This window comes from Lissotriton helveticus, chromosome 9 (assembly GCF_964261635.1).
Source record: "Lissotriton helveticus chromosome 9, aLisHel1.1, whole genome shotgun sequence".
In the NCBI taxonomy this organism is placed as follows: domain Eukaryota; kingdom Metazoa; phylum Chordata; class Amphibia; order Caudata; family Salamandridae; genus Lissotriton; species Lissotriton helveticus.
This window is the reverse complement of record NC_136070.1, coordinates 551,734,601-552,311,316: the sequence shown is the minus strand read 5'-3', so window position 1 is coordinate 552,311,316 and position 576,716 is coordinate 551,734,601. Positions and strand designations below refer to the sequence as shown.

Genomic DNA, 576,716 nt, shown 5'->3' with positions numbered 1-576,716 from the left:
TGAAAAGTGACGCATCGCTGTTTTCATAAATAAGGCCCTCAGTGTGCTTCCTAATCTGAGGTAACACAGGTGACATGATTGTGAAAGCTTCATTTTTTTTATGTAATCATGCACACACTATTTATTCTTTCTCAAAAATGTAAAAGCTATTAATTTGCCCCAAAATCGATTTTTCAATAACATTTTAGAAACACAATGCAGGTCCTATATACAAGCATTCCATTTCAGTACTGAAAAGTCACTATTTTACAAAATACATTTCCTATCTCTTGCAAACATTCCTACCAAGCATTATCCAAAAAATTAAACAAACCAACTGCAAAGAAACTCAGTCTGCTTCCTAATCTGAGGTAACACAGGTGACATGATTGAGAATGGTTCAAATATTTTTTGTAATCAGGCACACACTATTTATTCCTTCTCGAAAATCTAAAACTAATTGCTTTGCCCCAAAATTGTTTTTTGAATAACATTTTACAAACAGAGTGCAGATCCTTTGTACAAGCATTCCATTTCAGTACTGAAAACTCACTATTGTACAAAATACATTTACTCTCTCTTGCAAACATTCCTACCAAGCATTACCCAAAAAATGACACAAACCAACAGCAAAGAAACTCAGTCTACTTCCCAATCTGAGGTAACACAGGTAACATGTTTGTAAAAGATTCAAATATTTTTATGTAATTATGCACACACTATTTATTCCTTCTTAAAAATGTAAAAGCCATTGATTTGCACAAAAATCGTTTTTCAATTACCATTTTAGGAACAGAACACAGCTCCTATGTTCAAGCATTCATTTTTACTACTGAAAGCTATTAATTTGCCCTAAAATCGTTTTTTAATTAATATTTTATGAACAGAGCAAATGTGAAGGTCATTGATTTGAGCCAAAAATGTTTTAGTAGTGTAATGAAAAGCTTATACATATGACCTTTTCTCTGTTTTTCAAATGTTATTCTAAAAAAAGATTCTGAGGCCTAAGCAGGAGTGCAGATGAGATGAAGCCTGTCCAGGGGAGCACAAAAGGTGAGGCTTGTGTCCAAGAGTGCAGTAGACAGGACTAAACTGGAGTAGTGTGCAAAAAAAGATGAGCCTCATTTATGAGGCCCTGCGTCAGTTTTGCACTGCTGATGCGTCACTTTTTGTGACGCATCGGCCGCATAAAACATGTGCTTTGTTGCGCCATATTTAAAAAGTGACGCATGTAGGTAGATGCGTCACTTTTTAAACCTCTGCGCCACATTATACCTCTGTCAGGTGTAATGTACACAGAGGGGGCATTCCCCCGCAAAAAGCCTCGTAATAGTGACGCAGTGAAATCTATGAGATTTCACTGCGTCACTTTTAGGACACTGTTACGTCAAAATCTTGCGCCTGCCTCACAGCAGGCGTAAAACTGAGGCAAACGCTTTCACATGGGGCTTTCCCCATGTGAAAGGATGCATTGCTGGAGTTGTGTCAGTTTTGTGACACACTCCAGCAATTCGTCACTTTTGCGCTTACAGATACATCAGAAATACTGACTTATCTGTAAGTCCTAGAAACATGATGCGTCATACATTAAATATAACGCATCATTGGTGTCACAAGGAGTGCACAGTGAAAAGTGACGCATCGCTGTTTTCATAAATAAGGCCCTCAGTGTGCTTCCTAATCTGAGGTAACACAGGTGACATGATTGTGAAAGGTTCAAATTTTTTTATGTAATCATGCACACACTATTTATTCTTTCTCAAAAATGTAAAAGCTATTAATTTGCCCCAAAATCGATTTTTCAATAACATTTTAGAAACACAGTGCAGGTCCTATGTACAAGCATTCCATTTCAGTACTGAAAAGTCACTATTTTACAAAATACATTTCCTATCTCTTGCAAACATTCCTACCAAGCATTACCCAAAAAATGAAACAAACCAACAGCAAAGAAACTCAGTCTGCTTCCTAATCTGAAGTAACACAGGTGACATGATTGAGAAAGGTTCAAATATTTTTTTGTAATCAGGCACACACTATTTATTCCTTCTCAAAAGTCTAAAACCAATTGCTTTGCCCCAAAATTGTTTTTTGAATAACATTTTACAAACAGAGTGCAGAACCTATGTACAAGCATTCCATTTCAGTACTGAAAACTCACTATTTTACAAAATACATTTCCTCTCTCTTGCAAACATTCCTACCAAGCATTACCCAAAAAATGACACAAACCAACAGCAAAGAAACTCAGTCTACTTCCCAATCTGAGGTAACACAGGTAACATGTTTGTAAAAGATTCAAATATTTTTATGTAATCATGCACACACTATTTATTCCTTCTTAAAAATGTAAAAGCCATTCATTTGCCCCAAAATCGTTTTTCAATTACCATTTTAGGAACAGAGCACAGATCCTATGTACAAGCATTCTTTTTCACTACTGAAACCCATTGATTTGCACTAAAATCATTTTTCAATTAACATTTTCGGAACAGAGCATAGGTCCTATGTGTAAGCATTCATTATCACTACTGAAACCCATTGATTGGCATTAAATCGTTTTTCAATTACCATTTTAGGAACAGAACACAGGTCCTATGTACAAGCATTCATTTTCACTACTGAAACCCATTGATTTGCCCTAAAATCGTTTTTCAATTACCATTTTAGGAACACAGCACAGGTCCTATGTACAAGCATTCATTTTCACTACTGAAACCCATTGATTTGCCCTAAAATAGTTTTTTAATTATCATTTTAGATACACAGCGCAGGTCCTATGTACAACCATTCAACTGCACTACTGAAACCTCACTATTTTACAAAATACAAATCCTCTATCTTGCAAATATTGAAACCACGCATTTTCAAAAACCATCACACAAACCAACAGCAAAGAAAATCAATGTGCTTCTTAATCTGAACTCTCTATCTATATCAAATGAATCATAACTCACCTTTACAAATGCTTTGGGAGATTGAGAACAGTGTCAGATACACACACCAATATTTCTTTAGCAGAGCAAAAGGTATGTTCTCCAGGCACTGCAACCATTAATGGCACAGAAAACCTCTAATTCTACACACATATTGCTCATGGTAACCAATCAAAACTCTTCCCTCTGTATTTTCAAACCAACACCCTTCCCCCCCTCAGCCCTTTCTACCTGTTACCATAGCAACTCCCTCCTCACTGAGCTCCCAGGTTTAAAAGTTTATTCTACAATGTTGCAAATCACCTCAGCAAGGATGTTTGTCCTGTGAATACACCAGCTTATCTGGTGCAATGTTTCTTTAAATGACTTTTTTTAACCATTCAAATTACTTCTTACACAGAACACAACCATGCACCCTAACTTACAGTTTTCAACTATCTCAATCTACCAATCATTGCTTGTGATTCAAGAGCACTGAAAGTCCACAGTTTTTTTTTGTTGCAAACTCCTATTGTTCCAACTGCCATTTCATTCCCACACTTCATCTGACTGCACCAGAACCTCCTCTCACCATGTATTCTGTCTGGATTATTGGACATAGCTACATCCACTGGGCTCAAAGGTATGCAGCTACCAGAAATTTTCACAACCTTGACTTACCAAATGTAGACATAAAATGGATTGGCCAAAGAGGATTGAGATGTCATCAATTGATACCATTGGTGAAAACCTTTTTGCATTTGCCACACCATGACCTCTTAATTGTGCACTGTGGAGGAAATGACTTGGGCACTTTGACTGGGGTAGGTCTGGAAATGCTTTTAAAGGACACCTTTGATCAATTGATGGCACTTTTTCCACAAACTGCCTTGGTATATTCCAATATATGCCAAAGACAGAAATGGAAGTGGTCCAACCAATTTTGTCCACAATTTGAGAAAGCACGGAAACATGTGAATAAATCTGTTTCTGCTTACATGAGAGACTATGGAATGGGTTCAATATACAATAATAACTTGCGTTACAACATGCAAGATATCTACAGAGGAGATGGTGTGCACTTTTCAGATGAGGGGAATAGAATATACCTCCTGAATTTAAGACTATGCATTGGAACTTACTTGTAGGTACCTAAATCAGCCACAGAACCCAAAAGCTCTTTTCAGGGCTACCCTACCTCTGATCACTCCAAATGATTATCTTTTTCTAACTTTTTTCACTAATTTTCACCAAAGTACGCTCCCCGGTACGCTCCCCGGTGCGCGTACCGGGCGCTCACCCCGCGAAAAATTTAAAAATTTCTTTTTTTTTTGGCATATATGTACCTCCTAAACTCCCCTCAGAAAACCTAGGGGGTCAGGGGGTGCCTACCGTGCCCCCTTATACCCATTCCCAACGTTGTTTGTCCTCCATCTTGTGTCTCAAATCTATCGAAACACAAGATGGAGGACTCCCGTAGCGCTGCCGGTACGCGTACCGGGGCGCGCACCGGTAAACGCTCCCAAAATTTTTTTAAAGTTCATTTACATAAAAACCACTGAGACACTTTCACCAAATATAGAATAGGCCATACTACATACCAGTCCCTACCATTTTCCCAAATTTGGTGGAATTCCATTGAGCCATTGAACCATTTCGCCTGTAGCCCTGTCTAAATATCCTGAGGTAAATTACATGACAAAAACACATCTGAAGTGTTAGAATTTACAACCAATTAAAATGTTACTTTCATGTTCTACTATTATTTCATGACATTTGATTGGTTATGTACATGAATATATATAAAGAAAGAGAGGGAAACACAGCCATTTTGACTACTACTTCCTGAAGTACATTTCAAAAGGATTTTCACTGAGAACTTAAACTGCTTTTTCTAAGGTAAGATGTTATTTTGGAAACTGAAGTATGTTGTGCACTTTAAATTAATTTGGAAAACATTTTCTGATAGTTATATACTATCCCTCTGTAATAGTTATAGATTGAGATAGGCTTCTCTGTTATAGTTATGGATGGAGTTAGGCTTGTCTTGTATGATTATGAATTTACTTAGGCTTTATCACATACACTTTTTTATATTTCTACTTCCAGCCTGATACCATACACTGCCCAAAGATAACTTCACTGTTAAAAAATCAAAACTACCTGTCTGAACTTAAACCCAACAGCGCCCTATCTCTACTGATATATTTATTTTTTATGCAATTTACAGCAAGAAAATGGAAGGAGAACAGAATATTTCTTTCGAAATTGTTCTCGAGAACAACCCTGAAGAAATTATTGATGAGAATGATGACTTTGATTTTATGGATGAGTCACTGGACCATGAATTAGTTCAGTGTGTGCAAGCAGTAGATTCACTGATTGAAAATGAGGACATTCTAGACAATGATTTGTTATAAGTTCTATTAAATTTGGAAAAAGAATCAGAAAAATAAATTTATATTTAATAATCAAAAATTGTTCGAGACATTATTCATTTTTATGTGTAATTCATAAACTAGTACCAAATTGAATATAATATAAAGTCAGACTTATAGTATACTGTGCAACTATTTTGTGTTACATAGTAATTTTGCTCATAGTTACTTCCTTTCTCCCACTTTATTATCTCCAATGTGTATTTGACATCTCTTTTTCATCTCCTGCCTCCATGTTGTTTCTGCTTTCCTGACAGACTATGATATGGATTCCATATACCACAATAACTTCTGTAACAACATGCAAGATATGTACAGAGGAAACGGTGTACATTAAATTTAAGACTCAGCATTGGTACCTACATATTGGTACTTAAAACACCCAAACAACAGAACAACTCTATGCAGAGCTACCCTACCTCTAATCACTTTAAATTATTATTTTCCTATTTCACTGGGTTTTCCCCGTGGTACGCTCCCCGGTACGCTCCCCGGTGCGCGTACCGGGCGCTCCCCCCGCGAAAATCGGAAAAAAAATAAAAAAATGTTTTGTCCCGCGGGACCTTTTTATGGCCCCCACATCAAACCTAGGGGGTCAGGGGGGGTGTACCCTGCCCCCTTTTGGTCATTTCCCCCTTTGTTTTTTGCCACCTCTTGTGTTTCGATCCTACCGAGATACAAGATGGCGGCTGCTCCCGACTGTTTGGAATGTTTACAGACACCCGAGAGCCAATCAGCTTTCCGTGCGCAAGTCGCGTGACGGCCCGGAGCGCTCCCCGGTGCGCGTACCGGGGCGCGGCTATAGATTTATATATTTTTTTAAACCCAAATTACTCAAAATCCTCTGGAGCACATATCTTGAGACATAGCAAAGGCACATCGGGCTACCAGTCCCTGCAATTTTGCCAAGTTTGGTGAAAATCCATTCAGCCGTTCGAGCTAAAAGTGAGTCCGACCGCCCTATGGAAATTAACATGGGGAAAACACGTTTTGGGACCCCCCTTTTATCTCAGCCCCCGATTGATGAATCCCCCCCAAACTTTCAGGGAAGGAGCGGAGAGCCGCGAGGCAAATTTGAGGAAAATTTCAGGCACATTCCTCAACCGGCTCCAAAGTTATTCCCATTAGAATGTTGCAATTTCCCTATGGAAAACAATCCTAACTATAACTACCTACTGGCGACCGCCAGTAGGTAATATATATATATTCACTGAAAAAACCATAGGTTTCACACCAGTTATAGTTAGGAATTAGCATTTAAAAAACCTATTAAATTCACTGAAAAGACCATAGGTTTGACACCAGTTATAGTTAGCTGGAAATTTTACTGACATAAAACCATTGAAATTCCCACGTTATAGTTAGTTGGACTCACTATAACTTGCGCGCGTGCAATGCACTGCTGATGACGTCACATATTACATCACTCATGACATGGTCAGTGCCATGCTGCCAGATTTACTTCACATGCCCGTGGAGTACTTATCTTGGTTAACCCTAGAGCTCGCCTCTCACTGATGGAACTACACATAGATCCAGAAGGCAGATACGCTATATCTAAATGCACAGGGAAAGGTATAGAATGCCTTTTAATGAATGTCTATGGCCCCAACTACGACTTGTCACAATTTTATCTAGACTTACTGGTTCTAGCCCGCCACTTACCAAATCTCTCACAGATATGGGAAGGTGATTTTAATTGTGTGCTAAATCCTGATATGGACCGCTTACGAGGACGGCAAAGACGCCCATCGATGGCAGCCAAAGCAATCATGGCCACACTGACTGAGTTAGGGCTGTTGGACGAGTGGCGATCTAGTTCAAGTGTAGCAGGAGGATTTACGCATTACTCTACCCCACATAACCTCCACACCAGAATAGACTACTGGTTCCTGGCTGGTACACTAGGACACACTATTCATGGCTGTGAGGTGCTCCAACGCTCATACTCTGACCATTCACCAATACTGCTCACTTTAGCATCCCCTACCAACCCCCTCCTGTTTACTTGGACTCCTTCTTCACTACAAATATTGGTTCAGTCCCACAGTTTGCCACCATTTGGGAGACTTTTAAGGTCTGTATCTGGGGCATAGAAATCTCTAAACTCTCCGGGGAGTTGAGGACTTTTATGGAGTGTCTGACTCACCTAGAGCGGCAACCAGCCGATTTGGAGCATGATGCACTGGGCACAGGTGATGCCCAAGTCCAAGATGCACTCAAGTCCACCCTCGAAGAATATCACTCAGAAGCCGACAGAGAGGTAAAGTTAATGAGCAAATATGCAATAGCCAGAACATACGTGGAGAGGGAGCGCCCTGGCACTTCACTTGCAGGCCTCATGAAAGGGCGTTGGGCGACTTCCGACTCTGTTGAACTTACTTTAGATTCTGTTGAAAAGTCTAGTGAACCTGATACTATTGCTGAACAATTTTGAACCTATTACACCAACCTATACCATTCCAAAGCACATGGCTCAGACATCAACATGCTCTCCCACCTAGAACACATCGAGTTTCCCTGGTTATCTATCGAGCACAGAGAGTATTTGATGAGGCCGTTGGAGACATGGGAGATCCATGAGGCCTTGAAATCAATAGGCTCCGGTGGCGCCCCGGTCCAAGACGGACTCACAGTAGCATTCTATAAGGAGTTCAAGGAGGAGCTTACTCCTCACCTAATGACACTGTTTGAATAACTGGCTCAGAGTGAATCTATGTCCCCGCGATGCTTGAGGCTCTCCTGGTAGATATTCTGAAACCTGGAAAGTCTCCCCTCAATTGTGCCTCTTATCAGCCTTTGTCCCTTTTAAACGTCGACACTAAAATCTTCGCTAAAAAACTTGCAAATCAACCTGCCCCACTCATACCTACGCTAGTGGGCCCAGAACAGACGGGTTTTGTCCCAGGATACCCGATAACACACAATTTACGCAGGCCTTTGGAGTTATCCAACACACCAACCAAGGACACCAAAGTAGCTGCGGTCTTCCTTGATGCTGAAAAAGCTTTCGATTCTGTAAAGTGGAATTTCATGCTGTTGGTACTTGAACGTATGGGGCTCGGTAGTCCATTTTTACACCTGGTGAAAGTCCTTTATACCTCTCTGACGACCAGGGTGTGGGTGGGCAATATAGTCACTGCCCGCTGGACATCTCTAGAGCTACTCGCCAAGGGTGCCCATTATCTTCTCTACTCTACGCCCTAGTGGCGGAACAGCTGGCCTGTGCTCTGTGAGAATACCACGGACATAGGGGTATCCATTTTCCTGCATACAATCTTATTATTTCGGCCTACGCCGACAATACGGTTTTATACATTCGAGACCTGACCACCAATCTTTCCCCAGTACTGCGAGAAGTGGTACGATTTGGAGAATTCTCAGGGCTCAAAATAAATTGGGCAAAGTCGATAATTTTTCCTCTTATCCCGGTGATACTCCCAGTGGAGCTGGATTTCCCATTGATTTAGTCTGCGGATTCGGTGCGCTACCTTGGAATCCAAGTACACACAAACTTGGAGGTGGTAATACAGGAGAACTATGGCAAGGCCATAACCAAACTGGAAGAGGACATGAATAGGTGGATCCGCCTCCCCCTCTCACTCCAAGGTAGAATCTCAATTATGAAAATGGTGGCGCTCCCCAGGTTCCTTATCCTATACCTTAACATTCCAATTACCCTACCGGCACACTTCATCAAACAACTCAAGTCGCTGCAGATTAAACTAGCTTGGGCAGGTAAACAGCCGAGAGCTAAATGGGATGTGCTCAGTCTCCCGTATTCGATGGGTAGACTGGGGGCCCCAGATTTTGATCTCTACTACTGCGTGTCTCAATGCTCTCATGCTTATTATTGGCTACACCAACTGGTTCCCCCCTCATCTCCACATAGAAAAGGTGGCAATGGTCCCGCACACCTTTAGCAGGCACTGTTCTGCCCGACAAAGCGTGGTGCGGGGACTTTGGACTCACTTAATGCCACTACGCATACCTGGCAGAACCTAATAAACCAGCAGGCAGTTTCTGTCCTCTTCGCCCCCCTTACGCCCATAGCATGGAGCACCTGGCTCCCTGCCCTCATTATACCTGAAATATTCGGGGCTATGCACGATTTGGGGATAGACACCATTGGAGACTTCTTTAAAGGCGGGACAGGACGTGAGTGGGAAGAGCTGACAGAAAGCATTCCTACTGTCCTCCCTAACTCTTTTCCACTATTTTAGAGCCAGAAGCACGCTGAGAGAACTGCTTGGGGAGGATTTACTGGAACTTACAGAAGTGATACCTCTTATCACTATGATGCGCACTGACTCCCCAAGTAACATGGTTTCGCACATATACAACAAAACACATGAGCTGCGTCGTAACCAATATGTTAAGGTTAGACTGGAATGGTAATTGGACCTGGAGCTCACACTAGACGACGACACATGGAAATACTGTTGTGAGGCTACGAAACAGATTTCGCTTAATGGCAGACACCGTCTCATACAATTAAAATTCCTTAATAGAAATTACCGCACTCCCATCCGGCTACACAAATTTGGACTAAGAGAAACTGACTAGTGTCAAAGATGCAGGGGGAGGGTGCGGGCTTTCTACATTTGGCATGGTTGTGTCCTTTGGTTGCTAATTTCTGGATACAGATATTTACTAAACTAAGAGAGATTGTGGGAGAAACAGTGGTCCCAGACCCACTATTAGCCCTACTGGGTTACTCATAGAAGCTCAAAAAAGGTCTCAGACGACTGATTGACATGGGCCTCCTGGTGGCTAAGAGAGTAGTGGCAATGCACTGGGTGCCGGGTGCCCCCCTTCCCTCGCCCAAAGGTCCAGGGATATGATGTTTTGTAACACGCAAACTGAAGTGTACAGTAACTTACTTCCCCCTTGAAGTCGGCCTAAAAACTTCTGGAGTTTATATAACACCTACATAGAAGGCCTGGAGAGAGACCTGTATATAGTGCTTCACCTAAATGTCTGAAAGCCTGCATATAACATATGCCACACTCTTTGCTTTTGCCTATTGTCCTCCGAATAGTCTCATTTGTGGATTTATGATCTGTACCTCCATACAAATAGTTATCATTTATTTGGATTTCAGTTAGTTTTCATTTACAGGAGATCATTTGTTTTGTAATGTATTATTTTTTGATGATTTATCATTGATTGTTTGAATGTCATTTGTTCCTTCATTGTTCTTGGTTTGATTCCCTATTGATTATGAAACTTAATAAAGACAATAAAAAACAAAAAGTAGTTATAGTTAGGACCATGTTTCCATCGGACAGAGATTTTTGACTTACATATAACTTTAATAGAGATTGACAAATCTTCCCGAAATTTTCCAAAATAAATGGCCCAGTGATTCTTGTTGCACACAGAAGGTTTTCGGGTGATACATGAAGCGGGGGCTAAGAAAAATGAGGTTGAAAAAAGGGTGTGTTTGCAATTCCCATAGGACCTGTCAACAGGTCTACAGCCCGAACTGCTGGACAGAATTACACCAAATTTGGTAGTAAGGTACATTTGATTATGCAGATTGTGCTTTTTGTTATTTGGTGTAATTCTGTGTTCAAGGATATTTCACAAAAAATACAAGCTCGTGCAGGGAAATGCGGAGCTCTGATTGGCTGCCAACACTTCAACCAGGAAGTGTTAGTAGCCATCTTAGGACTCGGCTAGAGGTGAGACCCACAAATAAAATACTTTAAAAAAAGAAAAGGGGTCATAAAGTTGATCCAGGGGTCCCAGAGGTCTAAAAGGCATTTTTTAAAAAAAACAAAATTGCTGCAAAACCACAAAAGTCATGAATGTATGGCAATTTGTTTTTAAAAAAGTAAGCATGGGCTTCCATACTTGCTTTTAAATCGCCCCTGATGATCTAGTTCCCAGGGCATATCATAAAAATAGGAGGTGGGCTCATGGGGCCGCCCTCCTAGGGCTTATAAAAGCCCCAGGGGTACCAATCTCCCTGGGCTCTTCTTATTATGTATGTGGGAGGGCCCAATGGGCCCGCCCTCAGCCCCACGGACCGTCACCTCCCTGGGTCATATGTAAAAAATCCAGAGAGCCCTACGCGCCCCCCGCATCCACAGGGACTGCCTTCTTCCTGAGGCAATCGGTAAAGTGCATGCAGAGCACACTACCCGTGCCCCTGGGACTGCCACCTCAACTGGGCTACAATCAAATAATAAAGTGGGTCCATTGTGGATCCCCGGCATGAGAACCGCCACCTCCTGGGGCGAAAACAAAAGCTTCAGGAGGGCCTCACGGCCCCCCTGGAAGAGCAATAGATGACCCAGGGGATCGCCACCCCCAGGCAGGCTCCTGCTACCTCCTGATGTACCCACCCTTGGGAGGTACATGTTTGGTTTTGCTTGGAGAGAACTGGAGGCTCCCACCAAGCAAAAACAAACATTACTCCACCTCCTGCAAGCCGGAGCTGTCTAATAGCTCCAGCTTGCATAAAGCTGAGTTTTCATCTGTTTCTATGCACCCAAATATGAGTGGAGAGAAACAGATGAAAGCATTGCTTTAACAGACAGGGTACTGCCTTTTCAGCAGCCCCCTGTCTCCCAAAGCAAGGCTGGCACCTGCAGGTGGTGGAGAGCCGGCAGGCAATGTGAGGGCCTTCAGCCTCCTCCTGTGGTCCTCAACGAAAGTGACTGGGTGCCCAAGGTGGGACAAGGATGGAGGCCAGGCCCGGGGTTGATGGAGTCCCTAGGACCAAATCCGGTCTATGGAGGGGGGTGGGTCATGCAAACTCTCTCCCCATCACTTAATGGCCGGACTCCATGAGATGGGGTCCGTAGGGCCAAAATCAGCCTGGGGTGGGGGCCAGCCTGGGATGGGGACCACTAGTGAGGTTCCCTAGGGCACCCAGTGTGCAATGGGATCCTGGGGGAGCCTGAAGACCCCCAGCAGTTCCTACTGGCTCCCCTCCTCCTGCAGGATCTTGCATTGCTTTCAAACACAGCGAGCTGCTGAAAAAGCTGATGCCTGTGTGTGAAAGCAATGTGTCTGTTTCCTTGCTCGCTTGACAGCAGGCAGGAAAACAGACATATGCCCCAGGGAGGTGGCAGCCCCTTGGGCTGCTGGCAGGCCCTAGTGGGCCCCACTTCCAGCAAGTGAGATCATTTTTACAGCTCTTGCTTGCTGAAAGCAGAGTGTGTGATGTGACTTGGTGGGAGCGGTTAAAGGTCCTGCCACAGCAAACAGCTATGTCCAGAGTAGGCACCCCGGGACATAGTAGGAGCTGGCCTGGTGGCCCCCAGGGCTATCCACGGCACCAGAAGGGTGGCCATGTACCCCCCTCCATTACAGTACTTAGATACAGGGAGGTGGTGGTCTCTGGGGCTTTCCCCCTTCATTTGAATTAATTGCCCCTGGGAGGAGGCAGTCTATGAGCTTTCATAAGCCCCTCCTGTGCCCCCTCCTATTTTTATGGTATGCCGCGAGGACTATTTAATAGAAAGCATGGAAGCCTACACATGTTTTTTTAATTTCTACTGCACATTCACAAATATCACAAATTCACAGATTTTGTTAAAAAAATGCTTTTAAGCTTTGGCGGGATCACAGGGGGAGCCCAAGACCAAGGCTTGGAGGTCATGATATTCCTGCATTGCTCCCCTTTATTTTTTAAACTTTTTTGGGGGACTCAGTTGAGGCTTAAAATGGCTGCCAACACTTCCTGGTCGAAGTGTTGGCAGTCAATCTGAGCTCTGCATATCCTGGCACAAGCTTGTTATTATACACAAAGTCGGCACAACCACTGATATCACTAACTTTATTCTCGTAAATTTCACAAAAAATACTAAACGTATTTACACCAAAGAACAAAATCAAGCTTTTTGTCAAATTTGGTGTATTTTCATCCAGCGGTTCAGACTGTAGTAGTGTTCTAATCTCCTATGGAAATTAACATGGTAAAGACACTTTTTTTTACCCCTCCCAATTTTTTAGGTCGAGCCTAGTCAGCACGCATACGCTGCACTGCAAAACTCTGCTGTATCTACTGTAAGGACAATGAGCACACCTAGGGCGTATGATTGGTTCCTTCATGTCCTAATCCAAATTCCTTTATTTTAATTGGTGAAAAGCTTACATTTGTCCCTTCTTTTGCTGTTTTGGCCCTGTTACATGAAATACTTCACAGAGTTCCATATACTTTAGTGTCCTGAAATACTTAATTTCCTGCTCATATTCCCTGCTCTTAGCTCCATGCACAAGTTCCCTCTTTCAGTTCATGTGATGTCCATGTTGCACTTCGCCCCTCCCTCCCCTCCTTATGCTGGTGAAGTTGAAAATTGCCCTCTCCCTTCCACACCGTGATGCGCATCCGTACCTCAAGGAAGCATAACAACAGAGGAGGCAACATTTAAGCGTAAGCTCCCTGCCGCTCCCCTCTATCGTCCGTGTTGTTAAAGGAAAGCGGTCATGCCTCAAGCAAGCTGGATGGCGGCAACATCTCTGCCCGTACTTCCTGCCTCTTTTGCAAATGCTAAGCTTTTGTTACAGCAGCTGCCGGAGTGCAAGGCTAGCAGATATCATTTGCTGCTGATTCTAGGTAAAGTCTTGCCATTGCAGGTGCAGTCGTACAGGCTTGGAATACTAGTTCAGAAAATCCAGTGTACGCTACTGGGATTTCCTAGAAGTCATCGTACTACTTTCATTCGAATGCGCTGTATGTTTACGAAGGGGGATTGTTGATATTTCCCCCCAACTGGGGCCGGAGGTCACCATAGTTTTTTTGGGGTTGCACAGAAAAAGCATGTGAAGACTAACTATCAGCATTTTAATTTATCCACCAACAAACTGTATTAAAAAAATGGCAATCGCAGACATTTTTTTTTTTTTGTTACCACTGGAAGTGTACGCTGTCTTATCCTAATTCTAGCACGTTCATGCCACATCACAAGTGATCCCGTGGCTGAACATATTTCTCAGAGCTGACTGTGAGTGGGAGGGTCTGATGGTTTCTCCACCAATGCTAGTGCACCAAAAAGAGTTTCAGTTTAATTAGTTTTCCTACTATTAACAACTGGTCACCTGACCTGGGGAATTTCCCATGTGATGATACCTCACCACAGAACACCATGCATACAGTGCTTTTCAGTAAACATTTTTCAGGGCTGAGAAAGAAATTCATCAAACCTTTGTTATTACTGAGAGGCAAGATGGCGGCCGTGACCACAGTTGTGCGAGCTTGAGCTCCCAGAGCTTTCCCCTCTGCCTCACTCACCACACTTTGGCGCATCGATGACCGGGCTTCTGTGTACAGAGCTGGCCTGAAAGAGAATCGCAGGTGGAGCGGTTATGCTGTGGAGCATCTGCTATGCTCCCCGTTTTGCTGTTTGCCGGCTTCTGCTAGTGGCTCGGTGGACTCTCGGGTGTGCGCTCACCGCCCGGGGAGAGAGCGGATGGTGCCAGCGAAGGCTCAATGCTCAACTGCACGCTGAAGCTGAAGCGAATGGCGCTGTAATGCCCCCGAAGGCTGGTCGCGGCAGAGCGTGAAACAGTATGGACACGCCGGAAATCACGGGGGGCAAAAAGCTGATTCCAACTGTGGGGAAAAAGGACGCTGTTCATGTAGAGGGCGGTAAGAAGTCTGTCCCGCTCTGTTTTTGACTGGGAAAATAAAGAAAAATGTGCCTGCCATACATGCTGATATTGAACCTGCATTAAATTTAGGTAAAGACTTACAGGGGGAGATTACTCTTTGAACTCTGTGGTTAGTGAAGATGGGGCTACTGGTGGCACACCCAAGGCTCAGTAAAAGACGGGCAGAATGGTGGGAAAAAATCAGAGAAGGATGCAGCAGGGGGCATTTTTCGAGGGTCAGCCAAGAAGGCGCAGAAGGGAGAAAGTAGCATAGAGTCTGCCTCGGGAAAAGGGGACATGGCAACTAGAAAGAAAACGGTTGAGCAGGATTTAAGGAAAGAGAACGATTCTGGTGATCCTCCCTTTTACTCAATGTCTGACCCCTCGGATACTTCTGAGGATGATTCTGACCCAGACAAGCATAAGGGATCGACAGCCCAAAAACTGTGCGTAAGCTGGGGGATGCAGGGCGTGGCGCAGGCTATCATTTGGCTGAGAGCATAGACTCCTTCCAATGGGACTATTCGTTTATGGCAGAGACTGAAATGGCCAGCAGAATCCAACCTAATGTTGAAGCTGTTGAGAAAGCTGAAGAAATCTCCCTTGCGGTTATCTATCAGACCATAATGGCCCATAGGGAGGAGACCCGCACAGAGAGCCTGCGCACGCAAGGGGCTTGTCACAAACTCCATAACTCAGTACTGAGGATTGCGAAATCTTGCTCTGAGTTGGCTGACCGGTTCAATGAGGCCGAGACTCGCATATCAAATCTGGAGGATGAGCTTGTGGAGCTGAAGGTAACAACAGAGGCCCTACGCTCTGTTAAGGATGATACCTTTTGGAAAATCACCGATTTGGAACACCGTCTCCGGCACAATAATCTTCGAGTGCTGGACATTCCCGAGGGGGCCGAGGGGCAAGATGCATGAAAGTTCATCACCGAACTTTTCTCTGAAGCCTTTCCTGGGCTAACCCAATGGGATTGGATTTGGGAGATTCAGAGGGCACGTAGATTCTCATTCGTTCAACGCAATAGGCCGTCCCAGAACTCCCTCAGACTGAGGGCGATTTTGATATCAGTCCATAACTTTCTGGCAAGAGAAGCAGTATACGATTTGGCACATCCAGATAGAAAGAAAACCGGGAAGGGGACATAGTTTTTTGTGGCCCTGATTACTGCCCTCTAACTGTAGAAAAAAGATGGCAATTACGCCAACTCATCACATCATTTCGGGACAAGGGGGCACAAGTCTTTTTGCTGAACCCAGCTAAGCTCAAAATTATCCACAATGAACATGTCTGTTTTTTTTACATCAGAATCAGCAGCTGAAGAGTACTTACAATCCGTGTAAAGGCTGTGGGGGAAAAAAGGGGGTGGAAGGGTATTATTTGATATTATGTGAATTCCCTGGTCTATATATGCATATATTGTATTGCAATATTTGCTTCTTCTTTCTCGTGGGTTTGTAACATTGTGGTGGGCAGGGAATATATATATATTTTTTGGTTTAAACCTTGGGTGGGGCAGGGGTGTCCAGGGCATGGAAAGCTCAATCCATCTCGGAGACTCTGTGTCTCCAAGCCTCTAGTTTGGGGTTGGGTGGAGGTGGGACACGGCTTCGGCTGGAGCCGTGTATGGGAGAGTAGGGGGGTTAGGGGAAGTTGGTGGGAGAGGGGCTGGGTGGTGGTGGGTGCTAATAAAAGTAGTCCATGATGGAATTGTGAAGAGAAACAGGAAATGTAAGCCATTAGGCACACAGTTTATAGGTACAAAGATACAAGGATCACGGATTGGTGGACGCGTGGGCTACATTGAGAGGGGCAGATCCAGGGTATACTTTTTATTCCTGTCCGCATCAGAAGTTAGTAAGACTTGAATATTTGTTTTTTAATCGGGGCTCTTGCTGTCTGGAGCTAAAATACAGGTATACCCATGGGTTTCCTCAGACCATGGACCCTTAGTTTTAAACCTTAGTATGCTTAGGACAGGATTTAAACCACGATCATTTTCATTTGTTAGGAAGTTATTACTAGATGAAAGTTATGTGGCTCATATGAAGATATGGGCTGAGCAGTTTCTACTCATAAATCGGAATACCGCAGGGACTGGGTGTGTATGGGATGCTTTTAGAGTGGATTTTAGGGAGGAGACCCTTAGCTTTGGTTTACATAAACAAAAACAAATACGAGCAGCACTACCGGGATTATACACTAGTCAATCAATCAATATTTAGCTTTATTCGGTTGCAGCAGACAGCCATAAAAGCATAGCAAACAATTCAAAATACATAGAAATACATTTAAAAATTATAACCATCTTAATAAAATATCATCAAAGTAGCAAGTTCATTACAACATCATACGGATCACCAACCACTCTGGTAACAATGTATAGCAATCTTTAAGTTGAGACTCCAAGGGGGAAAACTTCAAGAAGGCATGCATAAAATACTTGGTATGTAGGAAAAAAGTAATACTAAAATTTTAAAATAAGTTGATGGTAGTTAAAAGACAGCAAGTTATTCGCTGCAACGAATTAAAATACTGGAGAAATCAAATTACGTTTTTGGAAGTTTAAAAACAAATCATTATAAGAATAAGCACCCCATGTTACTCAATATTTCGCCTGTGCCTGACAGCAAGACTCAAAAATGTCGCAGTCGATTTAGCAAAGCATTCAGCGTCCAAGAATTGCAGGGCGAGGAAAGCTGGGCGACACTTTTAGCGCTCCGAGGCCTTCGGGTAGTAATGCGCTTTACAAAACCCACTTTCATTTCATTTCACTTTCGTAGGCCCATAATTTGTAATATTGGTATGATCCAGCGTCTCCTTGGTTCATAGTAAAATTTGCAAAACAATAATGTGTGTATCGTGGATTGGGGGGAAATGTCATCGCAAGGACAGGGCTGTAGGGATTTTCCCCAGTCATTAGTTATTGGGAATGGAACCAGGCGATGAAAAATATCTAGTCTGAATCTTGTTAATAGGAATTTTTCACAGCCTGAAAGATTGATAGTTAAGTACGGCTGGACTGTCATGGTTGTTTGAATTAAAAGCGAGTGTTGCACTGTGGCTTTGCTGACCTCGCTAGACAGCCTCAAAGATTCTAAATGGGCCAGACAAACTTTTTAAAATAATTTTCTCGGGAGAACAGCAATTGAAGGGGGGGAATAATAATATTGTAACATGCCCAAATCATTGAAGAATTTCCTAACATAAGCAATCCATCCAATCTTATGAGCATTGTCTAAGGAAATACAGTCCTGTATAAAGCTTTGGCAAAGTGTAGTGTCACTGGAGGAACAGATGCGGTGCCATAAAAGAAGGGGTTGGATTTTGATTGAGTCTGTTAAGTAAGACAGGCCCAATTCCAAATGGCATGCATAGGTCGATGTTTCCCGTGGGACTTCGAGTAAGAATCTTAAAAAGCTATTTTCTACCCTTTGCACCGCTTCGACCTTCCCATATCCCCACACACCGGCCCCATATGTTGCAGTGGCTAAACATTTTGCTTTATAGATCTCTAAGAGTTCGGCCATAGGCCGTCTACCCAGTTTGTTTGCAAAGTTAACCAAGGCAACTGTTGCCCTCATAAAAAGCAATTTCCTAGACTTATTGGCGTACTTCCAGGAACATTTATGATCAAAAACAATGCCCAAATACGGGTAAGTAATTGTGTTCTCAAGTTTTTGCTTGGCAATATAGATGGGCTTCATGTTCTTAGGGCCAGTTGTAGGAGCCCTAATATCAGTCGGAAACGGCCGATTTCGGACGTTTCTGACCGGTATTAGGGTTTTCGGATGTAGGGGGCTGAAAATTACAGAATCGGTATATTTACCGATTCGGTAAAATTACCGAATCGGTAAATTACCGAATCGGTAAATATACCTTTTCTGTAATTCCAAATGTAGGTGGCACAGTTTACAGTGCCACAGGCCCTTAAGAGTCGGTATTTTACCACACAATCCTATTGTGTGGTAAAATACCGAATTCAGGTGTGCATGCACATCTGTGCATGCACACCTGTGCAATGTGACACACAGACATGCCCTTAGGGCATGTATGTGTGCCACATGTCACACAAGCCTGTACTTGGGGTGCTTGAGGGTGTCAAAGTGACACCCCCTGCACCCTTGCAGGATTCGATATTTACCGATTCGGTAAATACCGAATCGGTATTGCCCATTAATTCCTATGGGCTTCAAGGCCCATCGGAATCAATGGGCAATACCGATTCGGTTTTTACCGAATCGGTAAATACCGAATCTTACAGATTCGGTATTCCTGAATTCGGAATTACCTACATCTGCCCCCTTCCCATTTACAGACTCTTAAATACCGAATCGGTAAAATTCGGTATTTAAGAGTCTGTAAATGGCAATTACCTACATCTGGCCCAAAGTCCTGGAGCCAGCGGACATAACAAATGATTTTTTAATATTGATCTTCAGGTCCAGGTTGGCCATAAAAGTGCAATATCTCTCGAGAGCACGCTGTAACTCCATGGGGGTACGTGCTAGGATCACAGCGTCATCCGCATATAGTAACACTGGTATTAGGCGGTTGTTAATGATGGGGAGATCCTGGCACCCTGTTACCATGGCTTGTTCCAGGCCATTTGTGTAAAGATTAAATAGAAACAGGGCCAGGACACAGCCCTGCCTTACTCCCCTCTCTACTCTGAACGACATTGTTAGCTCCCCCCCACGCCATACCTCACTCTAGCTGTGGCGTCTGAGTATAACTCACGTAGTAAGGTTACGAGGGGCTCCTCCACTCCCATTTCCGCTAGAATAGACCACAGCTTGGTGTGACTAACGCAGTCGAAGACTGCCGAAAGGTCGACATGCGCCATGTATAAAGCCCCCCCCCTTCGCATTTACATACTTGCCTATTAGGAGAGACAAATTAAGTGCTTGTTTTGTTGTACCCAGGCCCGCGCGAAACCCAAATTGCAGGTCAGAAAGAACTTTATTATCGATCGCCCATTGCTGCAGACGCTCTAAAATAACATGTCCAGCCACTTTCCCCAGCGAATCCAGCAAAGAAATAGGCCGGTAGCACGAAGGCGATTGGCGGTCCCCTTTTTTAAAGATGGGGACAAGAATTGATTGGGACCACGAGTCTATAAACCCCAGGGCGCATGATGCTCGAATGACCCTGGTTAAAATTGGGGACCATAGATCCATGTTGTATTTAAAAAGATCAATTGGGACCCCATCAGGGCCTGGCGCCTTTCCATTCCTACTAGCCAATAATGCAAGCTCTACCTCCTCGTGTGATATGTGGATTGCTATCGGGAAAGAAGTTGACTTTAGGCCATAACTGGTCAGGGCTGGACTCATTTGCGTTGCGGTTAAGGGAAGGCCGAATATCCGCTCAAAATATTTGACCCCAAGTTGTTCATCAATCGCAACGTCAATATTGGGGTTATTTCTTGAGTCAGATAAAAGAGGCGACTTAACGACCTTCCAGACCGAAGTGCTATCTTTCAGGGTGCATGATTTATGCAATTGATCCCAGAGATCTTTTTTCAGGTTTTCCTTCCTGCATTTTAAGGCCCGGTTATAAGTCTGCCTAAGAAAAACAATTTCCCTTGGGTCTCTGTCCTTTTTATTTAGGGCTACTTTCAGGTTCTGATGAGCAAGGGTACAGGTGCTATCGAACCATCCCTTATTTCTATATTTGCTAGTATTCAAGTTAACAGATAGGGTTTCCTTTATTGATTTTAATAATATTGCAAAGTTAGTCATAACTCCCTCATTAGTAGTGGCAGGATCGAGACATTTATTAATTTCTGATCTAGAATTTCTAACCAGTCTCGCAGTGATATCCAGCGGGTCCACTTTTTCCCACTTAAGTGTGTACCCGTTTAACTTATCTAATGTTAGGTTATTCTGAGCAAGAGTCCTCATAATGTCACACCTGTTGGATACCTGTGGATTTTTTAGTGTGAAGCTATTTGGGTAATGATCACTGATAATAATGTCGTGGGTCTTACAATTCAATATTTGGGATGCTGAATTAGAGGAAATAAAGATAAAATCAATTATACTTGGCCTTCCTCTACCGTTAAAAGTAGGGACAAGAGGTATGGGAGGATTCACCATATAATTTACAAGGGCAAGATCTAAACCACAAAGAGTTTCATTCAGGCAATCCCCAATTAAAGTATGACGGAAGTGTGTTACCGGATTATCGTTTTCATCCACAATGCCACAGACTATGTTTTCACTATGATTACAGAGGATTTGATTAAAATCCCCACCCCAGATTATGGCCACTTCCTTGGTGGCTTTATTAGTTAAGTCCTGGAGGGAGAAAGATATTTCTTTTTGACTTTTATTAAGTCATCTGTAGGAAGATTGTTGTAAAAATTCACCATTAGGAGAACGTTGGTTTTACTCAGGTCTAAGGTGAGTATTTTGAAATTTGATTCCAATTTGATGGGAACAATTTTCGTGATCTGCAAGACATTAGACACGAAGATCGTTAGACCACCCTTTGCTCTACCTGAAGATGATGGTATGGCTGGAGAGAAATATGTTTTGTAACCCTCTAGGTGTATCTCTGATGTCGCCCATGTTTCCTGCAGACACAGAATACTAAAATTGTGAACAAAATCTAGCCAAATGTCATTTGTCACCGTAGTGCAAAGACCAGCGGTATTCCAGTATAATATTTTCAGGCACGGGTGTTCCTTTTTGGTTTCAATTTCAATATCTAAGCCCATGGTTTCTTCATGGTGACTAATCTGCGTCGTAATAGGCACAGTTTCTTCATTGAGAGTGGTATTTTAGTCTGGGTTAACTGAATAATCAATGGAAGCATAGGTATTAGGCATTATATTTGAAATCGGGCCCTCTGACTCGAGCCAGTCCACCCTTTCCAGATCCGAAAGCTTGTCAAAATAGTTAAGAGTCTGGATGTTATATCTACTTCTGGGACCCTCCATCAGTTCCATATTCGATAATCCCCTATGACACATGCTTATTGATGGATGAGGGGATTGGGGGTAAAAAAAAACTCAGATCTCTATACACTAGTCTTACTGTAGCAAAAGAAAAACTTATGCAAGGTATACATGAGGGTCAGGAAATTACTGCTCTGCAAACGGAAGTAGCCCGGGTTAAGGCCAAAATAAATCTCCACTGGAGTAAAGAGATTGACAAGAAACACTCTATCAATAGGAAATTAAACTATGAATATGGGGAGGCAACTGGGCGATGTTTGGCACAAAGGCTGAGATCCAAAGAGGCGGCTCAGAGGATCGGCGCAATGGAAGACTCCAGGGGCAATCTTATATAATATGACACTGGGTTTTTGCATGTGTTTCACATTTGTTATGAGGCATTATATACGGGGGAAGGCTATGACTCACAGGCTGGTGAATCCCTGCTACAGAATCTCAATGGTAAAAACTTAGATACGCTAGATGCAGAAGTGTTTGAGGCCCCTATCACTAGCGAGGAGTTGGAAAGAGCTATCAATAGCTTAGATCTTGGTATAAGCAGCAGGGCCCGATAAACTTCCACTAGAAGTATACAAACTGTTGTTTGAGTATTAAAAATCGATATGCTTGCCACCTTTCAACAGGCCCAGGCAGGAGCTGTCACCCTAACGTGGGATGAGGCCAGTATTATTGTTTTTAAAAAAAAGATAAACCCGCTGAGCAATCTGGCTCATACCATCCCATATCGCTTTTAAATGCAGATGGTAAAATCTATGCCAAAATTCTAGCAACCTGGTTGGCTGAAGTAATAACCCCGCTGGTATCAATCCAGCAGCACGGGTTCATTCCCAAGAGGGGGACAACTAATCATATTAATAGGGTTGTAACTCTGTTGGACATAGCTTGTACCACGGGGTGTGAACTCAGTGTGATTTTCTTAGATGCCGAAAAGGCATTCGACCGGTCGCTTGGGAATTGTTATGGGCTCTACTATGCTACATAGGGTTCAAACAAAGCTTTATTACTGCCATACAAGTTTTATATCATCACCCAATAGCTAAAATCAGTATTATGGGCCTTGAATCTACCCCAGTACATATCACACGGGGAACAAGGCAGGGATCTCCCTGCTCTCCCTTGCTGTTCGCAATGTATATAGATCCGTTTTTAAAAATGTTAGAACAAAGTGCAGGGATAGAGTTAGTAATTTGGAGGGAAGAGCACTATCGTGCGTTTGCATATGCAGATGATGTGGCATTAGTAATGCCGAATCCCACTACAGCTATGCCAGAAATAGAGCAATTGGCATTAGAGTTTGGTGCCCCTTCACGATATACACTAAATGTGGCAAAGACACAATATTATGTGCGAACATAGTTACATTTGACGACCAGCGGGTTCTGAGTGAGGTAACCTATTTGGGGGTCACATTGAGGACATGTTTAAAATCACTGGTGGAGGTTAATTGGCGTAATATTTTAAATGATGTACGGAAACAACTGGGCGGGTGTGAATGTCTACATTTTTCACTTGTGGGACAAGGCAATGTTCTCAAAATGCTGATACTGCCTAAAATTTTATATTTTTTTAGATCTGTACCATTGGAAATACCTTGTGCCCAACTGGTAGCACTACAGTCAACATGTGCTAGATTTATGTGGCCTCATGTCAAGCCCCGCAGAGCCACACACTATATGACCCTCCCTAGGGAGAAAGGATGGTGGGCTGTGCCAGATTTTACCCTAAATCACTTTGTATGTATTTTACAGCACATGAATATATTGTTAACAGGGGCAGAACCAATCAGCGCTGCCGAAACCCCATAAATATATCAAATGCTGTTGGGCAGTGATGCTAAGAATTGTCTGTTTGTTAATTTGGAGCTAAGCTACTACAAGAAAACAAGGTTTAAGGTGTTAAATACCGCCTATAAAGTGTGGAAAGTTGTGCAAAATTTTTATAGATTCCTGAGGGTATCTCAGTACACTCCGCTCACAGCCACAACACCAATATTTTGGGAGAGGATCATAGATAGATGGCGGACTAAAGAGATTCAACATATTGGTGATTTATATGCTAATGGGGGGTTGATGTCCTTTGAAATGTTGACTGAGAAATATCACCTCTCCAGGTTAGGATTTTTTAAATATTTGAAAGTTCGCGATTACCTATGTAAACATCAATGGAATATCGAATTGAATCCTGTTATTGAAGCTGTGAGGAAAAATGCACTGATAGGCACACTATACAGTCTATTGTTAGACACCAAGGGCGGTGATCTAGAGATGCACAATACACAATGGGACAATAGGCTAGGCTGCCTCGGCACTCGGGTAGAAGCCTCCATTGAATTGGCAGGGAGACTGTTAATATATCTGCTAACCTCCGGGCACAACACTACAAGACCGTGTTTAATTTGTATTATATCCCAGCCAAACTGTCTAAATGGGGTGGGTCACATGATAGAAAATGTTTTTGTTGTGGAACAGAGGACGACGATATCGTTCACATCTTTTTTACATGTAGTCACTTAATTAATTTTTTCAGCCATATAGAGAAATTTTTTGCGGAAATCTTGGTGGGTCCGGTCAGACTGTCAGCTGCTCATGTATTGTTGGGGGTAGCGAAGAGAGAGGGAGTTGATCAATTGGTTTATAAATATCGGTATTTGTTTTTTCTAGCTACCACCATGGCCAGGTTATGTATAGCCTCAATGTGGCTCCAGAAGAATGTACCAACTGTTGAATTATGGAGGGCTAGATTTTTACCCATGTTTAACATTGAATATAGTTTATATACATTGAAAGGTAGTTGGAAAAAGAAATTAGGCATGGAGATTTGGGGGCCGGTGTTGTTCTATATGAATGAATGAGATGTTAGGTTGGGGATACATCTTTATGGTTCTATGCACTTGCACTTTAGGGAGCTCACATGTATTAGTTCTCGCAATGTAAATATATGTATAGCAAACTGCTTTTTAAATTTATTTACTGTTTTTTTCTATTTCTTAGACCATTGAACGATTTTTGGCTTAATGAATTGTAATGTATTGGATCTATCATGGATTAAATAAAAAAATTTAATAAAAAAAAAACCTTTGTTATTACAGCTGGAATTTACACAATGTCACCCAGCTTTTATTTATCTGCAAATGCTACCGAACTTATATACATGTGTAGTAATGTCAGGATTTCTGCTGGCCGTTATTAATTACAGGAAGCAGCTGTAAATAGAAATGGAGTTATCATGCAGTCGACAACTGTTTTTATATACATGTTTTATATAGAATAACTTTTTGTACTTTATTAAGTTGTATTCTGGTTTTTAAACGTTGTCATGAATGTATTTTTGTAGCTTTTATGATTCACTTTGCAATTTCGAATTAAGCTTATTTTGACTTGACTGGAGTACCCAAGTGCTCATTGGCTGTAGACTCCACACGTATCTCTCTCAGAGCCTTCCTACAACAGACTGTGGTTCCTTTCACTATGGAGAGGGCTCTGCCTTTAGTTGAAGGTGCACCTGAGGTGAGTCAGTCACAGACAGGTGTTTTGTAATATTTATTATCCCTACTATAAAAGACGGTCCCTATTCCATAGCTATCTCTCGGACTCTGCCTTTTTCAATAGCTTGGGCACTTGCACCCTATCTCTGCCTACTCGAGAAAAGATGAAGCTCAGCTCTCATTGGGCAGCTGTACTGTGGGTTGAGAAGGACGAGACAACGCACAAGTTGGCGGTGCGGGCGGAATCAAGTATATATGGATCAGCCCTGGAAGGGAGGAATTCACAGTAGGATCCCCTATATCTTTGAGAGCTGGTACGACTGACCCTGGCTCCGTGATATTATTTTAAAAGAATACAAGTGTCTAACAATAGCGACGATTTGAACCTGCCCTGACAAAATTGCCACTAAGATTTAATGGCGATGAAACATGTCGGCTGAAAAGAAGTGGTTTGCATGTAAACACCACTTGGCGTCTCGAAATATGCTTTGAACTGATTAATAAGAACAACCTTGGATGTATCAAGATTCAAGAGTTTATATGCACAATAGAATGGATTTAAACACGCACTTTGAGTTGTGATATTGGAAGAGGATAGGTTCGAGTGCTGTTGGGGCCACAATTACCATATGGATGAGCGAAAAAACAATATATACAACCTCACAGCAAGCGCCTTTTGTCGCTATTATCTGTTGGGAGATCATAGCTTTACTTTTGAGGAGAGTGAATAAATAGCCTTGAAAAAGCCCTGCGGGCGAAACGCGCGTCGGCTGCTGTTTTTCCTCTTATGAACTTTGGATATTAAAATACCAGATTTCAACCTAAGAAGATTCGTTTGGATACTCTTTTGAGAAGTGTTGGGATTTGAGAATTTATTGGATGTTGAGACTTCATGGACTTTTCTATATAAAAACAAAAACATTTTTCTCATATCACTTGATTGTTACAACAGTATGGTGTGCTCGGATGCTGTGTGTATAAATGGTTTGCATGTATGCAACCAGTTTTAAATATCTGAGTAAGGACATGAGAGAAGAATAAAGTTGGTAATCGGTGTCACTTACTTCAGTTTTTATTTGGGGTCTTGTTTGGGAGTCGCAAATACACATAAGGGTGTGTGGTATTTTGGACCTGTTTTTTTTTTTGGGACACTTATAAGTTACAGCAAAATGGTTGCCGATGATGATAAAAGTGAGCATAGATGGTGAGTACCAATCAGCAAGCTCCACTGGTGGTGCGCACCTGGAGGTGCCATTTTGCTTTTTTCATAATTGTTTGGTACGAACACATATATGGGTGTGTTGTTGGGTATATGTACCGTTATGCCCCTCTTCAAATATTGATGAGGTATAGCTGTCATTTGACAAAGAGACACTTCTATAAAGAAGGCAATCCAAGTGGAATGACACTACCTTATAAAGATTGAGGAGTGTTTTAAAAGTGATGGAAAGAATTCCATAGTCCAAAATTGAAATTGGATAAGCCTGAGGGAACAGGTCCGTTGTATGTATTGACAGCTGAACTGTGGTCCTGCCCACTTAGGGAGAGGTGTACCTCAGCCCTTTCTCGCCCTACACAGACAGAATCAGTGAAGATCTGAGCTCACTTACTCCGGCGATAAGCCAATTTTTAGTTGTTACTAACTCTTGTACTTTTGGTTTAAAGCATGGCTAATGATTAGCACTCAAGAAGCTGGCGGTGGCCATGGTTCTGTAAGTTTGGCACAGTGTTAATTTAGCTTAAAGAAAATTTCCCTCACCTCGTTTCGTACCAGCCACTTCTAAGATGTTATTAACATAATCTTGCCTTGCATTTCTTTTCAGTTCACGGAAATATGTTTTAGTAAAATTACTCATTGGTTTAACAATAACGTGGTTAATGGTTGAAACATATCTCCCGATATTAATATGGCCAGAAGAGTGGGCTGGGTAGGCCGTAGGATCCAGAAAAACATGGATGGGGATTGTGTCATAGTTAAATTTAAACATACTGTACAATCCAAAGCGCTTGCTGGCTGCTATCTGTGGTGTAGCTCTAAAACATCAATCATGGTTGTCCCCTTTCAGCACTTCTATCCTTCTGACCAGCCTTCCTTGAATCATTCCTGACAGCTCCCTCCCAGACCAGCTAAATTGTCCCAGAGTAGAAATATAGGTCTAGTTTTGTCAAGTGCAGAGGAACTTGATGAAAATGATTGACTAGCATCAGCCCAGGCAAAGCCGCAGGTGATGTAGCTCAGATTTCGTCTGGATTCAGGCATTGCTTTATTTCTGTGTTACAGACATCTAAAATGACAAGCAGATGTTGGTGCAAGTGAAAAGCACATGGCACATGAAACATGAAATGAGACCTAGTCAAATGCTTTTTAAAAGTGTCACTTTTGGTGCATTCAAAGTGAAAGACATGAAATGAGGCTTAGTAAATGCTTTCAGTCTGAAATGCTTGTGCTGAATTAACATGTGTTTTTGCAGTGTAGAGAAAACTCGTGATTTCAGTGGCCTCTTTAGCTTTGAAGATAATCATGGAATGTGTTCTCTATTCCCAGATCCTTTTCCTTGTAATCTACACTACCTATTCCAGATTTAAGAGACTGTTGCTTTGTTGCATATTTAGACAATGCATTTTCAGTTCATAATACATCTTATAATGTGTATTAATGAACCATGCACCAACACCACACGTTGGGCAAAATGCATTTTGCATGAAAAGCTATCTAAAACATTAGAGCATGTTGTATGTATTAACTGTGTGTGCTTTGAGAATTTAAACTGGTGCATGCTTATGCTATGTTGTACATTGCACATTTTTGCATGATGTTCTTAAATGATAGAAAAGCTGCTTTAAACTAATAGCTTTTGCTAGGTAATAACTAATACAGGGTACTAGTATGGGGAGGGTAAACATAATGGGTTTCATTTTCATGAATTAATACTCTTTTGTCTTTGTTTTTGTTTATGGGCCAGCCATAAAATGGCTGCCTAAGAATCCAGCATGCTGGAGAATTGTGCTGAGATGAGAGACACATGCGCAGATTATGCCAGCTGCCTCAAGTGAATCTATGACATAATATCGAAAGACACAATATCGTAGTACAAAATTATCGACACAAATATATCGACATCAAATATATCGTCATCCTATACTTAATTAAAAACATACACAAATATCGGAAATAAAATATTGCAATACATAAACATCGATATCAATTATATCGACTACATATATATCGCAATATTTATTTATCGATCATTAAAATATATAAACACTACGTAAAAAATATCGAGAATAAAAATATCGGCAAAAATAATATCGTATTTTAAGAAATATCGATCTTTTTTATTAATATTCTATAACACTTTTAAACATTAAAAAAAATACTATAAACACTAAAATAAACATTTTACAACAAACTATAAACATATTTATTTTCACAATTAAAATAAAATGATTTACACATTTATAAAATATTTATTAAACATATTATATAAAGTTATGTATGCTAAACATTAATTAGCGTTAACCTTATATGGTAAATAATTACACAAACAGTTTTTCAAAAATACAAACGAACCAATAAAAACACTACTAACATAAATTAACCAATAGCTAACTAATTACTAACTCCAAAACACTATATAAACAATTACATCCAACAAACAAACTACTTGACAAAAGTAGAAGACAGGAGAGAATACTGTGGATACATTCGACAACGCCTACAAGAAAACCAAGATTCAACCTACCAATCAGAGGATTAAAAGTAAGTAACAAAAAGTAACTTAAGTAAAGTAACTGCTAAAATTACACAATTACTAAAAAGGACAAATAACTCATACATATGTATTGTAAATTATCTCCTACCACTACAGAAAACTTCACTACTAAAGAACAGAAAAAACAACGAAGAAAACTAAGAAACAACTAACAAAGTAAGCATGTTCATATATTTCTCGAACGACATTAAAAAATTGAAGCATTAAAATTAAAACAGCTAACAGAACTGCAGCCTAAAATATTTTTCTAAACATTGAGAATAAATATTTTTAATTTTTTTACAGATAAAGACATGAAAGAAAATACAGGCCACAACTGAAAATTGAACAGATTGCCTTACACCTACAAGAACATTAAAACTCGGCATAACAAGCAACTAATAAAAAGTATGTCAATTAAAATGATGTGACAAAAACTAACTGCTAAAAACTTAAAAATTACAAACATATTGTAATAGTAAATGCATATATCCTTTTTATTTTGTAGCACCACTACAACATCCTCTACCAACAAATATCAAAGAACTGAATTCAACAAACAAAGATACAACTAACAAAGTAAGTATATCCAAACACTTTTCAAAAAGCTAAAAAAAGTAAAAGCTTAAACCTATAGCAAAACATGTAAAAGCAACCCAAAAAAATATAACTAAACAATTAACACAAATAAATGTATTTTTTCCAGCAAAGAAAAACCAGAAAATACAGACCATAAGGAAAAGAGTAAAGAACATCAAAATCACAGACTAAACTTCAACCAAAGGTAAGCATGCACAATATAAATATTTATAATTCCAACTTAAAATACATATAACTATAATTATAATAACTATAACATATATTTCTTATAGATTAAAAAAGAACAAAATGACAGAAGGAGCTGAATTTGTTACCAGTCAAAAAGGGAAACTATTACTCTGCTACATGGGTTACACTTATACCCAAGAGAAACAATTTGGGATGAAAGTAAATTGGAAATGTTGCGAATATTACTCCAACAAATGTTATGGAAGAGCAACAACTAGAGAAGCAACTGTCCTTTACACCAGGGAACACAACCACCCTCCAAATGTAACAGAAATAGAAGTCAGAACAGCATTAGAAAACCTTAAAGAGGCTAGTACAGGTTCCCAAAAACCAACAAGCCTAATTTTAAAAGAACAAATTCCACAAATCCCAAAAACAGCCACGACCCAAATGCCTAATATAATTTCTCTCAAAAGAACAATATCACGTACCAAAAAAGCAACTACTACTACCACTCCACCTCCTAAAACATATAGCGTTATAAATTTAACTCATGACCAAACAATAACTTTAAACAAAATACCTTTTATAATTTACGACAATGAAAACAATGAGAAAAGACTAATAATCTTTGGTACTGCCATAAACCTAATAAAACTCCAACAATGCCAATTTTGGATGATGGACGGTACTTTTAACATCTGTCCCAGACATTTCTACCAACTTTACACAATACATGGCTTATATCAAAACTGTAATATACCTCTACTGTATGCACTGCTTCAAATAAAACCAATTCAACATATATGGAATTATTAAACATTATCAAACAAAAAACTAATGACTATTCCCCTGAAAAAATAATACTGGATTTTGAACAAGCAATGCTCTCAGCTATTTTAAAAATACACCCCCATACCTGTATCCAAGGCTGCTATTATCATTTTAATCAGTGTCTTTGGAGGCATTTACAAAAAACAACTCTAAGCATAGAATATGCAACAAGCTCATCTTTTGCATATCAAATAAAAAAAACTGATAGCACTAGCTTACGTTCCTGAAACAGATGTGGCCGAACACTACAACCTTTTAATAGACAGCCAATTTTACAAACAAAATGAAGCAAAGTTAAGTCCTCTCTTAGACTACTTTAAGGACACTTGGATAGGTAGACTCCATAGATCTGGCCACAGGAGAAATCCAAAATTCTTAATACCCTGGTAAAATGTTTACAGAAGCACCTTAAATGGAGAATCTAAAACCAACAACACAGTTGAAGGTTGGCACAATGCCTTTCTCCAATCAACAGGCCAAACTAAACCAACATTAGAAAAATTCATTAAATGCCTCCAGAAAGAGCAAAGTTATCAGGAATTCAGAATGGAGCAATCCATTACTGAACTAACTCCAAAAACATCCAAACAAACAAAGCAAATGCACAAATACCTAGAGCAACAAGTAAAGCTGTACCCTAGCACAACAGGCATGGAATACCTCAATATAATAGCCAAAACACTACTCTAAACTACTCTAAGCCACAAAAAATATCTGTAGAAAAATGTACTAATACAATATAATTACATTCATATATTTTATCTCGAAAATATTTAATGTATGCAATATATATTATATAATTAAATATATATACACACATTAATAATCATTGAAATAAATAAAACAAAACAATATTCATTAAAACATTACCCACCCACAATTATAAACATTTAAAAAACTTACCAAAGATATTCCAAATGCTGTAGAATCCATTTCCACCAAAACAATCCAGTTTCGAAAAGCAGTTACCCAAAAAAAAATGAAAAAATACAACTGTCCCTAAATAGATAAATCCATTCCACGAAGGTCGTTTGAAATACCATAAAAAACCCGAAAAATGTAACAATATAGAAAAAACGCTCCAGGAAAACCGAAAAATTTGAAGAAGTGTCTACAAACCATTAGCTAATAAAACTAACAAACACTTCTCCAAAAAAAAAAAAACGCTTCCTTCCGACATCACGAACTCCTGCAAGTGAAATACATAAAACAAATATTCCCACCCACATAAAATAACACATAGAGTCCTACTAAAAGTAATAGTAACATAATATTTCTATTAATAAACTTTAAACATCGAAACACTAACTCTACACACAAGCCAATACAACACTAAAAAGTACGTAAAATCTACATCCGCAAATACAACATATCATAATGGCCAATACAACAAAGTTACTTCTAACAACACTAAATACGACCAAACTACTCTCAAAATTAATTTAAAACACACTTAAAACATATAAAATAAAACTTTACCTTCAGAAACGTGAAGTGTTTCCCAACCGCGAGCTGAACTTCCTCAAAATGACACAAAATGACCTAAAGCGGTTACAAAATAAAGGATCCAAAACTAAAGAAAATGATAGAAATGACAAACTTATCATTAAATGCAAACAAATTATTAGTTAAATAAATAAACCAAGGAATACTATTAAAAAATAGTTTTTTTTATTTTTATTAAATTACTTACCAAAATGTACACAATTTGTAAAATTATAAAAATAAATATTATAAAATACATAATATTTATTATTATAATTATAAACATTTTGAAATGTGTATAAAATTGTTAAAAAAATGTTTTAGAAAATGTATAAAGCGATACAAAAGGGGATGATGGACGGAGCGTTTGAACAAATCAAACACTCACCCCCAGTCAACTGATCTGGGTTTAATCCATCACCATTCTTTAGTTCACTCAGCCACCCCAGTTCAGACATGGCTATATGCAAATCAGTCTGACCCTGTGCCTTGTGGGAACAGTCCAGCCCGAACTGCCAAGCCATGTCTTCTCTGGACCGGAAACAAGCATCCTGGGACCGGTTTCGGATTCATAATCCTCATCAGCCAGGCTATCTTGAATCCAGTGGCCAAGTGAACAAGGGACTCACATCTGAGCATACCCTGCTACACTTAGGGCGAACAAAGCGATACAAAAGGGGATGATGGACGGAGCGTTTGAACAAATCAAACACTCACCCCCAGTCAACTGATCTGGGTTTAATCCATCACCATTCTTTAGTTCACTCAGCCACCCCAGTTCAGACATGGCTATATGCAAATCAGTCTGACCCTGTGCCTTGTGGGAACAGTCCAGCCCGAACTGCCAAGCCATGTCTTCCCTGGACCGGAAACAAGCATCCTGGGACCGGTTTCGGATTCATAATCCTCATCAGCCAGGCTATCTTGAATCCAGTGGCCAAGTGAACAAGGGACTCACGTCTGAGCATACCCTGCCACACTTAGGGCGAACAAAGCGATACAAAAGGGGATGATGGACGGAGCGTTTGAACAAATCAAACACTCACCCCCAGTCAACTGATCTGGGTTTAATCCATCACCATTCTTTAGTTCACTCAGCCACCCCAGTTCAGACATGGCTATATGCAAATCAGTCTGACCCTGTGCCTTGTGGGAACAGTCCAGCCCGAACTGCCAAGCCATGTCTTCCCTGGACCGGAAACAAGCATCCTGGGACCGGTTTCGGATTCATAATCCTCATCAGCCAGGCTATCTTGAATCCAGTGGCCAAGTGAACAAGGGACTCACGTAATCTGTAATACAATATTTTCTTCAATTAAAATATTTGTTTAAAAAATTCATATTAATATATTTTTATTAATATTAATAAAAAACTATTGTGTACTAACATGTATTTCAATATATACATTGTATATTTATTTTTCAAACAGTATATTTTATTTACTTCTAACAATACTTATGTCTATTAAATATGTTTTCTTTGAATTAAGTAATATTTGCAAAATATTTTGAAATGTGAAATGAAAAATAAACAAATTATACAAATATATAAGTTATACTAATGTTTATTGTTAATATTTCTCATGTTAATAAAAAAATAAAAAATTTCAAAAAAACACAAACTGTATTTAATATTTTACTTGACATAAATAATTTTATAATGACATTTCAATCTACATTAATTTACTATTCCCACTCAAATTCATTGTTGTGGGGTAGGTGCAGGACACTAATTAAATATAATTTACTATTCCCACTCCAGTCTACATTAATTTGTTGTAGGTGCTGGACACTAATTACATATAAATTAGTATTTCCAATCCATTCTACATTAATTTGGGTAGGTGCTGGACACTAATTAAATATATTTTACTATTCCCACTCCAGTCTACATTAATTTTGAATAGGTGCTGGACACTAATTACAAATGATTTACTATTCCCACAACAGTCTACATTGATTTGGGGTAGGTGCTGGACACTAATTAACTATAATTTACTATTCCCACTCCAGTCAACATTAATTTGGGGAGGTGCTGAACACTAATTAAATATTATTTACTATTCCCACTCCAGTCAACATTAATTTGGGGTAGGTGCTGGACACTAATTAAATATTATTTACTATTCCCACTCCAGTCAACATTAATTTGGGGTAGGTGCTGGACACTAATTAAATATTATTTACTATTCCCACTCCAGTCTACATTATATGGGGTAGGTGCTGGACACTAATTACAAATAAATTACTATTCCCACTCAAGTCTACATTAATTTGGGTAGGTGCTGGACACTAATTAACTATAATTTACTATTCCCACTCCAGTCAACATTATTTTGGGGTAGGTGCTGAACACTAATTAAATATCATTTACTATTCCCACTCCAGTCAACATTAATTTGGGGTAGGTGCTGGACACTAATTAAACATAATTTACTATTCCCACTTCAGTCTACATTGATTTGGGGTAGGTGCTGGACACTAATTAACTATAATTTACTATTCCCACTCCAGCCAACATTATTTTGGGGAGGTGCTGAACACTAATTAAATATTATTTACTATTCCCACTCCAGTCAAAATTAATTTGGGGTAGGTGCTGGACACTAATTAAATATTACTTACTATTCCCACTCCAGTCAACATTAATTTGGGGTAGGTGCTGGACACTAATTAAATATTATTTACTATTCCCACTCCAGTCTACATTAATTTGGGGTAGGTGCTGGACACTAATTACAATTAATTACTATTCACACTCCAGTCTACATTAATTTGGGTAGGTGCTGGACACTAATTAACTATAATTTACTATTCCCACTCCAGTCAACATTGATTTGGGGTAGGTGCTGGACACTAATTAAATATTATTTACTATTCCCACTCCAGTCAACATTAATTTGGGGTAGGTGCTGGACACTAATTAAATATAATTTACTATTCCCACTCCAGTCTACATTAATTTGGGTAGGTGCAGGACACTAATTAACTCTAATTTACTATTCCCACTCCAGTCAACATTAATTTGGGGTAGGTACTGGACACTAATTAAACATAATTTACTATTCCCACTCCAGTCTACATTAATTTGGGGTAGGTGCTGGACACTAATTAAACATAATTTACTATTCCCACTCCAGTCTACATTATTTTGGGGTAGGTGCTGGACACTAACTATAATTTACTATTCCCACTCCAGTCAACATTAATTTGGTGTAGGTGCTGGACACTAATTAAATATAATTTACTATTCCCACTCAAGTCTACATTAATTCGGGGTAGGTGCTGGACACTAATTAACTATAATTTACTATTCCCACAACAATCAACATTAATTTGAGGTAGGTGCTGGACACTAATTAAATATTATTTACTATTCCCACTCCAGTCAACATTAATTTGGAGTAGGTGCTGGACACTAATTACAAATAAATTACTATTCCCACTCCAGTCTACATTAATTTGGGTAGGTGCTGGACACTAATTAACTATAATTTACTATTCCCACTCCAGTCAACATTAATTTGGGGTAGGTGCTGGACACTAATTAAATATTATTTACTATTCCCACTCCAGTCAGCATTAATTTGGGGTAGGTGCTGGACACTAATTAAACATAATTTACTATTCCCACTCCAGTCTACATTAATTTGGGGTAGGTGCTGGACACTAATTAAACATAATTTACTATTCCCACTCCAGTCTACATTATTTTGGGGTAGGTGCTGGACACTAACTATAATTTACTATTCCCACTCCAGTCAACATTAATTTGGTGTAGGTGCTGGACACTAATTAAATATAATTTACTATTCCCACTCCAGTCTACATTAATTCGGGGTAGGTGCTGGACACTAATTAACTATAATTTACTATTCCCACAACAATCAACATTAATTTGAGGTAGGTGCTGGACACTAATTAAATATTATTTACTATTCCCACTCCAGTCAACATTAATTTGGAGTAGGTGCTGGACACTTATTAAATATTATTTACTATTCCCACTCCAGTCTACATTAATTTGGGGTAGGTGCTGGACACTAATTACAAATAAATTACTATTCCCACTCCATTCTACATTAATTTGGGTAGGTGCTTGACACTAATTAAATATATTTTACTATTCCCACTCCAGTCTACATTAATTTTGAATAGGTGCTGGACACTAATTACAAATGACTTACTATTCCCACTCCAGTCTACATTGATTTGGGGTAGGTGCTGGACACTAATTAACTATAATTTACTATTCCCACTCCAGTCAACATTAATTTGGGGAGGTGCTGAACACTAATTAAATATTATTTACTATTCCCACTCCAGTCAACATTAATTTGGGGTAGGTGCTGGACACTAATTAAATATTATTTACTATTCCCACTCCAGTCAACATTAATTTGGGGTAGGTGCTGGACACTAATTAAATATTATTTACTATTCCCACTCCAGTCTACATTATATGGGGTAGATGCTGGACACTAATTACAAATAAATTACTATTCCCACTCAAGTCTACATTAATTTGGGTAGGTGCTGGACACTAATTAACTATAATTTACTATTCCCACTCCAGTCAACATTATTTTGGGGTAGGTGCTGAACACTAATTAAATATCATTTACTATTCCCACTCCAGTCAACATTAATTTCGGGTAGGTGCTGGACACTAATTAAACATAATTTACTATTCCCACTTCAGTCTACATTGATTTGGGGTAGGTGCTGGACACTAATTAACTATAATTTACTATTCCCACTCCAGTCAACATTATTTTGGGGAGGTGCTGAACACTAATTAAATATTATTTACTATTCCCACTCCAGTCAACATTAATTTGGGGTAGGTGCTGGACACTAATTAAATATTATTTACTATTCCCACTCCAGTCAACATTAATTTGGGGTAGGTGCTGGACACTAATTAAATATTATTTACTATTCCCACTCCAGTCTACATTAATTTGGGGTAGGTGCTGGACACTGATTACAATTAATTACTATTCACACTCCAGTCTACATTAATTTGGGTAGGTGCTGGACACTAATTAACTATAATTTACTATTCCCACTCCAGTCAACATTGATTTGGGGTAGGTGCTGGACACTAATTAAATATTATTTACTATTCCCACTCCAGTCAACATTAATTTGGGGTAGGTGCTGCACACTAATTAAATATAATTTACTATTCCCACTCCAGTCTACATTAATTTGGGTAGGTGCTGGACACTAATTAACTCTAATTTACTATTCCCACTCCAGTCAACATTAATTTGGGGTAGGTACTGGACACTAATTAAACATAATTTACTATTCCCACTCCAGTCTACATTAATTTGGGGTAGGTGCTGGACACTAATTAAACATAATTTACTATTCCCACTCCAGTCTACATTATTTTGGGGTAGGTGCTGGACACTAACTATAATTTACTATTCCCACTCCAGTCAACATTAATTTGGTGTAGGTGCTGGATACTAATTAAATATAATTTACTATTCCCACTCAAGTCTACATTAATGCGGGGTAGGTGCTGGAAACTAATTAACTATAATTTACTATTCCCACAACAATCAACATTAATTTGAGGTAGGTGCTGGACACTAATTAAATATTATTTACTATTCCCACTCCAGTCAACATTAATTTGGAGTAGGTGCTGGACACTAATTACAAATAAATTACTATTCCCACTCCAGTCTACATTAATTTGGGTAGGTGCTGGACACTAATTAACTATAATTTACTATTCCCACTCCAGTCTACATTAATTCGGGGTAGGTGCTGGACACTAATTAACTATAATTTACTATTCCCACAACAATCAACATTAATTTGAGGTAGGTGCTGGACACTAATTAAATATTATTTACTATTCCCCCTCCAATCAACATTAATTTGGAGTAGGTGCTGGACACTTATTAAATATTATTTACTATTCCCACTCCAGTCTACATTAATTTGGGGTAGGTGCTGGACACTAATTACAAATAAATTACTATTCCCACTCCAGTCTACATTAATTTGGGTAGGTGCTGGACACTAATTAACTATAATTTACTATTCCCACTCCAGTCAACATTAATTTGGGGTAGGTGCTGGACACTAATTAAATATTATTTACTATTCCCACTCCAGTCAACATTAATTTGGGGTAGGTGCTGGACACTAATTATATATAATTTACTATTCCCACTCCAGTCTACATTAATTTGGGTAGGTGCTGGACACTAATTAACTATAATTCACTATTCCCACTCCAGTCAACATTAATTTGAGGTAGGTGCTGGGCACTAATTAAACATAATTTACTATTCCCACTCCAGTCTACATTAATTTGGGGTAGGTGCTGGACACTAATTAAACAGAATTTACTATTCCCACTCCAGTCTACATTATTTTGGGGTAGGTGCTGGACACTAATTACCTATAATTTACTATTCCCACTCCAGTCAACATTAATTTGGTGTAGGTGCTGGACACTAATTAAATATAATTTACTATTCCCACTCCAGTCTACATTAATTTGTGGTAGGTGCTGGGCACTAATTAACTATAATTCACTATTCCCACAACAATCAACATTAATTTGGGGTAGGTGCTGGACACTAATTAAACATAATTTACTATTCCCACTCCAGTCAACATTAATTTGGGGTAGGTGCTGGACACTAATTAAATATTATTTACTATTCCCACTCCAGTCTACATTAATTTGGGCAAGGTGCTGGACACTAATTAAATATAATTTACTATTCCCACTACAGTCTACATAAATTTGGGTAGGTGCTGGACACTAATTAACTATAATTTACTATTCCCACTCAAGTCTACATTAATTCGGGGTAGGTGCTGGACACTAATTAACTATAATTTACTATTCCCACAACAATCAACATTAATTTGAGGTAGGTGCTGGACACTAATTAACTATAATTTACTATTCCCACAACAATCAACATTAATTTGAGGTAGGTGCTGGACACTAATTAAATATTATTTACTATTCCCACTCCAGTCAACATTAATTTGGAGTAGGTGCTGGACACTAATTACAAATAAATTACTATTCCCACTCCAGTCTACATTAATTTGGGTAGGTGCTGGACACTAATTAACTATAATTTACTATTCCCACTCCAGTCAACATTAATTTGGGGTAGGTGCTGGACACTAATTAAATATTATTTACTATTCCCACTCCAGTCAGCATTAATTTGGGGTAGGTGCTGGACACTAATTAAACATAATTTACTATTCCCACTCCAGTCTACATTAATTTGGGGTAGGTGCTGGACACTAATTAAACATAATTTACTATTCCCACTCCAGTCTACATTATTTTGGGGTAGGTGCTGGACACTAACTATAATTTACTATTCCCACTCCAGTCAACATTAATTTGGTGTAGGTGCTGGACACTAATTAAATATAATTTACTATTCCCACTCCAGTCTACATTAATTCGGGGTAGGTGCTGGACACTAATTAACTATAATTTACTATTCCCACAACAATCAACATTAATTTGAGGTAGGTGCTGGACACTAATTAAATATTATTTACTATTCCCACTCCAGTCAACATTAATTTGGAGTAGGTGCTGGACACTTATTAAATATTATTTACTATTCCCACTCCAGTCTACATTAATTTGGGGTAGGTGCTGGACACTAATTACAAATAAATTACTATTCCCACTCCATTCTACATTAATTTGGGTAGGTGCTTGACACTAATTAAATATATTTTACTATTCCCACTCCAGTCTACATTAATTTTGAATAGGTGCTGGACACTAATTACAAATGACTTACTATTCCCACTCCAGTCTACATTGATTTGGGGTAGGTGCTGGACACTAATTAACTATAATTTACTATTCCCACTCCAGTCAACATTAATTTGGGGAGGTGCTGAACACTAATTAAATATTATTTACTATTCCCACTCCAGTCAACATTAATTTGGGGTAGGTGCTGGACACTAATTAAATATTATTTACTATTCCCACTCCAGTCAACATTAATTTGGGGTAGGTGCTGGACACTAATTAAATATTATTTACTATTCCCACTCCAGTCTACATTATATGGGGTAGATGCTGGACACTAATTACAAATAAATTACTATTCCCACTCAAGTCTACATTAATTTGGGTAGGTGCTGGACACTAATTAACTATAATTTACTATTCCCACTCCAGTCAACATTATTTTGGGGTAGGTGCTGAACACTAATTAAATATCATTTACTATTCCCACTCCAGTCAACATTAATTTCGGGTAGGTGCTGGACACTAATTAAACATAATTTACTATTCCCACTTCAGTCTACATTGATTTGGGGTAGGTGCTGGACACTAATTAACTATAATTTACTATTCCCACTCCAGTCAACATTATTTTGGGGAGGTGCTGAACACTAATTAAATATTATTTACTATTCCCACTCCAGTCAACATTAATTTGGGGTAGGTGCTGGACACTAATTAAATATTATTTACTATTCCCACTCCAGTCAACATTAATTTGGGGTAGGTGCTGGACACTAATTAAATATTATTTACTATTCCCACTCCAGTCTACATTAATTTGGGGTAGGTGCTGGACACTGATTACAATTAATTACTATTCACACTCCAGTCTACATTAATTTGGGTAGGTGCTGGACACTAATTAACTATAATTTACTATTCCCACTCCAGTCAACATTGATTTGGGGTAGGTGCTGGACACTAATTAAATATTATTTACTATTCCCACTCCAGTCAACATTAATTTGGGGTAGGTGCTGCACACTAATTAAATATAATTTACTATTCCCACTCCAGTCTACATTAATTTGGGTAGGTGCTGGACACTAATTAACTCTAATTTACTATTCCCACTCCAGTCAACATTAATTTGGGGTAGGTACTGGACACTAATTAAACATAATTTACTATTCCCACTCCAGTCTACATTAATTTGGGGTAGGTGCTGGACACTAATTAAACATAATTTACTATTCCCACTCCAGTCTACATTATTTTGGGGTAGGTGCTGGACACTAACTATAATTTACTATTCCCACTCCAGTCAACATTAATTTGGTGTAGGTGCTGGATACTAATTAAATATAATTTACTATTCCCACTCAAGTCTACATTAATGCGGGGTAGGTGCTGGAAACTAATTAACTATAATTTACTATTCCCACAACAATCAACATTAATTTGAGGTAGGTGCTGGACACTAATTAAATATTATTTACTATTCCCACTCCAGTCAACATTAATTTGGAGTAGGTGCTGGACACTAATTACAAATAAATTACTATTCCCACTCCAGTCTACATTAATTTGGGTAGGTGCTGGACACTAATTAACTATAATTTACTATTCCCACTCCAGTCTACATTAATTCGGGGTAGGTGCTGGACACTAATTAACTATAATTTACTATTCCCACAACAATCAACATTAATTTGAGGTAGGTGCTGGACACTAATTAAATATTATTTACTATTCCCACTCAAGTCTACATTAATGCGGGGTAGGTGCTGGAAACTAATTAACTATAATTTACTATTCCCACAACAATCAACATTAATTTGAGGTAGGTGCTGGACACTAATTAAATATTATTTACTATTCCCACTCCAGTCAACATTAATTTGGAGTAGGTGCTGGACACTAATTACAAATAAATTACTATTCCCACTCCAGTCTACATTAATTTGGGTAGGTGCTGGACACTAATTAACTATAATTTACTATTCCCACTCCAGTCTACATTAATTCGGGGTAGGTGCTGGACACTAATTAACTATAATTTACTATTCCCACAACAATCAACATTAATTTGAGGTAGGTGCTGGACACTAATTAAATATTATTTACTATTCCCCCTCCAATCAACATTAATTTGGAGTAGGTGCTGGACACTTATTAAATATTATTTACTATTCCCACTCCAGTCTACATTAATTTGGGGTAGGTGCTGGACACTAATTACAAATAAATTACTATTCCCACTCCAGTCTACATTAATTTGGGTAGGTGCTGGACACTAATTAACTATAATTTACTATTCCCACTCCAGTCAACATTAATTTGGGGTAGGTGCTGGACACTAATTAAATATTATTTACTATTCCCACTCCAGTCAACATTAATTTGGGGTAGGTGCTGGACACTAATTATATATAATTTACTATTCCCACTCCAGTCTACATTAATTTGGGTAGGTGCTGGACACTAATTAACTATAATTCACTATTCCCACTCCAGTCAACATTAATTTGAGGTAGGTGCTGGGCACTAATTAAACATAATTTACTATTCCCACTCCAGTCTACATTAATTTGGGGTAGGTGCTGGACACTAATTAAACAGAATTTACTATTCCCACTCCAGTCTACATTATTTTGGGGTAGGTGCTGGACACTAATTACCTATAATTTACTATTCCCACTCCAGTCAACATTAATTTGGTGTAGGTGCTGGACACTAATTAAATATAATTTACTATTCCCACTCCAGTCTACATTAATTTGTGGTAGGTGCTGGGCACTAATTAACTATAATTCACTATTCCCACAACAATCAACATTAATTTGGGGTAGGTGCTGGACACTAATTAAACATAATTTACTATTCCCACTCCAGTCAACATTAATTTGGGGTAGGTGCTGGACACTAATTAAATATTATTTACTATTCCCACTCCAGTCTACATTAATTTGGGCAAGGTGCTGGACACTAATTAAATATAATTTACTATTCCCACTACAGTCTACATAAATTTGGGTAGGTGCTGGACACTAATTAACTATAATTTACTATTCCCACTCAAGTCTACATTAATTCGGGGTAGGTGCTGGACACTAATTAACTATAATTTACTATTCCCACAACAATCAACATTAATTTGAGGTAGGTGCTGGACACTAATTAACTATAATTTACTATTCCCACAACAATCAACATTAATTTGAGGTAGGTGCTGGACACTAATTAAATATTATTTACTATTCCCACTCCAGTCAACATTAATTTGGAGTAGGTGCTGGACACTAATTACAAATAAATTACTATTCCCACTCCAGTCTACATTAATTTGGGTAGGTGCTGGACACTAATTAACTATAATTTACTATTCCCACTCCAGTCAACATTAATTTGGGGTAGGTGCTGGACACTAATTAAATATTATTTACTATTCCCACTCCAGTCAGCATTAATTTGGGGTAGGTGCTGGACACTAATTAAACATAATTTACTATTCCCACTCCAGTCTACATTAATTTGGGGTAGGTGCTGGACACTAATTAAACATAATTTACTATTCCCACTCCAGTCTACATTATTTTGGGGTAGGTGCTGGACACTAACTATAATTTACTATTCCCACTCCAGTCAACATTAATTTGGTGTAGGTGCTGGACACTAATTAAATATAATTTACTATTCCCACTCCAGTCTACATTAATTCGGGGTAGGTGCTGGACACTAATTAACTATAATTTACTATTCCCACAACAATCAACATTAATTTGAGGTAGGTGCTGGACACTAATTAAATATTATTTACTATTCCCACTCCAGTCAACATTAATTTGGAGTAGGTGCTGGACACTTATTAAATATTATTTACTATTCCCACTCCAGTCTACATTAATTTGGGGTAGGTGCTGGACACTAATTACAAATAAATTACTATTCCCACTCCATTCTACATTAATTTGGGTAGGTGCTTGACACTAATTAAATATATTTTACTATTCCCACTCCAGTCTACATTAATTTTGAATAGGTGCTGGACACTAATTACAAATGACTTACTATTCCCACTCCAGTCTACATTGATTTGGGGTAGGTGCTGGACACTAATTAACTATAATTTACTATTCCCACTCCAGTCAACATTAATTTGGGGAGGTGCTGAACACTAATTAAATATTATTTACTATTCCCACTCCAGTCAACATTAATTTGGGGTAGGTGCTGGACACTAATTAAATATTATTTACTATTCCCACTCCAGTCAACATTAATTTGGGGTAGGTGCTGGACACTAATTAAATATTATTTACTATTCCCACTCCAGTCTACATTATATGGGGTAGATGCTGGACACTAATTACAAATAAATTACTATTCCCACTCAAGTCTACATTAATTTGGGTAGGTGCTGGACACTAATTAACTATAATTTACTATTCCCACTCCAGTCAACATTATTTTGGGGTAGGTGCTGAACACTAATTAAATATCATTTACTATTCCCACTCCAGTCAACATTAATTTCGGGTAGGTGCTGGACACTAATTAAACATAATTTACTATTCCCACTTCAGTCTACATTGATTTGGGGTAGGTGCTGGACACTAATTAACTATAATTTACTATTCCCACTCCAGTCAACATTATTTTGGGGAGGTGCTGAACACTAATTAAATATTATTTACTATTCCCACTCCAGTCAACATTAATTTGGGGTAGGTGCTGGACACTAATTAAATATTATTTACTATTCCCACTCCAGTCAACATTAATTTGGGGTAGGTGCTGGACACTAATTAAATATTATTTACTATTCCCACTCCAGTCTACATTAATTTGGGGTAGGTGCTGGACACTGATTACAATTAATTACTATTCACACTCCAGTCTACATTAATTTGGGTAGGTGCTGGACACTAATTAACTATAATTTACTATTCCCACTCCAGTCAACATTGATTTGGGGTAGGTGCTGGACACTAATTAAATATTATTTACTATTCCCACTCCAGTCAACATTAATTTGGGGTAGGTGCTGCACACTAATTAAATATAATTTACTATTCCCACTCCAGTCTACATTAATTTGGGTAGGTGCTGGACACTAATTAACTCTAATTTACTATTCCCACTCCAGTCAACATTAATTTGGGGTAGGTACTGGACACTAATTAAACATAATTTACTATTCCCACTCCAGTCTACATTAATTTGGGGTAGGTGCTGGACACTAATTAAACATAATTTACTATTCCCACTCCAGTCTACATTATTTTGGGGTAGGTGCTGGACACTAACTATAATTTACTATTCCCACTCCAGTCAACATTAATTTGGTGTAGGTGCTGGATACTAATTAAATATAATTTACTATTCCCACTCAAGTCTACATTAATGCGGGGTAGGTGCTGGAAACTAATTAACTATAATTTACTATTCCCACAACAATCAACATTAATTTGAGGTAGGTGCTGGACACTAATTAAATATTATTTACTATTCCCACTCCAGTCAACATTAATTTGGAGTAGGTGCTGGACACTAATTACAAATAAATTACTATTCCCACTCCAGTCTACATTAATTTGGGTAGGTGCTGGACACTAATTAACTATAATTTACTATTCCCACTCCAGTCTACATTAATTCGGGGTAGGTGCTGGACACTAATTAACTATAATTTACTATTCCCACAACAATCAACATTAATTTGAGGTAGGTGCTGGACACTAATTAAATATTATTTACTATTCCCCCTCCAATCAACATTAATTTGGAGTAGGTGCTGGACACTTATTAAATATTATTTACTATTCCCACTCCAGTCTACATTAATTTGGGGTAGGTGCTGGACACTAATTACAAATAAATTACTATTCCCACTCCAGTCTACATTAATTTGGGTAGGTGCTGGACACTAATTAACTATAATTTACTATTCCCACTCCAGTCAACATTAATTTGGGGTAGGTGCTGGACACTAATTAAATATTATTTACTATTCCCACTCCAGTCAACATTAATTTGGGGTAGGTGCTGGACACTAATTATATATAATTTACTATTCCCACTCCAGTCTACATTAATTTGGGTAGGTGCTGGACACTAATTAACTATAATTCACTATTCCCACTCCAGTCAACATTAATTTGAGGTAGGTGCTGGGCACTAATTAAACATAATTTACTATTCCCACTCCAGTCTACATTAATTTGGGGTAGGTGCTGGACACTAATTAAACAGAATTTACTATTCCCACTCCAGTCTACATTATTTTGGGGTAGGTGCTGGACACTAATTACCTATAATTTACTATTCCCACTCCAGTCAACATTAATTTGGTGTAGGTGCTGGACACTAATTAAATATAATTTACTATTCCCACTCCAGTCTACATTAATTTGTGGTAGGTGCTGGGCACTAATTAACTATAATTTACTATTCCCACTCCAGTCAACATTATTTTGGGGTAGGTGCTGAACACTAATTAAATATCATTTACTATTCCCACTCCAGTCAACATTAATTTCGGGTAGGTGCTGGACACTAATTAAACATAATTTACTATTCCCACTTCAGTCTACATTGATTTGGGGTAGGTGCTGGACACTAATTAACTATAATTTACTATTCCCACTCCAGTCAACATTATTTTGGGGAGGTGCTGAACACTAATTAAATATTATTTACTATTCCCACTCCAGTCAACATTAATTTGGGGTAGGTGCTGGACACTAATTAAATATTATTTACTATTCCCACTCCAGTCAACATTAATTTGGGGTAGGTGCTGGACACTAATTAAATATTATTTACTATTCCCACTCCAGTCTACATTAATTTGGGGTAGGTGCTGGACACTGATTACAATTAATTACTATTCACACTCCAGTCTACATTAATTTGGGTAGGTGCTGGACACTAATTAACTATAATTTACTATTCCCACTCCAGTCAACATTGATTTGGGGTAGGTGCTGGACACTAATTAAATATTATTTACTATTCCCACTCCAGTCAACATTAATTTGGGGTAGGTGCTGCACACTAATTAAATATAATTTACTATTCCCACTCCAGTCTACATTAATTTGGGTAGGTGCTGGACACTAATTAACTCTAATTTACTATTCCCACTCCAGTCAACATTAATTTGGGGTAGGTACTGGACACTAATTAAACATAATTTACTATTCCCACTCCAGTCTACATTAATTTGGGGTAGGTGCTGGACACTAATTAAACATAATTTACTATTCCCACTCCAGTCTACATTATTTTGGGGTAGGTGCTGGACACTAACTATAATTTACTATTCCCACTCCAGTCAACATTAATTTGGTGTAGGTGCTGGATACTAATTAAATATAATTTACTATTCCCACTCAAGTCTACATTAATGCGGGGTAGGTGCTGGAAACTAATTAACTATAATTTACTATTCCCACAACAATCAACATTAATTTGAGGTAGGTGCTGGACACTAATTAAATATTATTTACTATTCCCACTCCAGTCAACATTAATTTGGAGTAGGTGCTGGACACTAATTACAAATAAATTACTATTCCCACTCCAGTCTACATTAATTTGGGTAGGTGCTGGACACTAATTAACTATAATTTACTATTCCCACTCCAGTCTACATTAATTCGGGGTAGGTGCTGGACACTAATTAACTATAATTTACTATTCCCACAACAATCAACATTAATTTGAGGTAGGTGCTGGACACTAATTAAATATTATTTACTATTCCCCCTCCAATCAACATTAATTTGGAGTAGGTGCTGGACACTTATTAAATATTATTTACTATTCCCACTCCAGTCTACATTAATTTGGGGTAGGTGCTGGACACTAATTACAAATAAATTACTATTCCCACTCCAGTCTACATTAATTTGGGTAGGTGCTGGACACTAATTAACTATAATTTACTATTCCCACTCCAGTCAACATTAATTTGGGGTAGGTGCTGGACACTAATTAAATATTATTTACTATTCCCACTCCAGTCAACATTAATTTGGGGTAGGTGCTGGACACTAATTATATATAATTTACTATTCCCACTCCAGTCTACATTAATTTGGGTAGGTGCTGGACACTAATTAACTATAATTCACTATTCCCACTCCAGTCAACATTAATTTGAGGTAGGTGCTGGGCACTAATTAAACATAATTTACTATTCCCACTCCAGTCTACATTAATTTGGGGTAGGTGCTGGACACTAATTAAACAGAATTTACTATTCCCACTCCAGTCTACATTATTTTGGGGTAGGTGCTGGACACTAATTACCTATAATTTACTATTCCCACTCCAGTCAACATTAATTTGGTGTAGGTGCTGGACACTAATTAAATATAATTTACTATTCCCACTCCAGTCTACATTAATTTGTGGTAGGTGCTGGGCACTAATTAACTATAATTCACTATTCCCACAACAATCAACATTAATTTGGGGTAGGTGCTGGACACTAATTAAACATAATTTACTATTCCCACTCCAGTCAACATTAATTTGGGGTAGGTGCTGGACACTAATTAAATATTATTTACTATTCCCACTCCAGTCTACATTAATTTGGGCAAGGTGCTGGACACTAATTAAATATAATTTACTATTCCCACTACAGTCTACATAAATTTGGGTAGGTGCTGGACACTAATTAACTATAATGTACTATTCCCACTCCAATCTACATTAATTTGGGGTAGGTGCTGGACACAAATTAAACATAATTTACTATTCCCACTCCAGTTTACATTAATTTGGGGTAGGTGCTGAACACTAATTAACTATAATTTACTATTCCCACTCCAGTCAACATTAATTTGGGGTAGGTGCTGGACACTAATTAACTATAATTTACTATTCCCACTCCAATCTACATTAATTTGGGTTAGGTGCTGGACACTAATTAACTATATTTTACTATTCCCACTCCAGTCAACATTATTTTGGGGTAGGTGCTGGAGACTAATTAAATATAATTTACTATTCCCACTCCAGTCTACATAAAATTGGGGTACTTGTTGGACACTAATTACATATCATTTTCGAATCCCACTCCAATGTACATTAATTTCATGTAGGTGCCTATAATATATGTTTTGTAAAAAAAATATACAACCCTTAAACACTATATACAATACTAATGTATAAAAAATATTTTTTTCTAATTAATAATTTTTCTTTTTACATTTTAAATCTAGTATAATATACAAAATGTACATCATTATAGATTTTTAACAAAATAACTCACTCCTTACACTCTAAAAACAATTCTACTCAATCTGAATGTTTAAATATGAAATACATGTTATAAAAAATGTTTAGAATATTTAAAAAAATATATATTTTTCTACATAATTTAAATTTTTACAAAATTGTGAAAAAATTTAAAAATATATTAGAAATATATTTCAAATTTATTTATATATTTGAATTTTTAAAAAAAAAAATGATGTAAATTTTGATTTTCTAAATATATTAAAATATGTATACAATTTTTCAACATTATTGTAAAATAAATTGAAATTTTTATTTTTTTATTTTTAAATTTATTTTCAAAACAATTTATAATTCAATTTTTTTTTTAAATTATAAATATTTTAACAATTTAAAAAAAATCCAATTACAATCTATTTTTTGAATTTATTTTTTAAATATATTCAAATGATTTTTTTAAATTATTATAAAATATTTTCAAATTTAAATAAATTTTATTTTAAATATTTTTTTTTAATTATTTGTTAATTCCGTATATAATTTATATTTGATTTTTTTATTATTTATTTAATTTTTATAATTCTAATATATTTTTAACATTTTTAAAATATTTTTTAATTAAATATATTTTTTAAAACACTCCCCACCCTTATCCCCTATAAACCCAACCTCCCGCTCCTAAATTTATATATCAATTATTTATATAACAATTATTTTTTATAAAATAAATGTTTTTAAAAATATTATTTTTTATAATTTTTCTATTATTTTATATGTATAAAATATACACATTGTTAAAACACTCCCCACTCTTATCCCCTATAAACCCAACATCCCGCTCCTAAAATTATATATGTTTTATAGATACACATTACTATTAATACATTCAAAATAATATATAAAATATTACACAAAAATAACACATATTTCAACATATTTTTTTTGATATTTTTACAAATTATCGATATTTATTTACAACGATATTTTTACTTCGATATTTTTATTTCCGATATTTAAACACACATACTAATTACGATATTTTTGTAATCGATATTTATGATTCAGATATTTTTTACCATCGATATTTAGACTTCGATATTATGTCACATCGATATTAAAATTTCGATATTATGTCTTTGTACCGCCTCAAGTAAATAGACAATGAGTCAAGGCCACAGTGAACTGTACATTCTTGTTATCGTGCTAATTTACCAATGTTTGTGGAAAGTATAATTCCTGCTTGCGATGTGAAAGGAAGAAGGATATGGACTGATACATTTTTCTGCCTTATTGTTGCATATTTGTATAATTATTGATGGTGAAACATTAGACTGTATTAAGCATTAACGCTTCCTTTGTCAAAACTAGTATGGGTTGGATTTGAAATGAGAACAGGATGGTGAGACCCTCATGTCATCTATGCTAACCAATGACAGTGCGAGTTTCTACTGAAAACTGCAACATTATTAGTATAGTCAGCCATGAATTAGAGTATAAAAAATGACCCCATAGGGGGCATGTTTGCTTTTAGAGCCTTAGGGGGTCAATATGATGACGGGCGGACTTTGTCCGCCCGTCACCATAGTGGGGAACGGGACCGCCCGCCATAAGGGCGGGGGTCCCGTGGGGGGAATTAGGATGTGCCCGCCAGAGTGGCGGGCACATCCTGTAGTTTTAGCATTGTGGCGGGCGGTGCACTCTGCACCGCCCGCCACAATGCTAAAAATGCTTTTTTGCATTTGCATATGCAAAGCGGCAGGTACTGCACGGTGCCTGCCGCTTTGCATATGCAAATGTGGGGGGGTACCATAGGTACCCCCCATGTGCCCCCTGACAGTGGTGTGAACCTGGGGGCCCTGCAGGGGGCCCCCGCAGCAATCCCGCCTGCCTTTCCGTGGCGGCATTGCCGCCGCGGAAAGGCCTCTACTTTGTGCCATGGTAATATGGCTGGCGGTGTCCATTGGTCTTTCCGTCCGCCGCTGTGCCCTCCGCCATCCTAATCTGGCGGAGGGGAAAACGGGAGTGCTTGTCGGGCGGCTCCAGGGACCCCGGCTTAGCTAGCATTTTACTTCATTTCAGCACCGATGAGGTTCACAAAGCTATTAGATCAACATCTGGTGAGAAAGCACCTGGTCCGTATGGAGTCCCCTCAGCTCTGTATATGGCAGATCCTGTGGTTTGAGCGAAGATTTTGGCACAGGTTTTCAATGCGGCCTGTATGTGTGGTTTACCTCCCTCCTGGGCCAAGGCTATTATTATCCCCATTTTTCAAAAGGACTCAAAGTATGACCCCGCATGTTATTGACCTATCACGCTTCTTGTCAAGGTCTTTATTTAATAACTCTTACCGCAGGACTTGCACGGGAACAGAGTTGCTAATTTCCAACTTCCTCCAAAGGATGCCCAAGAGTCCAATTTAAAACTCGACCCTTAGAGACCCTCCAGGGGGAAGGGGAGTGGATAAAATAATAAACAACAGGAGAGACTGCTCTGAAGGTGTTCTTTCTGCTTCTCTTGCTTAGTCTGTCCAGCAGACGAAACTTCGGAGAAACCTTGAATTGTATTAAAGGAAAGAAAACACATCAATACGCCTCCTTACCTACTCTAACCTATATCTTAACATTTGTCTGATTTACCTTTTGCCCCTGATATCTTGCTTCTCTCCTTTCCTTTGATATTGCCTTCTTATTTATTGTCTTTTCTTCTTAGGGGATTTTCTATTTGGGAAAATAACAATTACTATGTAATCCTATTAACTTGTCTTCTTTTTTTATTTTGAACTTCCTAATTATACTCTTACCTTCCTATTTTCCTTGTAGGCTTTTAATCTTCCACTATCTTCTTTTATGAGGTATTTGCGAGTTGAATTGACCTAAATTCCTTATCTAAGAATTACCTAGTAGACTTAAACTATGCTAAATCCTTATCCTATAGATTAACCATATAATGAATAAATGAATGAATGAATGAATGAATGAATAAATTTGTACTTGTAAAGCACACTGCTGCCCCAGCAACGGGGCGTTCTGGCGCTGTACTCATACCGCTGTGGAACCCTTCCTGGCTTTTCCCTGTGAAATGTCCACTCCTGGGCACCGCCAAGGTGAAGCCAGGCATGCCAGCGCTGGCATCCTTACACTATGCTAAATTCCCTGTTCTATCTATCAATATTTGCTTGCAACTAACCTTCTCTATATAAGTATTTCCTAAGTGTATGAGTATTTCTAAAACTGCACAATTCTAATGTTCTTTTAGTTTCTTCTTTTCTTTTCTTAGAACTTCCAGAATTATGTACATCCAGGTAAGTAATCTCTTGTCAGTCTTTTTGTTAGTTATCTTTAATATGCTGAGAAATTAATTGTCTTAGTTCTCTAACAAGTCTTTAAACATATGTCACTTATCTCTGTCTTTTCTCTTGTTCAGAAACCGTAGCTGAGGAACCTTCTTGCCCCAATGACTTCGACGAGCAAACTGGAACGAAGGCTGAAATTACTAGGTAACACGATTTCTAGCGTCAGGCAACGCTACTTCCATGTAGCTCTTCTCTCAGGAAATATGCTGCGACTGCAGATAAACCCCAGCGCTGAATACCAAAGAATACTTCGAAGCTCACCAAAACAGGTCTGCCACGGGAAGCTTCTTTAGTGAAGTGCGCATTGGCAATTCTTTGCGCGCTTCACCTAGGCTCCTGCACCTGTGGGGAGATCCAAACACTAGACCGTTACCTCTTCTACCCAATTGCCGGCCATCTTGGAATTCCGCTGATGACATAGCATTCTCCAACTCTTGTTGAATGGCACCTTTCTGTTGCCCAACCGCTGCAGTTTGCCTTTGGAGATAGTCACAGTACAGATATTCGTTTTAAGGAGTTCTGACACTTCTGGATTTGGCTGCTAAAATCATGGGGAAAGTGATACTGGATGATTTAACATTGTGGCTAGACCATTTTAACGTTAACTCTGACCTACAGTACGGCTTTAGGCAAGGCAAAGGGATGCTTGATCAACGTCTCAACCTGCACTTGGTGGTTGGATATATACAATTGCCAAGAAGGGAATTTTACATATGGCTTTTATGGACCTGACGTCAGTGTTTGACTGCGTAAATAGATCCAAGCTGTGGCTGACTCTTCAGGATCTGGGCCTGGACACGGAACTAGTGGCCTTCTTACATTCCACCCATAGTAACACCAGGGCGGCTCTGAGATTTAACGAGGATGGCAGCGTGACGGACTCCTGGGCAGTCAAGAGACGGGTTTGGCAAGGGTGCATTTCGGCCCCCTCTGCTGTTCAGGCTGTATATCAATAAGTTTGGGGACATCCTATCATCCAACAGTAAAGACAGCCAGAGAGTTGGATCCAAGATAAACCACGCCCTCTTGTATGCAGATGCCACGTCCTGTTTGCCAGAACTGCTGTTGTTCTTCAAAAACTCTTAAATGATTTTATAGATTTTATGGATTCACTTGATCTAGCCACTAGTTTCTTAAAATCCCATACCATGTTGATAGGCTCTCGCAAGGCTGCCAGGATTAAGTTTTTCTGTAAGGGGCCAGAACTAACAAAAGTGTCAACCTTTCCTTATTTGGGGGTGCTGTTCGGTGAGCAAGGGACTTGGTCTGCACAAAGTATAAACAAAAAGAATGTCCTGGCTAGAGCAGCAGGGGCTACCCAGTAGTTTGCAAAAAGGCTGGGATTTAAGCCAATCCCCGCCTTGCTTAAGGTGTACAGTGAAAAATGCACTCCTTTGGCTAAGGTTGGGTCTGATGTTTGGGGTACAAAAACGTGAGGGACATCCAGGGGGCAGAAAATAAATTCATGCACAAACTTCTTGTCGTTCCCCCCACTATTCTGGCAATCATTCTACACGAGGAACTGGGCGTGGGGTATATCTCAGACCTGATTACCATTACCCCGCTGTTGCGCTGGCTAAGACTCTTGCCTTTCCCCCCCCCCCATTAAGTAAAATTGTCATCACGGACTGCATTGCACACGAGGGGGCCGTATGTATCCCCTGGCTAAAGTATATTGTAGAGCAAATGAAATGGTTAGGCTGCCCCAACTTGTATGTTAGTCCTAGGCCCCTAGGCCTGGTAGCCTTAGAGATATCAAACAACAGTGTCTGGCCAAAAGGCAGGGGCTTAGGGAAGGTAATGAGCTAGCTAAGCCCACTGTAGTTTGTTACACTGAGTCTGAGCCTACAGGTACAGCCGTACTTGTTGCTTCTCACTAAAGCATACCATTGATTTGTGTTAACCGGATTCTGATTGAATCTGGTACCCTGGATATTAGCCTTTCCCCAAGGCTACATGAAACCTGGTGCACTAAAGCCCTGCCGTTTTCCGAGCAGCATACTCTACATTTTATCTTTTTCTGTGATTTTTATGAACCCCAACGCAAAAAGTTTATACTTCTGCTGCTCAGAAGAAGTTGACAATTTGCTCAAGTAATGCCCGCATTACTATGTCTTCAAATGCTTTCTTCTCAGATAGTTTGTTTTGGGGTTGTAAGCTTTTTAACATGGGCCACAAGATATAGGAAGAAGTTGTCTTTGCTGTAGCCAGGCTGTATCTGTTAACTGTGTTCTGGGAACTATATGTGCCAATCTGTGTCCGTTATGCCAACTCCCTAGCCTATCTACTGAGTTAACGTTTTATTACTCTTGCACTTTACCCATTGTATTTTATGTTTATTATAAAGTTTAGTGCTAGCTTTTAATAATGAGTTTTTAATTTTACTTGTTTTTACTGTTGGTTTTAGCCTATTTACCTGCATGATTTGGATTTTTAATTGTACTTGTGGGATTTTCTAATCACTGTATCTCTTACCAAATGTTTGCTTCTATGGCTTTTAGTGGCCAAATAAAGTATCTCTTGACTTGATGTTTTCTAGGCTGCTGGTTTGTTTTACCTTCTACAAGCATGCTGTTTTGACATTGCTCATTCTCGTTTTAATACATCCAGCCTGCTAAGAAAACCCGTTGAGGGGGGAGGAGCTTCGCCTGCAACTATGATGGCCGCCTAGACTCTCGGCTCCGCCGACCTTCGCGCTTTCCTCCACGATCCTGCAATTTATCCTGCCACTGAGCCCAGCTTGAGCCCAGCTTTGAAACGGGGAACCGATCCTGAGTATAATGGTGTGTTTCCCGGCTCGTTCCAGGCGGTAGCGGCGGTGATACATCCTCGCTTCTTCCCCGGCCCTGCGCAGCGTCAGGTCCGGGTCTTTGTCTGTGCGGCGCGGCCGGACCCGACCACGAACAACAGCTGACGTCGCAGATGAGGCAGAGTCGATCGGCCGGTGAGGGACTATCGCGCTGTGCCTCCCGCTGCAGCGATTCATCCCGCCCCGCGATCTTGCCCGCCTGGACACATTGTAACCAAGAGACGTACATTGTATTGTTTCCCGGCTTGGAAGCGACCTGTACAGCTCCCTCGTCTACCCCTGCTCTGTAGTGGACGCCATTTTTGTACACCGCACATACAGCGCTTGAAAGTGGAGACCCTGGAACACGGCCGTGAGTCCGGATAATTGCTGATTTCTTATCAGCCCTGTGGGTGGTACCGCAATGCAGTCCATTGCCCCTATGCCTCTGGCTCAGCTGTACTCTGCAGATTATCGACGGGGTGGTCTGCTGCTGACGAGTGAAGATGGCGACCGGATTCCGGAGCTGCTGCACGTCCGTGGGCCCTGGACAAAGAGAACTGCTGCGTCCTCTCTTCCTGAGACACCCCTGGGGCTCCGCGATGTTCTGAGTGCTCTAGATGCTGTACGAGCTGCCTTGCAGGACAATGCCCGGGATCTGGGGAACCGGCTTGCTGCCATTACTCCGGTTGGCCGTGGTTGTCCTTCGGTGCTGGACACTGCGCCACACCCTGCACCAGACCACAGTGATCTGCTTACCCAGGTGCCTACGGAAGCGGTGGAGGATCATGGTTCAGGGGCGGCCGATGTACTGATCGCGGCGGCCCGGAGGGCTGGTGTTCATGGTTTCGTGCAGTGGTTGGGATATCGTCCCCGGACGCCATGTTTGGCAACTCCTTTGTGTTCTGCTGGCGTGGCTCCTTATTCCTCTTTGGAGCTGGTGCTATCACTCAGGCCTGCTGCTTCCGGAGGTCTTCTGTACTACCTTGGTCCTTTTTGTATTGTTCTCGGACGCGCAGGGGTGGTCTGGGTGGACTCTGGTGGACGTCTCCCCATTCTGTATTGGCCACACCGGGCGCCTCTGCCGTCCTTGATAGCGGCTGGACTGCTGGACTCCATCGACCATCTTGATCGCAGGGGGCAACGTTGAAGCTGCTTTCGGACTTGCTCGAGTTCACAGTGCTGGGACTGGGGGGAAAAGCGAGACATTGTTTGAAGTCGAAAGTTGGTATCTTCTCATCTTCAATTGATCGTGCGGGCCGGGGTGGAGGATGTTTTGGTGCTTTCTGGTGTTTGTTTGGTCGGTTACAATGTGGGACACGCTTATAATAATATCACGATTAGCGTTATGTGGCATTGTATGACTTGCATTATCATATGTTAATTGTTTCTTATTCCCAAGCTTGATCCGTGTGGAAAATCGCGACAACTCATTAGCATTTGAAGGGGTTTTCGTGGTGGAACGTGAGGGTTTGTGCTGAACTTCATTGGACATTGAAGCAAGGTTTCTTTTGTCCTTGTTGGGTTATATCTATGGGAGCGAGAGCCAGACGTGGTTCTGAGTGTTTGATTTCCTTGTCGGCTGTATGCGGGACGGGTTTGATGCTTCTGTGGGGCCGGGAGTCGGGCGGGATGTTCCCTTTTTTGACTACTACTCCCCTACGAAATGTCTTTTGATTTGCTATACCTCGTTTACCGTTTCGGTTCGGGGTGCTTGCCCTTGCTGGGGGATGGGAGTCAGGGAGCTCGTATTGCTTTGTTACATTCTCCTCCTCCATCTTTTTTCCCTTCCTTGGGGTGTAGTTTAGGGGGCGACAGGCACACTGCTAGTGGGGTTGGGTCGTAGCCATCGGCAGGGGTGTAGGGTGGGGGGGGGGGGGGTTATTTTTCTTTGTTATTTTCTATGACCATTCTATTTCCCCTTTCCTTTCTTCACAACAGCTGTGGCGTATTCTCCTGATTCTTATCTAAAGCGTATTTGGGTGTCCCATGTTGATCCATATATCCTGTATTTCTGGTGGGCGGGTGTCGTTGGGAGGAGATTGCGGTCATTGCTATCCAATTGCTTGCTTTTGGTTCACGCTGCATTTGAATTTCTGTGGATTATGGCTGTACATTATTTCGTCCCTCAATTTGCCCGTCCACGGTTCTGATGTAGTTCGTTTATTGCCACCCGATATGTCTATGTATATTTTCCTCTTGTGTTATAATAATAAAAAGTTTTCAAAAAAAAAAGAAAACCCGTTGACCTGAGCAGTGTTTGCTTTTCATGGCTCCTTCCCACTCCCCCCAGCCGCATAACCCATATTCCTGCCAAACAAAAGTTCCAGTGTTCCTATAGTGTCTAAAATCAACAGGCGCCCTAGTGTGTGTTCGTGTGCGTCCATGTATGTGTGGGATGATATTGTAAATATGCAAAATATAGCTTGGACAGATTTTTACCTGCTTTACCTTCCTGTTTGGAACACAAATTCCATTTTTGTGTGAAAAATAAATCCAGTTTTAGCAGACTAAAATTGTTTGTAAGTTTAGTCTAGCTGTTTATGTATTTGAGGCTTTACACCGACTCGCTGACTTATGGCGCTGCTTGAAGTTAAGTTACTCTCCTGTGTCTTTCCCCAGCAGCCCCCCCACCCCTACAGCTTGTTATTTACCAGTATGATTGCTCCACGCTCCTTTCCAAATATCTCACCCATTGAGACTCCATAGGTCCACAATTACGTCTATAACCCCAGCTGTACCAATACCACAGCCAACAAATCCCTCCACTTCCGGTGGACAAAGTGCAAGAAGTACATCTTGTTCCCCCCCAGTCCCACCTGGGGGTGGGACAACACCACCACCACCATCATCATCACCTCCAGTCCAGGCAGGTAGCAGTGGGATGGGGCACACTGTGCCAAGGCCACATGTTTGTGGGGTTGGGGGCAGTGGGAGTGGGAGTGGGTCTGGGGGCCAGCATAGTGAGGCCACTGGTGTCAGTATCACCCAGGCTGGGAAGGGGAGCAGAGAGATGGGACTGTAGTTCTTCAGTTCTCCTGGGTTTGGGTATGTCTTCTTCAGCAAAGGCTCCACGTCGGCATGTTTCTATCTCTGGGGAAGTAGGATGTGGTGATAGAGGATTTGAGGACCTTGGTGAGTTTTTCCTGGTGAGTTGATTGCCAACATTGGAAGCATGGTGGGGGCAGGAGTCTGCAGGGGCGCCGGAGTGGATGGATCTCATGATGGTCACCCTAATCTTCTAGGTGAGGGGGTTCCATGAGGTGAGCTGGTATAGGTGGGCATCAGTCAGCATGAGAAAGTCAATGCTGTCTGCCGCACGAGGTTGGGGTATGAAATCACCCAGTTCTTGGGATCATTACAGCAGTCCCAAGAAATGATGGGCCAGGTCAAGTCCGGGGTGCAGGAGAGGATGCAGTTACTGAGGGATCACAATGTAGAGATGCAGATTCTGAACTCCAATGTGGGCTCGCTGACTGGGGTGCTGCAGGATATATATACCTATCTGTTCAGGGCGTTTCCTTCACCGTCTTCCCCTTTCTGTGGGACAGCTCCATCTGGCCCTATGGGATCAACCTCAACCACAGAAAGGGAGGCCCTGTTATCAGAAGCAACACCTGCAGCCTCCTCAGTCCCTGCAACTGTTGATCCACCAACCACTAGCAGGCAGACATGCACATTTGGGACACCAAGTGAGGGTGGAAGACCCCCACCACCAGCAAGAAACGACGATCCTAATTGTATCCAGTGTGTGACTACCATTCATGCTGTGGACTATTTCTGTTCACATAAACCTTTCTGAGGACATGTGTATTTTGTACATTGGACTATAAATCCTTTTGGCTCAATGATTATGGTTTCATTCACCATGACTGACTGTATATTCTTTTGTTGGCTTCATCCCCATTTTTTTTTTTTTTAAACATTTTTTGTATTAGATATAAAAGGAACATTGACATCATACAAATTGAGAGGGCCGGTCAAACAGTCATGTGCACTTAGGAGTGGGCAAACCAATCCTTCCCTGCTCTGAGAGCAGGGAAGTCCAGTCTGCCCTGCAAAGCTCAGAAGCAGGAACACATACAATGATAATAACCTTGTGTTATTTTCATTTTATTTGTTTTTTATTCCACTGCTTTGCAGCAGTGGGACGATGCTCCTCTGCCTTAGCGGAGGATCCACCACTGGCATTGAGTCTTCTAGATGGAAAACACACATATGTGCAATAATGAGTAATGCACTTCCAGGTGATACAACCTTACATCACTAATACAATAGGGCATATTTACAATGGAAGTGACGGAGCGCTGCATTAGCCTTCCTGGCTTAACGCCGCACTACGCCACTTCTGAAACGCAGGGCTGCACCATATTTAGAACAATACGGTGCAGCCCTGCATTTCCCCTTGTGCTGGTGCTAAATTTAGTCGCCTAGTGCTAAAGAAGGCACACTTGTGTCTGCAGTGCAAGGGAAGATTGTTTATGTGCAGAAAGGTGTCCCTTCCTGCACATAAACAATCTTCAAATGGCGGTTTGTAACTTCTAAGTGTGCTGAACCCCACATCAGAACCATACATTGCCACAGCCACACCCGCTTTGCAGCACACATAGAAGTTGCAAAACATAATTTTTTTAATGATTGTTTATGTGCAGGAAGGGACACCTTCCTGCACATAAACAATCAATAGCGTTTTGCTGTTTCCATGTGAGCTGCACAATTCACACAGTTATTGCTCATCCAGTCGGCACCATCTTTCATGCATCTTTGGAACTTTGGTTTTGAAGAGTCTCGGATTGCTACTCTGACTAACAATGAGGATAAGTTGGGTGTCGTTGGCCTAAGAGATGATGTCGAGTACGTGGCTGTTGACGATGTTGACCAGTGGTCATGTACGTGTTTAAGAGGGTTGGGCTGAGGGATAAGCAGGTGATGTTCTTAGGGTGTGAGGAGTAGGAGGATTTGATGATTTTCTGCTTTGTTCCTGTGAGGTATGATGCGATCCACTTTATGGTTGCTTCTTGGATTCTGATCTGGTGGAGTCTGTTGATCAGTGTATGGTGGGATATGTTGTCAAAAACTGCTGAGAGGTCGAGGAGGATGAGGGCCACTGTTGCTCTCTGTTCTATCAGCATTTGGATGTCATCTGTGGCGGCAATTCGAGTTGTCTCAGTGCTGTGGCTTGTTCTGAATCCAGCTTGGGAGGGGTCCATGAGGTCATGGTTCTCCAGATGTCTAGTGTGCTAGACGTAGATTGCCTGCTCTATGACCTTGGCTGGGAAGGGGAGCAGAGAGATGGGACTGTAGTTCTTCAGTTCTCCTGGGTTTGGGTATGTCTTCTTCAGCAAAGGCTCCACGTCGGCATGTTTCTATCTCTGGGGAAGTAGGATGTGGTGATAGAGGATTTGAGGACCTTGGTGAGTTTTTCCTGGTGAGTTGATTGCCAACATTGGAAGCATGTTGGGGGCAGGAGTCTGCAGGGGCGCCGGAGTGGATGGATCTCATGATGGTCACCCTAATCTTCTAGGTGAGGGGGTTCCATGAGGTGAGCTGGTATAGGTGGGCATCAGTCAGCATGAGGAAGTCAATGCTGTCTGCTGCACGAGGTTGGGGTATAAAATTTTGATAGATGGTAGTGGTAGCAATTGAGGGTGGCTTTGAAGCGTATTCGATCCTCAAGACTCTTTTTGTCAAGCCATCTTCTTTCAGTCTGTCTGCAGTTGCGTTTCTCAGTTTTTAATTCTTCTGTGAACCATTTGGGGTGTCATGTGCGTTTCTTGGGGTTGGTAGGTTTTTTTGGGTGACTTTGTCAGCACTTGCTGTGATCCAGCTTGTGAATTTGTCCACTGTTTGTCCTGTGTGTCCTCGGTGGTGGTGGGTAGGGGGGAGATGTGTGCGTTGGTTCAATGTTGTTCTGATACCTTAGACCACCTGTGCCGTGTTTCACTGGCGGTGTGGGTGGAGGTGTTGAAGGGTTCAGAGATGACAAAGTAGATGCAGTGGTGATGAGCTCAAGTCAGTTCTAAATGTGGGTGTATTTTCCTCTGTTGCTGGCTGCACCAATAGGGTTGTGCGTGTGTATTGTAATGTGGGTGCGGTCGGTGACAAGTTGGTTGAGTCTGAGGTGGGTCATACTTTCTAGGAGGTCAGTCGTGTTGATGTCATCAGTATACTGGAGGTAAAAGCTTGAGGTTTTCTCTGAAGATGTACAGATTCAAATCAATGTCAATAGGGTTGATAAAGTCGGAAATGCCATTGCACAAGGGAGGGTGGGTCCTGGTGCCCTGTAAATGAGAATGCCCCAAATTGTGCTTTTGTCATTTGTTTGAAGTTGGAAGTTGAGGTGCTCCATGAAGGGATTGGTATTGTCTGTGGTGGTAGTACATTTGAGGGTCTCTTTGTAGATTATGGCCATGCTGCCGCCGTTCCCATTGGTGCAGCCTCGGTCCACGATCTTGTATCTGGCAGGTGTGGGTGTGTCAATGTCTGGTGCTAATACAGGGTTAAGTCAGGTCTTTGTGATGAAGACGCCATCTGGGGCATGGGTGGTGATGGTGTCCCAGATTTCCGTGGCAGGTTTTCCAAGTGAGAGTGCCTTGATCAGCAGGTAGTTGACCTCTCCGGAGGTGTTGGTGCTGGCCTTGCTGCTGGGTGTGAGGGGTGTGGTGTGGCTGATGACCATGGCATTAGTTAATTTCCTAAACATGCAGATGAAGCGGCAGTTCTGACAGGAAAAGGGGCCTTTGGTGGTCTTGGGGGTGGCTTGGGTGCTGCTGATGTTCTGGCGTCTGGCATCTCAGGCTTGAAGTTCATCTGACATGTAGTGAAGGCGATCCATGGTGGCTAGAGTCCTGGTGCAGAGAGAGGTCCACGTGTGTGCGCGGCATGCCCTCTGTGTGCATCCACTGCATGGGTACTACTTTTGTCATTGCACAACTTCCAGGTATCTGATACAATGAATTACATTGCATCTACAGCAAGCCAGAACTATTAGATTTGCCAATGGTTGTTAGTTGCATTAGATATTGCAGCAACAACTGTGGCTTCATTGCATAGGATTATGATAATGCTTCAGTCCTGACATGATGAGACTGTGAATGGACTATTACAAGGCTCTTTGCAGTTACATCTGCTGCAGTGTAAGGTGGTACTGCTACAGAGTTTTATTTTTTTCTCACCCTGGAGGTGAGGGCAAAAAAGGACAGTCGGATGGGACCCGTCTCACTACCTGCTTTTTTGACCTGCTGGTGCTAAGCACCGCAGGCCCCATGCCAGTTCAAACCCTGATACACAACTCGCACTACTCACTCTCTCCGCTTCTCCTTCAGGCCCCCTCATGTCCTGCTTCTCATGAAATGTGTATTTGCAAGATGCCCCAGTGTGATTATTTGGAAACCTGTTGCTCATGCACCTCCACTCACACTGACCAAACTACACCCCTTCTTTTACATGGTGAAATATTGGTTTGCTGAGGATTCTATGTACATGGGTAGGTGTGAGACTTACCAGCACCAAATGGTGTCGATTTTAGGCATCATTAAGCAGGTACAGCAGAGGCTGGATGTGTGCGATCAGGACATGAGAATCTGTGTACAAGTGAATATTGGCCTTCTATACCTCCCTTGAAATTGAGCCGGTGGTTCGTAAGGAGGTCTACTCTCAGAATAGCTTCATTGGTCCTTTCCAATGCCACTACAGTCTGAATTTCCTGGAAAAGTCGGAAGGATCACGGCAGTTGAACTTCTGTTAATACACAAGCAACGTAACGCAGTCAGACTTCTTTGTATACGCAAGCATCATAATCTGATGGTCGAACCGATCGCTTCCGACCACCTCTGACAGGACCACGGAAGCTAGTCCGACAGGCATCGTAATCAGCCTTTAAGTAAACAAATGGGTTTACATAACCTTAACTTTTTCTTGCCTAAGAGCTCATCACTCCACTTAAAGGATCTATATTACCACCGCAAAGGTTGCACAAATGGTGCCTTAGAGATACATCAAAGTGCTTTTGCTGCACAAGCTTGGATATGGATACGACCAATATATTTGGCACGTTCCCTGATAACATTCCATATTTGAATCAAGTGTTTACATTGCTAAAACAATTAAACAATCAATCAATCTTTATTTGGCTGATAAAATCACAACCATAAAAGACACAGGAAATAAAAAACTTTGATAAAACTTTACTTCACACATTGTAATTCATAGTCAAATATAAATCAATTCAATACATTCCTTAAAAAATTACTGTGAGTTAAAAAGAGAAAAAAATAATTAATTAGTCAACATATTGGCTGTTACATTCACTAAAAACGTACAATTCCATATAAAACAGCAAAACAGATTATTAAAAAAGCAATGGACTACAAATGGAATAAACATGCAAAAATGATTGATTCGTTCTTACATAATCACAGTTTTCCTTATTTTAATGACCTTCTGTATTACATCAAACATGGCTGCACAAATATCCTTTCAGTGAAGAATTTGTAAATAAATATGGCTGACTTTACACAGTTCAGATTTAAATTTTTTAATCGGAAGGATCAAACAGCAGTTCTAAGGCTCCCTATATGTGTTGCACCAAATAATAAAGTGCCAATTGGACTGAAAAACGTTAATTTCATGGGCAGGATTAAAACTCAGGCATCTGTTATCCATATGATTAAAACTGTCTTAAAAGTTTTCCACCCCAAGCTCCTAAAAATTCTCCATGCGAAGGGCATCGGCGGTGAAGCACTCAAGTGGTTGTCCAGTTTTCTATCTAATAGGTCCTTTCAGGCCTTTTCCCCTCCTGCTCATTTCCTGAATCAGGTGTCTCAGTTGAATTGAAGAATGACACTTTATTGTAGGTTAAAGTAGGTTTATTCCTTAAGCAAGCAGGTACACAGCTGACAGGTAGTCAGTCAGCGTCAACTGAATCAATGTAGAACACATAGAGGAAAGTGGAACACAGTACACTCCATTCTAAAGAATGTGGAATGTGCAAAGTTAAAGATACATTACATATTACACAACATAACACATCCCCTTTGGAACGCAAACACAAAAAACATAAAATGATTATAACAAGCATCATCCCTTTCCTTTGAACAAAAAATAAATAAATAAATAAATATAAATGAATATATAACTATATATCTTGCTTTATAATGGAAAACTTTCAGATATATAATCAGCCAACCAAACAGGAGGCCTTTTTTCACGTCTAGAATTCCTGTTAGTGCTGAAAGCTTCCTGACTGGCACAACCTGAAACAGGAACACTGGGAACAGTCAAACTAGTCAAAACATCTTGATCAGCTAAACCTGATACACTAGGAACAGCTAAATTAGAGCTAACAGCAACCTCACTGGAGACATTTACATTAGATGACTCAGATAAAGTTGAACACATCAAATCCTCCAAATCAAACAAATTAGAGGATTTGCTAAAAGAGTGCAAAGAAACAGAATCAGAAGAATTGTTTTTGTTAAAGGAATCCAAAGGATCAGAAGAATTGTTTTTGTTAAGAGAATCCAAAGGATCACAACATTTAGCAATTCTTTTAAGATTCCACACCCGTCCATCAGTAAGACGAACAGAATTATTCATGACTTCCACAACTTGCATAGGCTCATAAAAACGACTTTCCTCCTTCGGAGTTTTGCTAGGTTTTTTAACTCTTACCCACTGACCAACGACAATGTCAACATTTTTAACATTGTGCTTTGAATCATACCAAACTTTACCCTTTAGGTGTGAAGCCTGACTCTTTTCTTTTACAAAATCTTCAGACCAATTAACAACATTAGATTTGAACAACCACCCAGGAGTGAATTTTGTTCGTGGATTTCTACCACGCATAAGAACAAAAGGAGGAAACCCCGTGGCATCACAAATAGAAGTTCTGTAAGACCAAACCATTTTTAATACCTGAGTTTCCCAATCCTTGTTACTTGCAGACATCTGAATGGTGTTTTTGATGACTCGGTTGAAGCGCTCAACCATGCCGTTGCTGTTTGGGTTATACAAAGCAGTGGTTTTGTGCTTGATACCTAATCTATCAAAGTACTCTTTAGCCTTACTGCACATAAACTGAACGCCATTGTCACTTAATAAAACAGAAGGAATGCCTTCTAAAGTGAAAGAATTATCTAAGAACTGTAAAACAGTATCAGTATCTGCTCTATTAACAATCTTTACAAAATGCCATCTAGAGAAAAGATCCATCAACACCAAAATATACTTTTGGTCACTACCAATGGGACCCATAATGTCAATAGCTGTGTGCTCCCACGGTGAATTAGGTTCCACCATAGTGCCCATAGGAGGCTTACACAAAACCAAAGATTTATCAGCAGCCTGACATGATTTACAATTCCTCACAAATTTATCTATATCTGCGTCCATTCCAGGCCACCAAAATGAAGTTTTAACAGTGCGTTTGGAACGGACAATGCCAAAATGTCCTTTATGACATAAAGCCATGATAGATGAACGCAACGTTTTGGGAGGAATGACCCTTTCACCAAACCAGATATTACCTTCCCTAATACTTAGATTAAATCTGACCTCCCAAAAAGACTTTAAAGGATGTTTACCATCCATTTGTTTTGGCCAGGAACCAGCTAGATGTGATTTCACTGATGCTAATTCATTATCATTAAGATATTCTTCATCCCATTTCTCTTTCACAATGCCAGTACCTTCCAGGTTTGCACATATGCAACTTGGAAAGAATTCCACAAATCATCTTCACATTCTACAAGCTCTTTGGGCATTCTAGACAAAAAATCAGCTATGCAATTCTCTTTCCCAGGTACAAATTCCATCTTATAACAAAAATCTTGCAACTTGATGGCAAGTCTGGCTACTCTTGCAGAAGTATTTATTGTTCCTTTAGTGGTTAAAACTCTGAGTAACGGCTTGTGATCACAACGTAAAATACATTTTGTACCCCACACAAAAGCTCTAAAATGATTCACATCCCACACACATGCTAAGGTTTCTTTTTCGATGGTCGAATACTTTTCCTCAGTAGGTGATAAAGACCTAGACGCATAAGCCACTATTTGTTCTTTTCCATTCACCCCAACTTGAGACAAAACCGAACCCAGTCCCTTGATGCTGGCATCAGTAGTAATAATGGTTTGTGCTTCAGGATTAAAACTTTTTAAAGGAGCAATGTTTGTGATGCAGCTTTTTATGTCCTCAAAATCCTGTTCACACTCCACAGACCATACAAACTTAGTTTTATTTTTCAAAAGTTGTCTAATATTATACGTTCTGGTTGCAAAATTAGGAATGTATTTAGAACAAAATTCAGCTAAACCAATGAAGGATCTAACATCATCTTTCCCTTTAGGAGATGGAGCGCATTTGATAGCGTCAATGAGGTTAGGCTTAGGTTTAATCCCTTCACAGTCAATAACATGACCTAAATAGGTAACATGATCACTGGCAAAGGTGCATTTTGAAAACTCAATTGTCAGACCCTTTTCCTCCAAAATGCTTAATACTTTTTCAAGGGTTTTATCATGCTCCTCCTTGTGTTTCCCAAAAATGAGGATATCATCCTGGAAATTTTTTGTGTTTTTAATGGTGGAAAACAACTTGTGCATTAAGCGCTGAAAAACAGCAGCTGCTGAAGCTGAGCCGAAAGGCATTCTCTTAAACTGAAAACAACCTTGCGGAGTTATAAAAGCAGTGTATTGTTTGCTGTCTTTAAATAAAGGAATTTGGTGGTATGCGGCAGAAAAATCAATTGTGGTGAACCACTTAGCACCATCGAGCAAAGCTAACATCTCATTTATTTTTGGTAAGGGAAACTGATCCACCACAATATTATCATTCAAATGGCGCAAATCTACACAGAGTCTCAATTTTCCGTTTGCACGTTTCACCACAACCAAAGGAGAAACCCAAGCAGATGCCTCAATAGGCTCAATGATGTCAGAGGAGACTAATCTATCAAGCTCAGACGCAACATCTTGTCTTAAGGCAACAGGGACGCTCCTGACCTTATGAATTTTCGGAAACCGCATCGTCCTTTAAGATTATCTTATGTTCAAAATCCTTTAATTTGCCAATTTTCTTCTGAAAAACAGAAGGAAATTTCCTTAGCAGTACATCACCAGTCTTGGTCCCTTCATCCATTACCAGAACCTTTTCAACTGAATTGGGATCGAGGATTATATGTAAATCGCCCTGATCTTTCCATCCTAAAACCGATGGTCCCTTTTTTGAAATGTATAACTTACCAAAAGATTTGCGATTCTTGAATTCAAATTTCAACCAACGAAAACCAATGATATCAATCTTCCCACCATTATAACCTTCAGGGTCAATATCAGGAGAGGATAAATTTGAACCAATTCGGTCAATAAAATTTCTATGCCAAACATCCTCATTGATAATAGTGTAAGGCGAGCCAGAGTCCGCGTAAACTTTTACATGCACACCTCCTATGTGCATCCAACATTCAGGTTTATTGTCAACCAATAAACATCCATCCCGAATATTGAGAAGGAGTTTCTTTTTTAGGACTACAGCACATTCAGAAGCTTGATCATCACCACTGGAAGAGTTATCATCAGAGTCTACATCCTCTTGAATGCATTTGACAGTCTTAGTCCTCCTTCTACATGCTTTGGTATAATGGCCATATAGACCACAAGCACCACATTTACTCTGCTTAGCCGGACACGACTTAGCAAAAGCCAAATGCTCAGAACTCCCACACCTGTAACATTTAAGAGTCTCACCACTCATCTTAGGTTTTACCCAAGTTTCATTCTTTTGCTTGAAATTGCTGATCTTTTTATAATTGGAGCTAACTTTAGCAACAATATCTTTTGTAGTGCTATCAGATTTCAAGGCACTAGCACACCTGCTAGAAGTTTCAGCTTTACGAACTAAGGCTAAGATGTCATCTAGACAAGCGTCGCCATTCATCCATAAATGTTCCTGAATCGCAGGATTGTTTGCATGCATGACAACCTGATCACGAATCAAATCATCCAGTAACACACCAAACGCACAATCATTCCCCATTTTTAACTCACCCACATAGTCATCAACACTTTCATTCTTGGATTGCTTCCTCTGAAAAAATGTATATCGTGTAATACCAATACAAACCTTGGGGGCAAAATACTTGTCTAAATTAGACAGAGCCATAGTAAAAACATTACCATCCCCAGCCCCAACAATAGGTTTGTTCATCTGATTATAGCACTTAAGACCTTGTGGACCTAAAGAGTGGAAAAGGATGCGTTTCTTTTGTTCTGCAGACATTTTGCCATCAGAGTCCACAGTCTCCATGTAATTCAGAAAATCGTCCTTCCACTCCAACCATTTCAAGTCTGGTGAAGAACCTTTGGACCAAAAGTCTTGCAGATTACTTAAAGAGAAAGTTTGTTGACTCATTTCCAAATGATTTTTTTTTAAAAATGCGATGAATTCTGATGGAATTGTTCAGTGAGATAGAAATTAAAAAATATTTACTTGAAATATAAGAGAAAAGAATAGTCTTTCCTTCACTGTCCTTTCTTCACCACCAATGAATTTTAGATCCAGGAATGTTAAAGTTCGTAAAAACAAAAAAATAAAAATTGCCAAAAAGCCAAATCGTAGAATTTCTTAAATAATCGTAAATACCGTAAAAACGCTTAAAATAGTCACTTCCCTGTGTGACTGAATCAGCAGAATTCACTCGTGTCAGTTGAATGATTTTCCGACTACGAGTAGGCTAGACCAATCCAAAATGGCCGCCGCTTATGACGCACACGTTCACGTTGAACGTTTGACGTAGGAGCAAAAGACGCTGGAGATAGCCAGAGAACTTGCGAGCGTGCGGATGAGAAGAGCATCAGAGGCAGCCACGCGCGGAGACTCCAAACGGCATTATTTAAAATGTAACGGTAAGGGCTCCGAGTGACAATGCGCGTTTGCTCTAACAGGTATAATATCCAAATAAATAGATGTTTACAGCTCCACAAAACACCAGAAATGTGCTCACCGCCCAGCAACTCGAAGTTTATTCCGATTTCTCCAAAAGCGCTTCCAAATACTCCGTAACATCGTCTCTGCTTGCAAATCCACAAAGAACAAAATTATTTATTTATTTTTTTTAAATTGAAGAGTAGAGTATCCCGATCGTCGCCACTTGTTGAATTGAAGAATGACACTTCAATGTAGGTTAAAGTAGGTTTATTCCTTAAGCAAGCAGGTACACAGCTGACAGGTAGTCAGTCAGCGTTAACTGAATCAATGTAGAACACATAGAGGAAAGTGGAACACAGTACACTCCATTCTAAAGAATGTGGAATGTGCAAAGTGAAAGATAAATTACATATTACACAACATAACAGTCTCCTTATGGAGTCCCCCAGGGCTCCATTCTTAGTCCATTGCTCTTCAACATCTATATCAGCCCTCTGGCCACGATAGCAGAGCAAGCAGGCTTAACTATTTACTCCAATGCTGATGACACCCAACTTATCTTCTCGCTTTCCTCTAAGGAAACTTCAAAGTCACCCTCTCTCCAACGAGGGTTAATAAAGATAGCCGACTGGATGCATGCAAATAAACTCAAGCTTAAAGGTGGAAAAACAGAATTCCTCATCTTCTGCAACAATAAAACCCTCTGGAGCCCCCAACATTGGCCTCCCGGGATGGGTGATCTTCCCCTCCCATCACAATCGGCATGCAACCTTGGCGTCAAAATTGACGACCAACTGTCGATGAAGCAGCAAGTGATTAAAGTTGCTTCAACTTGCTTCGCCATTTTAAAGTGGCTTAGGAAAATCCTCTGGATGCTTCCTTTGGCCACTCAAAAAACTGTCATCCAGGCCCTAGTGGTATCCAGATTGGATTACGGCAACATACTCGGGCGCTGGTAAGGAAGTGCCCTGCAAGCTTCATGTTGTTCAAAACTCCGCTTCAAGACTACTTTGTCTACTTCCTAGAACGGCTCCCACCTCTGGCATACTTCGTGAACTTCACTGGCTGAGAATTGATAATTAGGCCAAATTTAAAGCTCTCTGCTACATGTATAGAATAAACATGGACTCTGCTCCCCACTATCTAAGTGCCTTGGTGCAACATTATTGCCCTTCACGCTTACTTCGATCCTCGAATCAATTAAAATTACAGGTGCCTAGAATCAAATGAGCCAGAGTGGGAGGACGCTCTTTTGCCTTCTTGGCTCCCTCCCTGCGGAACTTCCTTCCTATTCATTTACGCCTTGGAAAGCAGTACCATAAATTTCGCAAACACTTGAAAACCTGGCTTTTTAATCAGTAAAACTCCTTTCCTCCCATTAGCCCTTGCCTCCTGTCTTGCATTGTCCATTTAAATTCAATAAATAAATATATAGGTGAACAACAGCTAACCTAAAGTGAGTCAACAATAATTTATGTCTATTGTTTTCAAATAAGATGTGGCTCCCTATGCTTGGACGTATATTTAATGGTGTATGTTCTAACTGTTGGCTTAGTGAACAGATCACACTCCCTAGCATCACTACAGAGTCTAGATAAAAATTGACTTTACCATTATCTTTAGTAGAATTGAGAGATACACCCGGGTCATAAAACAACTATGGCTTTTTCAGGTTTATACATAATGTTTTGATAACATGATTCCACAGTATCCTGAGGGCATTATCTACAAGAAGACAATCAGAAAATAACAATTGGTTACAATTTGCTTCGGGCTTTGACCATATAGACAGCCGCAGCATAAGAGGCTGGAGTTTTATGTAGTCCTGTAAATAAGTAAGTCTAATCTCTGTATGACATACATAGTTGAAAGAGCATGTACAAACAGACAATAACCTTTCCGGGCCATAAATGGTCTCGGAAACACACTTAAATATCCACCATCTTCTTAACTTCTTTCATCACTAACATAGAGACAAACTTAAAGACTGCTGAAATCACTCTTTGAAAATTCATTTTCCTCAAATTAAGCAAATGCTTCAAGTTACATACTGAGTCCAAAGGTAAACTTAGATTAAAAAGAAGTTTTGACCTTCTTAATTATGACCTTGTCAATCCAGTAGTTTTGGGTTTTTTAAGCAAATGTTGTCATGGATTTGATTTTAAATCTAAATTGTCCATACAGGATACAAAACCATGCAATATTTTTTAGTCCAGTAGCTGACATAGCCATGGGCACTGCATAATCGACACACATTAGTACTGGAATCGGTCAGGCACCTATCTGAAGCAACCGACATTGTTAAATATTGCAGGGATTTGTTAGCATGAGCTGAAAGCCATTTTGTATTTCTGGCAGCCATTTTGTTTGCCATGTGCTGCCACGTGCTCGCCATGTGCTCTGTCATCCCTCAGTGTTGACTGCTCTTGTAATCTCCCTTGAAACAAACTACATTTAGCATCTTCCACCTTCGCACATGCTAAGTTGAGCTTGCAGCTGTCCTTGCAACTGTTCCTAGTCTGTAAATGTCAGGATGTGTTCACAAGAATTAGCAACTGTTAGGTCCTCCCACTTTGTTGAGCAAGCAGATCTTGCATTCCCATATTAGTCATTTTGCATGCTTACATGCGCCAAGCCTGCCCCTTGGCCTTATGCTGACTATGTAACCCTAAGCATATATAAGGCCTCTGTTTTCTGTACTCCTCAGACTGCCTCATTCAGTTGCTAAGGCTTCTGTGTGACGTAGTCTCCCTCATTTTCGGTTAATAAAGATGTTACTTTTATATTTCAGCTTTTGTGCCAATTTCTTCTTTGTTGGTTTAAAAGGACCAAGTATCAGTGGGACCCCTGAGAAGGTTTCTATTCTAACATCACCTGCCCATTGGGCATTTTTCTAGTTTATTTATGTAAAGTTTAAAAAAGAAAGGGTGCTCAACACGCAGCCCTGACAACCCCTCTATTGATCATTCCCCTGTCCTCATTCAAAATTTCCCCAAACCTTACACTAGACAGAATGAAGTTGCCTCAAAAAGCAAACAGTTGATTCTTCGACAGGCAAATAATGCTTGATTTCTATAAGCTTTGGTCATAAAAGCAACGTGTGGACTACATTTTCTAACTGTGGTGTTGGACATGGCCCTTTTGGCAGGTTCACCCCTAAACTGTGTGCCCTTTTTAATGTGACCTGATACTAGTAGTTTTTGGCTTCTGCGCACTTTAGCACTGTGTCGCAGTGTAAAGTGCTTGCACACTCTGAGTGCGTGTGGTGAGATTGGCCTGCCCTCCCATAGGAATACATGGGGGATATATGTGTCCATGGTAATTCCTGGTGTGAGAGGAGTGCAGGGGCGTGTTTGGTATGTGAGAATGAATGCTGCGCAATGGTGTGCGCAGATTTATTGTGACTGGTGGAGAAGTGCCACTTTTAGAAGTTGGCACTTCTGTGTGCAATGTGTCTGCCTGCCTGATGAGGAGTGCATGTCTGGCTTGTGATTGACAGGGGCTGGATGGTGTGCCTGGCTCTAGGAGCCTGGATGGGTCTGCCCGGTGGTGAATAGGGAGATATTCATGTAGATGGGAGGGAGGAGTTGCACCTGGGACCTGAATAGGACTGTGCCTTCCCTCCAAAATGCTGTCTCCACCCACTGTGGTGCGTCTGAGCACCTAGCCCCCACCTGACAATGGGGAGAGGAGCTGAGCACAACAAAGTGCTCGAAAGCTCCCCCAAACCAGTTGCATCTGGTTTTACCCCCAGCCCTGTGCTGGGTGACAAAGGAAATCTGTGTATAAGAAGGGGCTGTGACCCCATGAAAAATGTTCTCTCTTGTTCCTACCTTGAGGGGGTCATGCTGCTGCTGCTGGGCACCAGAAGGAACCACCACTAGGGACTGCCTCCCAGCTGTAGGGCCCTGTGAACTGGCCTGCCTCCGCCCAGCCTTTGCCCCCTTCATTCCACAAGACTTTCCCTGGACTGGGTACTACAGCGTCTGGGGAGCGCTATATCTTTATTGCCTGGAGAGCACTTGATTTTTCACCTTGGAGAAGCGCTTGACTTTGGTGCTGAGGAGCGCTGTTTTTCTGCCCCAGGAGGACTGCTGGGGGCCTGCAGCGCGGAGCGGCACTGTGTATGATTCCCTAATTGGTGTTGGAATCGAGCGGGAGCCCACCCCGCATTCGTGCTCCCTAGCGGGTGCCTACCCCGTATTTTTCGTGACCTTCTAGAAGTTCCTGCATTGCCACAAGCGGGAGCCCACCCCGCGTTATGGCTGCCCCTTTGTGATTGTGTCCGAGCGGGTGTCCACCTCGCAGTTGTGTGCATTGAAACAGGAGCCTACCCCGTATTGAGATCACCGCCAGAGCCAAGGCCAACCAGGAAGTCAAGCAACCCACGCTGAGACATGGGTGGGGCCTGGCCGAGAGAGAAGGAAGTTCTGGTCGGCAAGCCGGAAAACGGAAGAGAGCGTACAAGCCAGCAGGGCTCCCATGCTCGTGGAGAGCCCCTCCTGCTACTGAGCCTGACCCTCTGCCAAGTGGGACTGCGGGTGCGGAGGAGGACGGGAGACCACCCCGCCTCCACAAGACACTGCCCAGAGCCTTGCCAGCTCCCCATTGAAGTCCTGGTCCCAGAAGAGGGACCAGGCAAAGAGGAGAGTCCCCGCAGGCTGAGGCTGGTGCAGGGTGTCCCGAGACCAGTGAGAAAAGGAGCGGAGTTCCTAGACCGGCAAGGAAAGGAGACCGGCAGCGCAGAAGAGCTCGGTGAGTGGGGCTCGTTTGCAAAGGGTTGGGGAGTATGAAGGGGCACATTGCCGGTCCCCTTCCCCCTCCTGCCCTTACTTACTGCTTTGGGGGCACATCTGCTGAGCGGACTCGCAAGAGGGCGAGCCGCTCCACCGTTGGGGCATGATTTTTGTATCATGATCCCCAGATTGGGGCCCCCGCCTACCTGTGCCCGTTCTTCCTGTTCTTGTGGGGCATATTTGTTTTAGAGCCATTGGGCTCCAACATGAGGGCATCGAGGTGCCCATGCCCCATCTCTCCCAGCTGCCCCGCTCTCAGAAGGCAGCTGCACCAAGAGGGCAAGGGTTATTGTTCAAAAGCCCCGGGGCTCAGGCTATTTTCCACGCTGCTTCGCCTTATAGAGGGCAGCGGCCACGGTTGGCGCAGATTAAGTTAGGAGTCCCTGAGAGGGAAAGAGTTGGCAGAGGGAGTGCCAGTGCCCACATTTGTACCTTAACAGCTGCCCAGCAATTAGTGGGCAGCTGCCACATTTAGGCCTGCGCAGATAGCGCACCTGTGACTTTCACTGCCTAGGCAGCGCGCCCTGACTGTTGGACATAGGGCGTTGGAGCCCCGTGAGAGGCCAGATTGCCTGGGTCCAGTTTACAGGTGTTGTGCCCCCGCTTGAGGCATACTATGTTTATGATGGTAATTACTTGATGCCTAATGTGAATCATGCATAATGTATTTATGCATCCTGTTTTAGACCTCTAAATGTGTTTTATGATTAGGAGGTTGTTTTGCATACTACGGTTTATGCTAAGGGTTTTTCAGGCCTAACATGTTTTAAGCCTAATGTGATTATTATTGCATATTAAGTTCCTAACTTTTACAAATAGTTACTGGTTGTGCTCTACATTTATTAGTTGTGCTACATTTACAATCGGTGATTTGTGATTGTTCTGACAGCAGCGCAATTGGCCCTGTCATGTGTATATAATCCCCTGTAAATACTGCCCAGTGCCAGTTGGCACAGTGTATATGTGTGATTATGATCTAATGTGTTTATGGTAATACAAAGGCTATTTTTATATATATTAGCAATCAATGAGAACTAGCTCTGGTTTGAATTGTTTCTATGTCTGCGGGTGGAGGAAAACCATTTTTTTTGTGAAGGCCCTCACCCACCAACCTAGTTGGTGGCATGCTTCATCATCGGGCCCCACCCAAGGTACCGAGTGTACCGCAGGTGTGCTTCGATGCCAGATTACTGCTGAGCGGGTTTTTTGGTTTGTGAGGGTGCTGTGAGTGTGCTCTGAGTGAGGTTTAAAATACTGTCCTGGGTGTCCCAAAGACTGTTTTAATGGTAGGCGTGTAACAAATATGCAGCTGATCACAAAATGGTCAACTAGTTTCAGCCAAACAGGCTACTTGCCCAGGCTTTCTTCAGGGCCTATGCTTTAAAAAGCTACTGCACCCGTGAAAAACATACAATTGTACATTATCATATTACCTCAGTTTAGGCAGAGTGATTTTCCCACCTGGAAAAGATAATAACACCACAAACAAAAAACATTGTTGTAAGGAATTGTACCAGTCAGAACATGCGCATCTTACTTGCCCTTTTCTATGCCCAACTGAGTGGCATCATGCATATAACAAGAACAAGTCCACTCACCTGTCCTATACGAGGTCTTGGCCTCACCTCACCCGGTAATGACTCAGGTAAATCAGACCTCGCCCTGTAAACAAATGTTGTAGAAAAACTTAAAAACGGGGGGGGGGGGTTACTTACAAATAGCCATTCTAGGGTGGACTGTTGTCTGAAAGACAGTACACAATTGCAATTAATTTCATTGGGGAAGAACACATCAGGCTCAAGAACCTAACTGCCCTGTGCAGATTCCTATCAATAAACTATATATTTAGAGCATCTTTCATCCATTAATTCTGTGCTCATAAAACTGTAATAGGAACTTATAGGCAGATTGGCTCCATCCACAAGATTAAAACTCCAACTCTCCCTGTATTAAGAATGATCTCCCAGTTGGCATATACTATTAGCTTAATGGTTTAATGTTCAGTAGGGACCTAGCGACTTTCTAAGTCGGCTGTTAAAGACTGCTGGAGAATCGCTTCACATTGTCAACAAATCTATTTGGAAACACTCTATTGTGACCTATGGGGATGTCACGTATACTCGCACTGTACTCATTACCAGGAACCCTGCGTGCATATTTATGTTTGCCTGCTTAAGCGTGCTTGCAAGACCAAACAGAAAGTCTCTCTCTAATGCGCGGCTACCGCGGGAGGTCTAATAGGGTGCTCCTCTAAGCCTTCCAACAATCTGTCCGCAAAAACTCGCCTCACCTTTCCGTCGGTGCCCCGGGCCATACCCAAGTTCGTGGGAGGTCCCGAGGCGCCGTCTGGAATACACTTTTAACCACATCAGCCACACAGGCACGTCGCTACATCGATGACGTAAGCACCTCGCACGATGTCGCCATGTGTACTACGCGGGGTCATTGAACTACAAAATGACCTCAATAATGGCGGATTTGTAGTTTTCTTGTTGGTGATTTTAATGCCTTTCGCTAATTCAAAGCCCTCAATTACAACGTGTTCATATCGTTCTAAAGCTGCCCCATTATATTGACTGGTGTATAGACTTATTCCTTTAGTACCACTTACTGAAAATTGTGCATTATTGGATTTCTATCTTTTCTGTTCATTGTTTTAAATCAATAAAGTCTATTGAAATAAAAAAGTTTATTGAAATAAAAAAAGTTTATTGAAATAAAAAGGGAGACAGACGTGTGCTACGGCGTACACCAAAGAGGCTCTGTGGCAAAGTCAACAGTACCCCGTTGCTGCATAATACTTAGTTTCCAAAATGTACACAAAGCAGTACACCATCTCTGCTCTTATACATGGAAGGCAATTCTTATTCATTCTTCTTTTTTTCAATTTACAAGACCCACAGTAAACTGTGGAGCCTTACACGATATTCCATTTTGTACAGTTTATACTTTCCATAACCAGTATGAGCCCACCTGGATGATAAAGTACAGAATTATATATGGAAGTCACTTCATTATTTCATGGCCATCATGTACTTGAGGAGCATTACACTGTATTCTTTCCATAACCTGTGTGAACACACCTGAATGCTATAATACAACATTGCAGATCAGGGTGCCCAATTATCAAGACATATGGAGACCTAAGGCTATCACAATAAAATCCATGGTATCGTATCATTAAGCCCCTTGGTATCGCTTCGTAGTCTGAACACCCATTTCTGTTCTTTATTAAAAAGGAATTTTGCTTTATCACTCACATGAGGTGGTATAAAAGGTTTTTCTAACACTGTCCATGAAAAGTTGTCTGGAGCATGATTGAATTCGGTAAAATGCCTAGTGAGTTTTGTGTTCGTTTTTTTGCATCGGAAGGTGCTCTTATGCTCAAGCATCCGAAGTCTCACCTTCTGAGTTGTCATACCAACATAAGGATACCCACAGGGGCATTTGATCAGATAGAGCAAATTCTCACTTTTGCAGTTTGTAAAGCTGCTTTGTGTCCATGGTCTCGATGTACCAATGTCTATTGTTTTAGACTGTTGAGTTTGTGGGCAAACAGCGCATGCTCCACAAGGGAAGTGGCTTCGAACAGGAGGGGGCTCCCATTGTGTCCCCACTGCTCTCGGTTTTTGCTGTCTTGGGCGCGTGTGTACCAGATGGTCACGTAGATTCTGACCTCGTTTGAATGCAAAGAGGGGCATCGGTATCTTATCCTTGCTTGTGTTTTAAAACCGCCAATTGTTTCGAATACATTTTTGAATCCCATTAGTGAGTGTGCTAAATGTATTTACAAAAGTCAGTCTTCCCAAAGGAGGTTTACAATTTGGGCTCCAATAAAGCTTCATATGATTATTAGTGGCACGCTTACAAGCCTGTTTAATAAGTTTCTTCAAGTACTGCTTCTCCTGCAGTTGGGTTGTCAGATTCCCATCGTGTTGTTTGAACTTTTCCATGGTGGAACAGTTATGTCTCAGACGTAAAAACTGGCCAAAAGGCAAGATATCCCCCAAAGCCTTGGGATGTTGGCTATCGTAACGTAGAAAGGCATTACATGCCATCTGTTTCCGGAAGAGCTCACTTTCAAGACCTGTAGGTTTCACATAGATTGATAAGTCGAGAAAAGATATCCTATTTCTGTTCACCTCTAGGGTGAACCTTAAGAATTCATTTCGAGTGTTGAGTCAAGTGTGAAATTCTGTGACAGACACGACATCTCCACGCCAGACTACAAGGATGTCATCAATATATCGCTTCCATAGTCTGATAGACTTATGGGAGGGATTATCGTTGGTCAATACATGTTGTTGCTCAAAACTGTGAACGTACAGGTTCACCAAACTTGGCGCAAAAACGCTCCCCACACTAGTTCCAGAGACCTGGAGATAGATTGTTTCTTCAAATTTGAAGAAATTCTCCTTCATGGCTAACTTTAGTATCCAACGTTGCATCCTGCAGTATAGATGTGTAGAGGGATTCGACATCGAAAGAGACTAACAAGTCTCTTTCCGAGTCAAATTCCACTGTAGGTAGCAGACGTAATACATCTTTTGTATCTTGCAGATACGTGGGCATTTTCTTCACAATTGGTCGTAAGAAGAAATCTACGAAAGTTGACAAAGGCTCTAATAAAGAGCCTATCCCCGATATTATGGGTCTCCCAGGTGGCAGTCTTTGAGCCTTTTGAACCTTTGGTAGGGTATAAAAATAAGGCATCACCGGGTGTGCTGTTTGAAGAAATGCAGATTCTTGAGATGTGATCCATCCTTCAGTGTAGGCTTCTTTCACTACTTCTGTAATGACTCTGCTCATTCTCTCACTAGGCTCTTCTTTTAAGGGGCGATAGCATCCTCTGTCATTCAATTGTTGAAGACACTTGGAGCGATAGACTTCCGTGTCAAGAATAACAATCGCACCGCCTTTGTCCGCGGGCTTGATTGTAATAGTGTGGTCTTCAGTCAATGCTCGAAGTGCAATTTGTTCCTTCTTGGGAAGATTACTGTAGTTTCTTTTTTGTTTGTACACAGAGTATTAATCTCCTCTTGTACAGCTATTTCAAAAGCTAGTACTTGCGGTGGTACACTCTGCAACGGGGGATTGAAAGTCGAGCGATTTCTGAGCCCAGTGTTGTTAATATCGGTCTGAAATTCTGATTGATCTTTCTCTTTAAAGAAATGATGAAGGCGAACCTTCCAGAAGAAATGCGCTAGTTCTCGCTGAACAGTGAAGTCATCACCATCTGACGTGATCACAAAACCCAAGTCCCTGTTGAGGACCATTTCTTCTTTAATTGGCAGTATCTTTTTGCTAAGATTGACTATCAATTCCGGTCTGGGTTCGTCATTGTTTGCTGCTGGTTCTGGTTCAGTTTCGTTCTGCTGCGAGTACCCATTTGCTGGGGTTCTGATAGAGGCTGATGCCAATGTACCTGTGCTTGCCGATTTCTTTGCCTGCCTCTATATCTGCCCTGGCCTGACCCTAGAAAAGACTGATTATTATAGTCTTGTTGATATGGCTGAAATGGTGCTGGTGGTTGAAACTGTTGCTGCGGATAACTCCATGGTGCAGGGTGGCAACCATTGTTGGAAAGGTGGTGCCATATACCCTCTCCAAGTGGCCCTTCTACCCCTCCCTCTGAATGGTTGTCTATTGGTTTCAGAAGATTCAGAGTCGCTCAAGTTGTCGTCCGAGCTACTACCTGAATATGTAGAGCCATAACGTTTACCTCTGGTGTTAAACTCAGGAGCGGTGTAGTCGTCACTAGTGTATGGATAGACCACCTCATGTTTGAATTTGGCAAGATCCTTTTGAAATTTCTCTATTTTTGAGAGGAAAATAGAGTCTTTAAATTCTTTGTTCACCTTATTTGATTTATCCCGATCCTTTTTAAAGAGAATACCAATGATGGTTGTTTTGATCTGAGCTTCCATCACCTGTATTTCTATCAGAATCGCATCAGCCAAACGTTTGGCTGTGCAGATAATCAGGCATAACCAATCGAGCGTGCAGCCCCAAGCTATCAGCAACCAATCTTTATGGGAGGCCTTGTCTTGTAGTAACAAGCGAGGGGCATTAGTAACTATCAGGCCTGGAGGTGCACAGTTACCTCGCAGGTACTCTGCCATGATGGCACTGTGTATCAAAGTCCGTGAATGTGACTTCTTTTGAACTGTGACTGAATTCCAATTGTCTACATTCGAACCTGTAGAACTGGCGACGCTATCTAGTATACTTGGGGCCAGATGCATCAAGCATCCATTTTGCGATTCCTTATTAGCGACAAATAAGGAATCGCTAATAAGGAAGAGCAAAATGCAATGCATCAAGAAATCACTACAAAAATAGCGATTTCTTAGAATTCCTTAATTGCGACTCGAAAATTGCGAGTCACAATTAAGGAATACCTCCCCATTCATTCCTATGGGCCTAGTGGCCCAGAGGAATAAATGGGAAGACAATCTCATTTGCGAATCGCAATTAGCGATTCGCAAATTGAGATTGCGATTTTAAGGGTGCAGGGGTGTGTAATGTAAATGTAAATGTGCTGGATTTGTAAAGCGCGCGGCTGCCCGTAAGCGTCCCGGCGCTTGCTTAGGGAACCCGTCCTGGTATTCCCCTGTGAGAAACCCCTGGCAGGGTGTCCACAAGGTGAAAGCCAGGCATCCCGCCGCGAGGGGCCGTAGTGGAGATTAAGCAAGCTATTGCCCAGAGTCGCAGAGTGTGACCCCGTGAGTTGAGTAGGCACCAGAGCGAGAATTGTCGAGTCCGTGGAATTTTGAGCCCGAGACCCGCCGAGGCGGGGAATCAAACCCTGGTCCACGGTCGATCTCAGCTTCCGGGTCTGCCGCCTCTAACCACTGAGCCACGCTTCTCCGAAGGACACCCTGTTGCACCCCTGAATTTGATCTGTGCACATATGTTGTGCACATACATGCCCTTAGGGCATGTGTGTGCGCAACATGAAACTTTGAAAAATGCACTTTAGTGCATTTTTCAAAGTTTTTGCAAATTACCATGAAGTTGTACTTCGTGGTAATTTGCGTGCCCAATTAGCGAATTCGCTATTTTTGGAACTTTCATGCATTGCATTTAAGGAATCTCAATTTGATTCCTTAAATGCAAACAATCGCAATTTAGCGAATTCTCTATTTGCGATTTTTGCATTTGGGATGATGCATCCCAAATGCAAAAATACCGGTCGCAAAGGTTTTTAGCTTGATGCATCTGGCTGTTGGTGTGTTATCTAATATACTTTGATAAGTGCCATCATCACATGCTAAGCCGCTAAACTCAGCCATAGTGCGAGGACCCCGACCAAATGTGTTCTTCTTCCAATGAAAAAAAAAGGTTTAGGCAACACTTAAAAATTGCCTACTCTGGAGCAATACAGGCCTAATGGACTATCCAATTGGTATAGGCCACTGGCAACTGAAAGAACAGACCCGCAGCCGTCAGCTGCACAGAAATACTCCATACACATCCACAGAGGGACAAGGGTGTAAGGGATCGTTTAGTGACCAATGACCAGATTCAATCCCCAAATTCCACTTAGATTAAATAAATCCACATTTAACCGCAGTTGATGGAAATCAGACCGTTTCGTAAAGAGTCTCTGCCTCAGTTGTTAGTCGCTTTTAATGAGCTTCCTTTGGTTTAGGATGCTACATAGTGGTAGTGGGGTATTTAACCAGTTATTGCGCTCAGTTTTCTGTCTTTTTTTTTCTTTCTCTTGGCCGCCAGATTGTTTTTGTATTCAATCAAATTGGCTTATACCCAATTGGCACATTTAGTTTGCTGGAAGATCCTAGTAAAGTGGTACAATGTGTACCCAAGGTCTGTAGATTAAATGCTACTAGTGGGACTGCAGCGCCTGTTGTGCCACCCACTTAAGCAGCCTTTCTAAACATGTCTCAGGTCTGCCATTGCAGCCTTTGTTTGTAGTTTAAACTGCCATTCGGAACTGGAAAAATAAACTTTTTGCCAAGCTTAAACTTTCATTTGTCTCCCCTAAACAGCCTATAGGTCAAGGTGCAGTGTATTTAAAAACGTTGGCACATACACTTTTAACTTTTATATGCCCTGGTAGTGATAACTCCTAAATTTGTTTTTCACTCCGGAAAGGCCTGTCTCTCCCATATGATAAATTGGGATACTTTATTACATTTAATAAGTCAATAACTTTCAATTTGGAACAGGTAAGACTGTCAAGTTTGATATCTAGATATTTGTAATTTAAAACCTTTTACAGTAAAGTTGGATTTGAAGTCACAAATCTGAAAATGCCACTTTTAGAAAGTTTGCATTTTCTTGTCCCAACTATTTGGTGCCTGCAACCTCTATCCTGGATCACATGACTAGGTCTAGCTGGCATCTGGTCTTTGTTATTGCTCCCAGACAGTGAGATAAAAGGGGGAATGGGTGCCAATAGGTGTTGGCCGGATGGCGCATTTCTGGCTTGATAAGGAGTGGAGCTGTAACCTACCACATATGCACATCACAAAGGCTCTGCCTCAGCACACTCACAAAGTGTTTAACATTAGTAGTTTGTGTCCCCAGACAAGCTATGACCAGAGCAGGGAGTAAGGACATTCTAAACACCTCTATGGTGGAACCCTTTAGAAACTTCTCATACGTTAAAGCTAGCTTCAAAGATAAATAGTGGACCCTCAGATCCAACTCTGTCTTCAGTAAATATCTGGGACTTGTAGAAGACTCAGAAGAAGGACTGCTGCCCTGCTGCCCTTCTGCTTTGCTGTTCTGCTGCCTCACAGAGGAGGACTGAACCTGCATCATGAACTGAGGACTACCATGGACACTCCAAGGGTTAGTTGACTGATCAGAGCTTCAGGGACAGAAAAGGCTGCCTCCACCTTGACCCTGCTCTTAGACTCTACCTGCTGTGAGTCTTGTACCCCAGGTGTGCCCCCAGTCCTGGACCCTTGGAAATTGTCCTGAATGTGCTCTGCTGTGGTCTTTTGGGCAAAACCAACACAGCATGATGCATCTACTCACAGCTTCACAATGCAACAGCCACTGTGCCACACATTATCATTGCAGGACCTCACATTGCAGACCCGCCACTCTTCAGAACTGCCACTGCACAATGCATCCTCAATGCAGGACTTTGCATCGCAGCCTCGCAGTTAGATTGAATGTGCCACTGCATGATGCATTCTCAATGCAGAAACTTGCATCACAGCCACGCAACTCCCTGGAATTTCCACTGCACAATACATCCTCAATGCAGAACCCTGCATCACAAACCACAGCACCTACGGATCGCTACTGAGCAACACATCCACAACGTGGGATCTCGCAGTGCTCCTCAACCAGGAATTTCCAAGAATTATCTACCTATCTCCTTGATAAATGTTGACTATAAGATATTCGCCAAATTGTTAGCATTACGTCTTGAATCCCTTCTTCCTCATTTGATAGGTCCAGAACAATGTGGATTTATCAATGGTAGTCTACCTTTTGACAGGGGGGCCGCGCGGCGCTCCGACGCTGGTGACGGAACCGCTCAATCACGCTCCTCGGGTGGGCTGTGCTTGTGACGGAGCGGTTCCGTCACGACCCCGCCCGCTCAATAGAACGCGCCGCGCAGGCGCTAAATCAGCGCCGCGCAGGCGCGGCGAGCGGGCTGTGACGGAACCGCTCCATCACCAGCACAGCCCACCCGAGGGGCGTGACCGAGCGGTTCCGTCACCAGTGTGGGAGGGGTTAAACATACATGCTCATTGCTAAAGCCTTACTTTCATCCTAAAACTATTACCATAATAAATTTTATACACTCTCCTCTTTGGCATAATCGTATTATTACCATTATTACTAGATCTATATATTGGTCCTCCTGGAGTGCAAAGGGATTATTAGGGTCAAAGACTTGTTTGATGGAACTTCTCCTTCTTCTCTCCTATTTTTAAGGAAACATTCAAATGTCCTAGTTAATTTTTATATACATTCTCTACTCTTATGCAATCAATTTTGAATGTCTTCTATTCCTTCCCTAATGATGACTCTTCAAATACACAAGATCCACTTCTAAAAATGTTGGCAACATGTCCCAAAGCTTCCTTAATATACACATGTTTCTACTCTACGTCTTCCGATCGTATTAAAACCAAAGTGGAACTTGCTTGGGAATCGGAATTAGATTTTCAATGTTCTACTGATGTGTGGAATAAGTTATGGGCAGTCATTGAGGATCTCTAGATCTGCATCTACTACTCAGACTATCAGCCTGATTCATCAACGGGCCGTTTTGCGAGCCCCTAATAGCGATTCATAGCGAATCGCTATTGAGGACTCGCAAAACGGTATTCATGTAGGAATTGCTAAATAAATAGCGATTCCTACACATTCCTTATTTGCGAGTAACAATTTGCTACTTGCAAATAAGGAATAACTCCCCATTCATTCCTATGGGCCAAAAGGCCCATAGGAATGAATGGGGAGTATCCCTTATTTGCGAGTAGCAATTTGCTACTCGCAAATAAGATAGCGATTTTAAGGGTGCCAGGGGTGTCCAAAGGACACCCTGTAGCACCCATTAAATGCACATTTGAACAGGTGTTGCGCACACACATGTCCAAAGGACATGTGTGTGTGTAACATGCAAAAGAAAAAAATGCACTAAAGTGCTTTTTACACTATTTTCGCACTTTACCACCAAGTCAGACTTGGTGGTAAATTGAGACCAAATATTGCAATTTCGCTATTTCTAATTGGTTGATGAATTGCATTTAAGGAATCTCTATTAGAGATTCCTTAAATCCAATTCCTCGCAAATATGCGATTTTGGTAATAGTGATTTTTGCATTTGGGATGATGAATCCCAAATGCAAAAATCGCACTCGCAAAGGGCCAGATTCTCAGAATCTGGCCCTTTGCGAGCGCAAATCAGCTTGATGAATCAGGCTGTATGTGTTTTCGATACCATAGAATGTATCTCACACCCAACTCTATAGCTAATTTACACACTCAGATAACAAGAAATGCTTGTCTTGTGAGTTCCCCTCGGCAGATCTTTCTCATCTCCTCTTTTCATGCCCCAATGTAATCTCTTTTTGGTCACAAATTTAGTCTCGTTTATCCACCATTTTTTATTTCCAAACTCCCATACCCCACCTTCTTCTCTTTATTTGACGTTTATCAGAATCCATCACTCTGCCATCTAGTGAAAAGGGTTATTTGATCTCATGTTAGCTTTAGCATTTCAACAAATTGTGTTAAATTGGAAATGTTTATCAAAACTTTCAACTATGTCATGGTGGAATACTGTTTGCCAATATCATAGGCTAGATGTTGCTTATGCATCCCAATGTAATACACATGTTAATAGAGATGTTTTTGGTTACCATTAACTATATATTTAAACAAAGGTTCAATCAATGATGTTTCTCGTCATCGTTCTGAAAACATCCAACCCCCTTGAATTATTTCCTCTTTACTCTTTCCTCCCTCTCTAATTTTGGCTATTATTTATTCTAACAGTTTGACTTGTTTATCATATATTATAGTTCATGGAGCATTTTATCATATTCCTTCTTAATTAGGATTTGTAAAAAAAATTCCACCCCTTCTTTCCCCTCTTTCTTTTCCTTTCCCCCTTCTTTTCTTTCCCCCATAATATCCTTAAAATATAAACAGCTTTCTACTATGATTTATTGCCAATTATATTTTGCTTCTTTGTTATCCTTTATATTATTATGCTTTTAGGCATATGTTATATTGTATCAACATTTGTCTCATTAAAGCCTTTTAAACATAAAAAATGGACAGTTGGGCATAAGTTGCATCCATTTTGTTCAAGCCATCATGAACTGCATTAAAACGGTCGCTCAATTTGCATTCACGGATGTTCCGAATGGAGCTCAGGTCGCCACCTCTAACCCCAAGTTTGATTTCCTCAATATCCAGCCATTTTAGAGATTCAGGACGGTGTTCAAAGGTTTGAAAATGTTCAATAAGTGGAGCTCCTGGTGTCTTGCACCGTATCCTACTGCAGTGTTGCAGTATGCAGGCTTTAACCTTCTGCGTAATTTGACCTATATACATCTTGTCACATGGGTAGAGTACTGCATGGATCACATTAGGGGTGTTGCAACTGGTGTGAGTTTTGAGAGTGATTGAACGGTCCTTGTAGTAAAACTGTTTAGTTTCGGTAGTTAAACAACAAGCCTTGCAGCTCCCACATTTGTAGTGACCAACTATCGAAGGTAGTTGCCACAAAGATTGAATGATGGGTGGAGAAGGAGGTTCCAAGAATAACCAACCACCTGATACTTGATATTTTTACCTTTTCTGAAGGAATGCATTGGGGTGGAATCATTTGGAGATCGTCTGACACCAGTGGCCAATGCTTGTTAATGATGTGCCTGATTTCGTTGCTTCTTGTGTTGAACATCGTTGCGCAGATCAGACTGTCCAACGTTGCATTTGAGCAGTCTTTCAGTGTTGAGTGACTCTCTAGGATTGTGCCACGCTCTTTTTCTGATACGTTTCACCATCCGTTTAGGATACCCATGTTCCACCAGCCGTTTTATGAGATCGTCCGATTCCAAGAAAAAGTCTTCCTCAGTGTATAATTCCTCCTGATCCTGAGGAATTGCCCAAAAGGCAAATTATCATGTAATCCCCTTGGGTGGTGGCTACTGTAGCGTAGTAATGTGATACTCTCTGCTGGTTTGCTGTATAATGTAGTGTATAGACAATTGTTTGCAGTTTTATCAATATGTCCAGGAAATCAATGCACCCTCTGTCCATATGAATGGTAAACGTAATGTCAGCAGACCGTTTGCTCAACCAAACAAAGAAAAGCTGTAGGTGTGATTCATCTCCTGTCCATATCAGGAAAACATCGTCTATATATCGCTTCCAGTGGGTAACCTGATGTTTGTAAGGGTTACAATCATTGTAGATGAACTGGTCCTCATAGTCATCCATATAGAGAATTACCAGATCTAGGGCAAAACTTGCCCCCATTGCAACTCCCCGGGTCTGCACATAATGGTCCCCTCAGAAATAAAAGACATTTTGAGTCATTGCTAACTCCAACAGTTGCAGGATGAATGGGGTGGGCACAACGGCAGGTAGAAGTCTTTTATTCAGGGCTCTTTCCATAACCTCAAATATATGTTGTTGCTCGTATACAGAGATATGATGTCCATTGTAACCAAAATTTGGGATTCAGGCTCGAAAGGCATTCCATCGACCAAATTGATCACCTGCATGGTGTCAAGGAGGTAGGATACAGTAATTTCTGCCAGTGGTTTGGGAAACAAAACCACATAATTGTATAGTGGTTCAAGGACCATCCCAGGGAGTTTCTCCATGTTTTTATGGACTTTGGGCAGGGTGTACACAGCGATCCTAGTGTCCGTGTCTACTCTCTTTTTCCACAGGAGCCTACGAGCCGAGCCTTTCCTAAATACAGCCTGAAGTAATAGAGCTGTTCCTTCTGGTAAATCCCCATGACATTTTTCTCATATACATCCTTTTATTTGTACACACCACTGGAATAACCTTATGCTATTGTCCGTAGGTGCAAACCCCACCACCCTCACCATTGTCCTGATGAAGAGCCCGCCCACAATGTGTGAAATTGGCTGTTCCGTTTAGGGGTCGAAATGTCGACACCTGTTTTTTTGTCAAACATATACGACAGGGAATGTTTATCTGTAATTGTGTTATGACTTGACATGTAATGATTGGACAATAACAATGTCAGGATAGTTTGTAATTTTTGTATTGATGTACTACGCACAGCTGTCTTTTTCCACAATCCTCCCCATACACCTATCACCTCACTCCTCTGTGCACCTGTTCTTTAAAGAATATATCCATTTAGGATTTGCTTCGTATTTTATAGTTGGATTAATGCAAATACTATGATGCAATTAAAGCATATCCATTGTTGTAAAGAATATATGGTGGTGTCTGACTTCGATTAGATACTATTGACTAAAACGCTTTACTGATTTATCTGTTTCATTTGATCTCCACTGGGACATATTCCTATTGTACTACTATCTGCCCCAGGCCCTGTGGCTTTTGGGTTGCCCCATTGTTATAACACCGCATTGCAGTGGCCTTGTAGGGATTGTGTATACGAGTCAGTCTATTGGTGTGGTACACAAAAGCCCCCAAAACCGTGGCCCACAGTTAACCCTGGTGCACCAGCCCATTGATCAATGTGCAATAGCCATCAGGGCCAAAACAAGAGTATGCTGAACACTTTCTCATATGATCTCAACACCCATAGGGCTCGATGTGCTTCTGCTCCGTAGTGTGTGTCACCCCAGGCTGGGACAGCTTCCCCACACACACATACAGTTCTTGAGCAGCTGTAGGTGTCTGGTCTGTCTTGTTTGCACATCAGCCCCCAGTATTTCACGTTTTTAAGTGACCATTTAGTATATTATGAGGCTTTGTTTATTAACGGTCCTCGGAGCACTGGCATCTCCACTCTGCCCATTCCTCAAAGTTTCCAGTTACTTTTGCTGCAACAGTATAGGAATGCATTTTATTGACAAAGACCTTTGTGTTTGTTTATGTAGACATTCCTGCAGCAAGTACTCCATCTGTAGATTGTTCTAATGGATCTGTTTGCGCTCGTGCAGTGCCCTATGTAAGTTAGCATTCGCTCCACCAATTTCTTTTCTGGCGCCATTTTAGCATGTTCGAAACTGATGTTGTCCAATTCCGAGAAATGCCCTAGCTCTGAGTTTCGTTTCTGGAACGTTAGTTTCAGTAATGAGTACACTGTTCATGTCAGTGCATAGCTCTCTTACTAGAGGCCCTCTACCACTTATGCTAGTTTGTCTAAGATATGAGCACTGAAAACGTATTTTTTGTATTTCACTGTCCTGCTGTATCTTCTTGGAAAATTCCACTATGGGCGTGTGTTTGCCTGCTTAGGAAACTTACATAATGTATCTCTATGCTTCTTGATTTCAATTCCCTGTGTATCACTCCTAGCGACTGTACGGATGGGGCTCCACTCTCAGTGCATATGAATGAACAGTTATTGGTTTGTATTCTCTACTGTCTGACCGACTCTTCATTTTGGCACTGAAGGCTGAGAGGTGGTCATTAGTGACCCGAGTGACCCTAAACAGGTTACTTCCTCAGTTGGCACCCAAACAGGGACTCCTTCATTTTTTTTTGTTAAACCGTTTTTATTGCAGATCCAAATATACAGTACATCAATTAGGATAAGTTCCGTTACCTCAGAATCCTCGCCCCCCTTAGTCGAGCTTCCGTGTGGTATACACAGCCGTACTGCCCACATCCCGGAGGCCGGGCGGCGACACTCAACCACATGTTACATCCTCACATTTTTCAACAAGTACGGTCGTCGTGTGAGGAATTCCGCTGTCTGCTTTTAAAGTTTTCTCCCCACTCCCCCAGAATTCTCATGAATTTCGAATTTTCTCCATTAATTTGGTCTTGCAGTCCCTCCCTCTGTCCCCCCCCCCCAGTGTCCCCCACTGCGCCTAGATCGGGAAAGTTTGTCTGTGTGGTGGTTAACAGGAAAATCTTATCATTTACTGGGTGTGTGTGACTGGCGAGGGTGCCGGTGCTATGGTTGTGTCAACTGCTTTATCAGGTTCCTCCTCCTCTCCCCCCTCAGCTGGACTATCTCGCAGCGCCTGCACTAAGATCTCCCATTCCATCGCCGCTTCCTGGGCCCTCTCATCTGGTTTGTGGCAAGCCAGTTGGTACCTGAGTGTGCTCTCACTAGCCGCCCATTTCAGAAATTCGTTCAGCCATCTCCGGTGTGTGGGACCTGTCTTCGATTTCCACCCCTTGGTCACCTCCCTCTTGGCCAATATTAGGCCCATGTCTATAAACTTGCTGGATATCTTATTCTTGGGCGTATGTGGGAACCAGTGAAGTATACTAACGGCCTTATCGTACTGTAAGTCCCTGTCTGCTACTTCATTTAATGTGTTGCCTACCTCCCTCCAGTAGTCCTGCATATGTGGGCATTCCCTCAGCATGTGAACCAGATCCGCTCCTAACTTATTGCATCTGGGGCAAGCAGCCTCCTCAGCCCCCAAGTATTTCCTTATCTTACCTGGGGTAAGGTACGCTCTATGGAGCACATAGAAATGAATCAGTTGGAATCGTGCATTTCTCCTGCTTTTCCTGGCTCTTCACACTAGTTGTGTCCACGTGGTGTCTGGGATATCCAGCTGCAGGTCTAGTTCCCACTTGGCCTTTAACGCTGCCAAGGGCTGAAGGGTTTCGTTCAACATTCGCGAGTATAGACACGTCACTGCTTTGAAGGTGCCTGCTGACATCATAGTGTACTGGCAGGCCAATGTTGTCGGTGGCTCACTTAGTCCTTCCCCCCAATGTGCCTGTATGGCCCTCACCACCGCCGCGTGCAATAAGTAGTCTCCTCTCGGGAGATCGTAGCGGTCATGCAACGTTTGATACGGGGTCAGTACCCCGTCATCGTATAAGTCCCCCACCATCTGCAGTCCTGCCTCCTCCCACAACTGCAGCCGCGACCAGTCACCCCCATGTGGGAGTGCCGTCACCATGCCCAGTGGGATTTCGGGCGCATATGGGTTTCTGACTCCTGCACGTTTCTGTGAGCGGTTCCAGCATAGTCGGAACGTGTGCTCCTCCTGGGACAAATCTCTGAGTACCAGTCTCTGCTGTAGGGCAATGTAAGCCAACACATGACGGGGGTGCCGGTGTTCCTCTCCCGTTCCGCAACGCGGAATACCCTCGCTATTTCCTGCGTAAAGGTCTGCAGTTGAGCCGCCAGGTAGTAGAGCTCAAAGTCTGGGACCGCCAGGCCACCTTCATCTTTTGGGCGGGTTAGCGTCGCTAACGCTATCCTGCATCTGCCCGTGCCCCACAGAAAGGAGATTATCAACGATCTCAGCTGCCTGAAGATCGTGCCAGGCACCCAAACTGGGAGTGTCCTGAAGTAGTATAATAATCGGGGCAAGGCGATCATCTTCAGAAGAGATATGTGACCCGTTACTGACAGCGGCAGGGTGGACCAGAAGGACATACTGCCCCTTAGGACTCGAATGCAGCGTCCTATGTTGCCCTCCAACATGTTCGCGGCGTCATGGTATACATGCACTCCCGGGTAGTCCAGGCAACTAGGCTCCCATCTAATCAGCCGGCTGGTGGGGGGCTGCTTCTCTCCCTGCCGCAGGGGGAATAGACAGGTTTTGGTCCAATTAACTTTGAGGCCGGACAGCCTGCCGAAGCGCGCCAGTAGTCTTTCCGCACCTTCCACCGCCCCTTCGGCATCCTCCAAAAAAAGGAGGAGGTCGTCCGCGTACAGCGAAATAAAGTGGTGGTTCCCTCTGAATTCTAAACCTTTGTAGTACTTACCCATTCTAGCCACAGTCGCGAGAGGCTCCACCGCCAATGCAAACAGCAGGGGAGACAATGCACACCCCTGTCTGGTGCCGCGCCACACCTCATACTGTTGTGATACCAGCATGCCCACTCTCACCCGTGCTCTCGCCGAGGAGTACAATACTTTCGTCCAGTGTATGTAGCCGTCGCCCAGGCCGAAACACCGCATTACTCTGTATAAGTACTCCCACTCCAAGCTGTCAAAAGCCTTCTCTATGTCGACTGACAGCACTAGGGGCGCCCTTGCCGCCGTTGGCGGTTCATTCGCCAGTCTGAACAGCCGTCGGATATTGTGGGCGGTGTTACGGGTGGGTATGAACCCGGATTGATCCTTGTGAACCAGTTCTTGCATGTGGTGCAACAACCTGGCTGCCAGTATCGTGCTCAGAATGTTATAGTCTGTCGTCAGCATGGAAAACGGTCGGTAGGACGCCGGATCAGTGCTCTCCCTTCGTGGTTTCAGTAAGGGGATCATTATGGCCTCACTCATAGATCACGGGAGCCGTCCCTTGTCCTTGGCTTCATTGTATACATTTTGGAGCCTGGGGGCTAGTTGCTCCAGGTACCGCCCGTAAAACTCTATGGGCAGGCCGTGTAAACCTGGAGTTTTATTGCGAGCCATCCGTTTCACAGCTCCCCTAATTTCCGCTATCTCTATTTGACCGCCTAGGGCGTCTGCCTGCTCTTGCTCCAGGCGTGGCAATTGCAGCTCATCTAGAAATGCTTCTATTTCTTCCCCCTGGGCCACTAGCGCGCTTTTGTATAATTTCTCGTAGTAAGACCTAAAGCTGTCCAGTATGTCCGGTTGCGTGGTGCACATGCGTCCCTCCTCCCCCTTTACAGCTAAGATCGGGTGACTGTTTCTTGCGGGGTTTGCTAACCAAGCCAGTAGTGTCCCTGCTTTATCTTCTTCAGCATGTGATTTAGTCAGAAACGTCTTGTAGTCAAAGCTGCGAAGACGCTCCACCTCCACTGCCACCGCCTCCCGTGCCTCGCAGACACTGTCTAGAAGCTCGGGCCGATTAGGGCGCGCTAATTCGGCCTCCCTCAGCGCGCGCTCGGCCCTGTCCAAGTCGTTCAGCAAGGTCCTGCGCACCCCCGCATATTTTCCTATGCAGTGGCCTCTCACTACAATATTGAAGGCATCCCACTCCGCCGCCCTAGAGGTCGCGGAGCCTTCATTCTCTGCGAAGTATTGGGCAATCCTCCCTCCCAGCGCTTCTCGGAACGGTGGGTCATCTAACGTGTCCGGCCATAGCCGCCACGTCGGGACCCGTGATATTTCATTCATCCAGTCTAGCGCCAGTAGCAGGGGATTATGGTCGGATAGTGTGCGTGCCAGGTATTCCGTCCGAGCCACCACAGGAAGCACTAACGGAGAGCACAGAAAGGTGTCGAGACGGACGTGGAGGTCGTGAAGGCTGGAGTAGAACGAGTAGTCCCGCTCCGCCAAGTGCTGTGCGCGCCAAGCATCAGCTAATTCCCATTTGTCTTGCCAATCCGATCTGCTTTTTGCTAGCCGGTGCATCGGGGATGTGGGTAATGGTGGATGTGACCTATCTAGTGTGGTGTCTGCTACAGAGTTGAAGTCCCCCCCTAACAGTACTGGGCCTGTGAGGTAGCTAGCCAGTTCACCAGAGAGCTTTGCAAAGTAGGTTGCCTGGTCCACGTTAGGTGCATAGATGCTTCCGAGAACTATGTGTCTGCCCCTGAGCTTGCCCTCCACCACCACATACCTTCCCTCCGGGTCCACTATGTGTCTGGTTATCTGAAAAGGGGTGCCCGCCCTTATCCAAATCAGCACCCCTCTAGCGAAGGCGGAGTACGTGGTGTTGAATAGGTGACCCCTCCATCTACGCTGCAGCGCTATGCCCTCCTTCTTTGTTAGGTGAGTTTCCTGCAGAAATGCAATTTGCACCCCTCTGCGGACCAGGTAAGCATGCACCTTGTGTCTCCTTGCCATAGTATGAAGCCCCCTCACATTCCAAGTCACACATTTTATTGATCCTGCATTAGCCATTGTCCCACAGTGTCCGGCACATTGCGAAGATGATTCGTTCCCAGGCGCTTGTGGTGACACTGTGTCCACCCCCCCTCAGAACTTCCCTCACCCCCCCTCCCCTAGCCTCGCCCTGAGTCACCCTAACTTCTCCAGGCCCCCCCCCCCAGAACAGGACCTAACTTCACAAAAGCTGCTCCCATCCAAACTGCGTTCGAGCAAACGTGCTCTCCCAACCCTCCTATTCCGCAGTCTGCACTACGGAGGCCTTATGGGCCCTATGGAGCGTGACCTAGCTTCAGAGACCTCAAGTACCGTCCCATACCCCCGCCCCACAATGCTCATGTAACTCACGATAGTTCAGTCTTACTGCAGCCTGCTCAGGTGTCTGTAGTGGCAAACCCCAGCCACCGCCGTTCAGTAGGAGTCCCTTATCTGACACTCAGCCCTCGACTATTTCCCCCGACGTCTGCGGCGTGATCACCGGGCCTTTCGTGCTGCCAAGTTCCGATAGTTCTGTCTCCGAGCCCATCCCTTGGTTCTCCGAGCCCGAGGCCCGCCCCGACTGGGCCTGCGCCGCGCCCGATAAGTCCATCACTGCTTGTAGCGCTGCTCTTCTTTCGTCCTCCATCTGGGACTCCGTTGGTTTCCTGGACCTCTGTCTCCGCCCTCGGAGCTTTGATTTCCTCACTGTTCGTTGTTGTTGTTGTTCCTCTTCCGCCCTGGCTCGAGCCCCTTGTAGGAGTCCCACCAGGCCCACGCCTCCGCTGCTGTAAGGAAGAACATCGATTTCTCATCCACCACTACTCTGAGTCTGGCTGGGAAGAGGAGTGAGTACTGTATGCCCTCAGTACGAAGTTCCTTTTTGATGGATAGAAAGGAGGCTCGCAACCTCTGGGTCTCAAACATGTAGTCCGGAAATAGCGTGACCTTGCTATTATCCACCTGAAAGGGGCCCACATCCCTGGCCCGCTGTAGCAGCCAGTCCCTATCTTTATAGTGGAGGAGTTTGATGACCACAGGGCGAGGCGGTAGGCCCGGTTTAGGGGGTCTGGCTGGCACCCGGTGCGCCCGCTCCAGTGTGAAGAAGGGTGAGAGACCTTCCGGTGCCACCGCAGTTCTCAGCCAGTTGTTCAAGTATTCCACCATGTCAGGGCCCTCCTTTTTTACCAGAAGGCCCACCAGGTGTACGTTGTTGCGCCTGCTGCGGTTTTCGGCGTCCTCAACCCTCCTTTCCAGAGTTTGTATTCGGTCTAGCGCCTCCCTTAACCGACCCTCCATGGATTTGTGCGCCGGTACCAGGTCCTTCAAGGTGTTCTCCGTGGTCTTGACCCTGTCCGTCAGTTTCCCGTGATCAGCACGCAGGAGCCCCAGACCCGTTGCTACCTGCGCTATGTCCTGGTGCAGAGCGTCCTTCGTGGCCGCGATGGCCTCCAGGATGCGGTCTTGCATCTGTTGTAGTTCCGTTGGATTCTGTGTCGCATCTTCGGGCGTCTCCAAGTTAGGGCCTCCGTCCCCCCTCACTCCTCTTGGCTTCCCCATTCTGAGTCGTAATGCCCGGTCTGGGCCCTCCTAGGTTCCAGAGGTGGTCGGTGCGTCCCCCTGCAGCTGTGTTGATACACGTCGTATGCGCCTCCAGGTGGAGCCGGCCAGTCAGTGCCCGCACGACTTCTTCCCCTCGCACTCTCCGCTCCCCAGACCTCAGGGCTTCCTCCCTCACCAGGGCCACCTCACTCCCACCTCTGCTCCGGCGCACTGCACTGTGCTTTTACTCCCTTACTCCCGCTTGGGGGGAGCCCCCTCCTGAGCGCCCTGTTCTCGTGCCTCCAAGCAGGTCCAGCGCGGGGAGCGGTATGTGTCCGGATGGCGCAGTCTCTGCAGATGGCGCGGTAGTCCAGCGCTTGTAGCACTGCTTCGAGGACCCAGAGGCCAGGCCCCACCAGGGGCAATCTCCGGTTGGGGGGGGCAGGTCTTCGTTCCGCGTCACCCCCCCGGGCTGCGACCGTCGCTCTGAACCGGTCCTCAGGAGGGAGGCGATGGAGGACCGCTCACTGGTCGCGTTATCGGGCGGCACCAGGGGCAATTGGGGACCCCCTGCTGGTTACCCCCCCAGGGAGCACAGATCTGTGGCGGGTGCACGTCGCTCCCCAGTCGGCACCGGCGTCAGGGAGGACTCCGAGCTGTTCGGGGGATTTCAGTAGCGACCGGCCTCTCCTGGCCCAGAAGCCGGGGTGTCAGGTGCTTTTCGCCCAGCGCCGGTTCCCGATCAGTAGGCAGCGAAGGCCCGCTCAGCGCCCGCCCCCCTGGGCAGCTCCGGGGACAGCAGGGGGCCCGCCGCGTGTGGTCCCGTCCTGGATCACAATCCAGTTGGAGGCGCCCCTTGCGCCCCAGCAGTTGCCAGCGAGAGGAGAGTCTCTGGGTCTTCGGAGGACCCCGGGGGCGTCCGGCCTCCCTAGGCCCAACAGCCGGGGTGTCGGGTAGATCTGCACCGGGCCCGGGGAAGTTAAAATGGCCGCCTCTCAGGCCCTCCTCGTCCAGCACAGAATCTCCGCCGGCGGCGCTCCAACCCAGCCGGGCACCGCAGTTCCCCCCTCCGCGCTCCACAGTTCGGACGGGGGGCAGGTGGGCCGGTCCCAGGCTCCAGCCTCAGCAATGGGCCCTCTAAAGCCGGGGCCTTTGGCCAGCGCCGCGGAGGGAGGGAGGAGCCACGCCTCGGTCAGCCAGAGCGCAGCCACAAGCCCGCAATCTTCGGATTTCGGGAATCTTTTCTTAGCGGGCTCCAATCCGTCCGTTCCGCAGCCCTTCCTCCACTGTAGCCCCGCAGGTCGCCTGGGAGACCGGTTGGTCGCTAACACCGTCCCTTCAGCTCAGGTTCCAAGGCGGTCGCCATCTTTGTCGCTAGTCCCCTTGCGCTACGGTGTCGTCTTTCTTCCTCACCGGCTCGGCCGCCGGGGTGAAGCCCAGACCGGAGCAGGCCCAGGGATGTCCTCTGAGATCTCCCAGAGTTTCACGGGGCTCTCAGGTCGATGGAAGGAGTATTTTTACGGATAATCGGGCGGGGGTCAGGAGCCTCGTTAGTCTACGACCATCCTCACCGGCTGCTAGCCACGCCCCCCCCAGGGACTCCTTCATGGTGATTGATGCATCCCATTTCCGCAGACGGGGAGGTCGAGGACATTGTCGGGTCCGACTGATGGCTCAGTGATCCCTGCACAAAGAGTGTCTGTTACTCGCAGCTGCTCCTTCAGTCCTGCTGGACGGTGCTTCGCCCAGTAGTCATCCTGACTGGAGTCCAGAATGGCGAAAACCTTGATCTGAATGTTTGGTCTGAAGAGTGGGCAGTGGAGAATTGGTTTGTTTGTACTACTGATATCAGGTGAGTTTGTTTTGGTTCTGTGTGGATATGGTACCATTTGGTTTGAATCTGTTAAAGTCTACGGACTGTTTTGGTAAAAAGTGTTTGCAAATACTTTGCCAGGTGAAATAACGATTTTGCTTTCTTTTTCGATGACTGGTCTTAGCAAATTTTGAAATTTGTGTTGTCGTTGTTGTTCCGCAGATGCCCGATTGGAAGTAGCTCAGCCGGTGCCTATTGAAGGCAGCCCCAATTTTGATATGTATGTGAAATATGGCCTTGGCCCTATTATGCTTAGTGCATTATGGCATAAATATACGAGGGACAATGCCGAGTTGCAGTGCATTTGACGGGCACCTTTGATGAACAGAAGATTGGGTTTTTATAGGAACAGTTGTTTAAGAGAAGAAGTAGACAGTTGATGTTTGATTCTCTTTGAACTTGGCAGAAGGAGCCTAAGCAAAGGGGTTTTAAAATGGAGAGAGAGGCACGGAAAGGGAAAATGCAGACATTGAAGCAGAAAGCTGTAGCATATGATAGAGAATAACAGGAGAAAGGAATCGAATATGAGGATAGGAGATTTTGGCTGCACATTGATAAGCCCTATCTGGCCAAAGAGGAAAATTACACTTTCGTAGAGGAGTTCTTAGATACTCGACCTCTGCCTCCTTATGCCCCGCAGAGGATATATCTCACTGTACAGTTACAGCAGCCTATTTTATCTGCTCCGGTAGCCCCTTGTCTACAGCTGTTATTTCGACAACTCTGGCTACTGCGCCCCGTGTTCTTTTTTTATCCTCGCCATCTTTGATGACTGTGATCTCTGGTATGTCTACTGTTCTGCCTCCTGTGTCCTCTGTTTTTTTCTCCTATGGTGCAAAAATTGACTACAGTTCTACCCACTACTTCTATTACTCCTCCTCCTCCTATGGTTATTCATCATCTGATATCCTTGGATGTTGAAACACCTGTACGAGGCTTTAAAGACATGGTTTGGGTGAGATTTAGGGCACAAGTGGGTCTGTTGATGAGCTCTAGAGTGGGTGAGGATGAGAAGGAGGTATTAGCAAGACAGGCTATGAAGTGGGCTAGTAATGTGGTTTATAGCACTGAGGATATTTGGCAAGATGTGCATGAGTTTGAGCCTTTTCTACAGCAGCACATTCTTGAAAACGTCTGCTACATTGATACATCTTTGGCACATGCACATAAAAATGGAGGCCTCACAAGTGCTATTTGGTATTAACGATCTTGTCTATGTAGCTGATTTAGCAACAGGACAGGTGCTTGCAAATCTGGCCCTATAGTCTCTTATAGAGGTCGATTGTATGATAAGAGTCCTACTAGCACTTCTCAGTTTCCTATGCGTGAAGTCCTTCCAATTTATCATCCAGAAATGCCTGAGCTGACGTATCGAAATGGAGTGGTCACTAGACCGGCTGGGGCTACTCACTTCCAGGAGCAATGGGTTTATATACCATGGAAAATAAGTGAGGTTTTGGTCCTTAAGGCCACGCTGCCTGATCCTAGGAAAAATCCCACTGCCTATTATAAGGAATTAACAGAGGCTGCCTCTTCTACGGTAATGACTCTTGCTGATATTGAAATGCTTTTTAGTCTTCTTGTTTCGGTTGATATTTGATGGTACGTGCATACTCAAGATCATGTTGCAGAGTTGGGTGGTACATGGGATGTGATTAAGGGATGGGGTCAGGAAACACAGCCAGGAGACGAACCCTGTACTGAGATACTTGCTGTGCCTGGTCGTATTATTAAATATATGCACACACTTATTCCACCTAAGAAGGTAAATTGGGACAGATTAACGGCCTTTCGACAGAGGAAGGATGAGAGTGTTTCTGATTTCTTTACTAGGTTTGAGGACACATTTTTGGATTATAGTGGGCAGGATATGTCTACTGAGGGGGGACTCAGTTTGTTTGTTGATAGGTTTGTTACTAATCTTCTTCCTGAAATAATAACTCGTTTTCAGGCGTCTGAAAGTACTTGGTCTACGTCTTCTCCCTCTGTTATCTTGAATATGACCCAATATTATGAACATTGTGATCAGGAGGAGAAGGATAAAACTGACAAAAAAATAAGGATTTAAAGACGAAGGTGTTGTTGCAGCAGGCATTTGGGGGTAACACCAGAGGACGGGGAGGTCCTTCTCGAAAACTCCCACGTACTAGGCAGCTGTCAACAACACCCCTGGGTCAAGATCAGTGTGCGTATTGGTAGGAGGAAGGAGATTGGCATATCCAGTGCCCTGTGCTTTTACAGAAGGTTGCGTCCACTAAAGGATGGGTTCTGGCGGTAGAGGCAAATGACTGATCGGAATCAGAATGCTGCAGTTCCTGGGGACCGTTCTGATAATAATTATTTTGTTGACCCCAGAGATGGACAGTAGTATCATGATGACTATGAGATTGATGATATGACAAGAATGTCTTACAGCTAGGACAGCCAGGGACAGGATGAGGGACCAGTTCCGATACCTGTAGATCAGCGTGGTCCTTATGTCACAGCGGATGTCCAGGGTTCGACTAAGGAATTTTTGGTGGCCACAAGGTGTGACAGAGAGTTCTGTTTCTCGACATATGGTCCCCGGGGCAGCCCTGTCTGGCCAAAATAATGCTTCGGTAGGTTTTTCAGGTGGACCAGTTGTCAGCCCTATTTCCCGCCCCCCTTGCACTAACTGTTGGTCCTTTCACTGTGGAATCTCCATTTTTGTTTACATCTAATTGTGGTGAAAATCGGATGGGTTTGGACTTATTAAAGAAGTTTCATGCTACTATTTATTGTTCCCCTGCTGGTGTTTATATTGCTATGGGTCCAGATGTAAGTATTAGACAGTGTTTGTCTCAGGATGCACCCCTCCCAGCTGAATTCGCTGAGGTATACCAACACTATGGGCCACAGGTGATACAGATGTAGGCTTGTTGCATATACCACCAGTTTCTATACAAGTTAAAGATAATGCTATTCTGCCTCGTATTCCTTAATATAACATACCGCAGACTGAAGAACGGACCCTTCTTTGAGTTATTTAGGATTTAATAAGAAAGGGAGTGGTTGAAGAAACAACTGCTAACATTTGCAATAGTCTTATTCTTGTGGTCCTTAAGAAGGTACCCTCGGGTTCCTCTGAGGCCCTTGATGATGTTTATCGCTTTGTGATTGATTTGTGTGAGGTTAATAAAGTAGTACTTCCACAATTTCTGGTGGTTCCTTATATTACTATGCTTTTAACTATGGTTCCATCAACTGCCGCCTTATTTTCTGTTATTGATTTGAAAAATGCAATCTTCAGTATTCCTGCACACCCGGACACTAGGTATTTGTTTGGGTTTACACTGGCTGTCAAAAGATTTAGAGTCTATCGGGCTTCTCAAGGCTATACAGGGACTCCTAGTACCTATAGTCAGGCATTAAAGAGTCAGTTGAATTTACTCTCACTGTCTCCAGGTAATGTATTGGTGCAGTATGTCAATTTGTTAATTGTTTCTGATACATAACAATGTTGCAAAGACAGTACAGTCAAATTGCTGTTGTATTTGGCACATCACGGACATAAGGTCTCTCTTTTGAAATGTCAGTATTGTCAATAGAAGGTCACCTATTTAGGTAACCTACTGTTGAAGGAGGGTAGGAGGATGACCCCTGAGCACATCAGTACCATTATTTAAATGCCCATTCAACAAACTCAAAAAGATGTACTCGCTTTCATTGGTACTACTTCCTACTGTCACCAGTGGATCTCAAATTATTCATTACTAATCAAACCTTTGCTTGCATTAACAACGATGGATGCCCGAATGTCAGAAATTTTTTGAGCAATTAAAAATTACGCTTTGCTAAGCTCCAGTGCTTGGCAGACCTAACTATAAAAAACTGTTTGTGCTCTATGTTCCTGAAATGGATGGTTGCGCTCTTTCTGTCTTAACACAAACATTTGGGAATAAACAGAGGCCCTGCGCTTATTTTTCTGCTGTGCTTGACCCTGTTCCAAGAGCCCTCCCGAGCTGTCTGAGAGTGGTCGCAGCTGTGGCCACTTCAATCAGACATTCAGCTGGACTCGTACTTGATACAGACCTCTCAGTTATGGTACACCATGCTGTGGATACACTTTTGAATAAGACAAAGACACAGCACCTCACTAGTGCACGTTGACATTGTTTGCTAAGCATGCTACGATTACAAAATGTGTCACTTTGAATTCAGCCACGTTACTACCCCTCCCTTCTGAGAGTGATGCAGTTGACAAACATGACTGCATTTTCCGGCTGGATAAAGAGACGAAGGGACGGGTAGACCTGACTGATGTTCCTTTATCTGGCTCTCAAGGGGAACTATATGCAGATGGCTCCTGTTTTTAAATTACCAGATGGCACCATGTGCTTATGCTATCACTACTTTGCGTACAGTGGTAGAGATATCATGGGTCTCCCATCATTTGGCTCAAGCTGTTGAGCTTGCTGCCCTTATCCGAGGTTGCGAATTGAGTGAAGGGTTGGTTGTCAATATTTAAACTGAGAGCCGGTATGCATTTGGGGTCACACATAATTTCAGGCTACTCTGGGCAGAGGGAGGGGTTGTGACCTCTCACGGATCCACCATGGCCACCTTATATTGTGGCTTTTGTCTGCTTTAACACTCCCCAAAAGATTTGCAATAATTAAGTGAGTGCTCATAGGAAGGTTTCTGATCATGTGGGTAGAGGAAATGCCTTTGCAGATCCGATAGCTAAGGAGACGGTCGGAAGTAAAATTAAACGCCTGTTTGGTGCAGGCCCAGCTTGGTGGGTTCCTAAAGTCATTATGTTTGAAAACACTGTTGATTGTGTGAAGGAGATGCAAAGTGAAGCCACAATAGAGAAATTAGCAAAATGTCAGGAGAGTACAGCACAGTTAAATGAGGAAGGATGTTGGATTGATAAATCTGGACAACAGAAATGGATGTTGCCCGATGCATATGTACTTCCTGTGGTTACTATAGCCCATGGTCCAGCTCATATCAGTGCAAAAGGCATTTGTAAATTGTTAGCCCCTGTATGGCATAACGATAACATTTGCAAGGTCTGCATGATACATAATCCAGGGAAGGGTACCCCTACACCACCTGGTAATTTTGCTCCACCTACTTTTCCTTTTGAAGTCTTTCAAATGGACTACATTGAATTAGAGAGATACATTAATCTTAAGTCTGTTTTAGTGGTCATATGTGCGTTCAGCAAATGGGTCGAGGCTTACCCCACTAAAGATAATGCAGCCATTACAACTGCGAAAGTACTCCTTGGAGAGTATTTTCCTCAATTCGGCTTGCCCCGAATTATCTGGAGTTACAACAGGAGTCAATATAATGGGAAAGTGATTAAAATGATTTGTGAAGGTTTGCATATTAAACAAAAATGTCATGCTGCCAATCATTCACAGTCAGCGGGTTTGGTTGAGAAGTACAATGGTACTCTCAAACTGAAATTGGCAAAAATTCAGGAGACAACGGGGTTGAAATATCCAGATGCTCTGCTGTTAGCTTGTCTGTCAACAAAAACTAAAGCTCATTCTAGAACAGGATTGTCACCCTATCAGGTCATGTTTGGATGCCCGGCAAATGTATGGGGTGCCTCACGTCCTCATGAATATTCCGATATTGAATATCCTGTGTTGCTTGATTATCTTGGCCAAATACCAGAAATGTTACATTCTATTTACCAATAGGTGCGGGAGTCCCTACCTTCTAAACCAGAGGGGTCCGGTCATGATATTCAGCCTGGGTACTTCATCCTGGTGCAGAATTTTCAGAGGAAAAAAAGTCTGGAGCCGTGCTGGAAATGTCCTGAGCAGGTTCTGTTGGTGACACAGACGGCCGTAAAGGTTGCTGGCCGAAAGAACTTGGTGCATGCCACCCACTGACGGAGAGGCCCTTTACCGTTGCCATACGATCAGTGGATCAAAGAGGAGTCGGCGACACCGAATATGAGCAAGTGCACTGGTTTGTTTCCTTAAGTGATGCCAAGTTGACCTGGACATGGACAGATAAGGAGAACGATGATGTTTTGACCGAGGCTCTCCCACCCAAAATACGAGCTATCCAGGAGCCTCTGATCACACAGTTCCTGGGGCTGCCAGGTACAATTTGCGCCCTCATCTGAGGGCTGCTGAGTCCAAGGAAAAGAAAGATTAGGGATGTACTGGACAAGACAGGTAGTGCTGAGTGACAGTACCAACAAAATAATTGTAATAAGTGGAAATTCTGTACTTAATTTGCCTTTGTTGTTTGAACATTAGTTAAAGAAAACAAAACATGTACTTGAAGGTATACCACCTGTATTGGCGCAGGATAGATTAGAAGAGCTTAGGACAGAGCAAGCTCCACCGCCGGTGCTCAAGAGTGCCAACCTTTTGATGGACAATAGGAGCCTCTGCCAGTGAGGCTCTGACGAACACTGGGAACTTTTATATTTTCTTGCATATTCTTTTTTTTTATTCACTATACACCTTTTTGGCAGAAAAGGTTATAGAGGAGGAACAGCCAATGGTTCTGGTTGCACAGCATAATATGGTGTGGTCAAGGAAAAGCAAAGTAATATGTGTTGTTCTTGTGACTCTGCTGATAATAATACTATGTTGGTGTCATGGGTTTTGGAAGATGCTCAAAGTGTGCCTTTACGCAATAAGGGTAAAGTCATTTCCCCCAGACTAAATAAAAGAATAGCCCAGAGTAATGTATTCTTGGAAACACATATGAGGTTCATCGGTGAGGGGACCGCTTGTTACCCCACCCAATCTGTCACTAGTTTGTGAACAGCATATCCACTGTCACGTGTAAATAATATTTATACTTGACCACCTCAATTTACAGAAGTGAAAGGAGTGTTTGGTGTTGGTTATCTGGGGCCATGTCTATACCATAGAAAGCCACTGGGGTGGGTTATCCATGTTGTGATAACAATACATATGGTGACAATTTTAAATGGAAAAACAGAATGTCACATAGGTGGGATGGCATTATAAGGAATTGATAGTCCTCCGAGAGGCCGGTTATTACCCTGCTTGTTGCCCTATTGTCAATAGCACTGATACTTCATTGTATACCAATTGCTCAGGAATAGTGTTGTGCAAAAATACGATCCCCCTTAGTTAATAAAATGGATCCGAGTACTCTCGGAATGAATTCCAGGTATGCAGCAGTAGATTATGAGGGGCCAATTTATGCACAAACCAGGTTTTTCTTCATGTCTAATGGGACATATTCCAATGTCCATAATGGTACAGATGAAGTAGCTCTTGGAATGGTATTGCCTCCGGGTGTGCCTGTAAGCATGCCAAGCCTAACATATGATGGGTTAAAAGGACCTTAACGAAAGAATTCTATGAGGAGTGATTGATATAGATGTCAATAATTATATTAATGGCATCACCTTTGGATACATCTTTTCCTCTATTTATACATGGATGTTACTTCTATGGCCAGGGGTGAAAAGGCTAGAGAATATTTTGGATATAAGCTGCAAATTCTATCTAATACTACAGTAGCAGCTTTGCGCGACATCACCACTCAGTTGGAGAGTATGCAGATATATTTAGAACAGACTAGATATGCAGTGGACTTTATTCTAGCTAAGAGTGGTGGTGTATGCACAGTAATTGGCAATCAGTGTGTGGTCGGGAACAAGAATATGGAAAATAATATTACCAAACAAATTTTAGATATTCTTGAAAATGTCAAAGGAATGGAAATTGGGAATTGGAGTTGGTCCCTTTTTGGTAGCTTTGGCTGGATTCTTGTAAAAGTGATTTATGTTATTGTGGTATTGGTGCTTTGCTGTGTTTTTATCCAGTGTCTTCCATTTTGCTGTTCCTATTGTACTACTATTCTCACACTCAAACAGAAGATATCAATTCATGATAAAAATGCTGCTCTAATTCTTCAAAAGGATGTTGATGATCTGATTAATATTGATGAGGGTATATTTGAGAATGCATCCCTCCTTGCTGTTTCACTTTCTGATATTGATGGCACGGAGTGCTCATAACTGTACCCTAATGTGCCATATTATTATTGCTTGCACTTTTATTTTCCTTTGCTAGAGTACAAAATGTTTCAGCTCATGCAAAACGGAGGGTCTGTAAGAATGGACCCATTTGCGCTCAAGCGGTACCCTATGTAAGTTAGCATTCGCTCCAACATTTTCTTTTCAGGCGTCATTTTAGGCTTTTCGAAACTGATCTTGTACAAATCCGAGAAATGCCCACTCTCTGAATTTTGTTTCCGAAATGTTAGGTTTTGTTTCCGTAATGAGTACACTCTTCATTTAAGTGCATAGCTCTCTCATTAGATTTACTCCCTCTCCCACTTGTCTGGTGGCGGGCCCAGGATGGAACGACCTTGGACTATGCTAGTTTGTAGAAGATATGAACGCTGAAACTTTTTTTTTGTATTTCACTGTCCAGCTGTATCTGCTTGGAAAATTCTACTTTGGGCTTTTTTTTGCCCAGCTATGAAACGTACATAATGTATCTCTATGCTTGTTGATTTCAGTTCCGTCTGTAGCACTCCTAGTGACTGTACAGATGGGGCTCCACTTTGAGTGCATATGAATAAACAGTTATTGGTTTGTATTCTCTACTGTCTGACTGACTCTTCATTTTCGCACGGAAGGCTGAGAGGTGGTCTTTAGTGACCAGAGTGACCCTAAACGGGGTACTTCCTTCAAGGTATTGAGGCACTTTGCATGAGTACAAGTTACATTATTCATGTACACTTTGCTGGGGGTATTTCCCCCCAAGTCCCAGATTTGCATCCATATGAATATGGGTATTTGCCCTCCAAACCCCAGATTTGCATCTACATGGATGGGGGTATTTGCCCTCCAAACCCCAGATTTGCATCTGCATGAGTGGGGGTATTTGCCCTCCAAACCCCAGATTTGTATCTACATGAATGGGAGTATTTGTCCACAAACCCTAGATGTGCATCTATATGAAAGGGAGTATTTGTCACCAAAATTCCAGATTTGCATCTAAATGAATGGGGGTATTTGCCCTACAATCCCCCATTAGCTTATACATTGCTGTGGGTATTCCCCCCCCTAATTTGGCTGTACATTGCTGTGGGTATCAGCCCCAATTGGTTCTACATTACTGTGTGTATTTGCACCACAATCCCCCGATTGGCTCAACATTGCTTTGGGTATTTGCCCCCCCAATTGTCTCTACATTGCTGTGGGTATTTGCCCCCCAATTTGGCTGCACATTGCTGTGGGTGTTTGCCACCCCCCAATTGGCTCTATATTGTTGTGGGTATTTCCCCCCTCAATTGGCTCTACATTGTTGTGGGTATTTTCCCACCCCAATTTGGCTCTACATTGCTGTGGGAATTTGCCCCCCAATTGGCTCTACATTGCTGTGGATATTTGCCCCCCAATTGGCTCTACATTGCTCTGGTTGTTTGCCCACCCCAATTTAGCTGTGCATTTCTGTGGGTATTTGCTCTCCCCCAATTGACTCTACATTGCTGTGGATATTTGCCCCCCATTGGCTCTACATTGCTGTGGGTATTTGCCCCACAAACACCAATTTGACACTACAATGGATGAAGTATTCTTTCCCCACCTTTTGGCTGGATTTTGCTCCCCTGCTTTCTCTTGTATTGTCCTTCATGGGGTAGTTACGTTATTGTGTATGGGTAGGTGTTGGACTTACCTTCTGCTACGATCACGTCGGTTGTGGTTGTAGTAGTGCTCAAACAGGTAAAGTATGGGGATTACATGCACAATGGGATTCATGGCTGCATCATCTCTTTTGCAGGATTTGTGTTGTAGCATGAATCAAAGCTGAAATACTCCCCTTCTGGATGCTCTGATGTGTTGGTTGTGGCGACATATTCGGTGCATAGGAAGTACGCATCGCACTTGGGCGTTCGTATTCGGCTGTTGAAACGCCTCCCGACGGCTCCATTCTGCATTTCCAGAGGCTTCTCGTTTGTAAAATGTAGACGATTTCAGAGTGACGGAGTCATTCAGTAAGTGAAATGGTTTGGGCATCGTACTGCATCATTTGGTAGACCCAGCTCCCAGTACAAGTCAGTCGTAAGATTCGGCTCTGGGATGGCCTTCGAACAACATCAGAGTCAACCTCGATATGTCTAAGTAAGTTACATTGGTAAAATGTGTGCAAGAAATTGTCCTGAAGTATAAAGATGTGTAACTATAAATATAGGGGTCTTTAACTCCTTGGGTGCTCAAGACGGATCCACACCGTCATGAGTCACGGGCAACGTGTGCTCATGACAGCGTGGATCTGTCTTGCCGCTGCCGCTCTGCCCACGCAGCACTAATTCCCCACCTGTGCGGGCGAATTAATTAATGAGCGAGCGGGGTCATGATGGCACCAGGGTGTCATGAGCACACGCCGCCCACTATTACAGTACCGGAAATTACGAGGTGTGAATGCAAAAATAATATGCCAATTTTTATCTGTTTGGGGAGTCTTTAGAGATTTGCGTTAGCATCTGAGAAAGCTAAATGGGTTATTTAAGTCATTTTCTGCAGGTCTCTTTTTCCAAAAGCCAAAAGCTAAAAGTGTTCATTTGAAGAAATAGTAAGGGCCTGATTTTGATCTTGAAGGTAGTCCTACCATACCACTGCGGCGGCGGTCCCTAGTACTCTTGCCAGCTGACGGTGGACAATCAGTGAGATTTAGATGTATGTGAGTAGACTCGCAACAGCTGTCAATGGAGTGGTTCCCATGGCAGCCGCAGCAAACAGCAGCCAATGTGGCAGACTTCAATGTTGGCGATTAGTACCCACAGCGGTCAGGACAGGGGGTTGCGCCAAGCCTATTTATATAATACAGTTTGCCTGGCAGTCTCATGTGTCAGTCCACCAATGGAGGGAGTCCTTAGTGGGTCGTGGTGAGCATTGCACTGCTTCTGTGGCTGTAGTTGTGATGCTGCAAAACACACAAGATGATGGACGGAATGCTGCACAATGGCAAAACATTCACCCCCAGTCACAGATCTGGGTTTAATCCATCATTATTTTGCTCACCAAGCCACCCCAGTTCAAACATGGCCATATGCAAATCAGTCTTGACCCTGTGCCTCATGGGAACAGTCCAGCCCGACCTGCCAAGCCATGTCTTCCCTGGACCGGAATCAAGCCTCCTAGGACCGGTTTCTGGCTATCAGCTGTCTTCAGCCAGGATAGCTAGACTCCAGGGTCCTAGTGAGCCATGGACCCATGTCTGGGCATACCCTTCCCACATAGGGTGAACAGCAAAACACACAAGATGATGGACGGAATGTTGCACAATAGCAAAAACATTCACCCCCAGTCACAGATCTGGGTTTAATCCATCATTATTTTGCTCACCAAGCCACCCCAGTTCAGACATGGCCATATGCAAATCAGTCTTGACCCTGTGCCTCATGGGAACAGTCTAGACCGAACTGCCAAGCCATGTCTTCCCTGGACCGGAATCAAGCATCCTAGGACCAGTTTCTGGCTATCAGACGTCTTCAGCCAGGATAGCTTGACTCCAGTGGCTTAGTGAGCAAGGGACCCACGTCTGGGCATACCCTTCCCACATAGGGTGGACAGCAAAACACACAAGATGATGGGCGGAATGTTGCACAATGGTAAAACATTCACCCCCAGTCACAGATCTGGGTTTAATCCATCATTATTTTGCTCCCCAAGCCACACACCTGATGTCAATTGCACAATTGTGAACTCCTGCCTACTACACTATAAAACACACCCAATTTCAGATCATGATTCTTCGCCATTCCACAGCACCACTACACTGAAGCTGATTCCCAGACGTCAAGCAGGATTTTTTGTTGTTCTTCCTGTTTCTTCTCCCTTTGTTTTTAATTGTAAATGTGTTCCTGTGTGTACATTTAATATATTTTAAGTATATAATTTTCCACATACTGTCTGGCAACAAAAATACAGTTTTACAGAGGGAGAATTGTCAGTTAAGGTGGATGAAATCATAAACATAGAGCCACAATTGTTTGGAGCATAAGTCCAAAATACACACCTGTCTCAGAAAAGGATAATGTGGACAAGAGAAGTTTACAGAGTGAATGGGATTGATAACAATCTGTGCACGTAGGAGGAAATTAGGAAGGGGTGCAACAACCTGCAGGGGAGAGTCCGTTCTTTGGCCTCTGAGCATCACATGCTGGGCCAGAGGACTTGGGATGGTTCTATCAGGCCCCATTACATCTCACGCCCTGGGTGGAGAAGGTCTTGTCCATCCTACACACTGAGGACATGACAGGATTCCCTGGTGGAGTGGAGATTGGTAAATAATACCTTTCAGTGTTTCACCAAGCACAAATCTCCTATTTTCTTTGACATTAGCTGTTGCTAAAGTGTCATGAATGGTTTTCACATGGAAACATAAATATATCAGTAACAGTCATCTTATTTTGCATTTTTGTTTGCATGTAATGAGTTGTATTTAAGATAACAGCTTTCAATAGCCATCAGATTGCACACTATAATCTGGTGTTTGTAAGTGGTTATACTCCAAATTACAAAGGTATCATTCAGTCATCAATCCTTATTGAATGCTCTCCTATGAAAATTGGTTGTGGCGTTGTTAGGATCATCCAGGTCTGCAGAACATAATAATTTGATCTATCTCCTAGGGCACAGGATGTGCTGAAACTCCAGCTGAGTTAGACTCTCAAGTTTTTCGAAATAACTTTATCACATCATTGTTAGTTCTTCATAGTGATTATTTTATTCAATGGTTTTCAATTCATCTGGATGTTGTTTTCACATCTCATTGTATATTCACCATTAATTCTTTTTCAAAATCATCATATCATCAATCTTGATCATATATATTTCTCACTTCATTCCCAATGCATTTCGGCGACCTGCGCCTTTATCAAGGGATCAATCTGTCAAACGAAACAATATTTTGTTACCAATGTTTGTATGTATGCCACCATATCGTACATTACTATTCATGTAAATATAACTTTCCTCTTAAAATACCAAACTCATGACAGTTAATACCATATGAAACACTTAGGGGCAGATTTATGTTGGGAATGCGCCACGTTTGCGTCACGCAACTGCGGCGTAAACGTGGCGCATCCCTACGACCCATTTACAACGTGATGCATCTAGGCAGATGCGTCACGTTGTAAAGCCCTGCGCCACTTGTGGGTGTTCCGGCCCAGGGTGGGCGTTCCGGGGCAGGTTCGCCTCGCAAAAGTGGCTGAGTGAAATCAATAAGATTTCACTCAGTCACTTTCAGGCCAATGCTGCGTCAAAACCCTGCGCCTGCTTGAAGCAGGCGTAGGTCTTGACGCAGCATTGTAAAGATGGGGCACCCCCGAGTCTTGCTGGAGCTGCGTCGCGCTTGTGACGCAACTCCAGCAATGCGCCACCTTAACGGCACAGATGCGTCACGCATCTGTGCCGTTTTTGCCCCATGGTGCGCCGCATTGTAAATGCGGCGCACCATGGGTGGCGGAGCAGCGGCGCAAAATAACTGGTGCATCCCTGGGGATGTGCCAGTTATCATAAATCTGCCCCTTAGACCGTATTCGTAATCATCTTTAGAACTTTAAGTGTTAACTCGCGTGTGCTCGGTTTAGGGACACTGAAGTGGCAAAACTAAAATAGTCGCGTTGCTGACTCTGTTACCTATCGAGTGCTGTATATCTACACGCTATTAAACACATCTTGTATGTCTTACCCTACCGTCTAAAAAGTGAGATTACTCACTAGGTCAAACGAAATTCCCTTCGGGCAGAGAAGCGCTTACCGTGTCGGCGTTCAAGATCCGTTACTACACGCTGTGCATGTTGGGAGTATTGCGTGAAACGCGGGTGTAGTGTGCGTCATTTAAAAGACCTGTCTAAGTGGCTGGGCTATGTTAAAGACACAGTGTATCATTTAAACAACCTTAAATCATGCGAATCAAACAGTGCGCTGCTAACACTCTAGCGACAATGACAGATATATGTACTGTTATTAATACATTTCACAGATAGCACGCAAGTTCAATCCTATCATTTAAACCTTTTGGTTTCATTGTCTGTAAATAATAAATCCAATGGTTTTCACGTTTCACTAATGTTTTTCTATTGTCTCTTCCTGGTAATTTATCCACTTGTTCTAGGATACACGCTTTAAGGTCATCAATTTCATGTTGAGCCTCTAAAAAATGTGTAGCTATTGAAGACTTCATCATTTTAGTTCTGATATTGCTTTTATGTTCATTGAGTCTCACCTTCAATTTTCTTTCGGTTTGCCCCACATATTGTTTTCCACATGGGCAACTTAAAAGATAAATTATGTTTGTGGAATCGCATGTTCCATTAACTTTCAGTTTTATCAAGTTTCCATTTTGAGCATGGCAGATAGATTCACCTTTGATGATGTTAGTACAGTTGTGACAATTTAAACAAGGAATAGTACCCTTATATTTAGTTGGAGGTCTTTTATTGATACTGGGTTTAAGCAATTGTCCAATGTTTTTAGACCTCGTGTATGCGAAGAGTGGCTCTTGTTGAAATTGACCTTTGAAATCTGGTTCAGTGGCTAATAACGGCCAGTGTTTTTTTATGATTTTCTTGAAATGGTAGCTCATGGTAGAAAACTTACTTACGCAGGTGATTCTTTGTTCATCATCAGTGTTACATGGTGCAAATAACTCTTCTCTGCTTTTCTGCGAAATTCTTTGTTGAGCTTGTTGCAAAAATAAATCCGGGTAACCTCTGTTTTTGAATCTTTCTAACATGAATTTTGATTGGAAATCCAATTGTTCTGGTTCAGAGACAACCCTCTTGACCCTCATAAGTTGCGAATATGGCAGATGTTTTTTAAGGGATAAAGGATGAAAACTGTGGTATTGCAGTGTATTGTTTCTGTCAGTACTCTTTCTATAGAGGTTGGTTTTAAAACCCGTGGGGGTGTTCCTCACTTCTACATCCAAAAAGTTAATCACCTCTTTGTTGATTTCCCATGTAAACTGAATCCTTTCATCAATGTCATTCAATGCTCTTATTTGGTCGACCAATAAATTCTGTGGACCTTCCCATGCAATGAATATGTCGTCTATAAACCTGGTGTATAGGCGAATATGAGTTTTCCAAGTGGCTTTTTGTAGGATGTGCATTTCCTCAAACTTTCTCATAAAGATGTAAGCATATGTTGGTGCTGCTGGATTTCCCATGGACGTGCCACTCTTCGGAAGGAACCATCTTCCATGGTAAACAAAATACCTATGCATCAGAACAAATTGCAAAAGTTCCATCAAAAATACTTGCATCTCTGTGTCATATTCACTCTCCAATAGTGCTTGTTTGACAGCCTCTAGACCTAAGTTGTGGGGTATCGACGTATATAAAGATTGCACATCAATGGTTGCTAATGTTATTTCTTGGTTTTCGTGAATGATGATACTGGACAGTCTATTTAGAAAGTCTGTAGTGTCTTTAATATAAGATTGTGCTGCCATGGCACTTGGTTGCAAATATTTGTCCAAAAATGTACCTATTAGTTCTTGTAAGCTATTTCTGGGAGATACTATAGGTCGACATGGTGTTTTTTTTGGATCCTTATGAATTTTAGGCGTCATATAAAATGTGGGACTTTTTGGATAGTCTTGTATGAGATATTTTTTGGTACGTTCTTGTATGATACCTTTATCAACTGCTTTCTGTATAATTTGGTGAAGGGTTTTTTGTATTTCTTGAGTTGGATCTTTGTCTAATTGCATGTATAGGTTTTCATCCTCTAAATGATTCATCACTTGAGCTTCGTAATATGATCTATCCATTATAACAAGGGCTCCTCCTTTATCAGCCTTCTGGCAGATGATGTTTTCGTTGTTGCTGATGGCTTTAATTATGCCCAATTGTTTTTTTGTCAAGTTACGATGCTTCTTCACTTTCTGAGTGTTGAGGTTTAGTGTGTCTTGTTTGCATAGTTGCTCAAACAGGTCTATGGTTTTATGGCTAACTGGGGCCATGTAGGTGCTGGTGATTTTCAATCCTTTGAGTTGATCTTCTTCTTGTCGCTTATTTTCTGTAATCACGTTATCAAAAAAATTCCTTAATCTTAGTTTACGTGTTAGTTTGAACAAACTCATGTCTAGTTCCAAGGTGTTAGTATTTGTTGTTGGGACAAATGATGTCCCTTATGGAGAGTATCAAGTTGTATAGGAGTTAGTGGGCTTTTCGAAATATTTATAACTAGGTTGTCTGCTGTTTTTTCTTGTCTTTCTTGGATGTCACGTTCCTTGTTTGAGGAAGATTTCTTTCTCTGTCCTTACCCGGATTTATTTTTGCAACAAGCTCAACAAAGAATTTCGCAGAAAAGCAGAGAAGAGTTATTTGCACCATGTAACACTGATGAAGAACAAAGAATCACCTGCGTAAGTAAGTTTTCTACCATGTGCTATCATTTCAAGAAAATCATAAAAAAACACTGCCCGTTATTAGCCACTGAACCAGATTTCAAAGGTCAATTTCAACAAGAGCCACTCTTCGCATACACGAGGTCTAAAAACATTGGACAATTGCTTAAACCCAGTATCAATAAAAGACCTCCAACTAAATATAAGGGTACTATTCCTTGTTTAAATTGTCACAACTGTACTAACATCATGAAAGGTGAATCTATCTGCCATGCTCAAAATGGAAACTTGATAAAACTGAAAGTTAATGGAACATGCGATTCCACAAACATAATTTATCTTTTAAGTTGCCCATGTGGAAAACAATATGTGGGGCAAATGGAAAGAAAATTGAAGGTGAGACTCAATGAACATAAAAGCAATATCAGAACTAAAATGATGAAGTCTACAATAGCTACACATTTTTTAGAGGCTCAACATGACATTGATGACCTTAAAGCGTGTATCCTAGAACAAGTGGATAAATTACCAGGAAGAGACAATAGAAAAACATTAGTGAAACGTGAAAACCATTGGATTTATTATTTACAGACAATGAAACCGAAAGGTTTAAATGATAGGATTGAACTTGCGTGCTATCTGTGAAATGTATTAATAACAGTACATATATCTGTCATTGTCGCTAGAGTGTTAGCAGCGCACTGTTTGATTCACATGATTTAAGGTTGTTTAAATGATACACTGTGTCTTTAACATAGCCCAGCCACGTAGACAGGTCTTTTAAATGACGCACACTACACCCGCGTTTCACGCAGTACTCCCAACATGCACAGCGTGTAGTAACGGATCTTGAACGCCGACACGGTAAGCGCTTCTCTGCCCGAAGGGAATTTCGTTTGACCTAGTGAGTAATCTCACTTTTCAGACGGTAGGGTAAGACATACGAGATGTGTTTAATAGCGTGTAGATATACAGCACTCGATAGGTAACAGAGTCAGAAACGCGACTATTTTAGTTTTGCCTCTTCAGTGTCCCTAAACCAAGCACACGCGAGTTAACACTTAAAGTTCTAAAGATGATTACGAATACGGACTAAGTGTTTCATATGTTATTAACTGTCATGAGTTTGGTATTTTAAGAGGAAAGTTATATTTACATGAATAGTAATGTACGATATGGTGGTGGCATACATACAAACATTGGTAACAAAATATTGTTTCGTTTGACAGATTGATCCCTTGATAAAGGCGCAGGTCGCCGAAATGCATTGGGAATGAAGTGAGAAATATATATGATCAAGATTGATGATATGATGATTTTGAAAAAGAATTAATGGTGAATATACAATGAGATGTGAAAACAACATCCAGATGAAATGAAAACCATTGAATAAAATAATCACTATGAAGAACTAACAATGATGTGATAAAGTGATTTCGAAAAACTTGAGAGTCTAACTCAGCTGGAGTTTCAGCACATCCTGTGCCCTAGGAGATAGATCAAATTATTATGTTCTGCATACCTGGATATTTCATATTCACTCAAGAGTAGCGAGTGATACCTAGGAGCACGGAAAATGTTGGCAATTTATAATACAGCTGGCAGTGCACATCCACAAACCACTATCATGTTGTTAGGATCATGTCATGTTCTTATCATGTAAGTGAATTGAGGTCATTAGTACCACAAAACAACATTGGTGACCTTAACAATACATGCCATCCAAATTTTAATGTGAAATACAAGTGGCATATCTCAAAAATGAACTATGCACTCGTCATATGAGAACTAATGCTAAACATCTCTCTGAGTTGGTCTCTTAACCTGCTAGGTCTTGGAATAGTGAATTTCCCATAACTCCTCTCTACTGTGTTGTGTTGAATGGCTGCTACATTTGAGGTATGCTTACTGATGCTTCTTTATTTCATTTCAGGACATCTACTTACCTGTTAATTACAAGTACTTCTGTATGGAACATAAACTGCGTGTGTACTAAAAACATTTTACACTGAATGGTTCAATTAGGATATGCAAGTCTTTTTCTATTTTAGGTGTCTACATTAAAGTTTCTCACAACTCATTGGATGTGAAATCCACACATTTACTGGCACATTTTCTCTTACATTCCTGAAAGGTCCAACTGCCACAACATGTGGCCAAATATCTGCCACTCCGGATCACTCTCCTCCAGCCCATGAGCAAGCCTCCAGGGATGTCTCCAATGCAGACAGTTCAGATGAATACAACACGCCTGGTCCATTGCATCAGCCTGCGGTGTTGTAAAGGCATAGTCATTGTAAACGTTAGCATGGTAAAGGCAGGAGTGGTAAAGATGCATGTGTTGTAAAGCTGGCATGGAAAAGGCATGCGTGGCTCTGACCGTGTTGAAAATGCTGTTTCTCTAGCAGCAGATCTGACTTCAGCATCAGTGATCTCATACGTAGATAGACTTCATAATTCATATTTGTAGCACAAAGCTACAAATAAATGGGGTGCATGTCTTGAAATATACAACCTTTCTATTACTGTACCACATAAGTAAACCAAAATTATTGGTTTCTTACAGATTGTGTACAACATTTATGTTTTAAAGCTTTGAATACAGTTCTGCTCCTGTTCTGATGAAATATTTAAGAAAAATGTCCTGTTTCACTTTGACTGAACAAAAAAGACTGTCTATATCTATCTATCTATCTATCTATCTATCTATCTATCTATCTATCTATCTATCTATCTATCTATCTATCTATCTATCTATCTATCTATCTATCTATCTATCTATCTATCTATCTATCTATCTATCTATCCATCTATCCATCTATCCATCTATCCATCTATCTATCTATCTATCTATCTACCTATCTATCTATCTATCATTCTTTCTATCGATCTAGGAATGGGGACAAAGAAATTTGCAAAAGGTTAGCATGGAACACTTTGAGCATCTGTTGGGAGGAGAATGGGGTAAGGAGAAAGTTATGATTATAAGCAGTTGGTTAGCTCAGCAGGGGTGTGAAGTTAGGACCTTAATCTTTCTTAGACCTCCCCCACTTGTTGCCCCTATTTATAAATTGGAGCTGTTTCCTACCTGTGACCATCTTTTATCAACCTTTCCATCTTTGTTACTGTTTCCTGTTGTTCCTATTACACAAGTAGTGTAAAATCAAAATCTCATATTGAAAATGTCCATGTGTACTCCTGCTACTCCACACTTAATTCTGCACGTTGTCTATTATATGCCATAGTAAAATGGCATCAGTGTTTTCGAGTGATAATCGTTTTGGATTTAATTTGCTGCTAGAGTAATTCAGTCGAATATTAAAGATGTTTGTCTGTTCCATGCTCATTTGGTGGCCTGGGTCCTATTTGGATAAAATGTGGCTTCTCAGGTTGAATGCTGTACTAAAAAGAAGAGTCGTGTTCCATAGATCACCTCTGTATGTTTTTGGTCTTCTTCTCTCACATTCTGTCTGACACCTTTTCTATCATGCAATTTCACCCATGTATCCTTTTACCCACATAGAGATACCCACTGATAGTCATCACTCCATTCACCCATTTGCCTTTCTATCATTCATCCAACCCTCCACACATATTTACGGCGCCTATGTACCCAGACATCAATCTCTAAGCGTTTATCATCCATATTCATGCACGCATATGTCCATGAACCCAAATCCAAGAATCCATCCATCCTCTCACGTTGCATCCATCCACTTGCGCAACCACATTAATCCATGTATTGTGAGCATCCACAGCCATCTACCCATCCAATAATCGTAGTAGTACCAGAGAGCCAAATGTACATCTATGCTATTAAACAACAACCACCTGTGTGTGCATGTGCCTGTATGTGTGCTGTCCAAATTCACCTCTATAAATGTATGTGTACTGTGTCTGTGCATTGAGTATTGTGTGTGTCTGCTGGTATGCTTTATGTTTGTGCACACTAATCTAATGGATAAAGAAAGGGCTTTAGGCTTTACAATGGCTTTGAAAAGTGCTTTATTTAGCCCAGGGTGATACAATACAGGACAGATTTTACATGAAAGAAAACTTACACCCAAATAGAGATAGACCACTTGACTTGGCCAATGCTTCTTAGTGACTGGTGAGGGAATGTGAATACATATGAGCAACACGAAATGAATGAATTGTCATACTTCTGTTAGGCACAGTAGACTTAATCTGTGCCTGGTACATTTTTCACATACCTTATTAATGTGGCTTCTCAGGCATCACACATCAAAAGTGTGTTATTTCCCATGCAGTTATTTGTATAAATCAGAGGACAGTGTTTGCTAAATAGTTTAATGCATGCAAGGTCTGTTGTAATTACAAATTGTCACAGTAATGGGTGATCTGCAAGTAAATTCCACTCCTTGTCAACACATTCTGTAAGGTTTAAGGCGTCCTTCATTTGGACCCTCTTGCGTGTGTTGTCTTTCTTGGTGGTTTAACTTGTTGGTTTGACCTTCTATACGTTGGTGCTCCTTAGAGGAACATCTTCCCTTTGTTCCTCATCACTCACGTTGGTTTTACTGTTTGTTTTGAAATGAAGGAAAAAAGAGAAAGGGAAAAGATATATAGGTTAAATATCTTGAAAGCAAATCCATACATGTGATTTAAGAGGCAAACTCAACATTTATACATGGATTTATTAAAAAATGGTGCTGGAACAATTTCTGGTTATTTGTGTCACGCCAAAAAAATGTAAGAGGTGAAAAAACACAAGTGTTTTCAAGAGGGTGCCCTAAATGAAATAAAACTGGTTAATGGAAGAGTAGAGTAGATTTGGTTTGAAGGGAATAAGGGGGCAAAGGGGTCCGCTGGTGCATTTTGAGGCACATTTTCACAGAATGGCAGATAGTCCATTCCTATAAGCAGAGTGTCTTCCATGGTGCTTGTTTCAACACACGAATAAGGAGAGATGGAGGCACACTAGAGTTTCCAATAATAGTTGCTACATTTAGTTTATTGAATTTAGCTAGCAAAAGAGTACTTTTCATAACTTGCCAGCTGTCAAGATTATCTGCCTTTTTTTTATTTGTTATATGGATAAAACATGGGCCCTGATTTACTAGATTGTCACGCAGCGCTGTGAAGCAGCTGCAAATGCTGCACATTGTGAGAAGGAGAGAGCAGGAGAACGATATATTTACAGAAATATGGCACCCTCCTCTCCTCTCCCTAGAGCCAGCACAGAAATGTGCTGCCATGTACCATAGACACACCTTTGTTTCTGTAAGTCTAACATACCTTCCAGTTCAGAATACCAGGGGCCTCATTTACAAAGAATTGGCATAGCACAGCACCACAAGTCATTTTGCTGTGCTGCCCTCCGCCAATTCTAAAGGGCAGGAATGCAATATATATACAAGATACAACACATTCATGTCCTTACAGCCAGAGCCGGCACACAATTTGCGGTTGAGCGTTAATGCAGGCACCCTTGCAGAATGGTTCAAGTGTGTCTGGGTTGTTGGCATGATTGTTTTGTGCAGAAAGGGGCACCTTATTGCACCAAAACAATCACAAGAGGTGTTTTCCTCATTTTATGCAAGCTGCAGAATGCATCACACGTGGATAGAGGATGGAATGAGGAGAAATGTAAGCAGGTCGGCTTTGCGTTACCTCATAGATATGATTGAGCTGCCTGCTCCATGGGATTGTCATTAAAAGTGGCGCAGGCCTCTAGTAAATGAGGACCCATGCTTAGACTAACTTTCAACTTTTTCCTTTTTGCATGTGCAGCACACACACAAAGTCAGAAAAGAAAAGAGAAATGAAACCATTTCTTCTTCATAGCGCCTATTTGAAATATGCTCAGTTTTTTTCCGCAAAATCCTATCTACTTTTTCAAGTAAATAGGGTTTGGAGTAAAAGACTTTGGGTGGTTGCATGGGAGCACCCATGCACCACCCACGGAACGCCCCCATTGCGCTAAGTAATGCAAAACAGCGCTTTGCCTTACTTTCAAGTCTTTTTCCAGCACTAAACAGGTTTAGCACTGGAAAGTAAATAAATTAAAAAAGCTTTTGAGTCAATTTGCATTACTTTTGTGAACCCCCTGTTTTGGCAGGGAGTGCTTACAGATGAGAAGTGGGGAATTGGATCCATAGTATGTTAAGCCGTTTCATGCGCCCGCGATTTTGCGGAAGTGCCGCACTTCCGCAAAACGGGCGGGCCGCGTCGGCCATTGGCCGACGGCAGCACTGGGCAGGTAGTGCTGCTGTCGGCCAATGGCCGACGGCAGCATGGAAGGGGTTAATAAAAATAATGGTTGCCTTTTCAGGGACCTTCCTGCTATTAGTAGAATACAGCAAGAGGGTTACAAAATAATAGGAGATGCAAAGGAGTGGTTACCTACATCTGGCGGGTTGACTTGTTCCAGCCAATGGATCCTTCAAGGGATCCAGAGCTTTTGTCAGGACTGAGAATCCTTACTATCTTCTGCTGCAAAACAATCATACAGTCACAGACCAGCAAACACACTAACAATAGGAGTTTGATGAGGGAGTCTTGTAGTCACACATTCATCAAAGGTGTCATCCTGCCACCAAACCTAAATTTGCTTTCCTTAAGCTTGTGCTAGGGACCATTATATATTTGCTTAAAATGCATTCTAATCGCCAGCAAGACCAGAAAATTGGGCATTATTAGTGTTTGTCCTTTACATTGTCTATGACTTTTAATCATCATGATGAAGCATGACACCCATGGTGGTGTGTGAGGTCATTCATTCCAAACTTTTTATATTCTTTGGTCCTATTTTCTTTATCTGTTATTTAGGGACCCCAGAATCCCCATTATCTGGGTAGTTCCAGAGGTATTAGACCTTTCATAAAATTATCATGTCTTGTCGTGTTTTATAATTGTGTGATTAATTGTGTTTTGAAAGGAATGTAACATAGACAGCCCACACATTCCAATGATTCCCTAAATCCTTTTCCTATTTAGGGGCTCTGAATATAGAGTCTGTGGTTTTGCCTGTTACTTTTGAAAGAATACTTGTGTACTGAGCGTGGGTGGGATCATACTTTTATTTTACATTTCGTAAGTGCTCAGTTGAGGCTTATTGAACCTAGCGTAAGTGTTTGATCTTCTAGTTTTAATAGTCACCTCTAGAGTATGAGTGAGACACACTATTTTAATTTATTTTCCCTGTGCAAGAGGTCACTCCTTCCAAATGACCAACCACATAGCCATGAATATATACTTGGAGTAAACTGTTACTTAGCTGCTGAATATGTAATTTGCAGGATATGGGGGGTCACATGTACCTCACTGCATAAATCATATGTGTAGACTGATTTACTTAGAATGACCTGTCTCATATTTGCAAATATTTTGTCTCTAGGATATTTGCTTTTAGCCCATGTAAAAAAAGCCATTTGCACACCTGTCTAATTTTTTTTTAGAAAAGACAGGCAACATTCATTGGAATTATCGTTTCACCCATTCAGCGTAATGTGGCACATACGTTGTTCCAAAATTCAAGAATCGCATTGCAGCTGGTAAATTTTCTCAATGTATTTGGGGGTTGTAATGTAGCTCAGTTCTGTAAGAAATCTGGCGCTGTTTATTTGTCTTCTCTGAAAATTCGCATCACAGAATGATTACATGATGGATCTATGATTTATGGAAGTTTATTTTATATCCATGTTGGGCTACAATAGTCACTATTCTGCCTGTACTCTTTCATAGTCAGTGAAATATTTGTTATCAGTGTATGACAACATGTCAACATGTCAGGATTGTCATGCAGCATTTCCACTATTCGCACTGAAGATGAATGAATGAATGAATGAATGAGCAATTTGTATAGTGCAAACTAAGCCCAAGGGCGTCAAGATAAACCTGTACTGTTTTTTATAGCCTTCTGATAATCTTGTATAATCACAATGAAAACCACCAAATGTGAATGCCATTAGGTAGTGTGATTCGGGTGATATGTTGTTATTAAAGAAACCATTAGCAAGACCAAGAGACATCATGTATTTTTCCATACTATGGGCCAGATGTAGGTAGCCTAATACCGGTCGGTAACGGCCGAAAATCGGTAATTTCGGCCGTTACCGACCGGTATCCATGAAATGAGATGTAGGAGCATATTATTTACCGAATCGGCAAATATGAGTCGGTAAAATTCCGACTCGGTAAATATGAGTCGGTATTTTTACCGAGGCGGAATATACCTAATACATATTTACCGATTTCTTATTTTCCGAATCGGTAAATAAGAAACGGTAAGAAATGGCCATGGAGATGTAGGAAAGCTCAAAAATACCGAATTCACGGAAATTCGGTATTTATGAGTCGGTATTTACCATGGATTGAATGCAGGTGGTAAGCAGGTGAAGGCCATAAAAAGAGTCCCAAAATGCACCTGTGGAACCATAATGGCGGCTTTCTACATCATTGCAAGGCGACAAAGACTACAGGCAGCAGGAGAGAGAGAGAATGGCAAAGGGAGGAACAAGTGTACAGGCAGAGGATAACACTGTTCCAACTGACAGAGCCTGAAATACTCCAGAGGTACAGGCTACATCCCCAAACCATCTAGGACTTGATCAGGGACCTACACCCACTCCAGGAGCACCCAACACCCAGGGCCCACGCCATCCCACCCCATGTGCAGGTGCTGTGTAGCTTACACCTGCTTGCCTCCGGGAGCTACCATAGTGTGATAGCTGCAGTGGGTGGTGTGTCCCAGAGCTGCCTGTCCCGCTTCTTCAGGAGGTTCCTTGACGCCATGATGCAGAGAATGGAGCATTACATTTCATTCCCTGATACACCAGCGGAACTAGCAAAAACCAAGACCGATTTCTATCAACTGGCACACTTCCCTCACGTGATAGGCTGCATTGATGGCACCCACGTACCACTCTGTCCACCTGCAGCCACAGAACACATATACAGAAACTACAAGTCAACGCACTCCATCAACGTACAGGTCATATGCAACGCTGGGAACATCATCACAGACATCGTGGCGAAGTTCCTTGGAAGTACCCATGATTCGTACATATTCCAGAATAGTGGAATATACACACGCCTACTTGCTGGAGAATTTGGAAACGGATACCTGCTAGGTAAATTACATTGACACACCATGACACTCACAGCAGAACAATGCATCATGTACATGCAATTAATGTCATTCTTTCTCCCCCCTAGGCGACAGTGCATATGCCCTGAGGTCCTTTGTGCTCACCCCCTACCTCAACCCATCCACCAGGAGCGAAAGGCGGCACAATGTGGCTCACAGATCTACATGCAATGTTGTGGAGCGCACATTTGGACGCCTAAAGAGCAGGTTTCGCTGCCTCCACAAGAGTGGAGGGGCACGCCAGTACACCCCAATCCTGTGCTGCAAAATCATTGCGACCTGTGCAATGTTACACAATCTCGCCACCAAGGAAGGCACAGAAGTGGAGATCACACATCATGAGGACATTGATGATCACACAGAACTGGCAGAGCCCCATGCAACAGGAGCAGCAGTGGCTACAGATGGGAGACTGAGACTGGCAGAGGTCACACAGCAATATTTCTGAGTGAGTAATGAGACACAGACAGGCAAAGTTCATGACGTACGTAGTTTTATTTTCACTACGCAAGTGCAATAATACCACACATTGGTTAGAAGATATGTAAATGTCCATTACTGTGTTGTCACAGTTAACACCACCGTGACCTGTTCCTTGGGTGGAGGGCATAGTCAATGTTTACGGCCACGGACCACAGGGTGGGACTGCTGTGGCTGTGTGTCAATGTTCTCGGTGTGGCCTGTCTCAGTTGCATGACGCCTGCCGCTCCTACGTACTTCTTGTACAGGAGTGCTTGCGCCACTCCTGCTGGTGGACTCCTCACTTTCCCCCACACATGTGTCGCCTCGAGTGGCAGTCTGTTGTGCGATCATGAGCTCCATTGCAGAGGTCACTCTGGCCATTCCCACTGATAAATTGGTGCAGCACTGCACAATGGCATCCTGCATCGCCACTGACCGTCTGCACAGCACGGTGGTTGCAGTAGCAAATCTGTTCAGGGCTTTTGTCTGCTGACGCACATCGACACGAGCCTTGCGTCTCTCCAAATGGTCCCTGTCCAACTTGTCGCACAGGACAGTTATGCACTGTGTGATGTCGGAAATGCCAGATGCCATTGACTGCATGCTCTCGGATAGGTCTCCAATGCCCTTGCCTATTTCATCAAGCTTGTTGTTGGTTGTGCCTGCCTGCCTCTGAACCCCCATCATTGCTCTCGCCTGCAGGCGCTGTACTTTGACCATGGTGGCCTCCAGTCCGCAGAAGACCCCCTGATCGTGACGCACATCATCAGCCTCCCGTGGCCTTCGTCCTCGGACACTGGCCCGCACAGCTCTGGGAGTGGGCAGCTGCTCAGCGTCGGCTGAATCCTGTGGGTTGATGGCCATGTCACCCTCATCCTCTTCCTCCTCGGATGTTTCCAGTATGCGGGGAGGGGGCACATCAAGGCGCCTTGCCCTTTCCAGCGCTGGGGATGGAGTTGTGGGGGTGGGGGACTTAGCAGCCGCTCCTGTCTCCTGACTCCCAAATAACAGAGGGGACTGTGGCTGTGGTTGTGTTGGAGCCTCAGGTGACTTGGCTGCCTGCTCTTTGTCCTTCCCTCTGTGTAATGTGCTGGGTCCAGCTTCTTCCCTCCTCTTCTCCCTATCCTTTGCTGTGCTGCGCATTGACTCTCCTGTGGACAGACATGGACATTGTGTCAGTGGAGTGGTTCACCTGTGTCTCCTGATTAAACACACTACTATAGCACATTTGCCTGTCTCTCATTAGCCTATGCTAGTAGTCTGTTGATCCCCTTGCTGCATGGCATGCTGACTGCTTAAAGGTATCTACCCATGACTACATTTCCCATGATGCATTGCAGAACATTGGTAAAACCTGTTCTGGAGTATGATGTAGGCACACGGAGTGTGTGGGGGGAATAGCTAAATGGGTTAATGACAATGTACTTGCATCTTACCTTGTTTCTTTGCAGCTCTTGCAGAGCCGTCAGCGTCCCCGATGCCGTGGATGGATTCTGGCTCAAGGGTGGATTCCACCAGCTCCTCTATGTCGGTGAGTCGTGGGGCTCGGTTACTTCCTCCCCCTGTTGCAGCACATTCCTTGCGGTGGGCAGCTAGTTTCCTCTTGGTGATGATGCGGAGATCATACCACCGTTTTCTCAAATCGTCAATTTCGCGGTGGGTGACACCAATGGCATTTACCTTGCCTTGTATGTCAATCCAGGTGGTGCGCTTGATGGACTCAGCTACATGCAGTGATTGTTTCCCAAATATCTTGCTGTAATGTCTGACGACCTCTGCAACAAGCACCTGCAGTTCTTCAGGGCTGAACTTCATCTTCCTTTTGCGCTCAGCAGCATCCCTCTGTGCATCCTGACTCTCCATGGTGCTGTACAGGTTAGCTCAGGGAAGCCTGCTCCTCAGTCTGTCCTCCTGCTCTCCTGACTGTTGGTTTCTGCACCTGCATGGGCGTGGCCAGTCCCAGGTACTGGGGAGGGGTGCTTGATTCTGATTGGTTGATTCCCCAGTACCTTTGGGATTGGGTGTGGTTGGAGTTCCTGATTGGTTCACAGGCTCACATGTTTGTCAGTTTCAAATTTCCGTATTTACCGATTCGGTAAATACCGAATCGGTAATACCCATTCATTCCTATGGGACATAGGCCCGTTGGAATATATGGGTTTTACCGAATCGTATTTTACCGAGTCGGTATATACCGATTTGGTAAATACCGATTTCAGATACCAAGGGATTCCAAATCAGTAATTTTTACCGATTTTTTATCTACATCTCATTTTCCGATTCTGAATTACCGATTCAGTATGAGTCGGTATTTAAGAATCGGTAAAATAAAATTACCTACATCTGGCCCTATATGCGTTACTAGTACAGTGGTGAACATATTGAACTGCATTGTACATGTATTATAATCCAAAATGTTATAGTTCAGCCCAAGACAGTCATTATTGTCTGATTTAACCAACAGAAAGAGAGGAGTGTTCTTGTGAAGGGACATTCACTATCAATAGCAGATACTTTAACTGGCCTGGCTCACTTCTTTTCTAGGAAACCGCATACAGGCTGTGCAGCTGGTGGGTTTTTCTGCCCCCACACGCTCGGTTTCCTGCGGGGTCACCCAGGGCTCTTCTCTTCCCCTCTCCTCTTCAACCTCTACATTCTCCCCCTTATATCTGTCCTGCTAAATATGGATGTCACAGTATTTAACTATGCTGATGACCTCCAGCTCATATTTAGCCTCTCTTCCCACCCAGCTTCCATTCTCAATTTTCAAACTATCATGACTTTTATCAGCGATTGGATGAACGGCAACCATCTAAAGCTTAACCCCGATAAGACCGAGCTGGTGCTCACGGGTGGCACTCCCAGTCCCTGGACTTCTGCTTTCTGGCCCCCATCTCTTGCCCCCTCTACCCTCTGCTTCTGTAAAAACCCGGGGGATTAAAGTCAGTAATGATCTCACAATGCGTTCTCAGATCAGCGCTGTGGTATCATCATATTTTCTGACTCTCGGCACCATACACAACATTTCTCGTTTCTTCTCTTTTTCAGCTCTAAAATGTATTCTTCTTGCCCTGATCATGTCACGCCTCGATTATGGCAATGGTCTGTATGCGGGTGTTCCTGCATGTGAACTTCGGCGCCTACAATTGATCCAAAATCAGGCTGCCCGATCGGTTCACAAACTCCCCAAATTTCACCATGTCACCCGCTGCTAAAAACCCTACACTGGCTGCCCATCCTTGAACGCTCTTTATTCAAGGTGGGCTGCACGGTCTTTCAGGCCCTGGCTGGCATTGTGCCCGCCTTCATTAACTCTAAAATCTTAGCCAATAGGGATTTGCGCTCCTCCTCCCAGCTTCTTTTATGTGTCCCCCGTTTCAGGAGGAAAAAGTTTGGAGGCATGAGGTTCTCTACCTTGGCCCCTCCCTTCTGGAATGCCCTTCCCTTTTCCATCAGGTCCATTCTGATTTTCTTGATTTCTTGATTTCTTGATTTTCGCAAAGCTCTCAAGACCTTCCACTTTTCCCGTGCCTTCACGTACTAGGCGATCTCCTTTGTCCTCCTTGGGTTCATCCGTCCTCAGCGCCAAGCAACCGCACGGTGATCGAGTGCTATATAAAACCCTTAACTTCAACATCAACTTCATCATTATTATATGGTGCTTCACCTCTAGTTTCAATAGATATGTTGCCTGTAGCCTGTAGCTGTGGCTCACTTAAACAGCAAGCACATGTAAACTTAAACAGAATAAATAATTTGACCAGCCAGTGTTTCTATAAGTATACATACATCAGGAGGAGTCATGACTAGATGTTCCTTAATACTTTGATGAATTATTGTTACTCTGTCTTGACTTACTACTGCCCAATGTCCCATTTTGCAGACGCAATCTGCTGTTCTAAGGAATTTTATTCATTTTAGTGTTCAAGCGGGCCAATTTCTACCTTTTATGATGATGTTTTGGATCTTAATCTTTCTCCCTCACACTGTACACTGTATCCTGACACTATCCTTTATCAGAGTTTTTGTCTCTTCTACTATATTCAGTTTTGCTGCTTGTTTCATTTACAGAATACTTCTCTGAGCACCTTTTCTCCCCAAACTCCTGTGAACAATGTGATGAATGGCTGTCAACATACTGATACCAACTGGACTTTTTTTTATTGTTTCACAGTCCCTCAAATTATAACTGGGTACACCAGGCTCTTGTGGAGAAGCACTCTGTCCTTTCCTTGTAACCTTCTGTTTCGTTTTTTATAATCAGACATCTCTTTCTGCACTCATTCTTACTCAGCTTTAGACTTGAGCTGCAGTTTGGAAGGAGGAATGTCAATGTGTCAATGTCACTATCAAAGGTTCTTATACAGCGCCCTTTCACCGCAAGGTCTCAAGGCGCTTGCTTTGGGAACCCGTCCTGGCTTTTCCCTGTGAGATAATCCGTACTGGGCATCCCCAAGGTGAAAGCCAGGCATCCCGCCATGGGGGGCCGTAGTGGACATTAAGCAAGCTATTGCCCAGAGTTGCAGAGTGTGAACCCGTGATTCGAGTAGGCACCGAAGCGAGAATTATCGAGTCCGTGGACATTTGGGCTCAAGACCCTGCCGCGTCGGGAATTGAACCCTGGTCCCAGGTCTGACCTTTGCTTCAGGGTCTGCCTCCTCTAACCAGTGAGCCACACTTCTCCACCCCAAAGGTATCTCGACCGATATAGGTATACATTTCTGACATTGCTTTAGGTAATTCCTGTCCTTAGTCAGGAAGTGGTACAGTAGTAAATTGCTGAAGTATGACTAACAATGCCGCTTCCCCTCAGTTTGTTACTAAAAAGAAGCTGTCAAAAGTAGCCATCAATTTCATACTCAAAGCAACTGTCAGAGTATACCCATGTTTACTTTGCATTATGCTTAGAACATCTCGTAAAACTGCAATATATGGTGTACCACGCATCATGCTAAATATTCTCACAAATAATCCTCCACAAGTGCTTTATTCTTCAATTGATACTACCATTAGCAGGGGAAGGCATGTATCCAGGGCTACTGAAGTTATATATCAGGTGACAACAAATTATGAATCATGGGATGATCAACGTATGCAGAAAGAAACTTCAAATGATGTGGGTAGACACATTTGGTGATAACATCACCTCATTCTTTTGGAACTTTTTACACATTAGCAATAACTGGGTGATGTTTTCACCTCATTAGTACCAGTTCCACACCCAAATACAGCAATAAGCAAGAGAAAAATGATCAGTCAAACTTTGTGAAGAATCATAACATGACATGTGTTGCCACGTTTTGGGTAACTTTCAAGCCCTATGATTTGAAAACATATTTTTTTTTAAGTCTGCCGATTATGGAACAGGTGACGGATCATGAGGCAAATGACGCAAATCCATAATTATGCAGAAAATGGAGCAGCTGCAAAATCACATAACTCCATTGGCCCTGCATATAGTCAATATATGTATTTATCTTGGGGCATTGTATGAGAACAGACTGCCTCAAATTGATTACTATGGCACGCAATCCAAAATGCAGTTTTGACTTGCTTTAGGGACACTTTGCCCATAACTGCTTTTAAACTCTTGGGGCTTATTATTTGTGGAGGTCAATGTGCAACTACTGGAGTCCCAACTTTAGTTCCTGCCACCTGTAATACATACTGTCTCAGTTGTCTATATACAGTAACTATTCATTTGAATAATTGTCGTAACTGAGCTGCATTACATTTTTTTTTATATCTGAGCTGAGTGTGGTGTGCATTGCACTAACACTGACAATTTAGGGCCTGCAAGGTTTAATGAACCAACTCTTTTTGTCTCCACTATATGTGGCAATTTGAAATTGACGCATAAAGTTTGTTCTATATTGTCAATTTATTTCCTTTTTTTCTTTTCTCTTTCCATCTCTTGCATCCTTTTGCTTTCCGTAATGTTTCTTCCTATTCTTAGAACATTTGGCTGTGAATGTTCTGTAAGGCAGAGCAATTCTCCGATGCTGTCCCTGCAGGGTATTGTGCTGCCTACTTGCTAGTGAAATAAAGCCTTTCATATCCTAAAGCTGCTGTGGTCATACTTGTCGACTTTATATTAATGTTTCTGATAACTTATAGTGATCTCCTTCCTGGCTACCATATGACATGTATTGTGCAGGATGACGTATTATCATGCATGTAACATATTGACATTGAGCGGCCTCACCAGATGCAAACTCTATGTGATATTAAATATTTCAAAGCATATGCTGGTCTTGCTATAAATACCAGAATCGATTTCTCCACTGTAGCAGGAAACCTCTGTGATGTCAAGTGATTAATTACTTCAACCCTAACATTCACTCTTATTTGTACAACTCCTTCTGCATTTTGAAAGATTCGGAATACGATTCCATGCTTAATAGAATTGTGGGGAAACTATTGATATAACATAGTGTGTACTAAACCTTCCAACAAAATGGGGTGTTTCTATCTGAGCTGTGGAAGGGATAACCAATATTACATCGTATCAGTAATAATCGGCAAGTACTTGTGTGTAGCCTGTAATGGTATTCTGTTACCCATGACCACGTCGGGTGTCATGTTACATTTTCAGAAAGCTTGTGATCATATTGAAAGAAACTCTTTTTTTTAATTCGGGCAAGCAAATGTATTAACTAGTTTACCAGGTTGACCAAAATGATCAGAAACGTTATGACTTCTGTATGGCCCTCAACTTTCCTGGCAATATTGCGTTTTGGGCATGTAAACACCCTTCATGAGACTATCTGACTTTTTGATTTCTTATTAAAAGTTCTGGCAGCATTTTGCCTCAAGTGTGTACACACACGAAATCCACACTGTTATTTGTAAAGGATTTATTTCAAGCTAACTTCAGTGTAGGCCTGGGCGGAGTTTGTGAAAAAAAAACTCTGCCTCGATAAACTGAGTTTCGCAATCGCTCTTTGCACTGATTTTTAGCACTGAGTGTTTTTTCTCACGCTGGAAAATCGCCTCGAACAGCACCATGCTCATCGCCAGAGGGCGCTGCTTCTTTCTGCCACTCAAGTAGATGTTCTACTCAAGCAGCAGCTTCCTCAATTTGAACGGAAGTTTTCCTCAACGCGAGTGGTAGCGGCCATTCACAACCGCTCGTGTTGAGAAATCTTGCCGGGAGGTGGTCTGGAGTAAGATTTTCCCCGCTCGTCAACTTAATGTTGGTGAGGGCGAGCAAGGAAAAAACTTGTAGACGTAGCAGAGCAGAGTTTTTCGGAACTCGATATGGGATGTGGAAAACAACTCTTCAAACTCTGCAAGTGGAGCAGAATCAGGGCCGGACTGGCTACCGGGCATTTTAGCATTCGGCAGAGCTGGGGGCCGATTTCGTTGATGGGGACCTGCGTGTGCAAAACGAAATGTTGATTTCGAAGCACACGCAGGTCTCCCTCTACGAAATTAGCCCCCACCGCAGTGACATCAGCCCCCAGCTCTGCAGAATGCTAAAATGCCCGGTAGCCAGTCCGGCCCTGAGCAGAATTTCACACCCAGGCCTACTTTAGTGGGGAATAAACGTAAGTGAATAATTGCAAATCAATAACATTGTAGAGTATGTGAATGGACAGAAGGTAAATGTTATGAAAGCAGACAGCTCATACCTGATGCTTCTTTAAGGATCTCTATATGTCTAATCTTTTGCATCAAATTTTGATATCATGAAGGTTCACTATTTAAATGGCAAAACGTATGTGTACCTGAACTTCATCCATTTTTCCAGCTTGATGCTTATCTGCAAGACAATTATGCCTTTGCAGAAGAATTATTACACAATGATGTCCTTTGTGTGATTCTACTTTGAACCAGGCCTTTTTGCTGTCCAGAGACGTCTTTGAAGTCCCAATTCCTTTCTCTAAGATGTCTGTGAACATCTCATTTATGCTAACCAAATCATTTATTTTGAGAAAAAAAACGCAAGACAATGATAACAGGTGGGAGAAATAACATGAGAACCCTCTTATAATCTCGTGTTAAAACCTAAACTACTATGGGGTTTATTAGGAAGGTGGGAGGACTTTAGTCCGGCCGCCACCCTAGCGGTGCTGGGACCGGCCGCCACTGCTAATTAGGATGCAACCGCCATCCTGTCAGTTGCATTCCACATATTTGACATCGCGGCCGGTGCAGCTGTAAGCAGCACCCGCCGCAATGTCAAGGTGCCATGTTGTGCATTGCCATGCACATCGTGCCAGGCACCACGCGGTGCCTGCCACCTTGTGCATGGCATGGCAATGTAGGGGGTACCGTAGGTACCCCCCAAGTCCAGCACCCCACCCTCCTGGGGGCCGGCAACGGGCCCCAAAAGCAATTTGCCTCCAGCCTTTCCATGGCGACATTGCCATCATGGAAAGGCCTTAAAAGCCACACATACTAATATGGATGGCAGTGTCTGATAGGCACCGCCACCATATTGTGGCCCAGGTCCTCCCGGCAGACAATCAGGACGATTGACGACAGGCGGTAAAGCGGCAGACGCACTTTGCGTCCGCCCTGATACCAGCCTCTATTATGATATGGCATGGGGTAAATTGGATTGCGTAGGCGGGCGGATCGCCACAGCCGGGCCAGCAGTGACGATCCGCCCGCGATTCTAATCACCCCCTTAGCTTTGGATTTAGCACCTGCTATTCACATTTGTATATGAACAACAAGCATACCATCAGAATATAGGATAAATGTAATACACATTGTACACAATAATAAATGTCTCAGCTATTTCAAACTAATACCATATGGCTTGAGAATTCTATGAACAACTAAGCAAAGGTAGCATGTAAGCAAGTGGCTCCTAAGTGTCACCAAAGAATATAATAATATCTCCAGTGCAGACACAACCCTCCTTTGAAGTGTCAGAATCTACTCAATGGTCTCTGACCACAATTTTCATGTTGGAACATTCTATTGTGACTTCCAAATAAGAGGGGGAACCTGTTCATACTCCTTTTTATTTGTGACCCTGTACAAGTCAGACACTCTCTGGGGGCGTGGCTAGCTAGCCAACACGGCGGACGGAGTCTGCTAGAGCTCCGGTGCCGCCGGGAGAACACAGATCCTGAACACCGTCTCCGGGGGCCGCCCCGCGACACCGAAGGTTGGATCCTGATCCTCCGACGCCCGGCTCGCCTCGACTGCGTTTCTGAGGCTCTGGGCGTTACGAGCGCCCGACAAACCGTCGGAAAAAGTCGAGGCCTGGGCCCGCGCTGTGAGCCGGGGACTCGAGTGGGGACTGAGCCCGGGCCGCAGAGGCGCCACCTGATGACTCACCGGGGGACTACCTGGACACCGCTGCCTGGGGGGCGGCCTTGCGGCTAGCGAGGCTGAGGAGGCGACCACACAACTTCGGCGAATCCCCCCCCCCGCCTTCGGAGACCCTTTGTGACGCGCTTTCAGGGGTATGGCGGAGCGGAGAGGAGCCCTTCCTGTGAGGCCCCGAGCCTGCGCTGCACTGCCGGCCCGGGCGGCCACACGCAGAGGACCGCTACCGAGGTGGGCCGACGTGGAGACACGGAGAACGGCGCCACGCTGCACCATCGGCCCCCTCTCTGGTTTTCCTTCACCCCTCTTCCCCTGCGACGGCGGCGATTGCCGGGGGCCCGGGCTGGAAGCGCCCTGCTGACTCCGATGCACCGGACCAGGACAGCGGGCCGGGTGTAGGACCACTGCTGTTGCCCTGGTTAAGGAGCGGGGACTGAGCGAAGGGGCTTTACCGGCTGGAACCCACGCCGGGCTGGTGGGCCAGGATGAGGGCCGACTGGCGCCGAGACTAGTGAGGGAGTAGGAACGGGCCCCGGGGATCGCCTACCAGTGCGCGGGGGATCACCGTCGACCCTCCGGGCGGAGGCTGGGGCAAGGCCCTCCCCGGTGGCTGAGAAGCGTCGGCCCACCTACCCCTGCCGCCCCCCTGAATCTTCGCGCCTGAAAGTACTGCGCCAGGGACTACAGTGACGCTGCCTGACTGCTGCGAGCTGACAGTGCCCACGGAAAGTGACGGAAAACCGAATACCTGAGACCTGAGTGGGCTTGGGGGTTTGCCCTGCAACGGTCGCCATGGGGCGAAGGGGAGTGACAGCGACCGATAGTAAGGATGGCACACCTACGGAAACTATGCCTGATGAGGCCCTGGGCGGTCCCACGTCTGGGACAGTGACCTCTACCCCCTCAGAGGGCCACCAGGGTGACAAGCTGGACCTGATCCTTAAGGAAATTAGAGACTCTAGGGTTGCGATGGAGGCACAAATGGGCACCCTTACTTTCGAATCTCTCCCTGCTTAAAGCCGACCATGCCAAGCTGTCGGACAAAGTCAAAGATCAGGGACTGGCGCTGACAGACCTTACCCCGATGGTGGCTGAACACACAGACTCCATCCAGCAAATTCAGCACCAGATACAGACTATTATAGACAGGGTGGAGGATGCGGAAGGACGCAATAGACGCAATAACATCCGCGTCATTGGTCTGCCGGAACGCTGTGAGGGGCCCCACGCAGCGGATTTTATGGAAAACTGGTTTCGGGATAATGTTGCTGCGGAAGGACTGTCCCCGTACTTCTGTGTGGAAAGGGCACACAGGATGCCTACGGGGCAACCGAGCCCGGGCCGACCGCCTCGGCCTCTGATTGTGAGGATCCTCAATTACCGGGACATAGACACACTGCTTAGACAGGCCCGGCTGAAATCTGTAATAGAATACGAAAACAAACGCATCTCACTCTACCCAGATTACACCAACCTAGTGCAGAAGCAGAGGTCTTCATACTACGAGATTAAAAAGAAACTCCAAAAAGCCAAGCTCCGTTACGCCCTGATGTTCCCGGCACGCCTCAAAGTGATCCATGACAACAAGACCCACTTCTTCGACAGCCCCACAGACGCAGAAGAGTGGCTGGAAGTGATGGACATTGAGCGAGACGTGGACCCAACTCAGGGCTCAACGACAAGTGGAGCCAAGGATGGAACGGCCCCAACAAACGGTGGATTGGGTACACGAAGCGCGGAATCAAAAGGACGGGGGCCTCCGGCCCACGAGCAGAAACAGGAACAAGTGGACGCCATTGCGATGGTGGGTTCCTTCAGAGAAGACCGGGAGCAAGTAAATACGGACACCGAGGACAGCACCGTACATCCAGACTCTGAGAACAGCCTGGTGCTATTCCCGAATGTGACACCCTGAGCAGCGGATGAAATCTTGGACACTGCCTTGGAATAATGTCTGCTGCAGATGTACTTTGACTCGATGTGTCCAACTGGTATCCTTTTCATTCTTGTAACCTTTATGAGGGTCCGTGGTGGGGGAGGGTGGGGGGGAACGAGGGCCCTATAGGCAGGAGGCGCAATTGCTGTTTTGAAGTACCTGAGAGCTCCTGAAGTGGTATAGTCTTGTCCGCTGCCCCCCGCCGTGTGAGCTGGGCGAGGTCCGCACTCTGAGGGGGTTCCCCCCCCAAGAGACGGACGGTAACAGTGACTGATTTAAAAATGTCCCTCCCGGCGGCGCCGTTGAGCAGGCGGCACAGAGTGGCATGGTCCATTGGATATGGCTCAAGCCTAGCAGACCCCCCAAGAGCGTATGCACGGTTCATTGTTTGATCTTGTTGTACAGTTTCATGTTCCGCACAGCTGGGTTCCGAGGCTGCGCCTCCAGAGTTGGGGTTTGGGGTTGGGTGGGAACCGTCTTCTGGCCACCATGGCCACTACACACACTGTACTATATAATGTTGTCTACTCGAACATCGGTATCTGGTTATGGCTGAAGAGAGAGGGAAGTATAGGCTGGTTACGTGGAATGTGAGAGGGTTAGGGGCGATACAAAAACGATATAGGGTACACGCCTTTCTGATTCGTCAAAGAGCACATATTGTATTCCTCCAGGAATCCCACCTGACACAGCCCGAAGTACACACTCTACGAAAAAAATGGAGGGGAACTGTTTTTTCCACAACATATTCTGCATTCTTCAGAGGAGCCACGATTTGGGTGCGTTATGGTGTCCCCTTCGTAGAGATGGAAAGGAAAACAGACGACCAAGGGCGGTACCTTATGGTCAAGGGCACACTAGACGGGGTACTGGTAATCCTGGGCTGTATTTATGCCCCGAATTACGACCAGGACAGGTTCCTCCCAACTGTGAGTAGAGCCTTGGCAGAATGGGCGGACAACCCATGGATCCTGGGAGGGGACTGGAACATGATACTAGATACAGGGCTGGACAGATCGCACCCTCCACTTCAGGGGACAGGGGTTCATAAATTGTCTGACTCCTTTCGTACATGGCTTCAGGGGTGGGGGCTAATGGATGTGTGGCGCACATTATATCCAACACATAAAGAATACTCATACTACTCCCCACTACATAACCTGCATACCCGCCTGGACAGATTTGTTTGCACCAAGTCCTTGACGACGCACTGTATGTCCTCGGCCTACCTTGCCAAAATGTTCTCGGACCATAGGCCGCTAACGCTAGATTTACATTGGGGTAGGATTCCCTCTCCGGTGCCCACCTGGAGGCTCAACCCCTCATTACTTCAAGATGGCCCGTTCCGTGCTCACCTTGCGGACACGCTAACTGGCTACTTCAGGGAAAACTGGGACTCTGCGTCCTCGAACCTGATAGTATGGGACGCCATGAAGGTTGTGGTGCGGGGCGCTGCGATTGGCCGGCTAGTGGGTGCCAGACAGGAGGTACATGATGGACTTCGTACGGTGGAGGGCCGGCTGAAAGAGCTTGAGACCGCGGTGGGAACGGACCCAGAGCGCAGGGGGGATCTCCAACTGTGTAATATTGAGCATGCAGAGCTCCTAGAAACCCTAAGGGTTATGGATTACAGAGAATACTTGCGACGGCAGCAGGCGGAAGCGGATAGGTCAGGAGCACTGCTGGCTCGCTTGATCAGAGATACCCCTGAGACCCCGATAATCACGAGTGTCCGAGATGACATGGGCAGGTAGGTAAACACGCAGATGGAGATTAATAATGTGTTCAAGATCCACCTCGAGAGATTGTACGCTCCCCCCCCCACTGATACTAGGGATGCCATGATGAACTTCCTGGATGAGCTGACGATCCCAGCCCTGCCCCGTGAGATCCAGCTGGCCCTAGCCAGGCCCATTACGCAGCAAGAAATTAAAATTGCCATCCATACCCTAAACCGGGGCAAGACCCCAGGTATGGATGGCCTACCGGGTGAGTTTTACCAAACTTACTGTGATACGTTGGCACCTATCCTAGAAAAAATCTACAAAACTGCGTATGAGGTCGGCCATCTACCGGCCTCGACTATGCAGGCCTTGGTCATCTCCATCCCGAAGCCCGGCAGAGACGCACTGGATGTGGGTAACTATAGGCCTCTGTCTATGCTCCCCTCGGAGTATAAAATCCTTAGCAAGGCTGTCGCCTTGAGATTACAAGCCTACCTCCCTGGCCTGATCCACACGGATCAATGTGGCTTCCTCCCGGAGAGAAGCACTTCTCAGAATACGAGACGTCTGCACGCCCTCATGTCAACTACCCCCCCGGAATTACCGCATGCCGGCTGCATAACCCTTGATCTACGACAAGCATTTGACTCCCTGACTTGGGACTTCATGTTTGAAGTCTTACGTCGCTGATAAAATGGATTTGTCTACTGTACACGAATCCAACGGCTAGGGCACGCACCGGCAGGCACACTTCGGGAAGCTATGACGTCCATAGGGGCACCCGGCAGGGCTGCCCGTTGTCACCGCTGCTATTTGTGCTCACGCTAGAACCCCTGGCGATTGCACTCCGGACTAGGGCGGCAGAGGCGGGCATCCTGGTTGGAGAAACCCATAACCTGATCTCCATCTACGCCGACGACATAATGCTGTTCCTACGTAACCTGCAGGATGATCATACCCACCTGGCGACTATCTTTGCGCGGTTTGAGGGAATATCCGGCCTGGCAGTAAACCCCGGGATATCACTGGGTTTCTTTTTCCGCGACGGACGACAGCCCACCCACATACAGTTTGGAGGGCACGTGATCCAGGTGGCCCCGACTACATTTAAGTACCTCAGTATTAATGTATATCGGAACCCTGAAGACCAGATTGAGGGTAATGTGCGGAGAGCAATCACTGGACTCCGCAGTAGTGTGACCTTCTGGACGTCCCTGCCCCTGTATGTCATGGGCCGGGTGGCAATTTCAAAGATGGTCCTGCTTCCCCGAATATTGTACTATTTTGTGAACTTGCCGGTCCTCCTCCCACAACACATATTTACCACGCTAAACTCGTTACTGATCACCTTGATTTGGGGACCGGGGAGGAGACGGATAAGCCTCAAGAAACTACAGCTATCCACCAGACTGGGGGGCCTGGGGGTGCCTGACCTACGAAGCTACTATTACGCTAGCCAGCTCCAGTGGTTGACAAGATGGGTGGCGGGTAGAAACCTCCACGAGATTGCTTTTACGACAAACAGGCTGGCGCGCGGAGATCTCCATTCCCTTCTGCTGCCTGCGGCCAGGACTCCTAGGGATTGCCACCCCTTATTACTCGTAGCTTTGAAATGCTGGCGGAATGCGCTCAAATACACGGCGGGGACCCCTCCCTATGCAGACAACATCCCCCTACTGGGCCTCCCAACTGCACAGGGACACCTGTCGAGACGCAGACTACAACCCTGGATAGATGCTGGGGTAGACAGGGTTGGAGACTTATTTGGAGACGATAATCCGTTAGACCATGCTACCTTCACACAATCCACGGGAGCCCCGCAACGGCTGTACCTTCTACACGCCTTGGTGTCCCACTATGTAAGACGCACTTGGGCTCCACAACGCATCAAACCGGCCCAACACGAACTGGTCCATCTCCTCCACTATATGGGGTCGGGTGGACATTTAGTGAAATGGCTATATGTGGGCATTGGAGAACACGCGGCTTGGTCCCTCACCGCACTTAGGGAGGCTTGGAGTACAGACACAGGGGAGGCGATTACGGACAGGGACTGGACGACCATCCTTGGACACCCTAGGAGAGTGTCCAGGAATGTTAAATTCAGATTTATACAGGCCATGGTGCTACACAGGGCTTATCTCACTCCACAAAGATTGCATAGGATATTTCCCAACACCCCCCACTGCTGCCCTAGGTGTCGTGGTGATGACGCTGATATTGTCCACATGCTGTGGGCGTGCCCGAGACTGCGTACTTACTGGGAGACGATCCGACACACACTACACACTATAACTGGTCTACAGGTCCCGGAGGGCGCCTTACCCTGCCTGATAGGTAATAGGAAGAGATCCAAAGCCTGTAAGGCACAATTGAAATTTATAGACCTGGCTCTCTTGTTAGCACTCCGAACCCTCACTATGAGGTGGAAGTCACTCAAACCCCCTGATGTAAGGGTGTGGAGGTCCGACATGTTGAAATGGGGATAGGCGGAGGCAACGGAACTGCGTAGGGAGGAGGAGAAGGGCCACCGTAAATACCCTGTTGCACAAGACTGGGACCGCATGCTATTGGAACTGGAGGATGATGACCCAGAATTACCCCGGGACGAGGGTGCTTGAATACACACCTGCTATGGGGAGGGACTACATGCACGACCGCCTAGCCTAGACACACTGGTGACCACGCCTATAAATTGCAGCATCCATTCATGCAGTTACAAAACTGTTATATACACGTTCTGGACGATGTACATGGGAATGACCAGAAGACGGGAATAGGGTGGGGGGAGTTGGGGAGGAACGGGGGAGGATTGGGCGATACAGTTTCCTACTGACATGTAATAAGTATTGACCTGATTCGATATCTGGAAATATACGAAATGCAACAGACGAACTGATGTATGGATTACTATGCCAAAGTTACGGTTTAGAAAACGGAAAAGACTGATATTATGTTAAATGATAATATGCACAATGTAATGCTTGTTACAGTCATGAATAAAGAGTTTAAAAAAAAAAAAAACAAGTCAGACACTCTCTTCTGACAGGGAAAGAGGGTTTGGCCATAGCGAGATAATATCTTGAGTTCACATTGCATGTTGTTTTGTGATTTACATGCTTTGCGATCATGCAGGATTTCTGCATGAGGCCCATGACCTTGCAGCCGACTAATTCAGAACTGAATGAATGACCTGTGACTAGATATGCTTTTCTTTTTTGCAATACATTTTCGCTGATATTCTCAGTAGTAGTGCCACATGTTTGCAGGTCCATGTCTGAAAAGCTAGTGCAAAGGCAGGTTGAAATATAGGTGCTCTTGCCTTCAACTAGGAGGTTGCAACTTGATCAAAACCCAACTTTACAAATTCTGTAACATGTATTGTTCTTCAAATATGTCACTCACCGTCACTCCACATCTTTTGGTGGCTGTCAGTGGTCGTCATTGTCTAACTCATGATAGCTAACTAGGTTCTAAGAGGCTGCAGGGCTCTGACACATAGCAAAAACATAGATCCCATAGAGAGAGGGGCTATTGACTGAGATACTTTGAGTATGTCTTCCTAGTTTGCCACAATACTGCACACAATATGTTAGGCAATCAGGCATTCTATTCTGGAATCCTTGTTGTGAAATTCTGTACAGTGCATAGTTTAAATCTAGTGCTCTTTGTTCAGCTTGAGCTTTCCTTGATGTGCTTAGATCATTTTATCTCTGCCCTGTTTTCATTTTTTTATTGTAAAGGCTAATTACCCCTTGAGGGACTATTTGTTTCATATTATCAATAATAAATAGAATGAGAAAAAAATGTCACCCAATTCACGAAGGGACTTATAGCTGGTAAAGTTACGAGGGTGGAGTGTCCGCACTTGTGACGGAATCTCCACGCTTGGGCGGAATCTCTGCACTGCAGTGCTCAGTGTGGAAATTCTTTCCCGACTGCAGAGTTTCTGCCCCGAGTGCCGAAACTCCTCACTCATAACATTACGAGTCGTATGTCCCTTTGTGAATAGGGCCTGTGGGCCCAATTCACAAAGGTAAAATGGAACAAAAGTCTAACTTTACGACTTTAGGTATTCACAAAGGACATTTATGAGTAGTATTTTTGGTCTCATTTTAACTTATATTTTGGTCTCAGTTAGACTTAAGACCAAAGCTTAAGTTAAACTGAGACAATAAGCTAAACTGAGAAAAAGTCTAACTTTACTACTCGTAAATGCCCTTTGTGAATATCTGTAAGTAAGTAAAGTTAGATTTCGGTCTCAGTTTACCTTTGCGAATTGGGCCCTGTGTGTTTATATGCTCAGAAAGTGCAACCTCTCTTGTTGTCAGATGGTTCTAGGGTCCAAATCCAACACCTGTCTAGTTATCTGTTTATCTGCTATATATAGTTAAACCCGGAAGGAGTTGTGCTTTGGACCCCCATAGCCGAGAACGCAACACAAATCCTGTGCAGACTGGAGCGAACCGAAATCTTAGGTACGTGTATGATAATGCGGACACAGGGTGAGAGGCGTGCTGTCTGTGGGAGAGCGACACTGCAACATCAGATACGATACTCCTGCATCTACTTTGAATTAAAGGAATTGTGCAGTGTCGGCTGACATAGTTAGGGAAAGAGAAGCGGCAGCATTAGAAATGTTTGATGACTGCCGGACAGTGACTAATATCAATACAAGCACAGCTACAGCAACCGAGCAAAATGTAACAATTAAAGAAAATTTTAAAAAATGAGAGAAAAAAATGAGCTCAGAGTAGAGCAAATTGTGGGAATCCTGTTCCTTGCAGAGATACCTTGATGTCGATAGGGTTCCACAGGGACTACTCCTAGCCCCCAGTTATGAAACACCAAACCCATTATTGATGCGTGAATGGGCTGAGTGTAGTTTGAAGCCTTCAAAACGGCTAATAAAATTATTAATAAAATATGCTGACATAGATCGAGTGACTTTATTAGCGGAAACAGCCAAAATCAATGAAGAACTAGACAATATGGGACAGGCTGAGAAAAAGATAAAATTCCACTAGGAAATGACACTTAGGCTATGAAAGGAGGAGGAGAAAATAATTGTGGATTATTTCCTGCAGAACGTGTTGAAAGCATTGCCTTCATATGTCAGTGACACTAGTGACTTTTTAAGAAAACTCAAAGATTTTGAATGACAACAGGGCTATTTGTATATAGCACTTGATGTAAGTTTGCTATATAATAGTATTCAACATATTGACAGACTGCAAGCTTTAGGCCACTTTCTTGATAGACAATTGGACAGTACGGTTGAACATAAAAAGATGTTAATTGAGATGGTTGAATTTTGTTTAATGAATAACATATTTATGTTTAATAACCTGTTATACAGACAAATCAGAGGTGTGGCGATGGGGGCCAGCTTCTCTCCCAGCTATGCGTGTCTGCACATGGGCTGGTGGGAGCAGCTGGTCCTCATGACTGAGCACCAGGTGACAATGACAAATAAGGTAAAATTATGGTTACGTTTCATTGAAGATCTGTTTGTTGGATGGGATGGCGATGCTAGTGAGGCTCAAGATTAAGCCATAAATGCAAATATTTGAATTTGCACTTCACAGCAAACGTCAGTAAAACTCAAGTCAGTTTCCTAGAGACTAATGTGTACATAGCGGAGAACAAAATTGAAACTAAGCTTTATCAAAAGGAAACCGCTGGAAACTCGACACTCCATGCAGGCAGTGCTCATGTTAAAGATTTAGTGACTAGTATCCCCTATGGGGAAATGCTTTGGTTGAGGCATATCCATAGTAATGAAAGGAATCTAATGGAAACTCAAGCTGAAAGCAAGGTATGCTTCCTAGGCAGGGGGTACTTTAGAAAAGTCATTGACAGTGCTATTCTAAAATCTATGCGTAAGAATAGACACTACCCGCTGACTCAGAAACTGACAAGTAAAAACAAAACCTCACTCAGAACAAATTCTGTGATTGATGAAACTAAAAATGTAGTTAGAATAATCATCCAATATAGCCAACAACACAAACAGCTCCAATCCATCATCTCTCGCAATTGGCCCATGTTTCTCAGTGACCCAGTGATTGGCTCAAAATTACCCAAGAGACCGTCCATCAAATACAGTAGGGGTCGATCAATGCGAGATGATCTAGTTAAAACTAGCCCAGAGATCATAGAGGCAACTAATTGACTACAAACCTTTACAGGTTTTTTTATAATGTAAAACCTGTAAGGCATGCCAACAAGGTGACAATAAAACAATGTACACTCCTCCATTCGGTAACAGAAATCACAAAATAACAAAGTTACTTATGTGTAAATCCGAATTTAAAGTATATGTCTTATCTTGCCCGTGCAACCTACATTATGTTGGGAGCACAAAGTTACAAGTACACAAGAGAATTTTACAGCATTTGACGGCAATCAATAACCAAGATAACACCTATCCTGTAGCACGCCATTTTAAGGCCAAAAATCAATCTCTTAGTCAGGATCTCAGATACTATGTTATTGATGCAATATCACCAAGTAGAAGAGGTGGTAATCGAGAACACAGATTGCGCCAATTAGAAACTAGATATATATTGGTGCTAAATACAAAACAACATTTTGGGTTAAACGTAACAGAAGACCTTTTTACCTAACTTTAATAATGTAACCCCTTGGCCGCAGCAGTAATTCCGCCACAGTAATTCCGCCGCGGTGCTGGGGGGAAGGGGGGGCCGCGCGGCGCCACCATGCTCATGACGGAACCACTCTGTCATGAACCACGGGCGCGCTGTGCTTGTGACGGAGTGGTTCCATCACGAGCACGGAAGGGGTTAATATCATGTTGACCAGATTTTTAATTAAATAAGCTGAATTAATTAAAAATTTGGGAATAGGTTTTATCCAATGTATTAGGTCTATGAATTTATCATGTATTTATCAACTATTTATTAACTTTTGGTACACATGTTTATTTATATTTATATACGCGTACATTTATATCCGAGCAAAATCTATCTATAATGGATCTTATTTTACTGCTCACTGGATAGTGATTGCATTGTATTGTATGTTTGAGAATCAATGGATACATGGAAACATTCAATTAGGTCTAAAACGGTGATACTATGAATGCTATAAGCAGGAATATCTCAATGTGTATTAGAACTCACAATCAGAATACTCTGGGTATTTAAACTGTAAGAAGGCAATGAGTACAATGAACAAACATAAAAATAAAAAAATTAAATAACGGAAAAATTAAAAACACGATTTACAAATATAAAAAGGGAACAGGGTCGCACCATTTGGCCAAACAGCTCATTGAGGGTAACTGGGGCCCCAGTACCAGGAAATAAATGAGCTAATGATCCAAGGAGTAGTTGCTGTAGCAAGATACATGTATAAGAATATAAAAAGCAATTATGCACTTTATTGGATGTCACAATTTTGATACATTTTATAGGCACTTTTATCTGTACTTAGCAATAATTTGCACAGTTTAACAGTCGTTGGCACAATCAGGAAATTGAAAGATATATTTACCAAAGTTTGCACCCTTACGATTGAATAAGGTATTTTGCATCATTGGGTATTATAAACGAAAACCGTATAATGATTCGGGGTCAAGCATTAGAAAAAAGGTTTTAGATTTCGTATTTAACTTTTATGAAACGCTTTTATTTATAAACCTCAACCCGTAAAGTCTTTCGCTTATATTTATTTTATTGAAACATCACGTGTCAATGATTTTACCTGCACTTGTGACGTTAAATAGCCTATACAATGCCAAACTATGTCATGTGATTAAGGCCCAAGGAGGGGCTGAAATGTGTCAAGGCGATATGCACTAGTATTAACGATTAAAACCAGCATCTACTTTTGTGGTCCGTATCCGTTTTTTCCCCTTAAATTGTGTGGAGAGAAACGGGCACTTTGGAGATATATATATATATTAAGGCATCCGAAGAAGGCCCGTTGCGGCCGAAATGCATTATGCCGTCTTAATCCATTAAAGCGTCTTCAACCCGTCCCCGTGTGGCCTCCGCTCTTTTCCTGGGAGGAGTTCTTTTTGATATATATATATATATATATATATATATATATATATATATATATATATATATTTTTTGTCTTTTGTCTTTTCCTGGGGCAGGGGGTCTGCTATTAAATTCTTGAAACATCTATAGTTTGGAGTGCCGTCTGCTTTCTACGATATCCAGTGAGCGTGTGTTGATATATATATATATATATATATACATATATGTATGCTTATAACTTTTGTGTCGTTTGGTGAGTCTTCATGGAATTTTCCAAACTATTTCTGTATTCATATCAGCTGCTATGTTGAAAGTTTGGGGGTGATTCGTCAAGGTGGGGCCGAGATAAAATGGGGTATCCAAAACCTGTTTTCTCCCTGTTAATTTCCATAAGAAACTTTCGATAAGGCTACAGGTCGAACGGGTGAACAGAATTACCCCAATTTGGTCAAGAAACATGCTTTTGTTCATTTCGTGTCAATCTGTTCAGTAGTTTTGGAGAAATATAAAAATTTACAGATATCGATATTTGGGAATTCTGTCATCTGATTGGCTGAGGCGTTATGAGCACAAGCTTGCTGCCTATTGGCAGTGAACGGTTGCAACTAGGAAGTGTTGCCCACCATTTTGTGTTTCCGTTGAAGCAAGTAAGGGGAAAAAGGGTGAAGAAATTAGGAAAGAGGAGGGTAGGTGCACTGTAATGTCTGTGGGGTGTTCAGGGTGTGCTATACAGGAAGTGTGAGGTTAAGTATTTATTTACCCCTACTGGTGTGAAAGTGCTGTTTTGCCCAGAGTGAGATGGTGCTGAAGTGAGGTGTGGGTATAGCCGGGGATGAAAGCTTGCATCTAAACCGTGAGATGAGTGCTGTAAACTGATATGCTCGGGCGCTGTAGCATACTGGCCGAAGCAAAGTATTTACCCCTACCGGTGTGAAAGTGCTGTTTTGCCCACTGCAAGATGTAGCTGAAGTGAGGGGCTGGTACAGTCGGGGATAAGAGCGTGCGCCTAAACCGTGAGCTGAGTGCTATAAACTGATGTACTCTGGGCGCTGTATACTGGCCGAAGCGAAGTATTTACCCGTACCTGTGTGAAAGTGCTGTTTTGCCCACTGTGAGATGGTGCTGAGGCGAGGGGCCAGTACACTCGGGGATGAAAGCATGCGCCTAAACTGTGAGCTGAGTGCTGTAAACTGATGTGCTCTGGGCGCTGTAGCATACTCAGCGCTGTAGCATGCATTTAGAGTATAGGGGGAGTGTGAAGCAAACTTCTCACTAGTATCGGTCTGAAGACTCAGGGATGAAACTGTGAGCCTAAGCTGTGAGCTGATTGCTGTAAAGTGATGTGGTGTGGGCGCTGTAGGATACTGGCCGCTGTAGCATACCTGTGTAAGTAGTGTTAGTATGCTTTTGTACTAAACAGGGAGTGGGAAGCAAACTACTCACCTCTACCGGTCTGACGACTCGAATGCAGTGATTTAGCAAGCAGGAATAAAGAAATAATTGTGAAGAATATAATGCAGAATGTTGCAGTGCCACAGAAGACAAATGGTGAAATCAGGTGTGTCTACGAAAGTGGCTGTGTGTAATAAAGCGATGGAGTTTGAAAATTATATAAAAAGTGTCTCTGTTTAAGTGACATAAATGGACTCTCTGGTGCAAGAGCTAAGGCATCCAGCTGAGGCACACTCCAACCTGTTCCGCTGGATTCAAACATAAGCTCCTGTACCGGTGAATTCCACGTTACATGTTACAGTTCCATGTGACATAAACAATACCTATTAGACTTGTATGACTCAAAATTCTATAAGGAAAATAAAGGTAGGATACAATCACCACATGTATCCTTTAAGAAAACAAAGAAAAAAAAGAAATTGTAAATGTAATCATCAAACTTTCTAGGTACCCTGGTACTGCTTTTTTGTAACACAAAATTATCAACAGTAGAACATTCAGCAATCTCTTGTATAGTAGACTCAATCTGGTGCATGTCAGAATTGGTAATAGTTCTACCCACATTGGAACTTTGAGGAGGTATACAATCATTGCACTTCTGATAAGCACATTCAGTACCCTTCTGGTCAAACCATACATTGTCTTCAGCTGTTTCAAAAAAACATTCTTGTGCAGAGAGCTAGAGCATCGAGCTGAGGCAAACTCCAACTGCTTCTGCTGCATTCAAACCAAAGCTCCTGCATCAGTGAATTCCACTTTACATATTACAGTTCCATGTGACATGAACAATAGCTATTAGACATGAATGACTAAATTGTATAATGAAAATAAAGGTAGGATACGATTGCCACACTGTGGCAACCAGTTCCTAAACAATGTTGTGTTTTTTTATCTTGATCGCCAGCTTGTGAGCACAGTTTGAGGAAGAGTAAATTTGTGTGAAAGGACTTCGTAAATAACGGGCAGGCAGACCAACGTGTGCGCAAAGAATAGACATGGTTTCAAAATGGATGTCGGTTTTAGGCTAATTTAGCAAGTAATTAGCGTATTTGCATAGGCCATACATTACCGATCCCTGGTTAGAGTGAAGACGTAAGGGGCAATAATAAAAACAGAGTTTAAATGCGTGAGCATACTTAGAAAGTTATTATATGAAAGTAGTACAATTGAAGTGTATTAAATAAAATTAAAGGAAAAAGTAATAAAAGATGGAAAAAATCAACCCAAGAATAACGTGAGTTTCTTACAAGTCTTGGAGATTGCAGTCCGGAAGTTCTTCAGCGGCTTGAGATGCGCAATGTTCCAAGAGGTCATTGTTGCCATTGTGTGAGAAAAGCGAAGCGATCCAATTCATATCCTTTAAGGGACAGTAATGTTCCTCGAATGTTGGAGCGGCAATTTGAATTGGTAAGCAATCTGCCATGTTGTCAAAGGTCGAACGTTGCAGGAGATCTTTCGCAGCTGTGCAGAAATCCCATTCCGCCATGATACCTTTTTGCGTTGCATTCGCTATTGCTCCAGTTCCCAAACAATCGAGTTCATGGTTTTCAAGATACTTCATTACCTGCTGGATATCGGGAGCAATTGTTGAGATGTTGGCAAGGCATAGTTCCATTCGCCAGTCGAATGGGCAAGTTTTGCAATAAAAAGATGGTTGCACGCAGATTGCATATGTGTAAATAAGTGTCATGTTGTAGCTCGCTCCGATAATAGATAGGGGCAGGCAGCCAAAAAGTAGTTCAATTTTTTCACGGTATTGATGTAGCTTTGCCTAGAGGCTTATTCAGTCAGACATGGTTGTTACCATAGGGAGTGCAGCCATTTCTTACAAGCAAAAATAGTAGTAGGATGGCCGCAAACAGAGCGATAATTATGGGCACTGTTCCTGTTATTCCAGAGATGATCGAATGAATGAAGTCTGGTATTATACCAAAAACAGTTTGAACGGCTGTTAGAAGGCCGGAGGAGACCATGTTAAAAAAGTGTGCCAGACCTTGAGTGTGAGATGTGTTGAAAATTGTGCAACAATTCACAAACTGTAATGGGAGGTACGTATTTAAAAGGGACTGTATTTTACTTGAAGCTTGTGCTATCTGCAATTGATAAATTTCCTTTGCAGACGTGAGGGACACTTCTGTTCTGAACAAAAGTGCTTTCAGTTTGGTTAGTTTAATGAAATCTGTTTTCAAAGTAGGGATTGAAGGCCAAGTTGAAGTTTGGGAGTTACTTTGTGTGGGTGGGAATAGACATTGCCACTGGAAGTTACTCGGTCTGAAACAGTAAGGACATATGGTATGCCAGCTCACTTTCCCTAGGTGTGAATGTTATTGAGAAGCAGATAACTGCTGTTAGAAAGCTGTGTGAATGTTGGTCTAATTTTAGGAGTTGGCGTGCTTTTAAGAAAGCACGCAAGATTGGGAGCTGTAAGCTTAGAAGCGTTGTGCAGTTGGACATTCTTGGATAGTAATGAATACTGTCATTGTGGTCGCAGTTTTCACCTTTGAGAAAAAACTTCTGTATGCTCTTTAAGACAGCGATATGTAAATGGGAGAAACTACTGCTCGCGTATAAACGTGCCACCTTGTATAATCATATACAACATGACAAACAACATGTACACCTAGCAGACAAAACAACATTACGTACTTTGGGAACCGTGGCTAGCCATGTACACAAACCAAACATGGCATGGCACCTCTGTTACACAATGCAGAATGCGGGGAGAGATGGGAGCAAAGTATGTTCAAAGATGACAAGTGATTCTCGATTATAAAAGTATGCAATGCAAAGTAATGAGGGAATGTGTCAGACAGACTTCATATGCAGAGCACAGACATGTACATGTCAACATACACTGATGGTTTATTGAGTGAAGTGGACAGTGGACGCAACCATGATAGTACAGTGAGTAGGGAAGATTACAAAAGCAAAGCACATACGTGCCCCCCCCCCCCCAATCTTTAGCATAGTGGGCTGGCTCGGCCTACGCAAGGTTAGCGTAGGGGTATGCATAAAAGGCATGTTTCTCTGGGTGTGGTTCTCTTCCGGAATGGCGAACGTGTCTGACAGGTCTGCGCAGCTTACACCGCCACGAGGCTGACGCCATGAGCGAAGGTGGCTACGTGAAGTATGCTCTCAGCCTGCTGGTACCGAGAAACCGCTATGGCCGCTGCAACGCACATATGCCCCACAGTTCACCTTTCGACACCGTCGTATGTGAAAGAGGGCCCACCACGTGCCGGCGGAAGATCCTGGGCCGAGGTCTGCAAGCTCGGAAGTCTCCCGAGATCAATGCTGGCTACCACGAAACAGTGGCACAGCGCCCAGCCTGAGGCCCAGCAGCGTGGAGTGCTCTGTATACTACTAACACAGTAGTCAAACAGGTACCAACAGTAGAACAGTGTCTTGATCCCACAATGGACGATGTCCGATATTACCTTGCTGCTTGCTTTTCACAGAACTCCCTCCATTGAGGTGCATCAGACTCTGTGCTTCCATAGGTACCTGATGCACAGGATTATTGGGCTTGGTTGACGGTACTCGCTGGACTACAGTGCAGTACAGCAGGTCTGAACAGTGAAACCGGGTCTTGATTCTATGATTGAGGATGTCAGAAGTTAAAGTCTGTGATGATTTCTGTGTACCCCCTCCAACCAGGTACAACCAACTCTAGGTCCTAACCGTGGAACGGTGTCTTGATCCCACAATGGACGATGTTAGAACTGCATCTGAAAGTGGAGATGAAGGTACTCCCTTCGACCAGGTGCAACCAACTCTAGGTCCCAACAGTGGAATGGTGTCTTGATCCCACAATGGACGATTCCCGATATTACCTGCTGCTTGCTTTTCACAGAACGCCCTCCGTTGAGGTGCATCAGACTCTGTGCTTCCATAGCTTACTGCTGTACAGGATTAATGGGCTTGGTTGACGGTACTCGCTGAACTACACCGCAGTACAGCAGGTCCGAACAGTGAAACTGGGTCTTGACTCTATGATTGAGGATGTCAGAAGTTAAAGTCTGTGATTATTTCTGTGTACCACCTCCGCACAGGTGCAACCAACTCTAGGTCCCAACAGTGGAAAGGTGTCTTGATCCCTCAATGGCCGATGTTCGTTATTACCTGCTGCTTGGTTTTCATGGAACTCCCTCCGTTGAGGTGCATCAGACTCTGTGCTTGCATAGCTAACTGTTGCACATGATTATTGTGCTTGGTTGACACCAGTCGGTGGAGTACACCACGGTACAGCAGGTACGTACAGTGAGTCAGAAGTAAAAGTCTGTGATGATTTCTGTGTACCACCTCAGATATGGTGCAACCAACTCAATGCTTTCGAATTCGCCTCTGGCCTACACTGTAGTCAGCAGGGCTCACAATTCAGATTGAGTGGTGATTGTTTATTTACAGATTCCAGTAGTCAAGTAACTACAACGTCTATGGAAATGTACACAATATCCTTTTAGCGTATTCCAATCCTGACGGCGGCGAACAGACAGGCACTGGCTCCATGAAATGATAACAAAAAAGTTTTAATCCTTACAACAACCTAGATGCATTTCGGCGGCGTACCGCCTTGATCACTATGCCAGTTACATTCCCATTCACTGTGATATATGCACCACTTACACAGGGTTGTCACAGCAACCGTCGGCCTTGTGATAGACATAGAAGTCTCCAATGCCTATTCCTACATGACAGTGCATTTTTCTTGTAAAGCGAAACAAGGTTGAAAACATAAATATTATCCTTTTAGTACACTTGCTTGAAGAATTTTTTTTAGATGTCTTATAGGTTTACTACAATGACCAAATTCATCTTGCAAGTCCAAAGGAGGACTAAATAGTCTACACTGTGGACAGCAGAAATCACAATTTGAATTGTTTTGATTTATTTATTGCAGACTTTTCTGTAATTAATGTTGTTGTATTTTGTGAAGAGGAAGTGAGAAAAATTATTAATGGTTGTCTGTGTGAGTACTGCCTTCAATTAACACTGCAGACAGCAGTGTTCACAATTTAGATTGAGTCACTATTGTAGATGACTCAGTCCTGTAGGAAAAGAAATTGTTCCACTGCGCACTGTCTGCACCATGCATACGTATCATTACAGGCTCCGCACACGCTTTTTTTTGCTTTGCTTATCAATCAATCAATCAGAGTACTTGTAAAGCCTGCTACTTACCCGTGAGGGTCTCAAGGGCGCTGAGGGGGGCTGGGGGGGGGGGGGGTGCCGCTACTGCTCGAAGAACCAGGTCTTGAGGAGTCTTCTGAAGGCGAGTAGGTCTTGGGTCTGCCGTAGGTGGGCAGGGAGGGTGTTCCAGTTCTTGGCTGCGAGGTAGGAGAAGCATCTGCCGCCGGAGGTTGTTCGTGGATGCGGGGGACAGCGGCGAGGCTGGTGGAGTGGAGCTGGCAGGTGGGGGTGTAGAAGCTGAGTCTGCTGTTCAGGTAGGCTGGTCCAGCGTTGTGGAGTGCTTTGTGTGCGTGGGTGAGGAGCTTATGACAAACTGGGTTTACTACAATGACAAAATTAATATTGCAAGTGCAAAGGAACACTACATTGTGGACAGCAGAAATCGCAATTCGAATTGTTTTGATGTATTTATTGCAGAGTTTTCCGTAATTTATGAGAAAAAGAATTCATGGATGTCTGTGTGAGTACTGCCTTCAATTAACACTGCAGACAGCAGTGTTCACAATTCAGATTGAGTCAGTATTGTAGATGAGGTAGTCCTGTAGGAAAAGACATTGCTGCAGTGTGCTCTGTCCGCACCACGCATACGCATCATCGCTGGCTCCGCACCCGCTTTTTGTTGCTTCGCGAATGAGAAACTGGGCAGCTCAAGTCCACGTTATGTAGCTGTGATCCCTTTCTGACCGCTCTCTCTAGCCTACACTGCAGACACCAGTGTTCACAGTTCAGATCGAGTTGCTATTGAAGATGAAGCTGTGTTGATGGAAGCAGATATTACTCCTAGTACGGCCCGCCGCAGCATGCATCATCGCTGGTTGTGGCCATGCTGAATGCTTTTGATATGGCTATCTGAGTGCACTAGAACTGATGGACCCTTTATGATACAATCTTTTTGTGTATTATTTCAGATCTATTGATTGTGTCTCGGTATACCACAAGTTGTGGTTCTTTTACGATAGAATATTTTTCTGTATTATCTCACATATACTGTCCCTACCTTACTACAGCACACACTATTGATTCTTTTATTATTGAATGTCTGTGTGTGATCCAATGATCACTGTTGTAGTTGATGGACGCAGCAACCATTCCCTGAGGGCTGGTTTACACTCACTCCACACGCATCCACCACAGACGTCACTGGATATGTGACCCTGGTAATAAAAAGGTGTGGAGCGCACATGCCCGTACCCACTTTCACTATCTATCTGTGTCCGTGTGTTCATCATTATCTATGCATGACATTGCCCCTGGGTCATACTACATTACATTGTGCTGTAGACAGCGTATGCAACCATGCTACCTCTGGTAGTGTGGAAAACTTTAGTTATGTAACTTTTATGTGTATGGCTATCACAGGTGGAAGGCTACTTTACAGACGATGAATATTGATGAAGATGGTGGTTGCATGTTGTGTGTGGTGTAAGATATGTGTGCATAGCAAAAAGTTTCAAAAAAGCTCTCTAAGCAGAAGAGGTGCATCGCATCAAATGCTGTAGAGAGAATGACTAAAATGGGTTGCGTTTTGCAACTGCGACAATGGGAAATAATATGAACTAATGAAATGTTTTTTTTTAAGGTCACATGGCAATCGCGCACTCAGCACGCAAGGAGACCGCACCCGACGCGATTTTGAGACAATATATTTACTATAATATAAGTTTATTACAGTTAGAAATATATAAATGTTTAAAATATTTTAGATTATCGCTTGCTCTCATATACACTTTAATGTTATTTACATATAGTTTTGAGACAGAAACAAAAATGAGGGAATGTAATGTAATGTAATGTAATGTAAAGGCACATTTATATAGCGCTACTACCACTCCATGGAGCATCTTGGCGCTCAGGGCCAACCCAGCTGGAATAGGATGGTGGACTAGAGACAACTCAGAACACATTACACACTTTACACTAGTGCCCTACAGGCAGCGTCCGTAAGAGAGAAAATCCATGTTTTCAGGGATTTCCTGAAGTGGCTCTCCTTAGACATGAGCCGAAGCTGGGGTGGCAGTTTGTTCCAGGCCCTGGAACCTAAGAAAACAAGGGATTTCCCACCTTTAGTGGCCAGTCTAAATCTGGGGGTAACCAAAAGATTTTGATCGGCGGACCTCAGGCAGCGTGCTGGCTGATAACGTTTAAAGCCCTTAGACAAATATCTGGGTCCTTGTAGCTGAAAGGCTCTGAAGGTGATAACAAGGACCTTAAATAAAACACTCTTGTGTATAGGTAGCCAGTGGAGAGTCTTAAGCGCGGCCGAGGCAGATGACTTTCTGGGCCAGCGAAGTACTAAACGGGCAGTAGCATGCTGGACTAACTGCAGCCTGTGCAGCGCTGCTTTGTTAATTCCTGCATACAGGCTGTTGCAGTAGTCCAGTCTAGATGTTATCAATGCAACTGCCATGGTTTTCCTTGCTGCAAGTGGAAGGAGGTCAAAAAACTTCCTGAGCGATCTAATGATATGGAAGCACGTGCTGGCCACGCCTACCACTTGCTGCTTAAATGACAGTTGGTCATCAAATTTAATGCCCAGGTTACGGGCAGAAGAAATAGTATTTGGAGGAGCTTCAGCATCATCGGGCCACCATTGTTTGGGGGAAAAAAAGTTTTGAGAGCCGAAGGGCAGTATTTCCGTCTTCCCGGAGTTACATTTGAGGTGATTGTTATTCATCCACTCAAATGTGGCCGTCAGACAGTGTTTCAGATTTTCCTCTGTTCCAGGCAACTCCCTGTCCAACACCAGGATAAGATGCGTGTCATCAGCATATGATATAGTGCTAATCTGGTAGGAGGCGATTAGCTCAATCAGGGGTACCATGTAAAGATTGAAAAGTACAGGGCTCAAACTAGAGCCCTGAGGGACCCCTGAGCTGATGACTTTTTCTTCAGATTTAAATTCACCCAGTACCGTGACTTGACGTCTTTGGTTGAGGAAACTTCTAAACCATGCCAATGCCACTCCTCCTACATAAACGGTCGATCAAGATTGTGTGTGAGACCGTGTCGAAGGCCGCCGATAGATCGAGTAAAATCAAGACGGCCTTCTTCCCTTGGTCCATAGCCATTCGCAGGGTCTCTGCCGTAAACAGAAGGGCAGATTCAGTAGAGTGTTTAGATCTGAACCCTGATTGGTTGGTGTGCAGGATGTTATTCTCCTCAAGAAAATTCGTAAGTTGGTTGTTGACAAATTTTTCCGTCAGTTTAAAAAACACAGGGAGCAGGGAAATAGGACGCAGGTTAGAAAGAGTGGTTGGGTCTGGTAGAGCCTTTTTCTGAAGTGGCATGACCGCTGCCAGCTTCCATTCGCATGGAATTTCTGCCGTAGCCAATGATGAATTAATAATGCTGTTGATGGTTGGGTTTACCTCCTCCACCAGCGCCTGTAAAACCATAGGCGGACCAGGGTCAAATGGGGATCCAGATTTACTTGCTAGAATGGCCTGGTGTGAATCCTCTAGGGGGATGGGCACAAATGAATCAAAACAAGTGGTATTGATTATTTCATAACCCGACCTCATCTTTTCAGAGTTCACCGTGAATGGCGTACCCGGCGCGACACCATACGTCTATGACGTAAGACAGGGCCTGGCAGCGTACACTCATCACATACGCAACGTGCAGCAGGCACGACCCCATACGTATATGACGTAATGCGCGGCTTGGTACTGTGTACCCATCGCATACCAAAATAGCAGCTGGCGCCACCTCTTACGTATATGTTGTTACGCAGGATGCGGTGCCACAAACCCGTCGGATACGAAATGCGCATCATTTCAATATGGTGGATAGGATTCGCGTGCTGATGGAGCTTGGTAGACTACAGGTACGGGACTTTAGTTTACTCAAAAAAAAGAAAAAATGACATACATATTTCTTTTGGAAGATATAAAATATCACATAATTTTAAAAGTTTAAAAAAGGATAATAGAGTTCCAAAATATTGTAAAAAATGTGAAAAAATATAGGTTTTATAAATATTAAAATATAAAATTACCTTCAAAATTCACTGAAAAAAACATAGGTTTTACAGAAGTTATAGTTAGGAATTAGCATTTTAAAAAAACTTAGAAATTCCCTGAAAAACACAGGTTTCAGGGACGTTATAGTTAGTTGGACATTTCACTCTTACAAAACAATGGAAGGTCCCCTGTTATAGTTAGTTCAGCTAACTATAACTCGCACCCCTGCAATGCACTGCTGATGACGTCACATATTACATCATTCATGACATGAGATAGTGGTGTGCAGGGAAAATAGCGATGATCTTCTATGAGGCTTCTCCTCTGTTTTTTAGGAAGAATAAAGGTAAAGTACGACACCAAGACAAGAGCCTGCTTGGAGCAGCCCCATATATGTTTTTGTCTCACAGCTCTCCTTCATTTAACAGTGACAAGATAAATCAAAATGGTTGTCTCAATAGACAGTTGAGCCATGAGAACTTTCCACTTTGGAAGCAACAATGTTAACAATTCTTATGCACTACTCACACGACCACACGAATGTAAGATTTTTAGAACAAGTAAAAGAACCGGAAGCTATGGTGCAGGCCCTAAAACCTCTGGTAACGAGTCCTATAAGGCACTCTGGAAAGCTAACAAAAGTAGTGCCTGGTGTATTCCTAGTTGTACCCAGGTGGGATTTCATGCACAATAAAGCACATGCTATGGAAAGTATTGATGGAAAGTTTATCAAGCACATATCCTGAGCATAATGAAGATTGCGTGGGTGTGCAGCACAGGGTGGTGGGTTTGAGCACTTGCAGTTAAGTGTTTGGTTTGCAGTCGTTAACGCACACGCACAACCCTCCCTCCTAGCACCTTGAGACCTTAACGGGTGAGTAGCGCGCTTTGCAAACCCGTGATTGATTGATTGAATGTGGTATGATTTTCAGTCAGTTGCACCTGATCATTAGAATGAGTAATGATACCGTTAGAGCTTTTTTCTCCACTCTGTGCAGGATACACCGTCAGCTGTAGGTGGAGTAGTCCACCGCCTCTCCCACATAGTGAGCCACTCACGAAGTTATAGTGAGCACTGTGGAATAATGTGGGACTCCGACAGCTTGGAACTGCTATCTGGGAGAGGTGCTTCAAGCAATCGAGGAGCCACTTTCTAGGCATGGGCGGAATTTGCGCAGTCACGTTACGCAAAGTTCAGCAAAGATGTAAAAAACTCTGTGAGCTAGCAGAATTCCGCGAGCATGCGGCATTGCTTGGTCCGCCCGTTCGCGGTGCGTTTTTCCCGTTCTGAGACAGTGTTTGCAAACTTGCCATCTTGTTTCACTTGTCCCGCCCGTTCGCGATGCGTGTTTCCTGTTTGCGAACGCGAATGTCCGTTGGTGCGTCCTAATGATGTGTTCACGATTGCACAAACTCGCAGGATCGTGCGGCCGGCTACCAAAATCTCGTGGCGCATGGGAACGGATAGGAAAACTCGTCGGTGAATGTGCAGGGATCCCAGTAAGTCGCTACTGCATGCGCAAACACGCATTGTAAAAGCACGAACAAGGAAAAAATTCTGCTACGCCGCAGATTGCGGAATTTTCAGCAATTCTGCATTCTCTGCGGAAAGCGGAATTGCCAAAATCCCGCAAATTCCGCGAGCAAAGCGGATTTTGCCACCCAGGCCTATCACTTTCTCGACCTCTTTTATCACTTGACATAACAATGAACTTAATATTACGGCACATCATGCTAGTTTATCTAGAAATTGCTGTTTTCAATGTTTATTTTTGTAAGGTCCTTGCTGGTTGGTGGCTGCTTCACTGCAGGTGTTCATATTCCTTCTTGCTGGCCACAATAATGGCAAAGAAATTCTAGGCTGCTTTCAGCAAGATAGCTTCAGTTTTGCAACTCCTCCCCCAAGTAGCATGTGATGAAACTCTGACACCTCCTAGGCATCTCTGGACAACTCAAATACACAGTGTGCAGCATGGTTTGAGGGGTATTTCCTCTCTCAACCAATTTCTCCAGGCTTCCCATTCTGTCCTAGCATTTAGCTGAAGGCACTGCTTCTATGGGAATGAGGAGCAGAGCTGCTGGATGATCCTGCCTCAAAGCAACATGAAAGCCTACTGACCTCAAGCCAGGGAGGTAGTGCTGCAGAAAAAGGAGCAGGTGTTGGATGGGCAAATCCACAAGACAAGAGGACTCAAAACCATGGTCTGTTTCTGTGGAGACCAGAGCACCAAAGGGTCTGATCTAGAACCTCACAGCCCCCTTTTCAACCAGTTCTTCCAATGTACACAATAGCACGTTTCCCTGATTGTGGAGGGGTCTGCAAGTCTCTATCTGAGATTCTTCTGTTCCTGGTCTTTGCTACCCACCATCTAGCCGCACTTTTTTGATGGCTCTTTGGTTTCAACCAAACATCCAAGTTTCCCCCAGGTGCGTTTAACTCAGTAGTTGTTTGGTGTAAGTGGAAACCGCAAATCACAAGTATGTACTATATGGGACCAGTTAGGCATGATTCATGGCCTAGTCATGTCACAGGAAACGTGTCTTTGACACTATGGGCCAGATGTAGGCAATTCTATTTTACCACTTCTTAAATACCGAATTTTACCGATTCGGTATTTAAGAAGTGGTAAAATAGAGGGGGGGGGGGTATGTAGGTGTTTCACAATCGGTAAATACCGAATCGTTAAGATTCGGTATTCACCGATTCTGTAAATACCGATTCGGTAATGCCCATTGATTCCTATGGGCCTTGAAGCCCATAGGAATCAATGGGCAATACCGAATCGGTATTTACCGATTCGGTAAATACCGATTTCAGCAAGGGTACAGGGGGTGTCACTTTGACACCCTCTAGCACCCCAAAGACGGGCATGTGTGCCATGTGGCACACCGACATGCCTTAAGGGCATGTCTGTCTGTCACATGGCTAGGTGTGCATGCACACATGTGCATGCACACCTGGATTCGGTATTTTACCACCCAATCCAACTCTGAAGAGTCCCACCTACATCTGGCCGTTACCGAATCGGTAAAAATACCGATTCGGTATTTTACAGAATCGGTAAATTTACCGATTCGGTAAATTTACCGAATCTGTAAAATGATGCCCCTACATCCCAAATACCCATTTACCGGTCGGTAACGGCCGAAATCGGCCGTTACCCGTCGGTAAATGGCCTCCTACATCTGGCCCTAGGTGTGTTACTGCTGTACAAGGACAGTGCACATTTCATGCAGCATTTGTTGTAATACTTGAGCAACAAATTATAGTATTGTGGTTGCACCACTTTGAAAAACCAGGACCTGTTTGCAGTGTCCCCCCACTTATTGCTCCCATTTTGAGTACTAGATGCTAGTTTTCGGACCCTGACTGTGCCCTGGGCTCAGCTAACCAGTCCAGAGCATTAGTTAAAAGTACATGGCAATAAGGTATGATTACAATTGGTACTGACACCCTACCTGTAAGTCCCTAGTATACTGTAGGGCATGTACATTTAGAGGCCCAGTAGACTTAATGCCCTCAAGACTGCACTACTTTTAAAAGCCAGCCATGCCTTGCAGGCTGCTTGTAAAGTTGAATTATATGCAAATTCGACTTTGGAAATAAAGCTACTTTCACAATTGTAAATAACCTTATTTTTATATGTAAGTCACTCCTAAGGTCTCCCCTAGGTGCCCCAGTGGTAGGGTGCCTTGTAACTATAACCAGGGGCATTATAAAATATGTTTTATATGCCCTATTGAAGGAAAAACTGCCCATTTCATGTTTCCCCATTGTAATGCACTGGCAAGATAGGCTAACATGGCAATACTTTAATAAAGTATAACTATTGATAAGAAAGGAGCTAACAATATAATTCAAGGACTTAAAAGAGAAGTTATTATAAATCCAACAACATGTCATTGTTAAATTTGTTATTACTATTACAGAAAAGACTTTATAGAACTTTCTTTTCTGTAAGCCAAAGTCCAGCCTTCCAGTTGCCCTCTCCTGCTTGGCTAGCCCCTGCCTTAGTGAGGTGTGAAATGGCCCGCTAGAGAGGCAATGTATTCCCAGTGGGTTGACAAATGCAGTTTCAGAAGTGAAAGACAGGATGAGGGAGAAGTGGCCAAACTGGTCTTCGAAGGGATAATTACACTTTAAGACAGCACAGCCTCATCCCCAAATCCTGCAACCCAGCCAAACAGGAGGCCTTGTAATTAGATTAGGGAGAGGGATGGAAGGGAAGTGTTAGGGAATCTTAGCCATGCCAGTGGGCTGGCTTAGCTTGACCTAACCTCCAGGGAGAGAATTTCTCCATGTTAGATTTCGAAAGAATAGTGCTTTCTGGGACAAGAATATGCCACACTTTGGAGGAAGTGGTCAAACACCTGGGTGGCACCCTGCATCCCACTAGTCAGGGATTTCCCCTTGCGTGACACCAAGGAACACAGCATAAATATGGAAGAGTTGACAAGCAACTCAGATCTGCTGCATGGAACTACAAGGAGAAGAAAGACTGCCCAGCTGGAAACCTGATCTGCATCTTAAAGGTCTGAACTCTGAAGGCCTGCACCTGCTGCACATTCTAGGACTACAGCTCTAATGACTTTACCTTACATTAGGAAGGATTAAGGAGTGGACTCTCTGCAAGCTACAGGTTAACAGAGCCCACCTGCATCATCTCCACGAAGAAGTCCTCACTCTGGAGTGTGTACAGTGGAATTTTAGGGATTTGGGCAAGTGCATTGTAGGAATTGTAGTCCCAACATCCCAAGGACCTTCTCAGAGCTACTAGATCCCTGAACTGGTGTTGTGGACACTTTGGATGCTCAAGTAGACCTTCTGGAAGAAGTTTCAGAAGTTTGTAGCAACGTTCGTAAAAAACTCCATAAGTTGACCAGGATCATTGTAGGAGTTGGAGTCCCAGACCCCAAGAGCCAAACCAAAGCATGTGAACCCTTGGATGGTGCTATTGACCACTTTCCTGCATCCAGAAACACTTCTGCAAATAAGTTTAGAGATCTCTTGACTTTGTCCCAGTCCAGCACAACCTTTTTTTTAACACTTTGAGCACTATTTGCATCTAAGCTATAGTTTTAGTTTTATTCTTTACAAATTCAAATCTCTGGATCAGTACATTTAATTTTTGTTGTTTTGATGTCTATTTGTACATAAAAAATATAACCTATGTTTATAAATTGGTGTTCTATTTTTATTGTGTATTGTGTCTTACTTATTTAATGTTATGGCCCTTTTAGATTCTTTACTCACCTGTCTTCAAAGTCAAACCTGTCTGCTCGTGGCTAGCTACCAAGGGAAACATTTATGGAGACCTTGACTGAACCTTTTATTGTGTTTGTGGCCTTATTAATAGTGGTAGTTACATACTTAACACTACTAATAAACCACTTTCCAACAGCCACCCAGTTGTTTAGATCACTGTCTTGGTGTTTAGGGACAAGATTGTTTGGCAGTCCATAGGGGAATACACAAGCACTCATTTATTCTTTAAGGCTATGTTTTTTTGGTATGATGTACTAGAAAGTAGAGTTTTGTCTTGGGTTTTTATCCAGGGGAAATACAAGGGATTTTGTAGGTAGGTATTGGTTAGGCATTTGTCAGAACTTGAAGTTTTGATGACCTTCTTGAAGGAAAGCAGGTTTTGTATTTTCTATATGTGGAAGTGCAGGGAGTTCCAATGTTTGTCGAATTGGACTGAGAATTATCTTTCCCCAGGTTTCAATTAATTGAAGAATAACACTTTAAATTGTTGCAAAGTATGGTAGTAGGTGGTTGTATCTTGAGCAGATATATATTTTGTACTTGAGTATCTTAAAAGTTACCCAACATGAAACTGAAATCAAGTGAAGTGTCAGGAGGGTGATGTTATGGTGGGGCTTAAAATTTAAAAATTCAACAGAAATATGCCCACTCAGGTTTGGATTATCAATTTTAATTTTTGTGATTTCAGTTTAAAATCTGTGAATAATATGTGCATTTGCAAAATTAGCCCACACTCTTACTATATTTTTTTGTGTTGTGGAATTTAACTGTAATTTAGATGTAAGGTGTCAGGAATATAAGGGAGAAAGAAAGGATTTACCATCCTACATACCTCTGTACGTCTTGTATTGTCTCAGGTAGAGGTATGTTGCGTGTTTCAGGCAGGAAGCACATTGATATCCCTGAAATGAAAACAGTACTCCCATAGATGATTGGAGGCAGGAAGTTGAAATATTCACTTGTAATCTGTACAAGTGGAGCCACAATGCTGCCGACGCGGGTCATGGTGCCACCTAACCCCATTCCAGTTTGCCTGAAGAAAGGGAAAAAAGACATCAACGTCAGACAACAGCATTATCCAAATGCTTTGTGGAAATAGTCTAACTTGCAATCACTCAGATATTTATTAAAAGGTATATGAACTGGAATGGTAATGTAACCCCTCCAAAGTCCAAAACCTTCCCTGCTTTGGGTTATATTTGAGTAGGAATAGTAAAACCAACCCCTCCAAAGCCCGACACTTTTCATACTGTTGCTGAAACTGGAATGGAAATACTGAATGTACCCCCTTCAAAGACCAACACTTTATCTATTTATGTTCACTTCAGAGAGGGAATAGTATACTTCACACCAACAGGGTTCAACACTTTCTGAACTAATTGTAGTGGCAGTTGTAAATCCAACCCCTCCAAAGTCCAATATTGTCTGTGTTTCAGCTTACGTCACTGTGGGAACAGCGAATCTAAGCTATCCAAAGTCCAACAATTTCCCTACTGTTGTTCAAATTGAAGTGGGGATAGTAAATCTAACCCCTTCACAGTCCAACACATTCCATTCTTTTGCTTAGATTGGAGTGGGAATAATAAATCTAACCTTCAATTGTCCTACCCTTTCCCTACTGTTGCTACATCATACCTCACATTTCCCAGCTGTTGCTTACATTGTAGTCAGAATATTAAATCTAACCTCTCCAAAGTCCAACACTTCTGTTATTGTTGCTTGGATTGAAGTGGGTATAGCAAACCTAACCCCTCGAAGTCCAATATTTTTCTTGCATTTGCCTATGTTGGAGTAGGAATTGTAAATGAAACCCCAAAAAACTCCAAGGCTTTCACTACTATTGCTGAGTGTAGAGTTGGCATATTATAGCTAACCCCTCCAAAATCCAACTAATTCGCTATTATTGATTAGATTGGAGTAGGAATAGTTAAACCCCTCCAAATGCCAACACTTTCTCTGCTTTTACTTACATTGGCGTGGCAACAATAAATCGGCACCCTTGATGCAGAACAATATAAATACTTTTTTAAATGAAAAAAAAAAGGCTAACATGATGCTGTTGTTGGGCCAGGTCTATCTACTCGTTCCATTGAATAATTTGTATATGTTACTGAGGGTGATGGAGCATGTTAGTTTGATGAAGGCTATCAGACCAAACTGAGTCACTGATTAAACACAGGGGAATCTATTACACACAATACCAAGGTGTTCGTTGGAAACTACTGTGACTGAAATCTTTGGAGAATATATTACCTACTGGCGATCGCCAGTAGGTAGTTATAGGTTTTTTTTTTTTTTTGGTGTTCAAAACTGCTTTATTGTGCATTATATACAGTACACTACTTCAGTCGCCCACACCCCGGAGGTCGGCAGCGTTAAATGCAAATCCGTAAGACATGTCTTATTGAAGTAACACAGCCATGTAACCGGCATCCCGGGGGCCCGGTGGCCCGGTGGCGTATGATCTCACTATATTGTGGGTACCCGATATCCAGTGCAACCTTAAATACAATAAAGAAGGATGCATTGCAGTAGAACAGGTTTTGCGTGTAATGTCTTTTCCCCCCTATCCCCAACAGTAAACAAAACCAGAGAGGAATCGTAGATCCTTTCAAAATAAAGACTCCTGAGTCAACACTGAGAATAACGGTCCGTTGATCGTTCTGTGCCATACATAGAGCTGTCCATAGTAGCGACCTGGTGTGTGCGCCTGTAATGTATCGGTCTCACGCACTGATCCAAGGGGGGCAACCCAGGGTGATGATATGGGTGCATGAAATGAGCAGGGTTGCTAGTGCCGTCTAGTGTTCAGGTGTTCTGTGATATTCTCTGCATGTACAGTATCGCAATGGTGGTAGGCAGTACAGTGTCGTGTAAGGTGGTGATCTGCAGAGGAAGGCTCAGAGTATCGCTGTAGGGTAGGATAAAGGCTTCCTATGCACCCTAGCGTGCACAGCCCCCCGCCCCAAGTGTCATCAGGGAAGCTAAACATTTACGTGCCTTCATTCTGGAGTAGCATCATCATCGGCCTGGGCCAGCAAATAGTCAGTCAGCGGGCTCCAGATATCCTTCGGGCGACTAGGGATCGGTAGTAGTTCAGCAAATGTAACATGTTGTTCCTGACAATTGGTCATATCTGCCATCCATTCCTTAAATTTAGGTGCCCTGCCACGGCCCCATCGGCAAGCCACTCGGCGCTTTGCCAAGAGTAGCACGGTGTCTATAAACTTCCTACAGGTTTTCGGAATGTGTGACGTGTGCCCAAGCAGCGTGAGGAGTGGGTCCTCCGCTATGGGTTCCTGAGTCATCGCTGTAAGAGCGTCAGTTACCTGTTGCCAAAATGCGCGAACAGGCGGGCATTCCCATGCCAAATGTAGAAAACCTGGGTGCTCAGCATGACAGCGTTCGCATCTGTCAGTGTCTGTCAGGTGGAATCTGAGTTTTTTAACTGGAGTATAATATAACCTGTGCAAAAACTTGTAGTGTATTATTTTGAATCTACTGCTAGCCGATATCCTAGCCGTGAGGGCGCAGCAGTAGTGCCATTGGTCGTCAGTGAGTGCAGCAGGCAGGTCAGCGCTCCAATGCTCCCGCGCTCTCGCCGCAGGCGGCATGTCAGCCAATCTGAGTTGATGGTACAAGCCAGATACCAAGTGTGTCCCTTCCTGTGAGCACAACAGGAACTGAAGTGGAAGAAGGATCTCAGGTTCATCAGGGTATTCAGGTAGGATGTCCTTCATCCCCTGACGAAGGTGCAGGTGATAAAAGACGTCTAGCGGTGTGCGATTCTGGGAGGCAAAGAACTCATCCGCAGCCTTGAATTTCCCGTTGGCGAAGAGATCGCCCCAGGAGGTAACCTGCAGTCTGCTACAAAGCAGACCAAATCCTCGCTCCTGCAATAGTGCAAGGGCTGGGTGGAATGTCAGTGGTAATGTAGGAGAGTATAGGAAACCGCATGATAGCCTCTTAGCTATGCGGCGCCACGCGTCGAGAGTGCAGGAGACAGAGGTATTGGCCATCTGTATCAGCGCCTCTGGGCAGTGGAGCAGGCCATTAAGCGGCACGGGGTGCACAATCCAGTCTTCCACCGCTAATTGTGGCATGAAGGGCGTGGGGGCCATCCAATGGTAGCCATAATGTGCCTGCGCGCACAGGTAGTATGCCTCGAAGTCAGGCACATCAATGCCACCAGACTCATAGGGCTGGATCAGCGTGGTCCATTTCAACCGTGGGCTCTTACCTCACCAGACGAGCCGACAGAGTTCCGATTTCAAGGTTTTGAAAAAGAAAGCACCCGGGTAGTATGGGATATTGAGAAAGAGGTAGATAAATCGGGGCAGCACCACCATTTTAATGAGGGATGCACTGCCAGCCATGGAAAGCGGGAGGGTGATCCAGCGATCCACTGTAGCTGTGAGTTTGGTAATCGCCACCCCGTAGTTGGAGCGGATCGTCTCTTCCTTATCTCGCGATATCTGTATGCCAAGGTAGCGGAGCTCTGTCCGACACCATTCGAGTGGGTAGTCGAGGGGGAAGGTCGTGACCGCGTCCGTAAGAGGGAAAAATTGTGACTTGGACCAGTTTATGTGTATCCCCGACATCCCTCCAAAGCTCACGAATTCTCTTAATAGCGGCTTAAGGTGTATGTCAGGGTGCTTTACGTAAAGTGTAATGTCATCAGCGTATAATGACACATCTATTTGTCTCTGGAGGCATTGTATCGCGCCCTCTCTATGCAGCTGGCGAAGTCTACAGGCTAGCGGTTCAACCGCTATAGCAAACAGTAGAGGGGACAGGGGGCAACCCTGGCGCGTCCCCCTGGTATTGGCAATGGAATGTGATAACCGTCCGTTGATGAGGACCTTTGCCATAGGCTGAGTGTAGAGGAGGTGTATCCAGGAGATGAATAAATTGGGAAAGCCCATGGCTGACAGGACCGAGAACAGGTAGGGCCACTCCACCGAATCAAACGCCTTGGTGGCGTCTAAGAAAACAGCAGCTACAGGGAGTTCAGAGTGGACGGTACGAAGTAGAGAGAACAGAGTACGCAAGTTATGTGAGGTGGACCGGCCTGGGACAAAGCCAGATTGATCAGGCAATACAATTCTAGTCATGAGCAGGGAAAGTCTGGTGGCCAGGACCTTAGCGAGAATTTTAACATCGCAATTTAGGAGGGAGAGTGGGCGATAGGAACCACAGGAACTAGGCTCCTTGCCCAGTTTCAAGAGTGAATGTATGACCACCTCTCGCATGGAGCTAGGGAGGATGCCGTCAGCGAGCGATTCTTCATACACTTCTCGGAGGACCGGGGCCATGATGTCTACATAGGCTTTATAAAATTCGGCGGGTATGCCATCCAGTCCTGGCGCCTTGCCATTCTTAAGTGACATAATGGCCTCTCGGATTTCAGCTGTCTCCAGGGGGGCTGCCAAGAAGGCCCTGTCTCCATCACTGAGCCAGCAAAGTGCGACGTCACTCAGGAACGCTGCATAGGGTGTATCCGCTGCCGCAGTGGTAGTGTACAGGGAGTGGTAGTGGGATGTGAAGGCGTCTAACAGTGCATCTGAGTCTCTGATCGTGTGCCCTTGGTCGTCCGTGAGTTCAAGGATGATGTTATTGTCTCGTGGGGGGCGCGTTAACACCGCAAGAGCCCTCCCCGGTCGTTCCCCCTCACAATATTTTCTGGCCTGCCAGTGTCTCCCCTTGAATTTTGCCTCCCTGTTAGCCTCCTCCTCATATTTTGATAATTTGTCCCTGAATTCTGCATGTACCTCGGGGTTGTCAGTCTCAACCATCCTAAGTTCTAGTGCCCTCAAATCCCCATGCAGTGTACGAATAGTGGTCTGTATGTCTCGTAGGACCCCAAAACTTTTAGAAATGCAATAGCCTCTGATGGTGACCTTGAAGGCTTCCCAGATGTGTTCCACCGATTCCACTGACCCCTTATTCCTAGGAAAGAAATCAGCAATATCCTCGCCCAGTTCGGCACGAAACAATAGTGATGCCGGCTGTAACCTCCACTGGGGTCTAGGATTATCCCATCCCGGAATTTGTGTGTGCATTATGACTAGGCTGTGATCCGAGTATGTTCTCGGCAAGTGTCTAACCCCCAGTACCTCCGGCGTGATCTCTTTGTTGGTAAGGAAGTAGTCCAGTCGTGCCCAAGCACCCGTCTGGGGCGTGAAATGCGTACCCTCTCTCCTGGTCGGGTGTAGGTGTCGCCATGTTTCCACCAGTGCGCCCTCAGCAATGATACCCCTCAACGCCTCACGTGCATTAGGTTTGTAATGAGTCGCCCTGTCCGCCCTATCTAAGTGAGGTACTGGCGCCAAATTGAAGTCTCCACCCCAAATAATGTGCCTCGACCTCACATCCATTATCCTGCCCCATAGTGCGGTAAAGAATGTAGGCATGTCTGTGTTAGGCGCATAGCAGTTAACAAATGTAACCGTGTCTCGGCCCAGCCGTCCCCATAAGAGGGCATAGCGGCCTTCGCCATCAGTCATGTCTCCGCATTTCTGGAATGGCACATTTTGTCTAAGAAGAATGGCAACCCCTCTCGCGTAGGTGGAGTAAGAGGAAAATCTACGAATTCCTGCCCACTTGCTGGCAAAGGTGGCTCTCGTCTGTGATGACAAGTGTGTTTCCTGCAGCATGGCAATAAGGACATTATGTCTGTTAAGATATGCTATCACATTACGAAATTTTTTGGCATCATTAAGCCCTCTTACATTCCATGACATGCAATGAAATTGAGCATCCGTTCCTAGGGTTGCCATAACCAATGGAGTTTCGATAGGTTTCCCCCAGGAGGTCGGGGATTCACAGTGTCCAACACATACAGACGAGCCAGTATAGTATAGCATTTCATTGCACGATCAAACATTCTACAAGTGCCTCTCAGTTCCCCGAAACAGTTCCCCCCACCTCCCACTACTGCATCCCAATCATGCCAGCAGCCAACCGCGCCCTCCCTCTCCGCCCCCCCCCCCTCCCCCGCTTCCCTCAACTTCAACAACGGAAAGGTTCGTATGGGGAACACCCGATAGGGAGACAACATCAAGGTCGCACAGCCACGTCACCCTCCGATGGCCTCCGAAACTGTACCGCCCTTGGAGGAGGCCAGGGTCAGGAGAGTGGTCCTTGGAGTACGTTACCACAGGAGAGAGGAGCCAGCGTGGTTCCATTGTGTGTGGTCGCCGCTCTCCGTTCACTCGAAGCAGAAGTCAGTGAATGACAGTACAAAAGGAATAAGAAGGGCAGTAGATGCAAGTGTTTAGCGTTCATCCGTTGCCAATGTTGGGTCGTCGTCCTCCGGGTCCGCTGCAGCGTTGCGCTCTCCTCTCCGGGACTTACAGATCGTTTTTAAGAAATCTTCTGCTTTTTGAGGGTTCATAAAGAAGCGGTGTTTCCCCTGGTGAGTGATCCGCAGCTTCGCCGGGTAAAGCAGAGCATAGTCTAATTGAGCCTCTCGTAGTTTCTTTTTCACAGGAATAAACTTGCGTCTCTCTTCCTGCACTAGAGGGGTGAAGTCCGGATATATAGAGAAAGTAACTCCATTGTATTGCAGGGTTTGTTTGGCCCGGGCCGCCCTCAGCGCGACATCGCGGTCGCGATAATTCAACAACTTGGCAATGATTGGTCTAGGCGGCAATCCAGGCTTAGGAACAGGCGCCAGTGAGCGGTGTGCCCTTTCGATGATAAATTGAGGAGAGAAGGCGTCCTCTCCAATCGAGCCTTTCAGTAGTTGTTCAACATAGAGCTCCATTCTGCCCGTGTTCGTGGATTCCGGTACGCCCGTGACACGTATGTTGTTGCGTCGACTACGGGCTTCCAAGTCCTCATTCTTGGCTGCTATGACTCTGAGCAGGTTGTCCATTCTGGCCAATTGTGCGGTGTGGGTCGAGGTGATATCATCATTATCGGAAATGCGCTGTTCCGTAGCCGCCAGCCGTTCCTCGTGGCGATCCACTTCATGGACCAGGGCATCCAGCCTAGCGGTTACACCGTCAACCTTCTCCACCACAGTAGCAAACCCTTGTCTCATCTCCTGGAAGAGACTATGCATATCAAGGTCTTTAGTGGGAGTAGTGGCGGCCCTCGATGTGGTATCATTCGGTCCAGGGTCAGCAGGCACCGATTTTGTTCCTCTCTTGGCTCCATCGAAGCTCAGTTTTGTTTGGCGATTCTCGGGTCGCACCATGTTGGTGGTTGGACGCGGCTCCTCCGCCGCCTCGTGTCTCACCGGGCCGTGCGGTCGAGTGGCCACCACGGGGTGGCGGCGAAGTTTCAAACAGGGGGGTGCCCTCGTGCTCTGGTATAACTACGTGTGTTTCTCCAGCGCCAGCGCAATCCTGTTGCAGCCTCTCTAGTGCACGATAGTCACCTCTTCAGGGGGGGTAGAGGCCATCCGCCACTCCTAGCGCCCTCAATCACCCTGGAGTAATTAGGCAGCAGGCCTTGTTGGCAGCTATGGCACAGCTGTAGCCTCAATCTGAAATAGTAGGCCCAGGATCAGCCTCGCTTCGTGAAGGCGAGGACACAGGTCGCTAGCCCGTGGCAGGTGTTAACAGCAGTGTCCAATGTGGCTATGGCAATGGTGGCCCCCCCCTGCAGCACACACGTGGGTATGTCCAGTGCCAGTAATTCCCCACCTTGGATGCGATGCAGGCAGAGAGGTCCCAGGGGGCCAGGGTCGTGTCTCACATGCAGGGGCAGGGAGCGTGCACACACTGGATCAGCAGGGGGCCTCCCCGCAGTCCGGCAGTCGGGAAGAAATGGCCCCACTCCCCACCGCCAGCAGGGCCTGCAGAGGCAGCTGTTTCCCCCTGATTCGGGCGTCGCTCACCTCGTTTCACCCCGCGTAGGGAGCAGCTGAAATCCGGCTCCACACAGCGGCACCAGGAGTCCCAACGCCGCTCCGAGCGCCCCCGCAGTGTCCAGCTCTCCTCCTCCGGTCAGGCAGGCTCGGGTCGATCCCCCAGCCGGGTGCAAGAAGCCTGTGGGAGCGGTGTTACTGCGCTGCGGTCCCAGGTTCTCGGGCGGGTGCCGCTCAGGCCGCAATTGTACAGACGCGACCCAGGCCGATCTCCTCGTGGCGAGCCTTGGACTCGCGCAGTCACACACAGCCGGCCGCCTCTGCCCCCGGTCTCCGCGTGTGTCAGCTGTCAAGCTTCAATCGGCGCTGCCTCCGGCTCCGGACCACTCAGTCGCCCCAACTTCAGGTCGAGTGCAGTGGGCAGCTTCCTGCAGCAATTGGTGAGTGAATTAGCTGGTATCTCACCCTGTGGCTTAGGATAATTGTCGGATAGCTTGCCAAGGAGCGGGAGCTACACAATCAGGCAGCCATTCCGCTTGTGCGCCCTCTAGCGCCCCCAGTAGGCAGCTATAGTTAAGACCTATTATCCATAGGAAAATCGTAACATTCTTTTCCCAATAACTTTGGCGCTGTTTGACAAATTGTCGCAACATTTTTAAAACTCGTGGGGCGCTCCGGTTAGCTCGTATCCTAAAAGTTTTGGGGTGATTCGGCAAGCAGGGGCCGAGAAAAAAGGGGGGGTCCAAAGCGTGTTTTCTCTATGTTAATTCCCATAGGAAACTTTAGACACTGCTACAGCCCAAACTGCTGAACGGAATTACACCAAATTTGGCAAAAACGTAGCCCTTGGTTCAGAAAGAACTCTTTTTGTTAAATGGTGTAAATCCATTCAGTAGTTCATGAGTAATTTGAAAAGAAAAAATATCGATATCTGGGTGGAGCCTAACCACACATGTCATCGTGAGATCTGATTGGCTGTCAGCACTTCATCCTGGAATTACTGGCAGCCATCTTGGGACCAATATACATTATTGTACACCATTAAAATGCATTGAAGTGAATTGAAGATTTTGAGGGTTACCAAAAGGAGAACTATAAAGGGTTATAACAGACTTTAGTTACATTAGAATTCATGTGTTGATGGTACCATACTAATTCCAGGAATTGTGGTGTGTTCTAAGGTGATTTTACCCTGTGAAAAACCTTCTGCTGGGATATCATGTTTGAGAGAAAACTATTTTCACATGCTTGTCCCATAGAGTTTTGAAAGGTGTTCCAGAAGCTAAAATGAGAGCATATTTTCTGTAAATTCTCATTATCTTTCTCAGTCATGTGAGAATGAAGTCTGACATTCTCAGTAAAACATGTACATCCAACAAGGGCAGAGACTGTCAGTTGATTCCTTTGTGTTATACTGCAGCTTCCCAGAGTGTTCTAAAGAACAACTAGAGCGCTAACAGGCTTACTTATGACAAAAGTATGGTACACCTGCAGCCATCTTGATTGGAATAAACTGGTAACACTTAAAACATTTAATTTAAAAAGAAGAAAAATGATGGGGTTCATTTTGTCATAGAAATTATAGTTAGTGCTGTAGGAAGAAAAATTAGGACATGTTTCAAGTGTGATCTCAAATATCTTCCTGTTATATTCCAACCGGAGCAGCCTGTCAGTTGATGCCCTTTGTGTTCTGCTGCAGCTTCCCTGGGTGTTCTAAAGAACAACTAGAGAGTTAACAGTCTTATTTATGACAAAATTATGGCACACCTGAAGCCATCTTGATTGGAATAAACTGGTAACACTTAAAACATTTCATTGAAAAAGGAACAATATGAGGGGGTTCATTCTGCCATTGAAAGTATGGTTAGTGCTGCAGAAAGAAAATTTAGGGCATGTTTTAAGTGAGATCTCGAATCCTCTTCTATTTCATTAGAAATTTCTGACAAGCAGACTGAAAAATCACTTTCAATACCAGCAGTAGACTTCCAGTTAACTCCCTGGTGAGCAGTAGCTTTACTACAGTGATCTAATGAACAACTAGAGTGGTAACATTCTGAATATATGGCAAATGTGTGACACATCTGATTGCCTTCTTGATGGAATCAAAGTAAATAGCTGAAATCATTTCCTGCCGATGAGACTGCAGTAAATGAGGAAATTAGGAAACTTCATAACAAATAAGTCTCCTAAGATGGCCGCCAGAGAAAAAAGAGCCTAAATGTAGCACAAATATCACCCAGATGTAGCCCACATATAGCCCAATGACAGAAGTGTGCAAAACACTTTATATTTTAATTTTTTCTGCAGTGTTATATATTGCAGACTGGTCAGATATTGGAGCGTTACATCTTACTTGGACCCATTATTGCTAATTTTGCACGAAGTACATGAGATTGATCTTGCGAAACATTGAACTTTACGATTCTGTTAACCTGAAGTTGATCTGAACCGAGCTTTCTAACACCAGTTTTTACCTACTGGTTTTAATTAATTCACACTGTATGTATTAGGAAAGAGGATTTACTGTTTTTATGTACACTTTTATGATCTATGTTTCTAAATCAGATCAAATAAAGTTTAATGAATTCTATGGCAGGATGGAGGCGAGGATTATGCATATCTTACCTGACTTTATTTGCAAAGCAGTTCAAAGAAAACGTAACACAACAATCATTAAACAAAAGACAACCCATGAACCATTAGAGGGGTAGTCTCCAAGGCAACAATAGTCCAATCATATCACAGTCCATCGTATATAATATTGTGAAGGCCCTTTCCGTTTCCTCTTTCTCCACTGCTCGTCAGTTAAGTGCATTGCTTACATTCTTGGCTTAATCTGATGTTGTTGCTGTTTGTATAGAGGTTTCTTTTGCACGTTATTAGCATTATTCCCTTAGTATTGTTTCATATTCCCTGCGCAGCAGGCTCTTGCCCGAGCACTTTCTCCCCCTCACAGTTTCTCATGCTGTGAACTCTGCGCGTGGTGAGATCCTGTCAGGTGCGTCTGGTCCAAGCGAGGCAGCTCCGTCAAGAGCTCCCGCTGGTCTTTACACGCGTTTGGGAATCCGGTCACTCCTTTAGTTTCCGCTTGATTCCCGACCAACCCTCGCCTAATTTTGACACCGCTACTCTGTGATTTCTCCACACGCCCATGTTAGTGACCAGCATTGGTATTGCGCCTCAGTCTATTCTTATATCAGCTTCGGGGAAAGCCCAGCTGTTAGAGCAACAGCAAGGGGCTGCCTTAAGGATTTTAAGCCATTACCAAGACTGGGTCTGGGCTCACTGGCAATAAGGACAAGCCTCACAATCAATATCTATAAACCAACACGAGCACCAATATTGCCTAGCTATTTCCACAATGGATCAAAAAATGATCGCTCGAATTACCGATACAAAACAGTAACTCTCAGGGGTAGTATTTCTCCGGATTTAATCCAATACTTTTTATTATTTTTGCATCAAAAGAACCATGTAAATGAGCAATTTTTCATTTTAAACATACAAACTGTTTAAACTCCACATCACATAAATATAGAAAATTTTTTACAATCAACCAACTTTCATACAAACACTCATACCCGACAAAACATTAATATATATACACACAAAAAGTTTCTGGAACTATACACAATTATTTACAATTTCCTGATTTTGAAAACATAGCATTGGAAAAAGGCAAATGAAATTTTTCAGTATTTCAGTAATCAAATGGGGTATTCCTAATGCTGGATGGGGGGGTCTACGCGTTTCGATAACCCCTTAGTGTGGGGAAATCTCATCAGGACCAGGAGCCTGTAAATGAAGGACAAAAGACAAATCAACCTATGGAGAGCCATACCTCTGGCACTACAGTGAGAGGGGGAGGAGAAACTAATCCTACCTCGTAAGTGCTCGGTTTTCTTTGGATGAAACTGTAATGAAAACGAAGCCTCTTTTAAATTCTATTCAACAAGGGATTCAAATTTCTTCAAAAGGTAACAGACTCATACGTGCAATACTCACATAAGTTAACCCATATTGCAGATTGGCAGGAGTGGTGGAGTGGAGAATCTGTAAAGATAGAGCGTTTCGTAAGAGCTTTGCGAGATTTTGATTTGGTAGCTCTTTCGTTGTTTTGCGAGGAACAGTGTTTGGGAAACACTTACTTAGTTAAGGCGAGTGTGGTAGCTGGACTTCGGTTCCGGGTCTGGTAAGCCTGCTTGGTGCTTGGAATCACTGAAACGGAATAAGGGGGGATACTCGCGTCAGGTCTGAGTCCTCACCTACTGTTTACTCCGTTTCTTCCTAATTGTGCTTGGAGTTACCTTAGGTGATTGCTCGCGCTGGATTGATCTGGGGTCCACACTATTCGGCATCCGTCATTCTATGCCGAGGATCTCACCAACTAGTCGGTCTCGTTCCTCTCGCGTCTATTGCTTAAGACTCACTTCCTGGTTGGTGGAATTCTGGGGGTTGTAGTTTTTGTTGCCAGTGGTCATGGAAACGTGATGCTTTTCGTACTGAAACGAAAGCAGGGTGGCGTTGAATCGGACTTCGTGCAGCCGACCTCTAGGTCTGGCACGGAGGGGACAGATAGTGCGTGGGGCACGTAGTATACACATTGTTACTTAAGATGGCATCTCAAGTATTTACAAGTGGTAAATCTCTGAGAATTCATTTAAACCGTCTGTGGCCGTATTAAATTTCACGATTAGTAGAGCTTCCTGGCGTGATAGTTTTTCTTCGATATCGCCGCCTCTGGATTCCTTTTCAATCTTGGCGATCACTGTCCATCTTAAATCATCTAAAGAATGGCCGTGTTTTGTCCAATGATTGACCAATGGCGCAGTCATCACATTCTTTTTAATCCGTGATTTATGTTGAGTGATGCGACACCTAACCTCCTGGCTCGTTTTTCTGATATACAATTTTTTACATGGACATGTAATACCATATATGACATATCTCGACTTGCAATTTGTGAACTTATCGTGTCTCCAAAATTGCTGTTTGTGTTTAAAGAGGTTCCCTTCTTCCGTGCTTGCACAGCAAATGCACGAGCCGCATTTGTGATGTCCTTGAATCGGGGGCAATCCTAACATTGTACCAAGTGTTGATGTTTTCTTTTTTATGGCTGCTCGGACCAAGTGGTTGGCTATACTTTGGTCTTTCTTGAAGGCGAAAAGTGGTTTTTCTTTTAATGTCTCATCAATGTTCTCTACCAGATGCCAATTTTGTAGGATGGTTTTCTTGAACAAATTCGAATTTTGACAAAACGTAGACACACAAACGATCCTGTTAAGGGTTGGTTTTTCTTTTTTAACTAGAAGCGTGTCTCGGGGAATCCACCAGACTCTCTTCATAGTTCTTTTTAATAGAACTATGATTTAATAAAATTTAGTATGAGCTTCTCGAAAGTGAAGATGCCATTTCTCGATGTGGAGGTGTATCCCACCGATGAAGGTTTGGTCACCACACTGTTTAAGAAACCAACAGACAGAAATAAGGCCTTACATTTTAAAAGCAACCATCCGCGTAACCTGAGAGAAAACCTCCCGTTCGGCCAGTACCTCCGAATTAAAAGAAATTGCCATTTTAAAGATGAATACATGTTTCATGCCAACAACTTGACAGAGAATCTAGCTAAAAGAGGGTACCCAAAAAAACTATTAAAAAGAACTATGAAGAGAGTCTGGTGGATTCCCCGAGACACGCTTCTAGTTAAAAAAGAAAAACCAACCCTTAACAGGATCGTTTGTGTGTCTATGTTTTGTCAAAATTCGAATTTGTTCAAGAAAACCATCCTACAAAATTGGCATCTGGTAGAGAACATTGATGAGACATTAAAAGAAAAACCACTTTTCGCCTTCAAGAAAGACCAAAGTATAGCCAACCACTTGGTCCGAGCAGCCATAAAAAAGAAAACATCAACACTTGGTACAATGTTAGGATTGCCCCCGATTCAAGGACATCACAAATGCGGCTCGTGCATTTGCTGTGCAAGCACGGAAGAAGGGAACCTCTTTAAACACAAACAGCAATTTTGGAGACACGATAAGTTCACAAATTGCAAGTCGAGATATGTCATATATGGTATTACATGTCCATGTAAAAAATTGTATATCGGAAAAACGAGCCAGGAGGTTAGGTGTCGCATCACTCAACATAAATCACGGATTAAAAAGAATGTGATGACTGCGCCATTGGTCAATCATTGGACAAAACACGGCCATTCTTTAGATGATTTAAGATGGACAGTGATCGCCAAGATTGAAAAGGAATCCAGAGGCGGCGATATCGAAGAAAAACTATCACGCCAGGAAGCTCTACTAATCGTGAAATTTAATACGGCCACAGACGGTTTAAATGAATTCTCAGAGATTTACCACTTGTAAATACTTGAGATGCCATCTTAAGTAACAATGTGTATACTACGTGCCCCATGCACTATCTGTCCCCTCCGTGCCAGACCTAGAGGTCGGCTGCACGAAGTCCGATTCAACGCCACCCTGCTTTCGTTTCAGTACGAAAAGCATCACGTTTCCATGACCACTGGCAACAAAAACTACAACCCCCAGAATTCCACCAACCAGGAAGTGAGTCTTAAGCAATAGACGCGAGAGGAACGAGACCGACTAGTTGGTGAGATCCTCGGCATAGAATGACGGATGCCGAATAGTGTGGACCCCAGATCAATCCAGCGCGAGCAATCACCTAAGGTAACTCCAAGCACAATTAGGAAGAAACGGAGTAAACAGTAGGTGAGGACTCAGACCTGACGCGAGTATCCCCCCTTATTCCGTTTCAGTAATTCCAAGCACCAAGCAGGCTTACCAGACCCGGAACCGAAGTCCAGCTACCACACTCGCCTTAACTAAGTAAGTGTTTCCCAAACACTGTTCCTCGCAAAACAACGAAAGAGCTACCAAATCAAAATCTCGCAAAGCTCTTACGAAACGCTCTATCTTTACAGATTCTCCACTCCACCACTCCTGCCAATCTGCAATATGGGTTAACTTATGTGAGTATTGCACGTATGAGTCTGTTACCTTTTGAAGAAATTTGAATCCCTTGTTGAATAGAATTTAAAAGAGGCTTCGTTTTCATTACAGTTTCATCCAAAGAAAACCGAGCACTTACGAGGTAGGATTAGTTTCTCCTCCCCCTCTCACTGTAGTGCCAGAGGTATGGCTCTCCATAGGTTGATTTGTCTTTTGTCCTTCATTTACAGGCTCCTGGTCCTGATGAGATTTCCCCACACTAAGGGGTTATCGAAACGCGTAGACCCCCCCATCCAGCATTAGGAATACCCCATTTGATTACTGAAATACTGAAAAATTTCATTTGCCTTTTTCCAATGCTATGTTTTCAAAATCAGGAAATTGTAAATAATTGTGTATAGTTCCAGAAACTTTTTGTGTGTATATATATCTTAATGTTTTGTCGGGTATGAGTGTTTGTATGAAAGTTGGTTGATTGTAAAAAATTGTCTATATTTATGTGATGTGGAGTTTAAACAGTTTGTATGTTTAAAATGAAAAATTGCTCATTTACATGGTTCTTTTGATGCAAAAATAATAAAAAGTATTGGATTAAATCCGGAGAAATACTACCCCTGAGAGTTACTGTTTTGTATCGGTAATTCGAGCGATCATTTTTTGATCCATTGTGGAAATAGCTAGGCAATATTGGTGCTCGTGTTGGTTTATAGTTAAGGATTTTAAGGGCATTTATTCTGTATCACACCCTCTGCTATCATGTCTTCTCCAGAAGACCATTTTTACTCCTCCTACCAGGAAGTGGAGGAGGAATGGCCCCCCAACTTCTCCATCCAGTAGTGGACCAAGACTTCTCTCTGGCTATTTCTAGAGTGCTGGCTCCTCTTAGGGATCAGGTTGATAAGCTGGCAAAAGCATCCTTGGGGTGTTCAGTGACCCAGATCTGGTGGTGGTGGGTCCCAGTAGCTCCCAGATGGGGAATAAAAGGGCCGTTAAGCATAACGCGGGGTACTTGGAAGAATTTTATAAACTTACGGAGACCTTCCTCAAGAGTTCGCGAACACTAAAACATGCACCCTGCTGGGAGGAGGAAGTGCCTAGAGAAAATTGTGACGATGTCACCACTATTGTAGACCCAGACTGCAGGTTTCCCTTAGAGGGAGGGGGTGTATCAGAGAACGGTTCCTCCTCCGATGAGGATCAGGACTCGGGGCGACCCTGGTGTCCAGAGTCCCACTCCTCTCAGTCCCCAATTGGGGACGGGGTCCACTCGGACATGTTCGAACCTACCCAAATTTATTATCCTAGGTCGTCGGAGTGGACCCCTGTCGTCAAAGTGGCAGAGTATGTGGTGGGGAAAATCCATCAACCCCTTGAAAGGGAGGTCAGGAATAGGATGAGGGGAGAATGCCCCAGGCCCTCACTGAAGGGGAAGGTGGCACACATGCCTGAAATTGATGAGAAACTATGAACGTTTTTCTCCAAGTATATGAGGGATCCCAAGAGAGGAATTGATAGGTCTTGGACGTGGTAGGGCCCTTGACCCAAATTATTCAATTGGTGGAGCATTCAAAAGAGTCAGGATCCCCTTTGTCCACGGATATTGTGGTTGGGCGCACTACCCTAAACCCTAAAACACTAACCCCTCCACCACCCAATCACCACTGCACTACTCTAAACCCTAAAACACTACCCCAGCACGACACCCTACACTACCCAAACATAACTGCACCACCCTAAACCCTAAAACACTACCACCAACACAACTCCCTACACTACCCAAACACCACTGCACTACCCTAAACCCTAAATCTACCCTAGCACAACCCCCTACAATACACAAACACCACTGCACTACCTTAAACCCTAAAACACTACCCCAGCACGACCCCCTTCACTACACAAACACCAATGCACTGCCTTAAACCCTAAAACAACACCCCCAGCATGGCCCCCTACACTACTTAAACACCACTGCACTACCTTAAACCCTAAATCTACACCAGCACAACCCCCTACACTACACAAACACCAATGCACTGCCTTAAACCCTAAAACAACACCTCCAGCATGGCCCCCTACACTACTTAAACACCCCTGCACTACCTTAAACCCTAAAACACTACCCCAGCACGACCCCCTTCACTACACAAACACCAATGCACTGCCTTAAACCCTAAAACAACACCCCCAGCATGGCCCCCTACACTACTTAAACACCACTGCACTACCCTAAACCCTAAATCTACCCTAGCACAACCCCCTACAATACACAAACACCACTGCACTACCTTAAACCCTAAAACACTACCCCAGCACGACCCCCTTCACTACACAAACACCAATGCACTGCCTTAAACCCTGAAACAACCCCCCCAGCATGACCCCCTACACTACACAAACACCACTGCACTACCCTAAACCAAAACCACTGCCTCAGCACTACCCAAACACCACTGCACTACCCTAAACCCTAAAACACTACCCCCAGCATGACCCCCTCCGCTACACAAACACCACTGCACTACCTTAACCTACAACACTACCCCTAACACGACCCCCTTTACTACCCAAACACAAATGCACTACCCTAAACCCAAAATCACTACCCCCAGCACGACCCGTACACTACCCAAACACCACTGCACAGCCCTAAACCCTAGAATATGACCCCATACACTACACAAACACCACTGCACTACCCTAAACCCTAAAACACTAGAACCCAGCAGGAACCCCTACAGTACACAAACGCCACTGCACTACCCTAAACCCTAAAACACTACCCCCTACACTACACAAACACCACTGCACTACCCTAAACCCTAAAAAAACTACCCCCCAGCATGACCCCCTCCACTACACAAACACCATTGCACTACCCTAAACCCTAAAACACTACCCTCAGCACGACCTCCTACACTACCCAAACACCACTGCACTACCCTAAACCCTAAAACACTACCCCCAGCACGAATCCCTACACTACCCAAACACCATTGCACTACCCTATACCCTAAAACATGACCCCCTACACTACACAAACATGACTGCACTACCATAAACCCTAAAACACTAGACCCAGCACAAACCCTTAGACTAAATAAACACCACCGGACTACCCTAAACACTTAAAACACTACCCCCAGCCCGACTCCCTACACTACCCAAACACCGCACTACACTAAACCCTAAATCTACCCCCAGCATGACCTCCCACACTACACAAACCACTGCACTACCCTAAACTCTAAAACACTACCCCCAGCACAACCCCCTACACTACCCAAGCACCACTGCACTACCCTAAACCCTAACACACTAACCCCAGCATGACCCCCTACACTACCCAAACACCACTGCACTACCCTGTACCCTAAAACACGATCCACAGCATGACCCCCTACACTACACAAACACCACTGCACTACCCTAAACCCTAAAACACTATCCCCTACACTAAACAAATGCCACTGATTTACCCTAAACCCTAAAACACTACCCCCAGTATGACCCCCTACACTACACAAAGCCACTGCCCTACTCTAAACCCCCTATACTATACAACCACTGCACTGCTCCAAAACCTAAAACACTACCTCCAGCACAACCCCCTCACAACACAAACACCACTGCACTACCCTAAACCCCAAATCTAACCCCAGCACAACCCCTACACGATCCAAACCCCACTGCCATACCCTAAACCCTAAAACACTACTCCCAGCATGAACCACTACACTACCCAAACACCACTGCACTACCCTAAACCCTAAAACACCACCCCCAGCACTACCCCTTACACCACACAAACACCACATCACTACCCTAAACCCTAAAACACTACCCCCAGCACAACTCCCTACACTACCCAAACACCACTGCACTACCCTATACCATAAAACACTACCCCCAGCACAACCCCCTACACTAGCCATACACCACTGCACTACCCTAAACCCTAAAACACTACCACCAGTATGACCCCCTACACTACTCAAACACCACTGCACTACCCTATACCCTAAAACACGACCCCAGCACGACCCCCTACACTACCCATACACCACTGCACTACCCTAAACCCTAAAACACTACCCCCAGCACGACCCCCTACAATACTGCACTACCCTAAACCCTAAAACACTACTCCCAGCACAGCTCCCTACACTATCCAAACAACACTGCACTACCCTAACCCTAAAACACTACCCTCAGCACGACCCCTACACTACCCAAACACCACTGCACTACCCTAAACCCTAAAAAACTACCCCCAGCATGACCCCCTCCACTACACAAACACCATTGCACTACCCTAAACCCTAAAACACTACCCTCAGCACGACCTCCTACACTACCCAAACACCACTGCACTACCCTAAACCCTAAAACACTACCCCCAGCATGACTCCCCACACTACCCAAACACCATTGCACTACCCTATACCCTAAAACACGACCCCCTACACTACACAAACATGACTGCACTACCATAAACCCTAAAACACTAGACCCAGCATGAACCCCTAGACTAAATAAACACCACCGGACTACCCTAAACACTTAAAACACTACCCCCAGCCCGACTTCCTACACTACCCAAACAACACCGCGCCACACTAAACCCTAAATCTACCCCCAGCATGACCTCCCACACTACACAAACCACTGCACTACCCCAAACCCTAAAACACTACCCCCAGCACAACCCCCTACACTACCCAAGCACCACTGCACTACCCTAAACCCTAAAACACTAACCCCAGCATGGCCCCCTACATTACCCAAACACCACTGCACTACCTTAAACCCTAAATCTACACCAGCACAACCCCCTACACTACACAAACACCACTGCACTACCTTAAACCCTAAAACATTACCCCAGCACGACCCCCTTCACTACACAAACACCAATGCACTGCCTTAAACCCTGAAACAACCCCCCCAGCATGACCCCCTACACTACACAAACACCACTGCACTACCCTAAACCAAAAACACTGCCCCAGCACTACCCAAACACCACTGCACTACCCTAAACCCTAAAACACTACCCCCAGCATGACCCCCTCCGCTACACAAACACCACTGCACTACCTTAACCTACAACACTACCCCTAACACGACCCCCTTTACTACCCAAACACAACTGCACTACCCTAAACCCAAAATCACTACCCCCAGCACGACCCGTACACTACCCAAACACCACTGCACAGCCCTAAACCCTAGAATACGACCCCCTACACTACACAAACACCACTGCACTACCCTAAACCCTAAAACACTAGAACCCAGCAGGAACCCCTACAGTACACAAACGCCACTGCACTACCCTAAACCCTAAAACACTAGAACCCAGCAGGAACCCCTACAGTACACAAACGCCACTGCACTACCCTAAACCCTAAAACACTACCCCCTACACTACACAAACACCACTGCACTACCCTAAACCCTAAAAAACTACCCCAGCATGACCCCCTCCACTACACAAACACCATTGCACTACCCTAAACCCTAAAACACTACCCTCAGCACAACCTCCTACACTACCCAAACACCACTGCACTACCCTAAACCCTAAAACACTATCCCCAGCACGACTCCCTACACTACCCAAACACCATTGCACTACCCTATACGCTAAAACACGACCCCCTACACCAGGGGCGGCTGGTGACATTTGAAAGTGGTGAGGCGTAAACTAATTTGCATATTGCACCACAGCGAGCGCAGCGAGCGAGCCCAAACCACCTTGCATCCATCCATACATCATTCATGCATCCACCCATCCATCCACCCACCCACCCACCCATCCTGCATCCATACATCATTCATTCATGCATCCACCCATCCATCCATCCATCCACCCATCCATCCTGCATCCATCATTCATTCATGCATCCACCCATCCATCCATCCATCCACCCACCCATCCTGCATCCATACATCATTCATTCATGCATCCACCCATCCATCCTGCATCCATCATTCATTCATGCATCCACCCACCCACCCATCCATCCATCCACCCATCCTGAATCCATCCTGCATCCATCATTCATTCATGCATCCACCCATCCTGCATCCATCCGGCATCCATCATTCATTCATGCATCCATCCATCCATCCATCCTGCATCCATCATTCATTCATGCATCCACCCATCCATCCACCCTCCCATCCTGCATCCATACATCATTCATTCATTCATGCATGCATCCATGCATCCACCCTGCATCCATCCTGCATCCATCATTCATTCATGCATCCACCCATCCATCCATCCATCCACCCACCCACCCATCCTGCATCCATACATCATTCATTCATGCATCCACCCACCCATCCATCCATCCTGCATCCATCCATCCATCATTCATTCATTCGCCCCAATGGACGCACCGCGCCTGCTCCACTCTCCCTCCAGTCTCTCTCTCCATCTTCAAGTCTCAGCCTCTCTCTCTCTTCCTTCTCTGAGGCCCCGCACCCTCTCAGTCTCTCCCCTCTCCACCCTCAAGCCTCTGCCCTCCTCAGTCTATCTCTCTCCTCCTCTTCCAACTTATCGCAAGAATGTATTTTTCATGCTGCTGTTGAAATCTGCAGTCTGTCTGAGACCGTATTCGTGGATTGGCGCACATGCACCAGTGAAATATGTTCACCCCTAGGGTTTTTCTCCGAAACTTGGCGTAGCATACTTGCAACTTTTGGACACTAAAAAGGCTAACACGAGTATCCTGCTGAAATAATGTTAACATCAAAATTAGGAGCGATTTGAAGCTTTGCCAATTTACAGCACATGAAATGCCTCTATCACTGTAAAATGAGGCATTATTAGTACGATTGATAAACTGGTTAGACAATGGTATGATAATACGCCATGTTTATGGACTATAAGGCACAGCGTTTCTTTAAAGTACTTTATTTTTTAATAATTTTAAATGCTCTGATTATTTTGCGCTCTCTAGTCCACAACTCCGCTCTTTTCATTAGCCCCCACACCCTCCCTGTCTAATGTAGCCAGTAGAGATCTGCGTTGCCGCCGGTTTAGATTAGGCTATGTTTTGCTGGGCAGTCCGTTCAACAATGGTATATTCCAGTGAGGCTGGAACTCCTTACCTATTCTTTACATTTCAAGCACAAAGTACGAGGACGGATAGCTTCAATTTCGCAGACCGGGAGATAATAAGAGAGAATGCCTGGTGTCAGCTGGAGCATTGTGCATAATGATTGCATAATGATTGGCCGTGTTGCTCGTACACACACTCTCTCTCTTTGCTCTCACTCTCTCTCACTTGCTCGCTCCTGCCACACGCCCTCACCTCGGCATCCCTTACTATCTTCCCTCCTTCAGACTCAGAGCCGACGTGCCGCTGACACATTCGAGGGTTTCTTGGAAGGCAGTGCCGGGCGTTCAGCTGCTCTGTGGTGCAGGAGGGAGGTCTTGCTACAAAACTTAAACTACAAGTACCAGATTTCAAAGTGACGTCTAACTGGATGACCTAGGCGGTTGGGGAAGGGGGGGGGGGATGTTGGAGGGGGGGATAGGGAAGGCGTTTCATTTAATGATTACATAAAGACAAATAAATAAACTTACCAGGCATCTCCCGCTCCGGTCCCGTGTATCATCACCCACAAGATGTCAGTGGAATTAACTTCTCCCCGCTCTTTTCTTTGAAGTGGACTGGCAAATCAGAAGAATGGGGGCGGCTACTCGGCTGTATCCTGGCATGGGACAGGGCATAGGGCGACCCTGCGTCACCGCCCGAGCAGGATCCTATCCTCAGACTCCACCACTACACTAGGCATGCGCAGCATACCTAATGTAATGTCAATGGAGTGGGGAGCTGAAAAACGAAAGCGCCCTTCTCGCAGATGCGCAGTCGGAGTCCATTTCTGGACTCCTGCTGCTCTCACCTGCGTGCGCTGTGCGTCTGTTGACTCATGCGCACTTTCACTTGTGAAGCTGCTGCCAGCACAGGTCGGAAATGTAAACAGACGATAGTCTGCTTGCATTCTTGCCCGATTCAGTGAGCAGTTTCTATTTGTGATTGCTTAGTGGGGCGCTGCCCAGCTGCCCCTATGGACCAGCCGCCACTGCCCTACACTACACAAACATGACTGCACTACCATAAACCCTAAAACACTAGACCCAGCACAAACCCCTAGACTAAATAAACACCACCGGACTACCCTAAACACTTAAAACACTACCCCCAGCCCGACTCCCTACACTACCCAAACAACACCGCACTACACTAAACCCTAAATCTACCCCCAGTATGACCTCCCACACTACACAAACCACTGCACTACCCTAAACTCTAAAACACTACCCCCAGCACAACCGCCTACACTACCCAAACACCACTGCACTACCCTGTACCCTAAAACACGACCCACAGCATGACCCCCTACACTACACAAACACCACTGCACTACCCTAAACCCTAAAACACTATCCCCTACACTAAACAAATGCCACTGATTTACCCTAAACCCTAAAACACTACCCCCAGTATGACCCCCTACACTACACAAAGCCACTGCACTACTCTAAACCCCCTATACTATACAAACACCACTGCACTGCTCCAAAACCTAAAACACTATATCCAGCACAACCCCCTCACAACACAAACACCACTGCACTACCCTAAACCCCAAATCTACCCCCAGCACAACCCCTACACGATCCAAACCCCACTGCCATACCCTAAACCCTAAAACACTACTCCCAGCATGAACCACTACACTACCCAAACACCACTGCACTACCCTAAACCCTAAAACACCACCCCCAGCACTACCACTTACACCACACAAACACCACATCACTACCCTAAACCCTAAAACACTACCCCAGCACGACTCCCTACACTACCCAAACACCACTGCACTACCCTATACCATAAAACACTACCCCCAGCACGACCCCCTACACTACCCATACACCACTGCACTACCCTAAACCCTAACACACTACCACCAGTATGACCCCCTACACTACTCAAACACCACTGCACTACCCTATACCCTAAAACACTACCCCAGCACGACCCCCTACACTACCCATACACCACTGCACTACCCTAAACCCTAAAACACTACCCCCAGCACGACCCCCTACAATACTGCACTACCCTTAACCCTAAAACACTACTCCCAGCACAGCTCCCTACACTATCCAAACAACACTGCACTACCCTAACCCTAAAACACTACCCTCAGCACGACCCCTACACTACCCAAACACCACTGCACTACCCTAAACCCTAAAAAACTACCCCCAGCATGACCCCCTCCACTACACAAACAGCATTGCACTACCCTAAACCCTAAAACACTACCCTCAGCACGACCTCCTACACTACCCAAACACCACTGCACTACCCTAAACCCTAAAACACTACCCCCAGCATGACTCCCTACACTACCCAAACACCATTGCACTACCCTATACCCTAAAACACGACCCCCTACACTACACAAACATGACTGCACTACCATAAACCCTACAACACTAGACCCAGCACGAACCCCTAGACTAAATAAACACCACCAGACTACCCTAAACACTTAAAACACTACCCCCAGCCCGACTTCCTACACTACCCAAACAACACCGCACCACACTAAACCCTAAATCTACCCCCAGCATGACCTCCCACACTACACAAACCACTGCACTACCCTAAACCCTAAAACACTACCCCCAGCACAACCCCCTACACTACCCAAGCACCACTGCACTACCCTAAACCCTAAAACACTAACCCCAGCATGGCCCCCTACACTACCCAAACACCACTGCACTACCGTAAACCCTAAATCTACACTAGCACAACCCCCTACACTACACAAACACCACTGCACTACCTTAAACCCTAAAACATTACCCCAGCACGACCCCCTTCACTACAGAAACACCAATGCACTGCCTTAAACCCTGAAACAACCCCCCCAGCATGACCCCCTACATTACACAAACACCACTGCACTACCCTAAACCAAAAACACTGCCCCAGCACTACCCAAACACCACTGCACTACCCTAAACCCTAAAACACTACCCCCAGCATGACCCCCTCCGCTACACAAACACCACTGCACTACCTTAACCTACAACACTACCCCTAACACGACCCCCTTTACTACCCAAACACAACTGCACTACCCTAAACCCAAAATCACTACCCCCAGCACGAGCCGTACACTACCCAAACACCACTGCACAGCCCTAAACCCTAGAATACGACCCCCTACACTACACAAACACCACTGCACTACCCTAAACCCTAAAACACTAGAACCCAGCAGGAACCCCTACAGTACACAAACACCACTGCACTACCCTAAAACACTACCCCCTACACTACACAAACACCACTGCACTACCCTAAACCCTACAAAACTACCCCAGCATGACCCCCTCCACTACACAATCACCATTGCACTACCCTAAACCCTAAAACACTACCCTCAGCACAACCTCCTACACTACCCAAACACCACTGCACTACCCTAAACCCTAAAACACTACCCCCAGCACGACTCCCTACACTACCCAAACACCATTGCACTACCCTATACGCTAAAACACGACCCCCTACACTACACAAACATGACTGCACTACCATAAACCCTAAAACACTAGACCCAGCATGAACCCCTAGACTAAATAAACACCACCGGACTACCCTAAACACTTAAAACACTACCCCCAGCCCGACTCCCTACACTACCCAAACAACACCGCACTACACTAAACCCTAAATCTACCCCCAGTATGACCTCCCACACTACACAAACCACTGCACTACCCTAAACCCTAAAACACTACCCCCAGCACAACTCCCTACACTACCCAAGCACCACTGCACTACCCTAAACCCTAAAACACTAACCCCAGCATGACCCCCTACACTACCCAAACACCACTGCACTACCCTATACCCTAAAACACGACCCACAGCATGACCCCCTACACTACACAAACACCACTGCACTACCCTAAACCCTAAAACACTATCCCCTACACTAAACAAATGCCACTGATTTACCCTAAACCCTAAAACACTACCCCCAGTATGACCCCCTACACTACACAAAGCCACTGCACTACTCTAAACCCCCTATACTATACAAACACCACTGCACTGCTCCAAAACCTAAAACACTACCTCCAGCACAACCCCCTCACAACGCAAACACCACTGCACTACCCTAAACCCCAAATCTACCCCCAGCACAACCCCTACACGATCCAAACCCCACTGCCATACCCTAAACCCTAAAACACTACTCCCAGCATGAACCACTACACTACCCAAACACCACTGCACTACCCTAAACCCTAAAACACCACCCCAGCACTACCCCTTACACCACACAAACACCACATCACTACCCTAAACCCTAAAACACTACCCCCAGCACGACTCCCTACACTACCCAAACACCACTGCACTACCCTATACCATAAAACACTACCCCCAGCACAACCCCCTACACTACCCATACACCACTGCACTACCCTAAATCCTAAAACACTACCACCAGTATGACCCCCTACACTACTCAAACACCACTGCACTACCCTATACCCTAAAACACTACCCCAGCACGACCCCCTACACTACCCATACACCACTGCACTACCCTAAACCCTAAAACACTACCCCCAGCACGACCCCCTACAATGCTGCACTACCCTAAACCCTAAAACACTACTCCCAGCACAGCTCCCTACACTATCCAAACAACACTGCACTACCCTTACCCTAAAACACTACCCTCAGCACGACCCCTACACTACCCAAACACCACTGCACTACCCTAAACCGTAGAAAAAAAACATCCCATGCCCAATCCCCCTTACCTCTCACTCCTTGTGGTTCCTCTCTCCTCATGGGTCCTGCTTCACGTCGTCTCTGAGGGGTGGTGCACGTTGTTGTGAGGAAACGGAACAGCTTCTGTTCGTCTACATGTTTTTTAGAACTCATGGTCATTTACCATACAAACCTTTACAACAAAATTTGTTGTAAAGGCATGCGTGGTAAATGACCATGCGTTCTAAAAAAATACGTAGTAATGACTTTGTGATGTACAACGGATGCGTGGTAATGCATGCGTTGTAATGGTATTGTGAAGTAAAAAAGTTGTTGTAACGGCTGTTTACCGATCAATGCTGGCTCCTGTTCTTCAGTGAGATGTTTATTTGATTAATTAGGAGTAAGGAATGTGTTGTTTTTCCCGAAAAGTGCATTGCCGGCTGTTGTATTGTGAAAGTGTCGGCGAGGCCTCGTTTCACTTCCAGTTAGAGAATGGAAGAGTCTGTTTGGATCTAAAGGAGTTCTGTTGTTGGACGGGGCCGACGTGACACGTCATCAGAAAACATACCTAATGGAAAGCGTCCTCCCTGAAGTGTGGAGCAGTGCCATGAGAGGTCAATGAGTGTGCGTCCCACCGCAGTATGACCGTACCGCGTGACCCATGTGCCGCCTCCAGGGTACGGGAGGCAGAAGCGGCATCGCAGGTCCTCTTGAAGACCGTTGTAGCACTAATTCTACATTTTGGTACTAGGGCATTTTAACTTCGTTGTTCTTACCAGATACAAAGAGAAGATCCTGTGTTATTCAGTGCCCTTGTTACCTTTTTTGTGGGTTGTGGTGCTTGTCACATTGATTTGACGTGATTTCCAATGGCTTCCCATCCTATGGCAGGGACAGTGATCAGAAATAAACGGATGTTAGATTGTGATGGTGGTGGTTATGTAGGGGCTCTAATGTCACATCTGGGACAAGACAGAACTGACGTGGAACAGCACGAGTGGATTGCTGTAGAAAAATACTCTGGATCCAGTCTGAGTCCCGGGGTATGCAGAAGCTTAGAAATCTGCAGCTTAGATAGATTATCCATTTGAAAGGCATTACCAAAGGTAAGTAACTTTTTCTTTATGACTTCTAATGCCATAAACCTCTCCCTGCAACTTCAATGTATTGCGAAATTGATGTGACAATCGTCAGAGATTGCGAAAAGTGCTTAAGCAGGACATTCAACGGAGCCAATCACAGAGTGCTCTCTGACTGAAAACAGCCTGTCACCATCAATGTCCTTGTGAAAGTTCATCACATTATTAAAATGTTGTAGAGAGATAGGTATAATTTTAAAATTATAAATGGACACATAACTACAATCATATAAGTCTAACCCACAGATGATTTTTATTATTTATTTATTTATTTATGACATTTGTTAAGTGCGCGGCTACCCCCAACAGGGGTCTCCCGGCGCTGCGGACAGCAGCGAAGTAGAACCTAAAGTTTAGAAGCTGGAGAATAGAAATGTCTTCAGTTTACATCTGAACTGTGATTCTGATTCAGACAGGCGAAGATTTACAGGAAGGGAAGTCCAAAGTTTGGAAGTAACCACCGCAAACGCTCTACCACCTTTTCTAGCACGATGGAAGCGGGGGGAGCAGAAGACGGAGGTGATTGGACCTAAGAGCTTGTGATGAATGGACTATCTTCAACCTTCGTCTGAGATACCCCGGACCTTTCCCGTTCAGAGCCCTGAAGGTGAGTACCAGGGCTTTAAACTGGATTCGGGATGATATAGGCAACCAGTGAAGGTTCTTCAAGTGTGGGGAGATGGAATGGCGGTAAGGGACCTTGCAGATCAGCCTGGCCACCGCATTCCGAACGACCTGCAACCGTTGTAGGAGATATGCTGGAACTCCCACATAAAGACTGTTAGAATAGTCCAGGTGTGCGGTAATGAGGGCATGGACTTTAGTCTTCATATAGTCCACGGGCAAGAAGGGGAGATCTTTTTTTATCATACGCAGTTTGCCAAAGCAGGCAGACGTCACTTTATGAATTTGGGATTTGTAGGATAATTTGTTATCAATTTGAAAGCCCAGATTACGAGCAGCTTTAACAGGGAATGGGAGTGGATTCAGCTCTAGCGGCCACCAGGCTGCAGGGGGGCTGCTTGGTTGAAGAATAGCACCTCCATTTTGTCGGTGTTTAGCTTCAAGGTGTTAACAGTCATCCAAGAGACGATGTTGGAGAGACAAGCTTTAAAGTTCTCAAGTCCGTGGTCAGAGTGGTCGTTAAAGGAGAAGATTAGCTGTGTATCATCAGCATATGAGACCACTCTGATTCCAAATGCCTCTATGACCTTTGCCAGAGGTGCTGGGTAGACATTGGACAAAAAGGGGGCTGAGAGCCGACCCCTGAGGGACTCCACAGGTAAGGGTTTTTATCTCTTTGGACATAAAGGGTCGACACTACACCTGTTGTGTTCTGTCCGTTAGGAATGATTTTATCCAGGCCAGATGAGTATCACAAATCCCTATATTATGGAGTCTATCCAGCAGTATGGAGTGGGAGACGGTATCGAAAGCCGTGGACAGATCGAGGAGCACAAACATGGCTACCTCGCCTCTGTCCACGCTCTCCCTTATGGTCTCCGTGACTTCTAATAGTGCTGTCTCCATACTATATCCGGACCTAAATCCGGATTGTGAGTCATGAAGAAGATCATTGGATTCCAGATAGTCGGTCAGTTGTTCTTGTACAATTTTTTCTAGTATCTTAGCTGGTTTGGGGAGAAGTGATATGGGTCGATAATTACTGTACATACCAGGATCAGCCTCTGGCTTTTTTAGAAGAGGGATCAATGTAGCTTGTTTCCACGCTGGAGGGAAGAGGCCAGAAAGAAGGGAGGCATTCCATATTACAATTAGAGGTTGGATGATACTCGGTGCCATGGACGTAAGCACCTGGGCGGGAACAGGGTCTAAAGGGGATCCTGACTTACAACGCTGCATTTTTTGCAGGGCCGTGTCCAATGAGATTGTTTTAAAGGTGCAAAGCATCTTTTCGCTAAAGGAGGTGCGGGGATGGAGTAAGGTCTCCTCACTGGACATTTCGGCGGAATTAAAGGAGGAGAAAATGGCAATAATTTTTTCATGAAAGAAGTCGGAGAGACCATCACAAAGCTCTTGACTGGGTTCAATAGGATGACTGAGAGCCACTGGTTTAGTGAAGTCCTTCACAATTTGAAATAACGTTTTTGCCAAATTATCAGCAGTGTTAATGTTATCAGTAAAGTATTCTTTCATGGTAATCTGTTTGGTTTTATGAAACTTTGTTAAGACCATTTTGTAAGTGGCTTTAGCAGCAGGGTCATAGGTATGACGCCATAGGCGTTCTAGCCTTTAACATTTACTTTTTTCTTCCCGCAAAGTCGGGGAAAACCAAGGGGCCGATGGTTTAGTTTGGGCCGATGAAAGGTTTAGTAGGGGGGCAATGGTATCTATAGCTGTGGAGAGATACGTGTTGAATTTCTCGACATCGGCGTTCAAGTCGTTTGAGAGTTGCCAGTTCAAATTAGCCAGTGTGGGTTCGAGCGTATTGCATGTGACTTTATACCACTTTCTCCCCAGGTTCTTTGTCCTGCAGAGAGCATTCGGAGGAGGAAAGGTATTCAGATTGAACGGGATTAGAAAGTGATCTGACCAGGTCAGAGGGAGTGGTAATAGGATAAGGCCTGGTAGATTAGAAAATATAAGATCCAGGGTATGACCCGCTATGTGGGTAGGGCCAAGTACTTTCTGGTTCAGATTTATGCCAACCAGAGTTTCAACCAGGGACCTTGCCTTTGCACACGTGCTATCATCAATATGTAGGTTAAAATCACCTAAGATGATGAAGTGTGGGTGTTTTAAGGATAGATCTGCAAGGGTCACTAATAGCTTCCTGATGTGCAGGGGCTGAGTGTTAGGCGGGTTATAGATCAGTGCACCAGCAAAAAGTAGGCGCGATGAATCTGAGATACTGAAATACATTGTTTCGATAGGCCCAGTATTGTATTAACTAGTTTCCTAGAAGTTATCTTCCAATGTGACCGTAGTATTATGGCAATTCCTCCTCCCATTTTTGTGCCTGACCTACTGATCCAGACAAATTGATAGTCAGAAGGAATTGCTGAAGTAATGTCTGGGTTGGACGTGTCTTTTATCCATGTCTCAGTTAGAAACATCAAGTCCCAGGAGTGTTAGGTAAGGGGTATCCAGATCTCTACTTAACGACAGTTAAGTAGGCAGGCTTTTAATTCTCGCGGGGGTGCTTGCATGGCTCCTCTATATTATCTACTCGCCGGCGCGAAAGGGAAGGAGCGAGAGAGAGGAGCAGTCCTTACATGCAAAGTGCTTGCTGAGCAGCCAGGAGGGGTTCCACTTGATGTTACTACAGTCGGTCTCGGGCCTCATCGCTAAAAGTTGAGATCTCGACCAGCAGCGACGCCTCATAGGGGGGGCACCGGCAGAGTGGCTGGCGCTGGTCGCGGCATGGGCGCGGACGGGCGCAGACAGGCTTGCCTTAGGCTGCGCGTCCGGAATTGCATCTCCTTAAGTGTAGAAACGCCCTGCCCCCTGACTCCACCCTCTCAGCGTTCTGAATGGTGATTGGCCGCCCTACCCTCCACAGCAATCGGGACAACCCCGTGGTGGACCGGGGTAGGGGCGGGGTAGCTGGAATAGCTGGCGTTACGAGTGGGCAGCAGTTACAGGCTCACACAGAAGGTAAGATTATCAAACAATTTAAATTTTAAAACAGAGCAGAGTAAAAAAGATCACCACCTGCAGCAGCTAGCGCAACAGGCATCTATCGCACGTCCACAGCGAACAGGCAGTGACCTTGCCTTAAGTGTAGAAACGCCCTGCCCCATGACTCCACCCTCCCAGCGTTCTGAATGGTGATTGGCCGCACTACCCTCCACAGCAATCGGGGGGTTTTAGAGTAATGAGCAACAGGTGGCGACAAGTCCTGCGCCAAGCAGCCAAGAAAGACTATGGTATCCGCCCTACCCTCCACAGCAATCGGGACAAGCCCGTGATGGACCGGGGTAGGGGCGGGGTAGCTGGAGTAGCTGACGTTACGAGTGGGCAGCAGTTACAGGCTCACACAGAAGGTAAGATTATCAAACAATTTAAATTTTTAAAACAGAGCAGAGTAAAAAAGATCACCACCTGCAGCAGCTAGCGCAACAGGCATCTATCGCACGTCCACAGCGAACAGGCAGTTACCTTGCCTTAAGTGTAGAAACGCCCTGCCCCCTGACTCCACCCTCCCAGCGTTCTGGATGGTGATTGGCCGCCCTACCCTCCTCAGCAATCGGGACAAGCCCGTGATGGACCGGGGTAGGGACGGGGTAGCTGGAGTATCTGGCGTTACGAGTGGGCAGCAGTTACAGGCACACACAGAAGGTAAGATTATCAAACAATTTAAATTTTAAAACAGAGCAGAGTAAAAAAGATCACCACCTGCAGCAGCTAGTGCAACAGGCATCTATCGCGCGACCAAGATACGCCCTATATTGGAATCCCATAAACCCAACATCCCCTGAAAGTGAGAGGAAAAAAAGGCACACAATAGATCAATATTTTTTTAATGTAGGCAATCAGTTTGTACGTTTCCCCTGTCTAAAGCGTTTTAGAACGTTGGAGATTTTAAGGGATCGCTGGAATGCCAGACCAGCATGCTTAATCATAGCTTAGTGTCAATAATAAACTGCAAAAGGCAACAAGGTAATGGCTAATTTAGCTCACACCTACCTTATCACGGTGGGGTAAAGCTCTCCAGTATACAGGGAGGCACAGAGGAAAGAAGATGCGAGGCAGCCCTTACCCAATACAGCCAGGGAAGTGCGCAGGACCTGTAGTTCTGGAAAAAAGGAGTATTGCTGGACTTATGATTGGGACCTAGGGATATGCAGAACAGTAAAAAAGACTCAATTCAGACCAAGACTATAATCTTAATGTTAATCCTGTTTTGGGTGAAAACTCCATCATTGGTATTTGTCTATCTGAATTCACCATGCAGTCTTTAATTTGCAAAATAATGTGTCAGTGCCCAAACATATTCTTGGAAGCCTGTGGTCAGCTTGTCAAATGTTCAAATTGCTGAATACCAAAGCTGTTTAGTCTTGAGTGTACCTCATGCCTCTTTCATCCATCACCCTTGGCTCCCTGCTCCTTTACCTACCTACTGAAGCTTCTGTTTTCAAGCATGCTTTACATTTTTGTCAAGTCTGTTCTATTATTCACTTCCTCTTTCTTGACACCTTTTCTTTCTTTCACTATCCTTTTCCAGGTCAAGGTCTAATGAGAGGGAAAATAAGTTCTGATTCCACAAAAAGTAGTGTTGGTGGACCTCACTCAAATTAAGTGCTGGTAATGTGTAAGAGTCGCTGCAAACCAAGAGGATAAACAGTGCATAGTCTCATATCTCAGAACAAGGGTAAACATACGAGCTTGTGTGTTATTCCGTATTCTCAGACCTTCAACTCATAATTGAGTGCAAATTGAAGACACACTACTTGCAACACACCACGCTAAGGGTAATCAGCAAGCGCACAATTTTCCCTTGTGATTGCATATATATATCATATTGAGGGCCTTAATAGCCACCTCCATCACCCATCCTGCTGCAGGTATCTTCTACGGATCTGATATCTACCTTCACCCTCAGTTAACCCAGTGAACTGCAACAGTATTTTTCTCTGTGTTAAGATCAAGAAGAAAGGGCATGCAATATTGTGTGGAAACAAGCATTCCCGGCTTGTACACCAGGTTATCTCTAGTAAACAATTATTTTACTAAACTATTGATTCTGAATCAATATAGTATCTTATGCTAACTTCTCTTGTAGATCACAACATTTGCCTCTTAAGAGGGCTCACTTCATGCAGTTTAGTTAAAAAGAGATCCAAATCAATTATTTTTAAGTATGCCTTCTTCTTGGGAGAGAAGCATGTAGCAGAATCATACCTTTCTCCACTCTTTACTGTAGCTGTTTGTACAAATACAGTTGATTTGTCTCACCTGAAGGCACAAAGATGTTGGTCAGGATGGCAATTCCAGCTAAGATGAGGGATCCAGCCTGAGTCCCTTTGCGACCTAGGTAATTCATAGCCAGGAGACAGATACACTTGGCGGGAATATCGACTAGTCCAAAGATGACCTGTATGAGGTAGATGCTGACACCAAAGTTCTGCAAGTCCATGGCTAAGGCGTAGTAGGAGAAGCTTGTAGAGAACCTGAAGGGGGTAAAATATGCCAATTTGTAATTGTGGCCTATCTCTATTACGTTCTAATCAAGAGTAATAGAGAGATTCCCCAACAGGCTGAAAACTCTGAAAGACCAGTGCGAGAGGAGCAGAGACAGTCACATGGCAAGTATACCTCTACTAGGCTTATTCATCAACTACCATAGACACGATGAATACTAATTCCAAAAACAAAGAAGAGCAGAGCAAATTTGTCAAAATGTGAATTTATTTCTATTCTTACATTTTATGTAAAGTCACAGAGAATAACAGCTTCTCATTTGCTGCCCACTCACAGCAGCAAAACCCAAAAATACAAGCAGATTTCACAACATGCAGAACTAATCAGGTTTGGTGCTGATGCCCAGAACACTGCTTTGGATTCCTTCTTTTGTAATTCACAAGTAGATACATATTCAGTCAGGTAGGTGTCATTTCTTATGTGTGTAATTTTGATAAGCTTAAAGACAGAGAATAATATGGTGAGCTGATGAAACATGAGATAGAATGGAGATAAAATAGACAGCGTGCTTAAATGTTTAAAAACAATAGGATTTTTGGAATAAGGAATTGACTTGTAAATTAGGAAACCACATCTAAATTCTTGAGCAGGAGGTATTACAGACTGTATTCTAGTTGGTTGAGGTGTTGCTGTGGCTTGTTTTAAAATCCGAGGCCCTCATTTACAAGCGGCTTGTGCCGCTGTATTGTCAAAATGTTTGACACGCCAGCAGCTCAGGCTGTACTCCAAATTTACAAGCAGACACATGTGGGAAAATGCATCCATTTTTGTAGGCCTGCCTCGGTATATACCTGCAGAAGAATCAGCTGCGGCACACAGAAATTAATATATGCAAGGTAGGTGTTCATGCTAGAATACCCCATAAAACTGACACTGTGATATTTATGCGTTTTTCCAAAAGTGACGCATTGTCAGCAAGCTGTGTACTTAGGCAGGAATGCAACTGATGCGCTCCGGTAAACCATGTGTAGGAAATGATACATTGGGTGTTGTATATAAAGACAAGGCACTCAAAACAGTTTGCAAGCTCAACTACACCATGGAGGATGCTCATTCTACAGCAGAGAGTTGTAAGTACACCAATATTCCACTCAACCCCCACCACCCCCACCCCCTAACAATCACGTAGGCAGTGTAGGAGAAAGGAGTGCCTTTATTGACAGCAGACTTCCATCATTAATCTCCTGGAGGATGAGGTCATCACCTAATACCGGCTCACTACTACACCAGATAACACCAAGGCTAAAGCCACCAACTTCCAGGTCCACCAACATCCCACTGCAGGTCAAGCTCATAGCTGTTCTCAACATGCTGGCATCTGGTACATTCTAGGTTACAACAGACAGAGTGGTAGGAATTTCCCAGCCAGCTTTCTCAGTCTTCCTACCCTCTGTCCTGGATGCCATCATCCACCTAACACATCCTCATTCCCAAAACATAACAACTGCAACTGGAGACCAAGCAAGGTTTCAAAGCCTTCACTGACTTCCCATATATGCTGGGTGCCGTGGACTGCACACATGTGCAACTGGCTCCCCCTGCGGAAACATCCCATCTGTACAGGAACTGAAAGCACAATTACTCGATCAATGTTCAGCCCATCAAGGGATGTTCACCAATGTTCTGGCCAAGTACCCTTGGAGTGCTCATGATGCCTACATCTTCAGGCAACCCATCATCCACTAGCGCTTCCAGAATGGGAGTCATGGGAATGCCTTACAAATTGGTAAGTACATCTGAAGTACATGACAGACCTAATAACCGTGAATAATTAATGAAAAAAATATACATCTTTGTGTGTGCTACCTGACACGGTGAATATGCAGGAGGGGTAAGCCACATACTTGCACCAGATATCATGACACATGTGCAATGCAAACTTGCAAGTAACACATGTCAATACATGCTAAGCTACTGTGTGCCTATCAATATTGGGAAGAACCTGGGCAATGCAACATTAGAAAAAAGCTGAATTGCAAGACTGTGTAATAGCTATTCATAACACATAACAATCATCTCCTTGAATGTGGGTTGTTCAATCCCCATGATCATTGATTGCCTTTTTATTCTGTGTCTTTTCAGCTGACCAATAATATGGTCTGTAGCCATGGGTCCCATTTGCACATCCACAGACTGAGCAAGAGAGTGCCTACAACAAGGCACTGTGCAAGACCAAGGGTGTTGTGGAGCAGACTTTCTGGGTACTGAAGTCTTGTTATTGCTGCTTGGACATGTATGAGGGGCAATTGCTATCCTTCCCCCCCTGGTATGTAAAATTATCCTGGTGTGTGCTATACTACACAACATCTTTGTGTGGACACATGTCCCATGGGACCAGTGCCATGAGGACCAGGAAGCTCTAGATGAGGTTGCAGATGGCCATATTAAAACTTTTCTTTCAAAAGGTAGTTTCAAAATGTAAATACATGATTGAACACTTCATTTGTGCAAGCAATTCAATTTCACTGTCACTGTAAACATCAAAACACTCACAAATCACCTAATAGAATTCTAGCCCATCCTAAATGTATATATCTAGGTGTAACACTCACCACATGACAACAACATGTGAACCACAATGTCTGTGTATATCAACAACATGCCAAATGCATGTGCGTTGGGAAGACTCACACCAAATAAAGGTAGCAAAGTCGAACAGTGTGCACATGTTGTGAGTAGGTGTGCAACTAGAGTGTATGGACTGCCAGACATCCTACCACAATCTAAAGGGAGTGTAAATGTATCCGTGTTCAATTAGTCAGTGTGTACGTGGTACTTCATGACATTTTTCAGTGCCTTACACTCATGGAGGTCAGTATATTGACCTTATTGTCCTATGCATGGGCACACATTGCAACCCAGTTAGCCTCAATATGCTACATAACATTTGCAAGCACATAGCAAAATCAGTGTGGTCTCTCATATAACACATATTAATGTGGAGTCCTTACCTGTGCTGGATTGATGTACTAGGCCCAATGTAGGCACACTTGACCCACTAGTCAAGGATGCAACTGTTACATGCAGGAATGGATGTGACAGTGTTGGAGTGTCCTACTCTGAAATAATGCTGCCACTCTTACAGCTCTATCTAGGTGTGCTAATTAAAACAGGACACAGATGAACTCTAAAAGGCACATAGATTTCAAGGATGTAAGCACATGAGATATCACTCCTGTCAAGGTCATATGCACTGAAGCATCCCAGGTCAGAGTGGCGTGATCTGTCAATAAATGCACATATCGCCATCTGTTGTGAATGCCTACACATGTTGTAAGTTCATGTATGCCCTATCGGTTGCTGAATAATGTGATGCATGGAAATGGTCAACATATATTGCTACTTGGAAGTTATCACACTTTGGCCTACTCAAGCAGTCCCTGTAATTATCAAAATATAGGCTAATGCTTTTTTTCACTTCTCTACAGGTGTAATGTGCATGTGCCATATATATAGTGCCAGACATCAAGCCCAGACAGCTGAAGTATGTATACCATTGCATGATATGGTCGTTGGGTATATTAGTCTGCTAAATGATATCTTGCACATATGAACAGGTGAACTTTTGGCCTAGCAACATACCTTTCATATTTGGACAGTCAATCTGTGAGCAGGGTGCCACATACACTGTAGACAATGCAGGCAGATAGTATGATCTTCAAGTTTGTCCATAATCATGTATGGCAATGTGGATATCATTTGCATAGGAGTGCAATACCTGTGAAATTAAAAGGCCTACTTCACAGCTACATACGCTAAGGCAAATATAACACATATTATTAATGTAAAGGTATCACTAACTCACAAGATGTCTCTGTATTTCACAGAAATATATTGGCTGTCTTAGAATCCGCACCATGAAAGCAATGAGTCATAAATTACATACACATACACATGCAACACATCCCAAGTCGTCAAGTATGCCAGCAAAGATAATTTGAGGAACAAAAGTGAGCCCTGGGAGCTTTTATCTGCATCGCATAAATCAATAAACTGTTCAACACACAATAGGCTAGTTGCATTAATAAAAACACTTGCATTGGCCTATTGCGTGACGGATTGCACCTGGAGCATCAGTCAGAAGCCACGCATCAATGTCTATGTGTCAAAAACAATGCATTGTGCATAGGCATGTGTTGTGTGTATATCACAAATTGCCTATTTTTCTACCGATTTGTCTAAAATCAAGCATAGTAGAAAATATAAGGCATCCACCAAGGGAATGATGCAATGGCTCAGCCACACTGCAAACCAGGAAGTATGAAGTTTCTTTCCCTTTCACTTACAGTCTTTATGTTTGGACTGACCAGTGGAGGTGTTTGGTATGTGCTCAGTTGATAGATAGTGTTTGTTGGTCTTGCTGATGTTTCTGCTGTCCCTCTTGTGTTTAAAAATTGTCATTTGTGTCCTGTATTTGAATTTTGTATTGGGTGTACATCTATTTAGGACTGTGTAGTTTTAGGCGCAGGGGGAGGGCTTGTTTCAGTTGTGTTGTACTTAAGGGTGGGTAGTTTGGGTACAGAGATGGTGGGGAGAGGCAGAGTGAAGAATCTATCTAAGGACGAGTTTGGTGGTCTGCTGTGGCTGGTGGTCCACTATGTCACCCAACATGATTGGTAGTGGGAGTAGGGTGAGCAAAGCTTTCCCTACCCAAGAGAGAGAGGTAGTGGTGGCAGAAGGTTCAGTAAAACATGGGCCATGTATTTAACGTCCAGTGTACTGTCTACCAACTGAAATACCGATGGACAGATATGGTTAGCCGGGAGGCAGACCTTATACATCATTTTGGAATTGTAGTTGGTGGGCTTACTGGTAAGTCCCTATATTCCATACGCTTGTAGCTGTGAGGCTGCAGCGAACATCTGTAACTGCTTTTTCAACTGGAAGGGCCAGAATGTATTTGGGGTAGTATGCCATGATACAGGCTAACTTCATTAAATAAACACACATAGCATAGGGGTCTGTTTACAGTGGTATTACAATTGCACAAACAGGCAATGCGGTGCATGGGAGGCTCAGATGTGCTGTGGGACCCATTCATCACTGTTTAGTCACCTAGCCTGCTAGCTCATCACACGCTCCAAACTATTGGGGCCACCCACCATGTATGTTGAAGGGGAGCACACTCACATTTCATCACACCTCCGGTTGGACAGGGTGTTTGGTTCTCTCTCAAAATATTGAATATACATGTTTGGTTTTTATATGGTCACAACTCCTTAATGAGCATGTATAGGGCTTGAATGATCAAGGTTTTTTTCACTGTGCACTAGTAACATGAAAGGAGCTACGTGAATAAGACAGAGAAGCATGAATACTGTCTGATGTGTGTAGCATTGTTCTGAACACATGACTTGAAAAGGCACCAGCTAAAATCATACCTTGCAGAGTGGCCAGTCAAATTGGTCTGTTCACCTAGCCATCAAAGCTAGGCTCCCTTGCACCAGGTTGCAAAGTAGGCTGGTTTGGTAATTTGTCTGTACTCTGTGAATCTGATATGTCTTTTGCCCCAAATTATCTGACAACACTGAAACATGGCATACATTTGTACATCATTAGGCCATGTCAACTTTGCCATATGCTACATATCCAACGTGCTAACAATACCAGACATTTGTGAAATCAAAGGACTGTCTCCATTTGTACACTGTGTACATGTTCAACATGCACAGAACAATGTACCATGTTCTTGTCCTTTAGGTGGCCGAACAAAGCAAACACAAGGAGATGATGGACAGAGCGCTGAAACGCACTTACCCCCAGCCACAGATCTGGGTTGAATCCATCTTCGTTCTTCAGATCTCTTCGCCACCCCAGTTCAGACCCAGCTATATGCAAATCAGTCTTGACCGTGTGCCTTATGGGAACAGTCCAGCCTGTACTGCCAAGCCAGGTCTTCCCTGGACTAGAAACAAGCATCCTGGGACTGTTTTCATGGTAACACCCCTCATCAGCCAGACCTGCTTGAATCCGGTGGTAAAGTGAGCAAGGGACCCACGTATGGGCATACCCTGCCAACTTACGGCGAACTAAGCAAACACAAGGAGATGATGGATGGAGCGCTGAGACTTTTCAGACACTTATCCTCAGTCACAGATCTGGGTTGAATCCATCATCGTTCTTTACCTCCCTTTGCCACCCCAGTTCAGACCCAGCTATATGCAAATCATCTTGACCCTGTGCCTCATGGGAACAGTCCACCCAAACTGCCAAGCCAGTTCTTCCCTGGACCAGAAAAAAGCATCCTGGGACCGGTTTTGGGGCAACACTCCTCAGCAGCCAGACTAGCTTGAATCCAGTGGCAAAGTGAGCAAGGGACCCACGTCTGGGCTACCCTGCCAACTTCGGGCCAGAATCATATACCCGTAGCAAGCTGGAAACCTTCAGGGATTCCAATGCTACCAGTGATTGTCACCTGAATGCTTTCTGTGCTCTGTAAGGATTGTGTGTGATCTCTGAAATTGGTTGTATTGAGATGTGTAAGGGGTATCATCAGTCACCTGAAACAAACAATACCTTATATGTAGAATCACAACAGAAGTGGTACAACGGTGCAAGTGCAATAGATAGGGGCAATTGTTAATGTGCATTTATGGCACATGTATGCTGGCCCACATGATGGATGGCTCTGAATCTGCTGTGGCAATGCTTGGCTAGCTATGGTATGGATGTTTATGGCACATGCATCATCACCAGCCCAAGACCAACAGGTGGTCATTAGTTCAAAAGACTCCCATCCATACTATGGACAGAAAGTGACAATGTTTTGCCCATGTTATATGACAGAAAAGTTGCATAGGATTTGCATTGATTCACCAGACACAGTATGTTTTCCCAAGACCACATTTGAGCAGGACATAGAAGTGGTTGGGGTGTAACACCTATCCTAGACAATACTACCTATAGTCAACAACAAATCGGTATGAAAAACTCTGCACTCTGAACTTCTTTTCTAATTTAGTTGTCCTACTATTGTGTGTCCACAACATACAATGCCCATACCTGCACAATATGTTCCTCATCGCTAACGCAATTGCTACAGTCTGAATGAATGAATGCATGTTCAGACATTAATGCCATTCAAACAGCAAAATATTTTGAGATCCATACATGTACCAGGAGCTTGGTGTCTAGCCAAAGTTTGCACTCCAATGAACTTGTGTGATCATGTGAGTGGGCTTGGCATACCGAAACATGATTCCTTCCTAGTATAGATGCAGCATAGGTATTTGTGAGGTGGCATAATATCGCCTTCATTAGACCAAAATCAGTCAGCAAAATACATCTCCCCATTTGTTGCTGTAAGTATGTAAGTCCATTGTCTATATCAAAACCTTACCTGGGTTCACCCCCAAGCCCATATTTATCATGAGATATGGCAAATGTCACCCAGCATCATGGGTACCTGAGCATCCCTCAGAATTCTGCATATCAGTGGCATGTGAGATGGGGTGACAGAGGGGCAATTAGCAAAATACCATGGTGGGTTAAAGAAAATGATGTTGTCAAGAAACTCAATGTGAACATGGATTTTGGTGGATAAACTTCAATCTGACTGTCTAATGCATATTGCTATTGTAGTTGTCCACATGGCAATGTATGCGCACATTTTTATGGCAGGTCCACACAGGGTGCAAGTATTCCTACCTCAGTGCAGATAGAATAGGTATGAGTTGATGTGGCACATGTCACAAGTCCATACATGCCAATGCAATTAAATGCCTGACTCATGCCCTCATATACCCAATGTACTATGATGGACACATGATCATACCTTTGGAGTGCTTTGTGAAGAAAAATAGCAATATATGCCCTTTGTTGTCAACATACAGCCAATTTCACAGTCCACCTACTGGTGGCTTTACCCACGCTGTGTCCACAAACAAAACTGTCAACTTTGAAATATTTTTGTGAATTACTTGCAAGAATCAGCACAAGGTATTCATACATATGAAATCTACAGCATACAGACACACATATCACATGGATGAGGTATGAGTTTGTATGCATCAAGGTAATAGTCCATCCTGACGTATGGACCGAAACTAGGATATGTAAATCACCACATGACATTGCCTGTATTTTATTATGAGATCTATGTAAATCGGCCCCCTAGTAGTTTATGAGTCAAAATTAGAGAAGTGTCCAACACGTCTGTTGATTTGGAGGTATCTACCACCCTTTATCTACATTTCAAATTCCTGCCACAGAGTCATTCTATGCTGCAATGTGTGTGGCCTTGTGTATTTTCCAGAACAGTTGAGCAGGGCTGAGGCACAATACCTATATTTGCTCCACATTACTCATTTCACATAGCTTGATGGCCATAGAACACTCCCACTTTCATGCTGCATGCAAAGGATCAGGGAGTACCTAGATGGACCATGTGTACCATTCCATATGTACTCAACGTCGTTGTTCCTAATCAGTCTTACTATTACTAGGGGTATACTTTTGTTTGGGCAGACACTGCCATTTCATATAACTACAAGGGCAAGACCTGAGTACTTTTGCATTGTTACTTTAGGTGAAGTATATGTTTTTTATGACAGTTGGTCCTGAATCGATCCATAAATGTTTGTTTTTGACTGCATATGTCACAAATGATGTTATTTATAACTTAAGCATATTATTGATGACAACATATACAACTTCAGCTTTGTCTAAAACATATGTTCTTCCTCTCCAACAGACAACCTGACACCTGACCAAGAAAAGGCATTTGGCATTAGATTGGAGAGATTCTGCCACCTCAGGCACATTGCCCAGGCTTGAAGGCGCATGGGTCGAAAGTATGTACAAAGGAAGGCAGTGGGGACATGGATAGTGGGGTGTTCAGACAAAATAGCGAGTCATTAATATCGACTGACACAATTATCGAGTTGAAAATATTGCAACACAGAAATATCACAAGCAAGAATCTCGTGGACAATAATATCCTTTCTAGTAATATCGATGTTAAAAATATTGTTGTTAATATCAATTATTATTTTTGTGTAGTCTAATATATATGTTCATTGTATATGTTTTAAAATGTTTGTTTAAATATTGTTCGTTTTTTAATATAGTTTGTAAGTTAATAGTAGTTTTTAAATTTAACATAGTTTATTTTATATTTTTAGTACCGTACCGGGTTATGGGGTTTATAGGGGAATAGGGCAGTAGCGGTCGGCAGTAGGAGTTACTGCAGGGCGGTGTCGTGGGCAGGGGGAAGGGCAGGGTGGGGGGTAGTAATGTATGGATTACGGAGTTTTACAGGGAAGTAAACATTTAAATAAATAAAACAAATTTCGTTGCGCACACTGCTTCACATTTGGTGATGCAGTGTGAGCAACGAAATTCGTTTTATTTATTTAAATGTTTACTTACCTGTAAAACTCCGTAATCCATACATTACTACCCCCCTCCCTGCCCCTCCCCCTGCCCACGTCACCGCCCTGCAGTAACTCCTACTGCCGACCGCTACTGGAATAGGGTGGAAAGTAAATTAATTAAAAATAATTAATGCCATTTTTTTATTGATATTAATTATTTAATTGACAATTATTTGTGTTAATTGTAAAATTAATATTGTTTTAAAGTTAAGTTTGAGGCATGTGTTGTGGATTTGTAGGGGTATAGGAAGGGAAATATGGGCCAGATGTAGGTAGGGTTTTACCGGTCGGTAACGGCCGAATTCGGCCGTTACCGACCGGTAAAAGGAATTTGAGATGTAGGGGGCAGAATCGGTAAATTTACCGTTCGGTAAATTTACCGATCGGTAATTTTACCGAATCTGTAAATATACCGGTCGGTAAATTTACCGACCGGTATATTTACAGAATCTGTAAAATCGATATGTAGGTGGGACTCTTATGAGTCCCACAAGGCCTAAGAAATCGGTATTTTACCATCAAATTCAATTTGATGGTGAAATACCGATTCAGGTGTGCATGCACATGTGTGCATGCACACCTGTGCCATATGACAGGCAGACCTGCCCTTAGGGCAGGTATGCCTGCCATATGGCCCCCGAACCTTTTTTGGGGGTGCTAGAGGGTGTCAAAGTGACACCCCCTGCACCCTTGCCAAAAATCGGTATTTACCGATCGGTAAATACCGACCGGTAATGCCCCATTCATTCCTATGGGCTTCAAAGCCCATAGGAATGAATGGAGCATTACCGGTCGGTATTTACCGAATCGGTAAATACCGACTTTTAAAGAATCGGTAAATCCACATCTGGATTTACCTACATCTCGGTACTTCATATTTACCGACTCTTAAATACCGAATCGGTAAAATTCGGTATTTAAGAGTCGGTAAATATGATTTACCTACATCTGGCCCTAAATGAATTATAATTCATTTACAACTATATTTAAATTAATATAAATTCTTCAACTGGTAATTATTTATGTAAATTATATAAATAATATTTTTAGTTTTAAAGTTTTAGGTGCAAGTTGTGGGTTTTGTAGATGTAGAAGGTGGGAACTAAATTAATTATTACTAATTTATAATTAAAGTTTAATTAATATTACTTATTTGAATGATAAATATTTATGTAAATAGTCCAATAATGTGTTTATTTTAAGTTCGAGGTGTGGGATCTGTGTTTTGTAGGGGTGTAGGTAGGAAATTATTATTTATAATTTATTGACAATACATTTTAATTATTTAGAATTATTTAATTGATAATTATTTATGTTAATTGTATAAATAAATAATTTTAAGTTAAATTTAATGTATGGGTTTTGTATAAGTATAAGGTGGGAAGTAAATTAATTATAATTATTAACAAATTATTTATTATTATAAATAATTATTTAATTGATAATTAATTATATAAATTGTGTAATACATTTTTGGGGGTGTTTGTGGTTTTTGTATGGGTAAAGGATGTGTAGGACATTACAATCATTAAAAAATACTTTTAATCTTTAATAATTGTTTAAATTATCATTAATTATGTAAAAATGTCATTAAAATATTTTTTAGATTATATGTGTGAGTAGTAGTTGTAGGGGTAAAGGGTGGGAAGTTAATTAAATGTAATTGACGTATTCTTAGTTAAATAGTAATATTAATTGTTTAGTTTATTGTTAATGATGTAAATTATTTGCTTCATGTTGTTTTAAATGTATATACTAGGTGTGGGTTATTTATTTTGAATGGATAAACAGTGGAAAGGTAATTAAATCTATTTGTTTTATTAGTAGGTAATTAGTATTAATATTCTACTAGATTTTTCATTATGTAAAATGTATAAATATTATAAAATTAAATATACATTTTGGATGTGTGGTGTGTAGCTTGTAGATGTATAGGGTAGAAAGTTAAGTAAGTAATAAAAACATTTAAAAGAGTAACTTTTTTAAAAGTTATAATTTATTATTGTATGTGTTGATTGTGTTATAATTTTATTTGTAAATAATATTGTATTTGTTGGTTGTTAATATTTTTATAATAGAATTTGGTATTTCGATAAAAATAATATTTGTATTTATTTATTTAATCTCTTATTGGATTTATGCATTTTTTGTAGGAATTTGCATACATACACAATGTCGCTTCTATAACAGGTACATTTGGTAAAATGTCTACATTTTATCAGGCCATCAGTACATTACAGAGGACAATCTTATCAGCTTAGTTCTTGCAAAATATATCTGGTGTATCTTAACAGCAGCTACGAACTTAAAAGCATTTTCATTAACTTTTAGTCAGTATTGCACATTATGTAGTGTATATATTTAGGTACATATAAGTGCAAGTACAGCGGATGTGAACTTGTGCAAGAGTCTGTCCAAATTTAATACCTCTATGTATTTGTCCTCAATTAACTGACATTTTTCATTCAAGATAACTGACTTTACATGCTTAACCTTTGTACAATGGTTGCACCTATCTCTTGTTTTGCTACATTTTGGTTTCTTTCTTACATTTGTCTTGTAAAGCCCTCTGATACTTGTAAGAGTCTAGTTCGCGCTATATAAAACCTTCAAAATAAATAAATAACATTGACCGCACACGTAGCACCCTGTGGTAACCCCAGACATGTTTGTTTTTCCTTTTTCCTCCCGCATCCTGGCCTGAGAGAGAAGCGGTGTAGTCCCTGGAACCACAAGACCTGAGAGTTCCTGAGGAAGGACCGAAGGATCCGTGGAAGAGACAGTCCCAATATTGTTTTTTATGTCTGTAGAACTTTGTGTTGTTACCGTTATTAGGTCTGACACCCCTGAAGACCAAAAGAAAGAAAGGAATAAACAAGCATATACCATATCTCTGTTGCAACTAGTGGTCCCTTCGGCCTCACAACCATTATACCCCTTACAAAGTGGTTTCAGAAGTGGGATAACAGCCCTTCTGCCGAACCATGACACAACCCGTGCCTGTAGAGAGCGTAGTAGCCAAGCTAGCCGAAGGGCAGTTGCACCTGCAGCTGGTGCTAGAGCAAAAAGCACAAACCGCTCAACGGGACTGGGAAGCCCTGCAGGAAGCATTGAAGGAACCGGCTAACCTGCTCACCAACAGCCAGCAGGTACAGGATACGGCCATCCTTCGGCTCATCAACACCATCGTGAGTACCAGGGTCCGACCTAATGTCCCGGGATCAGTGTTGCAAAAATATCAAGACGGAGACAATCCACACAATTTTTTAATACATTTTGAAAGAGTGGCAACCACCGCAGCCTGGCCCCAAGGAAGGGGGGGCATTATATAGCCCCTCTCCTGTCTGGAGAACTTCAGACTGCCTACCAGGCTGCCAACCCAGCTGGTACCACAGCATATGACAAGGTAAAAAAGGCCATTCTAGAGCACCTGGGTTGCGACCAAGACTATAATAGAAACAATTTCAGAAAGTACAAATGGACTTTGGGAGATAACTCACTCGCCCTCTATTACCGGATCCAGGATCTGGGTAACAGGTGGCTGACACCCCATATATCCAGTGTGGAGAAGTCAGAGAGAAAGTCTACTTGGAGCAGTTCCTGGACGCATTACCCTCAAAAACCCATTTGTGGGTAAAATAGCACCCCAACCTTACTTCCACCACGGCGGTAGAGCTTGCTTGCGCCTTCCATAGGTCCCCAGATTTAAAGGCTGGCATACCTTTACACCTCCCCAAGAAGCACTACTCGACCCGTACGCAAACTCCTAATTGCTCCCTGTATGTCTCTCAAAAACACCTCCCCCCATTCCAAGCGGACAAGGCCCCCAATGCTACAACTGTGTGGAGTGGGGCATTTTGCCAGACAATGCCCCCCCATCGAACCCCGACAGTCGAACTCATGGAGATAGGGTACTCTAGAGGACAAATATATGTAACAGGGAAGGGGCCCCATCAGTATAGGAAGGAGGTCCGCCTGAAGGGAAAAAAACAGCAGGATCTGTTATACACCGGTCATGTCACGGTGGTGGATCATGCTTTGCTTTCCTGGCCACAGATGAGAGACAAAGAACAAGTGTGCGTCACCTGTGTACATGGGGAAACCAAAACCTATCCAGTGGCAGAGGTTCTGTTAGATGTAGAAAACGACCCCCACTTACGGAAGGTGGGAGTTATACCCTCCCTGCCAGAAGCTGTCATTATTGGAACAGACCACCCAAAATTCGAACAATATCTAGACACAACAAAGGGTACCCCTAGCCTGGCTATGAGAGGCACCATTCATTGGAAGTGACATAGAGAACACTAGGGTGAGGGACAAGAAAACTAAACAAGAGAGACAAAGGGAAAAGAGGAACTTTAACTGTATGCACTAACCCCAACCTGCTTCTCCTCTCTCCCTCGCAGACACAGATGGGACGGCCCGATCAGCTTTCATACGGCCCATAGGGAGGACAACACTCTTACACATGCTTGGGAGCATGTTCAAGAACAGGAGCCCAAGCAGGTAGGACCATATTTCTATATAAAAAGGAGGGTATTATTATTATTATTATTATTATTATTTGAGAGTTTTATAAAGCGCGAACAAGATCCTAGCAGATATTAGAGCGCTGTACATACAGTAAATGTTACTTAAACAGAAAACCAAAGCAGATCAGAAACATATGTACAAGGCAAATAGTAAAAACAGCATAGTTAGGTGTAACATCAAAGGAAAGAAAGTGTCTTGAGGGTGGGGGCACATGTGCGTATCGTCACAGGACTTCAGTAGGTTCAGTAGCATCATGTGAACTTGGCCATGAGGATGGCTTTAACTTCCTTTTTAAAAAAGGTAGTGGATGGGTTGAGTCTGATTTCTGGGGGTAGGGCATTCCAAATTCTGGGTGCCATCCCAGAGAAGGATCTGTTATACGTTTTTTTCGTATGGAATTTTTGTGGTTTTAGTAGTAGTTTTGCCGCACTTCTTGAGGATCTGGGACCACCCGAGATCGTCAATTTCTGTGCCAAATAGCTGGGTGACTTGTGATGCATGGCTCTGTGTGTCATGCAGGCAATTTTCAGCTGGATTCTCGCCTCCAGGGGTAGCAAGTTCAAGGATTGAAGGTGCGGGGAGATGTGGGAGGTACGTTTAGATCCAGTTATGAGTCTTGCTGCGGCGTTGATGGATGCTCTGAGTGGTGCAGTTGATGTTTTTATTATACAGGGCTGTGAAAGGGGACACACACAATAACATACAGTTGGTAGTTCCCGCTCCCTTCACTGAACACGTTTAGCACAAAATCAGACAGGAGGAGGGCATTATAGAAAAAAAAACACCTTGAACTACCTGTTGGAAAAGTTCTACTGGCCGGGTGTCTATAGAGACATGGTGAAACACTGTGCTGCCTGTGTGAGGTGCCAATATGTGAACCCAGGTGGTGTAAAGAAAGCCCCCTTCACTCCTTACCCATAATCGTTGTCCCATTTAAAACAGCTGGGTATGGATCTGGTGGGACCTTGACCTCCCTCTGCCTATGGACATCCTGGTCATAGTAGACTACGCTAGCCGTTACCCTGAGGCATTCCCTTTGTCTAGTATGACCACTCCAACTGTAGCCCAGGCCATGACATCCTTTTTTTCAAAGCTGAGGTTCCCGTCCGAAATCCTAACGGATCAAAGGACCCCCTTCATGCCTCGCCTTATGGCACAGATCTGTGCAATACTGGGCATTGACCAGATACGTACCTCAGTGTACCACCCCCAAACAGATGGCCTCATGGAGCGTTACAATAGTACCATCAAAGGTATGCTTCGCAAGGTCATCTCGGAGTCGGGGAGGGATTGGGACCAAAGACTTTGCCATACGGTCACACGAACAGGGGTCTACAAGCTTCTCTCCTTTCGAATTGTTATTCGGAGGAAAACCCAGATCACTACTGGATATGGCCGTAGCACAATGGGAGGCGGAGGAGGAGGAAGGGAAACCCTTTCTGCGATATGCAGCTGACCTCAAGAACATGTTAACACAAGAATGGGGTCTAGTACACAACCATATAGAGGAAGCCCAGGGGAGACAAAAGAGATTGTATGACCGAAGTAGCCACTTAAGGGAGTTTAGTCCCAGGGACAAGGTACTCCTGTTGCTACCGTCCACCAAGAACAAACTACTAACAAAATGGCAAGGTCCCTTCACCATAGAAAAGAAGGGAACCCCGTTTACATATACCGTCTTATTGCCCCTTCATGCTGGAGGCAAATAGATCTATCATGTTAACCGTCTTAAAAAATGGGAGGAACCCCTTACACCTAGAAAGAAAGGCGTGTCTGTACACTTTGTGAGTACTGATAAACACATATAAATCCCCCTGTTGACCGATGAGGAACCCAAAGCAGAGGCAGTACAAACCAGGGACATCATGTCTACCTCACAAAAAACTCAATTATTGGTTTTATTGGACACCTTTCCTGGTCTGTTTTCCACCACCCCAGGATTGACCTCCGTGGTACAACATGATGTAGTGTCCGTAGACAATAAGGTGGTGAAATTGAAGCCCTATCGTATCCCGGCAGCCCAAAGAGAAGCCGTGGAAAGAGAAGTGACTGCCATGCTACAGTCCCAAATAATAAAACCCTCTCAGAGCAACTGCTGCTCCCCTTTGGTGATTGTACCCAAACCCGATGGTAGCCTATGCTTTTGCATAGACTTCAGGCAAGGTAACGCAATCACTAAATTTGAAACTTATCCCATGACCAGAATTAATGAGCTGATTGAATGGCTAGGGAAAGCCAGATACATGTCAACCCTTGACCTCATAAAGGGATATTGGCAAATCCCATTGACTCCACAAGCCAGAGAAAAAAACTGCATTTGTAACCCCTTCAGGACTTTACATTTTAAGATGCCCCCCTTTGGTTTACATGGGGCACCAGGCACATTTCAATGTTTGATGGATAGGATTCTGAGGCCCCATAAAGATTACGCTGCTGCATATCTAGATGACATTGTCGTCTTCAGTATGACATAGGAGGAGCATCTGATACATCTAGACTCGGTATTTGCAGCCATTCAAACAGCAAGTCTCACCATAAACCCCCAAAAGTCCCTGTTAATCACAAACACCATCCAGGACCTGTGATACACTATACAGGAAGGCCTCATAAAGCCCCAGATAGACAAAGTGGATGCAATCAGTGCCATCCCTACCCCCACCTCTAAAAGAGACATACGCTCCTTCTTGTGGTTCATTGGGTATTACCATAGGTTCATCCCTAACTTCTCCTCCCTGGCCAGCCCCCTTTCTGATCTCCTGACAAAGAAGCACCCCTCGTGTATACCCACCTGGAACCCATAACACGAGAAAAGCTTTCACGCCTTGAAAAACGCCATCTGTACCGCACCAGTTTTACACTGCGCTTGTTTCCACAAAACAATTGTCCTGCAAACCGATGCTTCGGGCCTAGGTCTGGGTGCCGTGTTATATCAGCCTGATGCACACAAGGACCTCAAGCCTCTCCTCTTTATCAGCAGAAAACTCTTTTCCCGGGAGACTGATTATTCCATGATCGAGAAAGAGTGTCTGGCAATAAAGTGGGCCATAGAGGCATTACAGTATTACCTTTGGGGATGCCCATTTATTGTACTCACCAATCATGCTCCTCTCACATGGCTAGCAATTGACAAGGACACCAACCCTCACATCTTTCGCTGGTTCCTAGCCTTGCAACCTTTTTCATTTCAGACTATTCACATACTAGAAGCGAAGCAGATAGGAGCTGGTTTTCTGTCCCGTCATAGGTTCTCCGAATGGCCCCAACGGCCATTCCTGAGGGGGGAAGATGTGTGAGGAGGACGAGGATGAGGCATACCTGAAGCATCTGATGGATGATGTTGACCCACCATACAACCCGGAAACACCCAGTGGTCTAGTGGTGGCCGAAAGGATGGGGGAGGTTTCCCTGACATCATCAGAAGGGTCCGGCCAAAAAGGCTTGGACACGGAGGTTTGTGGTGGTGAGAGAAGCGAAAGAACGAAGGCGGAGGGTGAGAAGAAAGAGACGAGGAGTGGGAGAGATGAGTCGAGAAAGGAGAACGAGGTTGAAAGGGACAGAAGGGTGGAGAACCAGGAGATCGTATTGTACAGAGCTACCAAGCCCGGCAGCCTACAGGAGCGAGAGGATGCCCCGTGTCCCAATGCCAAGGCCGTGGTCATGGGTCGTGGCTCAAGGCGAGTATCGCTGAGAGGGTCATTTTGGTGGGGGTGATGGGGAGGCACTGGGACTTAATGCACAGGTGTGATATCTTGATCCTGCACCGCGGGCGTCTCCTTCACGCTTCCCATCCCTCACTTTCCGACATCTGGTGACGGTAGCACTGCCGGTAGAGGACAAAAAAACCCTGTGGTAACCCCAGACATGTTTCTTCTTCCTTTTTCCTCTCGCATCCTGGCCTGAGAGAGAAGCAGTCTAGTCCCTGGAGCCACGAGACCCTAGAGTGCCTGAGGAAGGACGAGAAGGATCTGTGGAAGAGACAGTCCCATTATTGTTTTTTTGTCTGGTGAACTTTGTGTTGTTACCTTTATTAGGTCTGACACCCCTGAAGAAAAAAAAGAGAGGAATAAACAAGCATATGCCATATCTCTGTTGCATCTAGTGGTCCCTTCGGCCTCACAATCGTTACACCCCTTACAGACAGCCACACAGGTGAGGTATCATTTTACTTGAGAGACCAAGGGGAACGCTAGGTAGTAGGACAATTGCGCTGGCACAGTGATCCCACACAAAAATATGTGGAAAAAGTGATTTTTTCCAGGTAAATTTGAGGTTTGCAGGAGATTCTGGGTAGGAAAACTTTGGGGATCCACGCAAGCCATACCTCAATGGACTCCGCAGGGTGTCTAGTTTTCAGAAATTTTGGGGTTTGGTAGGTTTCCATAGATGGCCGTTAGCCCAGGCCAAAAAAACAGATGCCTCCCCCCTACACCAAACCAGGTAGTTTCATGATAGGTAATTTTGAAGTCTCAACAGTACAATTTGGGCTAATTCCTGTTGCAGCCACTATGTCTACCCACACAAGTGAGGTACCATTTTTATCAGGAGACCTGGGGGAACGCTAGGTGGTAGGAATTATGTCAGCCCGGTGAGCCCACAACTTACCCACACAGAAAAGTGAGGAAAATATGATTTTTCCGGTTAAATTTGAGGTTTGCAGGGCATTCTGGGGGATCCATGCAAGCCATACCTCACTGGACTCCCCAGGGTGTCTAGTTTTCAGAAACTTGTGAGATCAGTAGGTTTACCTAGACAGCTGCTGCACCCAGGGCCAAAAACCCAGGTGCCCCCCTTGCAAAACCAGGTTGTTTTGTGATAGGTAATTTTGATGTCTCCACAATACGTTTAGGGCCCTTGCCTGTCGTGAGTACCTGCAAAAAGAACAATTGATGGACAGAATGCAGAACAATGTCATACATTCTCCCCAGTACAGAGATCCGGGCCTAAATCCATCATTTTCTTTGCTCACCATGCCATTCCAGTTTGGACCCAGCCATATGCAAATCAGTCTTGACACTGCACCACATGGGAACAGTCCAGCCCGAACTGCCAGGCCAGGTCAGCCCTGTACTGGAAACAGGCATCCTAGGACCGGTTTCGGGCTTTCAGCCCTCATCAACCAGGATAGCTTGACTCCAGTGGCATGGAGAGGACGGAACCCACATCTGGGCATACCTGTCCCACTCTGGGTGACAAGTGCAAAAAGAACAGTTGATGGACAGAATGCAGAACAATGTCAGACATTCACCCCAGTGCAGAGCTCTGGGACTAAATCCATTGTTTTTTTGCTCACCATGCCATTCCAGTTTGGTCCCAGCCATATGCATATCAGTCTTGACCCTGCGCCCAATGGGAATAGTCCAGCCTGAACTGCCAGGCCAGGTCCTCCCTGGACTGGAAACAAGCATCCTAGGACCGGTTTCGAGTTTCAGCCCTCATCAGCCAGGATAGCTTGACTCCAGTGGCATGGCAAGGACAGGACCCACGTCTGGGTAAACCAGTCCCACTCGGGGTGACAAGACCAAAAAGAACAATTGATGGACAGAATGCAGAACAATGTCAGACATTCACCCCAGTGCAGAGATCTGGACCTAAATCCATTGTTTTTTTGCTCACCATGCCATTCCAGTTTGGACCCAGCCATATGCAAATCAGTCTTGACCCTGCGCCCAATGGGAACAGTCCAGCCCGAACTGCCAGGCCAGGTCCTCCCTGGACTGGAAACAAGCATCCTAGGACCGTTTATGGGCTTTTAGCCCTCATCAGCCAGGATAGCTTGACTCCAGTGGCATGGAGAGCACGGGACCCATGTCTGGGCATACCTGTCCCACTCACGGTGACAAGTGCAAAAAGAACAACTGATGGACAGAATGCAGAAAAATGTCATACATTCAACCCAGTACAGAGATATGGGCCTAAATCCATTGTTTTTTTGCTCACCACAATTGTGTGTCTTTTGCTGTCGTGAGTACTTGACCCACCTACATGAGTGAGGTAGCATTGTATTGGGAGACTTTGGAGAATGTGGAGGGATGTTAATGTGTGGGCCCACGCAGATTCAAGAACTTTCCATCACAGAAATGTGAGAAAAATGTGGGTTTTTTACATTGTTTTAGGTTTCCTAGGGATTCTGGGTAACAGAACCTGGTGAGAGCCACACAAGTCACCCAATCCTGGATTCCCCTGGGTGTCTAGTTTTCAAAAATGTATAGGCTTGCTAGGTTTTCCTTGGTGCCAGCAGAGCTAGTGTCATGTCCTTTAGGATAGTCCCATCATGTACTTACCAAATACATACATTTTGTTCCATCCACACACCATAACGGTTCTACACAGGTGACCTTCTACCTAGTAGCTCGCTTATGTCTTTTCGACAAACAGGCTCTCCGTACCCTATCTTAATCCCTGTGCCTGATGTACATAAACGTGTCCTGAGGCACAGCAGATTTATTCTGTATAAGGGTCACCTCTCTTTTTTTAATCCATGACCAACAGGCAGCTGTACGTGAGTGTTTTTGTTTAGAAAAGTATTAGCAAGGGATTAGTGAATGTTTCCAAAACATATTGATTCTAGAAAAACCCCGGAGTAACCACTTGAGTATAAAAGACCCTCACTCCCCCATAGAAAGACAAAGGAGAATTCATTCCAGGCTGGACCGAGACTCTGCAGGCTGATCCTTTGATAAGCAGTGACCTGACATCCCTTGCGGGGTGCCATCATCGACGCAGAGATTGTGTCCTTCATTCAGAACCATCAGGTGAGGGGTTAGTACTTCCCTGGGGGATTCTGGGCTCCACTAGGATCTATCCTAACATTTACACACACATGCTTCACCAACTTATCTAGACTAGGTACATTTAGGTAGGGTATGCATCGTATGAGTACGCCAATGCTATTGTTTAATATGATCTGCCTTTATTAATCTTAATCGCAATATGATAGAAATGTATCTGCTATTTACAATATTGGCACTAGAGATCACATTTGTCTGCTCCTGTCTTCTGATTGTCGCAGCTAATATGTTTCAAACTAGACTGGCGCTGAAATCCAAAGGTGGATTCTTGTTAAGGAGAACCTGAAAGCAGAGGGGACAGAGTCTGGGTCACTCAGGAGTGACCAGTGGCTCAGTAGTTGAATGCCCACCGATGTCAGTGCTTCAGGTGTGTTAAAAGAGTCCTTGAGTCTGCAGCTACAGGGACCAGGAGCCGGATATGAGCTGTCCCAATGAAGGATGCTGAGTGCTGAGGGGTCAGTGTCTGGCGGGAGCACCAACAAGCCTTGGAAACGGCAACCCACAAAGAGGGTCAAAGAAGGTTGCAGTTCAGACCAGCAAGGTCCAGGAGACTCACTATAGCAAGGAGAGTCAGGGCAGGCCTGGAACAATCAGGGGAGCCCAAGAAAAGCAAAGTTGGACTCACTGGTGGGAGGCACAAGAGTTGCAAGAGGATATCAAGCGATTTCACCAAACAATAGCTTGCAGAGCACTCGGTGCGAAGAGTCTGGAGTTCTTGGTAGGAAATTGTGCCAGAGGTCAGGGCTATTCGTAGCCCAATACAGTTGTTCGGAAAATGCCAACAAGCATATTCACCGGCAAATGTACGCAGTGCACAGGGGTTCGGTTATTGCAGCCCCCATAAAGGATTCTGACCTTAGATTTGGTGAGAGGGCAGTATAGACCTCAAGGAATGTAGAAACCCACCTCCTGTGTTGCTGGAGACATTGGAGTCCACGGGAGCTCAGGATCAGCAAGCTAGACAGCTGCGTTATGGTGCCTGCGAAGGCAGGGGAGTGACTCCTTCACCCCAAGGGAGATATCTTCAGTTGTCCTTGATGCTCCACTGGTCTTGCACAGAGCATGATTGGTACAAGGGCACATACAATGCTTCAGAGTGAGAGGGAGACAATGTCTGGCCCAAACGCAGTCCAGCGAAGTCCAGAGTGTCCAGACAATCGATGTTCAGTGGTTTCTGGATCAGACTCTTGTCCTTGTTGAATCTAGGGTCATACAGTCGGATAAGCCCTTAAGTACCCAAGGGAGAGGGTTGGACAGATTCAGTCAACCCAACCAGGGGAGGGTTTGGACAAAGGAGTTACTCCCATGTCCTTTGTCCAGTTTTGCTTCAGAACCAATGGCTCCCAGGACTGGTTTGAGCTAGACTGTGCACAAGGACCCCAAATGTGGCCCTCGGGCAGACTTTCAGGCACTGGCAATTGTACCCACCCTGCCCTAATACACTAAATCCTGCTTGGGAGATGGTCGCACCTCCCTGTGACAGGATGCCTATTGTCCTGCCTTCCCCTGCTCGAGCTTGGCTCAGCAGCAGGCGGGCAGAAATGTGTCTCTGGTTGGTTGCAACCATTTTGTGCTGTCCGGAATGATAAGGCTGGTACCAGGAAGACCAGGGACCTCACGAAGCTCGCAGATGTTTAATACCAAACACGAAAGCATTAGTTACAGTCTTTTTTTAGATGGTCATCAAGCGGTCGCATAATACACCTCTACCTATATGTATGACTGCTACATTGACAACCCTGGAGAATGGACTCCGTAGGCTGCGGGGGTGTCCTGATCATGCAGTAGTGCCCTCTCACTTAGGACCAAGCACCCTGCCTTCAGGATTGTTAAGGCCTGCGAGAGGGGTGACTTATAGGTTTTAAGTGTACTGACCCTTAGATATAGTAAACCTATATCTTAAGTAAGTGGTGCACGCACCAGCTTCCACAGGCTGCAATCGCAGCCCTGTAGTTCAATTTTGCATGGCCTCTCATGGTTGGTATAATTCATGCTGCAGCCCATCTGAGGCCTCTGGGGTACCTATGTCCGGGGAACATGGGTACAACACATTAGGGACTGACAATGGTGCCCCAGTAGCCAATCTGGAGTATACCTAAATACTTGACACAACCAATTTAGGGAGAAAGCAGATAGACTGGGTTCCTGATCAGCAGGATCCAAGACAGATTAGTAAAAAACCAGCACAGCATCATGAAAAAAGTGGGGGTAACTTTGCAGAAAGATCCTACCTTCCTACAGATGGTAACTCTGAAATTGTTGGAACATGGATTACCTGCAGCAGGTGGCCATGTTACTTTCATGATTGAGGCACACAAGGTGTTTCGTTCAGAGTTATTCTTTTCCTGGGTAAAATTCCCGCCTGCAGATACAGAAACACATTTATTCCACAAATACATTTAAATGAATCCACCGGAACAAAACATCCCATACGAGGACACTGAGGTCCTGTTAACTTACCAGCAACATTGAAACTGGTTTATAGGTGCTCTAAAACACACAACTTCCGTCGTAAGACTCGGTCCGCTCAGCACAGGAGGATTGACATGGGCGGTTTTACCACCTTACACTCCACATCCCAGTAGGGGAAGTGTGTACTCAATGGTTAGAGCGGCAGACCCTAATGCAGAGGTCTGGCCCGGGACCAGGGTTCAATTCCCGCCTCTGCGGCTCTTGGACTCAATCTCCCCAGACCTGATAATTCTCGCCTCTGTGCCTAGTCTAATCATGGGTCCCACTCTGTGACTATGGGCAATAGCTTGCTTAATCTCCACAACAGCCCCAGCAGTGCTTGGATGCCTGGCTTCACCTTGGGGGTGCCCAGGAGTGGACTTTTCACATGGAAAAGCCAGGAAGGGTTCCACAGCGGTATGAGTGCAGCGCCGGGACGCCCCGTCGTGTGGGCAGCCGTGCGCTTTACAAATACAACACATTTACATTTACACTTTATAAAGAAGTATTCAGACTATACAGACACATTATCCAGTTTGTCATGCAAACACTCACATTACAACCTGCGAGATCTGCTCCACCTGGTACAGTCCAGTCCCATCACACACCAATAATTAGTCCACAGACACTAAAAGCAATAATGAGTGCATTCCCATCAAAGAGGGCTCAAGTACCATTCTGGATTGCTAAAAAAATAGCACATTTGGAGGCAGTATTTCCCCTTCTGGAATGTTAACAATTTGCTTACTAAAGGGAATGGTTCCTCCAATTGAAGATTGTACCACATGGGGAACAATCTTTACTGCAGTATACATTAGAACACACGGTACCCCGACCATATCAGTTACTCCTGAAGAATTGAATCATGTACAAAATGAGTACGGGCAGTACCTGTCCTAGACCTGGGGATGAAACTAATGGGTAATTTTGCCTAAGTCTTGTCAATTATGCTGAGCAACATCAAGGGGGAAGCAGCAGCTGTGGCTATACGCCAACGCCTAAGGGAAACAGCTCCTGCAAATCAGTAGCGTGCATTACCAAAAATTATTGAAGAAACCTATGCTTCACTAGGTAGAGATAGTTTGGGAGCCAAACTAGGGAAACCACAAGTGGTGAGTAGTTCTGATAAGGATACCTCAAAGCAGGCACCCACTTCTTCTAAAAAGAAATATGATAATAATAATCAATCCAAAAATAATAATAATATTGAAGGAAACAATTTACGATCAAGGGGTAGGTCTCCCTAATGGAAGTCCTCTGAAAAGAGATACAACCTTAGGAATCGTGATAACATAACATTAGGAAACCTGACAGGTATCAGGATACTGATACATTTTCCTTTCATTTCTTTCAGGGTTCACCAAAAAGCTCAGAGAGGCAAGGATAGTCAGAAAAAATAAGTGAAGTTCGACCAAAGGGAAAAGGGGAAACACATAGCAATTCAGAGTTCATCATCAAACAGGAAGAGCAACCTAAAGCAAAGACTCACTTCAAAAAGAAGAAAGTAGCCGACTTAAAAATGAGGAATTCCCATGTTACTAAGGACTCAGCTTCTGAATGGAGAATGGGCACTGATGATGCTAGACAGGATGGCAGAAGTAACACTAGCTCGGCAGAACCTGAAGGAATTTCTGGTGACAGCAGTATTGAACAAATACAGCACAGTGAAAACACCTGATACCAGAGTGAGTGTCCCACACCGTCTACGTGAAATTAATCTCCAAATAGAGAGGGACAGCTCAAGAAAATATAAAGGTATCTTTTAAGAAAATTTGACATTTGGATAAGACATCATGTTATCAGAAAAAGATTGGTTGCTGGCATTCATAATGGATTATCCAAACGTATAAAGTGTAATTTTACCTGCTTTTCTGACCTCGTTACTGTTTTCTTAAAACACTCATACAAGCTGGAACAGGTGCAAGCCCTAGCTCCGGCATTATACCGCAACCATATAGGGTGGGACATGGAGTCTAAACACCGCAAGATCACATTAAAAACTACTCCAACTCCACAAAGACAATACCCTATTAAAAATGAGGCATAGAAACAGGTCAAATAAGTCTCATACCAATTTGAATACCAAGGGGTGATTGAAACATGCACCTCGCTATTGAACAACCCTTTATTTCCTGTCATGAAACCTGACAACACATATTGTTGGGTTTTAGATTGACAGGCATTTGAACACATGCACAAACACATTTTCAGTTCAAACCGCACACCGTGCTGCAGTGGTGAATAAAATTGTGCAGAAAAAATACAAAGCAATACTAGGGGGTCGATTCCAATTCGGTAAAATCCCCTACGAATAGCTGTACGGAGCATTTTTCCCGTACGAATCGTACACCTTCAACGTCCCCGTACGTACGATGAAGTATGATCCGAATCCAAAGCAGATCTCCGTACGAACCGCACGAAAGACCATACGACTCATGAATACGTACAAATCGCATTCGGAACACGCAGTACGCGATGTCCGTACGGAACAAAGCAGCTTTTTCCGACCCAGCAAGTACGATTTGTTACGACAGCACTCCATACGGCTCTTTTTCTACGGAAGTTTAAAACGCCCGTAAAAGCAGATTTCAACTCGAACCGCAGGCGAAACGGACCCCCCCGGGTACGCAAGTACACCCCATGATTGCAGGGGTACGATGCGTAGGTGTACGGTGCATCGAGTACAGTGCTTAGCGGTACGGTCCATCGGGTACGGAGCATAGGGGTACGGTGCGTACCCCCATGATTGCAGGTGTACAGTGCGTACGTGAATGTGTGGCTCTCCGTACTTGTCGCGTCGTACGGCATGTTTACGATTCATACAGTTCACTTTCAGGGTCCGCATCGTACGGTTTTCCCTTGCTTTTCGTACGCTTCGCAACGATTCGGAAGTATTTTTTTCCTACGGATCGTACTACGCGATTCAGACGGATTTGTACGATTTGTAGGGAACTGCTACGAATTCGATTCGTTGGACGGATTAGTTTCCCGAATCGGAATCGACCCCTAGATATCTCGAATGGATTCTTCTGCCAGAATATAGCTCCTGCAAGCAGATATTTGACTGAATTTTCTGCCCTGGGCAATCCGCGTCAGTTTTTACGCCTGCCCTAGGGCAATGGGAACAGCCCCAGGATAGTCTCGGCAAGAGTGTCAGAGCTATTACAAACTTGCAATGAGGAGGCAGTGTCCTACGTAGATGATATTTATCTGACGGACGATAAATTACTTGAGCAGGGTGAACGACAGAATTGCTTGTTTCTCCAACTTGGGCTACAAATGTAAGTTCAAAAAGTCTAAAATTGCCCATCTCAGCGTCCTATTTTTGGGATATGTGCTGTCAAGTGAATGCAATAGCCTGGTCGCATTTTTCTTCTTCAAAATGCACGCTAATCCAGCCTCCAAAGGGTTAACAATCCAATTTAGGATTTCTACATTTTGGCAGAAAATACATTCAAGACTACGCAGAAAGAGTAAAACCTCTCTATGACCTAATCAGACCAAATTTCACAGCAAAAAAGTGGACTCAAAAACATACAGACACCCTATGTTCAGTTCAAGCTGACATGATAGCTTCAAAACATTTGCAGACATGGGTAAACGTTCGCTACCTGGTATTATGGGTCGTCCCTGGTTTATCAGGGTATACTTACATCACGTTCAATGAAGGTGAGACAGTTGCAATCGCATACAGATCTCATTTGTACACAGATGCTGAAACTTGATTTGTAGCAATAGAAAAAATACTGATGGCAGTACAGACTGCTGTTGGGAGAGAAAGAAGAGCACTAGCCCAGGTGAACCACACATGGTCAGCGACTAGCTGCCGCCTCCCCCCCAAACCGGCACCCAACACCCAGGAACGTGGACACGAGACGTCTTTACTTTTTGGAAGGCGGGCGCTAGTCGCCCGGCCGTATTTATTAAAGTATGAAATTAAAAAAGGTTTTTTAATTGCATGATCAACAATTTATACAAAAATCAGCAGGACATTATATACAAAATTATTGTCAACAAGTTTGAGAGCCTGACCTTAACAAAACTCTAATACATGTTGTTTCCTAACCGAGTCTAAACATCCTCATCTAGATTTTTGTACATTTCTGGCCATATGGCAGGGTCACTACCGGTGTCAGGTCCTACAAGCTGCGCCTCCCCATGAGACGTGCGCATGCGCAGTGTTACCCCGGGAATTGCCCGGTCTACGCCCTGAACTCCATTTACCCACTGAAGGAGGGCCCTTACTCTGCGCCAGCCGGTGACGTCATGAGTATACGCGCACGGGGTGGCTACCAGCCTAAGGAAAGCGTGAACTACTCCTACCCGCGCTCCTTTGCTTTGCAGCATCCATTACCTTGCCCCTGGAGTTCTAGGAGTGGCCCGCAGGCCCCTCCCCCTGGGCGGGAACCTCCATAGGATGATGCCCACCCCCTCAGACCTCAAATATGTGCTCACCGATAATGACCTTACCGCCACAGGCCAGCATTGTTAACCGACGATCTGGCCTCCCCCTGCCTAGACCTACCCTAGAAAGTTCTCACTTTAGCAAAACCTTCCAACCATGCCCTGACATCATCAGACCACATGACTCCCCTCACCAGGCAGAACAAATACACCCATGTTGGATCATCTGCAACCGAGGGGGGCTTAAAATAATTCGTCCCTCTGTGTGTTGATCCTCTTTATCGAGTGATTCAACGCCCTGACCGGGTTCCTGCCACCACGGGAGAAGTTGAGACCCTACTACTGTCCCACCCGGGCAAGTCCTGAAGACCCACCCACAGTGGAGATGAACTCATCAATGAGTATTTGCCTCACCAGTTTGGCCAATTCGGTCCCCCCTAGGTGAAGTATCACCACTGACAGGGGGTCGGGCTGCTGAGCTAAAAGTCCCTGAAAGAAGTTCCTGAACTGACCATGGCACAGACCCTCAAACCGACTCTACCCTGTCCTGCGTCCAGCCTGTTTGTGCTGGCACATTGTAGCTCCTCCACTTCTAATGCTGAATTCCTCCCCTGCGTGACAGGTTTGAGAAACTGCAAGAAACAGGAAAAGACCAAGAAAACCTGGGTGACAATTCCAACTTCCACCGTAGGGAATGGGTAGCACTTACACCTGCCGGCAATACTTGGGCCCTTGGTGTCCTCTTTCTCGACGTATGCTTCCTTTGACGTCCACCCGCTGCTGATGTTGCGGTGTGGAGCACTCCTCAGATATCCGCCATGGACCCAGCCGTGACTGACGTAAGCCCCCCTTGGGCTGTCCACCTGTTGCAGCTGTTGTGATGTGGAGCACTCCAGGTATCCACCATGGACCCGGTCATACATAAATTGGAAAGATAGATACACACCATTAGTGTTTCCGGCGATAACTGCTGTACACGCGTTAGACTTACATTACCATCAGTTGCTAAGTTTTAGATAATCTTAGTGCTATATTACTACACATTAACACGTCGACAGTAAATGTTAAGCATAGCCTCAGTTTGTCTGTTTGCTAGTGCAGCATCTATGTCGTTAAGCATAGGATCAGCGCCGCCCTAACCATGGTAGGCTGTGAAATTGGCTTCCTAATTTTTAAAATCATCGTTACCCAAGAGACTTGTGCCGTAGGCGAGGACATCGCCTCTTAATCCTGGTTTCCTACCCACGTCTTTATGCATAGAATCTATGTGTAAAAACAAAACAATCTACTTACCAGTGCAGCATCACAGTCTTTAGCCAAAAAGAATTAGCACAGCCCTAACTCCGCGAGGCCATAAGCTGGCCCACGGACCCTTTCCGCTCACCACATTGGCTTCTGGGAAATATCATCCTAGCCAACCGGACATGATCACATGGATCCCCAGACCTATGTGATGCCGCAACTAGGCTCTTGGGCACCTTTTAGGTGTGACATCAGGGTGTGTATGTTTATCAGGACCCCAAGTAGTCTCTCTACAGGCTCTAGGCCCTGTCTCAATGGCATTCGTGGTTCCCCTACCACATTATTAATATATGGCTTTGGTATACCCCTAGAGCTCAACGTATATGGTGCTAAATCACTGTATGCTATATAAGTTTACACACTGTAATTATTCGCCTCTAATCTCATCATAGGCTCAACGTATATTGTGCCAATTTACTTGTATGTTAAATAAGTTTACTGACTGTAATTTCATGCCTTTAGCCTCGGAAAGGAACTAAAGGGACGTGTTTTAGAACAAATACATATATTTGTTATACACCTGTTCTTTTCATTTACTCATTCATGAGATTATAGATCGGTACAACAAGCTGCTCTACATTCCCTCAAGACTTAGCCTGAAGGCAGCACGCCAAACAGCTACCAATAAGATAGCTTACTAATAATGTTGACTTTACCTATCATCAATGAATAGTCAATTGGACTGGTGCAATGTCCCCCCCTAGAACAGTGAACAGCACCTCAGATGTCCATTCCCTTTACAATGAAATACGTCCCTTGTATGACTTACTGCTTTGGCTTGCAACGGAATGTGGGACCTGGGAAACTGGCTTTCTCAGTCTTGTCAAGCCCTACCCTTAGATGTGTATTAATCCCCAGGAGGACCCCAAGAGAAGGGGGAATACCCTATTCGTGAATCGTTCCACTATTATTCTACCTATCCCCTCAGCAGACGCCAATGATAGTAATTCTAGAGTGTCAAAGTTTGACTTATGTCAATGGCTGTTCCTCCCGTAAGATAAATAAGCAGCAATCATGGCTTGGATAAAATATTGCAAGTGCCTGGAGGACATCAATGAAGAAGCCCAGGAATGAACACCAAATTACTACTCTTTGTGCTCTGCAGCCAAGAAACCAGTTGGTGTGCCCAACATGGACGCAGAGTGTTTGCGGTCTGCTTCTGATACGTGCCCTGTACCATTACAATACAGTGGATTCCCTTGTAAACGCTAAAAATTGTGGGGCCTTGGTGGGATGCCTACCCAACATTGTTTGCATAGTCGGCCCTCAATACTGCTGTTAATACTAGGAAAGCAGCCGTATAACCCTCTTTCGGCTATCCAGACCGTCATCATTGTGTGGTGTACTCCCTAAAGTATCTTGGCTGGGAGCCATCTGGAGCCCCACACCTAGATGTAAATACAATGGAGGCGAAACAAAGGCACACAGCTGAATCTTGTCTTCACAGTACCTAAAAAGAGGCATTGTTTCGCCTTTTTCCAGTGCCGATATATGGGAATATGCATGCACAGTCAAAAAATGTCAGATGTGTTTTTCCGTCCGAGTATGTACTCATATTCCACTTTAAAAAACCCACAATTTTTTCTTTTCATAGTGCTACTCATCTCAATGCAGGGTGTCAGAGCACTTCACATTACACATACGCCTTATACATTGAAAATAACTTGTGTGTGTAAACCGATGAACAGTGTGTGTTACTTAAGACCAGGGCCACACCAGTTCTTTGTTCTGTCATATGTTCACATCTTAACACTATCTGGATAAAAGGTCTTATCTTATAAGTATTAATTTAACACCCCAATACCCAACATGCACTTGCAAGGTGAACCGTCAGCTTTTGCAGAGTGCATTCCGCTTCATAGGAACATGCATTTCTAGTAACTTTTGTTCATTTTGAGCTAAGGACAACTTGTAAATTATGCAGCAGAAGATGTAATATGTGGCAAATGTAGCCGATCCAGTACTATGCGAAAAAAAAAAATAATAATAAATAAATAAATAAAAAAAATTGCAGTGGCAGCAGAATCACATAGTGCCAGTGGGCCTGTATGAGATAGTGAGGGATACCTGATGCAGGAAACACACGTCCTTCCTAGCTCACTGTGCAATGTTAGAAAGGTTGTGATTTATGAACTGCAAATAACAAAAGGATCTCTGTGCTAAAAAAGCAGTTACCCACTTACCTACCTACATAGATGAACTTTGTAGGAGAAACATTAACCCCTGGGATTGGAGAAAACATATATTCCTCCAGAAAATGTGGTAACCCCCCAGAGTTATTCTACCAATACTCTCGTTGACGTTTACTGGACTCACAAAGTTCTCAGCAGCCGATGCTCTAACTTTACCACATATTTTTAAAATGCCGACTTTGCGACCAATTTAAGCAGAACAGATTTACTGTCACAGTAACAGCACTTTAAGAACACCGATTTCATTATGTATTATCCACTCCTTCTTCCTGGGTGACTAACAGCAACTAGGAGCCTGCTGAGGGGGGAAGGGGGGCCCAACAAGGGGTCGATCCTGCGATGTCACGATGTTAAAAGGGTCATTTGGTATGTCTAGGGCCAGTGATGTAACTGACGTCACCACTGATCTTCAGACTAAAGGACAGTCAAGCCATTCAAGTGTGCAGCGAGCCGCCGAGGGAAAGTGAGGCTCCAGGGGACAGGTGAACGGACGCTTCCGCGTTACGCCGGGCAGCTGTCCCTAACAACTAATCGCACGCGGTCAGTGCGCTGAGCGAAACGTGCTTTCACGATTAGCTGGTAATTTTTAAAAGCGCAAGCTTCGACCACTACACCACCCTCCCCTCCTTTCACCCCGGATTGTGATTAACGCGTTTTATGCTCAATAATAATAAATTCCGTGTAAACTTTTTACTCTAAGCATTTCGCGCTAGGCAACCTTTTCAGGAGACGAGAGTTTCATCTTTCGGACCGTTTTGACCTCGCTTATATAATAGCGCACCAAAGTGTGGGTGGTGCGTCATTGCACAATTCCCGTGGATGCATGGACTTGGGCCACTGACTAACCCCACAGCTTATCCATGAAACACACATTTCCCAACTAACAAATTTAGCATGTTAGGTTATCGACAAAGACTCCCAGAGTCCAATGCTGTTTACTTCTTCAAAGTTACGGCCATGGGCATTAAGCACATTAATGTAAGAGAAAACCGTTCTGCGCTTGCCAGCCTACCACGCATGTTGTTTACTGTAACAACATCATTTACCCAGATGCATACACTCGGGCTACAGAATAATGTACCGCCCTGTGTGCGCGAGTAGCTCACTAACGAACGCGCGTTATTTTTACTGCAACACATCATATTATCCCTGATGCATAAACTCGGGCTACACTCTTTCAGAGCTCCATTGCTTCCCCTACTTACAGAGGACATTTAAGAGGAAACCGTTCTGCGCTTGCCAGCCTACGACGCATGTTGTTTACTGTAACAACATCATTTTCCCAGATGCATAACCTCGGGCTACAGAATAATGTACCGCCCTATGTGCGCGAGTAGCTCACTAACGAACGGGCGTTATTTTTACAGCAACACATCATTTATCCCAGATGCATAAACTCGGGCTACCCTCTTTCAAAGCTCCATTGCTTCCCCTACTTGCAGAGGACATTATAGTTTTATTTTTAAACAACATTACATTACAGTTTTATTTTTAAACAACCTTTTTCTTCCTAGTGGTTACCGGTGATGCTAGCTAATTGCATCTGCAATTTTGACTTGCATGCTATGTTCTTCTATAATGCCAAACTGCTTTTGTAATGCAGAGATTCGATGTAGGAGCGCGAATTTGACCCGAAATCAGGTATCAGAGCGCTTGTAGTCGCGCCCCCCAGGCTGAGTAGCAGATGGACACATGCATTTTTTGTTAGGCAAGGGAACATTAAGTCATTTGCCCAGAATCATAGATTGTTAATTTGCCAAAATTCGAACTCAGTTCCCCGTATTTGAGGTCGACTACCCTAGCCTTTAGGCTACATCCTCACCAGGCCCAGGGCACCTTCCTCCCAGCACCGCATTGGCCACCGCCGTATCAGTTGTGCCCCAGAAGCACGAGCGCGTGGACAGAGCATCCAATTACAATCCCCATATTTTGTCTAGCAGCGAGAATCACGGCACCCGCCGACCATGGGCTCACCTTTTAGCCCCATCGCCATGCTCGCACCCTGTGTGACTCCGACGCTGCTCAGCACAGCTCTTCCTTCCTGCGCCGCAAGCCCTGTTCCTGCTGCGGTGCCCGTTCTCCTTCCACTCGTGGCCCCCATCCTGCGACGCTCTTCCAGTTGCCCAGCTCCAAAGAGGCCGTCCCGAAGCTGTAGTACCTGCAGAAGGGGAACAAAAGGAAAAACAAAGAAGCCCCGAGCGCGGGGCACACCGTTCCGTGAGGGAGCGTCCAGGGACAAGGGGGTCTCCTGGGCGCTCCCCACCTCTTTATTCCCGAGGGGCCAGGCGGGGGGGGCACGCCCCCCCGGCCCGCCCCTCCTGTAGCCCGCCCCCCCTGACCCGGACCTTCTACCTTGCATCCGGGTCAGGGAGGCCGCCGGCCAATCGGTGGTGGGTCGCGCCCCCCAGGGCCCGCCCCCACCACCGAGAGACAACAATGGGGAAAGGGGGGGCGACGGTCGCCGCGCCGCCATGCGTGCGGGGGGGCCGAGGGCCCCCCCTTTTCATTATCGTTGTACCCCTACACCGACTTTAGAAGCGGTAACCAAAGCCAGCATTCCATGTGGAAAGGCATTGCAGCTACGTTGGATACAATGGGCTAATTCTCTCACTGCAACAGATGTAGAATACATATACGATCCTACACAGAGAACACAAGCATTTCTGCAGTACGAAAAAGAATACCCTCTCCTGAATGAAATCTTGCCTCTAGATCAGTTTGAATACATCATTTACACTGACGTATCTGCCCAGCCTGCCATAGGTAGTAAACAGCAATATAGCACCGCGTGTGCTATAGTGAAAGGTCGCATGCAGGATGGTAAGTTCTATCCCAGCAATATGACTACACAATCTCTAGGAGATTGTACAACACAGCTGACAGAACTAAAAGCCCTGATACTAACACTAAAGTATACAGATAGGAAATTCCCAAAACTGATTGTGTATGATTCATTTACTGTGTGCAATCTTATAATAAATATCTTCACTACTGGGGCCAGAATGGGTTCAGAGACGCCAAGGGTGGCACGATAAAACATAAATTGTGTGGGAACAAGTGGCGTAGCTGAAAGAAAGCCTGCCACATGCTCAAGTTATTCACACCTTGAGTCGTCAGCATGTTAGCATACATGTTGAAGGGAATAAACTGGTAGATGAAGCTGCCAAGGCGACAATGTGAACTGCTGCCGATGTGGTAATCATTCGTTCACACACAAGAATAGATGGAGATATACTAGTAGCTATCAATGCCACAAAGAACGGCTCTGCAGTCCTGCCAAAGGGCTTTCCACTCAAGTACTCCTACAAGTTAGATGTGCATAACACACTGAATGCTCAAATCCTAGGAGTGGGGGATAGAGTAACCCTCAGAGGCACCCTCAGAGGCACCCTGATCTACCGACCCCCCGGACCACGCACACATTTCAGCGAGGACATCGCCGACTTCGTCAGCCCGCATGCCCTCCCCTCCGCTGACTACATCCTCCTGGGAGACCTCAACTTCCACCTGGAAAACAACAACGACCGCAACTCCAGCACCCTGCTCGACAACCTCGCCAACCTGGGACTCAAGCAACTGGTGTCCACCCCCACCCACCGCGCCGGACACACACTCGACGCAGTCTTCTCCTCCAGCAAAGACGTCAGCTTCAGCCACGCCACTGAGCTTCAATGGACGGACCACAGCTGCGTCCACTTCACCTTCAAGAGAACGACGACCCACCACCACCAGCAACAGACCGCCCGCAGAAGCTGGAACAAGATCACAGCAGACCAGCTCGCCACGTCCCTGAGCCAGCACCCTCCTGCCAGCTCAGCAGACCCCAGCCAGGCCGCCGACAACCTCACGAAGTGGATCAGCATCTGCGCGGACGAGCTCGCCCCCCTGAGGACCCCGCCTAGCAGACCCGGCAGCAAGAAGGCCCCATGGTTCACCGACGAACTCAAGAGCTCCAAGAAGAACTGCCGAGCCCTCGAGAAAGTCTGGAAAAGGGAACCGACACCGGACAACAGGACCTCCTTCAAACTCGCCACCCGGAAACACCACCAGCTGATCCGCGCCGCCAAGAAAACAGCATTCAAGGACCGGCTGGACAACAACGCACACAACTGCAAGGAACTCTTCAACATCGTGAAAGAGCTTTCCAACCCCAGCGCAGGAAACAACGACATCACCCCATCGCAAGACCTCTGCAACTCCCTCGCTTCATACTTCCACAACAAGATCGCGGACATACACAACAGCTTCAACAACCAACCAACGCACACCATGACCGAACAACCACCCCCCACCACCACCCTCCACGCCTGGACCCCGATCAGCACCGAAGACACCATCCGCACGATGAACTCCATCCACTCCGGATCACCAACCGACCCCTGCCCTCACCACGTCTTCAACAAGGCCGACGCAGTCATCGCACCCCACCTGCGAGACATCATCAACACGTCCTTCGACACCGCCACCTTCCCGGAGAGCTGGAAGCACGCCGAACTCAGCGCTCTACTCAAGAAACCAACAGCGGACACCACCGACCTCAAGAATTACCGCCCCATCTCGCTCCTCCCGTTTCCGGCCAAAGTCATTGAGAAGAACGTCAACAAGCAGATGGCCGCCTTCCTCGAGACGAACGGATCCCTCGACCCCTCACAGTCCGGCTTCCGAGCCAATCACAGCACCGAGACCGCCCTCATCGCCGCCACCGATGACATCCGAGCCCTGATGGACAATGGAGAAACAGCGGCCCTCATCCTCCTTGACCTCTCCGCGGCCTTCGACACGGTCTGCCACCGCACCCTAGTGCAGCGCCTCGACAACGCCGGAGTCCAGGGGAAGGCACTGGAATGGATCATCTCCTTCCTCGACGGAAGAACACAGAGAGTCCACCTACCACCGTACAAGTCAGAGGCCACCGAAGTCATCTGCGGCGTCCCCCAAGGATCCTCTCTGAGCCCAACCCTCTTCAACGTCTACATGAGCCCCCTCGCGGCCATCGTACGCAAACACAACCTCAGCATTATCTCCTACGCCGACGACACCCAGCTGATCCTCTCCCTGACCAACAACCCCGCCGCCGCCAGAGCCAACCTGCACGAAGGGATGAAAGAGGTAGCCGAGTGGATGACGACCAGCCGCCTGAAACTGAACTCGGACAAGACGGAGGTCCTCATCCTGGGCTCCTCGCCCTCCGCCTGGGACGACTCCTGGTGGCCCCCCGCCCTGGGCACCGCACCCAAACCGACGGACCACGCACGCAACCTGGGCTTCATCCTGGACTCCTCCCTCTCCATGACCAGGCAAGTCAACAACGTCTCCTCGGCGTGCTTCAACATTCTGCGCATGCTACGGAAGATCTTCTGGTGGATCCCCACCGAGACCAGGAAGACCGTCACCCAGGCCCTCGTCACCAGCCGGCTGGACTACGGCAACGCCCTCTACGCCGGGACCACCGCCAAGCTCCAGAAGAGACTCCAGCGGATCCAGAACGCCTCAGCCAGACTCATCCTCGACCTCCCACGAACCAGCCACATCTCCGGACATCTGAGAGACCTTCACTGGCTCCCCGTCAACAAAAGAATCACGTTCCGCCTCCTCACCCACGCACACAAAGCCCTACACGACCAAGGCCCGAGCTACCTCAACAGCCGAGTCAACTTCTACGCTCCCAAACGCCACCTCCGATCAGCCAACCACGCCCTCGCCGCCGTCCCCCGCATCCGAAGAGCAACATCAGGAGGAAGGTCCTTCTCCTACCTGGCCGCCAAGACCTGGAACTCCCTCCCTCTCGACCTGCGCCTGACCCAAGACCACCTCTCCTTCAGGAAGAAGCTGAAGACCTGGCTGTTCGAGCAGTAGCGGCACCCCCCCCCCCCCCAGCGCCTTGAGACCCTTCGGGTAGGTAGCGCGCTCTATAAGTGTCACTGATTGATTGATTGATTGAGTAATACCAAACAAAGATCACAGATTAGGTTTAATTATAGTTGCACATGCGGGTCTAGGCTCTGCACACGCAGGAGTCACTGCAACAATTTCTTTATTAAAGCAGCATTACTGGTGGTCGGGGCTGACAAAACAAATGAAGGACTATATCCTGAAGTGCGATATTGGCCAGCAGATGAAGGGTTCCACCGTTCACAGGCCACCACAAACACCATTACTGATTTCAGACAGACCACTGCAGCCCCTTAAATTCAGACGTGGCCTACAAGTACATCTTGGTGGCATTGGATTCATGCTCCAGATTCCTATGGTTTTGGACCCAGGGCTCTGCTGACACTGGAACTGTTATAAAGGATTTGCAAGTCTTCATCGGGACATAAGCAATTGGCATGTTACATTTCGAACGAAGCCCTGAGTTTTGCTCTAGGGCTTACAAGGAAGCCATGGGAAGTATGCATGTCGCCTTGCAGTACTCCTCACCCTACCGTCCCAAGGGAAATGCGGTGGTGGAGAAGAAAAACCGGGACCTAAAGCAATCCTTAACAGCAAGAGTATGAGGTGCGGGTGGTAGTTGGGTCAATCAACTATATGGGGTCCAGAGGGCACTTCCTGTTTGGGACAAGAATGTGGGTACCTGATCTCAATTGTGCCAGCTCAGTGACAGATGCAAACCCATTTGAACTGAATGACCGTTTGGCTGTTTTACAGGAACTCAATGAATTCTGAACGTTACAAAGCAACATGCAAGTCAAACGCATCACCACTGGGGAAGTGAAACCAATTCTGGCAAGACCTGCCTGGGTCCTGTAGATTGGGGACCTGGTCAGGGAAAAGATTGTGGACAGAAGAGAGTTTGGGCCATCATACAGAGCGTCTGTACCTTTCCTAGCGGATGTGGGAAGCAGAACAGTACTAATCCCCCCTCTTTCCGGCAAAAAAGAAAAACAATTGTATCCATTGATCAGATCAAACTGCATCATGTGGCCGATTCTCAACAGTGGCTGCGTTCGGTCCTGAGTAGCCACAAATCCCCACCAGCTACTATACAAGAAGTTCAGATGGAAAGACTAATAACCTTTCAAGACTTCACTACACAAAGTGAAGGAGTACCAAATAATAGAGCACTAATCATTCCAGGTGAAATTGAAAAGCATCAAGAAGAAACAACGATGCAAGTTGCAATTTGGCCCAACAATGATGTCTACATTAATGTGCCTTCAAACAACACTTCTGCCAGTTCTACAAAACCTGCAGAGCTACAAAAGATAGATCAAACTGTTTCTGGCTACTTCATCAACTTCGATGATTTTTCTTCAGATCCAAGTGAACCTGATTGAACGCCAACCATTTCAAAGAGAGAAACATTTCTACAATTCTATCTTTTGCTCAAAAAGACTTACTTAGTGCCACCTTGGTTGAACATTTGGTTTGCAATAGGGGTAGTATATCTGTTAATTTGGATTGGCACAGGGACTGTATTTTTTCTGCTTCTGAATGGAGATTATCTCCCAGAATGCCCTGCAGTACAATCAGTGAACTTAGTCCTGAAGCCACATATGTCATCACACTGTGAACAAAGAGACTTGTCCCTGCTGAACATTAGTGCAATTCCTGTACCTGATGGTATAGTTTGGGATAAAGTTTTTACATGATGTATATGGTCCCACTGAACATTTGAAAATTCCACACGAATTTAAAATATCTTTAAATGATTTCATTATCCCCAGCACATTCTCTGATTATTGGGACACTGAAACTGTAAATACGATGCTCACAGATTTAGAACAGTCTGTTGCATTTTCTTGCAGGGAATTGTATGAAGATACATCTGATTTGTATACCATGTTTTGTTACCAGCATTATGTTCATCATGTTTTGCATAGAGCAAGTGTATCACGCACTGCTAACACTTACCATGAATGGGAACATTGCCCAACACCACCTAAAGGTAGTTCAGCCACATTTGAACAGAAATTCGCATACTTTTCAGGGTTCAAGACATTAGATCCTAAATTGTTATGTTATGTTATGTTAGGGGGTGTTTTATATAGTGCTCAGCTACTCCAAGGAGTGTCCCGGCGCTTTTAACCCAAAATGGACAAGGAACAGAAAAGAGGAGGAGGGGGCCCTACTGAACAAACAGCCAAGATTTCAAATCCTTCCTAAAGGTTAACAGATTAGCGTTCCTGCGAAGAGTGACCGGCAGAGTGTTCCACAGCTGGGGCACCAAGCGCCTAAAATACAGGCCACCAACCCGCACTCTTCTTATAACCGGAACCGTGGCAAGAGCCAACGACTCTGACCTCAGTGATCTGGAAGGCCAGCCGCCTCTGGATGTATTTGGCTCCGGTAGCATGAAGCGCTTTGAAGGCCAGAGTGAGTGCCTTGAAAACGATACGCTTTCGGATGGGCAACCAGTGAAGAGTCTGCAAGAGCTCAGACGTGTTTTACTGGAAACTTGTAGAGACTAATGCAACAGCGAGAAAGATCATGCAGACTAATACTAAACTGATGTAAGTACAATTGGTCGCACACTGCTTGTCCTATCAGCGTGTTGCCCCAAAGCATTGTGGTCCATGAAGTAAGCATCAGCGGGTGCGCCTCTGCCAGAGTCTTTGGCAAAAATCACTCTCGCGTTGGCCATCCCTGGACACGTGTTTCGAGGTTGTTACCTCTCGTCAGCAGGGAGTAGGCATATATGTAGGGGTGCTGCGTAGGCTGCCAAAAAATATTCTCAGGTCCGGTACCGCTCGTGGCACGCAGGTGCGTAACCCGGGCTCGTCAGCCCCACCAGCTCAAGAGAGCTTGAATATAAAAGAAAGTCCAATTGGTCGCACACTGCTTGTCCTACCAGCGTCTTGCCCCAAAGCATTGTGGTCCATAAAATAAGCATCAGCGGGTGCGCCTCTGCCAGAGTCTTCAGCAAAAATCACTGTTGCGTTTGCCATCTCTGGACACGTGTTTCGAGGTTGTTACCTCTCGTCAGCAGGGAATAGGCATATATGTAGGGGTGCTGCGTAAGCTGGCAAAAAATATTCTCAGGTCCGGTACCGCTCGTGGCACGCAGGTGCGTAACCCGGGCTCGTCAGCCCCACCAGCTCAAGAGAGCTTGAATATAAAAGAAAGTCCAATTGGTCGCATACTGCTTGTCCTACCAGTGTGTTGCCCCAAAGCATTGTGGTCCATGAAGTAAGCATAAGTGGGTGCGCCTCTGCCAGAGTCTTGAGCAAAAATCACTGTCGCGTTGGCCATCCCTGGACACGTGTTTCGAGGTTGTTACCTCTCGTCAGCAGGGAATAGGCATATATGTAGGGGTGCTGCGTAGGCTGCCAAAAAATATTCTCAGGTCCGGTACCGCTCGTGGCACGCAGGTGCGTAACCCAGGCTCGTCAGCCCCACCAGCTCAAGAGAGCTTGAATATAAAAGAAAGTCCAATTGGTCGCACACTGCTTGTCCTACCAGCGTGTTGCCCCAAAGCATTGTGGTCCATGAAGTAAGCATCAGCGGGTGCGCCTCTGCCAGAGTCTTGAGCAAAAATCACTGTCGCGTTGTCCATCCCTGGACACGTGTTTCGAGGTTGTTACCTCTCGTCAGCAGGGAATAGGCATATATGTAGGGGTGCTGCGTAGGCTGCCAAAAAACAACCTCAAAACACGTGTCCAGGGATGGCCAACGCGACAGTGATTTTTGCTCAAGACTCTGGTAGAGGCGCTCCCGCTGATGCTTACTTCATGGACCACAATGCTTTGGGGTAACATGCTGGTAGGACAAGCAGTGTTCGACCAATTGGACTTTCTTTTATATTCAGGCTCCCTTGAGCTGGTGGGCTGACGAGCCCTGGTTACGCACCTGCGTGCCGCGAGTGGTACCGGACCTGAGAATATTTTTTGGCAGCCTACGCAGCACCCCTACATACATGCCTATTCCCTGCTGACGAGAGGTAACAACCTCGAAACACGTGTCCAGGGATGGCCAACGCGACAGTGATTTTTGCTCAGGACTCTGGCAGAGGCGCACCCGCTGATGCTTACTTCATGGACCACAATGCTTTGGGATAACACGCTGGTAGGACAAGCAGTGTGCGACCAATTGGACTTTCTTTTATATTCAGGCTCCCTTGAGCTGGTGGGGCTGACGAGCCCGGGTTACGCACCTGCAAGCCACGAGCGGTACCGGACCTGAGAATATTTTTTGGCAGCCTACGCAGCACCCCTACATACATGCCTATTCCCTGCTGATGAGAGGTAACAACCTCGAAACACGTGTCCAGGGATGGCCAACGCGACAGTCATTTTTGCTCAAGACTCTGGCAGAGGTGCACCCGCTGATGCTTACTTCATGGACCACAATGCTTTGGGGTAACACGCTGGTAGGACAAGCAGTGTGCGACCAATTGGACTTTCTTTTATATTCAGGCTCCCTTGAGCTGGTGGGGCTGACGAGCCCTGGTTACGCACCTGCGTGCCACGAGTGGTACCGAACCTGAGAATATTTTTTGGCAGCCTACTTAGGACCCCTACATACATGCCTATTCCCTGCTGACGAGAGATAACAACCTCGAAACACGTGTCCAGGGATGGCCAACGTGACAGTGATTTTTGCTCAAGACTCTGGCAGAGGCGCACCCGCTGATGCTTACTTCATGGACCACAATGCTTTGGGGTAACATGCTGGTAGGACAAGCAGTGTGCGACCAATTGGACTTTCTTTTATATTCAGGCTCCCATGAGCTGGTGGGGCTGACGAGCCCTGGTTGCGCACCTGCGTGCCACGAGCGGTACCGGACCTGAGAATATTTTTTGGCAACCTATGCAGCACCCCTACATACATGCCTATTCCCTGCTGACGAGAGGTAACAACCTCGAAACACGGGTCATGGGATGGCCAACGCGACAGTGATTTTTGCTCAAAGGTCGGGCAGAGGCGCACCCGCTGATGCTTACTTCATGGACCACAATGCTTTGGGGTAACACGCTGGTAGGACAAGCAGTGTGCGACCAATTGGACTTTCTTTTATATTCAGGCTCCCTTGACGTGGTGGGGCTGACGAGCCCTGGTTACGCACCTGCCTGCCACGAGCGGTACCGGACCTGAGAATATTTTTGGCAGCCTACGCAGCACCCCTACATACATGCCTATTCCCTGCTGATGAGAGGTAACAACCTCGAAACACGTGTCCAGGGATGGCCAACGCGACAGTGATTTTTGCTCAAAACTATGGCAGAGGCGCACTTGCTGATGCTTACTTCATGGACCACAATGCTTTGGGGTAACACGCTGGTAGGACAAGCAGTGGGGGACCAATTGGACTTTCTTTTATATTCAGGCTCCCTTGAGCTGGTGGGGCTGACGAGCCCTGGTTACGGACCTGCGTGCCGCGAGCGGTTCCGGACCTGAGAATATTTTTTGGCAGCCTACGCAGCACCCCTACATACATGCCTATTCCCTGCTGACGAGAGGTAACAATCTCGAAACACGTGTCCAGGGATGGCCAACGCGACAGTGATTTTTGCTCAAGACTCTGGCAGAGGCGCACCCGCTGATGCTTACTTCATGGACCACAATGCTTTGGGGTAACACGCTGGTAGGACAAGCAGTGTGCGACCAATTGGACTTTCTTTTATATTCAGGCTCCCTTGAGCTGGTGGGGCTGATGAGCCCTGGTTACGCACCTGCGTGCCACGAGCGGTACCGGACCTGAGAATATTTTTTGGCAGCCTACGCAGCACCCCTACATACATGCCTATTCCCTGCTGACGAGAGGTAACAACCTCGAAACACATGTCCAGGGATGGCCAACGCAACAGTGATTTTTGCTCAAGACTCTGGCAGAGGCGCACCCGCTGATGCTTACTTCATGGACCACAATGCTTTGGGATAATACGCTGGTAGGACAAGCAGTGTGCGACCAATTGGACTTTCTTTTATATTCAGGCTCCCTTGAGCTGGTGGGGCTGACGAGCCCTGGTTACGCACCTGCGTGCCACGAGCGGTACTGGACCTGAGAATATTTTTTGGCAGCCTACGCAGCACCCCTACATACACGCCTATTCCCTGCTGACGAGAGGTAACAACCTCGAAACACGTGTCCAGGGATGGTCAACGCGACAGAGATTTTTTGCTCAAGACTGGCAGAGGCGCACCCGCTGTTGCTTACTTCATGGACCACAATGCTTTGGGGTAACACGCTGGTAGGACAAGCAGTGTGCGACCAATTGGACTTACTAAACTGATGTATTCAGCACCTTTTATTTCCCAAATGTCTATACAGGGTTTTGACTACAGTAGAGACACCAAAGACACAAAATCCACCTGGGAGACACAAGAGTGGCAGGTTCAGGGAACAGAGGGTTTATCTTGCCTCATACCATTACAGTTGATTTTCCTGAACAGAACTGTGCAAGAGACTACTGTTACAGGTTTGCAAAAATCAAAGACTTGAAGACACCGAGCATCCCCTCACCCATGCCTATCAAGGGCATCTCAAATAAAACACTGACAAGTGAGGGGACACATGGTATATGCACGTACAATTCATCATCTCCTGATTGGAAGGGTTGTTTGGTTTGGCCTGTAGACACTAATATGTGTAACTCAAGATTTAAGGGTACCATCGAAGGGTTTAGTATCCATACGCCTGACCCACGATGCGTACACACAGATGACCCAGGGTAGTGAGTGACTTCCTATAGTGTCAGGAAGTTGTGCTTAGATTGGCTAAAAACCTCAACACAATCATAGGTGAAATAACACTTGTCCCTTCAGTCAGACAACATGGATCTTAAGGATTTCTTGTTAGGTCCCAAGAAACCATGTAGGAAACAATTCTTGTATGCTATCTTTAATGAGGTTTGAAAAGCCTCCCAACAGGAAGTTGCTGAGAGACTTCGTGCAACCAATAGAATTAACCTAGAAAAGGCTTTATCTGTGGTAGACAATGGCATGACCACACTCTTGTCTCGTATTTATTCACTGGGCAACATTGTGTCCTCAGCTATCGATATAACGGAAACAAGATTTGCCACATAGGCAATCTTAGCTGTGTGCTTTTTGCTTTTAAGCTGGACACTTCAAACATTGCGTTCTGACCATGTTCCATGGCTATACATTTAAGGCACAAATATGTTTTCCGCTTACAATCTGACCAACAGGCAAATGACCATGGCACGCAGAGATGCAAGGTACACCATGTTGCTCATTGAAAAACTAGAGAAATTACCTTTACTGTAACAGAATCACTGTCTACAGAATGGTTAATCCATGGCTATATCACACTGCCAATCACGACATTCCAAATCCAGTACTGCCTGAAATATCACCCAGTAGGCAGGTGATGAAGTGTTGGGCGAAGGGTACATACGAGAAACCTTGGATTTGCCATACACGCACAGGTACAGGAACAAGAACAGGGAAGATTTTTGAGTGGTTCAAACTGTGAAAAGGCCTTGAGTGGGTCTTTAGTGTGTAAAGAAGTATTGTTGCATGGAGCGTATAATGCATCAATAGCAAACTTGTCCTGTTTCCTGAAGGGATCCTCAGGTGCGGTAATTCATCCAGTTTTTGAGTTGTTTTCGAAAGGGAGTTCCTTCATGCTTAATGACCAAGGCTGCAGTGGTATGACACCTGGCATTGCTTATCTACTGACTGTCAACTCTGGAGTTGTTTGTTGTAAGCAAGTATTGCTTCCCCAGGCTTGCACAATTAGAGAGGCACCACTGTGTCCTTTGCTGAATGTTTCTAAAATAGGGTTTGATTCTCTGAGCTGACTAATAGCCATGCTGTTTCAGCAAAATGTTGCCTTAACTTCAGCCAGAGAGATCTTTTTTTTTTTTTTTACTTTATTTTTTGCAGCAGGAAGCACACGGATATCTCCAGCCCTGAGAGCATAAATTCCATTTTAACCCCCGAGTCCATATATAGGTTAAAACCTGTATCACGGCCCTTAAGCCCACAACCCGGAGGTCGGGCGGCGCATTCTTGATTAGTCACCAAAACATGTGTTGTAGTTTTCATTTCGGGCTTCCCGTAACACGTCAAATCCCTGCTTTTTATAATTTTCTCCCCTCCCTCCCCCCAACTGTGTTCTGTAAACTCGAAAAAACATTCCCCAACGTGTAAATTGCCACATCATTTCTTTCCGTTGCACCATAAAAAGGCATCTCCAACCCCAAAATCAGAGTCTCACACTACTCCACCCCCCCCGACAGCACTCCACAGAACAAAACATTACTCATCTCGTGTGTAGCCCCTTGGCGCCACTCCCCTCCCCTGTCCATGTCGTTACAGGGTCATGTCCAGTCCCAAACCTGTTCCTTGCCCTTGGTGAACAGCCTACCCCACTTTACTGTCCCCCTTCAAGACCATGGTATTGTCTCCATTTTGCCCACACCATTCGAAATTTCCTGGGGCAACCTCTAGCCTTATATGTCACCCTTTCTGCCACCATGTAGAGATCTAAACCCCTCCTCCATTCCTCTACCTCTGGTGTCTCTGCGGCACCCCAGTGTTTCGCGATGTCCCTCTTGGCCACCACTAGTGCCAGCACTAGGAAGATGAGTAGCGGGCGCAGCAGGTCTACCTCATTTGTCATGCCCAACAACGCCAGCTTGGGGTCCCTTGCCAATTCCACACCCAGGACTTCCCCTAATTCCGTGAAGATGTGTGCCCAGTATATTTGTATTTTGTCGCAAGACCAAATGGTGTGGTAAAAATCTCCCTGCTGCTGCTGGCATCTGAGACACGTGGGATCTGTAATTTTCCCCGCCTTGAGGAGACGCACTCTATCGAAGTATGTCCGGTGTAGCACATTTAACTGAATGAGCCGCAGCCTTGACTTGATTGCTACCTCCCGGGGGTGCATCAGGACTATCTCCCAATCTAGGTCTTCCATCTCCCCCACATCTGCCTCCCAGATCCCCCTCAATTTCCTTAAGTCACCTAGCATGTTGTTAGTTAGTGTCTTGTATGTGAGGGAGACCGCCTGGTGTACCATTTGTTCCTGGAGGAGTCTACCTTCTAGCGGGGCGTATTCCGGTATGTCCGTGAGTGTGATATTCTGTGCCCTCCATGCATGCGCCAACTGGGTGTATTTAAAAAGTTGTGAGCAATGCAGTCCAAATTCCACCTGTAGCATGTTGAACGATTTCAATTCCCCCTTGCATATCACATCTCCAATATGTGAGATACCTATGTCGTCCCACCTTTGGAATCCCTTCAGTTTTTTTAATTCCGACAGCCATTGGCACTGCCATAGCGGCGTCTGTCTTGTCGGTCTCCCCGCCCATCCCATACGTTTCGTGGCTCGTGTCCATGCCCGCAGTGTGATCAGTGTTGCCGGCAGGAGCGTCTTCCTCGCCCTACCTCCGCACAGGTAGTAAAGTATGTTATGAGGTGACATCTTGCATCGCTCTAGTGCATAAGTCGGATGATCGGCCGGGGTGCGAATCCAGTCATTTATGGGTGTCAGGTGTTCCGTCCAGTAGTACGCCTCTAGATTAGGTAATGAGATACCCCCACTGTACTGGTGCCGTTGGAGCGTCTGGAGGGCAATTCTAGGTTGTTTCCCCAACCACAGGAATGAACGGAGGTCTGCATGTATTTTGGGGAGTGCGGTGGCCGGGAGTGGGTAGTACTCATTCTGAAGTGTGTACAGGAATTTTGGGAGGGTAATCATTTTATACATTGCAGCTCTGCCTAGTAGGGTGAGCGGCAGTTGCCTCCATCTGTTCATGTCTTCCACCGCATTGGTCATGATTCGCTCTACATTTCTGGTGAATGAACGCATCCCGTCTCGAGTAATATATATACCCAAGTATTGAAACCCCTCTGCGGTGGTGAGCAATTGTTCGGGTAAGGTCCCCCAATTGTCGGCCCCCTGTGGGTCATAGAGGACTGACTTATTCCAATTAATGGTGTGGCCCGCCCTTGCTCCAAAGCCTCCCAGTTCCCTGAACAGCTCCGGGATCGAGCTCTCGGGTTCGGCGATGTATAATAGCACATCGTCGGCGTATAGTGATATTTTTTCCTGCGTTCCCCCTAGCGTGCCCCACGAGAAGCCACTAATGTCCGGGTTTTGTCTGATCCTGGCCGCCAGGATCTCAATCGTTAGCGTGAATAGGAGAGGGGACAGTGGGCACCCCTGCCTCGTTCCCCTGGACACCTGGAACTCTCGGGATAGCCGGCCATTTACCCGTACACGGGCTTTCGGGGCTGTATACAATAGCCTTATCCAACTCTGGAATTTGGGGCCTAGGCCGAACCGTTGAAGCGCCGCCATAAGAAAGGGCCAGTGCACTGCATCAAATGCCTTTTCCGCGTCTAAGGATAGAAACCAGTGGGGGTCCTCCCTGTCCTTGACTTCTTGTAGCCAATTGTGCGTGCGTCTGAGGTTGAGCTTAGTCGCTCTATCTGGTAGGAATCCAGACTGGTCCGCGTGTATGAGATCAGGAATCACCGACCTCAGGCGAGCAGCTAGCACCGTTGCCAGGATCTTCACCTCCATGTTAAGGAGGGAAATGGGGCGGTACGAGGCACACTCGTCCTTGGGTTTGCCCTCTTTGTATATCGGGACTATGGTGGCCAATGTAAGGTCCGATGGGAGGCAACCTTCCTTATACGAATCAGCGTATAAAGCTTTGAGGTGTCGCGTCAACAGATCTGACGTGCATTTAAAGAATTCCGCAGGGAACCCATTCGGCCCCGGTGTCTTCCCCGTTTTGAGTTTGCTTATGGCCTCCGAGATCTCATCAAGTGTGACTTCCGCCTCCAGCGCCGAACTAGTTTCGGCATCCAGTGTAGGCAGATCCACCTCTCCCATGTAGTGTAGTGCGTCTGTGTCTGTCCCGAGATCTCTTGCCTTATAGAAGCTTTCATAATGGGATGCAAAAGCGTCGGCTATCTCCTGTTCAGTGTTCACCAGGTCGCCTCCTAACCGTCTGATCTGTTCTACCCACCTAGCTGCCCTTTCTTTCCTGCTTAACCATGCTAGGAGACTGCCCGATTTGTCACCCACGTCGTACAACCGGTGGAGGGTTGCCAGTGCTTGTGTCCGTGCCTCGTTAGAGACTATCTCCTTATACTCCCGCTGTTTGTCTAGCAATTGTCTTAGGACATTTTCCCCTTTGTATGCCTGGTGTTCCTCCTCCAAGTGCAGTATTGTAGTTTCTAATTCGGCCGTCTCTGCGTATTGCTTCCTCCGCTCATCCCTCAATCTACTCTGTGCTCTGTCCCGCAAAACCGGTTTCATTGCCTCCCAAAAGGTCGTCCCGGAGCTGACCGAACCTTCGTTCTCTGCCACATACACTGTAATGTCTGCCCTAAGTCCCCTTATGATCTTCGGCTTCTGGAGGTCCCAGGCTGCCAGGCCCCATTCCGAGCCTCTCTGCCCCCTGTTTGCCCCAACCTTCGCATATAATGGCGAGTGGTCCGAGATTCCCCTTGCTTTATAAGCCACCTCGTCGCCCGCAGTGAGGTATTGCCTAGCTATAAATATGTAGTCCAATCTCGAGAATACTCTATGCGCCCCAGAGTAAAAGGAGTATGCCTCTTGTGTGGGGTGTCGCCATCTCCAAATGTCTGTGAGACCCAGGGTAGCCATGTGTTGCGCCAGCGCTGTTTGTGCCCCCCCCTCCGGGTTGGCCCTGTGCGATCTAGCTCTTCAGACATTACGTCATTAAAGTCCCCTCCCACTATTTGTATCGTGTCCGCTGTTTCTAGGAGGATGGAAGCGATGGCCTTGAGTGTGCACGCCTGTAGTTTCGGTGGAGCATATACCGATATCACTGTGTATGTTTGCCTCCTCCATATTCCCTGTACTCCTGCATACGTGCCCTGTGGGTCACTCCATGTACGGGTTGTGTTGAACGGAAATGATTTGTTGATCAGCACCGCTACTCCCCTGGAATCTGCCGTGTACCCCGTGTGAGTCAGGACCGCGTATCTCCCTCTCGCTATAAATGTGCATTTTTCACCCCTCAGGTGTGTCTCTTGCAGAAGCACAAAGTCCGGAGCTACCCTCTTGATATAAGCGTTCACCAGTCCCCTCTTAATTCTAGCTCCCAGGCCGTTCACATTCCATGTGAGGATTGAGACCCCCCTGCCTTCCTGTCGTGGGTCAGTTAGTGTACCTGCCATGGCTTGGAGTGACTCTCATGTTCCGTGGATGTCCGAGATGTGTGCCAGTAGTGGTGTTTCAGCTCGTATGATTGTGGCTGTCCCCCCCTTCCACCCCCCCCGATCCCAACTTGTTGAATTCTTCCCGTCCCGCGACCCCCCCTCCCCACCTCCCTCCCCATCCAGCCCCATCCCCACAGAGGATCGAGCTTTCAGTAGGGGTCGGTCTGTCGCCCACCCTCTCCCTCCCTCTATTCAGTTATGCCTCACAGTACCCACCTCGGCAGGATGTAGTATAACAAATTTTCCGGGTTAAGCGCCCAGGCGTAACTTTGATCAAGACCTGAAACTCAAGGAAAACTTAAACTTATCAATAGATACCCCAACGAAAATAAGAATAAAAGAAAGAAAGGGGTTAGTGTCAACTTGGACGTCGCCGGTCTCCTCGGCCGACGTCTCCATTAGTCCACTTCAGTCGTGTTCAAGAGTGTGAGTCTTGTGTAGACGTTTCTGCCCCGCTGTTTTTGTCGGAAGTCTCCTGCTCCAAATTGCGAATCACAGTCACTAGGGGGTGAACAGAGTTCTGATGGGTGTCCAGCTCATCATCTTCCTCGGCGTCCGAGACTCTGAGTTCTACATCCTCTTCGCCGTCCCCTTCCGAGCAAGTCTGTTTTCGGGACCCACGAGGTCGTAGGTCAGCTGTGCCGGAGGCGTCCGGGGACTCCGATCTCCCCCTCCTCCCCCCCGCAGAAGCGTGTGCTCGGTACGGCGTTCCTGTGGTGCGAGAGTATGTCCTTCTGGATTTCCTTCTTTGCTGTTTAGGCAGGCCCCATTGTGACTTTCCTCTCACGTTTTTTTCCAGTTCCTCGCGACCTGCTGTTTCCCTACTATTTAAGATCGGCCTCTCCTCGAGCCACTGCCAAGCGTCCTCCGGGTGGTTAAAGAAGATTGCTTTGTCCTTGTAGATAACTTTGAGTTTTGCCGGGAAGACCAGCATGTAGGTAATGTTCAAGGATCTGAGTTTAGCCTTTACTGAGTCAAATGAGCGTCTCTGCTTTTGTACCTCCTGGCTATAATCTGGGAAGATCATGATGTTGGTGTTTTCCAGCCTGATCTCTCCTAGTTTCCTCGCTTCCCTCAAGATCAAGTCTCTGTCAGCAAAGTTGAGGAAACGTGCGATCACTGGCCTGGGCCTCGCCCCCTCCGGCGGTTTCGCCAGTAATGCTCTGTGTGCTCTTTCAATCACGAAGCACGTCGAGAATTGTGCTTCCGGGAAGGTTTCCTTGAGCCATGTGTGTAGGAACGCTGACATGTTGTTCCCCTCAATCCCTTCTCTAAATCCTACGAAGCATAAGTTGTTGCGGCGCGCCCTATTTTCGGCGTCATCCACCTTCCACAGCAGCTGTCTGTGAGACGCCTGGAGCTCTGCCAGGTCTTTCCGGATCGTGGTGATCGAGTCCTCTGCTTCTCCGATGCGTGATTCCGTTTCCGTTACCCTGGCCGAGAGGTTTCTGAAATCCTGGCGCAGGAGAGTGACCTCAGACCCAACCTCACCAATTTTGACTTCCAGTGCCGCCCGTGATTCTTGAATGTCTGTTCTCGACGCCTGAATCGCTGCGAGTAGTATCCCAGTGTCTACGGGTCCCTCAGGAGATGTGTCCGGGTTTCCCCTGGTCTGCCGTGGCGCCGCAAAATTGTCCATCGGGCCCTGTTTCGGTGGTCTGGGTGGCGGATCCTTTTTTCCCATATTCGCCGCAGTGTCTCAGTTTTACAAGAATATGGGACGGTACGGTCTACTATGCCGGTGGTATTATGGAAGTAAGGTCTCTGGTCCAACCCGCGCCCGTGGGTGCCCGGTGCTTTCCCCGTCTCCTCCGGCGGAGCAGTGCTTTCGCTGTCAGGCTATCGTTACCGTCTCCCAATCACGCCCTGAGTGGTGCATCCGTTGGCGCCGCTCGGTTAGTTCGCCACCGGTCCCCCGACTCACCGGTGTCCGTCGTGGAGTGATGTTGGCTCGTGCCGCCCCTCGGTGGTGGCTTCCGCTACTCCGCGTTCCCGGCGGGTGCGGATCCCGGCCACCAAATGTTTTGCTTAGGCCTCCGTCTCTTTGAGGACGTGTGGGGGATGCAGTGATGCGATATGTCGCCACCCCGCTGTTGTGTGTTCTCAGGGTACAACCCTTCCGTACACCGGCTGGTGACCCGGGCCTCTTACCCAACCAATGGGTTAAGACCAGCCTCCCTCGGGTGGGTCTGATCTATTTCCAGTTGCTCTGGTACAGGTGGTGGCTCGTTTCCCCATTCTTGCTGTGGTGGATCGGCATTACAAGGGTATCGGGGTGTACGACCCACAATGGCAGTGGTGTAGTGGAGATCCTATTCCTAGTCCCACCTGCGCCCGGGGGGGCCCGGCTTTTCTTCCAGTCTCCTCCCTCTGAGCGTTACTTTCGCTGCCAGGAGATCGCAGCTGCCCCTCAAGCGTGTCCTGACTATAGCATCCGTTGGCGCAGTTCGGGTCGGCCGCCACCGGTCTTACTGTCTTGCTGGTGGTCGCCGAGAGGTGATGTTGTAGTGTGTCGCCCTTCAGTAGAGGTTTCCGCGACTGTCACTGTCCCCATGAGTGTGGATCCCCACTACCAAACGTATTTGCTCCGGCCTCTGTCTCAGGAGGGCGTGTGAGGGTGCAGCGATGTGCAACCGCTCCGCTGTCGTGCGTCATCGGGTATGTCCCTTCCGGGGACCGGCTTGCGCCCCGGGCCTCTAACCCGACTAGTAGGGCAAGGCTCCCTTCACTTGGGGGGGCCTGATCTACACCCAGGTGCTCCGTCACAGGTGGCGGCTCGTGGGCTATCCCCTCCTCAGTGGCCTCTGTGTCGCTCGAAGCGGAGGGCTGGGCCTCCGCCTACTCTCTCAATCACAGGCTGCTCAGTGTCTTTCTGGCCCTGGCGTCGCTATTCCCAGGTCTGGCCAGACCTCATCTTCGGATCCTCCCTGCGGCGCTATGCGGCGCTGGTATCTGTCTCCCCACTCCGCTACCCCTCGCTGCCCCAATAGTGGCGGGTATGTGGGGGTCGGCGACCTACCGCCTCAGCGTCCGGCCCTTCGGGGTCCCTCTCTTCCTTGTGGGCTCCCTCTGGGTCAGACTAGATCCCATCCGGTGCGGACCCCTGCTCTATGGATGCCCGGCAGAGTAATATGGCCGCCATATTGGTGCAGTACTTACCGGGCTGCAAGGGGCTCCTCACCTTCTCCCGCAGTTCTCCTGGCGGCCTCGCTGGGTGTCCCTAGCACTGTCTTTGGGCGCTGTCTCACCGGGTGCCACCTCTGTAATCTGACCGTCTCGGCCGCCGGGTCAATCCGCCATCTTGGTGAAGGGTGTGCGTGTACCGGCTCACCGCGTATGCTCTTGGTGGATCGGGGGATCTGCTCTGTGCACTCGTAGTCCTATCGGCGGCCGCTGCAGTAGGATCGCTCGTTGTGTTCTCGATGCGCGCTCCCGGTCGGCGCCCTTAGTGTCCTCAGTGTCGCCCGTCCCGATATCCAGGGCAATCCGCCATCATGTGTTGGGACGTCCGGGCTCCGGCACCACGCACAACCGGGGATCACCTTTTCTAGGTGCGGTGTCTCGTTGTCTATGCACCGCCGGTCTGCGCCTTCCCTGGGTCAAGTGCACAGGACCTGTGGCGCTCTCCTCCGACTCCCAGACACGGCTCTCACTGCGGGGCCGCCATATTGTCTCGCTGGGTCTCCCGCCGGCCGCTGAATAAACTCCGACTGTAAGGCTCTGGAGTCACCGAAACCTCCCGCAGTCTCGTACACTTGCCTCCGGGCTATCCGCCACACGTTTCTCGGTGATTTAGTGAGTCGTGGCAGTATTTTGTGTCGGATTCTGATCTCGTCGGCCGGGAGCTCCCGGACCACACGTCTAGCACGGCATGCTGTCGGCCACGCCCCCCACAGCCAGAGAGATCTTTGATCTCCAATTTGCAAGGTCCTCTGCAGAGATACAGGATCTGGTCCGTACGAACTTCCCGCTCCATTTTGGAGAAATGTTCCATCCTATCTTTAACATGCCTGATATGCGGGGGATAGTACACTTATTTAGGAGAATTTGATCAGGCCTGCTAACCACCTTTCAAACCATTTTTTGAGTGATTTCATCATTTATACTCTGTACTTGGAAGCCTTTTTGGAGGGCTTCTTTTGGTCCTGCTTTCAGTAGTGGGCATCCTGATTTTAAACCTATATCTTTGCAATGGATGGCAACATTACTCGAGACATGGAGAGAACACTGCTGGAGGGATGTTGTGAGCATTTGGTGTTCTTCGTGGGTCTACCTTGTTTTTGAGAGTTGAATGAACATAGGTTCCTGTCTTTCAGATCAGCCTGGCTTGGTTGCATTCTGCCAGTCTTCTACTGCCTCTTTTGCTGATTTAAATGTGTGTGGACCTGTGTATGACACTTCCATTGGTTACACTGCCGGACATAGACATGCGCCTGGCCCCTTTGTGGGCCCAGATGCACAGCTGTCCACAGCACATTCCCATGTTGATGTTGGCATTCCTAGAGCCTCCACTGGAAGCTCCTGCTGGAATGGAGATCGGTTCCACCATGGATACAAAGGCTTTAGTTTCAGGCACACAGGCATCAAATTCTTCCCTGCGGCTGCCGTGGGAACCAGAGATGACCTCCTCTGTTCACTTGATACTGGAGGTGCTGGAAGGACTGTCTCCTGCTGATGACATGTTCAGTGAAGTTGAATCTCCAGCACAGGATTCTTAAACAATCTGGCCGCTCCTGTGCTGGGAACATTTGGAAAGTTTTTAAAAAACATCTACCAAATTGAACGTCGAACTGACTTTGTTTTCATCATTCCTTTTTTTCTCTGCTCTGTCTGAGAGTAGTGACTTTCAAGGTGCTCTGAGAAACAATGCAATCACATATATGATGGACCTTTTTTAAAACACTTTTAGGGAAGATGTTTTCCGCTTCCATGAACAACTTTTTAAACCTTTTTAAGTGCTTTTAGTATGTTTAGATATATATGATTTGTAAAGCCTTTTTATAGCATTTATTTTAGCATTCTTACCTAGCTGACATTGTTGACCTTTTGATGAGGAGTGGGAGTAATGTCTTTTAGGGTAGTCCCATCATGTACATACCAATTACATACATTTTGTCCCATCCCCACGGCATAACTGTTCTACACAGGTGACCTTTTACCTAGTAGCTCGCTTACGTCTTTTTGACAAACAGGCCCTCGGTACCCTATTTTGATCCCTTTACCTGACATACATAAACATGCCCTCAGGCCCAGCAGATTTATTCTGTATAAGGGTCAACTCTCTTTTTTTCATCCATGGCCAACAGGTAGCTGTACAAGTGTTTTTGTTTATAAAAAAAAATAGCAAGGGACCACTTTAGTATAAAAGACACTCACTCCCCCAAAGAAAGACAGAGGAGAATTCCTTCCAGGCTGGACTGAGACTCTGCAGGCTGATCCTTCGATAAGCAGAGACCTGGTATCCCTTGCAGGGTGCCATCATCGATGCAGAGACGGGGTCTATTATTCATACCCATCAAGAGAGGCGTTAGTACTTTCCCGGGGGGTTGTTTTCTCCATTAGGATCTATGCTAACATTTACACACACATGCTTCACCTACATATCTAGGTTAGGTACATTAAGGTGGGCTACGCAAAGTAGGAGTACGTCAATGCTAGTGTTTTATACAATCTGCTTTTATTCATGTTATTAGCAATATGAAAGAAATGTATCTGCTATTTAAGATATTGGTACTAGCTATCACATTTGTCTGCTCCTCTCTTCTGATTGTCCCAGCTAATATGTTTCACACTAGACTGACGCTTGACCAATAAATAAGTATTGAAACTATTCCAATTGTCATTCTATGTGTATTCTGAGAAAAAGTAAGCACAAGTGACTGAGTGAAAGATACCGTATTGTTTTCCACGATACCTGAGGAAGCAGGGTTGTCATGTTCTGTGGTTGCCAGAAATCACACGTAACAAAGTAGAATACAGGGGGATGGTAGTGGCATCTAACTTTGAAAAATCATGGATGCAAAGGAGTGATAATTGCATGAAACTTAAAAGTGAACCTGTACTGTAGACAGAAACTGTAACTTAAATGTGACTTTTTTCAACTTGTCAAATTTGATCTAGTGACACTGATTAGTGATGGAGGTAAAATGATAGATAAATTTAAAAAAAAACTTTGGCAAATGTAAAACGTTGTAATCAACTAACAAAGAAGACCATCATTATAATACAAATATATCCTTCTAATAGGATTGAAGTTGGTCCATTTTCTCCCAAACCCGAGGAAAGTTTCAACAAATCACATATACAAGGTAGAGTTATGCATGAATGCTCTTCTAAATTATAACACTGGTTAAACAAATAGAGCAATCTAAAACTAAATATATTCTTCCTGTAGAACAAAAGGATGAAAGAAACATGAGCAGATGGAAACGTGCTCGCACAAACCTATTAAACAAAACCAGGAAAGACTAAACCTGGGTAAGTTAAGGAAAATAATGGGCGGGATACAATAGTAAAAAACAACAAAACCTAGTGGTCTATATTTTTTTAACAAAACTCAATCGAAAGCCCAGTCATGTCAAGGAAATAGAAATAAAACTAAGACATGAATATCAAACTTGTGACCATATAGTCCACTATACTCTCGCTAAAGATGTGAGAATATAGTAACGTACCACCTGGGTTTGCTAAGAGTTCCGGGTTACCAAATAGTAGGACAATAGTTAAAAATGCGATAAAAATCTAAGTGCAAGTGTTGTAAAAAAAGTTTGGACCTAACGATATGTATTATGATATGTTTTTATAGAAAAAATTAAGCTGTGAACGAGTCCTTGAAGAAGGTGCAGAATAGAAAAAGCCACCGAAACGCTGCGTCGACAATTTCGTTCCTGTAACAATCCATTGACTTATGAATATGATGATGTAATGTTTATGTTATGGTATAAAGTGCTAGATTAGCAAGTTTTAATGTTTTAAAAAAAAAAAAAAAAAATTTAAATTTGTGGAAAACAATTGTGTATATGACTTGTACATGTTACTACCCAAGTGTATTAATTCTAATAAATGTATGAAAATGTTTTAACAAACAGATATGTTTCATGGTTTTCATGGTATCTTTAGGTCCCAAATACACTTAGTTGTAAATTTGGTAATCAGTGCAACACTGCAACCCATTTCTTTATTGTAAATCATCCCCGAGTTGGGATCTTAACATCACTTACTTCCAGGAGAAGGAACTCTGGGGCATATTACCAACAACTAGCGATAATTTTTGTCTCTAACTTGTTTAGAGACAAAAATTATCGCCGAACTTCGGCGATTTTTATCGCAGATAAACCTTGCTATTAGCAAGGTTTATCGCAAATGCGATAAAAAACGGCCGCAATGCATGAATATCGCTGAAAAGTCAGCGATATTCATGCATTATCGAGCAAATGCTCTTAGCCATGTTATCCACCTCCCATTGGATAACATGGCTAAGAACTGCTCAGGGCAGGTGTTAGCTTTTGGAGATATTCGCGCTTAGCGCGAATATCTCCAAAAGTTGGTAATAGGAGATAGCGATGTTAGCGACTGTTTCCAGTCGCTAACATCTTGGCACGCCCACTTTGCATGTCATTAGTGATAAATATCACTGACATGCAAAGTGGGGCACATGATGGTCGCTATCTCCTATTAGCTGTCGCTAACTGGTGTTAGCGACAGCTTGGTAATAGGGAGATAATTTTATCTCCGCTTTCTTGGCTTTTAAAGCCAAAAAACAGAGATAAAACCCCTTGATAATATGCCCCTCTGTTTTTATTAGATTGTTGACCCAATCCTTTTCCTGCCAGAAAGGGTAACTCCCTATATACATTGTTGAATCTAAAGCACAGTTATTGAACTGGGGAGTATTGTTCTCTCTTTCTCACCAAAAAGGTGAGGCGTGACTAAACACGCGGTTGTTCCAAAGTAATAATGGACAGCTTTAAAGTCTTTAGTTTCTCTGAGTACCAATTTAATAAATTAGTGAACTGTCCGGATAAAAATGGAAGTACAATATCTACAACAAACACCGATGTAGAACAGTGGAAAGAACTTTGGAATTTCAAAAAAACGATAATTAGGACAGAACTACATTCGGACTTCCTAATACAGTACTGCAAAAAGGGAATGATACCCAAAGGGCTACAGGTTAGAAATGAGCCCAGCCTGTTTGTAAAAAACGAAAAGTTCATAGAGACCTGGACCTTCATAGCAAATAGGTGCAGTAGAGATTGGCTCCTACTAATCATAGAGACAGCACAAGCCACTCCTATTATAGAGAAAGCTGAACTGGACGATATGGAAAAGAAACTTAGGGACAATACCTCAGTAGAAGATGCTAAACAAAAATTGGAGGAATTCCAAAGAGATCTTGATGGGTATAAAGATTACCTGATAAATAAAAAAGCAACAAATTCAGGAAAGACCTTAATCAATATAAACAAGAGGTAGTCTACCCCTACCAACAGAAAGACTATTTTGACAGACCGAGGGAAGACTGGTCAGCTAAAAACAACTGGCAACCAAACAAACATCAAAACCCCAGAAAAGGATTAACTTTCTCTGACACATCATACACCAGCAGTGAGTCAGAGAACGAGTCTGCTTCAACAAACCATACGGAAAAAGATAGAGAGGCCCAACAGAAACAAAACAGAGACACCCTTAATTTTTTAGACAGGCGAAAGGGGAACCAAAGCCAAAACCCAAACTCGAACCCTCGGGGAAGAGGCAGAGGGAGAGGATTTTATCAGACCAATCAGGGCCAACAACGTCCTTACATGAAGACCAGGAGTCAGAAAACCTGGGATTAACTATAGACACTAAAGCGCCAATAATTAATTTGTCAAATAGAAGCATGAAAAAGGAGGAAATCAGTCTGTTAGAGAAAGGGCTGGGTTTTGCGATAGCAGGACCCCCGGACAGATTTGCATTAGAGAGGGACCTACAAAATTTGATCCGAAAAATCAGACTCCACAAATACTTTGAGGACAAAGATAAAATGCCATCAGATAACAAATCAGGCCTACGCCCCAAATCTGTTTGGACACCTCTTAGTTCAATGGTGAACAAAAATGTAGAAATCTTTGAAAGAGTAATCACAAGGGGAGTAGAGGATATATTACATCAATAAATTTGGGTTAAGAACAATCTGACAGTGGGAGAAAAAAAGGCCCTCAAAAACCTGGAAGATGATGACACAATCACCATTAAGCAAGGAGATAAAGGGGGAAGCATAGTCGTATTAGAAACATCTGATTATGAGAGGAGAATGAATCTTCTTCTCGATAATCCTAACCATTATGTAAAATCAAACATGCGAGAATGGCAAGATCTAGGTAAATTAATTAAAAACGTACTCCTACTGGCCAAGGAGGATGGAGTGATAAACCGAGAAGAATTTGACTTTCTGAATAACGAAACACCCACCATTCCAGCAATTTACGGTTTGCCAAAGGTACATAAAGACATTAATGATCCACCTATGCGACCGATAGTTTCTAGCCTTAACTCATTGACAGAACCCCTAAGCAAATATGTGGACAAATTCATCCAACCACTGGTCACTGAACAACCGGCCTACATAAAAGATACTACAGACATGATAAGCAAAGTGGAAGGCACTGAGTTTAATCCCTGCACACAATGGTTGGTAACGCTTGACATCGAAGCGTTATATACAAACATTCCTCAAAATGACACAATCAAAGTGATCAAAAAGATGCTAATAAGGGAATGGGAAGACCTGTCGGAGCACTCAATATTCATGATAGAATGTTTGGAACTGATCCTTAAAAACAATATCTTTCTGTTCAAAGAAACCATGTACAGACAAACAAAAGGCACCAGCATGGGAGCCACCTGTGCCCCAAGTCTGGCATGCCTGTACGTAGCAGACTTCGAACAGAAGCATATATTTAATACACTAGCACCTTTCTATGAGAATATATCAAAATGGTCCCGATTTATAGATGATATATTTTTTATTTGGCAAGGTAATGAAGAAGATCTAATTGAATTCTTCACTTGGCTTAACCTAGGGGATGAAAACTTGAAATTTACTTCCTCGCACAGTAATGAGGAATGTGACTTCCTGGACATTAAAATCAAAAATGTGGAGGGTGTTCTGGGAGTGGAGTTATATACTAAACCCTCTGACCATAACACCATGCTCCACTTCAATAGCCACCACCCAGCGGCTCAAAAGAATAATATACCTTTTGGTCAATTTTTAAGAGTACGGTGGAACTGTACCACAAAAAAAGAGTATGACAAACATGCAGATACCCTGTTCAAAATTTTTTTAGAGAGAGGGTATCCTAAAACTATGGTGAAAAAGGCTTATAAACGGGCCAAATATTGCAACAGAGACAGCCTCTTTGAACCTAAAATTAGACAGGAAAGTGAGGTAAAACCCATTGTATTTGTGACCAATTTCTCATGCATATCAAACAAACTAAAAAATTGCATTAATAGCAATTGGAAACTGCTTAATGAGCCAGGAGAAGTGCCCATGTCCAAACCTATTTTTGCCTTCAGAAGGAATAGAACAGTAAGAAATAGTTTGGTCCAAACCTATCCAAGTAAAAACAACAGAAACCTGATCAGAACCATAGATGGGTCAACACCAACGGGCAACTTTGCTTGCGGAAACTGCACAAACTGTCCTTTAATACTATCAGGCCCTAATATAATCTATGACAACATAACACATAGTCATAAAGCTCTCTCCAACTGCAGAACTCAAAATGTCATATATGTGATAAAATGCCCATGTGAGAAGGCATACATAGGGGAGACACAAAGAGAAGTGCGAGTTAGGATAAACGAACATAAGTCAGCTATCCGCACTAAAAAGACAACAGCGCCATTGGTGACACACTGGTTGGAAAAGAGTCACAAAGTGGAAGATCTTAGATGGTGTGTTCTAGAAGTTATAAATCTCAACAGAAGAGGAGGAGATATAACTAGGAAACGCAAACTGAGGGAACAGTACTATATGTCCAAATTCCACACTTACAAAACAGGACTGAATAATAGAGAAGAATGGTAGAGAATCCTATAATAATAAACACCGAATAGGAGTAGGACTATGTGTCAATCAGCAAAGACCGAAAGCAAGTGTAGTAAATAGTTTTATTAAGTATAACTAGAATGTGAATGAGTCCTTAGCTGCTTTATTTAGGTCACAATAGAATATATCTATTAATATATTTCTTCACACAGAACTAGCCAGGTTTGGTGATAAAAAAGAACAAATAATGATTAATATAACCAGGTCTAAGAGTTTCACTCGATTACGAGCCTTCTCCACTCCAAGATGGCGGCCAAAAAAGTTAGAACCAAACGAGCATAAAATAACTCAGGGACCGTTCGTAAAAAAAGATTCCGCGTTTAACACAACAATTAAATATAACGGGTAATCGTGACAATGTATAAATAATAACATTTTCAGAGTGTGTCCCCATAATATGACGGCGATTGGACACGTCTTTGAGCACATATCCCAATAGGATGTTCATATGAATAACCCGATCTGAATAGATCGAGATTAGTCATGAAAACATCCTGTTTGGATACCGGTAATATTCACTTCAGAGCTAGGATGAAAACATGATGCGCGGGAGTCGTTTTTCGTTCCCGTTTCAAAATGGCGGGCGCATAGATAATCGGCCGGGATATATCAAGTTTAGGTAAGAGTCAACCGTGGCCAAAATCGGGCAAATTAAAGTATAGTAGCGCCAAAGAAACACAATAGAATTTTCCAAAACCGATAAGGAGACAGTATAGCAGGCTTCCTTATTAACTTCAGTGCTAATGGGGAAGTAAGATGGGCAAGACCAGCGGGGCTACAGTAAATAACATTTATATACTATTAACAAGAAAAAGATAAAAAATATCATATGAGCCTAGATGCCCGCAATAGACGACATGAGTGAGTCTAGAACATAAACAGAAAACACACTACAAGATGGCGACCGGTTCGCTCTAATCCACCCCTAAACATACCCTAATCAACAACAATACAAAACAGGTGACAACAATCTATCAATTTAGGATAGTATAAATACCAGACACAGAGAAAGAGCTAGTCACTCTGAATCAACCTTGGGAGGAGGAGGACGCCCCGCAGATCAGCTACCAGCTACAAGTAAGTAAGAGAAGGGTCTTTTGCTAAAAACCATACCAGCTACAATAGATAGAAGTTAGTTATAGTAGAGCAAAGAGTAGTAAATGCTATACTTTATCATTTCCTTAGAGTGAACAGCTAATTTTAAAAAAAAGCACCAAGAAAGCGACCCTTGAATCCATGATGAATACATGCAGGAGTTAATCACTAAGTGATTCCTTTCAACACTGAGGTAAGAAAACCAGGACAAATTATCAGCTTTTTGAGTGAGGATAGTAAAATAAATTAAAAATTAACTAGTAATATCACTTGCCCCTCAGAGAAAGTGTTTGACGGAATAGCACAAGGACGTTAGCTCCCAGAGGCGTCCCTCCAACTATCAGAAAGATCAAGAAAATAGGACCGGTAAGCCTGGGAAAATATCTAACTTTGAAAAATCAGGGATGCAAAGGAGTGATAATTGCATGAAACTTAAAAGTGAACCTGTACTGTAGACAGAAACTGTAACTTAAATGTGACTTTTTTCAACTTGTCAAATTTGATCTAGTGACACTGATTAGTGATGGAGGTAAAATGATAGATAAATAAAAAAAAAAACTTTGGCAAATGTAAAACGTTGCAATCAACTAACAAAGAAGACCATCATTATAATACAAATATATCCTTCTAATAGGATTGAAGTTGGTCCATTTTCTTCCAAACCCGAGGAAAGTTCCAACAAATCACATATACAAGGTAGAGTTATGCATGAATGCTCTTCTAAATTATAACACTCGTTAAACAAATAGAGCAATCTAAAACTAAATATATTCTTCCTGTAGAACAAAAGGATGAAAGAAACATGAGCAGATGGAAACGTGCTCGCACAAACCTATAAAACAAAACCAGGAAAGACTAAACCTGGGTAAGTTAAGGAAAATAATGGGCGGGATACAATAGTAAAAAACAACAAAACCTAGTGGTCTATATTTTTTTAACAAAACTCAATCGAAAGCCCAGTCATGTCAAGGAAATAGAAATAAAACTAAGACATGAATATCAAACTTGTGACCATATAGTCCACTATACTCTCGCTAAGAATATAGTAACGTACCACCTGGGTTTGCTAAGTGTTCGGGGTTACCAAATAGTAGGACAATAGTTAAAAATGCGATAAAAATCTAAGTGCAAGTGTTGTAAAAAAAGTTTGGACCTAACGATATGTATTATGATATGTTTTTATAGAAAAAATTAAGCTGTGAACGAGTCCTTGAAGAAGGTGCAGAATAGAAAAAGGCACCGAAATGCTGCGTCGACAATTTCGTTCCTGTAACAATCCATTGACTTATGAATATGATGATGTAATGTTTATGTTATGGTATAAAGTGCTAGATTAGCACGTTTTAATGTTTTTAAAAAAAAAAAAAAATTTAATTTGTGGAAAACAATTGTGTATATGACTTGTACATGTTACTACCCAAGTGTATTCATTCTAATAAATGTATGAAAATGTTTTAACAAACAGATATGTTTCATGGTATCTTTAGGTCCCAAATACACTTATTTGTAAATTTGGTAATCAGTGCAACACTGCAACCCATTTCTTTATTGTAAATCATCCCCGAGTTGGGATCTTAACATCACTTACTTCCAGGCGAAGGAACTCTGTTTTTATTAAATTCTGGGCAGCCCCCACCCCTACATATAAAAAAGTCAGCATAATCTATGGTGCCTAGTGGGCTCTCTGCCTTCCTGAGGCAGATCAGGGGCTACTGCCCCAACATGCCTCCTCGGGGAGAAGGAAGACTGTGACATCTTTTTTTTTGGGGGGGTGGGCATTGGCATACCCATTTTGGGCAACCCCCACGACTAAATTTCGAAAATAAATGTATCCCCGGTGCCTAGTGGGCTTTCTAAGGAGCCAGATAAGGGGCTATTTCCCCATCTGCCTCCCAGAGGGGGCAGAAAGACTGTAGCATTTTTTTTGGGGGGGGACATTGGCATGCCCATTTTGGGCAGTCCCCACCCTATGTTTATAAAACAACATCCTTGTTGCCTAGTGAGTTTTCTGCCCCTCAGGGGCAGACCAGGGGTTACTGCCCCATCTGCCTCCTGGGTGGGGCAGAAAGATTGTGGCATTTTGTGAGGGGGTGGGGGCATTGGCATGCCCATTCTGGGCAGCCCTCACCCTGAACTTTGGAAGAAACAAATCCCTGGTGTCTAGTGCGGTTTCTACCCCCTCAGGTGGCCGATCAGGGGCTATTGCCCCATCTGCTTCCTGAGGGGGCTGAAAGTCTTTTGCCTTCTTTGAGGTGGTAGGGTGTGGGCATTGGCATGCCTATTATGGGCAGCCCCCACCCCTGGTCTACAAAAAAAAATCCCTGATGTCTAGCGCACGAAAGACTGTGTGCCGTAATTTAATGGAGGGAGCACATGTCCTTGCCCAGGGGACCGCTCCCCCATCCCCCTCCCTTGTGGCTAGTAGGTGGATCCCTGCTTGGCGATCGCACTGCTGGACCGATCTCCAAGAAGGGATTCCCTAGGGAAGGGTACCATTGGAAAGGGGAGATTCTTCCCTTCCCAACAATACCTCTCTCAAGTGTTTCGGTGATCGGGGGGCTGAGCCCCACAAGCAAAGAAACATTGAAACTGAAACTATGTTTTATTTTTGTTTTCAATGTAATGTCGACAGCGCGTAATGCGCGCGATCGTCATTAAATTGAAAATGCAAAACAGGCCTCGGGAGGTTAGGGAAGCTCTTCCTCACCTCCCGAAGCCCTCCCCAAAAAAGGAAATCCATCTGCTGTTTGCAGAAGAAGGATTTAGTGCGCCTGTGCGCATGACGGAATGGTTCCGTCATGAGCACAGGAGCACTGGTGCTCATGATGGAACCATTCCGTTATGAGCACCTAAAGGGTTAAGGGATATTTAAACATGATTGTGCACTGAAAGTGGCATTCTTGGTGTGAATGGAAACATAACCCAAAATAGGTATTCACCTACTGTTAGTGTGTGCGTAAGTAATGCAACATGTAGTGTATGGATGATTATATCAAAGCAATCTGTCTAATCAAGAATGTATTGAGTCACACTAATGCCAGCCACATACACACTCTCCATTGCACCATTCTACTGTCACATCAGTGTTGTTTGGTGGCTAGTTTCCATGGAGGTAGCCCGCACCGGTGCAGGGAGTTCATTCAGCCTAACCAATGGCTGACTGCTAATTGTTGCACATCATGCATGGGACCTATACGCACATAGTGTTCACATTGGCTATTTTACTTGTCCTATGCAGATTTTTCCATTAGTGTATACAAACGCAATTCCCTTTAGAGAGTAGGTAGAGTCTTTAAGGTCAGCAAATCCAAAATGGTGTACGTGGTACAAACATCAGCAGGCATACAAACCCCATGTTGAAGAATGTGCAATTATGTACATCTGTGTAAATATGAGGGCTCACTGTAGCAGTTCTTGCAGCAACAACCCCAACAATGATTGAGAGCTAAAGGATGTCCAGACATAGTCCACTGAGGATACATGTCATGTGACATGTTGAGAAGAGGAGTGTTCTAGTGAGGAGGAGGTCCATATTGCCATTAGGGAAGGTAGGTCCCATCAACAGTTTACAAATTGGTAGGATCAATAGGTGAGAAGGCAAATACGGGACAGTACCACTTGACAAGTGCACTGGCATGATCATAAGTATAGGTCTAATGGGAAACTGGCCATGTGGTACAAACAAATTTTACCGGGCAGTTCTTCGCCAAAAAATGTTGGAGTACACATCTTCATACCCTGCGATGTGTGGTGCCTCCCCTCAGGAGGGTGTTGTCAGTGCCGTAGGTGAAGAGGACACACACACATCAGGGCCAGAAAATGAGGATCCCCTGTCCCCAGCAGCATTTTTCAGTGACAACAAAGAAGGTGTTACAGCACTGAGAAGGGACTGTTGGAAAACCAGCACAGCAACAACGTTGCAGCAGAAGACACCCATTGTTCCTATGTAGGAGACCTGCTTTCGCTCTATAGACTCTAGGATGTTCTGGATCACCCCCAGCTGGTTGGCTACTTCATTTGGGCCACTTTAATTGGGCAGTTATTCATACCTCTACCTCATGACACCAGCAATATCAGCCAGTGACTGATCCAATTCATGGAGTAGAGGGTAGGTGCCTCTTGTTGGCTCTGAGGTGTCTTTATTGGGACTGAGGCACCTACAGACAAAAACTATCCTTCCTGCAATAGAGGCACCTTTGCACCATTGTTCAAGGGTGCCTAACTTGGTGCTAGGCAGAAAATTGTGAATCAGAGCAGGGGTAAAGGATAGGAATGCAATGTATTTCATTTATATGGTACATTCCTGCCCTTTCACATTGGTGTCAGGCAGAGCAGGTAGAATATTTGTGGGGCTGCCCTATGCCTATTCCTCAAAACATGAGGCCCTCTGTGTTCTTTCCGCATACATATACTTCTAGGGCTGTATTACATATGGGCATTGTTTACACCCAGCGCATCTGTGAAAAGGTGCAAACAAGGCCTATGCGCCCCATTCTGGTGAATGTGCTGCCCTGGGGGACAGTCATGAACTCATGTGAAAACAAGGAGCAGCTGCTCCGTGTTTTAAGAGTGCAGGCGGCAGTCAAAGTAATTCCTTCATTTGCATAGGGCACGCCCCTATGCAAATAGGGAAACACCCTCTGTTGAAAGGGCTGGCGCTGGAGTTCCACTTCCTTTTCCCCTGGTTGAATGTCTGAACATTAGGCCTGGTGATGGGGTTGTTGGTGTTTCTGCCATGGCTGCTGCTCTCTGCTCCATGCCTGCTTTCTGTGATTAATTTTCTTTTTTTCATCCAAAGCGTCATTTTTTAATAGATTTTTTGATGCTCGACGCACTCAAAAGTGATGCAAAAGTGGTTGGCATGACTTTACATGCCACAATCCAGCCTTATGTCACTTTGCCTTAGCACAAGTTAGTTTTCATTATGACAGCCCCCCCACAGAAAAACAACAACAGATTTGCCAATACTGATGATTCATCAATCGGATTTCTCAACCAGAACACATGTGAATAACTTAATGTGGCCTCAACATATTATTTCAAATTCATATTTATTCTTTTTTTATATACTTCATTATCAAAAGCTTCTACACTTTATGCAATTTTTACAAACATCAAATAAAACTCAATGTACACCTACAGTTTTAACACTCAATATTACAAAAAACATTTATGCAAAATTGACTTAAACAACCATCAACACATACAACACACTAGTGACAAACTTAGAGACAAACAAAAAACCACGTACATGAATCCAGAACACAACAATAACACCCCAACTTCTATTCTATTTCTAGTTGTAAGCTTCTTATCAGGGTGAGTAACCAAACAGTGTAAAAATTCTTTCTTTTTGTATTTTACTTGTTTGGAAAAATGGTCAACGCGTTTCGAACCCAACACTCAATTCTTGGGGTTCTCTTCTGGACCAAAAGCTGGAAAAACAAGAAATAAATTCCTATTACCAACTGTCATACAGCCTTTATATGTGTGCATACTACTGCACCTTCCGTGCAGACATTCCACAGAATTTTTACCTATTTTTTTAGATCTACCGATCCCTTCTGTTATAAACGAGTCGGAGGCCTTCTTCAATGTTTGCTGATCTCATATTTGTAAGGCTGTCAAATGAATGACAAAGGATCAGGAACAGCAAGAAAACAGTGAAAGGAAAACAGTCTTCTGTCTTAATTCTATAGTTTATCTCTCACTTCTTTCAAACTGAAGTGTTGTCTCTCAGAGGCATTTGCATTTGCCTCACACCTAACGCAAAAGAATCAGAGAAAACTGAACTTGTTATGTCAACATAAATGTGCTCTTTTCAGACTTGATTAATGACAACAGGGCTGACCTATGAACCTCAAAGGTAAGGATTATATGGGAAATAATGGTTCTCAATGTATAACCATAGCAGAACAGTGGCTTCTCTTCTCTTAGTGCTTATCCCCTTAAGAAGGCAGGACTATATGCGTACCTTTATTGGGGGTACTCAACATGATTGAAGCAGCCATCATTAAATGTCAACATGTACAGAAAAGAGGGCTTTGAAACTTGGATTATGGCCCTTCTCTTCGGATCCCACTAACATTCTCTTTGGACCTCGTTGCGTTCACCTGACATCTCGGACACTTCCTTCAACTCTGGTTAGGGAACTCACCAGTTTCATAGCCTCTTGGGATCTCTATTCTCTGATTAATTGCACCCCACTTCATCTTTCCTTTTGCGCAGCCTGACCAGATTGCTAGGAAAGTCACTATGTCAGCAGATAGCCATTTAGTCAACTAAAAGGGGGGGCAGGAGTTTGGTAAGGTCCAGTGTCTGCGCTCCTATATAAATGACTATATCAATGAGGACACTGTTCCGTGGTAATGGGCACATGTATGTCACCCAAGTAAGCGAGAGAGGGAGGAGAGTGAAGATAGAGAGAGGTTGGGGATAGAGATAGAGGGTAGAGGGAGAGAGTCGGAGGGAGAGCGAAGAAAAGGAAGAGAAAAGAGGCAGTTGTTTATCCCCAGTTTCAAGGATCCAATCCCGAAGGGGAAGTCCAAGACTTGCCTCTCATTCGCCCTCACACACCCCAAAGGATGTCATGCTTCATCATCGGGCTTTTGGTGCTCCTCATCAGACTGGCGCTGCAATGTCTGACGGGCCCCCGAAGGGTCTCTTTAGCGGAGATCTTTAAAAGAGAATACGCCGTAAAGTGCGTGCAGGTGTGGGGGCGAGACAGGTTAGAGGGTCGGATTCTTCGTGGGAGAAGTGGTGTGGTGCGTGTCAGAGAAGTTTAAAAATACCTAAGGGCATCCACTATAGGGTTTTTATTCTCGTGGTGTCCTTGGTAATCTAAAAAACCGAAAGGTTAGTGAGTTACATGGGGCTTTAATGTGCCAGTGTAACTAGACACACGGTCGACATGTTTCACTCTTGTGAGGTCTAAAAGATCAGTCGCCTTTCTTCAGGACCTAGAAATAAAGAGTGTGGAAAGTGCACGTCAATCTATAAGAGAAGAGATGGATTTCAGGCTGATAACCCTGTCAGGGCCGTGGACTACCCTCATAGGTAGTTCCTAGAGTGGTAGAGTGATCACTGTAGGTTGATCTAGCCACGTGTGCCTCGGTGGGGGATAAAAAGAAACAACCATTTACAATGCAACAGTCTCGCCTTTGCAAAAGTTAGAGCTATTGGCATTGTAAATGACAAAATTGTTATTTATGTGTTGGTTTTGAAAACAGATAAATAAATGGCACTGGCCTTTACAATGCCAATAGCTTAATCTCTTGCAAATGTGAGACCTATTGCATTTGCACCCCCACACCCACACAGAGCCACACACACACACACACAGAGCCACACACACACACACACAGAGCTACACACACACAGAGCCACACACACAGAGCCACACACACACACACACAGAGCGCCACACACACACACACAGCGCCACACACACACACACACAGTGCCACACACACACACACAGCGACACACACACACACAGCGACACACACAGCGACACACACACACAGCGACACACACACAGAGCGCCAGGTGTGAGGGTGAGGGGGTGTGAGGGTGATTGAGGGTGAGTGTGGGTGTGTGAGGGTGAGGGGGTGAGTGAGGGTGTGAGAGGGTGAGAGGGTAATGGAGGGTGTGTGAGGGTTAGAGGGTGAGGGAGGGTGTTTGAGGGTTAGAGGGTGTGTGAGGGTGAGGGGGTGTGTGAGGGTGAGGGGGTGTGTGAGGGTGAGGGGGTGTGTGAGGGCGAGGGTGTGTGTGAGGGTGAGGGGGTGTGAGTGAGGGGTGTGAGAGTGAGGGGGTGTGAGGGTGAGGGGGTGTAAGGGTGAGGGTGGGTGGGGGAGGGTGAGGGGTGTGAGGGGTGTGAGGGTGAGGGGTGTGAGGGTGAGGTGGTGTGAGGGTGTGTGAGGGTGAGGGGTGTGTGAGGGTGAGGGGGTGTGAGGGTGGGTGAGGGGGTGTGAGGGTGAGAGGGTGAGTGAGGGTGAGAGGGTGTGTGAGGGCGAGTGAGGGCGAGTGAGGGTGAGTGAGGGTGAGTGGGGGTGTGTGAGGGCAAGTGAGGGTGTGTGGGGGTGAGTGAGGGTGTGTGAAGGTGAGGGGGGTGTGATAGTGAGGGGTTGTGAGGGTGAGGGGGTGTGAGTGTGAGGGGGTGTGAGGGTGAGGGGGTATGAGGGTGAGGGGGTCTGAGGATGAGGGGGTCTGAGGGTGAGGGGGTGTGAGGGTGAGGGGGTGTGAGGGGGAGGTGAGGGTGAGGGGGTATGAGGGTGAGGGTGTGAGGGGGTGTGAAGGGGTGTGAGGGTGAGGGTGTGAAGGGGTGTGAGGGTGAGGGTGTATGAGGGTGAGGCTTTGTGACGGTGAGGCTTTGTGAGGGGGTGTAAGGGTGAGGGTCTGTGAGAGTGAGGGTGTGTGAGGGTGAAGGTGTGTGAGGGTGACGGTGGGTGAGGGGGTGTGAGGGTGTGTGAGGGTGTGTGAGGGTGTGTGAGGGTGTGTGAGAGTGTGTGAGGGGGTGGGGGTGTACGGGGAGGGGGTGAGGGTGTGTTAGGGTGAGTGGGCGAGGGTGTGTGAGGGTATGTGAGGGTGAGGGTGTGTGAGGGTGAGGTGGTGTGAGGGTGCGGGGGTGTGAGGGTGAGGCATCCTATGAATTATGTTAGAAATAGGTCATCACTAGAGACCACATCTCAAAGTAGTGTGTGGTTTTCAGAATACCAGGATGCTGATGTAAAGCAAGCAGCTACCAGCAGCGTTCTCAAAAGACCCTTTGTACATTCTCAGTTACATAGCCTACAAAAAATGTGCAATATTGTATGGCCATTACAAGTGATGGAGAAAGCAGATTTGGAGCATGTTGGCTTCGGCAGCAGAACTGTTGGTCATTCCGATTTCATAAACATCTCCTAAAATTCCACTCAAATATTGATATGTATCAGAATACATACATTTATGTTTTTTCACTTTTTTGCACGTTCATAAAATACCAACAAGGCCAGTGCATTAGAGCGCTTTATATGAGCATCAGACTACATTACTCAGTCACTTTTTTCAATGTATTTATTAGACACTGAAGATGAAGTAATATTCCCAGAATCATATGATGCTGAGCTGGTGGCGGACTCGAACCTGGTTGCCCAGTTCCAAAGTTTGCAGCTCTAGCCGCCTCGCCATATCTCCTTCTCCAGGCAACGAGCCCCTTTAGTTTTATATGAAAGCGTGGATGTGGCTGAAAAACCAAAAAGCTACTCATGTGACCCAAATCAATGATGGCACAAGTTAAGGTCTGCATACATTTTGCATTCCCAGCTTAGAAATATCATCTCCTTAGATTGACCTGTATTGTTATTTTACTCCACAGTGCATAGTGACTATCATACGATCAGTAGTGCGCATTTGGAGATAGGCGCCTCGCGGGAAAAAATGGCTACGGAAGCCTATGACGAAATTGAGCTCTGGCTCATAATCGAGCTCTAAAGCAACGCCACCTCGACCCCAACCTGCCCCCCCATCCCAAAAAGGAACTGATCCCCAAGACTAACATCACACTTGACGGGATATCGTGCATACAACCTACTTTAGCAAAAACATGTTTACGTCTTTTTTGGAAGTGACAGTGGACTAGCCAAGTATTATAAACATCCGGTTTAAAAACCTCTGACCAATGTACATTTCAGAGGCTCGCGCCCTTAATTAGAGGTGTTAGCGGTGACAGGTTATAAATAATTCAGGACCACGGTGGAAACAGTACCGAGGTACTCGGATGCTAATGTAAGCCGGACACAGATGCTGACGGCAGATAAGGGTCGGGCACATTTAGGCCTGCCTGTTCGTTTCTGCACCTCTCGCAACGCCCGAGCCTCCCTCTCTGCTCAGTCCAACCTAAAAAGAGCACGTGCCTAAAGCCGGACGAGAATCCTTCCGAGCACGTTCAAAGAATATCAAAGCATATCCTCTTTGGCTGTAACTGCAAATGTAGCCAAGATATGTATTTGGAGTGACAGCACTATCAGAATACATACATTTATGTTGTTTGCACTTTTTTGCACGTTCATAAAGTACCAACAAGGCCAGTGCATTAGAACGCTTTATATGAGCATCAGACTACATTACTCAGTCACTTTTTTCAATGTATTTATTAGACACTGAAGATGAAGTAATATTCCCAGAATCATATGACGCTGAGCTGGTGCCGGACTCGAACCTGGTTGCCCAGTTCCGAAGTTTGCAGCGCTAGCCGCCTCGCCATATCTCCTTCTCCAGGCAATGAGCCCCTTTAGTTTTATATGAAAGCGTGGATGTGGCTGAAAAACCAAAAAGCTACTCATGTGACCCAAATTAATGATGGCACAAGTTAAGGTCTGCATACATTTTGCATTCCCAGCTTAGAAATATCATCTCCTTAGATTGACCTGTATTGTTATTTTACTCCACAGTGCATAGTGACTATCATACGATCAGTAGTGCGCATTTGGAGATGGGCGCCTCGCGACAAAAAAATGGCTACGGAAGCCTGAGACGAAATTGAGCTCTGGCTCATAATCGAGCTCTAAAGCAACGCAACCTCGACCCCAACCTGCCCCCCCATCCCAAAAAGGAACTGATCCCCCAAGACTAACATCACACTTGATGGGATATCGTGCATACAACCAACTTTAGCAAAAACATGTTTACGTCTATTTTGGAAGTGACAGTGGACTAGCCAAGTATTGTAAACATCCGGTTTAAAAACCTCGAACTAATGTACATTTCAGAGGCTCGCGCCCTTAATTAGAGGTGTTAGCGGTGACAGGTTATAGATAATTCAGGCCCACGTGGAAACAGTACCGAGGTACTCGGATGCTAATGTAAGCCGGACACAGATGCTGATGGCAGATAAGGGTCGGGCACATTTAGGTCTGTCTGTTCGTTTCTGCACCTCTCGCAATGCCCGAGCCTCCCTCTCTGCTCGGTCCCGGGCTTTTTTGAATCCAGACATTCCTTGCACGTTTCCTATCTTTAGGCAAAGACAGGGTTCTGGTCCACTGGGAAACAAGCTGCAACACGCTCGCTGACACGCATCTCTGTCTGCGGCCAAGAAGACCGTAGAGAACTGGCAGAGGCCCACTCGATTAATGACGGGCAGATAAAGAGACCGAATGCGAGGGGACCCGAACAAAAGCCACCAGGAACCACCCCCTCCATCTATCACTGAACGCCATCGGGAAAACAACCCGGAGAAGTCAACCTCCCGTGTCAACAGTGCTCTTATCAGCAATCAGAAGTCCTGGGGGCGACATGGAATCCTCTCAGCGGCAGATAAACAACAAGGTTGGAAAGGTTCTGCAGTTTAAAAAGATTTTACTGCCTTTCCACCTCTCTTAATCAGGCATTGATTCCACCCTCCCAACAAGCATTTACAAGTGGGGCGGGAACGGGCACACGGACAGCGGGAGGGGAGGGGAGCACTCACCTGGACTTGTTCTGGCGGCGGTCGGCCTGGAGGAATGACCCAAAAAAACTTATAAATAAAAAAAAATAAACCACCGCCCACCGCCGCATGACGTTTTAAAAGGGCGAAGAGGGAAAAAATCACCGGAACGCCCACGAATCGCCTCGGACAATGACGGACAGATCTCTCTTCCAATGGCTTGCCTTCATTTATGGAGCTAGCCAATGGAAGAGAGAGGCGGGACAAAGCCACATACTGTTCTAACATAAGATTTTGCCTGCGCGAACGCTGCTGCGCAGCGGACGCCAGGCGAAACCTAAAAAATCACTGACAAAGAAAAAGAAAAAGAAAACACTCTGGTACAAATGGTAAGTAGGGCAGTCCTCCAGTATCATGGACCAGGGGGCTGATACCTAAACAGACCAGAATCAAGACAATCGTTAGTGCCTAACGGAAATCGTTGACATATGGCCAGCATTATGACATAAGAACCATCATGCACTCCATGCAGCCGCTATAAGAGAGTTCCTTACTGTAGGCGATGTGCCACCAGAGTACATATATGCTTATAGCGTGAGGGTACACAAGGAGGTAGAACCGTGCGGCGTCCCGGCGGCCCCCCATTGACACAGGGACCTAAGGCATGTGGGGCCCATGTCTGCATGGGGGCGCGTGGGGCATGCGGCCCGGTAGACAGCGCCGTAGGGGGCCCCGTACACCTCAGCCAGATTAATACATAATTATTTACATAAACACTCAATGGCTAATACCAGATCGCAGCACACAACAACAGTGAACAGGGTATGGCATGTGGCATGGCTTACCCTGTAGTCATAGTCTTGTTTCCGAGGCTAAGCGGCGCTGGTTGTGCAAGCATCCAGGTATACTGGAAAAATAAAGTAGACACCACTCGTAGGTCAGGTAACAGAATGATGATCCCACGGGGATTGAAAAGTTAAGCGCGGTAGGGAAGTGTTGTGCGCCCCCCGTGGGGGAGAAATACTCACGGTTGTAGCCCCGACCTCGAGCCTCCGCACCTATCCCTTCCAGCGGCTGCCTGGTATTGAGTTAGAGCCTGCATCCAGTTATAGGGAGCGCGATTGTCGTTCGCGGGGCAGGGAGTCTCCTTCTTCCGGCTGGGCGTGGTGAGTGCAGTCTGTATTGCGCATGTGCCGGGAGATAGTTGCTGTGTTCAGGGGGATGCCTCCCCCGACCCCAATGATATATTCCTTGGTGACTTCAATCTTCACTGGAATGAGCTCAATGACATTCAGGTCACCATCCCCAAAGACTTCTTAGCCAACCAATCACTCTCCCTAGCCTTCACCCTACCAACTCACTCGAAAGGCTCCATGTTGGACTGGATCATCTCAAAGTAAATGATGGTCAGGCTAACCTCAATTGCTCCTTGCGACAGGTCAGACCACCACGCTATTACCCTCCTAATACAGGGTGTACATTAGGAAAAATCAATGCAATCAGTAAAACCGAAAATGTGCCTCAGGGATGCATAAACCTTGACTATGAGAAGCTGTCAGCTCGATGCGAGAAGGATCTCCCTCTTCCCCTCAAGCTATCTAATGTTTGCGATCTTATAGACCACTACAACTCAACAATGTCGGATATAATTAACTCTCTTGCTCCGCCTAAACTAAAAAGAATTCAGGTTAAACACAAAAATCCCTGGTTCAATGGGGCCCTAAACAAGGAAAGGAGAAGTCTTCGGCTAATAGAAAGGAAATGGAGAGAACACTCCTCCTTCCCCCAGATTAAACTTCTCAGAAAGACCATAAAAGAGCATTGGTAAATCAAAAAAAGAATTATTTAGTCTGGAAATGGAGAGCACTAAGAATAGACTTCGCACGCTCACCTCCACCAGGCAGCACAGAAAAATCAAGCTCACTGGTCTACCTTCGACCTATACGATGACCATATCATATTGAAAATCTTGGAATCCATTAAACCGAACAACCACTTCAATGACCCGCTCCCCTCCAACTAGTGGTCCGCAACCAGCCAATTTATTATTTGGACCACAATAATCAATGCTTCTCTAACTAAAGGGTTCATACCTGACTCTTTAAAAGCTGGGCAAGTCCTCCCCATTTTAAACAAAAACCACTTTGAATCCTGCTGAACTGGACAATTTCAGAAATATATCCAATATTCCACTTCTAGATAAAGTTCTCGAGAAATGCGTGCAACAACAACTTAGCCAACAAATCGCCAAATTCAACCTGCTAGAGGTATGCCAATCAGGCTTCAGGCCATATCACAGCACTGACACCATTATACAGGACAAAATATTTCTCTTAATTCTTCTGGACCGATCATCAGTGTTCGACACAGTCAAGCATGAGAAGTTAGTAGAATGTCTTGAAAATAGGATGGGATTAGGGGGAACCGCCCTCAAATGGTTTAAATCCTTCCTTCGTAACCGCTCCCAAAGATTCTTAGTTAATCGAAAGATATCCACTCCTTCGCCAATTATGATCGGTGTTCCCCAATGTTCAACTCTCTCCCCAATGCTTTTTAACCTCTATCTAGAACCATTAGCTGAAATTCTGCTTATCGCCAACATCTCTTTCCACATGTATGCAGATGACACACAGATCTACATAAAAATCTCATCACTGGAAGAGATCAAAACAATGAACGAAGCTCTAAAGCTAACTGAGCAATGGCTTGCTAGCAACCAGCTCTAGCTTAATGGGCAAAAAACTGAATTCTTGCTAGTCTCTCCTACTAAAAGTTCAACTGACATACTGGAATGGACTAACTCGATCACCACGCTGAACTGCACCCCGACCATATTGGACTCAGCCAAATTACTAGGAATCACACTGGACAAGAACTTGAACATGAGAGCCCACATCAACACACTAGCCAAAAATGCAAGGTTTCACCTGAGCTACATGAGAAAAAAACTAAAACCATTCCTAGATACATCAGACCTAAAAAATGGCAGTTCAGGAACTAGTTATTTCTAGGATTGAGTGCTGTAGTTCGACCCCCTCTGGACTACTCAAGATCTCAACGGCTCCCGTAAAAGCTTGTATCAACACAGCTGTAACATTCCTAACAGGTTAAAAAAAATTCGACCACATCTCTCCACACCTCTATGCGCTGAACTGGCTCCTATACGAAGCCAGAATACAGCTCAAATTAGCCTGTGTCACACACAAAGCATTACACTCTAACTTTCTAGCGTATCTCGCCCAGAAAATATTGGTCTCCGGAGTAGATTGGCACTGCCAGTCTGCCAGGGCTTTTGTTCTGAAACCTCCCTTCTTCCGGAAGAAGACAACATACAACAGAGCTTTCTCTGGGGCCACACCCAGAATCTGGAACTCGCTGCCACCCAATGTCAGAAGAATCCCTTGCTTGTCTAGATTTTAAAAGGAAGCAAAAAATGTCCTGATGGTCAAATTCCTTCCTTAAAACTTTCAGCGCATATACAGCTCAGCTGCCTAGTGATATGCTCTCATCTTGACCTCTACCAGTGTATGCCAATCTGGACTTCCTTTACGCAGCCTATGTAATGTCATGTACCATGGTTGTTGCTATTTCCTTTTGCTTCATTCGCACTTCTCTGTCACTTTATGGGGCAGTGTCTAGTGCTGTACAATCTGTCTCTGTTCCCGCTAATGTTTGTTTTTCTCCCTTAAGTAGTACCCATGTTGCCTATTTCTTCTCATTGCAATATCCTGTTTATCATGGCAAAACGTTCACATGATTTTGTCTGTTCTGATCTTTTGTAAACATCTTGCTTGGCCTTGTAAAGTGCTCCGTTACCCTATTCGGGTCATGTTCGCACTAGCACACTAAATAAATAAATAAATAAATAAATAACTAAAGTCAAAAGGCCTTGCCTTTGACATTAATTGGATTTGTCACTGCTAATTTGTTTCGCTGATGTCTCACTTTGGAATGATACTCCTAAAAGAAAAAGACAATCATTCCGAGATGATGCATGCGCATTCAAACGCGTTCATCATCTTGGGATGGTGTTCTTATTTGTTAAGACACTTTCTTTTCTCACATAGAGGCGATAACTATCTTTTAAAGGTTTTTCCTAAAGTGCCGGAAATATTATTATAGATAACCATGCAGTGCGTGCATACATGCATGGTGGCTATCTTGGAATGCTGATTCTTTTGCTTTAATAATGATCATTCAAAGATGGTGTCTGCAAATATTTGAACACGTCACAGACACCTTAAAATGTGTTTTCCTAAAGCATAAGAAAAATAATTCCAGGGTAACTGCAGTGAATATATGCAAATGTACAAACATGACAGCCATTTTGGAATGGTTTAAAACGCATTTAAAAAAAGTCCACCCTTGGGGCATGCAGAGCAAAAGGCAGTTAGAGGGTTGTAAGATGGAACAACAAAATACTTAACCCCTACATGTCTAAATAATGCAATCTGATTAACTACTGCATCTTAACCACGCATTGCTTTACCACCATGTCTTTACCACAAATGTATGTGGTAAAGACCTGCATGGTAAAAGGGTATGTGTGGCTAAGGTCACCACCCCTCCCCACCACCCTAAGGTAGAAACTCCCCCTGCCCCCCTCCCGCCCTGAGGCGCAGAAACCCCTACCCCCTCCCAACACCCATGCTGTGTCCTCCCCTGCCATAATGCCTAAAACCATGCCCTTAACCCTGTCCCTTAACCTGACCCTGGCCAGCCCTGATCTAGCCGTAAGTACTGCCCCACCCTCCCCCAAGCCCTAAAAACTACCATGACTACCCATTCCCCTCCCTCTGCCATGAGTCCTAATACCCTAACACCTAATTAAAAAAACAACACTAACACTCCCCCAGCCCTAAAAACTGCTCAGACTCCCCCTGACCCCACAGCACTGAAACCTTGTCGCTCCCCCAACCTTAATATCTTGCCCGACAACCCCAGCCCTAAAAACTAGAACAATCACCCAGCCCTGCCAACAACCTCAAACACCCAGCCCTGAAGACTAGACCCAAATTCTCCAGCCCAGAAAAATAGCCTGACCCATCCCCTAGCCCAGAAACTACCCCAACCCACCCGGGCCCAGAATATAAACATAGCCACCCTAGCCCACAAAGCTACCCTGACCCACCCCAACCCACAAAAGTTCTGTGACCCACCCCCAGCACCCCCCCAGCCCCAGTTAAAACGACCTGACCCACCCCAGCCCACAAAATAACCCTGACCCCCAGTCCACAAAAGTACCCCGACCCACCTCCCCAGCCCCCTTACCTCACTCCGGATCTCTCCGTGCTTTCTGTTTCCGTCCATCCGAAGCTAGACTACCCCAACCCACCCCCCAGCCCACAAAACTTTCCCGACCCACCCTAGCCCAAAAAACAGCCCAGTACACATCCCACAGAAGTACCCCGACCTACCCTCAGCCCCACTTACCTCACTGCAGATCTCTCCCTGCTTTCTGCTTCCGTCCGTAATCTGCAAGCCCTACCGCAGATTGCCTAACCACACACATGCATGGTTAAGGCACATGCATGGTTAAGACATGCGTGGTAGGGCTTGCAGAGTTGGAACACTCGTGATGTAGACCGTGGTGTTCCGACTGTTCCCCCAGTTAGAGCAGTAGGGTGTTGTTACCAACTGACTGCTAAACAGTTGACTAGAACTGAAAATGTTATGTGGGAGTATAACAAATGCCCGGAGTCAATTTGTTTAAAATGATAATGTTTTGGTGCTCACCTTCTAACAAGAGTGAGAGGCGGCTTTTAATGCAGTCATAGCATGTTTCCTCAGCAGCCTATAGTCATATAAATCAACATATTTAACACTTTATGAGGTTCATCCAGAGAGTAGGTGCTGCTAGGAAACAATGAACTTACTTCAAAGACGAAAAGTTTGTCTTGTGTCTCCATGATCTGCCCCATCCTTGGTCTGCTCATCTTCAGTACACAATGAAGTGGAGCAGTAGTAAAGAGGTCTAATATGAAATATTGCAGTGTCCTGGTTCTCACTGCCCACTACAGCTTGACAACTTCAAGTATCCTCTAGTGGGCAGTGAGAACCAGGACACTGCAATATTTCATATTAGACCTCTTTACTACTGTTCTACTTCATTGTGTACTGAAGATGAGCAGACCAAGGATGGGGCAGATCATGGAGACACAAGACAAACTTTTCGTCTTTGAAGTAAGTTCATTGTTTCCTAGCAGCACCTACTCTCTGGATGAACCTCATAAAGTGTTAAATATGTTGATTTATATGACTATAGGCTGCTGAGGAAACATGCTATGACTGCATTAAAAGCCGCCTCTCACTCTTGTTAGAAGGTGAGCACCAAAACATTATCATTTTAAACAAATTGACTCCGGGCATTTGTTATACTCCCACATAACATTTTCAGTTCTAGTCAACTGTTTAGCAGTCAGTTGGTAACAACACCCTACTGCTCTAACTGGGGGAACAGTCGGAACACCACGGTCTACATCACGAGTGTTCCAACTCTGCAAGCCCTACCACGCATGTCTTAACCATGCATGTGCCTTAACCATGCATGTGTGTGGTTAGGCAATCTGCGGTAGGGCTTGCAGATTACGGACGGAAGCAGAAAGCAGGGAGAGATCTGCAGTGAGGTAAGTGGGGCTGAGGGTAGGTCGGGGTACTTCTGTGGGATGTGTACTGGGCTGTTTTTTGGGCTAGGGTGGGTCGGGAAAGTTTTGTGGGCTGGGGGGTGGGTTGGGGTAGTCTAGCTTCGGATGGACGGAAACAGAAAGCACGGAGAGATCCGGAGTGAGGTAAGGGGGCTGGGGAGGTGGGTCGGGGTACTTTTGTGGACTGGGGGTCAGGGTTATTTTGTGGGCTGGGGTGGGTCAGGTCAGTTTGAGCTATATGCGGTTGTTCAGAGGATACATGAACAACCGCATATAGCTCAAAGAACAGACCATTGGAAAAGTGCCTTTAGATTTCTTGGTCACCAAGGTCCACCATGCCTACTCTTGCTCCTTGGTGTAATACCAGAAATACACATACATTGAATTCTTACCATAGAAAGGCGATTAAAAAAGTGATTCTGCACATTGCAGGTGTGCGCACCAAGTCGACAGCAGTGTATGAAGATTTGACGGATGCCATCTCTCTCTGCATGTTGTATTTTAAGATCTGCATTGGAGACAAATAGCACATTAGGTTAGGCATATTGAGACACCATTCCAGTACAGAGCTGATGTGATAACCATGGGCCTCATGTACAAGCAATGCGTTAGGTAAACGAAGTCACAATTTCCTAATTTGTCAACCAACCTCTGTATTATTAGGATGGTACACATAATACTGAATTGTAGAAGGTCGTAATTTGGTCTACCTCATAAATATTATTGAGTAGGTCACAAATTGTGACACACTACAATTACGTCCAATAACAGGCATGGTGACCTGCCGAGGTCAGCAGACCACCAACTTGCCTGTGATTATTTTTAAATAAAGCGATTTATTTAATGCAGCTCATTTTCTTAAAAGGAATGTGCTTAACAAAAGAAAATACACATTTTACAAACTTTTTTAAAGATTAGGTGATGGACCATGGGACCACAGCATTCTTAAAAACAATCACCATCCACAAAGGGTAAGTGTCCCTTAAAGACCCTTTCTGTTTGTAAATGGGTTACCTCCTCCTTTGAGTTGGGGTAAAATATTAATCTTTTGCTACTGGATTTCAGTCACAAAACCATTGGTGGTTTCCTTTAAAGGGCAGGGGGCTGCGCCCTCTGTATTTTCACCCCCAGCATCCGCACTGCGCATTTGCTGTGAAATGATCAATAACAGCAATGTTACCTACCATTTTAAAACCAATGCAGAAGTGTGCCGACTGCCGAGTCCTGCTGCCTGCTTTCCTGCGACGCTCAGAGTCAGACGCGAGCATCACTGCGTCAGGCAGAACAGGCAGGCCAGTCACTGATGCAGGTAATTTTAATGCTCATTTGGGACACATGCACTTTGTGCATGTGTCCCAAAACTACAATAACAAACCGGGCTGACATGGTGCCAGCCTAGTAGTCACTGTTTAGGCCTTTTTAGGGCCTACCCACAAATGACGCCAGGCAGGGTCATAATTCCACAGCAGCTTCAGGTGGGTACAGTATAAGCCCTGTACCTCCCGAGGCTGCATTACAGGCTCAGCTCAAGCTGGGCTAGTAAGGACGACCACCTCATCCCTCCCTTTCACAAGTGGTCACTGGCTGGGGTGTGGTCAAGCATAAATAGCTCCACCCATCTCTATAATGAGTTGGGAAAGGTAGGGATTTTTTTGGGTGTTAATACAATAATCACAGCATTGATTATTGTAATATCTTTGTTATTTTTTAAATGCTTTAAACACATTTTTGTACGTCACAGAGTCATGAGACTTAACTCAGTGAGGTGGAGTCATATGCTGCATGCTACACAGAGTAGAGCTTCCACTTTCAGCTCCTCTGAACCGGTAGCTGCTCTGAACTGAAGCTGGACAGGGCAGCAATATGGAGAGGCACAGCCAGCAACCACCATTGACACCATTAAACAGCTGGCTGACTAAGACGGAAGCTGCCTGAAACTGAATTATTAAATATTGTACTTCTCAATTATTTTTGCAATGTTTGCATTCTTTGAATATGCTGATTTTTGTAGCCGATTGAATCGCGAAGAGGACATGACATCGTGACGCTCATGCGCATACAGGTGTTTTCGCTGCAAACAGCAAGGCAAAACCGGTCTGTGGCTAAGAGGGAGGAAGATAAAAAGCCCCCGAGAACTACCGGACTCACTAAGAAAAACAGTGATTAAGTCAGAAGAGTCAAAGCCTTACGCGGTATTAAGATTTTTTAATGTCCGGATGAGAATGCTATGATTTTAAGCAGCGCGGAAAATGTTACAGAATAAGAGTCTAATAACAGAATTAAGCTTGATGGTGTCAATTACGATATGACTGCACCCCTTACAGTGAAGCATCGTGGTAGAATCACACCCACGAAGAGGACCTAGAAAATAATCCTGAGGGTCCTAGATTCCACAGAAAATTAAGATTCACAAGCAATATAAAAAGAAGACATCTGGTTTTAACAAAGTTCAGTCCTGAGGAAGGTGTTTACACGATTAAAATTCAAGTACCGAAACGCGTCGACAAAAGGACTTCATGTGATTTTAACTTGTAATGGAAATAATTGTTTAATTTGTATTAATTTTTTGTTTTATGTCTAATGGGTGTAACGTATGCAACAAACAACTCATAGATCAGAAGTGAAATATTATAGATCTAAGTCATTGAATGCACACTATTTTTATTGTACATTGTATTATTTTAAACCAAGATATTTGCTAACAATAAATTTGTGTAAAATGATGAACCAATTGAGTCTCCTGCACTAAATATCTAGTCATGTCATGTATAAAATTGTTTGTGAATATTTGCTATGTGCCAAAGGGTCATTAGTTAACTGAAGAACACAGAAAGGAAACCCCCCTTTTTTGACTTTAGGTGTGGAGGCCTGTTGCTTTAAACCTGCAGAACAGTGAAGAGAGTATGAGGTTGTAGTGAGCTAAAGTTTCAAGGGAATCATTTTGTGTTTTTCATTATTAACTATGAAAATCCCATCAATGTTGATTTTTAAATCTTTTATTATTGCATGCAGTCTTTCATTTATCTAACTGTAGCCTAGTAATCCTTTACTATCCCTTAATGCTTCCCATGCCTAAAGCCTATAAACCCCAAACTGCCCATAAATGCTATCCTTTCTTGATGCTTAAAAAACTGTACTACTCTTTAATGCTACCCTGATTCATAATAACCCTCTACTACTCCTTAGTGCTACCCTAAAATCCCCTAACTATCCATTAATGCTAACTTTACCTGAATTATTAAAATGAATTGATAGTTTCCCGCCCCTTTCCCCACCTCATTTTATATACTCCTGTCTACTTTAGGAGGATGCCCCTTACCCCAGCTCCCAGTATAATTATGTTTGCTTTATAATGCCACTACCTATTTTCATTTTCTTTTTTCAGACAACAATATTTTTGGCAACAATGTTTTTCAGTCTATATTTTCTCCACAATATTTTTACTGTACACAGAGTATACTTAGTGAGTTGGATAGATAAAATCTATCTAATGTGTTTTGACAGTGTGACTGCTGTCTATTTAGTAATAGGACAAATATTCAAAGAGGAGGGAGAAAGAAGAAGCTGTGATCCATTCAGCTTCCTTAGTCTAAGTCAAAAAATCAAGTGGGGACTGGATCACTTGTCCTGCATAACCTGGGTTAGCGGATCCTCGCGTTCAATGTCCCAATAAAAAACCCTCAATCACCTGTAAAAGATGGGGTTGGCGGTATATCTTGATTCTCCGCCTCTTAATCACGTGACAGCATCATCATGGGGTTAGTGCTCATGCTTCCTCCACCCGGAGGTGAACCCCTGGTTAGTGCAGTAGTGATCAGTGATTTTTAGGGGTCAGGTGTGGCTTTAAAAATACTCGTACAGCCAGGAATCGATTTAATAAGTCTCGATTCGAGATATGGGTTAAAAGATAGAGTTATGTGCGTTCTGAGATTGGGTTATGGATCTCCCGCACTTTTAAGAGGCCTTTAAAATGGTCGTCATGTTTCAGCCCTTGATTTGCCTCTATAGGTCAGATGGGCTTTCTTCAGGACCAGGGTGAGTGAGTGATCTGAGACCGTGAGTGTCTCTTAGTATGTGCCCCTCGAAAATGTTTAGTTTTCAAGGAGAAGTGAGAAGAAGATATATTAATCTAATTCTTGACAAGGTCTGGCGGTACCTGTGGAAAAAAGAAGAGGGCAGGGGAAGGGGGGACACAAACGTATACAAAGGTATTGAGTATGTCACTCATCCTAACAGTGCTGTCTGTCTGTTTGTGCTTTAATTATTTCAAACAATAAAAATTAGCAACTAAAAAATGGCAATAATACAACACTAAACCACCATTCTCATGTTTGGCAAAAGGTTTCTCTCTCCATTCTTAAAAGATCGGTATGTAGGTAAAATGACTGTGTTTCATAATAGGCAAAAATATCTCTGCTTGTTCAGTTGGCAAAAAAAATAATTAGTTGAGGATTATCTAAATCACTACGTGAGCCACTTCTAATCTTTAGGTGTCTTAGCATAGCCTTTCCTCATACTTCGCTTATTTTGGTGTTGGGGAAGGAAAGGGATGCGGCTTAGGTGTGTTATAGAACCATAGTGGACCTCATACTTCCAATCCTGTGTGTTAACCTTGTTCGGATGATAGCCTACTGCCTTTTAGTAATAGGTTCACTGAAAGGGCTAGCACTGTTTATAGGCTGTCTTGTGTGTAAAATATCTCAATTCAAAAATTTGTAGAATTTCAAAATGGTCTAACTGCAATGTTACACTCTTAATTGGAAAAATATACATATATTTTGCTGTGCTTGGTACAGACGGGTACTGGATATAACAGAGATCTGCTGAGAACTCTTTTAAAGGGTATTGCTCAATGAGAGTCTTGTGCTTTTTAAGAAAATTTTCAAAATGCTTTATAATATTTGCCATCTAAACTCAAGTCCAGATTTATAAGTACTTTGTTTTAGATTTACTCCTAACATAGTTATTTTATCCTTATAATAGTAATTCAAGAACCCCATAATTTGAAAAACCCCTTTAAATTCTAGGCAGATCACTGAATTGACATGCTCAAGCTTTTCAATCACCACTGGTGTTGTGCATGCAATGGCACCTAGCCTCAAAGTATATACCATATTTTGATTATTAACAGGATCCCAGGAGGAATTCTGAAAATAGTTACAAGGCTATACCACTTGGGGGACAGCTGTACGTGCTGATGCATTTGCATTTCTGTCAGAATGAGGATGAATGACTAATTGCTGTTACTTGGGCGTGCATGACAATTCATATTACTGTTTATTTAGTGTTTTGCCTAATATAGTTTTTGTGTCTTCAACCGAGGTAATATTTAAAAACAGGCTATGTTTTCTATTTCCAGTCTGATATATTGATGGACACAATGAACACAGTTTACCGTTTACTCATAAACACATTTTTGGGCTTGACACATGCAGATAAACTGCAAGTAGAAATGTTAGGAGCTGATAAACCTGACATTAAAATTGAGCAGTATGCAAAAGATAGAGAACATGGTATGAAAGGATAGAATGGCTTACTGGTAGCACTTCTAAAAAAGCTTTATTCTGTTTCCTTAGCTTACTCTTTGGAGGTAAATTTACCCGTACAAAAATGGGAGTTACTGACCTAAAGCATCTGGCAGAAAAAATAAAAAAACTTGATTCCTGTAAATCCAATTTGACAAATATATCGGAATTATCTCCTTTTTAGAAAATCGGACATTGTACAGCAAATGAATGAAGCATAACGTGTGAGAATAAGAAAAAAATGCAGAAGTGGATAAAACCAATACATTTCCTAAAAATTGATTGACTGTATTGGTTTTTGTGGTGCCCTTGAATTGGCATTACAAGGCCATGATGAAACTAAAGTCTCTAAATCCTGGCGTATTCTGGGGCCTTGTTGAGTTTGGCTCCAGCATTGATAGTGCTATGGAAACACATTTAAAAACAGCCACAGTGTTTAAAGGCACTTCTATAACTTTTCAGAATGAATTGCTAGACTGTATGCTGGAATTAATAAGAGAACATTTTACACAGCAGTTGAGTAGCACTTATTATGTAGCTATCCAAGCTGTCAATACAACTGATTTCTGCACTAAAACTCAGTCAATTCTGGTCTTTGGCTACATTGATAGAATCTGCAAGGTACCTGAAAGACATTATTGTTTCTCACATCCTAAAGACTCATCTTTCGAAAACAATTGCCTCAGCCAATCTTAATGAATTAAAGATTGCTTTCCGTGAGCAATGTGCTAAAGGAAAAGTAATCTCTCAAAGCTACGATGGTGCCAGCGTCAACTGGTGGGGTGCAAAAGAAAATCAAGGATGTGTACCCAAATGCACATTATATTCATGGCTATGCCCACCAATGTAACCTAATTATGAGACAGGCATCCTCCAAAATATCTAGAGTTAAAATATTCTTTTCAAAGGTGGGTCGTAAAGCAGCATTTGTTGCATGTTCCCCGAAAAGGACTGATATTCTTGAACAAATAGTTTCAAGAAGACTCCCAAGAGGGTCTGAAACTCGCTGGAACTTCCATATTCAAGCAATAAACAAAATTTATGAATACAGAGACGATCTTCTTGCATGCATGACAACCATTGCAAACAGGGTTGATTTTGAGTCCAATACTATATGTGAAGCTAAGGGATTTACTAGAACATTAGAAGATAGGGAGTTTATATTATTTCTGTTTGTTTTTCATAGTATAATGCCCCATGTAGACTTTTTATATAATCAATCAATCAGTCATAACATTTGTAAAGCGCACTACTCACCCGTGAGAGTCTCAAGGTGCTGGGGGGAGAGGTGCTGCTACTGCTCAAATAGCCAGGTCTTGAGTAGCCTCCTGAAGGTAAGTAGGTCCTCGTTCTGCCGTAGGAGGATGGGGAGGGTGATCCAGGTTTTGGCGGCGAGGTGGGAGAATGATCTGCCACCAATGGTCGCTCTTCGGATGCGTGGATGGTGGCGAGGGCGAGGTCGGCAAAGCTGGCGGTTCGGGGTGTAGAAGGTGAGAAGTCTGTTGAGGTATGCCAGTCCGGTGTTGTGGAGTGCTTTGTGAGCGTGGGTGAGGAGCTTGAAGGTGATCTTCTTGTCGACGGGTAGCCAGGGCAGGTATTTTAGGTGGGATGTGATGTGGCTGCGGCGAGGGATGTCGAGGATCATGCGTGCGGAGGCATTCTGTATGCGTTGAAGTCGTTTCAGGAGTTTGACCGAGGCTCCTGCGTAGAGGGCGTTACCGTAGTCCAGCCTGTTGCTGACGAAGGCCTGGGTGACTGGTCCGGTGGTGATCCACCTGTAGATCTTGCAGGGCATGCGGAGGGTGTTGAAGCAGGAGGACGAGACGGCGTTGACTTGCTTGGTCATGGCGAGTGTTGAGTTGAGGATGAACCCTAGGTTGCGTGCGTGGTCGGTGGGTGTTGGTGCTGCTCCCAGTGTGGTCAGCCACCAGGAGTTGTCCCATGCAGAGGGGGTGGGTCAGAGGATGAGGACTTCCATCTTGTCTGAGTTCAGCTTCAGACAGCTGTTCATCATCCACTCGGTGATGGCTTTCATTCTTTCGTGAAGGTTGGTTTTGGCGATGAGGGGGTCCTCGGTGAGGGAGAGGATCAGCTGGGTGTCGGTGTAGGAGATGATGTTGAGGTCGTGCAGTCGGGCGATGTGAGCGAGTGGTGTCTTGTAGATGTTGAGCAATGTTGTGCTGAGGGATGATCCTTGGGGTATGCCGCAGATGATCTAGGTGGCTTTGAATCGAAAAGGGGGTAGGCAGACGCTCTGGGTTCTGCCAGAGAGGAAGGAGGTGGTCCAGTCCAGTGCTTTGTCGTGGATCCCTGCGTTGTGGAGGCGTGTGCGTAGGGTGTGGTGGCAGACAGTGTCAAAGACAGCTGACAGGTCCAGGAGGATGAGGGCCACAGTTTTGCCATTGTCCAGGAGGATCCCGATGTCATCGGTGGCAGCGATGAGGGCAGTTTTGTGCTGTGGTTGCTGCGGAACCCGGACTGGGACGGATCCAGGATGCTGTTCTCCTCGAGGTAGCGGGTCCTTTGTCTGTTGACGTCCGTCTCGGTGACCTTCGCCGGGAATTGGAGCAGGGAGATGGGAGATGGGTCGGAAGTTCTTGAGGTCCTTGGGATCAGCTTTGTTTTTTTTTAGTAAGGCGTTGATCACGGCGTGCTTCCAGCTTTCCGGAAAGGTCTCGGAGGAGATGTTGATGGCCTAGCAGATATGGGGTGCGATGGTGACGCTGGCTTTGTTGAAGATGTTGTGTTGGCATGGGTCTGACGGAGAGCCGGAGTGGATGGTATTCATGATTTTGATGGTGTCGTCATTTATGTTGGTCCATGTGAGCAGTGGGTCGGTGAGGATAGTGGCCGTGAGGTCGGAGGTCTCGTGATTGTCAGGGCGGTCAGGGTGCTGAAGCTGTTGTGAATGTCTGCGATCTTGCGATGGAAGAAGGTGGCGAGGGCGTCGCACAGGTCTTGTGACGGTGGGATATCGTTGGTGTTGGAGCTGGGGTTGGAGAGCTTCTTCACGATGTTGAAGAGCTCTTTGCTGTTGTGTGTGTTGTTGTCTAGGCTGTCTTTGAAGGAGGCCCTTTTGGCGGATCTGAAGAGGTGATGGTGTCTGCAGATGGCGTTCTTGTGGGCTGCATAGCTGTCCGGTGTCTGTTCGCGGTGCCATTTCTTCTTTAGTTTTCGTCAGGTTTGCTTGGAGGCCTGGAGGTCCGCGGTGAACCAACTGGCTTTCTTGTTGGTGAGTCTGTTGGAGGGTTTCTTGAGCGGGGACAGAGTGTTGGCACAGTCATCAATCCATTGTCTGAGGTTGCTGGCGTCGGTGTCGGGATCGGTGGGGTCGAAAGGTGGGCTTCGGGAGAGGGGGGTGTTTAGTTGGTCTTGGGTGACTTTGCTCCAGCGTCAGCGAGGGATCGTTGAGTGCGTTGGTGTGTGGTGGGTTTCTGGAAGGTGAAGTGGATGCAGTGATGGTCGCTCCAGTGAAGTTTGGTGATGTGGCTGAATGAGACGAGGGGGGCTTGCGGAGAAGATGGGGTCAAGCGTGAGGCCGGCAGAGTGGGTGGGTGTGGTGACGAGCTGTCTGAGTCTGAAGTTGGCGAGGTTGTCAATCAGGGTTGTGGAGTTGGTGTTGTTGTTGTTCTGGAGGTGGATGTTCAGGTCCCCGAGGAGGATGTAGTATTAGGAGGCGAGGGCGTGCATACTGACAAAGTCGTCGATCATGTTGCTGAACTGTGGCTGTGATCTAGGGGGTCTGTAGATGAGGGTTCCTCTGAGGGTACTATTGGGATCAGTGTGGATCTGGAAGTGCAGGTGTTCGGGGGTGCTGAGGGTGCCATCGGTGCTGGTGGAGACTCTGAGGGTGTACCTGTGGATGATGGTGATTCCTCCTCCTGTTCTGTTGGTGCGGTCCTTGCGTGTGATCTTGTAGCCATCAGGAATGGCTATGGCGATGTCGGGTGCCAAGGAGGGGTTCATCCAGGTCTCCGTCAGGAAGGCGACGTCTGGGGAGGTGGAGTCGAGTATGTCCCAGAGTTCAATGGAGTGTTTCCTGGCGGAGCGGGTGTTGAATAAAATGCATCTGAGGTGGTTACGTCCTTTCTCCGTGGGCGGTTTTGTGGCTCGGAGGCTGGTGAGGCTGCAGCTCCGTCAGGAGAAGGGTTCTTGGGTGTGCTTCGGGGTGGCCAGGAAGCAGGAGTGTGATCGCCCGGTGTTGAGTGTGTGGAGGGTGCTGGCATCTTAGCGGAGACGGGCGTTGTGGCGTTGGGTGCAGTCCAGGCATGGACGGGCGCAGACGGGCGTGACTTTGGCGTGCCTTCAGCGCACCAGCGGTGCAGCCGCACAGTGGCTGCCATTATAAGGGGAGATGCGAGCGAGGAGCACCTGGGAGGGGGAGCGGGATGATGAATGGGATGAGCAGGGGGCGGGCCGCAGGGGGTGCAGCGGCGGGAAAAGAACGGGCAAAAAACCAGGACTCAGGAGCAGAAAAACAAACACACAATGTCAGGGAAAAAAACAATACATTGAACAGAAATCAAGATACAACCAGGGGCACAGAGGAAAAAGGGAGACAACAACACAATTTACCAATATGACAATACAGTGAAGCAATTACGACCGGGGCACAGGGCCTCAAACCTACGGTGGTGGAAGAGAGCAGAGGGACATGGGCACACAGGTGATGTAGTGGGGCATGGGGGAGTGGCGTACCTGAATCAGGGTCAAGGGTCGCTCCTTATAATCAATTGCAAAAGTGAGACATTGGCACTGTGTTTGTCCAGAAAGCTACTACAGACTTTGTGGCAAGCATCACCAAAGTCTGGGAATCCATTAACAGTTTGGATTCTACACTGTCACAAGAATATAAATTTGTAAACCAGAGTCTGCAAATAAATACTTTGACCCAAGAAGCAAAAGAAGTCTGTGACATTTTTGTGGTCAATGCCAGAGAGCGCTTTGCATTCATAAAGCATCTTGTAAGAGCAACACTACTGGGAAGTGACCTTTTTGAAAGACATGCCAAACCTTTCCCAGCCGAGGCACTCGTAGAAACAATAGAAGCCTATCCTATGCTAGACAAAGCCAGATTGCATACAAAACTTTTAGTCCTGTATGGAACATGTTACTTCCATTAGCCTACTGGTGATACCATCGCTTTATTTAAATTTTGGTGTAAAAACAACTTAGATAAGTCTTTATATGAGACCATAAAGCATTTAAGAGTTGTCATTACTACGCCCATGCCAACAGCACAGTCTGAGCAATGTTTTCCACACTGAAGAGGGTAAAAACATTTTGGCAAAACACAATGACTCAAGTTAGACTTAATGTATTGGCTATGCTCTCAATAGAAAAAGAGCTAATAAAGGAAATACAAGATTTCAACAAAAGAACAATCGAAAAGCTTGTTCATATTAAAAATCAACAAACAAACTTTCTATTTAAATTGAAATATGAATCTGATGTGTGATCATAGTTTCAGCTGTTTATAGCTATGTTTATTTTGTTTGATAACATTAGAAAGTACTGTTCGCAACGTACTCATATCATTTAATATTCATACAACTCCTGTACAGTTGATATGTAGTTATATATGTGTGTTTATGTATCTGTGAATTCATATATATTTGTTTTCACATTTATTATCATTTTAAATATTTTTGTTGTTAGTGTTTAAAAATATGCTGGGGTTGAGGGTTTATTTCTTTGAAAGTATGTTTGCTTATTTTCATAATTTATTTTGATTTAACCATTTTCTACTGTACTGACAGGCACGGGAATCAGAGATTGGCATGCACAGTATTTAAATATTATTTAAAAAAATAGTGTTTAAAAATATCAAATTGGTTTTGACATTTCTTAAAATGTACATTTATTTTTTTTCATTTTTTTATTATTTAACTGTTTTCTGCTGTGCTGGCTGACAAGCATAAGGCAGACAACAACAAGAGAGAAAGGGTTCGAGTAGACACTCCTATACCCCGTAGCTCATTTTATTAAACAACTGAGGAGTGACTTTAGAAAGTATTAATATGACCGAGCCAGTTTCTAGCTTCATAGAAATTATAACACCCCCATAAACCAACAGTGCCTTTTTGGAAAAAAGGATATTCTTTTATAGGGAGGAAGGTGAGAGTGTCTCCCCGACCCGCTGACGCCCAGGTATCCAGCAACTGACTAGTGTTGCATATGTTTTAAAAACTGTGATTACTACAGTAAAATTGAAAATTGAAAATTGAATTGATGTTTGTTTTTTAAATCGCGCCGTATTTTAAACGCTACATTAGTCCTTGCTAAAAGCGCTACACGCTACAAGCCTAAAAGTAACACTCATCTGACCTGGGCTCGATATTCCGTCCTGCCCGCCCCGGTCCGACTCGGCAACCAGTGCCGTTGAGCGGAGGGCGGGTCAGGCAGAGTCAGGTTACTTCCGCATTCACAGAGCGGTCAGCGCTCTAGTTGCTGCACCTTTGAGGGGTATTTAGGCAGCGAGGAGCAGGCGGCGAATTGCGGTAGGGAGGACGGTGAGAGTGTCTCCCCGACCCGCTGACGCCCAGGTATCCAGCAACTGACTAGTGTTGCATATGTTTTAAAAACTGTGATTACTACAGTAAAATTGAAAATTGAATTGATGTTTGTTTTTTAAATCGCGCCGTATTTTAAACGCTACATTAGTCCTTGCTAAAAGCGCTACACGCTACAAGCCTAAAAGTAACACTCATCTGACCTGGGCTCGATATTCCGTCCTGCCCGCCCCAGTCCGACTCGGCAACCAGTGCCGTTGAGCGGAGGGCGGGTCAGGCAGAGCCAGGTTACTTCCGCATTCACAGAGCGGTCAGCGCTCTAGTTGCTGCACCTTTGAGGGGTATTTAGCCCCCTCGTCACAGCAGGCGCGCAGCGAAGCGCCTGAGACGCGCCAGAGAGAAGCCCGTCTGCGCCCGTCCGCGACAGGACGTGGCTAGGGGCAATGGAAGCACCATCAGTGGTTACTAAGGTATTTAGACGGTCTTACTCCCGCAGTCTCTACTGCGCCTACGTTCTAATTTGTTAACATCTGACTGCAAGTTACCACTCTGTTGTCTCCCAGAAGGGCCATTCTCATGCAGATCCTGCCAAACACAATTTCTGACAGAAAAACTTTCCCTTCAGCAGCGCCCTAGTAATACTCCTATAGCTCCGATTCAGGGAGGAAAGATTCTACTGTGCAATGTTAGATCTCTAGTCAAACACTCTTTTGAGGTTTGGGATCTTATTTCCACACATAAAGCAGATCTTTGTTTTTTAACAGAGACCTGGCTTAAACCCCACTCCACCCCCGCTATTACTCTTGGAATACCGGAGGGTTACAAAATTGTCAGATTAGATCGACCTAAAAAAATTGGTGGGGGTATAGCAATTGTATTTAAAAAGGAGATCTCCATTTCGGTCATTGATCAATGTTGTAATTCGACCTTTGAAATGTTGATTTTCAGGATTGGCTCATCCACTAAATATAGTAGGAAAGGAGCTTTGGTCTACCGTCCGCCAGGCCCCTTAAAAAACATGTCCAAACAGTTAGTGGAAGCACTAGCTCCCCATGTGTGCCAAGATAAAGAATTCCTGCTACTTGGTGACTTTAATATTCATAGTGAGGAGAAGACTAATAGTGAGACACAGTCCTTCTTAACTGATATATCCCTTCTAGGACTAAATCAATGTAATAGCGGATCAACACACCAAGCAGGACATACCTTGGATATGATAATATCTAACTTCCCTGGTATCAAATGCTGTGCACCTAAACAATATCCTTGGACTGACCATTTTGTGCTTGACTTCTCCATGCCGATGAATGACCTCCGACCTACTTCTCACATTCAAATTCCACCCAAACGTAGGCAGTGGCACAAAATAACCAATGTTAATTTTGTACAAAAATACCTTCCCCCTCCAATTGTTTGTACAGATGATATTAACATTGCTCTTTCAAAATGGGATCTTGCAGTTGATGCTGCAGTACAACACATTGCCCCGATAAAGACTTTTAAAACTAGCCTTGCCAGGAAACAAGAGGTCTGGTATTCAGAGGAACTACGCAGTCTCAAACGCCTGGCTAGAAAGTCTGAAAAGACATGGAGAAAATCCTCCAGGGAGGAAGATAAAATCTATTACAGAAATAATCTCAACATCTATCATAAAGCCATACGATCAGCACGGAAAAATCATGTTACTGCTCAGCTAGAAGCAGCTGGCAATGATTCAAAAGTTTTATATCAGATTGTCAACACATTTCTGAAACCAACAGCTTGTGAAAGTGCTGACATGGCGTCACAACAACTCTGTGATAGTATTTCTTGTTTCTTTTCAGAAAAAATTGATGCCATCTATAACAAAATAGAGGCACTTAGCCCTGATATAATTAGCCAAGGTAACCACACTTTGATACAGACAGCACCCATCAATATCTACTCTTTTAATGATTTTCCCGAAATATCGCTAATAGAGGTTCAGAAACTGTTTTCTGATATCAAAAGTGGAAGCCCGGCTGACCTGCTCCCAGCTAGACTTATGGGTCCGCTAGGGAGTACACTAGGTCCTGATGTTCAGAGGCTGGTGAACTTATCACTTACATCTGGAGTTATTCCACTGTGCTGGAAAAAAGCCCTTGTTAGACCCATTAGGAAGAATACATCTATTCCTTGGACCAACATGTCTAACCTGAGGCCCATTTCCCTTTTGCCATTTCTAGGGAAAATCATCGAAAAGCACACCAACAAGCACCTATCCACCTACCTAGAACAATCTGGTAGCCTCGATCCCTCGCAGTCAGGTTTTAGGCCTAAATTCAGCACTGAAACGGCCTTGCTGTCGATAACAGACGACCTACGGCTGTACCAGGACAGGGGTTACTCTGTTGTCCTGGTGCTGCTAGACTTATCGGCAGCGTTCAATACGATTTCTCACACCATCCTGATCGAACGACTGTCTGCGAGTGGAATCGGTGGTAGGGCACTGGACTGGATCAAAAGCTTTCTCTCCAACCGCACCCAATCTGTCACCATGGGTGAGTTCAAGTCGGAGGAAGTTAACATTACCAAGGGGGTCCCGCAGGGTTCCTGTCTGAGCCCGACCTTATTTAATACCTATGTGGCTCCCTTGGCAGATGTTACTAGAGCTTTTGGATTCTGCCCAGTGTCCTACGCTGATGATACGCAGCTGCTCTTCCCTTTTAAACAACTTACCCCAGAAATATACAATCTTTTTCCGATGGGATGAAGGCAGTTGCAAGGTGGATGTCTTCCAACTTTCTTCAATGTAATGTTGGAAAGACAGAGGCGATGCTCTTCGGAGAAGCCAGGGTACAATGGTCCCCCGATTGGTGGCCTCCTGATTTGGGCCCAGTTCCTGAGCCTAAAACAATAATCAAGAACTTGGGAGTTAGATTGGAGCCGGAGCTGACCATGAAGCAAAATGTCAATACTACTGTGGGATCTTGCTTCCATGTGATTGGTCTCCTCCGTAGAATCTTTCCCTTCCTCCCTGACTCCCATAGGAAAACCTTAGTTCAGGCTCTGGTTATCTTCCGGCTTGATTATTGTAATGGTCTTCTGGCAGGTGCAAGTGAGGAGGTTTTGAATCGTCTACAGGTGGTGCAAAATACAGCAGCTATGTTGGTGCTAAATGCACCCCCCAGATCCTCCTCCAAACCGTTACTTCATAAACTTCACTGGTTACCAATACGCCAACTAGTGAAGTTTAAGACCTGCTGCATTATCCATAAAGGCCTCAATCAATTAGGACCAGAGTATTTGGCGAACAAATTTGTCCCTTATGTCCCCACTCGTGCCCTTAGATCCAGCGACCAGTTGTTATTGAGTGTCCCTAAGATAACCAAATCTAGGCTTGGTGGCAGGGCTCTGTCTGTAGTAGGTCCCAACCTCTGGAACTCACTCCCGCTCTCATTGAGGCAGTGCCATAACCACCTTCAATTCAGAAAATACTTGAAAACTTTTTTGTTTAGTTTATTTTAACTAGCACCTCTGTAGGCTTATAGGAGCTTCATAGCACTTTTTAACTTCATTGCTTCTTTATCAGTTTCTGTACCGGTTGTCTGCAGCGCGGAGATACTCCTACGGGAGTTTATTCTAACCCTGGGCGTAGTGAGCGTAGTGGGGCTTCGCGAAGCTACGCAAAGTGGGCGAGAAACTACGCCCACCTGCGCACTTCGCGTAGCCCCACTACGCACCACCCGCCTCCCTCCCGCCCTCAGTAAATACCCCCTTCAATGTTTAAATAAGTTTAAAACCACTTACCTGGTCCGCGCGCGTCCCGGGGCTCCCTCGTCTCTTTCAGTGCCCGCGTCTTGAACCCTAATGCGCATGCGTGGCCGCCCGCGCATGCGCATTTCTAGCGAGAAATGCGCATGCGCGGGCGGCCACGCATGCGCATTAGGGTTCAAGACGCGCACTGAAAAAGACGAGGGAGCTCCGGGACGTGCGCGGACCAGGTAAGTGGTTTTAAACTTATTTAAACATTGAAGGGGGTATTTACTGCGGGCGGGAGGGAGGCGGGTGGCGGGCCAGCTACGCTCGTCCACGGAGCATGCGTAGTGCCGGCTACTACGCCCGCACCGCAAAATGCGTAACAGACAGCACTACGCATGCTCCGTGGACGGAGCATAGCTGCCCGCCCACCCCTAGTTTATTCATAGCGCTATATAAGCATGGAAATAAATAAATAAAATAAATATAAAAGGACCCTCACTCACCACTAGTTGGTGACATGCTTCATCATTGGGTCCCCGCTGGGGTGGCCGAATGCCTCCCCAGCGTGCTACAACGTCTGTATTACAGCGGAGCTGGATGTGTTGAGTGCAACAGTGCTCTAAGTGAGTTGTGATTTTAACTGTGAGTGCAAGTTAAAAAATACTAGGTAGGACCCAAAAAAAACTTTAATGTAGGTCAACCCGTATTATTAAAAACAGTGAAGTTGGACCAGCAAGGTTCTAATTTAGGAAAACCTGTGTCCAATGGTCAATGGTCAACATGTTTCTGCTGCTCTGTATGCGTATTCGCTCAGCATTCGTCAGGACCTAGAAAGTGATAAATAAGGCCACCGGTGGTGTGTGCTCGCTAAGGCACACCCTCCCGTGAGGCTCTATATGTGAAAAATTAGAACAATATTATGTTTAACTCACGGTTTTAATCCGTGGCGGCTCACTGAGTTCACAGGAGCGAAAAAAACGTAATGATTGGGAGTTAATTACTCCATGGGAACTGACGGCGCGGGAAACCTTCACGCGATGTCAGATTCAGATCACCGCGACTCCCCGCCTGGCACCTACACTCACGGCTGCCGTCAGCCCTGACAAGCATAAGGGCCTGAGAGTGGCATGCAAAATATTTAAATATTATTATTTAAAATAATTTTGTTGTTTGGGTTTATAAATATCATATTGGTTTTGAAGGGACATTTCTCAAAATGTACATTTATTTATTTATTTTCAAAATTGTTTTTATGTAACCATTTTCTACCGTAATGACAGGCACAAGGGCCTGAGAGTGGCAAGCAAAGTATTTATAAATAAAGTAAAAGGTTTTATTTTTTAACAATGTTACCTAGCCTGCTTATGCATATAAAGTTTTCCTCTATAAACCTAGGGATCCATCTCTCCATATATTGAATATAAGAATTATCATTTAACAGAGCCCTATTAAATGTCCAACGTGTAGCTTGAACTTTACATTTAATATTAAATTCCAGTACCAGAGGGTTGTGGTCTGACATTACTCTCAGAAATTTAGTAATTTTGCTCCCTGAACCATACATTTAGAGACGAAGAAATAGTCCAATCTTGCATGGACTCTGTGTGGGGCGAGAACTATGTAAGCCCAGGGTTGTTTCCCTCTAGTTGTGCCCATATGTCTGTTAATCCATGAAACTCCTTTAATTGGGATAGAGATTTATAAACTTTGGGTTGCCGCCCCTGATATGCTATCTCAGGATGGTTAGATATCAGGCAACTCAAATTAAAATTAAAATTCTCACATAGGATAATTGGGAGAGGCCAGACCACCAGTTCTATGTTCAACCAGTTAAATATTGCTTTGTCATCTAATACCGATCCGTAAACCGAACATAGTGTAAACGAGCTATTGTCAATTGTACATTGTAAAATTACGAATCTACCAAATGTATCCGTAAGTGAACGTGGAAAATTGGCAAGGCCCCGCCGGGTGAGTATTGCCACACCTCAAGTTCTAACATCCTGTGTACAACAACGTGCAATATTCCCCTTATATAATTCGGATCCGCCCACTCCCCCCACCCACCTCTCCAACCCCACCCCTTACTAATGCAAAAAAGGTCCTCAGACCCTTGTGATGCCTCCTGCATTCCGCTGTGCTCCCAGGTCACTTCCCGACCTAACCAAAAAAAAAAATTCTACAACCCCATAAGCAGTATACTAACGTCCTTTAACAGAGTTAACAACCTTTTTCAGCCACCTATAAGTTACTGCAGATGGTTCTGCCCCTGAATTTCTGAAGTGAATAGCCTAACCTTTCCCTGACAGATTACTTTTAGGCATGCTGGATTCATTAAATATACTTCACTACCCAGTTTTTGGAAGGGGCTAATCATTTGATGAAGCCTCCATCTTCTTTCCACAGTTGTGTGGCAGAAATCCAGTCGTACAAAAAAAGTCTGCCCGTCGGCCGATCTTTTTGCATCTGGTCTTGCTTTTTCGAATATTGCCTAATGCAATAAAAAGTTCCCCAAAGAAATTAGGATAGCTCGAGGTTTTGCATTTGGGCCACCATTATTTTTTTTTTTTAACATCAATTGGAATCTATGTACCCACTGAAGTTCGGCTTCCCAATTCCAGTGTGATAGTTTGGGAAAAGCAGCTTTAAATAATTTCAGCACGGACACACGGCTATCTTCCCTTCCACATTTTCTTCTACACCCAACAATCGTAAATTGTTTATTAGCTGTCTATGTTCAGATTCTTCTACTTTCCAGAGTATATCAGTCATTCTAGCATCATTTGCGGTGGTATTTTGCTCAGTACTCGCTAGCCCGGCCTCTAGCCCCACCCCACGTTCCTCCAAGGCGGCGGTTCATGCAACAAATTCTGTGCCGGCTTTTGTTGTCTTGCGAATCGCACCCTGAATTTTTTTATTCTCAAGCTGTGCTCTTTTATGCTCTTGGCGAGCCTCTACCTGCATTGATTCAAGTGTGGCATAAATTAATCCCATAGAGGGGGCAGGATCCGTCTTATTGTCAGTAGCCTTTAGGTCTTTAAACAAGGACCCATTCGTGTTTCCTTCCTCAGCTCCTCTATCCAGCAAGGTGGCGAATAGTACCACTGAAGATGCTAGTATCAGAGTGATAACTTCTGTTCTCCAGACCATTAAAGCTCCTTCTCTTTGTGCGATTGACTGCCCTCCTCAAAGTATCTTTTGTTGTGGAGGGGCTGTCGCTGTCATCCCCAGAAACATCAAGCTCAGTATTATGAGGATCACTAGCATTGGTATGATCCGATTCGTCAGTTAGAGAGAAAAAATGTTTTCCCCATCGAGTGTGCCTAAGATTTTATCTCCTGCCTTGGCTAGATCGGCTAGGTCGGTACTGTAATCTTTGAACTCTGCCGATGCAGCCAATTCCGTGTTGTCAATCTGTGCTTTATCTCTGAGTGTCATTCCCTCCTACCCCTCACATTCATTAAGCCCGGTATTGTGAGTATTCCCCGGTTGTACATTGGGAGCATTGGGGGCTTCAGGTAATATATTCTCAGGTGGTGTATCAGGTAAATCCTTTCTTACAGTGTGTAAATCTCCTTCCCACACTGGAGATCTATTTACCGTCTTGTCCTTAAGCAAGAGTTTGACCTGTCTACTGCTTACCCTCCTTTCCTGAGAACATCCCGGGCACCGTCTGTATCTTTGGTCTTGCTGCTGCATTGTCAAGACGCTGCTCACCGCTGGGAGCACTGCCGATACTCCCCGCCCCCTCCTGGATAAGCGTGTGAGTAGCATCTGACCCCTTTGGAATGGCCGATTACTTGAGAGCAGGAAGAGTCTTGGTGCTGGTTGCTCCCTCCTTTGCTAAAGGTTTCTGCGGAGCCATCCTATACAAGCTGGATCTCCGCCGAAGATTCCCTGCAAGCAGATTTCTAAGTCACTGCACCCCCTTTGACAAGAGAGGACAATTTATGGAATTAATGAGTATTTGGCTTTATTTAAGACCGAATTCGTCGTTTAAATTGATTGACACGTGGAAACCAATCACTAGATTTTGAAGTTTTAACTACTTTATCAAGAAACTGTGAGGACGGAGATAACTAAGCGAGGCAAAATACCTGAGAGAAGCCAAAGCCCTGACAAAGCCGTAGGTCAACCCAACCACGGCGAAATGCATTGGCACAAAGGGATTGGAGTGTGATGAAAATAAAGAAAAGAACTACAAGAGCCCCACTGATAATCTTTGTGGATTTGTTGTGATATTTACAAAACTGAGACTTTGAATTGTGCATGCGTGCTCCAAAAACTATTGTTTAAAGCTCCATCATATAGATCTCTGGTCTGCTTGTCTCACAATGTAGGTGGGGAGGGGGCAGGGGATAGGTCCTGTAGGAAGGGGGCTGGGGGGGGGCAGGGTAGCGGGATAGTCACCCCAAGGGAGGGCTGGAGGTAAAACAAAAATACCATTGTACGGGGAAACCAAGAAGGGAAGGTGAGGAAGGGAAGCAGGGATAGAACAGGGTAGAAAAACAAACTTAGCATGCAAATAGCAACAATAAATATATGTGGGCTGAATGCCCGACAGAAAGGAGGGGAGTTAAGGAGGAGCTCAGGATGCTACATGCTGATGTTGTCTGCATGCAAGAAACGCATATTGAGGGGATGATGAAAAATCTTTTGGAGCAGCTGGGGTTTCAATTGATAGCATATACCACACAGGAGACCGGAATGAGTAGGGTGGCGATATTGGCCAGGAAGGGAAGGATTATATTCAAAACTCGCTCAGCTGATAGATTACATCTTTGGTTAATTGTTGAATGTCAATTGAAGAGATTTAACTTTACGCTTTGTACAATTTATAAATCTGCGGGGGATGATCCTGAAGTGTTTCAGTTTCTTATCTTAGAACTGGTCAAGTGGCCTCTACCGATCACTGTATGTGGCAATTTAAATATATACGAAATGGCGGGCTATGGAACGGGAACCCAAGTAATTATGCAGGTCTGAAAAAAAGAGTACATCAGGCCCCTATTCAAATGATGCTAGACAATGGGCTTTCTGATGATTGGGCACAACTTAAACCACAGGAGGCGGTAGCACATACTTCTCTGCGCCACATAAAACTGTAGCGCAACTGGATTATTTTCTGGTCTCACACTGCCTCCTTACAACTTGTACCATTTAGAGGTTTCCCTGGGCTATGTCTGACAACAATCCCTTGGTCTTGGAGATAACAGGCATGGTGGTGGATGTGTTGGAGTGTAATTGGGCATTTAAGAGGGCCCTGTTTCAAGATCCTAATTATTTTCAACATATGAACAAATGGCTTGGGGAATTCTTGGAGGTTAATAGGGGCAGTACGAGTTATGGCATAGTATGGGATGCTCTTAAAGCACAGGTTAGAGGGGAAACCTTGATCTACTCTCTAAATCGGAATAAGGAAGTTAAACAATGTTTAAATACCATGTACAACACTCTGCTGGATATAGAAGAAGAGCTGGTTATATCCATTGCCAATGGGTTAAGCATAGAAAGGCTTCTACAGAAATTGGTGTTAGTAAAAGCTGTGGCTGTAGAAATTGTGGCATAAAGATCAGCAGAAATGTTTTTGGCTTGGAGGCTGTTGTGCTACGAATATAGCAAACAAATTGGGTACATGCTTGCCACTAGGACAAGACAGAAAATTGGCGGGGTGACATCATAGAGGTCAAAAACCAGAAGGGTGAAGCAGTCACAGAGATCAAGGAAAGGTGTAGGGTATTTCAAAGGTACAATGAAAATTTATATTGGGAAGAGGGTCATAAGGAGCCAAAATATATTAAAGAATATTTGGATTCGCTTACTACTGAGATATTCTCACAGGAATATTCAGAGGCCTTAGAACTTATATTTACAGATGAGGAAATTCAAAGTGCCCTCAAAGAACTCCTCTCCGGCAAGGCCTTCGGACCTATCAAATCCCATTAGAATTTTTGTAAGTATTTTTTTCCAGTTTTGGGGGATGACTTAAAACAGGTGATGCGCCAAGCACAGAAAATGGAGGTATCCCCAGAGTCATGGGCAGAAGATAACAAATGTATCTTCTTAAAGAAAGAGAAGACCCCAATGAGGCCGAATCTTATAGACCCATTAGTCTTATGAACAGTGACATAAAGATTTTTTCAAAGATTTTAGCAAATCGCTCTACTATCATCATAGGGAAAGTGATCTCACCCCGACAGCATGGGTTCATCCCGGGCAGAGGAATGACAGAACATATTTGTGTAGTTATTACCATGTTTGATGGCACTGCAGTTACTGGAGACCCTATGGCACTCATCTTCCTTGTCGCGGAGAAGGCGTTCAATAGGGTCTCATGGGATTACCTATGGGCCGTACTCGAGAATGTAGGGAAAGGAAAGGGGTTTATAAATGCCATACGGACACTGTATAGAACACTGCAGGCCTGACTCCGGTTAATGGGTGGACAGAGTGAACCTATTTTTATCACACAAAGGACAAGACAGGGGTGTCCATGTTCACCCCTTCTATTTGCATTTTGCATAGATCCCCTAATTAGGAAAATTGAGGCACACATGGGAATCCACCCTATCCAATGGAACGGATCCAAAAGAAATTTTCTAGGCTATGTGGATGACCTGGCAATAACAGCTGCAAATCTGCTTGTGGCTTTAACGGAAATAGAACACGAGGCAGAGTGTTTTGGGTTGATATCTGGCTATCAGCTTAACCAAGAAAAGACACAAATAGTAATCAATAGTAAACTTTCTTTGTCAGACTCACGGGTGACTTAATGTGCAACTTATCTCGGGGTCACGATAACCTCAGAGTTGTGTGAAGTTGTAGAAAAAAAACACACCCTAGTTATACAGAAAAGATTAGAAAAGGCTCAATAATTTGCATCTTTCGATTGTGGGAAGATGTAACATTATTAAAATGATATTTCTTTCAAAGATTTTATATCTATTTACAACGATAACCCTAGCATTTGAGAACCACTAGTTTAAGGAAATAGAAAAAATGATTAACAGATTTTGTTTGGGTGCAAGGAAAGACTAGAAGAGTCCTTAGATATATGTCTTTATCCAGGGAAAGGGGGGGCTGGGTGGGCCCAGACCTTAAAATGTATTACTGGGCTGCAGCAATTCAATCCTTTCGAGGGCTGTTCGGAGGGCTCAGAAGGATGAATTATTATTCCTCTCTGTTTTGAATTCCATCACTCCCAGAGATATTTCATGATGGGGTTATGTTGCGTTGGGATGCACTGGGGGTGAGGAAGATGGGGGATCTGCTTGATTCAGATGGTATAATTTTATTTGAGATGGCTCAACTCCTTTTTAACATTGATCGGGGGGAATTGTTTGAATATCTCCAGATACGTTGTTCCATCGCAAGGAAGAAAGGGAGAGAATAAGCCTTCTCTGAAGACCTAGTTATGGAGGGAAATAAGAGATCCAGATGGCTGTACTATTACCTAGATTTATGGTGGGCTAGGCAATTACTGGTGGATGATTTAGATAAGTATGGTGAGAAATGGCAACAGAAGCTGAATATTGAAGGGGACGAGTGTATGGCCTCACCTCAGCTTGGCCACACAGTATTAAGGGTAGCTGCTCTACAAGCACAACATAAACAAAAAAATGTCACTATACTACACACCAGTCAAGGTTGCTCTATGGGTTGGTATGAAAGGGATTCCATGTCCCCGCTGCCATATTACAGATGCAGATATAGGTCATATGTTTGCATCTTGCCCAGCTTTAGATCCTCTAAAGGGAGCCATAGAAGAGTTCCTGGCGCAAACCTTGAAAATTCAAAGTAAAACTCACAGCCAGGTTGATGTTACTAGGCGTCGCCACGAAATGAACACCATTGGTACACTAAGAGTTTGTCTTCTTAGCCATGGCTGTAGTAAGGATTTACACCTTATCCGCCTGGGTAGGTCCTGGATCTCCCACTTTTCAACAATGGCTCTCACGGCTCTTAGCTATGTATAATCTGGAAAAAGGTTTACATGAGAGGAAAGGGTGGAAGGCTCAGAAGCTAGGGAAACTGATCTGGGCTCTGGGGTCGAAATCAATCCACACACTATTTAATTAACTTGGGCTCTTAGGGTTTCATATTTATCATGAGTAATTTTTTGCACACTCTTATATAATTAAAAGTATGTATAATGGTTATTGTTCCATTATTTATTCTATTAATAATAGAGAATGTTTCCTCGTATGTTTATTCATTTACAAATTTATTTTGCCGATGGTGAAATAAAAATATTTTTTTTTAAAAAGGAGGCAATCTCCGCAGAAGAGCTCCTCTGTATAATTTCTACTCCTTGAAAATAAGAGAGTATGAAAGTTAACATCTCTTCTGCTTAAGATAGAAAAGAATGTGAAGAGCAGGATGAAGAAGATGAGGACTTACCACTTCCAGAATGTTTCAAAATCTATATACGTAGCAAGAAAATGTCACAAGATATACTGAAGAAGGGTTCACATGGCAGATGATCTGTTCCAAAACACCTGAAAACCATACATACAAGCATGTATCAGAGTATGATAAGGTAGACAGAAGGTGGTGCATTATCATCACCAATTGGACTATATGTAGGATCCTTACCACTTGACCAGATATTTACCATTCTCACTGTTTCACCAAAAACTGCAAGATATGGTGACTCATTGTGGAAAATGTCACATGCCATTCGATCTAAGTATATCTTATGTTGACTATTTGTTGGGTGCTGTCAAGAGGCATAATTCTTAATATATTTTTCTCCTCATCCTTCCGTCTTCTAATACTCTTTAAACAAAAGTAGATATTTGAAAATCAAATAAAGAAGACATTTTACTTCAAATTGCATATTAATAGATTACATATTATAAGCAACTGAAAAGTTACAAGCTGTGTGTAACAAGATCTGCAAGTGTCTGAGTATGGGTGTCTAAATGGGTATGTAAATGACTGTATGGTTTGGTAACTGGCTTTCTTAGTGAGTAGGTGTGCAACTGGCTCTATTAGTGTTGGATACATAAGTGTTGTGTGTAAAACTGCTTGTATCACTCTCTGAATGGCTGTGTAAGTGGCTGAATAGTTTTTAAAATAGGTAAGAGAATGGCCATATAGATGGGTGATTCATTGTATAACTAAATGTATGAGGATGTAAGTGCATGTGTAACTGAGTGACTGAGTGCTGGGTACATGAATGTCTATTTAGGTGTGTGAGTAGGTGGGACATTGCCTGTACGGGTGTGTGAATGACTCTGTAAGTGGATGTATATCTGGGTAAATGGGTGTGTGAATAGTTTATGGGTGTGTGAATCAGTTTGTAAGTCATTGTTTGGCTATATGAGTGCTTTTGCAGAAGTGTAACTGGGTGTGTAATTGCCCGCTTGCCGTATGAGTGGGTGCGAATTACATACTAATAAATTACATGCCATCAGCGAGCACACACATCTAATTTCTAACACATTCATTCATACTGGCTTTAAAATATAACTATAGACCTGATTTAGATCTCAGCAAAAATGTTACACAGTCACAACGGTGACAAATATCCCAAGTAATCCAAAATATAGGATTTATATTTCGGTGGACAGGATATCCATCCGCCGAGATCTAAATCAGACCCTATATTTTCAGTATAGCAATTCCTCATCCTACTTTACTGCTCACTATGGGGCTTATTTACAAGTCCCCCTGGCCGCTGGAGCGTGACTTTTTGTGATGCTCCAGCAGCTCATATTACAAAATCATATCTTTGAGGCCACACAAATCCACTATTTGTAGCTTTGACTGGCCTCATAGATATGGAGTAAGGCAAGGCAGTGCTAATTGCTGTGTTGCCTTACACTGGGCTCATGAGGCGTTCCATGTGTGTTGCAGTGGGGTTTCAAATGCAAAACCCATGGATTTGGATGCAACCAGAGATTTTCGAGATTATGTAAACCTGGGAAAGTGCCAAGTCCTTACGCCTTCCGAGGTGAGGCGTAATGAGGAGAACAATCTTTATTCCTCCTCGTTTTTTCGGATTGTTTTTGTGCAAGAAGGTGCACCTTCCTGCACAAAAACAATCCTACCGACAACACCGGCATCCTTGCAAGGGTGCCTGCATTGGAGCTAGGGTGCTGAACAGCACCAGCACAGGGGGAAAGAACAGCAACTACCTCTAAGACCCTTGTATATAATAGGGCATGGCCGTTTAGAGGCCAGCAGCCTTTTTCTGCACTTGCATGTGTGCACTGCTGAGCCTGAGGTCAGTTTAAAAATAGCGGTGTGTGTGCAGAAAGAGGCAAGAGATGTGCAGAAAGAGGGAAGAAGGGTGCAGAAAGAGGCAAGAGAGGTGCAGCAAATGACAAGAGATCTCCAGAAATAGGCAAGAGGGATGCAAAAAAGGGAACAAGGGTGCAGAAAGAAGCAAGAGAGGTACAGAAAGAGGGATGATGTGTGCAGAAATAGACAACAGGGGTGCAGAAAGAAGCAAGAGAGGTGAAGAAAAGGCAAAATAAGTACAAAAAGAAGCAACAGAGGTGCAGAAGGAGGCACTGGAACTGCGGAAAGAGGCAAGAAAGTTTCAGAAACAGGAAAAAGAGGTACAGAAAGTGGAAAGAGGAGTGCAGAAAATGCCAGAGGGGTGCAGAAATTTGCAAGAAAGGTGCAGAAAGAAGCAAGAGCAGTGTAAAAGAACCAACAGAAGAGCAGAAAGAGGCAAGAGGGGTGCAGAAAGAGGCAAGAGAAGTACAGAAAGAAGGAACAGGTGCACAAAGAGTCAAGAGAGGTACAGAAAGAGGGACGAGAGGTATAGAAAGAGGCAATAGAGTTGCATAAACAGGGAAGAAGGGTGCAGAAAGAGGTAAGAGAGGTGCAGAAAAAAGCAACAGAGGTACAGAAGGAAGCAAGAGAAGTGCAGAAAAAGCAACAGAGGTGCAGAAAGAGGCAAGAGGAATGCAGAAAGAGGCTAGAGACGTACAGAAACAGGCAGGGGATGTGGAGAAAGAGGGAACAGGGTACAGAAAAAGGCAAAAGAGGTGCAGAAAGAGGGAAGAAGGGTGCGCAAAGAGGCAAGAGGGGGACAGAGAGAGGTGCAGAAAGAGGCGACAGAGATGCAGAAAGAGGCAAGAGAGGTGCAGAAAGTGCAAGAGATGAGCAGAATGAGGCAAAAGAAGTGCAGAAAAAGAAAGAAAGGTGCAAAAAAAGAGGGGCAGTAAGAAGCAAGAGTGGATTACACACCATTAGTACCAATGTAATACCCACATTTAGAAATAAGTAACAGGGGACCATTCTAGGTTTGTAAAGAGCCTTCCACCATGCTGTAACACTTGTTGCTGCATTTTTGGTAACGTTTGAGGCGTTTGAGCTAGAAACAAGGTTTTTTTTTTGTTCAAAGCTGCAGATTATGCAGCAGATGATGGGATGTGTGACAAATGCCAAAAATGTATAACTGTGCAAAAGTCAATGCAGGCAAACAGTCACATAATTCCAGTGGCCCTGCTTATACCTCTGACTAGGTCCAGAAGTTCTCCTTAGTGGTTCCTTTTTTTTGTCTCATTGAGTTTCTAGTTTAGCTTCTATGGAAATGAGGAAGACTAAACCTGAGGTTACAACTGTACAACATAGACTATCATACCACACAAATTACTCTCCTTAACACATAATCCCACTTTACATAATTCCTACTCATTAAATACCACATACTTTCGACCTAAATAATTTCACTGCACAACATACCACATAATTCCACTACTCACAACCCACATCCATTCCACTCCAAGAAACATGAATTAAACACTTTTACATTTACAACTCCAACAGCTCTAACTGCGCAAATGCAAAACCTATTACATTGCAAATGCTTCTTCAACTGGTAGTTGCGTTTGCAGAGTGGTGGAGAAAGGGGGCTCAGCCTCCAACCAGTGCTCAGGAATTTGGCTGTGTAGGATTTACTAGAGGTACCAGGAGGGCTTCTTGGCCTCCAAAGTCCCTCAGGAGTAAAGTGGACGTTATCCCCCAACCCGTAGTGTGCCAGGAGGTGCATTTGCAGCATGGTAGAGAAAGGGAGGGCGTGTACTTCGAAGACCTATTAGCAATCCCACAGTGTAGGACTTACTGGGGGTAACAGGAGGGGTAGTTGGCCCCCAAGGCTGTCCCACACAGCAGCATTGGTAAGTATTCATAGCAGGCCATGTCTCCTTTAACCACCAGTCTGTAAACGTGCTCCCTGGCATGCTCTTTGATGGGGATTAAAGTCCCCTTCGCTGTTGGGGGTCCTTAGGGGCCAATTAGCCTACCTGATACCTCCAGTAAGCCCCAGATAGAGGGATTGCTGAGAGATGGACACATGCCATGCCCCCTTTCACCACCTCTCTGCAAACGTGCTTCCTGGCGCGCTCCTTGTTAGGGGATGAATTCCCCTTGCCTCCTGAGTATCTCTGGGGGCTAACTAGCCCTCATGTTATCTCCAGTAAGCCCCACACAGCTGGATTACTGAGAGTGTTCTGAGGCCATGCCCTTTTTTACACCACTCTGCAAAAATGCCTCCTGGCAAATTGTTGCTCAGGTGATAAAGTCCACTTTAGTCCTGAGGTCCTCAGGACTCAAGAGGACCTCATCGCCTCACCAGCAGTGCGTTAAGAGGTGGCCCTGGGCCGTGTCCATGCCCAGGCCCATCAAGGGCTCCAGCAAATGGAACTCGCAGCCCACCTCCCTTAGTGTTGAAAGCCCCAGTGAGGTGGTGGTACCCGCAACGGACCCCCATATTTAAATAAAGTGTTGCCCCAAAGTGTGCCCCGGGAGGTGGTGGTACTTTGGGCAGTATGGGGAGGGGCAGCAGCCGCCACACACTAATTTAAATTATTGAAGCCATGGGGAGGTGGCGGTCACTGGGGCTTGTGGGGCCCACAAGGCCCCCAAGCCCCGAAAAGTAAGTGTGGTGGTCCCCGGGGCAGTGTCAGGAGGGGCAGGAGCCCCTCCACCCATTTATAATTTATTTGGAGCCCCAGGGAGGTGGCGGTTTCTGGGGCTTCCAGGGCCCACGAGTCCCCCCACCCCCATGAAATTAAAGCCCCGGGGAGATGGCGGTCCCCGGGGCAGCATGGGGGAAGGAGCCCCCCACACATTTTTTCTATAAATAAGCATTGTGGAGGTGGTGGTCCCCGGGGCTGCAGGGAACCCCACTAATTAATTGGGCTTTGCCCTCTGCACCAGGCCCACCCAGGGGCTTTAAGAAATGAAGTGCGGTCCGTGCTTTGTTTTTGGTAGGGGATGCCAGATTTTGTCACCCAGCACAAATTCAGCTGATTTTCTTTAAAAACAATTGATTTCTTGGACCACGGGGGTCCCTGTGGGGCCCCCTGAACAGGCCTATGGGTAAGGGTGTTTCTACCCTGACCCCTTTTCTTGTTTTGTACCTTTATTTAACTGATTTCTTTTGACTCGGTTTTACCAAGTCACAAGATGGCTGCCAACACATTCTGGTTTGGAGTGTTGGCAGCCAATCAGAATTAAGCTCGTGCTCGGGAGGGTTTCTGAATCTTCCTTGGTGCTCAGATATTGATATTTTTATTTTTTTTAATTTCTCAGGGGCTACTGAACAGATTAATACCATTTAGAAAAGGACACTTCCTGAACCAAGAGCTAACTTTTTGCCAAATTTGGTGTTATTCCGTTCAGCAGTTTGGGCTGTAGGCTGTTCCAAAATTCCTTTGGAAATGACATGGAGAAAATGCATTTTGGGACCTCCCTTTTTACTCAGCCCCCACTTGATGAATCAATCCGAAACTTTCAAGTCAGGAGCTGACTGAAGCGGGCCATTAGTTTGAAAAAGTTTGGGAAGATACGTCAAACGGCGCCAAAGATATTGGCAAAAGAAAAAACTTTTTTTATAATAGAAACAAGGTCCTAACTATAACTACCTACTGGCAACTGCCAGTAGGATATATATATATATATATATATATATATATATATATATATATATATATATATATATATATATATATATATATATATATTCCCAACGCAAAGCGCTCCTTCCGGACTCCGGACTCCACGAGACCCGTGGAAAGTGGTACGCATGCCGGTGGAGCAACCGGCTAACAATCTCTACAAAAATCAATGAAGTCAGCGTACTCTCAGTAAAGACAAACGCACGATTGTGAGGGTGTCCGTTGTTTAATTCACAACACGTTTCACCTCATGCGAGGCTTGTTCATGTGAACAAGCCTCGCATAAGGTGAAACAAACTAGAAAAATAAAAGGTAGTGTATGTGACATTTGTTGTATATAAACAAGTATACATACGACTCAGTGATTGTATGTGAGACTGTATGGATAAGTGTATACTTTTAATAGTGATTTTATAACACACTAAATATGAGTTACTATCTATATGAATAAATGAAGTGGTGTTTGTATATGTGTGTAGCTGAGTAAATATAAGTCTGATCCAGTGCTTGCATAAGTGAGTAGGATGACTGCATAAGTGAATAGGATGTGTGCTGGTCTGTAATGTCAATATAAGTGTATAAGTATATTTGATAGTGTACTATTGATCATTGACAACATGTATGAGTGAATCTACAGGTAAGTGATTAGATGTGTGTGTGTGGATCTAGGGATCACTGAATGGGTTTTTATAGCTTGTATTGCTGTGTCAATGGATTCAAATATAATATTCTGTGTTTTACAGTGAGTGATGAAAGGTTATACTAGTGTAGGATGATGTTTATCTGATTGTCACGTGGATGATGGAATCAGTGATGTCATTAGTGATGTCATTTGAGATGTCATCAGTGATGTCATCAGTGATGTCACTGACTATGTCATGATTGATGTAATATGTGACATTATCACCAGTGGATTGCGGGAGTGAGAGTTACAGTTAGTACAACTAACTATAACTGAGGAATTTCAATGGTTTTGTATGAGTGAAATAGCCAGCTAACTATAACACCTCTGAAACCTATGTTTTTTTCTGTGAGTTTCTAAGGTTTTTTTAAATGATAATTCCTAACTATAACCTGCTTGAAACCTATGTTTTTTTCAGTGAATTTCAAAGGTTTTTTAAATGATAATTCCTAACTATAACCTGCCTGAAACCTATGTTTTTTTCAGTGAATTTCAAAGATTTTTTAAATGACAATTTCTAATTATAATGTTCACCACTTCCCCATATCTTCAACAAGAAACCAAATCTGCAATCCTATCTAAAAAACAGGCAATAGTTCCACTTACCACTAACAAATTAACATCAACATTTAACTAGTGTAAATATGTCGACTATGTACTGCGTGAATTATATCTAACTCACACCCATATTTAAAGAGCAATATGTGATAGTGGTACTATTTTTACACTTCCGACACCCAACAAAATCACAATACCCAGCGCCACTACCACTACAACCACCCCTCCTGACCCCTCCCCCTCTACTACCTCAGAGGCAGCGCAAAACAGGACAACGGCCCATCCCAAAATAATATATCCCCTCAACAGTACACTAACTCAATGTTAGGAGATGTGGCAACGAACTATGTATAAGGGAAGGCACTCGCACATCAACAATAATTTACACATTGCCAAGACTACTGGTGAAATGTTATACATATCTCACTATAGAAACCAAAAACTTTCCCGCATATAGATATACCATTGATATGTGTAGTGTACTGCACAGTAGATGCAACCATATTATTTCAGACTCTTGGGAATATCTTGGTCATGTTGCTGTGTTATGTCCCCCCTTGAAGCAGAACTGAAGTGGGCTGATCCAACGTACGCAACGTCAGCGTATAAATAATTAGCCTACGCCTTGGGCGTGGTTCGCTTCTGCAAAGAGAAACGACTCTGCCACAGCGAAGGTCCTCACCCTACCACGTGGCTGCAGCCATGACCACGTGCCTCCTCGATACAGGGCGATTGCGAACTCAGCACCACAGCACCACAGACTTATATCTGTATCGACTATTGCCTTCGATCTACACTGCGGACAGCAGGGTTCAATTTGAATTCAGCTTTGGATCTACACTACGCACAGCATTGAAATGATCCTTCATTTATGTAAGGCAGAGACAATTCTACTCTATGTCCTCAGACTTTGTTAAAATAAGTGATACAAATGTGTTGTTGGTATCTGTGCTGAGTACTGCCTTCGATCTACAGTGCGGTCAGTAGAGTTCACAACTTGATACCAGTAGCTCTTAAGCACTACAGACAACATTGAATTCAGTCGATTTATTTAAACCAAAGACCATTGTACTATGTCCTCAGATTTTGTTAAAGTATGAACAGTAGGAAATACAGCTTTAATTTATTTAATGCAGAGGCAATTCTACTATATGTCTTCAGATTTTGTTTAAATAAGTGACAAAAAGCATTCCTCCATGTCTGTATCAACTACTGCCTTCGATCTACAGTGCGGACAGCAAGGTTCACAACTTGAATCTAGCTTTCCATGTACACTACGGACAGCATTCAAGTTATCTTTGATTTATGTAAGACAGAGACATTTTTGTTAAAGGATGCCACAAAAAACATTCCTCAATGAGTGTACTGAGTACTGTTTTCAAATGTACATTGCGATCAACAGAGTTTACCACTTGATACCAGGGGCGCATCAGCACTACAGACAACATTAAAATTATTCTCGATTTATTTAAGGCAGAGGCAATTGTACAGTGTCCTCAGATTCTGTTAACTGTGACAAAATAGCATTCATCGATGTTTGTGTCGACTACTGCCTTCGATCTACACTGCGGACAGCAGGGTTCACAACTTCAATTCAGCTTTCCATCTACACTATGGACAGTATTCAAGTTATCCTTGATTTAGGTAAGACAAAGACTAATTTGTTAAAGGATGCAATAAAAAACAGTCCTCAATGACTGTACTGAGTTCTGTTTTCAGATGTACACTGCAATCAAAAAAGTTTACCACTTGATACCAGTGGCGCATAAGCACTACAGACAACATAAAATTCAGTCTCGATTTATTTAAGGCATAAAAATAGTACTGTGTCCTCAGATTTTGTTAAAGTATGTGACAAAAAAAGCATTCCTCGATGTCTGTGTCAACTACTGCCTTGGATGTACTCTGCGGACAGCAGGGTTCACAACTTGAAGTCAACTTTGCATGTATACTACGGACAGTAAGGAATTCAACCTTGATTAATTTAATGCAGAGACAATTGTACTGTATGTGTTCTGATTTTGTTAATATAAGTGACAAAAATCATTCATTGATATCTCTGCTGACTACTGCCTTTGATTTGCTTTGCGGACAGCAGGGTTCACATCTTGAATTCAGCTTTGAATCTATAATACGACAAAAACTAATTTCCTGCAGTCAGTGATGACTGCTGCCTTTGATCTACATTGTGAGGGCTCACCATTCAGATAGAATGATGATTGTACATGATGCATTCCAGTAGACAAGAGACATTATACCACTGAGACCCACCCGAACCACGAATCATCACAGGGTACACACACGCTGAGTTCTTTCGGTACCATTACCTCACTGCACCACAAGTCATTTCCCCGTAGCCTTATTAAAGCAGAATTCATTAGGCAAAAAACATTGCTCCCAGTACAGCCCCCCTGCGTTACGCATTATCGCAGGGTACCTACAAGCTCAGCGTCAAAGATACTACTAACTCAGTGCACAATAAATCATCGGAAAGAAGAGTGAACAGTTTTATGTCAGCAATGAGGCATACTATCACTTTTAAGTGGAATTCATGCACAATCTAATCGACAAAAGACATTACTCCAATTACTGTGCCCCCCTCCCCCCCTGAGCACGCATCATCTCAGGATATGTACATGCTAAGCACCAAAGGTACTAGTAACTCAGTGCACCAAAAATGAATATCACATGGCCTTACTAAGGCAGCATTCACAACACAAAAAACATTACTATCAGTACGCCCTGCCCAGACCACGCATCATCTCAGGCTCCACAGAACCTTGTTATTTTAGATACCACTAACTCAATGCAAACCAAAATAAGTATAACACCTATCAAACCTACACAAAATCCCTTTATTATGCTTCCTTCAAAAACTTCTTTTATATCACTTATAGATTAATTGAATAATTAATTGTACGCTACATACATGTTCTATCTTTCATTTCAATCATGATTGCAGATAATGCAGTCCACCCTAAGATCTACTCTGCGGACAGCAGGGTTTACAACTTGAATTCAGCTTTGGATCTACACTACAGACAGTAGAGTTTAGCCTTATTTATTTATTTAAGGCACAGACAAAAAATAGTCCTGTGACACTGCTAGTATGCACAAGCCACTTTAATCCCTATATCCTGTGAACTACGTTTACGAAAAATGTAGAACACAGCGCCAAAATGTACCTCCACCACCGGCAATACCAAGTACCTCTGGGGTATCACCTTTAACATTGCCACCAGACATACATCCCCATTTTGAGAAAGTTAGAATGCACTGCGTGAAATGCAATCATTTAATTTGTTATGGGGAGCAATCAGTAGATCTACTTTGCAGAGCAATTGATAATCATTGATGGTAGTTTTTTTTTTAACCTTAAAGTTAATGCAGACCAGTATGCAACACTCAATGTTTTGAGTACAGACCGCTAGAACCACGCATCATCGCAGGGTGAGCATATGCTGAGCACCACACATACCACTAACTCAGTGCACCATAAATAATTGCCACATGGCCTTATTAAGACAAAATTCAGTTGCCAAAAGACATTTTTATCAGTGCTTTCTGCTTGAACCACACATCATCGCAGGCTCTAAACAAACCGCCCCTACCTCAGAGTACCACAACTCATAAACCCTTTACGATAGAATCTTCTGTGTATTATTTCACATATAATGCTACTACCTTTGTACAGCAGAATTTATAAACTGTTTATGATTGAATATCTGTGTATGATATTATGATTACTATTCTACTTCTTATCAACAGAAACGTATTAAAATGGAGTCGAGCATACGTGCCAGTACCCACTTCAACTATCTCTCTGTGTCAGTGTACTTATTATGTTTGTAAAACGGTGCTCCTGTGCCCTACCACATTATATTGTGCTGTAAACAGCGTATGCAACCATCTTACCTCTGACAGTAAGTGTGGGCTATTCCTCCTTTCTTTTTTTACCATATTTATATAGCGCAAGATAAACCCAAAACAATATCAGCAATTTAAAGGAGCACCGTATTTACAGTACATTTTCAGGCATGCATAGGTTACGTCATTGCTCTACAATAACAGGATGCGGATGCAACTCCGAGCCTCGAACACTGATTTCCAGCACCAAGTTCGACAGTGCACCTGAATAACCACATACATATATATATATATGAGCTGTCCTTCATGTGCCAAAAACTAGAACTTAAACCTTTCACAGCCCTGTATTACTACAGCTGCAACACTCCACTGAATGTACAACAACCATTCATAATCGCAGAAATGCGTCATGTCCACCATCTTTTATGTGTGCAACTATGGATGAATATAGAGTCAGTGACACCCCGTACCTTCCACGTTGGCCATGTTGTGAAAATTTACAGATATAATGATACATTTGCTTTTAAGGTCCGGGTGTCGTCAGCACTACAAAACGGACACCCGAATCACTTAATTTCTCATATAGCTAATGACGGAACCAATCCCATAGCTCCGGAGTCATGGTTCAGAGCCTCGAGCAGCACTGGCATACGTCAGTCCAGCCCACTCAACTTACGCTTCCAGGAAAAAACAAAAACACAACATTGCCCAGATTTCCATTGTACTGATTCCTTAGTTCCAGGTCTAGTAGTCAGAACAGCACACACACACACTCCCTCATGCCTGGTATACACCCACACCACACCCATCCAGCACATGCGTCACTACACACGTGACCCTTCCAGTAAAAAAGACGGGGTGCACGTGCTCTACGCCATTTTAGAGTTGATCCCATCCCAAGTGCTGTGATGGCCCATCCTAGTGGTTCGGACACCTCATGTAGGCCAGAACAGCTGAGTACAAGAGCTCTCTACTACGTGCATGGCCTCTTTGGTCATTGAGTTAGTAGTACCTCAAGGACTGAGCGGGTGAAAAACCTGCGATGATGATGGGAGTACGAGTATGTTCTTGCCCATAGCAATATCAAGACTCGGCATCATATGTCAAACTTCTTCATGACAGAGCGGAACTGCATGATGTAGAAAGTGTCCTTCCACGAAAAGGTAAGCAATGAGGCCTAGGTGCGCAGCGGTGGGAGTCGATGGGTTGCAGCAGACTGGATACAAAAAGGCGACTCAGTAATTTAGGCGTACGCACACCTATATACCGTATCTTATTGCATTTATATATTTTTTTCCAATAGCAGGAACATTTTAATAATTGGTCAAATGTCCGACGCTCGTGATGATCGAAACCATGTGCTTCACTTCGCACCACATGCTTTTACAACCACATAAAAACATTACTACTATAGTAATTTTTTCTCAAAAATCAAAGCCTATTAAACAAGTTAGAACTGTACAAATAGTCGTTTTTAAATGCGGGAGGGAAGGTGTCTGAAAAGGCGATGTAATTCTACTCCACATTAAGATAGTAACAAATACCAATCATAACATCTTTCTTTTACTATCTTTTAGATGTAGAGCTTCAGGCTGTATTATGTCCCGGCACGTGGTGAAAAACACACCAGTGACAGAAAGGTGAGCTGTGAATATTCTTTGCAGTCACTCTCTCACTTCCTCTCTCCTTTGATAAAGAAATGACACACAATGTTAACTTCCTTTTTATCTTACAGGTTGTGTTTCACAAATTGGCATCATCCCCCCCAAACACCTCCAAAGCTCTATGTTCATGCATTCTGCGATGATGCATGGCCATCATAACAATGTCTGAGAATGCTGCTTCGACACGTGATGCACCCTCTTTGAATCACGCCAATGCCACAAGGTGAGCAAAGAAGCTTGTTTCCGAAACAACGACAACTCATCCATGGACGGAGAGAGTAGGTAGTGTGCAGCAGCTTCACTGCGTAGGAATGTACAATTACCTCCGAGTTGTGAGAATAGATAGATTACAACAGTCTGAGGGGCAGATTTACAAGCCCCTTGCGCCACTTTTGTTTCATTTTTAACATGGGAATAGTGGTGCAAGGAGCTTGTAAATCTGCCTCTGAGTTTGCAAGAAAAAGCACTCACCTCCGGACTCTGCGACAGTGTAGGTACGCATTATTGAGAACTCATCGCTTTGCAGTGGGAGTGCATGGGATATAGTACTTTGGAAGAAAAACAGGGCACAGACACCTCCTTACGGTGAAAGTTGATGAAATACATTATCCTTAGTGTACAAATAAATAAAGCAAATATATACTTGTGCAGTTGTATGTACTATGCTATTACTAACTCTATATACTATCTTTCAGATCACTAAACTGTAGGGTGCACTATGAACCAGCACGTGCTTGGACACAAAACGAAGGCAAAAGGCGAGCTACGAAGATTTTCTCTCACCTAATTCTATCTCATCTCTGAATCATTTTAAAGACCTTTTGGTCCATACAGTAAATCTGACGCAGTAGGCACTTCCGTACAGACACCAAATTGAACGCGGGCCTATAAGAGAGGTTGAATCTATCAAGCACACTGCAGACGTGCAAATTAAAACATATTGCCAAGTATTACCTTAACTTGTAATGTTTGATCTCCTTTAGTCACATCGATCTAATTTTGAACACTTATTTTCATATTTTTTTTGCAGATTACCTACACTACTTCTATTGGAGTCCATATCACATTTTGTTCATTACATTGTTTTGTTAAAGTTATGTTTCTAGTTATTCATTATATTGTTATCTTTAAGTTAGGTTTCCAGTTATTTATTGTTGTTTCAATAAAAGTTAATTAAAAAAGTATATACGTCTTCTTTTTCTGACAACATTTCACTATTATTTAGTGTGATAATAATACAGTTAGAAAACATTTAAAAATAGAAATGATATTTATAACTACAAGTATAATACTGAGGCGGGGGCGTGGCTAAGCAAGCCACGATGGCGGTTGTGTCCCGCTGAGGCTCCGCGATCGGGCCGACATCCTACCCGGTTCCCGAGGTTGCCTAGAGCCGCACACACCAGAATCTGTGGTCGGAACTCACCCGGGACCCGGAGCGATCCTGCGGTCCCCTGCAATCTGCAGTCCAGCTGCAGAAAAGCCAATAACACCATCGGAGGCGCACACCGGGTCACAAGATGGTGCCTGCGATCCCTTGACTCCACGCCTGCAGCCTCAGTCAGACATCAGGGGCTCAGTGCCTACCGGCTGCAACATCTGCGAAGATCGTGAGACCGGTGGGGGCCCACTGCCGGAGGCCCTTCTGCGGCGGACCTATCTACATCGGCGATACAAGGCCCTGGTTAGGCGCGAACCCACCATTTTGACCGGGTCGAGCTGCAGCCTTCCCGAGCAGAGCCTAGTTCCAGGCGTTCAACACAGCTGCACCACAGCACAAGGGAGCGCCTATTCACAGACGCCAAGACCTGGGGGCCCGCCAGTGCCCATCGTGCCAAAAAACACCCTCCCGGGGGACTCTGAAAAATCGGCGCGCCTGACCCCAAGATGGCGCCCGGGGATCGTCGCGAGTGAGGGAGCGGACGCTGCAGCCCCCCGGGAGCGCCTACATAACTGCTGATTGAAGGTGAGCCGGGCTCCACAACATCCCCTCTGCAGAGCTCCCTTGGTTGGGCGGCCCCGGTGAGACCTCACTGCTGAGCTGCATACCCCCTCTTCTGAGTGCAACAGGAATTGCCTGACCTCAACATGGAGAGGTGACAGCTCTCCCTTCTTCCTATATCGGACCACCCTCAACACTGGGACACAGGGCCAGGCCCCTGCACTGCCTACAAGCTGCACACTACTTGGGGGCCCTTTTCCCCCACCCCCCTCCCCCCTATCCAGGGCACGATACTTTGGAAAGACTGGGGTGCTGCAGCGGACTTACCCTGAGCAGAGCTCTGACAATCCGAGCTCCCGCCCGGAGCCACAAGATAGACTGGTGTGCACTGATCAACCCCTCGCTCCATTTACCTGGAAAGGAAACCCGCTGGGCGACACACTCCTCACAGCACCTGACGCCACGAGGTGTCCCCTGTGATTGTCGCCATGGGGAAACCGAAGGTGATGCAGACAACCACTGTTCCAGAAACTGCTCCAGAAAATATGCCACACACGCGGGCATGGTCACACACAAATGCATCGCAGGCTGACCCAACTGTATCGGCTAAACTGGACCAAGTGCTAGCGGCCATCGAATTATCCCGGTTGTCCATGGAAGAGCGACTAGGCACCCTGGTGACCGATATCAGCCTTATCCACGATGACCACCGGAAATTCGTGGATAAAGTAAAAGACGGAGAGAAGACGCTAGCCGACCTACAACCCATGGTTAAAACGCATCAAACCACGCTGCAGGAGGTCCTTCACCGCATGGCTGTCATAGAAGAGCGTGCAGATGATTTGGAAGGGCGGTCGAGACGCTGTAACATTCGCATGCTGGGTCTGCCTTAGGGAATTGAAGGATCGAACCCCCTGGACTACATGGAGTCATGGGTAAAATCTTTTACCCCAGCTACAGACCGGACTGCATTTTTCTCCATCAAACGCGCCCACAGGTTCCGGCCCAGAGACCGCCGCCAAGATTTGCCCCGAGACCAATGCTTGCAAAGTTCCTACACTTCCGCGACAGAGACGCAGTGCTCCGGGCGGCCCGAGTAGCAGATCCCCTACAAGTGGAGAACAAGCCAATAATGATTTTCTCGGACTATGCACGTGCAGTTCAACAACAGAGGTCCTCCTTCCTTGATGTAAAGAGGCGGCTTCGCACGAACAATGTTCAATACTCCTTGCTATATCCAGCTCGCCTCAAGGTCCTACACAAGGGTTCCGCCATCTTCTTCGCCACCGCCGAGGAGGCACATGACTGGGCGGACCAGCACTGCCCACTACAGTCCAGAGCAGAAACCCAGCGCAACTCCAGCCCAGTGCCACCACGATCCAGAAGACGCGGTCCGAAGCGACCCCATAATGGCACCGCCAGAAGGTCCGTATCCTCCCCCCAAGAGTCTCCAGATTTGACACAAATTGTACGGGAAAGCCGGGAAGCACTACAGGCGGTGATTGATCTGCAAACCTCGCCCCTCACACAGAACATCGATCGACCCCCACATATATTCACATCAGAGGGGGAAAACAACAGCGACCGCACATTGTCCGGCGGGGGCTCAATCACACCCCCCTTGGTCACCCCACAAACAGCCGATGCTATCCTATATGGACAACTGGGTGCCTCTTCGATGTGAGCAGATCCCACAGACATTATCACGGGCGCCCGGTTCACACTGGACTCCCTTTGCATCACCCGTGCGCTACCATTGTAATGTGCTGGCTCTAACGTGACATCCACTGATCCTCCAAAGGCCCGATCCGTGCGCAGGTCCGTTAGTTCTGACCTTGGTTCAGTTTCGTCCCACCCCCCTCATAGCATGGTACAAGTCAGGGCACATGACACACATTAGACAGCACTATGGCAGGTTATATGGGTGCCGTCCCCAACAGGAGGGCTACTGGGTCTGGGATCTATACAGCTACATGCCCACCCTGAGGGCCGTAACGATGACACAGGATAATGGCAACACAACAGTCGGACATTAATATCCTTACACTCAATGTCAGGGGTCTACATACACCGAGGAAGCGCTACACCATATACTCATACATAAAACGCCAAAACGCCAGGATCGCATTCCTCCAGGAATCCCACCTCACTAGCACAGGAGTAGGCAAACTGCAGGCTAAATGGCGTGGCACAGTCTGTGCCATGACCTATTCCGCATATGCGCGCGGCGCCCTGATCTGGTTAGGCCAGGGACTCCTTTCCAGGAACTCAGGTGGGTAGTGGACAAAGGAGGCAGATACGCTTTACTAGAGGGGCTCCTGGATGGCCAAGCAGTCCACTTAGGTAGCATTTACGCCCCCAACCTGGAACAGGACCAATTTTGGGACCATCTTACAGGGATCCTAGCTCAATTCACCGCTGTCCCCTGGATCTTGGGAGGGGATTACAATTGTACACTGAACATTGCCTTGGACCGCTCACACCCACCACCCTTGCGCTCCCCTGCCCCCAAGCAAACGGCGAAATTTTGGATTTGGACCTCACACTAGGCTCTCACAGATGTATGGTGACTCCATCACCCACATACCCGAATGTATTCATTTCACTCCATCCCACATAACCTACGGGTACGTCTGGACAGATTCCTCTGCTCCGCGCCGATCCTCCCCAAGATTATATCCACGGATTATATGGGTAGGATCATCTCGGATCATGATGCTCATATACTACGACTAAGCTGGAGACCCCCACACCCCCCGGTCCCCACCTGGCATCTGCCCCGAGATTGCCTAACTGACCAGGTCTTTAAGCATGACCAAGCGCAAAGCATGCAAGACTTCTTCACCCACAATGCAGGCATGGCGTCATCGGTGTTAGTGGAATGGGATGCGTTCAAAGTAGTGGCCCGTGGAGAGTGTATTAAGCAAATAACAGGGGTTCAACGGACATTAGAGCAGGCACTCGTAAAAGCGGAACAGCACCTCACCACAACCACTAAACAAGACGACCTCTCCGAGGAACAGGCGACACTCACGGCCGAGGCCAAAACAGCCTACCAAGTGGCCTGTGGTGACCTTCGTAAGTATAATTTCAGGACTAATGCCACCCGGATGCATAAAGAAAGAGATAAAACGGGCACGATGCTCGCCTGGCTAGCACGGCAGGACACAGACGTTAAACCGATTACTGAAATTATCAACCTTGGAGGCACCCTGGTGCGCTCCCAGGACGAGATCCTTTTAGCGTTCCAACACTATTATGAGAAGGTATACAGCACTCCGACCCTACCCTCACAGTCCTTAATAGACCATTTCCTCGATCCTCTAACACTGCCTACAATCACGAAATCAGATAAGCTAGCATTAGACGCAGTGATAGTGTCCGCTGATATCAACCAAGCGCTACATGCCCTATCCCGTAACAAGGCACCAGGATTGGACGGACTCCCGCTGGAGTATTACACAGCCTTTTCCTCCCTATTAGTCCCACGGCTAACACTGATGTTTACAACGGCCCTCGAACAAGGGATTTTACCCAAATCCCTTAGGGAATCTATAATTGTAACCTTTTTGAAGCCGCATCGAGATGCACAACTCATGGCATCGTATCGTCCCATTACACTTCTCTCCACCGACTGTAAAATTCTTGGGAAAATATTGGCCGACAGATATGTACAAATAATACGCCGCCTGGTTCATCCGGACCAATGCGGGTTCATCCCTGGCAGAAACATATCCCAGAACATTTGTTGCATCTTTCACGTGCAGGATCAGGTGAAAGACAAGCATCCCAGCTCAGCCTGTCTCATCCTAGACCTTGAGAAGGCTTTCGACTCCCTCACCTGGCAGTATCTATTTTTCGTCTTACACCGCATTAACATCGGCCCGTTCTTCTGGCATAGACGCAACTATTATACACAGGACTTACCACGCGGGTCCGATTAGGGAGACGCATTTCCACAGAATTTGAGTCCAAAAGGGCACAAGGCAAGGTTGTCCCCTCTCACCCCTCCTTTTCGCCCTTGTGGTCGAACCACTGGCTATAAGACTACGGCAGGAGGGCATACACTGGGGCATCCCAATCGCGGATGTCACTCATAGCGTCTCCATGTACGCCGACGATCTCTTAATATATATACGGGACATCACAGATGACCTGACACCTATATGGGCGACACTCACTGAATTCGCTGACGCCTCCGGACTCAAAGTAAACTGGGACAATTCCACGGTGTACCCATTACATCCGAATGTACCCCCTTGCGACGTATGGATGGGGACTCAGAGGGTGTCCTGGATTACGGAAGCTCCCCAGTACCTTGGGATCCGTCTTTACCATTCCCCAGCCGATACTTTTGAGGGCAACCATTCCAGGGCACTTGCTAGCATTAGGTCAGCAGCCGGATTTTAGAACAGACTCCCGTTGGCCCCGATTGGCCGAGTGGCTTTGTCTAAAATGATAATTCTCCCCCGGCTATTATACCACTTCACAAACCTACCGGTGATCCAACCCAGAACCTTCTTTCGCGACCTTAACTCCCTTCTCGGCACGTTAATTTGGGGGTCGGGCAGACACAGATTAGCACTAAAGACACTACAATTGCCTACCACTCAGGGAGACCTAGGAGTCCCGTCCTTTGAGTCTTATTTTTTAGCGGCATAACTTCAATGGCTATCTTACTGGACGGCGGGCCGACACACAAATGAGACACACACCCTGACAGGCAGGGTTCTCACTCCAGAACGTACTCGTCTTCTCCTCCCCGGCACCAAACCGCGGCGTACTTACCCCTTACAAGTAACGGTGGCACGCCAATGCATGATGTGAGTTCACCGCATGTCGCCCGGGACGCCCCGTTACTCCCCATTGTTCCCACTGGGTGGCTGGCCTAGGCACGAAACACACTATACGGCCAACATGCTAACGATGTGGACGGTATGCGGGATCACAGACATGTGATCTCTTTAAAGACGGGCAGATTAAACCATTCCAGCGCCCCGTGGACGAGTACGATCTGCCCCCGGGTCAGTTCCTACAGTATCGCCAACTCCTCGAATGCTTTCACCCACATCACAACCTCCTGGCCGGGGAACCAAACACACACCCGGTCATACATACAATCTTACACATGGGGGTTGGGCGACACTTCATCACCTGGCTATACAGGGCGCTTCGAGAACTTGCAAACACACCCCTAACGACTTTACGCTCCACCTGGGAGGACGAAATCGGACGTCCACTACATGAGATGGAATGGGCCAGAGCACTTGAATCTCTGGAAAAAGGTGTCCAGGAATGCCCAATTTAAAAATATACAATTTTATATACTCCACAGGGCGTATCTGACACCGACGCGCTTGCAAAAATTCTACCCCGACACACAGTTCCTCTGTCCCAGATGCCATTCCCCGGAGCCTGACTTTCACCACATGTTCTGGAGCTGTCCCACTCTTCGGTCCTTGTGGCAAACTGTCCATGACACTCTGAGAGACCTCACGGGACTCACAACCCTGGACACCTGGGAAGCTAGCGCCCTGGGCATATTCAGGATACAGAAACACCTTAAAGCGCACAAGCGTTTCATCTCACTAGCACTATTATTAGCCAAAAGGAGTATAGCCATGCACTGGCGATCCCCCACGGGCCCCTCTTTAGCAGCATGGGTAGGAGCGGTATACAAGTGGGCGGCTGCGGAGGAGGAAGCACTGTGCGAAGAAGAGGTCAAGGGAATCCGTAAACACCCCATCTCCATGGAGTGGGCCATACTGTTACACCGCTTTAAACAGTCAACACGCACTGAAGAGCCGGATGCCGGCCCGTCCAACCCCACTACCCCCACCCACTAAAGCAGGCCATAACTGCAGACTTTGGGCCCCCCGACGGCACACTCGTGTTGCTGACAGATGCACCTTACATCCTGTCGTACTAGTCAATTGAACCCCGTTACTAACCCAATATAGCCCCTTCCCATGCGGCACTGGTGTGCTGCTGCACAACTCAGCGAGACGTACACCACCCAGACCCGTATCATATCTTCTATACCCGCACTTTGTACACACATGCACCTCTCCCCAGTTTACGCCCCGGTTCCAAGTACTACCGTTGCATAAAGCCAACAGATCCGTTTCACACGTCACTGATGTCATAATGGACTAATACAAATGTAGTATCTTTCATTGCTTATATGTCTTGATGCATGACTTGTTATGCTCAAATTATTAAATGCCAATAAAAACAAGTTTAAAAAAAAAAAAGTATAATACTGAGGCTAACTCTTTACCAGCTCTTTACCAGAGTCTATAGCTACGACTAACGGTCCCTATGGAAAACTTTTAAAACTCCAGCACAGTAACTGTTTCGATTAGCAACATAGGGGCCTATTACGATTGCGGTTTTTCCGCATCCTCCGGGCCGGCGGAAGCCACCGCCGGCCCGGAGGATGCGGAAAAACCGCAGCGGACCCACCAAAGACCCACCGCCACATTAGGATGGCTGGTGGGTCCTGCTTTCCGTCCGCAGCTTTTCCGCCGCGGTTGGCTTACAACCACGGCGGAAAAGCTCTAATATGGTGGCGGTGTCTCTCAGACACCGCCAGCCATATTAGGATGGGCTGAAAAAAATGCTTTTCCGCGGCGGGTTTTCCGCAATGGAAAAGCATGTGGAACTTCACTGCGGGGGCCCGCTGCGGGCCCCCTGGGTGAAGGGGGGGTGGGGGTGCACATGGGGGGTACCTATGGTACCCCCCTGCATTTGTATGCAGAAATCGGCAGGCACGTGCGGTGCCTGCCGCTTTCTGCATACAAATGCAATGTATGCATTTTTACCATTGCGGCGGGTGCAGCTTGATGCCGCACCCCTGCAATGGTAAAAATAGAGGATGTGACCGCCCGGGTGGCGGTCACATCCTAATTGGACAGGAGGGAACTCCGCAGGCCATGCGGAGGTTCCCTCCTCCTCTATGGTCGCGGACGGACTCAAGTCCGTCCGCGATCATAATGGGCCCCATAGTGTGGTGAACTTCGAACTTCTGTGCTCACTTAAGTGTTCCATGGACTGTTACTATGGTAACAGGCAGTAACCAGTTTGGGGGTAGGGTGGAAAGGTACTGGCTGTACAGAAACCGTTATATTTACCCAGGATACTCTTCATGACAGAAAGGAAAGCAAAGTAAAACAGAACACTGTGTACCAGATTTACAACCCCCTTGCTCCACTTTCGCGTCACTTTTCCCATCTTAAAAGTGATGCAATAGTAACGCAATGAACTTGGAAATCTGCCCCATGCACATTATGAGCAAAAGAAGTACACTACTCATTCAATTCTTTATCGATTACAATTAGACAGTGTTGCTTCATGATTCACAATTCACTTCAATAAATACTTTGTGCCTATTTAAATGGGAGACGAGATTGTCAACATTACAAAACTATTTACAATAACGGAGTTAAAATTGTCGCTGTTTTAACGGCTGCAACCTAGAACAAAAACGCCGAAAATGGACTTCAAAATCCTTTGTTATCTTACCGGAAGATGTTCTCAACATTGCTGTTTGCTATGTAACAGTGAGAGCCACACCCGGGGCTATAAAATAAATGGTTGGGGTGGGCTCCAAGGCCCCCCTGCAAAATTAGAGGTGGAAGGGCCTCAACAACCCCCCTCAAGCCCCGGGAAACCACCGCCCCCGGGGCTTTGTGTATTGTGGGAGGGAGGCTGTGTGGCCCTCCACCTGGAGCCCTCAAGGACCCTGGGGACCTCCACCCCCCAGGGTGGGCTCCTGCAGTGTCCTGGGGTGCCTACCCCAGGACACTGCTATTTGCTATGAGAGGGCGGGAGTCTCGTGGCTCCCGCCCTTTTAAAATAAAAGTTGCGCACCCAGTGTGGCGCTCAGTGCGGCCCCTGGTGTGCACACGCTGGATGCATGACTCATAATCTGTAGGGTGCATGACTCCAGCGCCTTTCGTCCACAACTTCTATGCGCTTGGGAGCCGGCATTGCTTTTCCACATGGGGTGCTACTAACATGCAGCTCCCCATGTGGAAAAGCAATCTTGTTTAGATTTTGAAAGACAGAATGCATTTCCTTGCTATGGAAGAGCGGGATGGGCACCCCGGGCCACTGCAGGAGCCGACCCTCTCACAATACATAAAACCCCGGGGAGTGGTGGTCACCTGGACTTTGGGGACCTTGGAGCCCCCCAACCATTTTTTTTTGCCCCGGGAGATGACGGGCCCTCGAGTGCTCCAGGAGGGGGACCATGCAGCCCCCCTCCCACAATACATAAAGCCCCGGGGGTGGCTTTGGGGACCTTGGAGCCCCCCAACCATTTTTTGGAGCCCCGGGGTTGACGATCCCCGGGGTTGGGGGGCCCCTCTGGGCACCCTATAAAATGTAATAATTTTGCCCCCGGGATTAGGCCCCCCGGCGGTTAATTATGAAAAAAGCTCCATTTTTTATTATTTATTTATTTTACGGCAGAGTGCACCCTACGCCACTTGCCGTTTAAAAAAATAAAATAAAATAGTGGGCTCTTGGGTTCCTTCTGGGACCCCCTAAGCAGGTCTAGAGGGTCAAACTATTTCTAACCTGCCCCCTTTACAAACTTGTTCCACTGACTTCTTCAGTCTCGCTTCTACCGAAGCACAAAATGGCTGCCAACAGTTCCTGGTTTCGAATGTTGACAACCACTTGACAGCCAATTAGCATTCAGCGCGTGATCGGAAGGGTGTGCTTATGATACACTCACGGTGCGCTCATAGTCCGCGGATCCACCGCGCCCATAGATATATATGTGCTTTTAACTGTAATTTTCTCAGGAACTGCTGAACAGATTGACACCATTTAAGCAAAAGGCACTAGTCTGAACTGAGAACTAAATCTCTGCCAGATTTGGCATAATTCCATTCAGCAGTTCGGGCTGTAGCTGTGGCTAAAGGTCCTAGGGGGAATTGCATGGGGAAAACACATTTTGGGACCACCTTTTTTCTCAGTCCCCACTTCACGTATCACCCCAAAACTTTTCTCCCCATGCAGAAAAGCAATGCCGGCTCCTGCAGGATGCCGGGATCCGGCAGGGACCGTGGGGGGCTTGGGGACCCCCACCGGCCCCCAACGAGGAAGGCCAGGCCCCGGGGATGGGGTTCCCAGGGCTGGAATTGGCCAGGGGAGGGGGGACACGCGGCCCCCTTCCCCGTAAAAAAAATTAAAAAAAAAAGAATAGGGGGCAGGCCCTTGGGGATGGGGTCCCCAGGGCCAAAAAAAAAAGAAAAAGAAGGGGGGCTACACAGCCCCCCTTCTCAAAGGTTATATTACGGTGAGAGGAGGTCTGCCACAAGGATGATGTCATCAGTGATGTCATCAGGGATGTCATTTGAGATGTCATCAGTGGTGTCATGAGTGATGTCACTGACCATGTCATGAGTGATGTAATGTCTGACGTCATCAGCAGTGCATTGCGGGCACGCGAGTTATAGTTAGCTGAACTAACTATAACGGGGGAATTTCAAAGGTTTTATATGAGTGAAATGTCACGCTAACTATAACATGTGTGAAACCTATGTTTTTTTCAGTGAATATATATATATATATATCTTTCAAAAAGAAACCTTCCTTCGGTACTCGAAAAGGAAAACAAACGGACTCCACTTGAATATGTGCTTCAGTTTCCTGTTTATTCAGTGCATATTGCCGCCATGACGCCTTTCGGGGCTACAAGGAGCCCTTGTTCACATATATATATATATATATATTACCTACTGGCAGAAGACAATGATTGTTAGGACCTAGTTTCCATAGGAAAGGCATTTTTTGATTTTCCAATATCTCTGGTGACGTTTGACGAATCTTCGCAACATTTTCAAAACTATTGGCCTGCTCTGGTTAGCTCCTGTCTTGAAAGTTTTGGGCTGATTTATCAAGTGGGGGCTGAGAAAAAAGCGGGGTCTCAAAGCACATTTTCTCCATGTTAATTTCCATAGGAACTTTTGTTGTGGCTAAAGTCCAAACTGATGAAAGGAATTTGGCAGAGAGGTAGCTCTTAGTCCAGAGTGCACTCTTTGCTTTAAATTGTGTAAATCAGTTCTGTAGTTCCTGAGAAATTCAAAAATAAAAAATATTGATATCTGGTGGCCGAGGAGGATTCGCAAACCCTCCCAAGCAGGAGATTCATTCTGATTGGCTGCCATCACTACAAACCAGGAAGTGTTGGCAGTAAGCATGGGCGGATTTTGCGGATTGGCAATCCGCGAACTTGCGTATTTACGGATTCGCAATCCGCGAAGATCCGCGAACTCTAGCGGACTTGCGGATTTTTCCGTTTTTTGTGTTGGCGCGTGTTCGCGCCGATTTTGGGACAAGTTCGCAATTGCGAACTTACTTTTCGGCTTGCAACGGCCGCGACTATGTTGTTTCTACGTCTGGTTTATCATCACAGGTTCACAGCACCCTCTGTTTCACCACTGCCACCCTCTGGGACACCCATGCCACCCTCTAGTACATCCTCACAGGCACCTATTAGGTTTATTTATTACTGTAGATTATGGTGGTTGAAAAAAGCTAGCACACCTGCCCTTCTTCAACTGCCATCAATTAATTTGTGTTTCATTAATGTGTCAGTAATTTTGAAAGTTCCAGTCTGGCTGGCACCTGCTTCCTTCCTTATCTGTAATTTGCTTTTTGTTGCAGTGAAATTTTTTTTTTACAGGACCTTTATGGTGCTATTCTATGAGCCTGCTGTTTGGGTCATAGCAGGGTCATAGAATTGTTGCAAACTCTGGAGGGGCCCATCAGGAAGCACTACCTTGAATGTTACTAATGTTAAGTTTGAACTTTTGCACCTGCTCATTGCTTTCATTTTAGCTAAAATCGTTTTTTTTGCAATTTCGCGCGTTATTTGGGGCGCGAATCCGTGCGAGATCGATTTCGGAAGCCGCGAATACGTGCGAATACAAAATTGTTTTTGTTGCGACGTGTATATTCGCGTGATCTTGCGCGTGTTCGCGAGGCGCTTCTAGCTATTCGTTTGCCAAGTTACCCTATCGGTCGTACACGGGCGCGGCCATCTTGTTGGCGTGACGTAATTCCGTTTCCGCCCGCTATGTGTAATCTCGCAAAGTGTGCTGCTCGCGAGTACAAGTTCGCGCGTACTCGCAAGGAAAATCTCGCGCGAACTTACCCACGCGGTCGTGAACGGGCGCGGCCATCTTGTTTCTCATTCATTGCTATGGTTCTGGGCATGCTTTCTCTATCCTCTCTCAATCTCTGCCATCCTTTGCTTGTTTGAAGTTTTTTTGATCTAATTTTACTTATTATCTAACCCTCTATTTTTCTAGCTCTATATTTTTGTGTTTTCTGCAGCTTTTAGTTACTTTTAAACTACTTTTTTAAACTCTTTTATTTTCTTCTTCACTATTCTATTTCTTCTTTATCATTTAAGTTTATTTCTGCCCAGACCATGGTAAAGGGAGCCGGGAAGCACCCTGAGAAGGGGAAGGGTCCCGCACCCCGTGCCCGGCTCCCGTGCGGGCGTTTAAGGGGGGAGCAAGTGGTCCCGAGGGAGATCTTTAGCGCGGAGGAAGTGGCGGCACTGATCTTCCATGTCCAGCGCCGCCTCCCCAAGACGATCCTGGGAGGCGGCAAGATCGCGACCGGCTATGGCATCCGGGAGCGCCGCCAGCGGTGGGAGAAGGTGTGCCGGGCCATGTACAAGATCTCTGGGGTCCGGCGCACATATAACCAGGCCACCCACCGCTGGACCGATGTCATGGACCGGGAGCGGGACTTGCTGGACGCGCTCGGCGTAGAGGTCCCCGGGCTTGGTGAGTAGTAGTAGTAGTACATTTACTACTCTGTTTTATCCTGCTCTGTTATTTGCAAATCTTTGTTCTTTACCAAGAGCAATAATGCTGCCGATTACATTGAGGTAAATTATATTTCAAAATCTTCTATGCATTTCATTTTCAGGTGCACTGCTCTCCTTCTCAGTAGGCTTGCTTGCTACTATGCTTCTTTGTTTTGTATGTTGTGTTCAGAAGCATTTCATTGGCCTGAGAAATTATGTATCAGTGTACTGTAAAGAAAAGAACTGCGTAATGCTAGACAGTAAGGGTCATATTTTCAATTACCGGCGCATCCCTGCAAAGTAGCAGGGATGCGGCAGTAATTGTGTGCCATGCCACCACCACCCATTGGCCCAAAACGTCACAGAAGCCTTACGCATCTGTGCCGTAAAGGCAGCGCATTGCTGGAGTTGCGTGCCAACGATGGCGCAGCTCCAGCAATGCTCTGGGGTACCCTATCTCCCCAATGCTGCATCAAGCCGTACGTCGGCTTCAAGCGCGCAGGGTTTGAGTCATGCATCATTGTCATAAAAATGACTGATTGACATCTTGTAGATTTCCCTCAGCCACTTTTAGGATTCGTTCCTGCGCAGGTACGCCCTCCCTTGCGCCGGAACGCCCCCTGATGGCGCAGGGCTTTACAACGTGATGCATCGCCCATATGCCCATATGTGTTTTTTTTTTTAATATATACGCCGCACCAACACCATGGCGAGTCTTTTGTTCTGCCGCTGCGTCAGAAAAGGCACGCAACAATGGAGGAAAATCAGCCGCAACTTCCGCAAGGGACTTATAAATCAGCCCCAACAGACTGAAGTCCAGTGTCCTTCCTTTAGACAGTCACATGGCTATCAGAAGAAATAGTGGCGGTGGTGGCGGGTGGATTGATAGTTTGAGTATTCACTGATCTGCAAGCAGGATGGACTTTGTCTGTCACGTGTTGTGCACTACTGCCTGCAGTGCCAGGCCTAGGCAAACCTCTTTAGTAGTCTGTTTATTGAGTTACATAGGAACTTTCTAAGTCAACGTTCCGCAAATCAGGCAATACGAATAACGTAGTATACCACATGAGATAGATCCCGTGGAATAGTTGTCTATCTATTTGCTATTTTTCCAAAATATGTTGTTATTGTTCTTTTGAAATGTTTGATTTGGTTGAAAAATCTCATCCATGTTTTATGGTTTTTCTTTCTTTCATGTTGTACATCAGCTCCCCCCAAGGGCAAGAGGACACAGGAGGAGGGTGCTGAGGATGCAGGCCAGGATCGGGCAGGCGAGGGCTCCTTTGCTGGCCCCAGTAAGTTTACATTTTACTAAACAGTACCTATTTTTTCCTAGCGTTCCTCATTCGATTTTTTCTAAATCGTCTTTGATCTTCTTGTAGACTGGATATAAATTCTTATCCTGCCTCGAATATGACTCCCTGTGGTATTACTAGACTATTCTTATTAGTCTGTCTGTGTAGCTAACTAAGATTGGACATTTGGCAATTCCATTGGACTCCCATTATATTCAGCAATACCTCTATGCACTGTCTCCTTACTGACTAGATAGTGTGGCAGAGTCATTCAGCTCCCGAAGTCACCGATTATAGATCCCCAATGATCTCTAGATTATCGTACGCAGGACAAGAGAGTAGTACGGAGTCACAGCACAGTCAAGTAGTGTCAGAGGCACTCATGCTTGCAAAAATTCCAAAACCTTTAGCTCATCCACTCTAGTCTAGAGGAACAAAAACCACAGAGTCTATTTAAGTGTAAAAGCTTTATTAAAAGTAAACACATTTATTGAAATCTACTTTGTCATAAAACTATTTAACTGTAAACGGAAAAGTGGTTAGTGCTGACGATTAATTGGACACATTTCTTGTGGTCGAGCCGAACTCTCACCTACTTTGAACTTGATCCTGGTCGTGTTCTTAGGACTCAGGAGTCAAGCTTCTGTCTGTTAGGAGAAAAAGTGGTGCGTGTTAAAAATCAAAAGCAAGCATTCATCAGTTGTGCATAAAAGTGCAGCAAGACAACAGCCTTCCCTGGAAAATGGGACATTTTTACTATGGAGTAGACAGTCACAAATTATTACATTGTATTCTGTTTTTTTAACATTTCTCCTAGACCAAATATTATATAGTAGTGAGTGGTGTATTCTAACTTTCTTAAATGTACTTTGTAGGTGTAACATCTGGTGACGGGGCCAGCGCGGAGGTGGCTGATGTGTTGGACTTGGACTCGGAGGCCTCTGGGGAGGATGCGGCGGTAGAAGAGCTGGTGGCCGTTCCTGTGGGGGATCAAACGGTGGTGGCGGAAACAGGTAAGCTATATATTCCTTACTTATTGAGATTGAAGACTGCATAGTGTGCTTTCTGCACGGGTGTATTACAATTACAAATCAACCAGGTAGTAGCCTCCTCGAAATGTACTTCGACTTAGCTGTGAAGTTTTTGGTGAGAAGAATCCCAATAAGTTCTTAGACGAACGTGATGGATGGGATGAACGAAAAGCGAAAGAAGGGTGTAAGTAAGTGGGACGCGAACTTGTATGATGGCTGGCAAAGAAGAACGATATGTGTTTGCTTGGACCCAGAGGTGGCTGGGAAGGAAAGAATATGGTATGGTGCATGGCTGGGTCAATGATGAAGCAAGGATGGGTGGAAGGACAGCAGCCTGGGTGGGTGAAACAGAAACTGTATGTGTGCGTATACTTTGAATGAATGGATGCCTGGAGCATGGTATTCTCTGACTCTTACATAGCAAATGTGTATCTAGAGAGAGTAGATGGTCGCCAGGTGAAGTAAGTGTTACCTTGAAGAGCATGTACCACCGCACCCGCACGTCCGTCCCAGTGCAGGGAAGGCAAGGAAAAGAAATTGTAAATGTGTCCAATACTACCATGAATAGTAGCAGTACTTTGTATTGCGTTTGCATTCACAGCATATATCTGGTTATTACGGTGGACACTCCGTACCTCTCTTAATAACTTTAGTTTACTTGTAGTACGTCATTCATGTGTGGGTGTATCACTGTGTTCACTCAATATTAAGCAAAGCACCTAAAGTCATCTCATCTGTCATTAAATACGTCCCATGTGAAGTGATAGATAATCAAATTAGTTAGCTTCTTCAGTTTCCTTTTCTAGTACTCATTTGCACTGTAGGGTGAAAGGTAAATTAATTAAGCAGTAGCCCTTGTAACAGAGTATTCTCAGTGCCACCCGTAATAGAAAAGTAATAGCTTCACCACCTGCATGTACTGGACCGGTACAGTAACGCAAGTCTGTCTCCATCATCATGGTGTGCAACTTTTTTTCTCGGGTGCAACTTCACTGTGCTGTGTCCATGTCATTCTGCCGGCTTGCATAAGATAACGTACCCATTTCCCTAAACAAGAGAGAAGAAGAAGAATAAGAGTGGTGTACTGTCATAGTCGACTGTAATGGAAGTCCATAGTGGTCGTAGAATTAGTTCATTAAACTACCACTACTGTTAGAGCAAGGATGCAGAAGTGGGAGGGTTACATAGATACTGTCCTCAATAGTTATGTACTGTGCTTTCAATTTGCTACTTGTACTCTGTGACCCAACTTTCGGCTCAATCACTTTGTGTTATTAATAAGGAGCATTGGTTACAGACTATGTCTTTCTTTCTTCATATAGTTGCTCCTTCCAAATCAACAACAAGGAGGGAGCAGGCTAGATTGGCCCGGCAACGGAGGCTGGAGGCCACAGTCGCCGAGTATCGGCGGCTGGTGGCCCTGGAGGAGGAGGAGGACACGCAGTCGAGCGGGGCAACATCTTCGACTGTGACCACTGCATCCTCCTCCGTGACTAAACCAGCGGGACCGAGCCGGGCTAAGAAAGCCGACCGCCACCGCCAAGCACCCGAAACACCAGCTGCCCCCCACAGGAGCTGCAAGGAACGCCAACACCGCCTACGAGTCCGCATGTCCAACCTGGAGCAGGAGGTCCTGAGGTATAAGACCTTGGTTAAGGGCCTCCGCTCCGAGCTTGCCACCCTCCGCAAGGAGTATGATGCCCATGCCGCATCATGCACCAGCACCAGCACCCTCCAGTAGTGGAGTGTCCCTTGCCCTTTTTTTATAGACTTTTGGGGGGTGGGATTTGGGAGTTGGGATCGTTTTGGGACGTTTCAGAGACAATCGTTGGGGTTAGGGTGGGTGAGGGAGATTATTTTGTTAGGGATAAATAAATATATTTTTCAACTACTTTATCTGACCATACCTGTTTTTTACTGCTTTTCAGTCTGGTGGGTGGGGGGCGGGGGTGTAACAGTAACTTTGTTTTCCTGAACAGTCGTAGGACTTTAGTAGTACAACCGTCAAACTCTTGTCTACTCCGAAATAATACTCCATTATACTACCTCCCACCAAACGCTTATCTTACCTGTAATTTGTGTTAGAAATTAGGGCTAGGCCCAGGGCTGGCTCCAGGTGAAATGGGGATTAACGTTGTCATTCCTGGGCGGGTGACATTTCCTCATTGCGGTGTTACTAGTGGTGTGACACAGTGGCAGTTGCATGCCTATGGAAAAAAAGAAAACGAAACCTTGTTTGTACTCCTTACTGTAGCATTACAACGGTTACGGTACGATCGAGAAAATAGCAGGTGACAGTACACTAGAACAGTGCCATAATGTAGCCTAACAAATGGTAAAGTATTGCAAGTATAACTAGTACTTGCGTTGAATTTATTTGACATTGGCTACTACTACTAGAAGATATAGTACTGAAGCTGAGTAAGTCTAGAAGATATCCTCGTATTCCTTCACCAGCCTGTTGCTGCTATCACCTTATCCTCCCCAGCAAGTGTGTGGAATTATTGATGTCATTTTAGTCAGACATCAAGCAAAACAACACAGCCCGGGGGAAGAGGGTTAGGGTTTGTAAAATGGATGGGAATGGGGGTTTCTTTTTGGGTAGGTTTTGTTGAGAGAAGAAAAAAAAAGCAGAGCATGGACAAACAATAATTGAAGATACAGAGTTTACAGACAATCTTTGGTTACAAAGTAAAGGTAAGCACATGCAGTCACACTCATAGAATAAAAGACAACAATGGATACTGTATCTGTATTGCGTATGTTGTTGGAGTTGTCCTGTTGAAATTGGTAAGTAAGTTGCATGCAGCAAACAATTCCTCTTATTGGCGGCACTCCTCCATTCCAGCTGACGCTTCGTCCATCAATGTGGTGGTGACCACTGACAGAAGAGACACCCTGTCCACTGCCTGCCTGGCGGATGTTGACTGAAACCCGGCCTGTAATTATTGAACGGAAAACAGGAAGTGCTATTACAATACCACTGATAAATAAATAAAAGGTATGTACGCTGTGTGGTTCAAAAAGTCACACTTTGATTTCCCTAATAGACAGTACAATATTTTTGAAATTGCGTGCTCTGTCTGAGTCACCTTTTTAAGGATCAATAAGTATGGCCAAAATATTATAGCGGATCTTTCCCCTCAAGGTGGGTGTACTACTGTGTTTTAGAACAAAATTTGACCTTCCCAGCAATGCTCCCACCAAGACCCTTACTAAAGCCAGTCGCAAAAATGTAGAAGAACCCAATCATATCTCCAAAAACGATGCCTAGCAGAAAAATGGTTACAAAACGTACTTTGAAAGTAACAGTAGACCCAAATACAGACCGTGGATTGTATTCAAACCACTTGCCTGCAAGCAAAAGTATCCATAGCCAGCATCGCTCCAACAGTGCTCTACAACAACAGAACCGCGTTGCAATAGAACCCCCCTAAACACATGCAATCCTGCTGCTAGGGCTAACCCTAACGAACCCTAACTTACAAAAAGTGCCAAAACTGGTGTTTCCTTATGGATTTTGTCCAACTAACTTCTAGCCGGTATTAGACCTTCCCAGGAATGCCCCAGGCAAGACCCGCCAACCCACCCGCAAAAAAACACCCGACACAACACCACCAAACAGCGAAAAAGCTAAATCTCATACTTACAATGTCTCTCGGCCTTCGGTCCAAACGCGGCGCTGTGCAGCTAGGTCGTCATCATCATCATCAATCATCATAACTCCTGTTTTCCACCACGGATTTCCTGAAAAGCAAATGCAATCAAGATTAGACTGTCGCAGCAGTGCTTCGACAGAGACCCCGGCCGCAACCCACCCACGAACAGCAGGAAGCCCCCCAAAAGGCTACATTGAGCAAGATGTCTGAAGAAATGGCAAAAAAAAGGCTGTTCCTTATGGATTTTGTCCAAAACACTTGTATCCGGTATTAGACCTTCCCAGGAATGCCCCAGGCAAGACCCGCCGGCGCCAACCCACCCGCAAAAAAACACCCGACAACACCCCCAAACAGCGAAAAAGCTAAATCTCATACTTACAATATCTCTCGGCCTTCGGTCCAAAGTAACGCGCTGTGCAGCTAGGTCATCATCAATCATCATAACTCCTGTTTTCCACCACGGATTTCCTGAAAAGCAAATGCAATCAAGATTAGACTGTCGCAGCAGTGCTTCGACAGACACCAAAAATTACACACAAACCCCCGGAACCCCGCCAAAGAGCACCTCAAAGGCAAGCAAGTCAGCAAAAACGGCAAGAAATTTCCACCTCATATTTGGTCCAAAACACTTTTGTCCATTATTAGAGCTTCACAGCAATGGGCCCAAAACCGTCAACTCACCCGCAAAGAAGTACAACACCCCCACAAGTGCTGAGTCTTTCTTCATTGTGCGTAATCCAGCACTCTGCTTGGAGGGAAATCGCAGTCTGGAGGAGGAGGATAGAGGAGCATGTTCTTCAGAACTTGTGAACCTGAGGAATGTAGACTGCGGCACCTTCAAATCAATAAGCAAACAAGTGAAGACAGTTCTGATGATGGTCTTGTTTTTGGGATTAGGTGATTAAAGTTTGAATTAAATTAACTGTGCAAAACAAAGAAAGAGAGACACAAAGCACACAGGAATAAAAGTGAATAAGGACGAAAAAGAAAGTTCTTGATTGATTGTCTCATTTTCAGGGCTCGGTGTCAGGGAATAAGAACAAGATTTCGTCATCATACTCTGCGAATTCAGGCTGGATGAGGTCAGTGGCACCGAACAGAGAAAAAATCCCCTCATCTACGTTGCTGTCCTCATCGTCTTCATGTGGCGTGCTTTCTCGCACTTTGTAATCTGGTGGTATGAGGTGCTGATTCATCTTGATCATTGTCAGCCGCTCCACATTTTTGGGCGATAGGCGGCTCCGTTTGGCAGTTACAATGCCACCAGCAGCACTGAAAACACGTTCAGAAGACACACTTGCGAGTGGGCAAGACAAATAGTTTATAGCCAGGTTGTAGAGCTGTGGCCACAATTGTTTTTTGCCATGCCAATACTGCAATGGCTCCTCATTAAGAAAGACCACTGTTGAGTCATTCAGATAGTCCTGCACCATCGACTCAAGGTCATCAACTGTTCCTCCACTTTGCTTACTTTTTGCTGTGCCTGTGACATTTTTTAGAGAACCATACCCCATCAAACTTAGCCAATCCTCCTCCCCAGCCACTGTTAGTGTTGTCATTGTGTGTGGTGCAGATGATCCAGTTGCCGGTGTCTTTAACGGCTGAGAGGTCACTTGTGCCCCAGCCACAGGTGCAGAAGTGGATTCTTGTGACTGCGGATGGCCTGCTGATGCTGATGCTGATGTACTGGCTTCTCCTTCAATAACCTGCCGTTCTTTTTCAAACCTCTTGGCTGACCAGGCTAACCAATGTTTGTACTTTTGAACATCTGCATCAGCGAAAGGAAAGAATGCGTTGTCTGCCAGCGCCTTTTTGTAGCGTGGATCCAGAATAGTAGCACAAATGTAATGCTGATCTGAGTTGATGTTTTTAAGACGTTCATCACCACGTAGGCGATGTAATAATTTCTCAGACAAAATGAAATGGTTTTTTTTTTTTTCATCTTTTTCAAACTCAGAAGAAACCGCCATCAGTTGGTACTCCAGTATGCACAACAATGGGATAGCTTTTCCCAAATTACAGTCCTCCTGGCTGACTGCACGCGTGAAGAACTCAAAAGGACGAAGCATGTCTGTCAGGCTTTTAACTATGGCCCATTGCGCCTTACTCATCCGCAGGTCCTCCTTCTGAGATGTAGCCTCTGTCAAGAATTAGTGATCGAGTACCGTATACTGCTCATGCAGACGCTCAAGCATGTAGAAGGTTGAGTTCCAACGTGTTGCCACCTCCTGGATGAGTGCTTTCACTGGCATTCCACGTTGAAGTAGCAGTCTCCGCAGATGCTTCCGGGCCTTAAAAGAATGGCTGAAATGGTTGCACATTTTGCGGCAGGTGGCCATTACCTCGAACGCTGGACTCTCTTTATCACTCAAGAATTTTTGAACTACCAGGTTGATACAGTGCGCCAAACACGGCACTCTAACATGGTGACCCTGTGACATGGCCTTAATTACATTGGCGCCATTATCCGTGGAAACATAACCAATCTTGCGTTTTAGGGGGGATAGCATTGACAACACCTTTTTGTCAAACTCTTCCAAAAGGTTTTCTGCTGTGTGACTTTTCTCCAAGGCAAACATGGCTAGTGTTGCATGTTTCCGAGCAGCTTTGAAAACTTGGTCCGGGTCAACACCTGCGTTTAGCTTTGCTATAACACCTGAAAAAGAGACCCAGTGTGCAGTGATGCACATGTAATCATCGCCTGGGCCACTGGTCCACATGTCTGTTGTCAGATGTATTGTGTGAACAGCACTCTTCTGCAAAGCTGCCCCAATCGCCTGCAGCACATCTTCATGTAGTGCTGGAACCGCAACTCTGGCAAAATAGAACCGGCTCGGAACCTTCCATTTAGGGCAGAGCGTTGCAACTAATTCAAGAAAACCTACCGCTTCTACAAAAGAAAAAGGTAGAAGGTCCACAGCTAGCATTTTAGCCAGCTTAGTGTTATACAGACGCGTCAGTGGGTGGTTGCGTTCATATGGCACGTCTGAAGTAAGCATTGTTCTAATGTTGGCCTGGACCAAGCATTTACGGGCTGATAATGACTTCGTTGACCCAATTTTGCTCGCTGGTGAACTTTTGTGCGTTGGTGTCTCACTCGCTCCAACACTCTTAGTGTGCCTCACATTGGGTGTGCTGCTGAGAGGGGTACTGGGTGTAAGGGAAGTGTTTGACACGTCTTCTTCCTGCTCGTCAACATCAGATGAAACATCAACGTTTCCTTGATTTTGGCCTTTCTTGATCGCAGCTAGGTGCGCAAACCATTGGACACCGTGCTTTCTGTCAAGATGACCACTCTGGCCGCCGGTACCATAGTTGCTACCTGGCTTACCACGACTAACTGCAAGCTTACAAAGGGTACAAATGGCAAACCTTGGATTTTTGGGACAAACAGTAAAGAAGTCCCAAACTGGGGACTTGAAGTGTCTGTGGGACCTGGAGGAGGCGGCGATACTGGTGGTGGTGGTGGTCATGAAGCTAATGCCAGATGAAGTGGAGGATCTGGATTGGCCAACTTTTGTACGTTTTCCACTTTCACCGCCACTAATTAAGGTCGAGGTTGACGCAGGTCTCTTCTTGCCAGAAAGAAATATGGAAGCGGGACGAGTTGGTGTACTACTTAACTCCAATGATTGTGGTGTTTCCACTGCCTCCTCATCGACAACATCATCATCATCATCATCACGCGCAGCAGCTCTTCGGGCTAGGGTCAAAATGTCTGTTTGCTGCATGCCCGCTGGGGCTGCAGTGACCTTTATGATGACTGGGTCGTCGTTGGCAGAGTCTTCATCAGCAGCAGTATCCGCCACTTCTTGTTGAGCCTCATCACACTCCATAAGTCTGAGACTTTGGACGAGCTTCCTTTTACGCTTAAGTACCTTTGTTGGATCATGGTGTGCCTCACTCTCAGACGGCTGTGGTGCTGGTTCCCAAGTTTGATCCGTATCATCAGAAGGAGGTGTGCTTGAAGAGGATGTAGACACCACCCTTGATCTCTTCCTTGCTAGGGTTGTGGAAGACAATGAAGGATCATCAGGAGGAGTGGCTTCCTCAAATGATACCTCGCCTTGATTGTCGATTTCCTGATGTGCCCCTACTTCGGGAGGAACAACTATTGTGGGCACTTGTTGTGACCCTCCATGCACCTCTGCATGCGCATCTCCTTGCGCTGCCTCTCCTTCCACATGTACTTGGGCTTGTACTTGCACATGTGATTGTTGTTGCCGCTGTGGTTGTTCAACACTCGTCAGATGAGCTACAACAACCTGTGTTGATTGAGGGACATTGCTGCTGCTTTCTTGCGATGAGCCAACATCACTGGTCGATGGTGATTGAAGAAGTATACTGGCTGCCTCTGCAGCACTCAAGGGCTTGGACTTAAGTTGGCGTGGTGGTGGTGGTGGCACTGAGCCCAATGGAGCGGGGGTGCTGCTGCCAGCTTGGTCCCCAGCAGATCCCGCTGCAGCTGCTGCAGGCATACTTTTTTTTTTACTCACAAAAAAAGGGGCGGGCGGCACACCAGTGTCCTTGGTAACTTGCTTCTTCTGCACCTTACTGGCACCTTTCTTGCTAGAGGAGCTACGGGTTACTTTTTTTGGGGCCATATTCTTCAGAGCAGGTCAGCAGGCAGCAGTTGCACGAGTTGCAGAGGGTTCTGTGTCCAGACGTGACGTCGCGTGACGTTATGCTGCACACACCGCTGCAGGACTTCTTCCTGGCACTGGTGGTCCTATTGAGTCTTCTTGTGCACCTAAAAGCAATGGAAGACAGAGGAACATCAGTTCAGTTATACACCCCAAAAAATCGACAAAACACAGAAAAATGAGCACAATCCCATGCCATCCATGATGTTTACATTGAAGACACCCCACAGAAAGACTAGGGACATGCAAGTATGCAACACTCACTACCCCTGGGCATAAGGGATGAAAAGTAGGCAAAATAAGTGCAGGCCTCAGACACTGCCTCTCCTCAAAATGGCCCCCTTACACCCCAAGCACATGTTGCCTGTACCAGCCAGCACTCAAGATGGCCACCACCACCACCACCCACATGGCCAGTCCACATCAACAGTACACCCCCAAAAAACAGAAAAACAGCCAGAAATCACCACAATCCAATGCCATCCATGATGTTTACATCAAAGAGAGTGAGACAACACCACAGGCACACTCAGTCCATGCACCACCACCACCCCTGGGCAAGCAAAAGGCCACACCAGCAGCCCCCCAAAAACGACAAAAAACAATAAAATAAGCACAATCCCAGCCCATCCATGGCCTCAATTATGTTTAAATTCAAGAAGACACCCCACAGAAAGACTAGGCCCATGCAACACTCACCACCCCTGGGCAAAGGGCCACACCAGCAGGCCCAAAAAAACGACAAAAAACAATAAAATCTGCACAATCCCAGCCCATCCATGGCCTCAATGGTGTTTAAATTCAAGAAGACACCCCACAGAAAGACTAGGCCCATGCAACACTCACCACCCCTGGGCAAAGGGCCACACCAGCAGGCCCAAAAAAACGACAAAAACCAATAAAATCTGCACATTCCCAGTCCATCCATGACCTCAATGGTGTTTAAATTCAAGAAGACACCCCTCAGAAACACTAGGCCCATGCAACACTCACTACCCCTGGGCATAAGGGATGAAAAGTAGGCAAAATAAGTGCAGGCCTCAGACACTGCCTCTCCTCAAAATGGCCCCCTTACACCCCAAGCACATGTTGCCTGTACCAGCCAGCACTCAAGATGGCCACCACCACCACCCACATGGCCAGTCCACATCAACAGTACACCCCCCAAAAAACAGAAAAACTGCCAGAAATCACCACAATCCAATGCCATCCATGATGTTTACATCAAAAAGAGTGAGACAACACCACAGGCACACTCAGTCCATGCACCACCACCACCCCTGGGCAAGCAAAAGGCCACACCAGCAGCCCCCCAAAAACGACAAAAAACAATAAAATAAGCACAATCCCAGCCCATCCATGGCCTCAATTATGTTTAAATTCAAGAAGACACCCCACAGAAAGACTAGGCCCATGCAACACTCACCACCCCTGGGCAAAGGGCCACACCAGCAGGCCCAAAAAAACGACAAAAAACAATAAAATCTGCACAATCCCAGCCCATCCATGGCCTCAATGGTGTTTAAATTCAAGAAGACACCCCACAGAAAGACTAGGCCCATGCAACACTCACCACCCCTGGGCAAAGGGCCACACCAGCAGGCCCAAAAAAACAACAAAAAACAATAAAATCTGCACAATCCCAGCCCATCCATGGCCTCAATGGTGTTTAAATTCAAGAAGACACCCCACAGAAAGACTAGGCCCATGCAACACTCACCACCCCTGGGCAAAGGGCCACACCAGCAGGCCCAAAAAAACGACAAAAAACAATAAAATCTGCACAATCCCAGCCCATCCATGGCCTCAATGGTGTTTAAATTCAAGAAGACACCCCACAGAAAGACTAGGCCCATGCAACACTCACCACCCCTGGGCAAAGGGCCACACCAGCAGGCCCAAAAAAACGACAAAAAACAATAAAATCTGCACAATCCCAGCCCATCCATGGCCTCAATGGTGTTTAAATTCAAGAAGACACCCCTCAGAAACACTAGGCCCATGCAACACTCACTACCCCTGGGCATAAGGGATGAAAAGTAGGCAAAATAAGTGCAGGCCTCAGACACTGCCTCTCCTCAAAATGGCCCCCTTACACCCCAAGCACATGTTGCCTGTACCAGCCAGCACTCAAGATGGCCACCACCACCACCCACATGGCCAGTCCACATCAACAGTACACCCCCAAAAAACAGAAAAACAGCCAGAAATCACCACAATCCAATGCCATCCATGATGTTTACATCAAAGAGAGTGAGACAACACCACAGGCACACTCAGTCCATGCACCACCACCACCCCTGGGCAAGCAAAAGGCCACACCAGCAGCCCCCCAAAAACGACAAAAAACAATAAAATAAGCACAATCCCAGCCCATCCATGGCCTCAATTATGTTTAAATTCAAGAAGACACCCCACAGAAAGACTAGGCCCATGCAACACTCACCACCCCTGGGCAAAGGGCCACACCAGCAGGCCCAAAAAAACGACAAAAAACAATAAAATCTGCACAATCCCAGCCCATCCATGGCCTCAATGGTGTTTAAATTCAAGAAGACACCCCACAGAAAGACTAGGCCCATGCAACACTCACCACCCCTGGGCAAAGGGCCACACCAGCAGGCCCAAAAAAACGACAAAAAACAATAAAATCTGCACAATCCCAGCCCATCCATGGCCTCAATGGTGTTTAAATTCAAGAAGACACCCCTCAGAAACACTAGGCCCATGCAACACTCACTACCCCTGGGCATAAGGGATGAAAAGTAGGCAAAATAAGTGCAGGCCTCAGACACTGCCTCTCCTCAAAATGGCCCCCTTACACCCCAAGCACATGTTGCCTGTACCAGCCAGCACTCAAGATGGCCACCACCACCACCCACATGGCCAGACCACATCAACAGTACACCCCCAAAAAACAGAAAAACAGCCAGAAATCACCACAATCCAATGCCATCCATGATGTTTACATCAAAGAGAGTGAGACAACACCACAGGCACACTCAGTCCATGCACCACCACCACCCCTGGGCAAGCAAAAGGCCACACCAGCAGCCCCCCAAAAACGACAAAAAACAATAAAATAAGCACAATCCCAGCCCATCCATGGCCTCAATTATGTTTAAATTCAAGAAGACACCCCACAGAAAGACTAGGCCCATGCAACACTCACCACCCCTGGGCAAAGGGCCACACCAGCAGGCCCAAAAAAACGACAAAAAACAATAAAATCTGCACAATCCCAGCCCATCCATGGCCTCAATGGTGTTTAAATTCAAGAAGACACCCCACAGAAAGACTAGGCCCATGCAACACTCACCACCCCTGGGCAAAGGGCCACACCAGCAGGCCCAAAAAAACGACAAAAAACAATAAAATCTGCACAATCCCAGCCCATCCATGGCCTCAATGGTGTTTAAATTCAAGAAGACACCCCTCAGAAACACTAGGCCCATGCAACACTCACTACCCCTGGGCATAAGGGATGAAAAGTAGGCAAAATAAGTGCAGGCCTCAGACACTGCCTCTCCTCAAAATGGCCCCCTTACACCCCAAGCACATGTTGCCTGTACCAGCCAGCACTCAAGATGGCCACCACCACCACCCACATGGCCAGACCACATCAACAGTACACCCCCAAAAAACAGAAAAACAGCCAGAAATCACCACAATCCAATGCCATCCATGATGTTTACATCAAAGAGAGTGAGACAACACCACAGGCACACTCAGTCCATGCACCACCACCACCCCTGGGCAAGCAAAAGGCCACACCAGCAGCCCCCCAAAAACGACAAAAAACAATAAAATAAGCACAATCCCAGCCCATCCATGGCCTCAATTATGTTTAAATTCAAGAAGACACCCCACAGAAAGACTAGGCCCATGCAACACTCACCACCCCTGGGCAAAGGGCCACACCAGCAGGCCCAAAAAAACGACAAAAAACAATAAAATCTGCACAATCCCAGCCCATCCATGGCCTCAATGGTGTTTAAATTCAACAAAACAGTTGTATCATGCACCCATAACCAACCCTGGTCCTACTGGATACTGTGGCTACCCACAATATAATTTATTTAATTTTCTGAAAAAGTTCCAAAATTGTACTTGCAGCAACTGTAATGCCCCAAACAAACTTACTTGTGAAAGTTGATTTCTAATCCAAAAGTGATCCAAAGACAGTCAAAAAGGCCTCAAATCCAAATATCCAGCAGCACCCACAAAAAGTAATCCTTCCAGCTCCAGATCCAAATGAAAGTGACCAGGAGATGGACAAAGCACTGGGAGGAGCCTGCTGGACAGGAACAGGAAGTTGGAGACTGTGGGGCACTTCCTTCCTCCCCCCCCCCCCCCAAAATGGACTCCTTGCAAAAAAAAAGGCCATGCAAATGTCAACCTGAGGAGTGATTCTGATAAAAATCATAATTTTCTGAAGGTTTATCCTGTTTGCTGGTGATTTTCTTGTGCGAAATTGCAAAATCTCTATTTCGCAAGTGCGAGATTGTTCCTTTCCGCCGCAACTACATGTTCGCAATTGCGAACTCTCGCGAGGTGTGCTGTGCAAGGTGGCAAGCCGCGAGTACGTATTCGCGGGCGACAAACTCCCGCGGGAACACGCAGCAAGATCTAAAATGGCGCGTCACTCGCAAAGAAAAACAACTCGGCAAACGCTAAAATGACGGAAAGTGAACGCCGTGCACCACGCCGCGCGCCGCAACCAAGCAAAAAATCCGCCGCGAGCGGATTCACGGATTTTCGACAAATTCGCGAGCGTTCGCGGATTGCGGATTTGCCGAAAATCCGAAAAATCCGCGAGCGGAGCGGATTTTACGCCCATGCTTAGTTGGCAGCTACCTTGTGACTCAGTAAAACTGAGTCACAAGAAAAAACATGTGAAAAAAGGATAAAAAACAACAAAACTGGGCAGGGTAGAAACACCCTGACCCCCTAGGCTTGGTGGGACCCCCAGGGCCTCAAAAATAAAAAAAATAAAAATAAATAAAATGAAGTGTGGACTCCTGCGCTTTGTTTCTTTAAGCCCCTGGGTGGGCCAGGTCCAGGAGGCAATGTCCAATTAATTAGCAGGGGGAGCCCCCACAGCCCGGGGGACCATCACCCCCTTGGGACTTTAATGATAGTGCCCATGGGCATGCCCCCCGCAGCCTTGGGGACTGCTACCTCCCCAGGGCTTTCCTATTGAAATGCGTGGAGGGGCTACGTTTCCCCACACAGCACAGGGGATCGCCACCTCCTCTGGGCATTCGTAATTATGAGCAGAGGGGCTGGTGGGCAGCGCAAGCCACGGGAACCACCACCTTCCCAGGGCTTCTTCGAAAAAAACTATGTGGATGTGCTCGACCCCCCCACCCTGCCCCAGGGACCACCATCTCCCCGGGGCACTAATAATGTTAATGCATGGGTCAGTTGCGGTCCGCCGGGGACCACCGCCTCCCCGGGGCTTTAATACTGATGGGATGGGGGCTGCAGGGGCCTTCTACTTGAGCCCTAGATGGCCCTGGGGACTGCCACTGCCTAGGGCCGGTTCCAGCAATGTTCTGAGGTGCCCACTGCCGGGACAAAGCAGTTTATATATGGGGGAGTGATTGGTTGTCTAAATACCTCTTTGTGTGTCTGAATGCGGAAAAGTGGAGAAGTGTGGCTCAATGGTTAGAGCGGCAGACCCTGATGCAGAGGTCTAGCCCGGGACCAGGGTTCAATTCCCCGCCTCGGCGGGTCTTGGGCTCAAAATTCCACGGACCTGATAATTCTCGCCTCGGTGCCTATTCCAATCATGGAGTCCCACTCTGCAACTCTGGGCAATAGCTTGCTTAATCTTCACAACGGCCCCCACAACGCTAAGGATGCCTGGCCTCCACCTTGGGGGTGCCCAGGAGTGGACACCTCACAGGGAAAGCCAGGAAGGGTTCCACAGCGGTATTCGTACAAGCGCCTTGAGACCCTTGCGGGTGAGTAGTGCGCTATACAAGTATCAATTTACATTACATTTACAATGCCTGTGAACGTAAGTGAGGGAATGTGTGACTGCCTGTATGGATGAGTGACTGGGTGAGTCGGTGGCTCTATATGTTAGTGAGTTTGTGTGTGTGAAGGGCTGCATAGGTAAGTGAGTGTGTGTATGGCTAGGTTGGTGAGTGAATGTATGTGTCAGTGGTATATGGGTGAGTAACTGGGTATGTGAAAGGCAGTATAGGTTAGTGATGAGGTATTTGAGTGACTGCATGGTTGTGTGCGTACATTTAAGAGTAGCTGTATGGGTAGGTGTGTGCTTGTGTCAGTGACTGTATAGGTGAGTCACTACATGTTAGTATCTGTATAAGTGTGTGTGTGTCTGTGTGTGTGACTATATGGGTGAGTAAGTGGCTGTATGATTGACTGCATGGATGAGTGAGCAGGTGTTTGAGTAATTCTATGCGTGACTGATTCAGTGTGTGAGTGGCTGTATGGGTATGTGAGTGGATATGTCAGTGGCTGTATTAGTGAGTGAGTGGGTGTGTGAGTAGCTGTGTGAGTGAGTGAGTGGATGTGTTTGTTGAACTATGAATCAGTGATTAGCTGTGTAACTACTGGTATGATTGTATGAATAGGTTTGAGAATTTTATTGTAGAAGTTGGAGTGGGTGTATGAAAGGTTATATGGGCTGTGAGTGGGTGGGTCAGAGATTCTGTGGATCATTTTATCAGTGATATCACCAGTGATGTCATTTGAGATGTTATCAGTGATGTCATCTATGATGTCACTGACCATCATAAGTGATGTAATATGTGAGGTCATAAGCCGTGCATTGTGTGGGGGGGTGAGTTATAGTTAGCTCAGGTAATTATAACTGCTGAATTTCTCTGGTTTTGTATAAGTGAATTGTCAGCCTAACTATTAAGTCCTTGCAACCTTTGTTTTTTCAGGGAATGTCTAAGTTGTTTTAAGTTCTATTTCCTAAACATAATGTCCATGTAACTTTGTTTTTTCAGTTAATTCCCAAGTTTTTTTAATTCAATTTCATAACTATAACGTCCTTGTATTTTTTTCTATAACTAGATATTTAACATTACATATGCACGGGGCACTACTTATCGTTGTATTTGTCATCTATTGATTCAAAAAGTTAATTAATCATCTTATTTCAAGATATTTTTGGTTTTCACAATGACGCCACGATTGCCGAGGGCACACAGCAAATACTGTATGTTTTTGACAAAGTGTAAACCACATATATAGAGATATTGTACATAAAGTTTGAATCCAGCTGTTTAGTAGGTTATTGATTTCCCTTTCCCCTTTGTATACATTTGTCAAAAAAAGTACATCTGAAATGCATTTTACGTGTTCGTTGCAACACCAGACAGTCACAATGACGTCGGTGGCTATGAATATCGCATGTTTTTGACAAAGTGTAAAACACATATATAGACATATTTGATTTAATATTTGAGTCTAGCTGTTTAGTAAGTTATTTATTTAACTTTCCCCTTTGTGTACATTTGTTGAAAAAAGTGCATCTGAAATACATTTTCCTTGTTCGTGGAGAATTTGAATTAGAATGTATTAAATTTACGACTACGTTGCTGTGAGAAGCTGGGTAAGTATATGGTGTTCACTTATGTAAGTGTAGCACCCTGCACTAACCCGGGCGACCCTTGTGGTGATTTTTATGGGAGTAGATAACCATAGAAAACTCTTTAAGTGGTAGCTGTGGAGAGCAGCCTTCAGGCTTAATCTAGGAGGGGAGCAAAGCAGCTCGGTTTACCAGTATCTAATCATTTAGTGCATGTTAAATGAAAAAGGAACACATAGTTCACTGACTAACACTTAACAGTATCTCCTACCCGGAGATATTCACAATGCACACAGCACTTTGGGCATAGAACAGCATTGAGCACAAATACACAGTGGTCTCCAAAGGGGAGACAGACCCTATATGAAAGTAATGGAAAGCGAACCACAACCTAAGTTGAGACTGGACCCAGTAGATGTAAGAGAGTCAGTGACCCAAGGAACCACCCCAGGTGAGAGTCGTGGAACCCCCTAATGATCAGGTGAGAAGGAATACTTGACCTACACTCAATACTGATCATTTGGTACGTCACAGTTGCAGTCTTACCACAGAAGGACGAAAGAGTCTGTTGGAACTCAGAAGCGATTTCGAGATGAAGAGTTCCTGAAAGCAGAGGGGACACATGCCACACCGGCACGTCCATGAGGCACGGAAGACGAAGTTAAGTGAAGAGGCTTCAAGCTTGGTTACACCAAAGCGGTATGCCTGTCCGAGCCACCAGAATGCTGAAGAAAACAGAATCAGTTTGTCCAACCAACCACATCAGCACGGGTCAGATATAGTGGAGACAGTCTGGTTGACAGAACCTATCGATGCATACGACTCTTTTAACCCAAGTCGGCCGTGGTAATCGTTGCGGTCACCGGAGAGAATAAAGCAATACAGCGACATGGTGCACATGGGTTTTGTTCCAGGGCGCTCGATAAAGGATGCTGGCCTCAACTCGATAAGAGGACAGCTCAGGCCTTGACGGAAAGCAGAACCACTACTTGTGTTGCAGAGTCCATGGGTGCCCAGGTTCAGCAAACCAGTCAATCTTGTTGTGAGTGTAGTTCCTATATTCCCAATAGGCTCTGTGCATTGGAATAATATATCCTATAGATGTGACGTCGGGCTTATGTCTACTAGGTCTCTATCGAAATATATTAGACTTAATTGTGAGTGCCAGCTAGCTCAGAGGTCACTAGAAACTTTCTCGTGTTCACAAGGAGGGATTTAGTTTCTGACAACCGCATAAACATGACAACTTTGTTTCCCCAAGATAAAACTGATCTTTAGAGTCGTGGAAACAATAGATAGATATTTTACTCAGTCAATCATGCATGCTTCGTTTCACCATTGGTGCAGAGAAATAGTTAGACGGGGGTTTTCAATAAAAGGATTTATTGAACAGTCTTCTTTCTCATTTATAAGAAATGAACTGCTACAATCGTAAAACTGGTTGCAAAATATAATGTATACAGTAAAAAGAGTAGAATTAAATAATACTGCAAGAGCTTTGTATGGTTTCTAGACCATAGATAAATACATACATAAATAACAAAGGCTAAAAAGTACTCAACTGGAGCTTCTAAAATACGCCTACCCCGGTGTAACTAACCTAAGCTTAGTAGGAGGGACGAAGTAAGTGAGGTGTAGCATAAATTTAATATTCTTTGTAAAGATTCTTTCCAAGATTTCTCTTAGGGTCTAATCAGCTCCGTACCTTGAAGTTTGAAGTTTGAAGTTTAAAAGTTCTTAGTAGAGCGCACTGTGACCAAGCGGCTTCCTGCCGCTGAGGTTGGGACTAAGGAGCTCAGAGGGTAGCCATGGAGGAGTTAGCAGGAGTACGCTTGGGAGAAAAGAAAAGTTTTGAGTGCCTTACGAAATTGTGAATAAACAGAAATGGACCTAATAGACAGCGGAAGGCTTTTCCAGAAACGAGGAGCGAGTACTGAAAATCTGGTGCCACCAGTTCTGGTCTTTCGGAATCGGGGAATATTGAGAAGGGATTGGTTAGAGGAACGAAGAGAGTGACTGGGGGTGTAGGGGCTAATAAGAGAATTAATGAACCAAGGGGCAGTGCGGGCACCAGCCATAAAGGTAAGGCAGCCCATCTTAAAAAGGGACCTCTGACAAATGGGGAGCCAATGAAGGGATTTCAAGAATGGGGTGATGTGCTGAAACTTAGAGAGGTGATGTATGAGGCTGGCTGCTTGATTCTGAATAGCCTGTAAACGGCGAAGTTCAAAGGCCGGAATTCCCACATAGAGGCTGTTCCCATAATCTACGCGGGAGAGAATCGTAGCTAGCACAATGATTTTAAGGGCATCAGGGGAAAAAAAACGGGAAACTTTCCGGATAATCCGGAGGGACAAAAAACAAGAGGAGACCACTGAGCTAACCTGGGCATGCATGGAGAGGTCCCGGCTGGCTTTGATGCCCAAGGTCTTAGCTGAAGCCGCCGGCACTGGGGGAGGGCCAAAGATGGACGGCCAAAAGGTGGCTGACCAAGGGCTGATGTTAGCGCCAGTCAGGACCAACTCCGTTTTGTCCAGGTTAAGCTTGAGATGTTTGTGGTTCATCCACTCAGAAATGAAGACAAGAGAAGAATGAAACTTAGGCAAAGAATCAGAGGAAGAAAGATCAAACACAAGCTGAAGGTCATCCGCATAATTGTACACGGAGACCCCCATGTCGAAAAGAGAAAGAATCAAAGGATAAATATAAAGATTGAAAAGGAGGGGAGACAGGGAAGATCCCTGAGGAACCCCACAGGTGACCGATGGGAAGGGGCAGAGAAGCCAGAAAGGTGGACCGCCTGGGACCGCCCTTTAAGAAAAGAGGCGAGCCAAGAGAGGGCGGTGCCCCGAATGCCCGCTGCGCTGACACGGCCGAGAAGGATGGAATGGTCGACCGTGTCAAACACAGCGGACAAATCAAGGAGCACAAGGGCTTGAGGAAGATTAAAATCAGCCCTACTCTTGAGCTCGTCAAGGACGGCCAGGACCACTGATTCGGTCGAGTGGTCCGGGCGGAAGCCCGCTTGATGGGAGGCCAAGAGGTGGTTATCCTCAATGTATATGGACAGGGAGGTGGTGATGTGGCTCTCCAAAATCTTTCCTAAGTAAGGAAGAAGGGAAATAGGCCTGAAGTTGGAAGGAAGGGAAGGATCTAAGCCAGGCTTTTTAAGAATTGGAAAAACTATGGCCTACTTAAAACATGTTGGAACTAGGCCCTGAGAAATAGATGCATTGAGAAAAGAAAGGGGGGGGTCAGGGCAGTTAATGAAGAGTTCTCTTAGAATGTGGGCTGGAGCACAGTCGGCCGGTGAGCCAGACTTAACTTTCTGGAGTAAGGCAAGGAAGGATTCAATCGAGATAGGGGCGAAGTGGTCAAGGGAAGAGGTAGGCGAGGGGGGACCAGGAAAGAGGAATGAAGAGGATGCAGGAGGAATATTAACTTTGATCTTGACAATTTTATCTATAAAAAAATCATTAAGGGAGGAACAGAGTGCTTGGGAAGGGACAAGGTTAAGATTGACCCTATCGGATGTGACTAAGTTGCGAACTGTGGAGAATATCTCTTTGGACTTGTTAGCAGATGATATAATTTTCTCCGAAAAATATTTGGTTTTTGCGGAAAGAACGGCTCGTTTATACTCAGTAAGCAGAGACTTATATTTGGCTCGCAAGGTAGGACAGTAGTTGCGCCTCCAATGGCGTTCAGCACGCCGGAGGTCCAGCTTTAAGGTTTTCAACTCACCGGTGAACGACTTGTGAGCATCATGCGGGCGACTGAACTTAACTTTTCCAAGTGAAGGGACCAGGTCACAAGATGAGGACAGCCAGGAGTTCATGGCATCTACTTGGTGGTCAAGGGGGAGCTTAGAAAGATCAGGAGAGGAGGAAGAGAGGGAGGCACAGAGAGAATTCAAGTCAACCCAGTTCCAATTTCGAGCAATGATGTTCCTGGGTAGACGGGTTTTTTCAGATGTGCCAAGGTCGATGGAAAAAGAGATCAAAGAATGATCAGACCAGGTGCAGGGAAGAGTGCAAGGAGAGAGAATGGGACAAGAGGCTGACCATATTTGTCTAGGATGTGGCCGTGAACATGGGTGGGGGCATGAACGTGAGAAAGAAAATTGAGACCAAGGAGTGTAGCAGAAAAATCTTTAGAGAGCTGATCTTCCTTAGGGGCACCGGGCCAGAAATTGAAATCACCCAATAGAAGAACGGACGAGTTATTGACCACGAGCGTGGCCAAACGTTCTTGTAGAATAGATACAAAAGAGGGCATATTTTGGGGAGGACGATACATGAGTACTATGGTCAAAGGAGCCAGAAGGTTAATTGAGCGAGCGACTAAAAAGTCGACACAGGGTATGGGGGGGTGAGGAAGGAGTTGAAAGTGGAGATTGGAGCAGGTAATCAGAGCCACGCCTCCTCCGATTTTGCCAGCCGGGCGGTCCGCCCGAAGAGCATAGTAAGTGTCGGGAAGTGCGGAAAGTACGTCAGGCAGAGAGTCAGCTGAGAACCAAGTCTCAGTGAGAAAGAGGAAATCGGGAGCCTCGGTGTCCAGTAAGTTAAATAGTTCCAGCTGATGTCTGCCTGCCGACCGAGTATTAAGAAGGAAGGCAGAAGCAATGATGGGTGAAGGAGAGGGACGAGCCACACTAGGGGGCGGAAAACAGTGTGGCAAAGGAGTGAGGAGAGTGGGGGCAAGCAAATTGGGAGAAGGAACAGAAATGCCAAGTAAGTCAATGCGCTGAAGCAATGAGGGGCAATGGGCAGATGTGCAAAGAGAGATAGCAACTGTGCAGAAGAATATACAAAAGAACGGGCAGGGTGCCTGGCCCTAGGCCCCGACCGGTCGCGGACGGGCGCAGACGGGCTTAACTTAGGCGCAACTTCGGCGCGCCTCCGTCGCGCCCACTGCGCACGTCTGCTGCGCGGCCGGGGATGAGGTGTCATGAAATCGGTGGGGGAGGGGGCGTGGCGGGGGGGGAGTGGCCAGAAGACTAGTCCGTCAACCCCAGAGCGCCCAAGATGTCAGCCAGCCTCGCCCGTCCCCGCTCCAGCAAGCAGGAAGGCAGTAGAGGGGGGCGATCAGCGGGAGGCTCTCCGGAGGGCAGAAGCAGGTAGGAAGTTTAAAAACAACAACGCGTGCCGATTCAGAGTCCGAGCACACACTTTAAAAATTGAAGAAACGTTGCTCCCAGGAGAGCCCCACAGGAGCCCCACGGGAGGTAGGTGCTGTGTCCAAATGCACAAGTAAAAAGTGAAGGCGAGCGTAGCTCCCGGCAGGCGCCTCGGGAGGTCTGAGCTTCAGAGTCTTAGCAGGGGTGGCTGCTGTTAGTCACCAGAAGAAGGTTGCCGGGGGGGGGAGTGGCCAGAAGACTAGTCCGTCAACCCCAGAGCGCCCAAGATGTCAGCCTTAGTTTAGAATGAAGAAGGTCAATCTCAGGACTCGATTTCCCAACAACCCGCAAGGGTAGCTTTGAAACACTGGAGCTGGATTTCTCAGCAGAAGAAAAGACAGCGTCTTTCTCAGTGCTTCTGCTGGAGGGTTGGCTTCCTTCGGCACTTGCAGTAGCAGGGTGCGTCAGGCAAGTAGATAGTCGAACTGCTCCAAACCACCGTGTGTTTGCTATGGCAATTGTGGGCATATTTATACCTTGAATGTACCGAGTTTGACGTAAAGGTGGACATAATAACGTCATCAAAGAGTCTCAGTTCTTTGAAAACTCCATGAGTTCTTGGGTAAGTCAGTATTTGAGCAAGGGGAAGTCCCTAGCTGCTGAAGCCGAGTTTTCCAAGAAATTGTTGTAGATTTTCGGAACTAGTGGAAGTAGCCCTGCCGTATTTGGACTGCCTGAGCTATGTCTAAATATGGTTATGATTCTTATGCCTATATAAGGATATAGTGATTTATACCTATATAAGGGCATGAATCAGGAAAATTACAATAGGGTCCTAAAAAGTTATATAACACCCACTCCGCGTTATCATGTTCAGCTAAGTTCAAGCACTAAAACATATAGCATGTGTTTACAATCCCACCCAAAAGTACATATAAAATGCATTTGAAATGGTTGCACACGAAAAAATGAGCATTTGTACTGAATGCATTTAAAAGCAATGATTTCATTGTAATCCCACAATATGATATTGGAAATGCTAACTGAATGAATCATGAAATTACATTTATGAAATGGCTCTTGGTTACAGAAAAAAAAAATTCGAGACCATCCCATAGCAGAATATACAAGCTATTTTTGGTTTGTGAATTTAGGTCAATATTTTTTCTAGGAAGTATTCAAAGAATTCTTGTTCTCTAAGAATAGTTCTACCTTAAGCAGATTGCTAAAGTTCATTGTGTTTTGGAAAAAATTCAAGTAAAAAAATAGAGTTTTTTGTTTTAAAAAAGTGAAGGTCGAATTTCAGAGTTGAAAGAACGCTGTGTGCTAACTTCAAAAGTTATTCTCGTTGTCAGGAGAAAACATTAATTTGTCTAGGCTGGCAAAGAAATCGTCTACCACAGTAGATGAAAGTTGAACCACTTCATTAAGTCTGTCAATTATACACAGATGAGAAGCATCGCCGTCAGCGTCAGTCGCATTAGCAATGTTCGCAGTAGATGGTACCTGTGTACCTGTTGGTCCGCGTATCTCACCTTCAGCTGGAGTTGCCGCGAGATCTCAATGAATGCCATCATCAGGATTGGTAGCCGTTGGGACCAACACAATAGATAAGCCGTTACCGGACCGAGTAAAGTGTCAACATCCGTTGGCATTGCCAATGGAAGTGTTTGACAGATATCCAACACGCATTCCTCTCCACAAAGCAGGCATCGTAGAACAGGTAAGATGCAATCTTGCCAGATTGGTCTGAATAACAGGAACCATGTGGTATTCAGATCTCTCAAACGAGCCAAGCCAAGGATCTGTGTTATTCTTTCACGATACGTCATTGCCAGAAGAGCATTCTCCATGGTAATTTGGGTATCGCTGGTGGCCGGACTTGCCATATTGGAGCAGGAGGAATAAAAATAGTATCCCTGCTACGAGTCCCAAGATGAGAGGCAGGCAGCCGAACACAGAATGCACGAAGTTAGGAAAAATCCCCAGGACTGCTTCAAAGGGTGCTAACAGTCCCAAAAAAATCGGCGTAAATACATATACAATACCGCTGGTATCAGACTTGTTCAAGATACGACCTAACATTTCTGCGAAATGTATGGGGCAGTTTGTTGATAATAATGCATGTATCTCTGCAGAGGACCTTGCAACTTGCAGATCATACGTCTCTCTGGACGAGGTCAGTGGCACAGTTTTTTGTGAAAGAATGGCCTTCATTCTGCTTAAAGTATCAATTCGTATAGAAGAGATGTTCAGTGAAGGCTATAGTGGCGACTCCCCGTCTGTTTTAGTTTTTGAAACAATACTTGCATACAACAAGTGACCCTGGCTGATACACTAACCAGATAGGCTGTCCCTGGCATTATTCCACAACAGCTGTGATCATTCAGCATTATATATCTTCCATTGGAAAGCTGCCTAAAAATGGGATCTATCACTGCTGCCGGGGAACCCTGCAGGTGGCATGATAAGTTGTTTGAAGAACCCTCACAGGCTCCATGTAAATTAATGCCTTCTCACAGAAGTGTGTGGCTTAACTTGGTTTTGCAATTTTTACCACTTAGAAATACCTCCTTTTCCCCCCTCCAACATTTGTGTGTGTATGGTAAATCCCAGGTCGACTTTATGTACTCTTTACCCAACCTTTCATACAGGCCTGCTGGTATGTGTTTTAAGCAATACTGAAACTGGAAAATCGTCACTGATATCGTGATGGTGCCATGTATTATCCATTCAACTGATGGTTTCTCAGAAATGGTCAATGGTAATCTCTCCAGTTTTTCTATGCTCAGCACCATATAGTCTGCTCCCCTCTGTGCCAAAGAGATTTGTTTATCTGTAAGGTTAAATACAGTAAACAATGACGTGGTGTTCATTAGACGCCAAGGCACATAGCCATAACGAAGGTTTTGTAACGTCCAGCCTAGCAGCATTATAGAACGTAATTGAGACTGGCCATGTTGTAACATTAGCAAGACCTGTTCCATTATGTCAATAGCAGAGGACGCGATGCTGTCCAAAGAATAAATTCTGGACGACAGAGTTGTTAACCCATTGTCAACCACAGAGAGAGCTTTCTGTAAATGAATACGATCAATTTCTCGTACTCGTTCTGCAGTTTCCATTTGCGTGACTTTCCATGCTTCATTGTTAGCAGCATAAATACCGGCGTATATGAAACGTTTATGACGTGGTTTGCGAGGACCAAGCAAGAATTCTCGTAAGTCAACGCCATCTTTAAGTAAAGTTAAGTGTTGTTTTATATCTGGGAGTGTGGAGTTTTTTTAGCCATTCAAGGCACAGTTTTCCTACACTGTAAGATGTTCTTATCCCTGGATGTTGTCTCTGGACATATCTTGGATCTGGCCTAGTTACTGTAAACCCTTTTGTCTTGTTCAGGGATCTATCTTGACAGTTACTCGTGTCGGTGGGCCAGATTAACAATTTTTTCCATTCAGGTATTCTTCTGTTTTGTTGTAAAATATAATTAACGTCAACCTCCTCATCTATAGTCCTATTACTATCAGGTGTGGGCTTAGGTATTTACAGTTTTGTTTAAATCTTTTATCTTAGCCAGACTAAGACAAAATGTCTGTTGAATAGTTTAATTTAAGAACAGTATTTGTTCTGGGGTGATGCAGGCTCTGAATAATGCTTCTAAACCTTGTACCTGCCAGTCTTTTGTGCTCCAGACAGTTTTTGTCTCAATGTCTTTCCAAAAGTCAAAGCCTAATGTGGACAATTGAGCTTAAAAGGCCGCAGAATAAATTTGTTTAGTATTTGTTAACATACTTTTCATGCCTGTCTTATTAACATTTTTAAAGTAAAAGCTTTCTGGATTTGTGACATTAAAGCCTGTAAAGTATGGACATTTTCTATAGAATGTTTTAGAGCTACCTTTTAGAGGGGTTGGACAATGTTCCCATTGATTATAAGTTAAAACATTTCTAGGGTTTGCTGATTTGAGCAAATAATGATGACCAAAATGATTAAAACAATACATTTCTTCATAATTTGATGAACCGTCGAAGTATTCATGTTTTGCAAATTTTGCTGACATTTCTGAGTCTGTCATAGTCCCAATCATCAGAAAATGTACTTGGTAAAACAAAATCACTCAAGGAAACCTTAAATTGATGTGGAATCTTCAGCAGCTCGACAGGGCCATAAATGTCATAATCAGTTCTATCCCAAGCTATACCACCAGGTAGAGGAACGGCTGTGATGTTCACTGATAACAGATCTCTTTGTTCACGATGAGATGATTTGTGTGGTTTCAGGAGCAAGTTGATGTTCTTACTTGCTGTGTCCATTTTAATATGTTTGCCATCTATCAGCTTTCCCAAACTTAAAACAAGAATAAGCCATAGTAGGAGAAAAAGTACACCTAACCCAATCCAAAATTCAACCCATGGTGAAACCAGATATGTATTTGCAAGCTGGTGAAAACGTTCTGTTGCTTGTTCCTTGAAAGTTTTGTTTGTTGGTGTTGTTTCAGGTTCACTGGGATCCTCAGAAAAGGTATCAGAGTTGATGAAATAGCCAGAGGTAGTTCTGTCAATCGTTGGTATCGCATCTGGATTATTTGAAATCACTGGAGCTGCTTGTTCCCTTGACATATTAGTGTAGTCAGTTGCTACATGATTGTAGACGGGAGTTTCTTGATGAACTGTTATTTGGATTTCAAGAGGCACAAGTTCCACGGCTTTGTTGCATAGTCCTTCTTTTCTCACTGCAGATTCTTCAAAGGTGATGGGTCTTTCAGTTTGAACCTCTTTGAAAGTAGCAAGATTCGGTCGCCTGCTACATCTTGGGAGTCCGCTGGGCCTACTACTTATTATCGGCCACATTATGTGATTTTACCAGATAAGTTGATACAGACCGGTTCTCCTTTCTTCCAGCAAGGGGCGGCAGTACCACTGTTGTTGATCCGTGGACTGCTAGTACAGGTACTGGTTTTCTGTAAGAAGGCCCAAATTCCTTCTTATTCGCTATTTTCTCTCTGATCAGATCCCCAATCTTTGAAATCCAGACAGTTCTTGCTGGGACAGGTGGTTTTTCTTCAGTGGTCATTGGCTTTTGTATGGTGTTGCTTAGACTTCTTCTTGTTTCATTTAATTCCTGTAAAACAGCCAAACGATCTTTGATATCAAAGGGTTTTTGTTCCACCACTGAAGTATGACGATCGAGGTCTTCAACCATCATTCCAGTACCAAAAAGTATTTCATATGGAGTGATTCCACCCAGAGAATTTCTTGGCAGGTTATTAAGACTACATTGGACACTTATTAGATGTTTGACCCCCCGTCACCCGAACCTAATTGCCTAGCTGTTATAGATTGCTCTGTGCCACGTTTTTTTCTTTCCACAACCGAATTTCCCTCAGGATGGAATGGACTTGAAAACCGCAATGCAACGCCCAAGCTGGCCATGGCCTCTTTGTAAGCTTTGGAGCTAAACGCAGGACCTTTGTCAGAGTGTATCGTGCCCATCGCGTATTTGCCGATAAAGACTCGCAAATCTTTTATAACAGTTCGGCTGTCAGCTGAGCGCTGAGGCCACATCCAAATAAATCTTGAGCATGAATCCACTGCAACCATGATGTATTTAGAGTTACCATCCCTTTGTAGGGGACCACAGTGGTCCAGATAAACACATGCTAATGGTTTATCTGAAATCAACAGGGGCGTCTGCGCAGGACCTTTCACTGTTGAAACTTTCATTTTTTGGCAGATTTCACATCCCAAAACATAGTTTCTGGTTTGTTCCCTTATGCGTGGCCACCAGTATCTTTCTTTTATTAATGAAACTGTGGTGGAAACACCTACATGTGCAGAGGCAAGCCCTTCATGTGCTGCTAAGATTAGTCCTAACCTGTGTTCCATGTTTGTGATTAATCTATCCCCCACTCCAGGGATTCGAGCAAACGGACCATTATTTGCATCAGTTATATATGAGTACTTGAGTGGAAAGCCTTTTGGAAGTGTTTTACCACTGTCTTTTATTGAAGCAGTGACAGCTTGCATTATTTTCCTGTCTATTTTTGTTTTTGAACGAGTGATTGCAGCTACGGAATCCGTTTGCACAGCTGCCTTCGCGGCTGCATCAGCCAATGAATTCCCTTCAACGTGATGACTCAGTGTATGGATCACATGAGTCTTTTGTAGTTCTTTCTGTAAAAGAACTACTTGTTCCTAAAGCATTTTATGCTTGATTGTGCCACCTTTTGTGTCTTTAAAACCATTTTGAACCCATTTCTGCAGATATTCATTATAAGACTGGATGCAGTAATACGAATCGTACACTATGAGTGTGGGGAATTCGCGATCAGTATTTTCCAGCGCCATCTTGAAAGCCTGTAGTTCAGGACGCTGAGCTGTACAGTCTCCTAGGGATTGAGTTTTTGTTACCATAGGTCTGAATTTACAATCTCAGTCAATCAAAAATAGGGAGGAGGAATGAGTGTCCATTTGCTTCCCCTGGGTACGTATTAAAGTTATCAGATGCAAAAACTGAATTTCCGCAGAGTTTGTAAGCAAAAAAAGATTTTCGCAAAAAATGGACACTTGTAACAAGTCTAAACCATTGGATAGAAAATTTGTGGTATTCTCAAAAACGCAATGTGTAAGATATCTTTTGCGGTGTATATTTTCGTCCGCCCCTACATTGCAGTTGTGGCAGTTATCATCGAATACCACAAAGTGTAAGGTGCCTGCCTCATCCAGAGGCCCCTCTGGTCTAGGTTTGCAGTATCCAGAGATCCGTAAGTGAGATAAAGCAAAAAAAGGTGGAAACCCCAAAAATAAAAAATTAAATTGAATTCTGTTAAAAATAGATCCACTACTGAAAAAACTTTAATAGTGGTGAGGATCTACGGTATTTAAAAAGATTGGTACTTTTGCTAGATCGAGTAACTAGATCTAGAAGTGTAATGTAGTAATCTTTAAAAGAGGTGTCGACATGTTTCAGCCCCCTATGGCTCAACAGAGTCTGTAGGGCTTTCGTCAGGACTAAACAAAACAAACAAAACATAAGTAGTTACTTACACCATTTGTGTAGTTACTGCGATGGCTTACTTGATCAATTTAATCAGTTGCCAAACATTCTCTTATGACCTGAAAAAGAGAAACACAAAAATGGGGATACACAGTACACATACTAATGTAAAGATTTACGGAGGCACCAGAGCAAAATTTTTCTCTAGAGATTAATATTATTATTTGTAAAACTTTTACTGTGGTGGGTTTAGGAAGGCAGGGAGGCGAGGGACTGAGTAGCTGATAGAGCAATGAATTATTGTAGTGTGGTCATAGTGACATAGTATACTGCTCTGCTCAGCAGTTATACCACGTGAACCTCGCTCGCAAGATGTTTTGTAGCGAGCAAGTATCGGAGGAAATACTATCTCAATGGTTTGTACTGGACATCGCGTATCTCATAACTTTTATAGCGTAGAGCTTTGATTACTATGGCTAAATGTAGTATAGATAGTATAATGACTACCGAGTATCACTCGGAGGAAATGAGATTCCAAGGCCACAAACGGGGCTAAACCTATCGGTCGTACTCGCTATACAGTCTATTATGAACATGCAGATAGCGGCGGGTATTAAGGACGTGCAGCGTTCTTACCTCGTGTAAGATTACAGGAGGCTCCGTCAGGGGATACCGGTATTTAATTACCACAGAGCTATGAAGGAAGAGAAATACACAGTGGGATCACTCGCCTTACCTCAATTTTGCGGAGGAAAAAAGGGGATGAACAAACACTCGTAGTGCTGCCGCCATTACCCACGTTGTGCAAGACTGCCGCTGCTTGTGCTGACTCTGCCCCTGGACGCTGGGTGAACGTCACAGTGCGTCTTTTAAAGGGGAAATGCCAATCTCGTGCTAGTAAGCTCGAAGAGTCGGGGTAGACGTCATAGAGTGTTGTATTTGAGGAGAACAGGTTTTATTAAAAATAGCAATTTGCTCTTTTACTAGGCAAAGTATCGCCACACTGTAAATGGAACTATATAAGTGTGTACTCGATTCATATGTCGATACAGTATTCTCAACGTTATATACTCAGGGGAAAATTGGAACATGAATGGACATATATGTTTCTATGTTTACCACTGGCTAGTATGTCTCAATAAAGTCTCTCCAAGTTATGCAAACTGGTGCCATGGTGGATTATCATTGAGCCCCCCAATATGGGTTCTCAAGTGATTTACCCATCGCTGTTCTTTTTCATACAGCTTTTTTTCAGAGATGTGGGTTTTTTCGGTAAGCATCTCGATGACAGTCCAGTGTATTTCGTCACATGTGTGTCTTGACTCATGATAGTGAGCACAGAGTTTGGTGGTTATCTTCTTGAGTCTGATGTTGCTCCTGTGTTCACCTATGCGGATTTTCACTTTTCGGCAAGTCATCCCGATATAAATTTTGTTGCACGGGCACCTGACCATATAGATTACATAGGTGGAGTTGCAATTTGTATGCTGTTTTTGGGTCCAAGTGAAATTTTCTGACAGTTGTAATTGTTTCGAAGAAGTTGTGTATCTGCATGAAACACAGTTGCCACATGGGTAATGGCCTGTCACTGGAGCCAATGAAATGTCTCTCGGTATATCGGTTAGTTGTTTTCTCTTGGGTCTTGTGTGTACCAAGGTGTCTCGTAGATTCTTAGTTCTTTTGTTGGCAAACCGTGGTTTTGGCCATTCAAATTTGCCAGTTGTCAAAATGCTCCAATTTTTATTGACCAATTTTTGCATATCATAAGTCACAGAACTGAAAGTGGTAACACATGTAACTAGATCTGCCGGAGGATCTTTTGGGTGAACCTGAAGAAGGCATGATCTAGGTTGATTGCTTGCGCGTTTCATACACTTGCGAATTGTAGTACTGGTATAGTCGCGTGCTCTCAGTTTTTTACTTAATACCAGCGCCTGCTCTTTGTAATCTTCATTTTTTGTGCAATTCCTTTTAATTCTCAGAAATTGACTATATGGAAGATTGTCTCTTAAGGGCTTAGGATGGAAACTTTTATAAGAGAGTAAACTGTTTTTTGCAGTGGGTTTAGTGTATGTCTTGCTTTGAAGGCTGTTGTTTTCAGAAAAGATGGTCAAATCTAGGAAGTCAATACTCAAATTGTTAGCTGTATGAGTAAATTTCAGCCAGGGATCACAGTTATTCAACCAATTGACAAAAAGTTTGAGATCATTCTTGGTATCCCATATTAGGAGAATATCATCTATATACCTCTTCCAGTATAATATACTGGAAGAGTATGGGTTTGAATCATTGAGAACATGTGAAGTTTCAAATTGGCTGACGTAAAGTCCTGCCACCGACGGAGCAAACGCACTGCCCATGGAAGTACCATGTTGTTGTAGGTACAAAGTTCCTTCGTACTCAAAAAAAATTTCTTTTAATGCAAGATGGCAACATTGGAGAACAAAATGACGTGGGGTCTGATAATCCCAATTTTCATGAAATAGGACATCCTCGAGCATTTGGAGAGTGTTGTCTTGGGGCAGGCTTGTATACAACGATTCGACATCGAGACCCACCAGTAGCATGGTGTCTTGATCAAAGTAGATGTCATTGAGCTGCAGCAATAGGTCTCTGGTGTCCTTCAAATAGGTCGGGGTTTTTTGAACCAAAGGTTTCAAATATTCGTCTGCAAATTTGGATAGGGGTTCAAGGAGTGATCCGATGCCAGCAACTATCGGTCGTCCAGGTGGTGGGACTTTGTTTTTATGTGTTTTTGGAAGCGAATAAAAGTATGGTATCTTAGGTTCATTTGTCACCAAGTAGTCTGCTTCTTTTTTTGATATCCATCCATTCGTTTCTGCTTCGTAAACCATCATGGCAATAATATTGCGGAGTCTCTCGGTCGGATCTTCAGTGATCTTTTTGTAGTACTTAGTGTCTGATAGGAGGGCTAGACACTGTTGATTATACCCTTCCTTACTCAGGATAACGAGTCCTCCCCCCTTGTCAGCCGGTTTGATGACTATGTCCTCATTTTCTTCTAGATTCTTGAGTGCTTTTCGCTCCCTATTGCTCAAGTTCTGAAAAGGGGTCTTTGTTCTCTTTTGTTCCATGGCATCCACAACTTTCAATAATGCCTGTTCAAAAGTTTGTATTTCAGGCGGAACACTCCCAGTTGGTGGATTAAAGGTGGATTTTCTTTTCAGATTGGTATCTCCATCAGTTGGTTGTAGAGGCATGCCTGCAAAAAATGCTTTCAATTTCAAGACACGGCAGAATTCTGCCAGTTCGCATTTTAATTTGAAGGGGTCGAAAGGGGGGTTGGAACAAATCCTAAACCTTTATTGAGAACGTGTATTTGGTCATCCGTAAGTTCTATCTGTGCAAGATTCACTATTAGTGTGTGTTGTTCTTGCTGGTACTCGGCTGGCCCGTTGACATGCTCCTGGTTAAGATGTTTCTTTGCTGGTCTTGCCATGTCAAGGTCTTTTTTCTCCCTCTGGATTGGTTCTGGCCCCGGCCTAAAAAAGGCTGTGCTCGTTGCTGTTGGTTTTGATGTGGCACCGGTTGTTCATTTTCTGCCGGGGGCATTTGATGCATGTGTTGCATTTGTTGCATTCCGTAGTCGAATGGTGCCATCCAGCCTCCAAATTGTGGCATGCAGGGTTGGAAGAAGGGGGGCACATTCATGTTGGGATAATAGGGTCTTTGCCATCTGTTGCCCCTTCTCGGGCGTTGGTATCGGTTAGTATTCCCCCCTCTTCTGGGGTTGTAATCTTCTGAGCTGTTAACCGAACTGTTAGAGGAACCTTTGCCCGTGGATTCATTGTCTGAGCCAAGATCATTCGAACTATAATCTTCTTTGGAGTATGGGTGCATTTTGTCTTGGCTGAATTATTTGAGGTCTTTACCAAGTTTTTCCAGCTTGCTTTGCATCAAGAATTCTTTGGTTTCCTCCATTTCTTTATTAATTTCTTCTAATCTCTTTTTGAGTGTCTGTGGATTGATGCCTTTTTTCAATTCAGTTTCTAAAGTTTGAATTTCTTGTAATAAGGCTTCTGACAGTCGTTTGGCTGTTTTTATGATTAATACTAAATAGTCCAGAGTACACTTCCAAGAGATGGAAGACCAATCTTTACGGAAAGGTAGGTCGTGTAGAAAGATTCTAGGCGCGTTATTCACCCAAAGGCCCCTTGGTGCTATTTTGTGTCGTAAGTATTCGGTCATGATAATGCCGTGGACTGCCGTACGTATTTGTTCTCTTTTCTGTTAAAGAGTCCCAATTGTCAGTTTGCGCCAATGCTTCAGCTAGATCAGAGTTCTGTAATAATGGCTGTGCTGCAAGTATTTCGTCAATATCATTTTCATCAAAACTCAGTCCTGGGTTGCCCTCCATTATTCCTCTCCACTCGAGACAAAGAAATGTATCTTCTTTGTATGTTGTAAATCTCCCGCAGCTGCACGCTGCTTTATATACTCAGTCAATCAAAAATAGGGAGGAGGAATGAGTGTCCATTTGCTTCCCCTGGGTACGTATTAAAGTTATCAGATGCAAAAACTGAATTTCCGCAGAGTTTGTAAGCAAAAAAAGGTTTTCGCAAAAAATGGACACTTGTAACAAGTCTAAACCATTGGATAGAAAATTTGTGGTATTCTCAAAAACGCAATGTGTAAGATATCTTTTGCGGTGTATATTTTCGTCCGCCCCTACATTGCAGTTGTGGCAGTTATCATCGAATACCACAAAGTGTAAGGTGCCTGCCTCATCCAGAGGCCCCTCTGGTCTAGGTTTGCAGTATCCAGAGATCCGTAAGTGAGATAAAGCAAAAAAAGGTGGAAAATAAAAAATTAAATTGAATTCTGTTAAAAATAGATCCACTACTGAAAAAACTTTAATAGTGGTGAGGATCTACGGTATTTAAAAAGATTGGTACTTTTGCTAGATCGAGTAACTAGATCTAGAAGTGTAATGTAGTAATCTTTAAAAGAGGTGTCGACATGTTTCAGCCCCCTATGGCTCAACAGAGTCTGTAGGGCTTTCGTCAGGACTAAACAAAACAAACAAAACATAAGTAGTTACTTACACCATTTGTGTAGTTACTGCGATGGCTTACTTGATCAATTTAATCAGTTGCCAAACATTCTCTTATGACCTGAAAAAGAGAAACACAAAAATGGGGATACACAGTACACATACTAATGTAAAGATTTACGGAGGCACCAGAGCAAAATTTTTCTCTAGAGATTAATATTATTATTTGTAAAACTTTTACTGTGGTGGGTTTAGGAAGGCAGGGAGGCGAGGGACTGAGTAGCTGATAGAGCAATGAATTATTGTAGTGTGGTCATAGTGACATAGTATACTGCTCTGCTCAGCAGTTATACCACGTGAACCTCGCTCGCAAGATGTTTTGTAGCGAGCAAGTATCGGAGGAAATACTTTCTCAATGGTTTGTACTGGACATCGCGTATCTCATAACACATATAGCGTAGAGCTTTGATTACTATGGCTAAATGTATTATAGATAGTATAATGACTACCGAGTATCCAATTTTCCCCTGAGTATATAACGTTGAGAATACTCTATCGACATATGAATCGAGTACACACTTATATAGTTCCATTTACAGTGTGGCGATACTTTGCCTAGTAAAAGAGCAAATTGCTATTTTTAATAAAACCTGCTCTCCTCAAATACAACACTCTATGACGTCTACCCCGACTCTTCGAGCTTACTAGCACGAGATTGTCATTTCCCCTTTAAAAGACGCACTGTGACGTTCACCCAGCGTCCAGGGGCAGAGTCAGCACAAGCAGCGGCAGTCTTGCACAACGTGGGTAATGGCGGCAGCACTACGAGTGTTTGTTCATCCCCTTTTTTCCTCCGCAAAATTGAGGTAAGGCGAGTGATCCCACTGTGTATTTCTCTTCCTTCATAGCTCTGTGGTAATTAAATACCGGTATCCCCTGACGGAGCCTCCTGTAATCTTACACGAGGTAAGAACGCTGCACGTCCTTAATACCCGCCGCTATCTGCATGTTCATAATAGACTGTATAGCGAGTACGACCGATAGGTTTAGCCCCGTTTGTGGCCTTGGAATCTCATTTCCTCCGAGTGATACTCGGTAGTCATTATACTATCTATACTACATTTAGCCATAGTAATCAAAGCTCTACGCTATATGTGTTATGAGATACGCGATGTCCAGTACAAACCATTGAGATAGTATTTCCTCTGATACTTGCTCGCTACAAAACATCTTGCGAGCGAGGTTCACGTGGTATAACTGCTGAGCAGAGCAGTATACTATGTCACTATGACCACACTACAATAATTCATTGCTCTATCAGCTACTCAGTCCCTCGCCTCCCTGCCTTCCTAAACCCACCACAGTAAAAGTTTTACAAACAATAATATTAATCTCTAGAGAAAAATTTTGCTCTGATGCCTCCGTAAATCTTTACATTAGTATGTGTACTGTGTATCCCCATTTTTGTGTTTCTCTTTTTCAGGTCATAAGAGAATGTTTGGCAACTGATTAAATTGATCAAGTAAGCCATCGCAGTAACTACACAAATGGTGTAAGTAACTACTTATGTTTTGTTTGTTTTGTTTAGTCCTGACGAAAGCCCTACAGACTCTGTTGAGCCATAGGGGGCTGAAACATGTCGACACCTCTTTTAAAGATTACTACATTACACTTCTAGATCTAGTTACTCGATCTAGCAAAAGTACCAATCTTTTTAAACACCGTAGATCCTCACCACTATTAAAGTTTTTTCAGTAGTGGATCTATTTTTAACAGAATTCAATTTAATTTTTTATTTTTGGGGTTTCCACCTTTTTTTGCTTTATCTCACTTACGGATCTCTGGATACTGCAAACCTAGACCAGAGGGGCCTCTGTATGAGGCAGGCACCTTACACTTTGTGGTATTCGATGATAACTGCCACAACTGCAATGTAGGGGCGGACGAAAATATACACCGCAAAAGATATCTTACACATTGCGTTTTTGAGAATACCACAAATTTTCTATCCAATGGTTTAGACTTGTTACAAGGGTCCATTTTTTGCGAAAACCTTTTTTTGCTTACAAACTCTGCGGAAATTCAGTTTTTGCATCTGATGAATTTACAATCTCCCCAACGACCTTTAACAATTGCGCACGCAGCACTATAAGCTTGTTTTCCCCCAATGGCGGGCTGTGCTGACCCGTCTGTATATATTATACAGCCGTAGTGTTCTAGAGGCAGAATTTCAGTGGGCAGAGGACATTCTTGTTTGTATTGGAGAAATTCTTGTGTCTTCAAGTAAGGGTCAAAAACGTATTTAACGTCTGTTGCAGCAAGAGAATTAACCCATTGTATCCATCTCGGATGTAGAGGTTTTGGATTTGGAATGCTTGCTTTTGTCCCTGCCTCTGAGGCAGGTACAGGATTAACGACTTTAATGCGTTTACCCTGTGCGAGGGCTCTCTCTTTTTTTACCGCAGTCTGAACCGCTGTCAGAATTTTTTCTGTTGAAGTGAATTTCATTTCAGCTTGTGTGTACAAGTGTGATTTGTAAGCTATTGTTACCTTTTCACCTTCATTAAAGGTTAGATATGTGAATCTTGATCTCCCAGGAATGATTCGGATCACAAGGTTGCATTTATTTACGCGTGTCTGTAAATGTGTTGTTGCCAACATGTCTGTTTGCACTGAACGCAAAATTTCTGTGTGTTTTTGAGTCCAATTAGTAGGTTTGAAATCAGGTTTACTAATTCGTAGAGAGGTTTAACCCTTTTTGCGAAATTTAGAATGTAAGTTCTTCCAAAATTCAGGAAACCTAGAACTGACTGTAAGTTTTTCACGGTTTTTGGCGGTTGGAGCAGCGCACATTTCTCTAAAAAGTTTGCTGCCAGGCTTTTGCCTTCACTTGAAAGTTCATATTCTAAGACTAGGACGTTGAGGTGGGCATTTCTTGATTTTTTAAAGTTGAATTTATAACCTTCAGAGGCATATCCAAGTATTATGGTGTTCACCCTGTTCAAGTGCTTGTCCAAATCATCGTCTGTAAGATAGATGTCATCGACATAAGATAATGCCTCATCAACATACTTTTGTAGTAACTCTGTTACTGAAAATAACCCTAGACTATTCTTGAATCCCTGTGGGAGACGACAGAAGTGACACTGTGTCCCCATAATTGAGAAAGCGGTCAAGTACCTGCTTTCAGGTGCAATGTTTTGACAGAAAAAAAGTTTGAAATATCTAATGTAGTTTTATATTTTTTGCGCACTATGTTATTCCTCAATGCTGCACTGTGTTCATTTTGTACTGCAAAGGTTTTGCAACAAGAGTTTAAATGTCTGTAGTCCAAAACTAGACGATATGTATTGCCTGGTTTGGACAAGGGAAACAAAGGATTGTTCAAGGACGAAGTGCATATTTCAATCACCCCTTGGTATTCAAGTTGATCTAGGATCTCCCTGACCTGCTTTTTTGATTCTTGTCTAACTGGATACTGCTTCTGAGCAGCTGGTTGATTTTTTAACTGGATCTTGTGGTGAGGAGAATCCTCATCCGATCCCACATGATTTTTATATAATGCTGGTGCCTGGGCCACAGACCATTTTCTGGCATAGGTATATATTTTATGAATAGGAATATGATTTGGGAAGGCTGGCATAATGATCTCTTCGCCATGTGGGCACTCCCTGACAAATTCAGGTGGCCAGTCATTTTCAGCCAGAAGGATGTCATAAGCCTTAGATAGTTTTCCCCAAAAGAGCGCTTTTATTTTCCTAGTTATATCCCCCTCTATTCGGAGTGTTACTTCATATAACTTATGTGGTACACTAACCCTGGTATCTGCTGTTTCAACCTGAATGCTTTCATTCAGGTCCACTGTCCCCAGATGTTCCTTCAGGATCTTGCGAGCTATGGTAAACTCTGCTGCGCTGTCCAGCATTGTCTGGGCCCACTCCCCGATCTTGAGTTGTGTCCTCAAGAGCCTCGGCATGTCTGATTTTAAGACTTGCTACCTTCTTTTTGGTGAATTGAGTTTTCTTATTTTTCGTCTTTGGACTTCAGGCGTTCTTCCTAACCCTGGGTGTAGTACTTCGCTACGCCCACGGAGTGGGCATAGTGTTGCCTACTTCGTCATTTACAAAGTAGGCGTAGCAGGCAACACTACGCCCACTCCGTGGGCGTAGCGAAGTTGCCCGCCACCCGCCTCCCTCCCGCCCTCCCTAAATACTTAAATAACATTTTAAAAAAGAATAAAAACCACTTACCTTGTCGGCTGCGTCTCCGGGGCTCGCTCTCGTCATCGCGCCGCCGTCTTGGACACTAAAGCTCATGAGAAATGCGCATGCGCGGGCGCGCGCGCATGCGCATTAGTATCCAAGATGACGGCGAAATTACGAGAGCGAGCCCCGGAGACGCAGCGGACAAGGTAAGTGGTTTTTATTCTTTTTTAAAATGTTATTTAAGTATTTAGGGAGGGCGGGAGGGAGGCGGATAATATTTAGGGAGGGTTGGAGGGAGGCGGGTGGCGCGTAGTGGGGCTACGCGAAGTGCGTAGGTGGACGTAGTTTCTTGCCTACTTCGCGTAGGTTCGCGTAGCCGCACTACGCCTACTACGCCCAGGGTTAGTTCTTCCTTGTGTTCTGATCGTGCTCTTCTTTTGGATTTCTGCGAGGAAGTCTCAAAGGTACGAGAGGAACCTGTGTCAGTATCTTGATATCTATCAGGTTTTCTCAAATTATCCATATTTCTGAGGTTATACCTCTTTTTTCAGAGGGCTCCTTTTGAGGAGACCTACCTCTGGATTGAGAACGCTTCTCTTTAGGAAGTGTTTGTCTAGTATTTTCCCACTTCTTTTTAGGAGCGGTGAGATTTTGTGTTAGTTCAGGTTTTACTGGTTTCCCTCCCAAACTATCTCTTCCTAATTCTTCATAGGATTTTTCTATTATTCTGGACAGTTCATATGGTTGCTCAGTTACATCAAGTTCTTTTAGTTTTTGGAGGATTGCCACAGATGCTGCTTCACCTTTAATATTAGCTAATATTATAGCTGAGACCTGTTTGAAAACTTTCAGCAATTTCATACCCAGATTTAAAGCAGGCTCTTCCCCGTATTTATTTTGAATCTGTTTCAGGGCGTCTGGTATTACCACCCTGGATGGAACACCATGTGTTTTAGTGTAGATTACAGAAAAGACTGTACCCCAAGTGTCACAGTCCTCTAGGTGTGGTGCAATCCCCATTGGTAAACAGATTGTAAGAATCCTGTGTTTCTCATGAGGTGTACTATCGGGAAATACTGTCTCAATTTGAGTAATTTTCTTAGCTAACCAGAATGGAATTTGTTCCCTTTTTGTGGGTAATTTGCCGATGACTGATTGTATAGTCTGTGGTGTAATTTTGTTTGTGTTCCCCTGATGAGGGGCCTGCTGTGGAATTCTTATGGCAGGTTGGACTGTGAGAGTCTGCATGACATATTGTACTAATTGTCTATGGATTTTAATTAATTGTTTTAGCTGAGCTAACACTTCTACATCTTACATTCTTTCAATGTCAGGATGTGGTGTATAGTTGGCTAGTACCGGCCATGTTGTTCCTGGTTTACCTAGTGGACCGAGCCTGGTAATGTGATTTTGATGTTGTAGGGCGCCTTTAAAACAGAGCTGATGATCTTGGTAAATTAGTGGAATTTCAATGTCCTCGAAAGGAACATATTCCGCTGGAGGTTCCTCTATCTTATAGAAGTGGAACACATGTGTTGTTGGATTTGCTTGTGGAAAGATAATCCATGAATAGAATACTTCTGTCTGATGATATTCATGTGCCTCTATGACAAATATAATCCTATCACCTCTTGCTGATAGGCCATTTTCTATAAGCTTTATAGCTATTGTTCTCCGCACATTTTCCGGGATGTTTATAGCATCCGCATCGTCATGTCGGAAACCTGTAGTGTCAAAACCTGGTTAGTTTGCATTTACTGCAGTTCCACTGCCCCCAGGATTGTCATCGTCTGACATTTTGTTAAGAAGTTCTGCAGAGCAAGTTTCAAGGAAAATTAAAGATAAGGTGCACAATATTTTGGAACACTGTATCCTTCAACGTTGAACAAAACCAAAAACTAATAAAAAGGATTCTTCGTCCTACTTAGTATAAGGCGAATTTTTATCCTTTAACCCACTCCAGACGTCTATTGGAGTATTTTACGGGATAAAGGGGTCTCTGTGAAAAGCAGCACTGAGTTACTCTAGTATCTAGCGTTAAATTAGTGCCTTACCAAACATTGGGCGCCATGTAGTGTAGTTCCTATATTCCCAATATGCTCTGAGCATTGGAATAATATATACTCTAGATTTGACATAGGACTTATGTCTGCTAGGTCTCTATCAAAATATATTAGACTTAATAGTGAGTGCCAGCTAGCTCAGAGGTCACTAGAAACTTTCTCGAGTTCACAAGAAGGGATTTAGTTTCTGACAACCGCATAAACATGACAACTTTGTTTCCCCAAGATAAAACTGATCTTCAGAGTCATGGAAACAATAGATAGATATTTTGCTCAGTCAATTGTGCATGTTTCGTTTCACCAGAGGTGCAGAGAAATAGATCAACGGGCGTTTTCAATAAAAGGATTTATTGAACAGTCTTATTTCTCAAGCATAAGCAATTAACTGCTACAATCATAAAACTGGTTGCAAAATATAATGCATACAGTAAAAAGAGTAGAATAAATAATAATAAATAAAATAATACTGTAAGAGCATTGTATGGTTTCTAGACCATAGATAAATACATACATAAATAACAAAGGCTAAAAAGTACTCAACTGTTGTTTCTAAAATACGCCTACCCCGGTGTACCTAACCTAAGCTTAGTACGAGGGAAGAAGTAAGTGAGGTATAGCATAAATTTAGTATTCTTTGCCAAGAATCTATCCAAGATTTCCCTTCGGGTCTAATCAGTTTCGTACCTTAGTTTAGAATGAAGAATGTCAATCTCAGGACTCGATTTCCCAACAAACCGCAAGGGTAGTTTGGAAACACTGGAGCTGGATTTCTCGGCAGGAGAAAAGACAGCGTCTCTCTCAGTGCATCTGCTGGAGGGTCGGCTTCCTTCGTCACTTGCAGTAGTAGGGCGCATCGGGCAAGTAGATAGTCGAACTGCTCCAAGCCACTGTGTGTTTGCTATGGCAAGTGTGGGCATATTTATACCTTGAAGGTACCAAGTTTAACGTAAAGGTGGACATAATAACGTCATCAAAGAGTCTTGGTTATTTGAAAACTCCATGAGTTCTTGGATAAGTCAGTATTCGAGCAAGGGGAAGTCCTTAGCTGCTGAAGCCGAGTTTTCCAAGAAATCGTTGTAGATGTTCGGAACTAGTGGAAGTAGCCCTGCCGTATTTGGACTGCATGAGCTATGTCTAAATATGGTTATGATTTTTATGCCTATATAAGAATATGGTGATTTATACCTATATAAGCGCATGAATCGGGAAAATTACAATAGGGTCCTAAAATGTTATACAACAGTTGCAGTGCCTGTGGATGCAGCGGAGTGACTCCTTCACTCTAAGGGAGATTACTTTGGATGTCTTTAGATGTCCACAGGCCCAGGTCGGTACCTGTATGAAACACATACTCAGATGTTGCAGCGAGCTTGCAGGACGATGAGGTCAGGTGTCGACAGAGTTTTTTCTGTTGCAATATTGGTCCAGACACAAGAGGATGATGCGATCAGTTTGGCATAGTCGGCAAGTCAGCACGACTCGGCCAAGATGTCTAGATGGTCAAAGAAGAAGTGGAGTTGGATCGCAATCGAATCCCCTGACGATTCTAGGGACCCAACCGCAGGTAAGCCCTAAAGTACCCTAAGGTGAGGGTTGGGATGATTCAGGGCCCTCACTGAGGATGGGTCAGACAATAGAGAGGATACTCTCATGTCCTTTGCCCAGTTTTGTACCTGATCTGGTTCGAACTGGAGTATGCAAGGAGGTCACCAAACGTGCCCTTCAAGCAGACTATGTGGTGCTGGCAAGTGCTCCCGCACCGGCCCAATACACTAAGTCCTGTACAGGTGGCGGTCACACCTCCCTGCAACAGGAACCCTATTGTCCTATCTTCCCCTACTTGGGCCCGGTCCAGCAGCAGGAGGGCAGAATCGTTTCTGTGGTTGGCAGCAGCCCTAGGTTGCTGGCAGGCTCTGTTAGATCTATCCCGGGAGCATGGAGGGCCTCCCAAAGGGGCCCTACCTAGATGGACTCATACCTCCAACACTGGATACAATTTTTGGTGTATGATTCCAACATGTTTTATACCAAACATGCCCAGGTTCCTTCCAGCCAGTTTAGAGATGGTCACCCCGTAATGATGCAATGCTCCTCTATATTTAATATGGCTGATTCACTTACAACCCGGGAGAATGGACTCCATAGGCTGTAGAGGTGTCCTGCTCATGCAGGGGTACCCTCACACTTAGAACTGAGCACCCTGCCTTCAGGACTGGAAGTCCTGCTAGAGGGGTGACTTATGGGTCTCGAGAGCAGTGAGTAGGAGATATAAGGAAACGCATGTCTCTCGTGAGTGGTGCATGCACCAACTTGCACAGGCTGCAATAGCAGTCCTGTAGTGGTAGTTTGGAGGGTACCCCCTGGGTGGCATAATACATGCTGCAGCTCATAGGGGACCTCTGGGGTACCCATTCCTTATGTACCTTGGGACCATATGCTAGGGACTTACCAGGGAGCCCCAGTAGTCAAATAGGAAGGTACCAAGGTACTTACCATAAAATTTTAGACTAGTCAGAAAACAGTTGAACACCAGAAAAAAGCAGGGGTAACCAGAGAGCAGATCTTACTTTCCCACAGTCGAGGAGAGCTATCACAAAACAAAAGCAGACAGTCAACAACCACCACCACATAAAAAAATGTAACTTAAAAAATTAATTCTAAGTATTACAACACACACATTACTAACTACATCACTGCTTAAAAAATGTTTGTACACATATATTTTTCTAGTACGTTTTTTTAAAAAACTGCGCTTGAACCCAACTTTCTGTTTTTGCTTCGACAACGATAGTCGCAATGACTTTGGTAACCGTGATGATTGCTCTTTTTTAGGAGGTGTAAAACACATATATGTACACATTTTACAGTATTTTAGACATGAGGGGTTTATTACTGCACTGTTTAAAGTCATATTTTTGTAGGGAATTTGTATAAAAATAATCTTTTAAACCTAATACCCGTTTTCGCAATGATGGCGGGTGCCGCAATGATATTGGTAGACGTTCAATAGCCACCACCACAAACAAAACCTATCACTGCATAATGGATTATAACCAACTCACTAAACACATTACTATCTAAAAGGCTATGGGCCATATGTAGGTAATCTACATTTACCGATTCTAAAATACCGAATTTTACCGATTCGGTATTTTAGAAACGGTAAATGGTATGTAGGAAAAAATTCTGTAATTTTTACAGAATCGGTAAGATTTGGTATTTAAGAATCGGTATTTACCGATTCGGTAATTCCCATTCATTCCTATGGGCCTGGAGGCCCATAGGAATGAATGGGAAGCCATTACCTAATACCGAATCGGTAATAGGGGGCACATATTCAAGGGTGGCAGGGTGGCACATTGACACCCTGTTGCACCCCTGAATCATGCATGTGTGCACATGTTTACAACAAGGGGTGGTGAGGGACAGAGTCTCTGAATTAAGCAGAATACTCTCACCCTGTCAAGAGATCAGGGCTAGATCCAACACCGTTTTTTAGCTCACTGCACCATCCCAGTTTCAGAACCTGGCTGTATGCAAATTAGTCTGTTCCTGTCCCAGTGCATGATGAGAACAGGGCAAACCAAACTACAAAAGCCAATTCTTACACTGGGAAGGAAACAAGCTTCCGGGGACCGGTTTCTGGCATTACAGCCGTCTTCGGCCCGGCTTGCTTGAATCCTGATGGTGCAATGAGCAAGGGACTCATGTCTGAGTATACCCTTCCACGCTTAGGGTGGACAAAAATATTTACAACAAGGGGTGGTGAGGGACAGAGTCTCTGAATTAAGCAGAATACTCTCACCCTGTCAAGAGATCAGGGCTAGATCCAACACCGTTTTTTAGCTCACTGCACCATCCCAGTTTCAGAACCTGGCTGTATGCAAATTAGTCTGTTCCTGTCCCAGTGCATGATGGGAACAGGGCAAACCAAACTACAAAAGCCAATTCTTACACTGGGAAGGAAACAAGCTTCCGGGGACCGGTTTCTGGCATTACAGCCGTCTTCGGCCCGGCTTGCTTGAATCCTGATGGTGCAATGAGCAAGGGACTCATGTCTGAGTATACCCTTCCACGCTTAGGGTGGACAAAAATATTTACAACAAGGGGTGGTGAGGGACAGAGTCTCTGAATTAAGCAGAATACTCTCACCCTGTCAAGAGATCAGGGCTAGATCCAACACCGTTTTTTAGCTCACTGCACCATCCCAGTTTCAGAACCTGGCTGTATGCAAATTAGTCTGTTCCTGTCCCAGTGCATGATGGGAACAGGGCAAACCAAACTACAAAAGCCAATTCTTACACTGGGAAGGAAACAAGCTTCCGGGGACCGGTTTCTGGCATTACAGCCGTCTTCGGCCCGGCTTGCTTGAATCCTGATGGTGCAATGAGCAAGGGACTCATGTCTGAGTATACCCTTCCACGCTTAGGGTGGACAAAAATATTTACAACAAGGGGTGGTGAGGGACAGAGTCTCTGAATTAAGCAGAATACTCTCACCCTGTCAAGAGATCAGGGCTAGATCCAACACCGTTTTTTAGCTCACTGCACCATCCCAGTTTCAGAACCTGGCTGTATGCAAATTAGTCTGTTCCTGTCCCAGTGCATGATGGGAACAGGGCAAACCAAACTACAAAAGCCAATTCTTACACTGGGAAGGAAACAAGCTTCCGGGGACCGGTTTCTGGCATTACAGCCGTCTTCGGCCCGGCTTGCTTGAATCCTGATGGTGCAATGAGCAAGGGACTCATGTCTGAGTATACCCTTCCACGCTTAGGGTGGACAAAAATATTTACAACAAGGGGTGGTGAGGGACAGAGTCTCTGAATTAAGAAGAATACTCTCACCCTGTCAAGAGATCAGGGCTAGATCCAACACCGTTTTTTAGCTCACTGCACCATCCCAGTTTCAGAACCTGGCTGTATGCAAATTAGTCTGTTCCTGTCCCAGTGCATGATGGGAACAGGGCAAACCAAACTACAAAAGCCAATTCTTACACTGGGAAGGAAACAAGCTTCCGGGGACCGGTTTCTGGCATTACAGCCGTCTTCGGCCCGGCTTGCTTGAATCCTGATGGTGCAATGAGCAAGGGACTCATGTCTGAGTATACCCTTCCACGCTTAGGGTGGACAAAAATATTTACAACAAGGGGTGGTGAGGGACAGAGTCTCTGAATTAAGCAGAATACTCTCACCCTGTCAAGAGATAAGGGCTAGATCCAACACCGTTTTTTAGCTCACTGCACCATCCCAGTTTCAGAACCTGGCTGTATGCAAATTAGTCTGTTCCTGTCCCAGTGCATGATGGGAACAGGGCAAACCAAACTACAAAAGCCAATTCTTACACTGGGAAGGAAACAAGCTTCCGGGGACCGGTCTCTGGCATTACAGCCGTCTTCGGCCCGGCTTGCTTGAATCCTGATGGTGCAATGAGCAAGGGACTCATGTCTGAGTATACCCTTCCACGCTTAGGGTGGACAAAAATATTTACAACAAGGGGTGGTGAGGGACAGAGTCTCTGAATTAAGCAGAATACTCTCACCCTGTCAAGAGATCAGGGCTAGATCCAACACCGTTTTTTAGCTCACTGCACCATCCCAGTTTCAGAACCTGGCTGTATGCAAATTAGTCTGTTCCTGTCCCAGTGCATGATGGGAACAGGGCAAACCAAACTACAAAAGCCAATTCTTACACTGGGAAGGAAACAAGCTTCCGGGGACCGGTTTCTGGCATTACAGCCGGATGGTGCAATGAGCTAAAAAACGGTGTTGGATCTAGCCCTGATCTCTTGACTGGGTGAGAGTATTCTGCTTAATTCAGATATTTTTGTCCACCCTAAGCGTGGAAGGGTATACTCAGATGTGAGTCCCTTGCTCATTGCACCATCAGGATTCAAGCAAGCCGGGCCGAAGACGGCTGAAATGCCAGAAACCGGTCCCCGGAAGCTTGTTTCCTTCCCGGTGTAAGAGTTGGCTTTTGTAGTCTGGTCTGCCCTGTTCCCATGATGCACTGGGCCAGGGACAGACTAATTTGCATACAGCCAGGTTCTGAAACTGGGATGGTGCAATGAGCTAAAAAACGGTGTTGGATCTAGCCCTGATCTCTTGACTGGGTGAGAATATTCTGCTTAATTCAGAGACTCTGTCCATCACCACCCCTTGTTGTAAATATTTTTGTCCACCCTAAGCGTGGAAGGGTATACTCAGATGTGAGTCCCTTGCTCATTGCACCATCAGGATTCAAGCAAGCCGGGCCGAAGACGGCTGAAATGCCAGAAACCGGTCCCCGGAAGCTTGTTTCCTTCCCGGTGTAAGAGTTGGCTTTTGTAGTCTGGTCTGCCCTGTTCCCATGATGCACTGGGCCAGGGACAGACTAATTTGCATACAGCCAGGTTCTGAAACTGGGATGGTGCAATGAGCTAAAAAACGGTGTTGGATTTAGCCCTGATCTCTTGACTGGGTGAGAGTATTCTGCTTAATTCAGAGACTCTGTCCATCACCACCCCTTGTTGTAAATATTTTTGTCCACCCTAAGCGTGGAAGGGTATACTCAGATGTGAGTCCCTTGCTCATTGCACCATCAGGATTCAAGCAAGCCGGGCCGAAGACGGCTGAAATGCCAGAAACCGGTCCCCGGAAGCTTGTTTCCTTCCCGGTGTAAGAGTTGGCTTTTGTAGTCTGGTCTGTCCTGTTCCCATGATGCACTGGGCCAGGGACAGACTAATTTGCATACAGCCAGGTTCTGAAACTGGGATGGTGCAATGAGCTAAAAAACGGTGTTGGATTTAGCCCTGATCTCTTGACTGGGTGAGAGTATTCTGCTTAATTCAGAGACTCTGTCCATCACCACCCCTTGTTGTAAATATTTTTGTCCACCCTAAGCGTGGAAGGGTATACTCAGATGTGAGTCCCTTGCTCATTGCACCATCAGGATTCAAGCAAGCCGGGCCGAAGACGGCTGAAATGCCAGAAACCGGTCCCCGGAAGCTTGTTTCCTTCCCGGTGTAAGAGTTGGCTTTTGTAGTCTGGTCTGCCCTGTTCCCATGATGCACTAGGCCAGGGACAGACTAATTTGCATACAGCCAGGTTCTGAAACTGGGATGGTGCAATGAGCTAAAAAACGGTGTTGGATCTAGCCCTGATCTCTTGACTGGGTGAGAGTATTCTGCTTAATTCAGAGACTCTGTCCATCACCACCCCTTGTTGTAAATATTTTTGTCCACCCTAAGCGTGGAAGGGTATACTCAGATGTGAGTCCCTTGCTCATTGCACCATCAGGATTCAAGCAAGCCGGGCCGAAGACGGCTGAAATGCCAGAAACCGGTCCCCGGAAGCTTGTTTCCTTCCCGGTGTAAGAGTTGGCTTTTGTAGTCTGGTCTGCCCTGTTCCCATGATGCACTGGGCCAGGGACAGACTAATTTGCATACAGCCAGGTTCTGAAACTGGGATGGTGCAATGAGCTAAAAAACGGTGTTGGATCTAGCCCTGATCTCTTGACTGGGTGAGAGTATTCTGCTTAATTCAGAGACTCTGTCCATCACCACCCCTTGTTGTAAATATTTTTGTCCACCCTAAGCGTGGAAGGGTATACTCAGATGTGAGTCCCTTGCTCATTGCACCATCAGGATTCAAGCAAGCCGGGCCGAAGACGGCTGAAATGCCAGAAACCGGTCCCCGGAAGCTTGTTTCCTTCCCGGTGTAAGAGTTGGCTTTTGTAGTCTGGTCTGCCCTGTTCCCATGATGCACTGGGCCAGGGACAGACTAATTTGCATACAGCCAGGTTCTGAAACTGGGATGGTGCAATGAGCTAAAAAACGGTGTTGGATCTAGCCCTGATCTCTTGACTGGGTGAGAGTATTCTGCTTAATTCAGAGACTCTGTCCATCACCACCCCTTGTTGTAAATATTTTTGTCCACCCTAAGCGTGGAAGGGTATACTCAGATGTGAGTCCCTTGCTCATTGCACCATCAGGATTCAAGCCAGCCGGGCCGAAGACGGCTGAAATGCCAGAAACCGGTCCCCGGAAGCTTGTTTCCTTCCCGGTGTAAGAGTTGGCTTTTGTAGTCTGGTCTGCCCTGTTCCCATGATGCACTGGGCCAGGGACAGACTAATTTGCATACAGCCAGGTTCTGAAACTGGGATGGTGCAATGAGCTAAAAAACGGTGTTGGATCTAGCCCTGATCTCTTGACTGGGTGAGAGTATTCTGCTTAATTCAGAGACTCTGTCCATCACCACCCCTTGTTGTAAATATTTTTGTCCACCCTAAGCGTGGAAGGGTATATTCAGATGTGAGTCCCTTGCTCATTGCACCATCAGGATTCAAGCAAGCCGGGCCGAAGACGGCTGAAATGCCAGAAACCGGTCCCCGGAAGCTTGTTTCCTTCCCGGTGTAAGAGTTGGCTTTTGTAGTCTGGTCTGCCCTGTTCCCATGATGCACTGGGCCAGGGACAGACTAATTTGCATACAGCCAGGTTCTGAAACTGGGATGGTGCAATGAGCTAAAAAACGGTGTTGGATCTAGCCCTGATCTCTTGACTGGGTGAGAGTATTCTGCTTAATTCAGAGACTCTGTCCATCACCACCCCTTGTTGTAAATATTTTTGTCCACCCTAAGCGTGGAAGGGTATACTCAGATGTGAGTCCCTTGCTCATTGCACCATCAGGATTCAAGCAAGCCGGGCCGAAGACGGCTGAAATGCCAGAAACCGGTCCCCGGAAGCTTGTTTCCTTCCCGGTGTAAGAGTTGGCTTTTGTAGTCTGGTCTGCCCTGTTCCCATGATGCACTGGGCCAGGGACAGACTAATTTGCATACAGCCAGGTTCTGAAACTGGGATGGTGCAATGAGCTAAAAAACGGTGTTGGATCTAGCCCTGATCTCTTGACTGGGTGAGAGTATTCTGCTTAATTCAGAGACTCTGTCCATCACCACCCCTTGTTGTAAATATTTTTGTCCACCCTAAGCGTGGAAGGGTATACTCAGATGTGAGTCCCTTGCTCATTGCACCATCAGGATTCAAGCAAGCCGGGCCGAAGATGGCTGAAATGCCAGAAACCGGTCCCCGGAAGCTTGTTTCCTTCCCGGTGTAAGAGTTGGCTTTTGTAGTCTGGTCTGCCCTGTTCCCATGATGCACTGGGCCAGGGACAGACTAATTTGCATACAGCCAGGTTCTGAAACTGGGATGGTGCAATGAGCTAAAAAACGGTGTTGGATCTAGCCCTGATCTCTTGACTGGGTGAGAGTATTCTGCTTAATTCAGAGACTCTGTCCATCACCACCCCTTGTTGTAAATATTTTTGTCCACCCTAAGCGTGGAAGGGTATACTCAGATGTGAGTCCCTTGCTCATTGCACCATCAGGATTCAAGCAAGCCGGGCCGAAGACGGCTGAAATGCCAGAAACCGGTCCCCGGAAGCTTGTTTCCTTCCCGGTGTAAGAGTTGGCTTTTGTAGTCTGGTCTGCCCTGTTCCCATGATGCACTGGGCCAGGGACAGACTAATTTGCATACAGCCAGGTTCTGAAACTGGGATGGTGCAATGAGCTAAAAAACGGTGTTGGATCTAGCCCTGATCTCTTGACTGGGTGAGAGTATTCTGCTTAATTCAGAGACTCTGTCCATCACCACCCCTTGTTGTAAATATGTGTGCACATGTGGCACACATACATGCCCTAAGGGCATGTATGTCTGCCACATGGCACTGTTACAAAAGCACAAAATTGCTTTTGTAAAGGTTATCGATATTTACCACCAACTTGTAGTTGGTGGTAAATAACGAATCCTTAAAGCACATAAGCACTCTTAAATGTGCTTCCTACATTCCATTTACCGATTCGGTAAATACCGAATCAGTAAATAATGATTCGGTAAATACAGAATCGGTAAATACCGATTCTGTATTTACCTAATCATCACCAACATCGGAAATGGCTCAATACCGGTCGGTAAGCCTGAAATTTACTGAATTTCGGGTTTACCTACTGGTAATTAGCCACCTACATCGGGCCATAAATAATAGAATGAGGAACTCTGTTAATATCTCTATAACACAGAATATAACTCTTTCAGTGGAACCTGTGAGTGCATACATCAGTGTATCAGTAAGTCTCTCATTCACTGTATAAGTGTTTCAGTGGATCTGTGAGATAGTGAATCAGTCTATTAATGGTTCTGTAACAAACTGCGTGACTGTCTCATTGTATCTATGACTGGGTGAATCAGTGTCTCAATGGATCTGTGATTGGTTGCATGAGTCTCTCAGTCGATCTGTGAGTAGGTGCATGAAGGCCTTTGTGCATTTAAAGTAAGCATGTGACTGTCTGAATAGATCTGTGAGTCAATACATGAGTGTCTAAGTGGGTGTCTGAGAGGATGAGTGAGTGGGTGCATGACTCTGAGTGGGTCTGTGAGTGAGTGCATGAGTCTCTCAGTGGGTCAATGACTACGAGTGTGAGTGTCTGAGTGGTTCTGTGAATGGGTGCATGGGTGTCTGAGTGGGACTGTGAGTGGGTGTATCATTGACTGAGTGTGTGAGTGACTGTATGGGTGTATGAATGGGTGTGTGAGTATCTTAGTGGGTCTATGAGTACATACGTGAGTGTGTGAGTTGGGTCTGTAAGTATGTATGTGAGTCTATGAGTGGATCTGTACTTGGGTGTGTGACTCTACAAGTGAGTCTGTAAGTGGGTGCATGAGTATCTGAGTGGATCTGTGAATATGTGCATGAGTGCCCAGGTGGGTCTGTGAGTGGGTATAAGAGTTTCTAAGTGTGTATGAGACTGTGCGCATAACTCTAAGAGTGGGTCTCTAAGTAGGTGCACAAGTATCTGAGTGGGTCTGTACATCGGTACGTCACTCTCCGAGTGAGTCTGTAAAGGGGTGCATGAGTACCTGAATGGGTATGTGAGTGGGTGCATGAGTATCTGAATGGGTATGTGACTGGATGTATAAGTTTGAGAGTGGATATGTCAATGGATGTATAAGTGTCTGAGTGAGTTTGTGATTGCTTACATTAGTATGTGACAGTGACTGGCGAGTGTGTACAAATATATACATATTTTTCAAATTTCCACCAATATATGCAATGTCCCAGTGGCGGTACATGGGGCGCCTCGTGGCTGTTGCATCATTGTCGGATATTGTATGTGATAAAAAAAAACAATTTTGGACACATAACTTGTGTCACTAACAACCCTATTTCTCATGGGGTTAGAGGACCTCCACCCTGACCCCTTATGGTACCTTTCACAGAAATCTTCAACTCCGGGGACCGTTCTTGATTGATAAAATGTCAGCTACAACTTTCTCTACAGGTTGAGCCCAGCCAATCACAGCACTCCCACTTTCACGCGCATTTGTGATTTACCTCGAAATCGTCGCAACATATCTGCGACCATCACAAAATCGCTGCAAAATATACGCAACCAGACATACCACTATAATGTTCAGTTCTAATTTCTCAAAAACTACTGAACGAATTTGCATAAAATAACACGAAGCACATCCCCGGTGTTGCCTGCAACACTCCAGCGGTGACGTTAATGCCGCCATAGCATTTGGGGCGAGTAGCCGGTTTTGTGCAGAGACTATATTTCAGCGAGGTGTTTATCCCACACACCACCAACCCACTGGGGTAACATTTTAAAGATTGTGGCACAGCCCGGTCGGCTCACTGGAGCAACATTAGGCACTACCATGTCCAGCAGGCCATGTGGTTTGGCTTGGTTTGGCCACGCCCACTGAGGCGGGACACTAGTTGATTGAGAGTTGGTGCCATGAAATTGAATGGGCGTGCAAATGTTTCCAGAGCCTTTGATAAAGTGTGTGAAGAACACAAAACGCATCAGGCACTCACTGGACTTGATTTGAGTGCTGAGTGGTATCGCTATCACTGAACCTGCATTAAAGAAATCTGTGGCAGATACCTACTTGTTGTGCGACTACTCCCTTACAGGCAACCTCTTGATGTGGATATATATATATATATGTACGTTCCAAGTGACACCCAGCTGCTGAACTCTTATCCGGCGGGTGCTGCTGTCCGCCAACGTGAGGGTAACATCACGTAAAATACCACAGCTACCAAAATGCGGAGCACTCCAGGGACGTTTTCAATAGTTCTTTATTAGAGCATAGTTCTTAGAGCAGATGCATTTCAGCATTTAGCCTTCCTCAGTGCTCATTAGCTCAGCTTCAAACACATAGCATATTTAAATACAACCACAAATGATTTCATTGGGGAAGCACTTTGTCATGGCCAGTAACGAAGGACTAATTAAGTTCACAGTATAATGCAAAAACTTCTGACTGCCATGTCAGCGTGTATTTTCAGCCGTGAGGTAAATACCGCATTTTGTTTAAATGGCTGCATTTTCTTCTTCTTGAATAAAAGAAAGTCATGTTTATTAAATGTCACTTACACGCAGCATGATTGATGCCATCCTTCGTAATAACAGCCTCTGTGCCTCTCTTCTCAACGCTCGTGCCTTGTTATCATCCCTCGCCGTGCCAAAGTTTTTTAAAATGTTGCACACTCCTGCAGGTTTAAGTATGGATTACTTGAGTCCTTCCATTCCCATAATGGAGAGCATATTCCGGCTGGCAGGATGATTTACATTTCTTTCGACCTTGGCGGTTTTAAGACTTTAGTTACATTATAAATCATTTGTTGATGGTACCATACTCATTTTAGGAATTGTGGTGTGTTCTAAAGTGATTTTACTATGTGAAAAAGCCTTCTGCTGGGATAACATGAATTATGTTTGAGAGAAAACTATATTCTCATGCTTTTCCCACAGAGGTTTGGAAGGTGATCTATAAGCTAAACTGAGAGCATATTTTCTGTAAATTCACATTATTTTTCTCAGTCATGTGAGAATGAAGTTTGACATTCTCAGCAAAACATGTACATCCAACAAGGGATTCCTTTGTGTTCTACTGCAGCTTCCCAGAGTGTTCTAAAGAACAACTAGAGTGCTAACAGTCCTACTTATGACAAACGTATTGCACACCTGAAGCCATCTTGATTGGAATAAAGTGGTAACTCTTAAAACATTTAATTTAAAAAGGAACACAATGAGGGAGTTCATTTTGCCATAGGAATTTTGATTAGTGATGAAGAAAGAAAAATTGGGGCACATTTTGAGTGACTTCTCAAATCCTCTTCTATTTCATTACTAAAGTCTGACATGCAGACTGAAACATGCATTTTTAATACCAGCAGCAGACTTCCGTGGTGAGCAGTAGCTTTACTACAGCGATGTATTAGGCAACTAGAGTGCTAACATTCAGAATTCATGGCAAATGTGTGTCATATATGAATACCTTCTTGATGGAATCAAAGTAAAAAACTGAAAGCATTTCCTACTGAGGAGACTGCAGTAAATGAGGACATTAGGAAACTTCATAACAAATACATCTCCCAAGATGGCTACCATAGACAAAAGAGCCCAAATGTAGCACAAATATCACCCAGATGTAGCCCTCATGTAGCCCAATGACAGAAGTGTGCAAAATACTTTTTATTGTTTGTATTTTTGCAATTTTACATAGTGCAGACTTGTCAGGTATTGGAGTGCTTTATAATGAGCATTGGTTACATCACACAAGAACAAATTCATTTTGGCTGTAGACATGGGGAGATTAAGTGATTTGACCAGAACCACAGAATGTCGAGCTGCAACCTGGTTCCCCAGTTGCAACGTTTGCAGCTCTGGAAGTAACACCACATCCTCTCCCCTAAGTGCAACATTTAATCAATTGGTCAACTGGATAAAATAAATAAAGATAACAAATAATTTATAAGTGCTTTGTCGCTATTTGAAAACTCAGAAAAGATGTCCTCATTTTAGTTTTTTAAGAGCACTAACCATAATTTTGATGCAAATAAGACACTCTCATATATGTAATTTCTAAAGGAAGTGCTCTCGGTATTACAGTATTGATTACATCAAGATGACGTCAGACGTGCCACACTTTTGTATTAAATATAGAATATTAGCAATCTAGTTGTTCATTAGGATACTGTTGAGAGGCAGAGGCCAGGGGCACGGACTCTTAACATTGAAGGCAGGTAGGAGGGTGCATAGGCAACAATTTGACCACACTGGGCAGGCAGGAAGGGCAGTGGCATCACAATAGACTATGGAGGGCAGTGGAAAGGGGTCAGGGGCAACACACCAACAATACAGGATAGGCAAGAGAGGCTGTGGAAATATATTAGACCACTGTGTACAACCATACATGCCAACAGACCGATCCAGCCAGTAAATGTCCAATGTTTTTAGCCAAATGGGCTTTATTTGATCTGTCTCCTGTCTACAATCTCCTCTTTTTTTTTACATGTAAATCAAATGGGAAAATCAATACCCCAGTTTTGTTTCAAAATCTCACTCTTACCAAGTTCAAAATGTTAGCAAGTGTGGTACATTAGATCATGGAAGGCTGGAGGAATTGAGGTAGGGACATGGACTCGGATAACAGAGGACAGGAGGGACATGGAGAGGTGCACCAAACTGACCCTACAGGGCAGGCATCACGGTTTGCAGCAGCACAATACACCACACAGGGCATGCGGGACGGGGGTGCAGCACAACAATCCCTAGAAAGCAATAGGGAGGGGGCAGGACCATGTACATGGACAACTGAGAACAGAGGGGAAAGAGGCAATGGTAGCTAGCTGACCATAATGGACAGACAGGAGAGAAAGCTGCAGAATAACGGACCAAAAAGGGCAGGCGGGCAGATCAGGGGCGTTACATTGGAACAGACAAGCCAGGAGGGAGGGAATAGGGGTCTGCTCATGGAAACAGAGGGCTGTGGTCAAGGGAGCAGGGCAGGAGCAGCAAGATGACCTTTGAGGTCAGGCAGGATGGGCACTAGAAGCAAGACACACCATTGAGAGCAACAGTGAGACTATAATGGCATACACACAGATCATGGAGGGAAGGTGGGAGTGGGTCAGGGGCAGCTATCTGACCACACAGGGAAGGTGGGAGGGGCTGTGGCAGCACAGAAGACCATGCATGGCAAGCGGGAGGGTTAGTGGCAGCACAGTGGCTATTATGGGCAGGAAGGAGGGTTCAGGGGCATGCACAAAGGACCAAAGGACCAAGGAGGATAGAAGGGAGAGTTCAGGGGAAGGGGCCTCACAACAGACCACGCGGGGCGGCAGGAGGAGCAGTTGCAGTACAACAGACCAGGGAGGGCAGAAAGGTGTGGCAGTAAAACGGACCTTGGAGGACATGAGGAAGGGGATAGGTGCATGGAATGTGGACAGGTAGGGTGGAGGTGGCAGGGACAGGTTACAGTCATCTGACAATGTTAGGCAGGTGGGAGGAGAGTGACAGCTCAACAGAACACTCAGAGTAGATAGGAGTGGCAGGTCCATGGACATGGTGGGCAAAAAGGATGGAGCAGGGGCATGCTCACAGACATCGGAGGGCAGGGGGCAGGGGGAAGGGGAATAGGGGCAGCAAGCTAAGCACATAAGCTAAGCAGGAGGTCAATGATGGGGCATAGAATTGGGCAATGGAGGGCAGGAGGAGTGGACTCGTACATCATGCTAAATGGAGGGCAGTGGCAGCACATCAAACCATGCATGGCAGGAACGAGGAGGCTTGTCCATGGATTCAGCCAACAGAGGATAGGGAGGAGGTGGATGGGGCAGCAAGCTAACTGTTCAGAGAAGGCAGGAAGGCCAGTGGCAGAACAACGGCCACACAGGGCTGCAATAAGGGAGCAGGGACATGGACTTGGACAATGGATGGCTAGGAGGAGGGAAGGCAAAAGCAGCAGGCTTGGATGGGGCCAGCACAATGCCAGGCCCTGCTTCCAACCCCCCACCATCCATTGTGATATGCATCTTTCTTAACGTTAAAAAAAACTAGAAATGTGCTGAAAAAAACAATGATTACAGGGACGGTATAGTTAGACTCAGATTTCACTCATACACAACCAGAGAAATTCAGCAGTTATAGCTACCTGAGCTAATTATAACTTATGCCTCCGCAATGTACTGCTAATGACCTCAGACATTACATCATTCATGACATGGTCAGTTACATCACTCATGACATCTCAAATGAGCTGTGAATGGAATGGAACTATATTCGCTAGAACTTTATTTAGGGTTAGTGTGTGTATATTAACACGCCTTTTTTTCTTTTCTTTCGTGTAAGAACCATTATAATACACAACGTGCCCAGATTAATATGGCCGATAGCCTTTCACTTAAAGTAATGTGTAGTCCATTGTTTATGTTGATGTTTGCAATACTAGGTATGTTTATTATGAATAAGTCACGTTGACAAACATACAGGTATGGTGGTCACGGGGCAAGCTATGCTGAAATGACATTGTGTGCATATTAACACTCGTTTTCTTTTCTTTATTGTATCAATTCCTGAATTTTCACATTGTGACCAGGCCAATATGGCCGTCAGCCTTTTGGATTAAAGTAATATGTAGTCCTTTGTTAATGTTGGCAACTGAAGGCATTTGTACATTTAAATAAGGATGCTACAAATGACGTCTTGTATCGTTATCAAGGGTCGGATGAGCCGAAACGCGTGGATCACGTCCTTTACAGATTAAATACTTCCAAACTATAACCTGAGTGCTGATTCCTTCCTTGTAAGAGTGAGAGGAGATTAAATACATGTATATAAAATTCACTGAAAAAACCACAAGTTTCCGGGACATTATAGTTAGAAATTAACATTTAAAAAACCTTAGTTAGTTGGACATTTCACTCGTACAAAACAAGAGAAATTCGGCCGTTATAGTTAGTTGTGCTAACAATAACTCACGCCCCCGCAATGCACTGCTGATGACGTCACATATTACATCACTCATGACATGGTCAGTGACATCACTGATGACATCACTGATGACATCTCAAATGACATCACTGATAAAATCATCCTCTCGATCATCTGATGCACCTCCTCACACCCTAAAATACAGACTACCATTCTCGAAACTATAGACACACCAATACTAGTACAGCTACAATATTCTGTGCACTATGCATGCAGACCTCTAATCAGCTATATAGCATTGATACAGTCTTTTAAATACTCAGTTAGTACCTATGCAGTCTGGGAATCCTTATGTCTGTCCCATACACTTGTCAATTCACCCATCCACCACTATGTACGTATCCTATCACTCTGCCAATACCTAAGCACTTATAAATTTAGCATGCCTTCTCTTTGCAGCACTGAAATTACTCCAGTTATTAGTCATATACTGAAGGAATGGCCTAGTCACTAACCCAAGTACAGGTACAATGTTTTGTACACTATGAATGCAGATGTCAGGTCCCAGCCAGATCCAGTGAGGAATGTCACCTTTGGTTGGGTAAACAGAATATGTAAGGCTCAATCCGCTCCTATTTCTATTTGGAGCTGGAGACAGAGATTGGCACAATCGTGGGGCAGGTAGTGGTACCCTTGGTTCCTTCCCGATAGTTCCGTCATTGTTGTTAATTAGCGCTCTAGTCTTTTATTTTTGTACGCCATTTCGTGCGCTCGCGTTTTACACGCGACGCACTTCAACTGTAGAATTTCGGCGGGCGGACGTTTCCTTTCTGTCTCCTCAGGAAACTCCCGCAAGACTCGTTCCTGTGCCTCCAGTTTCGAGGCGTTCTGTTAGCATTCAGAAGATTTCAGTTGCAGCAAAAGAAGCTTCTCCTTTGCAAGTATTTATTTCTTGTCCTTGAGGCTCCGAAATTATTCTCTGAGCTTCGTGAGAATTTCCGGGGCTTCAGCTAATAATGCTAAGGTGAGCCTGAATTCCTTTTCAGTCAGTCTGCCTAGATGACTGGTACTCGCTTGCAGAGTCTTTGACAGCGGGTAAGGCATTTTTTCCTTTTTGAACATTTTACCTTTGGAACTGCTGAGTTGTTTTCAAGTCATCTCTGGCATAGACATTTGAAACTGTTTGTCGGCAGAAATTACGAGAAGCCAGACGTTCCCCTTTGAACTTCACCAGCTGTTATAGAACTTTATTGCCAGCGCAGCACTGAGATTAGCGCGAAGATACTGCTACAAGTATATTGGGGTATTTATATATGTGCATATGTAAAATACTGTTTTATACCACCCAAGTGTATCCACAACGACCAGTGTTGAACCTTCTTCTGTGCAGTATCCAGTTCGAGGCAAAAACTAAGTTTCTAACAGAACTATTGAGTCTACAGAGAGGGGCAAATTTCCACACATTAAAAGGTATTAGTTGTAGGCAGGGACTTTTGAGGGATACAAGGTGCAGTCAGAATATTGTGAGAACTGTATTAATGATTTGCTTAATATTTTAGGTGCAGCTCATTTACACTGAAGAGTAGAAGACACCAGTGTGGCAGTCTCTCTTTGTCTATCCACTTCCCCTTTCCCTTGCGTTTCTGGGCTTAGAGTTCTCTGGGTCCAGGGGTGCCGGGGAGTTGGGAAAATATCATCTGAAGTTCAAGCCAATCCTTCAGTCGTCCGCTCCCACGGAATTTCAAGGAATTACAGGTACTGCTTCTGACAGCAGAACTCCAAAAAGCTACATACTATTAATATGCTCTCTTCTAAATACCCAGTTAATACCTATGCAGTGTGGGAATCTGTGCCATGTATTTCTCCAATCACCCATCCAGCACTATCTACGTATCTTATAAATTCAACATGTACTCTCTTTGCAGCACTGAAATTACTCCAGTTATTAGTCATATACTTAAATAATGGCCTAGCCACTAATACAAGTGCAGGTACAATATTTGGTACACTATCCATGCATACCTTTAACCATCTACAAACTATTGATACGCTATTCTAAATATCCAGTTAGTACCTATGCAGTGTAGGAATCCTCCTGTCTGTCCCATGCATTTCTCCAATCACCCATCCAGCACTAGCGCCTTAACCTATTACTCCACCAATACCTAAGCACTTATAATAACTGTAAAAAATGTTTAGCATTTTTAGATATGTACTACTGTAGAAGGTAAGATTAAGTAATTCAAACACTATCGATGCACAACTACACAACTACACAACTACATTCAGCTGTGCACTATATATATAAACCTCTAACCAGCTACCAGCTACTACCCATGCAACATAGGAATCATCCTGTCTGTCCCATGCACTTCTCCAATCACCCATCCAGCACTATCTACGTATCCTATCACTCCGCAATACCTAAGCACAAATTAATTCAACAGGTACTCTCTTTGCAGCACTAAAATTATTCTAGTTACTAGCCAAGTACCTTAGGAATGGTCTAGCCAGTCAAACTAGTACAGCTACAATATTCTGTGCACTATGCATGCAGACCTCTTATCCCTACAAATCTCGAAGCAGATACATACTATTGGTCCACTCCATTAAATACTGAAGTAGTACCCATGCAGCGTAGGATACCTCCTGTCAGTCTCATGCAATTCTTCAATCACCCATCCAGTACTATGTTCTTATTGTATCAGTGTGCCAATGCCTAAGCACTTATGGGGCAGATTTACAAGCACCCCGCGCCAACAGTACATCACTTTTTGTAACATAGTGATGGCGCCAGGCACTCCTTCATATTTACAAGGAGAGGAAAAGCAACCTCTCCTTGTAAATATGACCCCTTCATACACAGAACTTTGCGTTGAAGGGGCGTTCCATAGGTTTTGCTGTGGGTGTTCCCACGCAACACCCATAGAACAAAACACATCTGCAGATTTATGAGAAATCGTAAATCTGGAGATGTGTGTGAATGCTGCGCCATCCTAGAGTTGGTGTAACAAGGCACAACAAGGAGAATTGTTTTAATTTCTTCTAATTTTTTCTCTTTAATGCATGCTGCATTCCACAGCATACATTGAAAGAGGAATATGCCTTTACTGATTGTTTTTGTGCAGGAAGGTGTCCCTTCCTGCACAAAAAAATCTCCGTATGACACAGACATCATTGCACCATGGTGCAAGGGTGCCTGTGTCACCGCATGGCTGTGGTTTGTGCAGCAGTGCAGAGGGAAGCACAGAGTTGCAACATATTCATGTACATATGTCACATTCCTGTTCTTCGGAAGTGCCGCAGTGCAGCTAAAGAGCTTGCAGTGTCACGCTGCAGTACTTCCACATAAATCTTCACCTTTAAATTCACCATACACTACTAATGCATTCTTTCAGTCAATCATGCTGTATACATATATTCAACCAAACGTTCACACATTACCTTGCAATTATAGTTATCTCTTTAACCAGATAAGTTAGTTCTGAAAATAACTTTTTTTCTTCTTTTTTCTTTTGTATATTTTTTTTTAACAATTTTGTATTTTTCAAAAAATGAACAAAAAAAAGAATGAATAAAACAGGAAACTTTTGGAATTACTTATCATTCCCAAAACATTTTTTTTAACAACGATCGTTGCATTGCCCAGCACAAACTGCATCCACCGACTGCTCACCAAAGCATATACGTTTCTTACACTTCACTCAGTGTTGCTCGAGAAAGGTGAATTCTGGCCTAATGTCCATTGCAGGTGTTCCTGAGGATGCTCCAGACGTACTTGCCACAGCAGGTGAGGGGTTCAAAGCAGCTCGCCTCATTTCCTCCTGAGCAAGATGGAGAGGATGTGTGGTCCGGAGATGCTTGTACATAGATGCAGTGCCATAAGAGTCTTTTTTTTCACTGCTTCTTGACAGGACTCGGTCACAAATTTTGCACGTCACCTTTCTCGCATTTACTTTCTTCTCTCCAGGTGGAAAAGTGAAGAATTTCCACACAACAGATTCCTTCCTCTGTGGACGTGGTGCCTCCTGCAAGAATTCTTCTTCAGAAGATACTTCCTCCTGGTGCTGCTGCTGTAAAGATGCCATTTTGTTTGATATTTTTTTTAAAACACCAAAAAAAAACAATCAAAAATGGTTCTTGTAGGAAAAGAGATGTCTCTCTAAAGATGCTCCAACAAGAATGATTAAAATGGGTGGGGTCCTTCAATAGTTACAGTGGGAAATATTATGAAACAATGAAATCTTTTTTTTTGAGGTCGCATGGGACCTGTGCACTCTGCACTCACGATGCACGCACCCGACTCGACTTCGCGAAAATATATTTAAAAATAATATAAGTTTATTATAAGTACAAATATATCTTAGATAATCTCTTGCTCTGATATGTATATTAAAGACACATACATATCTATTTTAGAACATAAAAAAATGTTGCGGGAGTCGCGCAGCCAGCGCGCCCCAGCACGCATATGATGTCACGCAGAACCCGCCGCTGTGCAAACGTCGCGTACCGTAATGTGCATGTGTCGTGAATGCACGGGAGCAGGAGTCATGGACTGGTCGCATACCAATCGCGCACATCATGTAATATTTATTTTTGTTTTTTTGTTTTTATTGTAAGACATATATTCTGCAAGAAAGAGACAGAAGAATTACACTGCGTCACGCCAACAACCCGGAGGCAGGCCGCAATCAGGTGTACAAGGCACAAGAGGCAGTGAAACAGAACGGGTTCCAGGACCTGTCCAGGATCAGCACCTCCATATATATACAAAATCCAGCAAAAACTGGAATGTGAGCAGTGCAATTTCAGCGCTTAAGTGGTCTTACTTTTCTCCCAGCGAGGTAGACGCGCAGATGATTCAGAAATCAACTAAGCCGCCTCAGAACTAGCAGCGGTCAGTAACCCGCTGCTGCGGCAGGTGGAAAGCACACGTCTAACAACACTGTTTTCTCCCAATGTATCTCACTGACAAACAAAAAACGAAAACAACAAACTTCGGTGCCAGTACACAAAGACAACTACCCGACATACCATCCATTCATGGGTCTGCGCGGACCTGTGCCGGATCACCATGAGCACAAGGCAAGTCACGTATAGAGTGGGGGCGCGGAGACCTCCACATTGTTACGTGTAGGCGGAGGGGGTGGGAGAAGGGGGATGGGGAGGGGGGGGAGGGGGAGGATGCTGAGTGGGGCCATCTACCTAGTTTTGAGGCCGAAATAGAGACAGCGGGGGCAGGGCCAATGGCACATGCAGGAACAATGGGGCAGCAGGTCTAGAGCGCGTGTCAGTGCAGGGCAGGTCCGCATCAGCGCAGGTGCTCTGAGCAGCAATCACTCCACCTCATAATGAACACATTCAGCCCATATCATCCGAAACACCCGCATCAGGCGACCCCCCCGAGGTGTCTGAGCCCGCCCGCTCTCTAGCCCATTGTATGAACGGGCCCCAGATATCAGTAGGTCTGGAAGCGGTAGGCATTGTCTCCCAGTAGTGCGTCAGTTGAGCATGACCATATGTCACATCCCTAATCCACCCTTCGAATGAGGGAAGAGCCTTCCTACCCCAATGTAGTGCGATCTGTCTCTTAGCGTAGAGAAGGAGTAGCGCATGTAATTTTCTGTCGCAGGGTACAGTATCCTGAACGTAGCCCAGCAAACCCAGGAGCGGTGTCGGTGTGTCATGTCTATGTATGATTTGATTAATGGCTGTAAAGACCTCCGACCAGTAAGCGTCCAGTTTAGGGCAGCTCCATGCTACGTGAAGAAAGGACGCATCTTCCCCTCCACATTTCCAGCAGGAGGCGTCCGCGCGGATGCCCATGCGATGTAACAGTGTCGGTGTGCGATAATATCTGTGCAGAAACTTGAAGTGGATGAGCCGCAGCCGATAGTTCGGAGACAGTGCCGTGAGTTGCCTACAGCAGTATTCCCATACGTCATCTGTGAAAGGGTCAGCCAGGTCTGCAGCCCAAGCCTGTTTGGCCGTGGCCACTGTCAGCGGGGCCTGCTCCTGCATACAGTTATACAGTCGCGATACCAGCTTTTTGGGGGAGGGCCGTGAAAGCAAATTCTGAAGGGCGTCCAGAGTGTCCGGCTCCTCCGGGAATTGGGGCCCCAACTTTTTGCAGGATTCACGAAGGGAATGGTATAACAACGCGTCTGCAAAAGATTCAGGTTGGACATCTTCGCACGCGTTCATCTCGACAAACGTACCGCCAGGGTATATATCAGCAAAGGTGTGCAGTCTCTTCCCCCTGATCATGAGTACATCTCCTCTGGCTGTCAAGCAAGGCAGCATCGGGTTTCCCCGTAGGGGGATGGCCGGTGCGTAAAGCAAGGAGAGTCCCGCTATTTTCTGAAGTTCTCGCCAGGCCCAGCGAATCATCTCCACGGTATCAACCTCCCTCGACGGGCAAGAAACTTTCCCGTATAGTGCCACCCGCAGCGGCAATGGGGCCACCGCAGCCAGTTCCACCGCCACGTGTGGTTGGTAAGGCGTAGGGAAGGCCCAGAAGTGTAGAAATTGCGCTTGTGCACAGAGGGAGTACAGCTTCATGTCCGGAGCCCCGAGGCCCCCTTGACGGAGCGGTAGTGTGAGCAGGTCCCAGGACACTCTAGCCTGTCCTCCAGCCCACACCAATCTCAACAACAGCGAGCGAACTCTAGCGTGAAAGTGCGCTGTCAACGGCAGCGGAACGTTCACGAACAGGTATAAGAATTTGGGGAGAACCACCATTTTCGCCAGGGCTATTCTTGCGACCAGAGATAGCGGCAGTTTGTTCCAAACCTCGATTTTCCCTTCCAGCCAGTCCACCGCCCTTCCGAAATTGAGCGACCACAGCTCCTGTACATCACGACTGACCCAAACACCTAAATATTTTACAGCATCCGTCTCCCATCTCAGTGGGTAGTCCGGTGTCGGGCGACAAGTCACCTCCGTCAGTGGGAAGGCGACAGACTTAGACCAGTTGATTGACACGCCCGCCAGGCCCTCAAACCGCACAAATTCTCGGAGCAGCGGATTCATGTTGTCTTTGGGATTGGTGACATATAAGGTGACATCGTCTGCATACAACGAAATCAGCAAGCTTCTGGAGCTGAAGCCTATGCCCCGTGCAGTGTGATGTTGTCGTACCCGAGCCGCAAGCGGCTCCATTGCAATGGCGAAGAGGAGAGGGGACAGAGGACACCCTTGTCTGGTCCCCCTGGAAACACTAAAGGGCTCGGACACGAGGCCATTTACACTCACCCTAGCTCTAGGTCCCGTGTACAGCAGTTTGATCAGGGTTATGAAATTCTGGCTGAATCCCATCCTCTCCAAAATCCCAAACAGGTAAGGCCACTCTAAGGAGTCGAAAGCCTTGGTGGCGTCTAGAAACACCACCGCCGCCTGCACAGACGGGTGCAAGTAGTGAAGGACAGAGAAAATGGTCCTCAGGTTATGCGATGTTGCGCGGCCAGGGATAAACCCCGATTGGTCAGGTAGTGCAATCAACGGTAACATTGGCTGTAATCTGTCTGCAATGATCTTTGCGTAGATTTTAGCATCCACATTTATCAGAGAGAGGGGCCTGTAGGAGTCCAGGCGCAGCTCATCTTTATCGGGTTTCAAGAGCGTAATTATTAGGGCCTCACGCATGGAGTCTGGCAGGGAGTTCAATTCAAGGGCCTCGACAAACACGGAGTGCAGTTTTGGCGCTAGTTCCTCAACATAAGTTTTATAGAAGGATGTCGTAAGGCCGTCAGGGCCAGGGGCTTTGTTGGCCGGCATGCTCTTAATCACCTGAGTGATATCTTGGACAGTTACAGGAAGGTCCATGTATTGTCTGTGGTTGTTATTAAACCAGACGAGGGCAATAGAGTCGAGAAAGCTCTGCAAGGAGGCTGGGGCCGTGGGTTGCTTGGAGGTGTAGAGGGATGCGTAGAAATCAGCGAAAGCACCTAACACTGCCTCCTGGCCTACTGCCAGGGTTCCCTCCTTGTCATATATGGTGTGAATGTAGTTAGATTGTGTACGAGGAGCTATCAGCCTAGCAAGGGTCCTGCTCGGTCTGTCACCCTCCCCATATCTGCGTGCCTCCGCCTGCTTCCCCAGAAATCGCACCTCGCGCTCCGCCTCCTCAGTAAAGGTTAGTAGCTTGGTTTTTAGAGCCCCAGCAGTTTCTAATGACGGGTCGGTGCTAAAAGCAGTGTCCAGATCTCTCAGCTCTCTCTCCAGTTTAGCTAGCGTGTCCCTGATGGCGCGCAGGACACCTGCTTTGCGTGCAATGCACTGGCCTCTGATCACGGCCTTGAAGGCGTCCCATTCGACGGCCTTAGTGGAGACTGACCCAGCATTTTCAGTAAAATATTGAACGATGTCTTCTCTGATCTCCTCCACAAACACTGGGTCCGTGAGCGCGTGTGGTGGAAGGCGCCATGTGAATGCCCTGTGAATAGTGTCTGGTGGGTGTAGCTCCAGCATACATGGGGCATGATCCGACAGTGACCTAGCTAGGATATCAACACTCGACACCCACGTTGCAACCTCAGGAGATACTAGCCAGAAGTCTAACCTAGACCAAGCAGCTTTGTGGCAAGTGTAGCAGGTCCCCACTTTGACATCCGGATGTCGAGCTCTCCACACATCCAAAAGTTGCCCCTCACTCATTACATCCAGGACTGCCTGACGCGCTTTAGTATGCAGTGGTCTGCTCACACCCCGGCGATCCATGTCATCATGCAGCACAATATTAAAGTCACCACCCAACACAACCGACTGGCAGTCTAGCAACGCAATCTCCGCCCAAACACCCCGGAAGAATTCAGGATCGTCTACATTTGGACCATAAATTGCAGCCAACACAATGGGCCGCCCTTGTAAAGAACCATGCAGTATAACATATCTCCCCTCCACATCCTGCACGCGAGCGTGCTCCCGCCAATCCAGCCCTCTGCGGATGAGTATGGCCACACCCCTCGCGTAGTTAGAATAAATGGCGGAGTGCACATGCGCCCATCGGGAGTTCTTCAATCTGGGTGAGGGGGTCGTATTAAGGTGAGTTTCTTGCAAAAAGCATATGTCCACATTGTGCCTTGACAGTATACCATGCATCAGGCGGGCTTTCTTGTAATCACCAAGGCCTCTAATGTTCCAAGTCCATAGCTTAATTCCCCCCATCTAGGAAGTGACTTACAGTCAGATCAGTCTCCCATTGTCCCCATCCCCCAGAGCCACAGGGCCGCCCACTCATCGTGACCAGCAATCCAATGCGCAAACAGGTAGTTCGAAGTAAAAATACAGTGCACCTTTTTAGAACTAGAACTTGCAACTTCATAAACACCCCCCTCCACCCTCCACCCTCAGCAACCCCCCAATCAGGTCGTGACATATCCCAGAAGCAGGCACGCAGGGCGTGCAAAAACCCCAACATCAGTAACAATGGGAAACACCCCATGAGGCGTGACGCGCCCAGCGTACACCCCCGCGTGAACGGGGTGGCTACACACAAATTTGAACTCTCCTGGGTCCCAGCATTGCCCCCACCCCAGGGTCCGCAAAACCCATATGTAATCATAATCACAAGGAGCACTTGAAGTCAGTAGCCTCAGTTTGGCACCCGCAGTCACGGCAGTGACTCCCCTCCACTTACTCAGTGTAGATGTAACAGCCATGGGCACAAGGAGCGCTCAGATGCCCACATGGGGAACGAATGAGATGAAGGTGCAGGTACACAAAGTCACATCGGCAGCTCCCTCAGTCATTGTCACTTAGGTGGTCCGAAGCCTCCTCCAGTCGTGGTGACTTCCGCCTGGCCCCAGCACAGATATGCTTGGCGAACTTGAGTGCAGACTTGGCGTCAGTGAAGAAGTGCGAAGCGTTGTCATGCTGTACCTTCAACTTCGCTGGATATAGCAGAGAGTAGGGCACACCAGCCTGTAGCAGCACCTTCTTCGCCGGTAGGAACTCCTTGCGGGCCGCTTGAACCAGGGGGGTAAAATCTGGGTAGAAGGAGACATTGTTCCCTTGATGTGTGATCCTACCTTTCTCTCTCGCCAAGCGAAGGATGAGGTCCCTATCCTGGTAATTGAGCAGTTTAGCCAGGATCGGGCGAGGTGGGGCCCCGGGCGGAGGTTTCTTTCCAAGCGACCTATGCGCCCTCTCAACCGTGAAGACCGGGGACAAATTCGGGTCAAATAGTTCATGGAGGAGGTCTGCCACAAACGCCTCCATCTTGCTAATGTTGGTTGTCTCTGGAATGCCCGTAATGCGAATGTTGGATCTCCTGGAACGCGCTTCCAAATCATCAGCCTTGGCGCGTAGGTTACCTATTTCTCGCTCCAGGGACGTGATGTGTTGCTTGGCTTGCTGTTGGAATTCGCAGCATTCAGTTTGCCTATTTTCTAGGCAGTCCAGTCTGGTTTCGTGGGCGTCCACCTTAGATTTCACAGATTCTAGCTGCGATGCCATGGTATCCAGTTTGGCGTCGATACTCTTCAAGCTGGACCTCACCTCCATGATAAGTGCCCCAAAATCTATGTCTGAAGGTACTCCATGCGATGACGACTCGCCTCCATCCATCTCAGCCGCTTGGTTTTTCGGGAGTCTCTTGTTGTCAAAGCTGATTTTGGGCTGCCTAGCTTCGTTCTTCCCCATCACTGAAGCCCGGAGTGATCCCCCAGCGCCACGAAGGAGTAGCGTCGCTGTGCGCCTCACTGCAGTCTCGTCGTGCAATGGCTCGAGTAATGCCAAAGTGAGTCAGCCTTATCTGAGGGAGAGTAGTGTATCGGCAAAGTATTAAGTACTGACTGCGAGGCTGGCCAGCCGCACCTAGGAGCTACAGCGTGCAAATCAGGGCAGCGCCAAGTTACAAAATGGCGGGCTCCGGGATCACTCCAGCAAGACCCCACGTCGCCCAAGCCGCCACCGGTATCAGGGGCCCGAGCGAGTCCCCAGGGATCCAGCAAGCCAGTGAAATAGATGAGCAGGTGGCTCTCCACGTTCAGTTACCGACAGCAGTCGGCGCGGTGTGGCAGAAAGGCGAAGCGGGCAGGTTCCCGCCTCGCCGCAGTGTCGCTCCGTTCCGTCCCCAACCTGCACGGAAGTGGTGCAAGTACAGACACCACCCCATCATGTAATATTAAATGTATATGATGCAACTGAAAAACACGCAGCCGACGCGCACCGTACGCGGATCCTTCACGACTTTTCTAAAATGGCAGCTAAAATCCGCACACCCACCAAGATGTGTATGCTTTGGGTGCGCGACTCCGAAAAATAATTGGAAAAAAATGTTTTTAAAGAAAATAATATAAATATATTAAAATAAAAAAATAAAAATGAATCAATTTTTCAGTTTGAATAAATGTATTTTTGCAATTTTCAGGAAAATATATAATGTTATTTAATGATTACAATATTTATAAATAAACAGTTAAAAAACTGTAGAAAATCAGTACAAAAAAACAGGTATAACTACTATTACACTTAAAAATTAGCATTTAAAAAACTTTTGAAATTCACTGCAAAAAACATATGTTTCAGAGCCGTTGTAGTTAGAAATGAGCATTTAAAAAAGCTTTGAAATTCACTGAAAAAACATAGGTTTCAGAGATGTTATAGTTAGAAATTAGCATTTGAAAAACCTTAGAACAAACCATAGGTTTCAGGGGTGTTATAGTTAGCTGGATATTTCACTCGTATACAACCATAGAAATTCCTCCATTATAGTTAGTTCTGCTAACTATAACTCACGCGCCAGCAATGCACTGCTGATGATGTCACATAGTACATCATTCATGACATGGTCTGTGACATCACGTATGACATCACTGATGACATCTCAAATGACATCACTGATGACATCACTGATGACATCATCCACGTGACAATCTGATACACCTCATCATACACTAGTATAACCTTTCATCACTCACTGTAAAATACATAGTACAATATTTGAAACCATTGACACACCAATACCAGTTACTACATACCCACTCACTGATTCCGAGGTCTACACACACAACTACCCATTCAACAACAGAATCATTTATAAATGCAGTCACTAATTAATAGAACACTATCAAATACACTTATACACATATATAGACATTGACACATCAGCAGATATCTTAGTCGGTTATGCAGTCATCCTACTCACTCATGAAAAAAATGAATCACACTTACATTTACTCACTTATACAATTATACACACAACACCTCATCTATTCAAACACATGGTACCTCATAGTTAATATGTTAAAAATCACCATTACAATTATACACTCATTAATATAGTTACTCTCACAATCACTGACTCTTACATATACTTATTTATATACACCTACTCTCACATACAATGCCTTTTATTTTTTAATTTGTTGAAGATGTACAACTAAAACATATATTCGCTCACCAACACACAAATAAATACACTCAGTCACCCAAACAACTGTTTCCACATGCACTCTTAAACCTATATACCTAGTCAATCAACCAGTCACACATCTATGCATAGAGTTACACACACCCCATCCAACCACACACAAACTCAGTATCCCATACAAATACTCACCCAACTAATCAATAACTAATATATATATATACTCATGTAGTTAGTGATCAATTGATGCAGCATGTTATACAACAACAGAGACAGTGATGCACACATTCACATAGCTTATTTACTAATCCATGTATTAAGTGAAACACTTTTAATTACTCATTTAAACAGACAGTCAGACAGCTACTAAATCCTCAATCAGACAGTTATATATCCTCTCAATCTTCAATTGAGATTGGTATATATAATAAATATTTAAATTTCAAACTAACCCACATTCACTGGATAATGTCATCAGTGATGTCATTTGAAATGTCATCAGTGATGTCATCAGTGATGTCACTGACCATGTCATGAATGATGTAATATGTGACATCATCAGCAGTGCATTGTGGGTGTGTGAGTTATAGTTAGCAGAACAAACTATAACGGAGGAATTTCTATGGTTTTGTATGTGTGAAATGTCCAGCTAACTATAACACCCCTGAAACCTATAGTTCTTTCTGTGTGTTTCTAAGGTTTTTTTAAAGGATAATTTCTAACTATAACGTCTCTGAAACCTATGGTTTTTTGAGTGAATATATATATATACATATATATATATATAAATATTCATACACACACATAAACACTCACACACAAATGCTGAGGTTTCATTTTTGTGAACTTTACATTGTGCCAGAATGAATCCTGCCCTGTGTATTTATTAGGCCTGGACGGTGAATTCCGTTCTGTTTGCGGAATTTGGGCAATTTCGCTTTCCGCGGCGAACGTGAAATTGCCCAAAATTCTGCGTTCCGCGACTTCGCAAAATGTTTTGCTTGTTCGCGTTCTCAAATGCGTGTTCGCGAGATATTTCCCCCCGAGCACGCAAACAGCGATTGCGAACAGTAAAAAAGAATCGCGAACAAGCAATTCCATTTGTTTGCGGAATTTCTGCGTGTTCGCAGAGATTTTTTACCATTTCGCAGAGATTTGCGTAACACGATTACGCAAATTCCGCCCACCCCTAGTATTTATCAAAGAAAATGTCACCATTCTGTGCAAACATGTCTACCCAACTGTAGTAGTTTCTACGGACTAATTAGAAAGTTTTACCTCATTGGGAACATGTATAGTGCATCTCCTGCAGCTGCATTAAAATATGGAGAGGAAATGTCTCCAGTTACCTTGTGTGTCTGTAACTTTTCAAATGTAATAGTTCTTCAAGCGTCTTCACCAGATAACTTTATACGGTGGAACTGCAGAGAAAATACACTTGGAGGATTTATACTTTACAGAAGTTAGTACTTCTTTGCTTGGCGGAGATGCAATTGTATTCTTAGGCATCAAGAACCCATCTCAAAAATTGCCAAGAAATGAGCGTGGGGGCCTTTTAGTAAGTCGTCCATCATCCTGAGGGAAGGGTGGGGATATGCTCCATACCGGTAATGTATATGGGGCGAGGCCAAAGGGTGGGGTTTCTAGTCAAGTTTATATATGTTTTTACAAGTTTAGAACATGATCTCTGGTCTCAGCAGCAGATGGCAAAAAAGAACTCCCTCATCACAAACACAACATAAGATATTGCGCTCAACAAAAGCAAGGATGCAAACACATATATCACAGATTACAGATAACCTTTCATGGTGGAAAAACATACTTGGATGATTTGTATTTTGCAAAAGTAAGTGCTTCTTTCTGTGGTGGAGATGCAATCATGTTCCTAAGTATCAAGACCCCATCTGAAAAATTGGTGGGAAATGTGCTCCGTGGGCCTATTTTTTTGATATGGGAGGGGGGAACCTGCTTCGTGGGCTGATTTTGGCCCCAGGGACCACATCCGCTGGGGCCCAACCATTATACTATGGGAAGTGAGGGTCACGTGGTCCCCTTCCCAGGGCCTATTTGACCCAGGGGCCCCATTCCCCATGGCCTAGCCATGTCATCTGGGCTAAACATTACAGAAACTAAACATTACAGAAGTGCAGCAGTGAGTGCTCCTTTTTAAAAATTATTTTTTCAGCACGAGCCGCGGATCGAGAGCGACTTCTGACGCAAAATTTGAAAAATGTTTTTTGCCCTAGGTCAGGTCACTACAGGACCCCTCCAAGAGGCCTAAGGGGTCAGGGTTATCTTAACACTGAACAGATTTACACCAAATAGCCTAACACACTCTTTTGGACCAAGTGCTAGATTTCTGGCAAATTTGATGTAATTCCGTTCAGATGGTTTGGGCTGTAGTCTACTTCAAAATCCAGATGGGATCTAACATTGGAAAAACACTTTTTGCCCCCCCTTTTTGTCAGCCCCCACTTGATGGATCGCCCCGAAACTTTCCAAGTCTAACAAGAATCACCAGGGCACTTTTATTTCTAAAATATCGTGAAGATTCGTCAAGCAGCGCAAAAAATATAAGCAAGTCAAATAACGCTGTTCCTATGGAAACTAGGTCTAAACTATAACTACCTACCGACGACCACCAGTAGGCAATATACATACCTACTTGTGGTCACCAGTAGTTAGTAATAGGACCACTTTTCCATGAAAATGTGTTTTTTTCACTTGCCGATATATTTGGCACTTTTTGATGAATCTTCATGAATTTTTCCAAAAGAAATGCAACAGTGATTCTTCTTGTGCTACGAGGTTTTGGAGTGATTTGTTAAGCAGCGGGTGAGAAAAAGGGGGTGGTTCAAACCAGTCTGCTTCCCGTATTAATTGCCATATGAGCTTTGAACACCAAGGGCAAAAAAATATGTTTTGCTTTTTATTTTTGCCACAAATTTGTGAAAACCAGCATAAGCTCCTGCACTTATTTTGTAAAGGGTACCCGGGTGAGCCAGCTCCCAAAGGCAATATTTATATGAAAGAGGGAGGCTCACAGGACCCCCCTTCAAAAACTCATTCAGCCCCAGGGACCACTGCCTCCACGGGGCTTTGCTTTTGATAAAAATACTAGATTTCCCTCCAAGGGCTTTAGTAGCCCAGTGAACCACCACCTCCCAGGGACTAAAAATTGCCTAATGAGGGGTCACATGGACACCCCCGGGATCACCAAGGCAAAATACTTTAAAAACAATGGTAGAGGAGCTGTAAGTCCGCCCCCTGGGCCATTCTCAGTCCCAGGGACCACCGCCTCCCTGGGGCAGGCCTTTGAAAATTAAAGGAGGGGATGAGTGGTCTGGCTATGATATGGCCATGGGGACAGCCACCCCCTCAAAGCCAGTCCCTGCTCTGTCCCATGGTGCTCACCCCTAGGACATAGCTGTTTGCTTCAGCTTGACAAGCGCTCACTACTCCCACCAAGCTAAAGCAAACATCATGCTTCCAGCGGTGGGGAACTGTCAAAGTGCTCCTGCCTACTGGAAGTGGAGGTTCATCTCTTTTCCTGCCCGCAGGGAAAGATATGAAGCAGATTGCTCCTGCATGGACAGAGCTGCCTTTCCAGGAGCTCCCTCCATGCAGCAGAGATGCCGGCTCCTGTAGGAGGCAGGGAGCCGGCTGCGACCACTGGGGTTTTGAGGCTCCCCCTGTGGTGTAGGGAAACAGAGCAGAATGAGGCAAAGTAAAGGACAGAAATGAGCAGAGAGAGCCAGAATAAAGGCCACCAGCAATCAGAGAGAGGCAGAATAATGGTCAGCAACAAGCAAAAAGAGGCAGAATAAAGGTCAGAAAACAGGAGAAAGAAGCAGAATAAAAGTCAGCAATGAGCACAAAGAGGCAAAATAAAATAGAGGTCAGCAATGAGCAGAAAGAGGCAAGATAAAGGTGAGAAACAAGCAGAAAGAGGCAGAACAAAAGGTCTGCAGCAAGCAGAAAGAGTCTGAACAAAGGCCCACAGAGAGCAGAAAGATGCAAAATAACATGCAGAATGAGCAGAGAGAGCAAAAAGCAGCAAGAGGCAGAATGAAGGTCAGGAGTGAGCAGGAAGAGGCAAAATGACAGGCAGAATGAGCAGAAAGAGGCATCACATAGGGCAGGATTGAGCGGAGAAATGGCAAGAAAACTAGGAGAAAACAAACACAGGATGCACAAAACCGAAGGCAGGAGAGAGTAGCAGACGGCAGGCAAGCTAGACAGGAGGACTATCACAGGGGGAGCTGGCACAAGTACCTGCTCCCATGTGCCCCCTATTTTTTTACTGTGCATCCATTGACAGACCCACTCATATACTCATGCACCCACTGACAAACGTATTCACACACTCATGCACCCGCTGACAGACCCGCTCAGAGACTCACTCACACACTGATAGACACACTCAGATATTCTTTCACCCAGCCACAGATCCATTCAAGCACTCATTCACCCAGTCACAGACACACTGAGACTCACACATACTCACAGACCCACTCAGAGACTCGCACACCCATGCATGCACCCACTTAGACACTCACCCACCCACTCACCCACTCACAAACCCACTCAGACTCCTGTGTGTTCTCACAGATCCACTTAAATATTGATCCACCCACTCAGAGGCCCACTCATGCACCCACTCACTCACCCACTCATAGACTCCAACTCCCACTCAGAGACTAACATACCCACTCTCAAAGGTTACAGATTGCAGTTATGGAATACAATTTAAAAATACGTCAAAATTGACTAAAAAAACAAAGATTACAGGGACGCTATAGTTAGGATCAGATCCATTAAAATTCAGCAGTTATAGTTACCTGAGCTAACTATAACATACATCTCAACATTGCACTGCGTATGACATCACATATTACATCACTTATGACATGGTCAGTAACATCACTGATGACATCATTGATGACATCTCAAATGACATTACCAATGACACCACTGATGGCATCTTCCACACAACTACTGACACACACTTACTCAGGCAGCCACTCACACAACACAGGCACTCACATAGCCACTCACAAACCAATACATCTGCTCACAAACTCACTCACAACCTCATACAGCCATTCACATACTTATTTACTAACCATGGGTGGAGAGCTCCCCTCCGCCTGAGGAGCGTGCGGAGTTGTACCTACTTCGCGTTCCACAGAGAATGCAGAGTAGGCAGAACTCGGCACACTCTGAGGCAGAGCGGAGTTGCCCAGCCCCAGCCTCCACCCCCCCAGGAAGAATTACATTAAATATACTTTAAAGGTTAAAAAAATAAACACTTACCTTGACTGTGGCGTCCCCGGGCTGCCGTCCTCCTCTTCCATGGTTTCACAATGATCTGCGCATGCGTGCGCACGCCCGCGCATGCGCAAACCTTGCATGCATGGCAGATCATCCTGAAAACAAAGAAGAAGAGGATGGCAACCCGGGGATGCTGGTGTCAAGGTAAGTGTTTATTTTTTTTACCTATAATGTATCTTTAATGTCATTCTTCCTAGGGGGGGTGGGGGCGATCGGCAATGCAGAGGGGAGTTTCCACGGAGTTGGTCCCCAACTCTGTGGACCTTCGCATAGTGCCGCTCTGCCAGCTCTGCCCAGGCTTATTGTTGGAAGTGGAGGTCCCTATCGCTTACCGCCGCCACCAAATGATAGAGGTGTGTGTCCCCAACCCCTCGCTTCAAAGTTAGGCTAAGTAAGGGCACCTTCTGAGATAGCCCTGCTCACCCCTTTAGTAGCATGGCACGAGCAGCCAGGCTTATCTCCAAGGCACTAGTATTCAGCATGTGCAACCACGCTCACAGTAACCCCATGATGTCATCACAAATAGACTCCACACGAGTATTGATAAAATGAGTATACTCTTTATATAGCAATTATACGATATGACCACACAATACAAAATCAACATATAAGAATGGGTAGTATTCTTTCCGATGGGTTGGTAGGTTCTAATCCCAACCACTGCTACTAACCAACAGTTAAGCTCACTTCTAACCGTTTCCCAAAAAGGTAGTCAAGTCGTATTGCTAGAATCACACACGTTGCAAAAGGAAACAATACTGCAATGCGTAACGATATTCTCTTATACTGTGCAACAGAGAAACATTGCCATACGTAGCACCACAGTCATGTACTTTGCAATTGAAGCAATAATGCAATGCGTATCACCACCCAGAAGAAACAAAGCAATGCGTCACCCTACAATCCTGTATGTGCAATGAAGAAATAATATACTGTGCCACGTTATACTCAGATACTGTGCACTGAAGAAATAATGCAATGCGCCACGTTACAATCAGGTAATATGCAAGGGAGAAATAATGCAGTGCGTAGCTCACCAAGCAAAAATGTTGTCAGGCACAAATGAGGTCAGACGTCAGGTGATAGTTCGATAGTTCGTTAGCAGCAATAATGCCAAGAGTAATGCAACAGTTTTACGTGCTCCGGTAACAGTGCCCCCACTATTGATCAAATGATGACACAAAAAGTATTGCTTCCCACTCCGGCCCCAGTACTGCCCCGTCTTGGGTCAGCACGGGCCGGGATTTGAGCCGAAGCAATGGCTCGTGCAGCTGACTGAAGCGGGAGGCTGAGAGAGTGTCCCTCCGGGGCCCGCACCCCACCCCAGGTGTTGATTCACGTAACCTGGGGGGAGCGATCCCACTCTACTCCGCGACGTCTGCGACTTGGACCTTAATCCAGAACCCCGTCACAGGCTGCTGCGGACTTGGGCCGGCGGCTCAGCTCTTCCGTGGCTGCCAGTCTGGGCCGCTGCTGATTGACTTCAAGGGCCCCAATGACTTGGCCCTCACTCCGGCGGTCTCAGTCCACATCAAGACCCGCCCTCAGCACTGTGGAGACTTTACTTCAATTCGGTGCACACCTTAACCAGGCACTCCTCACCAGCACCTCAGGTTGCACTTTGACACGCACACCGAAAGTCCGAGACTCGCCTCTTCCCTGGTGCTCACGATGATCCGGCGCTCTAAACCAATGCTCCACTTGCACCTCAACACGCACCGTGCGAGTTCAAGTCTCTCCTCTTCTCCCGGTGCACATGATGTCCAGGCACTCTTCACCAACACCCTGACTGCACCACAACACACACTCTTGCGCATCCGAGTCTCACCTCTTCTCCCGGTGTACACAGTGTCCGGGCGCTCTGTCCTAATGCCCTGGCTGCACCACAACATGTACTCTTGCACATCGGAGACTCACTTCTTCTTTTGGTGCCTACAAGGCCCCGACGCTCTTCACCAACAACCGGGCTGCACCACGATATGCACCCTGCGCATCTGAGACTCACTTCTTCCGTTGGTGCACACGATGTCCAGGCGTTCCTCACCAAAACTATGGCTGCACCACAACACACACACTGCGCGTCCGAGTCTCGCATCTTACTTTGGTACACACGAGGCCCAGGCACTCTTCACCAACAGCCGGGCTGCACCACGGCACACACCCTTGCATGTCTTTGCCTCGCCTCCACTCCCTGTGCACACCACGACCAGAAGCTCCTCACCAACGCCTTGGCCTGCACCATGACACGCACTCTGCGCATCTGAGACTTAGCTTACTCCTGCATGCCCACGATCACAAGGCACAACGTCTGAGGGTCTCAAGCAGCAAAAAGCATGCGCACACCACATTGCTTGGGATTTCTCCGGAAACGTTTATGATCCTGTATTCCCAAAGAAGGAGCCAGCTCACCTCGGGCCCTTTTTTTTACAAGACACAGCAGAAAGCACAGTCTTCTTCAAGCAGGGGGACCCAGTGCCACCAAGCACAGTCCCAAAAGCCTCTTCCTTAGTTAGAAAAGCAAACTGCAGACCACCCCAGATCACGAACCAAGGATTGGTCTATCCACAGCAGTCTCTTCAGTTGTTTTTCAGTTGTTCCTTCTTTAGCAGAGGTTCCTCTTGACCATAGAATGGATCCAAGCCTTATCAGTCTTAATCCATATCTGTTTCCTTCCAACGTTCAGGGGCTTCAGCTCCCATAGTTATACCTCTTGATGTCTTTGAAGTTTTAATGTGCTCAGGGGTCCCTGACCCCTCCCTAAATCAGTTCTGGGTGTCTCCCTCCCAGTGTCACCTCTCTCCCTTTGATACTGGGGGTATGGATCCTTAATTACTCAGCAGGGGATGGGTCAATTAGTTTATAGCACCAGCTCTGGCTTCTCCTCCCCCTACTCTCCAGATGCAGGGCAGCCTGGGCCATCTCAACCCCTACCTGGGTCAAGACCTCTCCTAGCTCCTCTCACCTTTCAGTTCCACACAGACAATCCAAATTTCAGGGACACACAGAAATGCTCAGAGCACAGAACTCAGCCACTTTCTAAAAGAGTGGTTTATAAACACACAGTGACAAAACCACCTTTTTATCATTTATTTTTTTTCAAAAACCTTTATTGAACAAAATTGCACATCAACGTTACAAGATTGCACTACATAATTACATAGTATGTGAGCAGCGGGTCCGCATTCTTAGGGAACAACCACATTTGATAATAGATAATATACAACAGAGGGTACATCAGATTCATAAAGCACGTTGCATTACTCAGAGGAAGAGGTTCTGAGGCAGCACTAGGGGAGTGAGTGAGAGTGTCCGGGAATGGCCTGTCACATGTAGAGAAGGAACCAGGGGATCAGAGGAGTGTGTGTGCAGGGAGATGACACATCACTGGCCAGCACCGGTGGCCCCAGCGGGCGGTGTACCAGCTGGGAGCACGGGAGAGGTCGCAGTATGCAGGGAGTTCTGGTCCAAGAGATAGTTGACTAGGGGACCCCAAATGTCAATTGGATGGGAAGTGGCCGGCATCAGGTCCCAGAAGTCAGCCCAAAGTGTCTGACAGCGTGAAGCCTTCTCAAGCCAGCGCTAGCCTTGGGCACAGACCTTCGACCCCAGCACATGGTGACCCTGTGCAAGAACAAGGAGCATCGCAGTCAGGTGGCATGTGCAGGGAAATGACACATCACTGGTCAGCACCGGTGGCCGCCGCGGGCGGAGTGCCGGCCGGGAGCACGGGAAAAGTCGCAGTATGCAGGTAGTTTTGCTGCGAGAGATAGGTAACTGGGGGACTCCAAATGTCAATTGGATGGGAAGTGGCCAGCATCAGGTCCCAGAATTCTGCCAAAAGTGTCAGACAGTGCAAAGCCTCCTCGAGCCAAGCGCTAGCCTTGGGCACAGACCTTCGACACCAGCACATGTTAACACTGCGCCGCACAAGAACAAGGAGAATCACAGTCAGGTGACGTGTAAAGTCCAGGCAGAATTTCAAGAAGCCCAGGAGGCACTGGCGAAGAGGTAATCTCAGTGACAGCGGTGCACACCTCGCGCCAGTATGCTGAAATCCTGTGGCACAGCCAGGCGAGGTGGGAGAATTCTGCTGCGGGATCAGAGCATTGCAGACATCTATTGCTGGGGATGAGGCCCATTTCGTGCAGCTGAGCTGGGGTGTGGTATAGCCTATGCAAATCCTTAAAGTGAATATGGTGCAGGCGGTAGTTTGGGGACAAGCGTTTAGTCTAATTGCAGCAGTAGAGCCAGACGTCCTGAGAGAGGTCGGTGCCTAAATCTTCACTCCACGCCGCACGCGCTCGGGCAGTAGAGATGGCGAAGTCTGCAAGCGCAAGGGCGTAAATCTTGGTGAATAGCTGACAGGGAGGGGGATGAATAGAGAAAATTGAGGGCAACCATCGAGGGGGGGAGGCTGAGGAAACGAGGGATGAAGCTCCCTGCAGAAAGCCCTGAGTTGATAGTAGAGCAGAGTGTTCATGGGGCAGGAACCGGCAGCAAGGGTAAGGAAAGTGTCACCGGGGTAGAGTTCTGACACTGTGGATAGCCCCAAGCAGGTCGTGTGTTTACCATCCCGGCCGACTGTAAAGGGGGGAAAGCTGGATGATGCGCAATAGGCACGGCGTTTGCAAAGAGCATGCTAGAGGCGGAGTATCTCCGGAGCCCGTCCCAGGCCCACCGTAAAGTTTCAACTGTGGCGATCCCGTTGCGTACGGGTTTCGCTGGGGCAAATAAAGCAGTCAGGAGCGAGGTCAGTCTCCACCGCAATGTGCGGCTGAAAAGGAGTTGGTGAAGCTAGAAGTGGTGGAAGCTGGCCTGAGCTTTGGGCGTTTTTGGACAAAAAAATTAAACTGCTGCCTTGCCATGAAGGATGGCACCATCTGAACAATCTACAGAGGCTGCTGGTTGGAACTGAGCAATACCGAATGTGCAGCACATCAAATGTAGACAATATAAATCAGCGCTGTTTCTCCAGACCTACCAAGGTAAAATAATATGCTGAAATCAATTGAAATAATGTGAATATGTAAACGGAACCCACTGGAGGGTATGATTCGGCTCTATGGACCACAAGTCCCAGCATGCCGGAAAGGTAAATCACGTACTGAACGTGACCCACGCATGCAACTAATTAATTAGTGCTCTCCGTCGAACATTCACTTTCAAAGCTGCCCATGATTAAGAGGCTGGAGCCTCGAAACGTGTTGGGCGAAGGGTGAAAAATGACTGGATTACGGCGCTGCTTTCCTTCTTGCAAATAAACTGGCTGGTTAATCATTTGGGGTGTGTGTGCCTCCTTGAAGCTTTGGGACATATATATAAAACATATTTAAACTTTAGAGAAACACACAGTCACTGGATGATGTCATCATTGATGTCATCAGTGATGTCATTTGAGATGTCATCAGTGATGTCACTGACCATGTCATGAATGATGTAATATGTGAGGTTATCAGCAGTGCATTGCGAGGGCGCGAGTTATAGTTAGCTCAACTAACTATAACGGCGAAATTTCTCTGGTTTTGTACGAGTGAAATGTCCAACTAACTATAACGTCCCTGAAACCTATGTTTTTTTCAGTGAATATATATATATATATATATATATATTCACTGAAAAAACCATAGGTTATAGACCATATATAGTTAGGAATTAGCATTTAAAAAACCTTATTTTACTCACACAAAACCATTGAAATTCCATATATAGTTAGTTGCACTAACTATATATCGCGCACCCGCAATCCACTGCTGATCATGTCACATATTACATCATTCATGACATGGTCAGTGACATCACTGATGACATCACTGATGACATCTCAAATGACATCACTGATGACATCACTGATGACTACATACAGTGACTGTATAATTCTGTAAAGTTAAAATATGTCTTACATATTGAAGAATGAGTGGATGTATAAGTGTCTTGATGAAGGATTTAGTAGGGGCATGGCTGACTGTATGAGTGACTGATTAAATGTGTCTCACTGAGTGCATGGGTTAGTGACTAAACTGTCTTAATTTGTGCATCATTATGTCTGTTGTTCTGTAAACTGCTGCATGTGTTGATCATTAGCTATATGATTAACTGTATGGGTTATTGATTGGTTGCCCAAGCATTTGTATGGGAGACTGAGTGTGTGTCTGGGTGGCTGGGAGGTGTATGACTCTCTGCATAGATGTGTGAGCAGTTGATTGACTAGATGTATGGGTTCAAAAGTGCATGTGGAAACAGCTGTATGGGCGGTTGACTGTGTGCATGAGTGTATTGGTGAGTGAATGGATATCTCAGTGCTACATGTCAAAGTAAGTACATATGTAAAACACAGTACATGTGAGAGTTGACATATATAAATAACTGTGCATAAGAGCCAGTGAATGTGTGAGTGGCTGTATGGATCATTGTGAACTTGTATCCAGGATTGTATAAGTGAGTAAATATGTTTTAGTATATGTTTGAATAGGTAAGGTGTGTACAACTGTATAGTTGAGGAAATGGAGGTGTGATTGATTCTTTGCATGATTGACTAAGTGTCTGAGTAACTCCATGGATGAGTGACAGTCTATGAGTGTCTGTTTACACTGAGTGTATCTAAGGTTATATTAGAGTCTGAAGAGGTTCATCGTATTATCACATGAATGATGTCATCAGTGATGTGATCAGTAATGTCAAATGAGATGTCATCAGTGATGTCATTTGAGATGTCATCAGTGATGTCATCAGTGATGTCATTTGAGATGTCATCAGTGATGTCATCAGTGATGTCATTTGAGATGTCATCAGTGATGTCATCAGTGATGTCACTGACCATGTCATGAATGATGTAATATGTGACATGATCAGCAGTGGAATGCGGGTGCGCGATATATAGTTAGTGCAACTAACTATATATGGAATTTCAATGGTTTTGTGTGAGTAAAATAAGGTTTTTTAAATGCTAATTCCTAACTATATATGGTCTATAACCTATGGTTTTTTCAGTGAATTTTCAAGGTTTTGTAAATGCTAATTCCTAACTATATATGGTCTATAACCTATGGTTTTTTCAGTGAATTTCAATGGTTTTTTAATAGCAAATATCATAAGCTGTCGAATGTCAAGTACGTGGTAAGTGAAAACATTTTTGTGTTTATGCACACTGATCTGCTTTGAATGGTGCCCCCCCCCCTCATTTCTATTAGGAGTACTCTCTCTTTGCAGATAGTGAAAGGTAGTTAACGCAGGCCTTTGCCCCCGTTGTAATCCGTCGTGCCTGCTTCTCTCTCCATTTGATTGATTGTTATCCAAGTATTTACTGTTTTAGAATTAGTTCTCTTTGGTTCATTCTCTATTTACAAACAAACACAGAGTCGCAATACTCTGTTTAGTCTTTGCAGATAACGAAAAATCGTGTAAAAAAAAAGAAAAGGAATCGAGCAAAATCAGTAGGCCACTAATGGGATCTCTTTTTGACCTCGCTAAAATAGAAACATTAGGAACAACCCCTCATGACAAATACAAAACTAGTGAGATGAACTGAACTCCACACAATGATGGCTGCAAAACAGCTCGGCTCCGCCACCCACCCCGCCCAAAATAACGATAAAGAGCGGCTGCCATGATTGGTTACGGAATGGCCACGACGGAGCTACGAAATGGTGCTGCTCTCATGCTAACCCCAGCTTCAGTCTGAAACATCCAGAAACACTGTAGACTACCAATTCGATCAGTTCCGGTAGCGCCCCAATGTAACCCGGTAGAGAAGAACTAGCCCTCCCCTCTTTGACTGATGGTTCTTGTTGCCTGTCCCTTCTGTTGTCATTTAACAGAACTATTTAGCCTGCTGAAAGGGGTTGTGTTCCGACCGCTGGTTGGTGGAGACATTTTGACTATATTCTGGACCTGCGTTGTCGCGTAATGCGTCATATGACGCGCCGCGTTAGCGCATCCGGAAGTCATCCGGGGCGCGCAGCGCGTAACGTAAGCATAACAAGTCATGTGACTTGTTAATAAAACTTTTCATTGGTTCATTTTACTTTTCTTATTGTAATGATGAAAGGCTTGGTCATATGACCTAAAAATTACGCTTTTCATTACTTCCGAACATTATTTTTTCTTAAATATATGTTATAATGTTCCAGGCTAATGTACTTTCCCGGAAATTTTACAACTGTCCTGCAAGTAAAATATATTCTTTTTTCGAGAAAAAGAGCGTTTCTTCGTCCCATGACGGAGCCGTTGAGCAAAAGAGGGTCGACCTGCTGTCTTAGTCGCCGATACGCCTGAATATGAGATTCTTATCGATCACTTTATGTTGCAGGAATAGAAAACACAACAGCCCTTGACCATTTATCTTTACTGCGTTCCTTCGTATTATACCTTTTACCCTTCATGTAATTGGTCTGCTTTATTTCACTTGCCTTTTAATGATTCTAAAACAGTCACTATTATTAAAAACTTTACCAATGTATATACTACTACCATGTTTTCTTTTAAAAACCTTTATTGTGAAAATTTCATTATACAAATACGAGCCTATAACCACGTGGGCCTGCCACGGAGCAAACTGTAATCGTATATGATGAATAGACATTTACACTGTAGAGGAACGTAACGGGCGGGCCATTAGGTTGCAAGAACTAAGGTGTCTAACAGTTACGGAATCGGTGGACGTACATTTTATAATTAAAATACGACAGGGCCAGTTACAATAAAATTATCTAGATATACATTTGCGGGCAAGTACCATGGGTGACGTTAATTCGAACTTTCAACAGTACAGTAATCAATAACACATCAGAACTTAATATCAATAGGGATGTCGAAATATTCAATCAATTCTCGTCCCCGCCCGCCATGTGCTTCAAAACTGCATACGTATCTCGTGATTTCAAGGTTCTGCAACCAGTACACAACAAGGAGTTACGAGTCCCATTTATTCCGGCGCCATTTTGGGCGAGGACGGGCAGGTCCAGGATATAGTCAAAATGTCTCTACCAACCATCGACTATGATGATGTTCATATGCTGTATTTATTAGAGTAACACTCATCTGTCCACATGAAATTAATTTGCCACAATCTAAACATGTCATTTTAATCTTTCCAAAGTTCTTCTAAATATTTGGGACCGTTTCCCTTGCCTCTGAAGCTCTCAGTGCCACTTCTTTGATGAATGTACTAGCAGGTCAGGGGTTCTCCTCCAAATCTCTCTTTTATGCAGCACTATAATTAATTGGTGCCACCTCTCCATATGACGATGCATGGTATAGTTACCACAACTATATTTTTTTTCGGTTCCTCTGGAGAGTTCATCGTGGCAGATGAAGCGTGTAACGTACCGGGCATTTACCTTTTTTTGCATGTACAGGAAAGGAAAAAAAAATCGAGCGTCCGAGTTCTAAGGTGTCCCAGGGCCATTTTAGTGGACCAGGCCCAAATCCAAAGAACAGGCCGCCATTTTGAGAGTCCTCTTGCAGCCGCCTGTCGCTGTAGCATCAAGAGCAGCCGAAACTCAGCTGAATGGCAACTGAAACGGTAAAGGGGCGCCCCACTACAGCAGACGAGCCTCCACCTAGGAAGGCCCATTCACGCCGGCTCCCCCCCCCTTCGGGCACCCCACGCCGTTATTCGGAGCAGTATTGTAGGATGGCCACACCAGTGCGGCAACTTGCTAGACATCACCTCGGTGGTAACCGAATCTCAACGCCTTGTGGTGTCTTCTATTCAGAAAACATTGTTATGCTGCCTTCGACCTATTCGCCGCAAGTGCGCACACAACTCAACTGCATAGCTTGCTAGACACCACCTCGGTGCCATCCGGATCTTGGAATGTCAGCACCTTTTGGTGTCTTCTCTTCAGAAAATATTGTTGCGCTGCCTTTGGCCCCATTCGCACATCAGTCCGCTACTGACGCCATCTCACAGGCTAATGGGGCGCCCCACGCCGACTTTCAGCATTGTAGAATGACCACACCAGTACAGCAACTTGCTAGACATCACCTCGGTGCCATCCGGATCTCGGCGCCCCACTGCAGATGAAGTGCCTCTCAACTATGAAACCACCACGGTGACATCCGGATCTTGGCGCGTTGTGCTGCCTTCGGCCTATTCGCACATCGGTCCGCTACTGACGCCATCTCACAGGTTAATGGGGCGACCCACGCCGAGTTTCAGCATTGTAGGATGACCACACCAGTACAGCAACTTGCTAGACATCACCTCGGTGCCATCCGAATCTTGGCATCTCAACGCCTAGTGGTATCTTCCATACAAAAAATATTGTTACGCTGCCTTTGGCCCCATTCGCACATCAGTCCGCAACTTAGACATCACCTCGGTGCCATCCGGATCTTGGCATCTCAGCGCCTTGTGGTGTCAGTCAGAAAATATTGTTGCGCTGCCTTTGGCCCCATTCGCACATCAGTCCGCTACTGACACCAACTCACAGGCCAACAGGGCGCCCCACGCCGACTTTTACCATTGTACGATGGCCACACCAGTGCCACAACTTGCTAGACACCACCTCGGTGCCATCCGGATCTTGGCATCTCAGCGCCTTGTGGTGTCTTCAAATCAGAAAATATTGTTGCGCTGCCTTTGGCCCCATTCGCACATCGGTCCGCTACTGACGCCATCTCACAGGCCAACGGGGCGCCCCACGCCGACTTTCAACATTGTAGGATGGCCACAGAAGTGCGACAACTTACTAGACACCACCTCGGTGCCATCCGGATCTTGGCGCGTTGTGCTGCCTTCGGCCTATTCGCACATCGGTCCGCTACTGACGCAAACTCACAGGCCAACGGGGCGCCCCACGCCGACTTTCAGCATTGTAGGATGGCCACACCAGTGCACCTTACTAGACACCACCTCGGTGCCATCCGGATCTTGACGCGTAGTGAAGCTGCAGCAGCTGCAAATAAGCTTCAGACAGTGTTACAACCGCTGCTCAGAACTCTCAACTATGACACCAACTCGGTGCCATCCGGATCTTGGCATCTCAGCGCCTTGTGGTGTCAGTCAGAAACTATTGTTGCGCTGCCTTTGGCCCCATTCGCACATCGGTCCGCTACTGACGCAAACTCACCGGCCAACGGGGCGCCCCACGCCGACTTTCAGCATTGTAGGATGGCCACACCAGTGTGGAAACTTGCTACACACCACCTCGGTGCCATCCGGATCTTGGCATCTCAGCGCCTAGTGGTGTCTTCTATTCCGAAAATATTGTTGCACTGCCTTCGGCCCCATTCACACATCGGTCCGCTACTGACGCCATCTCACAGGCCAACGGGGCACCCCACGCCGACTTTCAGCATTGTAGGATGGCCACACCAGTGCGGCAACTTACTAGACACCACCTCGGTGCCATCCGGATCTTGGCGCGTTGTGCTGCCTTCGGCCTATTCGCACATCGGTCCGCTACTGACGCAAACTCACAGGCCAACGGGGCGCCCCACGCCGACTTTCAGCATTGTTGGATGGCCACACCAGTGCGGCAACTTACTAGACACCACCTCGGTGCCATCCGGATCTTGGCGCGTTGTGCTGCCTTCGGCCTATTCGCACATCGGTCCGCTACTGACGCAAACTCACAGGCCAACGGGGCGCCCCACGCCGACTTTCAGCATTGTAGGATGGCCACACCAGTGCTGCAACTTGCTGGACACCACCTCGGTGCCATCCGGATCTTGGCGCGTTGTATTGCCTTCGGCCTATTCGCACATCGGTCCGCTACTGACGCCGCCTCACGTGCCAACGTATTTTCTCCGCATTTTATACCCTATGCCGCATAACAGGTCATGTGACTTGTTTATAAAACTTTTCATTGGTTCATTTTACTTTTGGTTTCCTAATGATGGAAGGCTTGATCATATGACCTAAAAACAACACTTTTCATTGGATGAAAACTTTTTTTTTTCCCAAACGATGAAAGCCCCACCTTGTTTCTGGATGTTTCAGACTGAAGCTGGCGTCAGCATGAGAGCACCACCATCTCGTAGCTCCGTCGTGGTCATTCCGCGAGCAATCATGGCAGCCGCTCCCCACCAGAAGCCTGCAGGAGTCGGGGCCCCCAAAACTTTTGATGAATTCTCAAGGCGGAGGGGACGCTTTCGAGAATGGGGTCCAAGACCTAGCAGACAAGCGTCCGATTTCCAAGGTGTCCCAGGGCCATTTCAGTGGACCAGGCCCAAAAAGGAAAGAGCCTGCCGCCATTTTGAGAGTCCTGTGACAGCCGCCTATCGCTGCACCGCAAGAGTGGGCGCAACTCAGCTGAATTGCGGCTTTTGACACAGTGGACCAAAAACGGACAGAATGGCAACTGAAACGGTAAAGGGGCGCCCCACTACAACAGATGACACTCCACCTGGAGAGGCCCGTTCACGCCGCCTCCCCCGGGGCGCCCCACGCCGTTATTCGGAGCAGCATTGTAGGATACCAAAACCAGTGCGGCAACTTACTGGACATCACCTTGGTGCCATCGTTCTGCTGCCTTGGAACTATTCGCACAACAGTTTGCTACTGATGACCCACCCCCCGCGACGCCCCACGCCGTTATTTGCTGGGTGGCAACTTACTAGACATCACTTTCGTGTCATCTAGATTTCGGCGCGTTCTGCTGCTTTGGAACTATTCGCACAACAGTTTGCTACTGATGACCCACCCCCCGCGACGCCCCACGCCGGAAATCTGGACGTTGTGCTGCGTTGGGACTATTCGCACAGCCGACCGCTACTTCGTTGTTTTTCCCTAAAAATGTTTATATGTTATTACTATTTTTGTTTTCTTGTATATATTTATAAATTATTAAAGTTTTATAATCTTACTACTTTGTCGGAGTGCTATATATTTTTAATGTGACACATAATTGTAAAAACTTTGATGTACAAAGAGTCATCCCTGGAATCTTCCGCTTCACGCTCGGTCCCCTCCCCAATCACAATACAGGATGGTTTTCAGATAATAGCAACGCTTCTGCTGTGACGGATCTCATCGAGTTTGGGCCTTGATCTACTATAACTCCTTTGAAGAGGGGTGATTCTTTACAGCTGTGGCCATAAACTACATCTGCAGGGCTAGCTGATAGCCTAGGACCGGCCTGGACAATCGGACACAGAGGAAAAGGAGTGTCAGAGGGTGCGGTAGTGAATAGGGCGAAAGGGAGGTGTCGGGCGGGCACAGGGTGTGATTCTCAGGGAAGAGCAGCGCAGATGGGGGGAGGTTTATTACCCATGCATAAGACAGAGAGCGGGGGTGACCACTGCCTGGGTGAGATGCTTGCGAGGGTGGGGAGCCATGCTAAGGATCGACAGCGTGCACAGAGTGGGTCTGGTCAAGGCATCTAAAATGGCTGCCGTGCACGACAAAAGTGTGGCATTTGAAAAAAGACAAGATGGCGCAGACAATGTTTTTCAACACTTCCTGATTTCCTTCGAATCGAATGTAACAGACGTTGGGGCATATTACCAAAGTTAAGCGATATTTATCCCTAACGATGCATTGCAAAGATTTTTTTACCGTCAGAAATGATCGCAGATAAACCTTGCTATTATCAAGGTTTATCGCAAATACGATAAAAAACGACCGCAATGCATTAATATCGCTGAAAACTCAGCGATATTCATGCATTACCGAGCTAATGCTCTTAGCCATGTTATCCACCTCCCATTGGATAACATGGCTAAGAACTGCTCAGGGCAGCTGTTACTTTTTGGAGATATTCGCGCTTATCTCGAATATTTCCAAAAGTTGATAATAGGAGATAGCGATGTTAGCGACTGTTTCCAGTCGCTAACATCTTGGCATGCCCACTTTGCATGTCATTAGTGATAAATATCACTCACATGCAAAGTGGGGCCCAAGATGGTCGCTATCTCCTACTAGCCGTCGCTAACTGGTGTTAGCAACAGCTAGGTAATACAGATATAATTTTATCTCCGCGGAGCGCTGTTACAGATATATATCTTGTTTTTGAACGTTAATTTCTCAAAATGCACTGAAGCACATATATTGAGACCTAGCAAAGGCACATCGGGCTACCAGTCCCTAATATTTTACCAAGTTTCGTGCAAATCCATTCAGCCGTTCGATTATTATTATTATTATTTTTTTTTGCCCCGCGGGGCCCTTTTAAAACCTCCACATCAAACCTAGGGGGTCAGCGAGGATCTACTATGCCCCCTTATGGTCATTTGCCCCTTCGCTTTGGCCTCCTCTTGTCTCTCGATCCTACCGAGAGACAAGATGGCGGCCGCTACGGACTGTTTGGAATGTTTACAGACACCGGAGAGCCAATCAGCTTCGCTTCGCAAAGCTCCGTAACGCGAAAAGTACGCGAAGCGGTGCGCTGTTACAGATATATATCTTTTTTTGAACGTTAATTTCTCAAAATCCACTGAAGCACACATATTGAGACCTAGCAAAGGCACATCGGGCTACCAGTCCCTACAATTTTGCCAAGTTTCGTGCAAATCCATTCAGCCGTTCGATTATTATTATTATTTATTTTTTTTGCCCCGCGGGGCCCTTTTAAAACCTCCACATCAAACCTAGGGGGTCAGCGAGGATCTACTATTCCCCCTTATGGTCATTTGCCCCTTCGCTTTGGCCTCCTCTTGTCTCTCGATCCTACCGAGAGACAAGATGGCGGCCGCTACGGACTGTTTGGAATGTTGACAGACGCCGGAGAACCAATCAGCTTCGCTTCACAAAGCTCCGTTGCGCGAAAAGTACGCGTCCTGGAGCGCTGCCCGGTCCGCTGTTACAGATATATATCTTTTTTTAAACGTTAATTTCTCAAAATCCACTGTAGCACATATATTGAGACCTACAAAAGGCACATCGGGCTACCAGTCCCTACAATTTTGCCAAGTTTCGTGCAAATCCATTCAGCCGTTCGGGCTAAAAGTGAGGCCAACCGCCCTATGGAAAACTCAATGTTAAAAACACGTTTTGGGACCCCCCTTTTTTCTCAGCCCCCCCTTGACGAACCCCCCCCAAATTTTCGAGGGCTGCTCAGAAACAAAATGTGCCATTTTCCTGAAAATTTCAGCCAATTCCGTCCACAAACGCCAAAGTTATTAGACATAGAATTTTCAAAAATCCCATAGAGAAAAAATCCTAACTATATATACCTACTGGCGACCGCCAGTAGGTAATATATATATATATATATATATATATATATATATATATATATATATATATATATATATATATTTATATCCTCGTACTTCACCCAGACCTTTCTCATGCCAGTAGAAAAAGGATGAACACGCAGACCCAAAGTTCTTTGTGCCGTATTTATTTCCAATATATATATATATATCCAACCATAGCAGAAACCCATTATAAGAACTGCCGCTGGAAGTAGATAAATCACGCTGTTAGAATGGCAGCCTGCTGGCAGTTTTCTGGAGGCTGAGTGTTTCAAAAGTTATTATGCCAAACGCGTTTCGAGAGCAACGTGCTCTCTTCATCAGTGGCTGGTAAAAACTGCAGTGAAGCACCTTTGATGAACATCACCTGCCTGTGGGGCGTGGCCAACAGCACGGCCTTCTGGATAATGAAGTCCCAGTGGGTGTGCTTCGTTTGCAGCAAATAAACCAAAAAGATATATATATCGAGCGAAACTCTTCAGCTTCATAGTTCCTTTCACAGGTTACAATGAAGAGCACAGACCACAGCAGATGCAGTTCCTTCGGTTTATTTTATTTACAGGTATAAACTAGATGGGGCAGCCATGACGCGTTTCATCCCTACAGTCACAACAATCTAGCTTCCTCAGACACAAATCCAATGAAGAATATATGCATGTATATATATATATATTACCTACTGGCAGTCGCCAGTAGGTAGTTATAGTTGGGACCAAGTTTCCATAGGAAGAACATTTTTTGTTTTGCTTATAACTTTTGCCGTTGTATGATGAATCTTCATGAAAATATCCAAACTAATTCTTTTTTGATATCAGCTCCTATGTTTAAAGTTTGGGGGTGATTCGTCAAGGGGGGGGCTGAGAAAAATGGGGGGTCCCAAAACATGTTTTCTCCATGCAATTTCTATAGGAAACTTTAGACAAGGCTATAGGTCGAATGGGTGATCGGAATTACCCCAAATGTGGCAAGGAGAAGGGTCTTGGTCTAGAAAGCACACTTTTGTTTATTTGGTGTACATCCGTTCAGTAGTTTTGGAGAAATATAGAAATTTACATATATTTGGGAATTCTGCCATCTGATTGGCTGAGGCTTTATGAGCACAAGCTTGCTGCTTATTGGCTGTGAGCTGTTGCAACTAGGAAGTGTTGGCAGCCATTTTGTGATTCTGTCGAAACGAGTAAGGAGAAAAAAGGGCGAAAAGAGTAGGAAACAGGAGGATAGGAGCACTGTAACCTCTGTGGGGAAGTGTGAAGCAAAGTAGTCAGTCCTACCGGTGTTGCTCAGAGTGACATGGTGCTGAGATGAGATGCTGCTACACTTAGGTATGAAACTGAGAGCCTAAACCGTGAGCTCATAGCTGTAAAGTGATGTGCTCAGGTCTTTGTAGCATATGTGTGCAAGTAGTGTTAGTATGCGTTTATACTATACAGTGAGTGGGAAGCGAACTATTGACCCCTACTGTGCATTTATACTACACAGGAATGGGGAAGCAAAATACTCACGCCTACCGGTGTGAAGACTCGGGAATCAAACAGAGCTGATTGCTGTAAAGTGATGGGCTCTGGGCGGTGTAGCATTCTGGCTGCTGTAGTATAACTGTGTAAGTAGTGTTAGTATGCGCTTATACTATAGAGGGAGTGGGAAGCCAACTACTCACCCTTACTGGTCTGAAGACTCAGGGATTAAACTGTGATCCTAATCTGTGAGCTCATTGTTGTAAAGTGATGTGCTCTGGGCGCTGTAGCATACCTGTGGAAGTAGGGTTAGTTTGTGTTTATATAATACAGGGAGTGGGAAGCGAACTACTCACCCCTACCGGTCTCAAGACTCGTGGATGAAACCATGAGCTCATTGCTATAAAGTCATGTGCTCTGTGCAGTATTCTAATGTAAGTGATAGTAGAATGTTAGTATGTAATGCTACTAGAATGTACGTATGTAATGTTAGAATGTAGGGCTGTCATAAGGGGAATCTTGGGGAGTTTGTACACAGTGCTGGAGAAGACGGTTGACTTGCTGTCCGCTCCTGTTGGTGGCTATTTAAGCTGTCTTGTTTTCCAGCAATAAAACGACTTTTTGGATCCACTGCTGTCTGCCCCTTCACTACATAAATTTGGCGACGAGCGGGAGAAGGTAAAAAGAAGGCAGCACTCACCAATATTTCGAGCTTCCTTGCGTTCTGCTGAAGACTCATTTTCTTCGTGAAGCTGTTTCTACTCATCCCAGGGTGGTCGGCTCATCGAACTATGTCATCCGACCTCTGGTAGGATTTATATTTTTTGATTTTGGGCTTCCTCTGCCTCTTCACTACACTCTGGTCGCTGTACTACCAGTGTGCAAGAAGTGTTAGTATGCGTTTATACTAATTCTGTAGTTATGCAGTAACCTATGAATCATGGCCCAATGGAGCACCACCTTCCAGGCGCAGCTCATACAATGTCCCGGGGTGTGCATCCGTGGGACATTTATGTATGCTATTACACAGCGGGAGCATGGCTTCCACCCTATGATAGCAAACCCTTGTTTGCCTCGTTGAAGCGAGATGAGGAAAACCTCGTATTGCTTCAATGAAGCGGATCCGGATGTTAAAAATGGAAGGAAAAAAATGAAGCGGGTCTCACCCGTTCATTTAAATGAGCCCCCTGGTGGGTAATGTTCCTGGGCCAATACTATTATTATATTGCGGGGTCTCTGCAGCACTCGGGACCTTAATTTCACATGTAAATTAGGCATGGGAGGGCACAGAGATGTTTCGCAGCCTAGGGGATCGCCACGTCCCCGGGTATTGTTTACTAATCGTTCGGGGGGCTTCGAGGCCAACTCAAGTCCGGGGATCGCCAACCTCCTGGGCTTTATTTAAATATGCAGGGTGGGCCTCGCCAGTCCCTGAAGCCTCGGTGGCCCTAGGCAGTGCCTTATTGGTTCTGTAATCACACGGGCAGTACTCATGGTGTTATAAGGTGATACACTCATAGAACCCTTGCGGTTGTAGAATTACGCAGGCTTCATTTTGTAATAGTCTGTTATAAAATTAAAAATGTTTTCCCTCATAACCTCCTATCAACTGCAGATTTTCACAATAAACTACAGACACGTGTTGTCAGAAAAAGAAGACCCATACACTCACTTATTTATTGGTAAAAAAAATAACCTTTATTAAAAGAACACACATAAATGGAAACGCAACTTTATTCGAACAAACAACAGTATAACATGAAATAAGTGGGTGGGACTCCCCTGGAAGCAGCGTACAAAACCTGCAAGACAAAAAAGAAACATAAGTATGTGTGCCCTTTCCAAGAGAAAAAGAAAGGTAGTCAGAATGAAAGGAAGAAAGTGAGAATGGGACAGAGAGCAAGTGGGTGGAAGAGAGAGGGGGAGGAAGAGTCAAAAGAACAGAGGGAGGAGGAGACAGAGCATCGGCCTACTGCACCTTGACCTCACTGTTCACCTCCCGTCACCCGTGTGTCTGGGAAGCTGGGAGCCGCGAGAAAGAGTGCAGTCCAGCAAGTCCTTAAAATGAACCAGAAATATGAATGGGGCCAGAGAATACATTATTATCTAGGGAAACATCACTTGCCTGCACCTGTGCACCCATGCTGTTGCACCCCAGCCACTTCTCTCGAACTGTGCTCAATTGCAGCTCCTGCCAACCGAGGATTTACTGCTCACTTGCCACCACCGGTGTGTCCAACGGCGTGCCGGTGCGAGGACCGACTCCGGGGTGCCTCTCTCAGGGTGGCACAGCAGGTCTCCGGTTGGGGACTGTGTCTTGATACCACAATGAAAGGTGTCAGAATGCCCATGGCATAATCACGGGCTGAGCGCCTGCTCCCCCCATTTTGGCTCAACCAACTCAGAGTCTGAAAAGGGAGAAATAATATAATGCTGGAAACGTCTTGAGGTAAATGAAGGTTTATTTCAAGCTTAATGGAGAACACCAGTTGAGTGCATCCTTCCTTCTTGAAGTACGATCTACCAACTGTTAGTGGTAATTGTGCTTCAAAGAGTAGGTGGAGTGCATGAGAATACACAAGGTTAAATAATATTATGTTATGCCAACGTTCACATACAAAGGAACAGAGTGCATGCTAGAAGCATAGTGCACGTTTATTGCAGTAGCACAAGCCTGTGTGCATGTACACTTAGTAATCAGCTCACTACAGTGCCCAAAAGCCAACGCCACGTGTCTGTAGGGCAGCGCTGCCCGCTGGCTCAGGCCTACAGTACGGTCCAGCAGGTCCCTAAAATGAGACAGAGATGTGACTGAATGAGGTCACAGATCACATCATTACGTACGGCAACATCGCTTGTTTGCACATGAGCACCCAGGCGGATGCACCCCACCCCTCCCGCCACACCACGCCCAATTGCAGCCCCTGTGCACCCAGGCCCCACTGCTCACCTGCTGTCTTTGTTGTGTGTCAAAACACGACGGCCAGCAGAGTTCACAATTCAAATCGAGTTTTGATTGACAGGATGGTGTACACCTCATGGATCCCTTTTTTTTATTGCGCATTGTGATATGCGAGGTGGATGCAGCCATATCACCTGAGGCAGTGTGGAAGAACTGGGACATGTGGCGTCGTTATTATCCTATTTATACGTATGCAACGTGGGCTGGGCTTGCATACGCCAGGCCAGCGTAGGGGTGTGAATAATTATTCCAGGGACCTGGGTGTTGTTCAGTTCCTGCCTGGCCAGGAAGTGTACTTATGTGTGTGTCCCTGTTGCAGTTTTGACGTCACAAAATCTGCAATTTACATTAATGTAGCAGGTGCCGGGAGGGCGGCAACTATCGCTAATGAGATGCTGTCCAAAAACATTGAATGGCCAACATCACATGTCGTTGTCAAGCTAATGGATATGCGCAGACACGCATGTCCCTGGTGTGCGGTATTATTGAAAGTGTTGCTATCGCGAAGCTCACACATGTGAATGTGCTCGGATGGCGAAAGGATTGGCAGTGAGGCTGCGTCATACACAGTGATAATGCTCATTACAGTCAAGCAATGCATGTGAAACGTGAATCTGAAAGTCTCACATATGACACACTACTATACTGGAAAAGCCTGAAAACAGAGCATACTGCAACACAAATCTACACATTACTGTTTACTGTTCGTCACATGTGATCTAGGATGTGCACTCTGCCCGTGGCTGATGATACCCCTTCGAGCCACCAATACCCAGGCCTAAAGGCAGCACAATAATGAGCACACACACACACTAGGGGCATCATGTAACATACATTTGTTTTTTGATGTAACGTTTCAGATGCATGGCCATCACACTTGGAAGGCTACTGTACAGACCATGAAAATTGATCAAGATGATCGTTGCATGTTGTGTGTAGTATAAGATATGTGTACACAGCTAAAAACTTTTCAAAAAAGCTCTCTAAGCAAAATAGGCGTCTCATCAAACTCTGTAGAGAGAATGACTAAAATGGGTGGAGTCCTCTAACTGTTACAATGGGAAATGTTATGAACCAATCAAATGCTTTTTTTTAAGGTCACATAGCAATCGCGCACCGAGCGCGCAAGGAGGCCGCACCCGACGTGCTTTTGAGAAAATATATTTACCATAATATAAGTTTATTATAGTTAGAAATATATGCATTTTTAAAATATTTTAGATTTTCACTTGCTCTCATATACACTTTAAACTTATTTAGATATAGTTTTGAGACATAAAAAAATGAGGGAATGGCGTACCCTGCGTGATACCATACGTCTATGATTTAACACTGGGCCTGGCAGCGGGCCCTCGTCGCATACGCAATGTGCAGCGGGCGCGACCCCATACGTACATGACATAAAGCGTGGCTTGGTACTGCATACCAGTCGCATATCAAAGTAGCAGCTGGCGCGACCTCATACGTATAGGATGTTACGCGGGACGCAGTGCCACAAACACGTTGGATACAAAATGCGCATCATTTACGAGTTTAGCAATATGGTGGATAGGATTCGCGTGCTGATGAAGCTTGGTACACTACCCCCCAGAAAAAATACACATATTTTTTTGAAGATATAAAACATTACATAATTTTTAGAGAAAAAAAGGATAATAGAGTTCCAAAATATTTTTTAAAAAAATAGAAAAATATAGTTTTTATAAATATTAAAATATGAAAATAATATTTAAAAAAAACGTTCGAAATTCACTGAAAAAACCATAGGTTTTACAGACAATATAGTTAGGAATTAGCATTTAAAAAACCTTTGAAATTCACAAAAAAACCATAGGTTTCACGGACGTTATAGTTAGTTGGGCATTTGACTCATATAAAACAGAGAAATGTGCCCGTTATAGTTAGTTGAGCTAACTATAACTCGCGCACCCGCAATGCACTGCTGAGGACCTCACATAATACATCACTCATGACATGGTCAGTAACATCACTGATGATGTCTCAAATGACATCACTGATGACATCACTGATGACATCATCCACGTGATAATATGATGCACATACTGATGCCCTAATGTAAACTTTGATCAAAGCACTCTATAATACAGACTACTATTTTTAAAACCATACACACAACAATGCCAAATACTACATACCACCCACTATTTCTTAGGTCTACACACACATCCAGACACTTACACATGCAGTTACTCATCAATACAGTACTATAATATGCACTTATACACCTATACATACAGTCACACTCATCCATGCAGTTACTCACACACTTAGTCAGTCATGCAAAGAATCAATCACATACCCTTTTACTCATGTATACAGTTAAAAACACCAACTCAGTTGTTTATACACACACCACATCACTTATTTATGCAGATACTAACTAAGTATGGGCAAAAAAATTAGTTTCGCTTGCGGAATTTGCGGATTTTCCGTGATTTCGCGAATCGCGCGAAATCGCTGCAAAATCCGAGAATCTGCGAGCAAGATGAATTTTGCTCAGGAAGCACTTACAGGGTTACAGCAGGTGCCCAAGTTGAAGCTAATTTCTTTTTAACCATTTACAAAATGGTTACAAAGAAATTAACTTCAACTTGGGCACCTGCTGTAACCCTGTAAGTGCTTCCTGAGGCGCCTCGTTGCCTACTTGCAACTATTCTCTGACCCTGCTCTGACCCTCGAAGCAGGGTCAGAGAATAGTTACAATTAGGCAACGAGGCGCCTGTCCCAACAATTAAACCTCAGCAGGAAGCACTTACAGATAAAAAAAAGCAGGTGCCTGAGTTGAAGCTCAAATTCATTAACGCATTATAATCAGCCCAAGAATCTACTGAGCACGGTCGATGCTAGGCAGGTGTGCTTTCTCCCCAGATCTACCGTCTACAATTAGCTGTAATCCGTGATGGGGGTCTAGGCATCCACGAGTTTCTCGAGCGCAATCCCCCTGTACTTCCAGTAATCAGGAGGCTGCTTTCTCCTCATCTGCTGCGCTGATCGGTCTCTGACCTTTATAAACAAGAGGCATGTGAACTCGCACAGAAGCCCGGCCCCACTCGCACTAGGCTATGCAACCTCTTCCCTCCCTTTCCCCCACTGTGATGGACAGCTCACTCGAGGGACCTCGGCGCCTATGGGCGCGGTGGCAAAGTTAAAGACACGCATGGTCACTGAACACCACTCTTCTGGGCATTTACACAGCTGTAGTGCAGGAAAAGCACGATATATTTACCCAACGAGGTAGCACTTACTGCTTTCTCCTCATCTGCTGCTCTTATCGGTCTCTGACCCTTCATAAACAAGAGGTATGTGAACTCGCACAGAAGCCCGGCCCCACACATACTAGGCTATGCAACCTCTTCCCTCCCTTTCCCCCACTGTGATGGACAGCTCACTCGAAGGACCTCGGCGCCTATGGGCGCGGTGGCAAAGTTACAGACACATGTGGTCACTGAACACAACTCTTCTGGGCATTTACACAGCTTTAGTGCAGGAAAAGCATGATACATTTACCCAATGAGGTAGCACTTACTGCTTTCTCCTCATCTGCTGCTCTTATCGGTCTCTGACCCTTCATAAACAAGAGGCATGTGAACTCGCACAGAAACCCGGCCCCACACATACTAGGCTATGCAACCTCTTCCCCCCCTTTCCCCCACTGTGATGGACAGCTCACTCGAGGGACCTCGGCGCCTATGGGCGCTGTGGCAAAGTTACAGACACACGGGGTCAACTCTTCTGGGCATTTACGCAGCTGTATTGTAGGAAAAGCACGATACATTTACCCAACGAGGTAGCACTTACTGATTAGCCAGTAGAAAGTACTCCAGTTAAGTATGGTGCAAATCGGAAAAAAAAACGCGATTTTGCGGGAAAATCCGCGAATTCGCGGATTTGTTTGCAATTTTGTGCGAATTCGCATAATTCTCCCATACTTAATACTAAAAAATACTTACTGTCTTATACAATCACTGATACAAGCAGACACTCATTCATACACCCACTCTTCAAATAACTTACTCTCACGTATAGTCATTTATGTACTCCAACATTCACATATACTGCCTTAAAACATATGTAGTTCCTCACACATATACCACTGAGAAATTCATTCACACACTAACTCACCCATACAGCCCTTCCCAGATGCACTTTTGAATCCATACAACCAGTGAATCACCCACTCAGACATCTATGCACAGAGTCACGCACACCCCCACCCAGCCACACAGACACTCAGGCACCCATACAGATACTCAGACAACAAATCAATAACCCATATAAACACTCATGTAGCTACTCACCAACCCATGCAGCCGCTTACACACCAACTGAGAGACTAATACAGACTTTCACACAGTTTCATCACTAACCCATGCATTCAGTAAGACATGTTCAATCACTCACTTATACAGTCAGTCACGTACCTACTAAATAATCCCTTCAGGCACTTGAAATTATAGATAACTTCTGTTAATATGAGATGCTATGAAAAAATTAAGTTTTTTAATGAAGTTTTTTAATGATTTTTAACTGTTTCTTACTTAACTGTTTCTTATTTAACTGTTTCTTACTTGTTTTTAAATAATTACTTCCCAGCAATTGCTCTATAATGAATTGAATTGATGATTGTGTATATGTGTATGTGTAGTATACTTTTATGATTTTTAATTAATCGAATAAAGTAATTTTGACTCTTGACACTTGTAAATCCACTCATTCTTCAATACACCTTGGCATACATATATATAAAAATATTTAAACTTTACAGAAACACACATTTACCGGATGATGTCATCAGTGATGTCATTTGAGATGTCATCAGTGATGTCACTGACCATGTCATGAGTGATGTAATATGTGACGTCATCAGCAGTGTATTGCGGGTGCGCGAGTTATAGTTAGCACAACTAACTATAATGGGTGAATTTCGCTGGTTTTATATGAGTCAAATCTCCAACTAACTATAACGTCCCTGAAACCTATGGTTTTTTAGTGAATATATATATATATATATATATATATATATATATATATATATATATATATATATATATATATATATATATATGTATATATATATATATATATATATATATTTATATCCTCGTACTTCACCCAGACCTTTCTCATGCCAGTAGAAAAAGGATGAACACGCAGACCCAAAGTTCTTTGTGCCGTATTTATTTCCAAACACCCTGCATCAAAGTCGCCATGACGCGTTTCGGTCACACACACATATACCAACATACATATATAAATATTCAAATATATCTAAACAGATATATGTATAAATATATGTGTATATATATATATATATATATATATATATATATATATATATATATATATATATATACATACATACATATACACGTATTGTGGCCCTTGGCAATGCAGCTAGGCTACTAAATTAATCCATGCACTTTATGTCATGCTAAAGATAGTCACTGTTGGACTTTGCCCTTTTTGCAGGGTCATCCCTGAACTTTTTGCCTTCCTCCTGTATTTTGTCTGAACTGTTTTTGTTGGTTTTATGACTCCTGGGCACTTTACCACTGCTGATCAGTGCTAAAGTGCATATGTTCTCCCTATTGTAAATTGATGTATGGATTATTGACTCATGATTGGTTGGTTTGGTTTACTTGTCAGACCCTAGTACAGTGCACTGAGTGTGCCCAGGGCTTGTAAATCAAATTCTGCTGGTGGGCTTGCAACACTGGTTGTGCCACCCACAGAAGCAGCCTGTAAAAGTGTGTCTCAGGTCTGACATTGCAGAGAGTGTGTGCAGTCTGGTACTGCCATGTTGACTGGGAAAGTGCACCCACTTGCCAGTCCCTAAACCTTCCCTTTTCTGCATATTAGTCACCCCTATGGTAGGCCCAAGGGCACGGTAGGTATAAGGTAGGACATACCCTGGTGTGTGTGGCATGTCCTAATAGTGAATTACAGCCATTTTCGATGTTCACTATTGCAAGGCTACCAGTTCCCCACAGGCCAAATGGGCAGTTAGATTATAACATCTTATAATCCTAACTGACTCAAGGAACCAGGTAGAGATTTGAGTTTAGTATGCCTGAACTCAGAATGACAAAATACATCTTTTAGAGAAGTTGGTTTTAACATTCTGTGTGAAAATACCACTTTTAGAAAGTAGGTATTTTCTTGTCTAACCATCCAAGCCTGCCTCTGCTAGGTTGTGTATTCCTTGTCTGGAGTTTGAATGCCAGGGGCTGGGGGATCCCAGGAGATAGGGTAAGTCAGCACAGGGCTGAATAGAGAGATCTGCATGCAGATGGGAGGGAGGAGTTGCACCTGGGACCTGAATAGGGCTGCGCCTTCCCTCCACAATGCTGGCTGCAACTCCTGTGGTGCCTCCGATGTCCCTGCCCTGCACTGTGAAAGGAAAGAAGGAGTCATGTAAACAGAGTGCTCCAGAACAGACCAGAACTGGTTTGGACTAGGCAAAGGCATCTCTGCCTTCAAAGAACAAAGAGAAACTGTGTATAAATAGGGGGACCCAGACCCCAGAAATTTAGATCACTTTTGGGAAAGAAGAAGACACCTTTGCTGAGGAGAGGAACCAGAGAGACTGAGGAGAGACTATACCTAAGCTGAAGTGTTGCTTGGGGGGATTGGCTTGCAGTGGTTGCCTGACTGCCAAAGAAAGGCGAGAGGAACTTTGTGTGTACTTTCATCAACTTGTGAAGGATCTCCAAGGGCTTGAGAAAGAGCTTGCCTCCTGATGAAGTCTTATGGACAACAGACTTCACCCACCAGCTCCACAAGAGTTCTTTGGAAGTGCCTGCAGTTGTGTTGGGCTTTCTGAGGGACTGTGAGTTGCAAGGAGCTGGAAGTGCGACTCACGAAGGAGAAGCATGTCGCCGAACTGCTGCAGTAGCTTCACAATGCGAAAGCTCCTTGCATTGCCGGAGAAGAGGATCGACATCGCACCAGATGCCGCCGCATCATCGGAGAAGCGTGTTGCAGCCGCTGTCATAGCATCGCTGGAAAAGCGTGTCGCTGCTGCAAGCTGTCGCATGGTTGCCGAAGCGCCTCACCAGAGAAGAGGATTGACGTTGCATCAGACGCCGCCGCATCACCGGGAAGCGTGTGGCAGGGCCTGTCGCAGCTCTGAAGAATTGTTGTGTCACCGCATCATGTCACATCCAAGAGAAGATGCCATCTTTGTTTAATTGCACCGGATCTTCATTGCATCACTTTATGCGAGCCGCATCGCCACGGAAGTGCAGTAAGAAACCAATGCATCACCACCCATCACAGAGAAGAACCAACACATCCCCTATGCATCATTAGAGACCTGACGCATCACTGTTCTTGCATGTAAGGAATCGACGCATCACCTTCCCTGCAACACTTTCGTTGTATAGCATTACGCATCCTAAGGTACATTGACTCAAAGTGTTTCATTTTACATCTTAAGAGAACTAAGCTGATTCTACCATTTTTAAAGTACAGTATTGTGGATTTTTGCCGTTTGTGGTCTTGTGTTAAGTCTATATAAAAATACTTATTTTTAATATACAACTTGTGTGGTGTCCATCTGTAGTGATGTCACTGGGTTACTGTATGTGTTCACAAATGCTTTACACACTGCCTCTGTGATAAGCCTGTCTGCTCGTGCCAAGCTACCAAGGAGGTGAACAGGGATTATTTTAGGAGTGTACCCCCTTACCCTACCTAGACGCAAGGGTCCCTATTTGTCAAAGATACCTACCCCTGCCAACCAGAGACCCCCAAATCTAACAGTCACTAAAAACCTCTGCAAGTTCATTTGTTTTACTTGATGAGTTTATACCTTTGTTTTTCACTAAGGGCCTGATTACGAGTCTGGTGGTCCATGGACCGCCATACTCGCAGTGGCTTTGTTCCGTCTGCCGTATTATGACTCCCTGACGATGGCACGGTGGATGGGCATTGCAATATGCTGAGCTGGACTGGTACAGTCCTGCCGAGCATATTACGAGTTCCTCTCACCACCAGCCTTTTCATGGTTGTGAGCAGCCATGAAAAGGCTGGCGGTGGAGGAACATGGTGATGCATTCAGGGGTGCCCAACATGTGCCTCCCTGTCTGCTTGCACCCCCTGTTCCATTCAGCATGGACTTCACAGGCAATGCAATTAAGAAACATTTTTGTCATTCCTATTGCGGTGCCCTTTTTCGTGGCACCGCCATCGGAAAGGCAAAAGGACTGTCTGCCTGCACGAGTTAAACTCATAATCAAGTGGGCAGTCCTTGCACAGCTTTGGCGGTGCTGTTCCTGCTGATAGCCGTCGCACCACAGCCAAAGTCATAATATGGCACTAAGTACAGATGTGTGTGCACATCGGCTTTTTGTACAGCTGAATTGAAAGTATTGGCCCATGTCAAAATAATTTACCATACAATATTTTGCTTTTTAAGCTCCTTTTACATAACAAACATCATCTTCTGAGTCCCTCTAAGAACTCTGGTCGTTGAGGGTTGCTTAACTCTACAAATTCAGTCTGTTCAGCAAAGGTACCATATTCCTATATTCTATATTGAAGTAGCCTATGATTTTGCTTCATTTCGGTATTTTCTTTCTCAGACTGCTGGAAATGATCAACAGCAAGTTGACCGACTAGTACCAAACAGGTCCCTTAACAAAAATACACATCGGTTAGCTTTGTCATTTCATATTCAAGAAAAGTGTGATCTTTAGTGGTTTAACCTGTTGAAGAAACATCATTGTGTTGCCTTTACGTGTTACGCCTCCATACCTCCAAAGTAATTTTTTCACCTTCCTCTCCTTTTCCATTTATTTTCGCCACCCTCTTCAATGTCCTGAGAGCAACTTCCGGTTTTCCTGCTACGATCTGCCAACGGGCTGACTCCGCAAACCACCTGCAGGAGAACATGTAAACAGCGTCTTATAAAAATATCCAAGCCCAAAACATAACACATTTATGTGTGAAAGTCTGACCATTTGCAAGCCTTAATGTTAAGATGTCTTTCTGAAAGGGAGCTTGCTCCAAAGTTAGAGAGGCTTATACTGCGGCCATGTGAGCTCATCTGACTCATCTACTATTCATTGTGTGATACTGAGAGAACCTCAGAGTTAGATACATGGGCTTTGTGAAAGTGTCATTGGTACTTACTGTGTGACAGTGAGTGTGTCTCAGTTTCAGGTATACTCATTATATGAAAGTGAGTACGGGATGGCAGCAGCTACTCATTTCCTTGGATATCCGACACACAGCCCTTGATTCCCTGATCATAAAGGCATGATGCCAGTGACTGGAACATAAAGTGAACCTGAAAGCTGTTTGCTTTCCTGAAATGTGCACTCTATACCCATCCCCTAGCCCAGAGAAGAAAATAGGAACCTGTAGAGAACCCGAAGGTGCGAGAAGAGGTAAACTCTCTGACCTTGCTGATGGTGTAATAGGGTCTGATGTCACTTTAGCTATCCCTAGAATTTTGGGGCCAGATGTACGACGTAAATTTGCATGCGCAAACAGGTTTGCGACCCGTTTGCGCATCCAATTTTAGTCTGGGCCATGTACTTACACTATTTTGCAACTCATAAATAATTTGCGACTTGCAAAACAGTGTATTGCGACTCGCTATTAGGAAGGAGTGTTCCCTTCCTAATAGCGACCGCAGAGCCATGTATGAATGTTTTGCGACTACAATTGCAGTTGCAAAAGACTCGCAAATTACTGCCCTCTTCAAGAGGGTGGTAATGAAGTTGTAAATGGGAAGGGATCCCCAGGGGACTCCTTCTCCTTTGTGACTGGCTCCCAATATATTTCTTAAGGGCAGGCAGTTGTCCCAGGGACCACTGCCTGCCCTTAAAAAACGAAACTAAAACTTTTTATTGTTTATTTCTTTAAATGCATCCCATTTTCCTTTAAGGAAAACGGGCTGAAGTTAAAAAATAGCTGCTCTATTTAAAAAAAATCCCAGGCATGGTGGTCTTCTGAGCCCAGCAGGCAACCATTCCTGGGAGGGCCTGTAATTCCCAATGGGCTCGCAAACTGCGATAGGGACATTAATATTCATGCGCCTCGCAATTAAACACACTGTTGTACATGCAAAATAGTGCCTCGCAAATTGCAAGTCGCAAAAGACTCACAATTTGCCAGGCGCTATTTTGCACGTTATAGATCTGGCCGTTGGTGAAACAACATTCATGAAAGTGCTAATGCACCAAGATCCACAATATTAACTTTAGGACACTGAGCGTGGGATGAAGTAATATACGGTCTCTGAGGCTATGACATTTCTCCAAAGGCTAGCATGCAGGGGAAAATTGCAGGACATTGTGTATGTAGATACAAACATGGACACCTACCAGGAATAGAGGAAAAATATAAAATATGGCAGTGAGACACCCAGTTGCAGCCAGCGCCAGTCTCTGATTGCATAAGCCATGCCCCCAAGGCTTATCTGGCCAATGGAGTAGAAGTACCCATGGATCGATGACACGGTGGTTCGGAGATGACTGGGGATCCATTCCATAGCTGCAGGAGTCACCCAAAAAAAAACACAAAGAGGAAAATTAGGCGAATTCCTGTGCCTAGACACTCAAGAGGTGGTAATGCAGAAGCTGTAAAGAGTACCAAATGCTGCATCTGTTGGCCAGTGTGAGCAACATTCCTGCTATCAAATCTGTTGCTAATTTGATGTGTCTTTTATCAGAAGTAATACCACAACTTGTACATTATCACTCTGCAGAGATGATTTTCCCAAATGGTAGAAAATGTAATAGTATTGGTATTCATCTAACAACCACCTCCTCAGAATGCAGCTTTCACCCACACCCCTGTACAGTATATCATGACATCACTCCTAGCTTTGGCATCCTGGGAGATCTCAATATATGGTTTGATAAATGTGATCTCTCCCAGAACTTAAGTCTACACATCAACCTCAAACCACTCAATTACCACTAGCTTACTTCTGCTGTGACATAATGAGGGCAGGAGCATAACCCAGGCCCTTTAATGTCCCGTCAGTGCAGGTCTGCCAAACACTCCGGGAGCCCGAAACATCCAGGCGGCCCCATATAGGCGATGTTTGAAGGCTATTGGAGACTCAGGGTCCCCTCATCACATTCCGCAGGATTGGAGGAATTATTTTGCACTATGACACTGGATGAGGATCCTCAATGTCATATTTGCCTCAAAATATTTTATATCAGTCAAATGTGTACATCTTAAAGGAGGAACCTTAGATTAGCAATGGCGCTCTTCCATATCCTTCTATTTCCAGAAGCACCCCCATAGGGGTAATCTCTTTGCTAGTACAAACTTGTAAACTACCCACACCCTACCCAGGAAGAAAAGTAAATTCAACCACCACCTAGAATTTAGAAAAGCAATACAAGTGTGTCATCACCCAAAATATGACCCCACTCTCCCCAAGAATAAACTCCATGTGACATTTCTAGTGACGAGTCTCCAGTGCTTCTGAGCACTGCTGCTTTAAGGTAAACAAATTATACTGCTGCCAGATGCCTTTTCAATATTAGGTTTGATAGTCCTACTGGTTGGGCTTTATAAAAATGGTTGTTTTCGGTTTTCACCACCGTATGTAATTCCTATCATATCTACTCTGTTGACCACAGTGGCACCTGATTATAGCATGCAGGACTTATATATACAGAGCAACCCAAGAATGGGATCAATTTCATGAAAATCTGCAGATTTGTGACATTAAACATAATCTCCTGATGTTTGAAGTGAAACATAATAGATAAAATGAACCAAGTGAAGTTCAAATTCTGAAGTCTATTTGGGGTGTTGGAGGGCATTTAAGGGTGAGATGGTCAGCTGACCAAGCAAATGTAATAGGTTGCAAGGATGACCCATCCATGATCACCTTACAAGCATCTATTCTGGAAGGCCAAATGATATACTATTCCTGTATGATGAACATAACTAAAGATAAACCTAATCTAATGCTTGTCAGAGTGACATGTGGTTTGCTAAGGAATTTCAGAGCAAAAACAAAATGATCTCCAGGTAATTCTGCTTAGTGAGTGTTGGAAATGGCCTCTATGCAGGGTTATTCCAAAGTTTTTTCTTGCTTCTTTCTCCTTTTTTTCCTAACCCATTTCTCGTTGGCTTTAGGACTCTGATCACTTTACCACTGCTAATCAGTGCTAAAGTGCATATGCTCTCTGTGTAAATTGTAATTGCTTATCCATGAATGACATATTTGATTATCTGGCAAGTCCCTAGTAGTGGGCACTGTGTGTGCCCAGGGCCTAAAAAGCAAATGCATCTAGTGGGCCATCAGCACTGATTGTGCCACCCACATGAGTAGCCCTGTAAATGTATCTCAGAAATTGTCTTTCCTTTTACCTGTTTGAGGATAGCATCCTTTTCTATCCCCACTTCCCATTCAACTTTAGATGTTCCGGGAATTTCCATAAAAGATATGAACTCTTCTCCACTCCTGACTTCTTCATCCCCCTCCTTGCAAAGATGTCTCGAAAGGCAATCTGCAACCCAAATTCTGTTTCCAGGCCCATATTCAATAGAGAAATTAAACGCTTTGAGGGCCAACAACCATTTGGCAATATGAGGGGTCGTAGTGCCCCTATCTTTGGTTGAAAAAAATAAAATCAAAGGCTTGTGGTAAGTAAGCACAGTAAAGGATAGGTCTGATTAAAAAATTCTATTGACCAGTGGCCCAAGTACAGGCCAATGCCTCCCTTTCCACTGTAGAGTAATTGCGTTCAACATCTTTCAATGCTCGGAAAGCAAATGCCACAACCACCTTCTTCCTTTCCACAGCCAGCATCAAAGCAGCTCCAATCCCAATACCACTAGCATCCGTAGTTAAAATTGTTTTCCCATGTGTATCAAAATTACCCACTGAGGGAGCATTTATTATTGCTTCCTTGGTTGTCTTGAAATAATTTTGGCACACTAAATCCCACCTGAATGAAGTTCCTTTCTTAAGAAGGCTTCTTAGTGGGGCCGTCAAATCTGCAAACTTCCCTAAAAAGGACTTACGTTTGTCTTTATTAATTGGAGCAGGCGCCTCCCTTACTGCTCTGAATAAATCAATTTTTGGTTTGACCCCTTGTCTAGATATGGTGTGACCTGAATAGTCGACTGCATCAACTCCAATCTGGTACTTGTCTCTAAATACTGTAAAACCTGCATTCTTAAGAGCATTTAACAACTCCCTCAGAGTATTTGTGTGATGAATATGTGAATTTCCGTAGATCAATATGTCAATATGAAAAAATGGACATTTGCATGGTGGTAAGTCCACCCTTTTATGATTTTTTTAAATCAAATAAAGTATTATCTATCGCAATATGAAAAAATGGACATTTGAGATCTTACCAAAAATGTTCTGCTAAAAAACTACAGCAGAAGATGCAGGGCCAAACGGCATACAGCAAAATGTAAATGCGTCAAAAGGTGTTATGAAAGATGTAAGCAACTTTGAGTCAGGATGCAATTCTATTTGATGGTAAGCCACCATTAAGTCAAAAACATTGAAAATGTCTGCTTTACCAATTACAGTAATCATTTCATTTATATGAGGGAGAGGGAACCTGTCTAGCCAAAAATTTGCTTTTAAGTCTCAGAGGCAACACAAAGACTCAGGCCTCTACCTCCCAATTTATAAGATATTACAATTGGGGGCAAGTCGCAGAGATTCCTGCATGAGATGAGGTACCGGTCGGACTTCATCACATGAATAGTACTGTCTTTCAGCTTGAGCTTATGTTGGAATGGTTTCAAGTGACCCAAATTTTCTTTGAATGCTTAAGGAACTTCATCACTGATTGTGGAAACTTGGCAGAGATCTCTGTTAGCATTTGGCTAAAGCCATCCTGTTTCCGGCAGCCATCTGATCTGACCATGTGCTCGCCATGTGCTCCTTACTTCTTCGCTGTTGCTTGCCCTTGTGCTTTGCTCAAAAACTGGCTATACTTAGCCCCTACTACTCTGCACATGCTCAGAAGAGTCTGTAGCTGCCCATGCACATGCTCTAGTCTGTTACTGTCAGGCTCATTTAACTGAAGTCAGCACTCATTGCCCCTCCTTCTTTGTTGACTGTGCATTCTCTGTATGACCATTTATGTATGTAACTCTTCCTATGTGAACTTGTACCGCCACCTTTTGAGCTCCTGTGTGGGTATAAAAGACCCATGGTTCTTCTACTCCTTGTGCTACTTCATAGACTGCCGAAGGGTGTTTTGTGAACGTAGTTCCGCCTCATGAGGTTTATTAAACTATTTTCTTGATATTTCAGCTTCTGTGCCAACTTCTATGTATTGGTCTGATGACTTGTGTGCAGAGAAGGGCGAACCCCTAGCACCGGTAGGCCTTGCTGAGGTCTACTTCTACATGATTCCCTGAAAAGGACTGCTGAACCCCTCCATAGCCAAAACAGGCTCAGTACGAATATGTGACGACACAACACAATCAATTACAACGCATGCTTTTACAACAGGGTTTTTACATAGCAACTACATTACATCGCATGACTTTACAACGCATGCCATTACAACACATTTTTTAAAACTACCATTACAATGCATTCCATTACAACGCGTATCATTACAACGCATAATTCTTTTAGGTCAACAGTAGGGTAAAAGTCGGATAGTGTAGGGGTAAAAATTACTATTCCCACTCCAGTGAGTGCAAAAGTAGGGTAAGTGTTGGATAGTGTAGGGGTAAAAATTACTGTTCCCACTCGAGTGAGTGCAACAGTAGGGAAAGTGTTGGATAGTGTAGGGGTAAAAATTACTATTCCTATCTACCACAAAACCCATACCCCCCCTAAAACAAAAACAATCTCCCTTACTTACCTTATAATGTGTTGTAATGGCATGTGTTGTAATGGTATGCGTTGTAATGGCATACGTTGTAGTGACATGCGTTGTAAAGGCATGCGTTTTAATTGCATGCGATGTAAAGGCAGTTGCGTTGTAACAGTTATGTTGTAAAAACAGTGCAATGTAATGACTGTGTTGTAATAGATGTTTCCCGCTCAGTACTGTTGGGATTGAGTTTAATCCCCAAATCTTTTTGTTTGCCAATCTTAACAAACTGGATCCATTCTTAGATAAATTAATCTTTCCTTGCATTTTCCGGTCCTTAAAAGCTATTTGCATTGTTAACATGCACTTAAAGGGGTCTTTGTTGAAACCCCCTGGTTCCACATCAGGTTGACTAAGGACATAATCCTTCCCTCGAAATCTTTCCTTGAATACCTTATAGTCAATAAGCATGTAAGGTGAACACGAGTCAGCAAACACTTTAAATTCGACCCCATAAAATAAAATGTTACATATAGGATACATTTCCTCCTTCCTTGTAAAATTACCCTCAATCTGGAACACTTATTTATAGTCCCCCCTTCACTTATGTTCTCTATCATGTGTAAAAACAAATCTCCATCCTAAAATTCTTACATAAAGTAGCACAAATACACTTTTGTTACATTTCCCACACACTATAGACCGTGCAGGGCAATTGGGGTTGTTGGCTAAGTGGTTAAAGTTTCCGCAGCAAAAGCATTTAAGCCTTTGTTTTTTAACTTCTTCAAAATACTTCCTACCAGGAGGTTCACTCCCTTTTTTGCTATCCCCCTCTTCACCATCGTGTGCTTCCATATTGAACTTATTTTATACCACATGCACTTACTCTGTGCTATTACGCCTCTTCATCTCCTTTATGCACTCAGCTGTATGTTCTACAGTTTTTGCAATTGTAACAGCCACTTTTAAATCAGGGTTCCCTGTAAGTAATTCCTCCTCTATCTTAGGGTTATTAGTACAACGGACCCGATGATCCCTGATGAGACAATCACATAAAGTGCCAAACTTACAGAGACTTGTCAGCCATCTCACTACCACAATGTAACCTTTTCTGTTTTACCTTGTACTGTTTGCCCAAAATGCCTTTCTAATTTAAGTAAAGCAGATATATAGACATCCTCCTCAGCATCTTCACCTTCAGATTCACTTTCAAGTCCTACTTTGCCACATCTTAGCTCAAAGAAAGTAAGAGACTTAGTCTTGTATTGCTCCAAGTAATCTCCAGTTTATCTAGAAGAGACAAATAAACTGTATGGTAAACAACCAATACACATAGGACCCGATTATGAGGACCGCCAGACTTGTGGGGGCACGGCAGTCCAGCCACCAACACACCTGCAGTCCGACCACCCCATTAAGTGTTGGGCGGTTGGACAGCCACCGCCAGGGAACCGCCGTTCCCTGGGAGTGGCATGACAGGGTAGAGGCAGTAATATGCTTGGCAGGACATATTACGAGTTTGCTCTCTGCCGGCGGTGTCATGGAGGATCCAACTCCATGAACACCTTGGCTGAGAGGAACAAAGGGGACCTTACAGGGCCCCCTGTGCCTACTCCGCATGTGGATGCACACAGCGGAGCATAACATGTTCCCCCCTGTGTGCATGAACACCAGTGCCAGCACTAACCTTATAGCCCATGCCGTGCAGGAACCTTGTGTGGCGTTCTCATTGCAGTGACTTTTTCAAAGACACCACTGCCTTTGAAAGAGACACCCCAGCAGGACCGCCATGCGGCCTACCCACCTGACCACTTTTAAGTCATAATCTGGCAGGCGGGCAGCAACGGTGAGCCTCAGGGTGGCTCGTCTGCTCCTGCACTGCCGTAACCCATTATCGGGCCCATACCTAGCTAAAGAACAAGAACAGGATCATTGGGAAATCTACTACACGGGGATGTTCGACCCCTCGCCAAGCGCACAGCAATACTTAGCCCTACTCCATAACCAGAAAGAAAAGAGGCTCTTTGCCCTGAGGAGAGGACGTTGTATATTCGTAAATGAAACCATAAGAAGCTAAAATGCAGCAACCTTGTGTAAATGCATGTGCGGTGCCATTGAGAATCCTTGTATAATGCTATAAAAAACACAGAAAATAAATTCAAATTCAAATTCTGTTGACCTCACCGGTGTTGATTACGTAACTGGTGTCTAGAATGCATTGTTTTTGCATTTAAACATTGGAATTATGGTGTCCGAGCATAAACTTTGAAGAAACGTTTGAAGAAAGATGAGAAATAAAACATTTAAAATGGATTAAACGTGGTTATATTGCTATACATTTGATGATTGACACATTGTGGGTCTGATGGTTGTCATATCCTATGTTCTGGTGCATTCTACACACGAACTATGTAATCGACTACTCACGAGACTGCTAATGGGACAGAGCATTCATCAGGATAGCACACCAAAACTCTCCTTTGAGTACCTGTTGACAATTCGGGATTACAAGAGGGATGCAGACTACCATTCATGTAAACGCTGATTCATATACTGTCCATCAATGTAGACTGCTCTCTAGGATTAAACACATTTTCAGTAAAGCATGGATAATATACTCTCATGGACACAGCGTCATGAAATGTAAAACTGGGGTCACTCAGTACACAAGCAGGAATCATATCTAATATCATCATTGAAAATCAGCTATTTGAATGGGGCATTTTACGATTATGTTATTGTTTGAGTTCATCAGGCTACATAAATTATACATGTTTAAAGCGTCATCCTTTTAGAATTTTGTATTTTATCATTTTAAGTTTCCTTTATTTCACTGCTTCAAGCAGTGGGGCATTTCTCCTCAAGTTCTAACTGTTGATATCCTTTATTCAGATCCAGGTGAAGAATACCTTTGCACCTTTCAATTGTGTTATCATTTAGGCAATGTGAGGACCTGGATGTTATTCTGTTTCAATGGCCTTGTTCGCTTGATACATATCAACAAAGAGACATAAAGCTCCCTTGCTGTCATTTCCAGGTACTAGACTATGGGAGAAACCCATGGAGTTCTACCACTGGAATGCTCAATGATATTGTGATTGAGTAAGGATTCAGGTTCTTTTTCAACAGCTTCCTGTAAGTGAAAGACAATTTGTCTGTGCCTTTGAGCAATATAACAAATGTCCTCACTAATGTGTAATTCCACTTTCATAGTCCTAAATTTTCCCAACCCATGAAACACTGAATAGAATTGACTTACTATTTCGTGATGAACATTCATGTATAGTTCACTGATATCAGTCCCTTATGAGCAGCTATGCTGAAGCAGAGTAAACAGGAGCTTAATGCCGTACCTTCAAGTACATAAATAAGTGCTTGTACTTTTGTTTTCTCATGCTTCATCATTGCCACAAATTAACCTGGACTTTTTAGCAGCATCGATGCAGGCCACAAATATGCTTTAGTTTGCGATGGCATAAGTGGGGGCAATGGAGACAGTTATTTATATTTCTCGTCAGACATATTATTTATTGGTACACCACTATTGATAAATAAAGGTAACGAACAACCATTGATCTTTTAGTGCGATCTTCGGACAATGTTTGAATTACTTTGGTTCATTGCCATGTCGATTTCTCTTGGACCGATGTTTTTCCTCACACGTGGCCAGTCCAACATGCACATGCTTCCTTAAGGTAAACATCAACATGGCACGATCATCTTAATCACTTTCACTGGATATTGATATGAAAGAACTGTTTGACAACGATTTAGATGTTGATCTACTTTGTTTGGTGTCAATTTGCCTCAGCTGATGTGGTCGCTTGACCTTATGTGCGTGCGTCAATCTTCGCTTGGTTCTCCTTTCCAAAAGCCTTTGCAGATCTGCTCAATGGCAGAACATTTACCTTCAAGTGGAAAGAAAAATCCGAACCTGAAGCACAACTTCTTTTTAAGGGTGAATTCACTCAGTGTCTCTCATTCTTGCGCTTTGACCTATTTCTCACATGCATGACTGACTAACTCTGGGCACCTCTGGTCTCCATGAGAGCAGCTTGTGGATCAGCATGCTCTTCTGCCCTGGCAGCCAAGAGAACTTGCTCCAGACTAAGAGTTTCTCTTAGCATTCATTGGCAGAACGAATCTGACATGCATCTGTCAATCAGAATTAAATTAATTGAACTTACAGTATTTATTGAGCATATCCAGTCTCTCAATGCATTTGTTGATGGTCTCATCAACGTTCTGATGTTCTTGACTGAAGGTGTACCTTTTGTAATCTACATTTGGCACTGGATTGAACTTTAAATTCAAGGCTGCTTTGATTTGATTGTATGTATTTCAACAGCTCAAAGCATTTTCTTCATGATTTCTTGTACACCATCACCAGCAAGATTCCTAAGGTACTTGATGATCTTTTTGTTATCTGCTTCTTCAGCAACATCAATGAAATCATTAAATGTCTCTACCCAGGCAGACCACCTGTCACTAATATTCAACTTTTTGGTAGAATCAAATGGCAGTGGTGGTTTCAAGAAGGCGGCAGCATTGTAACCATTGGTCGAACTTATTGACATGGAGAGTATAGTTCTCTCTGGGGCTGCATGGTGATCTTGTTTATGCAAACCATCACTGACGCCTTGCGACCTGCTGGCATCTAAATCATTTTTGATAATGACATGAAGCAGGACCCCATTCTTGGTCTCCAGTGTAGAAGCAAATGGTCATGATTCCAATCCTCTCTCACCTCTTTCTGCACTTTGAAAATGTTTGGAGTTGTTCTGAGCCTCACTCTGCAGCTTTGATGGGGTGCCGCTTTGAATATGGATGGCTCTGAAAGCACAACCTGGGCATCTGTTGGGTAATGCTTTATCTGGGGTTACTCCCTCCTGTGCTGTGGCATGATGAATCTCTGTACTCAGTACTGGTAAGCAGTTGACCGTTTCTTGTACCACTTTGCATTAATAGCATATTTGTGCTGTCCAACGCCTTGTTGATCTCTGCCTCGCAGAACTTCTGTTTGCAGTGCTATCTTTGCAGTTTGCTGATCTTTGAAAACCTATAGCGTTGTCACTCCATATGAAGGTATGGCTTTGATTTGCGTAGTAGTGTAGTACCTCTTTGAGCAGCCTTCCCAGCAGGTTCTCAGCCAACAATGTGTAGACTTTTCAGTGAGCTTTCATTAACAGCAAATGCAGTACATGGAACTGGGGCAGTGCTTTGACTCCACAAACACCACACATCGATTCTACACTTCGATGCAGACACACATGGCATGCATGAACAGTTTGATGGACCACATCAGACTCTCTGGGAACGCACTGTCAATTTTTGGATTAATTATCCCCTATCTCGTCACCAGTTGTAGCCCCCTACCCAGTCCAGGTTCTCGCCAATGACTACACACCATACATGGAGCTTAGTATAACAAGTCTTTATTCTTCTGCATGTAACCGTGAACTCAACATTCTGAACTAGCATTCACTACTAACCCTGGGCGTAGTGGGCGTAGTGGGGCTCCGCGGAGCTACGCGGAGTGGGCGAGAAGCTACGCCCACTCCCGCACTCCGAGTAGCCCCACTACGCACCTCCCTCCCGCTCTCCCCTACATACGTTATTTAAGCAACTAACCTTAATAAAACAATTTTAAAGCACTTACCGTGTCCGGGGCTCGTCCAGGGCTCCCTCTTGAAATAGCGTCGTCCTGGATACCAATGCGCATGCGCGGGCGGCCGCGCATGCGCATTGGTATCCAGGAAAGGACGCTATTCCAAGAGGGAGCCCCGGACGAGCCCTGGACACGGTAAGTGCTTTAAAATTATTTTATTAAGGTTAGTTGCTTAAATAATGTATGTAGGGGAGGGCCGGAGGGAGGCGGGTGGCGGCCGACTCGGCTACGCACACGGAGTGGGCGTAGTGTTGCCGGCTACGCTGTCTACGCAAAATGCGTAGAAGGCAACACTACGCCTACTCCGTGGGCGTAGCCGATTCGGACGCCCAGGGTTATTCACTACACTATGCTCTAATGCTTAGTTCACAGTTCTATGGAGTCCATCAGAAGCCACAAAGGTACCGTCATTATAAAACCACCCAACACTACAACAGGCACCTTCAGCATGCACTTCCGTTTATCACACTGCCCATCCAAAGATTGAAAATAATTGCATGGGAGACAGGGTCAATTCTTGCACTGTTCACAGCACCCAATGCTTAGGCTCCCTACCACACATTCAGACCTCATCACCCGTACTCAACTGTTCCTACTTAGGCCAGTTTGAAAACAGGGCCTATTCAGCAATCTGCTATAAGGTTGTCCCGGAAGATGATGCAAATCTGAGCACTACTTTAATTCACCAGGCTATAAAGCGATACATAATAAATACTTACAGAGTAGCCACTTACTCGACAATCTATAAAGCACTTTGGGTCTCACAATGGGTATGCAATTGCAATAGAAATACCAGTTTAACGCAATGCAACTGTGCATCCTCTGCTGTGGAACATTGCAGTTGGTAGTAAATAGTAGTTACCCAGATTCCAAAACAAGGCAGAGTAAACTCTAAAATACATGGCAAAGTCAATTATTAAATAAAAAATGAATGCACCATTAATTTAAATCTTGGCAGTCTGGGTATTGCATCCTATACTAAGGGTAGCCTAAGTAAGCCCCCTAAAACTACCAAGCAACCTTAAAATTACAATATTTCTCCATGTCTGTCTGACTCATGCCAGCTCTGACATTCTCTGGCTTCATGGTCTATATGTTGGGCTCGGGGACCTGACTGCAAGTCGTTATTTAAGGAGAAGGCACTACCTCTGCTGCTGTTTTTTTTAAGGACAAACAACTAAAAGAGAAAGAAGAGGCATTTGCGTTTCTATTGGGTAGTGTAGCCGGTAGTCCACCTGAATGGAAGAAGGGCTCATCTCCCCCCTGCAGCAACTGTTTAGAGGGGAGAAGTTAGAGCAAAGGGGTGACCTAACTTGCGCCTTGAGTCGTAACCCAAAAGGACCCATTCAGATATCTGCCAAAATAATTTACTAATCGTGATAGACTTTGTTAACCTATCACCGAAAATTCATTTTTGGTCAACAAAGGAGATAAAGGAGACAAAATGATATTGACTCATGACAACCCAAGTAGAATGTAAAGACCGTGATGGGACAGATCCTTCTAGGTAAGGACAGCTGTAAATGGTATCTTTCTCAACTACCTGCATATGGCAAACCAACACTCAAAAATTCTTTCTCATCCATTGTGTACATGGTACTTTTCTCCAGACTCCGGACTCCACACATCTTAGTAGTCAGACTCACACATGCCCATGCCTGCAGTGCTTATACCTTCTTTTAGGATGTATTTTGTCAAAAAATGTCCAGTAACTAGATTTCTGCACATTTCTGTCATTAATGCCACTTTACCTCCCAGAAATGTCCATGCCCAGTTACCATTAGCAAAAAGCTAGTCACAGTGCGGCATGTAATAAACTTCATACAGACTTTGTTCCAGGCATACCTGCTTACCTCATCCTTCTTTCCAGGTCAGCTGTATATTGTTGTTTTTTCATCCTGGAACTCCCAGCTATGGCTTACACAAAAGAAAGCACCTATTGCAATCATTATCAGCTTAACCGCTTCCATGCGCAGGATGGCCGGGAGCAGTCCTGCCCCATGGTGCTAGTGTGCGCAGGACAACTCCCGGCCGTCCTTGTACATGGCACTAGAAAGCCCTCTGGTGCCCACACCAGATGGATTTCCTTTTCCCCTCAACAGCCTCGGAAGCTTGGGAAGAGCTTCCCTAGCTCCTGAGGCTGTTGCTGTGGTTTCCCTGAAATGACTATCAGTGCGCAGGTCGCACTGATGTCATTTTAGTGAAACTGAATGAGCCGATTTCAGTTTCCCTTTCAAAGTGCTCAGGAGGCTGAGAAAATCAGGAGAGGTATTGTTGGGAAGGGGAGAATCTCCTCTTCCCAATGGTACTCCCACCCCAAGAAGATGATCCCCAAGCAGGGATCCACCCACTGGACACCAGGGAAGGGGGAGCGGTCCCTTGGGCAAGGGCCTTTGCTCCCCCCAAAATAAATTGGGAAAATCAGTCTTTCTGCCCCCCCCGGGGGCATATGGGGTCAGTAGCCCCCAATCTTCCCCCCCTGGGGGGGGGGGCAGAAAGCCCACTAGATGCCAGGGATTGTTTTTAATTGTATTTAGGGGTGGGGCTGCCCAAGATTTTTCTTTCTTTAGAGTTTTATATAGCGCGAACTAGACCAGAGACATCGGGTATCAGAGCGCTTTCCATGAGCACCAGTTTAGTTACAGACGGACACTTTAATTTTGTGGAGATTAAGTGATTAGACCAGGATGTTGAGTGTGGCTGTCGAGACTCGAACCCGGTTCCCCAGGTCCGAGGTCGACCGCTCTAGCCGCAAGGCTGCATCCTCTCTATGGGCATGCCAATGCCCCCACCCCCGCAAATTTCCACAGTCTTTCTGCCCCGGGAGGCAGATGGGGCAATAGCCCTGATCTGACCCCCGGGTGTGCAAAAAGCACACAAGGCACCATGGTGCAAAGGTGCCTGCGCCGGCGCATGGCTGCTGTTTCTGCGCCAGCGCAGGGGAGAGCATAGGAATGCGACATATCATTGTAGATATATCGCATTCTTGTGCTCTGAAAGTGCAGCAGCGTGGAGCAGCCAAAGGGTTTGCGGTGCTACGCTGCGTCACTTTCTTGTAGATCTGCCCCCTCAAATTTAGCTGAAAAGAAATGCATTTTCTCAAATTTCTTTGTAGGAAAGTTATGGGATCACTGGACTGACACAAAATTCATACCACCCAGCATTCCCACAGGCCCCTGATAAAAATTGTACCTCACTCGTGTGGGTTGACCAAGTGCCCACAAAAGGCAAGGGCCCAAACATATTGTGGCGACATCAAAATAACTACCTGGTTTTGCAAGGGGGGCACCTGGGTTTTTGGCACCAGACTCAGCGGCCATCTAGGGAAACCCACCAAACCCATACATTTATGTAAACTAGATACCTTGGAGAGTCCAGTGAGGTATGGGTTGCATGGACCCTCCAATGTTTTCCTACCCAAAATCGCTTGCAAACCTCAAATTTAGCTGAAAAAAACTCACATTTTTCTCAAATTTTACTGTTTGAGAAAGTTGTGGGATCACCGGGCTGACACAAAATGTCTATTACCCAGCATTCCCCAAGGTCTCCCAATAAAAATGGTACCTCACGCATGTGGGTGTCCAAGTCCCTGTGACAGGTAAGGGCTCAAAACTTATTGTGGAGACATCAAAATTACCTATCACAAAAGACCTGGTTTTGCAAGGTGGGCACCTGGGTTTTTGGCCCTGTTCTCGGCAGCCATCTAGGGAAACCTCCTAAATCCATACATTACTGAAAGCTAGAAACCCTGGGGAGTCCAGGGAGGTATGGCTTGCATGGATCCCCCAACGTTCTCCTACTCAGAATCCCTTGCACACCTCAAGTTTAGCTGAAAAAAATAAAAAAATAAAATGTTCTCTAATTGCTGTTGGGGAAAGTTGTGGGATCATCGGGCTGACACAAATTTTCTATCACCCAGCATTCCCCCAGGTCTCACAATAAAAATGGTACTTCACTCGTGGGGGTGGGCCAAGACCTCACGACAGGCAAAGGCCCAAACAATATTGTGGAGACATCAAAATTACCTATCACAAAACGACCTGGTTTTGTAAGGGGGGCATCTGTGTTTTTTGGCCCCGGCTCGGCAGCCATCTAGGGAAACCTACCATAACCACACAGTTCTAAAAACTAAACATCCTCAGGAGTCCAGGGAGGTATGAGTTGCATGGATTCCCCAATTTTTTCCTACCCAGAATCCCTTGCAAACCTCAAGTTTAGTTGACAAATATAAAATGTTCTCAAATTTCTGTGTGGGAAAATTGTTGGATCACCGAGCTGACACAAGTTTCCTACCAACCAGCATTCCCCAAGCTCTCCCGATAATAATGGTACCTCACTTGTGTGGTTGGGCCAAGTTCTCTCGACAGACAAGAGCCCAACAAATATTGTAGAGACATTAAAATTACCTATCACAACACGACCTGGTTTTGTAAGGGGGGCATCTGGTTTTTTTTGTCCCAGGCTCAGCGGCCATCTAGGGAAACCTACCAGATCCACACATTTCTGAAAATTAGATACCCTGGGGAGTCCAGGGGGGTACGGGTTGTGTGGAGCCCCCAACGTTTGCCTACCCAGAATCCCCTGCAAACCTCAAATGCAGCTGATTAAAAATCACATGTTCCACACATTTTTGTGTGGGATAACTGTGCCGGCACAAATGTCCTACCACACAGCATTCCCCTTAGTCTTCTGAGTAAAATGATACATCACCTGTGTGGGTCGGCCAAGGGCCTGTGACTGAGAAGGGCCAAAAACATAGGGATTAAGGGTATAGCACAGCAAATTCTAAGTGCTACTTTTAAATAAAAATACATATTTAGCTGATTCTGCATTGGACTGCATTTTGTCTACTTTTCAGATACATATAGCTTTCCGAGATCCATTATTGCTTCACACCCATTTCTACTCCTTACTGGAAGGAGGTTGAAAGCACAAAAGGTAACAAAAATAGGCTATGTCCCAGTAAAATGCCAAAACTGTGTAAAAGAAACGTAGTTTCCTGACAAAAGTCTGCCTGTCCATGAAAGCTGGGAAGAGGGTGATTTCAGCACCACAAACCCTTTGTTGATACGATTTGCAAGGGAAAAACAGACACTTTATTCTGCAGCACTTTTTCCCCATTGTTTTTAAAAAAAGAAAGCATAATTTAGCTGTATTTGATCTAATTTCTGGGTCCCCTTCAAGGGAATCCACAAACCCTGGGCACCTTTAAAATCCCCATGATGTTGGAAGAAAAGGATACAAATTTGGCATGGATACCTTAAGTTACAGGGACCTAAGCTGCAACTACCCCAAATAGCCAAGAAAAGGCTTAGCACAGGGAGGTTTAGCAGTGAAAGGGTTAAACCATATTCACTTCACATGTGTGATAGGGAGGACAACTACTATACATGAGCAGTACACTCTATCTTAAATATTAATATTAATAAATGTGATATAATGAATGGTCATATGGTCAGTGTATTTCAACATGAGCAGTTTCATAGATTGTTCCCTCAGCGCTTGTCACTTTATGGCGTATATCCTTTTAATGCCATTTTGATGAGATTACCATCCAGAATGATTACTAGACATTGATAGTGTGATGTCCATTCATGGAAGCAAGCAGGGATTGACTGTAAGCCACAAATGTACTACAGATTTACTAAGCACTTCTATTGTCCTTCTGTCACACATGTTGACGCGATCCAAAGCAAGTGCTGAATTGACATCTACAATGTCACTTAAATTGAGATTTGGTGGCTTTACTACACTTTTCAGCCAAAGAGTAAGACAAGGCAGCACATCCCTCCCTTGCAATACTCTGGGCCTGGTAAGCATTACATGGGTGGAGCATGGGTCTTCCTATGCATCTATCCATGTTTTGACTCAAACTCAGATTTACTGAAGGCAGTAAACCAGGGTTTGCACCAAAATGATGCACCTTCCTAAGCGAGGCAAATCAAGGATAAATATCTTTATTTACTTCCTATTTCCATCTGTGCTGCATTTCTGCTCCCACCGTTTCATGCAACGCAGAGCAGCAAGTTTACTTGCTGCATTGAGTTGTGTGAAAGATTAGTAAATCTGGGCCTTAGTCTCTAGCTCTATCAAAAAATCCCAATGTCCTTAAATTACAAACCTCATGGACAGATGAAAGTATTGCAGGACCATCTGCAATGAAGAATTTAGCAACCTTACCTGTCCAACCCAAATGCTGCCAGAAACCCAATGTCCAAGAGCAGAAGAAAAAACGTTTGAAAAGTCATAAAATGATTCAAACATTTGACTCCAAGTCCCTAACCAATTCTGTAGTTAAGTCTGATGACAATGACATATACATTAACATATGCAGCGTGCAAAGTATATCTTTTGCTAAAAACAAATAACTGCTAGTTTTATTCTTATATTAAGAGTAAGAAATATGTACTTGACCAGATATTTTGGTAAGGCAAACGTGAACTGAAGACTTGTGGTTTTAGGTGAAAAGTGTATGGTATGATCCATTAGACATTAGGGGTCAGACGTACGACCATTCACTTTTGCGAGTCACATGTTACGTCGAATTGCGACTCGCCATTTGCGACTCACAAAAGTAAATGTACAACAGTGTCTCAGACACTGTTTGCGATTCCAAATGGGGTCGCAAATTGCATGCCTCACCGATATTCATGAGGCAATCGCAATTTGTGACCCCATTGGGAGTGGCTAGCACTCCCAGGGATGGTGGCCCGCTGGTTTTTTAAGTTTCGACCTGGCGAGGGGCAAAGCCCCTCCCAGATCGAAAACTTTTGTTTTCAGTAGGGATGTTTGGACCGCCTCTGTTTCCAATTGGCTAGCTCCATAAATGGAGACTAGCCATTGGGAGACAGAGGCTGTCAATCGCGCTTTCTCTTGAAAACGCGATTCGGGGGCGTTTCTGCTGCTTTTTTTAAGCCCCGCCCCTTTGTCCCGGGCCGCGCTGTGATTGGCTGCCGGCCCGGGCCACTCCCGTGACGTCATTTCCCGGGCCGCGCTGTGATTGGCTGCCGGCCCGGGACCTGACTTGTTTTTAAATCTTGAGTCCAAAATGTGATTTGAAAAATCACTGAAAGGCCGCTCATTTAACATGAAACTGAGTCAGTTTCTTCGGAAATTATTGTACTTGTACGAAAAAATAAATAAGATTGAATAATAACATGAGAGACTTCTCATTCCTCTACTTATGATATACTGGATATTAGAACTTTTTTCTGGACTCGCATTACAATTTTTTAATTTTTTAATTATGTTTATGCAGTATGTTTAATTGACTAATCACATTATGGATCATCGTTCATCATGTATTAGCGTTCATAGTCAAACTTGAAATGTGCAACTAATTACCGTTATGCCGTAAATTAAGTACCATTCACAGTCTTACATAATTAATGCACATTCACCCACCTCTGCTCAAGCTATATGTGTCGCATGCGCTTAGCCATGACCGCATTAATTAACCTTTTACTTTTCATGAGCGTTTGTTTACCTACAGACGCCTTATCTCATGACCCGACCACTATTATGAACTTTCACGAAAGTTTTGTTTACTTCCAGACGTCCGTTCACGTGACCTTGCATGAACCTATCCTATCACTTGTTGCATCCGCACTACGGGTCTTTCTCCGTGCATTTAAGTTTATTTATTTTCCAACCTATCACATTCACATCTTAATCCTTGATATTTTCTCCATAACCAGTAATGTTTTTACGTTTTCGTGATTATTTTACCTTAACTTGAACTCCGTTTATCTGACACCCGCTATTGCCGATCACGTGACCCACCCACATACCTATAACAAGCTCTCACATTGGTCTTTCCCTAAACCCGACCGGCTCCGCGTTTGGAACCTGGAATTCACTACACGTTACTTCTCCGGTAAGTCTCGAAAGAACCGCTGCATTTAACCCTGCCGTATACTTTAGCATATTATCTTTACCTCCACAGTTATATTTGTTATTTACGCTTGTTCTACCCTCGAGTGCGTTACATGCACACCATACACTTTGATTGTAACATATTCCACGCATATATTAGAATGTTTCAGCTGACTTACAGATGGTCTTATTTAGTAAACTGATGCAATACTAAGTTTGCAATGTTATTTTTGTAATTATTTTCATATGATGACCCACCGTTAATGTATTGACATACTGTTGCTGTATAAGATTTAATGGTTCTTTTTCTGACAGCTAAGGCCCTGTATGTTTACATTTCAGTCCCCTGACGAAGGGTTATTCCCACTAACCCGAAATGCATTGGGCAAACATGAAGTAATGTTATGAATATTCACGATGGATATAATTTTCAATTATGATTGGATGATGAAATATCCTTTTGGAATGACAATAAATTCTTAATCAAGAACCCAAGGATTATTCAATCTTATTTATTTTTTCGTACAAGTACAATAATTTCCGAAGAAACTGACTCAGTTTCATGTTAAATGAGAGCGCCTTTCAGTGATTTTTCAAATCACATTTTGGACTCATTTCATAAGGCACTATCAGGCATAGTGTGACAAGGAAACGCGCCCAAATTGTTTTCTATTCAAACAAATTCACCGTGTGCAAGGAGATACTTTAACCAGATTGTTTTTAAATCTTGCCTTCCCGCCCCCTCCTCCCCGTCCCCGTGTGCCCGTTCCCTCCCCTTTCACTGAAAGTGCCGTGTGTCTGTTCCCGCCCCCCCTCCCGCTGTCCGTGTCTCGGCTCCCGCCCCCCCCTCCCGCTCCCCGTGTCTCGGCTCCCGCCCCCCCTTCCGCTCCCCGTGTCTCGGCACCAGAGTCCGAAACTACCACTGCTTCATTGTCTTAGCAGTGCACTAAAAAGCTGCAACGTCTGAGCGATATTCCGTTAACACTCATTGGTTAGGATCTCGGGGTCACTTCCGGTAGGTGAGGCCGCGTTTCCGGCCGCCATTTCGGGCTGCGCTAGGTGGCGGTGGCGCCATGTCCGGGCACTTCGATGCAGAGGACCGCAATGCTTGGTACTGGGGGCAACAGACCCGGGTCGAGGCAGTGGCCCTTTTGCAAGGCCAGTGCCACGGGACGTTCCTGGTCCGCGACTCGGCCACAATCCCCGGGGACTATGTGCTCTCTGTGTCCGAAAACTCGCGAGTGTCCCACTACATCATCAACAGGGGGAGTAAGTGCTGCTGGGAATGAAGGGAACGGTTCGTGGAGTCTCTGGGCGCCTTTCGGCAGCAGCTGCATGAGCCCTATCAATTCTAATGCAACTTTATATACATTTACATAAGGAGTGAGCTCTGGTGGTTGGAACTAGAATGGAAAGTTTGATTGGGAGGGGGCAGCTACTCTAGACGCGTGGACGGTATAATTACTGATTTTTGTACCTGGGCCCATTTATCGCCTTAAAATTGCAAGGTACAATACTGATTAAGTCGCCAAAAATGACTTTAAAAATCCTTATGGCCACCTAAGTCCACGCTGCAGGTCCCGTTTATATTTTACTTCATCCTAGAGAATTTGTGTGTTCCAGATGTTTGTATTTTTTCGTGCAATATATGGCACATATAGGGTATACAATGAACTGAGTCACCTGTAGGTCCCTGGGTGAGTTCAACTTGTGGGTGTTCATATCTGGGGTACACAGATCTCTGCAGTTTTAAGGTAGTGCGAACTCCCCAGAGTGCAAGAGAAACGAGCGTATTCAGCCTACATGCTTATTCGGTTATCTTTATAATAATTTCCTGTGAAAGGGGTGTGCACAGGTGTAAAATATTGACAGCGCCGAAGGAAGATAATTGTGATAGGTGTGTGTTCGTGAGAGAGTAAAACGAAGGGGAGCGATGAGAGGCAAACAAGTGAATGTACGAGTATTGTAAAAAGGAGGATATTTTGTATGAGAAAGTACAGATATGCGATTTCAAAACAATGAGCGAAAAGTGTCTTACAGTGAGAGCGTTCTGGACAATGAGCGAAAAGTGTCTTACAGTGAGAGCGTTCTGGACAATGAGCGAAAAGTGTCTTACAGTGAGAGCGTTCTGGTCTAGTATAGCAGAAGGTTTTATTCTAGCCTTCTGCCTAGGGCTATAGCGTATGTTGAAGGCCCTGATCTGCATAGTGTGTGGACCACAAAACACCCTTCTGGTAGGATAGAACTGCTGATTCTTCACTTTTATGGTGTTCGTCTGAAACTATTAATGCCACTTTAGCGGTTCCCAAATTAGTTCCTTTCATTTTTGCCATGGGACATTCTGACGCACGCACTCCACCTGTGACTTCTGCGGTCAAAGGCCGCCTAATCATGTTAGTATTTACTCCTGACTTTAATTGCCCATTGTCCACCTCTTTCCCGAACCTACTGTAGGTTTTTATTATTGATTTGTGCTGCTCTTTCACAATTTTTTCATTCATGTTTTACTTTTAAGAAGCACGCCGCAACCAGGGTGTGTGTTAGCTGCTCATTTCAGCACCCCGCGTCTCTGCTGGGTAGAGATATATATCATCCGACCCACATTTCTTTTCCGTCGAGGGGGTGCTCCCTCTTTTCCCAACTGTATGTCCTCGCTTGCTCAGTGTAATCCCGTTGTGTATAGTGCATACAGTGAATTCTCCAGCAGTGAAGAGTATGCAGCTTTAATTCTGCATGCTTATTACATTTACCTATTTTGTGTCTATAAGCCTAGATTGTTGGCTGGAATAAAACAGATTTGTATCTCAGACCATTTGTAGAAATGCTGCATTTTTATCGCTTTCCCGTAGGGAGATATTTAGTCAGAACATTTATAGTAAGAATGCGAGTTGAAATAACATAGTCGCAGCCACATATGTTACACGTTGTTAAAATACACGATTCCACTTAACAATGTCGTGGCTGTGGTCCAGCCTTCAGCCAGCATTTTGTTGCATGGTGAAATAAGTCCGTTTTGACAAGCAGCGTTCCTTATTGTTAATATTATAATTAACTTCGAATGTAGTCATTTAAAAAGTATATTTTACATGCAGGAATGCATTTTAATATAATTATTTGCATACAGTGACACTTTCTTCAGGGAGTTCTGAAATTAAGGTATTCGAACAAAAATTGGAAGAACCGAACAAGCATTGACAACGCCAGTAGAATCCAGTTTAAAAGACCATGTCATTTGGCTTTACTATTGCTTGTTCTGAAAGTGTTCTTGATATGAAAATCTGTCTGTGCAAGGTTTGCCCCCCCCCCCAGTTCTTACTGTGTGCCTTTCTCCATTTAATCAAGCTTTGTGTACTTGCTGTGTAACCTAAATACCCTTTCCCACGCGCACCCATTTCACATTGCTTGGATGCAATGGTACCTTTGTGCTGTGCAAGTATCAAGTCGTGATTATTGCAAATAACATTTCCCCACTTCTGAGACATAACCTGCACTTTCTGTGACGAGAGTACCAGCACAATATAAGGTCTGTATATGAGGCATTAAGGACAATTTAGGACAGATAAGGGAAAATGCTGTTCAGGTGGAAGAGGGAAGCCAGGTAATGGAAGGGGATATGTGGAGGATTGAGGGAAGGCATGGTCACAGATAGCAAGGTGAAAACAGGATAGGTCCAATTGTTAGTAAGAGAAATACAAATTGGATTAGTTTGCTCCTGGTCCAGTAGGCTACACGGAGAGATGATGAGAGAATAACCTAAATAGCGAGACAAGTGATTTGTCTTAAGGCGCTGGTTAGTTCAGGTACGTCAGGAAGAAGGTTCATGGTTCTTTCCATGCTACATTTTATTGGTGATCCAGTGTGATTGAATACTTTTCATCTGTCTCCCTCTTGGTCCACCTAATTAATCATACATATTTCAAGAAGGGTGATCGTGAAGAACCTCGCTGTTAAAGCCCATCTCCCATATTGAGTCCTCTGACTATTTTCTTGGCAGTTATTTTTTATAGGAATAGAACTTGGACAAATGAACACAATATTCTTAGTTCTTGTATGTTCCTTGCCTGTTCTTCTATATTTGAAAACACCAACGATCTCACCCGCTGTCTACACATGAGGGATCCCGAGTGTGTGCGTGTGTGACTGCTCCATTGTGTGTGTATGTGACTGCTCCAGTGTGTGTGTGTGTGTGTGACTGCTCCAGTGTGTGTGTATGTATGTGACTGCTCCAGTGTGTGTGTGTGTGTATGTGACTGCTCCAGAGTGTGTGTGTGTATATGTGACTGCTCCAGAATGTGTGTGTGTGTTTGTGACTGCTCCAGTGTGTGTGTGTGTGTGTGTGACTGCTCCAGTGTGTGTGTGTGTATGTGACTGCTTGCGTGTGTGTGTGACTGCTCCAGTGGGTGTGTGTATGTGACTGCTCTGGTTGTGTGTGTGTGGGGGGGGCTCTGGGTGTGTGGGGGGCTCTGGGTGTGGCTGGCTCTGGGTGTGTGTGGCTGGCTCTGGGTGTGTGTGGCTGGCTCTGGGTGTATGTGGCTGGCTCTGGGTGTGTGTGTGTGGCTCTGGGTGTGTGTGTGTGGGTGGTAGTAATTGCTGTCTGCTGAGCTCATCCGTAGGGTACAATAGTTCTCACATTTGCGAGAGATTAAGCTATTGGCAATGTAAATGACAATGCCATTTATTTATCTGTTTTCAAAACCAACACATAAATACAAATTTTGTCATTTACAATGCCAATAGCTGTAACTTCTCCAAAGGCGAAACCGTTGCATTGTAAATGCTTGTTTTTTAATGCAGCCTGTTTTACGGGATGCATTCAAAAAACAAAAAATTTAACTTTTCAGTTTCATTTTTTAAGGGCAGGAAGTGGTCCTTGGGACATGCCTGAAACCTATGGTTTTTTCAGTGAATTTCAAATGTTTATTAAATGTTAATTTCTAATTATAACAAGCCTGAAACCTATGGTTTTTTCAGTGAATTTGAAAAGTTTTTTAAATGCTTATTTCTAACTATAACGTGCCTCAAACCTATGGTTTTTTAAGTGAATTTCAAAGGTTTTTTAAATGCTAGCTTCTAATTATGCCTACAGAGGTAGGACATGTGAAGAAAGAAGAAAAACGCACAGAAAGAAGCAAAAGAAATGCAAAAAGAAGCAACAGAAGTCCCCAAAGACGAAGAAAACTGCAGGAAGAAGTAAGACATGTGCAGAAAGAACCAACAGAGGAGCAGAAAGAGGCCTTGTTGCAAAATCATCCTGTGCCCACAACTTTTTCTGACGGGTACTGGTGGTATCTGACTCTGAGTAACCAGGCCTAGAGCCAGTGCTATGCTAAAAGACACTTAGAATACAGTAAAAAACACCTACATACACTAGAGAACACTATGCGTTGGGGAACCCCTGTGATTAGCATGACCTCCTCTGTAAGCCCCTAGTACATAATAGGGCAGGGGGATTAAAATTACCTCTAAGACAGAGGAGCAGAAATATGCTACTTTAATTAGTAGGCGCGTTTACAGGTTGGTGGAGAAAGGGTGCTGGGCGTCCAACCAACGCTCAGGAATTCCGCAGCGTAGGACTTACAGGAGGTACCAGGAGGGATTCTTGGCCCACAAACTCCCTCATGACTAAATTGGATTTCATCCCCCATCCCGTAGTCTGCCACGAGGCACGTTTGCAGAGTGGTAGAGAAAGGGGCCCATGGCCTCCAAAGACGTCTTAGCAAACCCACCATGTGGGACTTACTGTAGGTAACAAGAGGGGTAGTCAGGCCGCAAGGACATCCTTGGGGGCCAACTTCCCAAGCTATTACCTCCAGTCAGTCCCGCACAGCAGCATTGTTAAGTACTCGTACCAGGCCATGCCCACTTTGCACACCACTCTACAAACACACTCCCTGGCACGCCCTTGGATGGGGAGGGAAGACCCCTTCATTGCTGGGGATCCTGTAGGGGCCAACTAGCCTACCTTTTACCTCCAGTAAGCCCCATGCAGTGGGATTGGTGAGAGGTAGACAAAGGCCTTGCCCCCTTTCTCCACCACTCTGCAAACACCTCCCCGGCGCATTGTAAATTGGGGGATTATGTCCCTTTGAATCCTGAGAGTCCCTGGAGTTCAACTAGCCCACCAGGTACCTCCAGTAAGCGCCACAGAGCTGCGTTGCAGAGATGTGTAAAAAGGGGCTTTGCCTGGACCATCTCTCTACAACGCAGGTCTGTGACGCTTACTGGAGGTACCTGGTGGGCTAGTTGGCCCCCAGGGGCCCTCAGGATTGAAGGGAATTCATTCCCCAACTTAAAACACGCCATGGGGCGTGTTTGCACATATGTCACCTGAGCTCCCGCCCCCACTGTGCAAACGCGCCCTGTGGCACGTTTTAAGTTGGGGGATTAAGTCCCCTTGAATCTTAGGGTCCCTGGGGTCCAAGTAGCCCACCAGGTACCTCCAGTATGTTTCACAGAGCTGCATTGCAGAGAGGTGTAAAAAGGGGCATGGCAACGCCGCGCAGTGGGGCTTACTAGAGGTACCTGGTGGGCTAGTTGGTCCCCAGGGACCCTCAGGATTGAAGAGAAATGTATTCCCCAACTTAAAAGGCTCCACATGGTGTGCTTGCACATGTCACCTCACGCCCGCCCCTTCCTTTCACCACTGTGCAAACGCACCCCATGGTGCATTTTACGTTGGGGGATTAAGTCCCCTTGAATTCTGTGGGTCCCTGAGGTCCAACTAGCCCACCAGGTACCTCCAGTATGTGCCAGGGAGCTGCCTTGCAGAGAGGTGTTCAGAGGCCGCGCCTCGTTTTACACCTCTCTGGAACGCAGCTCTGTGGCACTTACTGGAGGTACCTGGTGAGCTTGTTGGCCCCAGAGACCCTTGGGATTCAAGGGGACTTAATCCCCAAACTCAAAATGTGCCACAGGGGGTGTTTGCACACATGGCACCTCAGGTCCCCCCCTTCACCACTCTGCAAACGCGCCCGTGGCATGTTTTAAGTTGGGGGATAAAGAACCCTTAAATCCTGAGTGTTCCTGGGGTCCAACTAGCCCACCAGGTACCTCCACAAAGTGCCAAAGAGCTGCGTTGCAGAGAGGTGTAAAAAGGGGCGTGGCCTGGACCACCACTCTGCAACACAACCCTGTGGCGCTTACTGGAGGTACCTGGTGGGCTAGTTTGCCCCCAGGAACCCCCAGTATTGAAGGGGAATTAATTCCCCAACTTAAAATGCGCGATAGGGTGCGTTTGCAGAGTGTAGCTGAAGGGGGCGGGGCCTCCATCCCGATCGCATGTAAATTAATTTTTTTTCCCTTTTTTAAGAAGGTGGGTGTGTGGCCCCCCTTCCTTTTCTATTTTATGGGCCCTGGGGACCACATCCCCTAGGGCCTGACCCCTATTTTAAAATGTTTGTAAAAATGAAAGGGGGATGCAGGGCATGGCCAGTGTTTTTTTTTTTAAATACTTGGAGGGGGCTGCATGGCCCACCTCCTCAGGCCATTTATGGCCCTGGGTACCCCATCCCCCTGGACCGGCCTTTAGGTATTTAAAAAAATAAAATATATATATATATACGTTATTATGGGGTAGGGAGTGCCGCGTGCCCCCCCTCCCTGGCCACTTCTGGCCCCGGGGACCCCATGCCCGGGGGCCTGGCCACTCGTTGGGGACCGTGGAGGGAGCCCCAATTCCCCCATGGTCCCTGCCGGCTCCCCGCTTCCTGCGGGAGTCGGCATTGCTTTACCACATGGGGAGCTGCTGACATGCAGCTCCCTGTGTGGAAAAGCAATATGGTTTGGATTTTGGAAGAGCGGGCAGGGTGCGTGGATCCACCCCGGTCATGGATATTGAAACTTTTATTTTTTGATTTTCTCAGCAACTACTGAACGGATTTACACCATTTAAAAAAAAGGTCTCTTTCTGAACCAAGGGCTACCTTTTTGCCAAATTTGGTGTCATTCTGTTCAGCAGTTCGGGCTGTTAGTCATGTCTAAAGTTTCCTACGGGAAATAACATGGAGAAAACACGTTTTGAGACCCCCTTTTTTCTCGTCCCCGCTTGCTGACTCACCCCGAAACTTTCAAGATAGGAGCGGACCGTAGCGGGCCATAAGTTGTGACATGTTGTTTTAATCGAAACAAGGTCCTAACTATTACTACCTACTGGCAATCCCCAGTAGGTAATATATATATATTTGTGAAATAAATGGTCTGTGACTAAACCTGATGCGGAGTGTGGCCTTAAATCAGAGCAATCCGTTGGGACATGTAAAACGCGGCAGCTACGGTCGTGGAGGCGACGCACTGCCCGAAGATCAAAGAAGGGCCCGCAAGGGAGGTAATGATTTCTCTCTGTATGGGCACATCAGGAAATTAATTTTAAACATGTGGGGGTTTGCCCTGGGGCCCACCGGAGGGCTGCAATGAAGTATATCCTGGAACAAATAGCAGAGAGTCAACCCACCAGAGGGCGAAAAAATGCATAAATTAATTACACCTCCCAGCATGCATAGAGAATGTCATTTGAGGCACACCAGAGGCCAATTGAAAGTTGAAGACATGCGGGGAGTGGTAGCTGCAGAGAAATGACTCTCTACTATGGGCTTCTGACGAGAATTGCAAATGCTTTGAAACGTACTCAAAGCCAAGGATTCAATAACCGGGATTTAAAACTGCGTGTTTGTGAAATAAATGGTCTGTGACTAAACCTGATGCGGAGTGCGGCCTTAAATCGGTGCAAACTGTTGGGACATATTTGCACTTTCTTCTAATGGCAAGAAACACTGCAATATCTTTTTGGGAAATGGAGACAGTAAATGCTGTGAATCAGGTGAGCCCATAGGTAATGTAACAAGAACCAGAACAGGGTTCCTACGCGATGGCGAAAGAAGTGTCCTCGAAGTCGTTACCTTTGTGGTAAGATAGGCTCCTCCCATCTCATTCTTTTAGGATTGTATCATTTACCCGTTGCCACACCTTGAGACTCTGGAAGAGTCGAGATTCTGGTATTTAAGTTTCAAAGCCGGTGCGGAAAATTATCACAGAATACTGTTAAAAACGGTGGGGCATATTACCAACAAGTAGCGATAATTATCGCTAAATAGGCTTACCGACGATCTTTTTATCGCTGTCTATCTCTGGATATGTTAGCGGAGAAAGCATGCTATTAGCAACGTTTTTCTCCATTGTGCTAAAATAACCAGCGATAGCGGCGAAATGCGTGAATATCGCTGAGAACACAGCGATATTCACGCATTAGCGCCGAAATGCTCTTAGCCATGTTATCCACCTCCCATTGGATAACATGGCTATGAACTGGTTTGGGCAGGTGTTAGTATTTGGAGATATTCGCGCTTAGCTCAAATATTTCAATCGCTACACCTGCCTTGCTAATAGTCGATAGCGACGTTAGCGACTGCTTATAGTCGCTGACTGGTTGGGTACGCCCACTTTGCATGTCATTAGCGATAAACATCGCTGACATGCAAAGCGGGCCCCAAACCGCTCACTATCGCCTAAAAGGTGTCGCTAACATCAGTTAGCGACAGCTTGCTAATAGGGCGATAGAATTATCGCCGCTTAGCGGCCGAAAACGGCCGCTAAAGCGGCGATAATTGCCTATCGCCCTGCTTGATAATATGCCACGATGTATGCTACTGGTGCTACTTATAGCCAGGGGTCGAAATGCATTAAAAAAATGATGGGAACTGTGATCCTGAGTGCAAAGGGGCGGGTCAGTGAACGTCGGGGTCGGAGTCAAAACCATGGCAAAATAGAAGGAAATATTCTGTAACTACTTTTGTTGGTTTTCACCTTCCGTTAACTGCATATAAGATAACGCAACCTTTTAAACAAGTCTTTACAAAACAATGATTTTAGTAATGTGCAGACTGTATGTACATAGTGCAATCATTTTTACAGCTGTTCATTAAAAGTAGGCACTCCACAACTCGGCTGGGAACACCCTTACAATACCTCTCAAAAATATTAAATCTTTGCAATCAGGAAGTTTGAAGTGACTCCATAAATTAAAGCCGATACTGGCTACATAACCGACTTTACATTACAAAATTAACCAATGACACAGATTTTCCATTTCTATCAGGCAGCAGGCACCGAGCAAGAAGGCTTACTTCAGGTTTAGCTGTCGGTCTCTTCCTTGGCTGCAGAGCCAGGAGACTCCCTCCCTTCAACTTCTGTGGAAGCATTTCACTTCTCTGAATTATCCATTCCAGCATTGGTTGTCTTTCAACAAAAAAGTTGGGGAACTGTTTTGTTAAATTTAAAAAGTAATGGTGGCGCGGCTAGAGAGCCTCTGGCAAGATGGGCACACCTTAGTGCAGTCCCATTGACCAGGAGCTTCAATCCGTTAATTATCCTGCCATTCAACATCTATCTCTTCTTCAGACTGGTCCCAAATGTGCAAGAGGCCCTAGAGGACTACAAGATCCGAAATGTAAATCCGTTGACCTGAAATGGGCTCCCTCTGGCCTGCAAGAGATGAGCTGCGTGGGGGGCCTGCTGTAACAAAGATGGCAGCTGCATGTTAGCACCTGCTGAGGTCTTTTGGGGAATTCCAGATATACTGGGCGCACACCTTGGTAACCGCTAAATGGTGGCAGGCAAGAGTAAAAATGGTGTAGGCAAAAGGGCAAGTGGTAATACCTCACAACCACTCTGAAAGACCAGAAGCCTGGTCTACAATGAATACGAACAACTGTGCCCCTGCACTAACACAAGTGCGTACAATTTCAAAATTTGTATACGATTGTTTACATGCAATAGTGACATATAGCACATCAATCTAAACAGTTAGTAGAGATACGTAATTCAGTGACAGTTCATCTATTGAGACGGGTGTGTCAATCAATAGTCTGTATTTGGAGTGTCCATTTTCTGTTTATTGTTCCGTTTCAAAAAAGCCAACACGTGTTTCATCGCAAGGAACAAATGCGAATCTTCAGGGCTGGAGAATGGCTTTCAGGACAGGATGTGCTGGTTCAGAGTGGACATAAGAAAGGGCGCGAAAGGACCGGTCAGGGCGTGGACAGGCTGGCCAAACAATTGTGTTTATTTGGCTTCTAAGCACTAAGGGTGTCTGCCCCGGTAGCGGCAGAAAAACCCAGTCTCGTGTTTTTTTGACAAAAGTATCTGATGTGTGGATAAACACAACTTAGTATTGGGTAGGTTGAGTAGAAACCGGGAGGAGAGAGGACTTTGTGGTTAGCAGGGCGGGTGCGCTCGTGGCCCACAAAGTGCCTTGTCCTGGCGGACGAAATTCCCCCTCTTGAAGTTTCCCGGCGCCGTGTTTCGTGAACCGTTCACGAAACACGGCGCCGGGAAACTTCAAGAGGGGGAATTTCGTCCGCCAGGACAAGACACTTTGTGGGCCACGAGCGCACCCGCCCTGCTAACCACAAAGTCCTCTCTCCTCCCGGTTTCTACTCAACCTACCCAATACTAAGTTGTGTTTATCCACACATCAGATACTTTTGTCAAAAAAACGCGAGACTGGGTTTTTCTGCCGCTACCGGGGCAGACACCCTTAGTGCTTAGAAGCCAAATAAACACAATTGTTTGGCCAGCCTGTCCACGCCCTGACCGGTCCTTTCGCGCCCTTTCTTATGTCCACTCTGAACCAGCACATCCTGTCCTGAAAGCCATTCTCCAGCCCTGAAGATTCGCATTTGTTCCTTGCGATGAAACACGTGTTGGCTTTTTTGAAACGGAACAATAAACAGAAAATGGACACTCCAAATACAGACTATTGATTGACTTACCCGTCTCAATAGATGAACTGTCACTGAATTACGTATCTCTACTAACTGTTTAGATTGATGTGCTATATGTCACTATTGCATGTAAACAATCGTATACAAATTTTGAAATTGTACGCACTTGTGTTAGTGCAGGGGCACAGTTGTTCGTATTCATGGCAGCTGCATGGTGTGCCATGGTGAGGGACCTTCCAACTGCAGAGACATGAAAGCGCCTGTGCTGGGCTAGTATGCGTGGCTCACCACTGCAAGGGAAGTCAATGCAGTTGCGGCTCTTCCGCTAATGGGGAGGAGTGTCACCCCACTGATCTAAAGGAAAAATAATTGTATAATAACAAATTCTTATAATTTTATTTTTCATATTTAAGTCAGTGGCTCTTGGGGCGGGGCTGGTCCGAGCAGGGTTAGGAGTTTTTTGCACTCCTTAATTGTGCATGACTGCTTGGCTGGCCCTCTTGGGGCGGGGGGAGGGTCTCACATTGGCACCGCGCCTTACTCGGATGGTGTTGGCAGCGTCTGTGGTTGGGAGGCCTGTCCGGGGCCTGCCGGGCCTAGTCCTCTGGTCCTTTGGATGCAAGTCCCGCACCTTGGCACTTTGATTTCATTGGGTTCTGCCAATGGAGCCTGCGGTGGACGATGGGGTTCTCGTAGGCCAATGTTAGGTGAAACACGGTACGTGTTTGTTGCAAGGCCATGGTAGCTTTCTATCAGGTTTTCACAGAAAGCACGGAGCCCACCGCAGTTCAGCTGTTTTGCATTCAGGCCACTAGAGGGCATTGTGACTCTATTCCCCAGCTATTTTCCGACGAAGGTGTATCATGAGTTGTCTACTGTTGAAGGCTGTCTCGATGCTGTTGCAGCGCCTGATGTTGAAGCCTTTATTTGAATCTATTTATCATGTTTTCACAGACAGCACGGAGCTCACTGTGGGCCAGCCGTATACATTTAGGCCACTAGAGGGCACTGCTACCATGCACCATATAAGTACCAGCCGGTGTTCCCCATGCAATGGTTTTGTCCTGCAATTATTTAAAAGGCACACATCAGGCCTAGCTTTTGGTACCATCCTTGCACTTGTATAAGGGTGCAGCTCCGGTTCTGAGATCGTCTGGTGATGCTGGCGACGCACTCGCCAGATGGGCAAGCTTGTGTGCCCTGAGGAGCCACGTTCCTGGTGGCAGGCTGTGCGTGCCTGATGCCTGGTATATATTTTGGTTAAGCTTGTCGCTGGGTGCAGGACAGGTATGATGCCCTGTCTAGGCACAATTCGAACACAAAGCCCTATCATCCGTGTGCTGGGGTGGCAAGTCTAATTAACTACAGGGTCCACCAGTGTTGATTTTAGCACAGTCCCTATGCGTAAGTATGTAGCCAATGAAGCTGTGTATGAAGCTGCAGTACACATGGGCTATAACTTTCGCCATCGACACTCCCTCGTAATGCTCGTAATTATAAACACCAAAGGCATGCTCCTTCCTTTTGAGGCAGTACTAAAGAAGTCCGTCTTTACCCCAGTCGGGAACATAGTCATTTACTTTTGTTTTTTACAAATTAAGCACTTGTGTGAAATTTGTGAGGTCCTTGGGCACAGCTGGGCCGCCGTCACATCAGGATATCAGGGTGTGTAGCATGTCTTTTCCTGCATGGGCATCGATATACGTGGGCAGACCTGGTCAGTTCACCATGTTGTATTCTGCGCGGGTATCTAGAGTGGGTTGTGTTAATTATTGTTTGCCTCAAATGCAAGTTTAACGTGTGCAATGTGTGAGAAGACAACAGATATCTTGCAGAGAAATATGGTGTTGGTTTCAAAACGGGACATCTAAATGAGAGTGAGGGGGTGTCAGAGATAATATTTACAGTAATATTAGTGAGCTGCTGCTGTATTTCATAGGTTGAAAACACAAGTCACTACCCCTGCATATTGAGGCAAACACAATTCGAACTTGGCCAGAGTGCTTGTGCAGTACCAGCAACCTGGCAATAGAGGGCAACTGGATTACAGCGCAAGATAGTGACTCCTGAAGGTACACATGGGCCCATTCGCTTTCAGGGAGAAACACCTTTCTTGCCCGTGTGTCCTTGGCTCCAAGCAATGGCATATTAGGCGCCTACCAAGTTCCGATTGGAAATAACAGTACACTGAAGTTGGCACTAATGGTTTAATAGCAGGCATAGCGGACGGAGCACTCAGTGCATTGTGATGTTGGTAATTCTATATGGCACAACCTACCATAGAGTGGGTCCCCTCTGCAGTGTGGGAAGCAAGAGTTCAGCACGATTTTCCTTGGGCTAATGGGTGGCTCAGGGAACCAATATGACACAGCCAAAACAAGTTTTCATTAGCGCTGCAAGCACAGTGGCATTGGGGCCTCAGGAGAGCAGCTAGCGCCCTGCTCCCTGAGAAGGTACAGTGAGACCCACGTTGATGGAAAGTGGTTTTCACTTGTGCATTAGCGACCATGAAGACAAGTACACGCGGGGCTCTGCCCACACTAAAGTGGGTCAAGATCACACAAAGTAGGTGATGAGAGATTGCGATGTCAGTGACACGTCAATTTACACTAGGAAAAGAAGGAAGGCGGGCTTTACAACTCTGCTTCTAGCTGCATTTGCACATCATGTCAGGAGTGATGGTAAAAGAATTTTGCACTACAGGCAGGAAATGTTAACATCCATCCACACCAAGCCAATTGGAAGGTCATTCTGGGCCGCAGATGCCCAGCCCAGTATCCGGCCCCTGTTGTGGTCAGTTTCACCCCAGTTGGAGTGAGAGTAAGTGGTGATCTAGCCAGCGTTTTGGGGTGCGATCTCGGCCCCTCCATTTGTGTTGTCATGGCCGCGGAATGCAGTTCTGTGCGGTTGTGGGGGGCGAGGCAGCCTGAGGGAGTAGAAGCTGCATCCTAGACCCGGCGTAAAGCCAATTGTACACAGCACTATGGTGATGTGTGATGCCTCAGTTGTGCATGAGGTACTTATCATATGCACCCTGCTACAAGTGTTAGTGGGGTACACTGCTGATTGAGTGGATGCATAAGGTGTTATGCTAATTACAGTTCCTACCAGCAGTTACGGGGTTGTGCTAACTGGAGCAGTAGGACTGTGGCCCGATTGACCTAGTGAGTTATGTAATCCAGGGTAATTAAAATAATCTGGTATGGAGTCCCTCTAGTGTGCCATGGTGGGAGTGCGGTAGGCACTTTACAGTTACACTGCCTCTGGGCTAAGCCAAAATCTCTGCCTAGCCACCTAGGGGGTGGGCTGGTGTCAGCTTAAGTGTGTACTCCCTTCTCCTGACTAGAGAGGTGAGTTCGGCCAGGGTCAGGTGCATACCCTAGCAAACCAGAAACTCCAGTTACAACATTGGTAGAGAATGCCTAGGATTTGTTTGCAGTCCATTTGCAACCGCCCCACAGGGCGAATGTTTTGGGCCACAAGGTTTGTGGAGGGCTCTTGTGTGGGAGTCTGTTGAAGAGCTAAGGTCAGGCTAGGATGTCTCCCGTGTTCGCCGCACGGTTGAGTCCCAGCCACAAGCGGATTGTATTAGGGTGAGCTGGCTGTGGGTCAGGAAGCGCCGAGGCATCAGTAGCACTGAGCGGCTTACAGCCAGATGCAGTATCCGATGCAAGTGGCATCTGTTGGAATAGAGCCATACTCTGAGGTACCGCCTTAAGTGCTTGGAGCTCTGTTGACACCGTCTTTCAATGGAAGCCATTGTCTAGCAGGCTGCTCTGAGCATAGCGTTTGTAGGCATCTTTCAATAATTTATTCAGATAACTGGGACAGAAATAAAAGGCAGGCTAGATAACTTTCTTCTACCTGCATTGGCACATCTGGTCAGGAGTGATTGTCAAAAGGGATTGCACTTCAGCCAAGTAATATTAGCATCCATCCACACCAAGCCGATTATTAAGGTCATCCTGGGCCGCATTTACACAGCCCAGTATTAGGCCTTGTGGTTGTCAGTGCCATAAATTACTACATTGATCTGAACAGGAGGCGTGACCATGGGTTACATCAGCAGAGGTTTGGGGAGAGCTAGTCTCCACACATGGTCAAGGTGTAGGTTTAATTAGTTGGAGTTGGCACTCTTATTTGACATGGGGTTCGATGCTACACGAGGGCATCTCTGAGCTTTGGCCAGAGCACAGGCATTGTGTTTCCCAGGGGGGCAGCAAGTGAAGGCAAGGCTCCTTCCAAATCTCGCACCAGAACACAAGGTAGTCAGGGCTAACTTGTCTGTTGGATGACTTGTGTAGGTACCTGGGGAGCTGTCGCTCGACGAAGGGGTGAGTTGTCGCCAATAGAGGGCACAATGCATATATTGTTTCAAACCAGATTCAACACCATTAATGCGTTCACCAGGGTCTAGCAATCAAAGAGGTCTGTGAAATTGGCTGGTCAATGGCGCAGATTAAGTGCACTCTAGAACAAAGGTTAGGTGACACAGGAGGGTGATTCAAGATACACAGGTGGTCTGAAGGCAACGCAAGACTGTCAGCTTATGCTAGGTAGGAGGTTCCGTATCACCAACCAGAAGGGTGCCATGTTGCAAAACCAGCAAATATGTTTAAGAATGACATAGATGCCAGTCAGGAGAGGTTTGTCAAAGGTATTACACTCATTGCCAGGCATTGTTAACAACCCATCCATACCAAGCCTATTGCTTAGGTTCCTGGGCCGCATACACACAGGCCGGTATTAGGCACCTGCGGTTGTCAGCACCATGAGTACTGAAATTACAACTGTACAGTGAGCGTACTTGCTGGCCGGGCAGTATTGCTACGGCCTCGAAGGGCCGAGCAATCAGACACCAATAGCAGTGAGAGGGTTGGACCTCTGTGCAGTTGTTCGGGGAACTTAAATTCCATGTACTTGCTACTAGCGGGTCTCATGTGTGAGCGGGTTAACTGCTTTAAAAAAGTAATAAAAAGGAGTATGGCATAACACATAGACTATTAGGAATTAAATCAGAGACCAGCTACCTTTACACATGGATTTTGGTGCAGGGCAATTAAGTCCGGGATTACCAAGTGTACCGGGGGTAGTGCATTGCATCTTGGGTCGAAGCGGGTTGGCACACAGGGGGTGTCTAGGATCGTCCGGGCACACTCTGCAGTGTAGGATGCAAAAGAACTGCACGTTGCCACTATTTTGTGTGTGACAGATGCAACAAATTGATCCCTCCCAAAGAAAACTAAGGTTCTTATGGTCAGATGCACAACATACAACCATTCACTTCAGCTTCACGGAAGGTAGTCTGTTAGCAGAGGTATAGAACGGGACGGCCTGCGCCAGGTTGCGGTCATTGCAAGGGCGACACAGCAGATAGTGTGCTGTCAGACGAGGGTGCATGTGGGCTAGAAGGCCAGGGAAGATAGCCGAATCAATTCTAAGGACCTCTGTCCCCCACCGAACTGACCGAGAATGAGAGTGCAGTGGGTTTCGCAATGTTACAGGTATTATCATACAGGGGCAGAAGGGTACATTGCAGGTATCGGCATAAACAGAGTGGGGGCAAGACCTATAGATGATGTGCACCGGTAACCGCAAGAGGGTGGTGTTGAAATCAAAATTTCACAGCGGCAAGTTAGCTAGGTGGCATGCGTCCGTTGGTTAGGCCAGAATATATTCCATGGCTCCAACAGCAGTTTGAAATGTGTTTGGAGCACCATTGCTGACAATTGCAGAGCACACACTGCACCTCGGCCCAGTAGGTGAAGGCCAGATGCTCATGTGCGGCTTGATCTTGTGGAGGGCAATATTCCCTGGAATAACAAAGTACTAGGTCATTAGCTGGGTTGAGCATCAAAGGTCACAGCTGTTTAGCTGGTATGTGTGTATCTGTCATCGAGCTTTAGTTAAGCAAGCCCGGTAGGTGGCGTAAGTTGTCACTCCGCGCCTTGAGACCCCCCGGGTGAGTAGTGCGCTATATAAATGCTTTGATTGATTGATTGATTGACTCCAAATGGTTGCTGTGACTGCAATTTTGTGCGCTATGCAAACAGTCCTGTTCGGCATGTTTTTTTTAGTTCGGCATGGGTTTTAAGCACAATGGTCCGTGCACATGTCTGGTCAACTTCAACAAAGAGGGTGCACTCTGCTCCCAGGGCAGGTTATGGGTTGCTTCAGTTAAGCATGAAATGCCCCGCCCACATAGCCAGAGAATATAGCCTGGTTGTGGAAGCCGTCTTTGAAGCATGTGTGCTGCTGTTCCATGTATTGGGGAAACAGATGTTAGGGAGCACGAGATGCTAGAAGGACTGCAACTACAGGTTGCAGGAGGTGGGAGCCACATCAGTTCGAAGGGTAATATAGCGATGTTTAAGAGTAGAGCTCCCTCCTGGGAGACCATCACATCCTTGCAGGTCATGCGAGGCACTGGTACATTCCCAGAGAAGCATAAACCGCTCCATGCTCAAGGGGCTTTGGCTTCATCAGGCATGAGCTATTCTGGGCGAAAACCAAAGGTCATTTTGACAAAGTTGGGGTGCACATGGCACAGGTGGGCTTGGATCTGTTCCTACTGGACATGAAGGAGGCCGGGGAAATTGCAGGTTGCAGTGATAAAGGAACTGTTTTGGTGGAGGGCTCTTTAGGCGACGGTGGCTGCCTCCAGAGCTGTGGCGGGGTTACAGGGCGATCTGGAAGCATATAGGTACAGAATGGTACTTCTGCAAGTGCACAATAGGGGTGCCAGAGCCAAATCACAGGAGCCTCAGGGGTGAGTCCTGGAGTAATTATGTTGGTGCCCTGTTAGTCCTTCGGGCAGTTGTGGGCCTGAACAACCGGGGGCTTGCCTTGCTATGCTCCGCCCTGAAAGGGGCGTGAGTAATAAAGGACCAATGTGTCACGTGATCCAGTAAGGGGATCACCCCCAGAAGGGTAGCGCTAATTGGTTTCTCCACAGTGCTTGGCTGTTCAGGCGGGCAGGGCAGCATAGGTTGGTACAGCTGCCAACCCTTGGATCGCCTGTAAGATAACCCCCATATTGCAAACTTTTGTATGGAATAAACCGGCAGCAAATTTTTTCTTAAACAAAAGTTGTGTTGTGTATTTATTTGTGCATGCATACTCTGTTGTGGTGTGGGTGGGGTGGGGTGCCATAATGGGACTATGAATCATGTTCCACAAGTACCAGTACTAGATAGCAGTGTTTCCCTGTGGCTATTACAGAATTAAAAACATGCAGGCCGGGAAACAATAATATAAAGTGCAAACTCATGATAGATTTATGTGTCGCGCAAGAACATACACCTATTAAACGGTATTGATATTAGTGTGCCACTTTCCTATTCCTTGCGAGCCCCAAATGTGCTTTTCTGGCTGGTGGAGTAAGTAAGTACTCTGTATCATTTATCTAATGCTTCATAATAGAAGAACACACAGAGGCAGGTGTGAGGCAGGTGTCAGGTCTGCCCTTATTTAGGGAGCATGAGCAGCCAGCGAGCATATAAGAACCGAGTGCTGAGCTTCAGTTACATCTCTGCTTCTGCTGCTCGCGGACTGCCACTGCCCCTCTGCAGCAAAAACAAACTGTTACCACCCTCAGGGCACTTTTAGCCAGTAGCAGACCCCCTAATAAGGCACACACTCACTCACTAGCTCCAGGGGGCCTTCTTCTGGGGTCACAGTAACTCATCCAGCCGCGGCGGTCCATGCCTCCGGGCGACACACTCTCCAGCGACACAAGAACTAACTTTGTCTTTCCGGACTCCTGACTCCCAGTGCTACCAGGAGGAGATGTCTGTCGCCAGAGCTCTTCCTGCTGGCCGCTGCCCTTGGAGTGATCACAGCTGCAGCTCGATGTGCCTCCTTGCTGTCCTCCCAAGCCTGATCAGTGCCCATGTTCCGGGCAGCAGTGTGTGCTTGCTGCCAGGCAACTCTCTACTTGCAGGGCAGTGATGACCACGGAGAGCCCCGGCACCAGGCATTACAGGTGGCAGCATTGCTGAGCACCAGGCTTTGCAAATAGCAGAGTGAGAAACAGGCCAGAGTGAGAGTCCAACTCACTAGGTAGCCCCTGCCATCCCTAAATACAGCTCCTTCCACTCCGGTGAACCTTTGTGATGGTCATTTGTTGTCAATTCCTCAAACCACTTCCCTGAGCTGAGCTGGGCTCCTCCTCCCCAGGTGGGTCTCCCTATCGCAATTGCTGCAGTGCTGATGCACATATTGGGCGCAACAAATGTAAACAAGGGGTGGGTGAGTGACACCCCTGTGAATACCACCCCATTGGTAGTGGGAGGAGTTGTTTTGCCAAACTATGCGCTCTGCATGGAGAGCAGAGGTGCCAAAACGCCACAAACTCTGCCAACGGAGAGGAGTTCCCCACGCACCCCTATTTAATACCCATCCCAGAATGAAGATAAAGTCAGGGCAGCTGTATTGTAGCATATTCTGTTATAAAAAGTGACTCTGTGGAAAAACCAATTTTTCTTATTTCCCTTTTTGTAAGAATTTCATTTATTCATATATGTCACTGTGTCCAATTTATAAAAAACACACACAATGCCCATCAGCTACCACCATCAGGCCCCACATTCCATCCAGTGAAAAAATGTGAGGAGCGAGAGAGAGCACCTCACGGAAGAACCGCCACAAGGGGTTGCTGGCTGATGATTACCAGTTTACCCACTTATCATCATCGGTAACTCTCTCTCACTCATGAAAGGAAGAAGAAAGGAAAGAAACGAATAGTGAAATCAACACATCAATTCACTAATCAGGAAACATAAATAATAACTCCCATTTGTGCACATGTCTACACAAACAAACACCCCTCGTGAAAAAAACAAAAATGTGATTCTCATCAATAAAATTGAGAGGCTCGCTTGGCCACTCTTTGCCTACTTCAATAGCCCTGTAATCCATCTAGTCATTTTTTGATAATGAATTATTTCTTTTTGTAGGTTTTCTTTGTTGTTTTTGTAAATACTGTGAACTATATATATACATGCAATGTTATCAATATTTGCAATTTATCACAAATGAAAAAATATATATAATACTGATAAAAAAGGGAAAAAACTATATAAATAAAAAGTGACTATATTTTTTCATAAAAAACATTTTTCTGATATTTATTCTTTTTCTTGTAATATTTATGGTTTCATGTGCACTATACAGACCTTAAGTTATACCCCATGGGAGATGGCATAATATAAAAATTGTTTGCTACAATTTTCTTTCTCAAATCGCTTGGCCACTCTGACCTTTATTCTGGGCTGCAAGCCTATCAAACTAAAATTGGTTTATGTTTTAACCAACCTATTATTCAATTGCGAACATGTTTCGTTGCTGTATAATTGCGCAACTTCATCAGGGCTTACAGGGGTTGATCCTTTCATTCATTCCTTGGTGTTTTTCAATTCAACACCTTGAGGTGGCGAAGTGACAACATACCAGCACACCTCTTGTCCGGGTCACCGTGTCAATCGATCACGTTTCCCTGCGAACACCCACCACACTGCTAGGGTTCGCTGCCGCGTCCCACCAGCGTTGAAGGAGCACCGACCCTTCATAGGTTGGTTAAAACATAAACCAATTTTAGTTTGATAGGCTTGCAGCCCAGAATAAAGGTCAGAGTGGCCAAGCGAGCCTCTCAATTTTATTGATGAGAATCACATTTTTGTTTTTTTCACGAGGGGTGTTTGTTTGTGTAGACATGTGCACAAATGGGAGTTATTATTTATGTTTCCTGATTAGTGAATTGATGTGTTGATTTCACTATTCGTTTCCTTCCTTTCTTCTTCCTTTCATGAGTGAGAGAGAGTTACCGATGATGATAAGTGGGTAAACTGGTAATCATCAGCCAGCAACCCCTTGTGGCGGTTCTTCCGTGAGGTGCTCTCTCTCGCTCCTCACATTTTTTCACTGGATGGAATGTGGGGCCTGATGGTGGTAGCTGATGGGCATTGTGTGTGTTTTTTATAAATTGGACACAGTGACATATATGAATAAATGAAATTCTTACAAAAAGGGAAATAAGAAAAATTGGTTTTCCCACAGAGTCACTTTTATACGAGAATATGTGTCCGGTAGGAGGAGTCTCTTTTTGTATGAATAGGCTTTGAGTGGGGGGCAGCCTCCTCCTTCTTCCCCCCTGTGCTCCAAGTGAAGTGAGGCAGCTGTATTGTAGGTCAAAATCACAAACACTGCAGTGAACAAGAAGAGACGCCCTGTGCTGACATTGTCTGCCCCGCTCGTACTGCCTAAGATAAAGGTGACATGTCGCATATGGTGCAGTGGTGACTGAAGATATTGTAAAATTACCATAGCCTGCCACTAGTGGGGAACACTGGATAACCTGAGGAAACACAACTCCTTGAACATATAAGTCCACTTACTACACTGAGGACCCCATTTATGAAAAGTGAAGCATCTCTGCGTGTAAACTTTTCACTGCGCCCTCCTTGCGACACCAATGATGCGTCATAATTACAGTATGACGCATCATGGCACAAGGAGTTACAGATACGTCAGTATTTCGGACGTATCTGTATGGCGCAAAAGTGACGCATTGCTGGAGTGTGTCACAAAAGTGACGCAACTCCAGCAATGTGTCCTTTCAGATGGGGCAAGCCCCATCTGAAAGGGCCTGCGTCAGTCTTACGCCTGCTGTGAGGCAGGCGTAAGAAATTGACGCATTTGTATCCTAGAAGTGGCGCAGTGAAATCTTATAGATTTCACTGCGTCACTTCTATGACCCTTTCTTGCGTCAGAACGCCCACTCCTGCATACATTATACCTGGCGTAGGCATAATGTAGCGCAGGGGTTTTCAAAGTGGCGCGTCTACCTAGGTGCGTCACTTTGTAAATATTGTGCAACAAGGCAAATTTTGTAGCCTCATAATTGAGGCCCCAATGAGCCTTGTCAGTGCTGTAGAGCCTTCTGGCTCAGGTGCATTAGTTACGTGAGCTCCTGGATGGTGTGTGAGTCAGAGTCCCACCCTTGCCTCTAGCATTACTAACATGTACTTGGTGGTTATAATGTGGAAACCAGAGAGAAGTAAGACGTGGCTCACGTTTAGAGCAAAGCTATCAAGGCCCCGCAGGGTATAGCCTTAGATCAGGGGCTAGACACACCACACCAGCTTGCAAGCGCTTGAGACCACTCTTCTAGCCATGCAGTAGAATCTGCATTTTATTGATGGAGTGATCGACACTCTGAATCTGTGCATGGATCACTTGACTACCAAACTGGATAAGCAAACCACAAGCATAACTGCAGCAGTGCAGCGCATATCTGCAACAGATGGCATGCAATTGTTGACTGCAAAGTGTTTAAATATGGCGAAGGTGCTAGCGGTCACACAGCTCAAGAATGAATACTTGAAGGCACGCCCCTGCCACAATAATGTACGCATTACCAGTATAGCATAATGGACAAACACACACAAAATAAGGCAATATGTGGAAAGCATGCTAACAGACATCTTTGGCTCTGACAATCTGTCACAGTTGCTAGTGGTGTTGGTGGTAGAGACAGCGCTTAGATCCCTCATGGTGAGACCATCCCCCACGCCCAATATTAGCCGAGTTACTAAACTACAAGGAGCAGGATGCAGTGATCCAGTTGGCACAGGGGCGTAACACAGGCCCCCACAGCCCACGCGGTGCGGGGGGGCCCCTAGCTCATAGGGGCCCCCTTGGGACTGAACTCTGGCCGGGGCAGCTCCTGATTGAGCCTGGAGGGGGCCCCCCCTAAGTACCATGCAGGGAGGCCCCCTCACTTTTCGTTACACCAGTGAGTTGGCACAAGAGAAGAAAGACATTAACTACCAGTGAACTGGTATGCATTTTTCCCAGACTTCACAGTGACTGTGCAGGCAGCCATTAAAGAATTTCTACTGGCCAAAAAGAAACAGCATAAGTAGGAGATACCTTAAAATGCTCTACCCGGCCCATTTATATAGTGTAGACCACTGAGGGGCTACACAAATGTTCGCAATGACCCAGAGTAGCAATAGAGTTCCTCAAAAACTGTCCACAAAACATTGCAAACTGTTGGACACCAAGGTTGGAAGTGAGAGCACTGAGGTGCTGAGGATATGGAGTCTGTTGGTGCTCCTTGGTTTCAGTTCCTCTTGCACCAGTTGCTATTGGTTGGTCAGGGAGAACTGTGACATGGGGATGACTACGTAGCCTTGCGACCCACAACATTTATGTGGTTGTGGAACACAAAGTCTGGGGTACCCTCCTATCCAAGGGAGATAGATGTTTTGTGGTGCTGCTTGAGTGACCAAGCACTGGTTTGGTCCCTGTTTGCGGGACCCAAAACTTTTCTATATGATGTTAGTCCCGCTCTCCACAAGTGGCTGATTTTGACTGTCAGGTACAGTGATGCAACTCCTGGTCACCTCTGTTCACTTGGAGGGTCACTGGTTCTCTGGCCGCCCCTACAAGGGTATGCCACATATGTTCTTCTCCTGGGTTACACAAGCAGGAGTTGGATATTGTAATTTTCTGTTTATAGTTATGTGCTTTTTGATTCTAGGTTGTGGGGATGCATTTGGCGTGATTGGGATGCTCAAGTAGGTGGGAAGGGGTTTTACCCCCAGATGCATCAAGCACCCATTTTGCTATTCCTTATTAACAAAAAATAAGGATTCGCTAATAAGGAATAGCAAAAGGCTATGCATGAAGAAATCACTTTAAAAATAGCGATTTCTTAAAATTCCTTAAATGCGACTCGCAATTCGCGAATCGCAATTAAGGAATACCTCCCCATTCATTCCTATGAGCCTAGAGGCCCATAGGAATGAATAGGAAGACATTCTAGAATTTCTGATTAGCAATTAGCGAATCGCAAATTGAGAATGCAATTTCAAGGGTGCAGGGGTGTCCAAAGGACACCCTGTTGCACCCCTGAAATTGATCTGTGCACATATGTTGTGCACACACATGCCCTACGGGCATGTGTGTGCACAACATGAAACTTTGAAAAATGCACAAAAGTGCATTTTTCAAAGTTTTTGCACATTACCATGAAGTTCAACTTCATGGTAATTTGCTCCCCCTAGAAGCGAAATCGCAATTTTTTTTACTTAGTTGCATTGCATTTAAGGAATCTCAATTTGGGATTCCTTAAATGCAATCGCAATTTAAGGAATCTCAATTTAGAGATTCCTTAAATTGCGATTTTTGCATTTGGGATGATGCATCCCAAATGCAAAAATACCGGTCGCAAAGGGGCAGATTCTGAGAATCTGCCCCTTTGCAACCAGATTTTCCTTTGATGCATCAGTGCCCATTGTTTTTTTGATTTTGTTCCCATCACTATGCTATCATTGATTGTCAATATTTGACATGTCATGTGTTGCTGGACATGCCATACGAACAGGCACATGCATCAAGCGTTTAGGAAGTCGGTAAAATTGCGAATCGCAAAAATATAGCGTTTGCGATTGCAATTTGAAGTGTAGAAAAGCATGAACCTTAATTTTGGGAAAATTTAAGAATTTTCGCAAAAATAAGGATTCGCAAAAAAATTCTGCGAAAACAATTGCGATGTCCCGTTTGCGATTCACAAACAAAGAATCGCAAATAAGGAATCGCAATCCAAATGCATGAAAAATCGCTATTAGCGATTTACTGAAAAATCGCAAAATTGCTATCGCATTTTAAGAAGGGACACAACCAGGTGGTAAAAATGAGTGCAAATCAGAAACAGCTGAAGACCAACAGAAACTTATAAAAACACACCCACAACGAGGTCCCTGTTTCCAAAATGGCTGGTCTGTACCTGATGGCGAGGAGGATGAGGCTGCAAGCTGCTCAACAGAGAGGGAGGCAAATTAATGAGCGCATCTTCAGAATCCGCATAACTTTGCTTGGTCAGGAGGATGATGAAATATATGATGAGTATAGGCTGAATGGCCAAATGATACATGATTTAATCCGTGAATTGGATCCTATCCTGCAATGACAGACTCATAGGACCAATGCAATCCCAACGCATGTTCAGGTTTTATGTTGCCTACATCTACTGGCGTCAGGCACTTTTCAGGGAGTCATAGCAGTAGCAGGAGGTGTGTCTCAAAGTGCAATGTCACGAATATTGGCAGATTTCCTTGATGCTATGATGGTCCGGATACACAAATGTTATTACAGAACTGACGCACTCGTAGTTATTGGGGAGTGTAAGAAGGTAGTCAATGTATGTAGGTGCTATTTGAGATCTTCCGTCTGAGTCTTGGAAGAAGTGAAAAATGGTTTTGTAGCGTTATTCCAGTAGGGAACGACGTCCTCAAAAGCACTCAAAGAAACAATTTCCTTTCAAGTTCTGATCATTCAAATAAAGTTTTATTCAAAAAAGATTTTGTTCGAAGAAGGTATTTTTCAATTTGTTGAATTATTCATTTCATTCACAATTACTGTAAATTTTTCATCATTTATGACTTATAATACATGGCCCAATGCATTTTGGGCAATTTGCCCTTTTTCAGGGGCATAGTTAGTCTGCAGGAGGAAAATAAACACAACTATGATAACATATTTGGCAACATTTGTTTGATGTCATATTAAATGTCATGTAACTATATTGAAAATCTTCAATTAAGAACACAGTTATACGTGGTAACTCAAATGGAAAATATTGTTAACAACATTTTGATTGTGGATGAACGCATACATGTATGTCAAATGACAAGTAATTGAGACATAACCCCCCATTTTTTGCACATTCAAACGAAAAAAGAGTAAAACACTGTCCGTACCTTGAGTTCGTAAAGAATTCTCGTTCTGATGAAAGAAAGATAGGTGGAAGTGTAGCCTGTATAAATAATGGCGGCAATTGTAGCTAACACTTATTATGAGACTGAGTCTAACACAAATTAAGCAACCAGTCAAAAACTCCGTATAAAATGTACCCTTAGTTATGGCCGCGTCGGCTTGCTCAACTGTCACTAATATAGAGATTCAATGTTACGGGCCGAGTTCTGGAAATCAAAAAATAAACAAACCATCACCATTCAGGATGGATTTAAAAGAAGTATCGAGCGATGGCTACACAACCAGTGCGCAGGCTATGGTCAACAACGTTCACTCACCCGTGTGAGAATTCCGGTAAGGGTCTTCTGTCCGAGCACGCCAAGGTGCACAGTGTTTTAGTTACTGACGCGGACTCTGCCGCTTTTAACCCGGAAGTATCTGCTCCTGTTCCGGTGGCAGCGATAGTGAAAATAGAAGACGGACTGAATTTGTAAATCGTATTACGCACACCAAAAAGGTGGCGTACACTAGAAATTATAAATGTGCGCGATTGTTAACAATATTTTCCATTTGAGTTACCACGTATGACTGTGTTCTTAATTGAAGATTTTCAATATAGTTACATGACATTTAATATGACATCAAACCAATGTTGCCAAATATGTTATCATAGTTGTGTTTATTTTACTCCTGCAGAATAACTATGCCCCTGAAGAAGGGCAAATTGCCCGAAATGCATTGGGCCATGTATTATAAGTCATAAACGATGAAAAATTTACAGTAATTGTGAATGAAATGAATAATTCAACGAATCGGTCCGGATACACAACCACATAAGTTTTCTTACCACAGCCAATGAAATAGCTAGGACCAAGCAGGAGTTTTATCAAATTGCTGGCTTCCCCCAAGTACTGGGTTGTATTGATTGCACCCATGTGGCGATATGTCCCCCTGCAGCTCAGGAATATATGTATCGCAATAGGAAAAGTTATCATTCTCCGAATATTCAGGTGGTGTGTAACGCAAAGAACATTATAACGGACATTGTGTCACAATTCCCTGGTAGTGCACATGATTCTTATATCTTCAGGCAAAGTGGCATTCAGACCCGTCTAGCAAGGGGAGAGTTTGGAGAGGGACATTTGCTAGGTAATTATGTGCAATACATTTTTCCATTCCTTGTACAAATGTAAAACTCAAACAACCACTGACAACATTTCTTCCCTCACATGTAGGTGACAGCGCATACGCATTGCGAAATTACCTGCTGACACCATATCTGAATCCAGCCACAGCCGCACAAAGGAGATAAAATGCAGCACATATCTCTTCAAGGAACGTGATTGAGCGCACATTTGACCTACTCAAGAGCAGATTCAGGCGCCTTCATAAGAGCGGAGGCGCAATGAAATACAGTCCCGTCAAATGCTGCAAGATAGTGGCAGCATGTGCCATGCTGCACAACATAGCGACAAAGGGAGGTTTGAAACTGGAGCTGTCTGACAGTGACTCGGAGGATGGAAACTAACAAGTGCCACACCACCCTGCCCAACAAGACACAGGCGCAGCAGAAGGCCGCAGGCGCAGATTGGAGATCACACAGAATTACTTCTGAGGTGAGTAATGAAGACACAAACACATTAAATGAAATGCAAAGTATACTTTATGAAAATGTCTTGTGACCAGGGAACAGAAGCAAACAGCCAAAGTGACTAATGTCACAATACTCATTGGAATTAAGAAAATAATATCAAAAGTTAAATCAAATGTACTTGAGAGTCAGTGATTAGGTCACAGTGTGTCAATGGTTAAATCACCATTTTAAGCAAAATGCCCGGATGGCAGACTAGCGTTTTTTCCCTCGAACTCCCAGACGTCTTTCTGCCGCTGCATCTTCTTGCCTTTCGTTGGTAGTGGATGGGGTAGCGCTGCGAGTAGTGCGTCTCACTGCACTTGCAACAGGCACTGTTGTACTGCTCATGCTTGAGGCACACTCACTACTGTCATCCTGTGCAGTCATGTGCACTTGACTACCGGATGCATTCATCATGTCTACTGCATTTGTCACCTGATGTAGGGCTTTAGCAACATCTCCACTCCAGTGACACATTTCCGTCTGCATAGTCACTGATCTACGCGCCAGCAGTGTCGTGGCTGTGGCCATCCTATTGTTAGTCTTTCCTTGGTGTTTGAGTTGCTGCATCAGTTGGCGGTGCTGTCTGTTGCGCGATGCATGCCCCTCCTGCATGACCTTTGTGAGTTCCTGGACACTACTGGCCAGTACTGCAATGTTGCCTGACATCTTAGCAATTTCCTCCTTCACTAACCGAGTGTTCTTGCTCTGCAGGCGATGTGAACGGAGCATCTGTCCCTCCAAGCCAGCCCAGACTGGATTTGTCGCCTCCACCTGCTGTGGTCTGCGTGCTCTGCGTCTTTGCCTTTGTGATCTACAATTGCCTCTCCGGATCTGTGTTGGTGTGGGTGTTGCGATGACTGTTTGCCGTACACTGACTGCAGGTGCAGCATTGCCCTCATCATCAGATGCCATGGGACGCAGTGTTGGGACAGGTGACCTACGGGAATGAGGCACACGTGACTGGGTAGTTGGCAGAGCTGGTGTGTCCTCATGTTCTGATGCGCTGCTGTGGTGCATTTCCAGACCATCACTGTCCCCGGCCTTATTAAGTTCTGCATCTGTGAGGTTAAACAGTGCAAAACTGCATCAATGTATGCTTGTGAGGTCATGTCACAGTTCACAGTTAATACATTTAATTTACTTTTGGACATCTGCTACACTATTTCAAACAGTTTTTGGCATATCTGTGTGTGTGTCATTGTCAGTACTTAGCCTGACTACAACTCCCATGATGCACTTCCCTCAGTAATGTACTAGTATACAGGCTTTACAGTGTGTGCTTCTGCTGTGCTCTGCTAACATCTTGACTTAGGTACTAGGGGCAATTTAAACATGCATTTCTCTTACCTTCAGACGTGTGTGCAGCTCCTGAGGTGTCCAGCTGCGTGACTCCAACAACTGCTTCAGGCTGGATGGTTGACTCCACTAATTCCGCCATGGTAGTGTTTCCTGTGTCTGGTGGTGTTTCCCCTCCTGTCTTCTGTGCCTCCTTGATACGGTCTGCAATGCGCGTCTTGGCACGACTGCGTAAATCGTACCATCTCTTTTTAAGTTCCTCTGTTGAACGGTGAGTGACCCCAATGGCATTTACTTGGTTCTGAATCCGAATCCATATTTTTCGTTTTTCCTGCTCAGGAACCTTCAGTGAGGCTTTCCCAAACAGCTTGTCATTGCTGTGCACTACACCCTCAATTAGGGTCTCTAATTCTTTTTCAGAGAATTTAAGTTTTCTCTTCCTTGCACTTTGGCTGTCCTGTGCTTGATTGTCAGCTTCCAGTTTGCTGTTCTTTCCAGGTGTACACAGTCTCTCTCCCTCTCACTCTCCTCTGCTCCCAGAGCCAGCTCCCTCCTCCCACTGAGCCTCAGCAATGAAAATGAGGCTTGGACAGCACATTTCCTGGTTGTCATGTCATCAACATGCATCAATGTGCGACCTCACAATTAGCGAAATCGCAAATAGCGATTTTGCTATTTGCGAATTCGCAAAAAAGGGATATCGCAAATTTTTCTGCGATTTTTTCCGATTCCTTACAAAATCGCAATTTTTATCATGCATTCCGTTTTGTGATACCTTATTAGCGATTACTTAAAAATCGCTAATAAGGAATCGCAAAGCCATTCAATGATGCATGTACCTGAAAGTGCTTATCATTCAAAACATGGTACCATGGCCCAGCCCAGAAGACATATATGCCTTTTAACCTGGAATATGTGGGGGCTTAACAACCCATGTAAAACACAACAGGTTCTTGCCTACCTAGATAGACATCACATACAAATTTCTCTCCTACAAGATACAAACTTAACACACCATACAGAGAATGCTGTGTGTACCCGATGGGCGGTAGTTCACTTAACCTCTTTTTACTCTTTATACTCTTCATACTCTATAGACGCGCCATTATTAAATAAAAATGGTGTGTCCTTCCATGTCACTCACTCCAAAACAGACACTCAAAGCTGATATGCAATAGTGCAGGGCAGTTTATGTATTTATCTTGGTGACCCTAGTAAATACTTATGGGCCCAATATTGTTGACGCTGAATTCTATACACAGCCCTGGAACTGCTGGCACTGCATTCAACCGTTCACCATCCAGTGGGGTGGGGATTCTGACACATATTTAGGTATTTAGGTCGGTGACAGCGGATTGTTATGATAAGCACTCTACCAAAGTCCAGTGTGACAGCAAGGAGGAATATAGGTTGGTAGAACTGTGGAGGCTGTAAAACCCAGCTGGACGGGAAGGTACATTTACCACCACAGTGCAAGGCTCGTGGTCCCGGCTGGATTAATAGTTAGCAACCCGGGTGGTGAGTGCCTGGACAGTGGAGATTCGGCATCTAACAAGAACATTGTAAGATCATGAGGCAGCAAAGTTAGTGGTCTCAGTTCCTATGCATATCCCTACACAATTTACATGGAAACGTCATGCAACTGCACTGTCCAACCAGGTGTTCCGGAAGGGCCTGATGTCAGCTATTATAGATTATTTTAACTAAAAATGTGGGGTCTGTGGAGGGGGCAGATACAATTTTTGAGATGTTGAAAGTCACAATCAGGGAGGTTTGCATATGTACACATGCAGGATTCTTATGGGACATACGCACACATTTACACAAGATAGAGCATGCACTGGTTACCCTGGAACACAACAATGAGGCTGCCCCCCGACCGAGCATGCTTGCTACCATTAGAGAGCAAATACAAACTACAATGGCACGGCGGAGCGGAAACTGCAGCTCCTCTCTCAGCACCATGTGCAAGGGCATATGGGGAGGGATGCCATCCAGGCCATAGGCTGACCAATAGACTGAAGACAACCTGGGCACACACTCACATTTTCAAAATCACCGACCCATATGGGACCAATATAGCACACAAGCCATTCAATCTGCTTTCTCGGACTTCTGTACCTGTCTCCATGCTGCCTCTGGCCCTGCCATGGAGGCAGCGATTGCTGAATATTTGGACAATTTGGTCCTAACAAGGCTCTCCCCTGGATATGGGAGTTTTTAGTTCAGCCAAATATATTGGAGACGAGGTAAAAGATGCTATACGGTTGTTCCCCCATGAGAAAGCACCAGGCCTAGATGACCTAACAGCAACACTTTATATAGAGTTTGTGGACCTACTAGTACCACACCTACATGCGATGGGTGAGGAAGCATACACTCTGCAGATACTGGCCCCATCCCTCCGTGAAGCCTTAATCATTGAATTATTAAAACCCAACAAACAGCCCGACCACTATTAGTCGCATCACCCACTCTTGCTGTTAAACACTGATGCCAACATACTGGCAAAAATACTGGCCTCTAGGCTTAAACCAATGCTGACAAATTTGGGCCTGCCAGACCATTTGGGTTTTATACCCACTCATTCCACAACGCACAATTTGCGCACGCTTTTTATGTTAATGTACCAACTCGACCCCACTGTGGATGCAGCGTCAGATTTGTTAGACGCCACTACAGCCTTTGATTCCTTTGAGTGGATGTTCATGTTTATAATCCTGAATGGCATGGAAATGCCCCAATCTTACAGAGGATATGCCTGCTATACACTGACCCAGGAACCGGGGGGCTTACCGTTAGTCACACATCGGAAGCACTGCACATACACAGGGGTAGGCCACAGGGATGCTCTCTGTCCTGAATATTATTTGTGCTCGCTCTCTAGCCCCTAGCATGTGTGATCCACCAGAGGCATGCAGCTTCTACATCGCACTTCCGACTGAGGCCTTTTAGCAATTCCCACTAGGGGGACAACATGGTGCTCTATGTCTGCAGCCCTACAATACATTTGGCACCAGTAATCAGGAGTATGTTCCATTTGAAAGATAGGTTACCTATATCTACCTTAAATCACTGCACATAGAAACCTATCAGTCACCTCTATGGCAGGCCTTGTCAATCCTGAAGGCAGGGTGCTTGGTTTCGTGTGAGAGGGTGCCCATGCATGAGCAGGACACCTCTGCAGCTTTCGGACTCTATTCTCTGAGGCTGTTCTGTGATGCAGCCAGACCATATACTCTTAAGTGCATTATAACCTCGCAGTAAATGCTAACTTTGGAATGGCTGCATGGAAACATGTTGTGTTTGGTGTCAAACACTTTGGAATCCCGGCTTCCCTGGGTGAGGTAACTCAAGTACTCTGGTGCACCCGTGGGTGTTGGCCCTAGAACCCTTTAAGTCTAAAGGGGTTTGCTCAAAGTCCTCTTGTAAGTGTCCTCAATCTTTAAATTTCCAACCCCGACTTTCCCAATAGAAGCTAACGGCGTCTCGCGGCTGTGTTCTCAAACTACACACGTTCCCTGTGGGTCCCCTGTGTCACTACCTTGGGTGGTTCCTTGTGGCCCCAGCGATTCTACAGGCCTTGTGTCTAGTCAAGTCGTGGTTCTTATACCACTTTCTTAATATATGGTTTGGTACGCCCCTAACCTCAACGTATATTGTACTAATTTACTGTGTGATACTGTGTGACATTAAGTATACTGAATGTATTTTTGCCTCTAGCCTCATAAAGAGACTAGTGGGATGTGTTTAGAATAAATACATATATTTTATATATATATACCTGGTGTGATTCTCCTTTCCTTTCGGTCATTCACGAGATTGTAGACTGATAAAACAAGCTGCTTTACATTCCTCCAAGACTTAGCCTGAAGGCTGCTCTCAACAGCTACCACTAGGATAGCTTTCTATAAAGGTTGTCTTTAACCTACCATCAATAAGGGGTCGTTTGGGCTTGTGCAAGGTGCCCACTAGAATAGTGTACAGCATATTCCAGGATAGCTTCTCACACTCAAGGTATTTATTATGACTGGGTACTGAGTACTGTGCTTTACGCATTGGCTTTGTGGTAAGCCTGACCGCTAGGTGCCAAACTATCTAAGGGTGAGCGCAGGTTAAACAGTGTGTGCAATCACTGCCACTTTCGGGAGTGGTCAATCAATCAATCAATCAGGGAATTGTAAGCCCGCTACTCACCTTGAGGGTCTCAAGGCGCTGGGGGGGGGTCTGCAGATCTGTTTAGCCAAGGAGTCAGGTCCTGAGGGTCTTCCTGAAGGTGTTCAGGGAGAGGGAGAGTCTGATGTCTGCCGGTAGCTCGTTCCAGGTCTTGGCTGCAATGTTATAGAATGATCTTCCGCCTGCTCTGGCTCTGTGGATGCGAGGGGTTTTGTCCTATACAAGATTGGAAGATCGGAGGTTTCTTTTGGGTATGTGGAAGTTGATTCTGTCATTGAGGTATTTGGGTCCGTTGTTGTGTAGGCATTTATAGGCGTGAGTGGGGATTTTTAAAGCGACTATTTTCTCCAAGGGGAGCCAGTGGAGACTTCGCAGGTGTTGGCTGATGTGTTTGTGTCGTGGGATGCCAAGGAGGAGTCTGGCGGTGGTATTCTGGTTCTTGGCATGGTCTGAGGGGCTAGGTGGGCTCGCGAGGGCTGTCGGCCACCAGGTGCTGTCCCATGCAGAAGGGGTGGTACAGAGGACGAGGACTTCTGTCTTCTCGGCGTTGAGCTTCAGACAGCTGTTGGTCATCCAGACTGCGGCATCTTGCATTCCTTTCTGGAAGTTGAGTTTGGCAATAGTGGGGTCTTTGGTGAGGGAGAGGATGAGCTGGGTGTCGTCGGCATAGGATATGATGTTGAGGCCGTGTTGTTGGACGATGGCGGCGAGGGGGCCATGTATATGTTGAAGAGGGTGGGGCTCAGGGATGAACCTTGTGGGACTCTGCAGGTGATTTTCCTGGGGTCGGAGAGGAAGGGTGGTAGTCTGATCCTTTGGCTTCTTCCAGTGAGGAATGATTGGATCCAGTCCAGGGCTGTTCCTTGTATGCCTGTGTTATGTAGTCTGGCGACTAGTGTGCGGTGAGAGATGGTGTTGAAGGCTGCTGATAGGTCGAGTAGGATGAGGGCTGCGGAGTGGCCTTGGTCCAGGAGGCTGTGGATGTCATCTGTGGCGGCAAGTAGGGTGGTCTCTGTGCTGTGGTTACTTCGGAATCCGGATTGGGACGGGTCGAGCATGCTGTTCTCTTCAATGAATCGTGTCAGTTTTCTGTTGACTGTTTTCTCTGCAACTTTGGCTGCGAAGGGGACGAGCGAGATGGGCCGATAGTTCTTGAGGTCGGTGGGGCCAGCTGTGGGCTTCTTGAGCAGGGGTCCGACTTCTGCACACTTCCAGTTGTCAGGGAAGGTGCCTGTTTTGAAGGTGGTGTTGATGGTGTGTTGTAGTTCGGGTGTGATGGTGGCCGCGGCTCTGTGGTAGATGTGAGGGGGGCCGGGGTCAGTCGGGGACCCCGAGTGGATGCTTTTCATGGTCGAGGTGGTGTCTTCGGTCGTAATCGGTGTCCAGTGGATATGGTGGGCTGGCTGGTGTTTCTGGGGAGCGGGGAGCCGTCTGTGGTGCCTGGTGGATGGTCGATGAAGTTGACGTAGAGGTTTTTGATCTTGAGGTGGAAATAGATTCCAGGCTTGTCGCAGAGGTCTTGGGATGGAGTGATGTCTGTGGCTTCACTGCGTGGGTTGGTGAATTCTTGAATGACACTGAAAAGGTCCTTGGAGTTGGTGTAGTTGTCCAGGATTTTGTTGTGGATGAAGCTCCTCTTAGTGGCTCTGATCTGGTTGTGCAGTCTGTCATGGCGTCCTTGTAGGTGGTGTGGTTTTCGGTTGTCTTGGTCTTTCTCCAGTTCTTCTCCAGGCGTCTGCAGGTACGTCTGGCTTCTTGGAGAGTGGTGGTGAACCAGGCGGCTTTCCGAGGGCGTTGTCTGTCGGGGTTGCGAAACGGGGCAAGCTCATCTACCCAGTTGGAGATCCAGGTGTGGAGTTCTCTGTCTACATAGTTTGAGTCTGGTGCCCAGGTGTGGTTGTCTCGGGTGAGGGTGGAGTTAAGTTGCTCGTCGGTAACCTTGCTCCAGTTCCTTCATGGTGGGCGTGGGGCTAGTTTGGGTGCCTTGGGTTTGATGATGGTGAAGTGTATGCAGTGGTAGTCTGTCTTTGGCTGCTGCTTTGTGTGGCTGAATTGGATGCTGTTTCCTGCTGTGAAAATGGGGTTGAGGGTGTGTCCTGCTCTGTGGGTTGGTGTGTTGATGAGTTGTTTAAGTCCGATGCTGGAGAGGTAGTCACAAAGAATAGTGGAGTTGGGGTCGCTGGGGTTGTTGAGGTGGAAGTTCAGGTCTCCAATGAGTATGTAGTTTGTTGAGGCGATGGCGTTGGATGCGATAAAGTCAGTGATGGTGGTGGCGAAGGGTGTTTGGGGGCCGGGGGTCTGTAGATGAGGGTTCCTTGGAATGTGACTTTGGGGGAGGTATGGATCTGGAAGTGCAGTTTTTTGGCAGAGGAGAAGGTTTTGCTGGAGGTGGTGAGGCGGAGGGTGCTCTTGTGGGTGATTGCGAGGCCCCCTCCTGGGTGGTTGGGGTGGTCTTTCCTCTGGATCTTGTATCCGTCTGGGATGGCGGTGCTGATGTCGGGGCAGAGGATGCGTTGGTCCAGGTCTCTGTGAAGAAGGCAATGTCGGGCGAGAGAGAGTTGAGTAGGTTCCAGATTTCCATGGCATGTTTGTGTACGGAGCATACATTGAGGAGGATGCATTTTAGGCTATCACCGGTGCTGGCGTTGGCGGTGTTGGAGGCCGGGGTGGCCATGAGTGTCTGGCAGCAGTGAAGGCAGGAGAACTGGCAGTGGGTCTTGTTCGGTGAGGCCTGTGGCATTCTTTAAGTCTTCCAGGGTTGAGTGCGAGGAGGGTGGTAGTGTCGTAGCGATGGGTAGTGGGAGGTCCAGGGTTCCTGGCGATGGCCGCGGTCGGGTCGCGGATCGGCGCAGATGGGCTTGCCTTTGGCGTGCCTTCGGCGGAGTGGTAGGTTCTGCTTGGCTGGGGCATCGCCTTAGCCAACCAGAATTTTCCAGTTCCAACATGCTCTCATCCAGCAATACTGTGCACAGATGGTGATAGACCATGGTAATGAAGCAGGCGGACTGATGCTTACTGATACTAGTAAAAAAGTAACAACCAGCTCATCGTAATTTTTGGCAGTGGTTTTACTGTTGGCAAAATGGAGGGTGGTCATGCACTAGGGCAAATTATCTGCACCCAAGCCCAAACAGTGGCTCACTGATATAGTATACTGTAAACAACTTTTGTCTCGCACCCAAGAGACATTTGGGGCCCACTCACAGCTTATTTACTGTCAGCTCTAGATCTGATCTTGTGCTTGGAGATGTGTAGGTGGTAACTTTCAGGCAGATATGGGGCGGGAATGGTTGCACTGGTATTACTGTTACTGTACTGCAAATGTGGTAAGTCTTGCTGCATGGGGCATTTGATGGCATTGTGTCTGTACCTTGGTTCATATGATAGAAAATCTTAATAAAAAAGAAAAGTAAGGGCACGTCGTGCCCCACAGACACCGCCCACTTCGACTCCTGCTTATAGCATTTAAAGCTTGGAAGACCTTACAGAAGTAGTGATGTGGCCTAAAGAGAAAGTCGTTGGCTTTGAACCTATGATTATGGGTTCAAACATGCCTTGCAGCTTAAAATATTGTAATCTTCTGAAATCTCCGATTATTTATAGATATCAATTCTCCGGCTTTTAATCTCCCTACTCCCTCACAAATGCTTCTTTACTCCTTAGTACACAAATGTTGCATAAAGGAAGCAAATATTTCTGTAGGACCACTACTTCGCCTACAGATTTCTCTTGGGTTTAGCTGGTAGTACTTAGTTATCATTATGTAAATCCTTTTTGTTCAATTTTCAAAAAAAGAACAAATAAATAATAACAGTGATAAAATAACAATGAGCACAAGAATAATGTCAAATAATAACAACCAACATAAAAAATACTAAAGAAAAACAGCAAGTCATACGAGAGCGCTACATACAGGTGGTCTATTAACATGACAATTTACAGAGGTGTAATGGGGGGTATAATACAGGCGTAACACAAAATACTTTGTGGCAGATTTACAAGCCCCCTGCGTCACCAGTACGTCACTTTTCTTGACGTACTGGTGGCGCAGGGGGCTCCTCCATATTTGCAAGGAGAGGAAAAGCCACCCTGCGTGACTTTTCCTCTCTTTGTAAATACGGCCCCTTCACACGCAGCAGTTAGCGTTGAAGGGGTGTTCCATGGGTGTTGCTGTGGGTGTTCCCACGCAACACCCATGGAACAAGACACATCTCCAGATTTACGAGAAATCGTAAATCTGGAGATGCGTCTGAATGCTACGCCACCCTAGAGCTGGCGTAAGGAGACGCAACGAGGAGAAATGTTTTCATTTCTCCTCGTTTTTTCCTCTTTCAATGCGTGCTGCATTCTACAGCGCGCATTGAAAGAGGAAAAAGCCTTTAGTGATTGTTTTTTTGCAGGAAGGTGCCCCTTCCCTCACAAAAACAATCTCCCCATGGCGCAGGCATCCTTGCACCGTGGTGCAAGGGTATCTGCGCCGGCGTTTGGCAGCTGTTTGTGCGCCAGCGCAGGGGAGAGCGCAGGAATGTGACATATTCTTGTAAATATGTTGCATTCCTGTGCTCTGACAGTGCTGCAGCGTGGCGCAGCCAAAGGGCTTGCGGTGCCACGCAGCAGCACTTTCTTGTAGATCTGCCCCTATAGCATTTGTGTTACGCCTGTATTGTACCTCTCTTATTACACCTCTGTAAATTGTGATGTTAGTAGACCACCTGTATTTCTTTCTAGGCTAGCGGAATTTTTAGGAAGCCCAAACACTTGCGTCTGTCCCCGAATCCCATCACCCAAGAGTGTTTAGGGATTCACTTGACAAGAAGCCCTTCTACGCTATGCTTTATGGCAGCAATCTGCATGATATGGCCCTGCAACAGTATTAGAGCTAGCGCCACCAAAAAAGAGGGAATGTATGAATTTTTACAAAATGTTAACTTTGGGCCCTTGTAACGGGAAAGTGCTATAGGGTTCTTCTGGTGGACAAAAGCTGAACATAAAAAATATGGAAGCTTTGAGCAATGTCCAGCTCTGTGGAATTTTTAGTACTGCCACAGAGATAACGTCCACAGCCTCCTGTCAGACATGGGTATGCGACCACGTTTTCATTTTAGGGGTTAAATACCAGCTAATACATGTATAAGCATGGGTGGATTTTACGAATTGGCAATCCGCGAACTTGCGTATTTACGGATTCGCAATCCGCAAAATCCACGAACTCTCGCGAATTTGCGGATTTTTTTTTTATGTTCGCAAGGATTTCTGCCAGTTCGCGAGGGTTCTGTACCAGTTCGCAATTGCGAACTTACTTGTCGGCTCGCAACGGCCGCGACTATGTTGTTTCTACATCTGGTTCATCATCACAGGTTCACAGCACCCTCTGTTTCACCACTGCCACCCTCTGGTACACCCATGCCACCCTCTGGTACATCACTGCCACCCTCTGGTTGGTTTATCACTGTAGATTATGGGGGTGAAAAAAAGCAAGCACACCTGCCCTGCTTCAACTGACATGAATTAATTTGGGGTTGATTAATGTGTCACTGAATTTAAACTTCCAGTCTGGCTGGCACCTGCTTCCTTATCTGTAATTTGCTGAACTCTGAAGGGGCCCCTCAGGAAGCACTACAGGGAATGGTTACTAATGATAAGATTGAACTTTTGCACCTGCTGAGTGCTTTCAGTTTTGTCTGTAATTGCTTTCTGTTGCAGTGTAATTTTTTTAACAGGACCTTTGTTGTATACTTGTAGCTATTCTCTGAGCCTGCTGTGAGGGTCAGAGCAGGGTCATAGAATAGTTGCAAGTAGGCAAATGAACTCTGAAGCGGCCCCTCAGGAAGCACTACAGGGAATGGTTACTAATGATAAGATTGAACTTTTGCACCTGCTGAGTGCTTTAGTATTGCAAAAATCCAAATATCCAGCAGCATCCACAAAAGTAACCCTTCCAGGTCAAGATCCAAATCAAAGTGACCAGCACATGAAGAAAGCAATGGGAGGTGCCTGGTGGACAGGAACAGGAAGTTGGAGACTGTGGGGCACTTCCTTCCTCCCACCCCCACCCCCCAAAATGGACTCCTTGCAAAGAAAAAGTGCAGGCAAATGTCAACCTGAGGAGTTATTCTGATAAAAATCATAATTTTCACGGTTTATGCTGCCTGCTGGTGGATTTCTTGTGCGAAATTGCAAATTTTGCAATCTCGCAATTGCGAGATTGTCGCTGCCCGCCGCATGTACGTGTTCGCAAGTATTTACTCCCGCGAAATTGTATAGTATTCTAGTTGGCAAGCAAAAAATCCGCTTCGCACGGATTTTACGAATTTTCGGCAAGTTCGCTAGAGTTCGCGGATTGCGAATTTACCGAAAATCCGCAAAATCCGCGAGCGGAACGGATTTTACGCCCATGCTTAATGTCAAAGGGCTAAATGAACGTAGGCAACTTTGAATTGCTGCAGTCCGATTTGTGTACAGCAAGAACCTGGGTAATCCAGCTTTTGGTAAACATTAACCTTCTACAGACCACCCATTTAAACATTTACATTACCTAGGTCTCAAAGTAATTCCCCCAAGGTGTCTAAATGTTCCATATTATTTTTACCTTTGTCATTTATTATGCCAGATATTGTATCGGCAATGCTGCTTTCATGTGCAACTATCTACATTTAAACTGCCTTGAAAGTTTTTTCTTATTTTTCTTAACAAATCTAAGCAAAGGTCTCCTACAGTTAGAAGAGAAGGCTAGTTTCACACCTGCACCCTTCAGCACACTTCTTTCCACTCATTCTACTTCGACACTCAAGGTCACTTACTTAAGCATACTGCATTCAGTCCAATTCCAGATGTGCCCATTCCGGCGAGAAAGCGGAAGATGCAGTAGGAGATGTAATTTGGCGAAAAAGCCGCACATGATCCGGCCACCGCTATTTGAAAGTAGCAGATGATGATTATTATCCGCCTCCCGCATCTGTAGTGAGAAAGAGCATGAAAAGTTCAGTGGATGTGCATGCTGTTTCTGGTCTAGTGAGGGCATAGAAGATGCCATCTGAGCGCCAGTCACTACTGACTTCAACACCCTCTTAGAAGTTTCAGAGTTGCATTCAGTAAATGTCAATCCTTGGAAGGATATATGATCTGGGGACTTTGTTGTTGTCAGTCACACCAGGCAACAGAAATCCTCTGATCTCACCCCAGCTTACCCACTGAACAAGAAAAGAGTGTACCTGAGCAATCATGTTACTTCAGTGTACCACAGTCACTCAACAGTAGGCTTAAAACATTCACTAGCAATACAGAACAAGCATTTGCAGTGCAATAGGTCTCGCATTAGGAAAGTGTGAGCTATTGGTATTGTAAATGACACTTTTTTTAATATGTGTTGACTTTGAAAATATATAAATTAATAGCATTGTTATTCACAAAGCCAATAGCTTACACTTTCCTAATGCGAGTCCTATCGGCTATGGCAATGCTTGTTGATAGCAAGCAAGGATAGTGCTGTTGTGGTGCTGAGTGATGATGTGGTTGAGCTGAGTGATGTGGTGGTGCCCCTGAGTGATGTGGTGGTGCTCCTGAGTGATGTGGTGGTGTTCTTGAGTGATGTGGTGCTGTCCCTGAGTAATGTGGTGGTGACCCAGAGTGATGTGGTGGTGTCCCCGAGTGATGTGGTGGTGTCCCCGAGTGATGCGGTGGTGTCCCCAAGTGATGTGGTGGTGTTCCTAGAGTGATGTGGTGGTGCCCCAGAGTGATGTGGTGGTGCCCCTGAGTGATGAAGGGTGGAGTCGGAGGGTGGAGTTGGAGTTGGAGGGTGTAGTTGGAGGGTGTAGTTGGAGGGTGGAGTTGGAGGGTGTAGTTGGAGGGTGTAGTTCGAGCATGGAGTTGGAGCGTGGAGTTGGAGGGTGGAGCTGGAGGGTGGAGTTGGAGGGTGGAGTTGCAGGGTGGAGTTGGAGGGAGGATTTGGAGTTGGGGGGTGGAGTTGGAGTTGGCGGGTGGAGTTGGAGTTGGGGGTGAAGGTAGAGAGTGGAGGGTGGAGTTGGAGGGTGCAGTTGGAGGGTGGAGGGTGGAGTTGGAGTTGGAGGTTGGAGTTGGATAATGGAGTTGAAATGGGAGTTAGAGGGTGGAGTTGGAGTTGGAGGGTGGAGTTGGAGGATGGCGTTGGAGTTAGAGGTTGGAGTTGGAGTTGGAGTGTGGAGTTGGAGTTGGAGGGTGGGGTTGGAGTTGGAGGGTGGGGTTGGAGTTGGAGGGTGGAGGGTGGAGTTGGAGAGTGGAGTTGGAGGGTGGAATTGGATTTGGAGTTGGAGGGTGGAGTTGGAGGGTGGAGATGGAGTTAGAGGATGGAGTTGGAGTTGGAGGGTGGAGTTGGAGTTGGAGGGTGGAGTTGGAGGGTGGAGTTGGAGGGTGGAGTTGGAAGGTGGAGGGTGGAGTTGGAGGGTGGAGTTGGAGTTGGAGGGTGGAGTTGGAGTTGGAGGGTGGAGTTGGAGGGTGGAGGGTGGAGTTGGAGGGTGAAGTTGGAAGGTGGAGTTGGAGTTGGAGTGTGGAGTTGGAATTGGAGTTGGAGGATGGAGTTGGAGTTAGTGGTTGGAGTTGGAGTTGGAGGGTGGAGTTGGAGTTGAAGGGTGGGGTTGGAGTTGGAGGGTGGGGTTGGAGTTGGAGGGTGGAGTTGGAGTTGGAGGGTGGAGGGTGGAGTTGGAAGGTGGAGGGTGGAGTTGGAGGGTGGAGTTGGAGGGTGGAGTTGGAGAGTGGAGTTGGAGGGTGGAATTGGATTTGGAGTTCGTGGATGGAGTTGGAGGGTGGAGATGGAGTTGGAGTTGGAGGGTGGAGTTGGAGTTGGAGGGTGGAGTTGGAGGGTGGAGTTGGAGGGTGGAGTTGGATTTGGAGTTGGAGGGTGGAGTTGGAGTTGGAGGGTGGAGTTGGAGTTGGAGGGTGGGGTTGGAGTTGGAGGGTGGAGGGTGGAGGGTGGAGTTGGAGGGTGGAGTTGGAGAGTCGAGTTGGAGGGTGGAGTTGGAGTTGGAGGGTGGAGTTGGAGGGTGGAGATGGAGTTGGAGTTGGAGGGTGGAGTTGGAGGGTGGAGTTGGAGTTGGAGGGTGGAGTTGGAGTTGTAGGGTGGAGTTGAAGGGTGGAGTTGGATTTGGAGTTGGAGGGTGGAGTTGGAGTTGGAGGGTGGAGTTGGATGGTGGAGTTGGAGGGTGGAGTTGGAGGGTGTTGTTGGAGTTGGAGGGTGGAGTTGGTGTTGGAGGGTGGAGTTTATTTCTTCGGTGAGAAGTGTGTATGTACCTTTAAAAGTGTCACAAAAGACTTACTGATATCCAGTGCACTTTAAACTCACTGGGAGAAACAAGAGGGTTAGAAATGAGGAGTCAGCTGGTAATGGTAAGGCAACCTTTCCAAAGTAGTGGCGAACAGATATATATTACAACAGTGAGCGGCAAGTGATTTACGTTTCTTTTATTTATGCAATGAAGTTCGGCATTTGTATCTATGTATAAAGGGTACGGAAACACCCTATTGGTCAGGCATGGTCAACGCAGAACACAGTGTTGATTTGTAATGCCTGTATAAACTATGATAAAAAACATTGTTTGTTGGTAATGTTTTTAAGTCACTCGTGGTCAATGTCAAAAATCCCCTCGCTCTAATCTATGATGCAAATTTTGTGGCGGCCATTTTAATCCCAGTCTATTCTATTACATGGGTTGTTAATTTTGCACAGCAAAACTCTCATGTGCGTGCTAATCTGGAGCTGGTTTGGGATGAGAATGCAAGCTCCAGATAAAAGTAAATAAAGGCCACGAGAGCGGGGCCAGCAAGTTCGGGAGCTCACTCCTTTGAAGTCTGATGGGGTGGCGGGGTAGCGGGGGAGGGGCTTCCTTTGAAATGCCAAAGTCTTAGAAAGGCACATCGCTAACAGCGTGATGGTGGAATGGGGACGGTTCCACATAAAAACAAGCACCCAGGAAGTTGTACGAGGCGAATAATGGGGCACAAGCCCGTTTGGTGGGGAAGGAGGCTGCAAGCACGTCTGTGTGGAATGAAAAGTGCAAACATCTGTAGAGCACTTCTGAGCTGAAGCAATAAGGGGGTTGAATGGAAGCAGGTGGGACAGAGACTAGTGATGGGGAGAGAGGGTGCTAACTGGGACGGGGTAGGAAAGAGGGGAATGGACGGGGAAAAGGCAGGTAAAAAGATAGATGATGCGGAGGGCAGGCGAGAAGGGGCGGGTGAAACAAGCTCTCGGCATTGCTGAGGCGGGGGGGTGGGAGGCGGAGCGGCAGCCTTTTGAAAAGTGCAAACATCTGTAGAGCGCCTCCGAGCTGAAGCAATAACGGGGTTGAATGGAAACAGGCGGGACAGAGGCTCGTGATGGGGAGAGAGGGTGCTAACTGGGACGGGGTAGGAAAGAGGGGAATGGACAGGGGAAAAGACAAGTAAAAAGATAGATGATGCAGAGGGCAGGCGAGAAGGGGCAGGTGAAACAAGCTCTTGGCATTGCTGTGGCGAGGGGGTAGGTGGGGGAGCGGCAGCCTTTTGAAAAGTGCAAACATCTGTAGAGCACTTCCAAGCTGAAGCAATAAGGGGTTGAATGGAAACCGGCAGGACAGAGGCTTGTGATGGGGAGAGAGGGTGCTAACTGGGACGGGGTAGGAAAGAGGGGAATGGATGGGGGAAAAGGCAGGTAAAAAGATAGATGATGCGGAGGGCAGGCGAGAAGGGGTGGGTGAAACAAGCTCTCGGCACTGCTGTGGCGGGGGGGGGTGCGGGGGAGCGCAGCCTTTTGAAAAGTGCAAACATCTGTAGAGCACTTCCAAGCTGAAGCAATAAGGGGGTTGAATGGAAACAGGTGGGACAGAGGCTTGTCATGGGGAGAGAGGGTGCTAACTGGGACGGGGTAGGAAAGAGGGGAATGGACGGGGGAAAAGGCAGGTAAAAAGATAGATGATGCGGAGGGCAGGCAAGAAGGGGCAGGTGAAACAAGCTCTCGGCATTGCTGTGGCGGGGGGTGGGCGGGGGAGCGGCAGCCTTTGAAGTCTAATGCCGAGGCTCAGACGAATGGTGGTGTGCGAGCTGCTTCCTTTCAAGTCTGATGGGGGGGGCGGGGGAGCAAATGGCGAGTGCGCGCCCGTCGCACATGCACTGGCCATAATCCGCATTCCAAAGCTCTCTTGGTAATATTTTCTGGTGCCCCTCTATATCTCTCACCAGCAATGGGCAAGCGCATTGGCAGGCGAGACCTAAAAACAGGAAGTTAACATTTTATCAGAATTTTACTTTCATACAAATTTGCTCATGAAGTCCTGTCTTCCCAATACATGCAATACCTATCCCTATTGGGCAGTGCTGACCTCAACAGCAGTGGGCTTACACCCTGTCCTGAAGTATAAAATGAATCCTGGAAACTAGGCATTATGATACCTAGCAATCAGAGTGCCTCAGTGTTAACAAGAGCCCTAGTATCCCTTGATATGAGTCTCACACTGGGAAAATGATCACACATACACAGATGGCTGAGTGCCATAGGTCCCATGTCGCAGAAAGTCAAAATACCTATTGTAAGACATGGTGTTATTGGTTGAGAGGGTGTTAGCCCTACTTGTGCAACAACCACAATCCTTTTCAAGGTGAATTCGAAAGTCACTAAATTATCCTGTCCTTAAACCTCTGGTTGTTTCGCACAAAAGTAGACAGGCTTAAATGTAAAGAATGTATGCAGCCCACAAACATTTATAAAGTGAAAATACAACACAAGAAACACAGAAACCTATTTAGAACAATAGAGTCGATTTTAATGAAGAAAATTATACAAGAATGAAAACATCCAATCAGTAGAACCGGAGCTATGGGGTGGGTGCTAAACTATGCTCCACCGGTGGATTTGGCAGAGTTTAGTTCCAGGCAAATTCCACCAACCGCAGAGTGGCAGAGTTTTTTCTTGCGCGCAACTTGCCAGTGGTAAATTGGCGAGCGTGAGCGAGAATTGGCTTCCACTAGCGTGATTTTCGGGAGCTAGGAGGAGACCTGGCAAGATTTTCTGAGCAAGGGCTGTGGCGACCGTTCTCAGTGAGAAAGCTGCAGCTCCAGTTGAAAATCTCCATGAGCAACAACAAATAAGCAGCACCCAATCTGGCGCACCACGTAGTACTGTACGTGTAGATTTTGCAGCACAGAACAAGCTCCTGGCACTAAAATTCAGCATGAGCAGCTTGATGTGTCAATTTCCACCCATTCGCAGAACTCTGAAATCTCACAGAGTTATTATGTAACTCCATGGAATTCAATGAGTTCCGCTGATCTCTTCCGGAGATATGCAATATAAGTCTTTTGGGAAGATTTAGCACCTAAAAGCACAAAGTGCCACATACGGCACCTGGTCATGCTAAACTGGTGGAAAGTCACAAGTTCAGGCTGACTGTGATGGAGCGCGGGACGGATACAGGGACCAGGTTAGTCCAGGACAAAAATGTACAATCTCAAAGTCCAGTGCAAACTCATGCCAGCTAAGGGTCCAGGACCTGGAGAGGCACGTTTTGGGGATAAGGAACTCACTCCTGCAGAGGTCAGTAAGGCTCAGGCATGTCCATTTGCAGGTCCGGCATGTCCAGTTGGAGGTCCAAGCAGGGCTAGTTGCAGCAGGTCATCTGGGCAGTTGTAGAAAAGCCTCTGGAGCTGTTTGTAGCTCAGAACAGGAGGCCAGCCAACTGAGCCCTTTGAATCACTCAGGTTAGCATGGCATTTAGAGAGCAGGCCCTGTCTTCCTTCTAACAGAGCAAGGAAGGCCTGAAGCAGCAGGTCAGTCCTTTGGAGAACAAAGCAGGCCTCAAGCTAAAGGTCTGTATTCTGTGGAAACAAGGCAAGCCTCAAGCAGCAGTACTGTCCTCTGGTAGCAGCAAATCTGTCCGAAGAGGAAAAAGGCAGGCCTCAAGCAGCAGGGAAATCCTCTGGGGAATAAGGCAGGCCTCAAGCAGCAGGACAGTACTCTGGGGAACAAGGCAGTCCTTTTGCAAAGTCTGCCGGTTCAGGAGTGTACTAAAGAGTAACTATTGAGGTCCAAATGGCATTGCGGAGTGATGGTATGTGGTGTGGGTTTTGGGGTATAGGGGTATTTTAGGGTTCAGGGGTAGGTTTGGGTTTTAGGGTACAGGGATATTTTTATGGTTCAGGGCTAGGTTTGGGTTTTGGGGTACAGGGGTATTTTTAGGGTTCAGGGGTAGGTTTGGGTTTTGAGGTACAGGGGTATTTATAAGGTTCAGGGCTAGGTTTGGGTTTTGGGGTACAGGGGTATTTTTAGGGTTTAGGGATAGGTTTGGGTTTTGGGGTACAGGGTATATTTATAGGGTTAAGATGGGTTAGTGTTTAAGGGTGTTGGGGTATTTTAAGGAGTAAGGGTGGGTTATGAATATGGGGTGCAGGGGTATTTAAAGGGAGCAGGGTGGACACCCGGAGCTGGAATGTACATAACCTGGGAAGAAAAAATCAATGAAATATTGGGCACAACGCTCGCTTTTTTTCCCCGTAATCCCGCGCCCCGCACACGCCCACGCCCCCAGCACACGCCCACAGCACACGATATGAGACATGACATATAGGGCGGAATGTACCACACGCCCCCAGTGTTTGTCACGCCCCCACCACACGCCCACAGCACAACGCAGACACGCCCGCAAGGGACTACTTTGCTGGCACGGTTCTTTTACCTTTTAAATGTATATGGTGGGCGTCTGCATAGCCTATGTCCTTCTGCTGCAATTGCCCTTTCCAACGCTGTATTGGGTGTTGTGATTGGTGCTGTGGTTCCTGAGATTACCCGCCTCAAAGGTTTGGGCTCTCTCTTTATAATATTAGTATAGATAGGGCAACCCATGTTTCCACTGGTAAAGATTGACCTTACAGTAGTATAAAACGAACTTAGATGTTTTTCACAGTCGTATATTTTGGAATGGCATGATGGAGGCTGCTTGATCGCGGTCGCTGGGAATACTCCCGTCCAGTCTGCCCTACAACCGCATTTTGACTTTCCTTCCACGTTGGCAAATGTAGGATGGTGGAAAAGGCCATTCTCACCGGGAGACTAGCGGATCAGCGTGGAACAATTTTCGGCTTGCTTGCACTCCGTGCAGTGCAGGCTTGTCACGTCTGGGATCGTCTTGCCTGCCGGCTGGTTTCCTTCACAAGTGGTGTGAATGCTGGGAGTGGAGCACTCCCGGACGTTACTTTGGAAATATGTCCAGCTAATGCGGCTAATGCGATGAAGGGTCGTACGGAGACTGGATTAATTGGGAAAAAGCCTTCAGCAAAAGCAGACTTGGGCTCTGCATTAATAGAGGTTGCTGCACCAGATTCGGAAGGTGTCTGGCCAAACTTTTTCAAAAAGCCTTCCTGCATAACTATCAGGGATTCAGAGAAGACCTCTAATAGGAAAATATATTTGATGACAAATCAACCCTCCCCGTCAACTCAGCCTCACAAAATGTAAGCACTGGCTCCAGCAATTTACGTCAGACAGAAGATAAGGTGTCTGAGACACATCCACAACAAACTCCTACGGACCCTGAGGTGAGCCAGACTTTAAATCTTGAAAGCACTGTGGGGCTAGGGGCAGCTCAGGCTCAAGAGGGATCTGGAGGAAAGGGTGGATGAGTCCAGCAGAATGGAGATGATCTATATACAGCTGGGGATCACGAGTCGCCTAAATTGCAGGTCCCAATACGGAGGTGGGCACTCCAAGTGTAGAACTTGTTATTAACCAGGGGCCTGAAACAGAAGGTGGAGATACATTTCTTCCCTGTTGTATATTTCTGATTGGTCTGACTCAGATAGCCAGGGCCATGTATCGGATTCTAGCAACTCAAAAGGGAGACAAGACGGAGCTCTGATTGATGCTGTCACAGTAAAGAAGGAATAAATCCTTGAGAAAGAAGTAGTAAAAAAGAAGCAAAAACCTGAGGACTTCTCTGGGATTACTCCATCTCCCAGTACTAGAAGGAAACTGGCAGCAGCTGGCAATACTGTAGGAGCAGCTGAGCCGTGTCACAGGAGTCCATATATCAAAGTATCATGGCCCACAGAGAAGAGACACATGTTGGTTGATAGCCTGCAGGAAGATGCAGGGAACTATCCACAAGACTTCTAAAACTTGCTCTGAGTTCATGGAAAGAATGACTGAGGTGGAAAACAGGGTGGACTTGCTGAAATATAAAGCTTCGGCTCATAGATAAGTGACAGTGTCACTAGAAAATGAAATGTCAGACACTCAATGGAAGCTCGAGAATTTTGAAAATAGAATGAGTCCGAATAACTTGAAGGTTGTGGCCATTCCGGAGGGGTCTGAGAGGGGTGATGTCTAAAAATGTACTTTCGATCTTCTTAAAGGGGCTCTCTCAAGTTGGGAAATTGGGATTGGGCTCAAGAAATCCAGAGTGCACACAGATTCCCATTTAAGCAGAAGAAACCCTCATTGTCAGCAGGGGGTAAGCATTGTGCAATTCTGATCTACATAGGGAATTTTCTCCTTCCCCAGGCAATCTATGATCTAGCTACACCAGACCAGCAGCACTTCTTTAATGGGGATACTTTTTTGTTTGACCTGATTATTGCCATTCCACAGTAGTACGTTGATCGCGACTTCACCAGGTGATTCAACCTTTTCAAAGTAAGGGAGCTCAGGTTTTTTTATTGAATACTGCTAAGTTCAAAGTAATCAGGAGGGAGATCCCACATTTTTTCTCTTCAGAAATTCAAGTTAAAGAGTTTTACAATCCCTTGATTAAGTTCTCTTTATGTCGGGGGAATAAGTAATGGTGTTTCTTTATTCTTCTTTTTTTTTCTTCTTTGGTCTTGCTTAAGGCATTATTGATAGATTTGCAGTTGGGGGGGACATTCGGGAGGGGCCCCACTCCATCGCCGGACCTGGAAGGTCCAGTTGTCTGTGTGGGTTGGTGGGGGCAGGGGAGAGTGGGGTGGGGGTAGGGAGAGCAAGGAGCTGGGGCGAGGGAAGGTGGAGGGGGGCAAGCAATTGTTGATTGTCTTTTTTTTAATATATGTCATGGCGTTCTTATTTCTGTAAGGAGGAATTAAATGATTTTTGTTGCAAATTGCAAATAAATATATACCATGGAGAGGTTTGGTAGTAGAAATCTTAAATATAAGAATGGTGGGTAGAATCTGTATTTGCTCAGTGAATATATGTATCCTCAATGATAAAAATAGGGATATGTTGGCTGAGAGCCTCCGATTTATGCAAATTGGTTTAGTGTGCCTTCAAGAAACCCCTATACACTGGAGCAAACAATGGTGGTTGAGGGATTTAGGTTATACTATGTTAGCTTGTACTCATCAGGGAACAACAACCAGAGGGGTGGTTATCCTAATAAGAAGTGGCATGGGTATTTGCAAAAGAACTAAGGAAGATAAGCTTGGGTGCTGGGCTATTGCAGAATACAAACTAGTAGCTAATAATGCCTCTTTTTCAATCTGCTCTATCTATCAGTCTAATGTGGATGATCCAGATATATTGAATTATTTGAGTATTGAACTTGCCATACTGACTCATCCCTTGATTTTTTTTTGGTGACTTTAATATCCATTGAGGTAGGGATTTTAATTTAATTGCCTATCTACCATACCAGGGTAAAAAAGTAAGGGTCTTTAAGGCCCTGAAAGGTTTGGTGAGAGAACACGATCTGGTGGACAGCTGGCATAAGCATAGATCATCTGATCCAGGATTTACCTTTTATTCAGCCCCCTCATAATAAATTAGTTAGGTTGGACTATACTGTTATTTCCAACAAATTTGCTGAAATAGTCCAAATAGAGAGCTTTCCAAGGATTATTTGAGATCATAACCCTCTAGTAGCTGAATTTCCACTGATTGGCATTACTTTAGCCAGAAGCCTTGGACCTTTGAGAGGGAACTTCTGTTTGATCATTTATATTGTGAACATATGGCCAAATGGATATCCAAATTCTTTGATATTAATAGAGGCTCAGCTTTAAATACTATAGTCCGGGATACCTTTAAGGCAGGGGTCCGAAGGGAAACTCTGCCCTTTTCTCTCTTTCATCAAGGAGCGCTTGAAGAGGAAATTCAAAAGTTGTTTGAGCAACTAAGAATGGCTGAATCTGAACTTATGAGGAAAGTCCTATGTCAACAAAAATGAATTCTGAATAGCAGTCGAAGGCAATAAGATCATGAGTGACCCGGCAGAGAGATCCAAGGCCAACTACTATCCACAGCCCTGTCCATGGATTGAGCCATATTGTCCGGAGAGTCTAAGTAGCTCTTCAGGATTTCTTTGGCAGTGCAGGTGGTAAATTTATATCGTAAAATGCCATAGAATAGCAACTTCTGTGTGGTTTCACGTCCAGAAAAATCGGTAATTCCCGATTTTATTTGGTCTTACTTGTAATTGCACAGTACTGGTAAAAACAATTACCTAATCTCCTTTTGAAAGCCATCAGACAATGGTCACCCACCCAAAATCAGCCCAATGTAATGAGAACCAATCAAAGGAGTTTCCTGGTCCAACTGCTTGCAAAATTATTTTCATTGGGCTTGAAATTTCATATCCGCTTAACCACAGGGCCACCGCTTCCCCCCCAAACCAACCCAGCAGCATTGCCCTTTCTGTAATCACAGGCATCTACAGCATTGAAAGTTTCACGTTGGCATTTCCTACTCTAGGATTCCCCACCCAGTGATTTTCTGGAATAGAAACTACAAATAATTTTATGCCACAAATGAACAGGCTTAGGAAGTAGGACATTTGTTTGGTATTCACATCACAGTAATTTGTCCCATACTCAGCCATATTTTTCCAAACTGAGGGAGTTTGGCCAGGGATATGATAGTCCCATTTGAACCATTGAGCTGTTCTTTTCCACTGCTATTGAGGGAATGGGACACCAATGGGTAGATTTACAAACATATTGCATTGGGTTAGTATCACATTAGTAACACTAACCAGCACAAAATGTTGTTTTCTTAATTTACTTTCCAGTGGAAAACTTGTTTTGTACTGTAAAGTACCTCGAAAGTAATGCAAAGCAGCACATGGCAATGCTTTGCGTTACTCAGCGCCAAGGGGCTGTATCATAGGTGGTACATGGGCGTTCCCATTCAACTACCCATGCCTTTTGATGTAAAACCCTATCTACAAACAATAGTAGAGAGGGTTTAGTGCAACAAGTTAACGACATTTGAAAGGAGGCGTTAAAAGGAGAAATGTTTTTATTTCTCCTTTACTCATACACAGTAGGACAAGTTTTGAATGGTATCTAAGCATAGTATTTTGTACTGGAAGGGTACTCCTCCAGTTCAAAACCTATGGTAGACTCAGGCAAAAACCCTGCCACTTTGGCACCAAGGTGTGTGCATGGCAGCAAAAATTAGCACCAGCACTAGGGGCAGGGGAGGAGAGAGCCATATCTCTGTAGATATGGTGCTCTCTTGCTCCCCCCTTGTCACACAATGCAGCGCTGCATTTTTTGCTTCTGCACTCCGTTCCATGACTTTTTAGAAAATTCTTGCCCAATGTGTCTGACCTCTTGCATATTTATCCCATCAGTTGCCCTATATTTAATTTATGTATTTGTGTGTGTATTTGTTTATGGAATTATATACTTAAAGCGATCTTAAAAAAAATACTTTATTTATCATTTCCCATAAATTCTTATGGACATTGAATGGTTACTCACTGTGACAATACAAACCAAAAAAAGCAATATTTGCAAAAAAAATGTGTTCCCTCTTATAATGCGCAATTGTCTCGGGGTAGCATATATGTCAAATGTTGTAGTACAAACATCCGATTAACCCAGGCAACAAAGTGCACCCCAAAGGTCCAACCTCCACCCTCCTTGACATAATAAACACAGCTATTGCGAAAGCTAGAAGTGCATACATTTACCCCACCCCAGTGGGGACTATCCCTGCGGGCTGCTGTGAAGTAGGGGCAGTATCGATGTCCAGCAAATAGCTTATAATAGGCCCCCAAATATCTTTGGGTCGGGATGCCGGGGGTTGAGTTGTAGCATAAAGTTCACTATTCATATTACAAAATGTAAGGCTATTAAGTCAAGCTTTCACTGTGGGGGAGGCTCTATTGCCCCATTTGAGAGCTATTTCCCTCTTTGCGAGCACAGGGGCAATGGCAGGGAATTTGAGCAGCTTCTTTGGGAGATCATACACATATCCTAACAAGGCGACCGTAGGCGTAGGGTCCATCTCCAGGTGTGCCATTTTTTATAACAATCTGAAGATGGCTCTCCAGTACTCCCCAATCTTAGCACAGTTCCTAGCCCTACATGAAAAGCCTTTAGGAAACTGACATCATTATCCCGAAGGCGGAAACATTCTCCTTATGGTATTACATACCGTTTTTGAATGGCCAACGGACTCCTTGAGCCCTTCGGAAGCCAGCCGTAATGACCGACTGGTTTCAATTCTGACCGCCGTATTCGTAATACGGTGATCGAAACCGAAGATGCTAAATCCAATCCTGACGCCTTTTATTTTAAGATAACTGCTAAGTCCTCTTCCAAAGTTAGACTCACCCACACTAAATTACTGTAGTCAAAGTCCATTATCGATCAATTAGCTATAGGGGGCTATGAGCTGTGGAAAGATACTCTTGATCTTAAATCTGTTTAGGGTTATAAAAGCTGGCAAGTGCAAAGCACTGAGGCTTTGCATCGTGCATGTCTCATCCCGAACCATATGTTGTTTTTGAATTTGACTATTTCACAAACTACTTGCTTTGGATTGTCTACATCTAAACAATTAAATGCCCCTTCCATTCCTAGTTTGGAAGAATACCCTACATGGTACAATCACACTGATATGTCCATTGATTAATTGCAGTCCCTATTAATAAATTCCACCTTTAATATTTCCAGTTTGGATCCCCAAGGTTTGCTAGCATGGCAAAAAAGTTCAGATTCATGCCAACATCGTTTTCTGGGTTTGGCCCCTGGCTATACACAGGTTAGGGTGGATCCCCGTTTTGAATACTCCCATTCTGTTACTACCTTTTCAGTAGGCAAATTATGTCAGAACTGGCGTAAACATTCCACTTTAGAGTCAGTTAAACTTAATTTGTCCAAAGTTATTGACGATGTTGATTTGAATGACTTTGTTAAAGGCCCTGTGGGAGGCAGGTCTAAATGATGAATATATGCTATTTACAATGAAGTTTGGAAACTGTCTCAAATTGAAGCTGCTTCAAGATTAAGAGCTATTGATCAAACTAATTTAGAAAAAGTACTTGCAGTTGTTGATAATAGCTTTAATACCCTTTCTTCCCGAATATACATATTGGATAATATTGTTTCATCTGTTGTTGATATTGTGCAGGATGAAGTGTCTGTTTTGTACCTTGGTCAAAATCAATTAAGTTCCATTATGCAGTTTGCTTGGATTTTACAAATGTTAAAATCTGGGAAAGTGCCTTGGGACTACATGAATACCTCTTCTATATTTTTACCATTTAATTTGACTGAAGAACAACAGTTTATGTATATGAAGGATGCTGCATATTCACTTTTGCATATTGAAAAGTTGGAACCTTTACCTTTTTCTGTGGCCGAATTTAATTCAGCTGTATGGCTTATTCATGGGTTAATAACACTGCCCTTTCCCCTATTTAAATTCAGTTAATGCATGAAACATTATGCAATAGGCAGATATGAACCATTGGGAAGCGCGTCTCTCCATGAAGTTTGGTCTCTGCCATTTACCTATAGATGCCTGAGGAAGGGTAAAGAAGTTTATTTAAAGGGCAAAGAGTGCAGTTCTACACGTGATCACTCACTAGTTTGCAAGAACATACAAGCTCCGAACATAGCCTGCATTTTAAAGGGTAATCCAGTCCCAGCAATAACACCAACTTTCATGTTGCTAGCTAACGGTAGCTATTTACTTTTAAATAATGAAGATTGCTGTGGTATGCTGGCAGGGATTCTATACATTCTGACTGTCTCCCAACGTGTAGTTTGCTGTAAAAATTAGCTTTTTCTGCCCCCGCATGGGAAGCTCGATGTGTCCATCTGACCATGAAACCAAAGTTCAAGAAGATGAGTCGAATAAGGGCTCTATTGTCACAAAAAGAAGTTGCCCTTACTTCACCCCGTGAAACATTTGTCTTTCCTGTGGCAAACACCCGCACCAAGGTGCATGCGCTTTTAAATACTGATCTTCCACTGCATTTCGGAACTTTGAGTCACACTATATTCAATGCCTCATGGACCACGGTCTTGGGACATATTTTTTATGTAGTAAGTTCTGGCCTTGTGACCTCATTCCAAACTATATTTGGTGTGATACCAGCATTTTTTCATTCTATTTTTTCCAGCCTCTTTGGCGGTTTACCATTAATTCTTGCCTTGGCTGGCATTGTACTGCTGTTAATTTGCTTGCTCAAAAATGGCTGTATAGTCTGAGTCACAAGACAACCTGCCCCGGCTGCTTCAGCTTCGCAACCAGATGCTTGAATACTATGGAATGTTGGAATGCTGTTCTCTGGATTATGGTCTGTGCAGTGGAGCATGGAGTTGTCCTCTGATGGTGCTAGAGGCTCCGGCTATCGAAGAACATGTGTGTGTTCTTTCACGTTATTGAATTGGATGGCGGAAATGTTTTCTAATGATAACAATAACTTCCTCTTAGAGGCAGTTGTAACGTACTGTGCCTATACGCTGTTGGATTAAATTGGCATATGTCCGGCTTCAATGCGTACTGTATTCGACAATTTCTTTACTATTTTTGTCCATTTCCATTCAGGGGCAATATAACGCCCCTTATTGTTTTTTGTAAATTCTTTCTTACTACTTAAAATGTATTACTTTCAATTATCCAGTTTGGCAAATTTTGAACTTGGTTCTGTCTCACTCGAACTTGAACTCTGCTTTCCTATATCACCTCCCTTCTTGTACATTTTACAATCAGGGGAGGGTGTAGTGACGACAGGGCCTTGATTGCACATTTTGCAATGTTAGCATAAGCTTATTAGAAGATAAACACCATTTTGCCACATTGCAGCTTTCAACTGCTTGAATTTTTCTTGCATGAGAACGGCTTGTTTTTAACATCCCTAGACTTACATCGCGACCTTAGTCTGTACACTGCATACAGAAGCCTTCAAGGTCACCATAACAATGTATGCTGTTATTCAGGTTGATCAACCCATGCTGTACACACAACATGAAAACAGCTGCAGCTAACTGAAATTCTAGTGCCTTTAATATTGCACTGCATGCATGATTTGGGCACTTGGAAGAAATCCTTTTCCAGAGAGAGAGAGCTTTGCTGCTCCTGATGTGATTCACTTCTGCTGATCTTGGAAGTATGGGGTTCCCCATTCAAGCCTAAGAGACCTTCTATTATTATTATAAAACCTAGTTCCTAGCAGGGGAGGGTGGTTCACAAGGCGCTATAGGACCTGTTTCCACTATCATTTTAATATGATTTCTCCCTTTGTGTTTTATGGAACTGTAACAATGCTGATCGTAATATTTTTAATCATATGCCTGCTTATGTTAGCAAAAATACTGCATCTTAGAGTACGTTGTTAAAATAAAAATTTTTGCACTTTTCCATGTCTCTAATTACTCACATTGTGGACTGGCATGAGAATAAAAAAGAAAGGGTGTTCTTGATTCCCACCATTCCTGAGAGTACCCTAAGTCGCATATTCTGGGTTGTCTAATCATTGGTAGCTTCACTATGGGATGGAGAGCTAATTAGACACTAATGCTAGTTGGTTAGGGGTTCTGGGTACTGAGGTAAGTTTTTTGGTACACCACAATTCACTGAGGTCCTTTGTATCTGTGTACAGTTCTGTGTATGAGCAGAATCCCCGCAACAATTCATGACACTGACCAGGGGTGCTGCCTCATATGTTAATTGTATGCCAAAAGCACAATACATTTGATGTTGGGTTCTCCTGCATGACTCCAGCCTGCGGTTCTGCTAAAAAGTATTCTGTTTTGTGTATGTACATAATTTTGATATTGTGCACCGCATAAGGGTGCTCTCTCTCAATTGGGAGGTTAGATTAGGAATTGTCCACAGTGTGCATACTATTGATATTATAACTATATGAGTAGGCCTAGTACTGCTAATAATATTTCCAAATGTGTTTTATATCCTAATGTTTGTGATGTTCATGTTATAATGATTGAATGTGTGTATTGAATATAAATGTTTTTACATACATCCTGTGGTAAGTCTCATTTGTGACACTCAGTGTGTTTATCACATGTGGCCGCTGTACCTTTTCTGTACACATTGTCTCTATAGAAAGCCTGACTGCTCAGACCCATCCAACAGTGAGCATGGGTTATACAGTGAGTGTAATCACCTCTCCTTGACTGGAGCAGTAGTTCTGCCGGGCTGGAGGCATCCCTTCAGCCAAACAGACCTGCCTGTTCCAACAGTGGACCAGTAGGCCTCTATTCCAGTAAAAATACAAAAAGGCTTGGTTCACAACTACTGAATCATAGAACACATTATTGCTGTGAGAGCCATTACCTGCAACAAAGACTGTATCTGCTTTGACAAGAGGCTTGTGACAAAACAATAACAGTTGGTTTAATTTTAAACACTTCAGTCAGGAGTACAGATTACAGAAACGGGTATGAGGACTATCCCAAAGTACAAGTAATCATAGTGAGTTTGATACAGATTTGGGTGTCATAAAAGTACATCCGGCGATCCTTGTTTGGAGATGGAATACGGGCCTTGTCTGTGGAGCGGTAAATAAAAGGTAACTGATAAAAAATGCAAGTGGGCCATGACCTTGCGTGGACAGAATGTGGGCTAGTGGGTAATGTGTCCAGATGTCCAGCATGAGGGGCACGTGATCACTGCGTGTACTGTGTGCTGTGTCCTGTTTGGCTGCTTGTTCCTAACTCCATGGGGCATCTGACTTTATGCTGTTTTTGGAATGCGGGCACCTCTCTGGCCAAGTGTGCTTAATTAGGACCAATTTTCCTGGACCATTGTTTTGTCACATCGCTTATCCGGGGGATGGGCCTGAGTTTCCTGTTCACGCATTTGTCTGCCAGCTACATCACACCCCACCTGTGACCTGTCAATCAGTTACCGTGGGCCTAGGTTGCAGAGCCTGCCTGATCACATATTTCTGAGTTGATGGAGAGTTCATGACGGGCAAATTTGATAGTAGTGATGCAATGTCATGTGTTTATGCAAGTGTACCATTATAAGCAGCTGCATTGTTTTTTATCAATATCAAAATTCCTCACTATAGTTAAATTTTCAACTACATTCTCTAACCCATACTTCATGACAGTCACATTGGGGACATGTTGTTCTTCAGTTTTGACTTATACTATTTTCCTACTTACTTAAATGCTATCAAATTTGAGAACTGCATTTTTCCAATAGAAAACCACCTGGGTAGGAAACCACACAAGAGCTATAAAAAATATGATAATTGGCAACAGTGATGTGCACAGTTTTGTCAGCCACCGGGGGAGCCAGCAAACCAGTTTAAATACCATGCCTGCTCTGGGGCACCTCCCTCCTCACGCATGTCTTTCTGTAAATGGTGCAATGCTTGAATGGCAAGATTGAGAGTGCCGTTATCCAGGTTATTACCTGGGAAAAACTTGCAGCAGGATGCACTGATCTTGGAACACACACCTCCCTCCATTGCGGTCATTAAGTCCAACACATATCGATGTTGCATCACCAGGACGTCGATGGCTCTCGGTTTTTCTTTGTTCGCATTAAGGCTGAGTTCAGTGCTGATCATCATTTTGAGCATCTCTTACCTGGTTATTGTTAACTATCAAGGCTCCCTTTAGTCTGCACTGTGAAGAAGGCTATGGACCCCCTGTGTTGATTTGTGTGTCAGAAAACTTTGTATTGAGCCCAGCCAAATGATTCAGCTGTTGTTTTCTCTTGAGTCTGAAGTGAAAGAGTCCTCATCTTTCTTAGCTAGTTTTGTTGCAATTCTGACAGATCTTCTCCAGGAATACCCATGGTGGAAGTGTGTATGGTGACAAGGGAGCAGAGGCCACTCCATCCCGGGATAAACTGAGTGCAAGCAAATGTGCCTAATTGCCAGTAAGTATCCATCAGCGTGGAGGTGCCCCATTGCATGTTTGGGATATGCAGCACTGTACCACAGTTCTCATTTGTTTCTAGTGGAATTCTCCCTTTTCCCCTGAAACACAGGGAATGCAGTGTACGTTTCAGTAGAATTAAGGGTTGCCCCTTCCCTTCTAACCACGTATATCTATTCATCTGAGTATCCCAGATTTCCTGACATGGGGTATCTATGCTGTTGCTTAATCCTCCCCTACGAGACTCATTTCCGTTTGTATCATTGAGGTGGATGTCCCTACACTGGAACTCCTTGTCTGGGATCTATTTGTTATTAAAAAAGACAGCCCCGAAAATGCTAAGGGCTACCCTGGGACCACAGATGGAGGCAAGAGTGGATGTGTTTGTGCATTGGTGTGGTAGATTAGCTACTTTTAAGAACCTTTTTCTGGAACGTCTTGGGGCAAAACAGCATCCTCCCCTGTGGTGCCCCTCCTGCATATCCTATCTAGCTCTGTGTGAATGTTGCTAGGCTCGGTACAAAGACAATGCTGTGGGATTGGTCTCATATCGTATCAGATTCACTATTATGCTATGTGGTTCTACTCTGTTGGGTTGTATCTTGGCCCTAATCCCACATAGATATAAGTGGAGAAGGCATTTTGCTTTTTCGTGGGCTACCTCTTGGGACAAGTAAAGCCTGTCTGCACCTTCTGCGTGTGGTAACAGAGAACAAACGTAACATTAGCTGGCTGTTGTCTTGGGGCGTGTCACAAATGAATGCAGGTGACAATTGAACGTGCCCTGAGGTCACATGTACACCCCTCTAGTCCTGGCATGTGGCATGCAACGTGACCCTCAGAGTGGGATCTGGCCAAGAAATGTCCTTTTGGGCTAGCTTTAAGGTTCTTTCTGTTTGTCTTTTGGTCACTTCACTAGATCATGTGTTATTTGGCTATCACACTGTATCAGGTGAGAATGGAGGTGGTGAGAAAGCTGTCCAGTGGCCTCCGTGTGATTCCTATATTGCAGTGTCTAAGATTGGGCTTACTGTCTCCTTCAGTTGGTGTGTGTAAGACCTGGGGTGCTGTCTCACTGCTATGCCCGATAAGGGAGTGAGCACATTCTCGACTCCTAATCCCATGTGGAGCAGTGATGGTTCATTGCGGACTCCCTTCCCCTCCCCCATCATCCGCTTTCCCTCAGACCCTTCTTTTCATGAATAGTTGGGCCTGCAATTCCCAGCAGTGGGCAGGGCCCCCTTAACTGGCAGCATGCGGATTTTTCTATTCGAGTGGGCACGAACAGATGAGCAGGCTTTTGAAGCCTGGAAAATTATGAGGGAGAAAGAAGTAGAAAACATTGGTGCTTGGAGAACCAGGAGTCAAGAATTTGCTGACATTCTTCCAATCAAGGTGATGGACTGGGATAGTTGACTGTTTGGGCAGACCTCCCCTCCCGACTCACTCGGCGCACACTTTGCAACTTGTCAGATCCTATGAGGTGAAGGTGATGGGGCCTTCACTATCCTGAGTGTATGGGAGCCCTGGCTCCAGACACTAGAGGACAGCTACATTTTGGAACTTAAAGGGGCCTTCCATTGGCTTAGGCTGTTAGCTTTTGGGGACATAGCTGGAACCACATGCTAAGAAGGAATTTTGGTCCTGGCCTGGGGGCCTGAGAATGGGGTCCTTTCGATTTCCTTATTCGAACCCATCCCAATTGTCTTGTGGTTGCGGGGATTGGATGACTGCTTTTAAGGACTGGGCGGGAGTCGCTCTGCTCCCCCTCGTCAAACTGCTCTCTCCTGGGGTATGGTCAGCAAGCCTCACCATGGGGGATCAGCAGTAAAAAGTGCGGCCTATGCTCCCACAGGCATCCACATTGGTAGACTCTAGTGAGGATACCTGATCGACAAACCAGGTCCAGCAGCCTTGAATATCCCAAACCAAGTAAACGCTCAGAGTCCATATCGGTCTTTATTTTGAATTTTGGTACAGTGAATTGTGATGGGGGTATTGAAATGGTTGGTTTGCTACTGGGGGTTTTGACTTCCTGCATATTTGAGTTCTCAGTTTGCACAAAGGCATTGCTTCCCTAGACAGTTACTCCTCTCTGCCATTGTTGTGGACCCAGTCCCTGCTTGGCTGGGTTCCCTGCATGTTGTCACTGCTGCCATGCATTTATCCAACTACCTGATCCGTGTTGTGGTGGTGCGGTAGCTGGCTGACTTCCCTGAAGTATGTATGGTTGGTTCGGTTTTCCCATGTGTTTGGTTTTGTGGATGGGGGCTTTGATGTGACTGGCCCATGTCTATAGACTTATATACATGATATGGTTTTAGCTGGCATCAGTTGGCCATGTGGCCCATCCTGTGACAATAGTAACATTCTCTGAGGTCTGGCTGCTGCCAACCTTCCTGACTCCTGCCATTATATTTAGAATGGAACAAGAGGTAGGCGGAGCTCACAGAGATAAACTATGCAGAATTCAGTGGAATTAAATAAAAACTCTGAAATTCCACAGGGCTCCGCCCACCGCTTTCCCTCGCCATGCTAGCCTCTTCCTCAGTTACAAAGCCTATCAAGATAACCCATACACTACCCTTAGTACAAAAATACTGAGCCTGTGAAATATCTTTTATCACATTTCTCCCAGCTCTTCTTAATCCAATCAGCAGGAAGTGCCACCACCCTCATCTTTCCCTCTCTCTAGCCCTCACTCTGGGCTACGCTGCAATTAGAGCAGGCAATGATTCGATCTGATGTGGGTGAAGAAGAGAAAAGGATGGTTGCAATATAGGCAACACTGTGGGTTCGAAATGCAATTTATGAAAGATATATGGAGTGTGATGAAGGATTTTGACCCGTTTGTGCAACAACAGGCCCTTCAGCACATGTCTAATACATTGAATGGTCTGTGGGAACAGTGAATTGGAGTTAAGGCTCCGCAAATTGTTTATGACATTCAAGATCATGTATATTCTGCTGGTATGGCTCCTGCGGAAGTTCACTGTAATGTTGAGACATACTCAGTTATCGGGCAAAATTATATCATAGCACTCTGATTGCAATATCCCAATTTCCGATAAGGGAAGTGCATCCCATTTACCACCCTGAGATTCCAGAGCAGCGCAATGCAGCAAATGAATGTTACTCAGCATCGAGTAGAGGCTCGTTTTCAGGAGCAGTGGGTTTATACCCAGTGGAAGAGAAGTAAGGTGCTTGCCCTTCAGAGTCAGTTGCCAGATCCTAGGAAAAATCCTACTTCATACTATAAAGAATTAACGGAGGCTGTCTCCTCGTCAGTTATGACTTTAGCAGACATTGAGATATTTTTCGGGTTGTTAGTGCCGGTAGACAAATGGAGGCAGGTGCATACACAGGATCACAGAGTAGAATTGGGTGGTACATGCGATGAGATCAAGGCATGGGATAAGGAACGGAAGCCTGGCGACAGACTTAGGGCGGAGATATTGGTGTTACCAAATCGCATTATTACTTATATGCATTCTCTTATTCCACCCAGGCGAGTAGACTGAGATAAGTTGATGGCATGTCGCCAGAAGAAAGAAGAGAGTGTGTCTGATTTTTTCACTCGGTTTGAAGGGGTGTTTTGGGATTTTAGTGAACAGAATTTTGACTGTGGAAGGAGGGGTTAGTTTGTTTGTTAACAGGTTTGTTACAAATTTACTCCCTGAGATTGCAGCTCGCCTGCAAACCTCTGAGAGTACATGGACCACTTCTTCACCTTCAGTGATATTGAGCATGGCCCAATATTATGAACACCGCGAAAAAGAGGAGAAGGATAGAGTGGAGAAAAAGAGTAAGGATCTAAAGATGAATGTGTTGTTGCAGCAAATGGCAAGGGGATCAGGAAGGGGTCGGAGTCCGAGTCCGGATCAGAGGTCACAAGGTGTCGGTAGAGGTGGTGTGCCCTTGGGGCTTTATCAGTGTGCATATTGTAAAAAGGTGGGACATTGGTGAAGTGAGTGCCCAGAATTGTTACAGAAGGTTGCAGCACCAAGAGGTAGGGGTTGGCTTGGAAGTGGTCATGGAGCAGGTAACCAGGATGAGGCTCAAGGGGATGCATGCTTAGGGGGTTGGTCTAATCAGAATTATTTTGATGATCCCAGAGGCAGACATTAGTACCATGATGAGTATGATATTACAGGGACGTCTTATAGCTAGGACAGCAAGGGACAGGGTAAGGGACCAGTCTAGATTCCTGCAGATCAGTGTGGTCCTTATGTCACAGTAGACCTACATGATTTGACGCAGACATTTTTGGTGGATAGAGGTGCAATGAATAGCTCTTTTTCTCATTCGCTGGTCCCTGGCGCCGCCCTGTCTGGCCGCAATAATGTTTCAGTAGGTTTTTCAAGTGTACCGATTGTGAGCCCCATCTCCAAACCTTTAGTTTTGACTGTTGGTCCTTTTACGATAGATTGTCAGTTTTTGCTGACATCAAATTGTGGTGAAAATCTATTAGGATTGTATTTATTAAAGAAGTATTATGCTACTATTTATTGCTCTCTAGATGGTGTTTATATGACTTTTGGACCTAATGTGGATGGTGCAAGACTGTGTTTTGCAAAGGACACTCCACTTCTTGTTGAGTTTCAGGATGTCCCGTCTTCTTTGTGGGCAACGGGGGACACTGATGTTGGGTTGTTACAGATACCACCCATTTCTATCAAGATCAAGGATAATGCTGTACTTCCTCGTATTCTTCAATACAAATATCACAAGCTGGGGAACAGGCTCTGGTGCGGATTATACAGGATTTGATTAAGTTCAGGGTGGTGGAGGAGACAGTAGCAAACGTGTGCAATAGCCACATTCTTCCTATTCTTAAAACGCCCCCTGTCGATTCTCCTGATTCACACTCTGATTTTTACCGATTCATAATAGATTTACGAGAAGTTAATAAATTAGTTATTCCCCAGTTTCCGGTGGTCCCTGATATAACGGTCCTTCTCACAATGATCCCTTCTTCAGCAAAATATTTCTCTGTGATCGATTTGAAGATTGCTTTCTTCAGCATTCCTGTTCACTCTGATAGCCACTATTCATTCGGTTTTGCTTTAGCTGGAAAAAGCTTCCAATTCTGTAGAGTTCTTCAGGGGTATACAGAAATGTCCTAGTATTTATAGTCAGGCGTTAAAAGGTCAATTGGACTCTCTCTCTCTCTCTCTCTCTCTCTCTCTCTCTCTCTCCCCACAGGTAATGTATTATTGCAATATGTGGATGACATTTTGATAGCCTCGAACACCGAAGAGGGTTGTCGGGATGCCATAGTACAATTGTTAATGCATTTGGTGAAAAATGGACATAAAGTGTCCCTTTCTAAATTTCAATATTGTCAACAGCAGGTCACCTATTTCGGTCACCTGCTGTCGAAAGAGGGTCGGAGGATAACACCTAAACGAGTCGATGCTATTGTCAAGATGCCCGTCCCTGAGACTCAAAGGGATGTGTGCGTGTTCATAGACATCACCTCGTATTGTCGGCACTGGATACCTGCCTACTTTTTACTAATACAGCCTTTGCTTTACCTAACCACTAAAGATCTGCATAAACCCTTGCCCTGGATGCATGAATGTCAGCATGCTTGTGAACAAATAAAATGTGCGCTTTGCTTTGCACCTGTGCTTGGCACACCTGATTACAAGAAGCCCTTCATGCTGTACGTACACGAAGCAGCTGGATGCACACTCTCTGTGTTAACACAAGCCTTTGGAGGTAAACAGAGGCTGTGTGCTTATTTTTCTGCTACGCTTGACCCTGTCACCAGCGCCCTCCCGATCTGTTTAAGAGCTGCGGCGGCTGCGGCGGTCTCTATTTGACAATTGGCAGGGCTTGTTCTCAATCATGATCTAACAGTAATGGTACTGCACGCTGTGGATGTACTCTTGAATAAAACAAAGACACAGCACCTTACCAGTGCTCGTCTGACTGGATATGAACTGACATTGTTTTCACCTCAGAGCCACACTGAATCCAGCCATGGTACTACCTCTCCCTTCGAATGAAGAGGACACAGATGTTCATGAGTGTTTGTTTCGCACAGATGAAGAGACGAAGGGACGGGTAGACTTAACTGGTGTTACCTTATCTGACCCACAAGGGGAACTATATGTTGATGGCTCTTGTTTTAAATTGTCAGATGGCACTACTACAGTGGCGTATGCTGTTACCACGCTGCACACTGTAGTTGCGACGTCACACGTTCCTTATAAATCAGCACAAGCTGCGGAGCTGGTGGCCCTCCTGCAGACATGTGAGTTAAGTGACTAACTGTCAATATTTATACTGACAGCCAGTATGCCTTGGGGGTGACCCATCATTTTGGACGCCTCTGGGCAGAGAGAGGATTCTTGACATCGCACACAACCAAAATTCAACACGATCCGTTGATAGAGAGGCTACTGACAGCTTTCACTCTTCCCAAACAATTGGCAAATGCAGTGGCCATAAATCAACTATTGATGATGTTGAGAAAGGAAATGCATTTGCAGATAAATCAGCTGAGACAGCCAGATCAAAGATGAAAAAGATGTTTGTAGCGGGTCCTGCTAGGTGGATGCCCTACAATTGGATGTTTAAGGACACACTTGCTAATTTCAAGGAGATTCAGAGTGAAGCAACTGTGAAGGAGTTGGCATTGTGGCAGGAGAAAACAGGGCATTTGGATGATGAGGGATGTTTGACTGATCTGTCCGAGAAACAGAGATAGATGTTACCAAATGCATATGTAATTCCCTCGTGATGCTTTTTTTTGTTCTTTATTTTTTAGTGTTTTTGTGCCCTTTCTCCATCATTGGCTACATTTTAAGTAGTTTTTTTTCTTTTGACACTTTGACCTGTGAAAATAATTGTAGACAAATTTATCTTTTTGGTCACCCTCTTGCAGCCGATGAACAAGGTCTTTTTTTTCTACGCCCAGGGTGGGTTGGTTTTGAATGGTTGCTCAGGAAAAAGATCTTTTGGGTTGTAGTTATGTTACTGTTCCAATTGGGGGGAGGGGGGCTGCTCTGGGTAATGGAGTGTTCTGGGATTATTTTGTCATGTGTCTTGTATCAAGTGATTCCCTCTGATCATCAGAAGCGCACTATGCACTATCATGTTTTCCTGGAAACCTACTGAAAATTCTTTGGGGATAACATAGCTTATTATCCTACTGATTCTGTTACCAGTTTATGTACAGCTTATCCCCTAGCACTAGTAAATTACACATATGTTTGTCCCCCCACTTTTGTAGAAGTAAAAGTTGAATTTGGTTTGGGATACCATGGGCCTTGTCTATATTATAGAAAACCAAGAGATACAGGATATCTGGGATGTGTGCCCTAAATATATTGTGGTGATATATGTTTCATTAAAAGGAATATCACACTAACAGGATGGTATTACCAAGATCTGACCGTTACTCAAGAAGCAGGTATATATTCTGTGTGTTGTCCTGAATTAAATAGTACGGATACTTATTTGTATCTTAACTGCTCTGTAGAAATAGTATACAAAATGTTCTATATTTAGGACAAAAGGATGACCCTAGTATGAAAGGAATGAGCACTATATATGCTCCATTGGATTACCAAGGTCCACTCTTTTCACACCCCGGTTTCTGTTTTCTACCCAAAGGCACATATTCTAATATGTACAATGGTACAGAGGACATAGCTTTGGGAATGGTGTTACCTCTCGGGTACCTTGCAAGCATAGCAAACCTAATAGAAAATGGGTAAAAAGAACATTGACCAAGTAATTCCGTGAAGGAGTTACAGATTTGGAGGTTAATAATTATAGCAATGCTATTACTTTTGGGTACATCCTTTCTTCCATTATCACAATTGGTGGTACTGTTATGGCCAGAGGTGAATGTGCTGGAGAGTATTTATGGGTGTAAATTACAGCTTTTATCCAATTCAACGGTGGCAGCTTTACTGGATATCACCACTCAGTTAGAAACTATGCGCATATATTCCGAACAAACAAAGTATGCTGTTGATTTTATTCTGGCTAAGAATGGTGGAGCATGCGCTGTCATAGGAGATCTGTATGTGGTCGGCATCACGAATATGGAAAAAAATATCATATGAACTTATATAAGCTTATGTTCTATCCACCAACAGATACACAAGGCACTACCTCCAGCACCTAAGGGGCCTGGGCACACGATTCAGCCTGGTGACTATACACTGATTCAAAGCGTTCAAAGAAATAACGGCTTGGAGCCAAGATGGCAGGGCCCCTGCGATATTTAGTTTTAGATATTTTGGAGAATGTTAAGGTCATGGAGAGTGGCAATTGGAGTTTGTCCTTGTTTGGAGGTTGGGACTGGTTCTTAGAGAAAGTGATATATTTTGTTATTATTCTAATTTGCTGCTGTGCCCTGATACAGTGTCTTCCCTTATGTTGTTCATTGTGTGCCACCTATACTACACCCAAAAGCAGTTTGATTCATGATACAAATACTAAAATAATGCTTCAACAAGAGATGGACACCCTCATGCAGTTGGATGTGGTAGTTTTTGGATCCAGTACCTCCCTTGATGATTCTATTTTTTATGTTACTCGTGTTGTTAATGATTAAAGGTGCAACTCCTTTTCAGTATGCTTTATTAGTATATGTAATCTTATTTGACAGATTATTATTTATCCACTAAAATTTTCCTAGTTACTAGAATTGTAAAGGCCCTTCCCTTATAGCACAAGATGATTTAGCATATAAATGCTAAAAGGAGGGCCTGATAGAATTGAAACGTAGTTTTAATTTTCCACGTGTGTTTTGCTATCTAATATGTTAGCATTCAATCAAGCAATCAATATACACTTTATTCAGCATCAAGACAGTACCATAAAAGCGCAAATATTAAAAACATACAACATGTCACAGTTATCATAATAAGATGGGCCCATTCCAGAATTCACTATCAAAGATGTTCACTGTTAATACCCCTTCTCTGCAATCATTCTTGTACAAATAATAAAAAAATGTCATGAATTAAAAGAAAAATGGTATAATCAGATAAAATTCATAATACGTTCAAGGTACAACCTCCCAGCAGGGAACACAATGGAAGGACATTACTTTGGGGGTGTTTTTGCCCACACAATTTATTACTGGTACCTTTAACCTGACCATACTACAGGCACTGTAATCAGTTTTCTCCTCTAGTGTTTCTAAGTCGCAATGCAGACCTTACAAAATGTACAGTACAGCAAAGAGTTAAAACCTCTGTGGACAACTTCAAATACAGTAGGGCCACCCAAGCCTGCTTAAAACCAGCTTTTTTTAAATACATTTTTAAAATCGCTTCCTAGGTTGCACACAGTAGGGACACAATAGGACAAAGTGATGGGTATCCTGCGGAGACCCGTTGGTCGCAGCCTCACGTGCCATTCAACTCTGTGAATTTAGTGTAATCTGCCGGCACCGCTAGGCTATGATCTAACAAATTTAGCCTGAAGCATGTCATTAAAAATCTGTATTGGGCATTGTGGATGACAGACAAGTAAGGCTCAATGCTCAAGCAGGACTTGGTCAGAAGGTGCGCTCTCACAGAGGGTTTATTTACCTTTCTGTCTTCCCTGCGGTCTGCCACATATTTGAGGAATTCCACCTTGACGTAGGCCTTGTCCTGAGCTGACAGTTTAGTAGGGTTAATAAAGAAGTCTACACAACCCAGGGCTGACAGTGTTTCCCTCACATACTACAACCATGGAATGTTCCTCCACTGGTCACGTGCCATGCAATCCAATATAATCTCCTTGGTTAGTGCGGCCTCTGGGTTTGTCCTTATTTTGACCCAACACATAATAGGTTTTAGTTCTATCCTGTCTCTGATATGACTGACACCCAATTCCCCGTGGATGATATAAGACGGGGTACTTTGCGAGACTTTCAACAATCGCCGTATTTATTCTCTTCAGTGTGGACAATTTCTGCATTGGTAAAACCCCAAACCTCACTGCCATAAAGAATGTTGGCACAGCACATCGAGTTGTAGAGTCTCAAAATTTGTTATGGTGACCATCGACCCAGCCTACGCACGAAGTTTATATTTGCGCCGGAACAACTAGCTAAGGTGCAACATTTCTCATCTAACAAAGCTTTAAAGCTAAGACGGGTATCGAATAAAATCCCCAGATAGGAGAAAGTCTGGACCTTTTCCAGGCAGTGTGCGCCAATCATATATTTATATTTCCTTTTTGGCGTTTTCCCCATCTCCATGATATAAGATTTGGAGAGATTAGCAGATAGGTCAAGACTCTCCATAAAACGGACAAAACCATCTATCAGGCATTGTAGGCCTCGAGGGGTCCATGCAAGAAGTACCGCCTCATCTGCATAAAGCAGGACAGGTACCCCTCCTTGTACCTATCCTTGGCGAGTCCACCCCAAGAGCATCTAAGGCCTGCTCCAGGCCATTTATATACAGGGTGAATACGAAGTGTTCCAATATGCAGCCCTGTCTTACCCCCCTTGAGCATGGGAATTGCTCAGTCAAGCTCCCCTCTTCATTGTATCTGACCTGAGCAAAAGTGTTCCTGTGTAGTTCTCTTAAGATGTTTACTATACCCGGATCCACTCCCAGAGCCCCCATAAGTTCCCACAGTTTTTTACGGTTCACACGGTCAAAAGCCGCAGTCAAATCCATGAAAGCCAGATACATTGTCTCCTGACTGGCAATGGTGTACTTGGCTGTCAATAAATATAAATTGAGGCATTGATCGGCCGTTGATTGTCCTGACCTAAACCTGTACTGGGTGTCAGTGATTATATGATGTTCTTCTGCCCAGTGCAGGATAGGGGCTCCCTTACAGGGCCTCAGTTCGGGCACACCAGTGAACCATGTCTTTCATGGCTCTGTGCTTCTGGCATGGAAAGTCGTGTCAAAACTGACATCAGCGTGCAGGGGCAGCGTCTAAGTAGGCACTGCGATGTCATCTCGTTGACCACGATGCCGAGGAAGGAAGTGGAGTTGACCGACACCACCTACCAATGCGCAGGGGTACTGCTAAGAAAAAATCTCTGTATCCAGTCTGATGTCTGGGGCAAATTCTACCTATGTCTCTTATACATACATCGTTACCAAAGGTAAGTATCTTGTTCTTTCAGATTTGAGACTTAAAATCCAACTTTACATTTAAGGAGGATTTTAAATTATAATTCATTTGAATCAAAACATGAAATCACTACCTGCTCCCAATTCAAAAGTTAGCATTTATTCAATGTAATATGATAACCCACTAATAGTCAATGGGACCGATAGGCCCTGCAGTACAGAAAAATGACTTTAGGAGTTTTTCACTACCAGGACATGTAAAACTTAAACCCACATGTCCTTCTTTTTAAATACAATGCACCCTGCCATATAAACATTTATGGTTTACCTTAGAAGAGGACTTAAATGCAATGAAAAGGAAGGTATAGGCCTGGCAAAAGATTTAATTTGCCAAGTCGAAATCGAAGTTCGAAACGGTACTACAAGCTGCAATGGCAGGCCTGTGACATGTTTTAAAGTTGATGGCACAATGAGTGCTGCAGACCCACTAGAAGCATGCATTTAATTTATAGTCCCTGGGTCCAAGTAGTATCATATGCTAGGGATTTATAAGTAACTTAAATATGTACATCAGGACTAGACCAATTTTACTAAGTTTTAGGTAGAGAGCATAAAAACCTTAGCACTGTTTAGCAGTGAAAAAGTGCACACAGTGCTAATGCCACTGAAAACAAATTCAGAAAAACAGGTGGGGGGAAGGCAATATGTTTGGTGGAATACCACACCAAAGATGCCAGATCTAACACATGCCATTTAATTGTTTTTCTTTAAATTCTTTTTGGGTTGAAGTATTTGCTGATTTGTCTGCTGTATTTTCTGGTTGCTTGCTTTGTTGACATGTTATTATCTCACCCATTAGGACTGGGATGAGTAAAACATGCAAGGGGGTAGTGGCCCAGTTAAGTGCCAGTAATCTTCATTATTCTAAGAACATCTCTTCCTTGTCATCGTCCTAGATTGCCCTCCAGACCCACCCATTTTTTGAGGGGTCAACTAGAAAATATAACAGTTGCCTTTTTGACTAAGCATTGTGTGATCAGGCAGTGGTGACAGGCTCTTTCCTCGATATATGCCACAGGCAGGAAGAGGAAGTCAACTGACTTTGTAGTTTTGCTTAATTAGGTAAAACAATTAAGTAGGTGTAGATGTTATCTCATCCCGTAACGGCTGTCACAAGGAAGACCTGAACTTAGAGTAATGAATAAGTAACCTTGCTATCAGTTAGAGGCACAATGGAGGTAAGACTGTGATGCTAGCACCTCAATGCTCCGTACATACTCCGTGGTTCTTAGAAATTTAGAATTGGCCCTGGTCTAATGAGCAGCTGTACACATGCTAAGAAACGAACATTCAACTTTTCAGTTACAGCAGTGGTTTGCTTGCCCTTGGTTCGAAAGCTAGGACGGAAACGGTATACAACCTTTACCACGCAACTTTTACCACGACCTACCTTTACCACACAACTTTTACAACGCAGGACCCTTTACCACGCATACCATTACAACGCAGGTATTTACAACGCAGATACCTTTACAACGCATACCATTACAACGTAAGTATTGGTAAGTATATTATTTTATTTAAAATATTTTAGGTTTGGGTTTTGGGTAAATGGTATTTTTAGGGTTCAGGGTCAGTTTTCAGTTTTTGGGTAAAGGGGTATTTTTAGGGTTCAGGGTCAGTTTTCAGTTTTGGGTAAAGGGGTATTTTTAGGGTTCAGGGTCAGTTTTCAGTTTTTGGGTAAAGGGGTATTTTTAGGGTTCAGGGTCAGTTTTCAGTTTTTGGGGTACAGGGGTATTTTTAGGGTTCAGGGTCAGTTTTCAGTTTTTGGGTAAAGGGGTATTTTTAGGGTTCAGGGTCAGTTTTCAGTTTTTGGGGTACAGGGGTATTTTTAGGGTTCAGGGCTGGGTTTGGGTTTTGGGGTACAGGGGTATTTTTAGGTTTCAGGGTTGGGTTTGGGTTTTGGGGTACAGGGGTATTTTTAGGTTTCAGGGCTGGGTTTGGGTTTTGGGGTTCAGGGGTATTTTTAGGTTTCAGGGCTGGGTTTGGGTTTTGGGGTACAGGGGTATTTTTAACATATATATTTAAAAATTAATAAATAAATATTAATATAAATAATTAAAATATTAAATATTAAAATAATAATTTATTAATTAAAAAAAATATTATTAATAATTACATTATTTTACCATATTATTTACTTACCTATACTTACGTTGTAATGGTATGCGTTGTAATAGTACCTGCGTTGTAGTGTATTGCGTTGGAAAGGTATTCGTGGTAAAGGGTCCTGCGTTGTAAAAAATGCGTGGTAATGGTCTGCGTGGTAAAAGAACGCGTGGTAACGTCATATATCCGACGGAAACAGGTGACCTTACCTAACACTTCCTTTTCCAAACTGGCCCTACCAGACCATGTGAATGGGGACTCTGCCCTGTGAGATACCCATGGGCAGGTGATTGCACCCTTTCATAGCTTATGCCAGCCAGCAGATGCCGCCCAGGTAATCACTGGCCTAGAGGAATCTAACGCCATATCCCTTGCGGCTGTAGCATTAATGTCATGCTGGGCAGCTTGTCGCTGCAATGTTTCCCATGATCCCTTGTCTGCACCAAAAGATGTGGTGGCCTTCACTGCAGCTGTTAAAAAATAATCACTACAGCGCCATTTCTGATTTACGAGCTTCATTTAGTTAGTCTGTTTTTCATTTCATCTCCTTTAAATGGACATTTTTTCCAATTTCTCTTGGAAACATTTTTTTTTACCCATATGGATTGATTTTTTAATTGATGTTCATTTGTTACAATGTATTTTAAGGGCAATTCTATGGATGTTTTTAAGATACTCCCACAAGTTATTTAGTCCTTGCCGCGGTCAGGACTCTTTTTGTTATTTCTCGTATTTGAATTAATTTAAGGCATCTAAATCCTTTTTACACCCATTTCCATTTTTAGTGGACCTCATTACTTGCCGCTTGTTGATGTTGATAAAAACAAAGGCAATACTTACAATGGTAAACTTGTATACACAAACAAAATATCTTCACTATTATCAAATTTGCCCATTGCAGGAAGAGACCCGATTAGGGTCATGCGGGCCACTTTAGACCTCCTCTAGCCTTTCAAGAATGAGGAGTCAATGAGGCAGTAGAGAATACAAACAAATTAGTTTATTCCCAGAATACACTGCAGTGGAGTCCAATCAGACCAGCGTCCTATGATGGCTGACGAAGGACTGCCCTTTACAAGCATGAAGTTACATTCTGTACGTTACAAAGTCCGCAAAGACCCGCCAACCATGGAAAAACACTGGCAGATGTCGTAATACAATAGGGATACAGAACCTAAGTTTAGTTTGTGCAGCCTGGTACAAACTATTTACATTTCAAGGTTGTCTGGCCTATCCGTCCCTCTAGATAGATGAGAGAATGCCTTCATCTAAGGGGAAAGGCATGCACTAATGAGCTAACATGGGCATTAAAGAAACAAAACTTACCACAGACCATTTCTCGTAAATGAGCAAAATTCATTCTTGAGTAGGTGAGCAACAGTTTCGATTGCATCAGAACATGGCGTCCTTCTAACTAAAATGGCTGCACAGATGTCAACCGAACTAACGTGACATCTGTATCAACTAATTAAGTCTTACACTTACTACGAAAATATAATGTATTAGCCATATGAATGCTAACCCCCGACTTCTTCTTGGGCCAGGTACAACTGTGGGCCCCGATTCTGACCAGAGTAATTAATGCTGCAGTAAAAATGGGTATGCCTGCATCCTGGCCCACAGCCACAATAGTACCTATCTTCATAAAGGGAAATAGGGACATCCTCTCGTGTTATCGTCCCATCTCTCTCATTGATGTGACAGTAAAAGTTTTAGGCAGGGCAATGCTCAATCGACTGTTGCACTAGGTGGAAGAATATCATATAATCACTGACACCCAGTACGGGTTTAGGTCAGGACGATCAACGGCCGATCAATGCCTCAATTGATATCTATTGACAGCCAAGTACACCATTGCCAGGGCCTATAAGTTAAATGCATGCTTCTAGTGGGCCTGCAGCACTCATTGTGCCATCAACTTTAAAACATGTCACAGGCCTGCCATTGCAGCTTGTAGTGCCATTTTGAACTTCAATTTCGACTTGGCAAATTAAATCTTTTGCCAGGGCTATACCTTCCTTTTCATTCCATTTAAGTCCTCTTCTAAGGTAAACCATAAATGTTTATATGGCAGGGTGCATTGTATTTAAAAAGTAGGACATGTGGGTTTAAGTTTTACATGTATTGGTAGTGAAAAACTCCTGAAGTCATTTTTCAGTACTGCAGGGCCTATCGGTCCCATTGACTATTAGTGGGTTGTCGTATTACATTGAATAAATGCTAACATTTGAATTGGGAGCAGGTAGTGATTTTATATTTTGATTCAAATGAATTATAATTTAAAATCCTCCTTAAATGTAAAGTTGGATTTTAAGTCTCAAATCTGAAAGAACAAGTTACTTACCTTTGGTAACGATGTATGTATAAGAGACATAGGTAGAATTTGCCCCAGACTTCAGACTGGATACAGAGATTTTTTCTTAGCAGTACCCCTGCGCATTGGTAGGTGGTGTTGGTCAACTCCACTTCCTTCCTCGGCATCGTTGTCAATGAGATGACATCGCAGTGCCTACTTAGACGCTGCCCCTGCACGCTGACGTCTGTTTTGACACGACTTTCCATGCCAGAAACACAGAGCCATGAAAGACATGGTTCACTGGTGCGCCACAACTGAGGCCCTGTAAGGGAGTCCCTATCCCTCGAAGTCAGTTCTCAGAGCAGGGATGATGGCTGGAGCAGAAAGTAATCTATTACTAACCTATGTCTCTTACAGATACATTGTTACTAAAGATAAGTAACTTGTTCATCTGAAAGAGACAGTTAGTTATAGGTTCCTTACCTTAGAATAGAAACCCTAGCAATACCAACCCCGGTGGAGGGTCTACGAACCAAGTTCATACCAGTTAGTCTTGGAGGACAGAACTGGGAAATAGCCGTCCCTCTGGACTTAACTAACCATGCAGTAATGTCTGGTGAACATGTGCATAGATGCCCACGTTGCCACCTGGCAGATGTCAATTAGTGGCACTCCGCCTGACAAAGCAGTAGTTGCTGCCGTAGCCCTAGTGGAATGAGTACGCAGCCCCACAGATGGTTCCTTTTTCGCTACAGCGTAACAAATTTTTATACAAAGTACAACCCTCTTCAGATAGTACACATTTGGACAGCCTGGTATTTTTTGGCAACCACATAGCCAATGAAGAGTTCATCGTCCACCCGGAAATCGTTTGTCAAGGTTGAAGGAAAACGCACGTTTCAGGTCCAGACGGTGGAGTTTCTCCTCCTCCTTTGAAGGGTGTGGAGGTGGGAAAAAAGTGGAGAGAGTGATAGTCTGTCCTAAGTGAAAAGGTGTGACTACATAGGAACACGGGTCTCATACCGAGCATCACTTTTTCCAGATGCACAGAGAAAAAGGGGGATTAGAAGAAAGAGCCTGAAGCTCACTCACTCTGTGAGTAGAGGTGATGGCAACAAGAAAGTCAGTCTTCAGAGTGAGGAGCCTCAGAGGACAGTTGTGAAGATTCTCGAAATGAGCACACATAAGGTAAGTCAAGACAAGGGTCAAGTCCCACTGGGGCATTATGAAAGGAGATGGCAGAAAGAGGTGAATAATGCTCTTAAAGAATATATTTACAACAGGGGACTTGAATAAAGAGGGCTAATTTGGTAGCCGAAGGAATGCAGAAATGGCTACCAAATAGCCTTTTAAGAGTGCCCAAAGCAGAGCCCTGCTGGGCCCCAGAAAGAATGAACAAGAGAACTTCAGAGAAAGGGGCATGGATGGGATCTGCAGCCTTTGCTGTGCACCATGCCACACACTTGTTCCATCAACAGGAGTATGCCGTCTTAGTGAACAGACACCTGGCTGCCAAGATGACGTTACAGACTTTGGACGGAAGGTCAAAAAATGCCAACTATCACCGCTCAATCTCCACGCAATGAGGTGGAGGCTGGGCAAGTTCGGGAGGAGGAATGTCCGCTGCTGCGACAGGAGATCCGCCCAAAGGGGCAGTCTGATTGGAGGATCGATGGCCATGCTCAGGAGCTCGGGGTACCAAACTTTTTGTGCCCAGTCCGGAGCCACAAAAATGGGCTCAGTCACACTTGATCTTCTTCAGCACTCAGGGCAGAAGTGGTAGAGGCAGAAAGGTGTACAGAATGCCGCAATTCCACTCATGACAAAAAGCATAGCCAAACGAGTGCCAACGTGCAAAACTGCTGACTTTGCATGTTATCTGCGGTGGCAAACAGATCTAGCCAAGGCTCTCCCCACCGCTGAATGAGACCTTGCACCACCTATGAGTGAAGACGCCATTCGTGATCCAACAAGCACCAACAGCTGAATTCATCCACCCTGGCGTTTAGAGAACCTGCCAGGTGTTGAACCACCAGGGTCATGCCCTTATGTACAAGCCATGTCCTGAGGCAAAGGGCCTCTTGGCATAGTGTCCAGGGCCCCACCCTGCCCTGATTTTTGCAGTACCACATAGTTGTGGTGTTGTTTGTGAACACCTGCATCACTTTCCGCTTTGCGGGAGGGAAAGAGTGCCTTCAGTGCCAGGCGAATCACCCAGCTCTGATCTCCACCTATCCCATATGGCCGCCCTATCCCAGCAGTGAAGCGTTGGTCACCACTGCTAGTTTTGGGTGGGGAAGGGAGACAGATCTGCCTTTGACCCAATCCTGGTCCTAAAACCACCACTGCAGTTTTTGTGCAGTGCCCTCTGCAATCTGGACATAGTCGGAAAGGTTCCCCATATGCTACGCCCACTGGAACTTCAGGTCCCACTACAGAGCCTGGATTGCCAACTGGCATGATCCACCAGCAGGATGTAGGGGGCCATGAGGCCCAGCAGCATCAGGGTCAGTCTCAGCAAAATCCGGGGCAGAGGCTGAAACTTCGGTATCATAGCCTGAAAATCCCGGACTCGCTGCTGGGGAGGATAAGCCCAAAACTGCACTGTGTCCGGTACAGCTCAGATGAAAGGAGCGACTGAGAGGGAGTCATATGTGACTTTGGCACATTTATAGTGAACCCAGCGAGTGTAGCAGGTCAGCCATTGTCTGGAGGTGGGAGACAACAGCCTGGGGCGAGCTGACCTTCAACAGCCACACAGTGAACTGATAATGCTTGTGGCCTACCATGAACCATAGGTAGTGTCTGTGGGCTGGCAGGATTGGGATATGAAAGCATGCGTTCTGCAAGTCCAACGACACCATCCAGTCTCCAGGGTCGAGGGCAGGCAGGACCTGAGCCAACATGAGTATTTTGAACTTCTCCTTCTAGAAAAAGTGGTTGAGGGCCCTGAGGTCTAGGAGAAGATGCAGGCCTTTGTCCTTCTTGGGCACCAGAAAGTAATGGGAATAGCAACCAAGACCTACTTCTGGCACAGGGACTCTTTCGATAACTCCCTCGGCCAAGAGAACTAAAACTTGCTGGCGGAGAAGCGCCAAATGATCCTCCAACATGCGACAAAGATGGTGGCATGTAGGAAGTCTCGAAAGGGAGGGAGTAGCCCCTTCAGACTATCTGCAAAACCCACCTGTCCAAAGTGATGGTTTGACATTGGGGAAGGTGATGGCGAATCCTGCCACCCACTCCCCGTTGATGGCCTGAAAGGTTGGACTAGGATGGTTTGGAGGCTGCTGCGGGAGGAGGGGGAGGATGGACTGGCCCGTCCACTTGCTCCCAGACCTGTGAGGTCGTTGCACCATACATCCGCAGCCATGCAGAGGCTGGGCAGCTTGCGTTAACAGGTGGCTAGACTGGGCCGGACATGGTGGGGTGCCCCTTCCGTAGCCACAAAAGGGGTGAAAGGCAGACTGTGGTGTACGGGAGGACGCAGTGAGGCCCAATGATCTGGCCCCAGTTCGAGAATCCTTAAAGAGCTCCAGTGTTTTGTGGAAAAGTAAATTTTGCCATGTTCTGTGTCCCTACGCCTCATCCATCATATGTTATGTGTGCATGATCAATATGCATATGTTATTCCCCATTTCTGATTAAAGACGCAATTACAGTTGTGTCCACCTCTAGTATGTTAGTTTCCAGTCCTCGTGAATACTACGAATATCAGGCCTATGTAAATAATGTTGCCACGTTTCTCAGTGTGCACGTTATTCCATTATAAAGTCTCCGTTTCTAGGCCTCAAAAGGGCCCGGACCACAGATTCAGCTCCTGTTTTCTGAAAGCCTCGCTGAGGAGCGATACAGCCCCCACCTGTATCCTCGACCCTTCACTTACTTCCTGCCTTGCAGTGCCCGGTGCACCCCGGCTCTGCCTCTGAGTCTGCCAAAAGTATGTTATAGTTCCAGCTATCAGTTCAGTCCTCCTCCTCTGCATTCCTAAGCTACTGAACTGCATCAATAGTTTCCGTCATTGTCTAGCCTTCTCGTCTCCATGTTAGAGAAATACTGTATTTAATGGTCATTTAATATTCTTCACGCACTACATGTAGAATAATGCATGGTCCAGTCTTAGAATCAAGTTAGCTTTTCCCCTCATGACTTCTAGTTTATATCAACGTGTTCCCTAAACATTAGATACCAGATAGGGTTTAGGTACATGTCGCTCCGACCCTCCAGACTCTAGTCTCTGCTCCTAGCCCAGAGTTCGTAGCCCCCAGCTTCTCCTAGTAACACGTCATTGCTAGTTTCCGCGCACCATTAGGTTAGAGGTCCCGGCTCCTTAGGTAGCCCCCTCCTATGTGTCCGCCCCTTCAGGACATATTCTGTTACGTTTTTGCATCACATGTCTAAGTAAACTCCCAGTTACACCCCTTATTTCTGTTATCTCTCGCGACTGCTACGTGTCACGCCTTCTACTCCACCTACTGTTACGCCTACTGCAATGTAATGCTATGTGTTTGCGCTATGTATATAAGTCAATGTTTTGTTATTGAATGTTAGCGCGCTCATCCCAGACCAAGCCCCGGCAGCTGCTGGGCCCCAGTTGTCCTGCTGGGCCCTGTCATTCTGTTTCTATGCAGGTTGTCCTGATCCTGTCCTTATGCTGTAATAAACCTGCAGAAACTCCTACTACCTCGAATCTTGACTCTTATTTATTGAGCTATCTGTTATGCTATAAGTCTAGTCAAAAATAGGGTATTATTTATTTATTTACCACATAATGGCGCCCGAACAGGGACTTGCCCTTTCCCCACGCGTCGGTGAAGCCACGCCGACCCCCTGACCCTCTGCAGTCGTGACGGAACCATACTGGCCAAGTGCAGATATTTCTGCTTCAAGTATCCCTCAGGCCCACGGAGGAGACGGAGGAGGCGGTCCAGCATCCGAACGAGACGGTGGAGGAACGCGGCGAGTCCCGACCAGAGCCCAAGCCGAGAGTCCAAGGTCCGAGGTATCCGGAGGCCCACCCGTAACTGAAGTCCGAAGTCCGAAGTCCGTCGTAGTCCAGTCCCGTTCGAGGCCTTCCGTTCCGTGCTGCCCGGTGAGTACCATTGCTGGGGTAGTGTCTAGACAGGGTCAGTCTAAATTGACTCCTGGTCCGTGGGTTGGTGGTACCCAAGCCCACAAACGAAGTGTTCACCTAGGTGGATACGGGTCTTGATGCGTTCCTTTATGGGACCGGTATGTTCCGTACTGTTACAGCAGTGCATCCAGTAACTCTAGTCTGTTCCGTTCTCGAGAATTCTGTTCTGTTTTCAGTATTTTCAGGTAGTATTCTGTTCGAACTGTTATTTATAATATTGTTTAATGTATTTCCAATGTCGTGGTATGCCTGAATTGTTTTCCCAATTGTTATTGTTTTTCGTGTATTGTATTGTGTTCCGATTCAAGTTTAGAATGCCGCTCTTTTCCAAGTTACGTCAGTTAAAAACTAGAAAGGGTCTGCTGGAAGCAGCAGTTCCTGTTCCGCCTAGGGACAGTCCAGGTCACTTTATGTATCAGAAACATGGCATAAGCGCCATATTGTATCTAGATTTATGGGTAGAGTATACCAAACAGTTAGAAGAAAAGTATAGATGGCCCGTATCGGGTACATGGGATGCCGAATGTATCATGCGAGTAGAAGAAGCATTATGGAAAAAGAAAGCCAGACAGTCACAGAAAGATGCCATCGAGTTATGGCGTAAGGAAGCGCATAGAAGAACGGAAAAGGAAGTCAGAAAGTCAGAGTTAAGTAGAGAATCCCAAGAACGAGCCCAAGAAAGAGAATTAATCGAGATAGGTGAACAAGTCAAAGTCGAACAGTCAGACAGACAGAGGCATGCCCTTATTAAGGGTATGTATCCTCTCCTTGCCGAAGGCTTGCCAAAAGTGACCCCAGAGGCACCCAGTAATTTCCCGCCACCATTAGTTCCGACCAAGCTACGTCACAAACCGACCGCAGCTGATATTTTTATTTCGTCCTATTTGGACGACACAGTTCCAGAATATGCCAATCCAGTTCGCGCTCCACCTGTCCCTGTAAATCAGGCACTTCCCGTTTCTCCAGACACCGGAGTACCTGTTACGGTACCCCCGGGTCAGCCTGTCATACAAGTTCAGCCCACGTTACAATTACCGACCCTGCAAGCACGAAGAATGTCAGTCGACGATTCCAGTCTAGGGGCCGCAGGAGGAGGTCCTCCTCAAACCCCACCGCCACACAAGCGTCTATCAGCACTCGAATTACATGCCCAAGCATCACAGCGTACTCCTAAAAGTAATAAGTCTGTTACAGAAATCAGACAAGCCCTTGCCGAATGTGTCTATGACACAGTCCCAGGCGAGTATAATATGGTTTTATATTCCGTGCGCGTAAGAAGGGTGACCGAGTATCTAGTCACCTTACCGAATATGAAAGAAGATCTAGACAGAATATATCGTTTCATCCGTACAGGGGATGATCCAGAAAGTATTGGCGAGATTATGTCTCAAAGGAAAGCCGAGATTCAGCTCATGATATTAAAGTTCCTGATCAATTGTCTAATAAGAGAACAAGATTATCCGTCTAAAGATCCCGCCGAAATGAGAATCTTAACAAGGTGGAGTGATAATATAGCCGAGGGTAAGCACAAGACCATTAGTGCCATGGAAAGTATGTACAAGAAAATTCGTAAAGAAATAATAAGGTTACACGAACAGCGTAAAGCAGCACAAGTAAGCGAGAAAGAAAGTATCTCTGATCCTGAAGAGGAAGACGAGAATCCCGCCAGAATAGCGTATGTAGGAAAATCCAGATTTCCAGATCGCCATTTACGTCTAGAACCCAAGTCTATTTTTCAACATCTAGCACCAGAACAAAGCTCTTTAGAACAAGTATTTCAAGCTACCGATCACATTCTGAAATCACGAGTCGGTTATAGCGAATTAAGTACCATGCACGAACAAGAACTAGCCCGATCAGCAGTCCGATGGATTACTGATTCTACCACTTTTCCAGACGAAATAGTGGCACAAATGTTTCTGAAACTGCCCCCAGCCGAGCAACGACTGGTGGGTATGTATATGATCCAGCACCTCATTACCCTGTATGAGGGTCAACATTCTGATCCAGGCCCGTTACATGATATCCTGAACGAGTTACTCCAGTACAGATGGAGAGGTCTAGGTACCGATTTAATAAGTGTCATTCTAGAACAGCGCCACAAGTATAGAACGTTCCTGAACCCGCATTTTGTTCATGTCTCACCCCCAGAAAGTAAACCATTCTACATAGACAGACAGAATCCGCTACGAGAAGTCCACCCAGTCCAAGGGGCGGGTGGCGTAATGCAACGAGTGTTTGTATACACTCCGATATCAAAGATGGAACTTCTTGAAATGAAGAAATTAATCCCCTGTCATGACAAAGATCCAGCGGGGTTCCATAGAGAATTAAAAGACATGCTCCGTATGGGAGAATACACTTACCCAGATATCATTAAAATGTTAAAGGTCCTGTTACCCGCAGGGGTGTATGAAAAGTTAAAGGAAAAAGAATGGGAGGTGGGAGAGAAAAAGATCGATTGGGCAGCTCTAGAAGCTGAAGACAAGGCACGAGTACCAGGTACCGGTCTTGGAGATAAATGTAAAGAATTACCAGAATTATTGATTCAAGTTTTACCCAGATTATTGACAACTAGGAAAGAAGACTGGGATGCAATCTCAGCCTGTAAACAGAAACAAGATGAGGATATTAGTGATTTTTATTCTAGATTTGAGAAATGTTTCAGTATTAATAGTGGTCTCAAGACAAGTAGTGAGTCATACCCTCACCTTTTCGTTACCAAATTAGTCGAGAATTCAAGTCCACAAATTAAAAACCGAGTTTTGAAAGTCGAAAGCACCTGGCAAGCAAATACTCCGTCCCAGATGCTCCAGATGCTCCAGTACCACCAGAATAGAATCAGAGAAGAGCAAGAACACGAAAGAAAACGTATGAAAGACACGAAAATGAAAGTGCTAGTTGCACAATCTATTCCTCAAGACAGTCAGAAGAGAGGTCCGAATCAAGCCAGTCATCCTGCAGCTCCCGTTAAAGGGAACTGCAACTATTGTAAACAGCCAGGTCATTTTATAAACGAGTGTGCAGTTCTGAAACACAACATAGCTACTGGTAAGACTAAAGAAAGACCACGTCCGCCAAGACAAGAACAAGTTTCACAGACTCCTCAGTCACAGAATGCACAACAGACGGTTACAGCACCGCAGCCTATTGCTGCAACACAGCACGTTACATCGCAGATGTACCAGTATGCACAGTCCGAGTATCCAGAGTACCAGTCATATTCATGAAACAGCCTAGAGAAGGAGGTAGGCTTGCCTCTCATCGAGATACCTGTAGATCAAGAAGGTCCCTATGTTCACAGTCAAGTATTAGGGAAAGACAGAAAGTTTTTGATCGATACAGGGGCAAGTAGGACCACAATTAGTCATGCCGAAGTTCCAGGGGCTCCGCTCTCAGGCTCAAGAAATGTTTCCCTTGGATTTTCAGGAAAACCCATAGTTAATGAAATATCTAAGCCAGTTACTCTAGAAGTAGGTCCATTGTCCCGTACTACTGATCTGTTACTTACTAAGTCATGTCCAGAAAATCTATTAGGCATTAAGACATTGAAAGAATTAGGTGCAGTTATTTGCTGTTCCCCAGAGGGAATACGTCTGTTCCTACGTGACTTTAAGGGTCACTATGTATTACGAGATTTTGATTCAAGATTGTCTAATGTTCCGCAGCATTTATGGGCGCAAGGTCCAACTGATGTAGGTTACATGCAAATCACACCCTATCGTGTGACTCTCAAACCAGGTGTAGTGTTACCACGAATCAGGCAGTACAGATTGCCACCTGAGGCTGTAGCAGCCTTATCCAAAATTATTGACGAGCTCATGGCTCAAGGAGTAGTTGTAGAAACTGACTCCAATGTGTGTAATTCTCCGATCATTCCAGTCATGAAACGTACTGATCCAAATGCACCCCCAGTATATCGATTAGTGATTGATTTACGAGAGCTTAACAAATGTATTATTCCTCAGTACCCAGTTGTTCCAGACATTTCTTCCCTGTTAACAGCCATTGATTCCGAAGCCATGTTTTTCACTGTTATTGACCTCAAGAATGCATTTTTTAGTGTTCCAATTCATCCAGATAGCCAGTTTCTTTTCGGATTCTGTTTAAATGGAAGGAGCTATATGTTTACACGCGCTCCTCAAGGTTTCACAGAAAGCCCTAGTATTTACAGTCAAGCACTCAAGAGACAACTAGACAACATTCACATGCCAACTGACACTGCCCTGCTCCAGTATGTCGATGATCTACTGATCACAGCCCGTTCTGAACGTGACTGCGAGCGAGCATCACTTACAGTTCTGTATTTTCTAGCCGAGATGGGGCACAAGGTGTCACCTTCGAAGCTTCAATTCTGTGTCCAGCAAGTGGTATACTTAGGACACTTGCTGTCCAAGAGGGGTAGGCAGTTGACACCCGACCGTATCCAGTTAATAGCGAGTCTTCCCCAGCCAAGAACCCAGAAGGAGGTACGTGCCTTCATCGGCCTTACTTCTTATTGTAGACAATGGATTCCCCAGTATGCATTTCTAGCCAAGCCACTGATACAGTTAACGACACAGGAGGCAGCCGTATCGACTGTCCTCCCTTGGACATCTGACCATACACTTAGTTTCAACGAGTTAAAGAAAGCCCTATGTCAAGCTCCAGTTCTAGCTACACCGAACTACAGTAAGCCTTTTACACTTTTCGTTACTGAACGCGAAGGTACAGCATTATCTGTCCTCACACAAGATCAAGCAGGTCAATACAAGCCCTGTGCTTATTTTTCGAGCACATTAGATCCAGTCGCCCAGGCGTTGCCTGCGTGCCTCAAGTCAGTTGCAGCCACAGCACTAGCTATCAGACAAAGTGATTCTATAGTTTTAGGACATTCCCTGACAGTACAAGTTCCACATTCAGTAGAAGTTCTTTTAAACCGAACACAAACTCAGCACTTGACAATTGCACGTTTAACAGGTTATGAATTGACACTGTTCCAGCCACACATAGAAATTAGACGCTGCAACGTCCTGAATCCTGCTACACTGTTACCATCAGTTAGTTCAAATCCAGACACACATGATTGTGTGGAAGTAGTTAACATTACGACAAAGCCAAGACAAGACCTGACAGACATTCCGTTACCAGATCCTGACCTGACACTTTATGTGGATGGTTCATGTATGAGAACTAGTACAGGAGAACTAGTCGCCGCGTATGCAGTGACTACTGACACTGAAGTTATTGAAACACACCGTATTGATACTCTGTCCGCTCAAGCAGCAGAGCTAGTTGCTCTGACACAAGCCTGTATACATGCCAAGAACCTGAAGGTTAATGTTTACACAGATTCACGTTACGCATTCGGAGTTGTACACGACTTCGGAGTGCTCTGGCAGGAGAGAGGTTTTATGACTTCTCATGGAACCAAGATTCAGCATGGTCTCCTTATTCAAGCCCTGTTAGATGCCATACATTTACCGACATCTATTGCTATCATGAAGTGCAAAGCACATACGAAAGTTACTGACATTATTTCCCAAGGTAATGATTTAGCAGACCGCACAGCCAAGCTTACAGCACAGACTCCAGACATTCCAGTCAATCTGACACATACTCCAGATCCGATTACATGCATGACAGTTAAGGACCCTACACAAGATGTCATAGATATCCAGTCACATGCTACTCCCGATGAAATCAAGAAATGGTCTGTACAAGGAGGGGTCCAGACAGATCAAGGATGGTTAACGAAGGGTAGAGCCACATGGTTTCTCCCCGATTCTATGGTTCAAGTCATTATCAATACCGCACATAGTCCAGCACATTTAGGAGAAAAAGCTATGTTAGACAGTATCCAGACCATTTGGTTCAACAAGCATTTACGAGCTGCAGCCAAGCAGAAAGTCCGTACCTGTATGATATGTTGTCAGTTTAATCCAGGTAAAAGTGTTCCGGTGGAACAAGGTGGTTTCCAGCCCCCTGACCACCCTTTTGAGGTCCTCCAGATGGATTATATTCAAATGGAGCGATGTCGAGGTTTCAAGTATGTCCTTGTAGTTGTATGCGCCTTGTCCAGATGGACAGAAGCATATCCAGTCCCAGATTACACAGCCGCGACCACTGCCAAGCAGTTGGTTCGTGAATTCTTCCCTAGATATGGACTCCCTAGAGTCGTATATTCTGATAACGGCCAGCCATTCTCATCTGAACTCATGAGACACGTTTCCCTGTTGTTAGGGTACCAGTGGAAGTTCCATTGTGTACGCCATCCAGAAGCAGCTGGACTAGTCGAAAGGCATAATCAGACTCTGAAAATCCGTATAGCAAAAGTATGTAAAGACAAGGGTGTGGATTGGTTAGTAGCTTTGCCAGTCGCTCTGTTTTACATGCGTATGGTCGCACATTCCAGATCAGGTCTGTCCCCGTATGAGGTCGTTTTCGGCCGCCCCCCTAACATGTGGGGTACTCCTAGACCCCGAAGTATTACCGATGTTTCATGTAATATGTTGACAGATTACCTAGCTTCCTTGATGTCTGCCCTCAACTCATGTCGTTCACAGGTTGCCGCCGCATTTCCAGACAATACTGAGGTGGCACCGCACGAGATCGTTCCAGGCTCCCTAGTGATGATCAGAAATTTTGACAGATCAAGTCCGCTGGAACCACGTTGGAAGGAGCCACGTCAGGTCCTCTTGACCACCCGAACTGCCGTCAAGTTGGAAGGCAGGAAGGGGTGGGTCCACCTTTCTCATGTAAAACTTTTCAAAGGACCGAAACCAGTCTTTAAAAACATTCCCAAGAACATTTCCCAGGATTCGAAGGATTGCCAGAACATTGTTTTAAAGGACTGTCCCGCACAAGACATTGTTACATTCCCTCCCTTGTTAGAGAAAACTCCGCAACAGGAGTATAAGTTAAAGCTCAGGTCTAATAAGTCAGCCAGTTTGATTGTATAAGTCCTCCCCTAGGTGAAACGGTTAGACTGTTTCTGACATGTATAAAATAGACCCCCATAGTGAGAGAGTCAGTCAAAGCTCAATCAAATGTATCGTTTTTCTGAGTTTCGTATTATTCATCAGCATAATGATTTCCTGCACCAGCTATGCTTTCTATCTGTGTTTTTCAGTTCCTCATGTAAATATGTCTGCTCATGCTACAGTAGAGCACACGTTTAGTGATCTGCCTCCTCACGAATATGCATACCGCCTCGCTATGCGTAATAACACATTTATCCGTATGTTACATTATTCACACCAGACCAGCAATGCCACTAATTGTTGGGTGTGTGGTCGACTCCCCCCTTTCCAGACACCGAAGGGAGTTCTGCCACTCTTTCCTTATCCATTCTCACACAATGGTTCGTGTGGAGCATGGTCCACGTTAACGTCATCCTCAACAGATATGTCTTTTCTTAACAGTACATGTTTCCCAGACAAGCAAGGTTTCCCCCACAGAACAGGTTTAGATTTAGAAAATGAAGTATATAATTTAGGAAATTATTCGTCGAATTTCATGGTTCTGAATGTTCAGTCTGATACTACTCCAGACTCACCCGCTATTTCAGTACTACCAGTCAAAGGCGAATTATGTGTCCGTAGTTATGGTTCTGTACATATAGGTCATAGTGAATGTACTACTGTTATCCAGTATAGTGACAGTGGGAAATCTATTTTCAAAGCTTCACGTCATTCTTATTTTATTTGTGGTCAAACTGCATATGTCCGTCTGCCCCTCGATTGGGAGGGAACCTGTTACATTGCTTTCCTACTGCCACCTGTTTTTTTAGCCCCACCTGACTATCATAGGAATTCTTTCTTAGTACACACTAGACACAAGAGAAATCTCCCGATTGTCGATTATACTGAAACTGCCGCAGAGCAATTCATTGATATAGATAAAGGTGTTTTCCCTTATTTAGGTACAGTTGTAAATAGTAAGCTTATTCGTAGGTTAACAAGAACCCTTGAAGCAGTAGTAGATGAGACTGCCTCCGCTCTAGGTAACTTAACTGAAGAGCAATCCTTTATGAGAATTGTCGTTTTACAGAATCGTCTCGTCCTTGACGTCATACTGGCCGATAGGGGCGGGGCCTGTAGAATTCTCGGATCCAGTTGTTGTATTTTCATTCCAAATAACGCGCCGTCTGTTTATTCAGCTATAACCAGACTCCATAAAATTGCCCATCTGTTACACCAAGATCCAGGCACCTGGACATGGTCCGGTTGGTTCTGGAATATAATTTCCGCATGGGGATGGAAAGTCCTGTCCTTCTTAGGTATTGCAGTAGCGATCATATTTAGCTGCTGCCTCTGTATACAATGTGGCCCTGCGATTTGCAGCATGTGTGCTACCTCTTGTATTCCTAGTCCCAAGCCCCGTTCTAAATCTCGTTCCAAGACAATTCGAGACGAGCAAATGGTACTGTATGAAATGATAGACGGTATCATGAATATTGATGTTTCCTGATGGAAACGTAGTGACAAGGAGGGAATGTGGAAAAGTAAATTTTGCCATGTTCTGTGTCCCTACGCCTCATCCATCATATGTTATGTGTGCATGATCAATATGCATATGTTATTCCCCATTTCTGATTAAAGACGCAATTACAGTTGTGTCCACCTCTAGTATGTTAGTTTCCAGTCCTCGTGAATACTACGAATATCAGGCCTATGTAAATAATGTTGCCACGTTTCTCAGTGTGCACGTTATTCCATTATAAAGTCTCCGTTTCTAGGCCTCAAAAGGGCCCGGACCACAGATTCAGCTCCTGTTTTCTGAAAGCCTCGCTGAGGAGCGATACAGCCCCCACCTGTATCCTCGACCCTTCACTTACTTCCTGCCTTGCAGTGCCCGGTGCACCCCGGCTCTGCCTCTGAGTCTGCCAAAAGTATGTTATAGTTCCAGCTATCAGTTCAGTCCTCCTCCTCTGCATTCCTAAGCTACTGAACTGCATCAATAGTTTCCGTCATTGTCTAGCCTTCTCGTCTCCATGTTAGAGAAATACTGTATTTAATGGTCATTTAATATTCTTCACGCACTACATGTAGAATAATGCATGGTCCAGTCTTAGAATCAAGTTAGCTTTTCCCCTCATGACTTCTAGTTTATATCAACGTGTTCCCTAAACATTAGATACCAGATAGGGTTTAGGTACATGTCGCTCCGACCCTCCAGACTCTAGTCTCTGCTCCTAGCCCAGAGTTCGTAGCCCCCAGCTTCTCCTAGTAACACGTCATTGCTAGTTTCCGCGCACCATTAGGTTAGAGGTCCCGGCTCCTTAGGTAGCCCCCTCCTATGTGTCCGCCCCTTCAGGACATATTCTGTTACGTTTTTGCATCACATGTCTAAGTAAACTCCCAGTTACACCCCTTATTTCTGTTATCTCTCGCGACTGCTACGTGTCACGCCTTCTACTCCACCTACTGTTACGCCTACTGCAATGTAATGCTATGTGTTTGCGCTATGTATATAAGTCAATGTTTTGTTATTGAATGTTAGCGCGCTCATCCCAGACCAAGCCCCGGCAGCTGCTGGGCCCCAGTTGTCCTGCTGGGCCCTGTCATTCTGTTTCTATGCAGGTTGTCCTGATCCTGTCCTTATGCTGTAATAAACCTGCAGAAACTCCTACTACCTCGAATCTTGACTCTTATTTATTGAGCTATCTGTTATGCTATAAGTCTAGTCAAAAATAGGGTATTATTTATTTATTTACCACAGTTTAGTCTGCCTTGTCACCAGAAAGAACATATGCAATGCATTGCGGGGGTGCGAGTGATAGTTAGCTCAGCTGGCTATAACTGCTGAATTTCTCTGGTTTTGTACTAGTGAAATGTCAGCCTATAACGTCCCTGTAACCTTGGATTTTTGCCCTGAATTTCTAAGGTTGTTTAAATGCTAAATCCTCACTATAACGCCTCTGTAACCTTTGTTTTTTTCAGTGAAATTCTAAGGTTTTTTCAAATTCTATTTCCCAACTATAATGTCCATGTAACCTATGAGTTTTTTAATTGATTTTATAAGGTTTTTAACCTGTATTTTCTATCTAAAGTGGCTCTATAAGAGATATTTTTTAATAAGCTTATAATTTCTACAGTAGATTAATAAGCATTACTTTTTTTCTTTACATTTTTAATATATTTGTGACGATGTCCCGATCCCCGTGGACAGTTTGTGGAAACATAAACAAAAACAGACATTCAATGACCACCAACACATCCAAAATAATATGCCAAAAAATCCATTCTGAACATTATCTTACACATACATACTTCTTTAAAAACATGGTTAAACTAATGTTTGTGTACTAAAATTCTTTGAGATGTATCTTTCAGACCGATTTTCTTTTTCTGCAGTTATTCAGGACGTCACAATGGTGCTGTTAACCGCGACGATCATGCCTTTGCAATAAACTGTAAAGCACATATATTCACACATACTACAGTATTTTACACCCTAGGGGTTTCTTACAGGATTCTCTAAAGTTGTACTTTAGTACAGAGTTTCTATAAAAACTATCCCTAAAACCTATTTTATCTTTTTGCCATGCATCCGCAGACCGCGATGATGTCGGTAATCCTGATGCCAGCGGACACGTCGCAAAAACAGAAAACAAAAGCAGACATTCAACAACCACCAACACATACAAAAATAATATGTAAAAAATCAATTCTTAACATTGCCCTACACATATCACTATATACATACTCCTTTCAAAGCATGTTTAAACTCATATTTTTGCTAAATTTCTTTAAAAACAATCTTTCAGACTCATTTTCTGTTTTCACTGTTATTTGGGACATCGCGACGTCACCGTTAACCGCGACGGTTGCGCCTTTTCCATAAACTGAAAACACATATATGCCCACATATTACAGTATTTCACACACTAGGGGTTTATTACTGTACACTTCAAAGTCATGTTTTTTTGTGTATTTCTATATTCTATAACAACCATGTATAAAACCATTTTTTTGGTTGGTTTTTGCAGTGAGTCTGGAGATCTCCATGAGAACCCCGTGGTTACGTCGCCAAAGAGGAAAGCAAAAGCAGGAATTCAATAGCCACCACCACATTCCAAAATTATAACTATTCTAACCATCACAGTATATAACTCACTATATAAATATGTCTATAAATACATTTTTCAAAATCTCAATATCTCTATAACAATGCGTATTAATGATTCACTAATATATTTTTTATATATTTCCAACAATATTTGTGATGATGTTGATAGTGGAGATGTCCAGACTCCCAGCAATGATGTACATATGCATATGGGTATGTTCTATGTGTGGTGCATGGGCATTCCTGTGCATCCACCAATGGATTTTGATGCAAACCTATATCTACAAAGAGTTATAGACGTGGGTTTGTGCCAAAATGTTGTGCCTGGGACCGGTGTAACTGAGAGAAATATCTTTATGTCTTCTTGTTACTTACTCTTTGTAAGTGTGCTGCATTCTGCAGCGCAAATGCAAAGAGGAAAAAGCCTCCAAGGAATTCTTTGTGCCAGAAGGTAACCCCTTCCTGAACAAAAACTATCCGATTCCTGAGCATAACGCAGACACCCTTACACAATGACGCAAGGGTTCCTGTGTTGGCATTAGGCTTCCTAAAGTGCACCCCCCCTTTTGTACCACTTTACCACTGTACCACTGTACCATAAGTGTGGCAGGGTATGCTCAGACGTGAGTCCCTTGCTCACTTTGCCACTGGATTCAAGCAAGCCGTGCTGAAGACGGCTGTAATGCCAGAAACCGGTTACTCGGAAGCTTGTTTCCGGTCCAGGGAAGGCATGGCTTGGCAGTTCGGGCTGGACTGTTCCCATGAGGCACAGGGTCAGACTGATTTGCATATAGCCATGTCTGAACTGGGGTGGCAGAGTGGGCGAAAGAACGGTGATGGATTAAACCCAGATCTTTTGACTGGGTGTGAGTGTTTGATTGGTTCAGATGCTCCGTCCATCACTACCACCCCCCTTTTGTACCACTCCTAAAGTGCACCAGCACATGCAGAGAGTAGAACTGTGCCATTTCTTGCAAGATACGGTGCAGTTGTGCTCCCTTCAGGTGATGCAGTGCAACAACTTTGCTTCCTGTGCTGTGTTGAGCCATGTCTTTACAATTATGCCTGATAGTGACCAGTTTGCCAAAAAAGCAGCAAATTTGCACCCATAGAAGCATTCCTTGAATGGTTGCAAATTAACTACTTTTTAGAATTCACAAACGTTGGCAGTAGTAAGCTTGGATGATTTAGGATTATAGCAGGTCGAGGAAAGGAAGACAAAGTTGCTGAGGACTTTACTGCCTTTACACTGCCTGCCACATTTAGAGATGTCCACCAGTCTGCTGACATCTCTACACATTGGTAGAAATTGCCATCATGGCAGTTCCTAAAAATGCAAGAAAAGTTTCACAGATGACTCCGTCAAACATGACGGTTGACCGTCAAACTTTCCAATAGTTCTTCATCAAAAGCAAACTCCTAAAGCCAGAGTTTGTTTTTGAAAAATAAAAAAAACAACTAATGACCCCTTCAACAGGTTTTCTCAAATGGTGTGCGCATCATATTCTTTTTTCCTGCCTCTTACTGCCAGGTTATAACTGGTGGTGAAAGACATAAAAAAGCCATCTGACCATCACTTCTAAATGGGATGACGATTAGAGGGCTTACTCCCACTGGCACCTGGCACCTGCTCCTGCGTTCCGTCTAAGGAAGTCTTACTTTGACAGAGTAAATTTTACTTCATCAGCGTAAAACTTGTGATATGATCAACTCAATCGGGCAGGCGAACCTTGAGTTTCGTGCACAGGGTACTCCATCACCGTTGCAACAGTGTAAAAAAACTCTAAATTGGCGTCTTAGGTCCACCTAAGGCAAATAAATACTGACTCTGCTCCTCCTCGGATCAGCCCATCCCGAGCCTTGGTCACCTCCCTCATTCACACTGGGGTCCATAGCTTTTTTAGTTGGGAAATTTGAGATTCACAATACCCGAAACTCACTTAGTAAGCTATACTTCTATGTGTTTCTGATGGGTTGATATCTTGTCCAGTACCCAAAATCACGCCTTCATTTGCAGCATTCCAATAAATATTGTGTTAAATCACTGTTGCGGTAATAACAGTCCTGCACACAATTTCAACTGTCCTTTTTGGTATAGGTTTGGCACTAAAAAAGAGTAATAACTGCAATCAACAAGCAACAATTTCACTGTTGATTAACTCTTTTTTGGCATACTCACCTGCTGGTAATACTTAAATATCATTGATTTAAACTTACTGTGACATCACGGTAATTACTGGCAATGTCACAAAGCAGAAAGTGTTACAAATTTCGGGGAACTCATCTTCCTAACTTTTGTTTTACCACTTTTATGCTTATCTGCAAAGTTTTCAATGAATTGGTACCTGCTTTGACGAGTTGGAAAAAAAACTATCAGCTCTTTAATAACTTCCACACTTGCGCATTTAGGAATGAAAAAAAATAATTGTGGTGGCAACATAAACTGGTTTTTGTGTCTGCCTATATCTATTGACGCCTGATGTTGACAATGTAGGGTAAAACATGTCTGATAACAAAAGGAACAACAATAGACATCATTTTTACATTGAGCCAAGTACAGTGAAGTATACCTGTCTGACAGCGCCCCATAGACTACCGCTCCCACCAGCATGCCAAACATGTATATAGACTGCGCCATCTGTCCCATCCGCCGGAAATCACACACAAGGTCCCACTGCAAGAGAGCGAGAAAAAACCAATGGACAGAGTCATAATCAAGTCGCTCAGACAACCATACAATTTTGTTTCTGATATATCAGGCAGTTAGTTCAAGTTGTACCGGGTGATATGTGAGATGTTTAGACATGCTCGTTCTATTGAATTTATTACATGTATCTAGGAAACATATGTTATGCTTGGTAGGTTCCTTGTCATCTCAAAACTACTTTAATAACTAAATTCCCACTTTATGATTACATATTGAATAGCAGATCTATGGCAGTACATTTAGAATCTTGATTTATGGGATTGTGTGGTACGTACGAGATGAGGAACTAGGTTTGAGTGACACCTGCAGTACTGAGAGAGATTAAACTATATGGATAGTGTTCAGGGTTAAGCGCTGATAAGACTGAAACAGGTCTGGGGAATGCCCTTTGCAGAAATGGGAGAAAAGTCTTTCTGGCTGGAGAGCTGGGGATTCTCTGCAGGCCATTTAGTGAATCAGAGTTAGATAGGTGTAGGGCCACAAGTCCCTGGGGCTAAGTATGGCAACTTGCTCCTCATTTCATCACCAAGGCAAATGCAAAATGTTTCCTTGCTCAGGATACTCTTGTCACAAGTCTCCAGTCAAGTGCGCTACATGATTTTAGCATGTTTCTAATCAAATGGGTACTAGACTCTATTAGGCAGTTTGGTGTCCACCTGAAGTGATACTCCTTTCAAAGTGGCAGGCTACCACCCTTAAGACTTGGTCAAGACTGCAGTAAGAGATGGAGGCACCTAATTGTAGTAGAGCAACAACAACAAGGTGATGGAAGAAAAGCATGCATTAAACACTTAAATGTTTTTATTCCATTGACAGTCACTCATGCCAATATCAAACCATTACTTTCTGCCCCTTGTGCCAATCTAGATAAGAGACCATATGCAAATAAGTATCTGTCCTGCTCCAATTGAAACCATCCAGCGCACCATGCCCAGCCAGGTGAACTCCAGGTGGTAAAATAAACAAACTCAGACCGGTTTCGACCTACTTAATCCTCATCAGTTAGGTATAGCTTAAACCCTGTGACACAGTGAGCACGGGAACCATGACATGGCATACCTGTCACACTTACAGCTGATACTTTGAGTTGATCCTCTATTTGCTCAGTACAGTTGTGAGGCTGACAGTCTAATAGCTATGATATACAGTTGTGAAAGGAAAGAAATAAAATTCAAAAGCACTACTTGGGAAGATGCTCTGTCAGAAAAATTATCCTTGTGCTTGCCAGACACGTAGCCCATGAGAATCATCAACGCTGAGGGAGTCTGCAGATTCTTGGCATTATGAAAGGTGCAAAGGGGGATATACCTGAGTGTTATACAGTTTCCACAAAAAAGAAAGTGGGACTGCGTATTGGGCTGACAGAACTTCAGGCTGAGTTCATTTACCACATCAGAGAATTTTGGTTCAATTCCTAGCTAGCTTGCAGTGCCCCACATGAACCCCTACCCTTCTGGGGTGGCAGGTGATTTTGGCAACCTTGAACATGACACTCTGATCCCCAAAGGAATTGGGGAAACATATCTTATCACTTTCGTTGTTTACTTATGTACGCCCATGGTAAACACAAGAAAGACACAAATAAAGTTTTCAATACATTTATTGAAACAAATGTAGACTTGCATAAAAAGAATGAGCTGCGATTATTAGAAAGATAAAACAAAACAATATAACCAGCATTATGAACATGGTGAAAAGAATGAACAGTTCAACCATGGCAGTCTGATTTCTATATTTGTTTACTATCACTACCCCTACCCTGAGAGCATAGAGGATTTACCCTCTGCTTGAGCTCCTAGGTTAGCCTGAGCCCCCATACCTGGATAACTTGGTCAGGGAATCAGCCTGTAGTGGGTTTGGCAATTCTCTGCTCGACGGAAGATCAACGTTAGTGGAGCTGGATGTCGAACAGAGGATTCATTCGAAGACAGTTGTGACCAGAGTACTCCTCTGACCCGTAAAAGGGCAGTTTCACCATTTGTATAATAAAAACCCCTGTGTTAGAGGTACAGCTCTGATGAAATGATATGTCTAAATGTTAGAAGCTTTCTCTGAATGGGCAATGCAATCACTAGGATATCTTGTTCTGTGTTCCTTGCCTTGAACTGAGTGTACAGAATACATAGCGGGAAAAACTGTCTAAAAACAAGCAACGATATTGTGCAAGTAAACCATGTAAAAATAACATTGCTAAATTAATGTTTCCTAAACTATATAAAATATAAAACTAAAAAGGAGAACAAAAGTAGGCCAAGAAGGCCTCAAGACTCTCTCTCCTTGGCTGTGAAAAAACAAAGCTTCTATATAAACAAAACAAAAAAAAACGACAAACCATATATTTAAAATGGTCATGTTCACAATCTAAGCAAACAGAAGCCAACTAACAATATGGCAATTAAAAATGTGCTATAAAAAGAATATACGTTAAAAAAAACAATTTATGAAAATAAGGGTTGAATTAAAAAATCAAAGGAGGCTCCCAGGATGTTATCCATATTCTCAGTGTCAAAGTAATCCAAGCTGGTCTCTGCATCTACAGACGATATTTCCATAATGGCCTTGTTGATGAGCTCTAAAGAACAAACATGGTCATCACCTTCAGCCGAAGGGGTATCATCCTGAGTGTGCCTGCATTAGAAGACCTGGGAACCAAGAAGTGAGGAGCCATAGCAGCTTGATCAAAGGAGAAGAATGGCTCATCGAAAGCATCCTGAAGCAATGGAAGTCTCATGGGACAACTCCGAAAATGGGTCCTCATCAGATGCATCAGCAGATCTATGTCCATAGCTGGTTCCAATTGCATTGCCAGGCAAATGCTGAGTGCACACTCCAAAGAGCACCACAGACAGCAGAGCACAGGCTGCACAAAGGTATACCACACTGGTCTAAAGGACAAGAACCAATCATTGTTCAGTTACTGAAGCAAAGAGACTCCAAACACCTGTATCATGCTTTCATGACACAGCTGGGCGTGCAGTAGATCCATCAACATTTGGCCTGAAAAAGGAACATCCTTTGCAGAGCAGCAAAAATGGGACCAAAATACTACAAATGAGAAATAACACAAGTGGTATGTCTCCAAAAACACAAGAATAGATAGAATGTATGAAGGAAAGTATCACTCCATAAGATGTTAGGTCAATTTGAGACCATTAGAAGTGAGAAGGTTGGATCTGGATGGAAACAGGAATCCTAGGACTACAGATGAAGCTCATTATAAAATGTATAGAACATAGGGCTAGATGGACTAAAATGGGATTTGCAAAAAATGGTCACAAATTGCTCACTGTCATTTTGTGAATCAAATCTGAATTTGTGAACCTCTGTGATTGTGACAGTCACAGTGCTAAGCACCTGCAAGGTACAGCAGACGACCATGACTGTGATTGCATTCTAAATTGAAAAAACAGCTTGCATTTATTTTAGGGAAATGGAGTTCCTTTAAAAAATATATATATATTTTCCATTTTGAAAAACTTTAGAGAGAGTTGGCAGTGCAACCTTTCATTTTGCAATTCAAAAATACTTTTCTGAGTAACACAATGAGGTTAATACATTGAAAAATACATGTTGCACTTGCAAACCTTGCATTTTGTGCATCACTGGATTTGCATCCTGTTAGATTTGGGGGTCTCTAGTTGGCACAGGTAGGTACTTGTGACAAATAGGGACCCTTGCCTCATGACAGGGTAAGGGGGTACACTCTTAAAATAAACCCTGCTCACCCCCTTGATAGCTTGGCACGAGCAGACAGGCTTATCTCAGAGGCAGTGTGTAAAGCATTTGTGACCACATACAGTAATCAAGTGACAACACTACAGATGGACACCACACAGGTTATATATCAAAAATAAGCATTCTTTATATAGATTTAACACAAGACCATAAACAACAAAAATCCACACTACTGTACTTACAATGGTAGTTTTAGCTTAGTTCTGTTCAGTTTTTAAAATGCGACACTTTGAGTCAATGTACCTTACGATGCGTTATGCTTCCACAACAAAAGTGTTGCAGCGATGGAAATGCGCCAAAGGTCCGGTGCAAAGAAATAAAGATGTGAAGATCTTCCAGGTGCGGCATGCTTCTCCGATGATGCGAGAAGTCTCGATTCGATGTATCAGCTGTAGCGGCGACACCCTTGTTCCGAGATGCGACGACAACAGCTTCGGCTGCGACACTCTTATCTGACATTGCGAAGCGCTTCCGCACAATGCGGCGACATTCAAGATGTGACAGCAGCAGCTCTGATGGCGGCACGATTCTCCGTGAATGTGAGGCGCTTTTTTGGATGCGGTGCAATACGACAGTTACAGCAGCGACATCCTAGACGCAACGGCAGCAGCGATGGCGACACGCTTCCTCTTCGTTGCAAGACGCTTTCTCGATGCGGTGCAACACGACAGCTACATCGGCGACATCCACGATGCAATGGCAGCAGCAGCGGGGGCGACACTCTTCTTCCTCTTGAGTCGCGCTTCTAGCTTCTTGCGACACGCAGTCCCTCAGAAGGCCCAAAACAGCAGCAGGCACTTCCAAAGAACTCTGGGGAGCTGGGGGTTGAAGTCTGTTGTCCCTGAGACTTCAGCAGGGGGCAAGCTCTGTTCCTAGCCCTTGGAGATCCTTATAAGTTGATGGAAGTACACAAATTCCCTTTCTCCTCACTTTGGCAGACAGACAACCACTGCAGGCCAATCCCCCAAGCAGCACTTCAGTGTAGGGATAGTCTCTTCTCAGTTTCTTCAGGTTCCTCTCCTCAGCAAAGGTTTCTTCTTGTAGTCCAAAAGTGATCTAATTTCTTGGGATCAGGGTCCCAATATTTATACCCCGAAATCCTTTGTCCTCTGAGGGAAGAGGGGCCTTTGCCCAGTCCAAACCAGTTCTGGAGCACTCTGTTGACATGACTCCTTCTTTCCATTCACAGTGCAGGGCAGAAACATCAGACGCCCCACGGGAGGTGGAGCCAGCATTGTGGAGGGAAAGCACAGCCCTGGAGCACTTTGTTGACATGATTCCTTCTCTCCTTTCACAGTGCTGGGCAGAGACATCAGACGCACCACAGGGGGTGGAGCCAGCACTGTGGGGGGCAGGCACAGTCCTATTCAGGTCCCAGGTGAAACTCCACCCTCCCATCTAGATGCAGATATCTCTATTCACCACTGGGCTGATTTATTCTGTCTCTTGGAATCCCCCAGCCCTGTCACTCAAACTCCAGACAAGGAATACACAACCTAGCAGAGGCAGGCTTGGATAGTAAGACAAGAAAATGCCTACTTTCTAAAAGTGGTATGTTCAAACACAGAATGTTAAGACCAACTTCACTAATAGATGTGTTTTATCATTCTGAGTTCAGGCATACTAAACTCGAATTTCTGCTATGTTCCCTGAGTCACTTAGGATTATAAAATGTAATAATCTAACTGCCCATTCTGGCCTATGGAGAACAGGTAGCCTTACAATAGTGAAAAACGAATCTGGCTGTAGTTCACTATTAGGACATGTCACACACCCCAGGGCATGTCCTACCTTATACTTTCAATGCACCCTGCCCTTGGGCCTAACATAGAGGTGTCTGACATGAAGAAAAGGGAAGGTTTAGGGACTGGCAAGTGGATGCACCTGCCCAGTCAGCATGGCAGTTCCAGACTGCACACAGGCACTGTAATGGCAGACCTGAGACACACTTTAGGCTGCTTCTGTGGGTTGCACAACCAGTGCTGCAAGCCCAATAGCAGCATTTGGTTTACTAGTCCTGGGCACACTCAGTGCACTGTACTAGGGTCTGATAAGTAAACCAAACCAGCCAATCATGGAATCACTAATCCATACATCAATTTACAATAGGGAGAGTATATGCACTTTAGAACTGATCAGCAGTGGTAAAGTGCCCAGAGTCATAAAACAGCCAACTACAGGTCAGAAAAAATAGAGGAGGAAGGCAAAAAGTTCAGGGATGACCCTGCAAAAAGGGCCAAGTCCAACACATCCTAATTTTTTTATTGTTGTGGTTGTATGACTTTATTCGATATACAAATATCATAAAAGTGTACACAGTTCATTCATCAGTGTTATAAAAGGAAAAGGTATCATTTTGTCATACATACAGTACAAAAGGGAATTAAAAAAACAAGATATACAAGGTTTTAAAAGTTTGTGAAAAATTATGCAGGATTTAAGAACAATTTATATACAATTAAAACCACAACAACAAAGGGGACATTGCTGGAGCTCCATGAACTACATCATGTTCGCCCGGAGGAGCTTAGATCTAGTTAACCAGGCACATCCCAAATATTTTGCTGTCCCACAAATTACGCTGGGGATGGAGGTGTCCGTTGTAAGAATGCGCAATGCCTCCCTGTGGTTCTTGGACCCCAGATTGGAACACACAGGTTTCAACCATTTTCTTCTCGCCTGTTTGTACACTGGACAGGCGAAGAGAAAATGGGGGATAGATTCCATGGGAGAAGCACAGCCAGGGCACCCACTATCTTTCTCCCTTGAGTGTGTCCACCCCACTGTGAAGTCATTCAGAGGGAATGTGCCAGACCTCAACTTCAGGTAGAGTGCCCTGTCTCTCTGGGATTCAATAAAATCTAGAAAGGGGTCCAGTTTAGGGGTGGGCTTGAAGTCTAGAAACTTCTCCGTCAAAGAGACATGTTTCAAGTTTTGGATGGCTTTGTTAGACACCCACTCCCAATAGGCCTTCTTGACTACTTGCTTTGGTGGCGGGGTCTGGCTTTCCCAGGCATCTGCCAGACCAATGTCCCCAACCTGCTATTTCAGTTTGGATACCCAGGATATCTTATGGCCTGTATCTATTCGGACCAGTTCGGTCAGGGCGGAGGCATAGTTGCACAGTTCCGGGGTCCTTCTGAGACGTAGCCAGAATAAAAGAGGGCATAGCCTTGCTATATCGCTTATTGAGTGTTTCCCATAGTCATGACGGAGAGGGACCAGAGGGGGTCGATGGATTTTTTTATTGCCTTTCTGTGCTCCCAGTTGTCTCACAATTTGTTGTTCGCCACACCATATTGTGCACTCTGTGGTCCACTTCTTGCCCTTTTTAGCCCTGGCCATTCCACAATTGCTAGTTACACTCATATTTTTCCTTTTTTAACTTCTTTCTTTCCACATTTCTGACTTCAGCTGTGATGGTAGACAGTATTGCACCTAGCTTATCCTCTGGTCAGGTACATGTGCCCCCCTCCTACTTGCTCCCTTAGTGGTCTGCTCAGAATCGTTTTCATTATTTCGCAAATGAGGTTCTCCCATAGGGTCCTGTGACTTAGTGGCTCTGAGTTTGCCCATACTGATGGACAGCTTTGCTACATGTGCACACTTCATGTAATAAAAGGTGTACTTCTTTTATTCAGTTATATCTCAGAACTGGTCTTCAGTCTTTGCTTTACTGTGCCCACTGTATTGGCCGCTAAATGCACCTCTTCCGATTGAGAAAGTGAATTGCAGAATATGATTTTACTTCTTTATTTATAATGTAAATGCCCTGCTAGTAGGCTTCAAGGTATCAAATTGTAAATTCAAATTGAAATAAATTGGGATACTTTTGTAACCCGGGTACTCTCTTGAAATAGCCGTGTCTGCGGCGGTGGAACATGAATCTTCACGAATCATGTAGCATTTCTTTCCCTAACGAAGAAATAATTTAATAAAACCATTTAATTACATTCAGTTGTGTTAAGATTTTGTTCATGAGGCATACAAAAGTCCTTCTAGGTCCATTTCTGGAAACATTAGAATAATGTCTGCACAAACGGTTCACCGCATTAATGCCAATATAATAGGAAACTAGTACAGCCAATGACAGAATAGTGCTACAAATCATTGTCAAACTCTTACAATGCTCTGCACCACGTACGTCACTTGTTTAGTAACTTTATTGACCTAGAAGTATTTTTGATTTAAATCCGGAAAAATTATGCAGCATACAGAGAACTATTTGGCGTGGGCAAAAAATAAACAAACTGCGTTACCCATGCCAAGTCAAATGGGTTGCACGGACGTCGTAAAGTACTGAGGCACTGGGAATGGAGGGCCGGAAGGATGGCTGTACGGGTAAATTCCATTAAAAAAACGTCAGGTATCTCTCGATCTCCCTCTGTACTCACGGTTTTAAAAAGAGGGGATAAGCAGCCTTCTTAAATGCTGCCATAATGCCATAACTCTGACTCCACCACTAGAACATCATTTGGATTGTGTAGATGCAATCAAAGAGGGTTTAAAAAGGCCTCCCAATTTAGACTGGCCGGCCTTCCATCTTGGTCAGGTGTGTCTACTCTGTACAGGACCACAAAGTATCATCCATGTCACTGCAGCCAGCAAACTTTTGTGGGTTAGAAGCAAATGTATGCAAGAACATATCTCAATAGGGCATAGTTATACGATTTGATTAGATATATTTAATATATGTATGCATTATGACCCTGATATCCAAGCGGGGATATTGTGTGGCCAGAAATAACATTTCTGGACTGAATCTTTACATAAATGCAGTTAATAAAAGTAAATCCTCTTGGAAAGGTGGATTTCTATCTCGTCTCGTTTCCCGAATGAAATTCCACACAGAAGTCCCAATTGTGGATGCCTAATGCTCATATTTACCATCAGCAGGGTGTTATGGGGAGATGAATGGGGAAGTTTGCAGAGGGAAGAAGTGCATGTGGTCAGGTAGGGGGGATATTAAATGTCCCCCAAGCCTTAGAAGGGGACCTAGCAGGGGTTGGGGACAGAGGCCACGCTGCAATTGGAGCCCAATGCCAAAACAATTTCACCAGCCGTACTTACCAGCAGGTAAAATAGATGTTTCCCACCCAGGAAATATTGGTGCAGGTATTTCAAGCAATTTATAATTGGCAGGAGCAGTATGCGACCTGGAAATACAGATCTGTCCAACCCATAATCGGTATCTCTATGTGCTGTAGAGTATTACCACCAACCAGAATGTCCTATGCAGAAATGTCAACTATCATAAAGACAGTGTCCTAAACAAGTCTTGACCCATTCGACGAAATTTCTTTTAGTAATTTCAGTAAGACCATGTTTTTGAAAATGGTATTTAGGACACAATATTTAAATCAGATGATATTCTGACCACAATGTTCTTGTAGTATACACTGGTGTGCATAGATTGCTCTAGTTTAGCAGCGATTTTGAAAAACTTTTTTCAGATTACATAGACTGTACTGGTGCTTCTGTAACTTTCTGCCAACATCTGAAACTAGTGGATTATCTAAAATTCTTCTTTACCCTGATAAATTGTGCAAATGTCACTTCTAAACTTACCAGGCTATGCAAAAGTCAGAGATGATATGGATGCTTAACTAAAGTTTTTATCTGAAGAGGATAATGGCTACTTCTCTTACCTCAGTGATGATTGTGGAAGCAAATTCACTCCGGTCATACACCCACCCGTCCATGCAGGGTTCCAAGTTTGCTCTTGTGGCGTTATCGTCCATGGCATTGGGATTCGCAAATCCCCAATGGGCTGTGGTGAACCGCAGGCACTTCTCAAGTCTTTGCTTCCCATCTAAGGGGATGAAAGCTCTCAGGGACTCAAGGGACCACAATGTTTCTGTCATATTGGTCCACCTCGTGTCATTGGCTTTGACCTTGCAGTGATGGTCTGGGATCGCAGCTGTGAAGTTCTGGAGCAGTTGGTGGCTGGACATCATCAGTACGGGGATCGCCAGCATGATAACTTGAATAAATTGGAAGCGTCCCATTCCGCCAGTCTGATCAAGTAGATCTCCAAAAGGCATGATGGCTCACTCAGGAACACAAAATGTAAATTTAATCCGAGGCCACTGTGTGAACACACCCCAGTTCAGGGAGATAGCAGAGCAGATTACCCACATATGCCTCCTATTTGTTCAGGAGCACATAAGTACAGACACACTGAGGGGTGACTTGATAACTATGCTGAGAGTTTGGCAGATGGTGCTGACACTTGGTCTGAAGCAGACTGAAAGATGGAGTTGCTTCTGGTGTCCAGATGGCTAGACACTTGCTTCAGCTTACCTCCCTGAGGTTAGATTGAAATGGCTGATTTTTTGTATCCTTCTGACCTTTTTACGTTTGTCTTCTGCGCTAACACGCCCAATCCAGTCTAGCCAGCTTTGGCTGAGGGGTGCAGATGTCACCGTTGCCACCCATAAAAGGGTTCCATTGTCTCTTGTATGTGGAGATGTGAGAATTTGAAAGGAGGAAGTAAAGAATCTGGGGGTTGAAGGAATTAAATAATGTTGGCATGTTTATTTTTCAGATTATGCAAAGGAATTAGCTCGTGCCAAGTTGAAGAATTACTTTTCTGAAGTGGATTAACTGAAATAGATTATATAAAAGGATTAGAGTATATTTTGCATACGTCCCGAGAAGTGCTTTCGCAAGGTAGAATCCTCCTTGGCTCTCAATATGATTGGCCAGGAGAAGTGTGCATTATTTCTCACATCAATGAAATTTGATGCGGAGGGGGGTAGGGATTGAACAGGTGTAATTAAGAGCATCTATTGCAAGATTTCCCCCTATAATGCGGAATAAGATGCAAGTTTTGATTCCTACAGCGCTAAAATCTGCATGTCCTGGTAAATAGTGGACATATTTCAACTGTTCAATTCCTTTAAGTTTGATCTGCAAATATTAGATAGGAAATGTAACATTTGCTTCGCATGTAATTACTGTGTGCAATAAGGTTTGCATCACTTGTAATTCCAATCCCTGTGCAACAGGAATTTGTGTAGTGATCACAATTTTCTGGGCCACTCATAACGAGGGCCTTAGTGTTTTACCCGAAGGATTCTTTAATTAGCCAGTGAGATTCAAAGCGGCCTATAATTTGCAGTTGCGAAACAATCCTCTGTTCGTTCCAAGGTTACTTCTTTTATTTAAACAATCTTTAAAACTGGCACACAGCCAATGCGTTTCGTTCCCAATTTACCAGAGGGAACTTCGTCATGGCTCTTCAATATCCAGCTGATTGATAAGTATGGTTAAAATGATAAGTGGATGTAGACCTCAGTGGGCACAGTCAGCCTCCAAAGAAAAAAAAAAGTATGGTGTAAGTCTCACACCCAAGGAGTGGAGAATTCACTGCTCTGAACAGACTGGCGTTTTGGACACCTTTGCGTAGTACCGGGTAGTATATATAAGGACCTGTCAGTTAAAAAGTCTCTTGAATGAATAGTGGTGACTTGGACCCTGCTTGATCTTTAATATTTACTCTGCATATTTGGAATTCTCGACTCCTTGGGTGTGAGATTTTCACCATACATTTGTTTTTCTTTGGAGGCTGACTGAGGTCCACATCCCCTTATCATTTTAACCATACTCATCAATCAGCTGGATATTGAAGAGCCCTGACGAAGTTCCCTCTGGCAAATTGGAAACGAAACGCGTTGGCTGTGAGCCAGTTTTAAAGACTGTTTAAATAAAAGAAGTAACCTTGGAACGAACTTGGCTTGTTTGACTGACTCTGCAACGAGTGCACCTTCCATTTCTCTTGAACATTTGGCCACTATTAGAACCTCCGGACGTCGGATGCAGGAAGTGTTTGCACCACGTAATAATAGGATGTACATAGGGATTTGATGTGCTTGACCCTGGCCTGCCATTTTGTTCTTTTTCTGTTAGCGAAACAATTCTCTGTTTGCTGTGACATAAAGGGACATCAGTCGTCTAGGGACGGAATCCTGATGGGGAAGGTTTAATCCATTGTAATTTGAATCTACCTATACTGGGAGAGTTTTAAGCAAAGCTTGAAGCTTTTCAGCTCAAACCAGATGTGACAAATAGGTAAGAATAGAATCGCATTAACGTGACGTCTTTGAACCTCTTTCACAAATATTTTCAGAAACAAGGGGGCAGATTTATGAAGGCCTTGCGCCGCCGGTGCGTCACTTTATTTGACGCAACGGCGGCGCAAACAATGCGCCCCATTTACAACGTGACGCATCTAGGAGATGCGTCACGTTGTAAAGCCCTGCGCCATAAGGAGGCGTTCCTGCGCAGGGGAGGGGGGGCATTCCTGCACAGGAACGCCTCCTAAAAGTGGCTGAGTGAAATCTTTAAGATTTCACTCAGTCATTTTCAGGACAATGCTGCGTCAAAACCCTGCGCCTGCTTGAAGCAGGCGTAGGTCTTGACGCAGCATTAAGGAGATGGGGCACCCCCAAGCCTTGCTGGAGCTGCGTGGCGCTTGCGACGCAGCTCCAGCAATGCACCACCTTTACGGCACAGATGCGTCACGCATCTGTGCCGTTTTTGCCCCATGGTGCGCCGCATTGTAAATGTGGCGCACCATGAGTGGTGGAGCAGCGGCGCAGGATGACTGGCGCATCCCTGGGGATGCGCCAGTCATCATAAATCTGCCCCAAGGAGTGCAAAATGTTTCCATGTGCGCAGATGCCTTCATCCCAATTCAGTTTCAGTATCTGCACACATCTGCACACACAGATTCCACATTAAAACTGAAGACATGAGCCAGAACACTTGATTCTTTCTCCTCTACCTTCGTACTATTCTACAGACCTCCACCATTCAATAAAGCATTCTTATATGTCCTCTTAGAAACTAAACGTCAACCATACTGACCTCTGCATACTTGTTGACATGAACATGTAGTTCAACTGACCAGCAATGCCCCAGCTAAGTTCCATCATGACACGTCTTGAAGCTCTTAACCCATGTTATCTTAAATCAGGGCTACACCCAACAGCAGGTTACATGGTTGGGTATCATTTTCAGGCATCTTGCAGTTATCCCAATCACATCAATTTCCAGGAGTGGTTACCATCTCATCCCTTTCATTTACATGATCCCATCAAAACCTACTTCTACAACAGAGCCATGCTACAACACATATAGACAACAGAACTAACTCAATTTTGGATTCCTGTTGTCTCATCTGAATGTCCTGTCAACGGCAGATCTAACAGCAAACGTCAAGCAGCTGTACAATCACTTGAAAAGAACAAGCTGATCTCCTTAAAACATTTCAGATACCCTGAATGATGATGATGAGAGACAGTGTGGATCAGCAAATAAAAATGAGTAAAACACAATTGGGAGCTTTCCAAAGTTAATGGAACAAAGCAACAAATCCACTTGACAAAATCAGTCTTCAGAGATTTAACATGATCTAAGAATATACTATCAATCAATCGATCAAATAATCTTTCTTTCCCTATTATTTTAATAGCATATCAAGTACAGAAAATTAAAACATCAAATAATGTCAATACAGATAAAACCAAAGCTACAAACATATTATCGGAAATAATCAAGCATTTAAAATACTTCCCACCTAAAAAATACATTTCAAATAACCTTACTCTATCAAAGTTAAAATGACTAGGACACTAATTAATATAAACCAGCACAGATTTACATTTCAAGTTTTAATATCCTACTCTTCAGGGAGGACCTTAAAAATGACGCTAAGGTATAAATTACAAAAGGATCTGCTAACTGTTGGAGAAAATACAAAGCTACTTGGCGCTGTCTAAAATCATGTCTATGTAAAAGGAGTATAATGAATGTTTTATTCTGGACATCATAGAAACTACAAAATAATAAGATATGTAACTTTTTTTGATGTGACAACCTAACACAAGGACATAATGGCAAACCTTCTACAGAGTAGACATTACTTGGAAAGCCCAAATTCAGCGGCATGTAATTTAATCAGAACATCACTAAGATGAAACAATGCTGGAAGTTCGATACCATGGCAATGTAAAAATACAGACCTTGTATAGTAGGAGGAGTCATTAAATATGATCTCACGGTGGGCTTCATACCGTTAGCCTCCATTCTCTCTCTCCACATTTGCTAAGAAAATTTCTTTAATTCTCAGCTTTGAGATTTGAGAGCAACTTTGTGCTTTCTTGTACATCTTCAATAAGCCCAGTGACCTAATTAAGAATTTAACATATTGTAACCACCTTATTTTGTGTGAAAAATCCAATTTGTGACAGTCCCTAATGATACTCTGATTCAGATTTATGTGTCCCTTCTCCAGATCAAGTGCCACAATACAATGAGCCCTTGACACACTATATCTGATAAAAATGGCAGTCCAAGTTCAGTGTGGCAATTAAAATTCTAGCAGCTACTGAGGAGAGCTAACATCCTTATATAAAGCCATCCTCTATGCGCTGCAAGGTGTCAGTTGCCACCATGCCCCAAACTCCTGCTGCATAAGTGGCACTAGATATAGTTTTAGAGCATGGGTACTCACAAACTTTCTCTCGGGTGCCAAATTTACAGTGTGGTTTGTGGCCTAGGGACGCACCAGTGGGGGCGGGGTCAGTGGGGGGGCGAGGCTAGAGTAAAAAAAAACTGTGACCATGAGGTCCAACACAGGCCCCTGCAGCGGAAGCATTATTCCACTGAGCTACCGGACCCGGCATAAACACATCTATCTGTCTATCTATCTATCTATCTATCTATCTATCTATCTATCTATCTATCTATCTATCTATCTATCTATCTATCTATCTATCTATCTATCTATCTATCTATCTATCTATCTATCTATCTATCTATCTATCTATCTATCTCGATCTATCTATCTATCTATCTCTATCTCTATCTATCTCTATCTATCTCTATCTATCTCTATCTATCTCTATCTCGATCTATCTCGATCTATCTCTATCTATCTCTATCTATCTCTATCTATCTCTATCTCGATCTATTGCTATCTATCTCTATCTATCTCTATCTATCTCTCTACCTATCTCTATCTATCTCTCTACCTATCTCTATCTATCTCTATCCATCTCTATCCGTCTCTGTCTGTCTCTGTCTGTCTCTGTTTCTGTGTCTCTGTCTCTATGTCTCTCTGTGTCTCTGTCTCTATGTCTCTCTGTGTCTCTGTCACTGTGTCTCTCTGTCTGTCTCTGTCTCTGTCTCTCTCTCCAGGCACAATTGTCCAAAATCTGCGTGTGCTTACATCTAATGTTCAGGGATGGTGACTCGAAGATCAAGCTGATGAGGGAGAAGAGGACGTTGTAGGCATCAGGAAACAGGAAGCTTCCCAAAAGACCCTTTAAAAGTCAGCTGTGAAAGGCTTACAGTTGACGTTAAAGGGCCTCTTGGGAAACTTTTCGTTGGTGCCGTGTGTAAGGTCACAGAGGCTGGCCGTAAACACAGAAGATGACCGCAGGAGCATAGGTAGTGAATACGTATTTAATATATATTCACTACCTATGCTCCTGCGGTCATCTTCTGTGTTTACTGCCGGACTCACTGGACGGCAAGGCCGCCAATAAAAGTATGCAGGGCCGCTGGCGGCCCGCGGGCCGTATTATGAGTACCACGGCTTTAGAGTGATATACTTTTTTTTATATCCGGGATAGATTTCAACCCAAGTTTCCTAATAGATGTGAAAATTGCTGATATATTCTATTCCAATAAGAGAGAACTACCATGTTATTCCAGGTATGCTTGGCATCAAAAAGAATACCTAAATAGGAAAAATTGTGAACCACCTCCAACCTTCGTGTGTTTATAAAAAATACTGGCAGTTTCTTTGGGTGACCTCCTGAAATTAATACAAAAGTTTTTGCTTTGTTAACTCGATTCAGATTCTCTATAAAATTCAGATATACCCCAATCCGTGTCTGGAGCACTTTCCCAAATCTTGCAATCAGCACAGCATCATCTGTATATAGTAGTATTGGGAGGGGGATGGAATCAACATAAGGGACGTCTGAAGTAGATCTAGTCACTGTGGCCTCCACTCCATTGGTGTAAATTGAAAATAATAAGGGGGTAAGGACATATCCCTGTCTATTGCCCCTCGTAATCTCAAATGATTTTGTAAATTCCCTATCCCTGCCATACCGCACACAGGCAGATGCCTGTGGGTACATCTGACATATAAAGACTATAATGGTATCTTCTATACCCATGAGTTCCATAATGAACCATAGTTTAGAGTAAAGTACATAATCAAAAATGACTGAGAAGTCCATGAAGGCCATATCTACTTGGCTGCTCATAGCCGCAATGTATTTATCAAATATCTATTTCAAATTTAAGCATTGATCTACAGTCCATTTCCCCTTTTTAAAGTCATACTGTGATGTTATCATGATATTCCTTTCCCTAACCCAATCCTCTATCCTAATTAACAATAGCCTCCCCATTAATTTGGCTATGCCATCTATCAGCAATGTAGATCTGTAATCAAGAGGCAGAGCCTTATTCCCTTTTCTTTATATATGGGGAGAATAAGGTTTTTTCCATGAGTCTGGGGGGCCCACCTTGCCTATAACATTTATTATGTTGGTCAATAATTTGGGCCCAAAACTCTTGATGTAATAAAAAAAAGTCTATAGGGACCCCGTGCGGGCCAGAGACCTTATCTGTGCTATGCTAAGCCATCCCACACCCTACCTCTGCCAGATCAAATACCAAATTACCCTGTGATTCAGCCATCAGCGGAATATTTGAGGGGTCCTCCTCTTAGCCAGATGCCCCAAATATTTTCGTGAAGTGCACCATCCATGCTTTTTCTTCCACATGTAGATCTAAGGTCAGATCAATCTCATTTATATAAAAAGGGGCATTTATCACTTTCCTGAAGTCCAGACTGTTTTTCCTGACCACTGACAATCTCAAACTATCCCATGCTTCCTCCCTCAAAACCCTTAATCGCAAGCTCTGAGCTCCCTTGCATTTTATGCTCATGCTCTGCACTAAGGCCTTGTTCCTAGGGAGTGTTCTAAGAGCAGCAGGGAGGTTCTTTAGGGACTTCAAGCATGTGGAAATCAAACCTGCGTACACTTACCACATGGTTAAGGGAACAAGGCCTCACCAGGCTGCTTTTGATATTGCCCAAAATGTCCTCAAAATCTCTCATTGATTATGCCAAATCCGGATTGATCATTAATCATGTCAAGATCTCAGTCTGCTATGGGCAAGTATCAGTGAAAAAACTTTTTCCTAAGTAACCTTCTCCCATTTAAGCCTGAGCAATCACTAGCTTTGGGGCCTTATCCCTAAACAATTATATCGGTCATCCCAGTTCATTAAGCATCAAAGTGCAGCATGATCACTTAAACTGAGAGGTTTTACTCATACTTATAGGACCTGGTCATAAAAAACTTCTGATGCCAGGATATAATCAATTGTTGAACGACTCTCTAAGCACCCAACCGCTTTATTAGTTGACCTGTATGGGTGTCTCTCATTTTAATTATATTTAGATTCCTAATAATAAGTAATCTATCAAGCGCATTGCCATAGTCATTATAGGAAAAATGGGGGGTGTTACCTCCCCATCAACTATCCCACACTCAGGCCTAGAGGGCTTTTTACAACTGTGTGCATTGAAATCACATACCCATAAGATATTTAGGTGGTCAGGGTGTGCTGCACAAATTAGATCTGTCTCCTTTTCCAATAGGTCAACCACCTGTGCCATGTTACCCTCAAAGTTATTGTTAGACCTGGCATCATTGGCATGAGTCTCTCCTCCGTTTTTTTCTGTTTGCCTCCTCTGTTTACGATGTTTTTGCTGGTATATGCTTTGGGCACTGTGCCACTGCTGATCAGTGCCACAGTGCAAGTGCTCCCTATGTGAAATTGCTGTATTGATTGACTTCCATGTTTGGCTTATTTGGTTTACTATCAGTCCCTAGTAGAGTGCACCAGGAGTGCCAGGGCTTGTAAATACAAATGCTGCTAGTGGGCTTGCAGCACATGTTGTGCCACCCACAAAAGCGGCCTAGTAAAAGTATGTCTGAGGTCTGCCATTGCCAGACCACGTGCAGTCTGACTGTCACGAGGACTGCGCAAGTACACCTACTTGCCAGTCCCTAAACCTTCCCTTAACTTCATGTTAGTCACCCCTATGGTAGGCCCACGGGCAGGGTGCATTGTAAGCATAAGGTAGGACAAGCCTGACAAGGTTGGCATGTCCTAATAGTGAATTACATCCATAGTCGTTTTTCACTATTGTAAGGTAGCCTGCTCTCCATCAGTTAGAATGGGCTGCCAGGATTATTAATGTTATAATCCTAGCGGGCTCGGGGAGCATGGTGCAATGTCGAGAGTGGTATCCCTGAACTCAGGGTTTAATAACGCATCCGTTTGTGTGGATGGTTTTTGGACTCTGTGTTTGAAAATAGCACTTTTAGAAAGTGGCTATTTTCTTGTCTAACTGTCTACCGGTCTCTGCTGGTTCTGGTGTGCGTGTGACAGGAGCTGGGTGGCTCCAGAGAGTCTGAATGAGTCAGTGTGGGATGAGTGGGGCATTTGCATTGAGAGTAGGGGAAGAGTAGCTCTTGATAGCCTGCCCTGCCTGATACAATGTTGGCTCCGCCCCCCTGCCAGGCGACTGATGACTCTGTGCTTGCCTGGGACTTTCCTGGCCCGCCTCCTGCCGGGCAGCTGATGGCCCTGCCCCTGCCAGTGACAATGCTGGCTCCGCTCCTGCTGAGCGGCTGAGGACTCTGCCCTGCCCAGTGAATAGGCCAGGTGCTTCGGCCTGGCAACACCCACAACAAACCCAGGATGGGGGGAAATTCCCCTGCATGGACAAAGGGATCAAAGCCAAAAAGGGGTATAAGAGAAGGACCCCTGAACCAAGAATTCAGATCACTTCTGACAAGGAAACCTGAACCAAGGACAAGAAGCCTGCTGATCTAAGGACTGCCTACCCCTTCTGCCAGAGTGCTGTTGTTGGGGGAATCCTGCATTGCTTCTTTATTTTTGCCAAGGAACCAGGAGAGAGGAACTTTGTGTGTACTCTCACTCTTTGCTGAGAAAATCTCCAAGGGCTGGAAGAGTGCCAGTCTCCTGTTGAAGTCACAGGGCTAAAGGACTTCATCTGCTTAAAGTGCTATTTGCTGGAGTTGTGAATCCAGCACCTCTGAAAGAATCCAGCAATCTCGACGCCGACGGACGCCGCCGAATCCAGCTCGACATCGTGAGTAACGGCTCCAGTGTCCCGCTTCCTCGACGCCGGCCGCCGGGCCCGATCGACGCCAGCAGCAACGCCAGTGAGTAGTGAGTTCGGCTCCAGCTCCAAGTGACCCCGTGTCTGCACCGCTGCTGATCGCATCGACTTCGAGCCCTCTCGACGCCGTGAGCGCTGCTCACTCTTGCAACATCGACATCGACGACGTCGTATCCTGCTTCATCCCGTGAGCGCTGCTCCCGCCTGACTTCGGTCAACGCCGCTGCAGATCGCCCCGACTCCGAGGCCCGATCGACGCCGAAGACGCGACGCCGGACATCTCGACGCCGCTGATCATCGAGTGCTTCCCTTTTCCAAGGTACTGTGTTGTTGGGGTCAGTGCGACTCCGGGCTCGACGTAGCGCTCCTCGCGGTCGACGCCGAACCTTTGGATTAACTTTGCCTCGACGTCGTGTGACTCCCGTGTGGGGTACATTGTTGCCAAGAACTGTGTTTTAGAGAAGAAGAGTTGCTTTTGATACTAAAGACTTTGTGCTAAGAAGAAACCGTGCTTGAACTATTATTTTTTCCTTCCAAGAGTATTTATTAAGATTGTGGTATATTTTTGTCATTATTTGGTCTTGTGCTAAACCTTATATAAAAATCCATATTTTTATAATACTACTGTGTCGTGTCCATTTGTAGTGTATTCACTTTATTACTGTATGTGGTCATAAATGCTTAACGCACTGCCTCTGAGATAAGCCTGTCTGCTTTGCCAAGCTACCAAGGGGGTGAGCAGGGGTTATCTAAGTGTGTGATCTCCTTGCCCTGACTAGAAAAGGTGTGTCCCTATTTGTCAGAAGTGTATACCTCTGCCAACTAGAGACAGCCGCTTCTAACATTGGTGGGTCAGCGGTGGGATTTTGAACTTTGCATTTATGACCCATGTGCAGTGATTAGTGTGCGCTACATAGTGAAAGCAGACCATAGCGCGGCCACAATCTGTTTTGGTTGGATATTCTATTTTTGTTCTCCGCTTTTCCTGAAGCTTGATTTTTGAACACTGCCAGTTTTAACCATGAGTGATACCGGAGTCACTCCCCTTGTTGTTGCTGAGGAGGAATTTGATAGAGCCAAGATAGGGACATACGAAAAGAAGCAACTGCAATACTTTTGCAAGCAGTTTAAAGTTCCTACCAAAGGCATCTCCCGGAAAGGAGACTATTCCAAAGCATTGGAGGCTTGGTTAGCGGCCAGAGATCCCTCTGATCTGGTGGTGGTACCGACAGAGGAAGGGGAGGAGGAAGTGCCCGTGACTGGGCCTGTATCCCCTCCTGGCAGCAGTGTTTCCTCCAAAGGTCTTTCCCCTGAAGAAAGAGAAGAAAGGGCGAAGGAGCGAGCCTACAACATGGAAATGGCAAAACTTAAGATAAATGGGCAGTTGGAGATAGAGAATGCAAGAGGCAGGAGAGAAGCTGATTTGGAGATCAAAAGATTAGAGTTTGAAAGAGAGAAGTTGGCTTTTGAGCGTGATACCAAGTTGAGGGAGTTGGAGCTCCAAGCTAAAAAGTTAGAATTGAATCCCTCTGGTGGCAGCGTCCCATCTGTGCCTGCAGAAAGTAGGTTTTATTTTCCCAAAGATGTGATCAAAGATTTTCAGAAGAATGAGGATATTGGTCAGTGGTTTAAAGCATATGAGTTAGCATTGTTGGCCCACCGGGTCCCTGAGAAGGATTGGGGAGCGGGGTTGTGGGGTCGCTTTGTGAATGAGGGAAGAGATACCCTGTTAGACATGCCTGTTGAGAATAGGACGTCTTATGCTCATATGAAAGATGCTTTAATGTTAAGGTATGGCCTAACCCCAGAAAAGTACAGACAGGCCTTTAGAGAATGTAAGAAGTTGCCTGGTACCACGTGGGTGGAGTATGTGTCATATTTTTGCAGAGCCATGGATGGTTGGGTAAAGGGCAGCAAAGTGGAAAGTTATGATGCTCTTTATGATTTGTTTGCTTGGGAGCACTTGTCTAATAACTGTTTTCCAGAGCTGCGCCAGCACCTGATTGATAGCAAGATATCTAACCCTAGAAAACTTGCTGAAGAGGCGGACCGCTGGGTCAGTACCAGGGTCCACAAGGGTCCAGTGGGAGACTCAGCCAAAGGTGGGCAGGGTCCCCAGCAGAAGAATGGGGGGGACAAGGGTAAACAGAGGGAGTTCCAGAAAGGGCCCCAAAGTCATTCCCAAGGGAACCAAGGGAAAGGTTCCCAGCCTCCCCCTGTGAAGAAATCAGAGGCCCCGCCAGGTAAACCTGGTCATAGGGGCCCACTGACCTGCTTCGTTTGTAAGCAGGTGGGACACCGTTTTTATGACCCTCAGTGTCCCTTGAAGAAGTCTGGTGCACTACCCAGTGCACCACCCCGTCAGTTGGCTAGTGTAGCTCTGGGAGGGGAGGAGGTGGTTGCCCATGGTGGGGAGGGTCCCGCAGAGATGTCCCTGGTCTCTCTAGGAGACATGGAATTGGTCCCGCCACCCCCTCTGCCTAGTAACACTAAAAAATATAGGCAGTGGGTGACCATTAATGGCCATAGAGTGGAAGCTCTCAGAGACACCGGAGCGAGTGTGACAGCTGTCAAATGTCACTTGGTGTCCAGAGAGCAGGTTGTTCCCCACGCATTCTACCCTGTGATAGCTGCTGACAACTCCCAGAAAGAGTGTGAGGTAGCTCAAGTTTCCTTTGAATGGGGGGGAGTTTCAGGTACTCTTCAAGTTGCTGTAAGGCCCGCCATGCCTGTTGATTGTCTCCTGGGCAATGATTTAGAAGACTCCCCTTGGGCTAAGGTGGAGAGGGAGACACATTTGAAAATGTTGGGTGTGCCAGAGTGGGTGTGTGCAACCACTCGATCCATGACAGCAAGTAAGGGTGTTGATGGGGTTCTGGAGCCTGAAAATATGGCCCAGGACCCAGCTGTGAAGAGAAGAGGCAGGGGGCGCGGGAAACCGTCCCCCGTAGTTCCCGTGGTCCAGGAGGAGGCAGACCTCGAGGGGGATGCCCTGGAACCCACAGGTGAACAAGTTGCCGAACTGGGAGACCTGCCCGAGCTGACCCATTGGCAGCAGGATGGTGGTCCCTCCAGGGGGGAATTCTGTGCAGAACAGAAAGTGTGCCCTTCTCTTGTGGGTATGAGGCAGCAGGCCTCAGCCCAAACCTCAGGTGATCAGTCAGGGTCACATTTTGTGTACTGGGAGAACGACCTCCTGTATAGCGAGCCTAAGGCTGCTGAGCCTGGGTCAGCCCGTGTGCTGGTGGTACCCCAGCGCTTCAGAGCCTTCCTACTGGGTTTGGCTCATGACGTTCCTTTAGCTGGACATCTGGGGCAGGACAAGACCTATGACAGGCTTGTCACCCATTTCTATTGGCCTCAGATGCGAAGGGATGTAGACATCCAGTGCAAGACCTGTCAGACTTGCCAGGCAAGTGGGAAAAGCGGGCGGAAGCAGAAGGCTCCCCTCCAACCTTTTCCCGTGGTCAGTACCCCCTTTGACCGGGTGGGGATTGACATTGTTGGGCCACTGGACCCCAAGACAGCCCTGGGCAACAGGTTCATCCTGGTCTTGGTGGACCATGCCACACGGTACCCGGAAGCCATCCCTCTCCGAACAGTGACTGCCCCCGTGGTGGGACGGGCGCTGATGGGTGTTTTCTCCCGAATGGGGTTCCCCAGAGAGGTGGTGTCAGACCGGGGCACCAACTTCATTTCCAACTATATGAAGTCTCTGTGGAAGGAGTGTGGGGTAACTTATAAGTTCACCACTCCTTACCACCCTCAAGGTAACGGGTTGGTTGAGAGATTCAACCGTACCCTTAAAGGCATGATTATGGGTCTTGAAGAACCAATGAGGCGTAAATGGGACGTCCTCTTGCCATGCCTGTTGTTTGCTTACCGTGAGGTGCCACAGAAGTCTCTAGGGTTCAGCCCCTTTGAGCTTTTGTATGGTCACCCGGTGAGAGGACCTTTAAGTCTGGTCAAAGAAGGCTGGGAGCAATCTCCCAGGAAACCTCCCCAGGATGTATACAGTTACATGCTGGCCTTTAGGAACCAGACTAGGCGCTTCAGGGATCTTGCTCAGGCAAATCTGGAGGCCAGCCAGGAGGAGATGAAGCGGTGGTACGACCAGAAGGCCACTCTGGTAGAGCTTCAGCCTGGACAGAAAGTTTGGGTCATGTCCCCTGTGGAACCTTGTGCGCTCAAGGACAGGTGGACTGGACCATTCGAGGTTGTGGAGAAGAAGAGCGATGTCACCTACCTGGTGGATTTAAAGTCTCCCAGGAACCCCTTGCGGGTCCTGCATGTCAACCGTTTGAAGCCCCACTTAGAAAGGTCCGAAGTGGGCATGCTCCTAGCTACAGATGCTGGAATGGAGGAGGAGAGTGAGCCTCTTCCTGACCTCCTGTATGCAAAAGAGCAAGATGGGTCAGTGGATGGTGTTGTCCTCTCTGACACACTGACCCCTGAACAGCAGCAGGATTGTCGCCATTTGTTGGGGCAATTCCCTGATCTGTTTTCCTTGATTCCTGGTGTTACTCAGTGGTGTGTCCATGATGTAGACACCGGGGACAGCACTCCTGTCAAGCACAAGGCTTACAGAGTGACTGACAAGGTCAGAGCATACATCAAGGAGGAGGTCTCCAAGATGTTTGCCCTAGGGGTGGTTGAGTCCTCTAGCAGTCCTTGGGCCAGCCCCGTGGTCTTGGTTCCAAAGGCTGCAGCGCCTGGTGCTTCACCGGAACTTCGGTTCTGTGTGGATTACCGAGGACTCAATTCAGTCACCAAGACTGATGCGCACCCCATCCCCAGAGCTGATGAGCTCATCGATCGGTTAGGGGCTGCCCAGTACCTTAGTACGTTTGATCTAACGTCTGGGTACTGGCAGATCGCCTTGACCGATGGGGCAAAAGAGAGGTCAGCATTCTCCACACCAGATGGGCACTACCAGTTCCGGGTTATGCCCTTTGGGATGAAGAATGCCCCTGCCACCTTCCAGAGGTTGGTCAACCAGGTCTTGGCTGGACTGGAGGATTTCAGTGCCGCCTACCTGGACGACATCGCAGTGTTCAGCGCCAGCTGGGAGGAACACTTGTGCCACCTCCAGGAAGTGTTGTTGGCCCTGCGCAGAGCAGGCCTCACAATCAAAGCCAGTAAGTGCCAGATTGGGCAGGGTTCAGTGGTGTACTTGGGGCACCAAGTAGGGAGCGGCAAGGTGGCCCCCCTGCAACCCAAGATTGATACCATCCTGGCATGGGCACCGCCCAAAACCCAGACTCAGGTGAGAGCCTTCCTGGGTCTCACGGGTTACTACAGGAGGTTTGTCAAGGATTATGGTAACATTGTGCACCCCTTGACTTCGCTGACTTCCAGGAAGCAGCCACGACTTGTGAACTGGACTGACGCCTGTCAGACGGCCTTTGACACCCTGAAAACTGCAATGTGCACAGCACCCATACTCCAGGCACCCGACTTTTCGAAAGAATTTGTTGTCCAGACGGACGCTTCAGAGCATGGCGTGGGGGCTGTTCTAGCTCAGGTGAATGAAGAGGGCCGAGACTTACCTGTAGCCTTCATCAGCAGGAGGTTACTTCCCAGGGAACAGAGGTGGAGTGCGATAGAAAGAGAAGCATTTGCTGTGGTCTGGGCACTGAAAAAGCTGAGACCCTACCTGTTTGGGACTCACTTCCGGGTGCAGACAGACCACAGGCCCCTCAGATGGTTGATGCAGATGAGGGGTGAGAATCCAAAGCTGTTGAGGTGGTCCATTTCCCTACAGGGGATGGACTTCACGGTGGAACACCGCCCTGGCACAGATCACGCCAATGCTGATGGTCTGTCCAGATTTTTCCGCCTTAGTGATGAGGACTCCCTAGGGTAAGGGTAGTTCTCCCCACATTTCAGCTGGAGGGGACACGTGTTAGACCTGGCATCATTGGCATGAGTCTCTCCTCCGTTTTTTTCTGTTTGCCTCCTCTGTTTACGATGTTTTTGCTGGTATATGCTTTGGGCACTGTGCCACTGCTGATCAGTGCCACAGTGCAAGTGCTCCCTATGTGAAATTGCTGTATTGATTGACTTCCATGTTTGGCTTATTTGGTTTACTATCAGTCCCTAGTAGAGTGCACCAGGAGTGCCAGGGCTTGTAAATACAAATGCTGCTAGTGGGCTTGCAGCACATGTTGTGCCACCCACAAAAGCGGCCTAGTAAAAGTATGTCTGAGGTCTGCCATTGCCAGACCACGTGCAGTCTGACTGTCACGAGGACTGCGCAAGTGCACCTACTTGCCAGTCCCTAAACCTTCCCTTAACTTCATGTTAGTCACCCCTATGGTAGGCCCACGGGCAGGGTGCATTGTAAGCATAAGGTAGGACAAGCCTGACAAGGTTGGCATGTCCTAATAGTGAATTACATCCATAGTCGTTTTTCACTATTGTAAGGTAGCCTGCTCTCCATCAGTTAGAATGGGCTGCCAGGATTATTAATGTTATAATCCTAGCGGGCTCGGGGAGCATGGTGCAATGTCGAGAGTGGTATCCCTGAACTCAGGGTTTAATAACGCATCCGTTTGTGTGGATGGTTTTTGGACTCTGTGTTTGAAAATAGCACTTTTAGAAAGTGGCTATTTTCTTGTCTAACTGTCTACCGGTCTCTGCTGGTTCTGGTGTGCGTGTGACAGGAGCTGGGTGGCTCCAGAGAGTCTGAATGAGTCAGTGTGGGATGAGTGGGGCATTTGCATTGAGAGTAGGGGAAGAGTAGCTCTTGATAGCCTGCCCTGCCTGATACAATGTTGGCTCCGCCCCCCTGCCAGGCGACTGATGACTCTGTGCTTGCCTGGGACTTTCCTGGCCCGCCTCCTGCCGGGCAGCTGATGGCCCTGCCCCTGCCAGTGACAATGCTGGCTCCGCTCCTGCTGAGCGGCTGAGGACTCTGCCCTGCCCAGTGAATAGGCCAGGTGCTTCGGCCTGGCAACACCCACAACAAACCCAGGATGGGGGGAAATTCCCCTGCATGGACAAAGGGATCAAAGCCAAAAAGGGGTATAAGAGAAGGACCCCTGAACCAAGAATTCAGATCACTTCTGACAAGGAAACCTGAACCAAGGACAAGAAGCCTGCTGATCTAAGGACTGCCTACCCCTTCTGCCAGAGTGCTGTTGTTGGGGGAATCCTGCATTGCTTCTTTATTTTTGCCAAGGAACCAGGAGAGAGGAACTTTGTGTGTACTCTCACTCTTTGCTGAGAAAATCTCCAAGGGCTGGAAGAGTGCCAGTCTCCTGTTGAAGTCACAGGGCTAAAGGACTTCATCTGCTTAAAGTGCTATTTGCTGGAGTTGTGAATCCAGCACCTCTGAAAGAATCCAGCAATCTCGACGCCGACGGACGCCGCCGAATCCAGCTCGACATCGTGAGTAACGGCTCCAGTGTCCCGCTTCCTCGACGCCGGCCGCCGGGCCCGATCGACGCCAGCAGCAACGCCAGTGAGTAGTGAGTTCGGCTCCAGCTCCAAGTGACCCCGTGTCTGCACCGCTGCTGATCGCATCGACTTCGAGCCCTCTCGACGCCGTGAGCGCTGCTCACTCTTGCAACATCGACATCGACGACGTCGTATCCTGCTTCATCCCGTGAGCGCTGCTCCCGCCTGACTTCGGTCAACGCCGCTGCAGATCGCCCCGACTCCGAGGCCCGATCGACGCCGAAGACGCGACGCCGGACATCTCGACGCCGCTGATCATCGAGTGCTTCCCTTTTCCAAGGTACTGTGTTGTTGGGGTCAGTGCGACTCCGGGCTCGACGTAGCGCTCCTCGCGGTCGACGCCGAACCTTTGGATTAACTTTGCCTCGACGTCGTGTGACTCCCGTGTGGGGTACATTGTTGCCAAGAACTGTGTTTTAGAGAAGAAGAGTTGCTTTTGATACTAAAGACTTTGTGCTAAGAAGAAACCGTGCTTGAACTATTATTTTTTCCTTCCAAGAGTATTTATTAAGATTGTGGTATATTTTTGTCATTATTTGGTCTTGTGCTAAACCTTATATAAAAATCCATATTTTTATAATACTACTGTGTCGTGTCCATTTGTAGTGTATTCACTTTATTACTGTATGTGGTCATAAATGCTTAACGCACTGCCTCTGAGATAAGCCTGTCTGCTTTGCCAAGCTACCAAGGGGGTGAGCAGGGGTTATCTAAGTGTGTGATCTCCTTGCCCTGACTAGAAAAGGTGTGTCCCTATTTGTCAGAAGTGTATACCTCTGCCAACTAGAGACAGCCGCTTCTAACATTGGTGGGTCAGCGGTGGGATTTTGAACTTTGCATTTATGACCCATGTGCAGTGATTAGTGTGCGCTACATAGTGAAAGCAGACCATAGCGCGGCCACAATCTGTTTTGGTTGGATATTCTATTTTTGTTCTCCGCTTTTCCTGAAGCTTGATTTTTGAACACTGCCAGTTTTAACCATGAGTGATACCGGAGTCACTCCCCTTGTTGTTGCTGAGGAGGAATTTGATAGAGCCAAGATAGGGACATACGAAAAGAAGCAACTGCAATACTTTTGCAAGCAGTTTAAAGTTCCTACCAAAGGCATCTCCCGGAAAGGAGACTATTCCAAAGCATTGGAGGCTTGGTTAGCGGCCAGAGATCCCTCTGATCTGGTGGTGGTACCGACAGAGGAAGGGGAGGAGGAAGTGCCCGTGACTGGGCCTGTATCCCCTCCTGGCAGCAGTGTTTCCTCCAAAGGTCTTTCCCCTGAAGAAAGAGAAGAAAGGGCGAAGGAGCGAGCCTACAACATGGAAATGGCAAAACTTAAGATAAATGGGCAGTTGGAGATAGAGAATGCAAGAGGCAGGAGAGAAGCTGATTTGGAGATCAAAAGATTAGAGTTTGAAAGAGAGAAGTTGGCTTTTGAGCGTGATACCAAGTTGAGGGAGTTGGAGCTCCAAGCTAAAAAGTTAGAATTGAATCCCTCTGGTGGCAGCGTCCCATCTGTGCCTGCAGAAAGTAGGTTTTATTTTCCCAAAGATGTGATCAAAGATTTTCAGAAGAATGAGGATATTGGTCAGTGGTTTAAAGCATATGAGTTAGCATTGTTGGCCCACCGGGTCCCTGAGAAGGATTGGGGAGCGGGGTTGTGGGGTCGCTTTGTGAATGAGGGAAGAGATACCCTGTTAGACATGCCTGTTGAGAATAGGACGTCTTATGCTCATATGAAAGATGCTTTAATGTTAAGGTATGGCCTAACCCCAGAAAAGTACAGACAGGCCTTTAGAGAATGTAAGAAGTTGCCTGGTACCACGTGGGTGGAGTATGTGTCATATTTTTGCAGAGCCATGGATGGTTGGGTAAAGGGCAGCAAAGTGGAAAGTTATGATGCTCTTTATGATTTGTTTGCTTGGGAGCACTTGTCTAATAACTGTTTTCCAGAGCTGCGCCAGCACCTGATTGATAGCAAGATATCTAACCCTAGAAAACTTGCTGAAGAGGCGGACCGCTGGGTCAGTACCAGGGTCCACAAGGGTCCAGTGGGAGACTCAGCCAAAGGTGGGCAGGGTCCCCAGCAGAAGAATGGGGGGGACAAGGGTAAACAGAGGGAGTTCCAGAAAGGGCCCCAAAGTCATTCCCAAGGGAACCAAGGGAAAGGTTCCCAGCCTCCCCCTGTGAAGAAATCAGAGGCCCCGCCAGGTAAACCTGGTCATAGGGGCCCACTGACCTGCTTCGTTTGTAAGCAGGTGGGACACCGTTTTTATGACCCTCAGTGTCCCTTGAAGAAGTCTGGTGCACTACCCAGTGCACCACCCCGTCAGTTGGCTAGTGTAGCTCTGGGAGGGGAGGAGGTGGTTGCCCATGGTGGGGAGGGTCCCGCAGAGATGTCCCTGGTCTCTCTAGGAGACATGGAATTGGTCCCGCCACCCCCTCTGCCTAGTAACACTAAAAAATATAGGCAGTGGGTGACCATTAATGGCCATAGAGTGGAAGCTCTCAGAGACACCGGAGCGAGTGTGACAGCTGTCAAATGTCACTTGGTGTCCAGAGAGCAGGTTGTTCCCCACGCATTCTACCCTGTGATAGCTGCTGACAACTCCCAGAAAGAGTGTGAGGTAGCTCAAGTTTCCTTTGAATGGGGGGGAGTTTCAGGTACTCTTCAAGTTGCTGTAAGGCCCGCCATGCCTGTTGATTGTCTCCTGGGCAATGATTTAGAAGACTCCCCTTGGGCTAAGGTGGAGAGGGAGACACATTTGAAAATGTTGGGTGTGCCAGAGTGGGTGTGTGCAACCACTCGATCCATGACAGCAAGTAAGGGTGTTGATGGGGTTCTGGAGCCTGAAAATATGGCCCAGGACCCAGCTGTGAAGAGAAGAGGCAGGGGGCGCGGGAAACCGTCCCCCGTAGTTCCCGTGGTCCAGGAGGAGGCAGACCTCGAGGGGGATGCCCTGGAACCCACAGGTGAACAAGTTGCCGAACTGGGAGACCTGCCCGAGCTGACCCATTGGCAGCAGGATGGTGGTCCCTCCAGGGGGGAATTCTGTGCAGAACAGAAAGTGTGCCCTTCTCTTGTGGGTATGAGGCAGCAGGCCTCAGCCCAAACCTCAGGTGATCAGTCAGGGTCACATTTTGTGTACTGGGAGAACGACCTCCTGTATAGCGAGCCTAAGGCTGCTGAGCCTGGGTCAGCCCGTGTGCTGGTGGTACCCCAGCGCTTCAGAGCCTTCCTACTGGGTTTGGCTCATGACGTTCCTTTAGCTGGACATCTGGGGCAGGACAAGACCTATGACAGGCTTGTCACCCATTTCTATTGGCCTCAGATGCGAAGGGATGTAGACATCCAGTGCAAGACCTGTCAGACTTGCCAGGCAAGTGGGAAAAGCGGGCGGAAGCAGAAGGCTCCCCTCCAACCTTTTCCCGTGGTCAGTACCCCCTTTGACCGGGTGGGGATTGACATTGTTGGGCCACTGGACCCCAAGACAGCCCTGGGCAACAGGTTCATCCTGGTCTTGGTGGACCATGCCACACGGTACCCGGAAGCCATCCCTCTCCGAACAGTGACTGCCCCCGTGGTGGGACGGGCGCTGATGGGTGTTTTCTCCCGAATGGGGTTCCCCAGAGAGGTGGTGTCAGACCGGGGCACCAACTTCATTTCCAACTATATGAAGTCTCTGTGGAAGGAGTGTGGGGTAACTTATAAGTTCACCACTCCTTACCACCCTCAAGGTAACGGGTTGGTTGAGAGATTCAACCGTACCCTTAAAGGCATGATTATGGGTCTTGAAGAACCAATGAGGCGTAAATGGGACGTCCTCTTGCCATGCCTGTTGTTTGCTTACCGTGAGGTGCCACAGAAGTCTCTAGGGTTCAGCCCCTTTGAGCTTTTGTATGGTCACCCGGTGAGAGGACCTTTAAGTCTGGTCAAAGAAGGCTGGGAGCAATCTCCCAGGAAACCTCCCCAGGATGTATACAGTTACATGCTGGCCTTTAGGAACCAGACTAGGCGCTTCAGGGATCTTGCTCAGGCAAATCTGGAGGCCAGCCAGGAGGAGATGAAGCGGTGGTACGACCAGAAGGCCACTCTGGTAGAGCTTCAGCCTGGACAGAAAGTTTGGGTCATGTCCCCTGTGGAACCTTGTGCGCTCAAGGACAGGTGGACTGGACCATTCGAGGTTGTGGAGAAGAAGAGCGATGTCACCTACCTGGTGGATTTAAAGTCTCCCAGGAACCCCTTGCGGGTCCTGCATGTCAACCGTTTGAAGCCCCACTTAGAAAGGTCCGAAGTGGGCATGCTCCTAGCTACAGATGCTGGAATGGAGGAGGAGAGTGAGCCTCTTCCTGACCTCCTGTATGCAAAAGAGCAAGATGGGTCAGTGGATGGTGTTGTCCTCTCTGACACACTGACCCCTGAACAGCAGCAGGATTGTCGCCATTTGTTGGGGCAATTCCCTGATCTGTTTTCCTTGATTCCTGGTGTTACTCAGTGGTGTGTCCATGATGTAGACACCGGGGACAGCACTCCTGTCAAGCACAAGGCTTACAGAGTGACTGACAAGGTCAGAGCATACATCAAGGAGGAGGTCTCCAAGATGTTTGCCCTAGGGGTGGTTGAGTCCTCTAGCAGTCCTTGGGCCAGCCCCGTGGTCTTGGTTCCAAAGGCTGCAGCGCCTGGTGCTTCACCGGAACTTCGGTTCTGTGTGGATTACCGAGGACTCAATTCAGTCACCAAGACTGACGCGCACCCCATCCCCAGAGCTGATGAGCTCATCGATCGGTTAGGGGCTGCCCAGTACCTTAGTACGTTTGATCTAACGTCTGGGTACTGGCAGATCGCCTTGACCGATGGGGCAAAAGAGAGGTCAGCATTCTCCACACCAGATGGGCACTACCAGTTCCGGGTTATGCCCTTTGGGATGAAGAATGCCCCTGCCACCTTCCAGAGGTTGGTCAACCAGGTCTTGGCTGGACTGGAGGATTTCAGTGCCGCCTACCTGGACGACATCGCAGTGTTCAGCGCCAGCTGGGAGGAACACTTGTGCCACCTCCAGGAAGTGTTGTTGGCCCTGCGCAGAGCAGGCCTCACAATCAAAGCCAGTAAGTGCCAGATTGGGCAGGGTTCAGTGGTGTACTTGGGGCACCAAGTAGGGAGCGGCAAGGTGGCCCCCCTGCAACCCAAGATTGATACCATCCTGGCATGGGCACCGCCCAAAACCCAGACTCAGGTGAGAGCCTTCCTGGGTCTCACGGGTTACTACAGGAGGTTTGTCAAGGATTATGGTAACATTGTGCACCCCTTGACTTCGCTGACTTCCAGGAAGCAGCCACGACTTGTGAACTGGACTGACGCCTGTCAGACGGCCTTTGACACCCTGAAAACTGCAATGTGCACAGCACCCATACTCCAGGCACCCGACTTTTCGAAAGAATTTGTTGTCCAGACGGACGCTTCAGAGCATGGCGTGGGGGCTGTTCTAGCTCAGGTGAATGAAGAGGGCCGAGACTTACCTGTAGCCTTCATCAGCAGGAGGTTACTTCCCAGGGAACAGAGGTGGAGTGCGATAGAAAGAGAAGCATTTGCTGTGGTCTGGGCACTGAAAAAGCTGAGACCCTACCTGTTTGGGACTCACTTCCGGGTGCAGACAGACCACAGGCCCCTCAGATGGTTGATGCAGATGAGGGGTGAGAATCCAAAGCTGTTGAGGTGGTCCATTTCCCTACAGGGGATGGACTTCACGGTGGAACACCGCCCTGGCACAGATCACGCCAATGCTGATGGTCTGTCCAGATTTTTCCGCCTTAGTGATGAGGACTCCCTAGGGTAAGGGTAGTTCTCCCCACATTTCAGCTGGAGGGGACACGTGTTAGACCTGGCATCATTGGCATGAGTCTCTCCTCCGTTTTTTTCTGTTTGCCTCCTCTGTTTACGATGTTTTTGCTGGTATATGCTTTGGGCACTGTGCCACTGCTGATCAGTGCCACAGTGCAAGTGCTCCCTATGTGAAATTGCTGTATTGATTGACTTCCATGTTTGGCTTATTTGGTTTACTATCAGTCCCTAGTAGAGTGCACCAGGAGTGCCAGGGCTTGTAAATACAAATGCTGCTAGTGGGCTTGCAGCACATGTTGTGCCACCCACAAAAGCGGCCTAGTAAAAGTATGTCTGAGGTCTGCCATTGCCAGACCACGTGCAGTCTGACTGTCACGAGGACTGCGCAAGTACACCTACTTGCCAGTCCCTAAACCTTCCCTTAACTTCATGTTAGTCACCCCTATGGTAGGCCCACGGGCAGGGTGCATTGTAAGCATAAGGTAGGACAAGCCTGACAAGGTTGGCATGTCCTAATAGTGAATTACATCCATAGTCGTTTTTCACTATTGTAAGGTAGCCTGCTCTCCATCAGTTAGAATGGGCTGCCAGGATTATTAATGTTATAATCCTAGCGGGCTCGGGGAGCATGGTGCAATGTCGAGAGTGGTATCCCTGAACTCAGGGTTTAATAACGCATCCGTTTGTGTGGATGGTTTTTGGACTCTGTGTTTGAAAATAGCACTTTTAGAAAGTGGCTATTTTCTTGTCTAACTGTCTACCGGTCTCTGCTGGTTCTGGTGTGCGTGTGACAGGAGCTGGGTGGCTCCAGAGAGTCTGAATGAGTCAGTGTGGGATGAGTGGGGCATTTGCATTGAGAGTAGGGGAAGAGTAGCTCTTGATAGCCTGCCCTGCCTGATACAATGTTGGCTCCGCCCCCCTGCCAGGCGACTGATGACTCTGTGCTTGCCTGGGACTTTCCTGGCCCGCCTCCTGCCGGGCAGCTGATGGCCCTGCCCCTGCCAGTGACAATGCTGGCTCCGCTCCTGCTGAGCGGCTGAGGACTCTGCCCTGCCCAGTGAATAGGCCAGGTGCTTCGGCCTGGCAACACCCACAACAAACCCAGGATGGGGGGAAATTCCCCTGCATGGACAAAGGGATCAAAGCCAAAAAGGGGTATAAGAGAAGGACCCCTGAACCAAGAATTCAGATCACTTCTGACAAGGAAACCTGAACCAAGGACAAGAAGCCTGCTGATCTAAGGACTGCCTACCCCTTCTGCCAGAGTGCTGTTGTTGGGGGAATCCTGCATTGCTTCTTTATTTTTGCCAAGGAACCAGGAGAGAGGAACTTTGTATGTACTCTCACTCTTTGCTGAGAAAATCTCCAAGGGCTGGAAGAGTGCCAGTCTCCTGTTGAAGTCACAGGGCTAAAGGACTTCATCTGCTTAAAGTGCTATTTGCTGGAGTTGTGAATCCAGCACCTGTGAAAGAATCCAGCAATCTCGACGCCGACGGACGCCGCCAAATCCAGCTCGACATCGTGAGTAACGGCTCCAGTGTCCCGCTTCCTCGACGCCGGCCGCCGGGCCCGATCGACGCCAGCAGCAACGCCAGTGAGTAGTGAGTTCGGCTCCAGCTCCAAGTGACCCCGTGTCTGCACCGCTGCTGATCGCATCGACTTCGAGCCCTCTCGACGCCGTGAGCGCTGCTCACTCTTGCAACATCGACATCGACGACGTCGTATCCTGCTTCATCCCGTGAGCGCTGCTCCCGCCTGACTTCGGTCAACGCCGCTGCAGATCGCCCCGACTCCGAGGCCCGATCGACGCCGAAGACGCGACGCCGGACATCTCGACGCCGCTGATCATCGAGTGCTTCCCTTTTCCAAGGTACTGTGTTGTTGGGGTCAGTGCGACTCCGGGCTCGACGTAGCGCTCCTCGCGGTCGACGCCGAACCTTTGGATTAACTTTGCCTCGACGTCGTGTGACTCCCGTGTGGGGTACATTGTTGCCAAGAACTGTGTTTTAGAGAAGAAGAGTTGCTTTTGATACTAAAGACTTTGTGCTAAGAAGAAACCGTGCTTGAACTATTATTTTTTCCTTCCAAGAGTATTTATTAAGATTGTGGTATATTTTTGTCGTTATTTGGTCTTGTGCTAAACCTTATATAAAAATCCATATTTTTATAATACTACTGTGTCGTGTCCATTTGTAGTGTATTCACTTTATTACTGTATGTGGTCATAAATGCTTAACGCACTGCCTCTGAGATAAGCCTGTCTGCTTTGCCAAGCTACCAAGGGGGTGAGCAGGGGTTATCTAAGTGTGTGATCTCCTTGCCCTGACTAGAAAAGGTGTGTCCCTATTTGTCAGAAGTGTATACCTCTGCCAACTAGAGACAGCCGCTTCTAACAGTTATTATTATAAAAATTAATTAAGATCCATTCCAATAATGGAGACCTTTGCATAAAAGGATCTGGATGTAAGGGGATTAATTCTGAAATGTTAGGACCTTTATTCTAAGTGTGTTGGCTATCATAGGTATTATACCTCCTCTTGCTCTGCACGCCTTATAAGGCATCACTGGAGATTGGAAAGAACAATAACAATCTAAAAAGATGGGACCTGTTTCCAGGTATTCCGAAAACGTAAAATGTCATGGTCCATCGCTAGGTTCACCCAACCATGATTACCCAATTTCTGCCTCAAACCCGCAAAATTCCATATTAAAAGTTTAAACCTAAACATACCCTCCTCCCTCATCTGTTCTTCCTTTTGACTCCTAGGTACAAGTCGATTAATTTCTTGATAACCCTCTGGATCAGTACCCAGTCAATCACACAACTCCAGGACCTTCAGTGGGGTGAACCAATTGTTGGTCCTCACTTTCAATCTACTAGGCTGAATGAGCTCAGTAGAAAACTGGATCTCCAGTGCCAAGGTGCCAAGCTAAATGGTTTCATAAAATTCTCTCAGAAACCTGCAACCCAGAAAGTACCTCTGCAATGCGATTTGGGAACCTTCAAGTCTGGCTACTTTTCTGTTAAAGCTAAGATGCCAGAATTCTGTCTTGGCAAAAAGACAGGATTTCATTCTGAGTGCTAGGCAAGAAAATTCACATGAAAGAGAGGTCTCCCTACACCAACTGTGTTCACTTTTGAAATTTTACAACATGGCAAATTTAAAAGGACCTTCTGGCTCA

General features: G+C 44.8%; 1 protein-coding gene and 1 long non-coding RNA gene across 2 annotated transcripts; both read right to left on the bottom strand.

Annotated features, from left to right (window-relative positions):
* Window positions 1-75,546: 75,546 nt before the first annotated feature.
* Window positions 75,547-76,495, bottom strand: LOC144782832 (uncharacterized). Its single transcript, XR_013601282.1, has 3 exons — window positions 76,404-76,495; window positions 75,712-75,775; window positions 75,547-75,574 (listed from the first exon to the last, which is right to left on the bottom strand). It is a non-coding gene; the product is annotated as an uncharacterized LOC144782832 (long non-coding RNA).
* A 40,784-nt stretch (window positions 76,496-117,279) lies between these two features.
* LOC144782831 (solute carrier family 22 member 6-A-like) lies at window positions 117,280-551,131 on the bottom strand. Its single transcript, XM_078662104.1, has 10 exons — window positions 550,639-551,131; window positions 541,119-541,222; window positions 488,579-488,733; window positions 430,208-430,376; window positions 428,631-428,754; window positions 274,402-274,517; window positions 194,362-194,576; window positions 193,093-193,201; window positions 160,495-160,695; window positions 117,280-117,799 (listed from the first exon to the last, which is right to left on the bottom strand). The coding sequence occupies exons 1-10, from the start codon at window positions 551,032-551,034 to the stop codon at window positions 117,736-117,738; spliced, it is 1,653 nt and encodes a 550-aa protein (XP_078518230.1). The 5' UTR covers window positions 551,035-551,131; the 3' UTR covers window positions 117,280-117,735.
* Between the last annotated feature and the right edge of the window lie 25,585 nt (window positions 551,132-576,716).

Coding starts and splice junctions, on each gene's coding strand:
- LOC144782831 (XM_078662104.1), bottom strand. CDS start 551,034: ATGCCTTTTGGAGATCTACTTGATCAGACTGGCGGAATGGGACGCTTC. Junction 488,734..541,118: donor TATGGGGCGCTGTCAGACAG/GTATACTTCACT, acceptor TTCTCACTACAG/ATGCGGGAGGCGGATAATAA. Junction 430,377..488,578: donor ACTGAATGCAGTATGCTTAA/GTAAGTGACCTT, acceptor TGACTCCTGCAG/CTATGGAATGGATCCCCAGT.